The sequence below is a fragment of the Megalopta genalis genome, chromosome 14 (genome assembly GCF_051020955.1).
Source record: "Megalopta genalis isolate 19385.01 chromosome 14, iyMegGena1_principal, whole genome shotgun sequence".
Taxonomy (NCBI): Eukaryota; Metazoa; Arthropoda; class Insecta; order Hymenoptera; family Halictidae; genus Megalopta; species Megalopta genalis.
The window spans coordinates 9,799,308-10,357,640 of NC_135026.1; the positions used below are offsets into that span (position 1 = coordinate 9,799,308).

A 558,333-nucleotide genomic window follows, 5' to 3' on the forward strand; every position below is an offset into this window, starting at 1 on the left:
AATGTAAAGTGCGTCTGATTGGCGGCCGCGGAATTGCCGGACGAGCACTTGGGCCTGTCAGTATCAGGGGCGATGAGGAACCAGAAACCATCAATAACTAGCGGGACCGGTGCTCTCGCTTAACTCTAACGAAGGACGATTTCTAACGATCCCTCGGCAACGTCCAACTTCTGGACGTAATTAATTCCCCGGCTAACCCGGAATGCTATAATTAATTGCCGGTGGCCGATGAGGGGCAGAAGGGTGGCTGCAACAATATGTACCCCGGGTTCGATTAGAAGCGCGGACCTCCGTGCAGTTATGCAATTAATTAAATTCAGTTTGTTATGCGCGCGGACCGATTGTTAATTACCGCTGAACTTCGTCGAGAGGGAAAGAGGGGAAGGGAAAGAGAAAGAGAGAGATGGAGGGAGGGAGGGAGAGTAGAACGGCTGCTGCCCCCTCGAATTCGCGGCCACTCGCAGCTCTGTTGTCGCCGTTTCCACGGAAGACGGTTCCACGCGTTGCGACTAAGGGTACAGGTACCCATTACTGCGGAATTTTTTCCTGTTAATGCTAGCATTACCAAGGGGCTACAAAATTATTTGTTCGACGTTTTTTTTATAAACGTTACTGATTTTCAGTACATTTCGTTTTTTAGAATTTTGTATAACATTTTTCGAAATATGTAAATAATTAATAAATGTAAAACAGTTTTCCCCTTTTTTGTCTGTTCGTTGTAAAATTTTATGCAGTGTTTCCATATGTATCAAAAGACCCACGCGGTACGTAAGTAAACTTTTGCATTTTTAATATAAAATTTAAGCCCTCAACATTACGTACATTCGATTGGCGGACGAGCTTATTACTGCGACACAAAATTCAGTGTTTTTGTTGTTGTTGTTGTTAACGGCAAAGTAGACCGGCAGGTCTATGAGACGCTTTATTGTTTGCATTGTACAGACATGCGATGTGTAACAAAATGTAGATATTATAAAATACATTATAGAAATAACATTATGGAAATACGCTTACGTAAATATATAGATTAATTGTAGCAATATAAAAATATACTTTAACGGTAGATTTACGATACACAAAAAACAGCTGTTTTATATTAGTTTATGAAAGTAACAATGAGACATTTATTCTAATTTTTAATAAGTGTTATTGCAACAGTTGCCGTAAGTAACATAAAAATTGGATAAATTACTTGTAAATGTATTTTTACAATATGAATAATCGTAAATTAAAAAATTTGTGACCCGTCATTTTGACGGGTTCCGTAAATCTAGTGTTAAATTTGTTGAACATAACCTAATCCACGCTGATGAAACCTATTCGCCTTTAACCGAGTGTTGCATGCGATGGTTTTCAGGTTATCTATTCGTTGTTCAGTTTAGCTGTGGAAACGTGAGTTTCTTTTACAATGAAAGCAAAAGATGCAGAAACGATTACATGTAATTTTAAATAGTGAAAAAAAATTAATAACAACTAAGAATGTCGATGTATTCATTTGAACTTATTAAAATTATTACGTACTACAAAAATGTTGTTCTTAATTCCTATGTATTATTATTATAAAACAATACACGCACTTAATAACGGTATACAACTAAATTGTTTATTAATATATTATATGCAATGCATTAGGGCTCTCTATGGCCACCAGATAGCGCAATTATTAAATTGCATAAAGATCCACGGCCTAGATATATATAAATATCAAACGAAGGAATCAGAAATCAGATAAAAGCAAGGCGCAACTATGACAAAAGAACAATTTGTTGAGTGCTGTAGATCAAAAAAGAAACAAGAAAAAAGACTGAAGAAGAAAAGAAGGAAGGAGAATTAAAAAAGAAAAAGGAGATTGTAGAATTAAGAAATGAATTGGAACTTGAAGCTAGGAAATCTCAATTGAATAAAGCATTGGAAAACTGAAATTATATATATATACTGGAATTGAATAATAACGAAAATTAGGTATCTTTCGTGATAAGTAATGTTGTGTTGCTTGTAAATATAAAAAGTTTTCTGCGATAAATAATTAATATAAATATAGAAGCTTTAATAAATAATTTATTAAATAATTATTATTATATATAATATATATAATATTATATTATATTATATTATAATTATTTATTATATATAATATATATAATATTATATTAGTTATAATAATTTATTAATTAATTATAATTTATTTTTTCATCACACAGTAATTGGTACATGACTCTCCTCGCCCGCAGTAATTCGTACAAAATGTCATTTAATCGTTCATCGATATTTTTCATACCTCAGTTGACATTTTCATAGTCCCTTTAGAACTGCAATAAATAATAAAATAACGAAGACATCGAAAAACTACTGTTACATTACATGTCCTCAAAATTAGGAATCGCAATTGATACTATGTTTCAATCGTCTACAGACCTAACCCGGACCTAACCTAAAGCCACAAACAAAATATAAAACAGGGAAACCGTTGGAAAAATTCAAAATCGCTCGTGTTTAAAAACCTCGGCCGTGTCGTTCATAAAATTCGGAATCGCAATTTTCCTTAATTTTCAATCGTCCACAATTTCGTTAGAGAAGGAAACGTTCACCCCGGAACGTTTCTATTAAAACTAATAGACGAAGAACAGTTTGATAGGATTTTTTGTCCTGCAAGCATTCCCGGCGATCCTCGGAACGATACGATTTCCGGGATCGCAGCGAAACCTGTTGCAATTCGCTTAATAACGCTCGCAGGATCACGGTATTTGAAATAATTAAAAGTACAATATTGTGCCACGGTGGCTTGATGCAATAAAGGGAAATAGTGTCCCCTTTTCCCGGGCGTTCACAAAGGTTTTCGTATATTTAATTGAAACGGCTGCGGAGCCGCGCTGAACGCCTTGCGGAGAGAGAGAGAGGGAGAAAGGGACAGAGAGAGAGAGAGAGAGGGAGAGAGAGAGAGGGGGGAGGAGAGAGAGAAAAAAAAACACTCGGCGAGCATTAATTACGCTAATTACCGATAGAATTGAATCGTTCGCTTCGCTCGCGCGTCACGGTCAGGCCATTATCAATTCATAAATGCGGGAATAATCAGCTCTGTAATCTCTGTTACTCGATCGCGCGCCGTAGACAAAACAAATTGATATTATTCAACATTCATAGGCGATGTTATCATTTTTACTGTGCTTTCTGTTTACTTTCGCCGAGGCGCCACGAGCATCCTCTCCCCCCTCCCGCTCCTGTTTCCCTGTGGTTTCAACTTTTTCCGATAATCGATTTATCGCAATCGACAAACTGATTGAATGCTAATCGAATCAAAGAAACATTACTCGTTTTAATGAATCTTCCACGGGCCGAGCTTCGCCGAATTACCTTCGGAGGCGGCGCGAATTATAGAAACAAAGAAAATTAGAACGGAATGTTCGACGAATCAGTTTTCACTGTACTAGTTTTGTGGGATAGTCGAAGCAGCGAGAACAATCAAAACAATCATTTGCATAAAATGTTACTCGAACAACATTTCGAATAAATTTTTCGAATAAGATTTTATTTCGTACAAGATTTTGAATAAATTTTTCGAATAAGATTTTATTTCGTACAAGATTTTGAATAAATTTTTCGAATAAGATTTTATTTCGTACAAGATTTTGAATAAATTTTTCGAAACAAATTTTATTCGAGTAAGTACTTCGAAGAAAATTTTATTTCGTACAAGATTTTGAATAAATTTTTCGAAATACATTTTATTCGAATAAGTGTACTTCGAATGAAATTTTATTTCAATAATATATTCAATTAATCCTTCGAATAAAATTTTATTCCGAATAACGTATAAAATATGCGTGTCTAATTATTGTCGTCCAGCCATCAATTCCTAGTTCTCAGAGTTCCAGTATAGGAAGAACAGAATATCGTGGGAATCCACCACAGAATAATATGATACCAGCTCTATCTATTCGACATAGATTATCAATGTTTTAGTTATAACAATAATTTCTAATTCCTTTGTCACGCTACTCGATAGGTTAAGTGTTAAACATAGAGCCTTATACTTGGTACAAAACTTTCGTCAAATCTTAATTAGAAATCTTTTTAAGATATCGTTTTCATACTTAATTTAGAGTAGAAAGTAAATTAAGAGTATTCTTAACAGTATAATGCTAAGTAGAATGGCGTGGCTTCAGTTAAGGATTTCAGAAGTTATTTAACCTAAAAATCATTCCAATTTGCAGTATAATAATAGCACTAAGCGTGCCGATATCTAAAAGTGACTGGTATCTGTTGCCTTATCAAGAATTATAAGATTGAATTTATTTAAATTGGTTACAAAATTTTTATAATAGTCTATGATAGTTTTGTAACAGTCTGCCCGGATAAAGAAATATATTTAGCAATTTCCAATGTCAACAGCTTCATGTTTTTAATAATTATAAAATAAAAAATGTGAAACCGATCATTTGGCCAGCTACGGTAGGTTTAGCATTAAGATCTCGTTTATTAAAGAAAATCTTATTAACTACTAAATAATTGAAAAGTATAAATAAGGTAGTGCAATGTCCCTATAACTGGTATCTAAAACATCGTCGTGCCACAAACGTGAATAATTGACGTTAGTCAAAATTGGGAAATGGAAGGTTCCTGAGGTCATTTGAAGTAACTTTTTCCTTAGCGCAAATGCAATCCGCGACTTTCTTCACAAGTTATTAACGAAAAACACTGACCAATGAGAGGGCAGCTCTGCCGCCGCATCAATTAGCGGAACTGGTCTTCGTCCTAATCGTTGGCTCAATCGCCTCGCGCCAGCTGATCTCGCCTCCCATTGGTTATTGTGTATCGTACGTCTAATATAAAATTACCAAGATTTTTATATTTACACCATAGCATTTAAGGTGCAGACAATCTCGTTTTGTTTAAATTAATTCGTTGCCATTGCTTTTGGTAAAAAACTTGTTACCACGGTTTGTAGTTTGCAAAGAATTATACATTTATAGTGATTTCGTGACATTCAACTGAAGATAGAACCGTCGAAAGAATCGGCAACATAGCGTATCCCCTAAAATAATTAAGGATCCACACGCGGCACCATCGTACAAAATCCAATCGTTTCATCATGAATCCGCCAAATGGCGGGTGATCTCCCGATCCATTTCCCTGATTGGCCAGAAAACACCGTCAGACTAATTATGAGAGTCGCGAATCATTCGATTAGCGTGTTGAATCTTTGATGCGGCCTACCGTTCGGCTGCTCCTCTCTCGACGTCGATCCCCCGTACACCGGGACTGCTTCGAGCGGTGTTTGTATGTATGTTTAATATGATAGAAAAGTGGCGTTCCTGGTATCAGGGCGGCGGGAGCCGGAGTCGCAACGTTCCAATTATTCATAACCAATTACGGAGCCGAAGAAACAGCTATCGCTCCCTGCAGACGCTCCTAGACACGGCACAGGTAATTTACTAATGTAGAATCGCCCGTTCTCCCCCCTCGAACATCGCCTTTTATCCAAGGCCCCCGTCCTTATTCTGCCGGGGCTCCCCTCTTCGGTCTCTGTCACGCGGCGGGTACGCGCGCGCGATTCTTCTTTGGCGGCGCGCAGCCTCCGCGCGGATCCTCTTCTTCCGGGCACCGGCGCGCCGTTATCTATCCACTTGAAGCGAGCTATTACGCGATTGTATCTTAAATAAAATATCACCGGCGTCCCGTCGCCAACCACTCAAAATAATAATTGCCTTCTCGGTGTCAACCCTCGCCCTCGCGGCTCTTCGGCCCCGACCCTCCGCGCCGTCGCCGACCCTCGCCTACACCCGTCCGTCTTCTTTCTGTTCCGTCGCGAGAGCTCTGCAAGAAATTTACTCCATTATCTGCTTGTTTGTCCCGCGCGCGTGAACGGAGATCCTCTCCTCCCCAACGGATCCCTCTGATGTGCTTAGACTTTAAGAGGGTATTCTAGTCTGGAACGCGGTTGTTTTTTATTCGTTTTTTTTGGACATGTATTTTTTTCTTTTTAGAAGAAGACCGCGCAGAGCTTCTGGCATCGCCGTTTTCCATGTACACGTTTTTTTCGATTAAAAACAGCCACCCCGATGTCTCTCCTGTAACGTACGGAGAATCTTCCCAGGAATTTTTTGTATTCTTTTCTGAAGACATGCGCCAGGCTGGCGCCAGAAACGAACGTTTCTGGAATCGGACCACATAGGAATAGCCCCACTACCATTTTTCTACAAAAATCTGACTATATAAAGGACTCAAACGCGACCGGGATTTGGGCTAGTTTCGAGACATTCGACGACGCGTAAACATTAGTAAGATCGAGTTCGATTCTCCTTCGAGCAATCTACTAGGTAACAACCTTTAGCACTAAAGGGAAGGTTAGCGAATCGGAGCGCGTGTTTAAGGTTACTATTAATGCAGTTTATTGAATTGCTATCGATGAGCGCGGGCGCGCCTAGCGTGACGTCGTAGGACTAGCAACTTAGGACAGACTGAGCTTTTGGAGTTGCGCGTTTGTCTCTTTTATAGTGGAAGAGAAGAAAGGAATAGATGGACTTTCGTAGGAAGGGAGAAAGTTGGGAAAGTCCCGTGCGGGTCGAGGAGTCCAGATGTGAGGAGAATTGTTTTATTAGGGGTGCGTGTTTTTTAGGGAATTTTGAGGATTAGGAACGGTACTTGTTTTATTGTTAGCGACCGCGCTCAGGTAGAAGGATGCGACGCCACAAACCTAAAGTCAGAAGCGCCCGCCGATTTAGTGCGAAAAACTGAGAGCGCATTGAAGTCCGCGAACACTCACTTACAATTGTTAAAACTCAACGCGTAATAAATTAGGTTTTACCAGTTCTCTTTGGTTTCAAGTTTAATCATTTCCATCTGTCCTGTTTCGAGCCAGTAGTTGGTATAACCCACCAAGATATATCTTAACCGCTCGAGGTATATGTTTATTTCTTTTTTTAACAAAGTTACGAGGCACCCTAATATCAATTTCTCCAAACACCTTATCCTAACCTTAAAGGTAGCCACCCGTGTCGAAATAAACATCGGCTGGTCTACGCACCTCATCCAAAAATTCCAATTGCATGCAACCTCCGGCCACCCAAACTGCCTGGCCCTCGGCTCGTAACACTTCCAATGGTTATGTTCGCAAAAAGTATTGTATGCGGAATTTGGCTGGTACGTTATCGATGTTGATTTTCATGTGACTGCTTATTCTGTTCTATCGCATGGTGTAGCTGACGTTGAAATACATTCATACCTGTGTAACACCGGATATGCACACGACGTCTTGGAAACGTCTTAAAGACGTCTCGAAGACGTCCCGAACTAGACATCTTATTAACGTCTGAAATAAGACGTCTTAAAGACATTCGGAAACAGACGTTTTGAAGGTACCTCAAAGACGTCACGAGACAGGCGTCTTAAAAAAGCCTCAACCTTGACATAACCTTGATATGACCTTGATATGTCAAGGTTATGTGAAGGTTATTGATAATATTCTTCATATTTCTCCAACAAACATATCCCTTACGTCCTTTAACACGATTATTCTTTATTAAATTAGCTTTGCGAATCATTCGTTCAGCTGTGTTCGGACACGGAATTATTTAAATTAAAATATCATTTACGTACTTTGTTAATCTTCACTGTACACCTTGCTTAAAAATTTCATGTGTTACACACAAGGTGTCATGCACACTAGAAAATTAAAACGGCCATCACCGTTAAATTACTTACTATTTCGGGTCCGAAAAATTAGTAAATATTCTTCAGACGTTCTAAAGTAAGGGTAAACAGCGTTTTTCTTAAAAATATCACTGTTACGTAATTAAAAAAAATCCGGGAAGTTCTCGCTTCGTGATTTGTTCAATACTCTGAACGCGGCTCGAGTCCGTCCCGACCATCTGTCAAAGCCTCGTGCTGCAGGCTCTCGAACTTCGCGTCGTCACCTCTCATTGGTCAGTATTTTCCGTTAACAACTCGTAAACAAAGCCGCAGATTGCATTTTCGCAAAGGAAAAAGTTACTTCAAATGACCTCAGCTACCCCTCATTTTCGGCTGTTAAAATAATTGTCGAACACACTGTATAGAACTACTATATATATAAGCACATCCTGTATAAACACATCTCAGGGATCCGTAAGCAATATATATATATATACCGCTGAGATGTGTTTATACAGGATGTGCGTGTAAAATCATCATACGTCATGAACATAGGATTGGTTAGACAGGTTAGGTCCAGATTAGGACCAGGTTAGGTCCCGGTCAGGTCTATTTACAGTTTTCCGCGAATATCTCGGAAACTAGAGCAGATCGATCATTTCCGCCAAGGAGAAAATTGTTCAAAACTTCGATCTATAGAACATATTCCAGTTTCGTCAAAATCAGTTAGCAGAACCCTGTTGTAAACAATTACATATATCGAATACATCTTTGCGAATATCACGACAACTCTGTATTAATAGTAACATTAACTTTTTCTCTTCATTGTAAAAATTGGTTTTTACTCGTATATATATACAATAAATAAATAAATAAATAACTAAAGTCAGTCGACACGTACACGCAGAGCTGAAATTGATGTCTCCGATGCCATATATCAAAGTAAAGATCGTCGGGGCTCCTTTCTCCAATATTTATTTAAAGTCTCAACAAAATTACGACTCGATAGAGACGCGCGGTACGTGTCGAGCTTTTTTCAAAGGAGCCCCCCGGAACGGTTACAAAAGCCGTTGTGACGTTCCGGTGCTGCGGCGTGCTACGTGCGAGACAGATGAGTTCGGTCGCGGCATTAGAAAAACATTGCCGAAAACAGGGCGGCAGCCGTGGCGGACAAGAAAAACAGGATTCGGTGGCGGCGGGACGGGGGGCACGGCCGAAACTCTGTCGGTCGTCGCAGACTGATTGAAAATTGGGAATACAATCGCGTTCTTTGATAGGCGCGCCCGCGTGTTCGTCGCGGGCATGAATACAGGGGGCGCGGCGGTGTGTGTATCGTATTTTCGTTGGTGGACCGTGGCCGCGCTCTGCGAGAACTCTGTCGGAACGGCTAACGAGTTCGCACCCGTGTATCGATGACGACGGGAAAGAGGGCCGATTGCGGAGGAAAAAAACGCGGCTCGCCTCGCCTCGCCTCGCCTCGTCGCGCCACGCCGCGTCTCGCCACGCCGCGCCGCGCCTCGCGTTGCGTCGCGAGGGAAAAGGATCGGCCCCAGTCGAAGAAGCGAGAGCAGAGGCCGAGAGGAACGTGTTCGATCCTACGTGGAACGGCGCGGCCCCGGCCGCTGGGACGGCGGACCAGGCAAATCGATGGGAAAAGTTAGGACACGCGTGCGAACGCGTCGATATGACGTTATCCAATTAAAAAGCTGCCTTTGTGTAACTCGATCTGTCGCAGCCAGTACCAGCGGCACCGGCACCGGCACCGCCACCGACAGCCAGCACTCCGACGTTGCTCTCTTCCAATCTAAAACCAACCCCCTCGCTCCTGCCGGTGGGCTGAAAGGCTGCATCCAATTAGTACATACCTTCCGCTCTATTGTAGCCTCGCAGCGCGGGAATGGCCGCGACGACGACGACGACGACTTGAGGACGGTATCTTTACGCGGGCTTGTACCGACTTTCGTTCGCGGGGGGGGGGGGGGGAGGAAAGAGGAAGAAAGGACGGCGAAAGGAAGACGGGGGAAAAGGAAGGATCGAGGTTGGAAGTCTTAATGAATGGCACTCGTTAAAACGAGCAGATCGATGACGCAAGGACATCGGCTTAGGCAACCGTGTCGCGTTCGACGCTCGCGAATCGGACGACCAGTGGAGATGCGACAGCCGTGTCGCATTACGGTGAATTCTCTCGAATTGTCCCTAGGCTTGTAAACAAAAATGGACAATTCGGAAAGGCTCGATTAACCCTTTTAGGTACGGCTGAATTCTGCGCGAGGCTATTTCTCTGGACGGCAGAGTCTGATACTGTATATACAGGGTGTCCCAAGAATGTCTCGCAATCCGAAAGTGGCGGGTTCCTCAGGCCATTCGAAGCAACTTTTTCCTTTACAAAAATGTTCTCCGAGACACCGTTAACGAGTTATTAACGACAAACAGTGACCAATGAGAGGCGAGCTCGGCTGGCGCGAGGCGATCGAGACAATGAGCGGAACTGGGCTTCGCGCGCTGGTTGGCTGGGCCGCCTCGCGTCAGCCGTACTCGATTCTTATTGGTCACTGTTTTTCGTTAATAACTCGTTAACGGTGCCTCGGAGAACATTTTTGTAAAGGAAGAAGTTGCTTCAAATGATCCGAGGAACCCGCCATTTCCGGATTGCGAGACATTTTTGGGACATCCTGTAGACTGTTGTAAATCGATGTGAAGACAAAAGAAGTGTGAAACGATGCATATGAAGACGATTATTTGATTCAAACGATGACCGAGTGAGCTACTAGAGCAAGCCACTATAGTGGCGCGTCGTTCAGAGAGATGACATTCGCGGAAATCACTACAGTGGCGCATCGTGCCTAAAAGGTTAATCGTATCTCCTCTTTCCGAATGGTCCATTTTTGTTCATAAGCATCCATTTTTGTTTAAGACTGTTTTTATGGAGAGAAGACGTTCGCGAGAATTTTCGCGACACGGAAACGGAGGCTCGAAATTTTGCTAAATTGTTTTGTCATTTTACCGTTACTGTTCAAGAGGCTAGAGATACATGGTAGGGACACGGTAAAGTAGGGTAAAGAAGTTACCGACAAAAGTAGGCGAAGATATGAGTTTACGCAAGGTATCATTTCGTCCTTATAGGAGAATATTTTTCGTTGGAGAAGGGATCATTCGAAGGAAGAAGATTCAGCGCAATGCGCTCTGATCATGATTCGAAGAGATTATGCGGAGATCTAGTAATATAAGCGTTAGAAAGTAGGGCATAAATTGACGATACAAAAGACATGGAATCCAATCGGATGAGCTTGCTGGATAAAATCGAGGGCAGAGCGCGCTAGAAAATATTACTAGCTACAAACTGAACACGGTGAAAACAATGCAGCATATACCGACTTGATAACTCTAAAAGTCACGTGACTAACCAAGCCTCTTAAGTTCGATAAATTTTGCCCGCCAATTTGGCTGAAATTTCATATAGAGCTGCGTTTTCCAGAAAAATAATGTTTGCGAGATGGATTTTCAGTGGCACGCAAGTTAAAACTCAAAATATTGCAAAATTGTTTTATGTTTTTACTGTAATATGACGCTCAGCCTTACCGATGTCTGTGGTCAAATCTGTGTCAGATTTAAATCACGCAGCGAAAATTTTGGCCTCGTTGGAGAGAGAAGAAGCGGAATGCAAATGAACGATCCTAGTCTCGATAATCAAACAAAATTTTTGAGTCCTCCATAATTCTTCAAAAAACGAAAACACCAATAGATAGTGGGCCATTTTGTAAAAAAAGTCTCCTGCACAGTCATTATACGTGATAATAATGAAAACATTCTCAAAGGTCCTTGAAAATGAGCCAAGATTCAGCGAGATACGACCATCCACAACAGTCGCAACCCTTTAGAGTTACGGAAGGTACTTTATTCTGCTCCCCCCTGCTGTTAGACAAGCTTCAAATCCAACTAATTCTGACGCATTTTTCATAATTTAGGTCCGAGCTAGATTTTACTGAACTTTCGTGTCGCCAAACAATTCTCTCACAAATATTATTTTCATATAAACGAAGCTGTTTGTCAAATGTAATATACAAACGAGTCAATTCACGTTAAACGAGTATGTTGCACCATCTATACGTAATAGTAGCAATCATATTTATAATCAGGATGTTTTTATTAGTCGATAACGTTGAATAAATCAACACAGATAAGGCATCAGCAGAAACGAGGTATAGAAGCTAACCTAGCATTCAATGCATTTTTGTATCACATGAAAATGGAGCGCTAGTACTCCATTATCATTGCGCTCCTTCCTGCACTCGTCGTTACTGATATTTCAGAAATTTCAGTGCCTTTGTAACAATTGAGTATACTGTATACCTTATTTATATTACGGTATACTTCGTAGTCACAATGAAGTAAACTGTATACCTCATTTGTATTACGATACGCTATTTTGTAAGAATCGAGTATACTGTACACTTCATTTGTATTAACGATTCGCTTCTTAGTGAGAATCGAGTATACTGTATACCTCACTTGTATTACGATTCGCTTCTTAGTGAGAATCGAGTATACTGTATACCTCATTTGTATTACGATTCGCTTCTTAGTGAGAATCGAGTATACTGTATACCTCGTTTGTATTACGATTCGCTTCTTAGCGAGAATCGAGCATACTGTATACCTCATTTGTATTATGATACGCTTCTTAATTAGAATCGAGTATTCCATATGTCACATTTGTATTTGGATACACTTCTTAGCGAGAATCGAATATACTGTATACCACGGTTGTATTAAGATACGTTTCTTGGTGAGAATGCAGTATACTGTATATCTCATTTATAGTAAGGTACGATTCTTAGTGATAACGTTCCTTCTTTTTTATATTTACTTAATGTACATTGTGTCGACGAACGACTACTTTTTGACCATATTCGAAACATCTACGTACGATTTGCTTTCCTCATAAAAGGACGAAATACATTTTGCACAAAAAATTATCCATGAAACTTTGCGTATTTGTTGGGTCATAGATCGGTCATTATTTCCTAGTATAATCTTCATGTTAACCCACAGAAAACGGAAGGGCCGCGGGTCCAAGTCGGCACCAATCTTCCAGCAAAAATCGTAGAAAAATTCAAGCTTTTTAATATTGTACGATTTTATATCGATTCGATTTTTTAAACGTGAATATGTGAACGCATTTTTCAATTCTTGGTATTCATGAAAAATCCATAAAACGTGAAATTTCGCATTAATATTCGGACACGATATTATTAGGAGAATTATTGCTCCTTCTTATTGTTTATGATAGTCGTGTCTGGTCTTATTTTAATTAGAAAAAGCTCACGATTGCATTGGCAAAAATCCCATTAGGAAATAATGAAGTGTAATAATAATAATATAATATAATATAATATATAATATATAGTATATAATATATAATATATAATATATAATATATAATATATAATATATAATATATAATATATAATATATAATATATAATATATAATATATAATACATAATATATAATATAATAAAATATAATATAATATAATATATATAATAATAAATAATAATAAATAATATTGCGTTATTATCAATCCTTCATTTCCTGTTTTTTTCTACGTTCGGAAAAAGATAAAATCGAACTCTGTATCTTGATCTAAGGCACTTCAGTCCCAAGGTCATCTGTTCTGCCTGGTATCGTGCTCCCACGTCTAATGTGTCACGAGCCTAATTCTACCGACATTCTGCCGTTAATTTCGTCGGTAATTCGGACGACACACCGCCAATAATTCCTCCGTTCAAGGATAACTTTCACGCATACGTGTAAATATTAGTATTTAAGAACAAAGGACATTTAGTTACCGTATCAGAGCGTCTACGTTATTTCGCGACCCCAGAAGAACCTGGCCAGCCGACTGAGCCGTCACAAAGTGAAGCACTTTTTAAGCTCATTAAATGATTTAAAAAACATACCTTGGGGAAACGGTTCGTTTTCGAATTATAATACAAATATTAGTACATATCTATATTATATATATAATAATAATAAATTTATATAATAAATTATATATAAATATATATAACAAATAATATAGTAATAATAATAGTAATATATAGATATCTATATTATTATTATTATTATTATATGTATGTACATATCTTTACCATATTTCACGCGTAAAATGAATTTTTTTATGTCATCAACAGAATGCAACTATCGCTCTAAAAATATCTGTTTATTCTGTTGCGTTCGCCTGTAGTTATTACTGAAAGAAAAGGTATCTGTCACTGAAAGAATTGATGTAAGGATTGCTAGTGTTTAGCAATCATTTAAGCCACGTTCTTAACACGATAAGTTTCGTCGGTGTTTTTTATGATCTGCAGCTCTCTCAATCAAGTAAAAGTTTCTTAGTCAATTGCATTTCGGTCGCCGCAGCGTGTGTGTTCATGCGTAGTAAAAAATCTCAAAGCATGCCTATTCGAAATGAATTGAAATAATTGTGAAAGTTGCGGAATTTCGCTTTCCAAAGAGGCATGAAAAGAAATAAAAACAGAACAATACGTAATTGTACCAGCAATGTTATTTTCGAGCCTCATTTGCAGATCTGAGTGATAGAAGTGATGTTGCATCAAGTGATTCGGTAATTGCACCAAATGACAGTGATCTGATGATATATATATGATATATATATACACTTATATACCCAATAAATGAAACGATAAATACTTCATCAATAAATACTTGATTAATAAAAGGATAAGAACAAGAAGTACTAGTTGAACATCGTATAATTATATTTGAACGATATATATTACAATTGAACGATTATAACTATTTTTGATCTGTTCGTCGCAAACGCCACACTGATAATAAATGAATCGATAGGGAAGCATTGCAGAATCGTGAATAAAGAATACAACAACGAACTGCGCTATCTGGTACCGAAATCGAAGATTTTATCCATTTTCGTAGATATTGTTAACTCGTAAAAGTTCAATAATCATTAACTAGTGGCAGCTGAAATCTTTCACGGTTCGGTCAGTAATCATGCAAATAGAGATTGTAATTTTATAGAAAATATTCCAAGATTACAGGAGCAACTTCTAAGTAAACAAAGATACGCAACATTCGATAATCTCTCCAAAGAGGAAGATAAAACCAGAAATCAGTACTTTTGATTGTGTTAAGATAATAAACTGACGAATCCAAGAATATTTTAGATAAATTAAAAGTAAACAATCTCTCGTGAAGATAACGATTGGCATACTTGAAACTGTTGATATCAGATAACTTTACTCCCTCATAGAATGGTTATCTAGGATTACAATAGTTAGGAAAACAAATTAAAAAACCGAGAAGAGACACACAACAGCCGTGATTGTTATCTATCTTAATTCATTTGTATAAGTATGATTGTGAAGTTATGAATGTTATGTTGACATATGGTCGAAAGAAATGATTGATGAAGTGTACGGAAAATTCGAAAGAAATACACAATTTTACAAGTAGTTAAAAGCAAAGAATGTTATTAATTCTGAAATCTGTCGTCGAAGACGAACGTACATACATATTGAAAATATTTAAGTAATTCTGGATAAGTGTTACGTTGTTCACACAGAAATGCGGATCCATTAATCGTTCAGCTATTTACTGAAAGCAAACGGTAGATCGGAACTCGTTAATATGCGAATAATTTTATTATGTAGCTGCACAAAAATGTTCAAAAAATTACGTACCGACAAACGCATATTTTGTGTCTGGTGCATGTACCCGATGACTTGCCCATTGCTCTGCAGCGAGCAATGCAACATGGGTTTCCACACAATTGACAACTCAAAAATGGCTGCGCGACCGGTGCATCATCGAGATCTTCGACTTTATCGACAAGATCGTATTCTTCTAGACCTGAAATTAATTGTAAATGTTAGCGAAGGTCTAATTTCTACTGACATCGTCGTGCCAAATGTCGTTTTGAAACGAATAAGGTATTTCTACGATACTGATTTTTCAGCACTTAATTAATACGACTTGGCCGAATATTGGGTCGAGCAATAGATTCGTTCCGTATAGATATAATTTAATATTGACAAACGGTTAAAAAAGGTATGACATTAGTACAGATTTCTTTACATCGTATACGTATACAGGGTGTCCCAAAATTATGTTATTTCTGATAAATTGGGGATTCCTGGGGTAATTTGAAGTAATTCTTTCCTTTACAAAAATTTCCTCCGAAACATCGTTAAAGAGTTATTAACGAAAAACACTGACCAATGAGAGGCGAGTTCGGGTGGCGCGTAGCGGCTGTGTCAGAAATCCTTCATTTGCGCGAAGTACCACAATTTTAAGACACCCTGTACTGTGACGCATACGCTGCTAACACGAAGCAGAACGTACTTCCTGTTCAATCTAATATCTTCACGATTCAGTTATAATTGTAAAATAGTTAAAAATGTTTTCGCATATTAATTCCATCGAATTGACTAAAGAAATTCACACTATCGATGTTGAAACACCGAAGGCTCAGCTTGCAAACATCCCATCGTTAGTTAAATTCAAAGAAAGCATTTCCTCGTTAGGCAAAGGAAAAATCTATTCTAAGAAAGTAAGTGAAGCGACTTAGTTGTTGAATGTGTTTAAAACAAGTAAAGAAATAAACAGATAAACAAATTATTTCGTAGCGATTGAGGAAATCATTATCTGTCAAGTGATGTTTTTCATGCTTTGCAGGAAACTATTATAAATATTTTTCCGCATTAGTAGCAACATTTTTATTATAGAAATGACAAAAGCAATTATAAATATAGATTCACAAAAATCAGTTCACCTTCGATATCCTCGACGGAGGCAGACGTCACTGCAACCGCAGCCAAGCAAAGAGCTCCAAAGAGAATTAAAAGCTTCATGTTGTGGAAGTTCGGTACAATAACTTTTATCCACATCGTGGTCTTTATATACAGCAGAGATGCATCCTCATCCTACCACTACCCCAGGGTGATGTGTACATTGCAATCAGATGCACTGATACGGTCGCTGTCTGTTTCGAAGGGGCGAGAATATTTCAGAATTACTCACAGTGAATCAATATGTATATAGAAATAAGATAAAATCAGAATTGCAGTTTTCCGTCGCAATGCACCTGATTGCACGAATTACAAATTATCTGTATTATAAATAGACTGTGGATCTTATACGTTCATATTATTTCATAACAGAAACATTAGAAATGTTAATATATTATTATAATTAATGTGTAAAATGTTAATATATTATTATAAATAATATATAAAATATTAATATATTAATGCAATTAATATATTAATATAATTAATATTGTAGTTTTGGAATAGTTATGGACAAAGTGTTAAGATATAGAATGATAAGAATATACTCAGATTTCTGGGTATATTTTATCCTATAAAAATATATATGCATATTCCCTATCGCGAGTCTTCTGGACGAATATCTCAATTAAAGTATGAGCCAATTTACTATTTTAAAGAAAGAAATGTATTCATACACATACAAAATACAATATATGTAAATATGTATATCAACTCAGACATTTAGTGCCAACAACTTATGAAATTAGAGGAATCAATCGAAGTGCACAGGCCAGAATTAGAGCAAATCGTAAAGGAATCGTGTTCCACCATGATAATGCGAGGCCTCGCACATCTTTAGCAACGCGTACAAAATTATTGGTGCTTGGTTGGGAAGTGATGTCGCATCCTCCATGCAGCCCCGACCTTTTAAATGGTAAAAATTTCAATAAGAACGATAGCCTCAAATGGCACTTGATTGAGTTTTTTTACTGATGAGGCTCAGAAGCTTTATGAGTTATCATGAAGTTACTAGGAAGATGGCAAAAGATCATCGAACAGAATGGAAAATATTTGACTGATCAAAGTTCATATCTTGTACAGAAGAAATTGAGTTTTATTTCTCATTGAAATACCGAAATTACATTCCTGCCAACCCAATAATAATAATAATATAAGTAACAAATAATTAAAGATCGCTAAAACCGCAGTTATGTCCCGATTTTCGACACTTTCGACCGAAAACTGTAAGAAATCTGCAGCTTTTGAAATCTTTCAACGCTTGTAGCTTGATTCTAGGTTAACAGATTTCGATCAAATTTTACAGCATGCACACAAGTTACCTAGATCCAAGAATGGTATTTTTTAAACATTGAATATAGAAATTGCTCAGATGAAAAAGTTAAAAGACGAGATTATTTTACTATCTTTGTCATTCCAAGTGAGAGCAAAATTAAGAGAAAGCATGTCAATCATTGTCTAGTGGACTAGTTCCTCTATCATCCAAAAAAGATTCATATCGTTTAGTATACTTTGACAATATCTATTGCCTCCTAAAAGGTGTTCGGAACACTTTCGTGAACCTCGGTACATATATATAAGTTAAAATACGAAGATCTTCCAAATGTGAACTGACTTACAACGCAACAATCGATTCTCTGTGGATTTTTCTATGAGTTTTCTGTGAAAAACTATATAATTCGGTAACTCGGTAACTGATAAGATAGTTTCGTAACAGCTATGTCTTCAAGTGGTATCATTCACTTTATCAAAATCAGAATATCTGATTGCTAGGTACATATCTCCCTTTATGCCCTGTGGTGGTGGTAAACAGTGAATCGATCTCTGCCGTATATAAAGGCCACGATGTAGGTAAAGGATATTGTGCCAAACAGACGACATACAAACTTCTACAACATGAAGCTCTTAATTCTCTTTGGAGTTCTTTGCTTGGCTGCGGTTGCAGTGACGTCTGCCTCTGTTGAGAAGGTCGAAGGTAAATTGACTTCTATGAATCTATACTTATAATTACTTTTGTCATTGCTGTAATAAGAATGTTGCTACTAATGCGGAAAAATATTTATAATAGTTTCCTGCAAAGCATGAAAAACATCACTTGACAGATAATGATTTCCTCAATAGCTACGAAATAATTTGTTTATCCGTTTATTTCTTTACTTGTTTTAAACACATTCAACAACTAAGTCGCTTCACTTACTTGCTTATAATAGCTTTTTCCTTTGCCTATCGAGGAAATGCTTTCTTTGAATTTAGCTACCGATGGGATGTTTGCAAGCTGAACCTTCGGTGTTTCAACATCGATAGTGTGAAATTCTTTAGTCACTTCGATGGAATTAATATGCGAAAACATTTTTAACTATTTTACATTTATGACTGAATCGTGAAGATATTAGATTGAACAGGAAGTACGTTTTGCTTCGTGTTAGCAGCGTATGCGTCACAGTACAGGGTGTCTTAAAATTGTGGTACTTCGCGCAAATGAAGGGTTTCTGACACAGCCGCTACGCGCCACCCGAACTCGCCTCTCATTGGTCAGTGTTTTTCGTTAATAACTCTTTAACGATGCTTCGGAGAAAATTTTTGTAAAGGAAAGAATTACTTCAAATTAGCCCAGGAATCTCCAATTTATCAGAAATAACATAATATTGGGATACCCTGTATACATATACGATGCAAAGAAATCTGTACTAATGTCATACCTTTTGTAACCGTTTATCAATATTAAATTATATCTATACGGAACGAATCTATTGCTCGACCCATTATTTGGCCAATTCGTATTAATTAAGTGCTGAAAAATCAGTATCGTAGAAATACCTCATTCGTTTCAAACGACATTTGGCACGACGATGTCAGTAGAAATTAGACCTACGCTAACGCTTAAAAATATTTTCAGGTCAAGAAGAACACGATCTTGTTGATAAAGTCGAAGATGTCGATAATGTACCGGTCGTTCAGCCATATTTAACTTGTCAACTTTGTGGAAATACTTGTTGCCGTGCTCATTGCAAAGCAATGGGCAAAACGTCGGGTTCGTGCAATAAAAATGATGTGTGCATTTGCCAGTACGTAATTTTTTGAACATTTTTGTGCAGCTACATAATAAAATTATTCGCATATTAACGAGTTCCGATCTACCATTTGCTTTCAGTAAATAGCTGAACGATTAGTGGATCCGAATTCCTGTGTGAACAACGTAACACTTATCCAGAATTACTTAAATATTTTCAATATATATGTACGTTCGTCTTCGACGACAGATTTCAGAATTAATAACATTCTTTACATTTAACTACTTGTAAAATTGTGTATTTCTTTCGAATTATCCTATTATAGTATTGACTTCGTCAATCATTTCTTTCGACCATATGTCATCATAAAATTCATAACTTCACAATCATAGTTATACAAACGAATTAAGCTAGTTAACAATCACGGCTGTTGTGTGTCTCTCCACGGTTTTTAAATGGTAAAAATTTCAATAAGAACGATAGCCTCAAATGGCACTTGATTGAGTTTTTTACTGATGAGGCCCAAAAGTTTTATGAGTTATCATGATGTTACCAGAAAGATGGCAAAAGATCATCGAACAGAATGGAAAATATTTGACTGATCAAAGTTCATATCTTGTATAGAAGAAATTGAGTTTTATTTCTCATTGAAATACCGAAATTACATTCCTGCCAACCCAATAATAATAATATAGGTAGCAAATAATTAAAGAACGCTAAAATCGCAGTTATGTCCCGATTTTCGACACTTTCGACCGAAAACTGTAAGAAATCTGCAGTTTTTGAAATCTTTCAACGCTTGTAGCTTGATTCTAGGTTAACAGATTTCGATCAAATTTTGCAGCATGCACACAAGTTACCTAGATCCAAGAATGGTATTTTTTAAACATTGCATATAGAAATTGCTCAGATGAAGAAGTTAAAAGGCGAGACTTTTTTACTATCTTTGTCTTCCAAGTGAGAGCAAAATTAAGAGAAAGCATGTCAGTCATTGTCTAATGGACTAGTTCCTCTATTATCCAAAAAAAATTCATATCATTTGGTATACTTTGACAAAATTTGTTACGTAACAGCTATGTCTTCAAGAGGTATCATTCACTTTATCAAAATCAGAATATCTGATTGCTATGTACATATCTCCCTTTATGCCCTGTGGTGGTGGTAAAGAGTGAATCGGTCTCTGCCGTATATAAAGGCCACGATGTAGGTAAAGGATATTGTGCCAAACAGACGACATACAAACTTCTACAACATGAAGCTCTTAATTCTCTTTGGAGTTCTTTGCTTGGCTGCGGTTGCAGTGACGTCTGCCTCTGTTGAGAAGGTCGAAGGTAAATTGACTTCTATGAATCTATACTTATAATTACTTTTGTCATTGTTGTAATAAGAATGTTGCCACTAATGCGAAAAAATATTTATAATAGTTTCCTGCAAAACATGAAAAACAACACTTGACAGATAATGATTTCCTCAATCGCTACGAAATAATTTGTTTATCCGTTTATTTCTTTACTTGTTTTAAACACATTCAACAACTAAGTCGCTTCACTTACTTGCTTATAATAGCTTTTTCCTTTGCCTATCGAGGAAATGCTTTCTTTGAATTTAACTAACGATGGGATGTTTGCAAGCTGAACCTTCGGTGTTTCAACATCGATAGTGTGAAATTCTTTAGTCACTTCGATGGAATTAATATGCGAAAACATTTTTAACTATTTTACATTTATAACTGAATCGTGAAGATATTAGATTGAACAGGAAGTACGTTTTGCTTCGTGTTAGCAGCGTATGCGTCACAGTACAGGGTGTCTTAAAATTGTGGTACTTCGCGCAAATGAAGGGTTTCTGACACAGCCGCCTCGCGTCACCCGAACTCGCCTCTCATTGGTCAGTGTTTTTCGTTAATAACTCTCTAACGATGCTTCGGAGAAAATTTTTATAAAGGAAAGAATTACTTCAAATTACCCCAGGAATCCCCAATTTATCAGAAATAACATAATTTTGGGACACCCTGTATACGTATACGATGTAAAGAAATCTGTACTAATGTCATACCTTTTTTAACCGTTTGTCAATATTAAATTATATCTATACGGAACGAATCTATTGCTCTACCCAATATTTGGCCAATTCGTATTAATTAAGTGCTGAAAAATCAGTATCGTAGAAATACCTTATTCTTTTCAAACGACATTTGGCACGACGTTGTCAGTAGAAATTAGACCTACGCTAACGCTTAAAAATATTTTCAGGTCAAGAAGAACACGATCTTGTTGATAAAGTCGAAGATGTCGATAATGTACCGGTCGTTCAGCCATATTTAACTTGTCAACTTTGTGGAAATGCTTGTTGCAATGCACATTGCAAACGAGACGGCCGTACGTCGGGTTCATGCGATAGGAATGATGTGTGCCTTTGCGAGTACGTATTTTTTTGAACATTTTTGTGCAGCTACATAATAAAATTATTCGCATATTAACGAGTTCCGATCTATCGTTTGCTTTCAGTAATTAGCTGAACGATTAATGGATCCGCATTCCTGTGTGAACGACGTAACACTTATCCAGAATTACTTAAATATTTTCAATATATATGTACGTTCGTCTTCGACGATAAATTTCAGAATTAATAACATTCTTTACTTTTAACTACTTGTAAAATTGTGTATTTCTTTCGAATTATCCTATTATACTATTGACTTCGTCAATCATCTCTTTCGACCATATGTCATCATAAAATACATAACTTCACAATCATACTTATACAAACGAATTAAGGTAGTTAACAATCACGGCTGTTGTGTGTCTCTCCACGGTTTTTAAATGGTAAAACTTTCAATAAGAGAACGATAGCCTCAAATGGCACTTGATTGAGTTTTTTATTGATGAGGCCCAAAAAAGTTTTATGAGTTATCATGATGTTACCAGAAAGATGGCAAAAGATCATCGAACAGAATGGAAAATATTTGACTGATCAAAGTTCATATTTTGTATAGAAGAAATTGAGTTTTATTTCTCATTGAAATACCGAAATTACATTCAGGCCAACGCAATAATAATAATATAGGTAGCAAATAATTAAAGAACGCTAAAATCGCAGTTATGTCCCGATTTTCGCCACTTTCGACCGAAAACTGTAAGAAATCTGCAGCTTTTGAAATCTTTCAACGCTTGTAGCTTGATTTTAGGTTAACAGATTTCGATCAAATTTTGCAGCATGCACACAAGTTACCTAGATCCAAGAATGGTATTTTTTAAACATTGCATATAAGCTCAGATGAAAAAGTTAAAAGACGAGATTTTTTTACTATCTTTGTCATTCCAAGTGAGAGCAAAATTAAGAGAAAGCATGTCAATCATTGTCTAGTTCCTCTATCATCCAAAAAAGATTCATATCGTTTAGTATATTTTGACAATATCTATTGCCTCCTAAAAGGTGTTCGGAACACTTTCGTGAACCTCGGTACATATGTATAAGTTAAAATACGAAGATCTTTCAAATGTGAACTGGCTTACAACGCAACAATCGATTTTCTGTGGAATTTTCTATGAGTTTTCTGTGAAAAACTATATAATTCGGTAACTCTGTAACTGATAAGATAGTTTCGTAACAGCTGTGTCTTCAAGTGGTATCATTCACTTTATCAAAATCACGATATCTGATTGCTATGTACATATCTCCCTTTATGCCCTGTGGTGGTGGTAAACAGTGAATCGATCTCTGCCGTGTGTAAAGGCCACGATGTAGGTAAAGGATATTGTGCCAAACAGACGACATACAAACTTCTACAACATGAAGCTCTTAATTCTCTTTGGAGTTCTTTGCTTGGCTGCGGTTGCAGTGACGTCTGCCTCTGTTGAGAAGGTCGAAGGTAAATTGACTTCTATGAATCTATACTTATAATTACTTTTATCATTGCTGTAATAAGAATGTTGCCACTAATGCGGAAAAATATTCATAATAGTTTCCTGCAAAACATGAAAAACAACACTTAAACACATTCAACAACTAAGTCGCTTCACTTACTTGCTTGTAATAGCTTTTTTCTTTGCCTATCGAGGAAATGCTTTCTTTGAATTTAACTAACGATGGGATGTTTGCAAGCTGAACCTTCGGTGTTTCAACATCGATAGTGTGAAATTCTTTAGTCACTTCGATGGAATTAATATGCGAAAACATTTTTAACTATTTTACATTTATGACTGAATCGTGAAGATATTAGATTGAACAGGAAGTACGTTTTGCTTCGAGTTAGCGGCGTATGCGTCACAGTACAGGGTGTCTTAAAATTGTGGTACTTCGCGCAAATGAAGGGTTTCTGACACAGCCGCTACGCGCCACCCGAACTCGCCTCTCATTGGTCAGTGTTTTTCGTTAATAACTCTTTAACGATGCTTCGGAGAAAATTTTTGTAAAGGAAAGAATTACTTCAAATTAGCCCAGGAATCTCCAATTTATCAGAAATAACATAATATTGGGATACCCTGTATACATATACGATGCAAAGAAATCTGTACTAATGTCATACCTTTTGTAACCGTTTATCAATATTAAATTATATCTATACGGAACGAATCTATTGCTCGACCCAATATTTGGCCAATTCGTATTAATTAAGTGCTGAAAAATCAGTATCGTAGAAATACCTTATTCGTTTCAAACGACATTTGGCACGACGATGTCAGTAGAAATTAGACCTACGTTAACGCTTAAAAATATTTTCAGGTCAAGAAGAACACGATCTTGTTGATAAAGTCGAAGATGTCGATAATGTACCGGTCGTTCAGCCATATTCTAGTTGTCAACTTTGTGAAATTTGTTGCCTTGTTCATTGCAAAGCAAGGGGCAGAACGTCGGGTTCATGCAATACAGATGATGTGTGCATTTGCCAGTACGTAATTTTTTGAACATTTTTGTGCAGCTACATAATAAAATTATTCGCATATTAACGAGTTCCGATCTATCGTTTGCTTTCAGTAATTAGCTGAACGATTAATGGATCCGCATTCCTGTGTGAACAACGTAACACTTATCCAGAATTACTGAAATATTTTCAATATATATGTACGTTCGTCTTCGACGATAGATTTCAGAATTAATAACATTCTTTACTTTTAACTACTTGTAAAATTGTGTATTTCTTTCGAATTTCCCCTACACTTCGTCAATCATTTCTTTCGACCATATGTTAACATAAAATTCATAACTTCACAATCATACTTATACAAACGAATTAAGGTAGTTAACAATCACGGCTGTTGTGTGTCTCTCCACTGTTTTTAAGGGTCGATGCACATTTACATGCCAAGTTCAGGTCGTGCTTGCAGCGTGCTCGATTGAGAGTATTCACATTAGACGTGCGAGCATGGTGGCAGGCAAATGAAGAATAAATAATAACGCAATGTGTAATTTTTTTATTTTTCATTATATTTTAATGCGACTTTTTCCAATGCAATCGTGAACTTTTCCTGATTGAAATGAGACCAAACACGATAAAATTATATTGATTTTTATTAAAAATATAAATGTACTTTTCATATTAATATTAACTTAAAATTTTAGGAAACTAGTGAAACTTCATCCTATCGGAATGATTGTCTGGTTTATAAATTATCAACAAAATAACATGTGCCGTTTAATTATATAAAAATAAAAATGACCTTTTACATTTAAAAATATATGTTTATTATACTCGTGTAGTTGTATCATACTTGGTAGGTTAAATTAAATTAAATTAAATTATGAATTGAATTTCAATTTCACAACAGACCTGGTGTTTGTTGCACGATAATGTACCGGGTCGAACCTCGAAACTTATTTGTCGTACTATGTATACGCGAAATTGATATAACAAATAGAAATGAAGCTGACGCTATGTATAAACTTAACAAACTTCTAAAACTATTAAAGCTATCGCGAGATCTAAACCACCATAAGATTGAAATGAATTTGGAAAAACACTCAACCAAAGTTTCTCCAGTATGCAAGAAAATATTAAACTCCAAATACATAATTTGTAAACTTAATCGATATTTAAAAATTGTCGGTAAACTATAATCAATAATCTATATCTGCCACAATAGCCTTACCGATGAGTCCTCTAACGGGACCAGGACGAAACGCTTCCTTTTCTTTTCCTCCACACTCTTCCATACCGACACACAAGTGCATACTCTTCTCAGCCGCCACATAAGTATGTACAGTTGTAACTATGTACATATATTAGAAATATTTAATTCAAAATAATTCTAGGTATTAGATACCAAAAATTAGTGATTATAATATAAATTAATATATATTAAATATATATTATATTATTAATATAATATAATATAATATATTTAATATAAGAATAATTAATATATATTATAATATATATTATATATAAATTAATATATATTAAAATTAGTGATACCAGTTCGCAAATTCTGATACCAAATTGAATAGTATCAAAGATGTAGATATCAAAAGTATAGATACCTGTTTGATACCTCAGCAAGCGTCGATACCTGTTTAGATACCTTACAAAGATATCGATACTCATTTGAAACAATCTATGAGAATTTCAATAACCGTTTTATATCTTTCGAAATATTCACTATTCATTTGAAAATTCACTGAAATATTTATATTTTTCTGATATTAAAAATTATTCAAATAATAATAGCAATAATATTAAACTAATGTTCTCACTTTCATCTCTTTAAACTATACAACTAATGCAAATTACAATTTTTATCGAATTAGAACTGCTTAACTAAGTATACATGTAAGTTCTAATTAGGAATATGTTATTCAGATAATCGGAAGTTGAAAAAAAAGAATATTCAAATAATAGATAGTGCGATAATGTACATTCCAATAAAGGTTGTCTTACTACACAAAAATTTTGCTTTATATTTACCATAAAACCGTATTTCTGTATGATAAATATCTAAATCAATGAGGTAGTAGTATTCGATAACGTATGACTTATTTATTAATTTTAATTTGTTTATTATTAGGTATGATATTATATACAATTCATTGTTATGTTATCGTAGGTTAAACAAATATACTTTAATCTTTACTTATCTTTCAATAGGTAACCCACAGATTGCAAACTACACAAGCTCAAGCATTAGACGAATGGGTAAGTACGAAATAGAAATTTGGGCTCATGCTAACAAATAATGAATACTGTATGGAGGAACAAAATTTAGCAAGAATGATATTTTACAATTCACCGTCAGTTTATAAACAACTGAGAAAAGGCGGGTGTCATTTACCATCCACAAACACAGTGCGAAGATGGATTAGACTTTCATGTGACTGCTTATTCTGTTCTATCGCATGGTGTAGCTGACGTTGAAATACATTCATACCTGTGTAACACCGGATATGCACACGACGTCTTGGAAACGTCTTAAAGACGTCTCGAAGACGTCCCGAACTAGACATCTTTTTAACGTCTGAAATAAGACGTCTTAAAGACATTCCGAAACAGACGTTTTGAAGGTACCTCAAAGACGTCACGAGACAGGCGTCTTAAAAAAGCCTCAACCTTGACATAACCTTGATATGACCTTGATATGTCAAGGTTATGTGAAGGTTATTGATAATATTCTTCATATTTCTCCAACAAACATATCCCTTACGTCCTTTAACACGATTATTCTTTATTAAATTAGCTTTGCGAATCATTCGTTGAGCTGTGTTCGGACACGGAATTATTTAAATTAAAATATCATTTACGTACTTTGTTAATCTTCACTGCACACCTTGCATAAAAATTTCATGTGTTACACACAAGGTGTCATGCACACTAGAAAATTAAAACGGCCGTCACGGTTAAATTACTTACTATTTCGGGTCCGAAAAATTAGTAAATATTCTTCAAACGTTCTAAAGTAAAGGTAAACAGCGTTTTTCTTAAAAATATCACTGTTACGTAATAAAAAAAAATCCGGAAAGTTCTCGCTTCGCGATTTGTTCAATACTTCGAACGCGGCTCGAGTCCGTCCCGACCATCTGTCAAAGCCTCGTGCTGCGGGCTCTCGAACTTCGCGCCGTCACCTCTCATTGGTCAGTGTTTTCCGTTAATAACTCGTGAACAAAGCCGCAGATTGCATTTTCGCAAAGGAAAAAGTTACTTCAAGTGACCTCATTTTCGGCTGTTAAAATAATTGTGACATGTGTTTATACAGGATGTGCGTGTAAAATCATCATGCGTCATGAACATAGGATTGGTTAGACAGGTTAGGTCCAGATTAGGTCCAGGTTAGGTCCCGGTCGGCTGTCTCGTCCCCTGAGTCGAAAAGGCGGCGGCCTCTTTGGGCCGTCTGCTGCCCAACCTCGGGGGACCGGGAGATTTGGTGCGCCGCCTATACCTGGGCGTGGTGCGGTCTATGGCCTTATACGGTGCCCCAACAACGCTGTTGTTGCGCCGGCTGCAGAGGCGGATGGCCATCCGCCTCATAAGAGGTTACCGCACCACGTCTACCGTGGCGGCGCTTGCTCTGGCGGGAGAACTTCCCTTCGAGCTTCAGGCGGCGGTGCGCGCCTATGTTTATAGGCGCACTAGCATCGCCAGCCGTGCTCGAGGGGCCCCGCCGGAGCGAGAGACGGTCGAGGGCTTCGAGCTCCAGGCTCGGCGACTAGCGCTCGCCAGATGGCGTGCCGAGCTTTGCTCCCACGCCGGCGAGCGCGTCCCCGGGGCTCTCCTGCCGCACTTCACCACGTGGCGGGAGAGACGGCATGGCAGGCTCTCCTACCGAGCGACGCAGGTGTTCACCGAACATGGCTGCTTCGGTGTCTACCTGTGTCGCATCGGGCGGGAAGCGACGACGGTGTGCCACCATTGTGGCGCGGAGGAAGACTCGGCGCAGCACACGCTGGAGGAATGTCCCGCCTTTTCAGCGCTGCGCCGAGTCCTAAAACGAGAAGTCGGCCACGACCTCGCACTCTCCAGCCTAGTTGTGGCCATGCTGGAGGGCCCGGGGAAGTGGGCGGCAGCAATCTCTTTCTGCGAGGAGGTTATGTCGCGGAAGGCGGCTGCCGAGCGGGATCGGGAGCTTACAGATCCCGCCCGACGTGCCCGGGGACGGCGTGCGCGCCCACGCCGAGAAACCCCGGGCAGCTGAGAGTAGGCGGGCGGCGGGTGTACCAGAATACGCTGGTTTCATTGCCCAGCGTCCGCCAACAGAGGAGGACCTCCCCTGTTGGGTGTGGGGGATGACGAGTCGCCTGAAGGAGGCGAGGGCTAATTGTGATCCTCCTCCAATATACTCGTCGACCCCCGGCGGCCGCTGTGATCAGGGCGGGGGCCCTGGTCACCTATCGCGCGGCCCAGCCAACCAGCGCGCGAAGCCCAGTTCCGCTCATTGGCTCGATCGCCTCGCGTCAGCCGTACTCGATTCTTATTGGTCACTGTTTTTCGTTAATAACTCGTTAACGGTGCCTCGGAGAACATTTTTGTAAAGGAAGAAGTTGCTTCAAATGATCCGAGGAACCCGCCATTTCCGGATTGCGAGACATTTTTGGGACATCCTGTAGACTGTTGTAAATCGATGTGAAGACAAAAGAAGTGTGAAACGATGCATATGAAGACGATTATTTGATTCAAACGATGACCGAGTGAGCTACTAGAGCAAGCCACTATAGTGGCGCGTCGTTCAGAGAGATGACATTCGCGGAAATCACTATAGTGGCGCATCGTGCCTAAAAGGTTAATCGTATCTCCTCTTTCCGAATGGTCCATTTTTGTTCATAAGCATCCATTTTTGTTTAAGACTGTTTTTATGGAGAGAAGACGTTCGCGAGAATTTTCGCGACACGGAAACGGAGGCTCGAAATTTTGCTAAATTGTTTTGTCATTTTACCGTTACTGTTCAAGAGGCTAGAGATACATGGTAGGGACACGGTAAAGTAGGGTAAAGAAATTACCGACAAAAGTAGGCGAAGATATGAGTTTACGCAAGGTATCATTTCGTCCTTATAGGAGAATATTTTTCGTTGGAGAAGGGATCATTCGAAGGAAGAAGATTCAGTGCAATGCGCTCTGATCATGATTCGAAGAGATTATGCGGAGATCTAGTAATATAAGCGTTAGAAAGTAGGGCATAAATTGACGATACAAAAGACATGGAATCCAATCGGATGAGTTTGCTGGATAAAATCGAGGGCAGAGCGCGCTAGAAAATATTACTAGCTACAAACTGAACACGGTGAAAACAATGCAGCATATACCGACTTGATAACTCTAAAAGTCACGTGACTAACCAAGCCTCTTAAGTTCGATAAATTTTGCCCGCCAATTTGGCTGGAATTTCATATAGAGCTGCGTTTTCCAGAAAAATAATGTTTGCGAGATGGATTTTCAGTGGCACGCAAGTTAAAACTCAAAATATTGCAAAATTGTTTTATGTTTTTACTGTAATATGACGCTCAGCCTTACCGATGTCTGTGGTCAAATCTGTGTCAGATTTAAATCACGCAGCGAAAATTTTGGCCTCGTTGGAGAGAGAAGAAGCGGAATGCAAATGAACGATCCTAGTCTCGATAATCAAACAAAATTTTTGAGTCCTCCATAATTCTTCAAAAAACGGAAACACCAATAGATAGTGGGCCATTTTGTAAAAAAAGTCTCCTGCACAGTCATTATACGTGATAATAATGAAAACATTCTCAAAGGTCCTTGAAAATGAGCCAAGATTCAGCGAGATACGACCATCCACAACAGTCGCAACCCTTTAGAGTTACGGAAGGTACTTTATTCTGCTCCCCCCTGCTGTTAGACAAGCTTCAAATCCAACTAATTCTGACGCATTTTTCATAATTTAGGTCCGAGCTAGATTTTACTGAACTTTCGTGTCGCCAAACAATTCTCTCACAAATATTATTTTCATATAAACGAAGCTGTTTGTCAAATGTAATATACAAACGAGTCAATTCACGTTAAACGAGTATGTTGCACCATCTATACGTAATAGTAGCAATCATATTTATAATCAGGATGTTTTTATTAGTCGATAACGTTGAATAAATCAACACAGATAAGGCATCAGCAGAAACGAGGTATAGAAGCTAACCTAGCATTCAATGCATTTTTGTATCACATGAAAATGGAGCGCTAGTACTCCATTATCATTGCGCTTCTTTCTGCACTCGTCGTTACTGATATTTCAGAAATTTCAGTGCCTTTGTAACAATTGAGTATACTGTATACCTCATTTGTATTATGATACGCTTCTTAATTAGAATCGAGTATTCCATATGTCACATTTGTATTTGGATACACTTCTTAGCGAGAATCGAATATACTGTATACCACGTTTGTATTAAGATACGTTTCTTGGTGAGAATGCAGTATACTGTATATCTCATTTATAGTAAGGTACGATTCTTAGTGATAACGTTCCTTCTTTTTTATATTTACTTAATGTACATTGTGTCGTCGAACGACTACTTTTTGACCATATTCGAAACATCTACGTACGATTTGCTTTCCTCATAAAAGGACGAAATACATTTTGCACAAAAAATTATCCATGAAACTTTGCGTATTTGTTGCGTCATAGATCGGTCATTATTTCCTAGTATAATCTTCATGTTAACCAACAGAAAACGGAAGGGCCGCGGGTCCAAGTCGGCATCAATCTTCCAGCAAAAATCGTAGAAAAATTCAAGCTTTTTAATATTGTACGATTTTATATCGATTCGATTTTTTAAACGTGAATATGTGAACGCATTTTTCAATTCTTGGTATTCTTGAAAAATCCATGAAACGTGAAATTTCGCATTAATATTCGAACACGATATTATTAGAAGAATTATTGCTCCTTCTTATTGTTTATGATAGTCGTGTCTGGTCTTATTTTAATTAGAAAAAGCTCACGATAGCATTGGCAAAAATCCCATTAGGAAATAATGAAGTGTAATAATAATAATATAATATAATATATAGTATATAATATATAATATATAATATATAGTATATAATATATAATATATAATATATAATATATAATATATAATATATAATATATAATATATAATATATAATATATAATATATAATATATAATATATAATATATAATATATAATATATAATATATAATACATAATATATAATATAATATATATAATAATAAATAATATTGCGTTATTATCAATCCTTCATTTCCTGTTTTTTTCTACGTTCGGAAAAAGATAAAATCGAACTCCGAATCTTGATCTAAGGCACTTCAGTCCCAAGGTCATCTGTTCTGTCTGGTATCGTGCTCCCACGTCTAATGTGTCACGAGCCTAATTCTACCGACATTCTGCCGTTAATTTCGTCGGTAATTCGGACGACACACCGCCAATAATTCCTCCGTTCAAGGATAACTTTCACGCATACGTGTAAATATTAGTATTTAAGAACAAAGGACATTTAGTTACCGTATCAGAGCGTCTACGTTATTTCGCGACCCCAGAAGAACCTGGCCAGCCGACTGAGCCGTCACAAAGTGAAGCACTTTTTAAGCTCATTAAATGATTTAAAAAACATACCTTGGGGAAACGGTTCGTTTTCGAATTATAATACAAATATTAGTACATATCTATATTATATATATATATATATATAATAATAATAAATTTATATAATAAATTATATATAAATATATATAACAAATAATATAATAATAATAATAGTAATATATAGATATCTATATTATTATTATTATTATTATATGTATCTACATATCTTTACCATATTTCACGCGTAAAATGAATTTTTTTATGTCATCAACAGAATGCAACTATCGCTCTAAAACTATCTGTTTATTCTGTTGCGTTCGCCTGTAGTTATTACTGAAAGAAAAGGTATCTGTCACTGAAAGAATTGATGTAAGGATTGCTAGTGTTTAGCAATCATTTAAGCCACGTTCTTAACACGATAAGTTTCGTCGGTGTTTTTTATGATCTGCAGCTCTCTCAATCAAGTAAAAGTTTCTTAGTCAATTGCATTTCGGTCGCCGCAGCGTGTGTGTTCATGCGTAGTAAAAAATCTCAAAGCATGCCTATTCGAAATGAATTGAAATAATTGTGAAAGTTGCGGAATTTCGCTTTCCAAAGAGGCATGAAAAGAAATAAAAACAGAACAATACGTAATTGTACCAGCAATGTTATTTTCGAGCCTCATTTGCAGATCTGAGTGATAGAAGTGATGTTGCATCAAGTGATTCGGTAATTGCACCAAATGACAGTGATCTGATGATATATATATATGATATATATATACATTTATATACCCAATAAATGAATCGATAAATACTTCATAAATAAATACTTGATTAATAAAAGGATAAGAACAAGAAGTACTAGTTGAACATCGTATAATTATATTTGAACGATATATATTACAATTGAACGATTATAACTATTTTTGATCTGTTCGTCGCAAACGCCACACTGATAATAAATGAATCGATAGGGAAGCATTGCAGAATCGTGAATAAAGAATACAACAACGAACTGCGCTATCTGGTACCGAAATCGAAGATTTTATCCATTTTCGTAGATATTGTTAACTCGTAAAAGTTCAATAATCATTGATTAGTGGCAGCTGAAATTTTTCACGGTTCGGTCAGTAATCATGCAAATAGAGATTGTAATTTTATAGAAAATATTCCAAGATCACAGGAGCAACTTCCAAGTAAACAAAGATACGCAACATTCGATAATCTCTCCAAAGAGGAAGATAAAACCAGAAATCAGTACTTTTGATTGTGTTAAGAAAATAAACTGACGAATCCAAGAATATTTTAGATAAATTAAAAGTAAACAATCTCTCGTGAAAATAACGATTGGCATACTTGAAACTGTTGATATCAGATAACTTTACTCCCTCATAGAATGGTTATCTAGGATTACAATAGTTAGGAAAACAAATTAAAAAACCGAGAAGAGACACACAACAGCCGTGATTGTTAACTATCTTAATTCATTTGTATAAGTATGATTGTGAAGTTATGAATGTTATGTTGACATATGGTCGAAAGAAATGATTGACGAAGTGTACGGAAAATTCGAAAGAAATACACAATTTTACAAGTAGTTAAAAGCAAAGAATGTTATTAATTCTGAAATCTGTCGTCGAAGACGAACGTACATATATATTGAAAATATTTAAGTAATTCTGGATAAGTGTTACGTTGTTCACACAGGAATGCGGATCCATTAATCGTTCAGCTATTTACTGAAAGCAAACGGTAGATCGGAACTCGTTAATATGCGAATAATTTTATTATGTAGCTGCACAAAAATGTTCAAAAAATTACGTACCGACAAACGCATATTTTGTGTCTGGTGCATGTACCCGATGACTTGCCCATTGCTCTGCAGCGAGCAATGCAACATGGGTTTCCACACAATTGACAACTCAAAAATGGCTGCGCGACCGGTGCATCATCGAGATCTTTGACTTTATCGACAAGATCGTATTCTTCTAGACCTGAAATTAATTGTAAATGTTAGCGAAGGTCTAATTTCTACTGACATCGTCGTGCCAAATGTCGTTTTGAAACGAATAAGGTATTTCTACGATACTGATTTTTCAGCACTTAATTAATACGACTTGGCCGAATATTGGGTCGAGCAATAGATTCGTTCCGTATAGATGTAATTTAATATTGACAAACGGTTTAAAAATGTATGACATTAGTACAGATTTCTTTACATCGTATACGTATACAGGGTGTCCCAAAATTATGTTATTTCTGATAAATTGGGGATTCCTGGGGTATTTTGAAGTAATTCTTTCCTTTACAAAAATTTCCTCCGAAACATCGTTAAAGAGTTATTAACGAAAAACACTGACCAATGAGAGGCCAGTTCGGGTGGCGCGTAGCGGCTGTGTCAGAAACCCTTCATTTGCGCGAAGTACCACAATTTTAAGACACCCTGTACTGTGACGCATACGCTGCTAACACGAAGCAGAACGTACTTCCTGTTCAATCTAATATCTTCACGATTCAGTTATAATTGTAAAATAGTTAAAAATGTTTTCGCATATTAATTCCATCGAATTCACTAAAGAAATTCACACTATCGATGTTGAAACACCGAAGGCTCAGCTTGCAAACATCCCATCGTTAGTTAAATTCAAAGAAAGCATTTCCTCGTTAGGCAAAGGAAAAATCTATTCTAAGAAAGTAAGTGAAGCGACTTAGTTGTTGAATGTGTTTAAAACAAGTAAAGAAATAAACGGATAAACAAATTATTTCGTAGCTATTGAGGAAATCATTATCTGTCAAGTGATGTTTTTCATGCTTTGCAGGAAACTATTATAAATATTTTTCCGCATTAGTAGCAACATTCTTATTATAGAAATGACAAAAGCAATTATAAATATAGATTCACAAAAATCAGTTCACCTTCGATATCCTCGACAGAGGCAGACGTCACTGCAACCGCAGCCAAGCAAAGAGCTCCAAAGAGAATTAAAAGCTTCATGTTGTGGAAGTTCGGTACAATAACTTTTATCCACATCGTGGTCATTATATACAGCAGAGATGCATCCTCATCCTACCACTACCCCAGGGTGATGTGTACATTGCAATCAGATGCACTGATACGGTCGCTGTCCGTTTCGAAAGGGCGAGAATATTTCAGAATTACTCACAGTGAATCAATATGTATATAGAAATAAGATAAAATCAGAATTGCAGTTTTCCGTCGCAATGCACCTGATTGCACGAATTACAAATTATCTGTATTATAAATAGACTGTGGATCTTATACGTTCATATTATTTCATAACAGAAACATTAGAAATGTTAATATATTATTATAATTAATGTGTAAAATGTTAATATATTATTATAAATAATATATAAAATATTAATATATTAATGCAATTAATATATTAATATAATTAATATTGTAGTTTTGGAATAGTTATGGACAAAGTGTTAAGATATAGAATGATAAGAATATACTCAGATTTCTGGGTATATTTTATCCTATAAAAATATATATGCATATTCCCTATCGCGAGTCTTCTGGACGAATATCTCAATTAAAGTATGAGCCAATTTACTATTTTAAAGAAAGAAATGTATTCATACACATACAAAATACAATATATGTAAATATATATATCAACTCAGACATTTAGTGCCAACAACTTATGAAATTAGAGGAATCAATCGAAGTGCACAGGCCAGAATTAGAGCAAATCGTAAAGGAATCGTGTTCCACCATGATAATGCGAGGCCTCGCACATCTTTAGCAACGCGTACAAAATTATTGGTGCTTGGTTGGGAAGTGATGTCGCATCCTCCATGCAGCCCCGACCTTTTAAATGGTAAAAATTTCAATAAGAACGATAGCCTCAAATGGCACTTGATTGAGTTTTTTTACTGATGAGGCTCAGAAGCTTTATGAGTTATCATGAAGTTACTAGGAAGATGGCAAAAGATCATCGAACAGAATAGAAAATATTTGACTGATCAAAGTTCATATCTTGTACAGAAGAAATTGAGTTTTATTTCTCATTGAAATACCGAAATTACATTTCTGCCAACCCAATAATAATAATAATATAAGTAACAAATAATTAAAGATCGCTAAAACCGCAGTTATGTCCCGATTTTCGACACTTTCGACCGAAAACTGTAAGAAATCTGCAGCTTTTGAAATCTTTCAACGCTTGTAGCTTGGTTCTAGGTTAACAGATTTCGATCAAATTTTGCAGCATGCACACAAGTTACCTAGATCCAAGAATGGTATTTTTTAAACATTGCATATAGAAATTGCTCAGATGAAAAAGTTAAAAGACGAGATTTTTTTACTATCTTTGTCATTCCAAGTGAGAGCAAAATTAAGAGAAAGCATGTCAATCATTGTCTAGTGGACTAGTTCCTCTATCATCCAAAAAAGATTCATATCGTTTAGTATACTTTGACAATATCTATTGCCTCCTAAAAGGTGTTCGGAACACTTTCGTGAACCTCGGTACATATGTGTTAGGGCCGTACGAATGTATCGTACGGTGCGCAGATTGAAGGTTGCTCCTCCAAATGCTGCGCCTCCAACGTCAACTTAATGGCGGTGAAGTTGATTTGTAAAAAAGGTTTAAACTAGGTTGAAAACGCAAGGCAACACAGTTTATTTGAAGAAGGTCCAGGGGTTTACAGTTGTGCGTGAGAGTGATTGACCATCTCTCGTGAGAGTTACCGACAAGACTGACTGTCTCGACAAATTTTGGGTTGCAGGTTGACTTGCTCGGGGTGGAGTCAATTTTGTGCGGCCAATTTTTGGAGCCTGCTTGGCTTCACCCCCAACCTGCCCCCACTTCCGAAGACGTTGCTCTAGGGCCTTGAAAAAAGGGCAAGTCGACGGAAGGCAGTTGGAGACCAGCTTGGGTCTCCAGCAAAAGTACAGCAATAAAACTATTTCCCTTTTTTTTTACTTTACCGGTTCTAACCGGTAAAGCAAACGGTACAAAAATGTCGTTACAGCGGGTCGTCGTTGTAAATTCGAAATATTTGAACCTTGTCCCGTAGGGTTCGGTTTATTTTATTGGTCTGTCAGGCACCTTTTCTCGGGGTCGTAGTTTAGACCCCGTAGGCCCTCAAGTGACCTGACAGATTATTCGGTGTTGATCCGTCCAGGACGGAACAATATGTATAAGTTAAAATACGAAGATCTTTTAAATGTGAACTGGCTTACAACGCAACAATCGATTTTCTGCGGAATTTTCTATGAGTTTTCTGTGAAAAACTATATAATTCGGTAACTCGGTAACTGATAAGATAGTTTCGTAACAGCTGTGTCTTCAAGTGGTATCATTCACTTTATCAAAATCAGAATATCTGATTGCTATGTACATATCTCCCTTTATGCCCTGTGGTGGTGGTAAACAGTGAATCGGTCTCTGCCGTATATAAAGGCCACGATGTAGGTAAAGGATATTGTGCCAAACAGACGACATACAAACTTCTACAACATGAAGCTCTTAATTCTCTTTGGAGTTCTTTGCTTGGCTGCGGTTGCAGTGACGTCTGCCTCTGTTGAGAAGGTCGAAGGTAAATTGACTTCTATGAATCTATACTTATAATTACTTTTGTCATTGTTGTAATAAGAATGTTGCCACTAATGCGAAAAAATATTTATAATAGTTTCCTGCAAAACATGAAAAACAACACTTGAAAGATAATGATTTCCTCAATCGCTACGAAATAAATTGTTTATCCGTTTATTTCTTTACTTGTTTTAAACACGTTCAACAACTAAGTCGCTTCACTTACTTGCTTATAATAGCTTTTTCCTTTGCCTAACAAGGAAATGCTTTCTTTGAATTTAACTAACGATGGGATGTTTGCAAGCTGAACCTTCGGTGTTTCAGCATTGATAGTGTGAATTTCTTTAGTCAATTCGATGCAATTAATATGCGAAAACATTTTTAACTATTTTACATTTATAACTGAATCGTGAAGATATTAGATTGAACAGGAAGTACGTTCTGCTTCGTGTTAGCAGCGTATGCGTCACAGTACATGGTGTCTTAAAATTGTGGTACTTCGCGCAAATGAAGGGTTTCTGACACAGCCGCTACGCGCCACCCGAACTCGCCTCTCATTGGTCAGTGTTTTTCGTTAATAACTCTTTAACGATGCTTCGGAGAAAATTTTTGTAAAGGAAAGAATTACTTCAAATTAGCCCAGGAATCTCCAATTTATCAGAAATAACATAATATTGGGATACCCTGTATACATATACGATACAAAGAAATCTGTACTAATGTCATACCTTTTGTAACCGTTTATCAATATTAAATTATATCTATACGGAACGAATCTATTGCTCAACCCAATATTTGGCCAATTCGTATTAATTAAGTGCTGAAAAATCAGTATCGTAGAAATACCTTATTCTTTTCAAACGACATTTGGCACGACGATGTCAGTAGAAATTAGACCTACGCTAACGCTTAAAAATATTTTCAGGTCAAGAAGAACACGATCTTGTTGATAAAGTCGAAGATGTCGATAATGTACCGGTCGTTCAGCCATATTTAACTTGTCAACTTTGTGGAAATACTTGTTGCCGTGCTCATTGCAAAGCAATGGGCAAAACGTCGGGTTCGTGCAATAAAAAAGATGTGTGCATTTGCCAGTACGTAATTTTTTGAACATTTTTGTGCAGCTACATAATAAAATTATTCGCATATTAACGAGTTCCGATCTACCATTTGCTTTCAGTAAATAGCTGAACGATTAGTGGATCCGAATTCCTGTGTGAACAACGTAACACTTATCCAGAATTACTTAAATATTTTCAATATATATGTACGTTCGTCTTCGACGACAGATTTCAGAATTAATAACATTCTTTACATTTAACTACTTGTAAAATTGTGTATTTCTTTCGAATTATCCTATTATACTATTGACTTCGTCAATCATTTCTTTCGACCATATGTCATCATAAAATTCATAACTTCACAATCAGAGTTATACAAACGAATTAAGCTAGTTAACAATCACGGCTGTTGTGTGTCTCTCCACGGTTTTTAAATGGTAAAAATTTCAATAAGAACGATAGCCTCAAATGGCACTTGATTGAGTTTTTTACTGATGAGGCCCAAAAGTTTTATGAGTTATCATGATGTTACCAGAAAGATGGCAAAAGATCATCGAACAGAATGGAAAATATTTGACTGATCAAAGATCATATCTTGTATAGAAGAAATTGAATTTTATTTCTCATTGAAATACCGAAATTACATTCCTGCCAACCCAATAATAATAATATAGGTAGCAAATAATTAAAGAACGCTAAAATCGCAGTTATGTCCCGACTTTCGACACTTTCGACCGAAAACTGTAAGAAATCTGCAGTTTTTGAAATCTTTCAACGCTTGTAGCTTGATTCTAGGTTAACAGATTTCGATCAAATTTTGCAGCATGCACACAAGTTACCTAGATCCAAGAATGGTATTTTTTAAACATTGCATATAGAAATTGCTCAGATGAAGAAGTTAAAAGGCGAGACTTTTTTACTATCTTTGTCTTCCAAGTGAGAGCAAAATTAAGAGAAAGCATGTCAGTCATTGTCTAGTGGACTAGTTCCTCTATTATCCAAAAAAAATTCATATCATTTGGTATACTTTGACAAAATTTGTTACGTAACAGCTATGTCTTCAAGAGGTATCATTCACTTTATCAAAATCAGAATATCTGATTGCTATGTACATATCTCCCTTTATGCTCTGTGGTAGTGATAAACAGTGAATCGATCTCTGCCGTATATAAAGGCCACGATGTAGGTAAAGGAAATTGTGCCAAACAGACGACATACAAACTTCTACACAACATGAAGCTCTTAATTCTCTTTGGAGTTCTTTGCTTGGCTGCGGTTGCAGTGGCGTCTGCCTCTGTTGAGAAGGTCGAAGGTAAATTGACTTCTATGAATCTATACTTATAATTACTTTTGTCATTGTTGTAATAAGAATGTTGCCACTAATGCGAAAAAATATTTATAATAGTTTCCTGCAAAACATGAAAAACAACACTTGACAGATAATGATTTCCTCAATCGCTACGAAATAATTTGTTTATCCGTTTATTTCTTTACTTGTTTTAAACACATTCAACAACTAAGTCGCTTCACTTACTTGCTTATAATAGCTTTTTCCTTTGCCTATCGAGGAAATGCTTTCTTTGAATTTAACTAACGATGGGATGTTTGCAAGCTGAACCTTCGGTGTTTCAACATCGATAGTGTGAAATTCTTTAGTCACTTCGATGGAATTAATATGCGAAAACATTTTTAACTATTTTACATTTATAACTGAATCGTGAAAATATTAGATTGAACAGGAAGTACGTTCTGCTTCGTGTTAGCAGCGTATGCGTCACAGTACATGGTGTCTTAAAATTGTGGTACTTCGCGCAAATGAAGGGTTTCTGACACAGCCGCTACGTGCCACCCGAACTCGCCTCTCATTGGTCAGTGTTTTTCGTTAATAACTCTTTAACGATGCTTCGGAGAAAATTTTTGTAAAGGAAAGAATTACTTCAAATTAGCCCAGGAATCTCCAATTTATCAGAAATAACATAATATTGGGATACCCTGTATACATATACGATGCAAAGAAATCTGTACTAATGTCATACCTTTTGTAACCGTTTATCAATATTAAATTATATCTATACGGAACGAATCTATTGCTCTTAATTAATTCGTATTAATTAAGTGCTGAAAAATCAGTATCGTAGAAATACCTTATTCGTTTCAAACGACATTTGGCACGACGATGTCAGTAGAAATTAGACCTACGCTAACGCTTAAAAATATTTTCAGGTCAAGAAGAACACGATCTTGTTGATAAAGTCGAAGATGTCGATAATGTACCGGTCGTTCAGCCATATTTAACTTGTCAAGTTTGTGGAGATACTTGTTGCAATGCTCATTGCAAAGCAATATGGTCGGGTTCATGCAATAGCAATAATGTGTGCATTTGCCAGTACGTAATTTTTTGAACATTTTTGTGCAGCTACATAATAAAATTATTCGCATATTAACGAGTTCCGATCTACCGTTTGCTTTCAGTAAATAGCTGAACGATTAATGGATCCGCATTCCTGTGTGAACAACGTAACACTTATCCAGAATTACTTAAATATTTTCAATATATATGTACGTTCGTCTTCGACGACAGATTTCAGAATTAATAACATTCTTTACATTTAACTACTTGTAAAATTGTGTATTTCTTTCGAATTTCCCCTACACTTCGTCAATCATTTCTTTCGACCATATGTTAACATAAAATTCATAACTTCACAATCATACTTATACAAACGAATTAAGGTAGTTAACAATCACGGCTGTTGTATGTCTCTCCACGGTTTTTAAGGGTCGATGCACATTTACATGCCAAGTTCAGGTCGTGCTTGCAGCGTGCTCGATTGAGAGTATTCACATTAGACGTGCGAGCATGGTGGCAGGCAAATGAAGAATAAATAATAACGCAATGTGTAATTTTTTTATTTTTTATTATATTTTAATGCGACTTTTTCCAATACAATCGTGAGCTTTTTCTGATTGAAATGAGATCAAACACGATAAAATTATATTGATTTTTATTAAAAATATAAATGTACTTTTCATATTAATATTAACTTAAAATTTTAGGAAACCAGTGAAACTTCATCCTATCGGAATGATTGTCTGGTTTATAAATTATCAACAAAATAACATGTGCCGTTTAATTATATAAAAATGAAAATGACCTTTTTCATTTAAAAATATATGTTTATTATACTCGTGTAGTTGTATCATACTTGGTAGGTTAAATTAAATTAAATTAAATTATGAATTGAATTTCAATTTCACAACAGACCTGGTGTCTGTTGCACGATAATGTACCGGGTCGCACCTCGAAACTTATTTGTCGTACTATGTATATGCGAAATTGATATAACAAATAGAAATGAAGCTGACGCTATGTATAAACTTAACAAACTTCTAAAACTATTAAAGCTATCGCGAGATCTAAACCACCATAAGATTGAAATGAATTTGGAAAAACACTCAACCAAAGTTTCTCCAGTATGCAAGAAAATATTAAACTCCAAATACATAATTTGTAAACTTAATCGATATTTAAAAATTGTCGATAAAATAGAAAACATCAATAATCTATATCTGCCACAATAGCCTTACCGATGAGTCCTCTAACGGGACCAGGACGAAACGCTTCCTTTTCTTTTCCTTCACACTCTTCCATACCGACACACAAGTGCATACTCTTCTTAGCCGCCACATAAGTATGTACAGTGGTAACTATGTGCATATATTAGAAATATTTAATTCAAAATAATTCTAGGTATTAGATACCAAAAATTAGTGATTATAATATAAATTAATATATATTAAATATATTATATTATTAATATAATATAATATAATATATTTAATATAAGAATAATTAATATATATTATAATATATATTATATATAAATTAATATATATTAAAATTAGTGATACCAGTTCGCAAATTCTGATACCAAAGTGAATAGCATCAAAGATGTAGGTATCAAAAGTATAGATACCTGTTTGATACCTCAGCAAGCGTCGATACCTGTTTAGATACCTTACAAAGATATCGATACTCATTTGAAACAATCTATGAGAATTTCAATAACCGTTTTATATCTTTCGAAATATTCACTATTCATTTGAAAATTCACTGAAATATTTATATTTTTCTGATATTAAAAATTATTAAAATAATAATAGCAATAATATTAAACTAATGTTCTCACTTTCATCTTTAAACTATACAACGAATGCAAATTACAATTTTTATCGAATTAGAACTGCTTAACTAAGTATACATGTAAGTTCTAATTAGGAATATGTTATTCAGATAATCGGAAGTTTAAAAAAAAGAATATTTAGATAATAGATAGTGCGATAATGTACATTACAATAAAGGATGTCCTACTATACAAAAATTTTGCTTTATATTTACCATAAAACCGTATTTCTGTATGATAAATATCTAAATCAATGAGGTTGTAGTATTCGATAACGTATGACTTATTTATTAATTTTAATTTGTTTATTATTAGGATTATACAATTATAATTATATACATTTGTATAATAACAATTGTATATAATTATATACAATTCATTGTTATGTTATCGTAGGTTAAACAAATATACTTTAATCTTTACTTATCTTTCAATAGGTAACCCACAGATTGCAAACTACACAAGCTCAAGCATTAGACGAATGGGTAAGTACGAAATAGAAATTTGGGCTCATGCTAACAAATAATGAATACTGTATGGAGGAACAAAATTTGGCAAGAATGATATTTTATAATTCACCGTCAGTTTATAAACAACTGAGAAAAGGCGGGTGTCATTTACCATCCACAAACACAGTGCGAAGATGGATTAGACTTTCATGTGACTGCTTATTCTGTTCTATCGCATGTTGTAGCTGACGTTGAAATACATTCATACCTGTGTAACACCGGATATGCACACGACGTCTTGGAAACGTCTTAAAGACGTCTCGAAGACGTCCCGAACTAGACATCTTTTTAACGTCTGAAATAAGACGTCTTAAAGACATTCCGAAACAGACGTTTTGAAGGTACCTCAAAGACGTCACGAGACAGGCGTCTTAAAAAAGCCTCAACCTTGACATAACCTTGATATGACCTTGATATGTCAAGGTTATGTGAAGGTTATTGATAATATTCTTCATATTTCTCCAACAAACATATCCCTTGCGTCCTTTAACACGATTATTCTTTATTAAATTAGCTTTGCGAATCATTCGTTGAGCTGTGTTCGGACACGGAATTATTTAAATTAAAATATCATTTACGTACTTTGTTAATCTTCACTGCACACCTTGCTTAAAAATTTCATGTGTTACACACAAGGTGTCATGCACACTAGAAAATTAAAACGGCCGTCACGGTTAAATTACTTACTATTTCGGGTCCGAAAAATTAGTAAATATTCTTCAGACGTTCTAAAGTAAAGGTAAACAGCGTTTTTCTTAAAAATATCACTGTTACGTAATTTAAAAAAAATCCGGGAAGTTCTCGCTTCGTGATTTGTTCAATACTTCGAACGCGGCTCGAGTCCGTCCCGACCATCTGTCAAAGCCTCGTGCTGCGGGCTCTCGAACTTCGCGCCGTCACCTCTCATTGGTCAGTGTTTTCCGTTAATAACTCGTGAACAAAGCCGCAGATTGCATTTTCGCAAAGGAAAAAGTTACTTCAAATGACCTCAGCAACCCCTCATTTTCGGCTGTTAAAATAATTGTGACATGTGTTTATACAGGATGTGCGTGTAAAATCATCATGCGTCATGAACATAGGATTGGTTAGACAGGTTAGGTCCAGATTAGGTCCAGGTTAGGTCCCGGTCGGCTGTCTCGTCCCCTGAGTCGAAAAGGCGGCGGCCTCTTTGGGCCGTCTGCTGCCCAACCTCGGGGGACCGGGAGATTTGGTGCGCCGCCTATACCTGGGCGTGGTGCGGTCTATGGCCTTATACGGTGCCCCAACAACGCTGTTGTTGCGCCGGCTGCAGAGGCGGATGGCCATCCGCCTCATAAGAGGTTACCGCACCACGTCTACCGTGGCGGCGCTTGCTCTGGCGGGAGAACTTCCCTTCGAGCTTCAGGCGGCGGTGCGCGCCTATGTTTATAGGCGCACTAGCATCGCCAGCCGTGCTCGAGGGGCCCCGCCGGAGCGAGAGACGGTCAAGGGCTTCGAGCTTCAGGCCCGGCGACTAGCGCTCGCCAGATGGCGTGCCGAGCTTTGCTCCCACGCCGGCGAGCGCGTCCCCGGGGCTCTCCTGCCGCACTTCACCGCGTGGCGGGAGAGACGGCATGGCAGGCTCTCCTACCGAGCGACGCAGGTGTTCACCGGACATGGCTGCTTCGGTGTCTACCTGTGTCGCATCGGGCGGGAAGCGACGACGGTGTGCCACCATTGTGGCGCGGAGGAAGACTCGGCGCAGCACACGCTGGAGGAATGTCCCGCCTTTTCAGCGCTGCGCCGAGTCCTAAAACGAGAAGTCGGCCACGACCTCGCACTCTCCAGCCTAGTTGTGGCCATGCTGGAGGGCCCGGGGAAGTGGGCGGCAGCAATCTCTTTCTGCGAGGAGGTTATGTCGCGGAAGGCGGCTGCCGAGCGGGATCGGGAGCTTACAGATCCCGCCCGACGTGCCCGGGGACGGCGTGCGCGCCCACGCCGAGAAACCCCGGGCAGCTGAGAGTAGGCGGGCGGCGGGTGTACCAGAATACGCTGGTTTCATTGCCCAGCGTCCGCCAACAGAGGAGGACCTCCCCTGTTGGGTGTGGGGGATGACGAGTCGCCTGAAGGAGGCGAGGGCTAATTGTGATCCTCCTCCAATATACTCGTCGACCCCCGGCGGCCGCTGTGATCAGGGCGGGGGCCCTGGTCACCTATCGCGCGGCCCAGCCAACCAGCGCGCGAAGCCCAGTTCCGCTCATTGGCTCGATCGCCTCGCGTCAGCCGTACTCGATTCTTATTGGTCACTGTTTTTCGTTAATAACTCGTTAACGGAGCCTCGGAGAACATTTTTGTAAAGGAAGAAGTTGCTTCAAATGATCCGAGGAACCCGCCATTTCCGGATTGCGAGACATTTTTGGGACATCCTGTAGACTGTTGTAAATCGATGTGAAGACAAAAGAAGTGTGAAACGATGCATATGAAGACGATTATTTGATTCAAACGATGACCGAGTGAGCTACTAGAGCAAGCCACTATAGTGGCGCGTCGTTCAGAGAGATGACATTCGCGGAAATCACTATAGTGGCGCATCGTGCCTAAAAGGTTAATCGTATCTCCTCTTTCCGAATGGTCCATTTTTGTTCATAAGCATCCATTTTTGTTTAAGACTGTTTTTATGGAGAGAAGACGTTCGCGAGAATTTTCGCGACACGGAAACGGAGGCTCGAAATTTTGCTAAATTGTTTTGTCATTTTACCGTTACTGTTCAAGAGGCTAGAGATACATGGTAGGGACACGGTAAAGTAGGGTAAAGAAATTACCGACAAAAGTAGGCGAAGATATGAGTTTACGCAAGGTATCATTTCGTCCTTATAGGAGAATATTTTTCGTTGGAGAAGGGATCATTCGAAGGAAGAAGATTCAGCGCAATGCGCTCTGATCATGATTCGAAGAGATTATGCGGAGATCTAGTAATATAAGCGTTAGAAAGTAGGGCATAAATTGACGATACAAAAGACATGGAATCCAATCGGATGAGTTTGCTGGATAAAATCGAGGGCAGAGCGCGCTAGAAAATATTACTAGCTACAAACTGAACACGGTGAAAACAATGCAGCATATACCGACTTGATAACTCTAAAAGTCACGTGACTAACCAAGCCTCTTAAGTTCGATAAATTTTGCCCGCCAATTTGGCTGGAATTTCATATAGAGCTGCGTTTTCCAGAAAAATAATGTTTGCGAGATGGATTTTCAGTGGCACGCAAGTTAAAACTCAAAATATTGCAAAATTGTTTTATGTTTTTACTGTAATATGACGCTCAGCCTTACCGATGTCTGTGGTCAAATCTGTGTCAGATTTAAATCACGCAGCGAAAATTTTGGCCTCGTTGGAGAGAGAAGAAGCGGAATGCAAATGAACGATCCTAGTCTCGATAATCAAACAAAATTTTTGAGTCCTCCATAATTCTTCAAAAAACGAAAACACCAATAGATAGTGGGCCATTTTGTAAAAAAAGTCTCCTGCACAGTCATTATACGTGATAATAATGAAAACATTCTCAAAGGTCCTTGAAAATGAGCCAAGATTCAGCGAGATACGACCATCCACAACAGTCGCAACCCTTTAGAGTTACGGAAGGTACTTTATTCTGCTCCCCCCTGCTGTTAGACAAGCTTCAAATCCAACTAATTCTGACGCATTTTTCATAATTTAGGTCCGAGCTAGATTTTACTGAACTTTCGTGTCGCCAAACAATTCTCTCACAAATATTATTTTCATATAAACGAAGCTGTTTGTCAAATGTAATATACAAACGAGTCAATTCACGTTAAACGAGTATGTTGCACCATCTATACGTAATAGTAGCAATCATATTTATAATCAGGATGTTTTTATTAGTCGATAACGTTAATAAATCAACACAGATAAGGCATCAGCAGAAACGAGGTATAGAAGCTAACCTAGCATTCAATGCATTTTTGTATCACATGAAAATGGAGCGCTAGTACTCCATTATCATTGCGCTCCTTTCTGCACTCGTCGTTACTGATATTTCAGAAATTTCAGTGCCTTTGTAACAATTGAGTATACTGTATACCTTATTTATATTACGGTATACTTCGTAGTCACAATGAAGTATACTGTATACCTCATTTGTATTACGATACGCTATTTTGTAAGAATCGAGTATACTGTACACTTCATTTGTATTAACGATTCGCTTCTTAGTGAGAATCGAGTGTACTGTATACCTCATTTGTATTACGATTCGCTTCTTAGTGAGAATCGAGTATACTGTATACCTCATTTGTATTACGATTCGCTTCTTAGTGAGAATCGAGTATACTGTATACCTCGTTTGTATTACGATTCGCTTCTTAGTGAGAATCGAGCATACTGTATACCTCATTTGTATTAGGATACGCTTCTTAATTAGAATCGAGTATTCCATATGTCACATTTGTATTTGGATACACTTCTTAGCGAGAATCGAATATACTGTATACCACGTTTGTATTAAGATACGTTTCTTGGTGAGAATGCAGTATACTGTATATCTCATTTATAGTAAGGTACGATTCTTAGTGATAACGTTCCTTCTTTTTTATATTTACTTAATGTACATTGTGTCGTCGAACGACTGCTTTTTGACCATATTCGAAACATCTACGTACGATTTGCTTTCCTCATAAAAGGATGAAATACATTTTGCACAAAAAATTATCCATGAAACTTTGCGTATTTGTTGGGTCATAGATCGGTCATTAGTTCCTAGTATAATCTTCATGTTAACCCACAGAAAACGGAAGGGCAGCGGGTCCAAGTCGGCACCAATCTTCCAGCAAAAATCGTAGAAAAATTCAAGCTTTTTAATATTGTACGATTTTATATCGATTCGATTTTTTAAACGTGAATATGTGAACGCATTTTTCAATTCTTGGTATTCTTGAAAAATCCATGAAACGTGAAATATCGCATTAATATTCGGACACGATATTATTAGAAGAATTATTGCTCCTTCTTATTGTTTATGATACTCGTGTCTGGTCTTATTTTAATTAGAAAAAGCTCACGATTGCATTGGCAAAAATCCCATTAGGAAATAATGAAGTGTAATAATAATAATATAATATAATATAATATAATATAATATATAATATATAGTATATAATATATAATATATAATATATAATATATAATATATAATATATAATATATAATATATAATATATAATATATAATATATAATATATAATATATAATACATAATATATAATATAATAAAATATAATATAATATAATATATATAATAATAAATAATAATAAATAATATTGCGTTATTATCAATCCTTCATTTCCTGTTTTTTTCTACGTTCGGAAAAAGATAAAATCGAACTCTGTATCTTGATCTAAGGCACTTCAGTCCCAAGGTCATCTGTTCTGCCTGGTATCGTGCTCCCACGTCTAATGTGTCACGAGCCTAATTCTACCGACATTCTGCCGTTAATTTCGTCGGTAATTCGGACGACACACCGCCAATAATTCCTCCGTTCAAGGATAACTTTCACGCATACGTGTAAATATTAGTATTTAAGAACAAAGGACATTTAGTTACCGTATCAGAGCGTCTACGTTATTTCGCGACCCCAGAAGAACCTGGCCAGCCGACTGAGCCGTCACAAAGTGAAGCACTTTTTAAGCTCATTAAATGATTTAAAAAACATACCTTGGGGAAACGGTTCGTTTTCGAATTATAATACAAATATTAGTACATATCTATATTATATATATATATATATATATAATAATAATAAATTTATATAATAAATTATATATAAATATATATAACAAATAATATAATAATAATAATAGTAATATATAGATATCTATATTATTATTATTATTATTATATGTATGTACATATCTTTACCATATTTCACGCGTAAAATGAATTTTTTTATGTCATCAACAGGATGCAACTATCGCTCTAAAACTATCTGTTTATTCTGTTGCGTTCGCCTGTAGTTATTACTGAAAGAAAAGGTATCTGTCACTGAAAGAATTGATGTAAGGATTGCTAGTGTTTAGCAATCATTTAAGCCACGTTCTTAACACGATAAGTTTCGTCGGTGTTTTTTATGATCTGCAGCTCTCTCAATCAAGTAAAAGTTTCTTAGTCAATTGCATTTCGGTCGCCGCAGCGTGTGTGTTCATGCGTACTAAAAAATCTCAAAGCATGCCTATTCGAAATGAATTGAAATAATTGTGAAAGTTGCGGAATTTCGCTTTCCAAAGAGGCATGAAAAGAAATAAAAACAGAACAATACGTAATTGTACCAGCAATGTTATTTTCGAGCCTCATTTGCAGATCTGAGTGATAGAAGTGATGTTGCATCAAGTGATTCGGTAATTGCACCAAATGACAGTGATCTGATGATATATATATATGATATATATATACATTTATATACCCAATAAATGAATCGATAAATACTTCATAAATAAATACTTGATTAATAAAAGGATAAGAACAAGAAGTACTAGTTGAACATCGTATAATTATATTTGAACGATATATATTACAATTGAACGATTATAACTATTTTTGATCTGTTCGTCGCAAACGCCACACTGATAATAAATGAATCGATAGGGAAGCATTGCAGAATCGTGAATAAAGAATACAACAACGAACTGCGCTATCTGGTACCGAAATCGAAGATTTTATCCATTTTCGTAGATATTGTTAACTCGTAAAAGTTCAATAATCATTGATTAGTGGCAGCTGAAATTTTTCACGGTTCGGTCAGTAATCATGCAAATAGAGATTGTAATTTTATAGAAAATATTCCAAGATCACAGGAGCAACTTCCAAGTAAACAAAGATACGCAACATTCGATAATCTCTCCAAAGAGGAAGATAAAACCAGAAATCAGTACTTTTGATTGTGTTAAGAAAATAAACTGACGAATCCAAGAATATTTTAGATAAATTAAAAGTAAACAATCTCTCGTGAAAATAACGATTGGCATACTTGAAACTGTTGATATCAGATAACTTTACTCCCTCATAGAATGGTTATCTAGGATTACAATAGTTAGGAAAACAAATTAAAAAACCGAGAAGAGACACACAACAGCCGTGATTGTTAACTATCTTAATTCATTTGTATAACTATGATTGTGAAGTTATGAATGTTATGTTGACATATGGTCGAAAGAAATGATTGACGAAGTGTACGGAAAATTCGAAAGAAATACACAATTTTACAAGTAGTTAAAAGCAAAGAATGTTATTAATTCTGAAATCTGTCGTCGAAGACGAACGTACATATATATTGAAAATATTTAAGTAATTCTGGATAAGTGTTACGTTGTTCACACAGGAATGCGGATCCATTAATCGTTCAGCTATTTACTGAAAGCAAACGGTAGATCGGAACTCGTTAATATGCGAATAATTTTATTATGTAGCTGCACAAAAATGTTCAAAAAATTACGTACCGACAAACGCATATTTTGTGTCTGGTGCATGTACCCGATGACTTGCCCATTGCTCTGCAGCGAGCAATGCAACATGGGTTTCCACACAATTGACAACTCAAAAATGGCTGCGCGACCGGTGCATCATCGAGATCTTTGACTTTATCGACAAGATCGTATTCTTCTAGACCTGAAATTAATTGTAAATGTTAGCGAAGGTCTAATTTCTACTGACATCGTCGTGCCAAATGTCGTTTTGAAACGAATAAGGTATTTCTACGATACTGATTTTTCAGCACTTAATTAATACGACTTGGCCGAATATTGGGTCGAGCAATAGATTCGTTCCGTATAGATGTAATTTAATATTGACAAACGGTTTAAAAATGTATGACATTAGTACAGATTTCTTTACATCGTATACGTATACAGGGTGTCCCAAAATTATGTTATTTCTGATAAATTGGGGATTCCTGGGGTATTTTGAAGTAATTCTTTCCTTTACAAAAATTTCCTCCGAAACATCGTTAAAGAGTTATTAACGAAAAACACTGACCAATGAGAGGCGAGTTCGGGTGGCGCGTAGCGGCTGTGTCAGAAACCCTTCATTTGCGCGAAGTACCACAATTTTAAGACACCCTGTACTGTGACGCATACGCTGCTAACACGAAGCAGAACGTACTTCCTGTTCAATCTAATATCTTCACGATTCAGTTATAATTGTAAAATAGTTAAAAATGTTTTCGCATATTAATTCCATCGAATTCACTAAAGAAATTCACACTATCGATGTTGAAACACCGAAGGCTCAGCTTGCAAACATCCCATCGTTAGTTAAATTCAAAGAAAGCATTTCCTCGTTAGGCAAAGGAAAAATCTATTCTAAGAAAGTAAGTGAAGCGACTTAGTTGTTGAATGTGTTTAAAACAAGTAAAGAAATAAACGGATAAACAAATTATTTCGTAGCTATTGAGGAAATCATTATCTGTCAAGTGATGTTTTTCATGCTTTGCAGGAAACTATTATAAATATTTTTCCGCATTAGTAGCAACATTCTTATTATAGAAATGACAAAAGCAATTATAAATATAGATTCACAAAAATCAGTTCACCTTCGATATCCTCGACAGAGGCAGACGTCACTGCAACCGCAGCCAAGCAAAGAGCTCCAAAGAGAATTAAAAGCTTCATGTTGTGGAAGTTCGGTACAATAACTTTTATCCACATCGTGGTCATTATATACAGCAGAGATGCATCCTCATCCTACCACTACCCCAGGGAGATGTGTACATTGCAATCAGATGCACTGATACGGTCGCTGTCCGTTTCGAAAGGGCGAGAATATTTCAGAATTACTCACAGTGAATCAATATGTATATAGAAATAAGATAAAATCAGAATTGCAGTTTTCCGTCGCAATGCACCTGATTGCACGAATTACAAATTATCTGTATTATAAATAGACTGTGGATCTTATACGTTCATATTATTTCATAACAGAAACATTAGAAATGTTAATATATTATTATAATTAATGTGTAAAATGTTAATATATTATTATAAATAATATATAAAATATTAATGTATTAATGCAATTAATATATATAATATTAATATATTAATGCAATTAATATATAAAATATTAATATATTAATATATTAATATAATTAATATTGTAGTTTTGGAATAGTTATGGACAAAGTGTTAAGATATAGAATGATAAGAATATACTCAGATTTCTGGGTATATTTTATCCTATAAAAATATATATGCATATTCCCTATCGCGAGTCTTCTGGACGAATATCTCAATTAAAGTATGAGCCAATTTACTATTTTAAAGAAAGAAATGTATTCATACACATACAAAATACAATATATGTAAATATATATATCAACTCAGACATTTAGTGCCAACAACTTATGAAATTAGAGGAATCAATCGAAGTGCACAGGCCAGAATTAGAGCAAATCGTAAAGGAATCGTGTTCCACCATGATAATGCGAGGCCTCGCACATCTTTAGCAACGCGTACAAAATTATTGGTGCTTGGTTGGGAAGTGATGTCGCATCCTCCATGCAGCCCCGACCTTTTAAATGGTAAAAATTTCAATAAGAACGATAGCCTCAAATGGCACTTGATTGAGTTTTTTTACTGATGAGGCTCAGAAGCTTTATGAGTTATCATGAAGTTACTAGGAAGATGGCAAAAGATCATCGAACAGAATAGAAAATATTTGACTGATCAAAGTTCATATCTTGTACAGAAGAAATTGAGTTTTATTTCTCATTGAAATACCGAAATTACATTTCTGCCAACCCAATAATAATAATAATATAAGTAACAAATAATTAAAGATCGCTAAAACCGCAGTTATGTCCCGATTTTCGACACTTTCGACCGAAAACTGTAAGAAATCTGCAGCTTTTGAAATCTTTCAACGCTTGTAGCTTGGTTCTAGGTTAACAGATTTCGATCAAATTTTGCAGCATGCACACAAGTTACCTAGATCCAAGAATGGTATTTTTTAAACATTGCATATAGAAATTGCTCAGATGAAAAAGTTAAAAGACGAGATTTTTTTACTATCTTTGTCATTCCAAGTGAGAGCAAAATTAAGAGAAAGCATGTCAATCATTGTCTAGTGGACTAGTTCCTCTATCATCCAAAAAAGATTCATATCGTTTAGTATACTTTGACAATATCTATTGCCTCCTAAAAGGTGTTCGGAACACTTTCGTGAACCTCGGTACATATGTGTTAGGGCCGTACGAATGTATCGTACGGTGCGCAGATTGAAGGTTGCTCCTCCAAATGCTGCGCCTCCAACGTCAACTTAATGGCGGTGAAGTTGATTTGTAAAAAAGGTTTAAACTAGGTTGAAAACGCAAGGCAACACAGTTTATTTGAAGAAGGTCCAGGGGTTTACAGTTGTGCGTGAGAGTGATTGACCATCTCTCGTGAGAGTTACCGACAAGACTGACTGTCTCGACAAATTTTGGGTTGCAGGTTGACTTGCTCGGGGTGGAGTCAATTTTGTGCGGCCAATTTTTGGAGCCTGCTTGGCTTCACCCCCAACCTGCCCCCACTTCCGAAGACGTTGCTCTAGGGCCTTGAAAAAAGGGCAAGTCGACGGAAGGCAGTTGGAGACCAGCTTGGGTCTCCAGCAAAAGTACAGCAATAAAACTATTTCCCTTTTTTTTTACTTTACCGGTTCTAACCGGTAAAGCAAACGGTACAAAAATGTCGTTACAGCGGGTCGTCGTTGTAAATTCGAAATATTTGAACCTTGTCCCGTAGGGTTCGGTTTATTTTATTGGTCTGTCAGGCACCTTTTCTCGGGGTCGTAGTTTAGACCCCGTAGGCCCTCAAGTGACCTGACAGATTATTCGGTGTTGATCCGTCCAGGACGGAACAATATGTATAAGTTAAAATACGAAGATCTTTCAAATGTGAACTGGCTTACAACGCAACAATCGATTTTCTGCGGAATTTTCTATGAGTTTTCTGTGAAAAACTATATAATTCGGTAACTCGGTAACTGATAAGATAGTTTCGTAACAGCTGTGTCTTCAAGTGGTATCATTCACTTTATCAAAATCAGAATATCTGATTGCTATGTACATATCTCCCTTTATGCCCTGTGGTGGTGGTAAACAGTGAATCGGTCTCTGCCGTATATAAAGGCCACGATGTAGGTAAAGGATATTGTGCCAAACAGACGACATACAAACTTCTACAACATGAAGCTCTTAATTCTCTTTGGAGTTCTTTGCTTGGCTGCGGTTGCAGTGACGTCTGCCTCTGTTGAGAAGGTCGAAGGTAAATTGACTTCTATGAATCTATACTTATAATTACTTTTGTCATTGTTGTAATAAGAATGTTGCCACTAATGCGAAAAAATATTTATAATAGTTTCCTGCAAAACATGAAAAACAACACTTGAAAGATAATGATTTCCTCAATCGCTACGAAATAAATTGTTTATCCGTTTATTTCTTTACTTGTTTTAAACACGTTCAACAACTAAGTCGCTTCACTTACTTGCTTATAATAGCTTTTTCCTTTGCCTAACAAGGAAATGCTTTCTTTGAATTTAACTAACGATGGGATGTTTGCAAGCTGAACCTTCGGTGTTTCAGCATTGATAGTGTGAATTTCTTTAGTCAATTCGATGCAATTAATATGCGAAAACATTTTTAACTATTTTACATTTATAACTGAATCGTGAAGATATTAGATTGAACAGGAAGTACGTTCTGCTTCGTGTTAGCAGCGTATGCGTCACAGTACATGGTGTCTTAAAATTGTGGTACTTCGCGCAAATGAAGGGTTTCTGACACAGCCGCTACGCGCCACCCGAACTCGCCTCTCATTGGTCAGTGTTTTTCGTTAATAACTCTTTAACGATGCTTCGGAGAAAATTTTTGTAAAGGAAAGAATTACTTCAAATTAGCCCAGGAATCTCCAATTTATCAGAAATAACATAATATTGGGATACCCTGTATACATATACGATACAAAGAAATCTGTACTAATGTCATACCTTTTGTAACCGTTTATCAATATTAAATTATATCTATACGGAACGAATCTATTGCTCAACCCAATATTTGGCCAATTCGTATTAATTAAGTGCTGAAAAATCAGTATCGTAGAAATACCTTATTCTTTTCAAACGACATTTGGCACGACGATGTCAGTAGAAATTAGACCTACGCTAACGCTTAAAAATATTTTCAGGTCAAGAAGAACACGATCTTGTTGATAAAGTCGAAGATGTCGATAATGTACCGGTCGTTCAGCCATATTTAACTTGTCAACTTTGTGGAAATACTTGTTGCCGTGCTCATTGCAAAGCAATGGGCAAAACGTCGGGTTCGTGCAATAAAAAAGATGTGTGCATTTGCCAGTACGTAATTTTTTGAACATTTTTGTGCAGCTACATAATAAAATTATTCGCATATTAACGAGTTCCGATCTACCATTTGCTTTCAGTAAATAGCTGAACGATTAGTGGATCCGAATTCCTGTGTGAACAACGTAACACTTATCCAGAATTACTTAAATATTTTCAATATATATGTATGTTCGTCTTCGACGACAGATTTCAGAATTAATAACATTCTTTACATTTAACTACTTGTAAAATTGTGTATTTCTTTCGAATTATCCTATTATACTATTGACTTCGTCAATCATTTCTTTCGACCATATGTCATCATAAAATTCATAACTTCACAATCATAGTTATACAAACGAATTAAGCTAGTTAACAATCACGGCTGTTGTGTGTCTCTCCACGGTTTTTAAATGGTAAAAATTTCAATAAGAACGATAGCCTCAAATGGCACTTGATTGAGTTTTTTACTGATGAGGCCCAAAAGTTTTATGAGTTATCATGATGTTACCAGAAAGATGGCAAAAGATCATCGAACAGAATGGAAAATATTTGACTGATCAAAGTTCATATCTTGTATAGAAGAAATTGAGTTTTATTTCTCATTGAAATACCGAAATTACATTCCTGCCAACCCAATAATAATAATATAGGTAGCAAATAATTAAAGAACGCTAAAATCGCAGTTATGTCCCGATTTTCGACACTTTCGACCGAAAACTGTAAGAAATCTGCAGTTTTTGAAATCTTTCAACGCTTGTAGCTTGATTCTAGGTTAACAGATTTCGATCAAATTTTGCAGCATGCACACAAGTTACCTAGATCCAAGAATGGTATTTTTTAAACATTGCATATAGAAATTGCTCAGATGAAGAAGTTAAAAGGCGAGATTTTGTTACTATCTTTGTCATTCCAAGTGAGAGCAAAATTAAGAGAAAGCATGTCAGTCATTGTCTAGTGGACTAGTTCCTCTATTATCCAAAAAAAATTCATGTCATTTGGTATACTTTGACAAAATTTGTTACGTAACAGCTATGTCTTCAAGAGGTATCATTCACTTTATCAAAATCAGAATATCTGATTGCTATGTACATATCTCCCTTTATGCTCTGTGGTAGTGATAAACAGTGAATCGATCTCTGCCGTATATAAAGGCCACGATGTAGGTAATGGATATTGTGCCAAACAGACGACATACAAACTTCTACAACATGAAGCTCTTAATTCTCTTTGGAGTTCTTTGCTTGGCTGCGGTTGCAGTGGCGTCTGCCTCTGTTGAGGAGGTCGAACGTAAAGTCACTTCTATGAATCTTTACTTATAATTACTTTTGTCATTGCTATAATAAGAATGTTGCTACTAATGCGGAAAAATATTTATAATAGTTTCCTGCAAAGCATGAAAAACAACACTTGACAGATAATGATTTCCTCAATCGCTACGAAATAATTTGTTTATCCGTTTATTTCTTTACTTGTTTTAAACACGTTCAACAACTAAGTCGCTTCACTTACTTGCTTAGAATAGCTTTTTCCTTTGCCTAACAAGGAAATGCTTTCCTTGAATTTAACTAACGATGGGATGTTTGCAAGCTGAACCTTCGGTGTTTCAGCATTGATAGTGTGAATTTCTTTAGTCAATTCGATGCAATTAATATGCGAAAACATTTTTAACTATTTTACAATTATAACTGAATCGTGAAGATATTAGATTGAACAGGAAGTACGTTCTGCTTCGTGTTAGCAGCGTATGCGTCACAGTACAGGGTGTCTTAAAATTGTGGTACTTCGCGCAAATGAAGGGTTTCTGACACAGCCGCTACGCGCCACCCGAACTCGCCTCTCATTGGTCAGTGTTTTTCGTTAATAACTCTTTAACGATGCTTCGGAGAAAATTTTTGTAAAGGAAAGTATTACTTCAAATTAGCCCAGGAATCTCCAATTTATCAGAAATAACATAATATTGGGATACCCTGTATACATATACGATGCAAAGAAATCTGTACTAATGTTATACCTTTTGTAACCGTTTATCAATATTAAATTATATCTATATGGAACGAATCTATTGCTCTACCCAATATTTGGCCAATTCGTATTAATTAAGTGCTGAAAAATCAGTATCCTAGAAATACCTTATTCGTTTCAAAACGACATTTGGCACGACGATGTCAGTAGAAATTAGACCTACGCTAACGCTTAAAAATATTTTCAGGACAAGAAGAACAGTGCATAGCAATGGGCGGAACGTCGGGTTCATGCAATAACAATGCTGTGTGCACTTGCCAATACGTAATTTTTGGGGCATTTTTGTGCAGCTACATAATAAAATTATTCGCATATTAACGAGTTCCGATCTACCGTTTGCTTTCAGTAATTAGCTGAACGATTAATGGATCCGAATTCCTGTGTGAACAACGTAACACTTATCCAGAATCACTTAAATATTTTCAATATATATATACGTTCGTCTTCGACGACAGATTTCAGAATTAATAACATTCTTTACTTTTAACTACTTGTAAAATTGTGTATTTCTTTCGAATTTCCCCTACACTTCGTCAATCATTTCTTTCGACCATATGTTAACATAAAATTCATAACTTCACAATCATACTTATACAAACGAAATAAGGTAGTTAACAATCACGGCTGTTGTGTGTCTCTCCACGGTTTTTAAGGGTCGATGTACATTTACATGCCAAGTTCAGGTTGTGCATTAGATTGAAATGAATTTTGAAAAACACTCAACCAAAGTTTCTCCAGTATGCAGAAAATATTAAACTCCGAATACATAATTTGTAAACTTAATCGATATTTAAAAATTGTCGACAAAATAGAAAACATCAATAATCTATATCTGCCACAATAGTGTGGCGGTTTGCTTGGTATTAGGTTCTCTTAAACTGGATTCTCTGAGAACTGGGAACGATGGCGTTTCGGTAATAAAGGAAACAGTTAATTTAGCCTAACTTGTAACGTGTTTTTATTTAACTTTATGCATACGTCTTTAAACTGTGTGTATGACTATACTCTTGGGAGGTTGATATTAGACTGTTTTTAGAATCTGTTGGTTTGCGTAGCAACTGTTAGTTACTAGAATGTAGGTGGCGCTGAGTGCCGCTTATACGGGCGTACCCACAATAGCCTTACCGATGAGTCCTCTAACGGAACCAGGACGAAACGCTTCCTTTTCTTTTCCTCCACACTCTTCCATACCGACACACAAGTGCATACTCTTCTCAGTGATTATAATATAAATTAATATATATTAAATATATTATATTATAATATATTATAATATATAATATATTTAATAATAATAATTAATATATATTATAATATATATTATATATAAATTAATATATTTATATTAAAATTAGTGATACCAATCCGCAAATTCTGATACCAAATTGAACAGTATCAAAGATGTAGGTATCAAAAGTATCGATACCTGTTTAGATACCTTACAAAGATATCGATACTCATTTGAAACAATCTATGAGAATTTCAATAATCGTTTTATATCTTTCGAAATATTCACTATTCATTTGAAAATTCACTGAAATATTTATATTTTTCTGATATTAAAAATTATTCAAATAATAATAGCAATAATATTAAACTAATGTTCTCATTTTCATCTTGAAACTATACAACTAATGCAAATTACAATTTTTATCGAATTAGAACTGCTTAACTAAGTATACATGTAAGTTCTAATTAGGAATATGTTATTCAGATAATCGGAAGTTGAAAAAAAAGAATATTCAAATAATAGATAGTGCGATAATGTACATTCCAATAAAGGTTGTCTTACTATACAAAAATTTTGCTTTATATTTACCATAAAACCGTATTTCTGTATGATAAATATCTAAATCAATGAGGTAGTAGTATTCGATAACATATGACTTATTTATTAATTTTAATTTGTTTATTATTAGGATTATACAATTATAATTATATACATTTGTATAATAACAATTGTATATAATTATATACAATTCATTGTTATGTTATCGTAGGTTAAACAAATATACTTTAATCTTTACTTATCTTTCAATAGGTAACCCACAGATTGCAAACTACACAAGCTCAAGCATTAGACGAATGGGTAAGTACGAAATAGAAATTTGGACTCATGCTAACAAATAATGAATACTGTATGGAGGAACAAAATTTGGCAAGAATGATATTTTATAATTCACCGTCAGTTTATAAACAACTGAGAAAAGGCGGTGGATTAGAAATTATAATTTAAACGCTGGCTTTCCAAAGAATACTTTTCAAGATATTCAAACACGATTGTTTGAACTGCCACCAGAGCACAGACTGTACACATTATAGTGGAATGAAATGTCAGTAAACTGTTTAGAGGGATTTATTGACTTAGGAATTTTAGGTGGTCGCAATGTGACAAAAAAGCACAATATGTGTTTGTCTTCAGAGGCTTAAACAGCAGTTTAAATCCTGAAAATGAATGGAGGTAGCCGCTGACATACTTCCTACTGGGAAAAAAAGTTCTTGAAAGCGAAGAAATAGCAACAACTTTTACAAATATGTTTGCTGCTGCTGAAAGAAAGTGGAGCAAACATCAAAGTTTGATATGTAACTAATGCATCGCAAACCAAGCAAGAAAGAAAAATTAAAAATAGGCAAAAATTAAAAAATAGTCTTCGTTTATAGAAAACTAAATCGATTTCTCTGTGGTATATCCAAACTTGCACGAAGGTGGTTTGAGCATCTGAAGCACGAGAGAGAAAAGGAGGTTTCAAAGAAATGTTGCCTATGTCTAAGTGCCATAGCTACTCTGTTTATTATCGTCAAACTCTCCCAGCATTCTTGAATCTGATGTGGAAGACTGAGTAGGTATGTATGCACTATTGTCTTTTTTTCATACAATTCAACATGTTTTTGAAATAACTGTATTTTTAGTTCTGTCTTATCATCTATTACTTTTTATTTCTTTCAAGTTCCTTGATCTCTAGGATGCTCAATCAACAAGTTTCCTAAGTTTCACTGATTACCTTCAAATCTGTGTGATACAAAATTTTTCGAATGAATTCTTTGACTAAAATGTTATTCGAATAAATTCTTCAATTAAAATTTTATTCAAATATTTCGACTAAATTCTACGAATAAAATTTTATTCGTTGTTCAAATAAACTATGACAACTTTGTTTCACACCTAGTTAATAAATATTTACATTCCCTTCCATTAAAAGAAGATGATCCAAGTAGCTGAAACATGAGCCAGGGGATACCACGCGTCGAAAACAAAGAGAAAGAGAAGAGAGTCCCAAGATAACTTGAACGAGATCTAGCATTGTCTGTGTCCAAGTGACACAATTTAATGTCTTTATTAAAAATATTAGTCATGTTGTAAACACTCATTTTACACGCATTTTATACGCAACTTATATTAACTATAATTTTAAATTTGCAACTGCGAACTTAATGTGTATACATATTAAATTAAGTACATTTGTAATAAATTCTCTGCGTTTTATTTCTTCGTTCAAAAGTCGTCAAATGTTTGAGCAATAAAAATCATGGTGGTGCACGGTACTAATTGTCTTCTGCAAGGAATTAAATAAGCGAATCTATTACAGCACGGTATTCAATTGTTCCTGATATTACAATGAAAGCAAGAAATTATAGAAACAGAAGAAACATTTGAGCTATCAGAAGAGTATAGTGTTACAAGTAGACTGCGGATTTTTATGTGAAATAAAAAATGTTTGAGGTAATCGTAAAAAACATGACTCAGATAATAATGTTTTTCCTCTTGTAATAATTTTATTAAACTGTATATAACATAAAAATATTCTCAAACTCTTTTAATAACTTTGCAGCTTTGTTTTTGATCTAGTCAATTTTGTCAGACGCGTAAAATCCGCAGTCTAGTTATAAGGATTCGTAGAAGAATAAGACTTGTACTAATCCGAAATATTATGATTTGAATTTCGCGCGGTAATACCCGAGTACATATTCGCTACACTTGCGAAGTCTTTCAGTCAATTCAATTACTAAATATTTTAATCGCGAGCGAAATTGAAATAAAAAGTTTAATTATTATTTGCACATAACGCATTAATTTAAGTTGTTATTTATGAGAATAACTGTACATAAAGGACACAACAATAATATATTCTACTGTTTGAAATCTCCACGTGGTTTCTTTCAACCTCTTATTACCTATTATTATCTTTTGGTTCGTCATTTTAATCACTTACATTTATAATTCGTAATGAATGTAATTGTGTATTGTATAAAATATGTATTTTGTAATTGTACTTTTATTGTATTGCAAATTATGTTGTAATTTAATTGAACGGAGATCTGAATTACGAATTACTATGTAATTTAATTGAGTTACATTGTAATTATAATTTCTTGAGTAATACAATTGTAAATCTGCACAACTCTGATGGCTAATCTTTTTCACTTGGTAACACAAAGTTTCACGATCGTTTCCATGATACATTAAGCCTGTGTCACAGGAAAATAGTTGGCCAGAGTGGGACGCATCGTGTACGCACACGAGATCGAAAGTTTTTAAGATGTTCAGTCTATCCCACGTCTCATCCATGGTTTAACATTGTTTGGTTTCCTTTCGAAAATGGCCGCCGTGTTGGACGAAGTCGGCAAATCTGCCGAAAAATTAGTAGATGATGTAAAAGACGAAATCGTCGACGAAGGGAATGAAACTGGTGCAGTAGAAGCATCGAAGAAAAGCAAAAAGAAGAAAAAGAAGAAGAAAGCTGGTGCGTTATTCAATTCATTTAACGGGGATATGCTAGGTCGTTTAAGCGTAGGATTCAGCGCGTGTCGTGCCTTATTTTAGAAGTTTCGCCGACAAAAATAATACCATAGATGTCCAATATCTCGCATCTCTTAGTTACCAAATTATCACGACTCGATTACAATTCACGAATCGGAGACCAGTAAACGGAGCAAGTACGATTAAATTCGCTAAGACTGGCAAAGTGTTGGAACTCACTTTACACCTGCCTCACTTCCTGTTATCTTTCATTTTTCAAGGACTTTCCTTGGTAATCAACTCTTGTGATACGATTGTATTAACTATTCCACTTATTTCCACTTATTTGCACATTCCATGTTACATTTCTTTTTTAAATTCTATTTTCATGTTCCATCAATTATGTAATATTAGCCAAAAATAAATGCACAAAATGTGGACTTGTGAATTTGATACGAGCAAGTAAACAACCATGATTAGATAAGAAATTAAGATAATGATGTTCCAGAATGTATAACATTGTCAATACTTTATTTATCGAATACAAATTTTTAGGAGCTGGTGAAGCCAGTGCAGATGTCCCTGAAGGAGGAGAAGAGGATAATGTGAAGGAAAATGTTGCAGTTGTGGAAGGTATGTGTTATTTAAAAACACAATCTAAAAAATTATTTTTAGAAACAATTGTGAAATACATGATATTGTACAAAAGCTACTCCAGAAACTGTTCCGGAAGGTGCTACAGAAGTCGCAGAAAATGACGGTGAAGTGGAGGAGACGAAGAAGAAGAAGAAGAAGCGCAAGCCACGCGGCAAAGGAGGAGTGAAACAGCAAACAGATCCTCCGACTGTTCCAGTGGCAGAGCTATTCCCTGATGGGAATTTCCCAGAGGGACAAATAATGGAGCATCCTCCTGCGGCAGGAGTAGACGACAGAATGGCAAAGGAGCGCTTTAATAGCGAAGAAGCGCGTGCATTCGATAGAATGAATAATGATATCTACAATGAGGCCAGACAGGCGGCTGAAGCCCACAGGCAAACAAGAAAGCACATTATGAACTGGGTATTGCTATTACAGCCACTATAAATCATTAATCGCAAGCAGATATCATTCCAGCTGAAATTCTCTAAAATTATAATTCTATTTTCTGTAGATTAAACCTGGGATGACAATGATAGAGATCTGTAACGAACTCGAAGACACAGCTAGGAAACTGATCGGGGAGAATGGTCTAAAAGCTGGACTTGCTTTTCCGACCGGCTGCTCCAGAAACCACTGCGCAGCTCACTATACACCGAACAGCGGTGACCCGACCGTTTTGGAATACGACGATGTTACCAAGATTGATTTTGGAACACACATAAACGGCAGGATCATCGATTGCGCGTTCACCGTCACGTTCAATCCGAAATATGACAAATTGATCGAAGCGGTTCGCGACGCTACGAACACTGGAATTCAGGCAGCTGGTATAGATGTCCAACTTTGTGACGTCGGTGCTGCTATCCAGGAAGTTATGGAGTCGTATGAAATCGATTTGAATGGCAAAACTCATCAGGTTTGATCGCTAGATCTATGTTCCGTCCTATTCGTTACAAATTGAATTGCTGTTATTATTGTTAATACTAAATCCACAGATAAAATCGATCAGGAATCTCAACGGACACTCGATTGCCCCGTATTGCATCCATTCTGGTAAGACAGTGCCTATAGTTAGGGGTGGCGAGGCCACAAGAATGGAAGAGAACGAGTTTTATGCTATCGAAACGTTTGGATCTACTGGAAAAGGAATCGTGCACGACGACATGGACTGTTCCCATTACATGAAGAGTTTTGACGCTTGTTTTGTACCACTGAGATTACGGAGCAGCAAGTCTCTGTTGAACACTATCAACAAACATTTCAGTACGCATTTGGTTCACCAAGTCTTGCTCTAGATACCTGTTAACTGTCTGCGAGATAAAATGTTTAACAAGCTTCGTGTTTCAGGTACTCTGGCTTTCTGCAAACGGTGGCTGGACCGTGTTGGCTGCACCAAGTACCAAATGGCGCTTAAGGATTTATGCGACAAGGGTGCAGTCGACGCGTACCCGCCGTTGGTCGAAGCCAAAGGCGTCTACACCGCTCAGTTCGAGCACACCTTGGTCTTACGTCCGACGTGTAAAGAAGTTATTTCACGCGGAGACGACTATTAAAAAGCATTTGTTGTGTATTCTACCGCGTCGCGTACACGCACCCACGGTCTAGGAATGTACAACATTGGTCTCTGTGTAAAATCACTTAACGATAAATGTTTACGATTAATAACGCGAACTTTTTAATTACACCTAACGGTACTCTTTGTTATCGGTTCTATTTTGCAACGCAAACATTTCTCACAGTACACCCACGTTTCTTTTTTCATTGGAACAAGCGTCGTGGGCCGACGGGTTCCGTCGAACCCGCCCGATCCCCATGGAATAAGTGAAAATGAAAGGAATACTGTTGATGTTGAATAAAATATATTTGATACTTCAATTATACCGATGCGATGATAGTCCTAAACACGATTAACTCGCGTAGACCGCAGACAGAACTTCTGCGTCTAAGGCTTTTCGGATACGCGAGAATTTTCCATGCTGTGTGCGCAAATTCAATGACTATACCAAGCGATTCGGCAACGCTGTACCGTATTATACTGTGCAAAGACGGGGTTGGGTGGGGATGTCATCCCTCTTCGAATTTCAGCCAATGACGCGACACTCGCCCGATAACCAATCGGATTCATAATCTAGCGCCTAATAAGTTTTTCCGTCTTTGCACAGTACACATCTGCGAGTTATACTTCACTCGTTGGCTATCAAAATGAAAGTACAACGCACACACAGGGTGCAAAACGCTCGCCTAACGCGATCACGGTAAGATTCGAGTGTAAACAGGGGTGCACTCGTTCACGCTACAGATCCGTGAGGTTTTATGTTACGATAATAAACAGCTTTTTATTACGTTCTCAGAAGAATTTTAACAGAATCGAATACACTTTTGACGCACTGTAATCAATAGAGGAATCGCTAGACTCGGATCAACGATCACGTTCCTACAGTACTGATCGCTGTCAATCTCGAAACTGTGTCGCGTAACAATATATGTTTTATTCCTTTCCTGAACTATGAACACTGTAGTGTAATAAATGTTGCTACGTCGCGTATCAAACGCCTTTAACTTTTCTGCCACGGGCGGAAGGTTCTGGCCGTTCAAGATACATCTCACAGGTCAATCGGATTTAGGTACCGTCGTCTTCTAAGAAATGTGTTTACCTCTCTTCTAATCGTCTTTAGCAAATTTACAGTCGTCTTCAGTATTCTGATCGGTCAGAGCCTTTCGTCCAACACTATACAGCTATTCATACACATGGTCCCGGGGATTCTCCGATTCTACTACAATATTTCCTCCGTATCGTCGCGTTTCCGATTCGAAGCTAGGAGAAGAGCTTCCACCGTGTCGGGAAACGTCGCACGACGTTACGGAGGAAAATTTGTATTCCGTCTAGTCGACATACGTCTGTATTCTACGTTCAGGTCTATGTTCCGTACAAATTTAGGCACGACGATAAGCTAATCTTGGACACACTCGAGAGTCCGCGACGTTTCTCGTAACCGCTATATCCTTCTCTATACTATTCACGAATGTCTTGTTCCTTGAACCCTATAACTACCATATTGGTACAAAATGACCAATTGCAGATTTCTCGGTTTACGCGTGCCGTTGGCATCGGTGACGGTGCTATCATGGGGGGAGAGGGGATTCTTAAATAAATTTATTTGCGCGAAATCTCAACAATCCTATCCATCTCGAGGAAATTACAAACCAGTCACTTTCTGACTGCCTCGGTAGTGTCCAGTGTTAATCGGTACCAACGGTATCGCTCGTCTTTACACGAGAACGCACTGAAACAGTCCGGTACATAACAAAATATCGAGTCGACCCGGTCGATGATTCGGTCGGGCCGACTGTTTTTCCTGTGAAGGCGGTCTGGTAAGGCCTGCTCCTCGGAAATCTTCGTCCTCCATACAGTCGCTGGTCCGAGGACACGGTGTTCCGTCGATCTTATGGTCGAGGGATGCCTACTTGACCGAGATTTCTTGGATTCGACGCGTTACAAGCTTTTATTCCGTGCACCGTCGTTGGAACAAATACGTCAACCGTCCTGGAATTGTACAACATAGTTCAGCAAGACTAGCCACGGTCCTCGCGGCTTCAAATATTAAGTCTCTGAATAAAACCCGAACTTCAAATTGCGCTAACTTCGAGACTTCGGCGCAACTTCCGTTCTTTTTCGCCGGATCCGTTCCGGGATCGACGAAATTTGTCGGTCTTATTCGTAGAGGACGTTCAACAAGAAGCCTCGAGACGTTTCTCACTTTAATCAAGATCGTTTTATATAGATAGGCACCTTGTAGAGATTATGGTTGATCATATTTGTCCCAGCGGCAAGGCACGCAGGCATAACAATCATTTTGGTGTACAGGGTGGTTTGCTCTTAATGCTAGGCTAGACAATCTAATCGACGCCGTTCAGAGAAGACGAAAGAAGATCGTCTCGCGTTCTCCGAAAACTTTGGAAGAGTAAGGCAATTTCTCTACGATCCAGAGGAAAGGCGGCGCGAGTCACAGGGACACAAGATTACATTGGAGCACCGGGTGTGTATGGTGGCACCCTCTTGATAGTCGATTCTCCTCTATCGGTATCGTCTGCACCCTATCCTCGCCGCTAAAGGCGGCTTTTAACTCGGTAACCGAGCTTTCTAATTGTCCCCGACTTTACAGCAGAACCTCGTTTATACGAGCAAGCAAATGCTAAACGTCGGACGCTCGAATTTCATGATGGACTGTTAGGGGTTACTATCAGACCGGTCTGAATATTTAAGTTAAAATCGTTTGCTCGACGGATAAACAACAAGGTTCTACTTCTTAACACATTGGAATAACATAAGTTGGAGACAGACAGTACGCAGCAACTCTCTTGGGAGACGCATAAGGGTGGGTTGTACAGGTACAGAAAGAAAGACTGCTAAAGTACCACTACAAGGTGTGCCAAAAGTCACTCAAAATCGTGAAATGGGGTACCTGAGGCCATTTCGAAGTAACCTTTTCCTTAACAAAAATGTTCTCCGAGGCTTCGTTTACGAGTTATTAACGAAAAACAGTAACCAACGAGAGGCGAGATCAGCTGGCGCGTGGCGGCCGCGCTTGCTTCTCATTGGTCAGTGTTTTTTCGTTAATAACTCGTAAACGAAGCCTCGGAGAAGATTTTTGTAAAGGAAAGAGTTACTTCAAATGACCTCAGGAAGAGCATGACCCGGACGAACATAATTTTGGGACACCCTCATTTCCCGATTCTATACAACTTTTGGGACACCCTCTACATATAAGGACTTCGACAATACCGATTGAGACTAGTAACACGGTGCACTGTAGTACTTCGTACTTGTGACACAGTGGAAACAACAGAGTGGAGCGGACAACTGTCACGATTGTTAGCGATTTTCGGTATCTTGTTTCACCAAACAGACCATAATAACAAGCGGTAAACAGGTCCCGCAAAGTTACGGGGCTAAAAGCTAGGTCTCGACGCGCTCTCAGCAATCCAGAATAAGAGAAGAATCAGCCGGCAGCGAATGTTTGTAGACCAGCAAGCGGGTACCACCGTGAATCATTGTCGACCACACGATCTCTCTTCGCGGGCAACGCTCGCTTCCTTCAACGGCCGCGCGTTGTATAATCCTCTGTTATTATTTAATAGTTTCTTATCGAATTACGCGTATGCAATATGTACATGTCGGTCGAGTTACACGGAACGCGATGAAAACGTCCACGATGCGGTGCAGGACCCCGATCAATCGCAGACCGCGGTGCCGCTTATCGCGTTACACGATCGACCTCTTGTCTCTGCGTTGCGCTCCTCGTCCGCCCCGCAAAGATTCACTGAGAGTCCGTGCGCGGTCTCAGCTTCGCCCTCGCCGTCACCAGAAGGTTGCTCGGTGGCTCCGCCGTCGGCTGCGACTGTTCCAGCTGAAATCAACGGAGTTTATGTCACCCTCGTACCATTCTTCTTGCAATATTAATTCTTCGTTAAAAATGCAACTCATCGAATATTTAAGGGCACCCCGGCTCTTTTCTACTGTAACCACACAGGCTACTTTTTCAAAAGGAAAATATTAGGGGGGCTCGCAATTGTTTATCCCCTGCTTGTGACCGCGTGTTACGGCAGCTTGGAATAATTAGAGTGGGGTGGGTGGTTATTACCAGAGTTGGGGTAGGATGGATTTTTGAAATAGTAAAATAAATGTTTTATCTTCTCACGTGATACGGAATTTGGTAAATGGACTGTTGTTTGAAATAGTAGTTACGCGTGGAAATAGCGTTTCGAATATATATTTTAATAGTGGCTCGTAGAAATACTATTTTGAAATTACTATTTCATTAATATTTTATGAAGTAGGAAGTGTTTTTCTCAAGTGATACAGACTTTGACAAATAAACTATTTTTGAAAATAGTAGTTAAATATGGAAACAGCAATTCAAATATATATTTCAATAGTGGCTCATAGAAGTCCTACCCTGAAATAAGTATTTCATTGCAATGCGGGAGATAATAATTTATATAATAGATAATATTTTACGGAATAGTGTTTAGAATAATGGTATCCCAAGTAACAGTATTGCAAATATGAGTTTTTTTCCTTTTATACTTTTTGTTGCACCATATAGCCACTTTTATCGATAATATAAGATATTAATTTTGTTTGTAAGTGACCGAAAATCGTATCGATAATATAAAACATTTATTTTCTAGGTAAATAACTGGAAAAATCATAGAAGAGTAATTCATATAAGATACTGACTCACTTTGTTTATTTCGAACGAAACACACTTTTCGAGTATACTATCTTTTAATCAATTTCGTTGATATGTTTTAGTAATTTCGGTATATTTTAGAAATAGATTTTTAATTGTAAGATATTTTTAAAAATTTTGAAGCGATGCATCATTATCGTTGAGATACTGAAGTATGTAGTTGTATTTCGATCGAGTACTCACTATTACTTGTAGAACTAGATGTATATGTAACTTTGAAAAAATTAAAAAATTCTCGTTCATTATTAGTAACATAACGATCTGATACGTTTGAAACTGTAACGATATTTCTATTTCTCGTGCATAGCATAAGTTTGATTAATTTGCTTTTGACAAACGGTATTTTATTGTCTTCTTGACTTTGTGATAACCAACGAAGTTTCTATTTTGGACGACATACCGCTGCAATAATGCAACCTTCCATATCATCATTCAAATCGAAGCAAACCAAATTGTAAACCTGACTTCGAGTCGCTGATAACTAATTCAGTGGTTCATGCAACTTTAAACGTTGGATACAAAAAAAGGAAAAATTCATTATTTTATATTCAAAGCCGAGAGTAAATAGTGAATAGTATTTTCTCATAGTTTAAACATTCAATGAAATATTTCCAAATAGTTTCTCATTGCAGCAATCAGCTTTTAACAGTATTTTTAGATACAAACAAATTCGATGATATTAAAATCATTTTTACGTGATATAACGTGATAAACGTGATATAACAATTTTTAGTGACACCTTAGAGTCACCACTCGACTGCAAAGGGTTAGTATTTTGGATCTCAAGGTTCCAAAGGGTTGTCAGTTGAGGGAAAAAACAGATATCTTGAAATATCGAAGTCGAGAAGTTGACTTTTGTTCACACAGAGCACTGTGTAAAGGTTTAAGTGTACTTGAAAAAAGTATTAATGTATCAATAGATCTGCAAATGTGCCAAGGACTCTTCTGAAAGAACCTTCATCAAGGACTTCTTAAGGAGAAACCGTTTTCACCCTCGAAAGACCGAGTCATGCGTAGAACTCGACCTTCATCCCCTATTAGATCTGACGTAAACGACTGAGAACTTGACCTTCACCTAATAATCTAGGGACTCCGATACCGTATGATACGTTCCTGGCCTTTCTAAAGAAAAAGTTATTACTGGTACAGATCTTCTCGCAAATTTCTATCTTTATAGATCACTTGATGCGAAACGGAGAAAACGTTTCGATACATTGGTCTCACCTAACATGATCAAACCGTTTTAATAGTTGCACAACATATGCAGATAGGCAAAGACGTTTCTCCAAATCACTTTTTCAAAAAAATCGAGTTAATATATTCGCCACTTTACCACAATATACCGCAATCTATGTGCACAAAACGTACGAATTCTTTACTTTCATATTATTCATACGCTCAAATCTGGAAACCACGTTGGATTTCCAAACAGCCAACTTCATAGACAGGCGATAATACAACATATTGTTGTATTATCAGTGTAAGTAAAGTCGTCTTTATTTTTACACTAATAATTCGAGCACAATAAATGTCGATCTTAATTAGAATATAGTTTATTCAAACTAAAAGAAAATTACGTTACTCGTGGCTACTACCGATACGCCAAACTTACGTTATTAATTTAACAACAAGCATTTAGCATTCGGAAGACACATATTTTAGGATAAGAAGATACGCTAAGTACAGCCAGTCTGCCCCATGGAACACTGTTCCAGCACCAATGGGCTGGGCCCACGTCTTCCAAAGAGACAAGATAGTTTTATATTTATTTCTCTGACGTCATTTGGCGTTATTTGATGTCTCTGACGTCAAACCACTCCCTCAGGGAGCTTCGATACCCCGTGCTTGCAGAGAAGTTGTACTAGCCAGGACTGGAGCAAATTTAAAATAATTTGATATAATAGTGAACATTAAAATATCTGGATAAGTAAATACCATTTGGAAACACCATTTTATTTAATGCTGAAATGGGATACTATTTGCAGAGATTTCATTGAATGTTTAAACTATGAGAAAATACTATTCACTATTTACTCTCGGCTTTGAATATAAAATAATGTATTTTTCCTTTTTTTGTAACCAATGTTTAAAGTTGCACGAACCACTGAGTTAGTTATCAGCGACTCGAAGTCAGGTTTACAGTTTGGTTTGCTTCGATTCGAATGATGATATGGAAGATTGCATTATTGCAGCGGTATGTCGTCCAAAATAGAAATTTCGTTGGTTATCACAAAGTCAAGAAGACAATAAAATATCGTTTGTTAAAAGCAAATTAATGAAACTTATGCTATACACGAGAAATAGAAATATCGTTACAGTTTCAAACGTATCAGATCGTTATGTTACTAATAATGAACGAGAATTTTTTAATTTTTTCAAAGTTACATATACATCTAGTTCTACAAGGAATAGTGAGTACTCGATCGAAATACAACTACATACTTCAGTATCTCAACGATAATGATGCATCGCTTCAAAATTTTTAAAAATATCTTACAATTAAAAATCTATTTCTAAAATATACCGAAATTATTAAAACATATCAACGAAATTGATTAAAAGATAGTATACTCGAAAAGTGTGTTTCGTTCGAAATAAACAAAGTGAGTCAGTATCTTATATGAATTACTCTTCCATGATTTTTCCAGTTATTTACCTAGAAAATAAATGTTTTATATTATCGATACTATTTTCGGTCACTTACAAACAATGTTAATATCTTATATTATCGATAAAAGTGGCTATATGGTGCAATAAAAAGTATAAAAGGAAAAAAACTCATATTTGCAATACTGTTACTTGGGATACCATTATTCTAAACACTATTCCGTAAAATATTATCTATTATATAAATTATTGTCTCCCGCATTGCAATGAAATACATATTTCAGGATAGGACTTCTATGATCTATCTATTTTATTTTTATTTTTTTATATTTCTTTTTATCTATTTATTCATCTATTTATTTTTTATTTTATTTTAAAATTATATATTATTATATTATATTACTAATACATATATCGAATACGCGAATTCACTCTGTGCTATTGTTCGGTTTTAATAAACATTTCAATCATAAATATTAATTTCTGTGGCACAATTTCAAAAAAATTTCAGTTAATGCATTAATTAAACTTTAGCATACAGGATTTGCGTATCTATCGGAAGAAGACATCTTGAAAATTCTAATTCTAGACTCAAAAAAATGTTATGCAATTTGAATCACTACTGACACGAACAATCAGTACTTTAAGTGACAATATTTCGGAAGTGAAAACTTAATTTCCGGCGTTCATCGTTGCAGTCACAAAATTCAACACAGATTAACGTCGCGTTCCCCATGGCAAAACTCACCGCCATCTCGATGTGTTTTGCCCTCTGCTCGATGGCCCTTTGCAGGGCTGTTCTAGGATCGTCCTTGAAGTTCTCTTCCCGGTTTCTCTCGGCCTCTCTCCTCGAGGCGGCCTCTCTCTGCTTCTCGAGCGCCCGTTGCAGCTCGCTCTTCTGATTCAGTACGTTCCGGCCTCTGGAAAGAAAGTGAAAACCGATTTAGCGGTTTTGCTAATCGCTCGTCGCTTGTTATCGATCTGCGGTCGCAAAAATCGGCGCCGATCGGAAAAAACCAGGCGCGAACGAACGCGCGTCACCGTTGAACAGAGACCGCTATAAGTGTCCAGTCACCTATAGTGGGGTATTTGACGGATTTAGCCGGCCAAAATCATTTTTTTTAATTGACGTGCCTAAAATGTATCTACTAACTTATTTATGGTATTTTACCTCAGAAAAAAATCATTATAAACGAATCAAAATGCTTAGAAACCAATAATAGTGAAAAGAAACGAATAAAAATTAATTATAAATACGTAAAAATGATCATAAGTGAATAAAAATGATTATAGGCAAATAAAGATAATTATTAGCGTGTAAAAATGATTGTAAAGAAATACAAATAATTATAACCGAACAAAAATAATTACAAACAGATATTAATAAAACTTTATTAATAAAATATTTTTTGGCCGGCTAAATCTGGCAAATAAACCACTGTGCATCGGAGATAGAGCAGCGCACGTTTGCCGGCAGGAAACGATTTTCTCGGCGATAGGCGTGCGAAGCGCGTCGCACGAATTTCCCGTTAGGCTTTCTGCGAACCGATTTGCTTAAAAACGAGTTCGGGCGACGCAATGTTGCGTCTCGTCGTGTAGCCATACGGAACGCTCTCCTTTAGTTATTTTTTTTTGTCTTACGGACATACCGACGACTCTGTTGGATATAAGTTCAGATTTTAGATAATCGAGTCTCTACTGTATGCAGAGATGGACAAATTTTATTCAAAATATTATTATTAAATATTATTATTAATATTATTATTAAATATTATGCGACAAATGAGCCGTTTATTTTGAAAGTGGCATAAGTCACTTTGTTTTTAAGTCGATATATTTAAGGGTTTGCGTTTTAACACGTTTAAAAATATGGATGCTAACTTTCGAGAAGATTTACTTGTATTTGTTATCTTAGGATACTGATATTTTTCTCAGTATAAATAATTTCGTATAAACATTAAAAAATCACCACTTTTCATTACGGTAAAGTGACTTATGCCACTTTCAAAATAAACGGCTCATACGTTAATGAACATTTTCTGTTCCAAAACGTTGTAACTGACGTTAACCTTTTAGGTACGACTGAATTCTGTCTGTATATACAGGGTGTCCCAAAAATGTCTCGCAATCCGAAAGCGGCGGGTTTCTCAGGCCATTCGAAGCAACTTTTTCCTTTACAAAAATTTTCTCCGAGGCACCGTTAACGAGTTATTAACGAAAAACAGTGACCAATGAGAGGCAAGCTCAGCTGGCGCGAGGCGATCGAGCCAATGAGCGAACTGGGCTTCGCGCGCCGGTTGGCTGGGCCGCCTCGCGTCAGCCGTACTCGATTCTTATTGGTCACTGTTTTTCGCTAATAACTCGTTAACGGTGCCTCGGAGAAAATTTTTGTAAAGGAAGAAGTTGCTTCAAATGATCCGAGGAACCCGCCATTTCCGGATTGCGAGACATTTTTGGGACACCCTGTAGACTGTTGTAAATCGATGTGAAGACAAAAGAAGTGTGAAACGATGCATATGAAGACGATTATTTGGTTCAAACGATGAGCGAGTGAGCTACTAGAGCAAGCCACTATAGTGGCGAGTCGTCCAGAGAGATGACATCCGCGAAAGCTACTATAGTGGCGCGTCGTGCCTAAGAAGGTTAATACGTAATTCAGCATATCTCACTTCGAAATAGTTATCGTCGAAACTCTCTAAAATTTCCGCAGAACCGTCGACCCAGGTGGATTTGAATGGTAAACAAAAATAAATGTACCTACACTTTTTGGTTGAACAGCAACTCTCTGCGAAGGTCCTTGTGGTTGTTGGAGGTGAGGTAGGGGTTGTACGGTTTTCTGGGCAAGATCAAGCCATCAGGACCCATGTGCGGAGCAGGTGGTGGCGGAGGCGGTACACCCAACACCGGTGCCATGTTTCTCCCTGCGAACACATATGTAGTTCGCCATCAGCCGCGGAGCTTCAGCAATTCCCCGTGCACACGAAACTTTCAGTTTCTCATAAATAATTCTTCAGCCGAGTACGTTGTCTAGACGTGTTTCGCGTGCACTTTCCACACAATTTTCACCGTGTCAACCCCCGACGTTTCTGTTTCCCAGAAATAGTTGCAGAAAAGATTGTCTCGAGGGGAGACAATGCTCCCTATACAAGAAAACATCGATTATTTGAACCTATGATGCATGAATTCTTTATCATGCATATATGTTGTATGTTATTATAACGTAATAATGTAATATATTATTATAATATATTTTATTTATATTTATTAATATAAATTAATATATTATTATTATAATATAATACTTTAATATTAGAATATAATATTTTAATGTTATAATATAATTCTTTAATATTATAATATAACACTTTAATATTGCATGTTATACTTTAATGTTATAGTATAATGCTTTAATATTATAATATAACATTTTAATGTTGTAATATAATACATTAATATTATAATAGAATACCTTAATATTGTAATATAATACTTTAATATTATAACGTAATACTTTAATATTACAATATAATATTTTAATGTTATAATATAATTCTTTAATATTATAATATAACACTTTAATATTGCATGTTATACTTTAATGTTATAGTATAATACTTTAATATTATAATATAATATTTTAATGTTGTAATATAATACCTTAATATTGCAATATAATACTTTAATATTATAACATAATACTTTAATATTACAATATAATATTTTACTATCATAATGTGATATTTTAATATTATAGTAGAATATATTATGTTATTATAAAACACTCAATCAGTGCAAGTCTCTGAACACGAAGACTGACATAATTAATCTTTAACCTATTCGCCACGAATAAAGAGATATACTCGTAGTGCATTACTGAAGCCGTAATGTGCAGGAACGAGACGTGAAAGACCCCAAATCATCGCAAAAGTATACACTTAAACATCCACTTAGAGTGAGACACTTTTTTAGAGTAGGATGCGTATGCACAGCAGTCAGGAGATCGGCAATTGTTGGACAAAACTCAGAATTTCGTCAAATTTTTCTAGAACTTTGTAATTTAGGGTTCTCGAGGTCGCTGATAATGAATCTGAGACGAAAACTTTGAAATTCAAAAAGGCGGCTTCAATAGACGATTATTATTTAAAGATTATACTTGAAAAAAGGGACCGGTTTCCCATTTCGATATTAAAATTATTTTCAATGATAATAATTTTAAGTGATGATAATTTTTAGTGGTAGTTTTAGAGTTCCCATCCGGCTGCAAAGGATCAATACTTTGGACTTGATGGTTCCAAATGGAAATAATGGAAATAATCTTGAAATATCGAAGTCGAAAAATTGACTTTTGGCCAAACAATACCGACCTCCAAACCACTGTCGTACGGAGTGTAACATCGGATATCCGTATCCCCACTCCTTCCTTTAGATTTGCAGTTAGCAAAATGGACTGTCCAGCGTCCGCTTTGTGTCCCAATTAGTGCGGTCGGGAAAATAAGGAGTGGGGGCAGGGGACGCATGCGCGGAGTCCCGCAGAACAGCGTCCCCCACTTCTTGCGCAGCTTATTTTCCCGACCGCACTAGTCCCAATTACGGACGCGTAAGTGTGCACTATAGTATTGGAGGATTATATTTTCCTCTAGTTTCGAAGATATGTCGGGGAACGTGTCTATGACCACAAGGGTTGTTTCCGCCCGTTTCCGAAGAACACAATAGTATATTCAAGTTAATTTTCAAGTAAAACGATTCGAGCGAAGCAACCCTCCTGCGACCGAGCCATCGTCGATATTTTTTCGTTCGAGCAGAAAGGGTTGCTTCGCGGCATCGAAACAACGAAGACGAGCCCCGAGTGTGTCGCGGTTGCCGACCGGATCGCACTGTTTTCGCTGGTTCACGGTTCGCGTTCAGCTTCCGGAAACGCGGATTCAGCCACGCGGTTCTATTCACCCTCGAACGTGGCGATCCTCGCCCTGACGCTCTCGGCCTGCTCGCACATCGCAGCGGATCGCACTGAAGCATTTCCGGCCGGCCCGTATCAAACTTCTATATAGTTTTGCGAGGGGCTTCGCGTAGCCGCTAATCGGATATAGCCGAGTACGTGTGCGCCATCGAGTCGTTGCGAACCAGCGTGCATTCCTCTTTCTCAAGGTGATGGAAACCGTGTATACTCTCGTTTTGACCTCTGTCGATTACTTTGTTGGATTCCGGGTTCACGAATCGTGAATTAAGTGGCAAATAGTAAGTAAATATCATGTACTATTAACTAGCACATAGCAAATAGATATCGAGTACCTTTAAATACCAAATAGTAAATATTGGGTTGGCAACTAAGTAATCGCCGATTTCAGTTATAGATGTCTCTCAGTCTCATTTTTATGATATCCGTAAATGTTATATTATAAAATTATTATTATTATATTATATACTGGGCTTCGACCGCTTATTGGCTTGGCTGCCTCGAGCTTCGCCTGTCATTGGTCAGTGTTTTTCGTTAATAACTCGTTAACGATGCCTCTGAGAACATTTTTGCAAAGAAAATAGTTACTTCAAATGTCCTCAGAAACCCCTCGTATCCTGTGATTGCGTAACTTTTGGGACACCATGTAGGCCAAAGCGATTTTATTTGGGAACTATTGGGTTGGCAACTAAGTAATTGCCGATTTCAGTTACAGATGTTTCTCACTCCCATTTTTACGATATCCGTAAATGTTATATTATAAAATTATTATTATTATTATTATTATGTTATTTTTTATTATCCGCGAATGTTAGCAACTGGACAAATTGAATGCAGCGGTCAAGGAAAAGCGACCAGAATTGGTCAATCGTAAAGGTGTCATTTTCCAGCAGGACAATGCTAGGCCGCACACGTCTTTGTCCACTCGGCAAAAATTGATGGATATCGGTTGGGAATTGATGTTACACCCACCATATAGCCCTGATCTCGCGCCATCGGATTACCACTTATTTCGATCCCTGGACAACTCCCTTCGTGGTAAAACTTTTAACGATGATGACGCTGTAAAATCTCACTTAACTAGGTTTTTGGCCGGAAACGATCAGACTTTCTACGAGCGTGGAATTTTCAAGTTGTCAGAGAGATGGCAAAAGGTCGTCGAACAAAATGGAAAATACATTACAGATTAAACTTCGTTCCAAGTAAAAGAAAATTTTTTATTTCATCGAACAAATCGGCAATTACTTAGTTGCCAACCCAATAGATATCTTGTTTTAAATCATGCGTGTATTTTTGAAAGTAAAATACTTTATTCGATCGAGAGAATGTACTTTTAATAATAAAATCTAGTATTACTTTTCAATAATTCTTGTTGTTTTTATTGTCTAGTGTGATTCGAGGAACATAAATAAAGGGTGTTCCGAAATTATATTCGCTCGGGTAATCCTCTTTCTGAGGTCGTACGAAGTAAGTTTTTCCTTCACAAAAATTTTTCTCGAGGCATCGTTAATAAGTTATTAACGAAAAACGCTGACCAATGATAGGCGACCTCGGCTGGCGCGAGGCGGCCGAGCCAACGAGTGGTCGAAGCTCAGTTCCGCTTATTGGCTCAGCCGCCTTGCGCCAGCGGAGCTCGCCTCTCATTGGTTACCGTTTATCGTTAATAACTCTTAAACAAAGCTGCGGATTGCATTTTCGCTAGGGAAAAAGTTTCTTCAAATGATGTCAGGAGCCCCTTATTTCCCGGGAGTAACCATTTTAGGACACCCTGTATGCTGCCGATGCTCTTCTATAACCCATTTACCTCTTCAAAACTACTTCTATTGCTTCGGCCATGTTTTCTTTCGACCAGCTGTGCCTGTCAGCTTTTTCGTTGACATTTCGGTGGCATCTGAACGTAAAAAAAAAACGGACATTCTGTATATCCGTGTGAATAATTTAAAAAAAAAATAGTTTAGTATAACTGTCTAATGTCGTAAAAGAAGCATGGAAAAATTGGGTTGAAGACATAGAAATTGGGACAATTATCCTATTCGGCACCATGTGATGTGTCGAAAGAGTAATCGTCGTCTCGGCGTCGCACAATTAGCGCGCGAGTTCTTCATTTTTTCGCCGTGAAGTCACGCGGGTAGGTGACCCGAGGATCTCGCGTGACCTATCCACACGTAGAAGAACCGAGACGACCGAAAGAGGTCGCGAAAGTGAGTCACCGTTTGCGTTGCGTGCCAGCAACAAGAGCGATCAGGTTGTCCGGCTCGCGTAAGCTCCTGTTTCTTCCACTCTACTCAGCAATTTGTTGAAAATATTCCTCAGAAATCGTTCGCTTCGCCACTTCAATCCCTTGAAACATTGACGTACTTCACGCTTTCACGGATTGGCCCGTGGAAATTCTTGATCATTACAATTAGATCAATTATTTGGTCTCTCGCAATTAGCGCGAACGCTGCACGGTGGTCTGGTAAGCGGTGGTTTATGGAAAAACGCTAAATTTGTAGACAAAATAAGTAACGAACAAAAATATAAATAAATAAGTAACGAACAAAAATATTCGATCTTTCATTCCGATTAAATAGATTAATTATTTTTTTTTACGCAACGCTCAAATGCAAAGTGGTATACTTACGTATGAATGTAAAATTAATGTAAACTTTAATTTTTTTCTTTATTTTCAGAGGTAAAATACTATAAATAAGTTAATAGCTACATTTGAGCCACGTTACACGAGACAAATAATTTTGACCGACTAAATTCAACAAATAGCCCACTAAGGCGTCTTTCGCCCGGTGAACCTAATTCCGCGAATCCGCGAAAGATCCGGCCTGTCGCTTACGACTTGGCACAACCGTCTCACTTCGCCGCACTTACACCCGCAAAATTCGCTTTTCGCTCAAGCCGTTTCCCTTTTGATACTTTCTCTCTCTCTCGCAAGAAAGTCCCCGACCAGCGCGTCGGTCGCTTTATCGTAAAACGCACAGTTCATTTAACGCAAGATTAATCGCGCTCGTCGTCGCGGCCGCCGTGACGCGAGACTAGACCGTTCTGTGGATTAGACGAGAAACTTGGAACTAGAATGCCATCGTTTCCATAGATTAGTGCCTTTCGTGCTGCAAACAGGACACAAACGACTGTGCGTTATCCGATGGACACGTATGCAGTTCATGAAGCAGTTTAAATCGTTGAATGACTCGGTGTCTATAACAGGAATTTAGAGATTGAATCTTATCGGTTTGAAGATATAGAATATTATCGGTTTAATTATCGGTATTAAAGATTGTCGGATATATTGGGTTGGCAACTAGGTAATTGCCGATTTGTTCAATGAAATAAAAAATTTTTTTTACTTGGAATGAAGTTTAATCTGTAATGTATTTTCCATTTTGTTCGACGACCTTTTGCCATCTCTCTGACAACTTGAAAATTCCACGCTCGTAGAAAGTCTGATCCTTTTCGGCCAAAAACCGAGTTAAGTGAGATTTTACAGCGTCATCATCGTTAAAAGTTTTACCACGAAGGGAGTTGTCCAGGGATCGAAATAAGTGGTGATCCGATGGCGCGAGATCAGAGCTATATGGTGGGTGTAACATCAATTCCCAACCAATATCCATCAATTTTTGCCGAGTGGACAAAGACGTGTGCGGCCTAGCATTGTTCTGCTGGAAAATGACACCTTTACGATTGACCAATTCTGGTCGCTTTTCCTTGACCGCTGCATTCAATTTGTCCAGTTGCTAACATTCGCGGATAATAAAAAATAACATAATAATAATAATAATAATAATTTTATAATATAACATTTACGGATATCATAAAAATGGGAGTGAGAGACACATCTATAACTGAAATCGGCGATTACTTAGTTGCCAACCCAATAGTTCCCAAATAAAATCACTTTGGCCTACATGGTGTCCCAAAAGTTACGCAATTACAGGATAAGAGGGGTTTCTGAGGACATTTGAAGTAACTGTTTTCTTTGCAAAAATTTTCTCAGAGGCATCGTTAACGAGTTATTAACGAAAAACACTGACCAATGACAGGCGAGGCGCGAGGCAGCCAAGCCAATAAGCGGTCGAAGCCCGGTATATAATATAATAATAATAATTTTATAATATAACATTTACGGATATCATAAAAATGGGAGTGAGAGACATCTATAACTGAAATCGGCAATTACTTAGTTGCCAACCCAATAGTTGCAGCTACAATTTATACGATCCTTCTCGTAATACCATAAGCTTTCATATGAAACAAATCTGACGTCTAACTATATTCCCTTGTTTTTTGATAATCCTTCTTGAAGTTTAGATTGCAATCATCTTTATATTACTTACATGTCAATTTAAATTTGCCTAAACCGCAATTAAGTAACCAAAATATAGGTACCATTATATAGAACAATCTATATAAATAGTATTTTAGCGCTCCTAACGCTCCAATTTCATAACGTTTCATTTATTATTATTACAGAGATATCTGATAAAAGTAATATTCCGGTTGTCGAAGCTTCAAAGGGTTGGCAGTTCACAGGAAGAAACATTTTTTCCATACATTAAGGTTGAGAAATTGATTTTTTGCCAAAAATTACCTCGCTCCGGACCACTGTGTTGTTGTGCAAAATGACGGGCTGGTATCGCGACACACGACCCGCGGACGCTCCGAACGCTTTCGATTTCCATTAGCAGCACGTGTATAAGCCCTCCTGATCGCCTGGCATCAAGCCAATGAGCAATTAATCCGAGAAGCCTGAAATTGATCCGCGCGGCGAAAGTAATCGGGGCTGCTCGTCCGATATACAAATATCGACCTAATTTCGACAAAGGCTCATTTGGCGCGCGTCTGAGAGCGGTTCTCCTTGCCGCGAACGGGGACAGAAAAATCGCGATTGTTCGATCCTGGATCTTTAATGGAGGCCACAGAAATCAATCGTCAATTTTCCAAAAGATAAATTTCGAAAATTTCGAAAATGTGCATTTTCGTAGCACTTTTTACACCGATTCGAGTCACGTGCAATTATTTCGTCAACTAATTTCACTAAGGATAAACAAATTTCTTTTTACGAGAAGAGAATCGGATTAAAAAGTCCGTACCAAATTCTCTTCAACACCGTGTATAGCCTTCGCGCGACAAGAAGACACCTCTGTGCTTACATTCTCCCACTTACTAGCTGCGGTACTCGGGGCAGCTAGTAGGGGGCAGCTAGCAGAGGTGCCTTCTTGTCGCGTGAGGACTATACACAGACCGCAGTAAAAATTTCATCTCGAGAACTTGATTATTGTTTTAGTGATTTCATAATTATTATTCCATAATGTACATATATTTTTTTTATATAAATATAAAACAATGCATATAATAGTAGTAATAGTATATGTTCTAGTTAAAATTACTAAGTCATGTTAAAAATGTTTGTAAATCAACATTCTAAGCAATTATAAGCAAATACATAATGGAAAAATGAAAAAGATAGTTATCGAGAGTTAAATCCTCCTAGATATCACGCTGCTTCCGGATGAATGATAAACCCTCGTAAGATACAGTGGATAAAAAAAGTATTCGTTCACATAGAACTAGTGCAACGACTTTGTATAAACAAATGGTACACCAACGAGACCTGTATTAATTAATAGTCTCTCTTCATAATTTTTAATTACTTGAAATTTAATAGTTCTCCAATTTCTCTGTAGCTTTCGTCATGTGAAAAATCACATTATCTCGCACGGGCACAGACGATTGGCTTCTATTGGCCGCCATCTATTTTCGTATGAACGTTAAACATACTTTACCCTCGGAGCTGACTCGGTGTAACAGTCGGTAACGTATTTCTAGCCGTGACAATAGCATTGAGTAACAATAGTAACAATAGTAACAATAGTAACAATAGTAACAATAGTAACAATAGCATTCAGATTAGCGTCGTATAAAATCGAAAAAAAAGAAACAGGAAAATTTAATAGAGTTAACGGTGTCTAGTAATAGTAACAAAACGTAAATTTGTTTCAGTTACTTCAAATAAAAAGATATATCAAAAAAGCCGGTTACACCATTGTTTTTCTGTAATTTGGACGAGTTTAATGAATATAATTTTTGTATCACTTTTGCATTCTTGTTTTATTTTTATTTACGACTTCTTGTTGTATTTTTATTTACAACTTGTTCCTTGAGTTTTTTTTTAAACAAGATCAAGCTGAAAATACGTCGAACCATTATTAGAAATTTAACAAATTAGTTTCCGATACGGTTATGAAAACTACAGATCAAATTTTACTTGATCAATTCAATATCTTTGATTTAATAATGTTGTTGTTAGAATGTTCGATAATTGTTTTTATATGTGAAGTGATCGTATAGGCACAATAATCGACACATATACCCTAATTGGGTGACGATTTCAATACACTGGGTGAAAATGAACCCGGAATTAGTTTATACACAAACTAAGAATATTTTTACTTTAAAAATATTATTAAGAGTATAGGTCGGTGGGACACGAGTAAATCTCGAAAAATGAAATACGATAGGGTACATGCATCATTTGTCAACCTTTTGTGAAAAGCAGAGAAACAAGGGCGATCGATTCTGCGAAAACAGGCAGCGTTCATTTTCGTCGAGATTAATGTCCGTTTGGTCGATGTGTCCGGGAGAGAACGGAGCGGGAAAGGGGTAAGCGTGTTTAAAAGCGAGAGAAGGAGAGAAAGGAAAAATGAGAGAAGAGAGCAGAAAGAAGGAATAATATCGAGAAAGAGAGACAAGAACAAAATAGAGATAGATAGATAGATAGATAGATAGAAAGAGAGAGAGAGAGAGAGAGAGAGAGAGAGAGAGAAAGAGGAACTGGAGAGAAGAGAAAGAAAGAAATAATAAATAAAAGAGAAGAGAGAAAAAAATAGAAAAAAAGAGGAAGAGAAGAGTGAAAGAAAGAGAGAAAAGGGGAGAAGGAGGGGGCAAAAGAGAAAGAACGAAATAGTGCGAGATAAGAAGAGAAAAAGGTAGTGCAAAATAGAAAGAGAAAAGGAAAGAATGAAAGAATAGAATCGAGAAAGAGAGACAAAAAAATAAATAGAGATACAGAGGGAAAATGTGGAAAGGAGAGAAAGAAAGAAATAATGAACAAAAGAGAAAAGAGAGAAAAATGGAGAAGAAGAGAAAGAAAAGAGGGAAATAGTCAAACAGCGGGAATGAATGAGGAAGAGAAAAAGATACAGCAAACTGATGAAAAAGAGAGTAATGCAGAGGAAAACGAAAATGGAGAGAGAGAGAGAGAGAGAGAGAGAAACAGCTAAATAGTGGGAGAGAGAAGAAAAGAAAGAGAGACAGAAAGAAATAAAAAGCAGAATATAAAGAAAGGGAGGAAGAAAGAGTGAAAGAAAAAGTATAACAAAGAGAAAGTGAGAAAGAAAGAACAGAATAGGGATAAAGAAAGAAAAGAGAGTAAGAGAAAGAAGAATAGTAGAAAGGGGAGGAAGAGAGGAAGAAAGAATAAAGTTGTGAGAAAAGAAGAAAATTTGGAGGAAGAGACAGAGAAGTATACAGCAGAATAGACAGAAAGAAAGAGCGGAATATATACGAAAAGAAAAAGAAAGGATAGAATAGCCAGAAAGAGAAAGCAGAATAGAGAGGATGAGAGAAAGGGAGTGCAGAATATAGAGTAAGAGGAAAAAAGGAGTAGAATAAAGAGGAAGAGAGAAAGAATAGAATAGAATAGTGAGAATGAGAGAAAAAAGCAGAATAGAGAGAAAAGAATCGAATAGATGCAATGGGAGACAGCATAGAGAGAAACAGAGAAATAAAGAACAGAATTAGGAGGAGAGAGAGAGAGAGAGAGAGAGAGAGAGAGAAAGAGCAGAACTGAAAGAATGAGAGAAAAAAGAGAGAGAGAGAGAGAAAAGAGAGAGAGAGCAGAACGGAAAAATAAGAGAAAGAGAGAGAGAGCAGAACGGAAAAATAAGAGAAAGAGAGAGAGAGCAGAACGGAGAAATAAGAGAAAGAGAGAGAGAGCAGAACGGAGAAATAGGAGAAAGAGAGAGAGAGAGCAGAACGGAAAAAATAAGAGAAAGAGAGAGAGAGCAGAACGGAAAAAATAAGAGAAACAGAGAGAGCAGAACGGAAAAAATAAGAGAAAGAGAGAGAGAGCAGAATAGCGGGAGAAAGAGAAAAGGGGAGGAAGAAGGGAGGAAGTGCAAAATAGGAAGAGCGACGCGGAGAGAGAAACGCGGGCGAAGGGAGCGCAAATAAAAATATGCGGACCCGGTCAGGATGCAATTTTGAGGCAGATGTGCGGGTACGAGAGAGGGAGATCATTGCACTCCGTGGGCAAGGAGCAGCTGAAGTAGCGTGAGAAAATGCGGCGACCGCTCCGACAGATGATAATGACCGAAGGGCAGAGTCAGGGCCGTAACCATTTAGCGGATTTACCGCGAACCACCGTCTGAAAACTACTTTCCATCGTCTATGACGGTTCCCACTCCGCCGGCTTTCAACACATTTTCCCGGGAAATTCGTTGCGGTCAATTAACGTGCCCATGCTATCATCGATGATCAAATTTAACACACTGTTCGCAGTTTCTTTCCGCGAAGCTTCACCAGGCGTATTCTACAAGTACAAATCAGAATAAAAATGTTTTATCAACATCGGCTTTTCGACGCGCTATTAAAGTGTTGCGATAGAAATACAAATCGATAACGGACTGACGTTTTGTCATTACATCGCCGTTATCTTTCTCGTATCTTTCCATAAGGCTAACGTTTACAATGTTTCCAGTTATTATTTACATTGTGAAATGGAATCGTAACAAAATGTATCAATCAAGAAAGCTGTCCGTTGTCAACCTGAATTTTTGCCGTAACTTTTTAACAAAGCATTTCAAAATCTACATTCAAATAATGTTCTTTTTTAAAATTCTTACTTGGAAAGTATGCCGGTCAAATTTCATGGAATGAAACTGGGACACCATGTATATAACTACATAGTAGATGAGAGTTTGTGAAATACGAAGAAGCTTTTATATTTATACGATAAAAAATTTGACTTAGTAATTTGTCACATCAAATTCGCTTTTTGGTAAATGTAAAGATCAAATAACGAATTACAGCTCGAATTAAGTTGTCAGGTGATAGCGTAAAATAAGTAAAGCTAGTTTCGCCAGTGTTGTCAATATGTAATAACAGACGTAGCGAAGCAGTGCTGCCAACATCGTCGCATTATTAAGTTAGATTTTATGATTACAGTAACTAGCGAACTTTGATTTTTTTTGTTTTATTACACTCGAACATGCCTTCTGTTTTGGTTCATTTATGAAGAACTATATATTAAATAAATATATTAATCACATGATTACTGATAGTTACTGAGCTGGCTCCATCACTTTGGGACGCACCTTAAATCAAGCTACTGGAAAAGCGACGCAAATCTCAACACTCACGATTCAGGAGAACAATGTGAATGACTTTGGATAAAATTTGCACGAATACACTCGTGAACGTTTCAGATTGTTTGAGCACGTTTGATGCTGTTTCGAACTGTCTGAGCACGTTTGGCGCTGTTTCAAACTGTCTGAGCACATTTGGCGTTGTTTCAAATTGTCTGAGCACGTTTGATGCTGTTTCAAACTGTCTGAGCATGTTTGGTGCTGCGTCAGATTGTCCGAGGTACGTTTGATACTGTTTCAGACTGTCTAAGCACTGTTCGATCAGTTTGTTTGAGCACATTTGATGATGTTTCGAGTTGTTTGAGCACGTTTGACTCTGTTTCAGACTGTATGAGTACGTTTGATGATATTTCAGGTCGTTTGAACACGTTTGACTCTGTTTCAGACTATATGAGTACGTTCTTTTATGATATTTCAGGTCGTTTGAACACGTTTGATACTGACTGACGCTGTTTCAGACTGAATCAGTACGTTTGATGCTGTTTCAGGTTGTTTGAGCACATTTGATGCTGACTGATTCTATTTCAGACTGTATAAACAACACGTTTGATGCCGTTTCAAACTGTATGAGAACGTTTGATGCAGTTTCAGACTTTATGAGCACGTTTGATGCCGTTTCGGGTTGTTTGAGACGGTTTCGTGCTTCTCGCGGTCGCGTTGCATCATTGAACGGGCCAACGATGGGACGTGGTAAACCGCCACCGGAATTAAGTTGATTCAGATGGCCAGTAGCCGACAGTAGCGACATGTCGAAGGGTTATAATCGGCCGGCACGATTGATATCCCGGGTGCATCGCGGAGGGTGCAGACAATGTAGAACGTCCACCGACAAGCGGCGTCCATCCTTTTCAATCCATCGTGGGAGATTTGGTCAATGAAACGAAAGCGCACCGACCATGCTGATCCAGTACGATCTGATGCGCCGGCTTTCATTGCCATTTAGGGTTCTTTACCGGAGCACCATCGGGCACGATAATGAGAATAAAAAAGGCAAGACCGAGATAGGTGGAGGGGAGACGAAAAAGAGGCGGAGATACATCGATGAAACGTGACTCACCGTTTGTTAAACCGCCGCAGCTGTCCGCGTCGCTCGTCAAACCGTTAGAGATCACCTGAAACAAATACACGTACGCTTATATTAACGGAGATGTTCCGACAGTTGTCAATCAACGTCGATGAACGTTCCTATTCTATCGGTGTCTTCCTTCGAACCGGTTGCATGACAATTCGCGGGAAATTCGTCGCCTTTTTCGTCGATCCAGCGGCTTTTATAGCCTTCTTACATGTATAATATTGGCTTGGCAACGAAGTAATTGCCGATTTGTTCAATGAAATAAAAAATTTTCTTTAATATAACATTTACGGATATCATAAAAATGGGAGTGAGAGACATCTATAACTGAAATCGGCAATTACTTAGTTGCCAACCCAATAGAGAGGGCACGGTGGTCCAGGAACCCGCTTTGGATGGCCAAAAATCAATTTATCAAGAGGACTACGTTGAAAATGTTGTTACTGATTTTGTCTATGTTAGCCTAACAAAATTTGTTCGGCATCGTGTTCAATGAACACTGTATACGGTATTGAGCCGAAATGTGGCTACAACAATTTGCAGCTGCAATCGTGAGACAATGTTCTGTTACGTGATATTTGTTACATACTTTGAGCGCAATATAATTTTTAATTGATCGACTGAATCTTTCACTTGTACGTGTAACGATACGTAAATAAAATATATCTAAATATATATTATATTATTATAATATATACATAATATATAATATTATATTATTATATTTTATATAATAATATATATAATAATATATATAATAATATATTATTATATTTTATATAATAATATATATAAAATATATATTATTATATTTTATATAATAATATATATAAAATATATTATTATATTTTATATAATAATATATATAAAATATATCTAAATATGAGCCGTTTATTTTGAAAGTGGCATAAGTCACTTTGTTTTTAAGTCGACATATTTAAGGGTTTGCGTTTTGACACGTTTAAAAATATGGATGCTAACTTTCGAGAAGATTCACTTGTATTTGTTATCTCAGGATACTGATATTTTTCTCAGTATAAATAATTTCGTATAAACATTAAAAAATCACCACTTTTCATTACAGTAAAGTGACTTATGCCACCTTCAAAATAAACGGCTCATATATAAGTGCATTATTAGATTTTGTGCATTATTAACAAACTATCCGAAATCCGAATACAAATATGGTACGACTTGAAATCATTACTGTTTGTGAAGAACGACCGAAAGTTCAATCAGTCGGGAATTTAGGTTTCCAGTGGCATCGCGCGCGCGGAGCCTATCAAACTGTTACGCTGTAACATTTAATTGTGATGAAACTGCCGATTGGCGTCGCGTTCATTGTACTTTCGCCCGCTTTCACTCTCTCGCGGCTTGTGCCGCGGCCGCGTACGGCAGCGTTCCACACGTGTGTGTGTTTCTCTTCCCGTTTTTGTAGGTTTTGTTATCTGCCGTGCTTCCGGCGAGTGACGACGCCGCCTCGTTAGCGGTATCGTTAGCATTAATCAAGCGGCCGATATTTACGTAAAACGAATCTATTGCGATTCGACGGATTCGCGCGGGCGCGCGCGCGCGTCGGGAAATCGGAGGAACAAGATCGGAAAGTGTTCCTCCGAGAGCTTGCTCGCGGATCGATTTCTAATTCAAGGTTAATTAGCCGGGTTACAGTGCCGTGGCTCTTTAATATTTATGCGCGAGATCTCGAGCTGCTGTCTCTGATCATCCAGCAGGAAAGTTCGAGAGACGCGGGTACGTGTAAATGCCGAGTGCAGAAAACACCGATAAGAATTATGGGTCCAGTGGAACCCGTTCTATTATACCGACGTTCATGTCCAATGTAATTGACTCGCATAAAGGAGGTTCTAATGCTGAGAAGTAGTAAACAGACCGTGGATATTTATATTGCAAAATGAAAAAATAAGTCTGTCGCGACTAACAAAAGATACTAAGGGTGTGGCACGATTTTCCAGCCACTTTCGACAGTCCCACGAAAAAAATGTGTCGACTTAATCGGTATTTAGTCGGCATATTGAAATATAATCGTTGTTTTTACAATTAAAAATCAAGGTCACCTTGACTTGTTTTAAATGACACCTTGTATTTTGGACCTCGTAGGGTTATTGCTGATGAAAAAAAAACGAATTCGACGACCTGCTATACTGTGACCTTCAGATGACCAACAAATCCTGTACAATGTTAACATGCAGGGTGTCCCAAAATTATGTTAATTCCGGAAAATGAGGGGTTCCTGAGGATATTTGAAGTAACTTTTTCCTTAGCGAAAATGCAATCCGCGGCTTTGTTCACGAGTTATTAGTGAAACACGCTGACCAATAGGAGGCGAGCTCGGCTGGCGCAAGGCGGCCGAACCAACGAGCGTTTATTGGCCACTGTTTTTCGTTAATAATTCGTTAACGATTCTACAAAGAAAATTTTTGTAAAGGAAAAAGTTACTACTACCACAGGAACCACTCATTTCCGGAAGTAACATAATTTTAGGACACCCTGTATGTCCGGGTAATGTGTATAGAATGCCGAGGTCTGGAACGTGGCTGTTTCTGGTCAAAAGCTGAATGCATCAGCAAGACATTTTGACCTCATGACTGATTTAATTTACGTTTGCTTTATAATATGTATTTAAGTTGAAAAATGTGTCCACTCAAGTTCAAAAAACTGTGGAACCTGAGAATGCGACCAGTTTTTAACGAAATGTATATATATTTTATGATTTTTATGCCCGCATACGTTTTTGTTATCTAATTGTTATCTAATATATATAATATATGATATACATGATATATGATATATAATATATTATTATAATATACATTATAATATACATTACATGTATAATATACATATAATGTATAATATCAATATGCAATATGCAATATGCAATATGTAATGTGTAATATGGAATATGCAATATGTAATATATTTAATATGTAATATGTAATATGTAATATGGAATATGTAATATATTTAATATGTAATATATGTAATATTATATATATATGTAATATGTAATGTATAATATATATATAATTTATAATATATAATGTATAATGTATATAATATATGTATAATTTATAATATATAATGTATAATGTATAATATATATGTATAATTTATAATATATATATAATTTATATCTAATGTATAATATATAATATATAATTGTTACCTTATAGTTGTTATCCAATATATTATAGCAATAATAGTTACAGCAACAGATAAATCGGTAAAATTAGGATGAAGGATGTAAAGATTTAGTAGGACAGTATTAACCGACACTGAGAATGAAATTTAAAAATAGCGAGAACTTGAAAGCACAAGCTACAATTAGAATAAAATCGTTTATTGTTAGCCTAATGCGAGGTACAATTGACAGCGCAGCGCTAATACGGCCGCGCTACGGCGTTCTATTTATAAACAGTGACAGATCAATTTCTTCCTTTTATAATCACGACGCCGCGCCGCCCGGTGTGACAAAGGCTAATCATTACGGCTGCAGCATTGAAATTGTCAAGGTGATCATCGGCTCGAAGCCGCCAGCTAGAATAGTTTTCCCTTGGATGGGACCACTATCGACCGCTGATATCGAGGACGGAAGTTCCCGCGATAACTGGGCCACGTGGACGTATCTCGGTTCAAAGGAAAAAAAAAATGTCCGACGTTTATGAAGTTCTTCGATTTCAGCCTTTTGGGACTCCACCAGACTTCTAGAAACCAATGTTCGGATTACAGTCATCTGGGACTTCAATCTTTAAATTTCAGTATTTCGGACAAATATAGTCTTCGGATATCAGTTTTTTCGACATAAAGTCTTTTCAATTGAATATTTTGAATGTCAGTATTTGGACTTTGCTGTCTTTTGAACTTCAATCTTTGGATTCAATATTTGGACCGTAATCTTTTGGACTTCCATACTTGGAATTCAATATTTGGACTTTAATCTTTAAACTGCAATATTTTAGGCATTAAATCTTTTTAATTGAATATTTTGGATATTTGGATTGCACGTTTTTGGACATCGATCCTTAAGCTTGAATACTTTGGACACGAATAAAGTCTTTTTAAATGTATATTTTGAATGTCAGTTCCTTGGACTTCAATCTTTTTCAACTTTAATTAATAAACTTGGACTGCAGCCTTTTGAACTTCAATATTTGGAGTGCAGTGGTTTGAATTTCCATTTTTTGACTGTAATCTTCTCAACTTCAATATTTGGACTACAGAAGTTTGGTAACATAATCCGCAGACCAAACATTAAACTACTGCGATTCGGTTCCAATCTTCAATCTTCAATACATGAGACATAAAGCCTTTTTAATTGAATATTTTGGATGTCAGTCTTTTGAATTTCAATTTTTCGACTGCAGCCTTTCGGACTTCATACTTTACACCTCAGTATTTTGGATGTAAAGTCTTTTTAATTGAATATTTTGAACGTCATCCTTTTGGTTTTCAATGTTTGGTTTGCAATATTTTAGACTTCAATCTTCGGATTGTAGCCTTCAGACTTCAATCTTTTTTTCGGTCCATCAACTTATGTCCACCGTTTAATTATTTCATAGTTAATCCAATTTTAATATCATTTTTAATTGACCAGACCTTTATCATGAACTGCACAGTGTTCACTTTTTTGTTCACTTTTTTGTTCACTTCTTTGCAACCCTATACTTCAACGTTAAGTACGTAAAACATGCATTTGTTGATTTCAAAACGAAACAAACTAAATAGATAATTAAATATTATAGAATAAGTGTATGAAACAGAAATTAAAATGCATCGTCTTAAATTCATGTCCGCTACTGTACATACATATATCGACGATTGATTAATTGATTAAAATGACGTTGGATTAATGAGTCATTTATTCACGCATTACGCTTTGTCTATTGCAAGGACAATGATTTGGAACATGTTATTTGCTCATGCAATATCTCCTTGAAGTTTCTACGATGTTACATGCTAGAAATTATAGCAGTACAATTTCCAAGATCTTCAAACATTTATACAGGGTGTTCCGAAAATGTTGTAAGCTCTTCAAAGGAATAAGATTCCTGAAATGATTCGAAATATCTTTTGGCCAGTTTTCGAGACATTTATACAGGGTGTCCGAAAAGTATACTAAGCTCCTGAAAGGAATGCGATTCCTGAGATAATTTGTAGTAACTTTTGGCCAGTTTTCAAAACATTTATATAGGGTATCCGAAAAATGTTGTGAGCTTTTCAAAGGAATGTGATTCCAGAGATTATTCGAGCTAACTTTTGGCCAATTTTTGAAACATTTATACAAGGTGTCCGAAAAATATTTTAAGACCTTGAAAGGAATGAGATTTCTCAGATGATTCGAAGTAACTTTTGGCCAGTTTTTGAGACATTTATACAGAGTGTCCGAAAAGTATTCTAAGCTCTTGAAAGGAATGAGATTCCTCAAATGATTCGAAGTAACTTTTGACTAGCTTCCAAAACATTTATACAAGGTGTCCGAAAAATATTGTGAGCTCTCGAAAGGAATGCGATTCCTGAAATGATTCGATGTAACTTTTGGCCAGTTTTCAAAACATTTATATAGGGTATCCGAGAAATGTTGTGAGCTTTTCAAAGGAATGTGATTCCAGAGATTATTCGTGCTAACTTTTGGCCAATTTTTGAAACATTTATACAAGGTGTCCGAAATATATTTTGAGTTCTTGAAAGGAATGAGATTTCTCAGATGATTCGAAGTAACTTTCGGCCAGTTGACGCGGTCATGCACACCACAACGAGCCGGCCGTGCTGGTATCGCGTTGAAATCATCGATGACGACTCACGAGGGAAACAAGCAATGAGTTACAATGCGTCGAGGATCGAACTTTCGATTCTATCTTCGGGGCACAGAGCAAGACTTGCCTCAGACATTCATCCGTTTGCGAATTGCAAACTGCTAATACTTATCAGGCTTTAAAAGCGGTTCTTGGAAAGATTAACTTAGCCTTGGTGGAAGTGCCTCGAAGCGGGTAATGAGGGCGTAAAGAAAAATGAAACAACTTCGGAAATAGAGGATGGAGCTCTATCTTTATTACTGTTTCATAAAGATACGTCTTTTCGCCCGGTTTTTATTCCAGCGGAGACATTAACCTCGCGGATGGGCGCGTCGAGCCTTATGCGGCAACTAGAATGTTTGAACTTAGGGTAAATATTTATTTTAAGGGAGACAATTCCGATTTCGATGGTCTCGACTAATCTTGATGAACTTGTTTCTTTGCAAAAATGTCGGTTGGAATTAGTTTCCCAGATATTCACGAAAAGCTAACGCAGACCTAACCTAGGCTTATCCTACACTTATTATAGACTATGGATTCTTATGCGACATAAAAATAATCTGCCATCACTGCAAGATAGGCTAGACATTTTTTACGTTCTTGAATTGTTTTCTTGAGTTGAAAATAATTCAGGAGTATTTTGAAATTCTTGGAATATTTTCACTGTTCTGCATTATTCCACTCATAAAGTTCGAATGTTTCTAATAATCAAGAACAGTTTTTTTTACAATAATTTCATCCCCTTTGTTACAAATAAAAGAAATAAAAAAAAAATAATTTGTATTCTCTTATTTGGCTAATTTTTTTAATTAAAATGTGAATCATTTCAGAGCAATCAGATCCCCTATCCTATTATGATAAATATAATCTAATGACCCTGACTTAACCTGACCTAACCCAGACCTAGTGAACGTTACAAATATAGACTGTGTCTGGGTTAATCTGAGGAACGATCTCGCCGGGGTCAACAGTCGTACGCTGAAGTTAGTATTATCAGCAGCGAGAGGGTGAAAACGTCGCCGGGGAAGGTTAAGAATAATAGGAACGAAAGGGGGTAGAGAGAGAACAGGTAGTCTAGAATTACTTGGAGGGGCACACGGCAATTCTTCCGAAATTACGCGAGACTTCTCCCTTTTCCTCTCACGTTCCTTCTCGGCCTTGTTTCCTCTCGCTCTTTTCCCGGCGCGATTCATTCGCCCTTCACTGTTTTCCGCTCCTCTGTTCCGCTCAGCCGTTGATATAGCGAGCGACCGACGAGAAGAGCGCCACGATTCAAAGGTCACCGACTCGGGGAGAGGCTGCTCGAAAATCAACCGGAGGAAAGCCCCGTGTAAGCGACGAAAACTAGGGAGGTGAAGAGACAGAAAGAGAGAGAGAGAGAGAGAGAGAGAGAGAGAGGCAGGTAGACAGGAAAAATGAGAAAAAGGGAAAGAAAGAACGAGGGGAAAAGAGGAAGGAGAAGTAGTGAGAAATAGAGAAATAGGTAAATAGAGAAAGAGAAATAGTGGGAAAGGGAGACAAGAAATTAGCGAGAAATAGAGAAAGAGAGAAAAATAATTAGTGATAGAGTAGGAGAGAAGAAGAAAGGAAAAGAGGGAAAAAGAAAGATAAGTAGTGAGAAAAAGAGAAAGAGATAGATAGAGGAAGAGAAGTAGTGGAAAAGAAAACTAGTGAGAGATAAATAAACAGAAAAAGTGAGAAAGGGAAAGAAATAAGTAGTGAGGTAATAGAAGAGAAAGAGAAAGAGAGAGAGAGAAGTAGTAAGAAAAACAATAAGAGAGATAAAGAAGTACAGAAAAAGAGAGAGAAGTAGTAAGAGAAAGAGAAAGAAAAGTAGTGAGAAAAAATGGAGAAAGTAGAGAAAGAGAAGTATGTAATAGGGAAGAGTGAAATAGAAATAGAAAGAGAGAGAGAGAGAAATACAAAAAGAGAAGTAGTGAGAGTGTGAGAAATACAGAAAGAGAAGTAGTGAAGAAGAAAAAAGTACTAAGAAAAAGTAAAGTAGTGAGAAAAGGAGATACAGAAAGAGAAGTAATATGAGGAAGAGAGAAATAAAAGTATCGAGAAGAAGAGAAAAAGGAGTAACGGGGAAGAGAGAAATAGAGAAAGAGAAAAATAAGCAAATAGAGAAATAGGAAAGTATTGAGAATGAAAGAAAGAGCAGTAGTGAGAAATAATGGAAGAGAAATAAAGAGATAGAAGAGAAAGAGGAGTAGTGAGAAATAGAGAAATAGGAAAAGAGAAGTGCTGAAAAAGAGAAGTAATGAGAAAGAGAGAAAAAGTAGTGAGAGAGACAGTAAGAGTGAGGGAGAAGTAGAGAGAAAAAGAGAGAAGCAGTGAGGAAAACAGAAAAGGAACTAGTAAAAAAGAGAGAAACAGATATAGAGAAATAGTGATAAAGAGCCAAATAGATGTAATGAGAAAGAGAAAAATAGAGAAAGAGACGTAGTGAGAAAGAGAGAAATAGAGAAAGAGAGAAATAGAGAAAGAGATATGTAAATAGAGAAAGAGAAAAATAGAGAAAGAGACGTAGTGAGAAAGAGAGAAATAGAGAAAGAGAAGTGAGAAAGAGATATGTAAATAGAGAAAGAGAAGAACAAAACAGAAAGAGAGAAAAGTAATGAGGAAGAGAATTAGTGAGTAAGAAATACAGAGAGAGGAACGAATGGGAAGTAGTGTGAAAGAAGCAGACAGAAAGATGGTAAAAAGTAAGGAGGAAGGTAATAAGAAATAGAGAGAAAAATAGTAAGAAGTATAAAGTGAGAGAAAAAGGATGATAGGAAGAAATATAAATATGGAAGTGGAGAGAGGGGGGAGAGAGAGAGAGAGAGAGAGAAAGTGAGTGAGAGAGAGAGTCAGTGAAAAGTAGAGAAAGAGAGAGAGTCAGTGAAAAGTAGAGAAAGAGAGAGAGAGAGAGAGAGAGAGAGAGAGAGAGAGAGAGAGAGAGAGTAGGGACAGAGAGAGAATTACAGAAAAAGAAGTGGACAGAGAGAGTATAGAGAAAGAAGAGTAGAGGGTGAGAGGCAGACAATAGCTTGCAGGAAACAATAACCTCGCAGTGGAATCCGCGAGCTGCAACGAAAGATAATATATTCGAGCGCGAAGAGGCTGCACCGGAAGTCGACGCGAATGAACGACAATTATCCAGCGACAAACCCTACGCAACAAACGATTCGCTTCGAACTGTAATCTGTGTTGTTTTTCGGATCGTTTCTATATTTACATGTAAAATCACTCCTGACATTTTCCTTACGTTGTTACGTTGTCTATTCTGAATTTTTCTTATAACTTCTTAACAAAGCTCTATATGACCTATGTTTACATAACATTTTTGTCTTACTTTGTGCCATAGAATATACTGGCGAAGTTTGAACATTAAAACCTGGGACACCCTGTACATATACTGCCGCAGAGAGAAATGTAAGGACGAAAATCATTTTGGTCAGCTGAAATTGCGTTTTGGACCAGTCGGCGGCGCGTGTATCGCCGGTTCGCGGAAGGGTTGAAAACGGTGGAAAAAAAAGAAGCTTAAGCGAGAAGGGTACTCCTGGTTCCGTGGCGTAGCGTGTGCACGATGCGTCCCCCGGCCGTTTCCATCGATCACAATGCGAAACAACCGCCGACAGAGGGGACGCGGCTGGCTCCCCCTGTTCCCGCGGAGACGTTAATATTTTCCACTTCCTTCCGGACTTGCGACCCCCACGGCTAAAGCCGATCATCGTAACTCGTTTAACCATGCCCGTTACGTGGAACCTGCGCGTAAACAGTCGACGGGAACAGAAAAATAGGGGACACGCTCCGCGGGACTCCGGCGTTACGCACGCGTTCACGCGCCTGCGGACGAGCAATTAGCCCTCCTTCGGTGTGTCCTGGCCGTCGAAACCGGCGTCTCTTTTTCTTACAAGCAATATTTGAATGAGACTGTTCAACTTTTGCAACTGCTTCCGATGTAACCGCTATTTCTTTGGACTTTTAACCCTTTGCACACCGCTATCCCCTCTCGTGGGACATCGTAATTCTAGCACATCACTCGGATGTCCCCTCTCGTGGGACATTAAAGTTTATTAGCGATTACGGGGAATTGAGTTATTTCAGCGCAACTTTTTGAGACACGCATGTTTCCCTGAAGTTTTCTCTTGAAACGGCACAAGAAATCAAATCAAAATATAGGAAAATTACTAAGGTATATACAAGAAATGTCAGCGGGTTTTGACGAGAACGTGAGAGGCGTGCTCACGACGGTCCGAGCACTTCAAAGACGCCACTTGAAAAGAGCGATGAGGCAAGTTTGTAGAAGAAAGGTCGGTATGCGAACATAGCACGCACTGCATAGTGAGATTTATAATCATAAAATCTGGAGGAAAAGATTTTCGAAGCTGAACTAAGTCTGGTTTGAAGCGTCGAGCGGTATAGATAGATCTAACGAGTGAGAAAATCGGAAAAGTGATTCTTCTCTTAGTAAATAAATTGTTTGGTAAAAGTTTTTTTGGTAAATATCATCTTGTGAGTTAGTAATAACAATTAGGAATTTTCAACCTATGTATTTATTCATATTTTTTATTAGAACAATGGCAAAACGTTCAAACACGAATGAGTCTCATGACACAAGTAGTAGCGAAGATGAGCTCCAGATAGACGTTTATACAGATATGTTAGAAAGACTAACTGTAGAAGGTTTTCTTCTACAGTTTGTCTATCGTTTTGATAGCAGTGATGGCGATATCGTCCAAGCAACAAGGCGACGAGAGAAAGAGTTCGCATAGATAGCGATTACAACAACAAAACAAAATTCTAAAACAAACAATAACAAAATTATAAAAAACAAAATATTAATTTTTTTGCAAATTTCTCGATTTCAGCCAAATTCATATAAGTCTAATATCATTATAATATGTTAGTTAGTTCCAAAACCATACTAAATAATACGAGGGTCTGTAAATGCCCGTTTCTGCCGAAAAGTGGCGCTGAGTAGCTGGTAGCCAACGTCCAGAATGGTTCGGAGTGCTAAGGGTTAACATTTCTGTTCTAGGGAAACAGTTATAAGCCCACAGAAACTTTTATTCCGTATACGGTAAAGGTACCTATTACTGCGATGACAAGCTCCAGTTACACTTTGTTCCGCTATTTCCCGGGATTTCTTATGAAGAAACGATTCTTGGATGGTTTCTTGTTTGTAAAGATTTTGTAATGTGAAAGAAAATTAGTGAATTCTGTAAATGTAACTTAAGATAAGGAAAATATCGCGAATCGAATAGATAACATTTTATACAAATTGCCAAATATTGTACACGTTAATGCGGATTTAGATTCGATATTCAGGGTGTCTCGGTAACTCTGTCACCACTCGATATCTCCGTTATCGGTAACGATACGTGGAAATGCTTAAGAAACGAATCGTTTCGTTCAACGGAACACATATTATGGTGGAAATCGTTATTTGTAAAGGTCATATTTTTTGCGATTTCAAGGTCATCGATATTCTTTTTAAATAGGATTACATAGAATAGAAATCTACTATTTCTACACATATTAGGAATGATAGAAAGTAGAAATATATGAAGATGATATATTTTTAAGTTTTCTTGTAGATATTATTAAAAATGTAAACGTTATTTCGTGTCTATAATTACGCACCCCCTCCCCCCTCCCACCCACCACACAGACGACAGCTCTCCGACAGTAGCGGATAAATATTAGGTCTACCGGAAAGTTCTGTCCGTTTTTGAATTGAAATACAACACAATTTTCATACACTTAATAATGTTTAGTGTAGAATATACTCTCCATCGTTACTTATGACTTCTTGCCAGCGCGATGGCAACTTGTAAATGCCATTTTTTAAAAATGAATTATTTTTAGAGGCGAAGAACTCAACCAGTGCTTGGTTGACATCAGCTTCAGTTTTGAATTTTTTTCCTGCAAAAAGTTTTGCAAAGAGAGAAACAAGTGATAATCGGAGGGTGCTAGGTCCGGGGAGTATGGTGGATGCGACAGAATTTCGTCGAGTCGCCAAAGCAGCATGTGGTCTGGCATTATCATCGGTAGCCATGTTTTCACGATCGCGTCTCGCTTAATAATGACACGAGACATCTTTGTTTCAGTTTATTTAGGAGAGTACATGTGTGTGAATGCAATGATAAAGAGAGACAGTCGTATACGTCTCGAATCAACATGTGCATATGGATTGAAACTTGAAGCGACACTATCGGACAGAACTTTCCGACAGACCTAATATTTCAATATTATGAAAGAATTTGTGTCGGATAGCCGTAAAGTAAGCAATCGCACGAATATGTCACTACCGTTTTCTATCCGGGGTAACTTCGCGTTCGTTTCGATACCTATGTGTTAGGATAGAATTGACATGTTGTAAAAGCACACATTCTAAATTTTCCGGCATTCGAAAGTCGCCAAGTCTCGCCATTCTTGAAATCGGAGGTATTTAAATCCAAAGTTGGATATTCGTAAAATGTATAATCTTCTCGTCGAAAAGTGTACAGAAAATAATAAATCTCGTGAGAATTGTACATGCGTGTAAATGCAATGATAAAGAGAGCTAGTCATATATGTCTCGAATCAACATGTGCATATGGATTGAAACTTGAAGCGACACTATCGGACAGAACTTTCCTAATAGACCTAATAGATTGCTTTCGTCTAACGTGAAACGTGCACGGTGCAAGCACCAGCCCTTTGTCGAGGAATTCGCAGGGCAGCAGTTTTGGTCGGCCGATCGAGTGGCAGTTCGAAGGGAGATCTCTCGTTCACGGCTCGAGACAACGATCGGCTCGCCACTTAGCGGAAAACCTGTTACGTCCGCGCTTTTTTCCAACGCCTTGCGCGCTCGCTCATTGTCGGTGTGTTCTTTCGCAGCGCGGCGCGCTTGAAAGCGATCGCGACAAAAGACGGTGTGTCCTAGATCGACCGTAGCTTACGTAACTCGCCGCGGCGGACTCCGCGCAAGTTCTTCCTGGCGCCTATTTTCTCGGGTGCGCACACAGCCAGCCGCCCACCTTGTTTCCCAGCTGCGGCACCCGACGGAGCTGAGCCGACCCGACGACGACGACGACGGCGACGACGACGGTGCATCGCGCCGACAAAAAAACTAGGGTAAAAGCATCCCCCGGCCGACGACGCGGTGCACGTCGCTCGCGGTTCATTATGCACGGGGCTAACTTTCCGACGACAAGCGCGCTAATCTCTTTGTCGTCCAAGTGTATTCCTTTCGACTAGGACGCGCGGTGTCATATTTCGGCGACCTGGGAGCATTTCATTCCGTTATTGGGCTGTTCTCAGAACATGTCCAGGTTTTCTTTTCATTTGAAAACAGTAAGTTGCCTATTTTTGTTTCTAAGCTGAAGGACAATGCGAGAGAAATTACTGTATCTCGATACAGTAATCTCGATAATACTGTAATATTCTTAATATTGCATTCGGACAAGATGAATATGTCCGAACCGAACTCTCAGAAACTGATCGGTCGACTGATATAATGTTTCGTTAAAGCGAGAACGTTTGCATTTGTACTTTAATTGTTATGGTATTTATTCACTTTGGTAATTATGCCACTCTTTAAGGCGTGTTCCAAATATTTATTATTTAGAAATTGTTTGCACGGTACAGATGCTAATTTGCGAAATATGAGAGCGTTCTATATTTTGTTAGAGTTAACCATTAGAATTCGGTTCATGTAAGCGAAGAACATGCGGAGCGAGGTCGTACGAATGGTGTTCATACAAATCATATAAAAAATATAAGTTAATAATAAGTTATAAATTAATAATAAGTTCATATAAATCATATAAATCATATAAATCATACAATAGTGTTCACATAAATGGTATTTGTATAAATGAGGTTTATATAATTAGTGTTCATATGAATGATGTTCGCATGAACAACTAGTGTTCATATAAATGATGTCCATATGAATAACTAGTGTTCATATACATTTTATTCATGTAAATTGCGTTCATACGAATTATGTTCATATAACTAGTGTTCACATGAATCATGTTCATATAACTAGTATTCATATAAATTTTGTTCATATTGTGTTTATACGTTCCTACGAACGTAGTTTCACTGCATCCGAAGTGAAAGTAAAGATGTTGATCATTGCGAGGATGGTATTTAAAGTGAAAGATATAAAGAAGGAATAGTTGTAGGAATATAAGAAATAGAAATATTGCGTTTGTCAATGATTTTGAATTTAATGATATAAGCGGTGTTGACAGCGGTTACATTCCTATTCGGTGATCTCATCCAGTGCGTATGGTCTGGATAGCGGCTCTTTTCGGTCAAAATTCGAAATGCTTCCACATGCAACTTTTGTTCCACAAAAATATTGTTACTGTTACCCAGGGGTGTCAAACTCGCGGCCCGAGATGAACATTTTTGATGTCAAGTATCAGGACGTAAACAATAATTTAACTTTATATATGTTTATTACAATGTACTAGTCAAAATAAAAATATTTGTTTCTATGAACATTGATTTTTCTTTTTCTTGCGGCCCACCTGAAGTTAAGCATTGTTTATTTCGCCCAAGTTATAGCTTTTGAGTTTGACACCCCTGCTGTAACTAGTATAAAATAACAGTCAAATAACTGAAGAATATACATGCACGAACATAACTATCATGAAATGTTCATTTTGGTTAAAAAGTGGTCACTACGACAGATTTCGCAGTTTCCATTTGAAAATAATCCTCGAATATGTAAAAAAAAGCTCGTCCATGGTAATCGATTGCACAGGTTTATTGTACACAATAAGAGACATAAATGAAATCAGTCTCGTGATGAACATATTATTTTACCGGTGCATTGAACACGGAAGATCGACTTTCGGCCAGAAACAGCGACTTTCCAGATCACGGTGCAACGACACCAGAGTTCGCGGAGCCAGCGTGTGTATCCGGCAGGTGATCGACCTTGCGACAACGAAAGTAACGAAACGCGTTTCAAGGGGACGGAGAAGGTCGGCATAAACGTTGTCGCAACAAAAGAAATCGATGGCCGCAGATCGACGCGACAGTCGTCGCTGGAAAGTATCTCCGCGCACCAGCAGCCCTGGATCGTCCTAACGAGCAATAATTTCGTTCAGCTTCGACAGGCCACCGGATAAAACTTAATTCCCCGGGCGCTTTCACCGAAGCTTCAAACCGATACGAGAGATCGCATCGTTCGATGCGGTGCGTCCATTGTGTTCGTTGGCGCAGGGAAATCGGCGCGCACGATGGAAACTCGTCTACTACCCACCTTGCCGTTTTTTCGCCTACTCTCTCTCTCTCTCTCTCTCTCTCTCTCCCTCTCTCTCTTTCTTTCTCTGTCTCTTGCACTGTCTTCCTCTGCATCTTTGCACTTTTTCTCTTTATTTAGCACTCTACTTTTGGTCACTTTCTCACTCGCGCTCTGTTTCTTTCTCTCTGCTTTCAGCACTCTTTCTTTCTCTTTCTTTGCTTTTTGCACTCTCTCTCTCTCTCTTTCTCTGATTTTTGCGCTCTCCCTTTCTCTCTATCTCTTGCATTCTTTCTCTTGCTCTGTCTTTTGTACTCTTTGCTCCTGTTTTTCTGATCTCTCTCACTCGCTCTCTTTGTCTTGCACTCTCGCTTTCCACCTTTTGCACTCTCTCTCTGCTTCTCTCACTCTCTTTCTCTCTCTCTCTCTCTCTCTCTCTGTCCCTTGCACTGTCTTCCTCTGCGTCTCTTTTGCACTTTTTCTCTTTATTTAGCACTCTACTTTTGGTCACTTTCTCTTTCGCGCTCTGTTTCTTTCTCTCTGCTTCCAGCACTCTTACTTTCTCTCTCTCTCTCTCTCTCTTTCTCTGATTTTTGCGCTCTCCCTTTCTCTCTGTCTCTTGCATTCTTTCTCTCGCTCTGTCTTTTGCACTCTTTGCCCCCTTTTTTCTGATCTCTCTCACTCGCTCTCTTTGTCTTGCACTCTCTCTTTCCACCTTTTGCACTCTCTCCCTGCCCCCCATCTCTCTCTGTCTCTTGCACTGTCTTCCCCTGCGTCTTTTGCACTTTTTCTCTTTATTTAGCACTCTATTTTTGGTCACTTTCTCTCTCGCGCTCTGTTTCTTTCTCTCTGCTTTTAGCACTCTTTCTTTCTCTCTCTTTGCTTTTTGCACTCTCTCTCTCTCTCTCTCTCTCTTTCTCTGATTTTTGCGCTCTCCATTTCTCTCTGTCTCTTGCATTCTTTCTCTCGCTCTGTCTTTTGCACTCTTTGCCCCCTTTTTTCTGATCTCTCTCACTCACTCTCTTTGTCTTGCTCTCTCTCTCCCCCTCACATTCTCTCCCTCCTCTCTCTCTTTTTCTCTCCCTTGCATTATCTCCCTCCTCACTCTCTCTCTCCCTTGTATTCTCTCCCTCTTCTTTCTCTCTCTCTCGATCTCTCTTACTAGCTTTCTTCATCTCTCGCGCTCTCACTCTCCTTGTCTCTTACATTCTCTCTCTCCCTCCTTGTCTTTTGCCCTCTCGCTCTCCGTCCCTCACTGTCCTTTACTCTCTTTTTTCTTTCTCCAGTTTTCATCCTGTCTTCATCCTCCTCTTCCTTTCTCTTTATCTTTTCCTCTTGCATTCTTCGTCTTCTTCTCTGTGTCTTCTGCTTTCTCGATCTTATCTGTCATCTCCATTTCTCTCTCTCTCTCTCTCTCTCTCCCCTCCTTTTCACTCTATCACCTTCTCTGTCTATTGCTCTCCGTTCTTACCAGCTGTTTTAATTGGTACTATTTATTGCTTCACCGACTCGACAGGAATAACGGCTCTGTCGTCGAACGAGGAAACCGCAAAAACTGGTCGGAGAGTGTGCTGTGATTTGCGAACGATATTTCATTGTTTTATGGCTTGTTCGTTACGGGTTTTATGGTTCGCGAATCGACGAATTTATCTTTAACAAGTTTCGTACAAGTTTCGTAGTCGATGGTTTCTCGCTGTGACAATTTTAACACGTTTGCACAGCCGTGTAGGTGAAAATGTAGATTTGCGATCGTATATACAATGTGTAACAAGCTCGATTAATATAACTTCAGGGTTTTCTGGTAAATTTGAATTGTTCGCACTGATTTCGAAGTACAGAAGCTACGCGACTAATATGCACATTTCTATTATGTCAATGAAACTATCAGATTTATTATTTTATCAATTTTTAATTTTCAATTTTTGTATTACCTACGTGTCTTTTCTTTCTGTTTATTATCTTTTTTTATTTGTTGTGTGCACTAAATAAAACAATATTGCAATGCAAAAACTGCTCCAATATATGTTTCATTATAGTTATGTATATATATTGTATATATATATTTATTAAAATATCAATATTTTACGAAAATGTTAACGACACGTAAGGTCTCTCAACTTTTGTCGGTAAGTGTACATTATAAAAAAATATTCCTCATAGAAACGTCTCTATTATCCCAGTTATTTTGCAGAAATAAAATCCTTTTTTCATAAATTATTCATTAACATGTTTGAACTATTCAACACAGCGTTTCATTATCCGAACTGTCGCTATAAATTTCTCTCTTATGTAATTAATGCTATTTGAGGATACTTCTCATCTTATTCGATTATCGTGAGGTTACGTAAATTGTTTCATAGTCTGCTGGTAAGAATCGTATTTTTACCAACGCACTAAAGCATTCCAATTAGCACGTACATAGGAACATTTCGAATCCCGAGCGCGCTATAAATGCATAAAGAAGATCTCTTAATATATCGTGACCAAGCTGCATAGCACTTACTAGGTTCGGCCATAAATAACTTCCGCTTTCTTCGCTTTTCCGAGACGCCATGCGAACGTAATAATCATCCGTTATATATTCTCGTCCATTACGCAACTCGGTAATAATTATTATTCAATTAAAAAGCTTTCACCGTTGGAGTCCTTCGCCCGTTGTTTAACTATTGTTCGATTAGACTGCGATTAGACTTTGAATAAATAATGTAAAGTTTCAATAAATGAAGCGAACCTTGAACAAACAGCATAATCTTGCACAAATAGTTTAAACCGCGAACAAATAAATTAAACCTTGAAGATATACATAGATCGATGCTTGAAGATGTGGATTAAACCTTGTACGAGTAGCTTAATCCTTGAACGAACAGCTTAAGCCTTGAATAAATAATGTAACGCATCAAGAAATAGCATGAACCTTGAACAAATAGATTAAATTTCGAGAAAATAGATTGAACCTTTCAACAAGTAGGTTACACTTTGATCAAATAATGTAAATATTCAACAAATATGGTGAACTTTGAACAAGTGTGATGAACCTTGAAGGTTATACCTTCAGCAAACAGCATAAATCTTGCACAAGTAATATAAACCTCGAACAAATAGATCAACCCTTGAACAAATTGTGTGTACCTTGAAATAATAGGGTGAACCTTGAACAAATATGTTAATCCTTGGACAAATAGCATGAACCTTGAACAAATAGATTAAATTTCAAGAAAATAGATTGAACCTTTCAACAAGTAGGTTACACTTCGATCAAACAACGTACACTTTTAACAAATAGGTTACACTTTGATCAAATAATGTAAATCTTCAACGAATATGGTGAACTTTGAACAAGTGTGATGAACCTTGAAGGTTATACCTTCAGCAAACAGCATAAATCTTGCACAAGTAATATAAACCTCGAACAAATAGATTAACCCTTGAACAAATTGTGTGTAAATTGAAATAATAGGGTGAACCTTGAACAAATATGTTAATCCTTGGACAAATAGCATGAACCTTGAACAAATAGATTAAATTTCAAGAAAATAGATTGAACCTTTCAACAAGTAGGTTACACTTCGATCAAACAACGTACACTTTTAACAAATAAGTTACACTTTGATCAAATAATATAAATCTTTAACAAATATGGTGAACTTTGAACAAGTGTGATAAACCTTGAAGGTTATACCTTCAGCAAACAGCATAAATCTTGCAAAAAATAATATAAACCTCGAACAAAAATAGATCAACCCTTGAAATAATAGGGTGAACCTTGAACAAATATGTTAATCCTTGGACAAATAGGGTGAACCTTGAACAAATGTGTTCAACCTTGATCAAGTGAATGAAACCTTGAGTAAACAGCCATAAACCTTGTACAGATATAGTGTTAAGCCTTAAACAAACACCAACAAGTATTCACTATAATATATAAAAGACTATAACATCCATATCTTCACTGAATAGCAAAAAGGTCGCAGATCATCCAGGGAAGAATTTCGTACCTCAGCTTTCGATTCGTTTTGAAGTTACGACAATGAAATCGCAAGCCAGGAGATCAGAAAAGGAAGAGTAGAACAGAATCGTAACGGGAATTCGGCGATTAACAGGTTGTAACGGGCCGGACGCGGGCGAAGGGCCAGGAAATTTTTCAATAAAACAGTGTCGCGTTTGCTCTCGAGACAGCTTGGCCCGCACGCACCGCTGCGTTTCAAATTGCAAAACGGCTTGACGAACGCGCACAAACGTTCTGTTCTCTCTCTGTCTCTGTCTCCTCACTTGCATGCCCGATTGCTCCGGGACGCGACGTTTCAGCGCGCCTCGAATCGATCCGTTTCGACTCACCAACGGGTCCACGTTTTTCACCAACGCCTACGAGAAAACCGACGAAAAGCGGAAATAAACAACGTTAGCTTCTACTGGAGCCATTAACACGCGGACGACGCGCAGTGAGCTAGCTTCGTAAAATTGTTGGAATTGATTGTACAGGATGCAGATTTGGACGCTTCTCAAGCAAAAATGATTCGCATCGGTATTGTTTGTTTATGTTTACACGATCTATTAATGATTATTACGTTACAGCTCTTTCAGGTTACGAGTTTCATACGTATACATGGTTTTATATGTGTTTATGTGTTAACATATACATTGATATCTATGTAAAAGTGACAGATTTAGTCGAACAAATGGGAAAAATATTGGGTTGGCAATAATTGTAATAAAACATTGTCTCGCGAGCGTAGCTGCAAACCGCTGCAAAAATCATTGGGCTCGATATCAACGATAGTATCTGCTGAACGTGATACTGGTCGAATTTTAATATACCAACGTATACCAAAAGAGTTACAGACATCTACGATGTAGTCTGATTTAAAGGAATAGAATATCTTTCGTACGCGACAATGGAATAGTGAATCGCGGATTTAGTAGGAAGTTAAACACTATTTTTATCGATACGTTGTATTAAACGATTTACCGAATGATTTTTGTAATGACTATAGCAAAAGTCGAGATTGCGAAGAAAATATAGAACATAGAATCGCATTGAAAGATTAAGAGATCAGTTTCAGTCACTGATATATATTATAGATATCGGGAACAATTTTCGGTCACCAATGACTATTATAAACGACGGAAATAATTTTCGGTCATCAATAACTATTAGAAATGACGGAAATAATTTTCGGTCGCCAATAACTATTAGAAATGACGGAAATAGTTTTTGGTTACAAATAACCATTATAGATGACAATTGTTTTTCGTTAGAAATAACAATTATCGACGACAAGAATGTTAATTCGTTATAGATGACCACTATAGTTAATAAAAACAGTTTTCGCTTACGAATAACCATTACGGATATCCAAAATTATACATATATTAGTTGCAAATAACTATTATCGACGATCAGTGACCATTGCTTGTAACAAAAAATAATTTGTCATGCATAATGGTTATTTGTAACCAAAATCTATTTTCATTATTTATAACAGTTATTGTTGAACAAAAATTATTTCCGTCTTTTATACAGTTGCTGGTGATTGAAAATTATTTCCATCATTTATAATAGTTACTGGTGACTGAAAATTATTTCCGTCACCTTAGTATGATTATCGGCGACCACAACACATAAATGTTTATTGCATTATTTAAAGTTTCCTTGAAAATTTAATGACAACTACTCTCGATGCGAATAAAAATCAATTTTGAACATTCAACGTGATTGTTATTTTTGGTTCCTGCTATAAACTTTAAACGCACGAAACTTGTAGAGCGCCGGACAGATCATCCACCCTCGCAAGTTTTCAGCCCCCGTTCGAGACGCGTGGGAAGTCTTCCAAAGCCACAGGGGATGTAAAAAAAGTTACGGGAACTTGTGTCCACTAAAACCCCAGCAGTGGACGTCCAAAGTACACATGTGAGGTCTCCGGGAACTTTGCAAACACAACACGCAACTCCGTGGTAGTTTCACCCTATCGTTCTTCGCAGCCAAGGTATAGGCTAATCACCCGACCGAAACTACCCCTTTGCTACCGCACCCTTAACCACAATATCCCATAAATTAACGAGACTTCACTCGGACGATGTTAATGGATGATCTATAATCAAGGATTGCTAAAGCTTCCGAAAATAACTGCCTCAATATTAAACAATGATGAGAAGCTACGTTAAGCAACAAATAACAAATTACAAATTAAATTAATATTTCGTTTGCAAGTAATAATTACATTTACATTATTTAATTAAATAATTATTCAAATTCCACAAATAATTTAGTTAATATTTCTTAATTGCAAATTAAATGTTGTTTTCAATTTGGATTTTAGGGGAAGACAAATGATGAATAATTTTTGCATCTCTTTCGTTCGTTGTTTATTATACAATGTGGATATTTTGTACATTAGCATCGCAAATAAAATGTCATTCCTTATTCGAATTTAGGTGAAAAGCAAATAACAAATAATTTTTCTTTCTTTTCGTTTGTCGTGTTATAAATATTAATTTTTATTTATTATTGTTGAAGTGCTTGCGTTTTTTTTCGCGAACTTAATGATATAATAAATAATAAGCAATTAAATGATAATTAATAAGTAACAGAAGTTGTGCATTTTTTTACGTAGAATATGATTCAGAAATAGAACATATTGGTTTATCATTAAAAAGAACCAAGATGACCTTGAAATAACCTTGAAAATGCCTACGTATTAAAAAACTAGTATATAGTACCATTTTACTCTCCACACGAAATACTAAAGGGGACACCTTGTATAACTACAACCTTAGTTGTTCGATCTCTGTCTACAATGGCTAAGAAATGTAAAAAAATTAGCGAAGTAAACAAATCTAGTGAAATGCAACGATGCAACGCCTTTGATCACGGTTTCGCCCTCTTGTTCTCAAAGAATCTCTCGCTGGAGAATTTCCCGCCTGAGTACACCGCAAGTGGCTTCGCCACTCCGTCTCGCAACAACTGCTCTGAGAATCTACACTGTTTACGTTCTTTTCCACGTTGCAATTGCAAGAAGAATGCAGACAAATAGATTATTGGTACGCCCAGTGGCGACATGGTTGTTAGGAAATTAAGATAAATTTCAATCGTGTCCAAAATTATTTTAGCATTATTACAAGGTTCTAGGTCGTAGTATAATAAATAAGTCATTGAATTCGCCTCGGCATCAGCTATAATGTTATATTAATTATAATATAACTATATAATATAATTATACTATATAATATAATATATAATATAATATAATATAATATAATATAATATAATATAATATAATATATAATATAATATAATATAATATAATATAATATAATATAATATAATATAATATAATATAATATAATATAATATAATATAATATAATATAATATAATTATATTAATTAAATATGTATAGTAATGTGAAAAAGATCGAGAGAAATGATTTCAATTATTTATTATGTTTCTGAAATTTTATATATCAAAATTTCTAGAAAAATGAATGCTGATGAATTTTTGTTGGGAACATTTTGTTACCGGATCAACTGAAATTTGTGAACACATTTTTTCGGTCGGTTACTGAACGCTCTAATAATGCGAACGTCCTCTTACGAAAATCTGCATAGAATGCAAAGCTGCAGGAAGTTGTACTTAAATGTTACGTTTGCATATTAACGCTAGTTGCAAACTTTCATTCGAATGTAGTTCACTTTTGAACAATTTTTTGTTGGCTTTCTCATATTCGGATTGGTAAAAACTTAACATTTGCTGCTCATAAGTTAAAAAATTCCTATGGAATTCCTAAATAACTGAAACATAGTTGTTGACATGTATAAAAATGTGTAACGTTGTATTTAATATTGTATAGGGAGTAATAAAAATAATCGATTTCGGTTCCAACTTGAAGATTTTTTTTTAAATAACATTGCTTCGGCTAATAGAGTGATTTGAAGCAACTATCAAAAGTGAAATTATTAAAATTAAATATGATATTAGTAAAGGTACATAATGAAACGTATCCTAATTATGATAAATTATTATTTGAAATGTCCACCGATCTCAAATTGTTTACCTCTTTGTAATATTTTTTTATTTTTAAGAATTATGTTTATATGTCTCCCTATTATCAGTTTTAGTATTAAATAAACATATAGACAATTATCGCTATTTTCTGTAACCCACAAATTTATATGTAAAACTATTAAAAGAATTTAAAAATGTCAATGACATATTGTTAACTCATTAGAATGATTAAAGAAAGAAAAAATATTCTACTTAGCTTGAATGTTTTGCAATCGAAGCGAACAATTCTAATTTTTCATGAAAATCCGCGGTCTATTGATAAACCTTGAGGAATTATAAAATAACAAAAAAGATTGACTTACAATAAATCTTGCAGAGTTACGTGTAGAAGAATTGAAAGCGTGATCACTATGATAAACCTTGCAGAACGACGTGTGTCTTGACGCTGTAGTGCTCCAATAAATCTTGTGGAATTACAAGAAACTCGGATAAGTTGGGCCATAATAAATCTTGCAGAGTTATAGAACTATTGAACGAGTGATCACTAACGATAAATATACTGCTAATAATATAAATAATAAAAATATAAATACTGCTAAATAATATAAATATACTACTGATAAATAGACAGCTAATTTTATGCATTTTTCAAAAAAGAAAAAACGACTAGGTCAAAAGCAAAACTGTAAAAACATTAGAAGAGTTTGAAAGTATTTTTATGTTATAAACAACTTATTAAAATTATTACAAAAGGAGAGACAACTTTATCTGACCAACAACAATTTTTCCATACAATTAACCTAGAAATATCCTCAGTCTAGTGATAAATCTTTCTCGAAGAGAAATAGTTGGCCCTCGAGAAATTATTCTATTTATTCGAATAACTGTCCATTTTTTATTCAAATAAATTGTTCTATTTATTCGAGTATAAGCGTTCATTTTTTATTTTTCACTTAATTTTGTATTCTAATGAATTATTCTATTTATTGGAATAATACTTCATTTTTTATTCGAATAAATTATTCTATTTATTCGAATGGAGATTGTAAAATAATTCGAACAATAATAGCCTGTCAGCGCAGTAATAGGTACCTCTAGCCTAACAGCCGCCTATCTACCAAAGCGCCGAGAGGTCACGATCCTGTCAAAGTTCACCGTGCGAACCTGACAGCGACGCCAAATCAACTGCAATGAGTCGCGACTATTTGCTCCGGAGTTGCATAACATTTCGGTAGACTATGTCACGTTTACCGCCCGATTTTCAACAGTACGAGGTGCTCACGGGACAACGGAACAGCGCACAATGTTGCGAATTAATTAGGCGGACAAAATACAAAACTTAATCTTTTTAATTACTCCCAAAGTCAGTTTTACAACACACAAATTTTTTTTTTAATTAGTGTTTTAAATAGATATTATATGAAATTTCTTAAAATATTATTTAAAATTACATTTTTATACCTTAAAATAAATTGTTATAATGCAAAGTGGCGGCGAGGGTGTATTTGTTTGTTTCAATTAATTCCGTTAATTATTTTGATTACTTAGATTTACGATATATGAACAGCTGGAAGTAGACTATAAGCGCCAATAAACGGAAAAAAAATGTTGTTGCTAGCATTGAAGCAGAGTTTAATCTTTCTTTCAGCGATTGTTATTCCATGAAGGGAATTTTTCGACGGTTTGAACAATTTTAAGAAAGGCAATCGTCTTAATGGAGTATGTATATCGATATTACATGGAAACACATAAAGCACCATTTCATCTAGCGAAAAGAAGAATTTAGTTTATTTTTAATTTTACTTAACTTAACATAATTTTATCTTATCTTATTTTACTATTTCACGATCAATACGAATATATTTTCTTGGCAAAAAAAATGTTTCGTTGAGCAATTGTTAATAAAATCAACAAGCATATTCATTTGTTGCAATGAAACTGCAGAGACGCACGGCGGAGAATAAACGTGAAAAGAGAGTTTTGTCCAGCTGGTACCTGGGATCGCAACACTGTGCAGCGTACCGCGTGCACCGTGGGAGCACCGTATACCATCGTTTCCGTTTTCTGTTCACCAACACCGGTAGCCACAAAGTTGTCGCGCGAGATAAACAGCCGAAACAGTTGCTACGACGACAAGTCCGATTGACGAGATTAGTTTCGACCTAACTGCCTTCGGGTTTCCAGTGTTTAGGCTGTTACGACACCGTATTAGGACACATTTACGCCACGCTCGGTGTGTGTCGGAGATAACAAAAATATATATATATATGTACAGGTTGTCCCAAAAATGTCTCGCAATCCGAAAGTGGCGGGTTCCTCAGGTCATTCGAAGCAACTTTTTCCTTTACAAAAATTTTCTCCGAGGCACCGTTAGCGAATTATCAACGAAAAACAGTGACCAATGAGAGGCGAGCTCGGCTGGCGCGAGGCGACCGAGCCAATGAGCGGAACTGGGCTTCGCGCGCTGGTTGGCTGGGCCGCCTCGCGTCGGCCGTACTCGATTCTTATTGGCGCACTGTTTTTCGTTAATAAATCGTTAACGGTGCCTCTGAGAAAATTTTTGTAAAGGAAGAAGCTGCTTCAAATGATCCGATGAACCCGCCATTTCCGGATTGCGAGACATTTTTGGGACACCCTGTATGTATATAATCGACCGCGGCTCCAGAAAAACGTGTCCAAGAAAGAACGGTAATTACCACGGTTTCACGACTTCGAGATTCCCTATTCATCCGCGAACCTAGCTATTAACATACACATCCGCCAGCAAACGTGTAATTAGCAGGCCGAGGAGAACATGTTGCCGGCATCCGTATTAAATTGAAACCAATTTATCCCCGAAGGCGTACAAATTCGACGTGATTTTATATCGGCACCGTCCCTATCGCGTGCCGTGTGCACCGAAAGCGCATCGGGATTCGGTCGTGAGTAATCCGTAATCAGTGGATTGCCGGCGTTCACGCAACTCGGCGAGTTTCCGAGAACAAGTTTCCGCGAACTAAATATTATACATAGTGACTAACTTTTGTTCGAACGAATTCCGAGACCGATCTCCTCGATTTTCCTAATCGAAAACTTCGCCGCGACACTTCCGCGGTGTAGCACGCGTGCGATGTGCACAATTTCGCTGGCTTCGCAAACAATTATTCACTTGATAATTTTCGATCGCGTCGTTCCGTATCTCCAATATTTCCGGAGCCGTGGGAGCACTCGCGAGACTGGAAAAAGTGTGTGTACCTTTCGATCCGATGGGATGTCGGGCCGAGACAGTAATGATCGCGTTTATTAGTTTCACTGTTACGGCGCGCAGCGGCGTACGACTCGAGGCACTTGCCGCTCGTTCGAGCGCACCACGCGAACTGACAGGACGACAGCGCGCGGAGACACCGTGGACAGAGAGTAGACGGAGGACAGAGAGAGAGAGAGAGAGAGAGAGAGAGAGAGGGAGAGAGAGAGAGAGAGGACAGAGAGGATGGGAGAGGATAGAGGAGAGCCGCGGAGAGAGAGAAAGGAGTGCGAGTGCTCCGGTCGTGCGACCCATGTGCGTCGTAACTCTTGTAACGGGTACCGACCCGTTGCCTGCTTTCAAGTTCCCGTACGAGAGCGTACTCCTACGATAATGCAAGCCTCTTATCTCGCATTCCTCCAAGACCCCACGTGGAACCCAGATTGATTAATTTATCAATCACAGTCACTCCGGTACACGACCGTTTTCGAGCATCTCTACGAAATCATCCGGCTTGTTTACGTCGAAGTTATTCAAGCAGTGTTTTACTGCCACTGATTTTTGACCGTAGGTTTACTATTGGGTTGGCAGCTAAGTAATTGCCGATTTGTTTAATGAAATAAAAAATTTCTTTTACTTGGAACGAAGTTTAATCTGTAATGTATTTTCCATTTTGTTCGATGACCTTTTGCCATCTCTCCGACAACTTGAAAATTCCATGCTCGTAGAAAGTCTGATCCTTTTCGGCCAAAAACCGAGTTAAGTGAGATTTTACAGCGTCATCATCATTAAAAGTTTTACCACGAAGGGAGTTGTCCAGGGATCGAAATAAGTGGTGATCCGATGGCGCGAGATCAGGGCTATATGGTGGGTGTAACATCAATTCCCAACCAATATCCATCAATTTTTGCCGAGTGGACAAAGACGTGTGCGGCCTAGTATTGTCCTGCTGGAAAATGACACCTTTACGATTGACCAATTCTGGTCGCTTTTCCTTGACCGCTGCATTCAATTTGTCCAGTTGCTAACATTCACGGATAATAAAAAATAACATAATAATAATAATAATCTTATAAATTTTAACATTTATTTATATATTATATTATTATTATTATATTATATTATATTATATTATATTATTATTATATTATATTATATTATTATTATTATATTATATTATTATTATTATTATATTATATTATATTATATTATATTATTATTATTATATTATATTATATTATATTATATTATATTATATTATTATTTATATATTATATTATTTTAACATTTACGGATATCATAAAAATGCAAGTGAGAGACATCTATAACTGAAATCGGCAATTACTTAGTTGCCAACCCAATAGTTGCTTTTGTTGGATTTTGTAAGACTTTTGTGGGTCTTCTAAAAGTGCTTCTTGCGAGGTTCCTACATAGAAAAGCTGTTCATGAGGTTTTTCAAGGCGTTCCTGTGAAAGGTCCTGTGAACGTTTTATGGGATTTTTAAAAATGTTATCTCACAATATCTGTGGGATCTTTACGAATGATTTTTTGCGGGGCATGGAAGCGATTTTTTTTATAAAGATTCTACGTTGTAGTTATGCAGCGATTTTCCAAATTTTTTCGGTGACTTTCTGTGATCGATTTTGTGGGTCGTTTGTAAAAATTTTCAAACAGGTGATTTTTCCAAGGCTATTACGTCGATGATTTTGTGGCGATTTTTATACAGCTTTTGGTGGGCTTTCTGTGATAGATTTTGTGGGATTTTTGTAAGATTTTTCGGTGCAGTGTCTATGGGATTTTCAGAAATGTCGATTTTGTGAGATTTAAGATTCAGATTTGATTCGATGTTGAAGATTTCGCGGTGATTTTTCTAGATTTTTTGTGGGACGTTGTGTGGTTGATTTTGTGGATCATTTGTGAAACTTTTGAAAATGTCTTTCGCTAGGTTCCTCGATATGCATTCTGTGGAATTTTCACGGACGATTTTTTGTGGAACTTTTGAAATGTTCCATTGTGTGATTTATGCGTGCTTCTTGCGAGGTTTCCATCTAGAAGAGTTGTTTATGAGATTTTTAAAGGCATTTCTAAGCGCGGTTCTGTGGACCGTTTTGTAGGACTTTCTAAAATGCTTTGCCTAAGATATTTCAAGAGAATGTCTGCGGAATTTTCGCAGGTCATTGTTTTCTTAGTATTTGGATATTAATATGTATTTTTGATTTTATACTATTCTAATATATAGTTGGTGTGGAGACGAATTTAACGACCATTATATTATAACCAGAAACCTTGAAACAATGCTAAAATATTTTTGGCCACAGAAAGCGAATTCCCACATCACTCGGTCTCAATCGCAAAATAACTTTTTAAAATTTAAATATACAATTTACTGAAAATATGTAATTACATTATTATGGTGAAGTATACAAGACATAAATTTTTAATGATTAAATATTTGCATTTTGACGAAGTTTATAAAAAACTAGGATTAGATACCCTATTATAAAATTAATAATTAAATTAATAATTATACGTAAATCATTAAATTTGAATAATTTAATTAATTAAATTATTATCTAAATTAATAATAAAATGTAAATCATTAAAATTCAATAATTTGGTTGCTCAATATTTTTATTAGCGGAACTTATAAAGTAAGATAAACTTAAATTGATGTCTTTAGACATTATAAAAAATTAATTTTTTTACACAGCCGCCTGCGCGAATAGCGGATAGTAGAATTCCACAACGCAAGCCTGTTTCCCAGACTAATCTACCAGTGGGATTAGTCATTGTCAACCGATGATCCACGCCCCTGAAGAGTCACAACTATGGAATGGCGTACACCGCGACCTTTAACTCGACTAAAATCGACCGGTTCGAAGTCAAAATCCCGATCGGCTGGCCGGTTAAAAGTTGAAGCAACCGCTCGTCAAAAGTGGATCAAGGTACGCACGGGACTCACGAATGCTGAAGAACTCTGCGTGGCCTGTCCCACGCAACGGACCGGATTGTCGCGCGCGCTCGTTTCGCATTCTTTATTATTACAGGTCATTTCCAGCCGCGTGTCTCCAGCCGCTTAACCATCCCGCCGCTCAGTGGCCTGGGAATTCGCTTTCTGTGGCTCAAATTATTTTAACGATGTTTCAATGTCTATAGTATAGTAGGTCGTTGAATTCATCACATCGCCAGGCGGAATATTATCAAGTGAAAAATATGTGTTAACATTTAAAAGTCGATGTGACCTTTCAAGTCTTTCATAAAAAGACATTTTTTTATTGCAAGTCTTTGCATCGCAGTTCGCAGAAAAGTGAATCCTGACCAACTATTGTTGGAAACATTTTGTTGCCAGATCGTCGGAAATGTCTCAGAAATCGTGGCTTGTTTTGAAATTGAAATACGAGCGTTCAGAGCGCAGCGCAATGCTAGACCAAAACGTAAAATAACGTTCAATATCTACTTCTAAAAATCCACACGTAATGGACAGTTGTAAGAAATTGCAGGGGAAGCTTTCATATGGAAAAAGTCTCACATCAAACATTTTTAAGCATTCTTCTACATAGCATTATTATATTATATATATATATAATATAATAATATAATATAATAATAATAAGAATAATAATATATATATTATTATTATATATATATAATAATAATAATAATATAATATAATAATGCTATGTAGAAGAATGCTTAAAAATGTTTGATGTGAGACTTTTTCCATATGAAAGCTTCCCCTGCAATTTCTTACAACTGTCCATTATGTGTGGATTTTTAGAATATATATATTCTACTAAGAGCATTATTCTTCTATACTTTGATTTTGACAGTTCGTAACGAGCAATTAAAACAATTAGTTTGAATCTTGATATCATATCTTTGCCTTCATAATGATTCTATCTAGCCACAGAGTGTACTGCGACAGATGTAGATCATGAAATTTTTTATTTCATCGACGATTTGAATATTGATTAAATTCTGTTAATGAAATTTTGATGTCATCTTGTAAATACTAATTCAACTTTTTATTGTTACTTACCCACGAATATCGGTTGATAACAAATCTTGGAGTGAACATAATTATACAAAGTAGGAATTATTTACTTCTTAATTTAATAATTTCACGTCAAGATATTTCAAATAAAAATATTATGTATTAAATTAAAACATGAGCGTGAGTTTACAAATTTTGTTCGAACGTGGAAGTTGAAGAAATTGAATTTTTGTCACGAAGTATCGCACTTTAGATCACCGTCTGGTTCACCTGGATCCAACCGCCCTAAACACAAGCAATAATTAGCTATGCGCGACGACGACGGTTTGATACTTCGAATCGGCTATTTTTACACGGTTACGGTGTTAATTAATCATGGGAAAATGCAACCGACAAAGTGGATACACATGCTGCAGTTTAAACATTGCTCTCCTCTTCTTATCTTGCGGTTTCGTTCGAGTCTAACGAACAAGTAGATAACACGAAAAGATGACATAACATGAGAAGATCCGAGTTGAAGGAAAATTATAAATCATGGTTGACGAATCCCTGGCTTAGCGGCGTACACCGAAACGATAAAGTATCATGAAAATGTCCGAGAATCGGAGACGCGAGTAGATAACGCGAGAGCAGTTTGAGAACTGTACGGGGTGTTACAAAATTATATGTCGAAATTATTAAAAATTATATGATTATTATTTATTTAAAATTATATTATTATTTTATTATATTATTTTATTATTTATTTAAAATTATATTATTATTTTATTATATTATTTTATTATTTATTTAAAATTATATTATTATTTTATTATATTATTTTATTATTTATTTAAAATTATATGATTATTGACACAAGTAACTTGTCATGGAATTTATCTTGGCCTTGATAATGCCAAGTTAAAAATGAAAATTTCGGATGGTTGGAATTTAGAAAAAGATCTCTGTCACCCATGAATATGTTATAGAGCTCGACGTTTCGGACGACTTTTTTCTTCGTAAAAAATGTCGCTCTACTTTAGTTCTCGAGATATTTAGAAGAAATCATACACCTAATCCAGACCTAACTTATACTAACAACTTTCTCGGTATTTTAAAAGACGTTCTCAGAAATTACATATTTTAGGATGTTATAAGTAATAATTATAAGTTTGGGATCCCTGGGACACCCTGTATATACCAAACTTATACCAACCTATATTAACCTTTATTAATCTACATTAACCTTTACTAACCTATGTTAACCTATGCTAACCTATACTAACTTATACTAAGTTATACTAACCTATACTAACCTATACTAAGCTATACTAACCTAAATTGAACTATACCAACCTAGTCTAAATTTATAGCTTTCGAAAATGGTTTTTAAAATGCCTTAAACGTGATGAATAAACTGCGAAATTTTATGCACTCATGGGAAAAACGAGAAAGTGCCATTTAAACGTGGGGGAAGATTAAAAGAATTGAAGAATATCGGCACATTACTTTCAACTTATTAAAATTATTAGAGCAAAAAAGAAATTTTTCGGTGACTCCTGTTTCGTGCAACCGATGCAGAAAATTTCTATTTTGCATAAAGATTCGCGGCCTAGTCGTAAGTATAGGTTTTGGACTAGGTTAGATCTAGATCTAAGTCTGGGTTAGATGTACAGGTGTATAATATGTTCAAATTTTATCAAAATCGTAGAGTACGACCCTTTTGTAAATAATTACCATTTTTCTATTCACATAATTGACATTATTTGTTTACAGAAATGTATGTAAATGTAAATTTTGCAGAGTCGATCCTCGTGATAGATAGAATAGGATGAAAAATTATTCGACGCTTGATCTCAACTTGGTTTCAAGATCAAGGTGAATTTTGCGGAAAGTTATTTATATCTAAGTATCCATCAAACCGATAATTTCGTGACACTCTGTACACTACGAACCGTGTTGAACAATAATTGTAAATCACAGTGAACAAATCCACGGATTGCGAAGAACAGCCGAAAGAAGAAAACATGACGCCGCACGGTGGGCTGGAATGCCGTTTTTCTGGTCAAAATGATTTCAGCGTTTTTTCAAGGTTTAGTAAACAATATATATTATATATTAAGATTTAGCCAGAATATCTATTAAAATGACTAACATTATAGATTTTGAAACGTTTAAGGTTAACCAATCGATGTATATAAAAAAAATTCAACTTCGACCACAAAGAACAGCGCTTCAGCCCGCAAAAAGAAAATATGCTAGAACAAATAATAAATGACCCGTCGAGTCAATTGTGCATTGTGAATGACAATAAACAAATATAAAATTGAGTGAGAATCGTTGTAACAATAAAGCATCTAACAATTTATTTTAAGAGAAATATAGTTTATAAATATGGTTCATTAAATAAGTTTATTAAATAATATAAAAATTCAGAAAATTTTGTGGAAGAGTTTCTGCCGTGGCAAAAAACAGGACGCAGCTTTCGTTAGCGGTGACAATGAACGGCTGCGACGTTTCAGACTTTTTTCAGAATAATTTCGCTGACAAATTAACCCTTTACACTCTGCGCCATACCGGGCGTTATTTACCAGCTACTCAGCACCACTTTTTACGAATTTTTATATTATATATTTTTATATTTTTATATACTATATATAATTATATAATATATATTTATATTATAATTTACGAATCTTTATATTACATAGTATACCTTTGGAACCAAGTAACATATTACAATGATATATTCGAATTATATGAATTTGTACACATCGAGGAACATATTAGGTCTACCGGAAAGTTCTGTCCGATAGTCTCACTTCAAGTTTCAATCCATATGCACATGTTGATTTCAGACATATATGACTATCTCTCTTTATCATTGCATTTACACACATGTACTCTCCTAAATAAACTGAAACAAAGATGTCACGTGTCATTATTAAGCGAGACGCGATCGTGAAAACATGGCTACCGATGATAATGCCAGACCACATGCTGCTTTGGCGACTCGTCAGAAAATCGCAGAGCTAGGCTGGGAAATTCTGTCGCATCCACCATGCTCCCCAGACCTAGCACCCTCCGATTATCGCTTGTTTCTCTCTTTGCAAAACTTTTTGCAGGAAAAAAATTCAAAATTGAAGCTGATGTCAACCAAGCACTGGTTGAGTTCCTCGCCTCTGAAAATAAATCATTTTTAAAAAATGGCATTTACAAGTTGCCATCGCGCTGGCAAGAAGTCATAAGTAACGATGGAAAGTATATTCTACAATAAATATTATTAAATGTATGAAAATTGTGTTATATTTCAATTCAAAAGCGGACAGAACTTTCCGGTAAACCTAATATATTTCCAAAAAAAATCAACATTTTATTTCTTATAGTTTTGTACGGTATGATAAATTTTACGATGTCCCCCGAGCGGGGACAACGGTGTGCAAAGGGTTAAGAAGCGCGGCGAGGAATAAAAAAAGATCGCTTTCAGACGAAATCGACCTAAACGCGGCAACAGGTGAGTGAAACTAACGAAAAAGATGAGAACGACGAGGCTCGGCCGTACACGTGTGTACTGTTATCATGAAATACTTTGAGTCGAGTGCGGTCGCGTTTCCGTATTAATTAGCATAGAGCCGACTGTGGCGCCGACTTCCGGTGATTTGCATGGGCCGTAACGAATGATCGGCAGACCGGTCCCCCCGCGAGGAGAGTGAAAGTCCGCGCGTCGATCGCCGTCGATCCACGCAGGTGCTTTCGACGAGGATCGCTCTTTCCCTGCGCAGAGTGGAACATTAGATCCAAATAGCTGGTCAAAATCTTGCGTCAGAGTAACGATTTTTTTTTACATTTCTGATCGTTTGATTAAATGATATTATATAATATAATATAATATAATATAATATAATATAATATAATATAATATAATATAATATAATATAATATAATATAATATAATATAATATAATATAATATAATATAATATAATATAATATAATATAATATAATATAATATAATATAATATAATATAATATAATATAATATAATATAATATAATATAATATAATATAAGATATTATTATATTATATTTTGTCTCATTTATTAAATGAGACGAAAGCACCTAATATTGTATAGAATAGTTTTTAATTGTTCGTGGTTTCTTTTACTATATTCAATGATTTTGTACACTCTGCAATCGTTTTCTGTGGTTCTTATTACTTTGTAATGGCTTCACCATAGTTTGTCATGATAAGTTGTTTCTCATTGTTTCCAGTTTCTTGTTCACGTTTTCGAATCATTATATGGCCCTCATACCATGCAAATAATAATATTTGTCTTTTTAATGTTTAAAATTATTTTCACTGTGTTAAAATATCATAAATAAATATGACATATGGTTTTGAATCATTAAAAATAATATATTGAATATTTTATTAATAATTTTTGTTTGTTATTATTTTTATTTGTTTACACTAGTTTTTATTTGTTTCTTTTAATTTTTAATTTTATTTTTTATTTGCATTTGTTAATTAATTATTATGATTATTTTTTGTTAATTAATTGTTTTTATTTTTTTAATCATTATTTTTATTCGATTGTAACCACTTTTAATTGTTCATAATCACATGTTCTACGTAGTTAAAATACTATGAATAAGTTAGTGGGTACATTTCAGATACGTCAACGAAAACAATAATTTTGGCCAGCTGGATCCGGCAAATGCGGCGCTGTGCGGCGACGAAACGGATCGAGGTTTCGGTTGCGGCCACGATCTACCGTCCTGTCACGATTTTGATCTGCCGCGCGCCTCCCGTCGATATTTCCGAAACTAACCGCGGCTGGTAGAATCGACGATCCTCGAGAGGATAACGAGCGCCGGAACATTGCAATCATTTTCCGCTCGTAGCTTCCTCGCGAGGCTGCCCGATCGCGAGATACCGTACGTTCAGATATATTCCTCACTTGAAAGTGACTGTATTCCCATCGTGAGATAGTAATCGCCGCGAGTTTTGTAGTTGTGTGGATCGTATTTTGGCTATTGTTTGGTGTAACGTTGCTGTTCTGCGAATCTAAATTATTATATACAGTTTCTAGTCCCTTTTTACTGTTCCAAGAAATAGTAAAATTTGTAGAAAAATTATAGAAAGATTCTAGAAAAATAATATAAAAATGATACAAAAATCATATAAGAATTATACAAGAATTACAGAAAAATGAATAAGTATATAAGAATTATGTAAAAATTATAGAAGAATTATAAAAAAATTATATAAAAATTGTATAAAATATATGCACCAGCTATGCAAAAATTACACAAAAATTATATACAACTTATACAGAAGCATCATAGGATCGTAATAGTTATATAAAGCGTGTAGTTTATTTACACGAATGTTAATTATATCGTAGCACTATTAGGTTAGATTGTATCACTTCGAGATATTTGTTTATACTAATTTCTATTTGTTTATCATTATTTTTATTTGTTTATAATTATTTTCGTTGGTTTATACTAATTTATATTCGACTATAATTGTTTTTGTCAGTTTATACTAATTTATATTCGATTATAATTATTTTTCTCAGTTTATACTAATTTATATCTGTTTATAATTATCATTGTTTTTTGTGCTAATTTTTATTTATTTATACTAATTTTTATTCGTTTACAATTATTTATTTTACGAAGTTAAAGTACTGTAAATAAGTTAGTAGATACATTCCAAACACAATAATTTTGGCCAGCTACGTCCGGTAAATAGACCACTGTATGGCATCGAAACGGATCGACTTTTTGGTTGCGGTTACTAAGCTATAATAATTTATAAGTTTATGAGTCAGAATTGCTGATCACATTAATCAGATTACCTGATGACGCTGAACGACTGATTTCACTAATGAAGTAGAACAAATTAATGATATTATAATGATTAGTGATATTATATTATGATATTATATTATATTATATATATATTATAATTAGTGATATTGTAATTTCTTCTCCAATGGCTATTATACAAAACTCTGAGAATTGTTATTTTGCGAAACAAATTTGTTTCAGCAAAACGGCAGTGATTTGAAACATCTAGCGAAAAGGAAGTTGCCGTCGATATCAACACGACGCCTGAAGAACGACATATTCTTCCGTCACGAATTTGCTAATTGCAAGTCGCCATATGTCAACGATGCTTTTCGCATCGTCGTCGCAACACGGAGTTCCGCGCGACGCGACGTTCGAGCGAGGAAAAAAGAAAGAAACCCAAGGTGAGAGGATGCCGTCACTTGCCGAGCATCCGACTTTGCCCGCGCCTTCATCGAACCATTGCGATTAGGTCTTTTGCAACGAAAATTGCCACATTACTGATAAAGCAGTTTGCTTGTGGAAGACCGGGCGATCATTAAGGTCAACGAACACCGAACAACCCAGAAACAACAAAGATCGACGTTCTAACCAATTCTGTGATTTCGCTTCGAGATCGGCCGTTATGTTCGCGAGAAGCACACGAAATGACAAGTTTCAATCAATTTCGACAAATTACATTACAATAAAAATTGTGTACCTTAATTTCAACAAAATTAATTAATGTAAAAATTGACTACCTCAATTAGAACAATAAATGAATTGTCCACCTCAATTATAAGAAACTAAATTAATGTAAAAATTGTTTACCTCGATTGCAACAAATTAAAATAAGGTAAAAATTGTCTACCTCGATTTCAACGAACTATAGTGAAATAAAAATTGTTTATCTCGATTGCAACGAACATAAGTAAAATAAAAATTCTCTACCTCAATGGCGACAAAATAGATTAACGTAAAAATTGTCTATCTCGGTTGCAACAAATTAAAATAAAGTAAAAATTGTCTGCTTACTTAGTAACAAATGAAATGAAAACAAAAGTTTGTTTCCGAAAACAAAATTAGCCATCTGTCTTTTGCAAATGAAATTCACTTATTTGTAATAATAAATAATAATATTTATAAATAATAAATAATAATAATAATATTGATTAAATATTAATTAAATAATAATAAATAATAATATTAATTAATATTAATAATAAATAATAAATACTTAGTAATAAAATTCATGTGTCATTTAAACATTGAATTAAAAAAGGGTCAATTTTAAATTGTCTAAGCACTAATTTTCTGTGCACAAAGGTGAATTCGATTTACAGTGAGATCAATGCAACTTGCAGAAGCGTTAACTTTATTTGCTACAAAGTGGATAAGATCTGCAAAAGGACTAATTTTTATTTTTTTAATATAATATTTGTTTGTTTATACTAATTTCTATTTGTTTATACTATCTTATTCGTTTATACTAATTTTTATTTGTTTATAATTATTTTGGTCCGTAAAAACCTGTATAACCATCTTACACGTCGTAGATATCAACAAAATATAATAAACACGTCCAAAAAAAAAGATATTCTATCAGTCGTATGCGACCAAAGTGGCAAGCAAAAGCGTCGAAGTAGCTGTGAAATAGCCACGGATGCGCGCAGAAAGATTCAGCCAGATCCCGTTCGAAGGCTGTTAGAAAAAGCAAAAGTCTTAAATAAAAGAAAATCCGCGCAACGTTCGTTCATCCGACCGTGCCGCCTTAAATTTGCATCGCCGGCGGAATTAACTGGCGAGAACGTACAAAACCGTTGAACACAGGCTGGAATGAACGGTGGCCGAGGAAAAACGCGGGTACAGCTACTCGCGGCGATTTATGGGGACCATAACGTTACGCTGATGATTTCGGCCTGGCAATAACTCGGCGTGGCAGAACAGGTTCACGGTAATCGAGCATACACGCCGCAGAAGAAATGACCAGCAGGCTCGAGAGAGAGAGAGAGAAAGAAAAAAAGAGGCGGAGAGAGAAAGAGAGAGAAAGAAAAGAAGAGGCGGAGAGAGAAAGAGAGAGAAAGGAAAAAAGAGGCGGAGAGAGAAAGAGAGAAAAAGGGAAAAAAGAGGCGGAGAGAGAAAGAGAGAGAAAGAAAAGAAGAGGCGGAGAGAGAAAGAGAGAGAAAGGAAAAAAGAGGCGGAGAGAGAAAGAGAGAAAAAGGGAAAAAAGAGGCGGAGAGAGAAAGAGAGAGAAAGGGAAAAAAGAGGCGGAGAGAGAGAAAGAGAGAGAGGCAAGAAGAGAGAGAGAGAGAGAGAGAGAGAGAGAGAGATAGCACGCGCGAGAAAGAGAAAGGAAGAGTGAGCGAGATACATAGAGAGAGATGAAAAAGAAGAGAAAAGAACGAATAGGGAGAGAAAAGCTCAAAGAGCAAGAAAGAAAAAGAGAGATAGATAGCACGCGCGCAAGGGAGAGAGAGAGAGAAAAAGGCGCAGAGCTAGAGAGAAGGAATAAGAGAGAAAAAATAGAGCGCGAAAAGCGGAGAGATAGCGTGTGAAAGAGAGAGAGATAACGCGCGAGAAACATCACGCGAGAGACATCAAGAAGAAGAGAAAAGAGAGGAATAAAGAGAGAAGAACGAGAAAGATCAGAAGGAGAGAGATATAGAGACAGTGAGGAAAGAGCAAGAGGAGAAATAAAGTGAAAGAGAAGAGCGAGATAACAAGAGTAAAATGGGGGAGAAAGAGAAATTGAAGAAAAGGAAGAGAGAAAAAAAGGAGATAGAGAGAGAGAGAAAAGGAGGGAAATAGAGAGAGAAATAAAGAGAGAAAAGAAAACTCAGAGATAAAGAGAGATATAGAAAAAGAGAACCAAATTGGGAAGAGGAAATAAAGAAAAAGAAAAACGGGAAAGAGAGGAAGAAAGGGGAAATAGACAACCAGAGATGAATAAAGAGGAATAAAAAGAGAAAGAAAGAGAAGATAAAGAGCGTCGCAAAGAAAAAACGACGAGAGAGAAAGAGAGAGGAAGAGGGAAGGAATAAAGTGTAAAAGGCGGAGAGACGGAAAGAGAGCGAGAGAAAATAAATTACAGAGAGATAGGAGAGGGAGACAGACAGACAAAAAACAGACAGACAAACAGAAAAGGAAAACAGAGAGATAAAGCACGAAAAACAAGAGAGGGGATGAACAAAGAAAAAAGAATATAGGAAGGGAGAAAAAGAGGAAATAAAAAAAAGGAGAAATAAAGAGGGAGACAAGGGAGAACAGAAATAACGAGAGGCGTGAGGGTGTAAGAGTAAATGAGAGATGGAGGGAGAGGAGAAGGAAGATAAAAAGAGACTGCAGAAAGCAAAGAGAAAGATTCGAGAGTGCACCAAAGAGAGAGAATGCGCTCACTTTTTGCTGAGATTTGGTACAATGGTAGAGCGTGTAAAGCTGAATCCAATGATACCCGGTTTTAGGGGCGAACGACTTTTAGTTTTTGAGATAATTAATATTCAAGTTGCTAATAAAAGGCCAGAAAGACGCGCTGGATTGCAGTGCGGGGCACCGCCCGGCAAGTAGTGGGGAGTGCCACGATCAGGCAGCCCCGACGTGCGGGGCACCCCCCACCTCCAGCCGCGTGATGCCCCGTGCCGTAATCCAGCGCGTCTTTCTGGCCTTTTATTAGCAACTTTAACATTAATTATCTCGAAAACTATAAGTCGTTTGCCCCTAAAACCGGGTATCATTGGATTCAGCTTTACAAGCTCTATCACTGTACCAAATCTCGTCAAAAAGTGAGTGTCAACCCTGGGGACGTCTCCTTGTGAGAGGGAAAGAAGAGGAAGAGAGAAAGAAAGGAAGAGAGTGCAGGATACAAAGAGTGAGGCCGAGAAAGCACAAGACGGAGAGAGAGAGAGAAAGAGAGCAAAAGACGGAGAGGAAAGAAGAGAGGGCGTGCAAAATACAGAGAGAGAAATACAGTAGAAAGAGAGAGAAAAAAGGCGGAAAAAAGAGAGAGAAAACAGTCAGAAAGAGGGCAGAAATAGAGTGCAGATGGCGGGGTGCGAGAGAGATACCGAGAGCTAAAAGGAGCAAGAGAGAGATAGAGAGAACTAAAAGGAGCAAGAGAGAGATAGAGAGAACTAAAAGGAGCAAGAGAGAGATAGAGAGAACTAAAAGGAGCAAGAGAGAGATAGAGAGAACTAAAAGGAGCAAGAGAGAGATAGAGAGAAAAAGAAAGTGCAAAAGGGACAGAGAGAGTGAGCGACAGTGTGACCGAGGGTGAGAGGGGGAGGGTGAGAGAGAGAGAGAGAGAGAGAGAGAGAGTCCAAGAGGGAGAGTGACAGTGACACAGAGAGCGAGAGACAATGTTCGAGGCACGCTTTCGTGGCACTCGACGCGCCGCGTCGCGCCGTCCGGAGAAATTTGAACGCGGGTAATTAGAACCGAAATATATAGCCAAGCTCGCCGAGTGACAATGCCTTATGGAAACAATAATGGCTGTAATTAGCGGGTTGTTTCGCGGGGAACCGGTCCGGCCAGCTGCTCCTCAGCTATGTTCATTGTGGATCTAGTAATTCGCTCGCAGAGAAACCAAACTAAACGAAACCAAACCAAACGAAACGAAACCGTCCGTCGAGTTCCTCGAGCTCTCTTCGATGCCTACACCTTTCGCTTCCTGTTCGCTCCGAACCTCCATTTCCTGTTCCGCCATCTTCATTCCGTTCCCTGCCTCCGTTTCCGGCTTTTATTAGGTTGTCCAATAACCCCGCCGCAGACTTCTTGCCGCGAACTTCTCTCCTCTTTTTCGAATCATTAGCGCTGGAACCGGACTTTAGACTAACTTTTTTACGACCGCTAGGGCGGTTATTAACCGGCCAGATGGATCCAGATGTTCCACGGTATTCTATCGACGACGCGAATATGTATTTTCGCTTGCACTATGGCGTCCTGCGATCCGATCGATTCCAATCGATTTTAATATGCTGAACGTTTTCTAGTAAATTAAACATTTGCAAACCTCCTTTTTGTTATAATCTCTACTCAATGCGTGTTTATACGAAATTCTATTCAAACAGTACAATTATTTCCAACGTTATACAAATATAACATATACATGGTGTCCTAGAATTCTCGTTATATCCTGAAAAGGGCGATTTCGAGTAACCTTTTTCTTCGCAAAAATGTTAATCGCGGCACGATTAACGAGTTATTACCGAGAAACACGGACCAATCAGAGAACAAGTACGCCTGACGCTCCGCCCTCGCGGCCACTGCCACTGCTGTGAGACGGCAATAGCGAGCGCGACACGGTATTGGCCGCGTAGACGATGTGCCAGCGGTATACTCGCTCTCTGATTGGTTCGCGTTTTTTCTTAATAACTCGTTAACGAAGCCACGGAGAGCATTTTCGCTAAGGACAAAGTTCCTTCAAACCGCCTCAGGAATAATCCCTTTTCGTGTACAACGAGAGTTTCGGGATACATTTTATTTTCGAAGCGTTCGTTTGTTCTTCTCGAACAAACACGTTCCAGTCGTTGACAAAAGCGTCAATCGGTTAATCATCAAATGCTCTCTCCGCCTACCAAAAACTAAAAACAACTTCGCAAGAACGTCGACGTGTCCGCTAGTTTATTGAAGTTTGAAGAGAATGACAGAAAAATAGTAACCGCGGGGCCAACTTGCCGACTAAACGGATAATCAAAGAGTCGTCCCACAGTTCGATAATTATCCTATCGATAGCGAAACTCCACGGTTCCGAAGTTCGTCGAGCCTATATCCCGGTGAAAAGATAATCCCGACGTGGCGAGCAACCGACAGAGAATCGAATGGGGATCGTGAATAGAACCGATGCGGCATTGTTAGTCACCGAGCCCCCGGGCACGATTCATTGAGCGTCTGCGCGGGCAGCTCGACTCGCGCGGCTCGACTCGAGTAATTATTGGCAGATTAATTCCGACAACGAGCTGCCGGCTCGCCGGAGCGGGAGCCGCGCATTAAAGAACCGCTTCATAGTTTCATTGAATCATTGTTTCCATCACCGTATCAACGGGCTCCGCTCGTCTTCGCTTGCCAATCAAACGCTCGCGACCCGATGTAAACACTCTCGCCCCTCGCGTAAACTCCTCGTTTCTCTCGCGACAGCGGTCTCATTTATTCATGTATTTGTAGTTTATATATTTTTTATTATTTATTTGCAGATTTCGATGGCTTTGAAATGTGTTGTCAAGGACATCATCTTGAATAATTTCTCTCTGTGCATTCAAACTATCGTTACTGCATCAACTCAGACCTAACCCAGACTTAACTTAGACCTAATTCACACATTATTAGTTTAACAGACTCACACATCAATTGTTCCCCATCTTGAAAAACTTTGATAAATGACAACGGATTTATACGTGTTATGAAGAGAAAGCAGAGTGAAGCCTAACCTAGATTTAACGCAAATCCAATCTAGACCTAATCTAAACCTAACTCAAATCTTATTATTTTACAGACTCATTGATTCAGTAAAAAGCTTTTGTAAAAGGCGAACAATTTATTATTTCAAAGAGAAACTAGAGTAAGACATAAGCCAAACCTAACCCAGATCTAACTCAAACCTAACCAGTCCTAATCCATATTTAAATTAAATTGATAATGCTCGGAAATCTATAATTTTCGAGAACGGTTTTTAGGGCTCGGTTAGGTCTCATTCTAGTTTCCCTTCAATGTATAGGAAAGGTTATACTAGAGATCATCGTGGTGAAGAAAAATTGATGAGTTTTTAAAATAATAAGGTCTGAGTTAAGTCTAAGTTAGGCCTAAGTTAGGTGTAGAACAGGAAATTTCATGTATTACTATTTTATTTGTTTACATCTTCACTTGTCGGGCACATAACTTACATTATCTTAAAAACAGGCGTCTATCTGATCATAAAAATCAAATATTATTATAAATGTAAATTCGTCTAAATAACAATTAAAATGATTTTTTCTGCGACCATACGTAGGACACAATAGTGACAACCTCAATATTGAAAATTAACCACATACTAAAACACTCACAGTTGGTAACACTGTTTAGGATCAACGTCTATTTGTTTGTATCTATACTATTATAAATTAATTATAAATTTTGCAAACAATTACGTAACATTTCAGATAAAGAAAATCCGAAGTTGGCCATGTTCGAACATTTTTTGGAATCTTCCTCAAAGTTTAAATTGTTAAAAGTTTGAACTATTTGTGTATGCATTAAAAAATGTTTAAACTTAGATTGCATAATCTTGAAGTACGTCTGTTAATAAATACAAAACCATCATTAAAACCTGTTTTCTGAAATTCTATAATAACTATGTAATATGTTTAATTTTATTATTATTAAAATTATTATAATATTATTATTATTAAATGAATTTCAATTATCTTTTATATTTGAATTAAATGAATTTTGAGAGAATTTGGGAGCTTCGATGAAGTGTCACTTATAGCAGTTACTTATAGCAGTTAATACTTTAAAGATTTATATCACTTTCTAAATTAATAGTAAATCCTAGTCATTGATTAACAATAAAGTGATGTAAATCTTTAAAGTATTCAATAGATATGTTCCCATGCTAATTATTCAAAAAATTGTACAATGATATATTTTGACGTTGGAGGATCATACGATTTATAAAATATTTTGTCCTGTGAATCGTAAAATTGTAAATTGATTGCAAAAGTTTAAATAGTTCGGAACGAACTATATATGACTTACATCACTTTCAAAATCGCCGGCACATGCACTGAGCTAGAAAAATTGAATTTTGGCCACAGAGAGCGAGTTCTCAGACCGCTTCGCCAGACATACATATATGTATATTCCGAAAATCTAAGGTGCGCCAGCGCGTCCTCGCTTGCCTTAATTGGGAATTAAGTTACGTAGGGGGGCGTGGAGTCGAAGGTTCGGCGAAAAGCAGAGGCCGCAACTTTTCAATTAGCCGCAATTTCCGGATCGTCTGGATCGATCGTCGCCGACGTTCGTCGAGCAGCCACCTGTATCGACGCGACGTCTCATCTCGATTGCCGTCTGCGCGAAGTATCGAGTCGCTATCGAACCTTGCACGCTGTTCCCGTGTTCGATGCCGCGCCACCAACAAATCTTCCAACAGATTTGCATATTTAAAACGTCGGCAGATGATCGGCTGGCGCAGTCAGTCAACCCGTTTACAACTGCCGTAATAAAAATGACCGAAAGGTACGAAGATCAGTTATTACTTTACGAAACCTTTATCGACGGATTTGTGAAATTTTTCTGATTAAAACGATTCCAAACACGACACGATTTTAATTGTATTTCATTAATTCATTTAATAAATGACGAAGTTTTAAATATAAAACTTTCTTACCTTTGGTTATTTTTTTATAGATTTTTTACCAACATGTTTGTCAAATTTTTGGTATTAAAACAAGTCTAAACACGACAGACATTGGATTATTATTATTTATTTAATAGCTTATAATATGATCGTAGCGAGCACGACGCGTCAATGGTCGCTGGGCGGGGCGTCAGTTGTACTCGCTTTCCGATTGGCCCTTGTTTTTCGTTAATAATTCGTCAACGAAGCTACGGAGAAGATTTTCGCAAAGGAAAAAGTTTCTTCAAATCGCCTCGGGAATCATCTCGTCATCCCTTACCGGTTGTAACGAGAGTATTGGGACATCCTGTATATTATATCGATCATTAAATCAAGCACGTTAATTCAAAGTTGGACAACGAATCTGTAATAGCGAGTTATAATCGCCAATCATTAATCAGATTACTTTTCGCCCAACTTTGCACCAATTTTATTTTAATGTGGCGTTATTAATAAATAATAAAACTTCACCAGTGCTTCCTTAATATTGTCGCAAGCAAGCAAAACGGGACTTACCGCCCCAAAAAATTTGGCATTCGAGGAAGCAGTAATCTTGAAAATTAATTTTTACCGGCAGTTCCAGAGTGCCAAAGTTATAAAATCGAAATGACTTTTGTATTTGCCAATGGGCGATTGGGACAGCGACTGTTCCGACGAAGAAATCGCTTTGATTTTCCGCAAATTCCGCGGTTATCGAATACGAAACCGTAAATAAGATCGTAAAACCGTGATCGTTCTTGTCATCAGGACGCTTTACTGCGAAATGATAAACAGCTTGTACTTACAAAACCGGATACTACCGGCAACAATCTACGCGGAAAGACGATAAAACGACAATCTCGGAATCGAACATTTCTAATTCACTTCTTGCCTGCGTTTTCTTTCCGCGATAGAACTTTCGATCGAGCGTTCGCGCGTGGAGACAGAGAACTCTTAGATCATTCAAGAATCGTTTTCCAATGGTTCTGAATGAAGTGAAAAAGTCCGTTCGCAGTGATCAACGGCTTGCGCCCATTTACCCGTTCAGCGTCGACTAAAATGGAAAAATGTAACGGAAGACGTGCCATTAGATTATTTTGATGACTTTACATTACACAGGGTGTCTCAGCTAAAGAAGGTCACTGAAACATCTCCTTTGTTTTCAATGGCAGAAAAAAATATTTATACATAATTTTTATGTAAATAGCAGTTATTGAAATTTGATATACATTAGAAAAATGTTATATTCGCATATTCATTTAATATGTATTTCTTCATAAATAGAACATGGCAAAAGACTTCCTCTGTTATCAAATTTAAAAACAAAATGATAGAACCTAAGAGAAAGAAAGAGAGAGGGAGAGAGAGGGAAAAGAAATAAGAAAGCGAACGTGAGAGAAAAGAAGGAAAGAAATAAAGGATAGCAATGGATAGTTGAGATTCTCCCGATTAAAATGAGTCCAAACACGATGGAGATCGGACTACGTTCATCAAAAATTTTATTATTATACAGGGTGAGCCACGAAACTCGTATTCCTCAAGTAACTTGAAATTGTTCTTGGAATCTTGGAAACCTCTCTACCAAGAAGAAACTCATCTTTGAGACCACATGCTTCACAACTTTTTGTAAAAAGCATGATTTAATAGCTACTTAAGACGACACACCTTGTATAAGAAAAATCGTCGAACTTGGTCCGATTAACATCGTGTTTGGACTCATTTTAATCGGAAGAATCCCAGCTATCCACTGATGCTACAATTATAAATGTCAGATGACATTTACTGAACATGAAATTGTTTTTGTTGATTTTCTTTTCAACAGCATTTTTAATGATCAATGCACCATGAATTACTATTTCCTGTACTGTCAGAAAAACGTTATTTTATTCTCTACACAAAAAATTAGTTAATTTTTTGCGTTTAAATGGCTAGAAAACTATCATTTCCAAGAAGGGCAGAAATCAAAAATTTATTTTCGTAAGTAGCAACTAGTTAGCAACCAATTCTCTTTTTATAATAAAGGTAAAACTTCATTCTTTGCAATGAGACCAAAATGGGGCAGTAGATACCACTGGATTCGAATTTAAATACGCAATCAAAAAAAATATGTTCAATTAGGTAAATCTTAATATGGCTGGAAAAATTCGCTTATTTGTAACCCACATCCAACAGAAACAGAGAAAGAGGCTACTTAAATCGTCCGTCGGTCGCCGCCTCGTGAGAGAAAAGATCGGAGATTCGGTTTCGCTTTTTCCGATTCACAGGTGAGGCGAGAAAACAAAGCTGCGCCGGCACGCTCGCTTTCTAAACGGTTGAACGAACCGTGGCCCCCGTTGTCGGCTGCGTTGGTGCACCTTGAGAATTTCCTAGCAGGGTGTTCTCGATATCGATCGACCGGAACCACCTTGGCGAGAAACGGCTTACGAGACAAATTATTTGGCGATGCCGGAAGTGCATCGATTGCCGTCGCGGCTGCCTTCGCCGCCATTGCTGCTGCGCTCCTGCCTCTCGCCGCTTTTCAATCCGCCTTGATTTCCGGTCTGTCGCGCTTCGGTAGCTGCACCTACATAGATCGATCGATCAGATCCGATCCGAGGCGGACCGTTTTCGGAGCGAACGCTCGCCCGGCTATCTACCGGCGCATGATTAGATCGCGAACCACCGACTAGTTTGTTTCTCAATTCTCCTGTGAAAGAGACTGCTCGCTTTTATTCGACGCGTAATTTACTGCAGCGCCGCTACTCGGCTTTCGAATGCTCCTGCTGCGACCGAGAGCTATTTCGTTAATCAGGTAAATTATCATCGACTCTTGAAAGCTCCGGTCAATAATTTCCTGTGGAAGCGTTCTCCGAATTTCCCCAGGTTTTATTTACAGTAATTCCAATTTACAGTAGAACACAATTTGTTGACATTGCTGTCATTTTAGACCGATTTGTTTCTTATTCTATATTCAACAAATTGATTGTCATCCTATCTGCTTCTCTGTATATCGAATAACTTTTGTTTGAAACAGTTTTTGTTTGAAAAGTTAAAGTGAAAGTGTCGAATGACTCACCCTGTACATTTAAAACGCTCAGATATAGAAAAACATGTCGTAAGTTCTATGATCAGTGTCACTTCGCGATATTTGCACTCAAATATCTAGTAAACCTAAAGCAGATTTGTTTGTCATATTTAGTTTAATATCACACACACACACACACACACACACACACACACACACACACACACACACACACACACACACACACACACACACACACACAATTAAATTTATAATTAAATCAAAATCAAAATTAACCTACAGGCGTGGATTTATAGAAAAATATATTATTGCATCTTGTAGTCCCCTTAAAATTATATCATTTCTTTGGAGAACATTTTTTATATAGCGTGCAATTAACAGTTCAAAATTAACTGTTTGTAACTTATTTCATTGACGGAAGAAAGTTTTTCCATTGCAAGCGTAATTATAAATATTATACACAACGAGATCATTACGGTGTCGATGATGCAGTAAAAATAGTGTGATGCAAGAGAAAGAATAATTTTCATTTGTAGATTAAAATCGGGCACCCTGTATATACAGGGTGTCCCAGGTTTTAATGTTCAAACTTTGTCAGTATATTCTATGGCACAAAGTGAGAAAAAAATGTTATGTAAACATAGGTCATATAGAGGTCTTTATTAAGAAGTTATAACAAAAATTCAGAATAGGAATAGTAATCAACTAAAAAAAAAAATAAAAAATAAAAAATAATCTTCGATTGATGTCAATCATGTATTGTCAACAACGGTTATTAATACACACATTTCGAAATGTATTAATAAACACAGCTTACATATATTATATATATGTAATATATATATCAAAATTATATTATATATATATGTAATATATATATATCAAAATTATATTATATATATATGTAATATATATATCAAAATTATATTATATATATGTAATATATATATCAAAATTATATTATATATATCAAGCCAATGCTTCACTATTCTAATGCAATCACTATTCCTATTCTGAAATTTTGTTATAACTTCTTAATAAAGCTCTATATGACCTATGTTTACATAACATTTTTTTCTTACTTTGTGCCATAGAATACACTAACAAAGTTTGAACATTAAAACCTGGGACACCCTGTATAGGGATCGGTGATAGATGTGGTAGAAGCGGGAAATGTAGCCATCTGGTGGCGGACGTCGGAGACAGCCTCCACGAGTAACAGTTACGCGATAACTGAAATTAAAATTGACCGTCTTGAATCACTGTATAATTAGTTATCGAATAATTAGACTAACGTAATCGTTCAGGTTTTCAGATTTTATTCCACCGTCTGCTATTCTTGGTGTTCCAATCGTCGTTTTAGACCGACCCAGATGGAAATAAAGATCAAATCGGATAAAAGCGGAGCCGAGTACCGGGCAAAAATGGAACCGGGTGGATTATAGTCCGAAAATGAGTGGTACCGCGTCGAAAAATCAGGTCGAAGTATATGAACCGGGTCACGTCGTGCCGAAACTGTCCGAACATTGTAAAACTTCGCTAAATTCGGTGGAACCCTTTATACTCCGCCCGTGCACCGAAAATATGTGACTGTGCTCCGGTTCTTTGTGCATTTATAGTACGCGCGAGCTTACAAAGCGAACGGTAACGTTCGTGTTCGTAAAAGACGATAAATTATTCCAAAATGTTCACTATAGCGAATTATGATGTACTATAAAAGAATCGCAGTCCGTTTACATATGTATATGTATAGGTTAGGTATAAAGAATAGGTTAGGGCTGAGTTCGGTCTAAGTTAGATCTACCATAATTAATTAACAATTGAAAAGATGTCTTGTTATATTGTATACCAATGGGTTTTGTCCGTATAATGAATAAATTAATAAATAATTATTATTTACTGAAGTATGTAATTGTAAAATCACAACGTATTTTACATTTTAGTGAATATTCTGACGAATGATATAATCTAAAGTTTATTCTCTTGTCGTCGATGTACATATAACGAATTATATGTTATTCATTTCGCTGTCTTTGAAATTCTACATGTACAGTTACTCACAAAATTGAGCGTACATAAAAAACGGACATCTTCAAAAGTAAAAACACTATATATACTTTATTTGAATATTTCAGCACGTAATCCTTTAAAAGAAAATTTTTAAAAATTAACTATTTATCTATGTTTAACTAATAAAAATACTCTTATTTCATGCCTACAATATTGAGCGTACAGATATTATATTATAGGAAAATAATGAACTTAAACGTAATTTTTATATTTTGTTGTGTAACCTTTTTATCGATAATTGCTTTTAAACGCAATTTTTGTTATTGGAATATTCCTTCTTGGAATATTCTTCCATATAAGTTCTTCCTATTATTTGACCAATTTGTCTTAATGATTTGCTTTGTATATATTATTATTATTATTATTATTATTATTATTATTATTATTATTATTTTATATATATATATATATATATTAGAGACTGATATTTTTGTACGAAAAATATCAGTCTCTAATCGTTTGGAAGACATAGCGCTACCTTTTGCTAATAAACAGTGATAAATAACAATTGAGCGTAACATAACAACGCAATAACCTAGGGACAGCTGAACAAATTCGAAATCGACAAAAAATATATATTTTTCCAAAAATGTTACTTTTGAAAATTTCCGGTTTTGTTTATTTTCCAGCTAATCATCATTGTCAACTTAAGTGTATACTCAATTTTAATAGTAACTATATATTTTTCCATGTCTTCTGATTAATATCTATTAAAGTTTCTATGTATTTGACGGAGCAAAATTTTTGTCACGAATAATCAAAGTCATCATGGTTCTTTGAATTTTATTTTTGACTTCATAACATTATAGCTGTTACAGAGACGAATTCCAATGACCTTAATCCTTGTAAAAATGTTAAAATAATTGCGGACACTGGAAACTTTCCAGCCTACGTATGTATGTACACACTGTGCAACAGACGGGTCTGTTTGTCCTCTAAGACTCTAGAACTCGATGCTCGGGAGTCGTTTGTTTTGTTTACGTTAGAGCGCCGCCTGATCCAGTCTGTCGTCTACCTTTCATCGCACATGAATCATCAGTATTTAATGCGACTTCGACGATAGCGAGACGTGGTATGCAATTGTTATTCGAAAGTTGTGTAAAAAAAATAGTTAGTCTAGATAATAGTTAATCTTAACACGTTGAGCGCCACGTCAGCCATCGGTGGCTGACACTGGACTTTCCGTTCAGGCCGCGTCAGCCATCGGTGGCTGACACTGGACTTTCCGTTCAGGCCGCGTCAACCATCGATGGCTGACAGCGTGTAACATGAGAACTCTAAAATTTTACACTATTTTACGGAATTACAGAAATTATATTTAAAATTTACTTAATTTGGTATCATTTCAGGATTAATGGGATTCATTGTAACATGCAAACATAAAAATGGTTTTCCTTTACAAGTATTACAAAATGTTACAACACGCTTGGTCTTTCTCCTTGCCATCACTCTACCATCTTTTCTTACATTTTTGTCATAACACAATTTACAGTACTTTCGAACTTCAGAGACTTTTCCCGATTTTCTTTCGAGTTTGTGTTTTTTTCTGGATCTTCTTGCAATTCTGCTCGGTGGAATGTTTTCTTTGTCACAACTTGTAAGATGGACTGCTAATTGTTTCCGAAATTCGATAATTAATCCTTGTAAAAATGTTAAAATAATTGCGGACACTGGAAACTTTCCAGCCTACGTATGTATGTACACACTGTGCAACAGACGGGTCTGTTTGTCCTCTAAGACTCTAGAACTCGATGCTCGGGAGTCGTTTGTTTTGTTTACGTTAGAGCGCCGCCTGATCCAGTCTGTCGTCTACCTTTCATCGCACATGAATCATCAGTATTTAATGCGACTTCGACGATAGCGAGACGTGGTATGCAATTGTTATTCGAAAGTTGTGTAAAAAAAATAGTTAGTCTAGATAATAGTTAATCTTAATTAACATTCGAGCGTCTTGGTTTGGGTCAATTTGAACGGCGAGTATAAAGATTTCAATGAACGAATTTTGTCTAAGAATAGCTTGATAATTTCCTTTTAAAGAATTTCCATTAATCTGCATAATTTACTGGGTCATGCCTGAAATTATCATAATTTTTAAACAATCTTTTAAAAACATGTTGGTCTTCGATTTTGGCTGCCGGTGGACGAAGTGTTAAAAAGCACGTTGAACAAAATGAATAAATGAAATTAGAAACGATCCTAATCGTACTCATACATACATGTTATATTGTGGAAAAATAATTATTTTCAGTGCGACGCGATTTGTAATTATTTGCCGCGCAAATTCTGTCAATAATCGGGAAAATAATCGTGGCAACAAAAGAGAAAGAATGAAATTCGCCGCTGGGGCTCCCTCGGCGTGAACGTTTCAGAATAATTAACGAAGAAACGACACTTCCACTTGTCTCCGGTCTCTCGGATAATAAATTGCCCGTGTCAAAGAAATTTCACTTTGCATAAAGATCGTCGGTCCAATAATTAGCCGGCTAGAAAAATAACGCCCAGCAGCAGCAGCGGGCACTGATAACAGTGATTAAACATGGCCAGGCCATTATCTCGATGGAAAATGGTTTGTTTAATAGGAAAAGCGGCGGACTGGCCGTTCCCGGCTAGGAAAATAAATTCGTTCACGCGTCAGATATTCCGTCCTAGAAAGGACCGTCGAGCACTTTGCGCGGTAAACCGCGCCGAAACTGGGTCAAACCGGGTCAAACCCGATCGATGCAACGTATCAAACCGGATTAGGTAGGGCTAAAAGCAAACTATGCGAAACCGTTTAATTTAGACGACGTTATTTCCATGCCGGATCGATTGGAGCCGATCGAAATATCAAGAGCATGGAAACCGAGTGTTAGGGATTTGTATCGGACACGTGACTATCGACGATATTACTGATAGCAATATTCCAGCATTTTATTAAAAATTAAAACATTTACTCGAATCTCTATATCAATTTCACGCACAATATTTTGACATACATAAGTAACAATTTTAATAGATACTCATCATAATAGAAATAACTTCAAAATATTATCGATAAGTATCCGTAGTACTATCAATAATATCATTAAGACAACGTCGACATCGTTAAGACAAATAGAAAAAGACGAGGATAGACCGAAACGTGCTAATTGCAACGAGATCATTTTTAATTTATTCGTTTTAGTTGGATTTTATTGAAAATTGTATGTCGTGTGAATTCACGTGTGAAGTTTTGTTTCTTCTATGTAGTCATTTGCTTTCGTCTCTAGTTTTTGATAATAGAAGAATCAAATTTTATTTCGTTTTGGAATAAATATTCATATTTATTAGATTATGTATAAAATCAATATTATCGATAGCCGATAGTAATTCCTAAGGCGATTTCAAGAAACTTTTTCCTTAGCAAAAATGTTCTCCGCGGCTTAGTTAACGAGTTATAAACGAAAAACGCGGACCAATTAGAGCGTGAGCACGGCTGGCGCCCCGCCTCGGCGCGGTCCGCGCGCCAGCGAGCGCGACACGGTATTGGCCGCGAGAGCGTGGCGCCAGCCGTACTAACTCTCTGATTGGCCTGTGTTTTCCGCTAATAACTCGTTAACGAAGCCACGGACAACATTTTCGCAAAGGAAAAAATTCTTTCAAATCACCTCGGGCATCACCTCGCCACTTCTTTTCGGGTGTAACGGGAATTTCCGGATATCCTGAATATATTTGTATACTTTCGGAGACGAAGCAGATGCAAACGCATACACGGCGTGCATCGGTGCACGCTTGCGAAATCGTCGTTCCGGCGGGTGACATTTTTCATGCCGAGCTGATTCCGTATTAAACGCTTCTTGCGTCTTAAATGCACCGTGCACGGTCTTTCTCCTGCCGAAACGAAGTATTACAATGTGCACGAGACGCACTGCGAGAAAGTCAAACGACGTCGCAATGCATTCTGCCTCGGGATCGCTTCTTCCTCAAGCCAGACACTGTTCACACCGAACAATGCCGAACGATTCTCTCTCTCTCTCTCTCTCTCTATCTCTCTCTCTCTCTCTCTCTTCCCCACCCCCTCACTCTCTGTCTCTTCTTTCTCTTTCGTCACCGCGACTCTCTCTTTCTCCGATGCGATAGCGAAACAGCTGGTCGTGCTTCAGGAATTATTCGTTCGATCGAATTTGCTTCCTGCGATTACGACTGCGCTTGACGATGCTTCCTGATGGTCAGTGAATGTCGTTCGTCGCCACCGACTTCCAGGTACATAATGCACTGAACGTTACACAGTGATTCGATTTGTTTTGTTACGTACGGAGAGTAGTTTCGTTTGTTTTGGAACTTCTCCAAAATCTCTCTCCGGAAAATCTATTACGCTGCACTGTTTGTTTGTACAGGGTGTTCGTTTTATATCGAGCACACGTCGTGCCTGTGTTACGCCTGATATTGGAAGCAAATATGTACGTGAAAAATTGCATGATTTCATGGGACGAATGTAAAGGAAATTTTAAATCGAATTTTCGAAGTTCGCTGTCGATATTTTAATAGCATTCGAAGTCACCTAACAGTCATGATATTATACATGGATGAATTCGTTTCTTTTTTTTGCGAGCTACAATATTGCATCCACGAAAATGCATTGTTTAAGAAATCGACAATGACCTTGAAAAAATGTTGTTCTACCTTCATATCCGTCCTATAAAATCATACAATTCTTTACCTACACATTTTTTCTAACATCAGTCATAACAGAGATATTACGTGTGCTCAAAATCAAATGAACACCCTGCAGAGAAAGAATGACTGCGATCCAATTAGATGCAGCCGGAACAAAACATGATTGCGAGGTGATTTCATGTATCTTTTTCAATTTGTGAAAATATTAATTGCGACTTAATTGACGAGTTATCAGCGAAAAAGGTGGACCAATCAGACAGAGGAGATTTGGATAAAAATTGACCAACTTCGACTGACAATAACTCCGCGAAAAATCATCGTAGGATAATGATCTTCTTTTCAAATTAAAGCTTGAGGCCTCTATTTCAAGATAATGTTCCTCGATTTTAAGTTCGATGCACTCTCACCGCTTCATCCCTTTAAATGTGACACCATGTTTATCGTAATAGAAATTGCAAAATTCGACGAAATGCACGGACTTGGTCAATTTTTGTTCGGAGATACTACTCGCAGTCAAATGAAAATTGTTCCTTCCCCTTTGATCTAAAAAAAAAAAGAAGAACGTGGCTGCGATTTTGATTCACTAAGTTACAGCACCTTAAAGTAACCCTTGTCAATCTCACGCATAAATCATCTGGAAAGGAGTTTTTAACCCCTTACTTCCCGATTTTGAGCAACTTTTGGGATACCCTGTAGTGATAATTCCTGTCACAAACACCCTCCTAAAAACGGTCGAACCTAAAAATCGTCGAGCCGGTGGACGTTCTCACAAAACTCTCCGTCGATCTCCTCTCGATCCGGCAGAGTGTAGATCCAAGATTGTTTCGCGCGAAGGCAGAGATAATGCGACGCTCGTTGCTCCGTGATTTTGAAACGCGTCCGTTCGTAGAAAGCACGCGGCGCGGCGTCACGCGACGTGGACTGTCCTAGGATCGCGTCTCGGTCCCGGCGATGCTCGGAATAATAAATCATTCCCACAACCCCGGCGCCGTTCGCTTTTCCGCTGCTTTCGTACCCGAGATGCTGGCCGTTCGATTACGGGACGATAACCGCGTGAACTACCGTCGTGTGCCGGAAGGGGAGGGACCGCCGCCTTCGAAACTTTGGCCTAATCCCACTGTAATGACTCCATTATCTTTCATCGGGTCGGGGAAACTCGGATCGCCGTATCTCGAACCGAGTTCATCCACTGTCCACAGACTCGAGAACAATCAGCCCTTTGATCCGAGCCTATCTGTCCTCCTCGTTATTGCTTCCAGTTGTTGATAAACTGCGATCGCGATGCTGTGACATTAAAATAACTGCGGACTTGTGCGTCGATGAGAACCACCTTTCTATTTTATCTATTCTATTGGGTTGGCAACTAAGTAATTGCCGATTTGTTCGATGAAATACAAAATTTTTTTTGAACGAAGTTTAATCTGTAATGTATTTTCCATTTTGTTCGACGACCTTTTGCCATCTCTCTGACAACTTGAAAATTCCACGCTCGTAGAAAGTCTGATCCTTTTCGGCCAAAAACTGAGTTAAGTGAGATTTTACAGCGTCATCGTCATTAAAAGTTTTACCACGAAGGGAGTTGTCCAGGGGTCGAAATAAGTGGTGATCCGATGGCGCGAGATCAGGGCTATATGGTGGGTGTAACATCAATTCCCAACCAATATCCATCAATTTTTGCCGAGTGGACAAAGGCGTGTGCGGCCTAGCATTGTCCTGCTGGAAAATGACACCTTTACGATTGACCAATTCTGGTCGCTTTTCCTTGACCGCTGCATTCAATTTGTCCAGTTGCTAACATTCGCGGATAATAAAAAATAACATAATAATAATAATAATAATTTTATAATATAACATTTACGGATATCATAAAAATGGGAGTGAGAGACATCTATAACTGAAATCGGCAATTATTTAGTTGCCAATCCAATATATTTGCAAAACCAATAGTTGTTGTCATAATTTGTAAAATAGTATTGCAGATATTTGTATTATATTATTGTGTTTTTATTTTGGTCGCTTTTCCTTGACCGCTGCATTCAATTTGTCCAGTTGCTAACATTCACGGATAATAAAAAATAACATAATAATAATAATAATAATTTTATAATATAACATTTACGGATATCATAAAAATGGGAGTGAGAGACACCTATAACTGAAATCGGCAATTACTTAGTTGCCAACCCAATATTTGAATCTTATTTCATTCTACAGTGTGCCCCAAAATTATGTTACTTCCGGGAAATGAGGGGATCCTGAGGTCATTTGATGAAACTTCTTTCTTTGCGAAAATGTTGTCCATGGCTTCGTTAACGAATTATTAGCGAAAAACGCGGGCCAATCAGAGAGCGAGTACGGCTGGCGCGCTACGCGTGCCAGTGAGGGCGACACTGCATTGGCCGCGTGGACGTGGCGCCAGCCGCACTCGCTCTCTGATTGGCCCGCGTTTTTCGCTAATAACTCGTTAACGAAGCTATGGACAACATTTTCACAAAGGAAAAAGTTTCTTCGAATGACCTCGGGAACCCCTTGTTTCCCGGAAATAATATAATTTTAGGACACTCTGTGTACACGCTGCTTTTTCGATCATCTTTTGTCCACTGTTTTGTAGACCAAATTAAACGCTCCTCTGTGCATCGTATCCGAATAACAGCAAAATTCCGTGTACGGCAATGTACACACGCGACGGCGGTCGAGTCATAAATAACTTCCGATGCGGTTAGGTAGAATCTATTGTTCGTATCCACCCGCTAGGAAACACCGGGACAAACAAGTTTTTGCTTTCACCAAATAAATAAGAGGTCGATATAAATAAAATAAAATAAATAAATAAATAAAAATAAAATATACGTCTAATACAAAAACAGAAGTTATTTATGACTCGACCTAATAATCGGCAGTTTTCGGTCGAGCATGCGAAAAAACAAAAATTAGAACAGCAAGAACGATGCGATGTAACGTTGTTAATTACCCTAATTTCGTTCGCAGCGAGAAACGAAATCCAGAAGACAGATCCGAGGGTCACGTTCGCGTAGGGCGAGAACGTAACGAGCGTTTTCCTATCGCGAATTAGCGCGCGATCATTGGTGGCACACGAAATATGTTATCAGGCCGCGTAATCAGAAAGCAAGACGACTCGTTACGAAATCCGAAATCACGGCGATACCAGGCTGCGTCGAATTATACACCTCTCGCAATAAAACGTAACAACGATCGACGCGCGATCGCAGTCCGTCCGGCGTGTTACGAATGTATTCTGTTCGATAACGCTCGGTGCCGATGACCTCGCTCCGGATTCCGATTTACGAGCTGCTTCGCGATTCCGACGGAATTATCGGTGCTTCGAAATTTCCTCCTGCTCATTCATGCCAGGAAATTCTTCTTGCACGTTGCGTGACGCAACTCCGACATTTCTCTTACGATTTTGCTGTCTCGAATTTCATTTGTGCACGGTGAATAAAATTTGTCCGAAATCCTTTCAGGTGTTATCTCTCAGACTGGTTCCATTTGATGGAAAGATAATCCCTACAAAAGGGATTTTCATTATCCTCAATCGGATAATGGAAACGGCGGTCGACGAAGATTCGAAGTTTCGAGTTTTTGCGATCTCTTGGAGTTTTCAACGAATTTCTCTAAACGGGTACGTTTTATCAAAATTTTGTTCCAATAAAATTGAAAGATAATGTGGTTCTCTAAGAGTTTGTTCTATAACATTTTTTTCATACTCCTAACCGTTGTCGAGATAAGAACCATGCCAGCAGGTGGCTACCGCTCCCGCTTCTACCTGATTCGTTATCGACCCGTACAGGATTTTTATTATAATACTTTAAATCTAAGTATCTCGCAAAAATACCTATAATACTTCAAAAAAAATTGTAAGTATTCAAGTGTTTACTTTTAAATACTTTTTTTATTTTTGATTCCTCAATATTTTTCATACTTTTTATACGTTTTATACATGATCGATAAAAATGGCTAATATTCTTATATTCTGTACAATTTATTAAAATTATTAAAAAAGGAAAGACAATGTTGTCTGCCTTACGTTTCTTCCAATTAACGCGAATTTTTATTTCACATAATAATCCGCCGTGCAACTGTAAAAAGCATAAATAATCAATGTTAAAAATTGTCTTCATTCTCAAATAATAAATCCTTAACAACAAATGCAACAAACCTGTCAATTTTAAAGTACCGCTCACCAAAAATTACGTTTTCCGTTACACCCGGTACAGAACGATAATTTCTTGGAAAAAAGCTGGACCTAAATTACGAGAAAATATTTTTTTACATAAATTTGAGACTTCGCTTAAAATACAATTATTTTTAATTATTCGTGTTATATTAATACGAGACGGAGTAAGTCGAAAGGATCGATTTGATAATCGGAGATCTCGGTGTCGGAAAGTCAAAAGAGAATTGTCCGACAAGACTCTTTGTGGAAACGCGCGAGGAACGAAATTTTCTGGTGAAAAATCGCGAGAGGGAGATTCCAGTTTTTCGCAGCCAGACCAGGAAGTCGGCTAAAGTCGCGGAAGAAGCGTGACAACGTGCCGGTCGCGAGAATCATAAGGAAAACGTGGAACGCGGTCTGGAGTGGCCGAGATAAAAGAGACTGAAGACGGTAACCGTGAAAAATGCAGTTATTATTCAAGAGAACTGGCGCCGCGGAATATTGAAGAACACAAAGGGTGGAGAGAAGCTGGAGTGAGAGAGAGAGAAAGGTCTGCAAAGGGCAAGGGAGCCCGTTGAACGTGTACAGGGTGTCCAAGAATTCCCGTTGTACTCGGAAAGTGACGATCCCCGAGGTGATTCCTGAGGCGATTTCAAATCACTTTTTCCTTAGCGAAAATCTTCTTTGCGGCTTCGTTAACGAGTTATCAACGGAAAACGCAGGCCAATCAGAGAGCGAGTACTTCAGACGCCACGCCCTCGCGGTCATTGACACTGCCGTAAGACGGCTGACGCGATTCGGCGCGACGCTGTATCGGCCGTGAGGGGCGTGGCACCAGCCGTACTTGCTCTCTGATTGGCCCGCGTTTTTCGCTAATAACTCGTCAACGAAGCCGCGTAGAAAATTTTCGCTAAGGAAAAAGTTCCTTCAAATCGCCTCAGGAATCGCTACTTCCAAACTGTTTGAGGCCTTGTGGGACATACTGTATATTAATACTTTGCACTCTGATGCATCAGTAAAAATTGTTATATCACATTCCAAAATAATTTGTACATTATCAAATTTGTTTATATTTAAAAAAAAACGGTTGAAAGCGTAACTGTTGTAGAACATTGTGGTGCTCTCATTGAATCATTAGACTCGATGAGACTAAAGATGACTTAGTGAGTCATTAGATTCATTAGACTAAACAATATCTTTGGGACATCCTGTATACAAATTTACAATGAACATTTTCGCCGAGGAAAACGTGATTTCACCTAAGTAATAATCTTGTTACGGTTTACGGGAGTTTTGATATAACGGGAGTTTTCGGACACCCTGTATGTCTGGCCGGGTTAGGTGCCATGCCGTCTGTCTACCGTACGAGCCGAAACAATAGCGAGTGCACTTTTGCCCGACTGCCATGCCGGCTGAATGCGCGCCAAGACGAGCCATTGCCAACATTAATTTGACAATAATTACTTCCGACCAGTTTGAAACGCTGCGAGGGACCACCGCCGCCCGTTTCCCAGTTTGTCACGGATATCAAGGATACGCGAATTTTTACACGTTTTTCCGCTTTGCGAGAGCCCCAATTATCCGTAGACGAGACCGGTAAAAAGAGCTTTCCTGAGAATAATGCTTTCAAACCAGAAATAGTGAGGAATTTAATATTTAGGGTAGTGGAGCCAGTTACTGTGGTGGGACTGATTTCTGTCCCTTTTCTTTGTTTCCGGGCATAATTTAACTTATATTTATCGAAAGAAAACATGTTAAATTTTTTTGTTCACTATTTCACTGTTTCAATGTTTCACTATTTCACTACTTTACTGTTTCATTTTTTCGCTATTTCAATATTTTACTATTTCTCTGTTTTACTGTTTTATCAACTTACTATTTTACCAATTTACTATTTTATCAATTTAATATTTTATCAAATGATTATTTACCTATTTACTATTTTATCAATTTATTTGCTTTTTATCAATTTACTATTTTATCAATCTACTACTTTAGGAAATTACTATTTTATCAATTTATATATATTTTTTACCAATTTACTGTTCTATTAATTTATTATTTCACAAATTGGTAAAAATGAAATAAATTGAGAAAATAATAAGGTTAAACAGTAAATTGAGGAAATAGTAAATCGGTTAAATGATAGGTTGGTAAAATAGTACATGGTGTAATAGTATTGTTGTAAAATAGTAAAGTGGTAATACAGTAAATTAGTAAAGTAATAATATGCTAAATAATTTACTATATTAATTAATTTACTGTATTACCACTATATATATATAGTACATTGATAAAATAGTGAAATATTGGAATAATGAAGTAGTAAAATAATGAAATAGTGAAACAGTGAAATAGTGAAATAGTGAAATAGTGAAATAGTGAAATAATGAAACAGTGAAATAATTAAATAATTGAATAATAAAATTACGAAATTATAAAGTAGTGATACACTGATACCGTAAAATGGTAGAATCACAAAATAATAATACAATAAATAATTGTCACGTTATTATTTTCATTTCTCCCCGGGCCATTAAACCGAGGCTTTCCCATCTGTGTAAGTAATTACACTACCGACTGTTATCTACGAAGCAAAACGATAGTCCAGTTTCTAAAACGACGAAGCATCTGAGCTGCCGATTGAGGGAATTTTCACTTGTTTTCTGAACCGTGACCGATAAGATCATTTGCAAGTTCCGTGGAATAATTCGATCAACGTCCGACCGACCGGATGAAAAAGGGAAACTGCGCATTCGATTTTCCGGAATCGCAGGAGCATTGGCACCGGTCGCGGGCTACTGGACCCAACGTACAGCAATAACTATCGCGGTCTATACGCGACCGACGGGATAAACGCGCGGTGGTACAACTCGAAAGCGCGGGACTACCAGTTTCGCAGCATTAATTAACCGACAAACTGGTTGCGCCGTGTTCAGGACTAGATTCCGTAGGTGAGGTTATCGTAAGGTTCCTGGCGCGGCTACAACGAGTCATTCGCAATGATACAAAGCAAATCGACGCAAGAACAACCCCACGGTCCTCTCTCCGACGTTTTGCCTGCGAAACGAGTTTTAATTTGACTACATTGACGCCGAGAGTGTTGCTCCATTAGCGTTCATGCTCGTCGTTCGATGCTGAAACAAGTTTCGAGACCACGGGACCGAATAACAACACGTTGCGTGTCGTCTTCTATTATTCGTGGAGCCTTTAGAATTTCGGAACGTAATGGAGAATATTTATTTATCTGTTTGTTCAGTAGATTTGTATGGGAAATTACCCAATTTTCATTGTGTGCAATTTTAATGAGTCGCAAATGGTGTAACAATAATAATTTTTCAGTAATTTTCGTCCCATTTTGATCATTATAGCATCAACGGATAGCCGAGGTTTTTCCGATTAAAACGAGTCCGAACACGACGGAAAACGGATTACTTTTTATCAAAAACCTTATACCGGGTGAATCGCGTAATACGCACATCCGAAATAACTTGCGAACTCCGAAGCCTCATTTACATACGAAAACCTCTTCTCTCCTTTGAAACCATGTATTTCACAATTTTTAATAAGAAGCGTAATTTAAAAGTTCCAGCGGTTATGAAAATTATGCGACTTGCTCGATATAATGATAAGCCCTTCGATGAAACGTGGTCCAATTTCTATCGTGTTTGGACTCATTTTAATGGGCAGAATCTCAGCTATCCAGCGATGTTATAATTCTAAAGCTAAGATGACAATTGCCGGAAGTGAAATTGTAAAAAAATTCTCTGCTCACTCTAAACGATTCGATAAAATCAAAATTCGAAGTACATTTGTTTACGTTATTTTTGCACGATTCGTGGATAAGTACCCGTAACTTTATCACCCTGTTGAAATGATCTCCAAATGTTCTTAAATCGTTTGGAAAAACTGTGCTGAATTTTCAGGGATGATTTTACCGCTCTAAAGTCCATCGCTAACAAAGGAAACCGTCTATAAGATCAGATCAGAATTTTATATTATATTATATATTATATATTTATATAATAAATATATATAATATAATATATAATAATATATAATAATAATATATAATAATATATAATAATATATAATAATAATATATAATAATATATAATAATATATAATAATAATATATAATAAATATATATATTTATTTATATTTATAAGATCAGAATTTACGTTATTTCTGATCCGAACCCTATTTCCCAAGACCGGCGGTCTAAATTATGCGCAGAAATCGCGCGTAATCGATGCAAATAAATGAATGGATAAATGCAAGCAGATTGGTTCAAGAGTACCAAGTGCGAACGCAGACTCGACAAACAAGTCGGAAAAGGTTATTACGAAATTTGTTTGCCAGATCTCGCATTCCCCGTTGCGGATCGACGAAGCTTAGATCGCGTACGAATCTCCATGGTTTTTCCTCGTCTTTTTATACATGTTGCCACGTTGTTGCTCGTTTTCAAGTGCGTGCTCTCGACGAGCGCGTACCGCCGGCCGGCTGGGCACGCGTTTACGCCCGATTCGATTTGTTTCTGTTTGATCCGCCGCGAATCGAACCGCGAAAGCCGCGAGCACGGCCAACCGTCGAATCCGCCGACTTTCTATAATAGCATCGTAACGATATCGTGTGCCAACGCAAATAGCGACGTCGTAAAACTCTGTAACAGTGTACAGATTACGGTCCCGCGAGCGACCGGGAATTTCTTTCGGATAGAAAACGGAGATCGAGAGACGGCGATCCGCGTCTGGTGAAAATGATCGAAAATTCGAGGCGACGCACGTGGTGGTCCGAAAAGCGGTACTTCGTGGCCAAAATTCAATTTCTCGACTTTTTTATATTTGAACTTTGTTTTCCTGTTTTAGTCGCAACTTCTTGGAACTTCGAGATCCAAAATATTAACTTCGGGTCCATTTGGACCCAGAGTTACAAATATTCCATTTAAATTTTAATTTTGTTACAGTTACGAGTAATTATAAAATCATTGTTATTGAAACTAATATACAAATGAAAATTAATGCTAAAGATTTGAATGGATCTAGCCGTGGTGGCTGCCATAATTATTATTTTATTATATATATTATTATATATTTATTATACATATTATTATATATATATAAAATACCGAATTTGTATATTTATGTATATTTTTTTATATGTTGTAATCGGTGCTACAATAGTTATTTTGCTGATTTTTATATATATATATTTTTTTTTAATTATATAAGTAACATTTTGTATTAAATCGAAAGTCTTTTGTACTTTGACATTTATATTATATATATGTACTCTACTTTAATATACCGTAAAGGATTTTTTCCCTTCAATGTGTATAATATAATATAATAATAATATTATTATATTATATTATAATATAATATTGACTGATATAATAACTATAATAATAATAACTTAAAGTCTTAATAATAATTTTGACTTCTACACCATATATTACATATATAATATAATATAATAATATAATAATAATATTATTATATAAAAGTACAATTGACTTTGACTGTGATAATAACTATAATAATAATAACTTAAAGTCTTAATAATAATTTTGACTTCTACACCATATATTACATATATAATATAATATAATAATATAATAATAATATTATTATATAAAAGTACAATTGACTTTGACTGTGATAATAACTATAATAATAATAACTTAAAGTCTTAATAATAATTTTGACTTCTACACCATATATTACACATATAATATAATATAATAATATAATAATAATATTATTATATAAAAGTACAATTGACTTTGACTGTGTGATAATAACTATAATAATAATAACTTAAAGTCTTAATAATAATTTTGACTTCTACACCATATATTACATATATAATATAATATAATAATTATTAAGACTTTAAGTTATTATTATTATAGTTATTATCACAGTCAAAGTCACTTGTACTTTTATTTCGCGTTCTTTAATAATTCGGGGATACAGAAGTGAAGACATCTATACCTATATCGAATAACACCAGAAAACAGTTCCTAAACGGAGGAGGACGAAACGAAGATTTCGTGGCCGCGGAATCTGCGCGGAGCTTTTCCCCAGGGTATTGCCTAGTGAATTATTCGAGTCGGTGTCAGATAGCGTTATTAGCGGAGGCAACGGGTCGCCTGTCTCCAATTAACTATTCAACGATCCAGCGAAGGCCAGCTGGTGTCTCGGCAGTGCGCAATCGTCGAGCGACGGGGTCCGCGATCGCAGGATCGAAAAATCCCGGATCCATGAACACGATCTCTCTAAACCGGAGGATGAAGGATCTCGGCGGAAAAGCCCATGAATCACACAGGTGGCCCGGTGGTTGCCGAAGCGGGCGATAAATTTGGCCGCGATAGCCGAGAACTAGGAGAATTCCGGACGATCGAAATGGAAATGCCTGAACACGGCCGATACACGTGACAAAAGGAGAAAGTTCATTCAGCGGCGAGTGAATGAGGAACGACGACGCGAAATTGTCGGCCGCTCGTTTGTCCGTTTTCCTTGCGTTTCGCAATTATCGACGTCCACGCGTAACGGTCTCCGTTATGAAATCGTCAAGAATTTCGTGTTCGCGTTCCTCGGTCCGCGTGGGTGCGGCACGCGAGTCCTGCTACGCAATTACGATTCCGTCGCAAACGTTATCTAACCGGCCGTAAACGCCTGCCGACACTTTCTTCGACGGTGTTGACGCGGGACGCCGGGTCCGGGCTGGCCCGTCACCCGAGGACGCGCAGAATGGTCTGGGGACCCACTTTGTGTGGCCAAAATTATCTTAACACGTTCCCTGCCGCGTGGGGCGTATACGCCCCACGCTGAACTTTCCGTTCAAGCCATTTGGTATTATCATTGTAAAATGAAGAATTTTTTAAAAATTCATTATGCAGTCAATTATGGACATCTTAATACTATTGCTGATGCCCTCATTTAATCGTGGGGCGTATACGCCCCACGCGGCGTGATGGGCAATTTTTCTTTACTGTAACTTGTTTTAACTGCATTTCTCTTATTCCGATCAGTCATTTATTCGCGTGTCGTTGACACAATACTTACTGCTTCACTGAAGCTGGGATTGATTTATAGTTCTATAGTACTGTAAAAGTTGTAACATTCTGCGATAGTTGTGTGGATAAACCACACTTATGTTTGCCATGTTTTAACAAAGTTCATCGTAACATCCCTTTGTAATCGCATACAAACTTGAATTTAACTAAAATGTTATATTTTAAACTAATATAGGCATGATAAAAAAATTATATGTGGGGATGCAACTCGCTTGGAATAATAATGATCAGCCAGGTATTTGTTAAAGTAATTCCTAGAAAAATAAATTTATTGGTTTGCTGTGTTATGCATGTTAAACTATACAACCTTTCCTTGATAATTATGATTTTTGCACTATTTTAATTATTGTAAAGCATACGCCAGAAACAAAATAATACAAATGTAATGCGTGGGGCGCATACGCCCCACGCGGCTTGAACGGAGAGTCTTCAAAAAACGGTCTGGCAGGGAACGTGTTAAGGTCGTTTCGACTGCTTAGACAGGCGACAAAATACTGTTCGCATTTATTTGTTAAGATTATTCTGCACGCGAAGGTTGCAGGAGGTTGCACCTAAACTTGACCTTTTCTTCTTAGCAATTGTTTAAGCTTTTGTATAGAAAAAGGTTCGATGCTTACAACTCTCGACAGTTTTTCTAAAACTCTTCCCAAAGTTCGAATCGTTATAAATTTGAGGATATTTGTTATTTCTTCTTTCTTCGACGGTGTTGACGCGGGACGCCGGGTCCAGGCTGACCCGTCACCCGAGGACGCACAGAGTGGTCCGGGAACCCACTTTGTGTGGCTAAAATTATTTTAAGCTTGATTCTAGACGCGAAGGTTGCAGTTTTTCTTAACAATTGTTTAAGCTTTCGTATAGAAAAAGGTTCGATGCTTACAACTCTCGACAGTTTTTTTAAAACTCTTCTAAAACTCTTTAATGTTCGAAAACGTGCAATTAAACCAAATGTTTGAAACTTTAATCTCAAAATTTTAACTTTACAACGTTACATTTCGTTACAGAGTTATCTGATGAGAGCAACGACGAAGTATCGAAGTTTCGAAGAGACACCGAATTCATGAAAAGAAACATTTCTTCCGAGAATTAACGTTGAGAAATTCATTTTTGGCCAACCATCGTCTCGTCCCAGACCACTGTGAATTGACAGTCTGTTGAACACCGACGGTCGCGCAAGAATGTCGACGCAGAACACGGAATATTCAGCTTCGAACATGCTTCGTTCGGATAATGGATTGCTCGGATACCAGAGCACTGGAATAACGGGTGCTTGACTGCACTGCGATTGATATATCATGGCTTGCCAGTGGTACCGATCGCTATTCCAGCGGGTCAAATGTCCCAAAACAGACTGTATTTTATATCTGCGAAATGAGCACCTACTTTAACCCTTAAATGCATATTGTTGCCAATTGTCTACATTCCAGTTCCACTTAATTTTATTCAAAAACCTGAGTATGTGCGTTTCTGAACACACGTTGATAACAATAGACAACAGACCATGTGAGAAATAAAAGACTTGACATTACTTTTGGCGAGTAAGTTATATGTTTTTTGACATTTGAATGTGGTGTAACCTTCAATGTGTTACTTGGAGAGATATTTTCTTTTTACGAGTTTAAAAATTGCTTTGTGTCACAACAAAAATCGCAATTGCTTTGCTGCATTTCATTGATAAATAATGTGAAAATTCCTATACTAATAGATAATATAAATACATGACCATTTGTTCACGTTTACAATAATTTTAGTAATAAACGCATATTGTTGCCAAAAGTCTACATACAACTTTTTTTCAAAATGAATACTCAATATATTACTTAGATTTTTTTATTTATTTTTTACGTAACCTATGACTACATTCCTATAAAAAACGATTTTTTAAAATAATATCTCAGCCGTAGGTACGTTTACTTTTCTCTTCACTCATGTTTATTGAAACTTTCGGAACAAGGTTACAATAATCGACACCGTAAATTTCACGTTCCTGTATAATTTTATATAAATTCAAATTCAAATTTTATTATACATTTATTAAATACAATTTATTTATATTTAACTTATAACCCAATTTAGATCTGAGTTAGGTTTTACAGTTTCTCCGGGAAAATTTCGGAAACTAATGCTAGTTGACATTTTTCGCAAAGGAAAAAGTCCAATACGTCAGATTATGCAACATAATAATTATCCTTTTATTATTATTATTCCTTTTTTAGAATTTAGAACCGAGGGTTGGCAACTAAGTAATTGCCGATTTCAGTTATAGATGTCTCTCACTCCCATTTTTATGATATCCTTAAATGTTATATTATAAAATTATTATTATTATTATTATTATTATGTTATTTTTTATTATCCGTGAATGTTAGCAACTGGACAAATTGAATGCAGCGGTCAAGGAAAAGCGACCAAAATAAAAACACAATAATATAATACAAATATCTGCAATACTATTTTACAAATTATGACAACAACTATTGGTTTTGCAAATATATTGGATTGGCAACTAAATAATTGCCGATTTCAGTTATAGAAGTCTCTCACACCCATTTTTATGATATCCGTAAATGTTATATTATAAAATTATTATTATTATTATTATTATGTTATTTTTTATTATCCATGAATGTTAGCAACTGGACAAATTGAATGCAGCGGTCAAGGAAAAGCGACCAGAATCGGTCAATCGTAAAGGTGTCATTTTCCAGCAGGACAATGCTAGGCCGCACACGTCTTTGTCCACTCGGCAAAAATTCATGGATATTGGTTGGGAATTGATGTTACACCCACCATATAGCCCTGATCTCGCGCCATCGGATCACCACTTATTTCGATCCCTGGACAACTCCCTTCGTGGTAAAACTTTTAACGATGATGACGCTGTAAAATCTCACTTAACTCAGTTTTTGGCCGAAAAGAATCAGACTTTCTACGAGCGTGGAATTTTCAAGTTGTCAGAGAGATGGCAAAAGGTCGTCGAACAAAATGGAAAATACATTACAGATTAAACTTCGTTCCAAGTAAAAAAAAATTTTGTATTTCATCGAACAAATCGGCAATTACTTAGTTGCCAACCCAATACTAATTAGACTTGCATGTATCGACTTTTGGCCGGCTACGATCGCGATCGACGCCACCGTAACAAGATCTATCCGCGCGATCCTCGCGACCTAGAGGAACAGAAAAATCGTTATTTACGCAATAGGCAACAGAGCGAGCGTCGTCGATGCGATGATAGCGCATGCGGCCGTGAGATGCGACGACACGCCCTTGAAATTTCGCGTTTTCGCTTGGTTTGCGGCGCGAGCAACGCCTGTGACATGCGACGAGGTGCGTCAGAGCACAGCCGTGAGTACGCTCGCGCGTCAATTACCCCTTTCGTCGATCTAAACGCGTGTCAGCTCCGTTTAATTGAACGACGCCCACTCGGCCATCGGCGGACGCGCAATTTGCGTCCTGCCGCGCCGATTTTCTAGCCAATTTCGCGGACAAACAAACCTGTTTGTAGTATTTTACACGGTCGTTCGTTTTATTGAGGCTTTTTGAGCGCTAAATTGGCGGCGTTCGACGCTCGAACGGCGGATCTTGTCAACAAAAATGCAACTGAGTATGCTTATATATATATATATGTATAAATTAAATTACGAAAATACTTCCTTTTATCTCATTACGAATTTATATTTAAATTTTAGTAATATAATTCCGATATAAATCTGTATTATAGTTGATTTATAACGAAGCTAAAAAATAAAACAAATATTTAATTAATTCAAAGCTGTAGCTACATATTATTTTCATTTTATTAAAATTGTTAACAAAAGGAATTTCTATTAAACTCCGGTTCAATAAAATGGCTAAGAGAAGGAATTTCCATGGAACTGTGGTTTATTAAAACTGTTAAGAAAAGGAATTTCCAATGAACTCCAATTCATTAAAATTGTTAAGTACAGGAATTTCCAATGAACTCCAATTCATTAAAATTGTTAAGTACAGGAATTTCCAATGAACTCCAATTCATTAAAATTGTTAAGTACAGGAATTTCCATTGAACTGCTATTTCTTGCAAAGGACGTAGAACGGTGAAGCCGAAGCCTCGCGTTCGCCTGTTGCCAATCAGCGCAGTCCTCCAAAAGAGCAACTGAAAACACCGGACGAATTTGTCTAATGCTTGTTTCCGATAGAAAACGACGTCCACGTTCTGCGCCGAGAGATAGCAGCTCGTACAAATTATGAGAGGAATCAATTAAACTCGCGGGGCAGGAACGTGAGGAGCCGGCGATGAAGATTATATTCCTAAAAATAGTATTCCAACACAATCTGAAGTGTTCGCCGCGGCGGGAACAGGTTTAAGGTGATGCGAAGAGCAAGAAGAAAGTGAGCCCCGTAGGAATACTCGCTTGAAAAGTGTACGATTCGGGCCCCGAGACCGAAGACTCGCGACCACGACGAGAGGCCTGAAGATTATAAGACTTTCTTTTCTGTGCGGCGAATACGAGATTATCGCGGAATTTCGACAAAGGTCGCTCTCTGTGCTCGAGAAATCCGTATCAATGGTGATCAGCGGTGGTCCGAGAGACGATAATTCGTGGTCAAAATTCAATTTTTTTCAACTTTCATGTTCGAACAGAATTTTTTGTTTTCCGGACAATTCGTTGGAACTTCGAAATTCAGAATATTAACAACCATTTATAAAATGCAAATTCTTGATATACTTTTGTGTATGTAAGCATGTTATGTAGGAAGAATGTTAGGTTTTTAAGAATTTAAACTTTAACAAGGCTTATAAACGAGTGTTTGGAAATGTTTAATGTGGGACTTGTTTTATATGGAAGCTTAGATCGTTAAACAGAGACGCATAAATTTTAAGTGCATTTCCTTGCAACTTTTAATTATATACGGATTTTTCGAAGTAGACATTCAACGGTATTTTCTCCATACTATAACCTGAAATTATGAAACAACGCGAAAATAATTTAAGTCACGGAAAACGAATTGCCAGACAACTGCGCGCTGCACCGAACACATGTTGCAGACATATACTGGTCACTTCTGGTCAGTGATTGTCAACCCTACGTTCGAGTTGGTTCCGTTTCGGGTACGGTGGGCTTGAAACCCGTTTATCGTATCTGAAATTATTTTAGCGTTATTAAACAATTTAATTAGTTTAATTTAGCGTTATTAAACAAATGATCGCAATTATTTATAACAAAGATATTGTTTCTGAAATTTGGTATACTTGAATTTGTAGAAAATTGAATATTGATGAACTTTTGTTAGTAACTTTGTTACCAGATCATCGGAGATGTGTGAAAAATCGTTGAAAGTTTCAGTTCATTGGACTCATCACAAAACGCATTAATACTGCTATTAATCGCGAAACGTAACAAGAAACTGTTCCGAAAATCACGTGATTAAAAGATTTTGGTGACCGTTTACTTCAACTCCTCCTAGTAAACAGTTACCAAAATCTTTTAATCACATGATTTTCGGAACAGTTTCTTTTTACGAGAGAACATTCACACAAAACTGTTCTGTTTTTTTTTATTACGCTGTGAAACATCTATTGGGATTACTAGCAGCATGCACATTGCATTGCAATGATTTCTGCGTATATTATATATATACAGGGTGTCCCACAATTATTTTAACAGCCGAAAATGAGGGGTAGCTGAGGTCATTTGAAGTAACTTTTTCCTTTGCGAAAATGCAATCCGCGGCTTTGTTTACGAGTTATTAACGAAAAACACTGGCCAATGAGAGGTGACGGTGCGAGAGAGAGGGTCCGCGAGAGAGTCCGCAGCACGAGGCTTTGACAGAAGGTCGGAACGGACTCGAGCCGCGTTCGAAGTATTGAACAAGTCACGAAGCGAGAACTTTCCGGATTTTTTTAACTACATAACAGTGATATTTTTAAGAAAAACGCTGTTCACCTTTACTTTAGAACGTCTGAAGAATATTCACTAATTTTTCGGACTCGAAATAATATGTAGTTTAACCGTGACAGTCGTTTTAATTTTCTGGTGTGCATGAACCTTGTGTGTACCATATGAAATTTTTATGCAAGGTGTACAGTGAAGATTAACAAAGTTCGTAAATGATATTTTAATTTAAATAATTCCGTGTACGAACAGAATTCAACGAATGATTCGCAAAGCTGATTTAATAATAAATAATCGCGTTAAGGTACGTAAAGGATTTGTTTTTTAGAGAAATATGAAAAATATTATCGATAAGAAACTCACCCATTTAGTTGAGGATGCATTTGCTGACTCGTACGTACTGACCTCGTACAACGAACAGCTGATCCCAGGTCGATGACCGCAACATTCGAGGGATACTGTCGGTGGAACCTCTGGTATGGTTATTTGCGAAGTTCACTTACACTGCACTGTCACCAAACACTGATCAGTTATTTAATCACTGATAATCCGAATCACTTGTGGATATTTAAGAAAGATCACTGAGACTCGTTCGCGGATAATCGTTTATTCGACGCGTTCGTTCGGAAGTCGACGTTTCACTGCCGAAAAATTCAGGCCTTGACTGTGGGTCCTTGTTGTTCTTCGTTCGGCCGTCCGAGGAAATGACACTCGATACCATTTTCTTCGCACGGCCATTAATTACGTTCTAAGAGCGCAGGGTGACAGCGGGTCGGACACAGTTTACGTCTCGGCATATCTTGTTTATTTCATTTGGCGGTACCCTGCGCTTCGAAGAAAATAGTATCGGGTGTTATTTCCTCGGACGGCCGAAAGACGAACGACAAGGGCCCACGGTCGAGGCCTCGATTTTTTGGCAGTGAAACGTCGACTTCCGAACGAACGCGTCGAATAAACGATTATCCGCGAACGAGTCCCAGTGATCTTTCTTAAATATCCACAAGTGATTCGGATTATCAGTGATTAATTAAGTGATCAGTGTTTAGTGACAGTGCAGTGAAAGATCAGCTGTACGTTGTACAAGGTCAGTGCCCTTCGACATCATGAATTTCAGCCAGCAAATGCATCCTCAACTAAATGGGTGAGTTTCTTACTGATAATATTTTTCATATCTCTCTAATAAACAAATCCTTTACGTCCCTTATTTATTATTAAATCAGCTTTGCAAATCATTCGTTAATCTTCACTATACACCTTGCATAAAAATTTCATATGGTACACACAAGGTGTCATGCACACCAGAAAATTAAAACGACTGTCATGGTTAAACTACATATTATTTCGAGTCCGAAAAATTAGTGAATATTCTTCAGACGTTCTAAAGTAAAGGTGAACAGCGTTTTTCTTCAAAATATCACTGTCACGTAGTAAAAAAAAAATCCGGAAAGTTCTCGCTTCGTGATTTGTTCAATACTTCGAACGTGGCTCGAGTCCGTCCCGACCATCTGTCAAAGCCTCGTGCTGCGTACTCTCTCGCGTACTCTCTCTCTCGCACCGTCACCTCTCATTGGCCAGTGTTTTTCGTTAATAACTCGTAAACAAAGCCGCGGATTGCATTTTCGCAAAGGAAAAAGTTACTTCAAATGACCTCAGCTACCCCTCATTTTCGGCTGTTAAAATAATTGTGGGACACCCTGTATAGATGTTATATATATATATATATATATATATATATATATATATATATATATATATATATAACATCTATTTTTCATTGCAATGTGCATGCTGCTATAAAATCATATATATATATTATATTCTGTATATGCGTATACAGGTTAGTATACTGGCCTCTGCGTTGCAATTTGCAAGCGATATCTATCAGAACCAGTGATTAGTCAACTTTCAGCAGTGGCCATTAACGTTCAGTGCATCTGACTTTTCTATTTAACAACAAAAGAATGTTGCTTCGTGAATTTATTCACAAATAATCAGATCTAACTTAAACTTGTAACTAAACTGCGGATTTCATGCATTTATGAGAAAAATGGATCAGTGAAATGTCGAACAGTGAACATATCAGAAGAATTGAACAACATTGTTACATTATTTTCAACTTTTTAGAATTATTAGAAGAAGAAATAACGTTTAAGATTAAGAGGTTAGGTTGTTATAACGTTTAAGGTAAATGTAGGTTAAGTTTAAGTTAGGTTATACATATCAAAATTTAAATTAGATCTATGTTTGGTTTAGGTCACAGTTCTGAGTTAATATAAATTATAATAAATTAATTATTATAGAACTCTGTGTTAATAAAATCTCCTACGTTTCAAAAAATAACAAAATATAGCATACATCTTATCGCGAATTATAGCAAAATAAAAATTGTCTCCACTAACTAGAAGATGCAGCAGCATAACAGACATTTATTTCGCTTCTTAAATTAAAATTATTCGCTTCTCTTTAAATTCTTTAAATTTGTTCACTGTTTTAAATTTGATCTACTCATTTCTGTCACAAATGCATCAAATCCGCAGTCTTATAAGCAAGTTATTCAAAATGACGTTCATATGACAACATATTTGAAAGCCAACAAAATCGGCGTGGAATCACGAATGTAAACAATTACCGAGATCTCCATTTTTTTGTTACAAACAACGATCGCAATTAACCAGAAAATTGTTTTCGTTATCGATAAACAGTTTATTATTGTCGATGAAAATTTGATTCCGGTTATTTATAATAATCTTGATAAAACAATTTATAACTCGTAAAATCGTTGTCAGTAACGGAAACTTTGTACCGATCGCCATGTTGAAATTAATGCGGAACTTTTTCCACCTGCTCCTTGCTACGGATGCGGAACATTTTTATTTGGCCCGAACACTTCAGAACCGGCACAGAATAGATGATTTATTTTACTAATTTTTATTACAGTTTATGTAGAACAATTTTATATAACTCATTACTCTTTAGAATTAATAGAGTTAATTAATTTAGTTGACTTAAAATATTTTTATTTGGCTCATATGCTCTAAAATTAATAAATAATAATTTTATTTGACTCACGTTTCTTGCATATTGATGCAATTTTATTCGATTCACACCTCTTGCAATGCAGAACATTTTTATTTGATTGATACTATTTAAAATTAATGAATAACAATTTTATTTGACTCACGCTTCTTGCATATTGATGTAATTTTATTTGATTCACACTCCTTGCAATACAGAACATTTTTATTTGTTTGATACTATTTAAAATTAATAAGTAACAATTTTATTTGACTCACCCTTCTTGCATATTGATGCAATTTTATTTGATTCACACCTCTTGCAATGCACAACATTTTTATTTGATTGATACTCTTTAAAATTAATAAATAACAATTTTATTTGACTCACGCTTCTTGCATATTGATGCAATTTTATTCGATTCACACCTCTTGCAATGCAGAACATTTTTATTTGATTGATACTCTTTAAAATTAATAAATAACAATTTTATTTGACTCACGCTTCTTGCATATTGATGCAATTTTATTTGATTCACACCTCTTGCAATACAGAACACTTTTATTTGATTGATACTCTTTAAAATTAATGAATAACAATTTTATTTGACTCACGCTTCTTGCATATTGATGCAATTTTATTTGATTCACACCCCTTGCAATAAGAACATTTTTATTTGATTGATATTCTTTAAAATTGATGAATAACAATTTTATTCGAGTCATGTCCGTTGCAATTAATGCAGACCATCTTTATTTGATTCGCACTCTTTAAAATAATAATAAATATTATTCTTTATTTATTATATTATATTTATTCATATTATATTTTTTATTTATTTATAAAATTGAATAACAATTTTATTTGACTCACGCCCATAGCAATCCGTAAAGAACCATTGTATTTGAATCACGATACTTGCAATGAACATCGAATATTTCCCTCTAACTTGTACTCTTCGGAATTAAAATCGAGCTTTATTATTTATTTCACTCGAGTCCCGTGCAATTAATATCGAATATTTTCATTCGACTCTATACATAATACCTCGGTAATCTTATTGACATAATCTCTCTTGATATCTCTCTAAATATTCAAAGCGATTCGCCAGCAACGAAAAGGACGGCACCATAAATCCCGGAAATTCGGCGAGAGATCACAGCCGCGCATATCGATCGTCGCCGAGGCGCGATCCTCGGATAGAAAAATAATCATGTTTACTCACTCACCGACGGAACGGAGGAGGCACAGAGGTGTTCACAGAGCGAAAGATGGCCCCCGGGGCCGCGAGGGACGAAGACAACGGGCAGTTTCGGGGGAACAACGTGGAAGCTGAGGTTCCGGAGAGCACGGCCACGGCGAAAAATGTTGAAAGCACGAGCGTAAACATCGAACTGAAGCTGCCAGGCAAGCTGCACGGAGCAACACGCCAACCTAGGCCCGACCTTAATAGGCTGCTTTCACACCGAACGGCGAGTCGAGCCGAGCCGCGCGCACGGCCGAACTCGTTCGGGGTGCACGAATTTCGAGGGACCAGCCCGAAAACCGTCGAGATCGTAACGCTGCGCACCGGTCCGTCGATTCCTCGGCGATTTTACGAGACGTCTGCCGATGATTTCTGCAGCTTCCCTCGCGGCTCGTTAAACCGCAAGAACGAACGCTGTTGCCGACACCGGGCCGGATTGTTTTTATTTATCCCCCGTGCGCTACCAGCGACACAGTAAACTGGGGTAAAAGTGTCTATTACCGCGGTGACAAGCTTTCGTCGCGTCGCTTTCCCCACTGCGAATTCTTGGATTGCCCATTGTAAAGAACAATGCAATTTGAAATTTGAGGCAAAACGAGCGAACTCTGAGAACGTCACTCAAGATAAGAAAAATACTGAAAATCGAATAAACGAAATTTTGTACGAATCACTGCGACTGAGAAATAGTCATGTACCAATTATCGTGCACGTTACTGCGAATTTAGATTTTATGTACACTGCTCGAAGAGATTGTAAGTGTAGACTTTTCGATAGAAATTAGCCAAGTTGAACTGACGATAACTCCGCGAAAAATCATCATAAGATTTTTTTTTTAATTAAGACTTTTCTTTTAAATTAAAGCTTGAAACCTCTATTTTAAGATGTTTTTGGATTTTAAGTTTGATGCACCCTTATACTATTGTACATACAAAGCCATGTTTGTAATATTGAAAATCGTCAAGTTTAACGAAATACACGGACTTCGCAAAATTTTCTTCGGAGAAGTTTGTTCTTTTCCCTTTAATTTAAGAAGAAAGAAACGTGGCTGCGATGTTTTTTTCGCAAAGTTACAGCATTTCAAAGTAACCCTTGCATTTAATTTACTTTATAGGTTACGTTCAACAAATCGCATCACCGCAGTATCACGTACATTCAATAATCAGTAATAAGCTCATGGTGAATGTAATGCTGACGGCTTGATTTTTTTACAATAAAACAGGTATTCAAATAATAGAACAATCCTTTCTTCTAATCAGTTTAGAGCAATGAGTTGAATGTACAATTATACAGGGTGTCCCAAAAATGTCTCGCAATCCGAAAGTGGCGGGTTCTTCAGGTCATTTGAAGCAACTTTTTCTTTTACAAAAATTTTCTCCGAGGCACCGTTGACGAGTTATTAACGAAAAACAGTGATCAATGAGAGGCGAGCTCGGCTGGCGCGAGGCGACCGAGCCAATGAGCGGAACTGGGCTTCGCGCGCTGGTTGGCTGGGCCGCCTCGCGTTAGCTGTACTCGATTCTTATTGGTCACAGTTTTTCGTTGATAACTCGTTAACGGTGCCTCGGAGAAAATTTTTGTAAAGGAAGAAGCTGCTTCAAATGATCTGAGGAACCCGCCATGTCCGGATTGCAAGTATTGACAAGATATTGATATATCGTCAAGTTTCGATAAGAAATCAATATACTGTTAAGTATCGATAAGCATTCTCAGGTATCAATAAGATCTCGATATATCATTATTATTATTTATTATTGCTACTGTTATTGTTGTTATTATTATTTATTATTGCTATTATTATTATTGTTATTTATTATTATTTATTAATATTATTATTATTACAAGTTCCTGGTCAATGAATGATTTACAATTTTGTTCTCCTAATCTCGTTTTAAGATTTGTCCTTATTATATGATAACTTATACGATAACATAATGATCGTTTCATTCAGTTACATAATATTACCAGAAGTATTAGTAATATCAATAAAATTCTTTCGTAGACCTATAAAATGTTTTTAAACCTTGGTCATTGTGCCTAATTAAGCTTAATGAACAATACGGGCCTGGGCTAAGTAGGGTGAACGTTTCTAAGATTCCCATGTCCCTCTTAATTGTATCGTCACCCGTAATATCTCGCGTAGAAGGTAGTAGGATTTGTGAACGATCAGCTAAATTAGTGACTAAACGGGACTGCAAAGAAACACTGGGATAGATCCCCCAAATTTTGTGTCATCGGATTAAAAATGTGTACAAAGAACAAAGTTTAACAGATAATTTGATTATTTATATTTTTTTATGTCTGCCTTTCTGTCAACATATAAGATTTAGAGAGAGATATTACATTTTTTATGTATCAAAATTCACGAGTTTAAGTAGTATGTCTTGTCAAAATTATTAATGTGATTTACGTCGTGCAAAAACGTGTATTATACAGGATGTCCCATTTAAGTTGAAATTGCAACTAATCTCGTGGGGACACATGATGTAAAAAAGGAACAAACGAAATGACACGTGTCTTTTCTTATTTCGAGTAGGAACTCAAATGGCACTACTATTTCAAGGTCACCTTGCTTTTTCGACGATAAACCTACATTTTTTCTTTCGGAATCGTATTCTACGTAAAAAAATGCAATACTTTTGTCTGAAACATTTTGTTGTAAGTTAAAGTTCTTAGACGAAATATAATACTTTCCAGAAGAAAGGAACGTTGTCATTTTGATAGAAAAACAATGTTATCCTTGACACAAACGTGAAATATCAGCCGAGTATCTTCAAAAATATTGAACTTACAAAAAAATGTTTCAAACAAAAGTATTGCATTTTTTTTACATAGAATATGATTCCGAAAGAAAAAATATAGGTTTATGATAAAAGAAACAAGGTGACCTTGAGATAACCTTGAAAACGCCCACGCATTGAAACACTCGAAATACTAAAGTACGTGTGTCACTTTTTTTTTAAATCACGCGTCTACGAGATTTTTTACAATCTCAACTTAAATGGGACACCCTGTGTAGCGAGAGGACTTCAATTAGTACTAACAACGATTGAAAAAAAAACGCTGACCATAAATATTTTTACATTTTTTAAATAAATCCGAAAGTAGGATCAAATGTTAGAACATGTCCAGACTTCAATGCCCTCTTGTATTAGACCGCGCAATCAAACCTAACCTTACTCTCGTTCAGAACAATATCATGAGAAAAGAAAAACAAATCGGAAACATTATTAAAAGAAGCACAGTGTTATGAGTTATTAAAAGAAGCACAGAAAGGCTCCGAAAGGACACACAATGAGCGTCAAAAACATCTTACTTTATGTGATTAAAAACATTATTAAATTATTGATTTTCCTCACGCAAAAAAATACTTTTAAAAACAGAAATCTCTGAAAAATTGAAATATACTATTAGTGCAGTGAATATAAATTAGAGTATTTTATGACTGCTTCAGCAAAGAAAAGCACAGTAATTGGAACTATGCTACACTATGCTTTCAGTATTGTGAGCCGATATATCATCATTATTGTAGATAAGATATCGATATACGTGTCGATATGATAAGATATCGTTAAGTATCATAATTGTCGGTAAGATATATCGTCCTACATAAATATTGTCATTATCGATAAAATATCGACATTATAAATAAAATATCGTAAGTATTGTTAAGTATCGATAAGATATCGCTATACAGTTAAGTATCGATTGAATATCGATATACCCTTAAGAGACGATAAGATATCGATATACTGTTTAGTATCAATTGAATATCGATATGCCCTTAAGAGACGATAAGATATCGATATCCTGTTAAGTATCAATTGAATATCGATATGCCCTTAAGAGACGATAAGATATCGATATACTGTTAAGTATCGATATCTAAGTAATAAGTATCAATAGCGTATCGATATATTGTTAATTATCAATTAGGTATCGTCAGAGTATCGGTAATCGACGGTCGAATCTGGTCACAGGTGTAAAATCGCAGATTCGGTGGATGGCCATTGACCATCAGGACTATGTCGAAGGAGTCCGCCAACGCCAGTCGATTCACGAGACGATTAAAATTTCGCTCGTCGGTTGGTAATCGGCGGAACGACGATTAAATATTTATCAAGTGGTCTTTCGCGGCTGTAGTCGGCGGTAGTCGGTAGTTACCCGGTACCCGAAATAGCAGGTTCCTCGTCAATATTTTAACGTAGCAGGTCAATGGCCCCGCGCGCCTCTGATGCAAGCGTGTATTCGCAGCTAATTTCCCTGAAGATCTTTACGTACTTCCGCACATGCTCGCATTGTACACAGCTATTTGCAGTCCGCTCGGGATGGACGGAGCTCTCGCAGCCTGCCGTAAACATGGCGGCCCGTACTCGACAATCGTCCCAATTGTCTACGCAACGTCATTGGCTAATTTTATGCGCGCGGTTACACATCGTTTTACCGTCTCTCGGAAGACTTAATGGCCTCAGAAGATGAAATACTGTTCGCCAGCACGGTCCTCGGAGGCAACAGACTTTCTTAGACGAGAAACGATCTGCAGCACGACGACGTTGGAAAGCCTGCTGATAATTATAGTACGATTGTGATTAATTAGGGTACGATTTTTTTTCCGATCTCTGAACTTCTTAGACGAGAAACGTTGATGTATAGGAAAGCTTGTCGATGATCGTAATGTGATTGTGATTCGTTGAATTTTTCTTTTCCAACAGGGTAAGTGTGCCAATTACTGTGCCCATTGAATTGCCGTCCGAGGTTTAAAAATGATTAATAACTTCGTTGCGCACTTCTTAATACATTCGAATGATATGTTGATGTTGTTTATATAAGTACGAAAAATTGTTTAAAATTTCACTGCTTCACCGAGCGCTCTGGTATTGCGGGCACATATACATATTTCTTAAAATTCGCGTGATTTTCAAAGTTGCAGGTAGCACTTGAAATTTACGTGCCGATCTTCGAAATTGTTTAAACTTTCATACGAAATAAGTACAATGTTCAACACATCTAAACATTTTCTTAAAATCCGTCTTAAAGTTTAGATTGTTATGAACTCAGTAACCGACACACTGTAATGAAATTTTCGTCTTTTTGAGGGCACAGTTAACTCGTTCAAATTCTCACATAAAAATAATAGATTTCTATTTTTATTTCTAATATAGCAATAATAGATTTCTATTTTTTGTTATAATATTTGTAATATAGAAATAATAGATCTCTATTGTTATTTCCAATACAAAAATAATAGATTTCTATTTTTATTTCCAATAAAAAAATAATAGATTTCTATTTTTTGTTATAATATTTGTAATATAGAAATAATAGATCTCTATTGTTATTTCCAATACAAAAATAATAGATTTCTATTTTTATTTCTAATACAAAAATAATAGATTTCTATTTTTATTTCTAATATAGCAATAACAGATCTATATTGTTATTTCCAATACAAAATAATAAATTTCTATTTTTATTTTTAATATAGCAATAATAGATCTCTATTGTTATTTCCAATAAAAAAATAATAGATTTCTATTTTTATTTCTAATATAGCAATAATAGATCTCTATTGTTATTTCCAATACAAAAATAATAGATTTCTATTTTTATTTCTAATATAGCAATAACAGATTTCTATTTTTTATTATTTCTAATACAGAAATATACGAATATGATATTTTGTTAAGTCTTCGTTTAGATATTGCTAAAAATATAACGAAAGTTAAAATGTTTACACAAGAAACAACTAGCATAAAAGTTAATAGTTTCTCGAAAGGAATCGAAAAGATCCGCCCTCGGCGCAATGTTGCAAAGAAAATTGAAATCCCAGTAAATCGAAAAATGCAAAGAAGGGATAAATAGAGAGTCTAACAGAAGATTGAATGTTCCTAGAAGCGGACAGGACGATAATCGAGAACGTAATACTTGATCGCCAGTCAACGGGAGGAAATGAGGGAGAATCCTTCAGGCCGAGGGTGAAGGCTCGGTGTGAATGCAACTTAAATCGAATTCCGCACAAAGGAAGGCATTCGATGGAAAAGAACCTGCAACGGGCCCGAGGCCCGCATCTCTTCCAGGTCCGAACCTAATTCATCTTAGGGCCCTGCGGTCGACACAATCACGTCGGATTTCACGGCAAATAACGGGCTACCGAGAATCTCGGGAACGGAAGCGGCCGAGTACTATAGTTCACCGCTGCCATCGACGAACGTTTCACGACGGAGATTTTCCTTTTCGCTTTGGATGCTGTCAGCCTGCTGCGGCAGTATCGATAATATGGTGCGTTAATTAAATAAATAAATATTAATGTGTTACGGATGATGGGGTATATAGTGGCGCACGGTTAAATTTATGCGGATTGGAGAGCCACCGTGTGCAAACATAAACGTGTACGGGTCATCTTTTCCTTCCGAGAAGCGACTCGAGCGAGCATAGCTCGACAAAATAAGGGAACAAACGTAACGAGCAGAAGCGAGATAAACGTAGTATGTCGAGCAAAGAGAGAGAGTCCACATTCGACATTTAAAGGAAACGTGATCAGCAACAAATAAACGTGCAATAAAGAAAATTGTAGCATCAATGGACAGCTGAGATTTTTCTGATTAAAATGAGTCCAAACACAATGGAAATCGGACCACGTTTATCGAAGAGCTATATACTGGGCGAACAAAATAACTTGAACGCTTTGATTATTTTATCTATTATTGATATTTTGAAAGAATGTCAGAGCAAAATACTTTTTGGTGACTAATTATGGGTCATTGGATAGATCTTGACCACATTATAGTAAAAACATATATGTACTAATATTTAAAAAAAAACATATCGCGTAAGGTATGACCTTGAGAAAAATTTCTGTTTAGCATAACATTCGCTCATTTGAACTAAAAAATCAAATTATTTATTAATTCAATAATTATTTTATTAATTCAAAATCAAGTTATTTTGTTCACCCGGTATATAGTTCTTCGATAAACGTGGTCCGATTTCCATCGTGTTTGGACTCATTTTAATCGGAAGAATTCCAGCTATTCGCTAGTGCAGCAATTATAAATTTAAGACGGATGTTACTGAAAATTAAATATTTTCTTGCCTGTTTACAAGCATTCTCTATCCCTGTATTCTATGATTTTTATTAAGTTTTCGTTTAAGTATGACTAAAAATGTAAAAGTTAAATTTGTTACTTCAGACAAATATTACAATAAAAATGTCTATGTACAAGTAATAAACATATTACTGTCACCTTTACAAAATAATACGAAATAGTTACTTTTATTGTTCCGTAAACCCAGCGTTAATTGCCTACATGAAATAGTACATAAAACGCTGTTGACATCATCGAAGTGGACATAGATATCAAAACGAAACACCCTTTTGCTACAAGCGGAATTAAATACGGCGACGTCGCGTAAATAACGAAGAAGAGTGACAGCGTGCCCGAAGAGATACGGCTCGTCCTCTTCGATCGTAAGGTCAACCGAGAGAAACAGGCGAACACTTTCGATAAATGATTATCGCGAAAGGTCCTCGTAAAAGTGCATCGTAACGCGCCGCGATTTAATCCGACGCGATCGTTCAACGGCCCGCAGAAGTAAAAGCAGTCGTCCAGCATCAAGGACGACGTCGGCCGAGCGATTTTTAATCATACTTCGCCGCGGAGACCACGACAAAGTAAATCGTCGCGGACTTGCGTTCGAAGCCGTGAATGACTCTCTCTTTCACTGATTTATGGTACGCTGCCGCGAGAAATCTCTTTAATCCGGCAACGGTTGCAATTTTCCAGAAGCGCCTGGCGAGTGTGTGTGTACTTGAAATGAAACTCCCCTTTCCCCGTCCAAGGTTGCTGCCCCCGAAACCGCTCCGAATCGATGCAACTCGCCCCCATCTTGAGTACCATTTTTGGACGCATTTCATTTCCCGAAATTTGATTAGTCCATCGCGGGAAACGCGTTGCGAAACTTTCTACGAATCCTCGAAGTTCTGTCATCTTCTGGATTTCCGGCAGCGGAGATGAGGATACGACGATTTCGGTCCAAGAGATTTCGATTTGGAAGCAATACGGATTTCCTAATCGCTAGTGAACCGCGGATTTTATGCATTCGTGTAATAGGAACTGGTGGAAACATCGAAGAAATTTAAGAATACTTCTGTATTACCGTCAACACATTAAAATAATTAAAACAAGGAATATGTGTCAGTAGTTCCAACTTTTTGAAATTAATAAAAATTAATTTTTATTGAGCACAGAGGTCCGCAGTCTATTAATCACATTTAGGTAAAACACAAATTATTAGTTGTTTCGAATAGAAAATTAGTTTTCTAAATGTCTTAAAAATGTCTACGTAGTTCCAACTTCTTGAAATTAATAAAAATTAATTTTTATTGAACACAAAGGTCCGCAGTCTATTAATCACATTTAAGTAAAACACAAATTATTAGTTGTTTCGAATAGAAAATTAGTTTTATAAATGTCTTAAAAATGTCTACGTAGTACCAACTTCTTGAAATTAATAAGAATTAATTTTTATTGAGCACAAAGGTCCGCAGTCTATTAATCACATTTAGGTAAAACACAAATTATTAGTTGTTTCGAATAGAAAATTAGTTTTCTAATAAAGATCGAATTTCTCGAAACAGCAAGATATTACCATATGTATTAAAACGATTAAGACAAGGAATATGTCTTAAAAATGTCTACGTAGTTCCAACTTCTTGAAATTAATAAAAATCAATTTTTATTGAGCACAAAGGTCCGCAGTCTATTAATCACATTTAGATAAAACACAAATTATTAGTTGTTTCGAATAGAAAATTAGTTTTCTAATAAAGATCGAATTTCTCAAAACACCAAGATATTGCCGTATGTATTAAAACGATTAAGACAAGGAATATGTCTTAAAAATGTCTACGTAGTTCCAACTTCTTGAAATTAATAAAAATCAATTTTTATTGAACACAAAGGTCCGCAGTCTATTAATCACATTTAGATAAAACACAAATTATTAGTTGTTTCGAATAGAAAATTAGTTTTCTAATAAATATCAAATTTCTCGAAACACCAAGATATTGCCGTAGGTTACATAAAGGTCACAGTATATGTTCTAAATGAAAACACATCATCCCTTTAAATAGCATCGATAAGCTTCGCAGATGATCAAAATGATATTTCCCAAAGCTATAAACTTGTGTTCACAGATAACTAAAAACCAAAAGTCGCCTCCAAATTCAAAGATCGAACTCTAGAACAATAAGCAATAAATTATAAACCATTCGACGATCCTCTAGAATTGCGACAAAAATCGCGTATAACCTCAAAATGGTCCGGAACAGTGCCGCGGGAAATTCGAATCGACCGTGCGAACTCACCTCGTGATCATGGCGACCGGACGAAGGCACTTTGTCGGCTAGCTCGTTCAAGAAGTTCACGGCGGTGCGAAGGTCGTGTCGCTTGCCGGGTCCCTTGGCGGTGTCATCTCGAACGGGATCGAACGACGACGCACTTTCCCGGCCGAGCGGATCTCCTTTCACCTTTTTCCCTGTCTGCCGGTCCTTCTCGAGGATCTCCGGCTCGCTGGAGCACTTCTCGAAGCTCGAGGCACGTTGCAGAATCGTCGGCGAACTCGGCGTCGATTTCGAAAAGCCGAGCTCCTCCTTCAAACCGTTGTTTGCTGTGGCTCTGTCAAATATTCGTGGCGGGTCCTGGTCCCGGAACGTTCTGCGCTGTCCCTTCGCGATCTCGCACATTTTCCTCTGTTCTCGCCCTCAACGGCCGTCCAACGAACTCATGTTTCCCTCGCGGCGATTACGCTGGCTCTCGGCGACCTTCGAAACCACGCAGAACATCATCATTCGTTGGTGGGCGAAATTTTAAATATCAGTCTACGGGATATCGGGGAGCATCTACTGTTGTATTAGAACCTACGAAACTCGAAGGCAACTCCTCGGTTTATTGCAGACTACTTTATGCCGGTTCTCATTTCCATAAATTGCTATTCATTTCGGTTGCTACACCCGTGTCCTTGTTCTCGGAGATCCGCAGATATTTGCATGAAGATCCATACGCGAGTTACGTGGAATTTTCTTCAATAGGTGCTGCGAAACAATCTCGCTGCCGAGAGCACCGTTGGCACTTCGGAATTATTGAAAATCTTGACGAGAATGTTAAGAGGCTTCCGGTTGGTACACTCGCCGCGGAAAGTCAGTTCACAGCGACTTTTGAAATAACACAAGGTAAGCAACAACAAAAATACAAAATCAGCAATACAAACAATACAATAGAAAATAGATAGAGCATATAAAAAAATGGACTTGAAAATTCTACCCATATTTTTAGATGTTGCTCTTTATAAATTCGTTCATACGAATACTATTATGTAACAAACAGCCGTAAAAATATGTTTACACAAGTTTCGCTTCTTCCATGTTGTGTACTTCAATTTTCTCATTGTCCCGATTTAGGGTACATACACGCACTCTACTAGTTTACTCGTATTCTTTTTCATTCATATTGAATAAATATTTCAAAGTCGGCGGAAAACATCAGTGATAAAATCAATTGTGATCAAATCGATGATAACAGCCCCTGAAAAGCGTTCCATAATAGTTACTTTTGCCTTAGCACGAAGATAAATAACGAAAACGGTTTCGAAGGTTCTTTTATTACAAAACATATGTTACAAGATTAAATGGAATCGTATTTGTACAAAATAAATGCGTTATCGGTACCAGCAGAAGGTAAGATGAATCCGAACTCTACATGTAAAACATTGTTACGACATCACCAAGCTTTATTTTTTTGTAAATTTGTTAATATCGCTATCCGTTTGTTCCAAAGTTCGCATCCTTCAGCATCGATTTGTTATCATCTAAAATATTTCTATCCAGATGGTCGCAATAACCACACTCCTCCAGTGTTTATATTTACGTCGTTTGTTGAAACATAACTGAAATTACTGACTGGTCCAAAAAATCATTTTCCTCCAATCCGAATATTGAATCGCTCTTACGTACGAATATTACGTCGAACAAGTCGTATTACACGACGTCGACGTACTTTCCGCGACGAGTGTACTTGGGTAACGAGCTGGCACTCGTCGATTCAAATTCGGCCAATGACAACGCGCTATCGATAACGAGATTACAAACTTGGTCCTGCATGAGAAACGTGGTCATGGACGCGAGCTCGAAAGATAAACCGTCGGAGAGGACGTTCCGTGGAGTTTCGGGGCATCTGCGGCCATCGAGGCCGTGATCAGTTCGGTCGACAGGGCCGATATATACTAACCGGTTTGGAACAAGTGTGCCTCCTAAGGAGAGAACCAGGCCTCGTTTCACAACGCACGACACTTCCGCGAGGTAGAGAGACGCGAACGGTACTATCTCGCCAAGGGCCAAACGAAACGACTCATGCGTCATACGGAAGGACATCTGTTGCCCTTTTTCCTCGACCCCTAATGTACCCTACTTTTCTCTCTCTCTCTCTCTCTCTCTCTCTCTCTCCCTCTCTCTCTCGCCCTCTCTCTCCCTCTCTCTCTCTCCCTCTCTCTCTCGCCCTCTCTCTCCTTTCTTCCCATTTTTCAACCCCTTCTCCTGACCTCCATCATGCTTTTTACTATTTCCCCCTCGTGCCTCCGATGTTTGCCGCATTAATTTCGAGCATAAATTACCTCGGATCAAAGATTTATTTGAAACTGCCAGGGTTAGGTTGGTTTCGAATGGTACGTTACAACAGAAGTCCCTCGTATCGACCACTGTTAAAATGCTCGTGCATCGATCGATCGCGAACTACTCGACGACAGATATTCGTTCGTATGTCCGCGAGATGGCGGACATTTTTATTATTGCTCTCCGTGCTTCCTCGCATTTTCTCGAGCACTCGTGTTGATCTGAGAAAAATCTTGAGTTTTCTTTTAACCCTTTTAGTGCCGGAGGCCGATATATCGGCTCTTGCTGCACTGGCGAGAATATTAGAATTATATATAATATAATTATTATATATAATATATATTATATATAATTATCTCTAATATTCTACATAGAATATTAGAATATTAGAGAATTATAGCGCTTTATATAATAACAAAATTTTACACATTTACAATATATAAATATAAATATAAATATTTATGTTATTATAATGAAGTATTATGCAAAATTTTATCATAAATATATTTATGACAAATCGGAAGAGATAATCCGTCCGGCGCTTACCATGTACCTTCGAGTTATTTTTTCATGTTTGTTATGTAATATTATTTATCTTGTTACAAAATATATCAGAAATGCAAAGTGTATACTTTGTAATAAATGATCTATATAAAATTATGATGAAAAGATGACTTTTTGTATGCGCGAATACGTTTTGTAAGAGAGAGCACTGGACTTTTACTTTCTTTATGATCTTTTATACCTTTGTTATTTATATAATTTTCCATGAATATAGAAAATCTAGTGTCATTGTTTTGTTCTCTATTTCGTCCTTAATTTACTGCTTTTTGAATCATGTAAATATTGCTTCTTGTTTGGTTTTTATGAGCATTTTCCCAAACCCTAGTAAAACCGTGAAATTCGGCCGGTTATTCTCGCATAGGCACCTCTTTTTCGCATGGCACTGAAAGGGTTAAAAACCTTGATTTTTTATTTAATGGCATCGCATATACTTTACCACGTATCATTGTAGTTCGTGTCCTAGGCGAATTCTAAGAACTGCTATATGTATGTATAATGATCTTCGAATGTTCTTGAATTGAGAAATTTGAGTTCAGAGCTGTCTGATGTCTTTATGTCAAGCTGGCCAAAAGAGAGGAATAATGTTGACAGTAATAATTAATTTGTTTAAAGCAAAAAACTGTAAACCAGCTCCAAACATTAAATTTAACTTCAAATAATTATTTCAAATAATTATGAATTAGAGCAACATGTGATTCGAAATAATATTTTCAAATAATGTTATATTAAAAAAAATCACAAAAAAAGCGTAAAAGTAACTATAGAATATAGAATAAAATAACAAATTTATAGAATGAAATAACATGTTATTTGAAATAATACTTGAAATAATGTCTAAGGCTTCGTGCATGTATCAATCATTGGATCGACTGCTTTTATGAAAATCTGCCTACATTTATGCCGATTCTTTCACTCTTTAAGGACATTTAATTTTCCGTATCGAGCAGGCAAATGTAATTATCCGCCGATGGTATTTTTTATAGGCTGCAAACGCGTCATCTTCGCAGTCCGGTAATGACAGGAAACAATTCCAAAGTCGCGTCTTCCGGCATTTTTCATCGCTTCCAGATGAGATTTTATGGCTGGAGACAAGAGATTCAGCGGGACTTTATGGTTCCACGCTTAGACACGACTGGTCTTACTTGTACATTTTACGTAATCACGTTTCTTGTAAAAATGCAGATTGTAAAAACGCACGAAAAAAGCCACTTAACAGTTTCCTTTAATAAAAGATGAGCGTAAACCGTGGAAGCTATTAAATTGTGCGACTATAAAAAAGACTTTGTACTGTAACGCGCGTGCATTGCGAATGCAGAAGCGCGCAATCTTAGGAACCGGATTTCGGAATTTATTTCCTATGCGATTATATCAGATTCGATTACGTTAAAACTTTTAATTTGATCGCTCAGTTAATGGGTAAATAATTACTATATGATATAATACTATAATAATATAATAATAATTAATATAATAATTACTATATGATATAATACTATAATAATACAATAATAATTAATATAATAATTACTATATGATATGATACTATAATAATACAATAATAATCAATATAATAATTACTATATGATATAATACTATAATAATATAATAATAATTACTATAATAATTATTATATGATATAATACTATAATAATATAATAATTATTAATATAATAATTACTATATGATATAATACTATATGATAATAATTACTGATATGAATAATTACTAATGGGTAAATAATTATGAACCCATATCATGGTTAAATAATCACTTTGATCGACGATGATCGTAGATCGGTTCAAAAGGTCGTTAATTTCAACTAGTCATTAAATATTCTGCGCCAAACACGAACTTCATTTAAATGCTTAAAAACCGTATAAATTTATTCTATCTGTTAAGAAAAATTATTATGATATTAACACATTGCCTTTTTTGCTATCTAAAATAGTGTTCTCATAGCTATAATGAATAATAAATATTAAAAACGTATCGAAATAGTTTGTGAATTTTCTTTACAATAATATCGATTATATTAAAAATATTTTTCTTAATTTCATCGTATATTTTTCAATTTTTATTTAATGTTAGCATTATCTTATCAGTCTATTCTATCACAAATGAAATAGTGTTCGCGTTTATATAAATGTGTTAAATGAAAACAGAGATATTTTAGTTTTATTTTGTTAAAATTAAATTATCTGGCTCAATGGGTTAAAAGAAACTTTTTAAACGAAAGGAACATTGCCTCGACTGCTTGATGATTTTTAACCCCTTGCCGTATTTTGACGAGTCCGACTCGTCATGAAAATTTCTGATAATAATTAATTGAGTATAGATGTTATTCTGTCCATTGAAATTGGAATAAAATTCTGATCTCTTGTCATCAATATTTAAGCATCCGAGTAAATTTAGGCACACACACACGATAAGCATCGATTTTCTTTCCCTTCTAAGAAATTATTGCAATCGAAAAATTTCTAATTACAGTAACTGCGAAGAAGACGGTATGTCAAGGGGTTAAATACATCCTTTCTTTTAACTCTACCGATACGAACGAGTAACAAGTATGCGGACTTAGATTCGCGTTGCATAACGAGTTACTAGCGCCATCGAGCAGTCGGACCTCTAAATTACGTGACCGACGATATATCGAGTTTATCAAGGCTCGGACGAGTCGGATGATATTGAAATAACCGGTAGTGCTGGCTTTAACACTGCCGTGGACTCGTTCCCTTTCGTGACCCCCTCTATATCGGAAAGTAAAGCTCGTTAGAAGAAATATGATGCAAGCGAATTTTTGGAACTTGGTGACCACTACTGTCAGGGTGAGTTCTAAAAAATAATGTGCACCGATTAGTGCCCTCACCCATTTATCATCATGCCGTTCTTTGCCATTCATTTTGGAGTCTATTTCGTAACATTTTGAAGGACAAACGATTTTGCTCCGTATTACCCTGAAACAGCTGGTGAATCTCGTCTCGCGTAATCTTATCAGCTTGTTACGATCGTCGTCGAACGTTGCAGCAGCTCAAAGCAACTCCTTAAATTCATTGTTACGCATAAAAGCACGATTAATATTACGCATCAAAAGGTTATGTCACCTTCATTTTCATCTTTCATTGTACATAGTATATACAACAGAAAGTAGAAGCGTTCGAGATTATCTCGATTAATTGGCTCGTTCTTTGTATTTCTCTGCTCTCCAGCCAGTATGCGTCAAGCGTGTTGTACCAGGCTTGACAGCTGCACAGCAGCGCAGGTACGCCAGCACCTTGGACGCAGATGTAGTGGTAATAGGTGGAGGACCCGGTGGTTACGTGGCGTCGATCAAAGCTGCCCAATTAGGAATGAAAACAGTCTGCGTGGAGAAGGGTGAAACGCTTGGTGGAACTTGTCTGAATGTTGGATGTATTCCGTCGAAGTCTCTTTTAAACAATTCACATTACTATCATATGGCACACAGCGGGGACTTGAACAATCGTGGTATTGTTGGTAGGTTTCCTGTTGTTTCGTCATAATATTCTATTGTTATTACCAATAATAATTACTGTTTCTACTTCAGTGGAAAACGTGAAACTGAATCTCGAGAAGCTGATGGAACAGAAACGCAATGTAGTGAAAGCTTTAACTGGTGGAATTGCCGGTTTATTTAAAAAAAACAAAGTCGAATGGGTAAAAGGTCATGGGAAGATCACTGGTCAAAATCAGGTCACTGCCCTTAATCCGGATGGCTCTGTCGCAAGCACTATCAATACCAAGAACATTATCATTGCAACAGGCAGCGAAGTCACTCCATTCCCTGGTGTAGAAATCGATGAGAAACAAGTCGTCTCTTCCACTGGTGCTTTGTCGTTAGAACAGGTGCCCAAGAGGCTTATTGTAATCGGTGCTGGAGTCATCGGTCTAGAATTAGGATCTGTTTGGCAGAGGTATATTTTCTTAACTGCACGAAAAGTTACATCTTTAATCCTTTCATTCACCGCGTAGGTTGGGCTCGCACGTAACCGCAGTGGAATTCATGCCATCCATCGGTGGAGCGGGTATCGACGGTGAAGTCAGCAGTTCGTTACAGAAGATTCTCGCAAAACAAGGTTTAGCCTTCAAATTGGGTACCAAAGTAACCGCTGCCAAGCGCAGCGGCAGCGAAGTCGTAGTTTCCGTCGAAGATGCAAAGGACCCCAGCAAAAAGGAGGATATCCCGTGCGACGTACTTTTAGTTTGCGTTGGTAGGAGACCGTATACCAATAATTTAGGGCTCGAGGATATGGGAATTGAGAGGGACGAGAAGGGCAGGATCCCTGTAAATAGCAGATTCCAAACAGTTGTACCTTCGTGAGTACTTGAACTCCTATAAAATTAGTTCTTCTTACGGCACTGAAACTAATCGAAATGACCGTAGGATATTCGCCATCGGTGACTGCATTCACGGACCGATGTTGGCACACAAAGCCGAGGACGAAGGAGTCATCACTGTCGAAGGCATTGCCGGAGGTAATAATTGCAAAACTGCAATGATCATGATTTGCAAAATAATACTAATCGTATCGACTGTATTCAGGTGCCGTCCACATCGATTATAATTGTGTACCCAGTGTAATATACACGCATCCCGAGGTCGGTTGGGTAGGTAAATCGGAGGAGGACTTGAAAAAGGAGGGCATCGCATACAAAATCGGCAAATTCCCACACATGGCGAACTCCAGGGCGAAGACAAACCTGGACACGGATGGTTTCGTGAAAGTATTAGCCGATAGCACTACGGATAAAATATTAGGCGTTCACATGATTGGTTCGGTGGCCGGTGAACTTGTTAACGAAGCTGTACTCGCCATGGAATACGGAGCAAGCGCAGAGGACGTTGCAAGGACATGTCACGCACATCCGGTAAGCACAAGCGCAAAGTTCTATTATGAATGTCAATTGTTCTGAATATTTCTAACGTCCACTGATTTTCCAGACATGCGCCGAAGCTCTGAAGGAAGCGCATCTCGCTGCGTATTTCGGCAAGCCCATCAATTTCTAAGCGCCTTGTGTAAAAACAATTATTCGGAGAGCTGCTGCTCTATACTTCGACTCGTCGTAGCCTTTTATCTAGTCTACGCTCCAAACGTCACGTCGCGCTGCCACGTCTAGCGCGTTTATCCACATATGAACGAACAAGTTGTAAATAAAACTGTGAAAGGATGTACGAAAATACTGCTCCTTTTATATATTAGATTTACCTCCGTTTCTTGTCTTATTGTATTTATTATGAATAAATTCGTAAATCGTTACATAAGCGTCCGAGAACGATGCCTCGTATTTTACGAGCGCGTTGTCTATCGTGCTACCGAAATAATTCCTCACTCGGAAAGATAACTTTTTTTTTTCTATTGTTACGTCACCCGTATTCCCTTGACCGATTTTATTGGACACGTTGCACCAATTCTGGTACCGAGCAACCGGTGACCTTGGAGTTAAGGAAATGTAACCTCGACGTAAACTACTTAATAATTTTATTTGCTTCTCTAAATGAAAGAATTTGTCGTATCGAAATTATGATATTCAGAAAAAGAACGAAACGTTTTGGTGTATTTGTCTTAAATACATTTGATCAAATAAAAGCCCTATTTTCCGTTAATCCACAATTGATTATTTTGATTAAAATAGAAATTTATATTTAAATTAAATACATTAAGAGCGATAAAATTATAATTAAACCACGTATCTTTATGCAAAATAAAATTTATCAGCACATACGATATTCTATTCGACTTTGTCAGAAATCCATACGCCGTTTAATAATGAACGTGTCGGCATTAATTAATATTATTCATATTCAAGGTCTATGTGATACCTTTTTGAATGAACAAAGGAACGGGAGAATATTGCACGTTTCATGTAAAGAATAAATAATTTATGATTTACTCGAAAAACGCATGAAAAAGTATAATCGATTTCCACAGGTGCTTCGCTAAGAAAATCCATCGGAACACGACCCCATGAAACTTAAACTCTTATCGATAGCATTTCTACTAATGTCAATAAATAACAACTAGACTGCGGATCCTTATACGAAATAAAAATTGCCCACATCAATTGTACGAGTTAGAAATCGAACAAAAATTCTTTTCCAAAAGATCTCTTTCCAATAATTTGATTAATTCCAAAATAATACAATGACATTTTCAAATTCTTTCAATCGTCGAGATCAATCGAAGGACCGCCATAAATGCATAAAATCCATGAAAAGAAAATAACATAAATCCGGACGACAATATCTATTTGTCAGAAATACGATTTTAGGGGGCCCGGTCCCCGAACGGGTACGCTCCTGAGCCGCACGTGACCGGCGCAGAAGCGGCGGCGTTGCCGGCAGTCGTCCGCGGCTCGTCGTGGCCATCGGCAACGTTGCTCGCCGCGCAGCACAGACAGAGAGAAAGAGAGCGAGCCGCAAGGGTGGCACTTGTGCGGCAACACACACCCAATGTTTGTGTTTTCGAATTTTTCGTGATACGGAGAGAGAGAGAGTGGTTCGTGGCCGTTTGGCAAGGCATGTAGCGCCGTCGTCGGGCCGCTCGAGATGTGGACGACCACGAAAACAACGAAATACGGCGTCGGTGAGTGCTCGTAGGCTCGTTCGCACGTTTTTCGTTACTCTCGCGGATTAACGCGCGCGCTGGCACGCTGCTATCCGAGAGCCCGCTCCGATCTGTCAACCGGCGGCTCGCGGTGCGCGATCGCTCGTGGACCGATCATTATCGCAGACGGTGATCCAGCGCGACGGGCAGCCGTGATCCTTGTTGACAGACGGGGCGCCTAGACCACGGTGCGGTGGTACCGGCGCGAAACACCGCACCGAACACCGCCGGCCCGCAGTGCACCGGAAGCCCTTGTGTGTCAATGATTTTAACGAGCGTCTTCGGACGGCTCACCGCGGCGATGCTGCTCTCGCCAGTTTCCGTCGCCTCGCGACGTCTCCCGTTCGTCGTCAGCGGGCCGTCTGTGTGTACGTGCGTGTCCTCACGCGTACGTACACACACCGGCGTTTCGCGTGCGTGCTCCTCGCTCGCCTGCCTGTGTCCCGCGACTCTCCCATTCATGCATTGATCGTGCGTGCACAGCCACCGCGAGAGAGCCCCCGAAAAACTGCTGCCACGGTCGTATTCTCATTTCGAGAGATTCTTTATCGTTTTAAGACATCCTGCGAGACGATGGGTTGCACCGACTCGCGAGCCATCGACCAAACGATGCAAACGTAATTAACGCCAGCAGTTATTTTCTCATTTCGAGCACGAGAGCATAAAGTACGGAAACGTAGGAGTGCGACGATTGTCACGGTGCCGCGGCACCGTCTCGCACGATTCGAAACAAATACTGTCACGTGACCTTCCGCGAGCCCCGCCGAGCATCGACCCCCACAGAAATCTGCTATCCGTCGATACCGGCCGCGCCGCGCGCCGATTAATTTTTCGCACGCGTTTATCCAAGTCCGTCGTCCTCCTCCTCGTCGTCGTCGTCGTCGTCGTCGACCCACTCTCTGTCAGCTGATCCTTCCCCGGAGCGCGTCGTCCCGTCTCTTTCGACGCAGCGCATCCTTCATTCACATCCGTTTCAATCCCCGTTCCGTCTGGACCGTCTGGCACACACGCGCGCACGCGATAATATGCTTCCACGTCAATTTTCCCTTGGCCCGTTTGACGGTCTTTAAACGGAAACGGCTGACAGCCGTTCGTACGTCCGACTGGAGCTTTTCGCTACTTATTGGCTCCCTTATGCCGCGGCGGAAACACTCTCGCTTGATCGTCCACGGGCAACCGTGGACTGTCCGCGGGCCTGCAGGCCAGTGGATGTCGCCGAGGGGCACTGTTTCTGTAGAATCCTCGCGCGTTTCATGCGGGTTCGAATTGGGGTAAATGGGGAATAACGGGATGCAGACTCGGGTAAAAATGTTTCAATTAACAGGGGAGCGTTTCGCTAGATTTACGGAGCACTGAAAACGGCTGTTTTATATTGGCTTATAAAATTAACGATGGGACGTTTATTCTGAATTTTTAACGTGTGTTATTGGAATATCTGAGCCGTTTATTTTGAAAGTGGCGTAAGTCACTTTACCGTGATGAAAAGTGGTGATTTTTTAATGTTTATACAGAGATAACAAATACAATGTTTATACTACTTGAATTTTAATGTTTATACTGGGGTAACAAATACAATGTTTATACTACTTAAATTTTAATGTTTATACTGAGATAACAAATACAATGTTTATACTACTTAAATTTTAATGTTTATACTGGGGTAACAAATACAATGTTTATACTATTTAAATTTTAATGTTTATACTGGGGTAACAAATACAATGTTTATACTACTTAAATTTTAATGTTTATACTGGGGTAACAAATACAAGTGAATCTTCTCGAAAGTTAGCATCCATATTTTTAAATGTGTTAAAACAATATATCGACTTAAAAACAAAGTGACTTATGCCACTTTCGAAATAAACGGCTCATTTGTCGCAAGTGACGCATATATTGAATAAATCACTCGTAAACAACTCTGATAATATAGTTCGTGGAAAAATATTCGACACGTATTTTTTGTATCTGCGATGATCCATATTTAGGGGGTGAGAAAATTATTTTCGCCCTCAAAATCGAAGACGATATATATATATATCTTTTTACATATCTCGAAAACTAGAAGAAGACGTGGAATAATGAATTGTATTTTAAAATGTGTGTTTTCGAACGGCAAATTTAATCGCTTGAGTAATACGTATCTCGAAAAAGATATCCGTTTAAACAATATTTCACAAATAAACTTTTTCCTTTCAATTTTTCTTGTTAATCGTTCGTGTTTTTGAAATTTTTTTCGGTTACGCCGTTTAACAATATTATTTACATTAACGGTATTATCTCTTGACAGAGAGAACTGTTCGGATGTGTTCCGTAATCGATGACATAAATTTGTAACAACTTTTTGAGATATAAGAAGTACCGTGGTAGTTTTGAGAGAGTTGTTTTTAAAATAGCCAAAGAAGATTTCAAACGGATTTTAAATAAAAATTCATTGTCCTATACCCCCTGGTTCTCAAGATATTTAAAAAAATATGGTTTTATCCCGGATTTTGAGGGCAGAAGCTGTTTTTTTTTCATCCCCCGAATATGGATCATTGCAGATATAAAAAATACGTGTCAAATGTTACTAACGAAATTACGACTTTTTCATTGAAATGACTTGATAAGTTAGTAAAATGATTATTGTAATTGTACAATATACTGCAACGATAGTTTTAGGCTTCTTAGAGATCGTACAATTATATCTGTTTTTGCGTCTACCGCAGGGGTGTCAAACTCAAAAGATAACTTGGGCCAAATAAACAATGCTTAACTTTAGGTGGGCCGCAAAAAAAGAAATCAATGTTCATAGAAACAAATATTTTTATTTTGACTAGTGCATTGTAATAAACATATATAAAGTTAAATTATTGTTTACGTCCTGATACTTGACATCTCTTCTCTGATACTATCTTTCCTATTTCGGGAGAAATTTTATTGGCCGAGACTACTTTCAAAATTTCGAATTCACATTTCTATTTTAGTTTTACTTTGCGTCGGATATATTGACTGGGCCGCCAAAATGTTCATCTCGGGCCGCGAGTTTGACACCCTTGGTCCACGGGATTAGCATGATTAATCGTTCTATTAATTTTGTGATCCATATTTTGATGATGCACACAGGGACAACAATTGAATAATTGAGTAATTTGAAAATGTGACAGAAATATCGTTAAAGGAAATCGGTACGTTCTGTAAACATCATGTTGTTGCAATTTTAGGTATTGCAACTGATGTTTTCCACGTGAAATAGAAAACTGTAGTCGTCACAATCGTATGACACTGCTAGGACACGTGTTCAATCTTCAAGTTTTGTTGTCTATACTATTGTAAACGTGATATAGATCGTTCCGAATACAATAGAGACCCTCTTATCTGAAGATTTATTATTTTGCAATACCCTAATACCAAAACATTCTATTGTGTAAAAATTTCATTCAAGTTCTCTACTAACTGATAATGTATCTAAACGCGATAACTAAATAATAGAAGGTTGCGATACCAGATTATTGTAAAAATAAATGTTCGGATAAGGGAATCTCTAGTAGTTGGATTAATCACACATTGTGGCCTTTCCGCCAAGATAAGGAAAACAATGGTCCGAAATAAATCATGTTAGAGTCGGAATGGATGAAGCAGAAGATAGAGAAATTTAAAATGGTTATAATATCATTTGGAATTTATTAAAACATTTAAGGGATGAAATACATTTTTCTATAGCTCCCGTTTCTTATAACTAGGCTGCGTGGATTCTACGCATTTATAAAAAAATTGAATGATTGCAATTTGATACAACAGAATGTTTTAAAGAATTTAGAAATGTCAATGTATATTATCTTTATCCTATTAAAATAATTAAAGAAAGAATGAACCTGCTATTTATTTTCCATTTATTGCAATTGCTGCAGAAAATTTTTATTTTCTATAAAAATCTGCAGTCTACTTATAACTGTTGCAACAAATTTTTATTTGCTATAGATATGATTATTATAATTATTATAAATATTAAATATATTATTATAAATATGATCATTTGCATTCCGAAGAGGCGGAGAGTGCTAGACGATAACAGAAATGATTATTATAATTATTATAAATATTAAATATATTATTATAAATATGATCATTTGCTATAAATACGATGCAAAATAAAATAATTACGATACACGTAGTTTCAAATATTTCTATCAGTCAAGTTTAGGGACGTTGGGTTCTATCGTATCGTCTGAAGAAAAACAAATTATTCTTCCACGCTAGGATTAACTTCTTTACACGGATTACGACAGCAGCATTTCGATTCTATGCTCCCCCTGAAATTCGAAACACTGTAAACGCGACACCGCGATGCGAAGAGGCGGAGAGTTGCTAGACGATAACGGAAATGAAATTATCGATCGTATTTCACGTGTTCGTGTAAGTGTTTGCCGATTCTTATTATCGTCGTTCGCTCGCGAAGAATCGATTGCCACTCGAAACCCGAAATTACCAATTAAAAATCGTATTTACAGTCGCTCGGAAATGTTCCCGACGATCGTACCGAAGCGCAATTTTCTTTCACGGACGCGAACGGTCTGGAAATGTTTACCGATGATTAAACGTGGCCGGCAGCCAATCAAATTGAAAGTCCACAACGGGAAATATGCATTGTGCGCGCGATCAACCTTCGGCTCTGTTTTCGTCTCTCTTCCTCGTTCGAATTTCGCGCGTTTCTGTGCGATTAATTGACTACGCCCGGTACATTCCGCGATCCTGTGCGTTACATTTTTGCGATCTCTGCACATTTTTGCGGCCCGCTCGTTGGACAAACTTCGGCTCGTAGCACGGCGGTCTGGGAAATCCGTGGCGAAAATGTAATTCTTCAACTTTCATATTTGAACGAAACTTTATTTTCCATGCATTGTCGACTCGTTGGAATTTCGATGTAGCGCTATAAAATGTGAAATTATGGTTAAAACTAACTGTTTGAATTGCCCGTTGCAAAATATTAAAATGCAAGTTCTCGTTACAGTTTTATGCATGTAAGAAGAATGTTTGGTTTTTAACAATATAAATATAAATATATATATTATATTATATTATAATTATATATATTATATATTATATTATATTATAATTATATATATTATATATTATATTATATTATAATATAAATATAATAATAAAAATTGTTAACACGGGAACATAAACTTTAAGTGCAGTTTTTGTTGCTGCTCTTAATTTTATGCGAATTTTTAGAAATAAACGTTGAACGCTATCTTATGTTTTCAGCTCGCGTCGCTGCGCGCTGAACCTTCATATCCTATTTCAAAACACACCACGATTTTTGAGGCATTTCCGACGATCTAGCAACAAAATGTTTCCAACAAAAGTTGGTCAGGATTCACTTTTCTACAAATCACAATATAAAAGCTTGGAATGAAAAATTTCTTTTTATAAAAAATGCTGGTCATCTAGATTTTTTTAAATGTTAATACATATTTTTGACTTGATGATAGTGTAGTTGGTGTCGAGATGAATTCAACGACCTACTATAATATAACCTCAAACCTTGCAACAACGTTAAAATAATTTAAAACTGAAAAAACGAATCCTCGGACCCTTCTGCACCCCAACATATTGGCATCGCGGCGAAGTCATTTTTATTTCGATTTGAAGCTTCGAGATTAACGTTTTTATCGTTTTGCAAATATTTCGGAACGAAAAATATTTACAGTACTATATTAGTTTTAATATCATTGCATTATTAAATATTATTATATCCGTTAGAACCTAGATGTCTGTTTTATTAACTAATTCGGTAACATTATTTATAGGCTAGATACATAGAGAAATAATTGAAAAGTAGAATTGTTAAGATTTTGGTATAAAGTAGCAAAATTTTAATATAATAATATTAGAATGGTAACTAATGTAAATCAGTGTTGCAACATATTACATTTTTTTGATGCCTGCAGCACTTACTCCGAGTAAACTTAAGAACTTTAGGTAGTTTTAGTGATGATTAACCAATATCTTCGTTACTACATAAACTTATATTGTTTTACTTGTTTATATTTTAAAAAAAAACTGATACACGTCCTTTTCAAGGTCATCTTGATATCTTTTATCTTTTATCATAATTATGTAAATGCATTTCTTTACTTATTATAAATCTATATTTGTAATAAATAAATAAATAAATAAATAAGTTAAATAAATACATTTATATAATTGCCACATCCCAACAATATCTGAATAATAAACAATCAGCATTCTTCAATGCACACAGAATACATATACAATAATTAATGTACATTATATACGGTGTGTCGATTATTTTCTGTAATTCCCATCGAAAAGTAAATACAGTAAATTCTTCCTAATTGATGCCCAGATTGTGCACAAAAATAGACAATTTAAGAAGAGGAATAATCGTATTTGCTCTTTCCAAATTGTCCATTTTTCTGTACAATCTTAGCGTCAATTAGGGAGAATCTACTGTACCGTGTTTCACTGCCAGGACAAAGATAATGGTTTCTCAGTGGCAAGTACGTCAGCTTCTCGGGACACCTTACAAAACAGTTTGCGTAAAGTGCCCGAGGCGAACTGGAGACTCCGATGCGAGAAATGCGGTCGTCGAAGTGTCAACGTCGAATGTCAACCGCAATCTCTGATTCTGCCGATTAAACGCACTATTTATCGAACATAAATCGAAGAAAATCTTTGACTCATTCTAGATAGCTCGAGAAGTCTGAAGACTTTTTCAACATTGCTTTCCTATTCGAACTTGATAGCAAGAAATTACTCTTGCTGTGAAAAATATACAACGGGACAGCAATTTATCGAATTTTTTTTGGCACAGAGTATATACATATTTAGGGAAATAATTTATTCTTGCTCGTTTATCTTTATCTTATCGAAAATAAGTGACTGACAGATTATTTCATTGTTTAATTTTTTGCCTTAGCATTTTTCGAACAGAGTTTAAATATTTGCAACTTTTTAAAACATGGTTTTATGCAATGAAATAATCTCCAGTTACTCTCGTTATGATTTCCCAACGATTCATAAGGTTATATATTATTTTGTTAGATAATTCTAACAAAATTTCTAATTCTAACTAAATAAGAGTTTAAATATTTACAACTTTTTAAAACATGGTCTTATGCAATGAAATAATCTCCAGTTACTCTCGTTATGATTTCCCAACGATTCATAAGGTTATATATTATTTTGTTAGATAATTCTAACAAAATTTCTAATTCTAACTAAATAAGAGTTTAAATATTTACAACTTTTTAAAACATGGTCTTATGCAATGAAATAATCTCCAGTTACTCTCGCTATGATTCCCCAACGATTCATAAGTTTATATATTATTTTCTTAGATAATTCGGTAATTATACATAGATGGTAACATCTCATCGATTTCGCGGTTTTTTAAATATCTTCTCTGCATGTGGATTTCAAACGACTTTTTCCTGTGTGAAAAATGTCGATCTGCATTAGTTTCTGAGATATTTGCGAAAATCTGTACACCTAGCCTAAATCTAACCTAAACCTAACTTATGCTTATAACCAGGATAAAAATAATTCTGTCCTAACTTATACATTTTGTTCGACGAAATATCTGTTTCTGTAGAACTTTTACGGTATCTCATTGGAACTTTTTCAATAAATGTTCCCGCGTGGAACAGATACCTTAGAATATAGGTTAGTGGAACAGATATGTTAGAATATAGGATAGTGGAATTGATTATAATTTTAGATCGGCCAAAACTTCATACTTATCGAATAAGACATATTAAATTGTTTTATTCGTTTATTTTGTAATATAAACTTTACACAGCGTTGTACAATCAGCTCGAAGAATCAAAATATCAAAAAAATATTTTCCAATATAATAATATCATTGTTAAAATTCAATGTAGCTAAATAAAAATATTTTATATATTATTATATATTATTATATATTATTATTATATATTATTATATTATATTATTAATAATATATTATATATTATTTACGAAAATATCGTTTTTATTCAGAAACGAGCGTGCTCTGTTTTATTTGTTGTAAGCGATTTTTCAGACAATGAATGAGAGATCGTTAAAATGTTTAGTACCGTTATAAAGAATGAGTTGTGAAACATGTGGCAGACATAACCTATCGAATCTGACTTTGACAGAGAGATCGAACACAGTTCGCATATGCGTGATTTCGGAAGATTAAAATCCATCTGTAGCGTCGCGAATAAATCAAATTCGAAACGTACACATTTCCACGGTGCAGGTAATTCTTTCGCGATGTTACGGAATAGTGAATGAATCGACCGGTAGACGAGAGACGCTGAGGTCCGCAATCTACCGAGACAAATTTTGCCTTGCAAATCACCTTCAGTGCTATTACCTCCGATCGTTAATCACTCGAGAAAATGTCTCTCGTCTAGAGCTGCGGAGCGCAGCTAAATTCACCGATCTACCTACGGTAGCTCTAACGCAGTGTTTCCCAACCTTTTTTCCGACGATGTTCAACCTGCTCCTGTCCCGATCCTAACCTGTCCAAGCTTCAATATGTCGATGTCCCACAGTGGGCCGGATCGAAAATTTCCGTGACATCATCGTATAACTTCTGAAATATAAAAGATATCGATATGTGGTTTGATCTGTATTATTTAATTACTTTTTTATTTTTAATATTTTGAACTTTTAATAGTTCGAAACATTTCTGAAACTTTTTTTTATTTTATACGTTAGTTTATGCTTCTCCAGATAATTTAAATTGCAAGTTGACAAATCATTTAGTTTGGCAGATTAAGCACGTAGAAATGAGTGTGTCGAATAATATTATATGTAATATTATAATGTAATATTATATGTAATATTATATGTAATATTATATATGTATATATGTATTATATATGTATTATATATGCAATATATAATAATATTATATGATGTCGTCGTATTTTTCTTGGAACGTACAACATAATTGCCTCTAAAAATATTAAAAGTTGTCACACGTTGTGAAACACTGCTTTCAGAGCAGATTCTTTGGTAGTTCCCACGGTTTTTATCCGCTCCTAGTCACAGTTCCGACAAAAGCGATAAAAGCATCGTCCCACACCCGTTTCTCTTTGGGACAATAATCGATTTTCCATGAGATTCCGGGACAGTTTCACGAATTATAGGAGTCTGCCGTTTCGAATGGCTTCATTGCGCCACGGGGGCCGTTATTATTCGTCTCATCGTTAGTCCGATCTCCATGACAAAGGCTTCGTTAAGAAAAAGGGAAAGTTGTTGCACCAAGAGCGGCGACATTCAATGAAACTAGACCGATGATCTTAATCTCGCAATTATCTTGTAACACCGTGCACCAGTTTTAAAGTGAAAACTCGTGAAAACTTGAGCATTAACCGCTTAACGCGCGATAATCTTTAATTAGGTACACAGGGTACATATCCCGTATAAGTGTAAACGGCGGAATATCTCGGAAAGTGTTCAAGTTATGAACAAAAATGTTCTTACAAAAACTGTTTGATACGATGGGGCACGTTGCCTGGTGTTAATATTTCTTTTGTGCGTGAAGTGGTGGAGGAGATTTCAAGGTTATGTTAATTTTTTTAAAATAAGACCATATGTTTTTCTTGTGATTATTATTCAGCCATCTGCTATTTGACGACATTACATGTAATAGTTCATAAGTTACAACGATTTTTAATTTTCTTTTGTAACAGCATTTAAACTTAACACCTTCTATAGGTCATTTCAGTATTATAAATCAATGTTTAACCTCCGTTGTCGGATCGAGTTACGTCTAGAGACAGGCGTTTCGGTATACGATAATGTAAACTCGTAACGCGAGAGTGTTGAGAGAGTCCTAATCGTGTAGATAGCAAGAGAAGACTTTTATTTTCCTTTGCTCGTAACGACCCGACCGTTTTCAACCGGGTCTCTTTGAACATATATCATATATCTCAAACTGTATACGTACACATTGCGTGACACTGTGTAAGTTAGTTTAGATCCTTGCCTAATCCCTAGCTACTTTTTGATTTATAAAGATATAAATAAATGTATACATGCACAGATACATGTGAACCTTTACATGAATAACTATTGTCATATGGAGTTAAACATTATACGAATAAAATTTTATTCGACGAATTGATTCGAATTATTTCTCGACTAAAATTTTATTCAAAGAATTTATTCGAAATATTTTCTGAATAGAATTCTATTCGAACAAATTTATTAAAAATACTTTTCGAATAAAATTTTATATTCGACGAATTTATTAGAAATACTTCTCGAATAAAATTTCATTCGAAGAATTTATTCGAAATATTTTCCGAATAAAATTCTATTTGAAGAATTTATTAGAAATACTTTTCGAATAAAATTTCATTCGAAGAATGTATTCGAAATATTTTCCGAATAAAATTCTATTCGAAGAATTTATTAAAAATACTTTTCGAATAAAATTTTATATATATATATATATATATATATATATATATATATATATATATATATATATATATATATATATATATATATATTCGACGAATTTATTAGAAATACTTCTCGAATAAAATTTTATTCGAAGAATTTATTCGTAATGTTATTCGTGTGCCAGGCAAATTAGTGTGTAAGATCATTAAAAATCGGCGGCAAAGGAGCCAACCGAGTGTTTTCCTTTATCCGGGGAATCTCGTCGAGAGCACCTTGACGGTTTCGCTAATTGCGAGCCGGGAAAAGCCGGAATTGCTCGCTTCGATTCGTCCGACGGGCCTGCGTTGTCGGCGAGCCTTCTGCGCCGCGAAGTGAACGCGATTTCGAGGTCTTTTCAAACTAGATTGGACCGTTCGTTCGCCTCCGTAAACGGCGCTCCGTTGATAATGGAACTTGTTTCCGGTGACGATTTCTCAACCGCTGTCTCTTTTCGCTTCGTCGGGAAAATTGCGTACAATTACGTGACAGGCTGAAAGCGTGCCTCGAAAAAAAAAAATGAAAAGGAACGCGTCGCCGTTTATGCTTCTTTTCCGGCGACACCTCCTAATGGAGGCTCCAGAACATTAAAGGGAACCGTTCCGAACGACCGTCGCACCGCAACGACTCCCGGCCCTCGAGGGAAACGCTATTGCCAAGAATCATTCGAGCTTTGTTGCGGCTACGCGGCGTCATTAATGCTGTTATCGGCACGTAAAACGATTCTCGAAACTGCGTCCCGAATTATTCGTTTCTTTGTTCTTGAATCCTTTGTGCGAGAAACAACTACTACCTAATTTTATTTATTTTATTCATTTAGCATAAACCAGATGCCCTTTTAATTTTTTAATAATAATAATAATAATAATAATAATAATAACAATAATAACAACAACAACAATAACAATAATAACAACAATAATAGTAGTAATAATAACAATAATAATAGTAATAATAAACAGTAGTGATAATAATAGAATTACATTAGCAATAACAAATTGTCAGAAACTAAGTAAAGTTCTTTTCTTCTTTAATCAGTTTAACAGATACAAAATAATTGACATTATTAACATTTTTTAATCTCTCTTCTTTACTTTAAATTGCTACTACCTAATTTTATTTATTTTGTTCATTTAGCATAAACCAGATGTCCTTTTAATTTCCTACAAAAATTCGACACAATAATAATAATAATAATAATAATAATAACGATAATAACAGTAGTGATAATAATAGAATTACATTAGCAATAACGAAATTAATATTCGTTTCTTTGTTCTTGAATCCTTTGTACGAAAAACAATTTTCGCAGTTTTATTATACGTTGTAAGTAGATTTTGGGATTTGTATGCGAGAGATAAAATATTATCTGTACTAAATTGCCAGAAACTAAGTAAAGTTCTTTTCTTCTTTAATCAGTTTAACAGATTCAAAATAATTTACATTATTAACATTTTTTAATCTCTCTTCTATTTTAAATTGTTACTACCTAATTTTATTTATTTTATTCATTTGGCATAAACCAGATACCCTTTTAATTTCCTACAAAAATTCGACACAATAATAATAATAATAATAATAACGATAATAACAGTAGTGATAATAATAGAATTACATTAGCAATAACAAAATCAACAATAATGAAAAATAAGAAATGAAAATGAAAGCAACATCATACAGTTGATTATAAAAATGATCAAAATCATAAATATATAAAATCCGCAGTCTAGTCATAGGAGACAGAAATTAAATAAAAATGAACTTTTTCCTTTAGTAGTATTAAAAGTTAAAAGTAGTATAACAATATTCTTACGTTCTTCTTACGTGTACTATTTTGCATTTCCTTTATATTATGTATACATCTTTGTTCCAAGTATCGTTAATTGTATTGTTACGTAATTGTATAATTTTTTTGAGAAACAATTTTAAAGATACTTCGTATGTACATTTGTTGATCTAGCTGCACGCGATCGAGCAGCTTTCAACTTCAAATTAGCTGCCAAGTATGTACATATACATACTGTCTGTCGTCCAGAGGTAAATAGCCTCTCCGAATTTGCGTAGGAAAACAAGAATTAGCATGGAGTTATTCGCTGTCCTGTTACAAGGGCTGTAGAAACGCTCGGTTTGTTGATTTTTCCATCTAACGATCTTCTCGCACAAAAAAGACATTTATAACATTTACAAATGTAACTTCTTGTTTATAAAAAGTGAACGCGTTTTAAGGGTGAATAATTCCTCGTGCTCGCGTCGTCGCAATACGGCCACCCGTGTACTCCAGAGGAAAGCTGTCTCGCAGGAAACCGGATTTACTGGCAATTACTGGACTCCGACTGTTTATGCTAATCCCAGGTTATCCTTAATGCAGCTAATTCAGTGCTCCAGGAACGGAGCAAAGATCCCACTTCTTTCTTCGTTTCTATCTTCATTTTCTAATACCAGTCGAGCGGGTTAGAATCACAGTGACGTAAGTCACATTCTCCTCATTGTGAGAAACAATAAGTTTCATGGTTGACAAACATGAGGGTTCCTCTCTCACCGATCAAATTTATTTTTAAGATAATTTAGAATTAATTTAATTTATAATAACTTTATAATTTGTTTCACTTGTGCCTTTTTAACATTTCGGTATGTATAGATCACATTTACTTTATATATACTTATTTCTAATTATTCTTATTCGTTTGTAATAATTTTTATTTGTTTCAAACCATTTTTATTTCTTTATACTACTTCGTATCTGTTTATAATTGTTTGAATTTGTTTTTAATCATTTTCATTTGTTTTGTCATTATTTTTATTTGTTTGGAATTATTCTTTCTGACCTAAAATATCATAAATAAGTTAACAGATACATTTCAGACGTTACAAAACAATTTTGGCCAGCTAAATCCGGCTGATAGCCCACTGCGCGTCGTTTAATTTTGCTTTTCGCGTTGATTGATTACCACGATTTAATCCCCCGACCCGTTTAACAAATGTCATGACCCCGTAAGAGGAGACCCGAACCTTCCAGCAGAGTTGCCGGTGGCCTGCCCACGACGGCGGTTCCACGGCAATTGCGGCACAGAAAACACACGTGCGTGGGCGTACTGATGAAACCATTGCTCTTTCTCTCTGTGTCGACAGCTTGATCCGCGTTTCCGCGATTGCGGCGCGGAGAACGATCTGACCAGAGATGGCGAACGGCTGCTAGACAAACGATCGTAATCGGTGATCGAGAAAGAATATCGGGGAACAGGGTCGCGTAGATAACGCGGCAGAGATAGCGAAGATTGGAAGATTGTGGTTTAACAGCGATGCGGACGCGGGTCTGTGCACCGAAATAGGCTGATTGACACGCTATCTGCGGCTGCGTTCGTTATGACAATACCGTTCCCGTCGTGCGATACTACGGCGCTGATGCTGGGGAATTGGGACGTTGTGCTACCGAAGGAATGTTCTTGTTCTCGGAGTTTAGACCTACTACTTCGAGATGATATTCTATTGGGTTGGCAACTAAGTAATTGCCGATTTCAGTTATAGATGTCTCTCACTCCCATTTTTATGATATCCGTAAATGTTATATTATAAAATTATTATTATTATTATTATGTTATTTTTTATTATCCGCGAATGTTAGCAACTGGAGAAATTGAATGCAGCGGTCAAGGAAAAGCGACCAAAATAAAAACACAATAATATAATACAAATATCTGCAATACTATTTTACAAATTATGACAACAACTATTGGTTTTGCAAATATATTGGATTGGCAACTAAATAATTGCCGATTTCAGTTATAGATGTCTCTCACTCCCATTTTTATGATATCCGTAAATGTTATATTATAAAATTATTATTATTATTATTATGTTATTTTTTATTATCCGCGAATGTTAGCAACTGGACAAATTGAATGCAGCGGTCAAGGAAAAGCGACCAAAATAAAAACACAATAATATAATACAAATATCTGCAATACTATTTTACAAATTATGACAACAACTATTGGTTTTGCAAATATATTGGATTGGCAACTAAATAATTGCCGATTTCAGTTATAGATGTCTCTCACTCCCATTTTTATGATATCCGTAAATGTTATATTATAAAATTATTATTATTATTAGTATGTTATTTTTTATTATCCGTGAATGTTAGCAACTGGACAAATTGAATGCAGCGGTCAAGGAAAAGCGACCAGAATTGGTCGATCGTAAAGGTGTCATTTTCCAGCAAGACAATGCTAGGCCGCACACGTCTTTGTCCACTCGGCAAAAATTCATGGATATTGGTTGGGAATTGATGTTACACCCACCATATAGCCCTGATCTCGCGCCATCGGATCACCACTTATTTCGATCCCTGGACAACTCCCTTCGTGGTAAAACTTTTAACGATGATGACGCTGTAAAATCTCACTTAACTCAGTTTTCGGCCGAAAAGGATCAGACTTTCTACGAGCGTGGAATTTTCAAGTTGTCAGAGAGATGGCAATAGGTCATCGAACAAAATGGAAAATACATTACAGATTAAACTTCGTTCCAAGTAAAAAACAATTTTTTATTTCGTTGAACGAATCGGCAATTACTTAGTTGCCAACCCAATAGTTTGTTACGTTTTCTTATAAAATGTAAATTCAAAAATACGTCTGCAAAATCTTGTCTGAATTCTTGAAGTTAAGATGGTTAACAAAAGAAAAAAGTTGACAATTAAAAAAAATGGCATTGAGAAAGATCATCGATTCTTCCTGTTGATTTTTCATATAGATATATAATAAGCTCTCAAAATAGTACATTGGAACCCTTCAAATGTTTCAATTTCGCTACTGTTTTTTTTTTATTTTTTGTCATAAATGCACAAAATCTACAAAACATGCAGTCTATTTATAACGTTTACAGCATTATGCACCGAACGAAGTGCTACATATAGGAAGAAGAGTATAGAAAGAAGACTGAAGAAAGAGTTGTAGTTTCTTTGGAAAAAACTCTCAAAGGAAGTTAAAATGCAAGTTATTCTCTTATGCAAGTTTTGGATACTTTTATGATGTAAAATATTGATAATTATATGGATCTTATAGTAATTAAATTTAATAGCTTTGACTATACATAGAACAATCGCTCTGGTTTACAATTAGTTATCGAGACATTCGCAGTAAACTGTAGCTACTACTGTATTGAATCTCGAAAGGAGTTCAAAGAAATATGGAATTCCTAGTCCAGACCTAATCTAGATCCAACTGAGTCGCGAAAATTGTGCATTTACGGGTACAGGTTAGGTTTTTTATTTGGTTTAGCTTATGTCTTTACTATGTATAGTCAATAGACCTAATCTAGATCCAACTGAGTCGCGAAAATTGTGCATTTACGGGTACAAGTTAGGTTTGTTATTTGGTTTAGCTTATGTCTTTACTATGTATAGTCAATAAGAGAAATTGCGAAAACACTAAAGTGGCTCTATCATCTTCCGATGCAGCGTATATGAATATGTTTATATAAACTAAACTCTTCATTGTACACTTTGCATAAAAATTTCATATGGTACACACGAGGTGTCATGCACACCAGAAAATTAAAACGGCTGTCACGGTTAAACTACATATTATTTCGGGTCCGAAAAATTAGTAAATATTCTTCAGACGTTCTAAAGTAGAGGTGAACAGCGTTTTTCATAAAAATATCACTTTTACGTAACAAAAATAATCCGGAAAGTTCACGCTTCGTGACTTGTTCAATACTTCGAACGCGACTCGAGTCCGTCCCGTCAAAGCCTCGTGCTGCGGACTCTCCTCTATCTCGCACCGTCACCTCTCATTGGCCAGTGTTTTTCGTTGATAACTCGTAAACAAAGCCGCGGATTGCATTTTCGCAAAGGAAAAAGTTACTTCAAATGACCTCAGCTACCCCTCATTTTCGGCTGTTAAAATAATTGTGGAACACCCTGTATAAGTCACACCTTCAGGCTTAATAAATTATTATATTTAATATTATTATTATTATTATTAATTAATATTATTATTAATTATATTTACTACGATATTGTGCACGTGTCGCTGGCACACAGGTTCTAGCCACAACTGGCGATCGCCATCGTGCGAAGTTGCGGAGCTCGTCTTCGGTGTTGCCATCGACAATATTTAATTCTGATAATGGAGATGTGTACGGAGATTAAGAAAGTCAGTTTCTTATAGCTATAGTTTCTTATAGCTTTGCTTTATTTTCATTCACCCTGTATAAATTTACATAAATATTAAAATGTACGTTAAAATTCTATACGCGTGTGGACGAACATCGTCCAGAGTTTCAGTAAATTTCGATTTCACAATACCTTCACGAAAGCACCTATATACATGCGCTTGCAGAAAATCGCGGACGGACATGGAGTTTTCGGTATCGGCGAAGTGGAGTGAGATATTAGAAATATTCGGCGCGTTATATTACGGGTAGGATGCCCAGGACCCTTTAATATCGCCGGGGAATTTCAAGGCTCCGGGGAGCTGGCTTCCGATTTAAATCCTGTGGACTGTACACATTTCCGGGGCGGTCTACGGGGCCAGACTCTTTATGGCGAAATTCACGGCACGAGAATCCGAAATACTCGGTGAATATTTTAACGGCGACGAGACGTCGACCCGGACGTTTCCGGCGGTTCCTTTGAACGATGGACGTCCGTTTGGATAATAGATATGTATACAGTGTGTCCTATTTTAATCTCTACACGCGATTATCTCCGGAACAGTTCGTTATTCGGAAAAATGTTTCGTACGAAACGTTTTCTGTTTCGTGGGGTACGTAATCCAGCGTCGTTATTTTGTTTGGACCTGTAAATTTGAAGGACACACGAAGGACATCTTTATTTTTTTAAATCAAATCATGTAATTTATATAATTTTGTTCCATTCTTCATTTTTTTTAATTTTTAATTTTCAATTCTTAGCTTTAGTTCTTTATTTTTCATTTGTCCCACACATACAATGGCGCGAATACTTATAGACTCAATATAACTTCTACGTTTTTAGTGATATTTAAACAAAAACTTAACAAAATACCGTATTTGCATGTTCCTACATTAGAAATAATAGAAAATAGAAATATGCAAATATAACTTTTTTTTCGTTCTTGTTTAAATATCAGTGACAATGTAAAAGTTACTTTGAGATTATAAATATTCACAGCACCGTATAATCTCCTTTACACATTAGAAATAATAGAATGTAAACATTTGCAAATGTAATAGTTTCTTAAAAGTTTTCGTTCGAATATCAGTAATAATGTGAAACTTGCTTTGAATCTATAATTATGGGCACCACTGTAGAAGTTAACTATGGCTACTCCTCTAACTCGAACCTAACCTATACTTACAACATTGACAATTGTTTGGTTATCGTTTCTGAGCTAGATCTGGGTAAGCAGTGCAAATATGCGAAAAAATTACGAGAAATATCTCGTAACGTTTTTAAGAGAAAATTTCAAACCTAACCGAGACAGTTTTTGTATCATTTACGTCTGAATTTATTTTCTATAATTCTGTAACAGAATAGTCAAATGATGTTTCGATTTAGAAGGTATGAATAACATCCAATAGGTTATGTATGAAATCTTCATCGCATGTAGCTCGTTGTTATTGTGCAAGAGGTTAAATATTACCAATTTGTATACATATAATGATTCATACGGTTGATTCATACGTTTGATTCATACATCGTGGAATCCTAGAATATGTCCAATCTCACAGTAAAATTTCCTCACAATAAATTATGTGAGTAAAATACTCTAAAATTAAAGCTGACCAAGGACGAAGCAGGGACTCGGCCACAATTTTTACATCTACCGAATTAACTGGAATCTGTCCATTTACCGTTCCACGAAAGGACTTCGCAATGTCAAAGGGACATAAATGAACTAATCTTTGTGCATTTGTAAGCATGCCCATATTTATCAAAGCTGCAAGAAAACGTAAAATTCATCAAGGTCTAACATCTTATTTTCTTTTTGCTTCAATATCTTGAGACTAATCACGAAACGAATGTGATAAAAGAGCTAAAGAGCGCGAGACGAGTTTAAAGACTGAAACGACTCGGATAATTCGTTCGGATTCCGTTCGGTTTGATTGAGGATTCTCGTCTCGGATCGGTGTAAAGCGTCCGCTAATAATCGTTACGTAAAATTGGCGGCCGATTCTCCGTCGGGTAACCGAGGCAGTCGCGAGCACCCGTCAGACGTCTACTTTGTCTTCCAAAGAAGAGGAAGAAGAACGAGGAGAAGAGCGATGTGCCAGCGGAACAAGTTTGCGATTCGGGGAAGAGGGCAATTTCGCGAAGCTCTTATCGAATCCGGGCACGAGCGAACTCCGCTGCCAAAAGTTTGACGACCTAGTTTAGTGCCGCCCCTCGCGCCTATTTCTTCTTCTCGCGGATACTTGAAATTGTTTCTGGCTACAGAATCCAATGAAAAATATCCTTTGAAAAAAATACAGCGGGTACAAAAAGTGTCTCTACACTAACGAGTGGTCTGCGTTAATTAATAGATTCACCCGCCTGTAGAAATAATATGTGAAACTATTGGGTTGGCAACTAAGTAATTGCCGATTTGTTCAATGAAATAAAAAATTTGTTTTTACTTGGAATGAAGTTTAATCTGTAATGTATTTTCCATTTTGTTCGATGACCTCTGCTCCCAGTTACATAGTAATACATACATATTCTGAAGTCAAAGCAAGAACCAAACGGGTCTATCTAGTTCAAGATCGATCGTTTACAACAGCCACAAGTTTGGATCAGTCCACACGAAAATATTCATAACTTCTGTCAAAAGATGAACAAAACAGTACACAAAGATCGATAACAAAACTTTCTTCCAGTCGCACAATAATATTGGGTAAGATCATTGGATAGCTGAGATTCTTCTGATTAAAATGAACCCAAACACGATAGACATTGAACTACGTTTATTATAAGGGGTGGGTCGCAAATAACTTTTATACTATGCTTTTTATGAAAATTTTTCAAGTACATGGTTTCAGAAGTGAGTAAAGGTTCTTCTACGTAAAGAGATTTTCAAGTTTTCGTGATCATAACCAATTGCAAGTAATTTGAGGTGTGCGATTTACGTGATTCACCCTGTACAAGAATGAGCTATTCAATGAACGGAGTCAGATTTTCATCGTGTTTGGCATTATTTTAGTCGGAAGAACCTCAGCTGTTCAGCGGTGTTACAATTATAGGAGTAAGACAAGAATTTTCTATAAGCACAGATTTCTATTGTATTGGGTTGGCAACTAAGTAATTGCCGATTTGTTCAATGAAATAAAAAATCTTTTTTACTTGGAACGAAGTTTAATCTGTAATGTATTTTCCACTTTGTTCGACGACCTTTTGCCATCTCTCTGACAACTTGAAAATTCCACGCTCGTAGAAAGTCTGATCCTTTTCGGCCAAAAACCGAGTTAAGTGAGATTTTGCAGCGTCATCATCGTTAAAAGTTTTACCACGAAGGGAGTTGTCCAGAGATCGAAACAAGTGGTAATCCGATGGCGCGAGATCAGGGCTATATGGTGGGTGTAACATCAATTCCCAACCAATATCCATCAATTTTTGCCGAGTGGACAAAGACGTGTGCGGCCTAGCATTGTCCTGCTGGAAAATGACACCTTTACGATTGACCAATTCTGGTCGTTTTTCCTTGACCGCTGCATTCAATTTGTCCAGTTGCTAACATTCACGGATAATAAAAAATAACATAATAATAATAATAATAATTTTATAATATAACATTTACGGATATCATAAAAATGGGAATATAATAATATTTCTTATATTGCGTCTTGAAAGAATAATACAACAAACCTTGACATTTTAGAATCAATAAAGTATTCGTAGTTCGTAATTATAGTAATTTGTGTGTTGCATTTAATATTTTACATGAACATTCGTTAGAAGTCGTTATAACCTGCAAGCTGCTGGGAATAGATTATGTTAATTTTGTTGTTCTTGTCTTCATACTCCTTTGGTTCCAAAAGAAGCAATCAAACAGGCGAGAGACTATTAATCAATGCAGGTTATGTCAACGTGTCATTTGTTTATATAAAGTTATTGCAACAAATTCAAGTGTACGAATACTTTCTTAACTCGAAATATGACTTTGCATATTGTAACCTACAGTGGCTCATTCTCCCAAATAGCTGGACAAAACACAAGTTTTGAAGTCTGTCGCAGAATTCCCGTTACACCTAGGAAAGTGGTTCCCGAGGTCATTTGCAGTAACTTTTTCCTTAGCGAAAATGTTCTCCGAGGCATCGTTAACAAGTTATTAACGAAAAACATGGACCAATGGGAGAGCGTGTAGCGCTGGCGCCTCACGCTCGTGCCCAATGCCGCGTCAAGCTCGCTACCGCGCTGCTGCTTGTCCGCGTTACTCGCGCTCTGATTGGTCTGTGTTTTTCACTTATAACTCGTTAACGAAGCCTCTGGCAACGTTTTCGCTAAGGAAAAAGTTTCTTCGAATCACCTCGGGAACATATTTCAAGGGCTTACAACATTCTTGGGACACCTTGTAAATTTGCGATCAACTAAACTTTTCGAAGAAATCGGATAAATTTTTCTATTCTAATTATATAGTAGTAATCATAAAAAAATTAAAAAATATAGTAGAAACAAGCATAATGATAATAAGTGAGTAATAAATACATTAATATACGTAAAATAAATATAAAACCAAAATAACAGTGATAGTAGAAACAAGGATAGCTAAATATTGAAAAATTATTGATCTTTACAGAAATTTAGTTAAAAACATGAAAAACGTGAGACTACTGATTTTCAGAAAAATCGTACGAAATTATGTCGTTTGATCAACCGTTTGGGAAAATGGACTGTTCTGCGACGACATTTTCTCCTTGCTTCCAGAAACCAGATCGAAGTCCTCGTCGCGATCGTTAAATCATTAGCGCATTACCTGTCCAGTTTAATGGACTTTTAAAAGTCAAGGATTAGCGAAGACCTATTAATCAGTTCCTTAATCGGCTCGCTTCACTCGAGCAACAGAGCAATTATATCTCCTCTTTTAATCCTCGTTTAATCGTGGCACTTATTGCCGATTCCGGTTCTACATTATCTTTGAATTGGCAGAACATGTGCGCTATTTGCTGGTTTCTTTTATCGAGTTATTAGAGCAGTTACGAATACGTTTTGGAGCCTTTCGTCAGTTTAGATGTCAATTGAAACATCAAAGAGGAATTGAAATCGTTTGTAATTGAGATGTTACTCCAGACATTAACGCCATTTTTATCAGTCTCTTTTCCGTACCGATTTTAACCACATTGATTTAATACAATTTTGCCGCGTTTGTTGCAAGAAACAAGGACTAAATAAAAATATATTTCGATTCTCAAGTATTTTAGTAACTTACAAATAGTATTATACCAGTCGTAAATTCTTCTAACATTTTGTCTGTATTGTGTTTCGTTCCATCCATTTTTGTCATAAATGCATCAAATTAATAATCACTACAGGAAAAGTTGGAAACTCAATTGTGGAAAAGTGATTTAACTTGGAAAATAATGTTCAATTAATATGTTAAAAGATGTTCTTTGACGCAACTGGTAGAAACAGTATTAAATTAATATTGTTGAAGTTTCCCTTTGGTCCCTTTTCGTATCAAATTAATATTTTAAACGGTGCCTTTTGACCCCTTTAGTGGAAACAGCGTTAAAGAATAATTTCGATCCCCTTTTCGTCAATCGATACTTAATTAAACTTTTTTAATTATTCTAATTATTACTCTAATGATCCTAATTATGTATTATAAACTCTCTATTTATATATTTTCTTAATTTATTAAATATATTACTAAAAGTACAGGGATTTCCTAAACTCCCAAAACGGTCAATTAACTCAAAAAGTGAATATTTTTGATAAAAATGTTTCAAACAAAAGTGTGCAGATATTAACCATTTCACCTTAACTTGACTGATCAAGGTCGCACCAAAATTTACACGAATTTTTTAAATGTAACAAATTTCCGAGTTCAAGGTCATCCGAAGGTCATTCTGTAGAAGGTTGTTGAATTCGTCTTGACACAAGCTACAATGATACAAAATAAAGTATATATGGTGTCATTTGAAAAAATCAAGGGACCCTCGATTTTTTATTGAAAAAATAACAATTTCTACGAATTCAATGTTTTATCGCATAGCCAACAAGAAACCGATAAACTTTAATTACGAACATTTTTTTGTCAGATCAACAGAAATGCTCGACAAATGCGTGCAAAAGGTGGTGGGGGTGGTCAAACTTTTGATCATTACGGGCGACCTGTTTTTTTAAATTATAGACGGCGGTCTACCAACATCGTATTTGTTAAGTGATTATAAGAAAAGTAATAATTTAAAGCCAAAAATATTCGAATCGCCTCTTCAACTTACAACAAAACAACGTCGCATATTTTAAAAAAATAATATTATATATATTATATATAAAATAATATTATATACATATATTATAAAATAATATTAATATATAATAAATAAAATTTCGTAAAAAACCAGCAACGTGTCCATTTTGGGATTAGCGAAGGCCGGATAGGGACGTAAAACTGACGAAGACCGTGGCAGGATTAACATTGATCTAACAGGTCCTTATTGGCAACTGCAGACAGAGAGAGAAAGCGTGCTAATTAACTTCCGGCTACTGCGCAGCGTTAATTCCGCGTGACGCAGCGTCGTCGGCGTACCGCGATCGGAATAATAATTACGAAGCTGATTAAATTTCGAAAAAAAGAATGTACACATCGAGCTCGACGTTCGATTTCTATCGCTTGTACCGATAGATCGATTCATTGCAATAAATTTATTCACACCGACACTCGATAGGAATCGTAGCACGAGCATAATTGAGCCGTTTATTTCGAAAGTGGCATAAGTCACTTTGTTTTTAAGTCGATATATTTAAGGGTTTGCGTTTTAACACGTTTAAAAATATGGATGCTAACTTTCGAGAAGATTCACTTGTATTTGTTATCTCAGGATACTGATATTTTTCTCGGTATAAATAATTTCGTATAAACATTGAAAAAATCACCACTTTTCATTACGGTAAAGTGACTTATGCCACTTTGAAAATAAACGGCTCGATTATCGGATACGTGCTTCATTACTGCGACCGTATCACCGAAGTTGATAAGTGCCCCAGCTCAATGATCTAGTGTAAATTATCGTCAAGGACGCTTCAAATGGCACGTTCTCCTTCGACGCGCATTTCCTCTGTTATCACGTTTTGTTTAACTGCCCGAGTGTAATTATTAGCAGCGTGCAAACCCGCCCGAGCCCCTCGGGAAGCCGAAGTTCGGGACGGGTCGGAAAGAGTCGGGCGAGATCGGGCGGGATCCCGATACATTTCACTGCGCGAGATCCTGAGTGTTTCGGGTCCCGAAAGTTTCGGGACTGCGCTCGGCTCTCGGGTGGTCTCGGGTAGACTCGGGTTCTACGCGTGAATAGCATGCGCACTACGCATGCTTAGAGACCAAGATTGCCCGAGATCCGAGCGCAGTTTCGGAAACACTCGGGATCTCGAGATCTCGAGCAGAGAAATATGCATACATCTGGTAATTATCATCTTGTCAGTCAAGTAATTGGAAAATAAAGTACATTGTTACTAATAGATTGAGTAAAATTAAATATTATACACGGACATTGTATCAAATTAATCTTACTTTATTTAAACATAAAGATGCTGTATTAACACGTTCCGTGCCGAGCTTTTTTTACTCGAATCTTCACACTTTGATATTTTACTAAAACTTGATGTATTACGTGCAATTATTAATTCTCGTACACATAACAACGTAACAAAAACTTATCAACGCCCATTCTTGCGGTGGAAATTGATTCTTCGGTTCTAAATTTCTTGTAAACAATTTGTTCAGTTCACTAAGTAAACATGCAAGCGTGTACCATCGATGGTACACGTGGCACGGAACGTGTTAAATTCGCAGATTAATTACAATAGTTTCTTTTTAATTGAACTCTCTTTTATTTTAATTCTCTATTAGCAAATTACAATAGCTTAATAGTAAAGTTATTATCTTGTTCCTCTGAACGAAATGAATTTATTACCCGACTTGGTCTTCTAACTTCTAACCTCTAAAATTCTGAAGTTTCGACTATTGAAGTTTCAAGTAATCTTTGTCTTACTTTGGCGATTGTATCACCAACGGATAACTGAGATTTTTCTCATTAAAATGAGTCTAAACACGATGGAAATCGGACTACATTTATCGATAAACGTATTGTTATACCGGGTGAGTCGCATAATTTTCACACTTGAAGTAACTTTTAAATTATGCTTTCTTACGAAAAATTGTGAAATACGTGGTTTTAATGGTGAAAAGTGGTTCTTTTATATAGTGACGTTTTGATGGTTCCGGAATTAAAACTGGTTTCAAGTTATTTGAGCTGCGTCACCCGGTATAAGCTTTTCAACAAAATATAGCCTGATTTCCATTATATTTGGACTTATTTTAATCGGAAGAACCTCAGCTATCCGCTGGTGATGTCAGTTATCAAATAAGGGCAAGAATTACTAAATTATTAGAATTAAATGTATAGTTGTAAGTAGTTGTGGATAGCTCCGTGTAATTGTCTAACATATTACTCGACACACAGTAGTGGAAATTGTGAAATATTTAGTTTTTAGTTTTAGAGGTTACTGATTGTAAACACACAACTAGAACATTAGAAAAACGCGCTTTATTTAATTACAGCAGAGATTATTATTCCTTTCAATTCTTGATTATTATTAATTGCTATTTAATATACAACGGACTGTAGATATCCTCAAGAAAAATCAAGTGGAGATAAAGTCGAGAAGTTACAAATTAAATTAATGCTACATGTCAAGACATCACGATGGCTAGCTCGTCCCCGCTCTTATCTCCGTCTGATTTTTAAATGTTAACAGTTCATACCAACGTCAATCGATTTCAACAAAATTTTCAGTATGCATATAAGTCACCGAAATCAACAAATATCTGAAATCTTCGCTATAGACACAGATAAAAAATATAACTTTTTAATGTTTTTTATCTTTTTATCATCCCAACCAGGTACAATTTTTAAAACCAATTTTTCAGTCACCGTTTATTAAATTATCCCGTCTATTGTCCCCCCCAAAAAATACAAGACATTCGATCCAATTTTTAAAAAGTTTTCAGTTTCGTGAGCCTTCTATACAGTTCTATGATTTACATATACAGGGTGACCCATTTTGATCAATCCAGTCAAATATCTTCGAAACCGTCGATGGTATTAAAAATTGTTTCAAACGAAATTTGATCGGTTTCAGGGGGCACGTAATCTAATATTAATAAGATTTTTCTAGGTGAACGCGTCGAGAACATATGAAGGCCAAGTTTATTTTCTAAATGGAATCATATTTTTTTTTATTATACTAGTCGATTCAGTTCGTCATTCTCTTCATAAAAATACTAAGGCATCTATTGCGAAAAATCATAGGCTTGGAAGATATTTGAATTTTAGTAATGCATAGTGTTAGCACTCATCTTTCTAACATTGCTATTGAAAAATACGGCCTTCAGCCTGAATTCAAAAATTTACTCTTGTCTCTAGAAAATATTAGAATTAAAAGATCTTCCACACCATTGATTTTTCCGCCGTTCAAGTATCAAAAATTCCTCGAGACAAAAACGAACAGCTCGAGTACACATAAAATTTGACAGGCAAGGCGGAGTAACTGAAAATTCTCAATCGAACTACCCTACTCTTCGATCACTATCCTCCAGCCCCGTTCGCAGCGATTCGTTGGCCCGTGGAAATCGTATACCTGGCCGGGAAGTTATCGTCCCGGAAAATCTTGAAGAATGAAAGACAGATCTTATACCGGGTGTCCCAGGAATGTTGGAAGCGCTTGTAAGAAGTGATCCCGAGATGATTTGAAGAAACTTTTTCCTTAGCAAAACTGTTCTCCGCGGCTTTGTTAACGAATTATTAACGAAAAACATGCGCCAATCAGAGCTGGCGCGCCGCCCTTGGGATAAGAAGCGCGACGCCGCATTGGCCGCTAGCCGATTGGACTGCGCTTTTCATTAATAACTCGTTAACAGTGCCACGTGGAATGTTTTCGGCGAGGAAAAAGTTTCTTCAAATCAGCTCCGGAGTCGCCTGCTTCAGGGGCTTGCAACATTTTTGAGACATCCTGTACATATCTTCTAGTCTCCAACGCCCTTGGGATAAGAAGCGCGACGCCGCATTGGCCGCTAGCCGATTGGACTGCGCTTTTCATTAATAACTCGTTAACAGTGCCACACAGAATGTTTTCGGCGAGGAAAAAGTTTCTTCAAATCAGCTCCGGAGACGCCTGCTTCAAGGGCTTGCAACATTTTTTAGACATCCCGTATATGTCTTCGAGTCTCCGACGCGATCGTGATCGCGATCCCTCCCGAATTCGAATACTCCATATGACGTTAGGGTTGGCGAACCCTCTCCTGTGTATCGATTTCTTCCGACTTTCGCGCCGCTCAGGTTTTTTTTTCTTCTTTTGAGATGTACAAACAGGCTCGCGAGCCGACTTGAGAGAGTCACTTTCTGTGTGAATCCTTGAAAAAGTCGATTTTTTTTCTCCTCTACATTTTCTTGGAGAATATTGTTTCAAAAATTGCGTCTTTATATGTGTATTATAACAGTATATATGTGTACAGTAGCTCACGAAAGTATTCGAACACCTTTTAAAAAGCAATAACTTCTTTAAAACTGAACTAAATGACTCAATTTTATTTTTTTAGGTGATAGTGGGACTAATCCACGAGACAATAACTGAAATGCTTTTTCTGAATTTTGCTCTTATTTGAAATAACAAGAAAAATGAAAAAACTCTCGTTTTTTAACTTTTTTATCTGAGCCTGTAACAAAAATTTAAAAAATGCTTCTCGTAGATGTCGATAACTTATATGCATGCTGAAAATTGTATCGAAATTGGTTGACGCTGTTATAAGTTACAAATAATTAAAGATCGCTAAAATCGCAATTTTCTCCCGATTTTTGACACTTTTGATCAAAAGCTATAAGAAATCTGCAGTTTTTGAAATCTTTCAACGCCTGAAGCTTGACTCTGAATTAACCGAGTTACCGAGATCTTGGAAAGGCAGTTTCTAAATGTTTGTTATAAGCTCAGATAAAAAAGTTAAAGAACGAGATTTTTTTACCTTTTTTGTCATTCCAAGTAAGAGCAAAATTAAGAAAATGCATTTTAGTTATTGTGTTTCGTGGATTAATCTCTCTATCATTTAAAAAAAAATTCAAGTCATTTAGTACAGTTTAAAAAAAATTATTGCGTTTTAAAAGGTGTTCGAATACTTTTGTGAGCTACTGTATGTCTGAATTCTTAAAATTAAGAACGTTGCTTAGCATACTGCCCTAAAGACTGCCTAACAAATCTTTTAAAAAGGTGATATTTGAATACTTTATTCAAATATTCAAATATTATAATATTATAATATTATATAAATATATATATAATATATATAATATATAATATTATATATTTAAAAATATTATAATATTATAATATTCAAATATTCATTTCGTTTCGTGACTCGCATCAAGGCACGGAATTGTTATCACTAGACTGCAGAATTTATGCACTTCTGATAAAAATGCATGGCAGCAGTTTAGAACACAAGGAACGTTAAACGAAATGAGGAACGTCGATACATTAATTTCAACTTACAAAAATCATTACGAGACTGCGAAACTTTCTGCAAAAGAAAAATTATGGTCACAAATTGCAACAAACATGAGATGAATAAAAATTTCTTTGGTTCTTTAATAATTTCAGTGAGATACAAATGATACACAGATGTCCTACCAACGCATAAAATCCGCAGTCTAGTCATTAAAAATAAAGGAGGATTAAAAAATGTCTCCTATTTTGTCTTACTTCGATGACTATATCACCAACGGATAGCTGAAATTCTTCTGATTAAAATGAGTCCAAACACGACGGAAATTGGACTACATTTATCAAGAAGCGTACTATCATACCGGGCGAGTCGCATAATTTTCAGACTTGAAGTAACATTTAAATCATGCTTCTCACGAAAAATTGTGAAGTACATGGATTCAAAGGTGAGAAGTGGTGCATGCATTTAGTGAAGTTCTAAAATCAACCGGTTTCAAGTTTATTGAGGCGTGCAAATTACGCGACCCACCCGGTACAAACTGTTCGATAAGAAGTAGTCCGATTTCTATCGTGTTTGTACTCATTTTAATCGGATAAACCTCAGCTATCCATCGGTAATACAATTATCAAAGTAAGACAAGAATTACAAAATTAAATTTAGCCGCGCGTCACTGTATATCGAATTATGTGTAACATATCGATGTTATTGATATTTAACAATTACTGCGTCGGAATTTGAGCCGTTTATTTTGAAAGTGGCATAAGTCACTTTACCGTAATGAAAAGTGGTGATTTTTTCATGTTTATACAAAATTATTTATACTGAGAAAAATATCAGTATCCTGAGATAACAAATACAAGTAAATCTTCTCGAAAGTTAGCATCCATATTTTGAAACGTGTTGAAACGCAAACCCTTAAATATATCGACTTAAAAACAAAGTGACTTATGCCACTTTCAAAATAAACGGCTCATTTGACGATTAATGCATCGATGGTTAACGATGTCTGTATCGATATTCAACGATTACTGTATCGATATTCGACGATAACATATCGACAGACACGCGTCTATAAATATAATCGGCGGCCTCTCAATGATTTTTCTTCGTGCGACTAAATAAAACTGTAGGAGCGCGTGTTCCTCGACGAGAGGATCCTCGGCCGACGTGGTGGAAGTGGCTGAAAGAAGGGTGGCCCGGTGCTGGTAATGCGTTTCGACGGAAACACGAAGGGCGAGGGTGACGTTCGATCCGCAGCAGGCGGCGGGATGATTTCAGATGTCATTGTTTACGGTTTCTTCGGGGTCCTTCCCCGCTTTTGTACCCGCCACCCTAACCGGGACGGTGCAGCCCTCCTGTCGTTAAAGCCGTCCACGCTCGCGGAACATTTTCACGCGTCTGACTCGGCGTTGTGCAACGTGTGCACCAGCGACAATATATGTACTGCTATGAAAACAGACCGCCAACTACACGTCCATGATTCGTCCGTGAAATTTATTTATTTGAATTAATTTAAATTTATTAATTTTTTTCCTGGAAATTTGTTTATTTTTGACCCTTCTGAACATTTATCGACTGTCTCCGGGATCTTAAAAATCCTTGTACCGTGAACGTTTCTTTTGTCTTATTATTTTGAGCTACCTGTAATTTGTTAAAGTGCTTTTACCATAAATATAGTTTTATGCTCACATGTTTCTTTGGAAAGATGAGAGGAAAAAATTGTGACGTGATTCTCTCGCTTCCTCTTTTCCTATTTTCTGAATACACAGGACGAGTCACTTAATTAATCATAATTAATTTCACCTTAATTTTTCTTGTGAACTACATGTTGTATTTTATAACTGTAATTTTCAACATTTAATCATGCCATTCGAGAGTGTATTACGTACAAAATAAGGAATTGTTAAGGTACGAGAGTTCTGAAATTAATGTTTGTCGAGATATTTTTTAGCCGAGTTTTAATGCTAGAAATGTTCGAAATGTTGTGCATTGCAATCAATGCAAGCATGTAGGCGATCAAGCAATACGATCTTGTTATACATTTATACAACATGTAGTTTACAAGAAAAACTCAGAGTTAAATGACTGCATACATACAGGGTATAACTTTATTAACAAAAGTTGTTCGGTAATCATTGTTTTGCAGCTGAAGAATTTTTGAAAATTTCAATGTCACCTTTACTCTTTTTATTTACGATCATATATTTTTTTATACATCTATTGATGCAGCACGATATTTTCTATAAAAAAAAGAATGTTAATCCACGTACGTCTAAAAATTATTACTTTAGCAGATATTTCAACTTTAATTTTGTGAATTTTTAATGTGGATATTACTACTGAAGGTGAGAGAGAGAGAACGAATGATAATAAATAATGTTGTTGAATTTGTCTCAGAAAACGCGAACAGATTATAAATAACTAAGACCGTAGAAAACTGAACGTGATCTTGAAATTATATGTCATTATTATAGCCACGGAAAATCTATTAAAACCACGTAATCTGTTCCTTCAAATCAAACAACTTTTCTAAGAACATTTGTTTGATAACTTCGATGCCTCGCGAGATATCTCACTTAAACGTCGCACCCTGTACATCATTTACAATTATCAATTCCTGAAGTGTGCATCTTGATCGGTTTCTTCATTTATCTAAACGATATTTCACCAACGTTGTTAAAGATATATCGTTAAGTGCCGATCGGATATGGATACGATATTGATAATCAACAGTCGCATCTCTACGATAATATTCGCCTCAGAAATCAATTTACCGAGTCCGGATTCCCAGAAAAGATTGAACGAGGTCGCCTCTTAATGAAATCTGCATGCCCGTTTCCAGAATTGGACAGAGCAGACTTCGCCCTCTATATGTATACATATCTATACATATGTACATACAATGTGGCCAGCTGAATTTTCTGTTCCGTTTTAGTCCGATCCTTCGTCGTATTCCCGACGAATTGCATTTTTGCTTCAATTGTTCCATTTACGTGTGAATGAAAATAAAGCAAAGCTTATTCTTCGTCGCGCTCGATAGCTATAAGAAACTGACTTTCTTAATCTCCGTACACATCTCCATTATCAGAATTAAATATTGTCGATGGCAACACCGAAGACGAGCTCCGCAACTTCGCACTATGGTGACCGCCAGTTGTGGCTAGAACCTGTGTGCCAACGACACGTGCACAATATCGTAGTAAATATAATTAATAATAATGTTAATTAATAATAATAATAATAATATTAAATATAATAATTTATTAAGCCTGAAGGTGTGACTTATACAGGGTGTTCCACAATTATTTTAACAGCTGAAAATGAGGGGTAGCTGAGGTCATTTGAAGTAACTTTTTCCTTTGCGAAAATGCAATCTGCGACTTTGTTTACGAGTTATTAGCGAAAAATACTGGCCAATGAGAGGTGACGGTGCGAGATAGAGGAGAGTCCGCAGCACGAGGCTTTGACGGGACGGACTCGAGTCGCGTTCGAAGTATTGAACAAGTCACGAAGCGTGAACTTTCCGGATTTTTTTTGTTACGTAAAAGTGACATTTTTATGAAAAACGCTGTTCACCTCTACTTTAGAACGTCTGAAGAATATTTACTAATTTTTCGGACCCGAAATAATATGTAGTTTAACCGTGACAGCCGTTTTAATTTTCTGGTGTGCATGACACCTCGTGTGTACCATATGAAATTTTTATGCAAGCTGTACAGTGAAGATTAACGAATGATTTGCAAAGCTGATTTAATAAGAAATAATCGCGTTAAGGGACGTAAAGGATTTGTTTATTAGAGATACCTAACAATTATCATTTCAATCTAACCCATCTTACCTGTCTCAGTATCTATGTTGAAATCTAAACTTCATATCTTTATATAAAATAAAGATTGTCTTCATTAATTACATGTAGAAACTACATAGTCATTTAGTTATTTTCTTAACCTTCCTAATAAGCTGACAGTAATATAATATCCTCGAATTGTACAAATGTTCTTGCCACTTTTTATTTGATCCATTCATTTTTGTCACAAATGCATAAAATCCGCAGACTATACTTCGTTCAACGAGATCTGGCACAAAATACAAACAATTTTCGGGTCTTTCTACATGAGGCTGCTCTGCATGCAAGGTCTATCAGCCACTCAGCTGCAAACCACAGCACCGTGAATGTTTTGTTTACATTTTGTGCCAGTTCTCGTTGGACGTAGTATAATTACATAAGACAGAAAGAATATTTTTCGGAAAATAACGGCATACTACTTTTCTCATCTGTAAAGAAAAATGATTGAAGCAGATTTTAACACATTCGCGACAATTACTTTTTACATTATTTATTTGCGTTGCTTAAATAATGTACTAAACGCAACATATCTCTATTATAAAATATTAAAACAATTTAGAAAAATGAGATTATAGGTTATATTTCCTGACTATTGTTCTACAATTTATTGTGACTACACGACGGTCCTTTGGGTTTTACTCTTCTGTGACAACCCAATAGAACACTCGCACAAAACAGGATTCCAATAAAAATGAAGTGCGCTCGATATGCTATTGGAAAGAAATTTCAATATCGCGTGATTAATATATTTACATAGCGTACATTTCTTGATAAATCAAACAGAACGGAAGACATTCTGGAGCATAAAATTTGGAAACGAAATAAAACCATGTCCTGGATCGAAAGAACATAACCTAATAATGCTACGATATTGGCAGCACTGGAATTTTGTTATCTCTGTTATTATATTGGCGATACTGGCATAAAATTAGTTCTGATGTTCAGAATTGACACTCGTTGTCAGTTGAAACTTCATGGTTAAAAAATCTTTCTCAATATGGGAAGAGAAAAAATGCTTAATGAATCGGAAAACGGACAAATTACTGAAATGCTTAAAGCTATCACGTCAATCAGGAAAACTGCAAGGAAACTAGAGTGTTCCCGACATGTTATCGATAATTAGCATTAAATGCGAAAGATGGGTGAAAAATCAGAATTAAATGAGAATTATGGGTAAAAAATAAAAATTAAATGTGACGATTATAGGAAAATTTTGATCGTTTTCCTATAATCGTCATTTAATTTAAAAAAAAATATGATATATATCATATTTAATTTTGATCGTTTTCCTCTATAATCGTCATTTAATATATATATTATTATTATATTATATATTATATTATATTATATATATATATTATTATTATTATTATTATATATATATATATATATATATATATATATATATATATATATATATATATTAAATAAATATATTAGTTACGTGATATTGTATTTTTATTCTAAAAGCTACGAAACTTTTATAACTGCTATTTCACATATTTCTCGTTATAATAGTCTGAATAAATTGCGAATAATATACAACAATATTTTCAAGCACTTCTGATACTTCCACTGTTCTGCATTTCAACGACACATTTTCGCCACAAACGAGCGCATCAAATTCGCCGTCTAATTATATCATTAAAACGTAACGTGTAATTAAGTCGATTTATCTACTTTTACGTAAACGACGCCACGCAAACGTGTGACAGCGGTCGAGAAACGTGTCGAAGTATGGAAAACATTTTGAAACCGGTACGGACCATCGGAATTCGCAAAGTCGCGTGACGTCGCCCGTTCGCCTAACTCCGATCGATCCGGTGGAGGGGGGGGGGGCTGTAATTCGAGTTGAGAGGGTGGGCCGCGCCGTTAACGCGATCATGCAACATTGTAGAGCACCGGCAGTCGATAAGCCGGGCTCATTTTACCCGTATCAACGTCTGATCTCGTTTACGTATTCATTTATGCGGGCACGCACGCGTCTCGGCTCGACTTCCTCTATTTTTCCTGTCGTCAAGAAACTTCGTCTTCTTGTCTCTTGTTTCTATGGTAGTCCGTAACTCTGGCAACACAATATCTCTACCATAACTGACCAAATTTCATCCGTACCACTGGCAGAGAACATTTGGAAGCCGGCAGGTGTAGAAATGTCAATAGAAATTTGAAGCTAGATTTTTCCTAAAAATTTAAATTAACTGATTTTAGAGATCGACGACTAGCCGGACGAAATAATATTAATAATAATAATGATAAATTAATTAATTAATAATAAGTATGAACTATAAAACAACATGTTATTTGAAATAATTTTTCAAATAATTGTGAAATAAAGCAACGTGTTATTCGAAATAATTCTGCAAATAATTATAAAGTAACATAACAAGTTACTTCAAATAATTTTTCAAACAATTGTGAAATAAAGCAACGTGTTATTTGAAGTAATTCTGCAAATAATTATAAAGTAACACAACACGTTACTTCAAATAATTTTTCAAACAATTATGAAATAAAGCAACGTGTTATTTGAAATAATTCTGCAAATAATTATAAAGTAACATAACACGTTACTTCAAATAATTTTTCAAATGATTATAAAAGAAAATAACACATTATTTGAAATAATTCTCCAAATAATTATGAAATAAACTAACACGTTACTTGAACTAATTTTCCAAATAATTATAAAAGAAAATAACATGTTATTTGAACTAATTTTTTAAATAATTATGAAATAATCTATAAAAGAATATTATTTCAAAAGTGATCACTGACATGAAGATAATTATGAAATAAAATCACGCGTTCGTTGAAATAATATTCCGTATAATTACGAAAAGAAAATAATGTGTTATTTGAAATAATTCTTAACTCTAATAATAAATTGTAATAAAATAACATGTTGACATGTACGTACATATTGTTTCAAATAATGTCATTACAAATGAGCCAAGGTCTAGAGAACATTGTTTCTCTCCGTAATTGAACCTCGACAGACCCGAGGCTGCCAGTTACGGAGGGAATACAGTATTATCCTCTATTTACCGCGTCCGAGCTGTTCCACTGTTGTTCCGCTGTTGTTCCTCATGTTAACCGGCGTCAACCAATATTGATCACCGGCCGGGAGCTTAACGTTTATAGGGAGCTTGTTAGGGAGGGCCGGACCGCAGACGTTGTGCTCTTCCCAGTCGTCCTTCCTCCCTCCCACGCTTCGATCCAACTCACCCCCTGGACGAGAGTTCCTTCTTTTTATCTAGCCTCGTCAGGCCGGCCAGGAAACTGTGTCAGAATTCACGGTTCGGTCATCACGCTTCGCCGAATCCTCTGGCAGCGTGGCGCGATTGCTAATCAAGCTGATAGCGATGGAGAAATTGTGGTAGACAGAGAGGAAAAAAGAGTGCAGCGTCAGGCCGCTAGAAAAGTGCCGGATTGTCGATATTTCGCAAATTTTCTATTTTTCTTCGCGAATTTAAAGAAGATAAACTGCGTTGCATTTGTTCTTTTTTGGAGGGAATTTGATGAGGACACTTGAAGCAGGCCTGGGTAAAAATATTGGAAATAGTTAATGAATTAATAGTTAATTGTTAACTGTTAGTAGCTATTTGACGTCATAGAGATACAAGTATATCTGGCAAAGAAAATTATTAATTGAATTCATTATTAATTGTAATATTTTCTTAAAATGTACTGAAAATAATTATTTGAAATAAAGAGAATAGTAGTTCAAGGGGGTCAAATTCCCTATTCATAATTCTCTATGGTGACCAAGAGCGTAGTTATAGGTTATCTTCGGTTTAACGGTTTTCGGACGATTTAACTTATTTAAATGCATGCAAAAATATTGACAAAAACGTGACATGTCACGTTGGTTGTCACTGTTGGTGTGCATTTTTGAGAATTTTTTCAGATTTTTAAGTTGACGATCCTAGTTGTAAAAAATAAAATAAACAATATTAATTCTAAGAAATGCAACTATCATTAGTAAAGAAAAATAGTTTCGGCACGCCGGTCAAACTTTTGCGGTAACAATTAATAATATAATGAATATATAAACTAAATATGCAAAAATAAATATATAAGTAATAAACATCGTCGAAAGATAATTATTATCAGTAGACAAGGATAGGCAGTGACTACAGTGATGAGAAACATAACACAAACATGTAAGAGAAAACATTTTATTTTCAGTAATATGTCCGTCTTTTAATTGAAATATAACACAATTTTCATACATTGAATAATATTTATTGTAGAATATACTTTCCATCGTTACTTATGACTTCTTGCCAGCGCGATGGCAACTTGTAAATGCAATTTTTGAAAAATGATTTATTTTTAGAGGCGAAGAACTCGACTAGTGCTTGGTTGACATCAGCTTCAGTTTTGAATTTTTTTTCCTGTAAAAAGTTTTGCAAAGAGAGAAACAAGTGATAATCGGTGGGTGCTAAGTCTGGGGAGTATGGTGGATGCGACAGAATTTCCCAGCCTAGCTCTGCGATTTTCTGACGAGTCGCCAAAGCAGCATGTGATCTGGCATTATCATCGGTAGCCATGTTTTCACGATCGCGTCTCACTTAATAATGATACGAGACATCTTTGTTTCAGTTTATTTAGGAGAGTACATGTGTGTAAATGCAATGATAAAGAGAGATAGTCATATATGTCTCGAATCAACATGTGCATACGGATTGAAACTTGAAGTGACACTATCGGACAGAACTTTCCGGTAGATAAATAAATAATATTTTTACTGTGACTCTTGAGATCCGTCGACTCTACTAACCATCATTATACTAACGAAGGATACTCTAAGCCAGGGGTGTCAAACTCGTGGCCCGAGATGAACATTTTTGCGGCCCAGTCGATATATCCGACGCAAAGTAAAAATAAAATAGAAATGTGAATTCGAAATTTTGAAATGTGAATTCGGTCAATAAAATTTCTCCCGAAATAGGAAAGACAGTATCAGAGAAGAGATGTCAAGTATCAGGACGTAAACAATAATTTAACTTTATATATGTTTATTACAATGTATTAGTCAAAATAAGAATATTTGTTTCTATGAACATTGATTTTTCTTTTTGCGGCCGACCTAAAGTTAAGCATTGTTTATTTGGCCCAAGTTAGCTTTTGAGTTTGACACCCCTGCTCTAAACTTTAGATTCTGAAGCAGCAAAACATAATCATATCACTAGAGTTCGCGGTACCATCAAAGCACCAGATGCCACAAAAGTGAAGTTAAAGTCTCTAGACTTGTGTACATGAGAAAACAAGTATTAAAGAAAACGATTGGATGTCGAACTAGATTTACGGATACCGGTTTCCAAGCATTGAACCAGATATTGCACATCTAGTAGCAAGGAAACAGCATCGCTATGCCCGTAGCAAGCAGTAACAAGTAAATTTTACTCTCCATAAAGATGTAATTGTGTTGTAACAGAGTAACTTTTTCTAGAAATAGTATATATATATAATATAATAGTATATATATAAATATAAATAATAATATATATAATAGTATATATATAATAGTATAGTATATATATCGCGAATATCTTGGAATGGATGGAATTGGATGCAAAGCAACATATTCCATGGAGGAAAAAGTAGTTTTAAACGCCAAACCGTATGACATACTTAAATTCTACAGAAAGAATTTCGTCAGGATTAATTGTTTTGTGAACAATTAGCAAAAACATTTTCGACGGATTTCGAGCTGAATGCAAAGATTAAGGTTATGTATGCTGGGCATACCGTGGTAGTTGTTGTGCGTGGTCGTCGTACCGATTACTGACGACAGTAATATGGACAGAACGAAAGAACATCGGCCCCAATGTTGCTACTACTAATTATTAAAAACTATCGATAAAAGTCGTTATTTTTACTCGGTAAATTATTGACGGTAATTTCACCGTTCAATATTAACCTATAAATATAAACATACAATGTTTCCCTATTATTCCTTTGAACTTAGTACAAGTCCATCGCTAAAATTGTTCTTCGTTACGATATATTTTCCATTCATTATCTCACTATTAACTGAAGTAATTCGAGTAGCAAGCAGTTATAGGGACACTGACATCAGAAACGGAGTTCAAGTTCAACGCTGAAATTTTTTCCTTCGCGATTTCCCACTCGTTATTTCGCAATTAATTAAAATAATTAACGCGGCAGTTATAGCATTACTAGCAGCAATTTGGGACATCTAGCTTACCGACGATCGTTAACGAAGACCGGCTAAAATTCCCGAGGAGAACAAAGGCCCCGAGCGAAAGCCCCGGTAGGGGCATCCCTGAAAAATTCAATTCTCCGCATCGCGACTATGATCCTCTCTGCTATCCTCTTACTTATTCATTCGCCGGCGCCGCGGAGGGTTGCGCTAACTAGTGATGGATTACCAGAGGGGCTGGAAAAACGGAGACTACGGGGAAAGCGGGAACATACTCCGCGGGGAACGTATTAAAGACACGGGACACCGGAGTTTCCCAGATTGGCAGGATACGACGGTGCCTCGCCGGGGATACCGAGGATTTTTCGAGCAACGACGGGACACCATCGACAGAGAGCTTCGACGCGAACAAAGGCGGACGCAGAAAGCCCTCCCCACGAGTTTTCCCCCGCGAGTTTTCCCCGGGAATTAAATCGATAACTCCCTTTCCGGTGTGTAAAACATTCGCGATGGGGTAGCTTTCGTCCCTGTGTGCTGCCAAACTGAAAGAGAGAGAGAGAGAGAGAGAGAGAGGAGCCACCGAATCTCACCCTCGCCTCCGTCCCGTCTACGGGGTGCTCGATTATTCGGGGATACCCCCTCGAAAACTCGAGTACAGATTCGCGCTTCGCTGATCGATACACTCCCGGAAAAATTTGCCTGTTGCCGCTGTGCGAAAGCGAGAGTATAGGAGAGTACATTCAGTAGCGGTTATAAATTTTAGACAAAGAATTTTGATTTCAGTTATGCGCCTATTGCGTAACTGTTACTTATTTTAATTTATTTGATTTATTTAAATTTATTTATTTTATTCAGGAAGAGTTCTTCCGTTACAGGCATAATTATAAATATAGAAATATCCTTACCTTCCAAAATAAAGTAAACAAGACTATGTGATACACAAGTAAAGTAGAGAAAATTATGTAATACAAAAGAAAATAGACAAGAGTATATAATAGGAAGTAAAGTAGAGAAAATTATGTAATACAAAAGAAAATAGACAAGAGTATATAATAGGAAGTAAAGTAGAGAAAATTATGTAATACAAAAGAAAATAGACAAGAGTATATAATAGGAAGTAAAGTAGAGAAGAATATGCAGTACAAAGTAAAATAGATGAGGGAGTATATAATACAAAGTAAAGTATGCAAGAGTACGTAATACGAAGTAAAATAAGCAAGAGTATAATAATACAAAGTAAAGCAGATAAGAGTATACAATGCAAAGTAAAGGGTAAAGATAAGATGTTGCAGGGAAATAGAAAACAGGAAGCAAAATAATCAACTATAAATATATTTGAAATAGAGAGAGAGAGAGAGAGAAGTACAGATTTTTAATCATCTTTAATAACCAAACGAGTGTTTGAACCCAACTATAGAGGTAGAGGAAAAGTAAACAAAGTGTGTGCGTTAGAATATTAGAATTAAGCTATTGGCAGCACTAGACACTAGTGACTAAAGATTTGAGACTATGTTCAGTCGTGGCTATGAAAAAAGTACGCAGTAAGTCAGAGAAATGAAACGGTCGGTTATTTTTGTTATCAAAGAGTTTATTATCGACAAAATTATAAGTTTATTTAATTCAAAATACATCAGGAACAAACAAAGTGTGATTACGTTTATTAAACTATAAAGAATGATAAAAGTATATAATTGGATTTTCTTTTTTTACACCTAACAGTGTGATACAGCTTGTAATACAGCTTGTTTCGTTGAGGAATCCGCAAAAAGGCATGTTTCGCTTTCTTAACCTTTAAGCATAAGGCTGCGACATATTGTATGATGTATGATATTCTATTAAAAATTTTAATAAAATAATTAGTCATTTAAAAGTTCACATTAGAGATGATTGCTTTAACAAAATTTCGTATTTGTTGTTCTAAGCACGCACCGATGCTAATTGTGAAATATTTGTAGTATTTACTGTCGCCAATGTCGCACATTATTTAAACAAATCCTGAAAGGGAACAAGCCGTAAGATTACGTAATCCAAAAGAAGACATTTCCCGAAAGTGGGTTAGGTTGGCGACTACTATTAAATGTAGTATCATTTTCGACATTTTTGTTTTCACATTGTTATGGTATACATAACAAATATAGTGGTGCATGCCGCTCGTGAAGAATTAGGTTTGGATTTGAAAAACTCGTTTCTAGCGGATCGAATGTGTGTTCTACGACTAACGGAACCATAAACGGACTGCGATAGTGCTGGCAATTATGTGTACGTAATCGCGCGGAGCGTGGCACGTGCCGAATCACTTTGATCCCACGGTGGTGGAATTCTTCAATCGATAATCGTTCGCGCGCGCGTGAGGGAGAGAGAGAGAGGGAGAGAAAGAAAGAAAGAGGGGTGGGGGGAGAGGGGAGAACATTTGTATACGAAGTTGACGAAGAAGCTGTGAATTTTTTCAATTCTTCTCAAGGTTGCCGTCTGTTTAGGGTCGTTTAGAGCGCCGCGCCAATCCATAGCGGTGACAGTGGTCACGTGGGCGACACGTCAGCCGTACTCGCTATTCGATTGGTCCGTGTTTTTCGTTAATAACTCGTTAATGAAGCCGTGGAGAACATTCTCGCAAAGGAAAAAGTTACGTGAAATCTCCCCTGGAGTCACGTCGTCGTCCCTTTCGGGGTGAACCGAAAGTTCTGAATATATTGTATATTATATATATATACTATATATTATATTATTGTATATTATAAGTATATTGTACTTAAATCTTTCAAAATTACCGAAAATGACAGGAAGACACTGTTGTTTGGCTCCTGTTTTTCTGCAATTGATATAGTTAATTTTCATTTTGCAATAAAAATTATAAATCATTGTTATTACTTAAATTTGACGCAAAATAGTTGATTCACATCAGTTGTTCTTGGGCATTGATACTCTGTTTATCTATATTACCGATAGATGAATGGTACGTACTTGTAGACTGATAAAATTATTCTGCATCCATTCAAATACAATATTAAGTTCCTGTTAAATTGAATTCTAGATCTGATCGAATCTCTATTTCCTTCACCTTTTTGCTAATAGATTTCATTTGATTTGAATATTACGCATAGCAACCCTGTATTTGTTAAATAAACCGTGTGGTTTAAAGCATTAATAAGCGAATGAAATAAACAATGGTGACCTTGACGACATATTGACAACATATTCCCCACGTCATTGAAATCATAGGTGACCAGCTGCATGTTCATTAAAAAAGAAAAAAAATCGGAAATCCAAAAACTCGAAAAATGTTCACTTTTTGGGTCACTGTTTCGGAAAAAGACGTAAGAATCGAGGAAACGAGAGCACGAAGTCTAAGCAGGACGCGTTTCTAATCGTGTCGAAGCAAGTACCAGAGGGTAATGCACGTCTAAATACGGCTCACAGATTCACCGCGTTGAAAATAGCCGAGCACGGCTCTTTTTATCGATACAATAAAAACGATGTCGCGGTCCCGGCTCTCCGTTTTTATGCGTGCTCGTGTCGGCGCGACACGATACAAAAGCGTAAGTCTCATCTCTGCTCTGTTACTCGTAACATCCTTTTATTAGGTAGCGTACGTTGCACGGTGGACTGGAAACCCGTTTTTACTGACCAATATGATTTTAGCATTACTACAAGGTTTATGGTTATACGGTAGTATAAAAGGTCGTTGAACTTCTCCCGACACCAGTTACAATATTATCAAGTTAGAAATATATATTTACGTTTAACACTTAACTTACCGAACAATAAATACTACCAACCTGCGTTGTTTCATAAGAATGGCAAGATTAAATTTATTTAGATTCTTTGTTATTTGTATTACAATTTATGTATATATTTATTTATGTATAAATTAATATAATAATAATTATAATTTTAATTTTTTAATAATTTAATAATTTTAAATAAAATAATAAATAATTAATAATATATTAATAATATAATATATAAATAAATATATACAAATATATATAAATAATATATACAATAAATAATTTTTTAATAATTATAATTTTAAAACATAATTAATAATAATTATTTTTTGTATAAATTTAACGTGCGTTGTTTCATAAGAATGACAAGATTAAATTTTTATTTAGATTCTTTGTTATTTTTATTATAATTTATGTTTGAATCTGCTTTGTGCATCAACAATCTCATACTTGTGACCGTGTGTGCGTTTTCATGCATGCCAGAATTTGATTACGACTGGTTAACCTGCGGAAACGCGAGCTCGCACTCTTCGTGTTCGAAACGAATGTTGACTCGCGACTTATATTAAATCTAAATACAGCGTTGCGTCGCGGAGCACGGTTTAATGGCAGCGTTGCTCTGCACCGCGCGTTTTGTAATTATAGACTGCGGATGTTTGCACATTTTTAGGATTTTTCCTGTCCGGCCAAACTGTGAAACAAGCACGTCGAAAGTTGCAGTCGTTGCGTGTGATTTAAACTGGAGCATAGCTGGAATTTATTTGTTAATCAAGCTCTTGCTTGAAATCTTTATTTCATTCGTATGCTTCTCTTTGTTGACTTGTTTTTGGTTGTAAGTTGGTACAATTGAATAATCAAATGATGTGAGGGAAGTTGGAGTCCATTCGTGAACGAACGCTATTAGCATAGGTTAGGTTTGCTACATTTGTCTTAAAATGCTCTCCCGTTATATATTGGGTTGGCAACTAAGTAATTGCCGATTTCAGTTATACATGTCTCTCGCTCCCATTTTTATGATATCCGTAAATGTTATATTATAAAATTATTATTATTATTATGTTATTTTTTATTATCCGTGAATGTTAGCAACTGGACAAATTGAATGCAGCGGTCAAGGGAAAGCGACCAGAATTGGTCAATCCTAAAGGTGTCATTTTCCAGCAGGACAATGCTAGGCCGCACACGTCTTTGTCCACTCGGCAAAAATTGATGGATATTGGTTGGGAATTGATGTTACACCCACTATATAGCCCTGATCTCGCGCCATCGGATTACCACTTATTTCGATCCCTGGACAACTCCTTTCGTGGTAAAACTTTTAACGATGATGACGCTGTAAAATCTCACTTAACTCAGTTTTTGGCCGAAAAGGATCAGACTTTCTACGAGCGTGGAATTTTCAAGTTGCCAGAGTGATGGCAAAAGGTCGTCGAACAAAATGGAAAATACATTACAGATTAAACTTCGTTCCAAGTAAAAAACAATTTTTTATTTCATTGAACAAATCGGCAATTACTTAGTTGCCAACCCAATGCTTAAATCTAAAATATTTGTTTTAAAAAGTACACCCGTTATATATGATGTAGATTTCTTATCCCGATCTAACTCAACACGAAAACTATAAATTAGCAAACGCTACAAGCATAGGTTAGATCTAGGTTAGGTCTGGCTTAGATGTAGGTTAGGTCTGGGATAGATCTAGGTTAGGTTTAACGTTCTACGTTCCAATGCTGTGACTAAAATGATTCGCAGAAGCATTTATTCGGTGCCAAGAGTCTACTACTTTGCTTACCATCGGTCACTGTCATCGCTCCGATATATGTGTATAACGTCGCACGAAATTGTTTGATCGCGTGTTTGTCGAACGATGAACTTGACTTTCGGTATGAATGAAACACCAGCGGGTGTTTAAACAGTAAGAGACTTGCCCGTTTAACAGAAATGCAGACGATAGAATAGGAATCTCAAAAGCAATTTATATATTGGAAAAAGTTTTTAACAGCTTGAAACAGTGATACGAAGATTCTAGCAATGTTATTTAGTTACTGCGACAATCTATTTTCTAAATTCGCATAACTTTCAAAGATGCAGATAGTTGCAGTTGCATTTTGCGTGCCGTTTTTCATAATTCCTTAAACTTTCATATGAAATTTGTTTTTCGATATATGTATATTAAAAAATAAACTTTTGGCCACGAAAAGCTGGTTCCCAGACCACTGTTCACGGTTCTCGATCTGTAGCTTAGAACAATTAACGTAGACTGAAATTTCATTTCAACAATGTTCCACTTCTCGGTCTTGTCATAAATGCAGAAAATCCACAGTTTACGCAAATATCCATTGAAATACAATTTACATGAAAATCCCATACGCGTCTTCAGCTTTGTTGCTTACAGCATGCGTTGCCGATAGCAACCGTGTTAAATTCGAATCTCGCGTCACAGCGCTGCTGACCGCAACCGTCGAACAATGTGTATATCTGTATTTCAAGAAGACAATACCTTCGGCGGGCGAAGGTTTTCCATTTGGCGGCGAACAATTCCGAAAACCGGTGTCCGGTCCCGTAAAAGCCGCATTGGGATGCGTCCCGCGCGGTTCTATTTTCTCCGGCCTGTATATTAGAGTGCAACAAAAGACGTGACGATAATAAATAGCAGAACGATGCGATAGGTCGGTGCGGCGCGGCGCGGCGCGGAGCGGAACTCGTATCTCGCTTCGGAGGCGGCTCGAAATTGACGAATACCCCAGTCGCCAGTATCTCTGCGAGCATTGTTCCCCGGCGGAATGGTAGTGGGCGAATAAACGCGTAACACACATTCCGCATGGCCTGGTGGCTGTCGGAACGCGCTTCTGCGCGCGCCTGCACGCGCGGACCGCCGCGGATCGCCGCGCCGCGCCGCGGCGTGGAGCTCATTCGGATGCGTCTCGTGTCCGTTTCTCCGCCGAAGGACCGGAAGTTGGCTCGTCGTGCGTGCATCGTCACGCGTATCCGGTGCCCCGGAGTTCGTTTATCGAGGCCTGACACTTCCACGAAAGGACACGCTTTGATCCTCTTTCCACGCACCCCCAAGCTCCCTTCGTCCCTTCTGCTTCTTCTTCGGGCCTCGAGACAGCAGGCAACTACGCTTGCACGCGATTTTGAAACAGCGATTCAACTGCCATCTAGGCTAATGCAATTTTTTCGAACTAAAGTTACATTGAAACGATGAAATTTCACGAATACATCGCAGGGTACTTTAATAACGATATATGATATACTGGGTGTGCAGAAAGGCTGGATCGAATTTATGGTATGTGTTATTGAGGTCAAGTAGATGAAAATATAATTGAATGAAAAATATATGAAAACATAGGATAATATATTAACTATATATAATATGTAATAATATATTAATATAATAATATATTAATATATAATATATATAAAATATATGATATACTGGGTGTCCAGAAAGGCTGGATCGAATTTATAGTATGTATTATTGAGGTCAAGTAGATGAAAATATCATTGAATGAAAAATATATGAAAATATAGGATAATATATTAACTATATTTACTATATATAATAACTATATTATAAACTATATTAACTATATATAATATATAATAATATATTAATATATAATATATATAAAATATATGATATACTGGGTGTCCAGAAAGGCTGGATCGAATTTATAGCATGTGTTATTCAGGTCAAGTAGATGAAAATACAATTGAATGAAGAATATATGAAAATATAGACTTGCGTCCGGAAATGCTTTATTGAAAAGATATACGCGTTCAAAAAATATATAAGCGTTTAAAAATTAAATAAGCATGGTTTATAAAAATGTGATAGAAACAGAGGATCAACTTTAGGAATGCGTTCACGATGCAATTATTATTGTCTCCAATACAGATTGAGTATTCGAAAGAGTTCGAAAACTCAAGTTCAATTTTCGAAAATTTCTTACAACCAGTCTGCAGATTTTTATACAAATTAAAAAACAGTCTGCATCAGTGTTGTTAGGTCCAGTGCGATTTCAGTGCTTTTCGTTGTGGAGGGGGTAACGAAGTACCGCACCTACCGCAAACTGGCGGTAGCGCAGAGGGTGGCCACGCGAGGGGTCTGAGGGGAATGTGTGACTAGCTACCTAGCCTAAGCTAACTCTGAGCGTTACATGGATATGTGACACACGGATTTTACGCACTTATGGAAGAAATGGATGAGTGAAACATGGAACAGTGAAAAGATTACAAGGAGCTAAGAGTGTTGATGTATTCATTTGGCCTTACCGAAAGTAATGTCGTTTCTGCGCATATTTATCTGTTTGAATTTAATGTAAACAAACGACATAACTTTCCGGTCCCCGTAATATTTAAGTAAGAAAATATTGCACCTGGCTTATGTGCCCTACAAATGATGCAGACGTATTTGATTTTCTTGAAGATCCGCAGTCTAGTGGATATTGTTGTGGAGTACTATCTTGGCATCGCCTGTAATAATAGAATGAAGTAATTGACACGTTCGTAGGTTAATCAGTTGTTAGGTATTGTAGGTTAGGCACGTAGTCCCTCGCAAGCCCACCCTCTGCGCTAGTGGCAGTTTGCGGTACTTTCTTACGCCCTCTACTACGAAAAGCACTGAAATCACACTGGGCTTATACTTTGTTTAACGAGTACTTGCACAAAATATAAACAGCAACAATTTATATTGTAAGAATGTTGTTGGTCTTAATTGTCCTTTGGTATCAAAAAGCGACTTTGAAGCTTCGAAGACAACTCTAGAAATCTTTAGAAGGTGGCAAAGATCCTACACAAATATCTAAAACAAACTTCAAAATTTATCGTAAGGGTGTCATTCGTCTTAATTGTCCTTTAATTCCAAAATGGCGACGTTAAAATTTATAGAATCTCTACGAAAACCCTGGAAATTGATAGAACTCTTTTCAGAGGATTTTGGAAACTACTCGAAAGATTATTTGAAAATCAGCACTGCTCTTACCAACCATGAGAACATACTCTATATTCTATTTTTGCTCTGCATCCTCCGCGGCTTCGCCTTTACGAGCTGCCAAACTCCACAGAAAATAGACAGAGAACTCCGGTCAGACGTCCGCCAATAAACTCTGGTCTATAAACTGAAACTCTAACTTCCGTATTTTTCTTTTCCAGCCGTTTACAATTGGCGCGGTGACACGCGCTATGGCCTTCCATTAGAGATCGGCGAGACGGTGCAGATCCTGGAGGAGTGCGCAGGTGAGAGATCTGAAACTTTTTGTCTTAAAAACGCGTATTTCTTCCTAAAATTATATATGTAGGGTGTACCAAAAGATTCTTTACGTCATTTGGAGTAACTTTTTCCTTAGCGAAAATGTTCTAACATGGCTTCGTTAACGAGTTATTAATGAAAAACACTGACCAATGAGAAAGCGAGTACAGCGGACGTATGCTACGCGGTAGCAAGCTGGAGGGGGCCAGCCGTACTCGCTCGCTGATTGGTTAGTGTTTTTCGTTAATAACTCGTTAACGAAACCGCGGAGAATATTTTCGCTAAGAAAAAAGTTACTCCAAATGATGTAAAGAATCTTTTGTGTGTGTGTGTGGTACACCCTAGATATATATATATATATATATATATATATATATATATATATACAATTTTAGTTAGATTATTATAAATATAGAAATCCCCATCACAAAACAGATTCGTTAATGTATGGACAAGGGGTTAAAAATGTCGCAGATATTTTAGGCGAACATCTTAGGTGGCTCACGCTGTACGTATAGTCTCCACGCGGCAGGAAGGTATCTCTGTGTTTACATTCCCCCTCTTACTAGCCGTGGCCCACTGCCGCAGCTTGTAAGAGGGGGGCATATAAACACGGAGGATGCTTTCTTGTCGCATGGGGACTATACTTGTACTTTATAATACAAAATATCAGAAAATATAATATATATTATATAATTCATATATTATACAATATATATGTATATATATATATATATATATATATATATATATAATATTATACAATTCATATAAAAGGAAATCTCTTGAATAGAGAAAATGATGGAACTTGAATCAGTTTCCTTGTTCGCAGGATGGTACAGAGGCTTCTCGACGAAGAACCGCGCGGTGAAGGGCATCTTCCCGAGTTCGTACGTGCACTTGAAGCCCTGCAAGATCGAGAACGAAGGTCTGTTCGAGTCCGTGATCCCGTTGGAGGATCCAGTGGTCCGGGAAGTCACCCTGGTGCTGCGGGAATGGGACGGCATTTGGAAACGACTCTACGTGGTGAGTGCGTTCAACGTATCTAGCTTCTTTTTCTCCTTTTATCTTATTTACAAGTCAGTTAAAATCTGTCTAAACCGTAATTAAATAACCAAAATATAGGTACTATCAAACATCAAGATATAGAACAAACTAATATTTCAATGCTCCTAACCGCGTTGTTAAATCAAGTGCTTTAAACTTCAATATATCAAAATTTTAATTTTACAACGTTATATTATAATATAATATTATATATATTATTATATATATATCATATTATATTATATTTATTATTATATATATTATAATATAATATTGTAGTTATCGAAGTTTCAAAGGGTTATCAGCTGATAGGTAGAAACAATTCTTCCACGAATTAAAGTTGAGAAATTGATCTTTTTGCCAAAAATTACCGCGCTCCGGATCAATGCGCGCTCTCGTGTTTCAACGAACGTTTAACGAACGAGTTCGCGGCGCGATTGTACGCGGAACAAGCTGGGACCCGGTGTTTCTTGTTGCCAAGGGGATGATCAGCAACCGGAGACGAAAATCGCGGGGGGGGGGGGGGCAGGGCAGAGTGCTCCCTTTGACCGGGCAAATTGCGTTTCCCGGCCGCTTTGATGTCGCCGGAATCGATCTCCGGCGCTGATCGACCGTCTGACCGGTAAGTGGGCGCCGAGATCGAACGATGAAAACTTCGTCAATGCTGTAGCCCAGTGATCGATACCCCCGCAGACGGGGCGGCGGTTCTCAAATTTTAGGAACGCCTTCTCCAACTCCGACGGATTGGAAAACTTCATTTACCGTATAGGGTGTCAGTAAACAGGTGCCGTTTGAAGTAACAGGTAAATGGTTGACGAACGGTTGAAGAGAGTCAAATCTATTTTCGTTTTCTTTTTTCTACTTAGAATGCGTCAACGCATGACAGAAATATTTTTCCTAAATTTTTCAAGGTCATTTCAGGGTTACTCTGATTCGTTTAAATGAAATGCTCTACTGAATATTTAACTTGTTTTTAATAGCGAAAAAAAATGTTTTATTCTCACAATTTTTCTTATTATCAAGTGATATGTTTGTCCAAGTAATATTGTGTAACTTGTATTTTGTATGAGTGGATCGTTTGTTCAACCTAGTCGGCCAAAATATTTCTAGAATTTTGTTGCCTCCAATCGCATTTTTTCACTTATCATATACAAGGCAATAATCAAAATAAAGAGTTAACTTAGCATACCTGGCAAAAAATATTTCGTTAACTTAATATATGAAAACAATGTTCAAACTTGCTATATATATGTTTAGGGTGTCCCAAAAATATCTCGCAATCCGAAAGTGGCGGGTTCCTCGGGTCATTTGAAGCAACTTTTTCCTTTGCAAAAATTTTCTCCGAGGCACCGTTAACGAGTTATTAACGAAAAACAGTGACCAATGAGAAGCGGGATCGGCTGGCGCGAGGCGATCGAGCCAATGAGCGGAACTGGGCTTCGCGCGCTGGTCGGCTGGGCCGCCTCGCGTCAGCCGTACTCGATTCTTATTGGTCACTGTTTTTCGCTAATAACTCGTGAACGGTGCCTCGGAGAAAATTTTTGTAAAGGAAGAAGTTGCTTCAAATAATCCGAGGAACCCGCCATTTCCGGATTGCGAAACATTTTTGGGACACCCTGTATAATAAAATGAAATAATAATGGGCTATATATAAGATAAAAATATTGTATAAAAATCAGCTACAAGCGAAATTTCAAGCATTTTTTACAGCATTTCAAATGAAATGGACCACGAAATGCACCATGAAATATGGACACAAAAAATATAGGCTCAAGAAAAATATACAGATTGCATATTTATTTCAGATGCGAATGTTGAGTGACACCCTGTGCAGTGTACGCGCAATAAAATGAAACAAAGATTGGATTGGAATTTATACTCGAATTGGAATTTGTTGATTAGAAAGTTAGATTAGGAAGTTGCACTAATTAGTCCGCGTCGAACATTAAAGTAGGGGCTCGTTGATGAAAAGTCTTCGATCCTCTCGGATGGAAACTCACCTTTTCCAGGCGGCGCTCCCCATCGTCCCTAGCTCTAATACAATTTTGCACCGTATCCTGCGCATTTCAGAACTAATCTGACCGTTTTCCGATTGCTTGGGTCTGTCTAGGAAAGGGAGAACTACAAATTCAACACGCTGAGGAAGGTGATGCGAGAGTTGCTGGAATGGCGGCGACAGCTTCTGGCAGGCACCCTGACGACCGATCAGACGAGAGAACTGAAGCTGAGGATCATCAACAAGGTGGACTGGGGGAATCGGTAAGTTCGATATTCAAAACAACAACAATAGCGATCATCGTGTTATCTGTTCAATGCTTGAAACATTGCGCGTTATAGGTTGTTATATGTCTACAAAAGCGTCGTTGTAAGTTTCAAAGTCCATCAGGCGATCCTTTACCCTTTGCACTCGAAGCCGTTTCAACTGTAAATCAAAAATAATTTTTCTGACTTACAGCGTTTCCGTTTTGTATGACAAAGTGCATTTTATGCATATGAAATTGAGACTTGTGACTCGTGCAACAGGTCACATTTTTAACAGTCTTTTAAATCTAAACTTTGATAATATAAAAATTATCTTGGAACGTGATACAATAATTTTTTAGTGGTGCCTCAGAGTCATCACTCGAGTGCGAAGGACTAAAATGTCAGAGCATGCTCTTTGCAGTAACAGTTTTCTAAATATCAAAAATTTCAAGATGATACAAGTCCCATAAAAAAACCTACAAAACAAATGAAAATAGAGGCAACCTGAAATATATTAAATCTATAGGCTCATGTGAGATGAAAATAGTCGTCGTTAATAACCAGAACATTCAAAAATGGAAGAAGATTTGAAGAACATTTGCATGATTTCTTGAATTAGGTAAACCTGCTCAAAATTACAAGCATAAATTGTAATTTGATCTAAATTTGTCAATTTAGCAATCATCTTTTACATTTGAATACGAGGGTCACTGAACACAGAAAATAATCCTAATTTTCTATGGCCAACACAAGGTGCTGGGACAAATGTAACAATCAATTGAAGCCGATAGATATACATATGCAAGGCCTGGGACAAATATAACAATCAGTTGAAGCTAATAGATAGATAGATAGATAGAAAGGCCTGGGACACAAATGTAACAATCAGTTAAATCCAGTACACAGAAAGGCATGGAGCCAATAGAAAGATAGATTTCGTTGGACTAATTGGCACACGAAAATACTTGAGGGCGACGACTGAATGGAAACAATGCCGATCCCAGTCGATCTCGTCCGTTTGATTCGATGAGATTTATTGAACGATTACGAACTTCCTTCTATAACCGGTCGGTTGCGGTTCAACTCGCTGAGAAACGGCGCGAGGGGTTTCTGTCCGATCCGATGGGGCACGCGTATACACATAGAGAAACGAACGCGCGCAAACACAGAGTGAAACGTGTGTCTCATAGAAAGAGTATACTTTATTCTATAAATTGAACCGTTCTGTCTTTCTCTTGCTCCCGCTTACAGTCTAACGTTGCACTTGTTGGCAGTCTTCGCGTTGACTACAGCGCAATCTTTACAAGTGAGCATTCGTTTTCTTTGAACGTGTGTCGAAGGGGGGGGATTGGGGGTTTGTAGTCTAGGCTCTAGAGTACTCTGTAATCCTACAGAAAAGGCACATTGCGAACAATCCTTACATCTATTACAGCTATCTCTCTCTTTCGTCCGCCTTAAACTAAAAATCTATCGAAATATATCACTTGAAACTCGACTAATAGTAGTAGTAATGTATAACTATGAAAAAAAGAGCTATCAAGTACTGTGCGGGGCCGACAAGTTGCCGAGTGGGCGTTACAGGGCCATTTAAGCTCCTCCCCTACGGTCGTTAGCTCTTCCCGCGTGTATTCGATGACATATTTCCAAAAATTCACCTCGGTTGTAAGAGATAAAGGATAAGAAGGGTTAAATTTAGATCCCCTTCTCCCATCCCTGATATTTTTATACTAGTGGGCGGTACAGAAGCGAACTGAGCTACCTTTCTTAGCGCCTCCCACGCCACTGCATATCTTTAAAAAAATTTCCCGTGTAAAAGAAATCAGTCAGAAGGGTCAAAGTTAAATTTGAATGAAGGTTTCAGATACTATTGGCCCCTTCTGAACCTGTTACTGACATTTTCGTACTAGTAGGCGTGGTCTTCGCGCGATTAGCTCCTCCAACACAGCTCCAGGTGAAGGTTGTAGACTCCGCCGGTTCCTTCTGTACCAACGATCAACGTTCTCTGTGTTAGTGGTTGCTTGTTAGCTTTGACCAATAGCGACAATGGGCGTGGCAACCGGGTGTTAGACAATAGCGGAGATCTGTAACAACCAATCAGACAAAAGATCCTCCGTCTGGACATCTCGTCATCCGCGCACAGTAATCATATAGTTATTATTGTCGTAGTATTGTCATTGCATACTTAGCGGCAGCATTGTATATCATTCTCGCGAGCGATTCGAGAGACGTGAGCAAAACACGCGCCACCGGCATTATTATGCTTCGTTTCGCACACACAGTATTAGATCCGTAGCGTGGCGTTCGTATAATCTGAAAATTTAGTCTGTTGAAAGGCTGTTACCTCGCAACTCGTTACGCCGCAAAGTGGTGAAGATAGAACGGCAGAACAACGGCGCGACGCTACAGAGGCCATATATATACTATTCTCGGGTAAAACACGCTACGGACGTGGCAAACATAATCCGAACAAGATTATGACATAGTTCTGAATCTTTGATTTAAACGAATTGTCCTAATGGAAAAGATTAGAGTAGCATAGCTCGACTCTTTATACAATTTCGCGGGTAAGTAGAAACTGCGAACCATTCCTACCGAATCTCTCGACTGTCATTTTTATATTCACAAGATTTTTGCTAATCCTGATCTCCAATGTTATATGAAACTGTCATCGCGAAGCGTCTCTATATATATATAATATATATATATATATATGTCTCTCTCTCTCTATATATATATACTCTAACCTGTCTTCGTTCGAAGGATAATTGCACCAATTACACGCAAACGCTGATCGCTAACGAACGTTCTCGTTCGTTTCTCTCGTCTCTAGTAGGCACGCTTCAGAAGAAAAAAACAATCGTTGCGTGAAAACCTTCGCACGCATATCTTTTACGCGTCTGAACAATTAAATAAATCCATATCGAGATACAGCATGAAGAAAGGAAAAAAAAAACCTTGACAATTACACGCCTGCGAGACACCTTTACGCGTATCACTGTCGCAACCCTTGTTAACGACCCCTCCACATTTGTATCGTTACAAACTAATAACATTTCTTTCGAACCTCGGAAGCACTGATATGAAAGAGAAAATCGGGCGCACGCCGGTTTCTGTTCACGTAATCATTTCCGAGAGGACTCTTAGAAGCCACCCCTCATTTATGCATTGTTTTAGAAAGTTATTACGGGACTACGGATTTTATGCATTTGCGAGAAAAACGAATAGATCAAATGCAAATTGGTAGAACCATTTATAGAATTTAAAAACATAGTTGCGATATTTCATCATTTACGAAAACGATTAAGAAAAGGAATGATCGTACTTTTATCTGGCACAAAAATCCGCGGTCAAATAACTGCTCTTCATCTCTGAAATAATTGTGTCCCGTAAATTCTTAATTCAGATGTTTTCTCTCTTTTCATAAACATTCTTTCCGCAGACATACAAGCCTTCGGAAGCAAAAAAATGCAATTCACAAATGAAAGGGTCGGCTTGCCAGGATATTAGATCGCGCTTCACAGAGAAATCCGCGCGCGTCGATGAAAAGCAACACCCACGCAATTCGTACAAGCCGTGTGCGAGCGGAGTACAATTTTTGGCTCGCAGAGCAGAGACGGTCGAGTCGCAAAGAATTTCGCTGGGGATGATCGATGAGAATGGCGTCGGCTCCCCCCGGGCACAGTGAAAAGTAATGCGAATGGAATGTGAACGCAATATGTAGGAGGGACGCCATTCACACGGACTTATGGTCGCCGATGCCGTAGAAGTCGCCTTAGAAGTCGTCGGACGCGATTTACAACTATGAAGAGAATGAAGGCAAACGACGTCGGCCGAGCATAGGCCTAAGAATCTCTGTGTGCCATTAGTTCCCCGAGATGTCGGAAATTCGTCGCCCGGAAATATGGCGATTTAATGATTACGCGATTACATAAGAGGTTCGGAGCCGCGCAGACATCGGCCATGTTTCTCGGGAAGAGCTGGCAAAGAGTTGTCGTTTAGGGCTGTCGGCGGGTCGATTTTTCTGTGGCAAGCGTCCTGACGTCCGACGAGAGTTATTGTTTCCTCGGGTGACGAATGAATATCCGACCGTCTCGGCGTTTATCACAATAGAGAGAAGTAGGATGGGCGAAAGATGCGGCGGGAACTGGCGGCGGGATTAGATCTCGGTGTCCTTCGCGTATTTCTCGATTTCCGGGTAGATGGGCGACATCTCGAGGGTGCTAGGCGCCGACGGCACCGACGTCGGCGACGCCTCGCTCGTCGAGCCCAGATTCATCGAGCGGCACAGCTCGTCCAGCACCTCCTTGAACATCATCATGTTCATGTTCTGGCCCAACAGGTGCAGCAGCATGAAGTCGCCCACCTGCAATTTTATAATGACATTTAGCCTAAGTGTCAGCGCTAAGTTTCAAAGAGTATCGAAGACTCAACAGCGGAAGCTTTCCTAATCTCTTGTCACACTTTCGACGATTTTTACTCGTGATGAATGTAACAATGATGAACGTTATTTCGTTCTTTGAGGTCGGAATAAAATTCTGTTCTCTTGTCATCAATGTTTTTAAGCATTCAAATAAATAAATATAATATAATAATAATATTATATAATAATAAATGTAATATAATATATATAATAATATAATATAATATATAATAATAGATATATTCGAGAATTATCATTTCTTAGAAGAAAAATTTACATTTAATATTACAAATTTATTACATTATATTATTATATTATATATTATATTTATATTATAAATGTTATATTATATATATAAATATAACATTATATAATATTACAAATTTATTACATTATATTATATATAATATAATAATATAATGTAATAAAAATTTGTAATATTAAATGTAAATTTTTCTTCTAAGAAATGATAATTCTCGAACAGCCTATTCAACTTTCTCGAGAATTATCATCTCTTAGAAGAAAAATTTACATTTGTATATTATATATAATATAATAATATAATGTAATAAATTTGTAATATTAAATGTAATTTTTTCTTCTAAGAAATGATAATTCTCGAGAAAGTTGTACAGGCTGTTTCAAAATTATGCAGATTCGACGATACACTGCAAGATTATGCAATGATTCAAAATTACACAATGTTTGAAAATTTTACAGAATGTTATGATGATCACACCGAATATTTTCTTAGTTTTCGATATAATGAAAAATGCGAAAGCAAGACAGTTTTCCATCCGAACGAGCAAATATTATGACTGATAAATTAAAAAATATCGTTGCATTATTGTTAATGCGTTATAAATAAGCCATTTTCTCCACAAATCAGAGCATCCTATATTTTTAGGAGTCGCTTTAAAAATCAGGATGCTGCAGGTTTGTCCGAACGGCAGGACAAATCAGCGTGAACTTAGTTTCCCCGGCTGTCGTCACGGCAACCCACCTGTGTTTTCCTAATGAGCATGCTGACAGCGGCAGGCGTGACGAACTTGAAGCGTTTCTTCAGAATGGTCTCCCGAGTGCTGGGCAACAGCACCACCGCCATGCTGTAAAGGAGCGCGATCCCGGAGAGCGCCGCCAGAATAATGAACCAAAACCACAGGAAAATGTAGATCTTCTCGTTGAGAATGTTCAGGGCGAGGACACAAAGGGCGTCTAGCTTCTGGATGGTCCCGGAGGCACCGAATTTGTGGAAGGTGCATTTAGTCACGCGGGGGAACACCTCCACCATAGGGTCGCTGCGATCTTCTTGGTTCATGTTGCTGAATTCCAGCACGTTGGTGCCGTATGACAGAAAGGCGCCGCCCAGGAACGTGTCCACGAAGAATATATTGCCGACCTGAAATAGATTCGTGATTAGAACTGTACGAAAAAGTCGAGAGGAGGCCGTGAGACCTTCAGTAATACGGTGGTAGTTCCGATGACGTGAATATACGTCATTGATATTTCTTCCGTATCTCAAAATAATGTCATGATTAGACTGCGAATTTTATATATTTATGACAAACTCGTTCAGATTATTAATAGATTGTGGATCTTTATGCGAAATAAAAGTGTTCATCATCTTTTATATGTGAAACAGAAATTATATAAAATTATATTTGTTATATTATATATATATTTATATATTATTAGATTTGTTGTTTATTATTTGTTTGTCCATTTTTGCTAAAAATGCATAAAATCCGCAGTCTAACTATTAAGCAACGAAATAGTAAATATCTTTCTGGCTCCTGTATCTTGCAGTTAGAGCACATAATTTCTGTTCTGCAGAAAAATCCACGGCAGTTTAGCCATGGCGAACGTTTTACAGATTCAGGAAATTTTACATGTTTCTGAGTTTTCCTTCCATTTCATAATTGAAATGACCGACATCGATGTGTTAGCAAGTAAACCACCGAGGATCTTTCTTATGTCAAGAGACTCATTAGAGGTTTCAACCAAACGTGTCACTATCGTTAAGTAGTTTTACATATACACTGCGATACACGAAATCCTAAATAGAATTCAGGGACAGCTCTTGAAAACAATGTTAGAATTTAGAAAAATTAGAATCTAACAAAAACTTGTTTTTTGTATCAAAAAAAAATTATTAGAGCTTTTACATGAGGTAACGTTAGAAACTACAATTACATAAATGCAAATCTTAACCCATTCACGCAGAATAAAGTGTGCTTGAAGCATTGCAGCGCCATTGAATTATTAAACAATATTACGTTCTATTCTTCGCTTTGTCGATTAATGTCTCTCAGTCATCTTTTAAATCTGTCTTGTGGATTATACAGGGTGTCCCAGGTTTTAATGTTCAAACTTTGTCAGTGTATTCTATGGCACAAAGTAAGAAAAAAATGTTATGTAAACATAGGTCATATAGAGCTTTATTAAGAAGTTATAACAAAAATTCAGGATAGGAATAGTAATCAACTTGCTGTTACTGCGAGCATTGGTTTGAATAGATCAGCACATGCCGTGTGTTTATGTAAGCTGTGTTTATCAATACATTTCGAAATGTATTAATAACCGTTGTTGACAATACATGATTGCCATCGATCGAAGATTATTTTTTATTTTTTTTTTAGTTGATTACTATTCCTATTCTGAATTTTTGTTATAACTTCTTAATAAAGCTCTGTATGACCTATGTTTACATAACATTTTTTTCTTACTTTGTGCCATAGAATACACTGACAAAGTTTGAACATTAAAACCTGGGACACCCTGTATTTACCATATTAACCCTTCGCACTCAAAGCTATTTTAAATCCAAGATAGTTCTTCTGATCTATACTATTTCATTTTATATGAATTAGTGCAGTTTGCGCATATACAATCAAGTCTTGTAACTCGTATAACAGTTACCCTTTTAACGGTCTCTTAATCTCTCAGGTAATTTTACATTTTAAAACAAAAAAATATCTGTCCCACGATCTAGATTAAAATACTTGTGTAACATATTCATAAATTTCGCACACTTTAGAATAATTCTAGAACAACTTGCCGAAAGAAAAGAAAGTGTGATTGATAAAAACGCGTACAAAATTGATCCCAAAAATAGATCGACGCAGCTAAGTGGTTAAACATAAGCAAACATGATAATGTAAACATTATTTTATACCATAACAATTGTTAGTGGTGCTTCAGAGATATCATTCTCGAGTGCAAAGAGTTAATAGAACATTATTAAATTAATTTCGTCCATAAGTTATACAGTTACAGTTGCATAAGCAAACATGATAATGTAAACATTATTTTATACCATAACAATTTTTAATGGTGCTTCAGAGATCTCACTCTCGAGCGCAAAGAGTTAATAGAACATTATTAAATTAATTTCGTCCATAAGTTATACAGTTACAGTTGCATAAGCAAACATGATAATGTAAACATTATTTTATACCATAACAATTTTTAATGGTGCTTCAGAGATATCATTCTCGAGTGCAAAGAGTTAATAGAACATTATTAAATTAATTTCGTCCATAAGTTATACAGTTACAGTTACATAAGTTACAGTTGCATAAGCAAACATGATAATGTAAACATTATTTTATACCATAACAATTTTTAATGGTGCTTCAGAGATCTCACTCTCGAGCGCAAAGAGTTAACAGAACATTATTAAATTAATTTCGTCCATAAGTTATACGAAACGACTGCAGCGAATTGAGCAAACACACAAAATCCTGAATAGAATTCGGGGAGAAGCTTGAAACGAACATTGAGATTCTTTAAAAATCGACTGAAAAAGCGTTCATTCTTCATTGCAACCGCGCCTGGCTCGCGTGGATAGCACAAACAGCATAAAACGCAGAAAGTCCGCGCCTCCGGGCTGTCACGCCGTCGCGGTTTCCTCTGCTCGCAAAGCCTGTTAGCGGGAAATCATGTTTCGCCCGTTACACGCGGGGCGCCTCTGTTAATATTTTCCGTGGAAAGTTAGCGTGAAAAGCCGACCGGCGGCGGCCCCTCGCGCAGAGCCCGCGTGATAGATGCGGCGGGGCGGGCCTTTCAGGATTCCACGGAAGCCGTTGAAACGGGGACGGAGAGCTTTTATCCGCGGTGAAAAACGGCGGACGTACCACGTTAACGAAGTTGAGCGCCTCGCAGAAGAAGTAGCCCGCCGCGTAGGTGTTGTGGTGGTGCATCGTGTCGGCGATGTACTTGACCAGCCGCTGCGACTTCACCTTTCGCTCCATCTTGTTATCGACCATAGCTCCCCTCATGCCCTCGGATATCATCCGGACCTTGCCCTCTTCCCATTGCTTCCATATCCAGTGCGGAACGTAGAACATAATGCCCTGGAACAGGGAGACATCGTTGTACAATCGACGAACTACGTGCTCGTTCGTTCACCGTTTAACAGTCGCCGGTCGAAGCAACATTAGAAAAATGTTACAATGTCAGGTGATATAAGATAAACAGATTTAGGCCAAACCAGTAAAGTAAATATTTGCCTATATTATATAATATAATAATATAGGCAAATATTTACTTAATGATAATATTAATAGTTATTATATAATAATTAAGTAATATATCTTATATATATTTACCTATATTATATATATAATATATATATAATATATATAAGGTATAAGATATGATATAAGATAAACAGATTTAAGCCAAACCAGTAAAGTAAATATTTGCCTATATTATATAATATAATAATATAGGCAAATATATATTATATTATATAATATAAAAATAATAATAATATAAATCAGTAAAGTAAATATTTGCCTATATTATATAATATAATAATATAGGCAAATATTTACTTAATGATAATATTAATAGTTATTATATAATAATTAAGTAAATATTTACCTATATTATATATATAATATATATATATAATATATATAAGGTATAAGATATGATATAAGATAAACAGATTTAAGCCAAACCAGTAAAGTAAATATTTGCCTATATTATATAATATAATAATATAGGTTTGGCCTAAATCTGTTTATCTTATATCATATCTTATATCTTATATATATATATCATATATATAATATAATATAATATAGGCAAATATTTACTTTACTGGTTTGGCCTAAATCTGTTTATCTTATATCATATCTTATGTCTTATATATACCATATATATAATATAATATAAAATAGGCAAATATTTACTTTACTGGTTTGGCCTAAATCTGTTTATCTTTTTGCGGGTTTTTCGTAAAAGGTTATATTTTAACCTTAAGAAGAAATACACGTGAGGAGAAGATAAAAGTTTTTGTTACTTTTTTGACAAAAAAAGAAAAGGAAAATTTAAAGTGTAAATTTATAAAAAAATTTAAACTGTAGAATACGTGTACCGATTCCGATGATTAATTTGTAGTATACTATAGGGGACAAGATTTTGAACAATTTTTATCTCAACGATAGTTGCCGTTCGTTCTTGGTTAGGTTTGGGTTAGCTCTTTACCATGTTCAGCAACATATTTTAATATGAGGGGGGGGGGGGGGGGGGGGAGTTCATCGACAAATTCACCAGTTTTTTTGCAAATATCTTGAAAATTAAGGCCGAACGGCAATTATTGATCAGAACAAATTTGTTGAAAGTCTCGTTCTCTACAAGATATTACAAAATCGTTGGAATCAGTTTACTCGTTTTAACGATAAAATAAAGGGGTAGTTTTAAAACATCACAGAAAAAAATAGACTTAGGTATTAGTTATTTAAATTGTATATCCGATAATAACGAAGAAATATTATTATGATAAAAATACTTCTTGTTAGAAGTCAAAGTTGGGCCAGAAGTAATCTAATTAATGATTAACGATTATAATTCGTTAGTTATTATATATTAATTATTATAGCTATAATCCTACAAACTTGTTATAGTAACTAAATATAATAACTAGTTAATAAATAATAACAGTAAAATTAGTTGTAATATATAACAAGTTGGTTATCATTGGACCACGGATCTCTGTGGTTTTATGGCGTATGCAAATCATTAAAAAAAAATACAACAAGATTGTTGATTCTAGATAAATTAATAAAAAATCATCTCGACTACTAGACAGTAAACAAAAATAATTCGTCTTCACAGTGCACAGTGTCTGCTAAATAAAAATGTCTATAGAAGTAAATGGAACATTAGAATATTTCTTGGTTATAAAATGAAAATAATTAGACCAATATAGATAAATTACAGTGATGTGATTATTTATATTTTTTTAATGATATTGAAACAAAATATATATTAGAAATAATAGAAAATAGAAATATGCGAATATAAATATTTAGTTTTTTGTCAATAAAAATATAAAAGTTACATCGAGTTTATAACCATTCACAGCTCTGTAGGTGGTCTCTAGTTGACCTGTATATTGAACAAAAACAACAAAATATCATATTTGTATATTTTTATACTAGATATGATAAAAAATAGAAATTTCTATACATATTTATAGATTAGAAATAATAGAAAAATATATTTGTATATTTTTATATTAGATATAATAGCAAATAGAAATTTGTATATCTCTATATTAGAAATAATAGCAAATAGAAATTTGTATATCTCTATATTAGAAATAATAGAAAATAGAAATTTGTATATCTCTATATTGGAGATAATAGAAAATAGAAATTTGTATATCTCTATATTGGAGATAATAGAATATACAAATTTTCTATATTTCTATATTCTAAACAATAGAAAATATAAATATGCAAATATGATGTTTCGGTGTAAATGCAAAAGTTACTGTGAGTCTATAATTATGCAACCCCACTCTAGTACCAAATGCAGCCGTACAATAAAAACACTTCACGCGCTGTGCCCAGAAAATCAAAATGCCTTTTGGAAGCGTAACAATACTTGCAGTTAAAACCGAATAAATTTGAAAGTGCTCGAATAGAGCGACAGATGAAATAGATTAAAGAAATACATGGAACGGAGAGATTTCTACCTGGAAGAACAGCATGAACGGTACCCACTGATAGTAGGAGTGGTACTTCTTCTCTCCGACGTCGGGTCCGAGGCCGGGATGGGCCACGTGGGTACCGACGGGCTTCGCTTGGTTCTCGGGCAGCGAGAACGTGTACGTGATCCAGCAGTACGTGTTTATCACGTTCTCCGGCACCCCTACGTCGCTCAGACAGTTTATCGGATCGCCTGTAACCAACGGCCAGGAGTGAGACCGAGAGATTATACTACTCTGCGAGCCGTAGCCACCACCGTACACCGCGCGGTTGGAACGAATTCTCGAGTGTCATCCAGACGTTTTCACCTTAAACGAACGCGGACGAGTGGAATTTAGCGGATGAACAACTCCGGCTGAACGTACGGGGTCGTCGAATGTTATCGCGGAACTTTGCACTCGCCGGTTCTTCTCGGAGAGCGAGCGAGCGAGAGAGAGAGAGAGAGAGAGAGAGAGAGAGAGAGAGAGAGAGACAGAGAGAAAGAGACACAGAGAGAAAGAGAGAGAGAGAGACAGAGAGAAAGAGAGAGACAGAGAGAGAAAGAGCGAGAGAGAGAGAGACAGAGAGAGAGAGAGAGACAGAGAGAAAGAGAGAGGAAGAGAGACAGAGAGAAAAAGAGAGACACAGAGAGAAAGAGAGAGAGGGACACACACACACACAGAAAGAGGGAGAGAGAGAGAGAGAGAGAGAGAGAGAGAGAGAGAGAGAGAGAGAGACACACACAGAGAGAAAGAGAGAGGAAGAGAGACAGAGAGAAAAAGAGAGACACAGAGAGAAAGAGAGAGAGGGACACACACACACACAGAAAGAGGGAGAGAGAGAGAGAGAGAGAGAGAGAGAGAGAGAGAGAGAGAAGGAACAGTTAACTGATTCTAAGTCATCGCGACTCACAGCGGTACAATTTGACCTCGTTAGACAACGGCTTTATCGGATCGATTACGGGCACAATTACGCGACTAATTATGCAACCGATCGGATGAAGGATTACATACTCGCGAAGCTGCGGGACACGTGTCCCGATCTGCGATAAATATTTCACTCTACTGTTCCGAACTTTTTGACTGGAACGCAACGTTTAACGAAATAGAATTTGTGATATAAAAAAATATTATATTATAATATAAATGATATTTATAATATTTAGTTAGATAATGATCTCCGAAGATGTCCCTGGCAACAATCATAGAAAATTACAGTCATTAGTAGATTCTTTGCTAATTAATAATAATAATTATTATTAATAAATATAATAATAATAATAATTATTATTATTATATTTATTATTATCATATAATATTATTATTAAATAACTAATAATAATAATAATAACTAATAATTAATAATAATAACTTTGCTATTTCTTCTCCTTGTTAAAATTATCTCTTCTGTTTATAAAAATTTTATTAAGAGGAGAAATACATTTTAAAATAGCTTCACTTTTTACATAGAAACAATGTTTGCCAAAAGTATATTCCGCGACTCGAAGTTTGAGGCCCAAAATTTTGCGAAAAATGTTTTCATCATTTTCGTGTGTAACTTTCTGTAATTTTGAAATAATCTACGCTACGATTTCGTTAGAATTGTGACAACAGGCACTTCTTAGATAATAACAATGTTTACGAGGATAGTTTTTGATGACTTTCAGTTGAAAGAGAAAATTTTGTGAGAAATGGTTTACCATTGCGACGTCACTCTCTGCCGTTCAAATTGTAATTTGCGAAGGCATATCTTATAATTGGTAGAACGATTGGCTATTATACGAGATAATACACGAACGTAACTTGTTGTTTCTATGTTTTGTTCATAAAACACGATTAATATATTATAAAGCTATTGAATGCTTTTTTCATCTTTTTGTATTTAGGTCAGGTCTGGATTAAGTCATCAATTTCAGTGAAATGGGAGCACAGAATTTTTCCAAATTACAAGGAGTGACCTTAAAATAGTAAAAACATTCTTCGCACAATTTTAGGCCTTAAACTTCGTGTCGCGAAAAATCCTTCTGGCAAACATTGTTTTTATGAAAAATGAAAGTTTCGAAAGTGTCGCTGAATTGTTCTATTTTACATAAAAACCCACAGTCTAATCATCGTATGCAGCACTACTACTCTATCAGCAATAGACAAATACTACTATAGAAGTATTGCTAGATTTTTACAGGATTATAAAGTGGTTGTATCAAGAAATGTATAGTATACTTAAAATCTCTTTGCTACCTTCGCTATGACTTTCATATGATATTGAATAAGAAAAATTATTATAACCAGTATCCTCAACAAGAAAATTTAAACAGCTTCCTTAAATTCTTTTCTACCATCAATGCTAAGAGATATTTCAATGGAGCAAGTTATGTTATTCACCCTGTATAATATGAAACTTTGGAGTCTAAGATTTGAGATGCATTCTACATTTTTTCCCTGAAAAATATAATACAATTTTATAATATATATAATAATATAATTTATTTCAGTGAGAATCAATGATAATTTCAGGTAAAGTGCAGCTAGTCATGAACGTCTGTATAATAGAACAGTCACTAGAGTATAGTGGTATATGAAATCCTTACTATTCTGTATAATAAATAGCCATGCATATGGATCACCTGTTAGATTCACCTATCTACATGTGAAAGGTGTTTGACTAGCAACGAACGAGACATCAGAGGTACGGATAATTGGGGTTCTATCTGTACCTTGAGTACATTACATGTAGATTAGCGTGTACATATGTAGAAAATGTGTTCAGCGATAGTCTCGCCGTCGAACCAGTTGATTGACGTTGTTAAAGAAGTCCTACTTAATTACCTGATTAGATAGCAACCCAAGAAGAGTCTAGAGGGCTCAGCTCATATCTCCAATGGATAATGAGTTCCGAGAGGGATCTACTTATGGCTTATCTGACATAACTAATTGTTTTATATCAAGCAGTCTAGATAATTGTTGAAAAATGACCTCTGTGAAGTCGCTGTTAGGTTCAAATTATCCAGTCAATATAACTGAAATCTGAATAACTCAAGCTCACCCAACATAACAAAGCTCTAGCTGAACATGTACTTAAATAGCAATCTGAGAAGTTCTAAAATGATTTACTTGACTTAAAAATAGAAAGAGACTAGTAATTGCAAATGCACTATGACAAATCTGCTAATACAATTGGAAGTGAAATAATTCAATTCACACAACTTAACAAAACTCTACCCGAACAATTACTTAAACAGCAATCTGATAAGTTCTAAAATGATTATCCTGTTCTTTCAATAGAAAAAAGACACTTTTAAAAGTTCTGTGGTGGTGAGGATCAAAATAAGTCAATAAATATAATTACAAACCCAATAATTAAAGTCACGAAACACTAGTTGAACTAGTACTTAAATAGCACAACTACTTTAAAAGATAGAGAAGTCAATTACTATACCATGTTAGCAGCCCTCAGCTTTTTTTCTGCTAAACACAACTTTGGTCAATTGAAATGACATTTCTTAAGGACTTAAAGGTATATAAATCTCAAAATTTCTATTGTCGATATCAATTTTTTCATGAGAGAATTTTTACAGTTAGTGCTCCCTTCCTGAATTCCGTGCTGTCTCCCTGAATACTGTGCTCCACCCCTGAACACTGTGCCTCAAGAACTGTGCACAATAAAAATTTCATACTTAACTTTCATATTCTATAAAAGGAATTGATATAAATAATTAGTCATTTAAAAGCTCACATTAGAGATGACTGCTTTAACAAAATCTCATATTTACATTTCTCCTTTAAAAATATGACACAGATGATTCGAGGTTATGTAAGCCTATCCCGTGGCAAGCAGGATAGTAACTAACGTATCGAGTGGAAAATAGTTCATGTTACTTTGCACACAGTAAATAAACTACTAAAATTGAAATTATAAAAACAAAAATTCAACTAAACAATCACTGTTTTGTTTTACCGGAATCTTAGTACGTTTTAACCATACAATTAACATCGTGATATCTTATTTAGAACGATTTATTTTACTGAATATGAAATAAGAAATTGAAATAATTTTTTTCGTATTTTAACAAACATCCGCCTTTTTATATGTGTAATTTTGACAAATTAATAATTATATGAATTTAAATTTTAAAAATTGATATGTCTTATAGGATAATTATAAAGTTATTTCTGTTTGAAAATAATCAAAAGCCACGGTAATTGGCTACTCCACACTCCATCTATCCTAAGATCAAATAAGTATAATATATAATAAGATCAAATATATATAATATATAATATAATATAATATATATAATATAATATATATATAATATATAATATAATATAATATAATATAATATAATATAATATATATATATAAACTGCAAGCCCACAAAACTCTAGTTGAACAACTACTTAAACAGCAACCTAATAATTTCTAAAATAATCGCCCTGTTCTTCCAATAGAAAACAACCACCGTGAAATCTCTGCTAGAACAAGTCCTCTAAACTACATCTCGAGATTCAAAGAACTTGTTTCTCGAGTTTCTGCCACCTCCACCGCGAAACTTCGAACCGGCAACATCCAACGACTCTTTGCCATTTGCAAACTCATTCCGCAGCTGCGAAAGAGCTGGCAGTTAATAATTATCGCGATGTTTACTCAATCACATCCAGCGAAGACAGATGTAGGAAGTTAATGTTGGACCCCGGAGACGAATCCAGCACGTGTCCTCGAAACGGGACACCGGTGTGTTCGCTTATAATAGCAACCGTCCGCGCCTTGCGTTGCATTTTATGCAATCGCCGATGATCTTCGACCCAGATGCCGGCCTAAGAGGATCGTCTTCCCAGAGTTAATTCGTAGCAGCGTAGGGTAATTGCAAGCTGGACAAGAATAAACAATTATTATCTAGGCGAGCTGATTCGCTCGAGGACGAGCCGGGACGATCGGTATGCAGACCGTACTCGATGCCGGCATTGCGTAATCCGTCGTGCACGCCGTGGATAAAAATACTTGTGCACCCTATGCGTGGGCTGCATCGCGGATAATGAAGGCTTTATGGTCGCGCGGCAAGGTGCAACGAACTCGGGAAATTTTGTTTGCCAAACAAACTTCTGACAAGCCTGAAACTTCCGCAGACTACTTTCGCAATGGTTTTCCTCCTTGCTTTCGAGCTCCTTGAAATTAGAGAAGTTGGACGTCGTGATTGCAATTCTGATTAATACAGGGTGCTTCTTCGCTTAGAATCGGCCATCTTAATATCTCCTCCAATAGTTATATTACAACAAATTTTTTGCACAGAATTTGACTGGTATCAAGAGACGAATGCGATTCAAAAACTGGTTTTCTTCAACATCGTTCTTTTTTCAGAATTTTCAAGGTCGTCGACAGTGATTTACGCATACGTTAAGATACATTCAGAGACGTATATAATGGTCTTCACCTTGAAATGGCCTTCGACACCAAACACGAACTGTTAAACTTTTTGTTAAATTTGGTTTGAAATAACCGAAGTTTATATTTTAATGCCTGAATGTATTTTAACGGCAGATACACGAAGCGATCGATGACTTTGAAAATTCTAAAAAAAAGAAAATGATTTTGAAAGAAAATTAGTTTCTGCATCGTATTCATCTCTTGATACTAGTCAAATTCCATATGAGAACATTTTTTGTAACTTCACTATTGGGAGAGATATTGAAGTGACCTGTTTTAAGCGAAACACCCTGTACACAAGGGTGCGCATCTCCGTAGTTAGCTACTTCGGTATAAATTATCTTCGAAAGTTGACTGTTCTTAGGGCAAAACGATCAACCAATTTTGGTAGTACACTAATCAGAGGACGCTATACGCTGCAGTGTAAAATGTCCCATTGTCTGCGAGCGTGTCCCCTTGTCAACACCTTATACGCGATCCCGAAATCGATACGCGACGGCTTAATGTTCCATTCGCGGTACAATCGGAACACGAGGCGCGATGGATCGCCGGCAACAAACACGATTTTGATTTTAGCTTGTTGAAGAATTCCTCGGTATTGCTGATTGGTCAACAATACATAACAATAAATACGCGAAACTGCTGTGGCAAGAAGTATTCTAAGTTGACGGTGAGAAGATTCGAAAGTCGAAACAAGAACAATTTGTCTAGAAGTTCAAGAGACTATTCTAATATATAACCAATTTTTGTTTAACAGAAAGTTAAGATTCCACTCTTTAAAATGCGACCAAAGTTAATACCGCAACCCGGAGCATTTATAATTGAAAAATGAAACGGATAACCTGGTATTTGATAACTCAAAATTTCTTCAGATATAGTGATTAATACTTTTGTCTTATAAATTTAAAGACATGTCAGTATTGCATTTTCCTAATAATAATATTATCCTTAATACTATTTGGTATAAAATATTAGAATATTTGAATGAATGAATTAGAAATGTAACAAAGCGTTGTTGAGATCGATGCAGCTCATTATTTACTAAATACAGGTTAAATACGCGTCAGTGGATAGCTGAAATTCTCTTGATTAAAATGAAACACGATGAAAATCTATGTTTACTGATGATGGTATTATTACACATTTTATTTTCAGTAATTTTTGTCTCACTCCTATAATTGTAAGACCAATGGATAGCTGAGATTCTTCTGATTGAAATGAACCCAAACACGATAGACATTGAACTACGTTTATTATAAGGGGTGGGTCGCAAATAACTTTTATACTATGCTTTTTATGAAAATTTTTCAAGTACATGGTTTCAGAAGTGAGTAAAGGTTCTTCTACGTAAAGAGATTTTCAAGTTTTCGTGATCATAACCAATTGCAAGTAATTTGAGGTGTGCGATTTACGTGATTCACCCTGTACAAGAATGAGCTATTCAATGAACGGAGTCAGATTTTCATCGTGTTTGGAATTATTTTAGTCGGAAGAACCTCAGCTGTTCAGCGGTGTTACAATTATAGGAGTAAGACAAGAATTTTCTATAAGCACAGATTTCTATTGTACAATAGTTGCTTTTGTTGGATTTTGTGAGGCTTTTGTGGGTCTCCTAAAAGTGCTTCTTGCGAGGTTTCTACTTAGAAGAGTTGTTCATGAGATTTTTCAAGGCGTTCCTGTGAAAGGTCCTGTGAACGTCCTATGGGATTTTTAAAAATGTTATCTCACAATATCTGTGGGATCTTTACGAATGAAATCGGCAATTACTTAGTTGCCAACCCTATAAAATCCCAAGCGAGGATCACGAGTCTACACACATATATTCTTCTCTAAAATCTTGACCAATCTCGACATAACCATCTACCTAAAAATCCCAGAACATTAACAAATTACGACCTAAACGACGTAGATAAGTTGCAAGAAAAACGCTTTCCTACGTCCGTAGTCGAAAGACCCGAAACTACGACGTCTTCCTAAGTAGACCATCCCGCGGTTCGAGTCACCCTCGACCGAATGAAAGCGGCTTTATCGACGGCAGTTGGCGCAAATCCGTGGCAATAAACTTCGCGGTTCGTTCCTGGATGCGCCTGAAAGCCCTCCTAGTGGCCCAACAACCATCGATCGAAGTTCGCCGGAGTTGTTCCCGCCGGGTTCTACGAAAGTTCGATGTAACGGGTGTGCTTACCTATCAGGTTATTGGCGGTCACGATGATGCAACAGGCGAACAGAATCGCGGACGTGATTCTGTAATGGGCCCTGAACACCATGTTATCGATTATCGCCTTGTCCACGAGGTACCGTACCTTGACGAACCCGGCCACAGCCGAGACCAAGCCAAACACCGCCATAGTGTTCCTCGGTTACGCCGCCTCTGCAAACAAACCAAAAACGATCAGCTGTACGTCGACAATACACGTAATCGTAGTACGGCGTGTCGTCTATCCGAGGAGATAGGCGCAATTAGGGTAATTAGCTCGACGAACGACCGTCTCGATGAGGAAGCTCGAGAGCTTCCTCGAAAGCTTGTTCGATACTCCGGCGTCGTGAAATCTAGTGATGTGACTGTCGACGATGTTATCGATAAATGTCAATTGTATCGAAACATTATCGATATTCTGATGTATCCTTTTATTTATTTATTTATTCGTTTATCTATGTATTTAACGGACAAAGTGCTTTTATACTGGGCGAATGAGGAATTTTATGTTACGACGTAAAAATTAATTATAAGATGTATAACATTTTAATGATTAATTTTTATGATCAATATTATCGATAATATATCGATAGAATTCAAATGTATCCACGATATTTACGATAAGTATCGATAATATCGATATTTCGATATATCGATAATATCGAAACAATATCGATATTTCGATATATCGATAATATCGAAACAATATCGATATTTCGATATATCGATAATATCGAAACAATATCGATATTTCGATATATCGATAATATCGAAACAATATCGATATTTCGATATATCGATAATATCGAAACAATATCGATATTTCGATATATCGATAATATCGAAACATTATCCAATATAATAATAATATTTATTGATACATGTAAACTGGGAAATTCCCTCTGTTACGAAAAGTTTAAGAAGATTTGCAAACAATAGAAAGAAAGAAAACCGTGAACTGTAGTGTCAAAGAAATGGAAATCAAATTATCAATAATGATAATAGCAATGAATGTGAATTACATGGCAATAAAAGAGAAAAACGGGAAACTATAATTGATAATAATAAAATAATAATATATATCGATAAATATAAATAACAATATATCGATCACATCGTGAAGATATCGCTAAGACGTTAGGATCGAACGTAATCCCTATCAATTGTAATAAAATCACTTTAAATTTGTTCAGTTTTGCTCGATTTTATTATTAGAAAATTGTGTCACGTGAATTTACATTAGTATATGAAAAAAAATGCATAGGGAACGGTGTTCCTCATCGGACTGATTATTATTCGAAGCATCAACATATATATATTCAACAAGCCTGGCCCCTTTCGATTCGTCTTAACGATATCTTAATGATATTACGAGCTTCTCGCTTATCTTCAGATACCTGGATTCCTAACGCTTCGCTTTATTATGTCATATCATATCCATAACATTCGTTACATAATACATATCATTATATATCATATCCATAACTTTTCGTTCTTTCTTTGTTTACACTTTGATTTCTATTGTATGTTTGTATTGTATAGCGAAGGTTTCATCCGGTTAAAATGATAAACATTATTATCATTATTATTACAATAATAATAACAATAATAATATTTATTTGACCAACGGTAGCAAGTCCCTGTATTACAATAGTATAACATTAGATCGCAGAAGTAGCAAAGAGGTGTAACAAGCGGCAAGAAAAGTCCAGTACATATTAGGTCTACCGGAAAGTTCTGTCCGATAGTGTCACTTCAAGTTTCAATCCATATGCACATGTTGATTCGAGACATATATGACTATCTCTCTTTATCATTGCATTCACACACATGTACTCTCCTAAATAAACTGAAACAAAGATGTCTCATGTCATTATTAAGCGAGACGCGATCGTGAAAACATGGCTACCGATGATAATGCCAGATCACATGCTGCTTTGGCGACTCGTCAGAAAATCGCAGAGCTAGGCTGGGAAATTCTGTCGCATCCAGCATACTCCCCAGACCTAGCACCCTCCGATTATCGCTTGTTTCTCTCTTTGCAAAACTTTTTACAGGAAAAGAAATTCAAAACCGAAGCTGATGTCAACCAAGCACTAGTTGAGTTCATCGCCTCTAAAAATAAATCATTTTTTAAAAATGGCATTCACAAGTTGCCATCGCGCTGGCAAGAAGTCATAAGTAACGATGGAAAGTATATTCTACAATAAATATTATTAAATGTATGAAAATTGTGTTATATTTCAATTCAAAAACGGACAGAACTTTCCGGTAGACCTAATATATATGGCAACACTGGTTGGAAATTAAGAGAAATCGGTATTATCGATATATCGTGAAAATATAATATCAATAATTTCATCTATGTATAGTCGAGATGGTCGCATCTGTAGCGTAATCGCGACCGAAGGGGCTCCTCATCGACGTTCTACATCAGGGGTGTCAAACTCAAAAGCTAACTTGGGCCAAATAAACAATGCTTAACTTTAGGTGGGCCGCAAAAAAAAGAATCAATGTTCATAAAAACAAATATTTTCATTTTGACTAGTACATTGTAATAAACATATATAAAGTTAAATTATTGTTTACGTCCTGATACTTGACATCTCTTCTCTGATACTATCTTTCCTATTTCGGGAGAAATTTGATTGGCCGAGACTACTTTCAAAATTTCGAATTCACATTTCTATTTTATTTTTACTTTGCGTCGGATATATTGACTGGGCCGCAAAACTGTTCATCTCGGGCCGCGAGTTTGACACCCCTGTTCTACATTGTTCTGCATTCTTGCAATAGAGCATAACTTGCACGTGCAGAGTGGAGTCAACGTGCCCCGTTGGTATAGATGTATAGACTGTCTGCGGCTCGCGTGACTCCTAACGACCGTCGGCCACCTCTTGTATCTTGACTTTTACATCGGCCCGATTCGCGATATCGTCGTTGTAATTACCGGTAATGACGCGCTTGACAAATTTTCATCGCGATTGTCGGCGCGGCGCTAACCCGTTGCCGCGTTTGCACGAGAGGTGCAGTGCTTAGTTTGCCTTGGGACACTCCGGTCTTCGGGATCGCTCAGCGATACAATTGTCATGGTGTTGGAAAAACAATTCCACGTATGTGATTTCGTTCCGCGTACTCCAAGCGCCCCCCCCCCCCCGCCGTTTTCTGAGTTCCGACGATGAGTGATAGCGATGCGATATTTTATATCAATGCGTATGAATTGTATCGATATTTCGTATCGATACTTATTAATACATATATGCAACATGCACAGTAATTTGGACGTACGCAGTAATTGGGACCTATGCAGTAATTTGGGACCTATGCAGTAATTGGGACCTATGCAGTAATTTGGGACCTATACAGTAATTGGGACCTATACAGTAATTTGGGACCTATGCAGTAATTTGGGACCTATGCAGTAATTTGGGACCTATACAGTAATTGGGACCTATGCAGTAATTGGGTCATGCACAGAGATTGGGACATCTACCCTAGATCATTACTAGATCTTTCTAGTGATCTACGTAAGGTAGTTATTTCTAAAGTTAGCTTGTCGCACAAATAAATGAGTATAGCTTAAGAGTTACTATGGAAGACACAAGCGGAATCGGCTTGCTTCCATCCACCTGAAACCCGCGCTAAGCGCAAAGTCCAAACATCGTATGTCCGTGAACAAACGTGCTAATTAAATTCGTCAACCAAGTCGTCATCCCACATTCAATTCTCAAGAACAAGGCGCTAACGGAAAGTTCAACGACACGTTAAAAATTCTTTTACGTCGTCGAAGGAAAGGCGGCGTGCCTAAAAACAATAATTCTCAGTTCAACCCTGCTTGGTTTAAACAATTCCAACACCTATTCTCGTCCTTTACGCAAAAGTCTCATATTTTAATTCGATTCTTTTACAACTGATGCAAGATTCAACGAATTTTGAATGAAATGTGTTGTCTTCGTGAACGGTCGCATTTTCGTTCGCATCCAATAATTAATAATAAAAATTAATAATCAATATCCATATATATATATATATATATGTATATATATATATATATATATATATATTAATAAAATTATATATATATATATTAATTATATATATATATATATATATATATATATATATATATATATATATATTAATAAAATAATAATAATGATTAATATCATATAATTTATTATATCAAAATAATCCGTTTTCAGGCATATTACTTATTATATATATAATAAACTCATTATAATATTCAAATTATAATTACGATTTCAATCAAGCGAGCAAATTTCAAATGGAACAGATTTCAAACCGGTGGCCTAGATTAAGGTTAATTACGCTTGGTATACTGTGCCTGTAATGCGTTATGTCGTCGTACCAATTACTGACGACTGTAACGTGGACAAAGTTCCAACAAAAACATGACAATCAGCTTGAATGAATGATAACAACTTATTATTAAAACGTGAAATTGAAAACTGCTCAACTTTTATTTGAATGATTTTTATCGCAAGTACTTTAAAAATCGTAAAAATTATTACGAGGGACTCGTGCAACCGTTTTCTAAATATAAACAAATTTCACGATATTCAAATTATTTCGAAACTTTATACGATAATTTTTCGCGGTGTCTTAGAGTCGCCACTAGACTGCAAAGGGTTAACATTAATTTATAAATATAATTATGCAATGTTTTCCTATTATTGTCTAAAACGATGATCAAAAGTTTAACATTAAAATCTTTTTTTCATTTCGACTGTTTATATATCATTTCACTATTAGGTAAAATGATAAAAATAATAATAATAATAATAATAATAATAATAATAATAACAATAATGAAGTGACAGTTATAGGGACACCGACAGTAATTGGGACACGTAGATTTCTCGTCGAGCGGCGCGGAGGGCCGAGAGATGCGGTCGATCGATAAAACGCGATCAGATCGTCCGAGTTCCGCGCGTTTCCGGCCCTGTGTCCGGTTCGAGGAGGCTCTTCCGCGGAGCACCGGTAGCGGGAGCCGTTCACACGCGGCCGGAAACGACAGATGCACGGAGGAGGAGGATCGATACGGCGGGCCGGTCCGCGTCGTCGACTCTCTTCAGAGCCCGCCCGATTGTTCTCACGGCGAAACAAAAGCGCGCGGCCAAGAACGGCTGCTGCGCGCGCGGGAGCCTCGCTATTTTCGTCTCGCTCCGAAAACACTCGCTCTTTTTGTCGGACCGTTGAAACGCACGACAGAAATCCCATTCACCGACGCGGCGCGACGCCCTGCGACCGACCGTGCCGCAGACGCCTGTGTACAGCAGAGTCGTTTACCTTGCCGTGTGCTACCGACCAAGCGACTACACGAATCAAAGAGAATTTTCATGAATACGCCTTTGACGGGAGAGGCCTCGTTTTCTCATAACGCGGCTCTCTTCGCGGTGATTTACTGGTTTATTAAGTTTTCGTTCTCGCACTGACGATGCTACTTTGTTCCACGGTGGAACATGCATAAGTTGAGTAAATAGTTAAGACTAACAGGTGATACGTTTAAAACGCTTTACAGAAAGTAGTAAGCATTTAGGCAGTGTATAGCAGAATATGATCGCGGCATCTGGTTACAATTTATTATATTTTTTAAAATTATTCTTTAGAATTAATTATTTATGGATTAGTTGATTGCATTATTTTAAGATCATTATTAATAACAATATTATATTGTTATTAATAATATATATATATATATATATATATATATATATATTATATTGTTATTAATATATCAATTACATATAAAACTTTTAGTAGCATATTCATCAGTAGTACATAGGAATATCAATATTTTATAAAATTGGAATTATTGGTTGTTATAATACTATAATTGTCCATGGATTATGTTCATCTGAATTATTTTATTTAGTTGATTTACATCATCAAGAAAGTAATAAACGTTTAATATCAATTAACAAGGGTATGATCAATTATATATCTAAAATAACATTAATATGACTTTTATTTTGTTCATCACATACACCGCATGTTAAATTCAATTGAAGAAATTGTAATATTAATCAGATTAATTAATTGGTTATTATTATTGATTTATGTATTAATATCATTTTGTTTTCTTAATTTTTCTTATTATTTGTATTTATTTATATGTATATATTCAACACGGTGAAAGAAATTATTCTTTAAAAATTAAAGGTGGAAAATTTATTGATCATATTGTTTTATGATCACGTTGAATTCCAATAAATGTTGCACTTATGGTGATCGCATCATACCGCCCCGTCAACCATAAGTTTCTCGGGATTTTGTGATTGTCCGAAACTCACACTTCTTACCAATCAAATGTAGCGTCAACAAAACTAAATAACTGGAAAATGAATCGACCGATTTCTAAAATTTCAACGTTCTATATAATTGTTCTATTATCCGAACATATATATTCTTCTCATTAGCTCGGATAATCGAGTTTCTACTGCATTCTGTGGGATTACGCAATTCCCTAGGTGCAGCCTTAACATGTTAAGCGCCAAGCCTGTTCTGTCATCCTTTCCGTTTATCCTGCGTTATAAGATCCTGTGAAACCTGCGAATACCGTGTTTTAATAATACTCACTAAAATTTTTGTTGGTTACAAGTAATATTTAGGTATATTCTTTTATGGCCGCCAAATTACTTAATTTATTATTTATTACTTATTATAACTATACTTTTTACTATATTATATTATATAAATATATTTTCGTTACTATATTATATTATACTTATTTATTTTTTAAATTGTACATCCTCAGTCATCGGTGACTGATACGGTGCTCAACGTGTCAATATTCTATGCATTCTCTAATAACAATAATAATTCTAATAACATTCTATGCGCAGGTAATTACCATTTTGTTAAGTTTTATGCCTGTAAGTCTCTTAATGATAATTCACTCTTTTACTATATTTTGTACTTAGATCTTCTCGATGGTGGTTTTATTTTATGAAGTTTGTCCACAACAGCCCCTAGATACACCTGGCCCGTGCATAATATCGTATACATTAGAAATTTTCTTGAACAAGCTTGCCTTTGACACGAAATACCCTAATTTCATACTGCGGCGCTCCTGGCATTAATTTATTACTTTAATATATTTAGAACAGTCTCCTTGTACGCGGTGAATAATAGCAGTTTCTAAACATATCGTTTTCTTTTGCAAACAACCTCTGCTAGCTAAATACGTAAAAAAATTATATGCATCCATTTAAAGGAATCTAAGTTGACCTTCGTAACTCGGAAAGGTCGCGCATAGAAAGAAATAATTTACGTGCACCTTGTAGCCGACTTAAAACCGTGTAGATTTCTCCTGTTAAGCTTTTTTGTACTGTCAACCATTTACGAGATATTTGCTTGGACATTTATGTATGGACACCCTAAATACACGGATCGGTAACGGATCCAAGTAATGGCGGGAAAGGCAGCCACCTGCCGGCGAGCGCCGGCGGTAGTCGCCACAGGTCTTATTTCATAGAGTCAGTTTCGAATTTAGAGCAATCCCTAGGCACAGCTGGCCCCCTTGCATAATGTTGTATGCATTAGGAATCCTCTTGAGTACGCTTGCGTTTGCTTCGAAAGTCCCTGCATATTATAGGTCTCTTAATGTTGACTTTGTTACTTTAGTATATTTAGATTAAGCTGACGGTCGAACTATTTTATGCGATGAGGTTGGAGTGCCCCCTCGGCGCATCCTCACCCTTCTGCAATGTTATACATATATTACATGCATAAGCAGTTTTCTTGAACGTGCTTACGACATTCGATCTAAAAATATTTCTTTGAAAGTGGACGTACTACTTTATTATTTTGCTTAGTTCAGGAGTTCTTTAATTTTCTTTATTTATTATTTTTTATTTATTTTTTATTTACTATTTTTTATTACTTATTTTATTTATGTTTTTTTACTATTTTTATTATTTATTATTTATTTATTATCTTTTTTTGTTCTGTAATTTCTTTTATTAGTCATCCTGTAACTGATTTTCAGAAAATATGACTGCTGAGGTTACGACAGATCCCAAGTAAAAAATGCAAGAAATGTTAAACGTTGATCTGTTCATATTTTTATCGAATATCAAAGCTTGCCTTTGCATCTTTTTCTTCTTCGTGGACTGTAAACTGCAAATACTATAATTTATTAATTTTATACGAATATGTTAACAAATAAAAAGAAACTATAATTCTAGATAAACATTGCTTTGTTTTCTTGTTAAATTTTATTCTTACAATTAGTTAGTGTGTAAAATGATAAAAATGGAATATTAAAGTTTTACTACGAAATTAAATAGAAACACAGTGTTAGGGTCACACTCGTGATCCTAGCGTATCACATACAGTTTGAAACATTTTAAGCATACTGTTGAAGGTCGAAATTATCTGGCAAGCAGTCCGGGGAACATCGAACGAGATCTTGCGAGCCAAACTGGCCATGCTGGAGATCGTTAAAAGTTTATTAGTTAATTAATTGAGAGCAATGGTGGCGCGTGCCGATGCGGAGGGTCAACCTCGAAGTACGTAGGCTTGCCAACGTAACAGAATCCATTCTCATATATAACGATACTTGAAACGATCCACTACACTACTACTCTATCCTTGATACGAATCTTTCAACGAAGAATTTCTGTCAAAATTCTCTAAAAAATTAGAAGAATCTGCAAACATTCTGCTGATACTAGAAAGACGATTAGTAAATAATTAATACTAAAATAACCGAGCTTTGAAATTCCTGAAATTTAACATTGTTCTAAAAATGACAAGTGAAACTCTCTATTATCCTATCACAGTTTCTATTTTATTTTCAATTATTGTACAAAATTTATTAAACTTTCTTGAATTATCAGTATCAAATATTATAAACAGCTGAATCAGGATTATTAATAGTCCTGATTAAATAAATAAATTAACACAATCAATTTAATTAAATAAATAACTAACACAATCTATTTTGCACAAAAATGAAAGGTTGCTTAAAAATTTGTATTGTTTTTTTCAGTTTTATGTTACCAACAATTGTTAGTTTTCCATTTTATCGACAATTTTAATATTGATCAGTTACTAAATTATGTTAATGAAGTTTTTGCCATCTGGCAAATATTAATTCTATTTTCCATTCTACAAAAACAGTTTATATAAATAAACCATCAAAGAATAACATCATTCTCCCAATAATTTATAATAATTGCAAATCCGTAATATTTATAATAATTACTAATTTATAATAATAACTAACGATTTATAAACCGTTAATCATTAATCAAACTACCTTTCGCCAAACTGTGCTTTGCAAGTAAAACAACGTCTAACTAAACTTAAAAAATTGATTTCTGTCCACAAAAATCTGGTTTCTAGCCCACTGTTCACTAACAGTAATAACGATATTAAAATATACCGGGTCAAAATGGCCCACCAATCTCAACCCGTGAATTGAAAAGAAGCATTTTTTGCAGAGCAGAGCGCAGATCTTGTCAAAGAGTTTTCTCCTGGAAAAATATCAGCGAATGCTCGCGTTGTTTCTCCAGCGTATTCGTGCGCGCGGTTCGCGTGCGGCCCGCAGATTTTCGCGATCGTTCGCTGTTTCCAGTGACACGTGACAAGAGGATAGTAGCCGGCTGTAGCGTTTGCCGGCCGACTACAGTTAGATTTCGCAAGTTTTTTCGACGTTCCGGAGGACATAGTGTGCGCGAGCGAGCGAGCGTGCTCGCCAGGGTATCTCGCGTGTAATTTCAGACCCTCGTTTCTGCGATGCGGTCACGTCAACGCGACGGATGATTTAAAACGATCTATAGTTTAAACCGCGTCCGCCGGTTTCGCAATCCTCCTCGCCCTCCCTCTTCCGTTTTAGTCGCGAATTATTTCGTCTTCCCATTGTCCCCCGCTCTCGTCCTTTATTTACTCCATCGTTTTCGGATCGTATTACGCTACGCCGCTATTGTGCTCCCCGTACCGGTTATCATTTAATACCGGCGGCGGATTATCCAAAGATTTCTCGATATCTGTCTTCTCCGGTGCCACATTTAACTAATCTTCTTCGATAAGTGGGCTCATTTACTATTATCGTTTTTGTTTATTGTTATTTTCTTGTTATAAGCCTTGCTTTCGAGCTTAGATTGACTTCCGGCAACGTCTAATTATTTACAGAATTTTGTCCCGTGTCTGACATAACCTATTCTTCGTAACATCTATTATCCTAAAATCATCGTTTTTGGATCGAATTACGCTACGCCGCTATTGTGCTCACCGTACCGGTTATCATTTAATACCGGCGGCAGATTATCCAAAGTTCTCTCGATATCTGTCTTCTCCGATGCCGAATTTAACTAATCTTCTTCGATAAGTGGGCTCATTTACTATTATCGTTTTTGTTTATTATTATTGATTCTTGTTATAAGCCTTGCTTTCGAGCTTAGATTGACTTCCGGCAACGTCTAATTATTTACAGAATTTTGTCCCGTGTCTGACATAACCTATTCTTCGTAACATCTATTACCCTAAAATCATCGTTTTCGGATCGTATTACGCTACGCCGCTATTGTGCTCCCCGTACCGGTTATCATTTAATACCGGCGGCGGATTATCCAAAGTTCTCTCGATATCTGTCTTCTCCAATGTCGAATTTAACTAATCTTCTTCGATAAGTGGGCTCATTTACTATTATCGTTTTTGTTTATTGTTATTTTCTTGTTATAAGCCTTGCTTTCGAGCTTAGATTGACTTCCGGCAACGTCTAATTATTTACAGAATTTTGTCCCGTGTCTGACATAACCTATTCTTCGTAACATCTATTATCCTAAAATCATCGTTTTTGGATCATATTACGCTACGCCGCTATTGTGCTCCCCGTACCGGTTATCATTTAATACCGGCGGCAGATTATCCAAAGTTCTCTCGATATCTGTCTTCTCCGATGCCGAATTTAACTAATCTTCTTCGATAAGTGGGCTCATTTAGTATTATCGTTTTTGTTTATTATTATTTTCTTGTTATAAGCCTTGCTTTCGAGCTTAGATTGACTTCCGGCAACGTCTAATCACTTACAGAATTTTGTCCCGTGTCTGACATAACCTACTCTTCGTAACATCTATTGTCCTAAAATCATTATTAGCAATTCCACTGACTTTAACTGATCATTTGTAACGACGCGAAATAGTTAGCAGTTGGACTGATTTTAAATTATTATTTATGACGAGGTGAAATAAATAATTGTGAACTTCCAAGCAACAAGGTTACATAGAAACTGATTTCTTCATTACATAACCTCAACGACCCGAAGATAGCACGCCGATATTCTATTATATTGTCATGAAATATTCAATTATATTAATGAAAAAATTTATTATATTGTCATGTCCGCTTGCAAGGAACCGTAGCTGCATAGAAGCTGCTTTCTTTATCACATAACCTCAATAACTCGAGAATAGTACGTCGACATCCTTGAGTTCTTTTCACATTTTTAGAGCTCTAAATTTCACCAACTTGTTTTGATCGTCCAAGAAACATGATCGCAGCACCAGCCGTTTCCCTACAGAAGCCAAGAAGAAGCACTGTCAACTTTTAACCTAACACGCCGAGAGTCATTAAGCGAAATTCCAGTGGGAAACCATTCGACGGAAGAAATCTAAATCTCTCTCTTTAAGAACATTCAGGTTCAACGTCGAACGTATTTTAATCCACTGTCGCATGGAGTAATAGCGATTTTTATAGCAGCATTTCATAGGGGGCACAATTACTTAAGGGGACGCCGTTGCATTCACCTCGGCTGTTTCTGATTTTCCATGACAACGGTTCCACGACTCCTCTCGGCGCTTCTTCGAAACGAGGAGCGTACACAGGCGAAACCAGTTACCAGGCCGTTTCTCGTGAAACGAGAGACCAGAGAGCGGCGAAGAAAAGAGAGAAAGAGAGAGGGTGAAAAAGGGGAGAGAAAGAGGACACACACCGACGACACCGGGAAAGACCGCGCCGCTCTCTACCATGGAACTCGCCAGACGATTGCTCGGGCGGGTTATTGGGAGGATTCATTAAACTCCGACGAAGAATTTATTTGAAACGGCCGTTACTACTACTCTTAATTTGACGTCAGTTTCGAAGACGCTCCACCGTTTTATCCCGGCCACGTTAGTTGGCCGAGTTGAAGTTTCGCTGGAAAATCGTGGAATGGAGATAACCTTTTAACCTTTTAGGCTCGACTATAGTGGCCAACTATAGTGGCTTGCTCTAGTAGCTCACTCGCTCATCGTTTGAACCAAATAATCGTCTTCGTATGCATTGTTTCACACTTCTTCTGTCTTCGCATCGATTTACAACAGTCTACAGGGTGTCCCAAAAATGTCTCGCAATCCGGAAATGGCGGGTTCCTCGGATCATTTGAAGCAACTTCTTCCTTTACAAAAATTTTCTCCGAGGCACCGTTCACGAGTTATTAGCGAAAAACAGTGACCAATAAGAATCGAGTACGGCTGACGCGAGGCGGCCCAGCCAACCAGCGCGCGAAGCCCAGTTCCGCTCGTTGGCTCGATCGTCTCGCGTCAGCCGAGCTCGCCTCTCATTGGTCACGGTTTTTCGTTAATAACTCGTTAACGGTGCCTCGGAGAAAATTTTTGTAAAGGAAAAAGTTGCTTCGAATGGCCCGAGGAACCCGCCACTTTCGGATGCGAGACATTTTTGGGACACCCTGTATATACAGATAGAATATACAGTATCAGACTCTGCCGTACAGAGAAATAGCCTCGCGCAGAATTCAGCCGTACCTAAAAGGTTAAAAATAACGAAAGAGACGAGAATGTCGGAGACGCCGCGCGCCGCTAGCCCCATTTCCGGTTCCTTTGACCCATCGAATCCGCTCGTTCGCATTCGAAGTACGACCTCGCACTTCGCTCTAATTGAACCTTAAAGAGGCTCGCTCTAATTTAACCTCGATTAAAAGCTAAATTTGCTTTAGGGACACTTCCGTGGCAGCACTGTGCAGCCCTCGAGCGACTGCTTTGTATTACGGAATCAATCGGGGAAACATTCGTTGTTCGGATAACAAGACTGATTGCTTCGTTAAAGCGTTAGGCTAAGTTCTTGCTGTTGTATGGACCGCTTTAGGTTAAGCTGTTTCACAGTGAAACGTTGACTTGGACGTCGGAGATTCGGGCAATCTAGGTTAAGGACTCTCTGTCTGTGTTGATTTTTATACAAAATAATTTTCTACGATATACAAAATAATTTTGTTTACGTCGATTGCAAAAAACAAGAGCTGAATGGAGAATTCTTTCGGCGATTGTTTACGAAACAGTTGCGGGGATAAGCAGTCTACAACGACTGGGATGCCTTAAACAAGTAATGGAAACCTAACCTAGACGTAACCTAGAATCGGAAACCATAAACTTGCGAACGTTACGAGTAAACTGCTGATTTTTATTGAAAATTGACATTTTCTGTGTTTCACATTCTCGATTTTAATAATGTAGAATAATAATAATGCACAATAATGATAAATACACATAATAATAATATAGAATAATAATATAACTATATATAGAATAATAATATATAATATAATATAGAATAAAGATTTGAAATATTAGTTTTATTTTTTCTAATTTTCATTTCAATTCATTTCAATTCATTTCAATTTTCATTTTATTCATCTTTTATGTCTCTTTTATTTTTTTATCGTTCTTTTTATTTGTCGCGTGCATTAAATAAAACAATATTGCAACACGAACAACGTGTTATATTCCTCACTAAATATTATGTACTTATAATTCAATCAGATATATTTGTTAAAATATCAAATTTTACTCGAACATTCACGATATATAAAGTTTCTTGATTTTTGCCGGCAAGTGTGGGTTAGGTCCGGGCGAAGCGGCAAAACGGAGTAAAGCAAAAAACGCGTGTCGATTCAAATTGTACGTGAAAATTGAATAAACTATTGTCCAGGGGTCCCTCGTGCAACCGTTTTCTGAAGGGTCAATTAACGCAGTTTTTCACCATTCAAATTGGAAATTTCGACGGAAATGAATGGGGATATTTCGCTGCGAATTCTCTGCGGATCGAGAATCGGCCTCGATTGGAAGTTGAAAATTGAAAATGCGGCGCAGCACCTGGGGAAAAAGTGTTGGCAACCGCGGCGCGGAGAGGGCGCGTAAATCTCGAGGGTACTTAACTCTTTAGTTTGCCGTCGACATTATCCTTCATTAGCTCGGCCACGGGGCCGCGTAAATCACCGGCCGGCTGTAATTATCGATTCCTGTGCGCGCAGCCCTCGTCGCGGTCCGCTTATAAATTCCACGGGAATCGCGGAGACCCGTTGTTTCCATGGTAAAGTAACAGGGCGACGACGTGTCACGAGATGATACGGTCCAAAGTTTCCTGCTGCGAAAGTTCAACGGGAAACGCAGTCACACGCCTGTTGTTCGCGGAACATTTACGAGCGACGAAGTGCTCGGATACTGGTTCGTTAATGTAGTTCTCGAAACGAGCCGCGTTTCTCGAATGTGCATGCCTGATTTAGTTGACTGAATTTTGGGACGAGAGTACAAACCCTGGAGAAGCAAGGAATCGTTTAGCGAACGAGATGAAAGCACCAGAGGAGTGTTATTGCAATTATAAAAGTGTCCTACACTGTCTCCTATTGTCCTATGGTTGTTTCAAGTTCGAACTTTCAACTACTTACAATTCACAAGAGACTTGAAAATAGAAGGAAATTAGGGAAAGTGTCGTCTTAGCTTTAGAATTATAACGTCAGTGGATAGCTGAGATTTTTCTGATTCAAACGAGTCCAAACACGACGGAAATCGGATTACGTTCACCGATGAGTTTATTAGTATACCGAGTGTGTCACGTAACTCGCACATATCGAACAACTTAGAATTACTTGGTTTTGGAAACTTAGAAGGCTCTCTACATACAAGAACTTCTACTCACCTTTGAAACCACGTGCTTCACAATTTTTCATAAAACGCATAGGTTAAAAGTTATTTCAGCTGTGTAAATTATGCGATCCACCCGGTATAGTAAACGTTGTACAAAACCTATCGTGTTTGGACTCATTTTGATCAGGAGAATCTCAGCTAACCATTGATGCTGCAATGACAAAGGTAACGTGATAATTATTGCAAATGAAATTTTCCTTGTCGCATGTTTATTTATTTGTTGATAGTGTGCCATAAAATTGTACCGAGGTATGAATTTGGATGTTTTACGATGGCTAGCGAGGAAGCAGTTTCAATAGAGATTTCGAAGGAAGGCGTATAGAGGATCAGTGGACCGAATATAGGAACCAAACGAAGTAGTCGCGTTTCACGCGATCCAAAACCTGTTCTCAGCATACGTAACCCGACGCGAGTAATTCGCGCGGAGAAGATCGGTACGGGCTGCGGTCGGGCCTCGCCTCGGCCCGTTCAAAAACCACCGTCTCGCGGTCGCGCCGGATTCCGGTCTGCAACTTAAAATCGGGAACCCGATACCCGACGATTACCGGCGTCGACGGGAGCCGGCCGTGATCATCGGCGGTCACTGACAGATTTGCCTGCGTGTCGACCGATTCCTACGCGAATTCACAGAAAGCAATACAAGTTTTCTATATTGGAATTTATTAGATGTGGCAGTTTTTGAAATAGTTATCATACGAAAGTTTTCGTTTGGCTAGATCAAATAAAAGTTGAACGTAAAAGCTTTTCTAGAACAGAAAAATAATCAGAAAATAATTTCTTCTGTCTAAGGTGAAATAAAATAAAAGGAACATTACGAAATTCAAAGATTAATTGTCGCAAATATGGATAAAATAGAGACCAATACTTAGACGAACGAACATGCAAATTCGAAAGGAATAACTTTTTTAAAATTGCTTTGAAACTCATTTGTATTTTTTCTTTAGATTTTAGATATTAGTTTACCTAAATTAACAACAATAGCTAAAAAATTGTTCTCAAAAATTGCGATTGGTTGGGATGATACAAAAAATTAAAAAACGTTGTTTCTTCAATTTTTTCAACTAAGTAAGTCTGTAATGGAAATTTGAAAAATGAGTATCGAAGGATTTTTTCTGTTGTAAGAAATGTCTTTCTGTGTCAGTCTCTTTATAAATTCTATTTTACTTTTCTCGTAAACGAACTTTTCAATGAGAAAATGTTATTGTATATATTATATTATATATATATTATATATTATATATTATATATATAATATTATTATATATATTAATTGTTATTATTATCTTATTATTAGACGTAACCAAAACATAACCTATACTTACAGCCAGTCTTCTGTGCATTTTATGCGTTTATTGATTTAGTATACCGAAGAAGTTCGTTGAATCGTTTTCTGAGTTCTTATAATTTCAACAATTTTAAGAAAAAAACGTTTTCTCATAAGTATTCTCGTCGGGTGACGTTACGCGATGATGCAAAAATCATTTCGCAGAACCGTGCTGATCTTGCCGGACCGTTCTATCATCTTTTCTCCAGCTGTCCTGCAATTGTAAATCTGCATCTGTATAATGGATCTGTTTTTAATTGCGTCGATGACCTTTCATGCATTTGCAGTAGGAACGAACAGATCAATTTACTAGACTGCAGAAGCTTTTAAAAGAATTTAAAGATACTGCTGTACACTGTAAAGATACTGTTATAACTTCTATTATCCGAACTTCCAATATTTGAATTATTCATTATCCGAACGTGTGTACTTTGACTGGACCAATCTAAGTCGATTTATATGCAACAATACTTATTATATAAATTTTATATTATATATGTAATTACATAATTATATATATATATATATAATAAATTATATAATTATATAATTTTTATATTATATAAATTTATATAAACTTATTATATAAATCAGTACAGATGTAATCTAGCACTTCAATTAAATATTAATTTTATTATTTAATAGTTTCATTTTTATTCCACATTTATTTCTTAAATTAAGGACTTTAATAAGTCGAAAATGATACAGTAAGATCTCTATTATCCGAATCACCAAAGTAGAACCTCGATTCTTCGGATGTCCAGTACAACAGAATCTCGATTATCCGAACTAATCAGGGAAGCATTAATGTTTGGACAATTGGACAATTATGTGATGAAATTAGTGCATTAAAATTTTACTGATTTATAAAATAAATATTGTTGTATACAAATCGACTTATATCGATATATTTTTAGATAATAAAAAATTCAGAGGAATTTTTAGCGCTGCGATTAATTCATTGTTCTATTAACCAAACACTGTTGCTTTCGCAATCTCAGTTCTTCGGTTCAGATGGTCGAGGTTCTTCTGCTGTATTCGCACAGTCATACGACGAGACCGAAGTTTCCGCGTCGAATCAATTAAATGGTAGCTTCGATGTTCATTAGAAAGCGTAATCGAACGAAATCGGCGGATCGGCTGGCCTCGCCCGATCGGCTCGGAAACCAACGTCGACGAGAGAAAAAGACGCAAGGTACCTTCGTTCTTGACCCGAATGCGAGCTTCGGCCCACAGTTTCGCTTCGAACCGAAGTTCTCGACGCACAGGTGTGACTATCGATTTTCGATATTGCATCGGTATCTTAATGATACCCAACGATGTATCGGTAATATCGTTGAAATATTGTTATCATCTTTCTTGTTATTAAATTATCGAAGTGAAACCGAGAGACTGATCGAAAATAATAGTTCCATCAGGATGCGTACTTTACGTATTGTAAATTGTATAAATTCCATATTATAAACATGATCCCCCCTTAGACTCTTTCGAATTACGGCATAGCATAAATGACAGAAAACATGTATTGAAACACGGCGGTCTAGAATGCGTTTCTAGCCGGACAAAATGATCTTTATTTTATTCTGTACATTGAAATGTCCTTTCGTTATTTTTGTTGATACAAAAAATGTGTCAGGACAATTTTACTTAGTTCAAAGCTAAGAATATTATGATTCATGTCCTTTTTTTCTCAAGTATCGAAGGTCATCACTAGTTTCTGCACATTAACCGCTATTTTTTGTAACGCAGCACTGTGGCGCATATCAGGATGAATTCAAAACGACCTTTGATACTGTGACTGAGCTTCCAAAAATAGGGGTTAATGTGCAAAACGTAGTGATGACTCTCAGTACTTGAAAAAAATGACCTTGCGAGAGGAAAAACATGCATCGTAATACTCTTAGCTTTGAACTAAACAAAGTCGTCCTAACACATTTTTTTTGTATCAGTAAAAATAACGAAGATATTTCAATGTGCAGAATTAAATAGACACCCTGTATACTGAGAGTGGCTATTTATTTCTTACATTTGGTGTTATTCGTGATTATTATCCAACAACAAATTGTTTCGAATAAAAGTTAATCAGCATTCAGGGTTCTCCGAATTTGAATATAAACTAAATTTCAAAAAAAAAATTTGTTTTACAACAAATTCGATATTTTTGACTTCATAATATTGTACCTGAGATCAAGACGAATTCAACGATCTGCTATACTAAAGGGTGGCCATTTTTGAATTGTACTTTTAAATTTCGCGCCGTTTAAACTTTTTGTTACTAAATTGCCGTTCAGTCTTGAAACAACGCGAAATTAATTATGACCACTAGAATCGGGTTTCTGGCCCATTCTGCACTGTACCGATAGTCACGGTTTTATTGGGTTGGCAACTAAGTAATTGCCGATTTCAGTTATAGATTTCTGTCACTCCCATTTTTATGATATCCGTAAATGTTATATTATAAAATTATTATTATTATTATTATGTTATTTTTTATTATCCGTGAATGTTAGCAACTGGACAAATTGAATGCAGCGGTCAAGGAAAAGCGACCAAAATAAAAACACAATAATATAATACAAATATCTGCAATACTATTTTACAAATTATGACAACAACTATTGGTTTTGCAAATATATTGGATTGGCAACTAAATAATTGCCGATTTCAGTTATAGATGTCTCTCACTCCCATTTTTATGATATCCGTAAATGTTATATTATAAAATTATTATTATTATGTTATTTTTTATTATCCATGAATGTTAGCAACTGGACAAATTGAATGCAGCGGTCAAGGAAAAGCGACCAGAATTGGTCAATCGTAAAGGTGTCATTTTCCAGCAGGACAATGCTAGGCCGCACACGTCTTTGACCACTCGGCAAAAATTGATGGATATTGGTTGGGAATCGATGTTACACCCACCATATAGCCCTGATCTCGCGCCATCGGATTACCACTTATTTCGATCCCTGGACAACTCCCTTCGTGGTAAAACTTTTAACGATGATGACGCTGTAAAATCTCACTTAACTCAGTTTTTGGCCGAAAAGGATCAGACTTTCTACGAGCGTGGAATTTTCAAGTTGTCAGAGAGATGGCAAAAGGTCATCGAACAAAATGGAAAATACATTGCAGATTAAATTTCGTTCCAAGTAAAAAAAATTTTTTATTTCATTGAACAAATCGGCAATTACTTAGTTGCCAATCCAATAGTTCGACGTCCTCGATGAATCGTCGGAGACTCGTCCAGCGCCGAAGAGGGCGGTCTATAAAGGGATTCCCTAGTAGCCAGCCCTGGGAACCGGGATAAACCCGAGGAATTTTCGCTTTCCTGCCGTCTCGACGTGGTCGAACGATCGCGCGACCTCGGCATTTACGGATTACTAGCCACTAGCCGCCAGCCGAGTTCCCTCGTCTCGCTTTCCAGACGCACGCAGACTGGCCTCCTGGCATTCGATAACCTAACGAACGCTTTTTTCACCTTCTGCCGCATTGCAAACCGCGATTTCTCCCTCGCGGAACACGCTTCTCACGCGCGAAGATTATCCGTTCCTCGGATACCGTTGCACAAAGGATCCGCGATGCTCTAGCTTCGCGCTGAAATCCTTGCGATCCCGTTTCAGATTTCAGTAAATAATATATAGGGTAACGGAGCCGGTTACTGTGGGGCGACCGATTCGGATATGAGTAACTTTATATTCATCGAATAAGACTTGTTACACACTACACTTTGTATATTCTTTTATTTTGCTTATATTTCAATAATAAGATTTGTATTCTCTTGTTTTGAGTATTTTTCAATAAAACAAATTCTTTATTCTTCTGTTTCGTTTATCTTTGAATAAAAATTTTTTTCTTCTTATCTTGTTTTTCCTGAGTAAAAAAATTTGTAATTCTTTTATTTTGTTTATTTTCGACTAAAAAAGTTTGTTCTATTCTTTTATTGTGTTTATTTTTGAACAACGTTTTTTTATTCTTTTATTTTATTCACTTTCAAATACAACAATTTTGTATTCTTTTGTATTGTTTAGTATCGTGTAAAAAATTTGATTTTCCTTTTGTTTATCTGTGAGTGAAAAAAGATAATATGTCTTATTCGATAATTATAAAATTGATTGCGCTTGAAAACAGAGCAAAAGGCACAACAATTGGTCAGCCCACAGTTACCGGCGCCACTAATCTAGACGGCGCTGAGCAGAGCTTCTCGAGCGGAGCTCTGCGACAGTGAAAGAGTCACGTGACGCTTTATGAAGTTCAAGAGACTCAGAGAGGATTTCCGCAGTTTTTAAAATTATGCTTCGGTCGTAATCTCAGCTGTTACATAAATAAAATCGCGAATTTTTGGGTATGTTTTTTAATAAAAAAATAGTTTATGGAGATTAAAAGAGGGAACCGATGAATTTACGAAGGATTAAAAATAAACAACGGATATTGGATGTGAACCAATAAATGCTGCCGCGTGTGCTTTAGCAGAGATATGTTTTATTTCAACTTACGAGTTGTAGAAAATCTTTCTGACAAACATTGTTTTCACGTAAAATAAAGGAATTCGCAAAATCTCGACGAAATCGGGTGCGACTGATTTTCGGAAGTACAGTCTGCGAAACAGATGAAACTCGACTCGGTCACGTCTGGGAAATTAGTCCGATTAACGTCGTGTTTGGACTCGTTTTAATGGGAAAAATCTCAGCTACATCAATTACTGATGCAATTACAAAACTTATGTTCCACACAATTTCTGCAATGTTCCTATTGTTAAAATGTCTCAATGACGAATTTAGTTCCACTGGATTGCTGAGAAGAATCTTATTCTTAATCTTACTCTTCGTAAGAATATGAAGAAAATGAGTCCAAATAAGATATAAATCCGACATCGTGTGAATAAAAAATAATTTCGACTTTCCTAAAATAATTTTGATTTTTCTTTCATCAAATCAAAGAGAACTGGTCCGATTGCCGTCGTGTTTGGGCTCATTTTAATGGGAAAAATCTCAGCTATCGATTGATGATACAATTACAGATCCTCTGTTTTACAGATACAACGTAAACGGCAGATAATTTTGTATCAATTTCGAAGAATTTCGATGAAACCTCGTGCGATCGGTTTTCGGAAGTACGGCCCGCGAATGAAGAATCGGCCTGGGATCGCGTCGGATGCTCGGGCGAAGTTAAAAAGCCTGTGAAATAGTTGCACGTAGGAGGCTGAAACTCGACTCGAATCGGTTTCACGGCGACCAACGGTGTCGAGTGACCCGCGGCGAGGGTAGTCGCGGGGTTAAAGGCGGCCGAGCGTGGGCGTAATTTATGCGCGCTCGAGCCTCGAATCGATTCCGGCGATGCGGCGAGCCCGGCGTGTTCCCTTCGCGAACGAAAGTCGGGATCGAGGGAATACCTTGGGCGAGGAGGTGCGATCGGCTCGGTCAGCGGGCCAATAGATATTACGAAACGGATCCTAAAATGCCAGTCGGTCGCGGAGCGGAACGTATTTCCGCGCGAGCTCGAGGCTCGAGCGTTCTGCGTGTTCCGTGAATTATTCCCGCGCGTTCTCCCGCAAGAAAACTTTATTAAACGTTGATCGAGGCACACACCGGAGGGGCGGCGAGCCGGCTAGCGGCAGCGGCTCATGCATTTTCATGAGGCTCGCACAGGCTGCACGACCGTTGACCTTGATTAATTAGATTCCACGGGGCTCCGCGGCTATCTCCGCAGCGAAATTAGCTGACCTTATGCCTGCCATGATACCCGACACGCGATGATAATGGATATTCTCGCCCGCTTCCTGGCGTATCCTGACTTTCGATTTCCTGCGGCGCACTAACGCTCCGGCGAGAACGGTTCTTTACCTCCGGCAAGATGGACGGGTATAAATCAATTTCGAGTGGGAGGATCTTTTTTTTTGGTCACGGAAGAAGCCGCGAGAAAAATCATTGATAATTTATACTGGCTGTCCCGCAATTTTCTGTACATATTTCGGCAGTGTGGTCTACGAGGATGAATAAGACTGAAATGTTGTTATAGGGTGTCCCCGAGATAGGATGAGGAAAGTTCATGTAAATGTAGGTAAATGTAGGAAACTCTTTGTTTCGGAGATGATAGCAACTTATAGCAAGATAATCAATAGTATCGACAAATATTATCGACAATGTCGCAACGCTAAAAAATGTCGGTATGTGACAAAATTCAAAATACACCAGGGTCGGTAATGGATAGCTGAGATTTTTCCCATTAGAATGAGCCCAAACACGACGGCAATCGGGCTAGTTTTCTAGACATAATCAAAATCAAAAATATTTTCTAAAAGTCGAAATTATTTTCTGCTTACATTAAATCTGTAAAACTAATCCGACTTATATCGTGTTTGGACTCATTTTCATCGTAAGAATCTCCGCAATCCAATGGAATTAAACTCACCATTGAAACATTTCAACAACAGAAATATTGCAGAAAATGCAGAAAATCTAATCTGGACAACAAAAAGTACGGTAAAGACTCTTTTACTTGAAGATTTATTTTTGTAATGTCTTGGTACCAAAACATTCTATTCACTAAAAAATTTCATTTTACTAGGCGATAATATATCTAAATAATACAATGATTAGATAACAGAACGTTTGGATACCAGAATATTAGAAAAATAAATGTTCGGATAAAAGAGTCTTTACTGTACTTATCTCGGAAGCGAAGAGTTTCCGGATCTATGTTTATATGACCTCTTTTTATCTTTAGGAAGTGCAGAATGTGATACCGAAATTTGGTCACCTATTTCGGGAACACCCTGTATAACAAGTAACCAATACTGCGTCTTTGATTCTTTAATTATTTTTAGTGAAATCTTTTTATTCTTTCATTTTGTTTATTTTTTAATACGAAAAAATGGAAATGTCTTATTCGATAAATAAGACATATTTATCTTATCTTCCACTACTCTATATTAGAATTGTTAAAATCAAATGATTTCTGTACGTATTCCGACAAGCGAAATTCCAACAAAGTTTACGAAAAAGTTTGACTAGGATACATTCATTTGTGTCAGTTTTCTATCCACTCGTCTATGGAAGAAAATAAAGTAAAAGTGACTCTCTTCACTCTTATTCGTGAAGAGAAATAGTACTTAATATTTTCACTTGAAACAAACGTTTATTAAACAATGTAAACTGAAATTAAGTAATATAAAATTCTAGAGAAACTCTTGCTTATTCGCGGGGAAATGTCGGCGCTGTTTTGCACACAAAAGTTGTCAATATTTCGCGGAGAAAAATAATCGCTCTTCCGTAGAGGAAGATAGCGACTGTATCGTGAAGAGAAAACAGTTGCTTTATTGTGGAGAATATAAATGGCTCTTTCATAAAGAAAACTACTTGTCCTTTAGCAAAGAAGAGACGTAGCTTTCCGTCACAGGGAAAAGTGCAACGCTTGCAAAAATACATACACATATGCATAGCTCTGTCTCTCTTTTCGAGCAAAAGATATTTCATCGAACCTAAATCAATCATGGGTTTAGCAATGAAAACATTGAAATAGAGTAGCAAATGTTGCATTTAAAATTTCGTTGTTTATGGTTCTTTGTCATATTATTGTGACCATCGTTCAAAATAAGTGAAAGAGACTGTATTACGGACAAATTACGGTAATTGAGACCCTTATCCTATATACCGCGGTGACTTCTCAGCTTTTGGCTTCCAGAGGAAAGCCTCTCTCCTCGGGGAATTGCTGCATCGTTCTAGTCCCTCGTCCCATTCGAGGCAGGAAATTTAAGAAGCCGAGTGACAGACGGAGGGAAGGGAGAGAGGGAGATAAAGAGGTAGAAAAAGAGAAGGATAAAAAGAGAAAGCGAGGCGATGTGAGGTACAGAGACGACAGAAGTATCACCGGGAAACGGGGAGGCAAGCGAGCGAGTACGATCGAAAGCAATACACCGAGAGAAGTTTGTCCCCGGGACGGTGTGTTTACCGAATAATTTCACGGCTGAAAGAGTTTTTCCGTGTTCCCGCGAAGTTGGTCTCGCGCGCGCCGAGGGCCAGAGGAGCCCGTTTTGCCTCGACACTGGGAGAAACCAGCATCTGTCGCCTCTGGGAGCCGATAGTTCGCACGCCGACAGCCGATGAGGCCGAGAGTATTCTCGTGGAATACCGTCGTCCAGAAAAGCAACTCGACTTTTCCGGGTCCCGAGGGAGCGGTTGATCCGGCCGCGGCCGCGATGAAACGCGATCGATCGACGACGTCTTCCTGGACGATCTAAGACCAAGGTGTCCTCACAGTTGTGGTCACCGCGAACGTAACACGCCTAACTGTAAATCCTCGTTCCATACTCGACTCCGGCTCTCGGAGAAACGTCCACGCGCGTTGCCTACGCGTGTACACTCGCTTCGAACACCGTTAACTCGTTTCATTATTCCTGTACCACCGATAACGATTCGTCTCCTGACCGCCGGGTCAACGCACTATGACCGCGTAGGCAGAGCGGCAATGTCGGTACGGTGAGGCTCGCTTAAATTTGAAAAATCTGTTACCTTGAAATTTCCACAACACGTCCTCTAACTACTATTTCTCGTACTAGCATTGGCTGTATCAAAAAGATAGGCATGGTAAAGAGACGTCGTAAGCATACAAGATAATTATGCGATAATAACACTCGCAAATTTCATCATTTTCGTCTTTCTTTTTCGATTCTAGTACCAGCCGACTGCTGAGATTCTTACGATGAAAATGAGTCCAAACACGGTATAAGTAGCATTAGCTTTACGGATTTAATGTAAATCGAAAATCATTTTGACTTTTCGAAAATAATTTTGATTTTGATCAAGTCTAGAGAACTAGTCCGATTGACGTCGTGTTTAGACTCGTTTTAATGAGAAAAATCTCGGTTATCCATTAATGATGCAATTATAAAGATACGATTATAATGAACGGAAATGAGATTTTCTTAATCGCACGTTTATTGTTCGCGGTATCCTTTTGAACGTCAAGTCTCGGCCGTCTCACGTCCTCTAACTACCATTTCTCGTACTACCATTGGCTGTATCAAAAAGATAGGCATGATAAGGAGATGTCGTAAGCATACAAAATAATTACGCGATAATAACACTCTCAAATTTCATAATTTTCGTCTTTCTTTTTCGATTCTAGTACCAGCCGACTGCTGAGATTCTTACGATGAAAATGAGTCCAAACACGGTATAAGTAGCATTAGCTTTACAGATTTCATGTAAATCGAAAATAATTTTGACTTTTCGAAAATAATCTTGATTTTGATCAAGTCTAGAGAACTAGTCCGATTGACGTCGTGTTTAGACTCGTTTTAATGAGAAAAATCTCGGCTATCCATTAATGATGAAATTATAAAGATACGTCTCTGTTCAACGTTAATGTTCATCCGCTCGCTATGTTTGTTCATTTACTTTCTCGAGCTCTGCTCTGCGATCAATTCTTCGATTCGAAGGCGAACTCGTAACTTGTTACACAAGAATTTTACGGGCCCACTTTCAAATTTAAGAGTGCATTGCTGCACCGCGAAGTTCACGGAGGAAACGAGAAAATTTCGTCGCGGCTGAGCGCTCTCGACCGGTTTCGAAAATACGTGGGCTTTATATGCAGGATCGTCGTGGATGAGTTCATAGCAAGAGTAGGTTCCGAGAGAGTTATGGCTGCGTTGAAAAATATACCCTTGTCGCGCAGGCAACTCGAAGGAGACCGTGAATCGATCTCGCGTAACGCGCGGAGCAATGATATCGTCGAGTGAAGGGCACTCGCCTCTCGTCGACGAGTGAAAGGTGAAAATGCCGACGTGATCTCGCGGCGGAAAAAATCCCGACCCGTCGGGTTCTCGACCAGGAATCACAAAGACGTTGCGTGATCCACGGAATAATGCTCGGTTCCGCGAATGTCGCTCGAATCCGTCGGTCGAACTACCTTTCGGAGAGCTACACGTGTCCCACGAATTGATACTGTGCATGAACAATGAAAAGATCGATGCGATTCGATAGACAGATTGCAGAGGACTTCGCAAAATTTCAACCTGATTGTTGAAATTGTAAGTCCTTTTCCTTCAGTGAAACCTTTATCTTATCTTGTCTTATATATTTTCTGCAATGTTTTCATAGTTGAAATGTTTCAGTGGTGAATTTAGCTCCACTGGATTGCTGAGATTCTTACGATGAAAATGAGTCCAAACACGACATAAGTCGGATTAGTTTTACAGATTTAATGCGAGTAGAAAATAATTTCGACTTTTAGAAAATATTTTTGATTTTGATTATGTCTGGAAAACTAGTTCGATTGGCGTCGTGTTTGGGCTCATTCTAATGGGAAAAATCTCCGCTATCCATTGATGATGCAATTATAAAGGGATCCATTGATGATGCAATTATACATCTTGTGTTTTATGCATTTTATGGTTGATATGTTTAAATTCAGTGCAACCTTCTTTCCTTCACTGACAATCTTAACAAAATAGGAATAATTTAAAAAATGTCGTTGAACTTTTTAGTGAATCTTGTTTCATTTTTCGATAATTAAGTGGCATTTCCTTTTGTTCGTCGACTGATGCAAATCCGTATTCTTGTCATCACCACAAAAGCGAATGATTCACTTTGAGCAAAGGCTATCGTCATTATTAACGATTATTAACAAAGAAATCACATTCCTTCCGAACGGATCGCCGCTAAGTCCTCTCCTTGATTATTAGCATAATCATCGGTGGTCTATTCGAAGCAGCTTCGTCAACATAGCGAAGCAACCCGCGATTAAAAAACAATGCCATCGACCGAGACAAAGAGATCCGTTTTCAACACTGAAACGATCGCAATGCGTTGCATTTAATCAGAGATCTGGCGGGATTCCGGAAGTATGTAGGTGTTTCATGAATCACGGATAAACGCTCGAACGACAGCCGCTGCACAGTGGTCTCACAGCCCACTTTGTGTGGCCAAAACGATTTCAGTGTCATTTCAAGATTTGTAGTTATGATATAGTAGGTCGATGAATTCGTCTCGACACAAGCTAGAATATTATGGTGAATGGTATGTATCATTAAGGTGACCTACGTTTTATAGAAAAAGAAATTCTTTTTTCGAAATTTGTAGAAACATGAACACCGATCGAATTCCGTTCGAAAAATCGTTGAAAGTAAAACTATATAGATTACTCTGTTTTTAAAATTCGCATAACTATCAAGGTTGCAGGTGGCAGCACTTGAAATTTGCGTGCAACTTTTCAGAATTCAGTAAACTTTCATACGAAACAGATTTCATGTCTGTCAGATCTCGACATTTTTTGAGAAGCCTTCTCGAAATCTTAGATTGCAATAAATATTGCAGCATTATTTATACGCGAAGTAAATAATATTTAGGAACTAATCAAATAATGGAAAAACGTCTACTAATTTATAAAAGATTGATTGAAAAATTGAAGCAGCCAATTAAAAGCATTTAAACAACATTTAAAAAAAAAAACATTTTTCCAATATATTAAACTCGAAAAATTGACTTTTGTCCGCGACAGACGGGTTCCCGGACCAATGTCCGCTGCCGTGCGATTCGCGCGAGAAAGATGCGCGCCACGTCGATGTGCATCGCGTGAAACTGCACGCGCGCGACGCCGACAGAAAAAGGGACGCGTGTTGCATTTCATTCGGAACGCGTTTGCATCGTCGCAGCGTCCTCGCGCCGCGCCATAAACCACTGTTTCGCGACAAGAATCTGCGCGCGTGAGCTGCGTCCGCACACGCATCCGTGACTCGAAAAGAGGAGGCTCCGATTCGAAATCCCCCGCGTCTGCCGACCGTCAATATTTACCGCCAATATTTTTCTTCCCGCTATCTGCGATTGCTCGGTCAATATTGCTCCAGCGTAGTCGGGCTTTTCGAAATTTCGAGTGCTATCTATTAACGCGATACTGTCGTTCTACCTTTTTTTTATTGTGGACAATGCGGTTCGACATCCTGTAACCATCGACAATCGGCTAATTGGTTGTCGGTTGTTTCGTTAGTCACTTTTGTTTAATAACGTTTCTTCGCTGCGGTGTTTAAACAAATTAAATCGGAAGAAGCACCAAAATTAGCTTCGAATTATTTGCCTGGATTTAAAAATTAATTAATTCAACGTACTGTATATGACCATTCCTTAAAATCAAGAAATATTTATTTTCCAATTTCTATTTTTTTCTATTATATTTTTACTTTGCTTTTATGGACTTTTTGAGTCTGCCGGTTTGGCAGTCGAAGCGTCACATTCGAATTATTCGATCGGAAAGTTGCTTCCCTTTCTCACAAGAAAATGAAAGACGATTTTTCAATGTTTAAATTTCCACGACACGTCCCCTATCTTCTACTACCATTGTAACAAATAATTATGCGATATTAATACTTATCAAATTTCGTAATTTTTCGATTTTACTACCAGTCGATTGCTGAGATTCTTGCGATAAAAACGAGTCCTAACACGATATAAATCAAACTGTTTTTACAGATTTAATATAAATCAAAAATAATTTCGACTTTTCGGAAATAATTTTGATTTTAGTCAAGTCTGGAGAACTAGTCCGATCAACGTCGTGTTTGTACTCGTTTTAATGAGAAAAATCTCAGCTATCCACTAATAATACAATTACAAATCTCTCTCTCTCTCTCTTGCGTTTTATACATTTTCTGCAATGTATCTATAGCTGAAATATTTCATCGATGAATTGTAATTCTTACGATGAAAATGTCTAGAGTAAGTTTTTCTGGTAGCTTTGAAATCTTATGCTCGTAGAAATCTTGTGGTTTGATTGACAAAACAGTGAATCAAATGCTTCTTAACGATCTTACAATTTCTTCTTTTGAAAAAGCAACTTTCCGAACGACCCAACGCATTCTAGCAGATGTGAACTACAATTGCTGACTGGATAATCTTTCAAGCACCGATGCTTAGCTCCAAGTCGAATGCAAAGATCGTTGAACAAACGGCTGCAGAAAGGAAAAAGAGTGATCGGGAGACACGGTGGAGCGAAGGGTTTAAGTGGCTTGCCCGGTTAACGGGTTTAGCCGAGCTACCATTTAATTAGTATTGTGGAACGAGTGATTTCGGGGCGGTCGAAATTGTGAGTTCGGCCACGGTGGATCGAAGGTTCGGCCACAGTCCACGAATAGAGAGAGAGAGAGAGAGAGAGAGAGAGAGAGAGAGAGAGAGAGATTTCCATTCCGGACAAACCAGTTCCAGGACGGGACGGGCCGGGCCGGGTCGGCCCGGGACAGCCCGGCGTAAAACGTGCTGCTGTGCCTTTAACGCTCTCTAAGCGTGACGCGTTCCGAACGGGGTTAACAGCTCCTCTGCTCGTCGGCCAGAAGAGCCGCTTGTATCTCACGCGTTGTTTAACGTGTGTTTAATCGATCCTTCAAACTGTTCCTCGCCTCGCAGCAACGGCACGTAACACTGACACGATGGTGCAAAATGTACCTTGTTGTTGAACTATCTTCCAGGCCACTGCAGTACATTTTCGTTTTTTCTTTCTTCAAATGGTTGGTCGTTCTCGTTTCATTGCAAATACGTTTCAAGATCGAGCCTCGCGGCGAAGTCTTAATTATGGAACACCCTGTAGGAGATTCTCGGAGTCTTCAGATTTATTGGAGGACTTCAAAGTGCCGGTTATTTTAGTCGTAAAGAAAAGAGGAACACCTTAATTCATTCCATAAGGTCGCAAAAGTGGTTTACGTACTATGAAACATCCTGTAGGAAAATTCCTGTGCCTTTGGACGTGGTTTTGTTAGATGACTTCAAACGTGATGACTTTACTGGTTGTAGAGAAAAACGTAAGACTTTAATTTATTCTGTGGTATCGACATTTTAAAAACGGTTTGAATACTATGAAACACCCTGTAAGAGGATGTCTGTGTCTTTAAACGTGACTTCTACAGATGACTTCGAGGCATGCATTATTTTAATTGCGAAGAAAAGAGTAAGATTCATTTCGTATAAGATCGACATTTTAAAAGTAGATTACATATTATGGAACACCCTATAGTAATATTTCCTTAAATCGTTCTTACATTCCTTGGTTATGGAAGATCTGTAAAAATTCTTTGGAACTATACAGGACATAAAACGAATACTAATTCATTACTTATTATGAAACACCCTGTAGCTGTTTTTTGTAACTGTCTTACACTGCTTGATTATAAAAGACGTTCAAAAATCCTGTAACATGATTGTAGGTTATGAAACAAAAGCCTTAAAAAAGTTTCATAACTTTGAAACGACCAGTAGCAGCTTGTTCTAATCTTTGTCATATTCTTCGACTATTACATGACATCTAAATATTCGTTAAGATTATGTAAGCTATTACATACACATTTTTTAAATATCATATCGTATTTTGAAACGACCTGTAGCAACATCCTTTAATCTTCATTACATCAATCGCATAAGCGTCTAAGCATCCATTAGGATGATACAGGTGATAAAACAAACGCTTTTAGAAGTTCACATGAATTTTGGAACGTCCAGTACCAACAGGACATAAAACGAGTACTAATTCATATATTATGAAGCGTCCTGTAGCTGTTTTCTGTAACTGTGTCTTACGCTGCTTGATTATAAAAGACGTTAAAAAATCCTGTAACATGATTGTAGGTTATGAAACAAAAGCCTTAAAAATGTTTCATAACTTTGAAACGACCAGTAGCAGTTTGTTCTAATCTTTGTCATATCCTTTGACTATTACATGACATCTAAATATCCGTTAAGATTATGTAAGCTATTACATATGCATTTTTTAAATATCATATCGTATTTTGAAACGACCTGTAGCAACATCCTTTAATCTTCATTACATCAATCGCATAAGCGTCTAAGCATCCGTTAAGATGATACAGGTGATAAAACAAACGCTTTTAGAAGTTCACATGAATTTTGAAACGTCCAGTACCAACTTCTTGTAACTGTCTTCCCCAAAACATTCGATTCCAACGATTCTACGAACTCTTCGACCATTCAATCCGTAAAATTGGCTCCGATGAGGCATCCTAGACGTTTCCGAACGCCTCGTGGCAGTTCAAATAGTTCTCCCAGTCGCTCTTGCCATTCGATTACGAAGAAATCGATGAGTAACGACAAAGTGGAATTCAGAACTGTTACTCAGCGTCCATTGGATGCCGGGCCCGGGATCGAAGAAACAGAGGTTTCTCTCTTGTTCGAGTAACGTCTGCGAGACGACGGGATCCGGGACCTCTCTCCACGCGGGTCAATTTCATATTAAACGCGCTTGGACGTGGAATGAAACGGATGGAATTTCAGGGGCCGGTGCGAAACGCCGCGGTATGCGGCCCACGCAGCTCCGTTCGAGACGATTTTATGGAAACAACACTATCTTTGACAAACCTTGGATCTCCTAGGCACACAGTGGCTCATTCGCCAGTTCCTCGAGCCTACAGATAACACCCTCAGCAGTTTATGTGCACAGGGTGCTCGAAAATACCTGCGCAGGCCCGCGGAGACATGGGAAAGCCCGTAGAGAGTTACCCTAAATCGGAGAATTTTCAGGCCCAAATTTTTTCAGTCTCTAATGCCTAATTCAAGGCCCTGAAATTTAGTAGTCAGCTCTGTGAAGTATCGATGACGAAATAGAAATCGCAATTTGACATTACCAGACCCAACGATTGGGGCCCAGGGCCCAAATTCTATTGGGCTTCTGAGAATTTGTTTACAGTGACAGTTTGGAATTTTCCTTAAACTTTGACAGTGAGTTTTATGGAGCATGCATGACAAAGCAGAATTCGCAGTGTAACATTGCCTGGCCCAAATTTTATCGAGGTCCTGAGTATTTTCTAATACTGAATTCTGAAGTTTCAGAATTTTTCTGGAACTTTGTCAGCGATCTCTGTAAAACATCGATGACAACGAAACAAAATTCAAAAGACATTTTCGGGACCAGATATTGTGGGACTGATAGCAAAGATTGTATTGGACCTCTCTGTAACATTTTATTTTATTTGAGAAAGCTTGCAAATTTTCTTGAGCTTGCGTAGTGAGTTTTGTGAAGAATCGATGACGAAACGGAATTCGCAATCTGGTATCGTCAGGCCCAACAATTGGGACCCAGGGCCCGAATTTTCTAAAGCCTCTCAACAAAATTTCCCCGTAACATATTATGTACTTCTTCTCATTCAAACTTTTCTAAATGGAAAAATGTTGGTGTCCTTGGACCCTCCTTCGAGGTAAAAGCTAGGGGTCCTACCCGTTACCTGAACTGCTTTATGACCGCGTCGTTGCCGTACCTGAAGATTCAGACACAATGTTTTCACGAACTTCAGACCTTCCCGGTCTGGCATTGTACGGGTATCCGTTGTCCAAGATATACGATGAGCCTTATATTACGCTCGGCAAAATATATTTAATCGATATCGTGAATATGATTGGTATACAAATAATATTAGTGTTAATTAGAACGGGTCGGGACGGGAATTTTTTTCGGGATAGGGACCGGTTCCCGCAGATTCCTGAGAATGTTCGGGATTCCCGATAGAGTCGGGATTTTTTACAATTTAAAATAAAGTATGTTCTCTTTGCGTGATGTATTATTTTCATTTAGGAGTTTTTATAACCTTATCATTTCTCGCACATCTCTAGCGTTAATTCAAAACAAAAAGCTGTGTGATGGAAACGATTTTTATATATATCTCAAGAAAATAATAAATGCTGCTGACTTTTTATCAAATCTAAAATAATTAAATAATAAAATTAATAAATAATTATAATAAATAAATAATTATTAATAAATAAATAATTATTAATAATAATTAATTAAATAATAATTAATTAATAAAATTATTAGAAATTTAAGTAACATATTAGGGGCAGTATTAAGGGCAGTTGGTAATATTTTCGATGTTTGAAGATCACAAAACCCTTCTTAAATCAAGTTTCCAATTTTTGCATTATGTTTATAATGAGGATTATACTTTCGCTTTTACATTAACATTTTCTTTGTCGAGCTTTGTCATCACACTTGCCATCTATCGTTAATGGAAAAGATTTCCATTTCAAATATACTATATCAATATATAGTTTTAATAATTATAATGTTGATTATTTTCTGTAAAACCAATTTAAAACTTTATAAATTAAAAAATTTATTTTGCTGTGTGAATAATTCCTTATGATAAAAATAAGTCAGGAACATCGTTAATGTTTGTTAATATGAAACAGTTTTAGTATTTTACAACTTGGGAAATGACATGATTAATCTGTTTGATTGATTACTTTTTGCCAAGAGTTGTACTTTTTGAAGTTACATTTCCTGTGCTACGGAGGCTTGCTCTTTTGTAGAGGCACTTGACGAATCTGAATCAAATCGTAAAGTAAGGTTAAGAATTATTTATAACAATCCTGTATTTGTAAGTCGTAGTAAACCATCTGGTTTAAAGCATTAATAAATATATAAATGAATGTACAGCTACTACTGTAAAACGAATAGAATCACCAATTTGAGAACTAATTCCTCCAAAACCCATGACGAATGATAAGATGTCCAAAGAACGAGACACGGAAGACCTTGCACAGGTCAAACTAATGAAGTGATGGAACAATTCCGCCCAATCTCCGGTAAGCCTTCAGTTTCCTAGCAAGTCACTAGCGGAACCCGGACGAGTCACTTAAATCACTGCATCCTGTTTTCTGAAGGAAGAAACCCTAAAATGCATTTTCTACAATAAATTTCCTACAGACGAAAAACTTATATTATAGTTATCCCAACCACTTATGAGACTACTTATTCCTTTGCTAAATCATAGTCGGAAATATTGGTATATTTAAGGTTATATAGGTTATGTTTTATAATATATAGGTTATGTTTTCGTCCAACAAGTCTCGTAGAACAAATTTTCTGTTTAAAGAAAATAAATACTCACTGTTGATTTTACAAATAAAATGGTACTACGATTGTTCAGTGTTTCATTTTTGAAATAATTCGAATATGAAGAATTAATATTTATTTTCATTAAAATCCACGCCGTTTTCTTTATACAACGATCATCTTCGATGTAAAATATTTGAACTTCAAATGAAGTTACAAGATAATTAATTGTTTCACCTGGTAATTGATTTTGTGATTATAAATGTAATTCTGTTAAAATTAGTGAGTGTAATTTAACACTTCTTTTTACCGATCTTTTGTATGCGCTACATTTTCGTATTTTTACCAAATTAATTTTGCAGTCATTGTAAGAGAAGTTGAAAAAATTCTTAAGGAAGAGCGATTAAGCGAGAATAATTTTTTTAAAATTGTCACAAAATGTCTTGTAATCCCACTGGTAAAATTAGGATTAAATTACAATTTTAACAGGTGTCTTTTGACTCCTTTGGTAAAAATGGTATTGAAGTGAGTACATATGCATGGCATAAAAGCCAATCGGTCGCCTTGCGCCAGCTGATCTTGCCTCTAATTGGCCAGTTTTTCGTTAATAACACGTAAACAAAGTCGCGGATTGCATTTTCGCTAAAGAAAAACTTGCTTCAAATGGCCTCGGGAATCCCTCGTTTCTCGATCTTCAGTAACTTTTGGAACACCCTGTACATGTAGATCTCGGCAGGGTTCTCTGTTATCAGACTGTTATCTCCGAAACCTGGCACCGAAGGACCGTTGCACACACCGATCCTGCGGGCCGAACTGCTTTCCGGGGCCATCGATAACATTCGTCGGTTCGAACCGGCTCCGATTTTACCTTTCAAGATTATCCTCTGCTGGCCGACGAACCGCGGCGTCCCTTCCCGCTCGAAACAATCGCTTGACAAAGAGGCGGGCTTTCGCGAACAATGGAAACTTTCGGGGAAGCTTAGGACCGACTACGACGAGTCGGCCGGTGTTTATGCTTTTCATTCGTGGCAGCTTTCGCTAAGTCGCGCACAGATTTATGGCGCGGAGTTCCGCGAGCCTGTTTAAACCATCATCGCGGAACGTTTGACCGGCATAGTCGTGTTTTAGTGTCTCGGCGTCTCCCGCTAATCCGGGGAGCGAACAGCGCCGGGTGCTTCGGTGTTTGCGATCGGATTTGCGGCGATGTTTGGACTTGTTTGGCTCGGGTTTAATTGAACCGCCGTGTCGTTACGTTCAGACATAGGTAAATATGTATATATCAACTAAGAAATACAAATATTTGGAATTACGATATCTCTCGACTGTGCCACATATATGATTCATTCGAAATAGTAATTTCTTTCTGCTTTAGAAAGAAAGTTCAAGTACTTAATTCATGCTACAAATATGCAATAAGTGTTTAAAATGTATATTTTACAATATGTATCTGAAGTACTTCATTGAAGCACAACTAGAGTAAGTAACTTATAAAGTAAGATAGGAAGAAATAGATACAAAAATAAAGAAACAGATAATGGCGAAATGTAATTTAATTAATTGTAATTAATGTAATGGCGAAAGTATAATCCTCATTATAAACGTAATGCAAAAATTGGAAACTTGATTTAAGAAGGGTTTTGTGATCTTCAAACTTTGAAAATATTACCAACTGCCCCTAATATGTATAACTTAAGGATTATAAGAGAAAGATTTATTTTCTCTCATAAATATCAAACGTAAGAAATAGAATTTCAAATAATTATTTCCAGTACATCTTAAGAAAATGTCGCTTCAATTTTCTTTTCCACAATATAAATAACTATTTTCAATACATGTATTAATCTCTGTAACGTCAAACGTATCTTGAAATGTTATTTCATACAAACGAGAGCATTTCATTAACTATTTCCAATACTTTCTCAAATATTTCTACCTAAATCTGATTACATTACACAGTTGTAGCATAGTAAAATTCGTCTCGGCAACTGTAATATTATGAAGTAAAAAATATCGAAATTCGATTATTTATAAGAAAAATTTTGTTTCTATTTTTTTATATATTAATACTTGCAAAAAAAAAATAGATACTAATGAACCTTTGCCGGATCATCAGAAATGTATGAAAAATCGTTGAAATTTTCTCTAGTACTGCGGGCATCTGTTTCTTAAAATTTGCTTAACTTTAAAGGTAGCAGACACTAGCACTTGAAATTTACGTACTGCTTTTTTATAATTGTCCTAAGCTTTTAGATGAAATAAGTCCAATGTCTAACACTTCTAATGATTTTTATAAAACCCTTGCCAAAGTTTGGATTGTTTAAATATTGCGACACTCGTACATGGATTATAGAAAGTTTAGGAACTAATTAAATAATGAGAACATACTTATTAATATATATAAAACATTAATAGAAACCTGTTATGTCATGCCTCATAATGAGTTCTCGGATTAATCGTTTTCACTTTGAATTTCCGAATTTTGGTTTTAATATAATCCTCCTCGCGCATATAATTATTTAAAGTGACTATTATTTTGGATTTTGAATCTTTGAAGGATTCTGAATAAATGTATGGAAAAATATTTTTCAAAATATAAAACCTAAAAAAGATATCATTTTGGCCGCTATAAAGGAGTTTCGCGATCGTTGTTGAGACGTCTTTCTCAGAAAATTGTAGATCATGTAGTTTCAAAGCTTCGAACGGTGGACTGTAAAAATTGTAATCATTCTCCAAATCTCTTCTTGTTTTGGGAACCGTAAAATGTAAACCCGTATCTGACGCTGGTCTCGCATTTATCTTTATTGTGGTATTTAAATATCGTTGCACGGTCACGTTCTTTGGTTCACTATTTTTCCTACTCTCGTCGAGTTTCTATCTTATTTACAGTCTGACTCACGGTTTCCTTTCCTCCCGGCACCATACCTCGTACAATAGTACTTAACGTCGTTTCCGACTGAGAATTTTCTAGGAACGGAGACGATTTCAGTCTGAGTCAGAGGACTTTCAAAAATTATTTTAATTCAACAGCATTTTTATCTATTCCTGCCAGGTGGCTTACGAAACGCCTTTTAAGATTTTAATTCAACAGTATTTTTACCACAAAGCAGACAAAAGATCTCCTAAAATTTTCTTTCAACGTCATCTTCACCGGAGAGATCAAAGGACAGACTTTGAATTTTTAACTAGCAAATAACACTATTTTTACCAAACGGATCAAAAGACACCCTTTAAAATTTAACGCTGTTTTTGCCAGAGGGGTTAAAAGACGCTAAAATTTGTATTTGAAATTACTTTCAATCGCTCTCCTTCAATTGACTTCTTAACCTTTCCTATAATTATAAAATTTATTATTATTTATTATAAGATTGGTTTGGTAAAAATAGGCATATACAAAAGATCGATAATAGTGTTACTGACGGTGTTTTCTATCGAATGCCAGTTGCGAAAGGTTAACCGATCATTTTCTATTAAAAACCGATTTCATTTATGTTACATTAATAACATAATAATAAGACTGCAAATTTCATACATCTATATAAAAATAACCAGGAGAACCATCAAACTGTCATTGAAAAATTTTAAGAATCATTCTCTATTCTTTTCTATTTATTACAACTATCAACAAGAGAAATGCTATATATATATAAATATCTATTTAATAAACATTTTCATTTTGTACAAAGGTCCGCAGTCCAGCAATAATTCTCCAAAAACATTTAAAATGGATGATGCAATAAATGCTGCTAATACATCAATAAAGGGGTAACGAACACGTTAAATAGGCGTCAAGAAATTGACGACGAAAATAAACCAGTGACAAAACATCAATACACAACATTTCTGCTATGCCGATAATAAATAGAAATTGTCGTAATCGGTTAATCGAACTCCGATAAAATAATTGATCGTCCCAGATCTAACCATTGGATTCCCAGCATTTCAGCAGTTCGTGTATCGGCCATTTCTTGTGAACCCGATCTCTCGACGAATATGCAATTAATCGATCCGAAAGGGCAGTCCAAGCAATTGGGGTCGATTGAACACGGCCTTAATAAGACGCGCACACTCGTGGACCGTGACGGTTAATGATTCGTTAACGCGGCACGTGTTTCGCACGAAAGAGAATCATCGAAATCACAGTGGCCGTGTATAACCCTTGTGGTCTCTGCAACCTGTTCCGTTTTCGCAGTCGGCTAGAAATGAGTCGTTTATTTTGAAAGTGGCATAAGTCACTTTGTTTTTAAGTCGATAATATCGACTTAAATATATTCTATTTAAGGGTTTGCGTTCTAACACGTTTAAAAATATGGATGCTAACTTTCGAGAAGATTTACTTGCATTTGTTATCTCAGGATAAATATAATTTTATTATATTATTAAATTATTGTTATAATATAATTAATATAATAATTATATTATCATATTATTGTTATAATATAATTAATATAATAATAATATTATTAAATTATTGTTATAATATAATTAATGTAATAATTAATATATTATATCATTATTATAATATAATTAATATAATAATTATATTATTATATTATTATTATTAAATATAATAATTTTCTCAGCATAGATAATTTCGTATAAACATTAAAAAATCACCACTTTTCATTACGGTAAAGTGGACTTATGCCACTTTCAAAATAAACGGCTCAAACGTCGGTGTACGAGCACCGACATAAACATAAACAGTATTTCGACCCGAACGCCGAATATTCTACGTGTCAGAGCTGGCTTTTCTGTGTCACTATGCGCGAGATTATGTACATTGTAAACCATCCACATCCGAGTGTTCCGAGCTGTGTTACATCCTTACGATTCGGCTCGGAGATAAATCGATCATAGGAGACGGTTGTTCGCGACTAGAAATTCTAGGAAAATCGGGCACCGATGGTTCTTTCCTTTCTACTTCGATGCGCAGCGTTCGACTGAAAGAACCGCCCCATAAGAACAATAAACCGGAAAAATACTCGACTTTCTATTATTATAAAAGCGTTAATTTGACGGAATGATTCGATGTAAAAAGATTATCGCTTTCTTATTTATTCGCGTACAATAACGAAACAAACATGAATGTTATTTTAGTTTCTTCGAAATCAAAATTTCAATATTCTGTCATTAAAATCTATTATTTTTACTAAGGGAATTATTAATCCTATAACAACACCTTCTACTTTCCGGCGTAAGTAACATTATGGGGTTGCGTTGTAATATATTGTATAATGACCTAAATATATAATATATATTATTATATATTATAGGTTATGTAACATAGAACATCAATGTTTTAGTATTTATTTGCACGTTGACAGACGAATTAAAAGTTCTGTGGGGTCACCGGCATCCCCAGAAGGGTCGTTCTAGGGTTGAAAAAGATACACAAACGAGTCCCTTTTTACTACGGAAATTATTAAAAGCAAAAAAAAAAGGATCATAAAAATAAATCTAGTTCCTTTTTACAAGGGAAATTTTTAAACAAAGAATTACGCAAGGAGTCTAATTTACGATTAGATTGTATATCTATATATATCTACCGAAACAAATATTTCTGGGAACATTATGTGATTTTATTGGAGGTTAAGCTCCTTCTCGGAGCTTTTCTTCGGCACATTAAATTTCGTGTAATTTTTAACGAAAAGCTTTCGATATGGCACCTTGAAATTCACGATGTCCATTTTTGTGTCGAATAAAAATTATAGTTCAATGGCGGTAAAATCTCTCGCAACTTTGATCTTCAACAGATACCGACGAACAAGCAATCAGAAGACAATTAGAAGACCACAGAGCGCATCTTCGAAATTAACGGTCGGACTTTCGTATAAAATCAAAATTCTCATCGTTCGTCGAAATGCGTCTGAACAAATAGCAATTTCAATCTTCCATTAATAACTCCGACACGTTCCAAGCGATCTACGAGTCTCCTGGCAATTATTACAGTCGTAAAACCACAAAGTCGACGGCCGAATCGACGCGAAAAGATACGTGGCTGCGCGAAAATGTTTGCGCGCGCGCGCGCGATTCAAATGTTTCGGCCGGCGTCGTCGAGTTTTCGGGAGGCTCAAGATCCGTTTCCACAGAACACACACTGTAAATTCCATATCGGAAAACGCACCGATCGCGATCACTATCGCGTACGTACGCATTATGCATAGAGAGAGAGAGAGAAAGAGAGAGAGACGGTAACGATGAATATAAATGAATCGCGGCCGATTGCAGAACAATACCTTTCTCGAGATCAGCGCTGGCCGGCTAAAACCCGTTCCCGAAATCCACGGAGCGGAGGAGCGAGGCTAGGACTCGGCCGATAATGCTCGTTTTGTATTCCCACGGGCCAATCGCGCGCGCGAACCACGCGCTTATTGGTCGATCGAGCTTTTTCTTCGTCCTGCGAGCGCCTGGCTGTGTGCGTCGCCGCGGTTCCCCGAAAAATTCTCTTTCTCGCCTCTTCTCTCTTGTTCACACGGGATCCCCTCTCCTTTCTCCTGGCGAACTCTCACACGGCTCACCTTTTTCTTTCCCCCGACTGTCGATCTCTCTCACCGACGATCCGTAATCGATACACGGTTCCCAGTTCGACGCGGTCGCCAAAACCCGAATCGAGAGAGAGAAAACGATGATGATGGATTCTCGCGCGTCTCCGATTCTCGCACACCGTTTCCCGTCTTGTTTGTTCCGTCACGGGGTTCCCTCCTTCTTTTGTTCCCGTCTCGGTCAGAGCCGTACGCGGAAACGGAACGTTGTTGTTTCGAATCGTCGAGGGTCCGGGGATTCGTTTGAAGCCGAGCGACGTCGGGGCCCGGCGTTCGAACAACGACTGAACCGAGAGAGAACAGGGACTCGTTCGGGGCCCCACCACTCCGCGCCATCTTGTGTTTGAGGGAACACGAGCGTGGGGGCGACTCTATCAGGTGCGTAAGGCGAGGGAAATCACTGGATGCACAGAACCCCTTGTCTTATGCGCCTCGGCCGTTTGCTGCACCGAAACGCTGCGCCGTCGATTTCGTACGATTTTCGGGAAGCGGCCGCGCGGAACATGGAATTCATTTATTTGTTTATTTGTACAGTCGACTCGCCTACAGTCCGCGGCAAAAGAAATAGTATAGTAATTAATAATAGTATAATAATTAATGTGACTTTTATTTATTTAACATTATAACCAAGGTTTCTTCATTTATAATTTATTTCTTTAATGTAATATATATATTACAACTAATTGCTATTAAGCAGATACGACATTGAAGAAATAAATTAGAAATGGAGAAACCTTGGTTATAATGTTAAATAAATAAAAGTCACATTAATTATTATATTATTATTAATTATTATAATTAATTATATATATATAATAGTTTTTACATTAAATTATCTGTTCCAAACGCTATGGATTTAACATTATAGTCTTAATCTAGATTCCTCAAGTTATTGTATAATTTCGCTGAACAGTTTTGTTTCTTCTTTTAGTATCTTTCTTCTTTAGTACTCTTGTAAGTACTCTTTTTCTACTTTTACAATGTGTTCTTTGCGGTATTACCCCGCTGAAAATTTATTTTTCTCCAGCAATTCCGTTTTGGTGTACGGTGTTTATTTATTCCTTAATAATATACAAAAAATACAAATAATACAAACGATACAAAAAATTGATATAATTGCAGGCAATACCACAAAATTCAAAACAACTTCACATATATTGTTCACCTGAACCGTACTGTAGATAAATAAATAAACTAATTAAATTAAATTAATTAAATTAAATAGCTAGTAAGTAAATAGCTTTTGCTATTCACTTTTCCTGTCATAAACTTGATTTCCATTTTATCGCAGCACCTGATACCGCACCGAATCGTTGGTTACAATGTTAAATAAATAAATACCACGTTAATTTCAAACTGTGATATCTTTTTGTTGCTATCTGTTAACACGGTACTTTGGGAACACGGTTTCGATATAAACACTGTGTGAAAATTATAACAATCCTTCTACAACACGGTGTACTTATAACACGATTTTTTTTCTGGCACGGCTCATATCGATGGCAGAAATGCTGCCATCGCGTCATGGTTTTTGTTGATATAATTAGGACGTTCGCCTTGTACATACATACATACATATAGTAACGCGTAGGTCATCCTTGCCGAGCACTAATTCAGGAAACGGTTGCTCGTTCACTTTAGACGCCCATTCAGACTTGTATTGATATAAACATTAAGTAAAAGAACTTTTGATTTGTATAATTTTCGTATCATCGCGGTTGAACCGCTTTGTTTGTGGTATGATCCGTATTTTTTAGTTCTAGAAAAATTCTCAATGTTTATTATTGTTGTATGGAATCATAAAAAAAATACTTTAAAAGAATTTGTTGGATTTCCATTGTTTTCTCTTAATAGACGACGGAGCATTTGGAGAACACGATTTCGATGAAATTTTCAACGCACATATAAGTTACCAAGATCTGGAAAATGCATTTTTTAAAAATTCAGATTGCAGATTCAGATAAAAAGGTTGAAAAAATATTCCTTTTATTCCTTAATCATGCCAAATAATTGCAATCTTTGAAAAGAATTTTTCAGCCATTGTCTAGTAAACTAATCCCTCTAACATCCTAACAAAATTTCGATCGCTTGGTTCGATTATAAAAAAGTTATTCCGTTTAAAAGATGTTACGAACACTTTGTGCACCGACTGTATTATAAAGCACCGCTCGATTGTGGCTCTTTGAAACGGTAGCACAAACACTACAATAAAAAATAGACAGAGTGTACATTGTTCTTTATAAATTCACTCGCACAAATACTGTTATGTAACAATCAGCTCTAAGAAAAAATGTTTATGATCGAATTTCATTCAATCTTTTCTCTACCTGTCCACTTACTTTTGTTTCCTACCGTGTATAAATACGTTATGCATGAATAATATATATATATATATATATATTAATAATACAATAATTAATATATACATATGTATATATATTATAATATTATATTAATATAATATTTATATATTAAAATTATATTAATATAATATTTATATATTAATATTATATTAATATTAATATATATATTATATATATATTAATAATACAATTAATAATACAATATTCGATGAATATTGTGCATAATATGTTGAATTACAATGGTTGCACAGGTTCATCTACATTTTGCGAAGAGAAAAGAGCAACGTTATTACAACTCTTCAAACAAAGGCTGCAGACTTTATGTATTTATTATGACAAAATCAAGTGGCAAAGAGATTGAATAAAATTAAGAATTATTATTATTTTTTTTTAGTCAATTAAAATGAACGAAGACATAAATAACTTTTTATTTGTTTCTACTACTTGCGATCGACGCAGACCGTTTTTATTTAGCACAAAGATCCAGTTGTTAAATCACAAATTACGAATCTGTGCGATTTGAAGCCTCCGTCACATTTTCGTCCGTACGGAGGTACGGATACGAGCCCGGCGATAAGCCGATGCTGTTTGCAGTCCGTGTTTGTTTATTTTGTCCTTGATATCGCCTTATGCGTTTTGCTGAGGGTTTATATTACACATTGTTAGAGATAAAGATAGAAACATGAGGCGCTTGGAAATAACAAAGGGTGACCACTTCTAACGCTCGGATGACGGAGCTCGGTTCCGTTTGGGGCACAAATATTGTTAATTGACTTAACAATAAATAAATGACTTAATTGACTCAACAATAAATATCGTTAATTTACTGAATAATTTGTAGCAATTAACTGAAAACTTTGGAACTGATTTTTTGGATAAAACTCCGAAGAGTAACCTTGACATAACCCGAAAACATAGCGGAATATTACGAAAAAATTTTATCTAAGGTTATATTCCTTGAAGTTAGATCTAAATCGGACGTATTCGTAACTTCTCATTAGTTTGCATCGTTATATGTTTCGAGTACATATAATGGAAATCGAACGGTTGAATGCATTTTAAAGTGCGGCTCTAACTGCATTTTAATTACTGCGCTAATTCTCCGACAATTAGCATGTTCTCCCACTGTTCGCAGTAATTTGTTAGGCACGAATCGTCAATGGTTTCGCTCGAAACGTTTTCGTCGTCTGCTCTACGACTGGTTTTCTGAAACGATCGCCAACGTTGTGTAACCATTGTAAACGTGTCGATTTGAACAGAAAGTTCATTCGGCTTTTTGCCGCGGAACGGCTCTGGATGCAAGTATGTATGTATGTAGTTGCGATTAACCTCGTTGCCTCAACCTGGTATCACTGAATAGCTCGCATTCCGCCGCAGAACCCGAGGAAAACCGTTCTTAGTGGGTAATTGTCTTTCTGATTTTGCTATTCAACGCTGCCGATTGTTTAACAGTATTGAAACATTAACATTTAACTCGTGCTACAATCCACGCTGCGTAAACAGTAGAAGAAATATTTCCCGGTTAAGAGAACCACAATATTACGGTTATTATGAAGGATGTTTATTTTTGAGTGTTACTTTTAAATTTCGCGCCACTTAAATTTTTTGCATTAGATTGCTATATATATAGCAATCTAATGCAATATGTAATAAATAATATATTGCAAAAAATAATATATTAATATATTAATATATTAATATTAATTAATATATTAATATATTAATATTAATTAATATATTAATATATTAATATTAATTAATATATTAATATATTAATTTGTTTATAATGTTCTAACTTAGACAAAGTAATTATAAACAAATACGAATTATTAATAAAGTATTCGAAATATTATTTTTATCATTCAGTGGATGGTTATTTTAACAGTATTTTAGCAGAGTGTAATTTTATAAATCTTAAAACACAAATATTATTATTATTTTCATTGTATAGACAACTGTTAGATCATAAAAGAACCATGTAAAATTTTTGAAAATTATTAAAAAGTATTAAAAACTATTACAAAACTATTAAAAATCATTATAAACTATTACAAAACTATTAAAAATCATTCAAAATAGAGCTCGCTCTTCGAACTTTGCAAACGCGGAAGACACCAAAAAAGGCAGAAGTACTGTGACAAAATGCACATATTAAAATGACTAATTTTCTGCATGGAAGGGAAAGACGGAAAGAAAATCTCCGGCTTATCTTCCCCCAACAATTTGTACTTTCTAAGTAAAAACTAATTTCTATCTACGACGAGTTTGACAAAATCGACTTTTGGCCGACTAAATTCGACAAATACCCCACCGTGCGGCGTTAAGGGACACGATTCAAATCGCTAAGCGGTTAGACGTTCAAATGATTTTGCTCCAGAAAAGGATGACAATCGAGCACACCGCGTTCATCATTCCAGTTCAAATTTTTCAATCGTATCGTCTGTCTGTGCGGAGAGAAACCGCTGGCCGAGACACAGCAGCCAGCAGGACCGACATCGGCAGCATCATGGAACAGAGAGGAGCAGAGACGGTTCTTTCTCTTCGTTCGTGGTGCTCAAGGTTTTCAGCTCGGTGAATACGCGGTAACCATGCCGGGAACCTGTTCCCCCTGCGAGAGAAGGCTCACTTCGGCTCTTTAAAGCCTCTCCTCGTTCCCTCCACCACGATCTTCCGGACCGTAGCCTCCCTTCCCACGCGTCTTCGATTTTTGACTTCGTGTCGGGGGCCGAAGAACACGGCCGCAGAAAATTCGAGCGTTTCTCGAACTTGGCTAATGGCCTCTTCATCGCAGACTCCTCTTCCTGTCCGCTGACAGCACCACTCCAAGCATGATGGCTTCTCTTTTCAAACCTAGACGATCAAGCCAATGTGCGGAACTGAGCTTTGACCATTCGTTTCTTCAAATCAATCAATTTTCTACCTGGGTTTTCTTTACGTTGATAGGTGATGTATAATGATCGATTGTATCAGACTGTTTTAAACGAATAAGTTACAATCATTTTACCTTTGCATGGTAAACTTTGACCCTTTGACTTCGGTAGACTTTAAGACGCATCAACCGTACCATATAGTAAGAATTTATTCGCGACGTGCACCGATAACGGTGAAACTTTTTGTTGGAGTGGTTCCTGAGGTCATTTGAAGTAACTTTTTCCTTAGCGAAAATGCGATCTGCGGCTTCGTTTACGAGTTATTAACGAAGAACACTGGCCAATGAGAGGCGAGATCAGCTGGCGTGAAGCGGCCGAGCCAATCAGCGGATTTGGGCTACGGCCGCTCGTTGGCTCAGTTGCCTAGCGCCGGCTGAGCTCGTCTCTTATTCGTCAGTGTTTTTAATTAATAACTCGTAAACAAAGCCACGGATTGCATTTTTGTTAAGGAAAAAGTTACTTCAAATGACCTCAGGAACCCCCCCATTTCCCGAAAGTAACGTCCTGTATAACTCGTTTTGCAAATTACTGATTAGAAAGTTAGAATTACAAGGATTTTTTATTTCTTTGAAGAAGAAGAAAAAGTAGAGAGTAAGAAGACCGAACTAACTTTGGATTTGTAAAGTGTTTATTATGAATTCTATTATTTTATGAATTATAATTATTTTATGAATAATTCATAATTATTATTATTATGAATTATGTAATTCATCCAAGCATTACCTATGGTAAAATCTGTTAAGTTCGTAGAATTATCAAATTAGAAACCTGTCATTTTGACCGTGGCAGGTTTGTTTAATGTTAAATTCTTTCAAAATCTCTACTATCTCGAATTGGAACTGTAAAATCCGCAGTCTAGATATAACACGGATCGTTTCAAGTCGTTTGACCCACTAGAATCGCGATTGGAACCGCTGTGCAACGATTCGGACAGTTATCGGGTGGTTCGGGACGTTATCGTGCCTGTCGATCCACGTAGTCTTGTGCCACGGGTTAACGACCCAACCCTCGTCTCCGACGAATTCCTGAAATAACGTCGACGATGCATCGGCCGCTAGATCGCGGGTGCAGCGAGCTCCGAGGTTAACGGTTCCACCGGTAATGACCCTGCTGCATTTGTCTCTTCGTTTCATTCGAAAAGTTTCTCGTCGGCCGGCCGCCCCGCAGGCTTTGTTGTCGTGCACCAATGCGAAAAGTCTCCAAAGTCCGGGCCAACTTTCCAACAGGAAAGTTCTAATGCTCAGGACCCACGCCTCCGCCGGAACTTTCTCATCTAGAGGAGGCACGACGCCGCGATCCTTTCGCAATACTTTCATCTCTGTTTTGAGTTTTCGTGCAAATTCGTCGCGAGATCTTCGGAGAGCATGCCTGCTTTAGTTGATCGAGTTTTAGGGAGGAATACGAACTCTAGAGAAGTAAGAAATCGCTTGGTAAAAAAGAGGTAGAAGCAGCAGAGCAGTATCGTTGTAATTATGAAAGGGTGCTATTTTTTGTCTCTTGTTGCTCCGTGTTGTTTTCAGTATTCATTTTCAAGTAAATACAATTTAAAAGGGAGTTGCAAATAAAAGAAAGCAATGAAGCTTTTGAAGAGACGTAATTATCGCCTTATCCTTAGAATTGTTGCATCGATGGATAGCTGACATCCTCTTCACTGAAATAAGTCATAAATACAATAGAAATTTATGCTTATAGAAAATTCTTGTCTTACTCCTATAATTGTAACACCGCTGAACAGCTGAGGTTCTTCCGACTAAAATGAGTCCAAACACGATGAAAATCTGACTCCGTTCATTGAATAGCTCATTCTTGTACAGGGTGAATCACGTAAATCGCACACCTCAAATTACTTGCAATTGGTTATGATCACGAAAACTTGAAAATCTCTTTACGTAGAAGAACCTTTACTCACTTCTGAAACCATGTACTTGAAAAATTTTCATAAAAAGCATAGTATAAAAGTTATTTGCGACCCACCCCTTATAATAAACGTAGTCCAATGTCTATCGTGTTTGGCCTCATTTCAATCAGAAGAATCTCAGCTATCCATTGGTCTTACAATTATAGGAGTGAGACAAAAATTACTGAAAATAAAATGTGTAATAATACCATCATCAGTAAACATAGATTTTCATTGTGTTTCATTTTAATCAAGAGAATTTCAGCTATCCACTGACGCGTATTTAACCTGTATTTAGTAAATAATGAGCTGTATCGATCTCAACAACGCTTTGTTACATTTCTAATTCATTCATTCAAATATTCTAATATTTTATACCAAATAGTATTAAGGATAATATTATTATTAGGATAATGCAATACTGACATGTCTTTAAATTTATAAGACAAAAGTACTAATCACTATATCTGAAGAAATTTTGAGTTATCAAATACCAGGTTATCCGTTTCATTTTTCAATTATAAATGCTCCGGGTTGCGGTATTAACTTTGGTCGCATTTTAAAGAGTGGAATCTTAACTTTCTGTTAAACAAAAATTGGTTGCAACACTAGCTGGTATTGCGAAACTTACAGAAGTAAACATTGGTTCCGGCACGTGCGAGCGTGATCCGAACGGATCACGTTACGCTAGCGGAGACAGTTTCTTGAACATTCGAAATTGTTGTTGTTTTTATATTACTTATACTAATATATATATATTATTATACTATATTACTTATACTAATACACCTAATATTATACTGATGTCATGGTGTCCCGCACGGTTTTCGGTTCGGAAGCCAGCGTGTAAATTTCACCGCGCACTATTGCACACCCTTTTTGTTCGAAGGGCAACATACATAAATTGCCCTTAAATTGCAGCCCATTGATTTGATTATCAGGTGGCAGTGGATGGTTAACTTAGTTTGACGTTTAACCGCGTATCGAGCAAACATGCAACATTTATTACCTGCGTCGCCGTAATTATTATTATTTCTAATGAGCGTGCCCCGCGGCTCCACCTCGCGTGCACTGCCCTCTCTCGCTCGTCTTCCCCTCCCTCCCTTCCCATTTCTCCTGTTCCTTTCTCTTCTCTCTCTCTCTCTCTCTCTCTCTCTCTCTCTCTCTCTCTGTCTGTCTGTCTGTCTGTTTCTTTCCCTTTTTCTCTCTCCACCGTTTCTCCGCACTGTTCTGCTGATTTCGCTTCCTTGTTGGGGTAACGCGGTGGTACGGAATGAAACTCCCGGCTGCATAACCGAGCACGACCTCCGCTTCAGGGTTTCCCAATCCTTCCTCGATCCCTCGGAACCCCTCCGACTGGCACGGTTGCGTGACGTTCCGCAGGTTACCCACCTTTTTGCCACGAAACACGCGTTACTATAAATACACCGGCCAACAATTAACTAGTTCGCTACCATCCTCCGGATCGGTAACGATCCCGCAAGCTCTGCGGCTTTTAGGGCATTTTCGCACCCCCAAACATGTCTATCGCCTAATCGTTCGATGTTTCAGTCGTTTTGAATTTGTTTAATTTAATGTACATATACAACTTAACCCGGACACTGTAATACATTTTTTTCGTAATAATTAATTACGTTTTTTCATTTGTTCGTTTTGTTTTGTCTTGGCCTCCAAATATTGGGAACGTTTCGTTTACGTTATTTAAAATTTATATACAAATTTATAATAAATTAGAAAAGTATCTATTAAATTTATAAGAGAATTAAATTTATTTTAATTAAATAAATTTAATAAATTAATCGAGTAAATTTAATAAATAATTTAAAAATCTATGATAAATTTGTGATAATATATTTAATATATATTAAATTTATTATGAAACTGTAATTTAATTCTCTTATAAATTTAATTATAGACTTTATATTTCTATATAATTTTATACGAATTTACATTTAAATTTTATCATAAATTGAATAGATAATTTCAAAATGCAATAAATTTAATAATGGCTTAAAAATATTATAAACCTGTACATAAATCTCAAATAATGTAAATAGAATGTTTCGAATATTTTAAGGCCAAGGCGAAATAAAACAAACGAATAAAAAATATAAATAATTATTATGAATAAACTGTACATGGTGTCTAGGTTAAGTTGTACACTCGTCATCCCTGGATATAAATCACCCCTTGGAACATGATTTAATTGTCGTTCTAGATTAACTGTTCTACTCAATCTAAACTGTGCGAAATTATCTTATGTTTCTTATTCGCTTACTTCGTCTCGGCCGGCAGAGCACGAAAGAAATACAAAAATCCTCTCCAAGGAGGATAGTTCGTGTGACGAGCGTCCGTGTTAAGGGGGTGAAACTACACTCGGGACAGCGCCAAGAAAAACGCGAGATATAAACGAATTAAGAGGAAGGAATTACTCCCAGTGGACTAGTATAAAACGCAATCTACTTCATAAACTGGAAGAGTAAAAGTAATCCTCGCATCTGGTTAGACCAAATCCGACTCAAAGGGGATGCATCAGCTTTCAGCGTTTAGTCTCGTCGTGCGAGCTTTTGCGCAGATTAAAATGATCTACGTAAAAGGTGATTCGTAGAAACATCGAATGTACTATCTATATTCTGGATGTTCATTTTTAATAGTACAGTGAAAACAATTGCAATTAAGTTTTCATGGATATTTTTCTAAAAATCAGGACTAGGGGGAAAAATCTATTATTTTATATTTTATTTATATTCTATTTGATTATATGATTTATATTCTGTGTAATTATATTATTTATATTTTATTTTTATTCATTATTTATTTTCTCATTTATTTATTCATTACCTTAATTTTGTTACTTCTTTTGTAATTATTGTACATGAAAGCCTTTGTGGACTGAAATGTTGACATAGTAATCACCTCAACTGCCATGACCTTGACCTTGAAGTGTGTTCTCTTGGACACTATTTTGAGTAACTTTTCCCTATATATATAACCGGCGCTCCGCTTTGGTTTCCGAGATGAAAAAGAAGCTATAAAAAGCTGTTTCTGTAAACGCGTGACAGTGATCTGTAAGCATCTATATAACGGGCGAACTTTTTAAACGAAACAATAAACACAAAATCCAAAACTATTATTATTATTGTTATTGTTATTATTATAATCTTCTTGAGAAATTTCCCGCTGTTTCTCTCTTCAAAACAAGACAAATTATCATTGTTATTATTATTATTAACTTAAGACCACCGGACAGGCATACGATTCCGACTGTAATAACCCAGAACCAACTCAAACCTAACCTAGAAATTTCATGCATACAAAAATTCATGCATTTATATAAAAATTGGATAACTATTATTTAACCATTAATGTTTCTCCGTTACAATTGTGATTTTGTTATTTCTTTCCTTCTACGAAAATACAAAAAAGGTATTAAATTTTTAGGTTATGTCAACGCGTGATTGTTTGATCACAAATTGTATCCAGTTACAAAATTACTTGTGCCGATTTATGCACACCTATTTCCTGATAATGAAAATAAAAGAAAATAGGAGTTCGTGTGTCTTGCCTCAAATTATACGTTTCCAAAACACCGTAAGCTCAATGCTGCACACTTTTCGCTTTCTTTCTCTCGATTTTTTCTTAACCCTTTTAGTGCGAAAAGAGGTGTTTATGCGAAGATGACCGGCCGAATTTTACGATTTTACTAGGATTTGGAAAAAGGCTCATAAGAACCAAACGAAAAGCAATATTTACATAATTTAAAATAAAAGTGTATTAAGGACAAAATAGAGAATAAAACAGTGACGCTAATTTTTCTCTCGTAATGAAATTAGACTATTTATAACGTATTTATTATATTTATTATATTATATTTATATTTTATAAATATTTATTTATTATATTACATTTATATTTTATAAATATTTATTTATTATATTATATTTATATTTTATAAATATTTATTTATTATATTACATTTATATTTTATAAATATTTATTTATTATATTATATTTATATTTTATAAATATTTATTTATTATATTACATTTATATTTTATAAATATTTATTTATTATATTATATTTATATTTTATAAATATTTATTTATTATATTACATTTATATTTTATAAATATTTATTTATTATATTACATTTATATTTTATAAATATTTATTTATTATATTATCTTTATATTTATATTTATATTTTTATATATTATATTTATTATATTTATTATTATTATATTTACTTATGACGCTACAAGGTGCGGGCCGATATACTAAAAGGGTTAATATTCCAAGTAATGTCAAGGCATGCGGTTCTGGTAAGGACAAAGGCTCCCGAAGGTTGGGAAACCCTGTTGCCAGTGAGGTAGTCCCTTTCTTTTTGCGCTCGCCTCGGCGTAGCACGGTGCTGCGTGGCGTTGTTCTACTCGAACCCAGGGCTGTACGATCTCGAGGTAGCCGGCTCTGTGAAGGGAGAAATCGAGCCTAGGGTAGAGGGGAGTGTTCCATGGTAATGTACACGGCTGGCTACCGATACGCTGCCGTTGCTGCTGGCTCGCTCAAAGAAATTTAATGAATGGTGGTGATCGTCGAACTTAATCAGCGCACACCTGGTAGCGAGAAGCTATCGTGCCGTCAATGACGCTCGCTTCTGGCTCGGTGTCGAGTGGACCATCGCTTCTTCATCCCTTAAGGGAGAGAACGCGCCGCACACTACGACAACCCACACATAGAAGAAAAGCCATATACGTGTATTAGTTTTAGAGGTTTACATCCGCTAAAACTGACACTTTAATATCGAAGTGTGCAGTTCACAAGTGGAAAATTTAGATTCCAAAAGGAGTAAACGACTGGACTTCGGTTGTAGAAATATCCGTTTTGCAGTTATTGCGGAGATATTTGCAATATTCGGGCAGAGAGTGGTGTCAATGTCACGAGCAAGGCGACACAAGAAGCGCAGAAAATGCAGCATGTATGTAATCTCGCATAAGGTTCCGCTGTGAAGTTACGTGAAGGAATTCAATTCTCTGCGAACGATATATCATGAAATTAATTTGAATGAATTTAGAGGTATGTTCTACCTTTAGCGAATGTTTCTTTGCGAATCTTATCTTGACACTTTGCACTCGGATGTTCAATTTTAAAAGACACATCAAAGCTGCTGATTGATAATTATGGCAATTTCAGAATTAAAAATTTGTGTTTTGTATGATCTGTCTTGCAGATAATTCGTATAGCAAGTTTTATTTAAATGGAGTAACTATTTTCAATGCAAATAAAGTATAAAGTAAATATACTTCATATTTTAATAATTGTGAAGTAAATATACTTTATATTTTAATTATTATGAAATAAATATACTTTATATTTTAATAATGATTAAGTATATATATTTTCTATTTTAATAATTATGTAGTAAAAATACTTTATATTTTAATAACTGTGAAGTAAATATACTTTATAATTTATTAATTATTATTTATACTTATTAATTATTAATATATATACTAATATATATATATATAAATATATAATTATTATTAATTAATATATATATACTTATTTTACTTATTAATTATTATCATTATTATCATAATTATTATATAATTATTATCATTATATCATGATAGTTAAGATGAAAACGAAATATGTAATCTCATTTAAAAAAACATCGATAACCTTGAAATCTCAGAAAAAGTGATCTTTAAGATTATTAATTATTTCCACTGCAACATGTGTCGCTTCAAACCATACGATCTGTTGCTCTAGCACTTTTTAGTATCGTCAGCGATAACGGAGATATCGATTTGTTTTTCTAAAAATTTCAAAATGTTAAGAAGTGAAAAACAACAAATTAGAAATCAGGCGTTTTCACCGATTTCGTATTTCCAGTGTCAAACAATCGTCTCAATTCAATGCTACCCTTTCGTTCGGTCAAAAATGCTCAAAATCGATAAAAATTCACCGACGCATTTCGCTGCCGACGACGATCTTGTGCATATATCTCGCAGCACGAAGTATCCTTCATGAAAATGGCGGCCGAGTAAAGGCGAAGCCTCGACGGAAAAACCGTCCCAAAAGGACAACTTGTTCCCCTGTGCGCGAAAAAGCTAAGAAGCCCCCGCAGGAAATTCATCGATGCATCATCGTGACAGTGCTGAAAGGTGGACGTAGAAGTGGCCGGCGCGGCGTGGATTCGCGGGATTGTGTAAAACGGCCTTAATAGGAGTGTTTCCTGATCCCGGAACGAGTAACGAGACTCGTACGTACGGCGAAGGGTTCGTGGGAAGACGAACGTCGAGTCTGGTTCGCCGGAGGGTATACACCGGCACGTTTAGCCGCGTCCGTGTACGTACAGCACCGACCACCATCGCACGGAAGGCCTCGTGTCTCGACCCGTCGCTGCACTCCCGGAGCGATGCAGTTGCAGTCCAGCCACTGCCAGCGGTCTACCACTCTCATACGCGACTTTGGAATAGTGTTTTAACTGCTATCTAGGCTGATATAATTTTTATATTTTTTTTTTATATTCAATTTGAACGATGAAATTTCTATTTAGAGCTATGGATGTATCGTATGAAAAATACGATTTATGAAAAAAAAATTTTATCGCCAGTAGTATTCTATTATAATAATTTCATTGTATATAATAATAATAATGCTAATAATAATGCTAATAATTTCATAATATATATATATATATAATGAAATTATTAGCATTATTTTAGCATTTTATTATATATATATATTGCTCTAGCATTTTTAATGCTAAAATAATGCTAATAATAATATATAATATATAATATAATAATATAATAATAATATAATATAATAATAATAATATAATATAATAATAATAATATAATATAATAATAATAATATAATATAATAATAATAATATATATATATATATATATAATGAAATTATTAGTATTATTTTAGCATTACAAATGCTAGAGCAATATATATATATATATATAACAGAAATAATATAATACTGAAATACAATGTAATTGAAACAGTTTTTCAAAATGCAGCTCCGAATTTTGAAGAAATGGGATACATTTTTATGCTTTTCAATTGAATGGATTTATAATTAAGTAAAAAATTTTGATTTTTACTTGCAAATGAGATATTACTTTACTTTGTAGCTTGTTATTTACGAGAGCAAATGGTTTTCACATGATTCTTTTCACCTATTCTTATTACCTATTATTATTTTTTACTTTGTAATTTTAATTCAATTACATCGTAATTCGAAATTTTAGGTTACATTGCAATATAACTGAACGAAGATCTGAATTGCAGATTGCAATGTAATTCAATTACGTTATAATTCTCTTGTGTAATTCAATTGTAATTCTGCATAACTTTGCATCGCCAGTTGGTGGTGTCGTAATATATAGGGTGCTTATTTTATTCTGTACATTGAAATTCGTTATTTTCGCTGATGTAAAAAAATGTGTCAGGACAACTTTGTTTAGATTACAGCTAAAAATATTATGATTCATATTTTTTTTCTCTCAAAGTCATTTTTTATAGCTTTATAGCTCGTTATGTGGGAATTGAAACTATTCAATTTTCCATTCAAGGTCATTTAAAGGTCGTATTATCCAGTGGTCGTTGACACAGTACTGCTCTATTAAAGAAATAGAGGGTAATATGCAAAAAATAGCGATGACCTTCAATAGTTGAAAAAAATGACTGAGAAAAAGAAAACAAAATTGCTCAGACATTCGAATATGTGCTGTGATACGACGTTGAAATGACCCTGAACCTCGACGACGAAGGTCAAACTTAAATTTTGTTTGTAAGGATAATACAGGCTTTGCGAGAAATATTGATCGATGCATATTCGAAGAAAAATTCGAAGTTCGATCTTCGTCGTGGCACTTCAAGGTTATTTGAAGGCCATATCACAGCACACATTTGAACATATCTTTTATTAAAAAAAAAATCAATGACCTTGGACATTGAAAGAAAATATCATTAAAAAAAAACAATTCCTGTGGGATACTGACCACGTGATACCATTCAAATTACACATAAAAAATTCTTACTTTCTCAGAATTAAAGAAAATTACAGGGCGGTCACAGTAAAGTGAGACACTCTGTATATCTGTGATTTACAGCCATATTAAATTTCAGTTCGAAAACATTACGTTGGCCTAGATGGCAGTTGAAATACTGTTCCAAAATCGCGTGTAAGAGTGGTAGACCCCGCTGCGCTCTCGGCTCAGCTCGGCTCGGATCGGTTTTGGTCGGCTCGGCTCGACTTCGCCGCAAGCCATCGGCCGTCAGGCATCAGAGGACGCGCGCACACCGCCGCCAACGCTGGTAATAGATGTCAGGGCCAAATCGCCGAGCCCCCACGATCTCAATTAGATCAAATGACGAGCGATTAAGCGCGATTAGCCGCGAACCTTTCAGTTTTCCCCCGTTGACGGACTGTGACGCTGGTGTTTCGTCGGCTGCGGATAAATGCGCCGCCGCTGACGCGCTATAGTCGCCGATAGTTGTCGCGATCAGACGGATTCAGCGGCGTGGAACGCGGCTGCGCAGTCGCCGGCCGCTATTGTTGCATTTACGGGGCTCACTGGCCCATGGTCCTCCTCCGTTTCAGCCGCCTACATTTTTCCCGAGTTTCCTAGAGTTATTTTCGTCAGCTAGATTCTTGATTAGTTCGAAGAAAGTTGCAGTTTTTACGTCATACTTTTGTTGCTAACAAGTCCTGGTAATGTTTATAAAACTATTTACAATTTCATTCTATAGGTTGGTTTACCACTTATGACCGTTTCGATTTATACGACTACAGTTGCAGGCTTTTAGTGCACATAATTCAGGATGTACGAAATGCTGTTGATTATTTTATGTCACATTGTGTTCCACGATAATGAACAAACGGCCGTGTCAAATTTTATTTTGCTACATCACATATTCTTATGACCGACTTTCAATATCGTGGAAGAATCTTAACACGTCCGCCATCTTGAAGAAAGTGTCCACCTCCAGACTTTGAGTGTACTTAATTCAGTAAATTGGAAATTTTATTAACTTTTTCATGTCACATTGTGTTCCACGATAATGAACAAACGGCCGTGTCAAATTTTATTTTGCTACATCACATATTCTTATGATCGACTTTCAATATCGTGGAAGAATCTTAACACGTCCGCCATCTTGAAGAAAGTGTCCACCTCCAGACTTTGAGTGTACTTAATTCAGTAAATTGGAAATTTTATTAACTTTTTCATGTCACATTGTGTTCCACGATAATGAACAAACGGCCGTGTCAAATTTTATTTTGCTACATCACATATTCTTATGATCGACTTTCAATATCGTGGAAGAATCTTAACACGTCCGCCATCTTGAAGAAAGTGTCCACCTCCAGACTTTGAGTGTACTTAATTCAGTAAATTGGAAATTTTATTAACTTTTTCATGTCACATTGTGTTCCACGATAATGAACAAACGGCCGTGTCAAATTTTATTTTGCTACATCACATATTCTTATGATCGACTTTCAATATCGTGGAAGAATCTTAACACGTCCGCCATCTTGAAGAAAGTGTCCACCTCCAGACTTTGAGTGTACTTAATTCAGTAAATTGGAAATTTTATTAACTTTTTCATGTCACATTGTGTTCCACGATAATGAACAAACGGCCGTGTCAAATTTTATTTTGCTACATCACATATTCTTATGACCGACTTTCAATATCGTGGAAGAATCTTAACACGTCCGCCATCTTGAAGAAAGTGTCCACCTCCAGACTTTGAGTGTTCTTAATTCAGTAAATTGGAAATTTTATTAACTTTTTCATGTCACATTGTGTTCCACGATAATGAACAAACGGCCGTGTCAAATTTTATTTTGCTACATCACATATTCTTATGGCCGACTTTCAATATCGTGGAAGAATCTTAACACGTCCGCCATCTTGAAGAAAGTGTCCACCTCCAGACTTTGAGTGTACTTAATTCAGTAAATTGGAAATTTTATTAACTTTATCATGTCACATTGTGTTCCACGATAATGAACAAACGGCCGTGTCAAATTTTATTTTATCACATTAAATATTCTTGTGACCTACTTTCAATATCGCGAAAGAATCTTAACACCAGATTTTGAGTACACTCAGAAATTCGAAATGCTATTAACTTTTTAATATTACATAATATACTACAAATTCTGAACAAATTTTTGTTGCCACATCAAATATTCTTGTGACCGACTTTTCGTGAAAGCATCTTAAGGCGTCCGCCATCTTGGAGAAAGCGTTCAGCTGCAGAGATTATGTAATTGTAGCTTGTACCAGTACACAACGTTACTAAAACAATGTTTCTAAAACCGTCTAATTTAAGAAATAAATTATATGTGCAGGAGAAAAAAGTTAAACTAATTCCTACTAAATTTCTGTTCCTTTTTATTATAATTTACAACTACAACAGGCTCACAGGTTGCCTTTCAATATACATATATTGAAAATTGAATAATTCTTTATTTAATTGCACCTACCTCTGTGTACCAATCGCGGTAAGCAAGCATTTAAATTACAGTGCAGAGAGACAGGAATCAGATGTAAAAATAGTCGAATTTCTTAGTCTGCTTGCATCGATGATTTATGGTTCGTTGCATGGCGTTAGGAAACGATTTCGACCTTTGCCACCCGCGCCGGCGTTTGCAGATTGATATCCCGTCGGTACTAGTTACTTGTCCTAATCATACGTTTCACTAGGAAAGTAGAGTAATCTGGATATGAATGGCACGGCGGCCGCCACGTTAATATGCAATGCATCTTTTGTTAATCTGCGCGTGCTTCATTGACTGTCATGGACTGATTGCAACGAAGGCTGAACACGACTAATGTTCACTCGCCAGCACGTCCTGGACCCTATGAATTCTAATTCGAGTGATCGGCGATACTCTAACTCACCGTTCTGTGCGAATTCTATTCGTCCGCGGATCTTTGCAACGATTCCCACTTTCATATGTTAATTTTATAGAATTAACATTAGAAGAATGTTTCTTTTGTCAATTAAGAGATTACTCATTAAGTAAAACGAAAAGAAAAATGCTGTTAGATCTTGTTAAGTCATATGTCCGATTTTGAAAAATTTGTTGCAGATCGATTAACGTGGTAGCAACTTATCTTATTTTTAATGAACTCAGGAGGATAATTATTCTGAAATGAAAACACAGAGAGAATTACAATGTGTAGAAGATGGGCCGATAGTTCTGGAGCAAAGTTAAGATCAGTGCCAATCGAAGATTGCAACATCGTGTAATCGAATCAAAGAGGTACCTTCACTATTTCCAATTAATTACAGCAATCATTTCTCAGTAAAATTAGGAATCTCGAAAACGCCCGGAATAACAGAGTGTAGAGGAAGTTCTGCTGTTCATATCACAAAGTAGAAACCAAAACTAATCGTGGAATGCAATTTCGTAAAATCTAATTGAAGAAACACCAGCTTTTACTTTCACTATCCATCAATTTCTGCCGACTGGACAAAGACGTGTGCGGCCTAGCATTGTCCTGCTGGAAAATGACACCTTTACGATCGACCAATTCTGGTCGCTTTTCCTTGACCGCTGCATTCAATTTGTCCAGTTGCTAACATTCACGGATAATAAAAAATAACATAATAATAATAATAATAATAATAATTGTATAATATAACATTTACGGATATCATAAAAATGGGAGTGAGAGACATCTATAACTGAAATCGGCAATTACTTAGTTGCCAACCCAATAGTTCCCAAATAAAATCGCTTTGGCCTACATGGTGTCCCAAAAGTTACGCAATCACGGGATATGAGGGGTTTCTGAGGACATTTGAAGTAACTATTTTCTTTGCAAAAATGTTCTCAGAGGCATCGTTAACGAGTTATTAACGAAAAACACTGACCAATGACAGGCGAGGCGCGAGACAGCCAAGCCAATAAGCGGTCGAAGCCCAGTATATAATATAATAATAATAATTTTATAATATAACATTTACGGATATCATAAAAACGGGAGTGAGAGACATCTATAACCGAAATCGGCAATTACTTAGTTGCCAACCCAATAGTTCCCAAATAAAATCGCTTTGGCCTACATGGTGTCCCAAAAGTTACGCAATCACGGGATATGGGGTTTCTGAGGACATTTGAAGTAACTATTTTCTTTGCAAAAATGTTCTCAGAGGCATCGTTAACGAGTTATTAACGAAAAACACTGACCAATGACAGGCGAGGCGCGAGGCAGCCAAGCCAATAAGCGGTCGAAGCCCAGTATATAATATAATAATAATAATTTTATAATATAACATTTACGGATATCATAAAAACGGGAGTGAGAGACATCTATAACTGAAATCGGCAATTACTTAGTTGCCAACCCAATAGAAAACTATTAATTGATTAGAAACCTCTAAGACACCTGGAATAACAAACTACCTAACCTTGACATAACCTCTTCTGATCGCAGAACAAAGTAGACAGTAAAAGCCAATCAGATAATGCAACCTTATGTAATCTAACAAACGAAGAACCAACTCTAACTTCCACTTAACTTCGGGAAAAAGAACTGCCGATCGTGGAACTAGAGATTAAAAGCGGCACGTGCGAGTGGCCGTAATCTACTCAAAGAAGCTCCAACGTTAGGTTAAATCGTTTTCGATCGAACCGGAAAACGCCGTAGACGGCGGTGAACGAAGTACGGTGAACGAGGTCCCGATAATCGACAGCGGGTACGAGAGCAGAGAAACAGGAGTCCAGAACTCGCAGACAGCAGCGCCGCCGACGTAATTACACCGTTCAAAGCTACCGAATGGGTTAGCAGGGCTCCGCGGAGCTGCGGGCAGCTCGCAGCTGAAAACCCGGCGGCCACAAAAACCGGGATCCGCTGTTACATCAAGCAGCCAAGGGATTTTTCTTTTCCCGCGCTCGTAAATTTCCCGAATTGCTCGAGGCGGCCACTACGGGAGATTAGCTCGGGCCGGGGGCGGGCCTGCAGCACGTTTAATCATTCCACGTGTCTCATTAGGACCCTGATTCCAATCAGAATGATTCACGCTGGAAGTTCCCGTCGCGGAACTTTTGCTTCCGTTCGTCTCGGCCGCGACGCTTTACCTAGGCGGTTGGGCAAATTTTATTCGAGCAAGAAAAAATTGATCAACGTCCTCCGGATTGTGATTTCGAAGTAACGAATTATATTCGGAGAAAAATTGTTCGTTATTTTCTGGTAACTTCGTTTATTCGCTGCTTTAATACGAAGATCGTACGAAGGACAATTTATTCGAATAAATCATTCGAAATGTTATTTCAATAGAACGACTTGATAGGTCTCAATGAACCTTAAACTAACCTTCAATTTTGTGGTTATAATGAGCGTACAAGAACAAATAATAGTCAACGATCGTCGGCGATATTGCAAATTTATTTATCCTCCACGATTTTTAACATTATGTTGTGTTATATTTTTTAGGAACAACCTATAGTTTAGGAGATAATTATATTGTATACATATTCATTATATTTATTATATTTATTATTATTATTATTATATTTAATATATTTATTATTATTATTATTATTATTATTATTATAATATTTAATATATTTATTATTATTATTATTATTATTATTATAATATTTAATATATTTATTATATTATTATATGTATACATATACATATACTGTATACATATGTGCCGTCTCACAATACGGCGGCAGGTACTATTGTCTGTTTATTTTCCGGGTTTCCCGTTAATCTGCAACGAGCACCGTCGAGAGCAGCGATCGCGATAGGTCCGCAGACAGACTCAGTAGTCGCGGCTGCATAATTCTCAGCGAACGTAAGCCCTCGGAAAGTTCTCAAAGAACGATTTACTCGGCAGTGTCAGGTTCACCGATAGTCAGAGTAATCGGCTTATTAAAGAAATCCACTCGGGTCCGATCCTCCGCCGCTGGCAGTGCGGCCCCATTGTTAGCCGACTAACTTTCGGATCGGCCAAATTGCTTGTCAATATTCCCTCCATTGAATATCCGCGGGCTCGGCGCAACAGTCGCGAAGAAAAACTTCTCGGTAGGAAGGGAACGGGTCTGAATAGAGCTTGTCGGGTAATTCCGAGCAAATTGAAAGTTCCGTCTGCCGATCGTCTCGTTGCCCGCGAGAGTGGGAGGGGTGGGGGGGAGCAGCGTCGCAAGCTTTTTTTGCTGTGTGGATGAGAGTCAATCAAAATGTGACTATTAACGTTTCATTTTAACACGTATTTTAACTAGTCGAAGTCAGTTGATTTTTGACAAATGAATTTTTAAAATTGGTCAAAAATTAGTGTCATCCATATTTAAGCGACGCGGCGCTCAACGTGTTAAAAGAGAGACTTTCAGTGAATAATAAGATATATTTTATTGAGAAAATAATTATAATATGCATTTGAGCTTTAAACATAAAAAGTCGAAAGTGTAATTCTAATTATTATAGAGGTAAATATAATTGTCGAATATTACCAAACGAGGTCATAGGTTTGGGACGATATAGAGAGAATTGTGTAGAGTGGCAAATAGAGGAAAAGAAAAAAAGGGAGAGAGGAAAAGAGAAAGAATGTAACACACACACTCAGAGAGAGAGAGAGAGAGAGAGAGAGAGAGAGAGAGAGAGAATAGAGAATGACAAAATAAAAAGTGAGAGGATTGGAGAGCGCAAGAGAAAGAAGAGAGGGAAGGGGGAAGACAGTAAGCAAAAGAGAGAAAATGTGAAGAAGGCAGACAGAGGAGGAAAAGGGAGAGAGTATAGGGAAAAAGAAGATGGGAGAAAGAAAAGAATTGAAAGAATGAAATAGAGAAAGACGAACAGAAAAGAGGGAGCGAGAAATACATATACATACATAGAGAATTATATGCAGAGACAAATACATAAGTAGAAGAGAAAAAACAAGGAGGAGAGTAAAGACAAAAAAGATAGAGAATGATAGGAAGAAAAAAAGTAGAGAAAAAGACAAAAACTAAGTAAAAGCGTGGAAAAATGAGGAAGACAAATATTAAAGAGAGAGAGAGAGAGAGAGAGAGAGCATGCTAGATAAAGAGAACAGAGAGAGAAGAAAATAGGAGAAAGAAAAAGAGAGCAAGAACGAGACAGGAAAAGACAAAGATAAAAAAGCGAGAGAAATATATCTACAGACAGAATTAGTTAGAGAGTGAAAGAGGAAGAAAGCGCAAGAGCACACACAAGAGAGAAGGACAAAATAAAAAGGGAGAGATTTTTAGAGAGCAATAAAGAGAAAAAATAAATCCGCATAATTTATTTACTGTAATGAAAATTCTATTCAAACAAATGAATTGGCCACAATCAGAGTGAAAGAAAGAGAGAGAGAGAGAGAGAGAGAGAGAGAGAGAAAAGCGTTCGATATGGAAGCGAGCTCGTTAAATGGCGGCGAATTCGTCATCGGCGAGGGACGTGGCCGCGAGGAAAACGGCGAAAGAGAAACAGGAGGAAGAGGACTCGTCGGAGCTCGGCTCCCCACTTCTCGCCGGGTCCCTGTGAAATGGGCCTGGACCCGGACCCGGTCGCAGACGTAGGGAATTCATCCGATATCTTTGGAATGGGACATAGGTCCCAACCGGAGAGCGAGGGCGCACGCGCGCGGACATTGCCTGTACCTGTCTCCACGCATCGAACTCTGCCTGCTCACCTGCATTCCATCAACCGGGGCCCGAGGGGGGACCTTCTCGGGCTCCCAGGACCGTACCCTATCGTCTCGGGAACCTCTCGTCTTCCTCGCTTTCGGACGGCCCGGGTTTTTCCATCGGAAACTTAGATTCATCGACACGATCTTGCGTTTCTTGCGGAAGCGATTAAGTTTAATTTATCGGTGAATCGGCATAATTGAAAAATACTGGGTGAATATTTACCTGTCGCGGTTAAGAGAACGTCCTAATTAGTCTTCTACAGTGTAGATATTCTTATTTCAAAATAGCATTTCGATGAAGTCACGTTTCTCTTTTGATTCGCTATAAGTTGATTGCTGATTTTTTGTTGAACATGGAAATTGTGCTAGTAAAAAATCTTAAATCCGACGAATTAAAAATAGTTGTAAATATAAAAAGTAGTAACAGTAAATATGAAAAGAAACTACCGATATATGTTCTAACATGTTTAAAAAAATTATATATTATATAAAATAAAAGATAGAAAATATGACAGAAAATGTGATTCTGGGAACAAGAATCGCGATTCAAATTGCAAACTGGATAACTCCAAGAAAGACTAAACACGTACCAAGGGACGCTTTCATCGTTCTCTATGCATCTTCTGCTAAAGTGTATCTTCCACATGAGATATTTAGTAAATATTATATATTCAATATTTACACGTCGGCGTGAGATTAAGGATCAAATGTAACTTCAAAGTACAGCTTGAGTGCTATAGAACCTAATGCTGTATTTATCGTTATTTATTTCGAGAATAAGAATTTCAAAAAATGGATGAAGCGTCAATAAAATGTTGAAACTTCGAAACCGAACGATTCTCAAGCACTGTAGCTTAGAAAATAAAGTTTATACGCGCGCGCGCGTTTGTGTGAGCATCTCTCACCTACTATAAGTTTTAGGAAAGGTTAGGTTTCATTTATATTTTCAATGTCATATGATACCAAGCCATTCGCGGCTTCTATTTAAGAAAATCATTGGTGTTTCGCGTTGTACCACCCGTTTTATATATTCTACCATACTCTCTCCTACTACAAGTTTTAGGAAAGGTTAGGTTTCATTTACATTTTCAATGTTATATGTGTGATACCAAGCCATTCACGGCTTCTATTTAAGAAAATCATTGGTGTTCCGTTTTACCACCAGTTTTATTTTACCATACTCTCTCCTACTACAAGTTTTAGGAAAGGTTAGGTTTCATTTACATTTTCAATGTTATATGTGTGATACCAAGCCATTCGCGGCTTCTATTTAAGAAAATCATTGGTGTTCCGTTTTGTCACCCGTTTTATTCTACCATACTCTCTCCCACTACAAGTTTTAGGGAAGGTTAGGTTTCATTTACATTTTCAATGTCATATGTGTGTGTGTGATACCAAGCCATTCGCGGCTTCTATTTAAGAAAATCATTGGTGTTCCGTTTTGCCACCAGTTTTATTCTACCATACTCTCTCCTACTACAAGTTTTAGGAAAGGTTAGGTTTCATTTACATTTTCAATGTCATATGTGTGTGTCATACCAAGCCATTCGCGGCTTCTACTTAAGAAAATCATTGGTGTTCCGTTTTGCCACCAGTTTTATTCTACCATACTCTCTCCTACTACAAGTTTTAGGAAAGGTTAGGTTTCATTTACATTTTCAATGTCATACGCGCGATACCAAGCCATTCGCGGCTTCTATTTAAGAAAATCATTGGTGTTCCGTTTTACCACCAGTTTTATTGTACCATATTCTCTCCTACTACAAGTTTTAGGAAAGGTTAGGTTTCCTAACTGTACTAAACTGTACATTTTATGCATGTATGGTAGACATGAATAGGTCAAACAGAAAACTGTTTGAAAAAAGCGAGAGAAATATATCTACAGACAGAATTAGTTAGAGAGTGAAGAGAAGAAAGCACAAGAGAAAAAGAGGAAGAGCAAGAGAGAAGGACAAAATAAAAAGGGAGAGAATTTTAGAGAGCAATAAAGAGAAAAGATAAATCCGCATAATTTATTTACTGTAATGAAAATTCTATTCAAACAAATGAATTGACCATAATCAGAGTGAAAGAAAGAGAGAGGGAGAGAGAGAGAGAGAAAGAAGTTTTTTAAACAGAAAGAAGTTTTTTTGTAAAAATTGAAGAATGTTGTTACGTTAGAGGAAAGATAAATCCGCATAATTTATTTACTGTAATGAAAATTCTATTCAAACAAATGAATTGACCATAATCAGAGTGAAAGAAAGAGAGAGAGAGAGAGAGAGAGAGAGAGAGGGAGAGAGAGAGAGAGAGAAAGAAGTTTTTTTATAAAAATTGAAGGATATCGTTACATCATTTTCCACTTATTACAGTTATTAAAAGGGGGGGGGGAGACATTTTCATCTAATTCATGTTTCTCACAATTGACTTTTAGACAATCTTTATTTCGCCTCGCATATTTTATATATTTAACTAACTGTAAAGAAATTCACATAATGAAAGATAAAGAATTTGTCGCTCTGACGAAAGAAATAGAATGCGATTTTGGAAAGGTTTTGGAAACAAAGAAAAAGTCAGCCGCAGGAATAAAATCGCAGGTATAAAATGGTTCGTAGAAGCGAGGGCGTAGGACGATGCACCGAATCACGGCGATCGGTGACGTGGCGATGCAGGGAAGAAGAAGAAGAGGACCCTGAGAGAGGGGCCGGAGGGAAAAGGTCGCTCCAGTACCACTTAATTCTGCCGATCCAGCCGAAATCCGCTCGAAATTCACGATCCTCGACGCGCGGCCGGCCACTTCACTCGAGAAACGTTAATTACCGCTCGACAGCCATCGATTCCCACGCGAACTGCAACTCGCAGCTCTTTCGACTGTTCGCTGGCTCTCGTCTCGCGGAACGAGACCTGATCCACGACTTCCGGCCCGTCGGAGTCGAATCTTGCGGATCGTTCGATTGTTTCCTATTAATTTCAGTCGTAATTCACAGATAACATCTCTGATCGAAACGGAAAAACGCTGCGTATCACGACTTTGACAAATTTCATTGGGATTTACGTATTTATCGAAAAAATATCCTGAAGACAAATTCGATTTGTTCGACAATATAATGTACTTCGAAGATCTGCCAGAACTGGACCTTATTTGAATAATGTTTCAAATAGATTGTTTGAATAAAATTTTATACGAGTGATAATTCGAATAATAGTTTACTCGGAAAATATTTTGGATAAATTCTACGAATAAAATTTCACTCGAGAATAAATATCTCGAGTAAATTCTTCGAATGAAATTTGATTCAAACAACATGTCCAGTAAATTCTACGAATCAAATTTTATTCGAGTAATATCTCGAATAATTTTATTCGAGAATTTTATTCGAAATATTACTCGAATAACATTTTATTCATTTCGACGCGCAACGCTCGTGTTTTGTAATAATATTGCGTTATAAACAATCTGTTATATGCTTTGCTATTATTATAATTCGACAGGAATTAAGGAACATTATATATATAATCCTTATAATATCCTTATAATATATAATAATAATATATATATAATAATATATAATATATCCTTATAATATATATATAATGTTCCTTAATTCCTGTCGAATTATAATATAATAATATATATATATATATATATATATATAAATTTAATGTTCCTTTATAAGGATATTATATATATTTATTATTTTTTATTTATTATTACGACGCTACTTGAAAATGTAATGTTTATTAACTTTTGTCCGTGAGCGCACATCAACGTCATAATTGACTTAGGCAATCTTTATTCCGCAGTGCGGTCATTAATATCCGTTAAATGCGCGCGCCTTTTAACGGTCGAGTAATGTGTATTCGCGCAAAAGATGCACAAAGACTCGCGGACCACCGATTTGCATAAACGATACACGCCGCGAGAGTCTGCGGAGAGCCGAAAGAATCGCGGGAGATGGTGGGAAAGTGGTGTAACTGGATTACCGTAATCGTTTAAACGCAGAGAAACTCCGATAAGTGTATTACTTATCCGGCTGCAGCCGCGACTTCGTCCGGAGGCTGGCCGGGAGTTTCACTCAATTTTCCGTAGACGGCGCTCGCACACTCCGCCGGAGACGTATTCCCCAAGTTGCCAGAGGTTCTTGAACTTTTCGATCACGGCGTGCAGACTCGCCGCGCTCAGCTCGCCGACTCGTCGTCGTCTCGCATCTCGTTCGGTTATTAATGCGATTGTCTCTCAAGATCTTCGGTTCTACTGGCTTTTGTTCGGCGAAGCCGCACTCTCTCGATGCTGCCGAAACGATCGATTTGTTACAATTAAATGCGGCGACGTCGGAGCACTCGCCAGCGCAGTCGGTAGAACAAAATATGGCGATATTATAATAGTAATAATACTATTGTAATACTATTATGCCACTTTCAAAATAAACGGCTCATGTTTCAAGATCAAGGAGGAGAAACCTCCAAATAATTACCATATAATATTATTATTATAATTATATTATAAGTATTATAATACTATTATAATATTAATTATATACCATTTTATAATAGTATATGATTAATATTATAATAGTATTATAATAGTATTATAATAGTTATAATATAATTATAATAGTATTATAATAGTATTATAATACTTATAATAGTATTATAATAGTATTATAATAGTATTATAATACTTATAATATAATTATAATAATAATATTATATGGTAATTATTTGGAGGTTTGTCCTCCTTGATCTTGAAATATGAGCCGTTTATTTTGAAAGTGGCATAAGTCACTTTACCGTAATGAAAAGTGGTGATTTTTTCATGTTTATACGAAATTATTTATACTGAGAAAAATATTAGTATCCTGAGATAACAAATACAAGTAAATCTTCTCGAAAGTTAGCATCTATATTTTTAAACGTGTTGAAACGCAAACCCTTAAAATATATCGACTTAAAAACAAAGTGACATATATGCCACTGTCAAAATAAACGGCTCATATGTTGCTGAGGTTATCGTTATAAACAACGATACGCGTAAGAGTGCATAGTTGAAAAAATAAGACATAAATTTTGTCCGTTAAAATATATTTAAGAAGTACAAAAATATATTTAAGAAGTCGATTCTCTACCGGGTGGCCCAGAAAAATGTGTACACAAATTGAATAATTGTAACTTAAGTTTTTATTCACATATAATTAATATTTAAATTGCAAATGAATCTACGTAAAATGTATAAGTTTTGAGGAGTCAAAGTTTTGATTCGACCATGAAAATTACAGATCAAAATTTTATTTAAGATAGTCAACATATTTAATTTAATCTGGTTGTTTCTTTTTTAATATAAGTAAAATTATTTTAGAAGCACAGTAACCAGAGGGAAACACAGTAATTGACACACTTACCCTACATATTACTACACCGAAGCTTACGTGTAGTTGCACGCCCCCTGGCAACGCAATATGTCCGCACGGCATCGCTGTTTATTTACTGTTTCTATCAACACGTCATTGGGACTTGTCAGCAATCTACGTATATAACGGGCGAACTTTTTATAAAACAAATACTGAACACCTAACCCAGTTCTAAGTCGGATGCAATTCAGTCTCGAAAGCTATACAGAGTGTTCGACGATCAGTGCCGTTTGACATAACTCCTGCATAGAGTATGTGATGGGATAAAGATGTACAGAGACTTTTTTCATCGTTTTCTATATAGTATGTCGCTGTAGCATAAAAAGATTTGTATTTTCTCAAGGTTATTTTAAGGTTCCTTCATCCTTTCTAAATGAAGTGCTATTACTAAAACAAGTACTCAAGATAATCCAAGCATTGCAAAAATCAACAACTTTTTACCTTGACTTTTTTAAATGACACCCTGTTTTTCTGACGTCAAGGGTGTTTTGTTTCCAACGTCGAGATGAATTTAACTTAAATCGAGATATAGAAATAAATTTAACTTTAAATCGAGATGAATTTATTAATTTTAATTTAATAAATATTATACGATGTTCTTGAGATGATCTTACATTCGAAAATACAGGCAATTTTCATGAAGAATTACTTTTACAAAATAAATCAGGTTGCATCAGATGTTCAAGGTGACCTTGACAATTTTACGTAAAAAGCATATTTTGAATATGCGGACATGCAGTCTACCAAGTGCTGATATAATTTTGACTGAAGTATTTTTTAATTGCGCTACCGGAAGTGCCTAAGAAGTGGTGACTAAACTTAACGGGTACACCCTGTAGATTGTTTGCCCAGATCTAATAAAAACTCAGAAATTATAGATTTGCGAACATGATAAGCATACTTACTGGATTTATTATTATTATATTATTTTTTACATACTGGATTTGGTTTAGGTCAAATCTAGGTCAAATCTATTGTTTATCCAACTCTAATCTAGATACGAGCACTTACGAACATAGTTGATGAAAAAACGAATTCAACAACCTACCACACAATGACTCATTTGTACGTTTCACTAACGCGTACAAAAATGATTTTCTCAATTACTGCGAATTTCTAAGCTAAAATTCATTCAATGGTCATCGTGCGGCAGGTCGTTGAATTCGTTTTTAGGTCAGCCATAACGTCGTAAAATCAAAAATACAATGTGTGTTATCTAAAAAAGTCAAGGTGACCTGAGTTTTTTGATCGAATAAGAAAGTTTTTTGAAATTTTTATCATTGCACTTCGCTCTCCTCGAAGTAGTCATTAACTTTTATTCCAAACATTTGTTTGGTGTGTGTGTGTGTGTGTGTGTGTGTGTGTGTGTGTCCGATTAATGTAAATGCCACAAAAATCGGTGTCGCCGTTAAAATGAGCACTCCGTATTTATTTAAATTATCAATAAATTCGTGTTACAATTACATACTAAGAGACGTACAAATTTTAATACTACGATCCCGCACCACGAATTCTGTCGCACACGCAGGTAAAACGCAAGAAACCACGGCCGCGTGGCTGCATTCCTGCCAGGTGAAGGGGCCACAAGGGGGCCCGGGCGAGCAGCCCCGGCCCTGTAGGGCCCCAATGCGTCCGAGAACACGTCGGCCCTATGGCATGCGGTCGACCGGGGTCATGGGAAGTTAACTTCACTCTTAAGTATACAGAGGTCCGGCCACTTCGGAAGCGAATTTCGAAAATTGATGCGGCCTGTCTGCCCGATTACATCGCGCTGCCCCCTTCCTGAGGAACGAACGACTGGCGATCACGAATCATTCCTAGCTACTTCTGCGATCTACCTGTCCTTCGCGTCACTTCGATCGTGCACACATCTCACAGAAATCGAATAAATCGTTGAAGCTTATGGCACGATAATGGCCGTCCGATAATCTCTAATCTTGCTTCTCGAAACATAACATTTTTTTAAAACACTGTATCATATTTTTTTTGTTAAATCTCGCCCTGTGCACTTTCACCCGAGGAGTTGAACACCTTGGAAATGAATTCACGATTTTCATGCAGGTCGACTGCAGGCTTGATAACTCTTCTTAGTTGTTTCGGAAAGGTCGCTATAAAGATTTGATCATTTATTTATTAGTAGATTGCAGATTTTATTGCAATGCATTCAACAATTTTATTGCGATTCATCCTTCGCAGTCCAATTCCAAATTTTCTTTCAATTCTAAGTTTGCTACGATATTATATACAATTTAATCATATAACTATATCTAACTTTGCAGTATATTTAAAACAATTGAGAAATACTACAATTACTTTTACATGCTGCGGATTTTATGCATTCATGGGGAAAAATGTATAAAAGAAATGGACGCAGGAGAAGATTTTATGAAAACAATTATAAAAGCGAGAATACATTTTTATTTAAGCTTTGTAATATAATATCGACGTAAACAATTTTTATTTTGAATAAAGATCCACATGTAATTGTACCACGATTTATTATACTTACGTACTCTATAACCTACAGACTATCACATAAACCAGCAAAGTATTGGGTTGGCAACTAAGTAATTGCCGATTTCTTAACCGTAGCATGCGTAAGGGAGGGTCAAAAAATGTCCACAGAATTTCAAGCATGTATATTTATTCCAACAATGTTCTTTTATAAATTGTTTGTATTTCATTCTTTCCTAAACGTATTATCTAACAGTATCGTATAAATAAATATAACAGAAAAAATAATTTCTTATTTCTTATATTTTTGTATATGATCAGAGTCGTATACATATATTATTTCATATGACCCTCCCTTAAGCAGATCTTAAACTTTCTAATACCTCGAGAGCGTCCTGGGGTTAACTCAAAAGAATAAGATTAATTATTGGGTTAGCAACTAAGTAATCGCCGATTTATTCAATGAAATAAAAAGTTTTTTTTTTACTTGGAACGTCATATATTTCTAGCATATTCGTATGTGACTTTGCAATCTATTAGGTCTACCGGAAAGTTCTGCCCGTTTGAGAAATGAAAGGAAATAATAGATTTTTCATAAATTTAGTAATATTTATATTGTACAATATCATTTCCGTCGTTACTTATGGCCTCTTGCCAGCGTGACGGCAATTTGTGAGCAACATTTTTCAAAAATATATGTCTCAAATGAATATGTGCATATCTATTGAAATTTGCAATGACATTATCAGACAGAACTTTCCGGTAGACCTAATATTGGGTTGGCAACTAAGTAATTGCCGATTTGTTCAATGAAATAAACATTTTTTTTACTTGGAACGAAGTTTAATCTGTAATGTATTTTCCATTTTGTTCGATGACCTTTTGCCATCTCTCTGACAGCTTGAAAATTCCACGCTCGTAGAAAGTCTGACCCTTTTCGGCCAAAAACCGAGTTAAGTGAGATTTTACAGCGTCATCATCGTTAAAAGTTTTACCACGAAGGGAGTTGTCCAGGGATCGAAATAAGTGGTGATCCGATGGCGCGAGATCAGGGCTATATGGTGGGTGTAACAACAATTCCCAACCAATATCCATCAATTTTTGCCGAGTGGACAAAGACGTGTGCGGCCTAGCATTGTCCTGCTAGAAAATGACACCTTTACGATTGACCAATTCTGGTCGCTTTTCCTTGACCGCTGCATTCAATTTGTCCAGTTGCTAACATTCACAGATAATAAAAAATAACATAATAATAATAATAATTTTATAATATAACATTTACGGATATCATAAAAATGGGAGTGAGAGACATCCATAACTGAAATCGGCAATTACTTAGTTGCCAACCCAATAAGTACAAACTACTTATTAGTACAAAAGTCTTGTCTAGTAAACCTAACCACAAAGAGTTAAGATTACCGAAACTCTAATTGCTTTTTCGCAATTGATGCAGACTATTTTCATTTTACATAAGTCCACTGAAAGAGCCATTTCTATTAAAAGATCACTACTAATTGACCGTATCGTCGGTGATTACCGACGCGACGTGTTCCGATGATTATTCCAAAGACACAATTCAGCTGAAAGAAACCGGACACTCGGTCGAATCCCGTCTGCCGACTCTTCGGTTTAAGTTTCAACCACGAATGGTGAGCCAGTGTTTGGGAACGGTGAAATTAAGCGTTCCGTTTGCGGTGGAACGTTGCACAATGCAACGAGCTCCGGCACCTCATTTCGAACGCGCCGTGTTCTTTCCGCGAAAGGAGAAACACGTCCTCGCGGAACGATGATTCAATGCAAACATATCTGTGTTTGCACAGTTTGAGTTCTGTTATACAATAGATGTCGCTGAAGGGCGCTTCGTCGACGAACCAAAGCGACCGTTGAAATATTAGGCTGCAAATAAGTCTGTAATCCTCTTAAAACGAATCTCCTTCAAATGATTTTGTAGTTATATAATTAAAATAGTGATGACATCAGGAATGTATACATTAATTCTACAAATTCCAAACGTTCTCTTTTTTTTTCTTTTAATGCAATTTCAACCTCCAATGGAGATTATTCTACGACGTAATTTATGGTAATGATTTTGTACGTAATAAAAGATCACAATAGATTCTTTATTTACCCCATTGTTTAAGTCTTTGTTATATAATCTGCGGTGATCCATAGAGTAATTGATTTTTTCCTAAAAATTAGAAAATATGACTCAATGGTTTGCCTATGTGATAAAATGTAATTATATTTTGATGACCGAATATATTTGTCTCAAATATGCACACATTCGCTGCAAGACTAACATCTCAGAAAAATCCAAGTCATTTAGACCAATTTATAGTGGTGTACATAATTATACACTCAAATTAACATCTACATTGTTACTAACCTGTAAACGAAAACTTAACAAGATACTATATTTATATATTTCTATTTTTTATTATTTCTAATGTATTTCTATTTTCTGTTATTTCTAATATAGAAATATACAAATATGATGTTTTGTTAACTTTTTGGTTAAATGTCACTGAAAATGTAACAGTTATTTTGAGTTTGTAACAGTTAACACCATTGTACTTGATCTCAATACAATCCATACATTACGAGTGTCCAGATAAATAAAAAAAATATTACGAGTGTTCCAATTTCATGGGATCAGTATAATTTAACCTAAATTATCAATTAATAAGAGCTGTAATAAATTTTATAAAAAAATGTCTGTATTTTCGAAAATTTAAGAGGTGCCAGAAAGTGTCACAATAATTTTTCTATTTCGTAATGATTGACCATGGACAGACAAAGGAGAGATAATAACCAATTTGTGGTTATGGTTGTACTTTTACTTATCTCTAATAATGTGTTGTAATTAAACAAATTGATAATAAAAGAAATATATAATACATTTTATTATATATATAATATGTATAATAAAAAATATCAATAAGAAATACAATGTATAAGTAGTATTAATTAGAAACTAATAGACTCTCGTAAAATCATTTTTTCAAAGTGCTAAACTTTTAGGTCAGAAGCAATTATTCTAGTCCAAGGTTTCAAAGGTTAAGAAAGGGTGTAATAAAAGATATTAATTGACACCCGTTCCCGACCTGGCATTCACTATATACGTCACTGTAATTTTTTGCGCAGAACGTTTTTAGTTCATAAAAAATGTTCGTCCATGAAAGGTTGGATTCTCTCTTCCAGTGGAATGGAAAGAAGTTGGTCGATAAATCGCAGTCGCAAATGCAGAACCTCCGGTTCATGGTCTAATATTGTCGTTAGACTTAGTGAAATCTCACTCGGAAATCCCTTTCATGAAACTCGGCGAAGTGAAATGTTTGAGAAAGTTCGACAAGACTTTGATCTATTAGATTGTCCGTAAAGTAGTTCCATTTTTCAAAGGAAAATGATAGATGGTTTTTCAGAACTCCCTTCATAGGAAGGCGTTGAATATAAAATTCATATATTATATATTATATATATATCAATATAAAAATAATTATAGCAGAAATAAATAGTATAATATAATATAATATAATATAATATAATATAATATAATATAATATAATATAATATAATATAATATAATATAATATAATATAATATAATATAATATAATATAATATAATATAATATAATATAATATAATATAATATAATATAATATATAATATAATATAATATTATATTATAGTAGAAATAAATTCAAATTCTTATAAAGCAACGCATGTCAGACATCTTTAATAGTCAGCAGGTTTAGTGTTAATACTAAGAGGAAATATTCTAGTAACTTACAAACGAGAGAGAGAGAGAGAGAGAGAGAGAGAGAGAGAGAGAGATTTTAATGAATTTTGCGCGGAGAAAGAAATTACTTTCTGAACCACCTAATACTTCGAAGAATAATGGAACCATAATAAAACGCAATTTTATCGACCAGATCATGCACATTGGTATTGAAAGCAAAAAACCAGTCATTGTTAAATAAAATATTGACTTGATGAATTCATAGCATTTTCTTTCAAAGTGAAAGAGAGATGAAGACATAGATAATGAACGAAAAAATGATTTATTTTTGTCTTTCAATTGCTTAATTCTTTATTTAATTTTTATTTTTTATTTTTAACACTTTTAATTTCTTTTTGTACTTTTTAAAATTTTTATTACCTTTTTTATTTGTCGTATGCTCTAAATAAAACAATATTACAATATATAATATTACAATATTACAATATTACAATAATATAATGTGTACATTTAATATACATATAATATATACATACATTTAATATACATTCTATTCAAATGTTAACGGTGTGTGAAGTTTCTTAACCTCTGTCGGTGTGTGTATATTTACTTCTGAAGCATACGAGGAAGACCCAGACCTAGCGCAGACCTAACCTACATCTAATCCATACCTAACTCACTCTTATTTTTCGTTCGAAGCTCATAGATTTTTATTTTTTTAAACACCTACAACTCTTCTTACGGAATAAACAGCTGAAAATAGTGTTATAATCTCCATAGCCAAGTTTATTCATTCAAAAAACCCGAATTTCTTAAAAAATGGCGAATGATATTTATAATTATTATATTATTATATATATATATTATTATATATTATTATTCCTATAATCCTCCTATTATTATATATTATTATATATATATATATGTATATTATAATTATTATATTTATAATAAAGAAAAAATCTCGTTGGGAAAAATATATCGAAGCAAACGTATTATATTTTTATTAAATAAACATCTATCAAAGAAAAATATAAAGCTTTTACTATTCTCATAAAAATCCGATATTTCATATGCAACAACCTAATATTTCACCAGTGTCTTCTATTTTGGTGTGGGACGTTATCCCATCGTAGGATCAGCAGAAGGCGGGAGATTCAAAATTCCTCAACTGATCGGGTCGTTTTCTTTTTTCGACTGTTTCAGGAAACTGGGCCTGGACCTGGTGCCTCGTCAGGGCGCCCATATGGTGGACCCGGATACCATGTCCGTGGTGGAGCTCTATCATGTGGTAATTATAAAGTCGCATCGCATCCCGTAAGTCCGGGAAAATATGCTGGAGGAACGGTGTTGCCCGATAGCACTTTAGAGAGCCCGACACTGCCGCCGACTCCGCAATCGAGGGAAAAAAATGGGGGACCGGTGTGGAGAGGCTCCAATATGCCCGTATGAAAGAGTCGATGACTGAAAAAGAGAGCGAAAGAGAAAAAGAGCGAATGTGGGAGAGAGAGAGAGAGAGAGAAAGAAAGAGAGAGGGAAAGAAAGAGAGGACGAGAGTGAGAGAGAGAGAGGGAGAGAGAGAGAGAGAGAGAGAGAGAGAGAGAGAAAGAAAGAGAGGACGGGAGTGAGAGAGAGAGAGAGAGAAAGAGAGAGAGAAAGAAAGAGAGAGAGAGAGAGAGGGAAAGAAAGAGAGGACGAGAGAGTGAGAGAGGGAGCTACGCTGAGCGAACAGTTCACTGGACGCCGAGGCTCATTGAAATTCTGGTCGGAGAGCTGACCATTTCGAGTGGCCTGCAAGAATCGAAATGAAGCCGGTCTTCGACTCGGATTCGACGCACGTGCGCGCCGACATGAAATTTTTAACGTCTCATTGTGCATTCAGAGCCTCGATATTTGTGACTTGATTTTTCGGGATTTAAATTCGCTGGAGCCACAGCGACCGAATGCGAGCCGGTCGTCGATCCTCTATTCCGAAATCTCGAGAACCCCCATTAAACCTTTGCGAACGGGGATTTTTCATCGCGATTTTCATGAAATCTTCTCCCGAGCTAAAGCAAGGATAATTACGAAGTGTGAGGGAGACACGAGAATACCTACCTCACACACAATATTGAAAACTAACCTCAAAATAAAACTCGGTCAGTTGGCCATATCGTGGGGTGAGGAATTGCTGGGTCTTCCATTTGTTTTCCGGCATAATTAACTTTATATTTATTGAATAAGACATGTTATATATTTTGATTCTATTATTTTGTTTATTTTCTTAATTCTTTTATTTTTGTATGATTTTATCGTGTTTATTTTTGATAAATGTAAGATTAATTATACCCGTATCTTATTAATATCAGATTGCGTCCCCCTCCCTAAAATCATTACAATTTCGTTTGAAACGTTTTTTATCATCATCGACGGTTTCGAAGATATTCGACTGGGTCGATTTAAATGGGTCACCCCCTACATCAGGGGTTTCAAACTCAAAAGCTAACTTGGGCCACATAAACAATGCTTAACTTTAGGTGGGCCGCAAAAAACAAATCAATGTTCATAGAAACAAATATTTTTATTTTGACTAGTACATTGTAATAAACATATATAAAGTTAAATTATTGTTTACGTCCTGATACTTGACATCAAAAATGTTCATCTCGGGCCGCGAATTTGACATCCCTGATCCAAATGAATTCAAGGTTATGTTACCTGTTCAAGGTTATATTCACCTGCACCAGCTTCAGTTACTGCCTAATCCAAGAATCGCTACGACAAATGAATCGATGATCCAAATCAGTGGTGTCGAACTCAAAAGCTAACTTGGTCCATAATAATAAATAAACAATGCTTAACTTTAGATGGGCCGCAAAAAACAAATCAATGTTCATAGAAACAAATATTTTTATTTTGACTAGTACATTGCAATAAACACATATACATATACATATATATAAACATAATTCTAAATATTATAAATATTATAAATATTATAACATACATATATGTATAAACATATAAATTATTGTTTACGTCCTGATACTTGACATCAAAAATGTTCATCTCGGGCCGCGAGTTTCACATCCCTGATCCAAATGAATTCAAGGTTATGTTACCTGTTCAAGGTTATATTCACCTGCACCAGCTTCAGTTACTGCCTAATCCAAGAATCGCTACGACAAATGAATCGATGATCCAAATCAGTGGTGTCGAACTCAAAAGCTAACTTGGTCCATAATAATAAATAAACAATGCTTAACTTTAGATGGGCCGCAAAAAACAAATCAATGTTCATAGAAACAAATATTTTTATTTTGACTAGTACATTGCAATAAACACATATACATATACATATACATATATATAAACATAATTCTAAATATTATAAATATTATAAATATTATAACATATACATATATGTATAAACATATAAATTATTGTTTACGTCCTGATACTTGACATCAAAAATGTTCATCTCGGGCCGCGAGTTTCACATCCCTGATCCAAATGAATTCAAGGTTATGTTACCTGTTCAAGGTTATATTCACCTGCACCAGCTTCAGTTACTGCCTAATCCAATAATCGCTACGACAAATGAATCGATGATCCAAATCAGTGGTGTCGAACTCAAAAGCTAACTTGGTCCACAATAATAAATAAACAATGCTTAACTTTAGATGGGCCGCAAAAAACAAATCAATATTCATAGAAACAAATATTTTTATTTTGACTAGTACATTGCAATAAACACATATACATATACATATATATAAACATAATTCTAAATATTATAAATATTATAAATATTATAACATATAAATGTATAAACATAAATTATTGTTTACGTCCTGATACTTGACATCAAAAATGTTCATCTCGGGCCGCGAGTTTCACATCCCTGAATTCGAAAATGAATTCAAGGTTATGTTACCTAATCGTCCTCATCTTTCAGCACGTACAGAGCGCGGAGAATTCGCAAGGGGCATCGGCTAGGGGCACTCTACGACGCAAGGAGCACAAAAAGGTCCTGACCCATCATCTGTACTTCTGCATGAGGGACTTCGGGCACTCGGTCGGCGAGGATACCGAGATCTACTTCTCCCTGTACGACGCCAAACGGAATCAATATTTGAGCGAGCGGTTCCTCGTGCGGATCTCCAAGGAGGGTTTCTCCAGCTTCGTCGACAAGATCCATACCAACTGCACGATATTCACGGACCTGGGGAACGCGGACCTGGGCCGGGATCTGTACATGGTGGCGCACGTGATGCGTTGCGGAAGGATGCTATACTCCGATTCCGGGAAGAACAAAGCGGGCACCGCGACCTACAGGAGGCCGCACGGGGTCGCCGTGCTGTCTCTGGCCGAGGCCACGCAGGATCACACCGAGGAACTTGAGATGACGTTCAAGGTAACGTTGCTTCGAGGCTGGAGTGCCATTTTGGTTCACCTGGCGATCCAGCAAAATTGTTTTCCTCGAGCAGGACGGTGATCCGGGAACTCTCGCTTTCTATGGCCAATTATACAATTTTATTCGAGTAATATTGTAAGTAAAATTTTTCGAACAAAATATTATTCGAATATTTTAATTCGAATATTTCGAATAAAATTTTATCTGAAATTTATTAGATAAAAATATAATAAATATAAATATAAAATATATATATATATATAAATATAAAAATTTAATAAATAATGAAATCATTTTTTATTTGTGGAACTTATTCGGAAATATTGCTCAAATAAAATTGTGTTCGAACAATGTTGAACTCTGGCTTTATTTTAAGCTTTAAGGTTATGATATTGTAGATCGTTGAATTCGTCTTGGTACCAGTCAGCATATTATGAAGTCAAAAATACCTGTTAACTTTTCAACAATTGAGGCAACCTCCATTTTTTGTGGAAAAAAATTTTTATTTGAAGTCATTTTTATATTATATTATTATTATTATTATTATTATTGTTATTGTTATTATTATTATTATTATTATGAGTATTGGTATATTTTCAGAAATGTCTCAAAATGTCTCAAAACGGTGCTAAGTGGTCTGGAAGTGACCTTTTGTACCTGAAATTAGAATAATCTTCTATATATTAATATTATTAAATATATTAAATATATTAAATTCACACAGTGTTAAAACTCTTGCAAGAACTAACACTTGAAAATTATATATTTTGTTCACAATTATGTAACCGTGTTCATATAAACAATGTCCGAAGTCGAACATTTTTAAACATTTCTTTTTTAAACCTCCTTCAAAGTTTAAATTATTAAAGGTTTTCACTATTTGTGTAAGCATTAAAAAAATGCTTAAGACTTATATAAAACCATCATTAAAACTTGTTCTCTGATATTCCGTAATATCCCGGATTTGGGATCTTTGAACGTGTGCTAATTTCTGCCAGAAAATATTTATCGATATATTATACTTGAAAAATGTAATTTTGTCCACAAAATTCGGCGTCCCAGACCACTTGTGCGTCGTTTTCGGGATATAAGGGAGATATTTCTGGTGAAAATGTCGGACACTCGGACAAATTATTATATTCCTATAATAGTTAGTATTATATAAAAATATAATATAAATATATATTATATTATATAATCCTCGAAGCCTACGAGCTTCGCGACATTTTATGCATTATGGTTGCCTCCTTCGCTCGTATCGCGTTGCTCACTTTGGAATTTGATGATGCATCGATCGCGGTGGGAATTGCAACCCTGCGCAACTTTCCGTCGCGGAAGCTTCTTATCTTGCAGAAGTTATTACTGCTACGGAAACTTCGGAGGTTAACCTAAATATCATAGATCGACCGTGGTAGTTCAAACAGCGAAGTTTCGGTCCGAGATCGAGAACCCTTTGAAATCGACCGTCGTTTAAATAACGGTGCAACTTCGACACGCGATCCAAGTTTCTCGTTAGAAATATTTTTCCGCGACGGTTTCAGCATTCGTGTCACTGTCCATTGCAAAAATTTTTTACGATTCCTAAAACATCTCTAACACAACGGTAGAACGAACGAAATCAACGGTAAGTAAAGGAAGCTTTGCGTTTAGGAGAACATGCGGTGATGTGACCTTGATTTTGACATTTGTTGCGAAGGTCGTTCTGCTTAGTATTTTCCAAAAGGTTTTTGCCTCGACTTATTCTTTTTTTTTTTTATTAAAATGTAATTAAGTAAAGGAAACAGTTGACATAATGAGTCAATAAGGAATATACAGGGTGCTTCAAAAGTTACTCAAACTCGGGAAATTCCTGAAATCACTTTTTCCTCAGCGCAAATGCAATCCGCGGCTTTGTTTACGAGTTATTGCTCTCTCGTCCTTATTGTCCTTCGTCCTCTCGTTGGCCGTCTTGCACCAACCAACAATAATAATTATAGACGTAAAGTGACTTTTACATCTTTAAAGATATTTAAACAAAAACGTATTATATTCCTATGTTCTATTATTCCTCATTAGGAATAATACTTTTATAGGAAATAATATTTCTATAAATTTCTAAGTAATAATATTTCTATAGAAGTTAATATAGAAAATAGTACATCTATAGGAATTAATATAGAAAATAATATTTCTATTAGGAAAATAGTTCTCAGTTTTTTTTTCTTGGTTTTTAAACACTATTTAAACAAAAACTTATTATATTCCTATTTTCTATTATTCCTTATTAGGAATAATACTTCCATAGGAAATAATATTTCTATAAATTTCTAAATAATAATATTTCTATAGAAGTTAATATAGAAAATAATACATCTATAGGAATTAATATAGAAAATAATATTTCTATTAGGAAAATAATTCTATCAGTTTTTTTCTTGGTATTTAAACACTATTTAAACAAAAACTTATTATATTCCTATTTTCTATTATTCCTTATTAGGAATAGTACTTCTATAGGAAATAATATTTCTATACATTTCTAAATAATAATATTTCCATAGAAAAAAAGTTAAAAAAATATAGAAAACAATACTTCTTTGGGAATTAATATAGAAAATAATATTTCTATTAGGAAAATAGTTCTATCAGTCTTTTTTCTTGATTTTTAAACACTATTTAAACAAAAACTTATTATATTCCTATTTTCTATTATCCCTTATTAGGAATAATACTTCCATAGGAAATAATATTTCTATAAATTTCTAAATAATAATATTTCTATAGAAGTTAATATAGAAAATAATACATCTATAGGAATTAATATAGAAAATAATATTTCTATTAGGAAAATAATTCTATCAGTTTTTTTCTTGGTATTTAAACACTATTTAAACAAAAACTTATTATATTCCTATTTTCTATTATTCCTTATTAGGAATAGTACTTCGATAGGAAATAATATTTCTATACATTTCTAAATAATAGTATTTCCATAGAAAAAAAGTTAAAAAAATATAGAAAACAATACTTCTTTGGGAATTAATATAGAAAATAATATTTCTATTAGGAAAATAGTTCTATCAGTCTTTTTTCTTGATTTTTAAACACTATTTAAACAAAAACTTATTATATTCCTATTTTCTATTATCCCTTATTAGGAATAATACTTCCATAGGAAATAATATTTCTATAAATTTCTAAATAATAATATTTCTATAGAAGTTAATATAGAAAATAATACATCTATAGGAATTAATATAGAAAATAATATTTCTATTAGGAAAATAATTCTATCAGTTTTTTTCTTGGTATTTAAACACTATTTAAACAAAAACTTATTATATTCCTATTTTCTATTATCCCTTATTAGGAATAATACTTCCATAGGAAATAATATTTCTATAAATTTCTAAATAATAATATTTCTATAGAAGTTAATATAGAAAATAATACATCTATAGGAATTAATATAGAAAATAATATTTCTATTAGGAAAATAATTCTATCAGTTTTTTTCTTGGTATTTAAACACTATTTAAACAAAAACTTATTATATTCCTATTTTCTATTATTCCTTATTAGGAATAGTACTTCTATAAGAAATAATATTTCTATAAATTTCTAAATAATAATATCTCTATAGAAGTTAATATAGAAAACAATACTTCTATAGGAATTAATATAGAAAATAATATTTCTATTAGGAAAATAGTTCTATCAGTCTTTTTTCTTGATTTTTAAACACTATTTAAACAAAAACTTATCTCTCATATTCCTATTTTCTATTATTCCTTATTAGGAATAGTACTTCTATAAGAAATAATATTTCTATAAATTTCTAAATAATAATATTTCCATAGAAGTTAATATAGAAAACAATACTTCTATAGGAATTAATATAGAAAATAATATTTCTATTAGGAAAATAGTTCTATCAGTCTTTTTTCTTGGCTTTCGTTTATACATCTGTAAAAATGTAAAAGTTACTTCGAGTTTATAATTATTCACAGCACCATAGATGGTAAAAATGTAAAAGTAATTTTGAGTTTATAATTATTCACAGCACTGTAGATGGCAGCGCTTCTAGCCGAGTCATCCTGTATATTTAAAAAGAGCTCAACAAACCATCGTATCCGTATATTTCTATATTAGAAATAATCGAAAATAGAAATAATAACACAAATATAATATTTTGTTAAGTTCTCATTTGAATATCAGTAACAATGTAAAAGTTACTTTCACAGTCCATAAATTATGAACACCGCCGTACGTCAAGGTCAAGGTAACCGGAGCTTCCTTTGCTGAACGTACACGATTCGCTGAAACTGAAATCGAAAAACGCCGTCGTACTGGCCGTGTAAAAGTTCCCCGACCGGATAATAAACAATTAGAGAAGATGAGAATCAGCGTGATCGCAAAGCTTTTCGCACGATTACCATTGGAAGGCGGTCGAATTAAAATGAGCATTCTCCGTCCCGAGAAAGGCTTCTTGTAATTAACACTCGACGGATAAGATCTGCGTGTGTGGCAGCGTATGAACAAATAGCATGGTGTGCGCGACGTTCTTCCAGGTGTGCCAGGGCGAGGAGAAGGACTTCCACCAACTGCACGAGCAAATAATCCGCAACAACAAGTGTTCGCCGCTTCCGGGCCAGCCGAATTACGGGATCGTGGTCTCGCTGCGGGTTCTACACGGCGAGCTGTCCCAGGTGAGGGTGGAGAATCCTCTGCTCTTCAAGAATATCTGTCTGACGAAGAAGCTCGGTTTCTCGGACGTGATCATGCCCGGCGACGTGCGGAACGATTTGTACCTGAAACTGGAGCGCGGCGAGTTCGAGAGAGGCGGAAAGTCCACGGGGAAGAACATCGAGGTTGGTCATTGAACGTTTCTCAATTACATTTCGCGAGGATAGAGGATGGCGTGTCGCGTTATTTTGTTCGTTGCTAGACAAAAAGAGAGAGAAACGTATCATACGACTATGAAAAGATTAATTCGATTACATTGTAATTCGATTACATTGCAAATCAATTACATTGTAATCCAATTATACTGTAATTTAATTATACAGTGATTTAATTACACTGTGATTTAATTATACTGTGATTTAATTATACTGCAATTCAATTACATTGCAAATCAATTATATTGTAATTCAATTACATTGCAAATCAATTATATTGTAATTCAATTACATTGCAAATCAATTACATTGTAATCCAATTATACTGTAATTTAATTATACTGTAATTCAATTACAATGTAATTTAACTATACTGTAATTTAATTATACTGTAATTCAATTACACTGTGATTTAATTATACTGTAATTCAATTACATTGCAAATCTATTATATTGTAATCCAATTACACTGTAATTTAATTATACTGTAATTCAATTACACTGTGATTTAATTATGCTGTAATTCAACTACACTGTGATTTAATTATACTGTAATTCAATTACATCGCAAATCAATTACATTGTAATCCAATTACTCTGTAATTTAATTATACTGTGATTTAATTATACTGTAATTCAATTACGCTGTGATTTAATTGTACTGTAATTCAATTACACTGTGATTTAACTGTACTGTAATTTAACTATACTGTAATTCAATTAAACTCTAATTTAATTATACTGTAATTCAATTACACTGTGATTTAATTATACTCTAATTCAATTACACTGTAATTTAACTATACTGTAATTCAATTACACTGTAATTTAATTATACTGTAATTCAAGTACATTGTAATTCGAAATTCCGATCACCACTGAACTAAATTGCAAAGTAAATAAATTACATTGTAATTTGTAATGCAGATCGTCATTGAATTCAATTACAAAGTAATTTAATCACATTGAATTCAATTGTATTGTAATTAAATTCCATTGTAATTTGCACAATTCAGATCGTCACTGAATTAAATTACAAAGTAATTCAACGAACATCTTGTGACACCGTGTATAAGGTGTATAATTTTATGACACCGTGTACAAGATGTATAATATTCTAAGCGAATATTTTCTCGGGAATGTTTAGGTGACCATTTTGGTATTGGACGCGGACGGCCAACCCTTGGAGGACTGTTTGTTTGGGGCAGCTGGAATGGAGGGCAGCTCGGAATACCAAAGCTTAGTCATATACCATCACAATAGTCCGGCCTGGGCGGAGACCGTTCGACTGGCCATACCAATCGACAGATTTTACGGGAGCCACGTTCGCTTCGAATTCCGCCATTGTTCGAGTGAGTCTCGATAGGATTGATCGTCCCTAAGAAATCGCTTCCTAGACATAATCCGATTATCTCGAATCCTTTATTATTTTCATTTCATGGTTAATATAGAAATCTAACTTTATCTTGTTTTCGATACGAATACATTATATTTAAATAATTTTTTATTTCAATATCTCGCCGATATAAAATAACAAATAATAAGACGTAAGAATTAATTGGAACTGAAATCAATAAGAATTAACAAGAATTTTCGAATGAATTGTCCGAAATTAATTGAGAATTACTGAAACGAATTAATTATGCTTAACTAAATTTAATTATACACAGATAAACTTCAATTATATTCGATATGGTATTTTTATATCTATGTATTTTATTATATTTATGTATTTTTATACATAATCCGATTATCTCAAATCCTTTATTATTTTCATTTCATGGATAATATAGAAAACTAACTTTATCTTGTTTTCAATATAAATACATTATATTTAAATAATTTTTTATTTCAATATCTCGCCGATATAAAATAACAAATAATAAGACGTAAGAATTAATTGGAACTGAAATCAATAAGAATTAACAAGAATTTTCGAATGAATTGTTCGAAATTAATTGAGAATTACTGAATCGAATTAATTATGCTTAACTAAATTTAATTATACACAGATATCTTAACTGCATTTGTTTTCAACATACAAACTTACATTGTTGGCGTAATTGACACGATAGAATTAGACAGTATTTGAGATAATATTTGAATATTCGATCAAACAACGAATAAAGTAAAAGATTATTTTATTTTAAATCCAAACAACGAAATAACATTTGAAACATTATTTGGCCGCCCAAATAAACTAACGTATAATTATTTCAAATAGCATCTAGTCAAACAAAATAATATGGTATCTTAATTACCATAATTATTTTGTTTCAAATAATTTAGGGGACTGGCGCAAATATGTGAACTCTGTGGCCGCTAATTAATACGCGTTTCAGCTCGCGAGAAGACCGACAAGAAGCTCTTTTCCTTCGCCTTCGTCCGACTGATGGAGCCCGGCGGCGCCACTCTTCAGGATGGTCCTCACGAGCTGTACATCTACAAGTGCGAGGACCGGACCAAGTTGGACTCGTTAAGCTACCTTTCCTTGCCGAGCTGCGGCCGCGAGCCGAACGCAACAGGTGATCCATTACGTCCTCGTGGAAACCCTAAAGGCTGCAGCCGGTCAAAACTGTCCTTCAGGCTGTTTGAAATGAAAATATCATGTATAAACTCACTGAAAAAAAGAGTTGGGATACCCGAAGATGCTCAGCTAACATATGTGAATACACGAACAAATTCCTATGATCTTGAAAAGTCTATCGATATGACCTTGTGCGAACTTTTTCAAATCTATTTCTGCAATTCCTTTTACTCTTAGTAGTAATGAAAATAATTTAGATGTATGATTTAAAAGGGTAACTCGTTTACATCGATCCAGTCAAATATCTTTGAAACCGTTCATCCTACTGAAAAATGTTTCAAATAAATGTTGAATCGTTTTCAGGGACGCATAATCTGTTATTGGTAAGATTTTTCTAGGCCGATGCGTAAAGAAGATACGGAGGTCAAGTTTACTTTTTTAAATGAAATCACATATTTTTTGTTACGCCAATCGATACAGCTCTTTATTTTGTACATAAAAGTACTAAGCTACATATGGCGAAAGATTATTGGTTCAGAAGATATTCTAAGTTCCGGTGCGATAGCGAGCGCAACTCGACATTGGCCGCGAGGGCGGCGTGCCAGCCTTACTCGCTCCCTAATTGGTTCACGTTTTTCGTTCATTACTTATTAACGAAGCCGTGGAGAACATTTTGGCAAAGGAAAAAGTTTCTTCAAATCTCCTCAAGAATCATTCTTTTCTGGATGTAATGGGAGTTCCGGAACACTTCAGTACAGACGTTTTGAATTTTTACCATTACAAATTTCAACTTAAACATCGGAAAGAATTCTCGAAAATGTATATTTACAGTCGCCATATGTCACATTTGTTTCAAACAGTAAAAATTCAGAAACAACTGTTAAACTGAGGACACCTTAGAACTACCCAATAGGTATTATAGAGCTAAAATTTTCCAGAAAACGTTTTCTTTTCATGATCTATCGAATGGCATATTAGAGCCATTCGAATAGAGCCATATAGAACCATAGAATATTATTAGATACCATAACCATATTAGAGCCATAGAACCCTTTGCACTCGAATGGCGACTCTGAGCCATCACAAAAAAATGTTATACACCATTTTAAAATAATTTTCTTATCCCGGTTTTCTTATATAATTATTAAATTATTATAAATATTATTCAATATTATTATATATATATTATTATATTATTATATATTATTATATATAATATTATTATATATATTCAATATTATTCAATATATATTTTATTAAATTATTATTAAATTATCTTAAAAGTATAAATATTGTGCAAATAAAATGCAATAAATTATATCAAATCGAAACACTGCAGGCCAGAAGAAAGTCTTGGATTTAGAGTTGAAATACAGTGATGTGCATAATTATAGACTCAAAGTGACTTTTACATTGTTAAGTTGTGTATAACATTTTATTTGGATATAGTATACAATAATATTCTATTATTTCTAATACAGTAATATACAAATATGATATTTTGTTTATTTCTATAAATATACAGGATAACTCAGCTAAAAGAGACCACCTACAGTGCTGTGAATAATTATAAACTCACAAAGTAACTTTTACATTTTTACAGATATTTAAACAAAAACCAAGAGAAAACTATATATTTATACATTTCTATATTAGAAATAATAGAAAACAGAAATATACGGATATGATATATCGTTAAGTTTATGTATAAATATCACTAAAAGTGATATTTCAATCTATATGAGGATATGATATATCGTTAAGTTTGTGTGTGTGTGTGTGTGTGTGTATAAATATCACTAAAAGTGATATCTCAGTCTATATGAGTATATGATATATCGTTAAGTTTTTGTATAAATATCACTAAAAGTGATATCTCAGTCTATATGAAGATATGATATGTCGTTAAGTTTTTGTATAAATATCACTAAAAGTGATATCTCAGTCTATATGAGGATATGATACATCGTTAAGAGTTTTTGTATAAATATCACTAAAAGTTATATTTCAGTCTATATGAGGATATGATATATCGTTAAGTTTTTGTGTATAAATATCACTAAAAGTGATATCTCAGTCTATATGAGGATATGCTATATCGTTAAGTCTTTGTATAAATATCACTAAAAGTGATATCTCAATCTACAATTATTGATACCACTGTAGCTTCAAGTACAAAAAATTAAATCAGCTGAAGGACAGTCCTGAGTTCATCATGCGGCTACATGATGAGCAACAAACCCTTGATCAACAAACAGAGAACTCCGATCTTCAACAGTCTTCGTCATCTCCGTAGGTTTCACAGCGTTCTCCAGATCGCCGAAGGAAGCGGTTCTGGTGCACACTTTGCTGTGCAGCACGAAGCTGACGCAGAACGTCGACTTGCTGAGCCTGCTGCAATGGAAGGCTCACCCGGAGCGGATCTCGGACGCGCTGGGTCGAGTGTTGCGCCTGGACGGCGAGGAACTTGTGAAGTTCCTGCAGGACATCCTGGACGCCCTGTTCTCCATGTTCCACACGGAGGACGGCAACTCGACGGCGCATTCGGGGCTGGTGTTCCAAGTCCTGGTGTCGATCTTCAGCCTGCTGGAGGACTCCAAGTTCGAGCACTTCAAGCCGGTGATGGACGCGTACATCTCCGGCCACTTCGCCGCCGCGCTGGTCTACAAAGGGCTGCTGAGCAGCGTGCAGCACTGCGCGGACTGGGCGAGCGCCGCGGACAAGCAGGAGCCGATCATCAAGTGCTTCCGCTCGCTCGAGTACATCTTTAAGTTCATCATCCAGAGCCGGCTGCTGTTCGCCAGGGCGACCGCCGGCCAGTACGAGGACAGCTTCAAGAGGGACATCTACCGGGTGTTCGCCTCGTTCAACAAGATGCTGGGCGTGCCGTACGAGCTGGTGCTGAACTCGCAGATCGCGCTTCATTACTCCATCTCGGCGGTGTTCGAGCAGCTGATCGCGGTGCTGCCGGTGCTGGAGGTGGCGAAGCTGACGTGCACGATGATGGACTCGGTGCCGAGGGAGCCGCCGCTGCAGCTGATCCAGGCGAAGCTGATGGCGATCAAGAATCTTACGACGTCGTCGTTGTTCCGCGAGGACGACGAGAGCAGGAACCTGCTGCTGGCCACCATGTGCAGGCATCTGAGGATCCACCTGGTACGGCGGGAGGAGCTGCGAGCCTGCACCGAGATCCTAGGAGAGATCCTTAGTTTTCTGCACAAAAGGGGCAGAGACACCAACAAGGTCAACAATTGCATCCACCACGACGTGGAGACTTTGTGTCTGTCCATTCTAGATGTACTGATACAGACCATCCTGATCGTGATCAACACCAGCGGCACTGTCTTGGGATGTTTGGTAGCTTGTCTGATCGGGCTGCTGCAGCTGCTGGACGAGTATCATTACGCCAGGCTCTGGGAAGAACTGACGCATACCGGGGAGAGAAAACCGCTGAAAGACTTTCTGCTTAGGGTGTTTTTGGTCCTTCGCGACTTGGTCCGCCAGGAGGTCTTCCCGCCGGACTGGCTGGTGATCAGGATGCAGGCGAACAACGTGATCCTGAAGTCGCTGCAAGAGCTCGCCCAGCCTCTGGCCTTCCGGTTCCTTCACGGCAGTTTCGACTCCCAGCTTTGGTCCACGTACTTTAATCTCGCTGTCGCGTATCTGACTCAGCCGTCGCTCCAGTTGGAACAGTTCTCGGAGGTGAAGAGAGAGAAGATCGTCGAGAAGTACGGGGACATGAGGGTGCTGATGGGCTTCCAAATCCTGTCGATGTGGTCCCATCTCGGTGACCGGAAGCTGGAGTTTATTCCGGGCATGGTGGGTCCTTTTCTCGAGGTCACTCTGGTGCCGGAGAGCGAGCTCAGGAAGGCGACCTTGCATATCTTTTTTGATATGATGGAGTGCGAGCAGAGAGCGCGGGGCAGCTTCAAGTCCGTCGAGTCGGAGCTAATTGACAAGCTGGATATCTTGATCAGTGAAAATAAGGGCGACGACGAGTACAGGCAGCTGTTCAACACTATGTGAGTTTGAAGGTTGAGCTTTGTTATTGGACTGGAACAGGCATGGGGAAGAGTGGTTCCTGTTCTTGGGATATTATGGTGCCTATCTTGCTTAGTGCATCGTTGGGCGACCTCGATAATTATTTACTTTTGCGATTTCTTACCGATTTCAATGATCTTGAAATATGTTGCAAGTATATATACGTTGTATTCATACCGTCACTAGGCATTCCGAGCAATTTGCACTGTTGTCACTACTGCGATATGTATAGATTAGTTTCGGTGCCGGACGATGCGTCATTATGGCGGTCTATCAGAAATTGATAACAAATCTTACAATTATTTAATTCCCAGCAGTATCCATTAGTATTGAGTACATCTGAGTTTTCTATTGAGCATAAAATATAATGTTGTTTCATGAATTTATTCTTGAAAAACTTAGACATAATTCAGACCTAGCTCGGACCTAACTTAGATTTAACCCAGTCTCGACAATTAAGGCATTTTAAAACCATTCTCAAAAAGTATAAATTTTCGAGCGTTATAAATATGGTTAAATCTAAATGTAAAAACGGAGTGAAATTGAAATCGGCTAAATCTAACTTATACTTAAAATGCCTTAGATGTTATAAAGCATTTCAAAATTCGTTCTCGAAAATTGTAAGTAGTGCCTAAATCTGTGTTTAGTCTGGCTTTAGTCTGAGCATGGATGGAGTTAGGTCTGGATTAGTCTTGCGTGTTAACGAATCACCTCATTTAACAGAGATGGCCGTGGTAATTAAATTTCTTACTGCTTTAAAAAGTAAATAAATTTAGGTGACTCTTTGCTACCATTTATATTTACAGGGTGTCTCAGGGCTTTAATGTTCACATTTAATCAGTATATCCTATGGCATTGAACAAGAAAAGAATGTTGTATAAACATCGGTCATTTAAAACTTCATTAAGCAATTATAACAAAAATACAAAATACAAGTAGGCTATCCAATTTGCTGTTACTATGAGCATTGGCTCGAATAGATCAATGTATTTACTTGTATTTATTACTTAAAAAAACTTAGACGATCTCAGGTAGAAATTACGGCTTACATAAACACACTCAATGTAAATATTACTGATCTATTTGACCCGATGTTCGCAGAAACAGCAAGTCGATTACTATTCCACTTATATGCTGACCTATGTTTACGTAACATTTTCTTCTTATTTAGTGCCATTAGATTATACTCAGGAATTTTAAGCATTAAAACCTGTGGCACCTTGTAGAATAAGCATCAACAGAATGCAATTCTTTCGTTAATATATCACGACGGAAATAATAATAATTATATCGAATAATAATAATTATATATATAAATTAATTATATTATTATATTAATGAATAATATTATGAATAATATATATATATAATAATATAATTAATTAATATATATTATGAATAATAATAATTATATATAATATTATATAATAATAATAATATCGTCGAACGACGGGAACACGTCCAAGGAAAAGTTTCTTAAAATAATATTCTTGACTACACGCTTCAAGGTCGTCGGAATTGGTAAGCAATCGCTAAAGTAAATAATTTCCGCAGCATCTGCTTATGCCTGATCTAGATGAACATTGTCTAATTTTCATTGTCAAGTACTTGAACTATCTTAACACTGTGGACACGTTTAAACTGCTTCTGAATTTCATGCTGCTTTAGGGAACATCTTAGCGCCGTGTAAGTTCACCACTCAGGACTTTTGCTTACAAAACCTTCAACTTCTCTTATTACAGAGACTAAATGTTACATTTCTCTGTAGATTACTGGACAGAGTGCAGTCCGAAGATCCAGCTTGGAAGGAGAGCGGGACAGCCTTCATCACATCAATTACAAGACTGCTAGAGAGACTTCTGGATTACAGGAGCGTGATCCAGGGCGACGAGAACCGAGACAAACGAATGTCGTGCACTGTTAATTTATTGGTGAGATGTCGCAAGATTTTGTGATAGTTCCTTGCAGATTTTATAAACGTACCCATTGGGCAAGAAGCTACACTTTCGACCATAAGCTTCCGGACACTTAGAAATATAGTTTATTTTATGGATTATTTAGGTTGTTCTACAAACTTAATGTTATTCTTGGACAAGATGTGATAAGCTCAAATGGAAGTCATAAGACCTTTCTGCTGGCATTCTCACAGACTAATGTTTATCAATATTAAGCACCTAATAGACGTTCAAATGTATACAGATATCTAATACTCATCAGAAGTGAACATAATAAATAGATTGCATCGTCTGAAGGCTGTCTGAAACTTGATCGCTTCATATAAGTAATATACTTAGTATATTATATAGTATAATATATAGTATATTATACTATATATATATAGTATATTATATAGTATAATATACTTAGTATATTAGCATACTTAATATATATCTTTTCGCTGATGTACACTTAAGCACATACAGCAATATTGTTTGCTAATAAATATTGCTCACAATGTCCTTGAATAATATTAAGTTTCTAGGACAACATAACTAATCCATAAACTACATTTGCAAGATATTAGAACGATATTCGCAATTATGTAAGTGCCCGGGTACTTATGTATGGGGGTGTTTATGTGTTCAAAGATTCTCGACGCACTTATGAACAAATATGTGCATGCCGGCGCTGCACGTGGCACAATTTGATCGCGATAATTGCATTAGGTGAATCATTAGACGTGTAAACAAGAATGTATTTAGTAACCATGGTGCGACGCGAAGCGTCTATTAACAGTGTTATCTCGGCTTCCGATCGAACGAACGCCTGCGAACTCTTTCACTAATGGGAATCTCGCTGCTTCTGCTCCAGAATTTCTACAAGAACGAGTTCAACCGGAAGGAGATGTATCTACGATACATTTACAAGCTCCACGATCTCCACCTGGCAGCCGAGAACTACACCGAGGCGGGATTCACGATGAAGCTTTATGCCGATCAACTCGGTTGGAGTTCGACGATCCTCCCTCCCGATCATACGCATCCGCAGCAACCGGAGTGGCAGAGGAAAGAGCTGCTATATCACAAGATCATCCACTATTTGGACAAGGGAAAGTGCTGGGAGAAGGGCATCCCTCTGTGCAAGGAGCTGGCGGTGCTTTACGAGACCAGGCTCTACGATTATGCGAAGCTGAGCCACGTGCTGAAGCTCCAAGCCAAGTTCCTTGATAACATACTGACACAGCTAAGACCGGAGCCGGAGTATTTTCGCGTCGGATTTTACGGTCTCAGCTTCCCACTCTTCGTTAGGGTAAGCTTGTGTGTATCGTTGAAGTAATTATTAGGGCTCTTACTGTCGTACAGGTCTCCAGGTACTTAGAGTACTCTTTTTAATCTGAATTTCGATTTTAGAATTGTCTACTCGAATACTCGAGCATCAGGACTTGAATATGACTACTTGAGTATCCAGATTTTAATTGGAGTATTCTGAACTTGAATCTCAGTGATGAATATTCGCGTTCGAATTTTCTCTTCTGATTAGTCAAATATGAAACTTCTCTTCTACAGAGTATAGAATCTGAGAGTGTTGTATCTGGAGATATTGAAACGCTTTATTGACAAAAATTGTCCAGTTTGAAGGTATTAATCTATGTATGTCGAAAAATTATTCGACAGTTCTTAACAAGCTGTTTTAGACTGAAGTGGAGGTATGAAATATTTTACTTAATTGTCATAACCGTTTGACTTTGAGTGAATATATTAAGGTCACATCAAAGTTAACGTGAATTTTTTAAACGGAACACGCCAAACGAAAACACTAGTTGTTTATATATTTTCGATGAAAATTGTCTAAGTTACGTCTAGGATCGATCGATTATCTCAGAAAGGAAGCATTTTTAAAAATAATGTTTGAGACAAAAATGTTAAGGTTTAAAAAGTTCAATCGAATGGTCATATCCATTGGACCTGAAGTGTACGGATGAAATTAACGTCAAGGTTAGCGTGACATTTAGACATCTGATTTTTTATTTTGCGTTATTAGAACTAACAGTGAATCTTTTCAGAAACATTTTAGATAAAAATTGCTTGACAAAGGACGATCCTCAACCCGGAAATTCAAAAAATTCTGGAATTTTGGGGATATGTAGAACATATATATGTATATATTATGCAATTTTTTCCTGCGTTTTACTTCATGGGGTGAAAATTTGCCACCAAATATTCTGCCATTTTTTTAGTTTATTACTATAATTCGCAAACTATACAAGATTGCTCAACCCGGAAATTCCAAAAATTCTGGAATTTTGGGGATATTTATTGACAAATTTATTACAATTTATATATTTGAGGGTGAAAATTTGCCACCAAATATTCTGCCATTTTTTCTATTTTATTACTATAATTCGCAAACTATACAAGATTGAACAGAAGTTTTCAGACAAAAGTTTCTCCTTTCGTCAAAATCTATTGTGTGATATACTATTTGTTATTTGTTTAAACAATTGGAAAAAGTTATAAACAAATAATCGACATCTTTTTTTACCTTTTCATTAGATTTGGACAAAAGAAGTTACTTTCATTTGAAGACATTTTTTCTAGATTGTACAGTTTGCGAATTATAGCAATAAAATAAAAAGTAGCCGAATATTTTGGGGTTGCTTTCCACCTCTTAAATCTATCTGATATATCCTCAAAATTTTAGAATTTTTTAAATTTCCAGATTAGGATCCCGGATCCGGATCCCTTATGAGTTTTGAAGCATGTAGCTAACCTTGATATGACCTTAACCAATACCGGCGATTTTGAACGAGTATCCGAGACCATAAATTAAGATATTTGGATGACTACTGAATTCGAGTACTCGAATAAATTAGGATATTTCTATGTCCATTCAATGAGTACCTGTGTACTTGAATAAATTAGTCTATTCGGATGCCTACTCAATGAGAATTAGAGTATAGTAGAACTTTATTTATGTGAACTCCATTTATTCGAACGAATGTTTGAACAATGCTCGATTTAGTGAACTTCTGTTGAACTCTTATTATCTGAATTAGCGTCGAGCGTTACTCCAATTATGTAAACATCTAGGTATTGCAAACGTAAACAAAAGTAAACTCGGCACGTTTTCTTTTGTTTGTTTGGTCAAATCAGATACAGAATGTGGACTCCTATTATAATAAATAACTCATGAAATATTTGTTGGACGAAAAAATGTTTTAGATAGAGGGAGATTCCAGGGAGGCATACAGTATATATTGTTATCAATTTTATGTTATTTTGCTCTCTTATCAAGAAAAATGAGGTCACCTTCAATTTCTTAAAAAATGCAATAGTTAATATTTCTTCCCGAATTCGGATAAAGCGTTGAATTCTACATCAAAAAAGTATCACACAAAATGAGGAGTTTAAAATACATAATTACTGAGAGAGTTACCGAGTTCAAAATAAATAAAATAAAAAACCAGTAAAATAGAAAACAAAAAAAAAATAAATAAACAAAAACGAAATAATGAAGTTCTACCGTACTAGAATCAATTAAGATACTCCGACATCCATTTAAGTACACTAATAAATTAAGTTACTTGAATGCACACTAAATGAAAATCCGAGTCCACGAATAAATTACGAAATTTTCTTGCTACTCGATAAGTATTTGGGCACTCGAATTCCCCATTCGACGAGTATTTGAGTACTTAAGCCCCCCAGGTACCGCTAAAAAATACAAAATACCAGAATGTTCATAGAAGCTATAGACTAACAAGGTTCGCTCGTCGCATTACCGATCCCCCGAAGCTCTTAACGCGATCTCGGCAGTCGCATCGCGTGAAAGGCTCATTAAAAAGTCGGCGTAACACCCGTGTCTCGTGTCCTCGTTAGAGGCACCCTCGCGTCGTTAACGCGTCGAGCAGAGGTCGTTCGAGCGTGAGCGTAATTATCTTTGGCTGGCGTGTTGTAGAATAAGCTTTTCATCTACCGCGGCCTGGAGTACGAGCGGATAGGCGCATTCACGCAGCGGTTGCAGACCGAGTTCCCGAGCGCGCAGATACTAATGAAGAACTCTCCGCCGGACGAGAGCATCTTAGCCTCGGAGGGACAATGTAAGCTCCGCGGACGATTCCTCCGATCTCTCTCGACAGCCTCCGACAGACCGCGAGAAGTAGTCGTCTCACACGTTTCAATCCTGGCTTTCAGACATACAAATCTGCAACGTGAAGCCGATCCCGGAGGAGAGCAGTCTGGCCTGCCGCGGGGCGGAAGTCCCGGAGCGGATCGTCGCGTTCTACCTCGTCAACGACGTGCGCAAGTTCCTGTTCGACCGGCCGTTGCACAGGGGCCCGGTCGACCGCGAGAACGAGTTCAAGTCGCTCTGGATCGAGAGGACCACGCTGACCACCGAGGCGAAGCTGCCGGGCATCCTCAGGTGGTTCGAGGTGATCGAGAAGAGGTCCGAGCTGCTGGCGCCGGTGCAGTACGCCTGCGAGACCATGCAGAGCGTGGAGAGAGAACTGAGGAGACTGGTCGCGCAATACACTGCCGAGCCTCATCGGAACATCAACCCTTTCAGCATGAGGCTGCAGGGCATCATCGACGCGAACGTCATGGGCGGCATCATCAAGTACGAGGAGGCCTTCCTGACGCCCGAGTTCGCCAGACAGAACCCGGACATGGTGCCTCACGTGAACCGACTGAAATCCTTGATTTTGGATCAAATGAGCGTCCTCGAAGCGGGCCTGATTCTGCACGGGCAGATCGCGCCTGCCGGTGTGCAACCGTTGCACAAGAGGCTGAACGAGAGGTTCACGCACCTGAAGCAGTGCCTCGGTCCGCTGGCTAGGCAGAGGACCATCCATCAGGACAGCATCGTCAAGTAATTCTTATTCTCGAAGAGATTATGATTTCAGACGTTGAAGATTAAACACGGTAGAACCTCGGTTATTCGTACTGATGTACAAGGACGAAAGTGTTTGGAATAACAGAACAGTCAAATATACCGCCTACGTTAAATCTTTGTTGATTCGTAGAAGAATAGTGTTGTATTTTGAATCGGCTAAAATTGATCTATGTATATAATAGAGGGCATAGGATGATAGAGAAAAGATAATCGAGATTTTATTGTAGTCAGATTTAATGTAAGATAATAAAGTACTTTTGAGAGTTTCCGAACGACAAAGAAGCAGGTCTTATTTGAAGCTCTTTCTTGTCCAGTTCGCCATTGCCTCCGCTACCCGTGAACGAGAAGCAGCGGCCAGCCACCTTGGAGACCGTCGGGTCTAGATCCTCCCACGCGGACAGCGACGGTCTGCTCGAAGACGAAGGGTTCTACACGAAAGTAGACGGTGGACCACCGCCGATACCTCAACGCGAAGTGCGGCCTCGTTCCGTGGGCTACGGCACCACTCCGCCCAGACCGACGCATCAGAGAACCCTGAGCAAACCTTTGAGCCCCAAGTTACCGTTGAGGCATTCGTTGCCGACGCCAACGGACGGCGTCGATCAGACTGGCCTGAGGACTTCTTGGAGCGAGCCTGGACCAGAACCTGCACCACCGTTGCCACCAAGAGGTTGCAGTAAGTTCATTGATTGACATAGAACGTGCCGGCAGGCTTGGGCGTTGAATAGCTCTCTCTGCTTCAGCTCCTGACAAACGGGACTCGAACACCAACGCCGCTGTTCCGCCTGCTCCGCCTAAACGTTTGGCCTACAAACGTAACACCGAATGGAGCACCGACGACGACTCGGAATCGCAAGCTGAGCCGAACGATCTTCGCGACAGCGGTATCTCGACGGCCAGTCTGCTGGACTTTCAGTCCCACTTGCCCAACTTGAACAACCTCGGCTACGAGGATTTCGAACCTCGAACCAGGTGCAATGATATCATGAACATATCGCCGCCGTCGGTGATCAACGCTCTGAACGTTTCCACGGGCAATTTTTCTAGCGGCACGTTCCAGGGATCGCAGTCCCTGCCCGGCCGGGAGGTAATTACGTGAACGATCAGCTCTATTGGCACCGATCTTCTTTTAGTTATCGTTGCGCTAATAGTCGTTGGCTCTTAACTGGTGTATCGAAGCGACGCGTGGACTGCGGATTTGTATGTGAAACATTGAATAGAAACGGTGGTAATTTTTAGGTGAGTCCACCTCCGATACCACCCAAGGCACACCAGGACACACCGTCGGCGCCGTCTACCTTGGAACGAGTGTCCAGCCGCTCACAGTCGCACGGCCATTCCGAGAATTACTCGGTGCCAAAGTTGCAGACGTTATCCGTGGCGTCCGACACGGAGAGCACAGTGTAGCAACGATGAATCTCCTAGTCCTTTAGCGCGGTTAATTCGTGATGTGTGCGTGCCACAGTCGAGCAGATCCGATCGTAGAATCGTAGATAGTTCACGTCTGATCAGGAACAGCTTCGAGGATTCTCACGCGACTGCTGCCTCATTCTATTTGGATTTGCAGAGCCAGGTCTCTGACATTTGCACATCATTCATATACGTTTATTCTACACGTAAGAGAATCCTATAATAATCGAAATGAAGATAAAAAAAAAAGAAAAAATCTCTTGAAAGCATGTAATTCGACATGGATCACACTCATCTGAGTATAAATGTACCTTGGTAGAGAATCGGTATTGAGTATTGAGACACGCCGACGACGACCCTGAGGGCCACGTTTCCACAAGATAAACTGTTTTTTAAAACGATTCGATAGCAATTCTGAGACAACTGTTCCTGCGGAGCCGATCTACCAAATTTCTTAACGTAGCAGATCGGAACATGCAAGGGATCTGTGTTTTTTTACAAATGGTTAAGACTACCCAGAGCTATTTATAGTGTTTAACGGAGAGAAGCTAATTTCGAGGTTCTCAAATTATTTCATTGTACATTACTCATAGTTCACCGACTTTACACGAATCTCAATATTCTGCTGGCTTGCCATCGGCTTCAAAGCGATCTTCTATTTTGCCTGTCTTAGACCAGCGACGTTCGGACGGAAACGTGGTTTGATATTCGCGGATGGTTCCAGTCAATTAAACCGGAAACACCCGTTAAGTAGTCTCGACGTTCACGCGAATAGTACACTGATTTTACGTTAAAGACGACGATCTTCCGAACCTTAACCTAACTATATATATTTTGTAATTTATTTATATTTTCGATGAGAATAAAGGTAATTTTTATCAACGAGACCGACCTGGTGACCGAGAAATGATCTCCGCAGCATCTCCCACCACTCACACGTCGAACAACCGGGAACAGTATGGAATCGCGACCGAATGGAAGGATATATATAAATTATGTATTTTGTCACATTCTTTTCGTATAAATATATACAAAACTATGAAAATTGCGCCGCACGATTGTACGCTTCTTCCATGGCATGTATAAAAACATCGTAAAAAAATCGTTTTCTTCGTATAAAAAAAAAAGAAGGAAAGAATGGAGATAATAGAATCTAAAATGTAAAATGGAAGTGGAATGTATACATTGCACAATACTGAGTCAAGAGACTAAGGTACTAGAAAGAGAGAGGAAGGGATGGGAGGGAGGGAGAGAGGAGAGAGAGAGAGAGAGAGAGAGAGAGAGAGAGAGAGTAAATGAGCGAAATTAATTACAACGAGTAATGAAAATGAACTAGAGATCATCAGTAATCTTCCGAGTTTTCGCGGAAGAGTCGGTGCTCCGAAATTCGGAGCTTAAGATCACACGAAACGAAATATCGACAAGCGTATGTATATAGATACGAACAGGCACTCACACATACATCCTAATCGATATGGCTAATTTCGTAAGTACAGTCATGGCCGCTCTTAAAATATATCTTGGAGAGTGTTAACGGCTCCAAGAATTATTTATATATATATTTATATATATATATATATATATATATCCTAATTTCAATTTTACGCTAATAGTACGTTATATTACTTTGTACGGTGTTTGTAGCACGGAGCCCCGTCACACGGACGTTTCCGCATTAGTATCCTTCCTGAAACACCACAGATCTCATGAAATCGCCGACTTACAGCGAATCAACATTAAATGGAATTGTTCAACAACATTTCAACAACGATAACACGATATTTCATAGCGATTCTGCAAACGCTTACCTCTTCGCTAATCATTTTCGTTATCCAGAGCAAGCGTGAATTACAGAGAAGTAAAATTAGGGGCATTGCGTTTCTAATGGTCGCTTCAAAGAAGTTTCAAAAGTTCACGCACTTCCTGTAACGCCGCCCCACTTGGAAACATAATTAGATAGATATTCATCTAATGTCTCGTAGTGTCTCACAAATGACGTGACGTTACGGAGGAAACACTTGATCGTTAACCTTTTCGCTACGGTGGCTTTGCCCGTGAATATGCTAACGCAGACGTTGGATGACCTATAGTCACCGTTCGCAGCGAAAAGGTTAAGAGGGCAACTCCTACTAAATTGTTACCCCCTTTAAGATACTTTTGTCAGCGGACTTACTCGGTCTCAGTGATTGTTTGCTCATATTGCTGTTGCTGCTGCTGTCTGAGCGCAGCGAGTTCGTTGCTGTGCTGTAGATCATGGGTCAGCGAGCTGGACAATATTCTACCGCTCATGGGTAGAATATATTCTGGCGCATCTTCCAACATTGACGGAGCGATCTTTCCCCGTTTCAAGCTGCCGTATCTCTCCGACCCACTGAGATTGTCGTGCTGAGACCCGTGCAGGCTCTGACCGCGCTTCAGGCTGCCGTATCTCTCGGAGCCGCTCAAGTTCTCGTGGTTCGAGTTTTGCGAGTGATGGCTCATGCTGGACGCGAGGATACGGGAAGCTATAGGCAGCATGTACGGTGTCGGCGAAACAGTATGGTCCTCCTCAGCCGTGTAGGGGAACAGATACTTCTCGCCAAGGTGGTGGAGCTTCTCCTCGCCTTCTGAGTAATTCTCGTCCGGTTGGCTCTTCTGGGGCGAGTTTATTTCAGGGTAAGGCAGTGGGTTCGGGCTGGAGGTCTTGTTCGACGCCATTTCGTTGTCGGAGATGGTGCCTCCCGACCATTGACTGCCGCGTACATCGATCACTATAATTGTTAGTGCAATGGTAACAGGTCGTCCACGAGTCTAGCGTCGATAGAGACACTCACCGTTCGACGACAAGTATGCCTCCGGCAACTGGGAACTCCATCTAGGCGCGTAAATGGGTTTAATGTTCGGGAAGAGCTCCGTGTTTGAGCAAAGTATGTTCAAGTGTTCCGCGGGGTTCGCGTGGATGTTGGGCAGGTAACTGTGCGCAACCGGCTGCTGCGTCGAGACCCCCATCGTCCTGTGAGACCTCGAGGTTACATCCTCTTCGTCGGAGCTGTGGGAACTCGCGAGGTCCAAGCTCCTCCCTCCGCCACCTTCCGCTTGCGATCCATCCGAATCTGACTCTGAATCTCGACGTTGATTTCGCGTTTCCGGCGGATCTAAAATTCATTCTGATTAATAAACCAGGCTCGTTTTGATTTATAGTTTAAGGGAACGGTGCGGTACCTTGTCTGGCATGCAGTGCCGACCGATGACTCCTGGACGACATGTACGGGTCCCTATCGCTATTATAATTACTTGTGGACGTGGACGTGTGTCTTAAATGAGTGTCGCTACGGTAAGGGCTGGACCCAGTCTTATTTGTACTTCGTGAAGTTGTACTACTCGTTGAAACTCCCACGTGAACCCTCCTGCACACCGACTCGGCTCCACTGTACGTTGACGAATACGCCATTGCAGACCGCTGAAATATAATCAGGAGTTCGAATATCTGCTACCGATTACCAACTTAGAATACGATTCTTGTCTACGCACCGAGTGACCGTTCACATTCTGGCTGCTACTTCCATTTCCCATGCTTCCCTCGAGCAAAGGTGTTTTCTTCCCGATGCACCTCAAAAAGCTCAAGTATAAGTTCCGTCGCACTCTGCCGTTAATGAAACAGTAGCCGATCAAACTAAAAGCAGCGTGAACCACGACAGCTATACTAAGCAGGTAAGACAGAGACGGAGAATTTTCGGACGCGTTTAGCACTGTCAGGGTCCACGTGGATCCGAGCAAAGGCAGCGAGGCTACTGATAGCCATAATAACGTCCTCAAGTTCCCGAAGCCCATGATGTGTTCCTTCAGGGTGAAAGCCGCCCTTATGGACATGACGAGGATACAGAAGTTGACAAATACTGCCAGGCAGACTGGACCGATCAGGGACCAAATTACGGTCTCGTAAATTGATAGCCAGCAGCTGCGGGAAAATAGACAGTTTTAATATTGAAAAGATATTACACTGTACTATACTATGTTATACTTTCTTATACTGTATTATACTGTATTATGTACTATTATACTGCATTATACTGTACTATACTGTATTATACTGTACTATACACACACTATATAATGTACTATAATATAATAATTATTATTATATTATTTTTTATATATAATATAATATAATATAATTATTATATAATTATATTATTATATTATTATATATAATAATATACTATACTATATAATGTACTATAGTGCAGTGTGTTGTACTACAGTGTTCGATAATGTTCGAATACAGTTTTATTAGAATAAATTCTTCGAATCAAATTATACTCGAAAAATATTACGCATAAATTCTTCGAATATAATTATACTCGAAAAATATTACGCATAAATTCTTCGAATAAAATTTTATTCGAGTAATATTTCAAATAAATTCTTCGAATAAAATTTTATGCAAGAAATATTTCGAATAAAACTTTATTCGAAATTTATTTAATAAACCAAAATTGTTATAAAAGGACTCCTTGCTTGTTCTTTACATTATTTCAGCAAATATTTGGAGAATATGTTCAAAATATTTCTTGAATAGAATTTCATGCGAAGAATTTATTCGAGATGCCCACCTCTGCTGTACTATATTGTAAATAGTATCAAACAATGTACGTACAAGTAGAAGTTTCCATACTGATCAGCTCTAACACCAATCGTCAGTCCTACGATGATGGCTGGCGCGCCATACCCCATGGTGTAATAAAACCTCATCTGCCCATGGTTAACATCCCTCATCTCAGTGAGCATACGATACAAATGAATGGAGTCTACTAGAGTCCAAGAGAACGTGCTCAACCAGGCATAGTGTAGACCAATCGCAGTGAGTTTGCACGGGAACTCGTTAGAGACTAGAGGACTCCTGGCCTTGAGCGCTATCAGGTACAGTACCTCGGCGAAGAACACGCACATCACTAGATTCTTGTGGATGTTGTTCGAATTAGTGCCGCCGCCTCTTATCAGAGATAGAATAAGCAAGGCAGACAGTAGCAAAGGCAACGCGAGCATGAATGCACTGTAACTGGTCACGTCCTCCAACAGGGATGGCTCAGGAACGTATTCCAGGTCGAGGACGTCGGTTAGTATCGCGAAAGTGGATAATTGCAGGCAGGAGCAGTTCACGATCGTGCCAAAGGAGAGGGAGTCGTCCTCCACTTCCGTTGTACAGCCCAGTCGGCTCCATTCACCGGCCCTGTAGATTTCCGAAGCAATTAAAATTAAGAAATTCGGTCGTTATCGTGATCTTCTATTAGAAAGTATGAGTGTTTTACCCTCTCGCTGTGCTCCAGTGCACGCACTGTGGATTAGTTCTAGTCTTAAAATCGTCCTTCTCGCTGAGCCACAGACTGATCTGCACCGGTGTCTGCAGAGGTATACCGGTCACGGATTCATAGCCGTCGTCGGTGGGAACTAACACGGATACTGTTATAACCGGCGAGCCAACAGCTACTTCGACACCCCATCTTACAGCCACTGAGTCGTCGAATCTGTAGAAAAATTCATACGAAAGTATTGCGATTAGTTTTTCTTTCCATTCGATTCTTACAGACTATTTAAATAGATCACCTTTGGGGCAAAAGGGCGCCTAATTGTTTATATTGCACATAACTGAGCACAGCCTTCCGATTAACCAAACTGTTCTTCACATTCAATTCTCCCTGCGCCAAAGGCTTGATCCCCAGAACGCTGAGTGGTACTCGTATCTTCGAATACGGATCGAATCTGTTCGGGTCCGCCATGTAATTATTGTACTTTGGAAATGAGATAGAAGGACCAAAATGTGCGGGTGACGACAAAAACGCGGACGTGTCTGGCAAGATAACTTTCTGATCGGCTTCCGATGGCCTAGCAGTGGATGCCGATGGATCTTCTTTGTACTCGGCTGTCTCATAGCCGAACAAGCTCTCCGAGGTCACCACATCCAGACCCAGCACTGGGAAGCAGAACGATTATGTTAAAAAGATATTAATAATACGATCTAAAGGATAATCATTCCAAAATGACCTCACCAACGTTGGAGTCAACGACCTCAAACGGATTAGTAAAAGTATCATGCTGCGAAGCAGTCAGGGTCTTCAGGTACTTTGCCATGGTTTCCAAAACGTTGTCAGCCGTGTCCCCATTAAGTTCCTCAATTCTGTCCCACTTTTCCACATACTTTGCCATCAAGACGCCGCTGGTGATTCCCACCAGGTGGACAACGTAATCTTTATCCTGGCTGTGAGTCAAATTCAGTCCCACCAGACTCTCTTCATACCTCAGCAACATAACCAGCAGAGACTCAGCGATCAGCAAATCTGCCCCATACATATTTTTGGTCACATTCACTGCGCGATGAACGTCTTTGGCGACCTTGACGGCCACGTAGGTGTTCAACGTGAGATCCTTGGTCTCCAGAGCGGTCAACTGATGTCTCTGCTCGATGAAGGCTTCAGAGGTGCAATTGAAAAGATCCGGTTCCTGCCAGCCTCCTAACGCATCATCGCAGGATCTGGATGTCTTTCCTTCGGCACTGCCAGGGCAGTCTTCTATCGCAGTCATGCCGAACTTGGTTCTGGGCCACCATAGACCCTCAGCATAGGACCTAGGACATCCGTCGTACACCACCTCGCAGCCTCTTAGGGTGACCTCGGCATAAGGATTAGGACAAGCAGTGCAGGATCTCCCAATGACCCCAATTCGACATCTGCATTGGCCTGTTTCTGTATCGCAGCGAGGACCGAAGCTGCCTGTAGCATAACAATCGCAGGGGGTGCATTCCTTCTTGCCAGAGGGTTGATAGTGATTTTCCTTGCAGTAACATTCGCCAGTAGTTTTGTTGCAGGCTGGGTCGTAGCCTTTCGACTCGTCGCAGCGGCAGGGTCCGCAGACAGGCGAGCCCCACCAAGTTGCAGGACAGGGTTGATCAGCCTTGATCTCACAGTACTCTCCTGAATACTCCGAGGAGCTGCACTCGCATCTGTACCCCCTACGAGTAGAGAAAGAATGACAACAATAATTACAACAAACAAGTTATTAAACTCATACAAGTATTAAGATATCAGACTCATGCCAACCTGCGAGCATGGTGGTCCTCGATGCAGGTGCCAGTATTGTTGCAGGGTTTCAAGTCGCAGACTCGCTTGCAGTCCCGGCCCACTCTTCCAACAGCGCAGACGCACTCGCTGGCTTTCCATTTTGCCTCGCAAATTGAAGCTTCGGGGCAATCAAGGTTACACTCCTCTTCGGAACCGCAGCCAGTGGCAACGTTCTCCTGCACCGTCGGCCTCAGCAGAACGCTCTGATTAGTGCCGATGCGGATGTCCTGAAGGCAACCGTCGTAGAACGGCAGCTCGGTGATCATAGACTGCTCGGGCCCCCCGACCAAGATCCTGCCTACATAGAGTCCCTGCAATTTAGCAGGTAACGCCGAGGACATGGGCCTGTTGCGATAGTCGATGTCCAAGGACACCTGACCACTTTGCCAAACGATCTCTATCCTGTGCCACTCGCCGTCCGCCACGTTGTTCCACGTTTGAATGATGTCTGTACCATCCAGCAGGGCTACCAGCTTCTCTTCCCGGATCTCCAATAAAACTGAACTGTTTTGACCGATTTGCACGTTCATCAGAAAAGCCTGCTTGGCTCTGGTCCTCAAACTGAGAGCTGTTAGCCAGGGCAGTTGGATGGGTCTTAGCAGAGGGTTAAAGCTCAGCATACCAACTCCATGAAATCTCCAAGGTTTGCCCACCTCGTCGGCACAGGTGGGACCCGCGAAATTCTCCTCGCAGTCACAGACGAAGCCCGACCAGATCTCCCGGCACTTGCCGTTGTTCTTACAAGGTGCAGAAGAACAGAACGAAGCTTTCTCGGGGCAGCCTGAATTGGTGCCATTGTCAGCCACGAACGAGTTCAAATCAATGAACGTGTGATCGATAAACAGTTCGCTGATGCAGCCGACGAAGTCCTTGTTCGTGATAGGGAAACTGGATGGAATGGCGGGCAAACCGCCAAGTTGGAGAGGTCCTGTGAGATCTAGGAATCTGTGACAAGTCTCTGTAACAATGATGCAGCGCTCCTCGAGCACCCGCTCGTTTCTGCCGGCGCAGGACCACTTGGAGCCGAGACGATCGCCGTATTCTAGTGCCAGAGCGACGTCGCAGTTATCCAAGGACAGCGTCACGGTTTTATTGATGTAGGAAACTTCTACTTCGTGCCACTGGCCGTCGGATATCCCGCCAGGTATGCTGGCTCCCGCTCTCGTGATGTTGTCTCCCAGTGAGAAACTGAACTGGATTTGAGAGTCCACGATTTCCAGCGCGATGAAGTCATGCTTGTCGTTGTAGCGACCATTGTAAAGGAGGAGTCCGTTTGGAGCCTCGGTGGCGAACCTGTTGGCGATTTTAGAATTAGTACTGAAAAACAATGTTCAAATCTATTAACGCCTATAGCACTAGCAACGAACCTGAGACGGATGTGGAGTCTGTGTCTCTGCCTGAGAGAAGCAAAAGTGAGGAAAGTGGAAGGTCCGAAGCTGCGAGCTTTGAGCTCACAAAGCGGTGTCACGCTCTCCAAGGTTGTAACCGGGCATCCTTCGCAAGTAAAGCCTCCTGTGACCTTAGCGATGCACTGGGAGCCACCTTTACATACCCCAGGCGAGCAGGAGTCCCCGTCTAGCGAGATCTCGCAGTTGGCGCCCACATATTCAGGGCCACAGGAACAAGCGTAACCGCCCTCCTTTCGGTAGCATGTCCCGCCGTTCATGCAGGGGTTAGAGTAGCAAAGATTAACTTCCGTGTCGCATAGATAGGACTCTTTACTTCCGGTGAAGCCCATAGCACACCGGCACGCAAACGTTGTCACGGGATAAATCGGTCTGAAGAGCACGGTGTCGCTACTGGCGAACCCAGAAGCGTTGCCGAACTTCAAGACAGTTAAACACTCCTCGAAGTTCAAGCAGGGCTCCCTGACGCAAAGATTGTCGTCAAACGGCAGCACGGTGACGGTGGCCAGCCTCGCCAGGATGCCTCTGTTCAAGTACACGCGTTCCTGAAGGAACTGTGGACTATAAAATTCGTCTGTGACGCCTGGCTCCACCCGGCGAGCGGAGAAGCTTACATTCAGGATCTTCCGGTCTACGTTCGCGTCCTCTTGGATACTAAACAGGAATATATTCTCTCTAGGGCAAGGAATAATCGCTGCTAAACCATCCAAATAGTAGCCCAACAGGGGGCTGAGGAAAGCCTCCGCTGTCATGTCGTCCAATCTTACGGTGATCGAGTTCAGAAGCATTTTGTCGGTGATCAGTCTCACTGAGAGCATCATTGTGGCTTTGATCTCGTTGATGCCGTCCGTGACGGACACCTCCATGGTCGCTACTCGAGGAACGTTCGTGTTAAGCTGCGGAGACAATCTGATTTCGCCTGTGGTGCGATTCAAGTCGATTAGGTTCGCATTGTTGCCGGCTAAGATCGTGTAGGTCAGCTTGTCCGTGATGTCCGCGTCCACCGCGGGAATCTTGCCAATAGGGGTGGTAGGAAAGAAGTCCTTGAAGTTGTTGAATATGATCTGAAAGTCCTTCAATACCGGCGCATTGTCGTTCACGTCGGTCACCATGATTTGGACCAGGGCGTCCGACCTCAACGGCGGCGAAGCTGCTCGCACCACAAGCTCAAACTTCTTGTTAGAAGATTCGTAGTCCAGTTCTTCAAGGGTGATAAGTTCCGCGCGATCAGCGCCCGGCCTGACGTTCAGGGCAAATCTGTTCGAGTCCTCTCCGCCAATTATAGAGTACTGAACAACGGCGTTCGGACCTTCGTCAGGGTCGTGGGCGTAGATCTCGCCGACGGTCGAACCAATGGGAGAGTTCTCAGCGATGTACAGGACTATCTTATCGTTCTCAAACGCAGGCGGAGAATCGTTCACGTCCTCGATTTTGATGATCACTGGCACCACCGAAGAAAGAGACGGGGAACCTCTATCCATGGCTACTGCTTTTAAGGTGTACCTCGCGACGGATTCTCTGTCCAATGGTTTCGCTGTGCGAACTATACCGGTGGTCGAGTCCACGGCAAAAGCTCCGTCGCCGTCGTCTTCCAGAGCGTATCGAACCTGAAGAAAGAATGGCATCATTATCTGACAATCCTGAACCCCTTTCAGGTGAATCAGCTTGTACATTAGAGTCATTAATCTTAAAAAGGACCGAACAATCAACAGCGCCGTGGCCAGCATCAATTTTAATAAGCCACAGCGTCAGAAAATTCACAAAGCAACAAAACATTCTTCATGAATTATGAAGCACCAACGTCATCGCCCTCTTCATCGCCCTCCCTGCACTTAAGAGCCACTCGAGACGTAGCATATTACAGAGGTCACTCGAGAACAATGAAACCAAGCGGAACAAAGACACCCTTAGAGACACTCACCCTCCCATTGAGATCCGTATCCGCATCGGTGGCGGAAACCCTGAGGACGCTGGTGCCCACCAGAACGTCTTCCGGGATGGATCCTTGATACTGAGGGGCTTCGAAGGCGGGGTCGTTGTCGTTCACGTCCGTGACTGATATCTCCACGTCGGTGGTGTCGGAGAGGGGCGGCACACCCCCGTCCCTAGCAGTTACAGTCAGCAAATAAGCTGGAAGTAACTCGCGATCGAGCGGTTTCGTGGTGGTGATGGCACCCGTTTGAGGATTGATAGTGAACTCCGAAGCACCCTGGATGCCGCTATCAGTGTCCAAGCTGTAAGTGACCTGAGCGTTCTTTCCCACGTCGGAATCGGTGGCGCTGACGACCAAAACGGTCGTGCCAATGGGCGCGTCCTCGAACACGGAGACAGAATAGGGCGCGTTCTCGAAAACAGGCGAGAAATTATTGGCGTCCGAGACGTTCACGTAAACCAGGGCCGTGTCCGTTCTTCCTCCGCTATCGGAGGCTGTGACGGTCAGCACGAATCTCTTCTCCTGCTTGTAATCCAGCGGCTGGGCCACCGTGATCAATCCTCGACCGTTCTGAGATGCTATCGAGAAACGACCTCTAGTGTTGCCTGCAGTGATTTCGTAGTGGATCCTGGCGTCCTCGTCCGGATCTGTCGCTGTAACGGACGTGACCGGAGTTCCCGGCGGATCGTCCTCTGACACGACAGCTTCGTAGTTCTTCGGGTCGAAGTAAGGGTCGTTGTCATTGACGTCGGTCACCGAGATGATCACGCTGGCGCTCGCTGTCTTTGGCACTTCGCCCGAGTCCGCCGCTATCACAGTGAACTGGTATCTGCAAGTTCGACGAAATGAATCGGTTGCAATCGCAAATTACATTGTCTTTCAACACTTGTCGTTCATAATGCTATATTAATAAAGGCTACCTAGAACATTGTTCCCGGTCGAGCTGCTTCGTCGTATAGATCCAGCCGCTCTCGCTGTTCACGGTGATAGGGAAGTTCTCCGTCGAAGCACCAGAAAAGTCTCTAGCCCCTATGGTGTACTTTATCTGTGCATTGGCGCCCTCGTCGGCGTCGTACGCCTGTATCCTCAGCATCGAGTACCCGACAGGCACATTCTCCGACACGGACTCTTGAAAATGACTGGTATAAAATCTAGGCGCATTATCGTTAACATCCTTCACATGGACCAACAGCTGCGTTGTATTAGACCTGGCAGGAGAGCCACCATCTTGCGCTCTAATGACGATCTTATAGCTCCTGGTCGACTCGTAGTCGAGAGATTTAACCAGAGCCACGTCGCCGCTCATAGAGTCGATGGAAAAAGTGTTTTGCGTGTTCCCGCCGATGATCGCGTATCTGACAGCGGCATTACTGCCGGCATCGGCATCCGTGGCTCTTATGCGAGCTATCACAGGATTGGCAGTGTAATCAAGATCCTCCGGTATCCACACGGAGTACGTTCTTTCGGTGAATTGAGGGTAATTGTCGTTGTCGTCTAAAACGCGGACCACCAAGGTCGCGTTTGCTGTTTTCCTAGCAGAGGGCGGCGTGGCCTGGTCAGAAACGCTGAGAAGGACCGTGTAGACCTCGGTCTTCTCTCTATCTAGGGGCGTGCGAGTGGTCACTACCCCCGACCTAGAGTCTATTCTAAATGTCAGAGCGTCGTCTTCGTTTGGAACACCGTTCCCACTGGTGGTGGACAGAATAGAGTACTCCACCTCCGCGTTTCTGCCGGCATCCTGATCCGTTGCCTTCACGGTGACCACCGTGGACCCTACAGGCACGCTTTCCCTGACTGTCGCGTCGTACTCCCGCCATTCGAAGCTGGGAGCGTGGTCGTTGGCGTCCAGCACGTTAACTTGCAGGGTGGTGGTTCCAGTTCTTGGTGGAAACGAGTCGTCCATGGCCAGCACCCGGAAATAATGAACGTCCACGCTCTCCCTGTCCAGTCTAGCCCTTGTCGTGACCCTGCGAAAGGACGACGAGTAAGCTATTGGTAAACTTGTCAATCGTCGGATACAAACGAAACTGTTTCCAGTTCTTACCTGCCAGTAACAGGGTCGAGGAACAGCAGCGACTGCGACCTGGCGTCCAACAGGGAGCTCATCGAGTATCTAACGGTTCCTCCTTCAGGGTCCCTAGCTCTTACAGAGGTGACATAAACGCCAGGCTCCTTCTCCTCCTCCACCGCCCCTGTGTACAACGGTTGCTCGAAGTAGGGCGACTGATTCTTCAGCTCGCGCCTCACCCGCCGACCCAAATCCGTGTCGTCCAGCTGTCTATGGTGGAACACGATCTTCAAACGATGCTCGGCATCGGTCAGCCTCGACTCCATGCCGCAACGAAGGTTCATCGACACCGAGATCTTCCACAGAGGGTCCACCAGGCACTGCTCCGAAGCCGAGACCAGGTCACCTGCCGCACCCTCGATCAGGAATCTGGGGTCCGCCACGCCACCCCATCGGGTCTCGCACTCCTTCAAGGCCGTCTGAGGCAGGAAATCCCGTAAAGCTGCCACCAGCTGCGACGTACGTAGGCAGACTTCGGTGAACCTGTTCGCCGGGAACGAGAATCTTATCGGCTGTTCTTTGGATCACCGGAACGAATGTTGGGGCAGGCGACTGTCGCTTGTTGATGATTCATGGCAATGGCAACCGCGACTTTCGATAGCCGTTTCATGCTAATTATCCGGCAATATCGGAATGGGAGATCGATCGTCATGGGAGGGCAGTTCGTTGTGGCGGTCGTTGCAAGAAAATTATGTTTGCTGCGGGCTGAGATAGACAAGTTGACCCAGCTGCATTGGGATGATTAGATTTTTAGCCTCGGGCGATGGTTATCCGAGGTGAATCCATTCCACTTCGACATGTTAAGGACACTATCTACCTGCTCGGCTCGCAATGATTTCAATTTATCACGGATAAATCATTTAATCAAACTATAAATCCTTTGAGCAAAATATTATTTCGAAAATAACAACGATCTTCTTGCTCGGCGATTTTCCTGCGACCTGTCCTCTGGTCAGTTACCGAACTATATACAGTGTGGATCAAGAGAAACAGAATACTTTTTTTCGGTTGGCATGAAGGATGAAGGAAAGTTCCAAAAATGAAATGATATCGTCATTTTGAACGGTTTCGATAAATTGTCTGGTTAACGTCTTTTTTGAAGGTCATTTCGAGGTCATCGATGTTCTCTTAAACGACGCAATGGACTCTTAACGTCATCGTGTGATGGCTAGTGCCGAGAAGAGCTTGGCTACCATGAGCGCTATGACCTTAAAATGACCTTAGAATTTCCCCCGTAACTACCCTCTCGGAAAAGTTAAGGAGTTGAAATTTTGCACACAAGGGTTTTTCTTGGTCACCTATCGATCAGTGTAATGTGCGTTAAAAACCGCTAACGGCAAGTTTGACCATTTTTATAATGCAACATGCAACGATCTACTAAGGTAATGAAGCCGATTACTGTGGGCTGACCAATTGCTGTGCTTTTGATTTGTTCTCTAATTAACTTTATATTTTCAATTTTTTTATTCTTCCAATTTGTTTTTTTTTAACTTTTTAAAATTCGATTAATTTGTTTATTATCGAATTTCAGTATTCTTTTATTTCGTTTATCTTCGAATTTTTGTATCCTTTCGTTTCGTTCATCTCTGAATAAAACAATGTAATACGTGATATTCGATAAATATAAAGTTCACTGGCCCGAAACAAAGGCACAGCAATTGGTCACCCCACATTAACCGACACCACTATCCCACGAGCTTATTAATATTTCAGATTTCTTAGTTCCAAGGAGTAGAAACGAAAACGAATTTCGTTCGAATGTGAAAAGCTGACAAATCGAATTTTGGCCAGAAACTATAGTCTCCCAGACCACGTTGCACCACCAGTAAAACGTCCTCGACTCACCTGTCAGCGCTGGGCATGGCATAGGATGCCAGCGTCTCCGCCATCCACCCTCTGGTCGCGGCTAGATCTCGGTTTTCACCGCCGCAGCCGGTGATCAGTATCCTTAGCGGTAAACTGTAATAGTCGATCGTCGGCCTGCCCAATCTAGAGCTCGTCGAATCCACGTAGAACGTGAAGACCCTCGGGTACTGGAGTCCGTCGCAGCTCAAAGGTCGCGCCAAGGTGACGCGACCGTTGTGCGGATGTACCTTGAGGAGCTTCCTGGCGAACCAGGCGGTTCGTTCGTTCGAGACCTCGTATTTCCGGCGACCGCCCAATTGGGGCACGCCGGCCTCGAACACCACGGTGCCAGCCGGAGTGCTGGAAGACAGCACTGCCAAGTAGGCGTCGCTCAGGGTCCACAAGGACGCGAGGATCGGCAGGACCCATTTCCACCTAGCCATTGCTGCCGCCCTCTTACTGCGCCTGCTCGTGACCTTCCCTCGAAAACGAGCGTCCCATCTCCGCGGAGTCGTTGCTGGTGCCGCGGGCCTCCTCAACTCGCCGCCATCTTGTGTCTCACCTGCAACAGTTACCACACGACGTTGTAGTGTACAATTCGGGTTTGTGCTCATTCAGTTACGTGACTTAATTACACTGTATTTCAATTATATTTTAACTCACACACACACACACACACACACACACACACACACACACACACACACACACACACACACACACACACACACACAATTACGATGTATTTCGATTACATTGTATTTCAATTACATTTTATTTCAATTACATTGTACCTCAATTACATTGTACCTCAATTATATTGTACCTTAATTACATCGTACCTCAATTATATTGTACCTCAATTACATTGTATTTCAATTACATTGTACCTCACACAATTACATTATATCCCAGCTTGACATAACCTTGACATAACCTTCACATGACCTTGACATAACCTTGACATAACCTTCACATGACCTTCACATGACCTTGACATATCCTTGACATAACCTTGACAATACCTTGAACTGTGTTCGGACACGGAATTATTTAAATTAAAATATCATTTACGTACTTTGTTGATCTTCACTGTACACATTGCTAAAAATTTCATATGTTGACCTTGACATATCCTTCACATAACCTTGACATAACATTGACATAACCTTGACAATACCTTGAACTGCGTTCGGACACGGAATTATTTAAATTAAAATACCATTTACGTACTTTGTTGATCTTCACTGTACACATTGCTAAAAATTTCATATGTTGACCTTGACATAACCTTCACATAACCTTCACATAACCTTGACATATCCTTCATATAACCTTGACATAACATTGACATAGCCTTGACAATACCTTGAACTGTGTTCGGACACGGAATTATTTAAATTAAAATATCATTTACGTTCAAAAGTTCTTAATTTAGTTATTTAACTGAGCCTACAAAGGAAATTTAAAAAATTCGTTTTGTAGATCTTGACAAGTTATATGCATGTTAAAAATTTCACCGAAATCGGTTGACCTTCGTACGAGCTACAAACAATTAAAAAAATCGCAAAAATCGCAGCACGCGTCAAACTGGTTCCTGCGTCATCTACTTTAGCAACTAACAAAACAATCAAATGACGAAAAACAAAACAGCACAAAACACTGTTAGACTAAACACGAGCCTAACTATACGTTGGATAATGAAGGATTGATGCATTTTTTCTGGAGACGTGGAACATCGAAAAAAATGGGATTTTCCAGTTTGCCACGTGGAAGAATCGAGCGGACGACGCTTTAATCAAATGCATAACTCTTCAAATGAATAATTCGCCCTTGCACCGGCCACGAAGAGAACCCGTTTCCTGTTGTTGGACTCGCCGAGCAGCGAGAGAGCGTTCGTTAACGTCGTCGCTCCATATCGTCGTCGAGTGAGTCGCCCGAGAATGCCGGCAGACGGTTTTCTTGCGCAGAAAATCTTTCACGCGAGTGTGAGAATGCGATACCCGGCGTGAAACGTGGGAACAAAACGATTTCCGTTCGTTTCACCCTCTTTGTTCTTTCATTCGTTCCGTTCTAGCGCGGTGAATTCGTTGACCCTGCACTCTCGTCGTCTCTGGTCGCAACAGTTTGCTTAATCGCAAATGTCCGATTACATTGGCAAACGGATTCAATGATTTTTTATTCGGGACGTCTCGGCGATGGTTGACGAATCGAATCTTCAATGACGCCACGATCGTATCTTGTTGCATCGACGCGCTTGGTAATTAGGGGTAAGTGTTGGTATTACTGCGGTTTCTCAATGATGGCGAACTTTGATATATAATATATAATATGTAATAATAAAAAAATAATATTATATATTATAATATTATAATAATTATTATAATATAATTATATTATATATTATATATTTTTATATATTTATTATTATATATTTATAGAGAGAGATATCTCTCCCTCTCTGAGACTCTCTCTCTCTCTCTCTCTCTCTCTCTATATATATATATATATATAATAGTAAATATATAAAAAAATATATAATATATAATATAATTATATTATAATAATAATTATAATATTATAATATATTATAATAATTACATATAAATATATAATAATGAAATATATATATATATATTACGCAAATCTATACATATAGATCTATAAATTTGCGTGCTGACACCGGAATCCATGCAAAACAACGATGCATCACTGTACAATTTGTCGTTGCCGGAGCCAACGTAATCAGCACCGAGTTCTCAGCCAAAACACACGCGGAATCACACCTGGCCTATTAATGAAATTTCTTGAAAACCAGATTGAATCCGTCCATTTAATTCTCTGATATATGAAATCGTAACCGGCGGAACAAGATTTGTTCGCGAATTGCTCCGGTATGCGGGATTGGTTGGTCCAATGTCGCAAAACCGTCGGTCGAATCGGAAAAGCGAGCTCGTGTAACGAACCGGTCGCGCGGAACGCAGACATAATTCCGCGATGCCCGCTGTAGGATCCCGTGATTGCACGTCGCGATCTCTGGATCGCTCCTCGTAAAAAACAGTTTATACGCTCGGCCGTCTTCTGGCTTGTGCGCTCAAAACGCGTAATCGTTGCAAAAGGCGGGCCCGGCAGGTCGTTTCGAACACGGTTATTCGAAAGAAAAATTGCTCCCGCGTTGTCTCGCGCTCTACCTTTTTTTTTTATCACTCAATGATAATCCTTCCATCTTCACCCTCTCTTTCTCTCCCTCTATTTCTTACGCTCTATAATGTTATTCTATTTCTCTTTCTCTCTCTCTCTCTGTTGCTTTCATTTTTTTCCTTTATCTCACCCTCCCCCTCTCTCTCTCTCTTGCTTTCATTTTTTCCCTTTATCTCTCCCTCCCTCTCCCCCTCTCTACCTCCATCTACTTTTTATAATTTTTCTTTTATTTCTCTCTCTCTCTCTCTCTCTCTCGCTTTCATTTTTTCCCTTTATCTCTCCCTCCCTCTCCCCCTCTCTACCTCCATCTACTTTTTATAATTTTTCTTTTATTTCTCTCTCTCTCTCTCTCTCTCTCTCTCTCTCTCTTGCTTTCATTCTTTTCCTTTATCTCTCCCTCCCTCTCCCTCTCTCTACCTCCCTCTACTTTTTATAATTTTTCTTTTATTCCTCTCTCTCTCTCTCTCTCTCTCTCTCGTACGCGCGCTTTCCCTTCGGCTTAGTTTTTTATCACCCCCACCCTCTCTCTCTCCACCCTTTTAATTCTTACGCTCTATAATTCTGCTACTATTTTTTTGCACTCTCCTTGCCGTCTCTCTCTCTCGCTTTCCTCTTTGCTTTTCTTTCTCTCTCTCTCTCTCTCTCGCTTTCCTCTTTGCTTTTCTTTCTCTCTCTCTCTCTCTCTCTCTCTCTCTCTCTCTCTCTCTCGTACGCGCGCTTTCCCTTCGGCTTAGTTTTTTATCACCCCCACCCTCTCTCTCTCCACCCTTTTAATTCTTACGCTCTATAATTCTGCTACTATTTTTTTGCACTCTCCTTGCCGTCTCTCTCTCTCGCTTTCCTCTTTGCTTTTCTTTCTCTCTCTCTCTCTCTCTCGCTTTCCTCTTTGCTTTTCTTTCTCTCTCTCTCTCTCTCTCTCTCTTCCGTTCTCTTTACATACAAGTCTCTTTCCATTTCTCTCTATATCTATACAGGGTGTCCCACCTAAGTTGACCATCTTGAATATTTCGTTTATCTTTTGTGATAGAAAAATATGACAGGGGAAAAACATTATTTTATTCGAAGAGCTCAATGCTGAAATAGGATAGAAATTTTTCTCTAGATCGTAGTTTTCGAGATTTCAAGGTCATCGGAGTTTCTTTATATAGAATTACGTCTTTTCAGCATCGTAATGCGATAGCTATTCGAAGGAACACATCTTGTTGTGTGAATAATTCTTTTTTAAGGGTCATATTTTTCGAGACATAAGATATAAATACGAACTGTTTCTTGAGTACCATTAATTTTGTTAACAATTCGTTCCTATCTATCAAACAATGTACTGTCGCCGCTGTTCTGTACTGATCTCACTGTCCTCTTTTGTCCGTTTTAGTATATTATTATTTATTATTGTTATTATTATTACTTTTGTCCGTCTTAGTATATTATTGTTATTTATTATTGTTATTATTACTATTGTTGCTATTATTACTTTTATCACTACTATCAATTATTGTTTCTGATTTGTCTTTTCTATTGCTATTTAATTAATATTTATTATCATTATAATTTTTACTTTGTTATTTCTTATATATTATATATCTTTCTATTGTTTGTAAATCTTCTTAAACTTTTTATATATACATATCTCTCTCTCTCTTTCTCTTTCTCTCTCAGTCGAACAGTTACATTTTCGCGCTGCATCTGCTCCGGGATCGTTAAACCGGACAACGATCGGCATTCCTTTGCTCCGCGCAGCAGCGATTTCTTTCTAACGAGCTTTTTTCGAAACTGAGTATGCAAATCACAACGCCGTTACGGATTCGCACGCCGCTTATGGAAAGGCTGATCTCTGGGATCGATCAGTTATCTGCGAACTTCATTTCCGCCATTCTCGCTTTTATTTTAATAATCTCTGCCATAAATTGGAAACAGTTGTTTGACGTCAGCCTCGTGGAAGGATGCGATGATGGATCGTTTTCTTCGAACGTTCCAGGGAAGCATTTATTATCTTGTTCTTTCTTTCTTTATTTCTTTATTTATTTATTTATTTATTTCACGGGTAAGAGAACCCGTTGTACGAACTTTAACGAATGCGGCAATATTTATTATATTTAATAATCGGTTTGGTAGATCTGATTTATGTTAGATATTTCCTTACATATTATGTTGAATATTTTGTTTGATATTATGTCACATATTTTGTTAGATATTGTGTTAGATATTATATTAGAATCGAAAAGTTCAAATTACCATCCGATTATGGTAATATCTGTAACATTGAGCAACGTTGCATATTGACCACTTTTATAAAATAGGTGAAATTGATCCGAAAATTTTAATGTCCTGAAATAAGGTAAAATTATGTCCATTCATAATGCTTATACTCGTTTGAGGTGAGAGTATGGCACAGACTACAATGGCATTAAATCCAATCTCACTTGTTTTAGAAACATAAAATATTCTCTTTTCACGTTTCGAGTGCTCATGCTAAATTAAGTTTCTAATCGAATATTTTTGGACAGATAGCAATCGATTTTTCTAGTACAGGTATTTTATCTGCAGATTCTCAAAAAATTTTGGTTTTGCACATGTCAAAGTCCTAATTACATTGTCACCGAAAAAGACCTTTCGATTCTTTTATATCAGACTATATACATTAGTGCAATATTGTAAATTTGTTGGTATACGTTGGTATATAAAAGTTTGTTCAGTATCTCGTTTAGTAAACAGTACAGGTGATATTAATTAAGCATAAAATTAGCTGCAACGGTTTGCAGCTTCATGCGTGGGACAATGTTTGAATACAATTATTTTTCCTCGTAGTTCTGTTCGAACTACCTACGAACATAATGCTATATCGCTGTAAAAATATTCTTGAAGACCAAATAAATCTAAATGCGATCGAACTAAACCGGAACATAATAATTTAAACGTCTCGACGCATTTAAACGATACACTTGCTGCATTATAAAACCTAATTTTCGATACTATAAGCAATGCCAATTAGATTCATTATATGTTTATGAAAGGGAGAAGATTGTAAGAGAAAGTTACACCGAGATCACGAACATCATTTTGAAGAACATAAAACAGAATCATTTAGTAGCAATTCATTGCGTATGTACCGTAACTCAATATTTAAAGAAACTATTTTGCATAGGTATTGGCAAAAAAAGTTTCATGTATTTTCAGTTATTTTCATCTTATTTTTATAATTGCAACACCAATGGATAGCTGAGATTCTTTCGATTAAAATGAGCCCAAACACGATGGAAATCGCCGGACTACATTTATCGAAGAGATTATTATTATACAGGGTGGGTCACGAAACTCAAACAACGTGGAATTAGTTGATCTTGAAAACTTGAAGAAACCAATGTATTTAACAATTTTTCATAAAAAAAACATCATTCAGAAGCTATCTCAAATGTGTTTAGTTACGCGATTTACCCTATATATATTGCTTATTAATTGATCCGAGAAGAGCTTAAATTAATCCGAATTACGTCGCGTTAGGATTCATTTTAATCGGAAGAATCTCAGCAATCCATTGATGATACAATTATAAAAATCAGGCAACTATTATTGAAAATGAAATGATCTTTATTTACACATATTTTTTTGCTAGATACGATGTCCCTTTAAATGCCATACCTTGACTATCGCGGCTCGACGTACCACACATCTCGCTTCCGCTCGTTATATCGGTTCTCTTACTTTATCGCGCCGTGCTCGAGTTAGTTCTTGGAAGAAAAATCTGTCCTGTACGTTTATTTATGTATATGCTGGCACCGAATCCAAGTAAATTTCACTGCAGTTACTTATAACGTGGTATGCGAGAAGAATTGTAGAATTTCGCAACTGTGCTAAGGATTGGGTTGGCAACTAAGTAATTGCCGATTTCAGTTATAGATGTCTCTCACTCCCATTTTTATGATATCCGTAAATGTTATATTATAAAATTATTATTATTATTATTACGTTATTTTTTATTATCCGTGAATGTTAGCAACTGGACAAATTGAATGCAGCGGTCAAGGAAAAGCGACCAGAATCGGTCGATCGTAAAGGTGTCATTTTCCAGCAGGACAATGCTAGGCCGCACACGTCTTTGTCCACTCGGCAAAAATTGATGGATATCGGTTGGGAATTGATGTTACACCCACCATATAGCCCTGATCTCGCGCCATCGGATCACCACTTATTTCGATCCCTGGACAACTCCCTTCGTGGTAAAACTTTTAACGATGACGACGCTGTAAAATCTCACTTAACTCAGTTTTCGGCCGAAAAGGATCAGACTTTCTACGAGCGTGGAATTTTCAAGTTGTCAGAGAGATGGCAAAAGGTCATCGAACAAAATGGAAAATACATTACAGATTAAACTTCGTTCCAAGTAAAAAAAATGTTTATTTCATTGAACAAATCGGCAATTACTTAGTTGCCAACCCAATATTAGGTCTACCGGAAAGTTCTGTCTGATAATGTCATTGCAAATTTCAATAGATATGCACATATTCATTTGAGACATATATTTTTGAAAAATGTTGCTCACAAATTGCCGTCACGCTGGCAAGAGGCCATAAGTAACGACGGAAATGATATTGTACAATATAAATATTACTAAATTTATGAAAAATCTATTATTTCCTTTCATTTCTTAAACGGACAGAATTTTCCGGTAGATCTAATAGATTGCAAAGTCACATACGAATATGCTAGAAATATATGACGTTACAATTTACAGGTTAACATTTTGGACGAGATGAACAATGTACTTTCGTGGATAGTCCGTGGTGGGTTTCGGTTCCCTGTGTTCCATATTCAATCTCGGATGATCAAAGACAGCATACCGTGGGGAAAAGCGTGTCGGTCATGGTAGCGAAAGAAAAAACCGCAAGAATGTGTAGTGTTCCAGACAATAAAAGATGCCAAAAGGAAGCGTGTAACAGTTACGTTAAATTACGTTCGCTTCCGTGTACAGTTAACGTCGCACGTGTAGGCTTATCTCCTGTTTCCTTATTATTATTATTACTTGTGACCACATGTTTATTTCCTTTGCAACAACAGTGTGATTTGACGTTTGCTACTGACAGTTGTGGTACGTAAATAAGCAACACACCTTATGCACTACGTGCATATATACCGGGTGGTCGATCATAAACGTCCAAGTAAATTGTATCTCGTAAATGATTGATGCTATAAAGTGCGCATAAGTTATAATTTTTTATTTCACGAGTTATGAAGGTCAACTTAATTTTTTTAAATGGACACAGCATCTTTCGTGCATACTTAGTTAGTAGAGGACGTTTGCAGTCAAAATGATATCTTGTTAAAAACTACTATTATGCATCGTTAAGATAATCAGCGTCTGGAATATTGTTTATTCGGTTACAAGCTCTTTAACATTCAGTTATCAAAAAAAAAAAAAATAAAGAAGTTTCATAAGTATACAGATTTCTCACTTTATTAAAGGCACTTGGTAAGATCAGATCTGATTAAAAAATATTTCATACAAAAACTTATGCTTTCCTTAAATCGAGTAAATTTTCGTATTTAATATTTTCCCTGGAAATGCGTTGTTTTTGAGATATTTAGATTTAAAATTTTCGAATGAACATACAAACTTTTAGTCTAAGTATCTCAAAAACAAAGGTCCATTTTGACAAATCCTGTTAGAGTTTTTCGATACCAGATACAACGTAACTTTAGTAACTTTAACCCGTTCCCGTTTCAAAAGCGATTTCAACGATCGTATGTTACCCTTGTTAGCCTCGGTGCACTCGATGCATTGAAAATATTCACGTCAAACCGCTCGGCCCATAAGTTTCATTGACTTCGGATAAATCTTGTATTCCGATCGTCGAAGGTCGGCGCAAACATTCTTGCCTCGAACGTCCTTCTGCTATCTCGGTGCCAACTTCTCGGAGCTAATAGTTGGGTTAATCTTCGTTCCGTTCCCTCCCATTTCCTACAGCATCTCTCTCCGCGTTCTGTCCGCGCACTTCCTCCTTCATACATTCGCCTCGCTTGCAACAAGCAACGCCGTCTTTCGCTAAGGCCGCAACCATTGCGTGCTGATTTATTTGGCACTGTTCTGGGAAACGTGCTGGGAATTTGCCTAGATACCGATCTCCTTTTAATCCTTAACCCTTAAATGCATGATTTTTTGTTTTGAATTTTAAAAAATCGTTTTTTATAGGAATGTAGTCATAGGTTACGTAAAAAATAAATTAAAAAATCTAGGTAATAATATTGAGTATTTATTTCGAAAAAAAGTTGTATGTAGACTTTTGGCAACAATATGCGTTTATTACTAAAATTATTGTAGACGTGAACAAATGGTCATGTATTTATATTATCTATTAGTATAGGAATTTTCACATTATTTATAAATGAAATGCAGCAAAGCAATTGCGATATTTGTTGTGACACAAAGCAATTTTTGAACTCGGAAAAGGAAAATATCTCTCCAAGTAACACATTGAAGGTTATCACCCACCATATTCAAATGTCAAAAAACATATAACTTACTCGCCAAAAGTAATGTCAAGTATTTTATTTCACACATGGTCCATTGTCTATTGTTATGAACGTGTGTTCGGAAACGCACATACTCAGGTTTTTGAATAAAATTAAGTGGAACTGGAATGTAGACAATTGGCAACAATATGCATTTAAGGGTTAAAGAAGCCACCAAGTTGTGTTTCTCGAAATCGCGTTTACCTGCGAGACCAAAATTCACTATCGCAGTGAGCAATTATTCAAGAACTGTTCCAGACTGTTCCCAATTGGCTCCAATCTTTTCTGAATTATGTATTCGAAACTGATCAGAATTGTTTTGCTATTGCTCAAACGTGTTCAAATTTCTTTAAACGTTATGTCAAGGTTATTTGAAACAAACAAAAAATAAAAGCTTTTTGAAACAAATTATTTGTTTCAATTTGTTTCAAAAAGTTTTTCGAACTCTTCGACACTTCTTAAAACTGTTTAAAACTGCTCAAAATCGTTCCAAACTGTTCACACAACTCTTCGAAACTGCTTCAAATTACTCTAAATCGATCCAAACCGTTTCAAACGTGATCAAAATTGTTCCAAACTGTTCAAAGGTCTTAAAAATAGCTTCAAATTATTCTAAATTGCACCGATAAGTTCCAAATTATTCCAAATTGATTCAAACTAGTCAAACTTGATCAAAACTAGTCCAATCTGATGAAATTGTTCTAAACTGAACAAAACTGTTTCAAACTGTTTTCAACATTGTCCCAATATGTTCCAAATTTTTGAAGATTGTTCTAAATTGATTCTAACTGGTCCAAATCGATCAAATCTATTCCAGTCTGATAAAAACTGTTCCAGACTGTTCCCAATTGGCTCCAATCTTTTCTGAATTATCTATTCGAAACTGATCAGAATTGTTTTGCTATTGCTCAAACGTGTTCAAATTTCTTTAAACGTTACGTCAATGTTATTTGTTTCAAATAATCATTGATTCAAATTATTTGTTTCAATTTGTTTCAAAAAACTTTTCGAACTCTTCGACACTTCTTAAAACTGTTTAAAACTGTTCAAAATCGTTCCAAACTGTTCACACAACTCTTCGAAACTGCTTCAAATTACTCTAAATCGATCCAAACCGTTTCAAACGTGATCAAAATTGGTCCAAACTGTTCAAAGGTCTTAAAAATAGCTTCAAATTATTCTAAATTGCACCGATAAGTTCCAAATTATTCCAAATTGATTCAAACTAGTCAAACTTGATCAAAACTGGTCCAATCTGATGAAATTGTTCTAAACTGTACAAAATTGCTTCAAACTGTTCAACATTGTCCCAATATGTTCCAAATTTTTCAAGACTGTTCTAAATTGATTCTAACTGGTCCAAATCGATCAAATCTATTCCAGTCGGATAAAAACTGTTCCAAACTGTACGAAACTATTCCAAAACATTCTAAATTCTCCCAACATGTTCCAAATTGTTCTAAACAATTCGAAATAGACTCTAATTGATAAATATTGTACCAAAATGATAAAAATTGACCCAACCTTTTCGAAACTCTTCAAAGCTACTTCGGTATGTTTCAAATTAATCCAAACTGTTCAAAATCGTTTCATATTGCTGCTTCAGACTATTCTATATTGTCCCAATATGTTCCAAATGTTCCAAAACTGTACCAAATTGATTCTAACTGATCAAAACCGATCAAATCTATTCCAGTCTGACAAAAATTGTTCAAAACTGTTCAAAACATTCTAAATTCTCCCAAAACATGTTCCAAATTGTTCTAAACAAGTTGAAATTTCGATCGAATCGATAAAAATTGTACCAAATCGATAAAAATTGACCCAACCTGTTCGAAACTCTGCAAATCTTCTTCGATATATTCCAAATTGATCCAAACCGTTCCATACCGCTCAAAACTGCTTCACACTATTCTAAATCGATTCAAACTGATCAAATCTGTTTATAACTGTTCCAAAGGTTTTGAAACCGTTCCCGAACTGTCTCGGGGCTGCTTCAAGCTACTTCGAACTTCGTTGATTTGTCGGGAACTATCAAATCGAGGAGCAGGCAAAAGATCTCGCGATCGAACGACTTCGCCCCTCTGCTGCGAAATTTTAGGAAACATCGTCCTCTGATCCTCGTCGGGCTTCAAGAGTCTCGAACAGCCCTCAAGTCATCCGAGATCGTCGGCTCAAGGAACCAATCCATCTCGATGCACATCATACTACAAACCGATTCGAAGCTTTCCACTAGCAAGTAAACGAGGACGGCTCGTGGAACCTCGTACGGCTGGCATGCAACCGACGGTATCTTAACGCGATTATTTGTATTCGTTCAAGATTGTTGACTCGGCAACCAATCCATCTCGATTTCCACGATACCACAAAGGGATTCGATCGGCAAGCAAATAAACGATCCGAAGGCCCTTCTGGTGGCCGTGCTACCAAGGTTCCCGAAGGGACTTCAGAAGTCTCGGTTTCTCGAGTCTCCTCGAGACGGCGCGCGGTGTGTGCTTTGAAAGGAACGCTGCCGGAGGAGTCAGGGGACTCGTACTCGGGCTGGAGGAGCAGGTCGTTAACGGCGACGAGTGGAAACGCGTTTAAGAATACGGAGAGGACGGCGAGCGTGAGTGCGCTCGCGCGTCCGCAATGAGTATCTTCCCGTCCCGCTTGTTTTATTGCGCGAGGGAATCGCTGCTCGACTCGACTCGGCTCGGCAAGCCTCGGTCCCAAAGATCGCGGGGCTAGTTGACCGTAGCCGGAGCACGGGATAGGCCTCTCTTCCTTCGCCGGCACCGGCGTTGCACCCCGGCCACCCCGCGTCGGGCCCCGCGAAGGCTAGCCGATCCGGTTTGACCAATCCAAACGAATGGCGCATCGGCACGAACCAATCGAACCGGCCGAGGTAGACAACGGACCCAGGGGCTGGCTGCTCTCTTGCCTCCCGCAGAACAAAATAACGCGAGGCCTACGGAAAAAGAACGGAAAAAGAAGCGGCCGAGGTGATGGCCATGGACGCTGGTGTTTAAAGCCGCACGGGCACCGCGGATGCCGTCCAAGAGGACGCGTGTATGATCTCTGCTGAGAGTGCCAAGCCTCGGCGGACACCGATCGAGTCGTCGTTCTCCGGTGCACGGTCGCTCCTGTTTCTCTAAAAAATAATAATTTCTCGAAAAATCCGATGATGAAAAATACTACGTAAATTTTGATCAACTTTTTTTGAAAAACTGACCGCTCTGTCACAGTGATCCCTCGAAAAGCTACGAAAAACTGGAGAAAATGCAATTCTGAAGAATGTAACGGCAAAAAACTGCTGCAGTACTTACTATGTAGCAACATTGTAGTACAAGTCAGCTATAGTTATATTATTATTATTATAGTACAAGTGTCGAGCTATAGTTTTCAATGAATTTGCTAATTGTTAGCATTAATTTCAATTCTGAAAGTTTATTGATTTTTAGTATATTAATAAAAAGATCAAAACAATGCTTATTACGAGGTGTCAGATTTTTCAGACCGAATGTTACATCTTTCATGACATATTCAAATTCAGCAAGCCCAAAAACATAAGAATAACGATTTTCGTAAATATTGTATGAAAACGGACTCTTGTACCACAGTGGTCGAATTTACCAAAAGAAACTGGACAAAATGCAGTTTTAAAAAATATGATAACAGAAACATGTTGTAGTATATCTTTTTTCTTTTCTCTTTTTTGATATCAAAGACAATCCGATTCCCATAGAAATCGTACGATATTACGAATCTTGGCCAACTTTTTGAGAAAAAGGACTATTGTCGATTTTCAAAGTATATACCCTGTCAGTGTAAAAAGTATTCGTACACCGAATTTCAGATTCTTGACAAATCGTCGATATTTGAAATGTAATTTCGTAAAAGAAAGTCATATTATCTTAAATCTGGAGTTATCTTAAAGCATGAAGTTTCCACCAGCGCAATTTTTCGATCGGTTCTTCGTACGATGCTTTCACAGCTCGCAACAAATGGGAAAATGAACACTTAGATCTACTCGAAAATGTTACAAATTCGAACATTTCCAAACCGTTGACAATTTATTTTCATGAGTAAATTTACGACTGTTTTGTAGATTGAAGTATCCCCTTTTGCAATAACCTCTCAAAACCATGTGGTTTTTTTTAACCAAACAATTTGTTCCTTAAGCATTTTAGCGTAGCAGCAAAAAGATGTACACTTTTACAAATACACATTTCAGAGCATCAAATGCCGTTCGAAATGTTCAAATATCGTGCATGACTTTTAAGATGTACAGGGTGTCCCAAGATTATGTTACTTCCAAGAAATGGATTCTTGAGATCATTTGAGGTAACTTTTTCCTTAGCGAAAATGCAACCCGCGGCTTTGTTTACAAATTATTAACGAAAAACAGTGACCAATGAGCGGCGAGCTCGGACGATGCGAGGCGGCTGGGCCAACGAGAGCGGCCGAAGACCAGTTCCGCTCATTGGTTCGTCCGCCTCGCGCCAGCAGAACTCGCCTCTCATTGGTAATTGTTTTTCGTTAATAACTCGCAAACAAAGTCGCGGATTGCATTTTCGCCAAGGAAAAAATTACTTCAAATCGCCTCAGGAATCCCTCGCTTGCCGAAAGTAACATAATTTTGGAACACCCAGTATATTTCGTTACCAACTACATACGCAGTCGTGAAAGTCTCTCGTGGGCGCGTGATTTCTCCTAAAAAAAATCATTGACCCGTTAATTAGTAAGAGACTCGTTACCCTGTCTCACTTCTCGCGAAATCGACTAGAAACCCGAAGCGTCTGGCCCGCCAAGCGGGCACAGACGAGAACAAACGCGTTATTCGATCATTAAATCGGACGCCGCACGAGACAGGCCGGACTCTGAAACAGAAAGTGTGCGGGCTAATGAACAATGCTTTCGCGGAGGGACAGGCCCGAGTAAAAAGTTAAGTGAGCGGAGCGTTGTCGGATGGAAGGAAGGCTGGCCATCCAAGAACGCTTTCTTCTTCCGATCCACGGCACAGTGGTCTAAAATGAGATCCTGGCCGGACAAAATGATTTTTGTCGTTACTTTCCCCTCTACGTGAAGATGCATATGTATATTCAAAGTGCCAAAGGCACTTTTTCTATTTCGTGTTACTCGTACCTATTCATGGTCAGACAAAACTGACACACATGAATTGTGTCCTACCGAAAATCGGGACGAAATTTCCGAAAAATTTGAGACCACGTAAAGATAATTGTGAAGTATAGGGATTATGGTTAATTTCATCGATCTTTAATGTAGCTAATTTTATTGTCTCTTCACCGCTCTCTTCACCGCTTTCAGCATTAAATTGAACAATATTCTAACTGTACCATAACTATATTTTTTATTGCCATAAACTTAAATGTATACAATAGAACAAACAAACATACAATTGTAATATTTTAATGTTAAAAAAAATGTATAAAACATTATATATATTCTTATACAGAGGGAAATACATATAACTTCAGAAATCATTTCGTCCAGCTGGAATCGCGTTTTAGACCACTGTGTCACGCCGCGATCCACGAGGGAAGCCACTGAAAGGATCCGCGAGCGTGATCCGTGGAAAATGAAATTGCAGACTGGCGTGCAGAGCGCGAGGAAAAACGTGCGTCTCCACCGAACAGCCTAGCTCGACAGACAAGTTTGGACCGGGTCAGATGCGATTCGAGACCCCGGATAGACAATCCGATTCTTCTTTTCGTGTCGCGCGATGCATATTGCCGACTGAAATCGACCGATGTATTGGGCTGGCAACTAAGTAATTGCCGATTTGTTCAATGAAATAAAAAATTTCTTTTTACTTGGAATGAAGTTTAATCTGTAATGTATTTTCCATTTTGTTCGATGACCTTTTGCCATCTCTCTGACAGCTTGAAAATTCCACGCTCGTAGAAAGTCTGATCCTTTTCGGCCAAAAACTGAGTTAAGTGAGATTTTACAGCGTCATCATCGTTAAAAGTTTTACCACGAAGGGAGTTGTCCAGGGATCGAAATAAGTGGTAATCCGATGGCGCGAGATCAGGGCTATATGGCGGGTGTAACATCAATTCCCAACCAATATCCATCAATTTTTGCCGAGCGGACAAAGACGTGTGCGGCCTAGCATTGTCCTGCTGGAAAATGACACCTTTACGATCGACCAATTCTGGTCGCTTTTCCTTGACCGCTGCATTCAATTTGTCCAGTTGCTAACATTCACGGATAATAAAAAATAACATAATAATAATAATTTTATAACATAACATTTACGGATATCATAAAAATGGGAGTGAGAGACATCTATAACTGAAATCGGCAATTATTTAGTTGCCAATCCAATATATTTGCAAAACCAATAGTTGTTGTCATAATTTGTAAAATAGTATTGCAGATATTTATATTATATTGTTGTGTTTTTATTTTGGTCGCTTTTCCTTGACCGCTGCATTCAATTTGTCCAGTTGCTAACATTCGCGGATAATAAAAAATAACATAATAATAATAATAATAATTTTATAACATAACATTTACGGACATCATAAAAATGGGAGTGAGAGACATCTATAACTGAAATCGGCAATTATTTAGTTGCCAATCCAATATATTTGCAAAACCAATAGTTGTTGTCATAATTTGTAAAATAGTATTGCAGATATTTATATTATATTGTTGTGTTTTTATTTTGGTCGCTTTTCCTTGACCGCTGCATTCAATTTGTCCAGTTGCTAACATTCGCGGATAATAAAAAATAACATAATAATAATAATAATAATTTTATAACATAACATTTACGGATATCATAAAAATGGGAGTGAGAGACATCTATAACTGAAATCGGCAATTATTTAGTTGCCAATCCAATATATTTGCAAAACCAATAGTTGTCATAATTTGTAAAATAGTATTGCAGATATTTATATTATATTGTTGTGTTTTTATTTTGGTCGCTTTTCCTTGACCGCTGCATTCAATTTGTCCAGTTGCTAACATTCACGGATAATAAAAAATAACATAATAATAATAATAATAATTTTATAACATAACATTTACGGATATCATAAAAATAGGAGTGAGAGACATCTATAACTGAAATCGGCAATTACTTAGTTGCCAACCCAATATATATAATTGAATCTATGTTCCGTCGAAGCGCGCGTTTCTCGAAACGTTGCGCATTACTCGAAACCGTGTTACTTTATTCCTTACGCAATCTATTCCGCAACGCTATTGCAGCATCGAGATCGATCTCGCGGATGTTCGTCTACCCAGGAAACTGCCGGCGATATTGCTAGGGATATTGAGTTTATTGCAGCCAATTGTTATTCCATACCGGATGTTTCACGAAAGTTATTACAAAGCAATATCTCCGTTATCGTTAACGATACTAAAAATGATAGAGAAGCAGATTGCATGGTTCGAAGGGACACATGTTGCGGTGGTAATAGTTTGTTTCCTGAAAGTCAAAAGGTCACATGTTTCGAGATTTCAAGGTCATAGATGTTTCTTTAAATGGAATTACATATTTCTATCAATATATCATGATAGCTGAGATCAAAACAAATCCAATGACCTGGAATAACATCACCTTCGCGTGACCTTGAGTGCGAATAAATCTTAAAATATTTATAAATGGACACGAATGTTGAAATAACTATAACAGAGAGTTCAACAATGAATAGTTTATTCGGAATAAATGTTCAAAATTATTTCCGTCGACTTCGGCACATCTTTTAATGCGGTGAAGGTGCGTCACACATCTGCTTCGTGACCGGTACAATTTAATATTGGCTACGCGGACCGGCGGCCAATCACAAGTCACGGCCGATTTCGGCGCGACAATTCAAATCACGGCGAGTGATGCGTTGCTCGGCGACTTAAGGTCACGCGAAGGTCATATTTCTATAGGTCATTGAATTCGTCTTGTTCTTAGCAATTATGATATAACAATAGAAATACGTAATCCTATTTCGAAGAAACATCGATGACCTTGAAATCTCGAAAAACGTAACCTTTAAAAGGAAATTATTTTTTACTGCAACACGTGTCCCTTCGAATCATACAATTTGTTCCAAACAATGCAACGTTAAAATAATTATGGTCACAGAAATCAAATTTCCAGACCATGGTTGCACGGGTTTATACTTCGCTTAGGGGATTTTCTGCGATGCTCGCAAGCGTCCTCGGACGGTCTCGCACATTCTTCCTTCGGTATTCCGTGGCCGGTGCACAGTGCACGCACCAGGCTTTGTATTCCATGCTCGTTTCCCGCTCACACGTCGCCGACGCGACGCTCGGATTCCCGTGAACCGTCCAGTGGAAAATGTGCGATATCGATAAACATCTTCGCGCCGGTAGATCCTTTGCTTTCGGAACAGGCATGTACCGTGATTACGCGAAATTAATTGGCCGTGTTACACGTCACGGCCGGGGATGCGCGTTAGCTTAGGTCAGCGATGGAAACATTCATCCTTCGTTTTCTGGATGAAGACTTTCGTCTCGGTGGATTCCCGCGGTAAAAGTTTCATTTTGCTCGGGCAATAATTGCAGAGGGCTATGAACGCGCGGTAAGTGAAAGGGGAGAGTTTTCTCCTACGCAGTATATAGTATATAGTATATTTCTGTATTTCTGCATCTTTTCGTAATTTTTTGACTTACATCATTTGTCAGCTGAGCGTCTCAAATATGGTATTTTATAAAAGTTTTTTTTAATTTTATTTTTTTTTATTTATAAAAGTTACTTTCAGTCTATAATTATGCACACTACTGCACAACTAATTAAGAGGTTTAGTTATATGACGAAGTATACATGATTATGACATAACCTATAACAGTTTTTTTCCCATTGAGAGGTTGTTAGGTTAGGAATCTTTTTTCTGAACCGTAGACATTGATGATATTTTGCCAGACTTGTTTGTGATCATTCAACCTGCTTTTAGGAATTGTTGTAAATTGTTCGCTGCAACAGTATCGTAATTATTATCGTCTAGTTATTTGTTAATTGAGGAAGAGTAATTTTGGAATTTATTTCTAATGATCTAAGCAATATATTATTATGAAACTTCTGAAATTTTTTTCTAGACAATTATCGCCACAAATTTGGTAATCATTTAAGCTAACCACGCTTCTTTAACAATACAATTTCTTAACAAGTCGCAACGGTGTACTTTGGCATTTTTTATTTAATAACCGGCGCACTATACTTTCATCAAATTTCGCAGATTTATTAATAAACATCTACAGGGTGTCATAAAGTTATATTATTTCCGGGAAATGAGGAGTTCCTGGGCTTATTTGAAGTAACTTTTTCCTTAGCGCAAATGCAGTTCGCGGCTTTGTTTACAAATTATTAACTTATCAATGAGTAACACACTCACTCATCGTTTGAATCAAATAATCGTCTTCATATGCATTGTTTCACACTTCTTCTGTCTTCACATCGATTTACAACAGTCTACAGGGTGTCCCAAAAATGTCTCGCAATCCGGAAATGGCGGGTTCCTCTGATCATTTGAAGCAACTTCTTCCTTCACAAAAATGTTCTCCGAGGCACCGTTAACGAGTTATTAACGAAAAAGCAGTGACCAATAAGAATCGAGTACGGCTGACGCGAGGCGGCCCAGCCAACCAGCGCGCGAAGCCCAATTCCGCTCATTGACTCGATCGCCTCGCGCCAGCCGAGCTCGCCTCTCATTGGTCGCTGTTTTTCGTTAATAACTCGTTAACGGTGCCTCGGAGAACATTTTTGTAAAGGAAAAAGTTGCTTCAAATGGCCCGAGGAACCCGCCACTTTCGGATTGCGAAACATTTTTGGGACACCCTGTATATACAGTATCAGACTCTGTACAGTACACATCAGACTCTGCCGTCCAGAGAAATAGCCTCGCGCAGAATTCAGCCGTACCTAAAAGGTTAACGAACATCTAGACTAGACTTAAAAATTTGTAGAAACAGCTTCCTTAAGTTTCAGTAATTTATTCACCGAGGCATTATCGTATTCGCGAACAGCCGGCCAACAACCCTTCGCAAAAAGTTAATAGCGATGATTAGACGAACAGAATTCTTCGCAGAAGTATTTTGGCTGTCTGGATCGAGTATCGCGCTACCAGTATCTATTTCCTCGACCGCAGGAGCGGGAGATTCCATGGCTTTCAGCGAAAGACCTATTAATTACACGACATGGGACGTTGGCCGTTCTTTCCTCCCAAAAAAAGGCTCTGGAACTCGGACCTACCAATTACTTTCGGGAGCCTGGACCTCTTCCCAGTAATGACTCACGCGTTTCGTGAGTGTTCTCCATTTTGGTCCGCATAGTGTGGTATTTGCCGGAGTTGGCCGGCGAAAAATTGATTTTATCAAACTTGTCGCAGGTAAAAATGAGTTGTTACATGGAGAAGGCAAGTAGCTGGGAAATTTACCGTTTTTAATGGTTTTTAATATTTCATAGTTTTTCGATATCGTCAAGTTGTTTTTGATTGTTTTCAATTTATTTTATACATTTCTTTAATAAATAGAATTTATTTTAATAATAGAAATTATTATTATTAGAATATATATATTAATTATTAGAATTTATTTTAATAATAGAAAAATGTTTAAAATTATTCTCACTGTGTTAAGATACCATCAATAAATAAGTCGGCACATTTTGAATTCATTAAAGAGTAAAGATAATATTTTCAATGTTTTATTAATAATATTTATTTATTCATTAATAATTCTTATTTTTATAATTACTTTTATTTGTTTATATTTATTTCTATTTGTTTGTATTTATTTGTATTTGTTTATATTAATTTTGATTTGTTTATCATCATTCTTTTTAAGGTAAAATACTCTATAAATAAGTTAGCAGGCACATTTCACACATGTTAAGTGAAAAAAAAATAATTTCGACCGGTTATATCAGGCAACTACACCACTGTGAGTCGGCTGAAAATGTTCTTCCTTTTAAGACGAAGAGATAACCGGTCGAAAAGCTAAGCCGGGTACGACATGCTAGTCGTGATCCGTCGATCAATCGAGCTACCTGTTATCTCGGAACCAGTCGACCTCGAGGCAACGCGCGGCCAGGACCACTCGTGGACTTTCGTCCGTTTTAATAAAGACATAAAAGCGTTCCAACCGCGTTTCCAGAGATCATTGATCCAATTCGGTGTTTCCTGCCGGGTCGCCGCGTCTCTTTACCCGGATTACACGGCTGCCACGTTTTTGCGAACCAGCGGCCACCTGTTCCGCCACCCTGAGAATTCACTGCGCCCATGGTTCAACGATTTTTTCGTACATTTTCAAAGTCCGATGCGCAGGAAAAAAGCAGAGCCGCAACGTCCAATTAGCTCGCCGAATTCGTTCCTAGTCAAGGGGTTCTCACCCTTCCACCCTTATCTGCTTTCCCAAATTTGGTCCGCTACACATTATAAAAAATATATAGATTTATCATAAAAAAAGCAAGATGACCTTGAAGTAGCCTTGGACATGTGTACATGTATTAGAAAACTAGTAGCACCATTTAATTCCCCACTCGAAATACTGAAGGACATGTGCCAGTTCGTTTGCTTTAAATCACGTGTCTACGAGATTTTTTACAATCTCTATCATGCCAATCATTTTGCATATATCATATTTTATATATTTTACGAATTTTGTATATATCATATTTTATGAATTTTCTGTATAGGCCATACTAAATAAACTATATCACGTCAAATTATCATTATACTCGGTGTATTGTATAATATTGTATTATTATTATTATTGTATTATATGTATATATTGTATATATATTATTATATATATATATATATATATATATATATATATATATATTATATTATATTATATTATATTATATTATATATACATATATATATATAACGTACCCCCTTGATATTTCTTAAAATTTTCTCAAAATTTCTTGCACTATGAAGTGAACTTTGTGAATTCGTCACAAATCGCTGCAGAACTCGCAGATGGTACACGACCAGTAGTCAAACCGGTTGGTAGAAGGGTAGAATTTCGATGAATCATTCCTAACCTCAAAACAAACCCAAGTCCCATTTTCCGAGGGTGAAAAATCAAATAAACCACGTTACAATGATGAATAGAAATTCTACGTTATCGTAGAAAGATCGATGCAATGCAATTACAACATTCCCAGAAAGCTCCGCGATCTATCAAAGGCTATCAGGAACGATCGAAAGTCAATCATAGAGGTTTATGAATGCCGACTTCTTCGCGGAGCATCGCGGATTAAAGACGGGCACTCAAAGGATTTCGCTGCGTCAGTGTTTGCTTAGAGTCGCCGGAGATTATCCCTGCGTTCAGGAATTGTTGTGGAGGATTTGAGAAGATGATCCTGGTTTAATGACAAAAGTGGCCTATGTATATGCCGTTGCTTGGTCGAAGAAGACGTAATGTTATCGATTAGTTGCGAATAAAGGGATGTATCTGACAGCATAGGGGAGTCACAATCTCAGCATAAAACTATTATAAAAATCTTGCGCACAAATTGTAATGAATAAACCAATTGTGGACTATTTATGCAGAGTGAAGTGTCTGCAGCTTTGTTTCTAATCCTTATTGGTTAATCCGAATTGGTCACTCACATTCTTCCATGCGTATCAACTCTAGTCGCATACAGATTTAAAAATTATTTATTATTATAAAAATTATTTATTATTATTAAAAATTATATATTATTTATTATATTATTTACACAAAGGTCCTCCTCTCCGATTCTGACGATATTTGAACGTGTTGTACTGCTTAACATTTAGAACAACATTATCCTTTGTCGAAAGTGTCGCTCCATATTAGTTTCCTTGACATAACCTAACCTGTACTGGGTTAAAATAAAATAAACCCAGACCTAATGTGTACTTATAACGGTCGAGATATTTTTAAAACTGCTACATAATATCATAAGCGTAGGTTGAGTCTAGGTTAAAATAAAATAAATTCAAACCTAACCTGTACTTATAACGGTCGAGGTATTTAAAAACCCGCTACACAATATCATAAGCGTAGGTTGAGTATAGGTTAAAATAAAATAAATTCAAACCTAACCTGTACTTATAACGGTCAAGGTATTTTAAAAACTGCTACACAATGTCATAAGCGTAGGTTGAGTCTGGGTTAAGATAAAATAAATTATAATAATTAATACAAAATTGTATGTTAACAAAATTTCATACTCTTCCATGAAATGGCAAAATTTTAACATTAACGATACTTTTTCGTAAATATCTCGAGATCTATGATCGAGCGACAGTAACGTGTATAGTCCTCACGCGAGAAGAAGACACCTTTCTGTTTATATTCTCCCTCTTTCCCCCTCTTTCCAAGACGATTGTGAGAAACAAAAGCCAAATACAAAAAATTATTTCTTTCAATCATTTAAAAGAAACTGAATATATTTGACTATATTATTAAATTCTTCTTATGTTTTCATAATATTATATTGTAGCTGGACATTTTTGTCATAAATGCATCAAATCTGCAGTCTAAGTAACATGTATAGGCACGATGATTATGCATCCCTTATTTAACCCTAGAAAGATAACCATATGACAACGTACGTAAAAGATAACCATACGCTTCAGAGGCGCATGCTTTTCTAAGGCGTCAATTTTATACTAACAATGGATATTTATTTAAGTTAATCTAGTCATTTTAAAGGATTGGCATTATTGTAAAAATAAAATGCATTTATATTATATTTTTTTATATTTTAAGTAATTTTAAACTTAAATCACTAGACCTCTATGAAAAATTAACAAAAATCAACAGTCTTCGCAGGCGCCTCTGCGACGTAGGTTATCTTTCTCGGGTTAAGAGTCATCGTCACGTTATTCCCATCCAAACCAAACGAGATACAATCCCCGGTGACCAAGCCCTCCTCCAAGCCAATCAGACTAAATAATGTCCGGTATATCAGAAACATTATTATCGCCGCGAATGTAAATGATCATACCAACCGAATAAGTTTCTCAATCCGACGACGCGGCTTTTCGCAGTTAATAGTCGCCGGATCGACGCTCGAACGACTGCGAGCGTGCGTAATAATTACACGACGCGGAATATTTTCGGTTCGCGATGGGTTGCCATTACCATAATCGCGTTTCGGATCAGTCGGCCACGAGCCGGCTTCCAGGAATCCCTATTTCGGCGAACACGCTCGAGCCTCGATGAGCGGGTTTTATTGCGATTACGCACGGTTTCTCGTCCCTGGTCATGAAGGTCGCTCGAAATTAGGGTGGAATTACTTTCTGGGAAGAGGTGGGGGAAAGAAGAAGCGACCGGCCGAGACATAGCCTCGAGGCGTTCCTCGCAATCACCCATAGAAGACGAGCTCTTCGTTCGTCTCTCGGTTGACGAACGAACACCCAGACGTTGTTCAAGGCTGCACCACTCGACCACCTAGCCGCAATATCTCGGCTGTGAACTGTAGCGATACTCGCTTAAATTTCAAAAATTCTGTCATGCTTAAATTGTTCTGCCGAGCTTGACCTTATCTTGATAGACAAGAACGGAGAATGAAATTTCGAATTAGGGGGAATGAAACAAATATATATTTCAAACAGATGCCGCGAGCGTGTATAAAATAATCGTGAAACTCTGAAATTTTGTTTTACATTTTCGAATGCGGTACCAGTGAAAAGCTGAGGTTCTTCCGATGAAAATGAGTCCAAACACGATGGGCATCGGGCCATGTTTATCGAACAGGATATACTGGGTGACCAAAATAACTTGATCACTTTGAATATCCTATTTGTTTTTGATGATCCACGCAAATGTCAAAGAGAAACATTGTTCGGTTGGAATGGGGCGAATATTATCATAAACAAGAAATTTTTCCAGGTCATACTTTACGCAATTTTAATTCATCGTGCGTAGTAGTTCTTTCTTTTAATGGTAGTGTATACATTAATCATATGATGATGATTTATCCAGTGACATTTTTTTTTAATATTAAAAGAAAATAATATACTCAAGGTGATAAAGTTATTTTGTTCACCCTGTAGATTATGAACGGTTTAAACGAAACCGATTTACGTCGTGTTTGGGCTCATTTTAATCGGAAAAATCTCAGCTATTCATTGGCATTGCGATTAGAAAGTTAAGGTGATAATTACTTGTCCCTTGTTAGGCTGCTCTATTCGCAAATATCAATGTCCTTACCAATACCTCCAATTTATGAAATGAACAGAACATCTATTTTGAAAAAAAAATTACATAAAAATGCAGAAGTAGATTAAGATTGCCACATACATGTACGTATATTTATAGTCAGATAGTCGATCCTTCCAATGGTATCAAGCATAAGTCGGATGGTTATTTATTTTTTTATTAAATCGCGCTTGAAGCAAGAAGCGTCCTTCTCATGCCGCATTTTACTTATTTTAAAAAATATGTTTCAAGAAATTAATGACCAAAGTTGAGAATCATCATAGACATCGATGACTGTATTAGTCGGAAAAATGTACCGTTGTCCGAGAGTTAATTGAGACACCGATCTCGACCAGATATTAACAGCGGTCGGTTGGTGAACCTGCAATAATAATCGCACCGATATCCGCGTAATTATTGCGTTCGTGGTGTGCCGCCACACTGCGGAATAATAGTGTCAGTAATAACTGCAATTGCGGGTCGCTTTACCGGTGCCTAGTGATTCGTGTACGTCTCTGGACAATTTTCAGAAAATTGGACAGAATTCCAGGTCACATAAGCGCTACTGCGACGGTCTTTGCATGAGGATTCGTCTATTCTAAAGAGAAGTTAATCTGTTTGACGAATTATCGGTCCGATCCTTTTTCTTGTATTATCATAATTCTAAGTTGCAATTGATGTTGTTTACCGAACGTTTCTTTGCATGTGAAGATCGACCTATTTCAAGTAAAGTCAGGTAATCTGTCCAATGAGTAAAACATTCACGAGTATTATATACCGAGTGTCTCAGCTAAAGGAGGCCACTTCAGTATTTGTGTTATTTTTAAAAGTATGTGAAGTTTTATTAATAAAAGTTCTTCTGTTCAGAGAGATGTATAATATGGCCATTATAATTTTTTCGTAGCTGGAGAATGTTAGGAGATTTCAAGGTCATCTTCACTTTTTTAATTGTAATCATATATTTTTTATAATTCTCGAAGAGTATTCGTTCTCTGATTGGCCCGCGCGTTTTCTCGTTTATATCTCGTTAACGAAACCGCAGTGGACATTTTCGCAAAGGAAAAAGTATCTTCAAAGTGTGTAATATTAGTTTTGGGACAGCCATTTCTTGCATCTTGCGTTGAATGCAACTACAATCAATTTGTTTGTACAATATTATAGTTTAGAACTTTCTTGGATAAATAATATTGCCCCAATAACGATTTCTAACAACTTATCGATTTCATTAACACGCACTCAAGAAATGTTTATATTAAATAATACAAATTACAGCAGATAATAGTGAATAATAATAAATAATGATAAATAATAGTAAATCGTAATAAATTCTAATAAGCAATAATAAACAATAATGAATAACAATTCACTGCTGCTAATCGATTTAGTGATTGTATAGATTTTTTTTGTAACTATGTCATATCATAACCACATAATCTGATTTATTATTTCCTATTTTCTTATTTCTGTACCGTAGAACAACAGGTTCATCCCGTTAAACAAATAATAGTATATTATTATTATTATTATGAAATTAATCGTAATGAATAATAATAATTAATAATAACGAATAATATTAATTATGTTTCCCGAACCATGCCCACTTGCAAGCATGTTTGCGCGATTCTCCCCAGCGGCCCTAGCAATCGAAACTAACATAATCGAGAACCGTTGCTCGAACGTCTCCTACAGAACGGTTATCTGCTCAAGCGAGAAATATTACAAGAGCGAACAACACTATCGCGAGGAGGTTCCGACGAAAGGCGACTGAATGAGTCGCGTGTTTTTGCCATAAGCGGCGAATCTTCGAAGATGATTCATCGTCGAAGATGTCCACACGTTTTCGCGACCCGCCATTCACGCTTTCGTCTCGCACTTTCGGTTTCCTTCCGTCGAACCTATCCGAGGGGGACTTTCCATCCGGACGATGACTCGGCGTGATCGAGATGAATTTTAGCGTGGTTTCTCTGGCTAAGAATTTAAATAAGACGAATTCATCTGGATAAACACAGGGGCCCGTCTTTTTTATGTGGTCAAGATAGAATTTTTGAAGTTTTGCATTTCGAAAAAAATTTCGTATACATCCATTGGTTATCCTACCGAAGACGAAACAGGTTTGAATTAATGTTTTATATAATACATATTATTAGGCGTTTTTGTATTATTTAAATGGTTTAAATGGGACCAGGCTTAGAAACATAAAATACACAGAAAACATAAAAGTGTCCGACACAAGATTTGTTTCGTATGAAATCTTATATAATTGTAAAGAGCATCGTGCCAATTTCGAGTGCAACTGTCTGCAACTTTGAAAGCTATGCGAATTTTAAGAAACCGATGCCAGCAACACTAGAGCGTTCTGTGATCGAGCTAGTGCGCGGCGATGACAGACGAAACGTCTCCAACAAAAATCCATCGGTATTTCACATTTCTGCGATATTTCTGCAATATAAAAAATTGCGAGAGAAATTTCTATTATATCGGAAACAGAGGTCACCCCGATTTTTGAAATGTGTATGTATCGCATACACATGTTCGACTTTACGATACTTCAGCTGTGGTCGAGATATGAACTCAACGATCTACCGTATTTGTAACCTTACACCATGAAATCACGGTAAAATCATTTTGTCCAGAAAAAACGGGATACCGGCCCGCTGTGCGTCGGGTTACAATGAACACCGTTACGACTGCCGGAGAAACTATGTTCGCGCAACGGTGACCGGTGTTATCGGAAAATGGAGAGGCGCAGACTGTCTATCCGGGGACACGGCATAGTATAGTGCGCGTCATTGATTTCTTGGCGTGACTGTCGGTCATCGCTACCTAGGAGAGCGATGACACGGGGCGATCTTAGACAAGAAGCGCATCGATCGATGTCACAGCGACGAACGGGGTGGGAAATCCAGCGCAACTATTTTTATCGGTGCCACCGTCGGGGGTGCTTTTGTTCGATTATGCTTTCGAATGCTAATTCCGGTGCAATCCTGTTTTTCCAAGTCGACCTTTCAGTCCAGCAGCCAGAGAACTGACCGAAGAAGAATGCAAAGTGGTCTTTAAATTACTTAACAGAAACGTGAAAAGATATTCTATATATTGCAAATACTTGTATGTTGAGTCAATATGACTTATCTACCTTGATTATGTTAGTTAATGATATCTTGCGTAAACTGGAAATGATAACATTTTTTTAAAATGTTCCAGATCAGATGATTGTATACTTTTTATATTCGTGGAAATTAGTGAACAGTGCTGTACGGTTAAATTTACATGAAATTCGTATGATTAAATAAATACGAGCTAGTCACACTCTTCCCGAGCGAAAAGAAAAAGGATAGATGTATAGTCATTACGCAACAAGAAGGCATCTTTGTGTTTACAGTCCCCTTCTCGCTAGCCGCCCCACTATCGCAGCGGTTGCTATCGATCTTCGCCACCGTTTTCAGCCAATAGCGACCGATAGCTGCGGCAGTGGGGCAGCTAGTGAGAGGGGGAATGTAACGCAAAGGTGCCTTCTTGGCGCGTGAGGACTATATGTGAATAGAATGCTGCGACTGGACAAAGTTAACATGAAAGAAGGAACATTTTACTTTTAGCAATTTTCATCTCTCCCTTATAATTATAACACCAATGGATATCTGAGATTCTTCCAATTGAAATGAGTTCAAACACGATGGACATCGGACCACGTTTATCGAACAGGATATACTGGGTGACTAAAATAACTTGATCACTTTGAATATTCTATTTGTTTTTGATGATTCACAAAAATGTCACTGTGTGGTAACTGATATGCACGATGAAAATTTCATAGAAATCAATCAACGTAATTATGATGACACAAATGTGATATCTGCTTGTCAAATTTTATAATTAAAATAAACTTTATCCATATATTTCAGTCGTATGCAACTTTAACCTTCCATTATTAACTAAAATTTTAGTTAATAGTATCGACACCTCTTACATCTTTTGATATTTCTACTGTTTTAACTTTAACGTCTGTACAAAATTTCCAAGAGGATTGTAAAAAATAGAATTAAATAAAAATAAATTTTAAATAGTGTAATAACATTATTCAATTCTTCTTATGTGTCCTCCCAATTTTATATTTCTGCTACTCATTTTTATCATAAGTGCATAGAATCTGCATACTACTTATAAAAAAACACACGTCATTCACTTTTAGTCAATCACATATATTTTCTTAGATCTACTTCTAAAATACAGATTCGGAAAATATCAAATGTGTTGATGCTTGATTTTAAATGTTAATATTTCCACAAAGATATGTAATGAAAAATGTTCTGGAAAATTTAGATTGAAGAAAACGCTGTACGTAGTTCCTTTGGAACATAAAACATGTGTCAAGAAATTATAAGAGCTTAGAAAGTGCCGTAATAATTCTAATATTTAACGAGAAATACGAATTTATGAATGCATTTATTAAGATACCGAATTTGATCTTGTTGCATTCAAATTTTTTAAATTGCTTTTTGGCCAACTAAATCGACCGGTTAGACTACCGTGCGACGGAAGAACCATTAGACTCTAGATCGCACAGTGGTCTAACCGGTCAATTTAGTTGACCAAAAATCAATTTCAAGAATGTCATCGAAGGCGAAAAATTGTTATTGCCTGGGGTACTTTGCATGTATCAAGACCGTACGCAGTATTTTCTTCAATGCACTCGTTCGGATCCTTTTTGCATCGATACATCAAGGATTTAATTACGATAACTCAGCCTCTCGAATGCCCATAGATAATCCGCACCGAGTAGACACGAAGGTGAAAATCATCGACAATAAATTCCTCTATTCGATCGAAGGAGTCTAAAAATTGTTCACGACCACGACGAACACGGTGCCCTATAAAAATAAATGGTCGGTGAATTTTACAATCGACCCGAGATCTCTTCTTCGAGAATCTCGATATCGAATAGTAGCGAGATATGAGCCGTTTATTTTGAAAGTGGCATAAATCACTTTGTTTTTAAGTCGATATATTTAAGGGTTTGCGTTTTAACACGTTTAAAAATATGGATGCTAACTTTCGAGAAGATTTACTTGTATTTGTTATCCCAGGATACTGATGTTTTTCTCAGTATAAATAATTTCGTATAAACATTAAAAAATCACCACTTTTCATTACGGTAAAGTGACTTAAGCCACTTTCAAAATAAATAGTTTAGAAAAATGACTGACATATATTAATTTGGTCCGACGTATTTTACTGAAGTGATGTTTTGAAAGGACAGTGATTTACTAAAATTGTCGAATAAATTACATATATAATAATAATTTATACCATGAACATATTTAATATAAAGGTTTGATTTAAGTATTTTTTATTTTAATATTCATAAAATACAAAAATAATTAGTACATTTTGAAACATAAGTATAAGTAATTTATATGAAAATACATCGGTTCAATTTAATTTTCGTCATCGATAGGAGTGATTAAGTCCTCGGAAATCGTGTTTTGTTTCAAATTTTTTAAATAACTGTGGTATATTGGGGGTATATAATTAAGCAAGTCCATCGTGTCTTTGTATTTTGCTGAAGAAACAGGACGAGATCCAGCGTATAACGGATCCATTTCTATTTGTGAATAACGCCTGGGTCTTCCTCTTTTTGGTGACAAATCCAAAGTTAGAAATTCATCTTTTTCATCTAAAGTTAGTTTATAAAACATTTTATAGCCATCCGCTGGCGGGTCTGGAGGTAGCCGCCGCATCACTATAATATAATTTACAAAACTGCACTATTCTTTCGCACTTATAAAAATAAGTCCAGTGATCACAACTTTTTTAAAAATACTGGAAATAATTCAAAACAATACTTCACACACACTTATCACACGTTTCTATTTCTTTTACACTAAGCCCCGCAATTAATTTCCTGAGTACAGCGACTTACGCCACTTTCAAAACAAACATGTTTGTTATACCGTTAATTAGCAAAACTTCTCTCGAACAAATCTCAATAGTTCTCAACTTATTGATTGCAAATTTTTTTAAAATGAAAAGATACCGTTCAATTGTAATTAATGTTACCATTAACTCGATTTTTTTGAAAAAGTGACTTATGCCACTTTCAAAATAAACGCCTCATATGTTCGATCCTTGGGTTTCCGTTATCCGGGGCCCTTTCACCGTCGAAAAGTCGGAAAAGGGACCCGCTGTAACCTCCGCCGAGCCGAATGGAAGATGCCAGAAGCAGATAAAGGTCCTACTACGGTGCGGCGGAACGGTCAATTTTCTGAAACCTGTTCCCACAGCGCTGCGCGAGCTGGGACGGGTTTGCTTACTTAGGCGCATACATTTCACGCTCGTACGCGCGCACGCGGCCGTCTTTTAAAGCCTGCAAATTAACGTTCCCGTTCTTACGACTGCGCCAGCGGAATCCGCAAAATTTCGTGAGTATCTTAATTAAAAACCTGCCAGGAAATCCCGGGTCCTCGCGATAACGCGTCCTCACCTCTTAATCCCCGGAGTCGATGTACCCTCCCGTTGATTTCCGAACGGGCCTTTCGGATTTTCGTTTCGTTAATTAACTTGTCCGCTCGGCGAGACGGCGCCACTGTGGTCTAGCCGGTCGATTTAGTTGGCCAATAATCAATTTTAATCATTCTACCTCGGTTACTTAAAAACAACGCCGCAATTGTTTGTTTAATGCATTCCGAAATTTTCGGTCCTTGTCAAATTTTTGGAATTATCACGTAACTTACCGGGGTCTTGTAAAAAGCAACGGACCTTTTTATTGCTTGAAGAAGAAATTTAATCTTTCACCATCTACGATAATTAGTAGATGGTGGATCTTTATGTAAAATAGAAATTGTCTAAGCCAATTGTAGGAAACAAGAAATAAAGTAAAAATGTATTTTTTCTTTTAATAATTTTAATAAATTGACGAGAAGATAGCAATGTACTTTTCTAACGTGTCGATACTTTCCGTCGTACTTTTATAATTCTAGCGCCAATGAACAGCTGAGATTCTTCCGATTAAAATGAGTCCAAACACGACAGAAATCGGACTATATTTATCGAAGAACTTATTCATATACAGGGTGAGTCACGCAACTTGCGCATCTCCAGTAACTTGAAATCAATTGATCTTGAAAACTTTGAAACCTTTCTACATATAAAATAGTCTCTACTCAACTGTGAAACAGTCTATTTAACAATTTTTCACAGCAGCATAAGTTAAATATTACTGTAGGTGTGCAAGTTACGCGACTCACTCTGTATAATAAAAATCGATAAACTTAGTCCGATTTACGTCGTGTTTGAGTTCATTGTAATCAGAAGGATCTCAGCTATCCATTAATGCTACAGTTATAAAGATAAGGCGACAATTACTGAACATGAATTTGTATCCCTTTATACTATACGAACTCGAGCCGATCCTCCGAGTTTCGCTGCTTGTCGTATTAGCTCAGTACAGAGATAATATTATTCTTGAAATTTCGCGACAACGGCTTACAGAGTACGAAAATCACAAAATATTAAAAATGACTCTGTGTGGTTTGTAGTTCACTTCCGGTTGCGGATATCGACCTCAGTTGTTGACGAAGCTCGTATTTACATATGCTAACTCCAAGAATTCCACTGCAGCGCAAAACTGATTCCACGAAAACAATCTCGATCTATCAAAATAATGATGATAGCCCGAACGGTAAAAGTTGTTTAGAAAGTTATTTCTGTATTTCATATGGAAATTGAAGATTGATATTCGCACAACGTATAGTCACAGTAGAACCTCGACTATTCGAACCGCCTATATCCGATTTTCATTTTTATTATCCGAGCACGCTGTATATGTGAATATATTAATTTGAAGAGATTCAGATAAAACTTTATTTATCGTACAAATCGGGGTAAAAATTTAATATACGTTGGTTTAATAGAATCAGTTTTCTTATTCGTACACCCGTGCTTCTCTGACTTAGTTCGGATAATCGAGGTTCTGCTGTATTGTGTATATATATATATGGATTGTATAATGTACATTCATATATTGGATATTATAATATATAATTTATATTGTACATTCATTGTATAATTTATGTTGCATATTCATCGTATAATTTATACTGTATATTTATTGTATATTAATTCCATAATTTATATTGTGTATTTATTATGTGATGTTTATTATATATTAATTTTACAATGTACATTCATACATCGGGTGTCCCATCTAACTTTGTCACCTTCAATTATTCTCATACTTGTAATGTTACAAAAGAATTGTTCGAGAAAAAGTTACGGTATTCTCGATGTGTAAGCAGGCTACAACTAATAGCAGTAATACAACAAATAATAATCCAACGTTCTTTTTAAATTATTCAATGGAACTTCAATGGTTTCTTTACACGTTACTTTAGACGTACAGATAAATTTACATCGCGAAAAAACATTGTACGTGTCCACTACAATCCACAAACAATGGCCTAGAAATAAATCGTTTTTTATTCGCAAAGACAAATAACATTTTATCACGCGAATGAATTATTCGTGAATTCAAAAATATCCGCAAAAAGAAATTATCCGCTATTAAAATTATCCAATTGTTTATTCATTCGAATAATTATCTAGATACAGAGTTGTTCCAACGATGCCGAACACTGGAGCAGACCGACGCGAGGGCACGATGCTCTCGGAGAGATGAGGGTGCGCGTTCGAGAAAAGTCATCCTTCTCTACCTCGCCTCAATGTTCGCCCTCGCAATCAGGGGTGAGTGACTCACGTTCCGCAGCTTCGACGCCGACAGTCGTCGGGACGCTTACCCTCCAAATATTGATTCGCCGGCCGAGGGAAACTACCGGGTGCGCGGTGAACACCCCTCGACGCCTCGTCTCCTATCTAAATTTTTCTAGCGCCACTCTTCGGGGCTTCTTATTCGCATCGGGCGGGTCTTCCGCATCGTGTTACACTCCTTCCTGATCGTAAACTTCCTGATCTTCGATGTATCGAGGAACCGTACCGAAAGACGATGCCACAAAAATAATAACCATAGCAACACATCCCTTTATTGTACAGTCAACGATTTGACCCTTTATATTTAACCCTCTGCAGGCTTGGGGGCCACGAGGAATGTTTTAAACCCATGAGAACGATCGTCAGATTCGTTGGAAGATTACGTGGTGTCTTGGAGATCGATAGCATACAAGATGGCGCCCATTTTGTACATAGCAATGCGTAAACAATTCTTTCGAGTAATGCTAGCTTTCGAGAATTCTTTGCTAAATTAATCCTCTGTCGCATGAATTTTTATGGCAAGTTAAGAAACACACGTTTAGCTGTCAATGCGCTTAAATAATAATATGCGAAGAAAAGTAACAATATTATTTAACGATATTTATAACTGTTCTCACATGTACCCAATTACGTGTTTCATTGACTTTAGTCTATCGGGGCTATATTAATTTAGATTATGTATCAAATTGGATCTGCACAAACCCCCGCAATATAAAAGGAAATTATAAAATTTCCTTCGTTTTCAACCGTAGTTTCAACCCTTAAACACTATCGTTGGCGACGCTACTATAATATCTCCAATATAAAAAATTTATATTGGATCTGCACAAATCCCCGCAATATAAAAGGAAATAAATTGGAGATATTATAGTAGCGTCGCCAACGATAGTGTTTAAGGGTTGAAACTACGATTGAAAATGAAGGAAATTTTATTTTATTTTATCGTTGGCGACGCTAGTCTAGTATAACAGACTTATTATATATTATAATAATATAAAAGATATTATGTATATAATATATTAATAATATATTAATATATTAATTATATTATGATATTATAGACTTATTATATATTATAAAATTTGGCATCGTTGTCAAGGGTTGTAACCACGGAAATACTTAATTGTAACGTTTTTTCCCAGAAGGATTACTTTGACAGAATTACGTCGGTTGTAAACGAAACGCGAAAATCCATAATTCACCAGCGGGAATCGTGAATGCGGCGTGAATGCGGACAGGGATTTAATCAGCGGCTCGATCAAATCTACCATTTCTTTTTCAGCGAAGCTGTACAGAGCGCAATGAATTCTTCTAACGTCGACGAACCGATGAAGCACGTTCATAAATTATCTCGCTGCGGAAACGCGAGAACGCCAAAAAATATTGTTCGCCGAATGAAATATTACCGGGTCGCGCAAAATGTCAGGAATGTCCTGGCAGATAAACCGAAGAGGAAAATGCATACACGCAGCTTCTCGCAGTCGCCTGTCGTCGTCCGGTGTGATTAGGGACTTCCTTTGACCCGGTCATTTGCGTGTGGAAATTCTCGAAATTGTCTAGCGGAAACGTATATTTCGTCTACTCCATGATCAATGTTAAATGAGAAATTGAAAGTCGGAGGCTGTTTTAATATCAGTGAAAAGGGTTCTCGACACAGTCGCGTGGTTAATGCTGTCATTGTAAGTGTGTTTGGAATTATTTCATGACTCTAAAACTCGCCGTCAATTCTTGCAGAAAAATTGAAAGTCATTGTCAACAAAATATGCGCCTATAACAAATATTATATAGATATTAATAGATATAATAATAATATAATAATATAATAGATAATATATTATATCTATTATATTATATATTATTATTTTTATTATTAACCCTCGAACTACACACACAATAGATATAATATAATAGATATAATAATAATATAATAGATAATATATTATATCTATTATATTATATATTATTATTATATCTATTATATTATTATATTATTATTATATCTATTACATTATATATCTATTGTGTGTGTAGTTTGAGGGTTAAAAGAACATTTCCAATAGACGCGTTAAAAACGCCGCGGATCATCTGTAAATTCATCTGTAGAAAGACAGATGTAAAAGGAGGAACGCCGCCGTCTGTCCACGGTATAAAAATTCTGAGATTCCGGTGGTTGCTTTCAACTGCCGCGAGGAAGCTTCGAATGTCTTATCGCGACCCGGTGTTCTCGCAGAGGTCACCACGTCGCATCGGCACAGCGCGTTCGCTGCGTTCCCACAACGGGGTAGCGAATCGCTCGCGATCTGCCGAAGGATGGCAGGCTACGGGAGAGAAAAAAAGGGTAAGAAAAAGCAGTGGTTTCCCGGTGGGTCGGAAGACACGGGGATAGAGGCAAAAACCCGTAGTAAAATAATTGTAGCGAGTACTGGTTTGCACGGCACACAGTAATTAAACAACGCGTTGTTTCCCGTGAGAAAACGCCGGGTGCCGCGCGCCGTAAAAGAAAAAAACAATCGTGGCGACGAGAATGTGCCATTATTCGAAAGGGTCACTCACCGTCCCGCCAAGGTCGCCGCCTCCGAGATTTGTCACATCTCGCGTCACGCCCAGCCTCTCGTTTCTAATCCGTGGAATCCCTTTCGGCGCCGAAACGGGGCACTAGTTCCTCACGAATTCGTTGTTTCGTAAGACGCTTCTTCGTTGTCGCACAGCCCACATACGAACACCGCACAAAACCGTGAACGACGTGCACACGCACAGTTCAGCTGCTCTCGGCAGCGTCCCGACTACTACGAACCAGTCCATGCACGCACGAACCAGTCTACGTGCCAGCGTAGTAGAGGGCGACTACCTGCGACCGTGTGTATCCCGACATTGACTTCTCCAGCGACGATTGAACGACCACCGATCTTACGCTTCGGAAAACGATCCACGGCTCACGCATCGATCCCCCACCATCACCTCGATCCGGGGATCTTGATGAATTTCGAAATGGTCTACTTATGCTGTTTACGGATCGGCTGCGTAATTTGTTTATCCTTGATCCACGATATCTGCGAACAACGGTCGGGCGCATTGTAGGAACGCTAAATAAACGCAGAAATAATACTCTAATGAAATCAGTAATCAATATTCTTTTAAACGCTTTCGTTCTCTGGATCTCTCGGGCTTGGTTACTTGAATAAATAAATAAATATTGCGAAACTGCCGTCTCATCCGGTAATTCATGGCGTCTCGTCCAAAGTGAGGAGAGTGCATCGGATCCCGGTGTGGAAAATTTAGAATATGTTCAAGTCAATCTGCCTAAAAAGATGGGTAACGAAAAATTAGAAATTTATAAGTTTTTTTTAATCGTCTCAACAGAATTGAAACGAATCGGAAGTACTTGCACGCAATTTCAAATAAATATATATAAATTATATAATATATATTATTATAATTATATATTATAATATATATAATTATTATTATAATTATATAATAATATGTATATAAATTATTCTGAAAATGCCTCGGTCGAAAACTGGAGAAAAATCGAGTCTAACAAAAAAAACTGACGAGATCTATGGAAAGACGATTATATGTTATGGAAAATAGTTGAGAGGATAGCACATATAGGAATTAGCATTGAATCAAGCTTAAAACCATATCTCAGTTAGCCACGATTAACTCTGAGATACCTTTTAAACCGAATTGTTGTTTAAATAAAATTAATGCAAGATGTGATTATAATTTATATTTTCATCACAAGGAATATATTTTATACGCAGTCTCCGATTGTAGATGCAACTCACTGTAGCTATGGAATTATTTCGAAATCGAGCACGAATTCTACGCACCGTGTACGAAAGCCCTTCGTAATAATTACCGTTAAACACGCTGCACTGCCGACAATTCCAATATTGATTGCTACACATGATTGTCTTCTTTCACACGTTATCGTGTGACGATCATTACAGGAACACTTTCGGTTGTATGCGAACACTGAACACTTTCCGCGATACTAACGACGATGGTCTCCCATTTGCGATAAGGTATTACTGATAAATAAGAAGTACGTCTTTAAGAACAGCGTTCATTAAAAACAATATTCAGTCAGAGCATACGGTTAAAAACCGGAGTAAATTGGGGAACACAGGTACCCAGCTTGCTACCATCGGCAGCGTCGGCGACTGTTGCAAACTCTCTCCTGCACGTGCAAGAACTACACACACATCTACGGTATTCCGTCTGTATGTGAGAATCCAATAGCGGCTGACTTTTTGGCGATTTGTGTTCTTTGCCGTATCGTGTGCAAACGGCGTGGTATCCGCTTGATTCGATCGAAAGCTTTTCGGATATTCTTATTGTAAGATTCAGTATGAAAAGTGTTTCCGACGGGAAAACTTTGAATTAGGAAGGTAAGAGATTGAGTCGGCGCTACTTTCGGTATCAGCGCCATCTGCAATACAACTTTTGAATTTTGCCGCAGGTGGCACCACCAAGTTGGCAGACAATTTTATTCAAACTTCGTCCAGCACATTTTAATACGATTTTAGTAAGGTTAAACTGTCGCGGTGATTCTAATCGATTCTTTTTCTTGTGAATTATGTATGACACGTTCGACGAAACAAAGGTAAGAATTTTCTTTGTAATTTGATCGCTACTTTGAAACTGTTTGCAATATTCCATTATTTGTTATTCCATTGTTTACCGAATCTGACGTTGGACGAAACAGTATACACGTTAACACGCATTTTTCAAGCATTTGTGAATGTTTAAAAATATTATATAAAAAGTGACGTCCAACATGGATATTGATAAAAAAGAAACCGAGGTCGTGGTTCCCGATAAATTGGATGTGAGCGATGTTTGGAAGGCATTCAGGTGTCCGAAACATGTTAATCGCGAGTGTCCTGAGACCGATAAAATACCCGCAAAACTATTCGATTTTATGAAAAAATCGGAAGTTGATGTGGATCATACTTTGACGAAATTGGACGAACTTATATCCGATCCTGCCACGAAAGACAGTGCGCCACGAATTTGTAGGCTTTTGTATGAGTACCTCCATCAAGTAGAAAACAATGGCTATGTATCCTTTGAAGGATAAAACATCTTTATTCAACAAGTACAGTCGATGTGTAAAGTATTCGTACAATGTAACGAATCTGAAATAAAACTTGGTATATCTATATCGATATTAAATTTAACGGGGAAAGAATGCTTAACAAATATTCTTAGATATTTCTAGAATAAATTTACTGTAAATCAAATTTTATTTCCGCCAACATTTACAAAATTATCAATAAAAACAGACAAATGTGCAGAACTAGACGCATAAAAAATATTTGTACAATTCGTTAAAGAATGATAAAACTGTTACAATAATTTTAATATTATTAATTTTTTAATAATTTGTGAGATTGCTTTATTGAAATGTATGAAAACTTTAGATGCATTCTGCTTCTGCAAAGTCTGTTTTATTTAATACTTTTATAACTCTTGACACGAATCAAATTTTGTTTACGCTAAATCTATTCTATAAATATCACACACACAAAGAATACTTATTAATCGTTTTTTCCTTATAAAATTTATTACCAATATGGATTTATGAAGGTTTAGTTTAAATTGATCATTCTATGAACACTTTCCACACAGAATTGTACAACGTATTCCAACTAACTTAATTATCACAAATATTTTGTTTATTGTCTCTAATAGCGACAAATGTTGGTAAAAATAGGATTACATTAAAGTAACAACTACCGTACTATAAAAAAATTTTTTCGAGATTACGATTTCAAGATTTAGAGATCATTGATATTTTAGCGAAACTTTCGAAAACTGATAATAACCGTTTTGGCTGAAATTTTGCAAAAAATATTTTTATCACTTTAGTGTCACTCCCTTAAATATAATCTAAAATAAAAATGTTTGATGAGTTAACCCAGACCTGACCCAATTATAAAAGAATGAAAAAACACTGAAGAGCTTAATTGATAAACTTAATCGTTAGCTTTATAATATCAAGTGAGGCTCGTGATTTATGAACAAACTTAAAAATAATGTTCGTATTTTATCTTGTATATTGGTCAATTGTTTTGACAATTGACCATTATATTATAAAATTATATAATATAAGTGTATAATATATAATATAAATAATTATATATTATATTATAATAATTATATAATATAAATTATATAATAATATATATTAATTATATATATTATCAATTGCCAATTATAAGATGTGCCTTCAGACAGGATACTATCGGTAACGCAGAGAGTGACATTACGGTGGTAAGCCATTTTTTACAAAATTTTTTATTTTAACTAAAAGTAACCAAAAATTCTTTTCGCAAACATTGCTTATATTTAAACAGTACCTGTTTTTAAAATTGCAGCGAAATCGAAACATAGAACCTAAAATGGTAAGAAATGGTAAGACAGAATGGTAATTTTTCGCAAAATTTTAGCTTTAAACTTCGAATTGTGGAAAATCATTCTGGCAAACATTGTTTTTAAGTAAAAAAAAAAGTTTCGCAAATATTTTTTCTAAATGTAATATTTAGAAATTTCTGATCTCAAGTACGAAAGATATAAAGTTAGATGGGATATCCTGGACATGTTGGAGTTAACTAACTAACGTAATTTTACTAATCAATCATAAAGGTTTCCTTAAAGCTATATTTAGAAGGTAACAAATTTATCAAAAATAATGAGGATAATAGAATTTTTAGTTGAAAATGTTAACATAGACAAAGAGTATGAGTTTCATCTTGATCAAATACTAGAGCTTTGCCATTTACCACCTTTATTAGAAAAATCTTCTGAAATTCTAACAAACAATGATATACTGGAACAATATTTCACATTGTTAGGAAAGCTTCTTGTTGTTTTGCCAACCAAGAAACATATATTGAAGGTTCACGAAGCCATCCATTCTTTGTTATTAAACAGAGACAGTTCAAATATAGCAGCAGTGAAGATTAGAGATTGCCGTGCAGTTATAGAAAAATCACAGCTTCCAGTTGAAGTAGTTAAGTCATTAGAAAATTGTCTTCCGGAGTTGTATCAAAAGATTTTGGAATTGGTTTTCTTGCTTTGTTCCATTTCGTACAAATGCTGTGAGTAATAAAAATGCAATGTATAATTAGAAAAATAAAAATTCCCTAAAATATATATTGTAGCTCACAAAATGTTAGAAGTTGGAGTACTTAATATAATACTGGTCAGAATGGATCTTCCTTATGCTACTCAATTACGGTGCACAAGGCCACCTGACTCATTACTAATAGGTAGTGAATACCCTGAGGATACAACCCTTTTAATAATGAACACTTTATGGTGTCTAATGAAGTCCATTCTTCCTCCTATTGATGTGCCCATCAAATTGAAGACAACTTCGTGTGCACACTGCGCATTATGGTATGCAATGTACAACTTAATGATGAATCAGTAATTTATACTTAATCCAAATTATACAGGGGTTTGTCCTACGCATTCGAGAGACAAATATTCTACAGCCAATTTCGAAGCGTCAGCAAAAAGATCAGAAATGAAATTGCAGCTATTATTCTTTCAATTTTAATTAGCTTTCCTAATTGGAATTTTGTTAGTAGTGGTATAGCAGACAAAGTGATCAGGTTTTTGGTAGGTGTTGAGACTGGCTCTGTAAGAGTATTTTCAGAGACAGTAACATTTGGCAGAACTAATGAGGACTTGTTCTTCCAAAAAGTCTTATTGCTAATTGTTATGCACCTATCTCAAATTGATGCATGTATCCCAGTAATTATTTTATTGGTTTTTACTATTATTGGATTATGGAGAATATTCTTATTTTTGGTACTTGTTTCGAACAGATAATGGTGCACAGAAAATTGATGCAAACAATACTTCAACTGGTTAATCCAGATACTGAAGACTCAAAAATCACTTGGACTGCATCTCAATTTTGGAACCTATGGACTTATGCTATTAATTCTCTGTCTGTGCTGGCACCAAAGATGCCAAAAGATTTTGTAACATACAATGGTACTATTAGGTACTAAAAATTGAATAAGCGACACTTAAAAATATTAACTGTTCATTTAAAACAGTTTTATACTCGTGTAGATTGTTAATGCTGTTAGACTGGACTTTGACCACAAGGTTTGACATGGATATTGTAATGCATTGCACAAAAGTGATTTGTTCAATCACTTTAAGTAACAGTACTTTGTTATTGGAGAACCTCAAAGAGCATGGGATTACAGTTTCATTGATCAGTTAGGTTAAAATTGGGTTAAAACTCATAAATTGGTACTTCCATTTATTATTATTGAAATATAATAATTTTATATAAACATATTATAGAATTGATTAATCATATTTTAACATCTTGTAAACTTGCAACGAAAGAACAAAGAATTCTGACACTGGTGTTAATCTCAGTCGAAAGACTTTTACAGAAACAAATCTATTATCAAGAAATGTTTGGAGATCAAAGTATTGCATTTGTTATGGAACTACTTTTTCGATGTCTTTATCAGAAAGATGAAGAAATTCAAGTAGATCAACGGTGAGTTTGTTTCTACATAGTTCACTTGTTACAGTTGTACAATGTTCTTATGAATTAGTATGGTGTAAAGAGATCTGGTAGCCTTTTACTAGCATTAGGTTCATACATTTGGGAGTGTATAGTATGGTGTCCCCCAAACTTGGAAAAGTTTATTGAATATGGCGCAGTATACGTTATACTGGACATTATTGAAGTAGTTCCATACCCATCTCAGCGCATGTTTCTCACTGTACTAGCCGATATGTGTGACAATTATTTTTGCGGATCTTATTTATGCACTTGGAGAGGCATTAATAAGAAAACGACACTAATGTCTCTGTTGGCAAAAATATGGAGAGATGAAGAAATCAGGCTTGAATTTAAAAGATGCTGTGATGGCTCAGTGAGAGGCAAATTGCAAATATAATTTTCTGTTAATAAAATTGGGTGTATCTTGTAATTAGAAAATAATTTATTGTATATCAGATGAAGAATTCCCTTCAATGGGCAAGAAACAGTGGTTGGACACTTTTCAGACTAAACTTTTTGGACACGTGAGCCCAGCAATAATTGACATGATCGGTTCAGTCAGAGCAAAGATATATAGTATTAGAAAAATCATTGAGAGAGACAATGAGAGATATAAAATGGCAAAACAGCATTATAAAATATTATATTTTGATCTCCCAGTGGAAGATCGAGTGAGTGTATGGAATGTTTGTTGTGGCATCCGTGTAGTATAATTAAAACCATTTTTCAGATCACAGTATCTGGCATAGATTTGTACTTCAAGTTGAAGTTAGGTCAAACATGGGTAGAGCTCAACAAGTATTTTGAACAGATAGGCATTACACCACTTGGTATGGATGGCCAGGCAATATTCCTGATGACGCAAAGATACTATTTATGGGGAATTTTACTAAAAGAAAAGCAAAAGAATATAATACAGGATATAAAAAGAGAAGAGGACATAGACGAAAAAGATGAATATGCTAGGATTCGAGATTCTAAGCTTATTTTGTCATTGAACGCACTTGATGAATTAGATTACATATACAGAACAACAGATAGAGAATACATGATAAAGAAAAAGATTGAACAAATACAACAAGTTTATTCGACCCTGAATTTTCCACGCAAAGGAAACGAACAGAATCATAGGACGTTCATGGCTACAGTCAACTTCACAGTAAATATACCTAAAACAAGGGTGAAACTTTTAAAAACTAGTCACACCTGATTTGGCTAAAGATTTTCAAATAGCTTCATTTTACATAAAAACAATGTTTGCCAAAAGAGTGACACCAAAATGGTAAAAAAGTTCTTTGCAAAAATTTGGGAATTAAACGGAAAATCTTTCTAGCAAATATTGTTTTTATATAAAATGACGCTACTTGCAAAATTTCAGCAAAATTTGGTGTGACCGATTTTCGAAAGATTCGCTAATATGAGTAAAAAATGATTAAAAATATTGATGTTATTTACAAATTATTATACATTTTCTACAGACAATATTCGATCAAAATGTGGTATTTAGTAATCTAACAGCAGATTCAGATTTCGGTCAAATAAAAGTTCTGCCCGTTTCGCCATGCGAGTCGCATATCTTGGAGGAAACAATATTTTCCGGAATGTCGTGCTCATCTTTGACAAGCTATGATTTCTCTAAATTAGAACAATTTGAAGAAGAAGCGTAGTTCACATAATTACAAATTCATACTTTATCGTTTCTCGAATATACAGGAACCTTTATTACCAACGAAAATAAAAAGCGTAATTACTTATAAATCTTGTCTCATTGACGTGCCTTTTACATTGTATTAGTAATTTATTATCGACACTAACAATACTTATCGACAACTGTAGATCAAAATCCATCAAAGTAAAAAGTGGAAGTGATCTTCAATGGTTTTCGAAGGATTTGATTTAAATATATTAACCTAATATTAAACCAATAAATATTAGTTGCATGATATTAATTTTGCGGATTACGAAATATTTAATTAATCGTACACCCCTGAAGGATATATTTTCTACTACGTTACAAATGGGATTTTCTTTTTATAATGAACATCATGTGCTCATTATACTTCTTATTATTCTAAAAAAGTTTTATTCTTCCAGTATACATATGTATATTACATTTAATTTACAGACTGCGTATATTACAGTCGCTATAATACGGCCTGAAAAACATCTCACAACAAAAATCGTGCGGTATACATTTTTTTTTACTACCCCCCTAGTTTCCAGATGATTTCCTTAAAATAAATGAGAAATTTTAAACAAAACATTACATTGTGCTCTGGCTTGTTAAGAGGCCAGGCTAGTAACGTGACTTTGCGGATTCAGCAGGTCGGTATCTGCTGTACAGATTTCATTATAGAAATGGTATTATCTAGAGATATGTAACTTCTTGATAAATACGAGATGGAGCCACCTGTGTTTTCTATCAGGAACGAAAAAGAAATTCAATTTAAATAGAAATATTCTCTGGATCGAGAAATTCAGTGACATTTTGTTATAATTTTTTAACCATTGAAGATATTACAATGATATTTTTACTAAAAATATTTAAAAGATAATCATTTTTGATAAAAAAATTGTTTATTACGCTGCTCATAGATTTGGAACGAAAAGAAACAGAAACTTCGCATCGATTATTTAGAATAAGGGGAGAATGGGTTAATGGCGGTCACTTAAACAAGAATTAAAATACAATCGAAATACGAGGTAACATATTTATTTGAAGTAACTTTTTATACACTTTAGGGAATTAACTGTAAGTAAAAAATAAAACTAATAATATCCATAATGAGCTACGCGGTGAAATTAACGTTATAAGAAATAATAGATTTGACCCTTATTGCCCGCATCAGTGGACAATGGTAGACACGTTGTCGGTAATCCGTAGTCAGCGTGCCATACACAGTCATCGGGCTCATATTTCTCGGGAGAATCCCATCCGGTACGTTCTGCACATTTCAACGTACCACATGAGATCCATTTATACCACATTCCATTGTCTCGCCCAAATTGATTGCAGATGATGCATGTATTATATTATACATATATATAGGCTTTACATTTATCATATATTAAATTCTTTTATTTATTTTCCATTAATAAAATTTTATACGTTCGATACAATAGATATAGTTTTATCGTTTTATCCGGCTTAGTTTTTAACAAAACACGTCTTATTCGATGAACATAAAGTTACCAACGTTACACGTTGTCGAGGACAACTCGGTGTGATAGTGCCCACACAATTCGGTATTCGGTTTCCCCGGATAAGAATCTGCCCGCGTCTGGTCTGTTTCCATATATCTATAATATATTTCCTTCCTACTACAATTTTTATGACTACAGCTTATATTTAACACTTAGCCGACCGATCGGGTAGATCTACCATTTTGACCTGAGGATAACGTAAGTTGTACTGAGTACAACGTAATTATAATAACATGCACTAATTTTTCAAGTCTATTATTGCCCATTATTACGGTTCTTTATGTTCGGGATTTCCGAAGGTGCCTCCACCAGCCATAAAATTATTTTATTAGAACACTTAGCCGATCGATCGGGTAGATCTACCACTTTGACCCGAGGAACGCTTCTTTCTCTATAGAGCTTCTTATTTCTATAGAGTACAACATATAATAAAATACACACCAGCACACCAACACCACACCCATTAGGAATCGAAATGCTACCTACACCCCACTCTCACGACTTTTTCGAATATATAAGACTTCGCTCAACTTGCAAATATTAGTGTAGAAGCTAAGCTCCTTGCTGCGACTCTCAACAAGTGGTGTGAAACGAAGTATAGAAAAAATATCCCTAAAAATGTCCAGAAACATGAGTGACAATTCAAGCGATGAGTTGTTTATGGACACACTATCAGACTGTTCCGAAGACATTGATCTACTGATAAGTGATTGAGAAGTTGACGACAATAATAGCACCATCGTTCCCATATATCAGATTAATCGACGAATCCTTTCGAGTGAATCGGAATATTTTTGTATTTTTACGAAAAGTTCTTTGTTCAGCACGAAAACTCTACCCAGGATCGGATTCTGCAGACATTTCTGAAGAAGAAACGGCCCGATAGAAGTGTCGGAACGATGTACATTTTGAGTAGGCCGAGAAAATGTTCATCGGCAACATGTACACGATGTTTTGGCGCCATGTGCTTCACTGCTCGCTTCTCTCTATCCGACAGAGCCGAAGCTATGCGTAATCAACACCGATGGAGGGATCCAATGGGATACCCACTTTGAGGTGTGGGGCGTGCTACTTCGAATTTTTTTTAGTACTTCAATGTGCTGTTTTCTTTTACATATTTCTGTGGATAATAATCTCCAAACTGTGAAGCAAAAATTAAAAAGTACGAAAAACATGGTTTTAGGAATATAGAAGCAAGATTATTAATTTTTAAATGGAGAAATAATAAAAGAAAGGCAATGAACAAAAATATTCATTTTATTTTGAATTTGTTCGAATTACAAGTATATCATGTATACAGTTACCATTTAAATTATAGCGATAATACGATCATGAATAAAGAATCATTATCAAAACGTTAAACATAAAAATGACTCCTCGCACGTTAACTGTACATTTATCTTTCCACATGATTAGAACAAATCAATGCCAACCTATTTCTTCACGCATATTTCTTCGGGCATAATTATCTTTTATATTTATCGAATAAGACGTTTGTAAATATCTATATTCAAAAAAGAACAAAATAAGTTAATAAAAATATTTAATATATCTCTTACTCGATAATTTCAGAGTTACTTGAGTCCCAAACAAATCAGACACAGCAATTGGTCACTTCACAATATCCTGCTCCGCTACTCTATTTAAATCTACAACAAATCTTTCGCAATTGCAACACTATCATTTTTTTCATAAGAATAAACATAACATGAAACTTGAAACGCGTTTTTCTCGAAACTGCATTTTCAATATCGTTGGACAAAATTGTGTAAATTCTCCGTAATTGACGCTCAGATTGTACACAAATGGACAATTTGGGAAGAGGAGATACGATTATTCGAGCCTTGCGGTTCGTTTTTATAGTTGTTAACAATCGGTAACTATAAAAACGAGCCTCAAGGCTCGAATAATCGTATCTCGTCTTCCTAGATTGTCCAGCTTCGTGTGCAATCTAAGCGCGAATTAGGGAGAAGTTACTGTAATACCCACACTTACTCTAGCGTGAGAAGCGTCCAAAAAAAAAAAAAACGGTAGGACGAAATGTTTCGTTCTTGTACGGACGATTGTCCGGGCGAGGAATAGTAAAGAATCATTAGTCGACTCACCGTTTCGCGACCATGCGCGATTTATCGGAAACAAGGACGGGCCAACTTGTAAATGCGAACTCAATGTAAACCACCTCCCTTCGTCGCAGAAAGTAACAGCGTTCAGAAGACGTAGGAATTAAGATTGTCATATCAAATGTTATGTTCTAATTACATAATTATAGTTAAATATTCGAGAATTATCGGTTTTCACGGCAGATGAATGAAGGAGCAGTGATCACGTCAGGGTGGCGTCTGATTTTCTATTTTCAATATCGCATTTTTTATAACATATATACACATGATCAGCAACCTGAGAACCATAAGACTGCCGACTTTCATCGAAATCGGACAAAGTTATGAATTCAGGCCGACATTTACGAAATGATACCACTATGGGTCAAGCCTCAGTGGATTGCACTGACAGCAGTAATTGCGGTCACCATCGGGCGGATGATTAAGACTACGTCGTCGTCGATAAGTCGTGGTCGGAGGATTGCCGGGCAGTGGTCAGATCCTAGAAAGGTTACTATAATTCGTTCATTCGGCTAGGACAGCACATTACGTCCGTAATCCTTGCCGATGAGTGACGTGCTTTCCAGAAGCCGAGTGGACCGGTGGTACCTTGTCAAATTTATAGAGTTCAAGCTCAGTGATAGAGAAGCAGGAGCAACACAGGAAGAGGAAAATACGCGAGAAAATGCAGTGCCCTCGTCAAGGATTCCTCTTTGCAGTCGGTCTTCTTTCATACCTGTACAGAGGTAATTGCAACTTTATCCGTGGCCCACGAAGCGTTCAGCCAGCAACGTTGCGAGCAAGTACAGTAAATTCACGTTTTCATAGTTAACGGTTGTCAACAACCATAATGATCGTGTATCTTCTTCCCAAATTGTCCATTTTCGTGCACAATCTGTGCGCGAATTAGAGAGAATTTACTGTCATTACCGAGAGCGGGAGCCATATACCGTGAAGTCTCCCTAATTGACGCTTAGATTGTGCACAAAAATGGAGAATTTGGGAAGAGGAAATATGATTGTTTAAACTTTGCACCTCGTTTTTGTAACTGTTAACAATTGAAAACTATAAAAACGAGCCGCAAGGCTCGAACAATCGTACCACTCGTTCCCAAATTGTCCATTTTTGTTTCCAAGCTGAGGCTCAAATAGGGAGAACTTACTGTAACTCGAAATACCACTTCGTTGATTAAGGCAAGTGTAGGTATTACTGCGGTATCTCAACGAAGGCGAGCTTTGACAGAGAAAATAAGATCTTCCATGCCAATAAATTGACAATTTGAATATTTACTTTTCTCAGAATATTTGATCTCCGAAAGCACAAATTTGATTAAAAAGCATAATGCAAAGAAAGCATACGTGCGCATATATTACTGCGGTTTTGTATCTATTACTGCGAACCAAATACTGCGGACGTTCCGATTACATACCACGTGTCAAGGTTAACATAATCCATTTTCTTTTAAATGTACACGCACAGCTACAATTCTTAGGATCATAATATTCTCATTGCAGCACTTCACAAATTAGGTACTCTACGGATCGAGCGTGTTCACATTGGCCCATCGAGAAATGTACTGTATAGGTAAAGGTACGCAGTTCAGTAAAGCACGTGTTAGGAAATAATATTTGAGGATAGATGATAGTGATAGGGTATGTCGATTTTTTATCGAAGTAATGATTAACCCTTTGCACTCGGATGTCGCCGATACGGCGACGCAATGCGTTCGTGTCAAAGTGTGGCATCGCTTTTTAATTATTATTTTCCCTCGTACTGTATCGCGTAGAGTGCATAATGAAATACACAAAATCGTTTCGTTTGTCAGTTCCTGTACAATTTTTCTTTCAATTCGACTCTCTGTACGACGAAATCTCAATGTTTACAAAATCTGTTCCGAGTGCAGAGGGCTAATTTATCTAAAAATAAAAAACGCTAAAATAAATAGTTCATTATAAATTACTAAAATATAGATGCCTTTCGAATCAGCGTTCTCAACCGCCATTACGAGTATTTCATAATACTCGACGTTTTCATAGGCTTCCGAACGTCAAAAGTCGATAAATGAATTAAATCTACGATTGCTGTTACTTCTATGTCATAAATTACCGATATTAAGCATATACAAAATTATGAGACTCATTTTTAGAAGATTGCGCACCATAAAATGTTACATTTGATTACTTTTATAAAATACCGCGGTATTTGCGGCGTCCGCAGTAATACCTACATTTACCCTAAGTTTGTTAGATGACCGAGACGACGATCTCCATTGAGATTCTATCATAGTAATCCTGATTCCCGGATCTATGGATCTGCTATTCCGTATCTCATTCTTCCGTGTTCCGACTTCTTAATCCCCTGAAAAGCAGCCGTTTATTTTTAAGTTTCGCTTGATTACTCCGTTACTAATCTCACTGCGTGATTTATGCGCACGTTCGTCCTATTTTTTAACGCTGTAAGTATTGCAGAGACGACGTGACACAGATTTTATTTCGAACGAGGAAGATCGTGACTTTTTTTGCACGGTCGAATAAGAATGCTCGAATGATATTTCCAAGTTTTCGGTAACATATGAGCCGTTTACTTTGAAAGTGGCATAAGTCACTTTACCGTAATGAAAAGTGGTGATTTTTTAATGTTTATACGAAATTATTTATACTGAGAAAAATATATCAGTATCCCGAGATAACGAATACAAGTTAAATCTTCTCGAAAGTTAGCATCCATATTTTGAAACGTGTTAAAACGCAAACCCTTAAACATATCGACATAAAAACAAAGTGACTTATGCCACTTTCAAAATAAACGGCTCGTATGTGCGCGACGTTGCGCATCCGTGTTCGTCTAAACAACAGTGCGAAAAGATTGAATTTATTTAATTAGAAAAAATTAAATGCATTTCTGTGGATTCTAGATGATCTCGATGAGACCACACGTTCTTCCCCCAACCTTTCCCAGCGGGCCGCTTCTTACCGCAGCTTCCTCATACGATGATACGATTTCCTGTAAATATTGCATATGTATGTGCATGTGTGAATGCCCGATTCACTCGAATTGTGAATTAAACAAAATTTGTCAATTTAAAATGGTGCGACTCCCTTGAAATTTCACGAACCGACTTGAATATTTTCTCTGATCTTAGAACGAGTAATTCAGTAGATGATCTGTAAACAAATAAACATAGGAAAGTATGCAATGCCTTGATTCTTCATCTCGAAGCTCGATGATCTGCGGGGTCGAATCATAAGTCCAGAGGCGACATTATAATACAGGGTTGCTAAGTCAGCCGCTACTAAAGATTCGTTCAGCAATGAGCTTGCCGTGAAATGAAGTCAGTTTATTAAATTCTAAGTAAATTCTCCCTAATCGGCGCTCGGATTGTACGCAGAAATGGACAATACGGGAAGAGGAGATATGATTAGTCGAGCCTTGCGGCTCGATTTTATAATTACCGATTATCTTAATAGTTATGGAACTGTTTCGGTTCTCCATACCAGTTTCAGCCAAAACCGATTTCAATCCCTGGTTAAAGCAGAAGCGAAGGATTAGGAATGAGAATCCGAGAATTATCTCTAGCTCAGGAATTGCTGCTCGCATCAGGACAAAAGAAATAGTGTAGTAATGTTTATTAATGATCCCTTACTGGTTTATTAATGCTTAAAATTAAACTTAAAATTACCACTTAAACCTATCACTTACATCTACTTCTTACAACTAACGCTTAGATACTCCTGTTCACTCTTTCTCTCGTTCTATCTCTGCTTTTTATTTCCCTTTCCTTGCCTCTTTATGCCCCCGCTTCGTCTCCTTAACTCTCTTCATCTACCAATATATATTCCTTTAATATATTCCTTTACCTTCCACTCCTTAACATTTACCCTCCTCCTTCTCCTTTTCCTATATCTTTTCATTCACTCTACGTTCACTCTACGTTCCGCCGCTTTCTCTTTTGTCTTTACATCTCCTCCCTCGTTCACACTTCCTCATTCATTCTCCACCCTCCTAGTCCGTTTGTTCTTTGATTCTTTCGTTATTTTACTCTCACTGTTCTCCTTTTCTCCTACACTCATCATTTTTACTACCTTCATCCCCCCACCCGCTCTTCCCTCTTCAGCACCCCAGCATCCCTTCCGCTATTTCTTTTCTCTTCTAAATATATTATAAATTTCTCTCCCGCTAGAATTCTCTTAACCGTTTCATCAATGCTTCCTTCCCCTTATTTCCCCTTATTCCTCTGTTCTTACCCCGCAAAAAGAAATATTAGCGTTCAACGATATTGCACCACATTGTCGTATCAGCGTTCACTCTGTCTTCAAGATAATATCTCGAGAATTACGGGCTGCGATCGAACCATAGAAGCAACAATAACCTTCTGTGTTCCACAGGCACCTCTATTTAACAATAACGGCCCTTTCCAGGGTTTCGAATTCATTCCAGCCTTATTCACTCCAGAAGTGACACTGTCGCTGCGATAATGAAACAGCATTTTCTATTTTATCCAGATCCACAGACAACATTACATTATAATTCCTAGTTTCGTTAATGGCTACGATAATTTCGAAATTATCTGTTACCATTACATGAAACTCCTTCTCGTACAGTATAACGCGAAAATAACGCGAATCATTTCCAGGCATCAATGAGGACACTTAAGGACCTATCCCGGACGCGGGACGTCCGGCCAAATGCATCATCATCGGTATCGTTGCGTGGATAACATGTTACGATGATTTATCTCTTCGCGTTGATTTATCATTCGTTTCTTATGTATGTTCGGTTGTAAATATTTATATTTTGAGAGTATTATTAGCTACATGGATCTGAACAGCGGCCAGCCACAGTATGATGATATTGTTCGAATAATATTTAAGCTTACTGCTATCGTTAATAACTGTTTAAACACACTGTTCATTTCAATCTATAGGTTTGGATCGAATTAAGTAAACGTGTGTGCAAACAATTATCGTCTCGGTCGAACCTCATCTATTTATTTTTCTCATACTTGTACGGACGTAAATTCTCTCTACTTGACGCACAGATTCTACATAAAAATGGAGAAATAATAAAGGAGAAATAATGAACAAAAATATTCATTTTATTTCGAATTTGTTCGAATTACAAGTATATCATGTACACAGTTATCATTTAATACGATCATGAATAAATAATCATTTTCAAAACGTTAAACATAAAAATGGACAATTTGAGAAAAGAAGATACCATCATTCAAACCATTATACAAGATACCATTATTGGCTCGTTTTTATAGTCGCCAATCGTAAACAATTATAAGAATAATCGTATCTACTCTTCCCGAATTGTCCATTTTTGCGCACAATCCGAGCGTCAATTAGAGAGAATTTAATTGCGACCGTATTCGTCACCCGTGGTCCACGAAGCGTTCGGCGAGGATCGATTCGGATTTCATTTCAGACGAGAAAGATTGAGATTTTGTATGATTGAATCAGAACATTCGAATGTGATAGTTCCAAGTTTTTTTTTTTGGTAACGTGTGTGCCACGCTGCACATATCTGCGTTTGTCTAATGAACGATGTGGCAAATTGAATGTCATTTCTATTGCATTCCCATATCTCGATGAGACCACACGTTCTTCCTCAACTTTCGCCGACTTATCTCCAACATTCAACTTTTTATCTGATGGCTAGGTTTATGAGGCATAATTATAACAAGCCCAGAGATACGGGACGACACCAGTTTTTATGTTCGCGGTTCGAAAGTCAGACACTGCGAAGGATACGTTCAACAATGAACTTCCTCATCTGCCGTGAAATAAAAACAGTTCTTTTTTACCAAAAGTAGCAGACTACTTTTCATTTTGCACCTGTTTCTGATAAACGGGAATCACTTCCAGGGATTTATAACGACACTTAAGGACCTATCCCGGATGCGGGACGTCCAGTAAATTGCAACTGTTGCGTCCAGAGACAAGGGCCATAAAAAGGTCCCACCATCGGGGAAACCCTCTCAGGCCCCAACAAGGGTCAAGGCAGACACCCCCCTCCAAGGGGCGATTCGTGCCTTGACCAATAATAAACAATCTACCTCCATCCACGGGTGCTCTTCCACGACTTTCCAGCGTTGGAAGAGCATTCTTCCACCAGCGCTCGCAGAGAGTACAACACAAAAAATAAAGTTCTCTAAGACCACTAGAGACCCTTCCACGTCATTAATTTGCCGTAGGAAGCGCGAATCGAGCGTACAATAGTTCGGTCGCGCATGTACGTTAGGCGACTAACCGAACGTACGGACAAAACAGCAACATCAACCGTATCGTTGAGCAACATCATACGATGTTATATCTCTTGTATCTATTGATTGCAAATATTTATTTTTTGGCCGCGTTATAAGCTACGCGAATCTACATACTGATTATCCACGGTATAATACGACATTGTTACGGTAACATTTGAACTTACAGTTCAGGTTGATAACTGTGCGAACGTAATATTCATCTTCGATCTATAGGTTTGCATTGAACTAAGCAAACGCGTCTATAAACAATCATCGTCTCAATCGGGTCGTATTTATTTATTACATTTACTAGATGCACCGTGCCAATTGATTACGTTTTGTTGTTGACCAAATATGTTTCTTTCTATTCTTCCCAGACACGGCAGCTATGAAACCGAATATATCATCGACAACTGACCAGATTATCATAAAAGAAGGCGATCCTCTGCGGCTACAATGCTCCGGCAACTCAGGCATTTTCTTCACGTATCCCACTGATCTACCATGCGATGTAAGTAAAGAAGCAATAACGTAATATAATATCGCAGGGTAACATTTTAGTAACGTATGCTTATCAAACAGTCTTATACAATCATTTATTACACATCATACTACGAAATAAACAAAATCCAAGACGAATATGGCACCTACTGGTACGACTTTCATCGACCGAATACAGCCTTCGGGGACACCGGTTGGTACGGTTGCTCGTATCATCCTATCCTGACCACCAGACACAATTATTCCGACCCTGAAATCAGCTTGGTTTACGTCTATGTTGAATGTAAGTGTACTTCAGATGTCTGTTAAACTGTAAAAGTTCATGCATAAATTGCACCGAATATCACAGTCGAGCTACGGAGACTTTCCAAAGTACTAATTGTAATTACTGCAGTTCGGTGGATTTTTTCAGTGATCAGGGTGCTGCGATTTAAGATTATATATATAATAATATATATAATAATATATATATATATATATATTATATATATATAATATTATTTATATATATAATTATTAAATAATTATAAAATATTAAAATATAATTTAATTATTATATATATATTATTATTTTGTATATATATATATATATATATATAATACATATAAAAATATAATATAAGAGTATATATTATGTTTCAGCTGAAACTACTCAATTTGTGGAACATGCATCTTCACACGTTTTATTAACAACTGTACGCGAAAACATTGTCATACCGTGTAGACCAACGTCGCCAACAGCGGAGGTCAAGCTTGCAAAGTACCGCGGAGTACGTATTTGATTGCTAAAAAGAATTTGTAGTATGAACTTCATGAAGCAGCGTAACGTTGAAGCTACGAAACTTTTCCATCAAATTACGCGGTCATTGCTCAGTTAGGAGTCAGAAAAAATGGTGTTTTTTACGGGAATTCTTTTCTCAAAATTTTTAAAACCTTTCTCAGCCGATGTTCCTTTATTTCAAAGACCGGGCTTTTTATTACTAATTGTATTCTTTTCTTTTTTACTTAAAAATATGCAGACATGTGTAAATTATGGCAGTTCTACTTAAAAAAAAAAAGAAACATACTTCGCGATGGGCAGTTTTCACTCGGTCCACGGTTATCTGAAATCATATACAAAAAATATTTCTTCAGTTTGCGAAATATTTGTTGTAGATTTTGAGTAGGAACAGGATATTGTGAAGTGACCAATTGCTGTGTCTTTGATTTGTTTGGGGCTCAAGTAACTCTGTAATTATCGAGCAAGAGATATATTAAATATTTTTATTAACTTCTTTTGTTCATTTTTGAATACAGATATTTACAAATGTCTTATTCGATAAATTTGAAAGGTAATTATGCCCGAAAACAAAGTAAAGGCACTGCAGGTGGTCACCCCATAGTAACCGCCACCACTATTCTACGTGGAATATTTGACAAGTTTGCAAGAACGATATCAAATATGCGCGAAGAAATAGGTTGGCATTGATTTGTTTCTAATCATGTGGAAAGATAAAGTGTACAGTTAATGTGCGAGAAGTCATTTGATAAAATACATTGTGCAGTATGGTAACGATTACGTGATCCCACGGTATACTTTCGATCCAAAACTGGGAATTATTCTGCACAATTTCGAGGACGATAAATTCGGGGAGTACATATGCTACATGGTTCCTGCTCAAATGGTCTCTTATGTGATACATTTCCAGGGTGAGTATACTTATTGAACGACGATCATTTCCACGCACTATTTTTACGAAACCTTTCTCGGAATATTTTCACGCGGCAAACGCACTTTTACTCTTATTTAACAATCGTTTTGTCATTTCGATCTTAGTATTGGGTTGGCAACTAAGTAATTGCCGATTTCAGTTATAGATGTCTCTCACTCCCATTTTTATGATGTCCGTAAATGTTATATTATAAAATTATTATTATTATTATTATGTTATTTTTTATTATCCGTGAATGTTAGCAACTGGACAAATTGAATGCAGCGGTCAAGGAAAAGCGACCAGAATTGGTCGATCGTAAAGGTGTCATTTTCCAGCAGGACAATGCTAGGCCGCACACGTCTTTGTCCACTCGGCAAAAATTGATGGATATTGGTTGGGAATTGATGTTACACCCACCATATAGCTCTGATCTCGCGCCATCGGATCACCACTTATTTCGATCCCTGGACAACTCCGTTCGTGGTAAAACTTTTAACGATGATGACGCTGTAAAATCTCACTTAACTCAGTTTTCGGCCGAAAAGGATCAGACTTTCTACGAGCGTGGAATTTTCAAGTTGTCAGAGAGATGGCAAAAGGTCGTCGAACAAAATGGAAAATACATTACAGATTAAACTTCGTTCCAAGTAAAAAAGAAATTTTTATTTCATTGAACAAATCGGCAATTACTTGGTTGCCAACCCAATAAAATTAACAGAGAAAGAAAATAGCATTATTCATCTAACAAGGAAATTGAAATAGCAGGAATTGATATATTAACGGAGGCTACTGAATAAATGAAGTACAGTAACTTCTTCCAGAAATGTTCGGAGGTCGGAACTGAAACCGGCAGATCTGAGGGTACTAAGTCGCGATCTTCGGCCCTCGCGGCTCATTTTTATAAAAGCTCGGGGCAGTCAGAGAAATAAGACAGCGGCCAATATGGTGTCCTATATTTATATGAATACGGTAGTTTCTCTCTAATTCGCGCTCAGATTGCGCACATAAATGGACAATTTATGGAAGGAGGCGATACGAGCCATGCATCTCGTTTTTACAGTTGTTGAGAATCGGTAACTATAAAAACAAGCTTCAAGGCTTGAATAATCGTGTCTCCTATTTCCAAATTGTCCACTCTTGTGCGCAATCTGAGCGCGAATTAGGGAGAAATTACTATCCCTTGTTCTAAACAAACAATTTTGTATTGTTTTCCGGGAATTCGCATCGCGTGCCGCATCGCACGCTTGACCGAATATAGAGAAATTCACAGCAACCCGAAATTTGGCATTTCCGGGAGAAATTACTGTACGCTTTTCTAACGACAAATCTGGGAAACGTTCGTTTTCCGCGAAGGTTCACAGGCTGTTAACAACCTACGACTTTGTTCATTTAGAGGAGAATAGAATGCCCGAGCCAAGAATTGTGAATAATACTTTGGTGCACGTAATAATGGACGAAACTTTATACTTGAGATGTACCATAACTATTCGGAGGGACCAAGAACACTACGATGGATCTTGGATTCCGAAGCAACTGGTATCCACCTTCGCATACAAGTTTCATTGCGCCATCCACACCCGACCGAGTTGAATTCGACAGAGTAATTTGATATTTTCAGAGCGACACCGCGGTCACTACCTGGGAGCATAGACGGACTATTCGAGATGGTATCACTGAGATTATGGCCTTTTTGGAGATCACAGGTGTGACCTACATGGACGAAGGTATTTACGTGTGCAGAGTGAAGGACGGGATATATGAGAGATATTCCCAAACGTATGTCCAGATCCATGGTATGTAGGATCATAAACGTTTCCACGTGAAACATTACCACGATAATAACCGCTTCGCTCCCTCTGACGTGCTATGTCACGATGCTGATACTGTTCATAAAACGTCACAGACGGGGTATCGCGCGACATAATGCCGCTTGTGCGATGCCACGGACTTATTAAGATGGACAATTTGGGGAGAGGGGATACGATTCTTCGAGCCTCGCGGCTCGTTTTTATATGTAGAAATTCGAGGCTGTCGGCGAGAAAAGGCAGCGGCCAGAATGCCGGTTTACATTAATATGAACGCATAGCAATGTTGGAATAAAAAGGATGACTTAACTTCTTTATTTCTAATTTTTTGCCACGATTCGGAGGCCACGTGACACGATTCGAAAGCAATTTGGAGACCACATGTCACCATTCGGAGGCCACGTGACACGATTCGACGCTTGACCGAATCCGTCGACCCTTAGCATCGACGTGGCAATAAATTACATAGACGTAGAACTAGCAGGGGGAAATTCACAGCAATCCGAGATTTGGCAGTTCTGGGTGGAATTATTGTATTTCGTCTGTGACCTCTTATGAACAGTATCGGTGCCGCAAAATCTAGATAACATTATCTGGTGTTTGAACTTGTGTATACAGTAGCGGACATGTACAGGGTGTCCAAGAAGGTTGAGACCAAACTTAGACTAAACGTTACTGAGGTCAAATAGATGAAAAAGATATAACTATATATATAAATATTGAAAAGATATAACTTGGTGTATAACCTGCTATTACTTGGAATGGCAAAGAGAAAACAAAAAGCTCATGCTTTTCATCTCCTTTTATCTGAGCAGGAAACGAAAATTTAATAAGTGCACTTCGTAGATCCCGATAAGTTATATGGGTGCTGAAAATTTCATCGAAATTGATTAACGCAAAGTCAAATGACAAGCATCAAAAGATCGTAAAAACTGCAGATTTCTCGCACTTAATGGTCGAAGGTATCCAAATTTGGGATAAAACTGCGATATTTGCGATCTTTAATTGCTCGCAGCTCCTGTCACAGCTCCTCATCCCTACTGCGATCTACAAAATGCATTTTGTAAATTTTCGTCAGTTAAAAAGTTGCAAGCATCAATTTATTGTCTTTTTCTGTTATTCCAAATAATAGCAAAATTTAAAAAAAGTATTAAAACCATTGTCCAGTAGACAATGTAAAATGAATCAATTTGTTTAGTCCAGCTTTACAAAAGTTATATCGTTTTTCAAGTGGTCTTAAATACATGTCCGCCACTGTTCAGGTTGTTCCAAAATTGTTGTACAAACGAGAAATGAGAGTTACGCTGATTGGGTCGGCCTAATCTCGCCTCTCATTGGTCACAGTTTTTCGTTAATAACTCGCAAACAAAGCCGCGGATTGCATTTTCGCTAAGAAAAATGTTACTCCAAACGACCTCGGGAACCTCTCATTTCTCGCTTGTACAAAAATGTTTGGACACCCTCTATACATATACAATATAAAGACACGAGAGGATGGCGCGTTTTCATTTTATACAATTCAATTGGAATTATTGTTAAACGTTTATAGACGGGTATTGTATGTATCGTGCATAAGACAAGCATCGTTCTCCACAATTTCTGCTTTACGAGTGTTTAGAGACGATCGATCCATTCATCAAGCTAACAACTCGGGATCCAAACAGATACTATAAACGTCATATCGGTGATGAAGTGGAGTGGGTTGTTGCCATAGATGCTTATCCTTCGCCTGAACTAAAATGGTATGTCGGAACTGCTTAAAAATCATCTCATTATATTTCTAGAGAACCGCGTGGAAGTGAGAACAACGATTTACGTTACAACTCGCAATAGTTGAGCCGTTTATTTTGAAAGTGGCATAAGTCACTTTGTTTTTAAGTCGATATATTTAAGGGTTTGCGTTTTAACAAGTTGAAAAATATGGATGCTAACATTCGAGAAGATTTACTTGTATTTGTTATCTCAGGATACTGATGTTTTTCTCAGTATAAATAATTTCGTATAAACATTAAAAAATCACCACTTTTCATTACGGTAAAGTGACTTAAGCCACTTTCAAAATAAATAGTTTAGAAAAATGACTGACATATATTAATTTTGTCCGACGTATTTTACTGAAGTGATGTTTTGAAAGGACAGTGATTTACTAAAATTGTTGAATAAATTACATATATAATAATAATTTATACCATGAACGTATTTAATATAAAGGTTTGATTCAAGTATTTTTTATTTTAATATTCATAAAATACAAAAATAATTAGTACATTTTGAAACATAAGTATAAGTAATTTATATGAAAATACATCGGTTCAATTTCATTTTCGTCATCGATAGGAGTGATTAAGTCCTCGGAAATCGTGTTTTGTTTCAAATTTTTTAAATAACTGTGGTATATTGGGGGTATATAATTAAGCAAGTCCATCGTGTCTTTGTATTTTGCTGAAGAAACAGGACGAGATCCAGCGTATAACGGATCCATTTCTATTTGTGAATAACGCCTAGGTCTTCCTTTTTTTGGTGACAAATCCAAAGTTAGAAATTCATCTTTTTCATCTAAAGTTAGTTTATAAAACATTTTATAGCCATCTGCTGGCGGGTCTGGAGGTAGCCGCCGTATCACTATAATATAATTTACAAAACTGCACTATTCTTTCGCACTTATAAAAATAAGTCCAGTGATCACAACTTTTTTAAAGATACTGAAAATAATTCAAAACAATACTTCACACACACTTATCACACGTTTCTATTTCTTTTACACTAAGCCCCGCAATTAATTTCCTGAGTACAGCGATTTACGCCACTTTCAAAATAAACATGTTTGTTATACCGTTAATTAGCAAAACTTCTCTCGAACAAATCTCAATAGTTCTCAACTTATTGATTGCAAATTTTTTTAAACTGAAAAGATACCGTTCAATTGTAATTAGTGTTACCATTCACTCGATTTTTTTGAAAAAGTGACTTATGCCACTTTCAAAATAAACGGCTCGGTTGTCCCTTCGATTACATCATTTCTCTGCAATCCCCGCTTTTTCCCCAATGGAAACTGAAGATGATCACTTTGCACAAAGATTTTCCAGTCCATTAATGATTTTTCAATGTCTCGATATCCGACGTTTCATTTTGTAGGACGAATACACATGGCGACGAAATTACAACGAGTTCGTCGACACCTGAGGAATCTAAATTTTCCATTGATGTTACGTATGGCAAACAGATGCTGAGAATCAGACGGTTGGATCTGAATGACATAGGGATATATTCTATCCAGGCTAAGAATCAATATAAAAACGAATCACTGAACTTTACGTTGGACGTATTAGGTACGTTATTTTCGTTGTTTAGAAACGAAACGTTACAAATATTAATCGGATAGAGTGTGTCGATTCTATGATTGTGTCCTCGAAGATGAATTTTCTGATTCCGAAATCTGATCTAATCGAAGATGAATTTTCTAGCTGAACCAAAAGTGTACATGAGCAAATCGAGCTCATACTACTTCCCTAATCAGGTGATAAAGGTGGAATGCTATGTGCGAGCGTTCCCGAAGCCGAATATCACCTGGAGTTATCGCAAGTGTCTTAATTATCCTTCTTGCGACGATGGTACCCTGAAGTACCTAACGGTACGCAATGTTTTAACACCAAATCTACCGCGAACGAATCGTGACTGATCCTACTTACACTTTACAATCTTTTCATTTTAATGTACGGTTAAATAAAGTCATTTTCCACGAACGTAAATTCATGATTTCAACAAGTTTCAACTAAAAAAATGAAACATCTATATCTATATCAATTAACTAATATTAATTGAAATCCATGTAAACTCGTATCATCGATTGCGACCAATTAAATATTAGGGGGACCGGAAAGTAATGTCGTTTCTGCGCATATTTATCTGTTTGAATTTAATGTAAACAAACGACATAACTTTCCGGTCCCCCTAATAAATCATATGACATTCGCACAGAACTCCAAGGAAAACGGAACCGTGACCGATCTGCTCTCCACAGTATGGACGACGATTGAAATGTCTGGCGAGCTTACTTGCAGGGCGTGCAACATTGTTGGCTGCGGAAATGTGACCGAGAACGTGTCTGTTTCCGGTAAGAACGGGACCAGTTTCACTCTTCACGATCACCGAGCCAGAATGCTTTTGAATTATAACTAGACTGCGGTTTTGATTCAACAATATTATAAAAGTATTAAGGGACAAAAAACGGTTTTTGCTGAAATACTTAAGTTTACCATAATTTGTCTCGTTGAATGCTCATTACCTGTGCTGTACCAAAGTTCGCGTAATTCTTGGCTCGTGAACATTTCAAGTCTGTGATTATAGTGGATGCGTTTTCGTATGAACTAGTGTTCTGACGAATTCCATATACTACGTCACATGCAAGATGGTTTCCGCGGTTAGACATTATTTTTTCGCAGCATTCGATATGGAGGATTTTTACATCGACGTCGACGAGTTGAAATCAGACAGGGTGTCTCAAAATTATGGTATTACCGGGAAATGGGGGCTTCCTGAGGCGATTTGAAGTAACTTTTTCCTTAGCGGAAATGCAATCCGCGGCTTCGTTTACGAGTTATTAACGAAAAACAATGACCAATAAGAGGCGAGCCATTGAGCGGATCTAGGCTTCGCGCGCTCGTTGGCTAGCCCGCCTTGCTCCAGCCGAGCTCGCTTCTCATTAGTCAGTGTCTTTCGTTAATAATTCGTTAACGATGCCTCGGAGAAAATTTTTGTAAAGGAAACAGTTGCTTCGAATGAACTCGGGAACCTCTAATTTCCCGGAAATACCATAATTTTAATATTAATAATAATTATAATGATAACAATAATAATAATAATAATAATAATTAATAATAATTTTAATACCATAATTTTTTTCATCCAAGAATGTCATAAAAGTATTAAGGGACGAAATAAGTTTTTGCTTAAATACTTCACTTTGTTATAATATGTCTCGTAGAGTGCTCATTAAGTATGCTATTGGATAGTTCGCGTAATTTCTACCTGATGGACATTTTCCTACGACCACGTGTTGCTTAGATGTCAGAATATGTTTCAAAATATTTTAGATGAAGTCGGGGAATTCGGTATCATTCGTACGATGGACCCAGTGGCAGAGGGTGACGAATGGGAGTTGATCTGCGCCGCTTCGATTCGCAATTATTTTGACAACTTTGTTTGGAGCAGCGAAAATGGTCCAATTATACAATCTGGTAATTCCATTTTCGATATGCACGCGCTAAGGACGCAATTCATTTTTAAAACCAATAAAGTTCAATGAGAAATTGAAGGCATCGGAAATAATATGTTTAAACTTCTAGATAGAGTCTCAATCGACCGAGGGACCACGCAATTCGCGTATAGATCAATTTTGAAGATACACAACGTGAAAATGGAGGACTCACAGCTGTATATCTGTAGAGTGAAGTCCACGGGTTATTTGACTCGGTCTACTGGATATCGCTTGGAAGTGAAGGGTAATTGGAAATAGAAATTTCTGAAAACATTAAATGATGTATTAAATAAATGTTGATTAGTATTCTTTTCGTTTTAGTTGCATGGGCACCTATTATTATCGATACCAATTTGAAGAAAGGCGAGATAATCATTGATGTTGGTACACGAGGTAGCCAGAGACTAGATATTCACTGTTTCGCAGATGGTATGCCTAAACCGAGTATCAGTTGGTTTAAGGTAATTGTTTAGTAGTTAATATTTCTAAATCAGGGCAATGTTTCACTTTCTATATTTTATTTACTATTTCCTTAATTTACAATTTTATCATTTTTTCATTTCACCATTTTACCGTTTTCCCATTTTACCAATTTACCATTTTACCATTTTACCATTTTTCAATTTTACTGTTTTACCATTTTATCGTTTTACTATTTTATCAATTTACTATTTTACTATTTTATTTATTATTTACCTATTATTATTACTATAGTACTATTACTATAGTATAGTATACTATCTATTACTATTTTTTATTTATTATTTATTATTTTTTTTATTATTTACCAATTTACCGTTTTACCATTTTACCATTTCACCATTATACCATTTTTAATTTTACCGTTTTACCATTTTACCGTTTTACTATTTTATCAATTTACTATTTTACTATTTTATTTATTATTTACCTATTATTATTACTATAGTCCTATAGTACTATTACTATAGTATAGTATACTACCTATTACTATTTTTTATTTTTTTGTATTATTTACCAATTTACTGTTTTACCATTTTACCAATTTACCGTTTTACCATTTCACCATTATACCATTTTTAATTTTACCGTTTTACCATTTTACCGTTTCATCGTTTTACTATTTTATCAGTTTACTATTTTACTATTCTACGGCTTTACCATTTTACCATTTTACCATTTCATCATTTTACCATTTTACCATTTTACCTTTTCACCATTTTACCACTTTACTATTTTACTATATTCAGACATTCATTTTCTCATGCAAGTTATTGAATATCAACATACCTTTGGCAGGACGGTAGACGGTTACTAATTAACAATGAAAAATACAAGTTTTCCAATAGCTCCCAAAAGCTAGAATTGGAATATCCTTTGGAAATCGACAGCGGCGAGTACGTATGTCGAGCGGAGAATCGAATTGGAAAAGCAGAAGTTTCCCAACGAATAACGATAAAAGGTAATTTTCGTTGAATTGCACACTGCAGGGGCGTAGAAATAAGAGGTTTCACCGTACGCTTGTTTTAATTAACAGGACTCGGAGTTGTAAGTAACAGACCCGAAGGTCTGATCATTTTAGTTGTCACGTTGGCAGTGGTCGTTCTGATCCTGGTGATCTACGTCGCCCTTAAGGTTCGCCGCGATAAGGTAACTCCACTTTTTTGGTGTTACGCGACGTCATTCGATTGGATAACAATTTCGCCAATTTGCGCGGTGTTGCAGATAAACAGAAGGAAATTAGTGGAAGCTGCCCTTTCGCACTTCGAGGAGGGCGCTGTCGGAAGTTTGAATCCGGATTTGACAGTGGACGATCAGGCAGATCTGCTTCCTTATGATAGGCAATGGGAATTTCCCAGAGAGAAGTTGAAATTAGGTAAACTTCCATTGAAAATCTTTTCTCGACGTTCTCCGCTGGAAAGAAATTCCGTTTGTTTCTAAGTATACCGACGTATAATTTTCAAACTAAATCAGAATTAGTCCAATAAAGTTGGCGTGTTAAACCTGCTCCGTTTAAATATTGTTTGAACATGCTCAAAGAGTTCGAATATTATACAAAAATATAACGACGTACTCGGGAAAGGATGCATAATCGTCGTAAGTAAGAATTGACTGTATAACTTTTACGGTTGGCTCACAAAAAATTTCGTACACTCGAATGTTTTTGCCGCTTTTCCGTGTTGAGGAAAATAGCTTCCGAATTTGTGTTTGAGGTTCTATTGAGAATCGTCTGGTGACTTCTGAAAAACGAATAAAAATGTTATCTAGACAGTGTAGATTTTGCTAATAATTTCCAGTAATAATTATGTGCTAACGATTTGCAGGAAAATGTCTGGGAAGCGGCGCGTTCGGCGTTGTCTTGAAAGCAGAAGCTGTGGGCATTTGCAAAGGCGAGTCGGTTAGTACTGTAGCGGTGAAAATGGTCCGCCGTGGTTCCAATTATTTGCATATCTCTGCACTTGCCAGCGAACTCAAGATCATGGTACATCTCGGCAAACACCTGAACGTTGTCAACCTTCTTGGTGCTTGTACAAAAAATATCTTGAAACGTACGTGTTTACTACCCATTATTTTATTATATTTTTTATTTTATGTTATTATATATATATAATATATATTATATATAGTATATAATATATATATATTATTTATTTATATTATTATTAATTATTTTATATTTTATCATTAATTATTATATTTTATTTATTTTTATTATTAATTATTTTATATATACTATTTATTTATTATTATTAATATATATATATATATATATATATATATATATATATATATGCTGCGTACAAGCTATACATATACAAACTGCGTGGTCCACCCTGTATATATATATATTAATATAATTACAATTAATATATATATATATAATATATATAATAATATATATGTAATATATATTTAATATATTAATATATATTAATTGCCATTTGACGACACATTTTCTTTATTCTTTATTTACTATAACTACCTTAATTTTGCTTTCACAAAGTTTGTCGCTTGACGCTGTTCGTAGAACTCTACATTTCTTGCGAATTCAGGATTCCGTTTGTTTAACATTGTTCACTGAATTTTTTCTCTACAACAATCGAAGTCAATTATAATATTGTTATTTTGTACGCTTATCGTTTAAGTAAATTGCATGTTTATTTAAGTGATCTCTGTTGCTTCTCTAGATGAATTGTTAGTAATCGTAGAATTCTGCCGATTTGGAAACCTGCACAATTACTTGTTGAGACATAGAAGCAGCTTTATCAATCAGATCGACCCAACGACTGGCAAATTAGATCTCAGTATCAGCTCATTAACGAGAACTGCCAGACCCTGCAGCACTAACAGGTTCGTTCCCACAAATTTTTCCTTCAAGCTTCCATCCACTTGTTAACGCTAGATTTACGGAGCTTAAAAAAAACAGCCGTTTCATATTACTTTACAAGAATAACAATAAGACATTTGTTCTGACTTTTAACAAGCGTTATTGTAACATTAACATATAAATTGAATAAGTAACTCATAAATGTATCTTTACGATATGAATAATCGTAAATTAAAAAATTAACGATCCGTCATTTTGACGTCAATTTCCGTAAATATAGTGTTAACAACGCTATGGCCAGGAATCTATCTTACGTAGTTGCAAATGAACATCCGGTGTTCAGACGAATAACACATTGTTCAATCATAAAATGTTATGCAGGATAGTTTATGTCACTTCCTTCCTCCAAACAACGAATTATTGTACAGTTTAGCCGTTTTAAAATTATCATTCGGAATCACATTAAATGCACCTAACTAAAATTAATAGTGGCGATGCGGTATCGTTGCATGCATCAAGATGCAATTATTTGTTTTCGGTGATTAAAACACAGTGAAACTACTAGCTTATGCTACTGGTTGCGGTGCTGACACTTTCCTGTTCTCCTCTGTTTGCGTGACAGGGTAAAATCAACGGAATTGCCATCTTCTGTTAATATCAACCATAATTCGGACTCTCATTGGGTGCAGTGTCGCGCCACAGCTACAGATTCCCAGGCAGTCGATGTGTTGGCAAATGGCCCCGTAGTTAATAACGGTCCCACTCAACCTGGTTGGTCCAATTGCCGTGGAGACTACAAGGACTCCAATTTAAAACCGATTTGCACGGAGGATCTGTTGTCTTGGGCGTTCCAAGTAGCCCGTGGAATGGAATATCTCAGCCAGAGAAGGGTGAGTTTCTGCGACTTCTTCCGGCAGATAATTCTATCAGGGCAGAATTATACAGAAAGTTTCTCTTTCCAATCGAAACATTTGTTATCGTCGAAAGAAAACGAAAATGTCACATTTTTTATACTATTCACGTTTTCTTGAGCTTGGCAATTTTATATACGTACTTAGCACAAATTATCGTAAAGCCCGCAGACTATTTATACGATAATTGAACAGAGAAGTATGATTTAAAAAAAAAGAATTCAATTGGATTGAACATAAGTTTCTGAACAAATGTCTCATCTCATGTACCGTTTCTTATAAATGAATATGCAGATACTGCACGGTGACCTGGCCGCTAGAAATATCCTGCTGGCCGACGACAATGTGGTGAAGATATGCGACTTCGGTCTGGCCAAGAGCATGTACAAAGAAGAGATTTACAGAAAGAGAAGTGACTGTCCATTGCCCATTAAGTGGCTGGCCATCGAAACGATGAGAGATCGAATTTTCTCCACTCAATCGGACGTTTGGTCGTTCGGCATAGTGCTGTGGGAGTTCTTCACGCTGGCTGAGACTCCGTATCCTGGAGTGGAAACGGAGATACTGTACCAGAAGCTGATCGAGGGTTACAGAATGGAGCAGCCTGAATATGCCATCCCCGAAGTGTATGTTCGTTCAAGATTTTTTATTTCGAAACGAATCGGAACAGTTCTTTTTCAGTAATATTCGAAAACAAGTTAAAGGAAAACAGGTGAAAAGATTCCTGAGATTCTAAACATGTTGACGTTGCCCTCATTTTATTCGGCCCTTAAACCGGGACACGCACTCAAGGCACTATATTATAAATATATATATTATAATTAATATATATATTTATTATTATTTATATTTTTTTTTATTATTATATATTATAATTGAGGCACTATATCCACTCAGCTCAAGGCACGATATTTGGGAATTCGATTCAGTGCCACTGAATTATGGACACGTGCCACACGAAGGGCTAAATTCGAAGTGGGCTCTAGATTAACATACAGGGTATCCTAAAATTATGGTACTTCCAGGAAATGAGGGCTTCCTGAGATCGTTCGAAGTAACTTTTTCCTTAGCGAAAACGCAATCCGCTGCTTTGTTTTCGAGTTATTAACGAAAAACAGTGACCAATGAGAGACGAGATCAGCTGGCGCGAGGCGGCCGAGCCAATCAACGGAACTAGACTGCGTCCAGGTACTCCGTCGAGTGCCTTCACAACTTCGAGCTACCAGATATCATCTGTGGTTCGCCCGTCGACGGGAACTACAGTCTCGAGAGGCTTTCCGATCCCCTGACCCTACCATAAATTAACAACCTAATGCAACGGGCAATAATTGGCAACCGGCAATCTGCCTCCGATTTTCCTTAAACTAACTTTCCCTTAATCCATTAACTGCTAACATTTTTTTTTTGAATTTTTGACGGGAAAAAAAGTTGTGTAACAATATATGTAATTATATTCAAATTATGTCTTGTTATTCAAATATTTTACATTTTTTGAAAAGTCCCAAATGGATATTGTGGCAGATTGCATGAATAAAAGGGAAAAAGAAAAGATTTGTTTATTGTATAAAAAACAAGAGACTGAGTAAGTAACGCATAGTTACTATAACCTATATATTACATATTTATGTATGGTATTTAATTGTAATATAATATAAAAACCAAACCAAAAATATCATGCTTCAAATATAATAATACCGTTGCGTTCAATTTACAGATAATTTCCAAATTTGTTTATTTTTCAAAAAGAAACGAAACACAAAATACGCACCGTCCGCTATGAACAATATCGACTGATATGTATAAAATGACATTAAATTGTCAAACGCGTTTGACTTATATATTCTTCGTGCCAAATGGTGTACGTAAAACTCCAAAATCCTGAAATGTGGATCGTGGCAGTTAATGGGTTAAGTTTATTTTAATGGGTTAATTAAGACCCGTGGATCTTATGCCAAAAGCTAATCCACAAATCCTCCCAATAGCAACTGTATCCGCATAGTTAATCGTACGTCGACCGTACGTCGACCGTTCGAATGGTGTAATTTGTGATAACTCGTGCTTTGCAATTTATCATTTCTAGGTACGACATAATGTGCCAGTGTTGGAAGGCCAAGCCTGCTCTACGCCCGAGTTTCACGGAGCTGGTCGACAGTGTAGGAAATTTGTTGGAGGACAATGTGAGGGCGGTGAGTTCGCGGAATAAGCTTCACATCAATTTATACAGAGCGACATGTTCGGATCAATGAGATTATCTTGGACTGAATAGCATACTTGAACACGTTTTCACATAATCCACCTTTTTACCGAATAATTGGAGAGCCTGAATATGTGTGTGTGTGTTCAGTCATGATAATTTCGAACGAAATTTGTGTTTAATTAACACTAAACCTATCGTCGCTTCGCATACACCTATTCCTACCGTGACCGGTGAAATAACCGACACTTAGCACAGCTTATATTTTTTAATAATATAGAGTGTCCCAAAGTTTTTGTACAAACGGGAAATTAGGAGGTCCTGAGATCATTTGAAGTAACTTTTTCCTCGGCGAAAATGCAATCCGTCGCTTCGTTTGCGAGTTATTAACGAAAAACGCTGACCAATGAGAGATCGCGTACGGCTGACACCCCGCCCTCGTGACCGCATTGGCCCAAAGGGCGGAGCGCTGGCCACGCTCGCTCTCCGGTTGGTCACTGTTTTTCGTTGATAACTCGTAAACGAAGCCGCGGATTGCATTTTCGCTAAGGAAAAAGTTACTTCAAATGACCTCGGGAATCTCTTATTTCCCGCATGAACAATAATTTTGGGACACCCTGTAGAATGGAGATAATAGCTAATTTGAGAGTATAAAAATATAGTTTCTTTTATTCAGAAGTATATAATGTACATTTTATTCGTTTTCACCGCATGTTTTACAAATGGGCTTCTCGATTGTACATTTCTCACACGAATACTGGCCGAAAAATTCCTGGAAAGCACTTTTCGGCTAAAATCATGCCACGACTGCGTTAGCTTTCGTTTGTAACGACTTTATAGTAGTTTCAGAATTGAGTCACGGAGAGAATACCACTGCAAAAAGATATAAATCGTTCAACCGGTCACGGTAGATAAGACAGACTACAAATCTTTCTCAGAAAACGTACAATAAAAGGAGAAGTGAACATTGAAACATGTATTATGCGTATATTTTAGGAAAATTCGCAAGGTTTGAAGGCGACGCGATTGCGTTGTATAAAGAAAATTCTAATTGAAATTTTGAAGACGGTCATTTGACCGGTCGTGGTGGGAATAGTGTTAATTAACTCCGCGTGACTCAATTGAAAGCGTAATTGGCAATTTCAGCACTACATCGAATTAAATGCCCCATACCTCGACATGAACAGGGCTCTGCAGAAGGGTGGAAGGAACGATTACCTGACGATGACCTCTGCTCCCGACTACGTGATGCTTTCTTCGCCGACCCACGATTGCGCGAATTCCCCCGGATCTGGAATCACGACGAACTCTGGCCACTTGTACACGAGTCCCACGAATGCTGAGGAAACGTCGCTTATGCTGAATAAGGACGAGGAAGCTCCTTATCCGGGACCCGTCAATGTTCACGAGCGGGGTGCAGATCTTGCTGAAAACAGGGGAACGGTGACGAATCAGGTGGTGCATCCGGATCCGAGTTCCGATAACTGCAATCCTCCGAGAAAGTTGAAGCTGATAGATCCGAGTAAAAAGATCGACGAGGTCGCGGAGAAGCGAGAGCTTGGCTCGAATCCGACGGTCGAGGCGGGCTTCGCTCGGACGATCGTGAGCACTCGTGAGAATTACGTGAATATGCGTCAGCAGAAGAGCGGCATGGAGAAAGACTTGTCCGAAGGATGCAGCAATCCCAATAGCATGATCGTACGTAATTGAGAGGCGAATCGAAACGTGATCTCGAATGTTTTGAAACTTCTCCTTGCAGGAAGCAATCCAGTTGAAAGTATTTTTTGATAGTGCGAGTATATCGTTTACGGTCATTTGTGCGTTCGAATTTGTGTGATCCCTGGAGAAATGTACCTATTATGTGTATTATACAGAACAGTACATCTAGAAATATACTGGATACAGACTATAGTGTGTACAATAATTGGTACAATGTGCAATGGAGATGGTTGATTAACGCATTGGCTGCGGATTTGTGTTCCGCGGCGGATTTAAGCATGTACATAGCTGGCGAATTTAGTCGTTCAGTAGATGAGCCGTTTATTTTGAAAGTGGCATAAGTCACTTTGTTTTTAAGTCGATATATTTAAGGGTTTGCGTTTTAAAAATATGGATGCTAACTTTCGAGAAGATTTACTTGTATTTGTTATCTCAGGATACTGATAGTTTTCTCAGTGTAAATAATTTTGTATGAACATTAAAAAAATCACCATTTTTCATTACGGTAAAGTGACTTATTAAATTACAATGTGTGTTAATGTGTGTTAACCTTTTAGGTACGGCTGAATTCTGCGCGAGGCTATTTCTCTGGACGGCAGAGTCTGATATGTACTCTACAGAGTCTGATGCTGTATATACAGGGTGTGTCCCAAAAATGTCTCGCAATCCGAAAGTGACGGGTTCATCAGGCCATTTGAAGCAACTTTTTCCTTTACAAAAATATTCTCCGAGGCACCGTTAACGAGTTATTAACGAAAAACAGTGACCAATGAGAGGCGAGCTCGGCTGGCGCGAGGCGATCGAGCCAATGAGCGGAACTGGGATTCGTGCGCCGGTTGGCTGGGCCGTCTCGCGTCAGCCGTACTCGATTCTCATTGGTCAATGTTTTTTTGTTAATAACTCGTGAACGATGCCTCGGAGAAAAATTTTGTAAAGGAAAAAGTTACTTCAAATGATCTCAGAAACCCCCCATTTCCGGATTGCGAGACATTTTTGGGACATTCCAAGAACGGTCCAGGTGGAACAGTCCGTTAAATCTGAGCACAGGCGTGGGAATAACGCGTATAGGCGTAGGAATAGCACAGAGTCAATGTAAGCAAGTCCCTGACATGGACTATTCGGGAGAATTTGCAGTACTTAAATACATAGGTTTGTTATAGTGTAAATTCTCTCCAATTGTCTTTCAGCTTGTAAACAAAAATGGACAATTTGGGAAGAGGAGATACGATTTTTCGAGCTTTGCGGCTCGTTTTTATAGTCGTTGATAATCGGCAACCATAAAAATGAGCCGCAAGGCTCGAATAATCGTATCTCCTCTTCTCAAATTCTTCATTTTTGTTTAGAAGCTGAGGGATAATTGGAGAGGATTTACTATATGTATATACTTATTTAAGGTTGTCGCTAAAAGAATGTAAATGCAAACTTGATGCAAACCTTCTGCGTCACAAAAAGCAACGCTGTTCAGAAGATATTGTAACTCAGATTCTAATTATATAATTATAAAAATAATTATATATAATTATAATTTATATTTAATTATATTTATTATATTTATTTATTATATTTATTATATATATTTTATTATATTCAATTATATATAATTATATATAATTATTAAATAATTATAAAAAATATTCGAGAATTATTGATATTCACAACAAATAAATAAGGAACTGTGATTATGTCAGGGTGGCATCTGATTGTCCATTTTAAATGTTGCAAATTTTATAACATATCCAAGATCAGCAACCTGATTTGCGAATTCAGACCAACCTTTTAGGAAAGATACCACTATGCGCCAAGCTTCGATCGATTGCACTGACAAAAGTAGTTGCCGTCTGCTTCGGACAAAGTGCGAAATAAAAACGAACGATGATTAAGGCGACGTCCTCGTGGTCTGAGTCGTGGTCAGAGGATTTCCGGGGAGCGATCAGATCTTAGAAATGTTAGCATAATCCGTTCATTTAACTAGGACAACACGTTACAGTCGTAATCCGATGAGTGATGAGTGACACACTTTTAAAAGCCGTGTGTACCCTTGTGATATCGTTCCGAGGAGCCATAAACATATAAAGAATACGAATTTAGAGTGATTGTTAAAAAAGAAAAGAATCATGCTGTGCCGCCACCGACTGTTCCTCTTTGGTGCCGTTCTTCTCTCATACCTGTGCAGAGGTAATTGCGTCCTCATCTATCAGCCAGCGGCATAACTCGAAAGATCACTTCCTTGACCATGTTTGTTAGGTGACCGAGACGGTCTCCAGTCAGATTCTGTCATAGTAGACTGTCATAGTAGAATCTATGCTGTTCGTTTGCTATTCCGCTTCATTCACACGTGCTTCGACTTCTCTTGATTCCCCGAAAAGCATTACTAATACAGTAATTTCTCCCTAATTCGCGCTCGGATTGCGCACGAAAATAGACAATTTAGGAAGAGGAGATAACTATATAACGATATATGATACTGATATAATGATAACAATCGACAACTATAAAAACGAGCTGGAAGGCTCGAATAATCGCATCTCCTCCTCCCAAATTGTCCATTTTTGTGCGCAATCTGAGCGCGAATTAGGGAGAAATTATCGTATTACAGAGCGATTTATGCGGTGAAACTATCGCAAAGAAGATCGAAATTCTGTACGGTTGAATCAGAATTTTTGAACGATAGTGTCAAATTTCGAGTGGCATGTGGGCGATGTTGCATGTCTGTGTTCGTCTAAACAACAATATGGCAAATTGAATATTATTTCTATTGCATTTCCGTGCAATATAGCTTATCTCGACGAGACCACAACACATTATTCCCCAACTTTTGTCGATCCGCCTCTTCTTACCGCAGCTTCCTCTTATGATTATACGGTTTCCTGTAAATATTGCACATGTATTTGTCTCTCTCTCTCTCTCTCTCTCTCTCTCTCTCTCTCGCGTGAATTAGACAAGTTCGTCTAATAATTCAAGCGCGGACAAGCATACAGTCGCACGGGAAGGAATTTGAACTACAGGTTGTTCAAAAAATCTCTCGCAATCTGATTATTATTATTATTGTTTATGAGTTATTAACGAAAAACAGTGACCAATGAGTGGTCCTAACCGCTCATTGGCTCGGCCGTGTCGCGCCAGCCGAGCTCTCGTCTCTCATTAGCCACGGATTGCGTTTTCGCTGAAGAAAAAGTTTCTTCAAATGACCTCAGGAGCCCCTCATTTCCCATAATTTTTGGACATCCTGTATATATCGATTGTAATTATTTGATTTTTGGGTGTGCTATTAGCTACACTGATCTGAATACTGATTGCTCACGGTATAACGACATTGTTAGGATAATGTTTAAATTTACTGACTGCGTTGATAACCGTGTAAACGTAATATTCACTTCAATCTATATTATATTATTATATTATTATTATATATTATTATATTATATATTATATATTATATATTATATATTATATATTATATATTATTATATTATTATTATATATTATTATATTATATATTATATATTATATATTATTATATTATTATTATATATTATTATATTATATATTATATATTATTATATTATATATTATATATTATTATATTATATATTATATATTATATATTATTATATTATATATTATATATTATATATTATTATATTATATATTATATATTATATTATTATATTTTATTATATTAATATATTATATATTATATTATTATTCTAATCAAACGTGTGCATAAACAATCATCGTCTTAGTCGAATCTTATTTATTTATTCAATTTACTAGATGGATTGTGACAATTGATTACGTTTTATTATTATTATTGATCGAATAAAATTCTTTCTCTTCTTTTCAGACTCAACAGCGATCACTAAGATTCGTATTATTTACGAAGGCAGTAGTTTAACGATTGAATGCTTCGCCGACACGGACATTTTCTTCATTTATCCCACTAACCGAATACGTGATGTAAGTAGCGGTACCATAAGATAATGTTACGAATACAAAGTGTTGAAAGTGAAAGTAACATGTGCTCTAACAACAGTCCAATACAGTATTTTCGTATACGTCGACCATCGAAATAAGCAAAAGCCAATATGAAAATGGTACCTACTGGCATAGGTTTTATCGACCGAAGACAGTGTTCGGGGACACCGGTTGGTATGGTTGCTCAACGAAACCCTTTCTGGGCACCAGAGATGATTATCTCGATCCTGAAATCGACTGGACTTACACCTACGTCGAGTGTAAGCGTACTTCAGATTTCTATTAACACTAGATTTACGGAATCCGTCGAAATGACGGATCACTAATTTTTTTTAATTTGCAATTATTCATCTCGCAAAGATACATTTACGTGTTATTTATTCAATTTATATGTTACTTACGGTAAATGTTACGATGGCACTTGTTAAATATCATAATATAAATGTCTTATTGTTACTTTTATAAACTAATATAAAACAGCTGTTTTCTTTTTGTGCTCCGTAAATCTAATGTTAAATTGCAAAGGTTTGTGCCAAAAATTGTCCGAAAACTCAGTGCGGTGTCGAACAAGGGAGACTCCTATGATAACTGCAGCTCAGTGGCCAAAATCTGCAGACGTCCTTTGTAACATCAGGACGCTACAGGAGTTTAGGATTTAAATGATTATGTTTCAGCTAAAACAATTCGATTTGTGGAACTAGCGGAGTCACATAATTTAGAGACAACTGTAGGCGAAAACATTGTCGTGCCGTGTAGACCAACGTCGCCAACAGCGAAAGTCAAGCTTAAAGAGCCCCCCGAAGTAGGTGTTTGCTTAAAACATTTTCTATCATGAACTTCGTGAAGCAACGTAACATTCAAGCTACAAAACGTTTCCACCGAATCAACTAAAAAAGATAGTATACACCTGGCAGATATTACGAAATTGCGTAAGATTTCTTATAAATCTGAATAGGGTAGTTGGAGCCGGTAATTGTCAAGTGACCAATTACTATGAGTTTGATTTGTTTTCAGGCATAATTAGCTCTATATTTATCAAATAAGATATATTCAATAATTTTTCTTTTATTCTATGCATTTTTGAATAAATAAATGTAATATATCTTATTCGATAAATATAATATAATATAATATATATATATATATATATATATATATATATATATATATATATATATAATTTTGCGTTTGCGATACTGAGAGCGTCTATAGGCGCTTCTCGCAGTTTGGTTTCCTGACACAGAGGACGCCTATGGGCGCCCTGAAAATTTTATCGATATTTATTCCTGCTAGATGAGAAAAAAGTTCTACGTTAATATCAAATTTCTAATATTTATAGTAATTCGGTTCAGAGAAATAAATAGATATTGTTATAATGTAGTGAAATTCAGTTTTCTGTGATTAGTATATTATATTATTATATATTATATTATATATATATATATATTATATTATATTATTTTATATATTATATTATATTATTATATAAATTCGCCGTTCTTAGCGTACATCGTATGGTACGGCCGGGATTAATTAAGAGATTAATTACGCCCGAAAACAAAACACAAAGGCATTGCAAGGCACCGCTATCCTACGTGGAATATTCGAAATGTTTGCAAGAACGATATTTTACATGTGTCAAGAAAAAGATTGGCATTGATCGGATCTAGTCATGGACAAAAATGAATAGTTGTTTGTTCTGATATAGTTGCGTAGGCTTCTCGATTGATGATACGTACAATTAATGTGGAAGAAGTCATTTAATAAAACACACATTGTGCAGTTTAGTCGTTTTGCATTCATCCGACCCACTTTCGATCCACAATTTGGATTTACACTGCACAAAGTCGACATGTTCCGAAGCGGGTTGTACATATGCACCATCGAACCTGATCAAGAGGTCTCTTATAATGTAGCTGTAACGAGTGAGTACATTCCTTGAGCGATGCTCATATCACAGTCTATCTTTGGAAAGTCTATCCTTCGCCAAATTTCCACGTGGAAGATGCACTTTTTACTATTTCACGATCGTTTTGTTGTTTTCATCTTAGTAAAATTACGCGTGAGAGACAGTTACATCGTTAATTTAAGAAATAAATTGAAATATTGGGTTGGCAACTAAGTAATTGCCGATTTGTTCAATGAAATAAAATATTGTTAATATATCAATTCCTGCTATTTCAATTTCCTTGTTAGATGAATAATGCTATTTTCTTTCTCTCTTAATTTTATTGGGTTGGCAACCAAGTAATTGCCGATTTGTTCAATGAAATAAAATATTCTTTTTTCCTTGGAATGAAGTTTAATCTGTAATGTATTTTCAATTTTGTTCGATGGCCTTTTGCCATCTCTCTGACAACTTGAAAATTCCACGCTCGTAGAAAGTCTGATCCTTTTCGGCCAAAAACTGAGTTAAGTGAGATTTTACAGCGTCATCATCGTTAAAAGTTTTACCACGAAGGGAGTTGTCCAGGGATCGAAATAAGTGGTGATCCGATGGCGCGAGATCAGGGCTATATGGTGGGTGTAACATCAATTCCCAACCAATATCCATCAATTTTTGCCGAGCGGACAAAGACGTGTGCGGCCTAGCATTGTCCTGCTGGAAAATGACACCTTTACGATTGACCAATTCTGGTCGCTTTTCCTTGACCGCTGCATTCAATTTGTCCAGTTGCTAACATTCACGGATAATAAAAAATAACATAATAATAATAATAATAATAATTTTATAATATAACATTTACGGATATCATAAAAATGGGAGTGAGAGACATCTATAACCGAAATCGGCAATTACTTAGTTGCCAACCCAATAGATGAAACTGATTTATTAATGAAAATCATCGATAAAAGAAGTGGATTTTTCTCACGATAAATGAAAATGCTTGTATTTCACGAAGGTCCATAGGCTTTTAACAACCTATGATTTGTTTTCATTCAGGGGAGATTAAAATTCCCGAACCAAGAATTGTTAATAATAGTGGTTTGCAGCTCTTAAACAAGGGCGAAACACTATATCTGGAGTGCGCGGTGGTTATTCCGTGGAATGAAGACTACCATATCTTTTGGATTCCAATGCAACAAGTATCGATTTTGACATACAAGCTTCAATTCGTGTCATCCACACCCGTCCCAATTCAATTAGACACAGCAATTTGATATTTCAGAGCGGCAGAATCACTATCTCGATCAATAAAGTTGCCAATGTGTATGAAGACATTGAGAAAATAGCTTCATTGAGGGTCACAAACATGACCTACAACGACGAAGGTATTTACGAATGCAGAGTAAAGGGGGAGATACATGAGAAGAATTCGCGGACGTATGTCCAGGTGCATGGTATGTACGATCATTATGTTTCATGTGAAAAATGGTCGTAAAAATAACAACGTAAATATACACGATATCCCAAAATTATTGTACAAGCGGGAAATGAAGAGTTCCCGAGGTCATTTGAAGAAACTTTTTCCTTAGCGAAAATGTTCTGCGAGGCTTTGTTTATGAGTTATTAACGAAAAAGCAGTGACGAATGGGAGGCGAGATCAGCTGACGCGAGGCAGCCGAGCCAATGAACGGAACCGGGCTTCAACCGCTCGTTGGCTCGGCCGCCTAGCGCTAGTCGAGCCCGCCTCTCATTGGTCAACGTTTTTCGTTAGTAACTCGTTAACGATGCTTCGGAGAATATTATTGCAAAGGGAAAAGTTACTTCGAATGACCTCAGGAACCCCTCATTTCCCGCTTGTACAATAATTTTGGGACAGAGTGTCCCACATCACTCGTACACCTCTATTAAAATGGTGGAGACTGATTTTCAATGAAAACTAAAAAAATTTTGACGACTAATTCGAGTACGCTCTATCGAATAGTAAAGACAGCTCTATCAAATATTGAAGTTGTTCAAAAATACCAATAAGTGCGGAGGTTGAATGATGTATTGTTGGATAATATTATTCTCGTTTCAGGTACACGAGTGCCTATTATTACCGATACGAACTTGAAGAAAGACGAAATAAACATCGACGTCACCACCGGAGGTAGCGAGACAGTAGAGTTTCACTGTTTTGCGGATGGTATGCCGAAGCCAAGCGTCACTTGGTTTAAGGTAATCGATTAAGGAGTTCGTGTTCAATTTCTAAATCGGGGCAATATTTTACTGTTCAGGTTTTATTCACTATTGTACTGTTTCACCATATTCGGAAATTTATTTCGATGCGATTTATCGAGTATCGTCGTTATTTTGGCAGGACGGTACACAGTTGGTAGTCGGTAACGAAAAATACAAGTTTTCCGATAACTCTCAAAAACTTGAACTGAATCATCCATCGGAAGTGCACAGCGGCGAGTACACGTGTCGAGCGGCGAATCGATTTGGGAAAGTAGAAGCTTCTCAACGAATAACGATAAAAGGTGATTCGTTAACCTTTTAGGTACGGCTAAATTCTGCGCGAGGCTATTTCTCTGGACGGCAGAGTCCGATGTGTACTGTACAGAGTTTGATACTGTATATACAGGATGTCCCACAAATGTCTCGCAATCCGAAAGTGGCGGGTTCCTCAGGCCATTTGAAGCAACTTTTTCCTTTACAAAAATATTCTCCGAGGCACCGTTAACGAGTTATTAACGAAAAACAGTGACCAATAAGAGGCGAGCTTAGCTGGCGCGAGGCGATCGAGCCAATGAGCGGAACTGGGCTTCGCGCGCTGGTTGGCTGGGCCGCCTCGCGTCAGCCGTACTCGATTCTTATTGGTCACTGTTTTTCGTTAATAACTCGTTAACGGTGCCTCGGAGAACATTTTTGTAAAGGAAGAAGTTGCTTCAAATGAACCGAGGAACCCGCCATTTCCGGATTGCGAGACATTTTTGGGACACCCTGTAGACTGTTGTAAATCGATGTGAAGACAAAAGAAGTGTGAAACAATGCATATGAAGACGATTATTTGATTCAAACGATGACCGAGTGAGCTACTAAAGTAAGCTAACTATAGTGGTGCGTCGTTCAGAGAGATGACATCCGCGGAAGCCACTATAGTGGCGCGTCGTGCCTAAAAGGTTAAATTGAGCAATGTAGATACGCGCAGGAGTGAGAAATTACACTCGAACCTTTTTTTTAATTAACAGGGCTCAGAATATTCACGGTTCAGAACATTTTACTTGTCGTGTTAGCGGTGGTCGTTTTGATCCTGGTGATCTACTTCGCCGTCAAGATTCGCCGTGATAAGGTAACTGCGGTTTGTGGTGTGCCATTTGATCGCAGAACAATTTCACCAATTTTAATCGTGTTGCAGATAATGAGAAAGGAATTAACGAAGGCTGGTCTGATGCACTTCGAGGAGGGAGCTGTCGGGAGTTTGAATCCGGACTTGACAGTAGACGATCAGGCAGATCTTCTCCCTTATGATAAGAAATGGGAATTTCCCAAAGAAAAGCTGAAATTAGGTACGCTTCGATTAGAAAACTTTTCTCGATAGTTTTTGCGTTGGGTAAACGTTCCTTCTATTGCTGAGTATACAATTGAAATTCGTCCTTTGACGGTATACTTTCCAAAGTAAATCAGAACTGGTCCGATGAAGTTAGTATGTTTAAATATTTTTTGAACTTGTGCAAATGGTTGGAGTGTTGTACACAAATGTACCATCAGACATTACCATCAAACATTAAAAAATCACCACTTTTCATTACGGTAAAGTGACTTATGCCACTTTCAAAATAAACGGCTCATATGCAGCGATCGGACGGTTCTCGGCGATCACCATTGTCTTGTGTTTCTCGTCGCAGGAAATAAGTCACTAAAATTAACTTCCTAAAAGGTTCAGGAATGTTCGAGATCATCCGCTGCCCGATGAAAGGCGAATGAAAATGTTGATTAGACCGAGTAGGTTTTGCTAATAATTCTCGTTAATAACAATGTAGTCTCGACTTACAGGAAAACAAATAGGAAGCGGCGCGTTCGGTGTAGTCGTAAAAGCGAAAGCTGTGGGCATTTGCGAAGGCGAGGCAACTACTACTGTAGCGGTGAAAATGGTCCGCGGTGCTCCTAATATTTTCTATACCTGTGCACTTGCCAGCGAACTCAAGATCATGGTACATCTCGGCAAACATCTGAACGTAGTCAACCTTCTTGGTGCTTACACAAAAAATATCTTGAAACGTATGTACGTTTACCAGCCATTAATTAATTTACAGTATGCTTGGACCAAGTTTTAATTACCACTTAAAGATACATTTCCTTATTCTTTATTTATTGTAAATTATTTAGCTTTCATAAAAAAATTCGTTGTTCGAAGCTGTTTGTAAAGATGTCAATTATTTGCAAATTCAGGATTTCGTTTGTTCAATTTTCTTCAATTTTCATAAAAATATTTCGTTCTTTACAACAATCAAAGTCATTCATTATATTGTTAGCTTGTAGGCTTATCGCGTAAGTAAATTTCAACTGTATTTAAGTGATTCCTGTTGCATCTCCAGATGAATTGTTAGTGATCGTGGAATTCTGTCGATTTGGAAATTTGCACAATTACTTGTTGAAGCACAGAAGCAACTTTGTCAATCAGATCGATCCAACAACTGGCATATTAGATCTCAGCATCGGCCTCGACCTACTGAAGCAAACTGGCGATGTCTGCACCACTAACAGGTTCGTTGCTATAATTTTTTCCTCGTGCTTCCTTTTACTTGTTAACAACACTATGGTGAGAAATACATCTTACGTAGTTGTAAATGAACACTCGGTGTTTAGCAAATAACACTGTCATTGTCGACTCATAAAATGTAATGTAGATTAACTTAGATTGTCCTTTTCTTCATCTAAAGAACAAATTGTTGCACAATTTAACAGATTTAAAATTATGACTAGATATTCGCAATCACATTAAATGCACTTAACTAAATTCATGCATCGAAATGCAACTATTTGGCTCCGGTAATTAACACGATGAAACTACTAGTGCATGCGAAGGGTTCAAGTGTTGACGTTTTCCTATTCTCTTCTGTTTGCTCGCTACAGGGTAAAATCTGTGAAATCGTCACTTTCTGTCAGTAACAACCGCAATTCGGACTCTGATTCGGTGCACTGCCAGGCCGCAATTAAAAATTCCCTAGGAGTCGGTATGTCTGCAGATCATCCAGTAATTAATAGCGATTCCACCCAATCTGGATGGTCTGACTGTCGGGGAGACTACAAGGACTCTTATTTAAAACCAATTTACACGGAGGATCTGTTGTCCTGGGCGTTCCAAGTAGCTCGTGGAATGGAATATCTCAGCCAGAGAAGGGTGAGTTTCTGCGACTTCTTCCGGCAGATAATTCTATCAGGGCAAAATTAAACAGAAAGTTTCTCTTTCCAATCGAAACATTTGTTATCGTCGAAAGAAAACGAAAATGTCACATTTTTTACACTATTCACGTTTTCTTGAGCTTGGCAATTTTATATACGTACTTAGCACAAATTATCGTAAAGCCCGCAGACTATTTATACGATAATTGAACAGAGAAGTATGATTAAAAAAAAGAAAGAATTCAATTGGATTGAACATAAGTTTCTGAACAAATGTCTCATCTCATGTACCGTTTCTTATAAATGAATATGCAGATACTGCACGGTGACCTGGCCGCTAGAAATATCCTGCTGGCCGATGACAATGTAGTGAAGATATGCGACTTCGGCCTGGCCAAGAGCATGTACAAAGAAGAAATTTACGAAAAGAAAAGTGACTGTCCATTGCCCATTAAATGGTTGTCCATCGAAACTATGAGAGATCGAATTTTCTCCACTCAATCGGACATTTGGTCGTTCGGCATTGTGCTATGGGAGTTCTTCACATTGGCAGAGACTCCGTATCCTGGAATGGAAACGGAGATAGTGTACCGAAAGCTGATCGAGGGTTACAGAATGGAGCAGCCAGAATATGCCACGCCCGAAGTGTAGGTTCACTCACAATTTTTTATTTGGGAAAGATTTGGAACTGTGCCTTGTCAGTTATATTCGAAAGCAAGTTAAAGGCAACAGTTTAAAGATGCCTGACTTTCTAAACATATGACAACTAATGTGCTTCATCGAGTAGCTGCACAACTTTGAGCTGCCAGACGTCATCTAGGGTTCGTCCGTCGACAGAAACTGTTGCTTGCAGAGGCTTCGCGAACTCCTCACCGTGCCTAATCTGCCGCGGGTTTCCCTTAAACTAACTTTCTCGTAAGCTTACATACTAGACCCGCGGGCGTTATGTTGAATGCAAATTTTCAAATCTTCCCAATGACAAGGTCAACTGTATCAGCGTTGTTAATCGTACGACGACCGTACGTGTACTGTAATTTGTAATCGATAACTCATGCTTTGCAATTTATCATCTCTAGGTACGACATAATGTGTCAGTGTTGGAAGGCCGAGCCTTCTCTACGGCCGAGTTTCACGGATCTAGTCAACAGTGTAGGAAAATTGTTGGAGGACAATGTAAGAACGGTAAGTTCGTTGAGTGATCTTCTTATCACTACATACAGATCGAAATACTCAGATCAATGGAATCATCTTGGAACGAATGGTTTACTTGAACACGTTTTCGTATAATCCACTGGGTACCTGGAGACCGTGATCGTATAGAAAGAATATGTTCGATCGCGATAATTTCGAAAGATAATAACTCTCTGTTAATATCTCCGTTGTTCAGAATTGACGGTTACAAGGCTGACCTTAGATTCTTTGACGCTATTACCAGAATTTGTAACTATGTTAATTCAGTAAGCGGCGACATTGATTTATTTTCTGGCTCCGCCAATAAATGTGGGCAATCAAATCTCAAAATCACCAATGTAACCTAATCAAAGTTAACACTTTATTGTAAACGGGTACTCAAATCAGACGTTCGTATTTTAGTTTGGTAAGTTGGATTGTTATTTTCTTAACTATTTATGTTGTTCAATAGGACTCTACGACCCGTCCAATGAGTAAATAAATAAATAAATTAGAACTGTACGTGACTGAATTGAAAGAAAAATTGGTAATTTTAGCACTACATCGAATTAAACGTGCCATACCTCGACGTGAACAGAGCTCTGTTGGATGACGGGAAGCAAGATTACCTGGCGATGTTCTCTGCTCCGGACCACGCCGTTCTTTCTACATCGACTCACGATTGCGCGAATTCCCCCGCATCTGGAACCACGGCGAGCTCTGACTTCTTGAGCATGAGTCTCAAGGATGCTGTGGACGCATCGCCTATACTGAAGGAGGAGGAGGAAGAACCCTATTTGGAACCTATCAATGTCCACGAGCTGAGGGCAAAGCTTGCCAGGAACAGAGGAGTGGTGATGAATCGATAATGCATCTAGATCGAAGTTCCAGATAACTTGGAATTGACAGATTTGAATTAAAAAAGTTACGAGGTTGGGGTGAGGACGGGTTTCAACCGGAATCCGATTTTCGAGGTGGGCTTCGCTCCGACAGTCTTAAGCACTCGGGACGATTACGTGAATATGCGTAGATCAAGAAGGTTCGGAAACTATTGCTTCTGAGAAGCAATACACTTAAAAGTGTCTATCGATTGTGAGAGTACTGTCTAGTTGGAATCACATTTCTGCGTTTGAATTTGCGTGGCGCTTGGAGAAAAATGTACTTGTTATATTTTACTGTATACATTATACAGGTAGATCTCTTACAACACGGTTTCGCCCTGACATAATAGGATAAATTGTGGAAATCCTCGTATATCACTGCAAACTGTAGCACTGTTTCGCTCTAACGCGATAAAAAATTGTTAAAACTTTTTTACGACACTGTACTTCTACGGCTCTGGATAGCATGATATTTGTTTGACATATTTAAAAACTAAATTATCTTAAAATGAACTATAGTGCCTTTACATGAAAATATAATTATTATAATCAAGGATATATAAATATATACCCTTCCGCTGAAAGAAATCGAAAATTCAGAAAGGAGCTGCGAAATTGTGTATTTTGATATTATGAAATCAACAATGACCTTGTAAGAACCAGCAAACAAATCAAAATTGCAGGTTTTTTGAAGAGGATGGAAGGTGCAAAAAGTCTGGATGAAGAAGGAGATTCAGAAAGTGAAGGTGACATTGTTCAACCGAAAAAAGCGTTCTCGTTTCATTCTACAGAGTAGTGACGAGGAAGAAATTTATTAAATTAAGGTTACATATTGAATGAAAGTAATGTATATTTTTTTTCGTTTTGTATTGTACATATATTTATGTTTTTAATAAAAGTTAAGTTGTTTATATGGAATTTTAAAGAAATGTTTGTTTTTAATCAGTTTTCGGTACGTAGCCCCCCTTTTTGTACTGACTGTGGGTCTCATAAATACAATACGGCATTTTCTTTCTGTACTTATTATTATTTCCATATTTTATCCTATATTATATTTATATTATATTTATATTATATTTATCATATAATATATGTTTACGTTTCGGTCAGAAGGAAGAAAATTGTAACATGAACTGAATGCATTTCAATGTACTCTTTCGTCACTATACCGCAGATGTTTACGTATCTTTCAATTTTTATAATCGTGCCTTTAATAATCGTGCATTTTACAAATGCCAACACTCCACCGAGATAGAGACACTGATCAAGAACGTATAAAATATTATAAATCGTATAAAAAACGTATAAAATATTATAAGCATTATAAATATTACAACATATTATAAATATTATATATCGAGAAAATATGTATTATAAATTGGAATTAAGACAGCCATATTAAATGTTGCATTCAAATTATATAATTTTAGTAAAATATTCGAGAACTATTGATATCCACAACAGATAAATAAAAAACAGTGCTTATGTCAGAGTGGCGTCAGATTTCCAATCTTGAATTTTACACTTTTTATAACATATATGTACATGATCAGCAACCTGAAAACCACACGAGTGCCGACTGTCATGAAAATCGGACGAAGTTATTAATTCAGACCATATTTTAACCCTTAGCGCTCCGCGCGTTTCTCGAATACCGCCTACCAGCAACTCCGGCACATTTTTGGAGCGGAGCGCCTGAGATAAAGGAAGTCTTATTTTCAGCGGAAAAGATTACACGTCCTTGTGAATGCATTTGATCTTATTTATTTTATAAATATACATTTCCCTATTGTAAATAAAAGATAAATTTTAAATTTTCTAATTCGCCATGGTGCGATATCTTTGGTAACAATCTCCCATGTGCATTCTGAGTTTACTTGAACCAGTGTCACAGTATTCACTTTGCCAAATAGAGTTACCAGATATTTCTTACAAGTTCAGAACATTTTCTGCGTAATCGTTGGTTTCCTTTATAATTTCATTTACCAATTCGTCCGTGAAAAATAATTTAAAATATTGTATCGGCTGTTCAATGTTTGTAGGAACCTGTGGTCCAACGACCTGTGGCAATACACTAAAAGGTATTCTGTCTGGAACATGTAATTCTTCCGTAACATCACGCCATTCATCCAAGTCTTGCAACGAATCTTCGCTTTCACTTTCAATAATTCTCATTCTTCGTCTCTTTGGTAGTATAATTTCGCTGCTACTACTCGAAGTGTCAGAATCATAACCAACGTTGTCTTCCACAATGTCTTTTAACTCTTCAAAATCGAATACGTCTTCGGTATCGCTCGGCTCTAAATTCTCATCGTAATATTTATTTTTCTCCATGTTGCTGACCATAGAAAAGCTCAAAAAATGGTTTAATCGTAACGGTACAGACTTAGCACGTTTTAACTACAGATAACAATTGCTAACGCCGACGATAACGTGTGCTAAAAACATTTCGCTCCGCAGCGGAGCTTTCGGAGTTACGGAACAAATGACAAATGTCTCCGTAGCGGAGCCTTCGGAGCGCTAAGGGTTAAGGAAAGACACCACCAACCGCCGAACCTCAGTGGATTACAGAGATAACGGTAGTTGCGGTTAGCTTCGCACTTAGTATGAGATAAAAATGAGCTATGATTAAGATGACATCGCCGTCGATAAGTCGTGGTCTAGGGGAGATCTTGAAAAGTATCATTCGTTCAGCTAAGACGGCACAGTGTAGCCGCAATCCTTGTCGACGAGTGACCTGCTCCTAGAAGCCAGTTCAAGCTCAGTCATAGATAGAATCCAAGAAGCATCAAGAAAAGAACCAGGGGAGAATGCTAGGCCCTCGTCGACGATTCATCTTTACCGTCGTTCTTCTTTCATACCTGTGCAGAGGTAACTGCAACTTTTTCCGTGGTCCACGAAGCGTTCGGCCAGCAAGTACAGTAAATTCTCCCCAATTCGCGGTCAGATTGTGCACGAAAATGGACAATTCGCGAAGAGGAGATACGATTATTCGAGCCTTGCGGCTCGTTTTTGTAATTGTTGACAATCGGTAACTATAAAAATCCCCTCTTCCTAAATTGTCCATTTTTGTGCGTAATCCGAGCGCGAATTAGCTACTCCGTTACTAATGTTTCTGCGCGATTTATGCGCCCTTCGGTCCTACTTTTAACGTTGAAAGTATCACAAAGGTGACGTGACTCGGATTTTCGATCGGTAGTTCGAAGTTTTGGGTGACACTCGTGCGATGTTGCATACCTGTGTTCGTCTAAACAACTATGTGGAAAATTAAATATTATTTCCATTGCAATTTCTGTGCATCGCGTAACTTATCTCGATGAGATCACACGTTCTTCCGCTAGCTTTGCCGGTCGGCCGCTTTTTACCGCAGCTTCCTCGTGTGATGATCGGGTTTCCTGTTAATATTGCACATGTGAGGGCATGTGTCTCGCATTTGCATGAATTGAACAATGTTGTCGAATAATAATCTATGCACGGACAAGCATACGATGGTTCTGAAAGACATTTGAATTACATTGAAGTTTAACCCTCCCTCCCCTGAAATTTAACGGAACAACTTGAATATTTTTCCGACGTTAGAAGCAATAATTTGCTAGATGACGAGTTAAAAGTTTTGAACATTTTTCATAAGATTTTATTATCGATTACATTGTAACCCCTTGAACTGCAACAGAGGGTCAGATTTCTCGTGAAAATTTCATAGATAATCTACCAGATAAGAGCGTTCTTCATTTTTCTAAATCGAAAGAAAATTCCAAACTCCTGTTAACAAAGTCAACGAATGAAATGTAGCAAAGCGATACAAGAAGCGAAAATTGTCTTCCTCGATTGGTTGAGAATAATTAACCCTCGCGGCGTGAGGGTGATCGGGCGTTCACGCAAAGTACCAGGATTGGGTCCAAACGGATCCACGAATTTATGTATGCAAACATTTTGAACTAAAGTTTCGTTGTTATTGTCATTATCACTACTATTACCATTATTATTGCTATTCTCTTACAGTATATAATATTCACTTCGATCTCTAGGTTTGGATTGAAGTAAGTAAACGTATCTATAAACATCGTCTCAATCGAATCATATTTATTAGATTATTTATTTATATTTATTATTATTTTATTATTATTTTATATTATTATATATATATATATATATTATATATTATATTATATACATATATATATATATATATATATATATATTTTATTATTATTATTTATTTATATTTATTATATTTATTTATTAGATGCATTGTGGCAATTAATTACGTTTTGTTATTGATCAAATACGTATCTTTATGTTCTTCCCCCAGGTTCAACAGCTCTAAAACCGAATATATCATTGACAACTGACCAGATTTTCATAAAAGAAGGCGAGCCTCTGCTGCTGAATTGCTCCGGCAACTCGGACATCTTCTTCACGTATCCCACCAACCTATCGTATCATGTGAGTGATGAAGTAATAACATAATATAATTTTACAGAGTATCATTTTAAGTTAAAGTTTGCAAAGTAAAGGTGAAATGATTGCAACATATTCTTTGAAAACAGTCTAGTACACTCGAATATTATACATCACCTGTCGAAATAAACAAAATCCAAGATGAATGTGGGAGCTACTGGTACGATTTTCGTCGACCGAATACAGTCTTTGGGGACACTGGTTGGTACGGTTGCTCGTATCACCCTATCCTGACCACCAGACATAATTATTCCGACCCTGAAATCAGCTTGGTTTATGTCTACGTTGAGTGTAAGTGTGCTTCAGATTTCTATTAAATTGTAAATGTTCATGCAAAAATTGTCCGATATCTCAGTGTCGAACAAGGGAGAGCCCTCAAAGTACTAATTATGGCGAGTGCACAGTGTAGTGGACTAAATCTGCGGTGATCTTTGCAAATGATTATTAATTATGTTTAATAGTAATTATGTTTCAGCTAAAACAGTTCGGTTTGTGGAACAAGCAACTATCCATAAATTAGTGACAACGATATGCAAAAACATTGTTATACCATGTAGACCAACGTCGCCGACAGCGAAAGTCATGCTTACCAAATTCGATGGAGTAGGTATAATTGGCGAAGTTGCAAAAAATTTATTGTGGATTTGAATGGGGTTGTGGAGCTGGTTATTGTATGGTGACCAATTACTGTGCTTTTGCTTTGTTTTCGGGCGTAAGTAACTCGACATTTATTTTGATTACTTTTGAATGCAAATATTTAAAATGTCTTTCCCGATCAATAGAACGTTAATTAAACTCGAAAACAACCCATAGGCACGGTACTTTGGTCACACCATAGAAACCGGCTCTGCTATCCTACGTAGATTATTTGACAGACTTGCAAGAAAATTGATGAGAAATTTGACAAATCTGTCAAGAAAAAGATTGGCATTGCTTTGTTTTGATCACGTACAAAGTTAAGTGGTTCAGGCATAATTGCGTAGGCTTCACGATAATACGTAGACTTAATGTGCGAGAAAGTCATTTAATAAAATACATTCTGCAGGACGGTGACATAGTACAATACACTTTCGATCCAAAAATCGGATTTACACTTAAGAAAGTCTGTCAGGATGAGTTTTACGTATGCACCATAGGTCCTGATCAAAAGGTCTCGTACGATGTAATCGTGACCAGTGAGTACATTCGTTGCATGATATTTCTCTCACAGTGTACCTTTACGAAACCTTCTTCACAAGATTTCCATATGTGGAAGACGTACTTTTATTTTTTATTTAATAATCGTTTCGCCATCTTGACCTTAGTAAAATTATGAGCGAAAGAAAAGTTACTTTCTTGATCTAAGAAATCAAATGAAATAGAAATACTTGATCTATTAATGAAGAACACTGAATAACAAAGGTACATTTTTCTCACTATAGAATTAGCGGACAATATACTGCTCCAACCAACAATTGTCAATAATACTTTGCGGCACGAAATACAGGGCAACACTCTGTTCCTAGAGTGTGCCATATATCTAGCGCAGTACAAAGACTACAACCATCCAGTTTGGCGTCCGAAGCATCTAGTATTTACCATCGCATATAAGAGTTTCATTCGCGCCATCCACGCCGGTCCGAGTTGAATTCGAAACAACAATTTGATATTTCAGAGCGGCAGGGTGACTACCTGGAACGAAACACGGAATATGAATGATGACACGATTGGAAAGATGGCCTTATTGAGGGTCACAAATGTAACCTATGAGGACGAAGGTATTTACGAGTGCAGAGCAGAGGAGTGGGTGTATGAGAAGCATTCGCAGACGTATGTCCAGGTCCATGGTATGTACGATCATAATGTTCTCTGTGAAATATGACCATAATAATGATAACATAAATCTAAATAACTTGTATATGAGCCGTTTATTTTGAAAGTGGCATAAGTCACTTTACCGTAATGAAAAGTGGTGATTTTTTAATGTTTATACGAAATTATTTATACTGAGAAAAATATCCTGAGATATCAATAATAATAATAAATATAATATAATATAATATAATATAATATAATAAAATATAATATAATATAATATAATATAATATAATATAATATAATATAATATAATATAATATAATATAATATAATATAATATAATATAATATAATATAATATAATATAATATAATATAATATAATATAATATAATATAATATAATATAATATAATATAATATAATATAATATAATATAATATAATATAATATAATATAATATATAATATAATATAATATAATAATAATAATAAATATCCTGAGATAACAAATACAAGTAAATCTTCTCGAAAGTAAGCATCCATATTTTTAAACGTATTAAAACGCAAACCGTTAAATATATCGACTTAAAAACAAAGTGACTTATGCCACTTTCAAAATAAACGGCTCATATATTGGGTTATCAGGAAAGTAATTTCGGTATTTCAATGTGAAATAACACTCAACTTTGTCTATACAAGAAATCAACTTTAATCAGTCAAATATTTTCCATTCTGTTCGATGACCTTTTGTAATCTTTCTGGTGACTTCATGTTTCCGCACTCATAAGACTTCTGGTCCTAACTAGTAAAAAGTTCAATCAAGTGCGATTTGAGGCTATCGTTATTATTGAAATTTTTATCGTTTATAAAGTTTTGTGAACTTCGAAATAAATGACCATCCGATGGTGCAAGATCGGAGCTATATGGAAGATGTGACATCACTTCCCAACCAAACTCCAATAATTCTGTACGTGTTGCTAATGATGTATGAGGTCTCGCATTGTCGTGGTGGAACACGATTCCTTTGCGATTTACCAATTCTGGCCTTTTCATTTTGATTGCTTCCTCCAATTTCATAAGTTGCTGGCAGTAAACATCCGAGTTGATCGTTTGGTTGCTTGGAAGCAGCTCAAAATACACAACACCTTTCTAGTCCCACCAAATTGACAGCACGATCTTTTTCTGTTGTGATTCAGATTTCGATATGGTTTGTGTTGGTTCATCACGCTTAGACCATGACCTTTCTCGATTAATGTTATTGTAAACGATCCATTTCTCATCACCGGTGATAATTCGTTTGAAAAAAGGGTCGATCGCATTACGTTTAAAATACGTATCGCAAATACCGATTCGTTGTGTTAAGTGAATTTCTTTCAATTCATGCGGAATCCAAACATCGAGGTTCTTAACAAGTCCAAGACATCTTATATGACATTCAGTTGTTGCGTGCGATACATTTAACCTTTTTGCAATCTCTCGTACAGTTATACGACGATTCGATTCAATTGTGGCTTTGATTTTGTCATCATCAACTTCAGAACGTCGACCAGTACTTTGGTCATCTTCAAGTGAAAAATCTTCAGAACGAAATTTGTTGAACCAATTCTGACATGTGTGTTCTGTTAAGTAATCGACGCCATAAACTTCACATATCTCTTTGTGAGCCTCGGCCACTTTCTTACCTTTATGAAAATAAAAAAGTAAAATGTGTCGAAAATGTTCATTTTTGCACATTTTTGCACATGTTAAAATTGACAAGAAACTATCAGTCGTAAACAAAACTACGCGGAATTTATTTCTACAGTAACCTAAACGTGTCAACTACCAAAACTGACGACAACAGAATTTAACCTTAACAAAAGAATGACAATGCAAACATAACACGCTATCTATTGATGCAAAGCGAGATTACTTTCTTTCCAACCCAGTACATAAAGATAACGCGTTTTAGATGCGCTTTGTATAAAACCAGCATCATCCAGCACAGTTTCTGCTTATCGAATGTTTAGAACGGCCCCCTCCATTCATGAAGATAACATCTTGGGATCCCAACAGATATTATACACGTCATGAGGGTGATCCACTGCAGTGGGTTGTCGACGTAGACGCGTATCCTCCGCCTGATGTGCAATGGTATCTCGGAACTGTTTAAATAACATCACATTCTACGGGATGAACCGCGCAACGTGATCAGCTCAATTTATTCTGTTCACCTAAAAACAGAGGTTCAAGCAGAGCTTTGAGATGGTGGCATCAAACTTTTTGTTAGTATTTTTTTCCGGTATTGTTAAAGTCACCTTTAGTTTTTTATAGGCCGATCTACAATTTTATTGCGCCCATCGATTAGGGGATGCTGAACCGAATTCGGCAAGCATCATAACATATAGCTTTTTTCGGAACGTATACGAAGAAACTATAGGTTTACCTTTAAAAAATCATGATATCTCCGCGAAAAAAAGATTATCAAAAAATTTCGTACGATCATCTTAAAGCTCTCCTTAAACCATGTCATTTTATCTCGAAAAGTTTTCAATCGAACCACTAGCAACAGAATAAATAAACTCGAACACGTATACATATATTATATTTCTAAACTATAGTAATGTCTCCCTTACTGACGCTCACAGATTCTGCACAGAAATGGACAATTTGGGAAGAGGAGACACGATTATTCGAACCTTGCAACTCGTTTTTATAGTTGTTGACAATCGATAATCATACAAAATGAGCAACAAGGCTCGAACAATCGTATCTTGTCTTCCAAAATTGTCCATTTTTGTGGACAATCTGAGCGTCAATTAGAGAGACATTACTGTACTCTGCGTCATTTCTATGGACATTTAATAGCATCACAGATTTAAATAACCAATTTTCGATTGTGGTCTCTTCAAACGGATAAAGGAAACTGAAGATTTTGAGAACTTGATTGCATCATTTTCCAGCAGTCCCTGCTTTTTCCCAATGGAAGCTGAAGATGATCACATTGCACAAGGATTTGCAGTCCAGTTATCATTTCTTCGACGTCTCGACATCCAAAGTTTTATTTTGCAGGTTGAATACGTATGGCAACGAAATGACGAGTTTGTTGATACCTCAGAAATCCAAATATCCATTTGTCGTTACATTGTATAAGTCGATATTGGAAATCGATAGTTTGGATTTAAATGACATGGGAACATATTCCATCCAAGCCAGCAATAGCTATAAAAAGGAAACATTGAACTTTGTGTTGGACGTAATAGGTACGTTATTTTCGTCGTTCAGAAACAAAATGTGATGAATGTTAATCTGTGATTGTCCGGTCTAATCGAAGATGAATCTTCTAGCTAGACCAAAATTGTACATGAGCAAACCGAATACGTATTACTTCCCTAATCAGGTGACAAAGCTAGAATGCCATGTTGAAGCGTTCCCGAAGCCGAATATTACCTGGAGTTACCGCAAGTGTCCCAATTATCCTTCTTGCGACGATGGCACCCTCGAGTACTTAACGGTACGCAATGTTTTTAACACCAAACTCCGATAACGTATCGTCACTGATTGTATTGGTTTCGCAAGAAAGTAATTTCGGTTTGCATTAATAGATAGCCTTATGTTTGCATTGTCATTCTTTTGTTATAATTTTAAAAATTATAATTATATATAATATAAATATAAAATTATAATTATATATAATATAAATATAAAATTATAATTATATATAATTAATTTTAAAAGTTACAATTTTTTGTCTTCAGCTTTGGTAGTTGACACGTTTCGGTTGCTATAGAAACAAATTCCGTGCAGTTTTGTTTACATCTGATAGTTTCTTGTCAATTTTAACATGTGCAAAAATGTGCAAAAATGAACATTTTCGACACATTTTACTTTTTTATTCTCATAAAGGTAAGAAAGTGGCCGAGGCTCACAAAGAGATATGTGAAGTTTATGGCGTCGATTACTTAACAGAACACACATGTCAGAATTGGTTCAACAAATTTCGTTCTGAAGATTTTTCACTTGAAGATGACCAAAGTACTGGTCGACGTTCTGAAGTTGATGATGACAAAATCAAAGCCACAATTGAATCGAATCGTCGTATAACTGTACGAGAGATTGCAAAAAGGTTAAATGTATCGTACGCAACAACTGAATATCATATAAGATGTCTTGGACTTGTTAAGAACCTCGATGTTTGGATTCCGTATGAATTGAAAGAAATTCACTTAACGCAACGAATCGGTATTTGCGATACGCATTTTAAACGTAATGCGATCGACCCTTTTTTCAAACGAATTATCACCGGTGATGAGAAATGGATCGTTTACAATAACATTAATCGAGAAAGGTCATGGTCTAAGCGTGATGAACCAACACAAACCATATCGAAATCTGAATCACAACAGAAAAAGATCGTGCTGTCAATTTGGTGGGACTAGAAAAGTGTTGTGTATTTTGAGCTGCTTCCAAGCAACCAAACGATCAACTCGGATGTTTACTGCCAGCAACTTATGAAATTGGAGGAAGCAATCAAAGTGAAAAGGGCAGAATTGGTAAATCGCAAAGGAATCGTGTTCCACCGCGACGATGCGAGGCCTCACACATCTTTAGCAACACGTAGAAAATTATTAGAGTTTAATTGGGAAGTGATGTCGCATTCTCCATATAGCCCTGATCTTGCACCATCGGATGATCATTTATTTAGAAGTTTACGAAACTTTTTAAATGGTAAAAATTTCAATAATAACGATAGCCTCAAATCACACTTGATTGAGTTTTTTACTAATAAGGACCAGAAGTTTTATGAGTGCGGAAACATGAAATCACCAGAAAGATGGCAAAAGGTCATCGAACAGAATGGAAAATATTTGACTGATTAAAGTTCATTTTCTGTATAAAAAAAGTTGAGTTTTATTTCACATTGAAATATCGAAATTACTTTCCTGCCAACCCAATATACATATACGCTTTACACCATGTATGTTTGAATGAAGATATTGATTCCCTCATTTTCCATGAACGTGAACTCATGGACTCGATGGTTTAACGTTGATTGAAGTCCATGTAAACTCGTACCACCGATTGCCACCGATTAATTAAATCATGGGACATTCGTACAGAATTCCAAAGAAGAGGGTACCGTGATTCAGCTGGTCTCTACAATATGGACGGTGATTGAAATGTCTGGTGAGCTTACTTGCGAGGCGTGCAACAGTGCTGGCTGCGATACTGTCACCAATAACGTGTCTGTTTCCGGTATGAACAGGACGAGATTCATAGTTTACGATCAGCAAACCAGAACGCATTTGCATCATAACTAGACTGCGAATTTAATCCAAAAATGCTATGAAAGTATTAAGAGATGAGATAAGTTTTTACTTGATTAATTAATTATGTTATAATATGTCCCTTTAGAATGCTCATTAACTATGCTATCGGAAAGTTCGCGTAATTCTTCCACCTCGTGGACATTCTCCTATTGACCACGTTTTTTTTTGGATGCTATAGTGTGTTTAAAAATATTTTAGATGAAGTCGGTGAATTCGGCATCATTCTTACCAAGGACCCAGTGATAGAAGGTGACGAATGGGGGCTGATCTGCGCTGCTTCGATGCGGAATTATTCGGACAACTTTGATTGGCACAGCGAAGATGGTCCAATTGTGCAATCTGGTAATTGTACTTTCGATATACACGCTAAGAAATGCGTGCTAAAGAGTTTCCTTTTCTACAAGAAATTTTAAAGACCGATAACGTTCAACGAGAAATTAAACGAACCGAAAATAATATATTTAAACAATTAGACAGATACTCTATCGATCGGGGAAAAACGCAGTTCACGTACAAAACAATTTTGAAGATACACAACGTAAAAATAGAGGACTCGCAGGAATATATCTGTAGGGTGAAGTTCGCGGGTAATTTGACTCGATCCACCGGATATCGTTTGGAAGTGCAGGGTAATTGGAAATTCAAATTCCTACAAAGATTGAACAGTGTACTGTTATATGTATAATATTAGTTTCGTTTTAGCTGCACAAGCGCCTATTATTACCGATACCAATTTGAAGAACGGCGAGACAATCATCGACCTTAACACACGAGGTCGCAAGGCGGTAGATTTTTACTGTTTCGCGGATGGTAAGCCTAAACCGAGCATTAGTTGGTTTAAGGTAAGCGCTTAAAAATTATTATATTATAATTTATTATAATTTAATATATATTATTTTTAATATAAATTTAATATAAATTTTTTTTAATATAAATTTAATTAATATAAATTTTTAATTTATTATAATTATTATATTATATTATAAAGATCTCGATATTACGGTTCATATTTTATTTACTATTTTACTGGTTTACTATTTTATTACTTTATTATTTTACTAATTCCCGATTTTTCTTTTTTCACTATTTCACGAATTGATCATTATACTATGCTCGGGCATTTATTTTGAAGCAAGTTATTGAAAATCGACATATAAATTTAATATAAATTTAATATAAATTTTTTAAATATAAATTTAATTAATATAAATTTTTTAAATATAAATTTAATTAATATAAATTTTTAATTTATTATAATTATTATAATTATATAAATTATTATATTATATTATAAAGATCACGATATTATGGTTTATATTTTATTTACTATTTTACTAGTTTACTATTTTATTACTTTATTATTTTACTATTTCCCGATTTCACTATCTCACGAATTGATCATTATACTATACTCGGGCATTTGTTTTGAAGCAAGTTATTGAAAATCGACATACTTTTGTCAGGACGGTAGACGGTTGTTAATTAGCAACGAAAAACACATGTTTTCCAACAACTCCCAAAAAGTTGAAATAGAATATCCATTGGAGATCGACAGCGGCAAGTATATGTGTCGAGCGGAGAATCGAATTGGAAAAGTCGAAGTTTTTCAACAAATAATGATAAAAGGTAATTTATTATATCGGGCACTGAAGAGGCGCGGATTTATGAAATGTTTATTTTACGCTTGCTTTAATTAACAGGGTTCAGAATTCCTGTCGGTGTGATCATTTTGCTTGTCATGTTAGCAGTGACCGTTCTGATCCTGGTGATCTACGTCGCTCTGAAAGTCCATAGTGATAGGGTAACTATACTTTTGTATTATTACGCAGCGCCATTTGACTAGATAAGAATTTCACCAATTTCTATGATGTTCCAGATGAAGAAAAGGAAATTACTGGAAGCTGCCTTTTTGCACTTCGAGGAGGGAGCCGTCGAGAGTTTGAATCCGGACTTGACGGTAGACGATCAGGCATATCTGCTCCCGTACGACAACAAATGGGAATTTCCAAAGGAAAGATTGAGATTAGGTAAGATTCGATTCAAGATCGTTTCTTGAGACTTTCCGCTGGAAAAAAGTCACTTCTATTGCTGAGAATACCAATGTTCGTTTTCATACTTACAACTTACAAAGAAAATGTTGAATTAGTTCGATAAAGTTGGTGTCTTAAATTGCTTTTTACTTCGAAGTTGTTAGGTTCAAACAGTTCCATAGTTATACAAAAATCTTTTATTGTAATGAGAAAGTATACATAATCATCGTAATTAATAATTACCACCGTATCATTCGCCGTCGACTCAGAAAAGATTTTGTACTCATGAAAATTCGATCTTTTTTCTGTGATTAGAAAAATACCTTCCGGATTTGTGATCGAGGTTTGATCTATAAGAATTATCTGCGGGCTATTGAAAAACAAATGAAAATGTTCGATGAACGAAGTAGATTTTGCTAATAATTTTCGGCATTGACTATGTGACAACAATTTACAGGAAAACACTTGGGAAGTGGCGCGTTCGGCGTAGTCTTGAAAGCAGAAGGTTTGGGCATTTGCGAAGGCGAGGCAATTACTACTGTAGCTGTGAAAATGGTCCGCCGTGCTCCCAATCTCGTGTACATCTGTGCACTTGCCAGCGAACTCAAGATCATGGTACACCTTGGCAAACACCTGAACGTTGTCAACCTTCTTGGCGCCTGCACAAAAAATATCTTGAAACGTGCGTCCTCTATCCGTTAATTAATTTAGGGATTAGATAGGACCGAAAGTATCATTTTTCATGTAAATTAGCATCAAATTTCAAAGCATATACATATATTCATGTGAAAATTATTAATTACCATTTAAGAACACAGTTTTTTTTATTCGCTAGTTCCTATAGCCATTTTATTTCGCTTTCACAAAATTTGTTGCTCGACGCTCTAAGTTGCTTGCAAGTTCAAGAAATTACTTTGTTCAGCTCTGTTCACTGTATTTTCTTTGCAATAATCAATATCGTTTATAAGTGATTTCTGTTGATTCTCCAGACGAATTGTTGGTCATCGTTGAATTCTGCCGATTTGGTAATTTGCACAGTTACTTATTGAGGCATAGAAGCGGCTTTATCAATCAGATCGATCCAGTGTCTGGCAAATTAGATCTCAGCATCGGCTTGCTGACGAAAATTGGCGGTGTATGCGTCACTAACAGGTTCGTTGATGTAATTTTTCCTTCCTATAACTCTGTGATTATTGAATTATAGAATGTTATGTAGAAGTTAGCTGGTGTCCCTTCCTTCCTCTAAAGAACGAATTGTTGCGCTGTTTACCTGATTTAAAATTGTGATTAGATATCACATTAAATACAATTAGTCTGGGGACTAATTCTGAAATTTCATTGCAAAATATACTATTGTAACTGAAATAATTTGACCAGTAACTGCAAAAACCTTAACAGAACCACTTATTTCTTTAAACAATAATAACATGAACATAAACAATAATAACATAGATAATAATATAAAAAATAGTAAATTATACCCTTTGAATTGAAAATTTAACAACTTTGTTTTGTGTGGTAAATCTCGAAGCAGGGGGTTCAATACAGTGATGTGAATAAATATAAACTCAAAGTAACTTTTACATTTCTTGTGATATTTAAACGAAAACTTAACAAGACGCCATGTTTGTACATTTCTATATTACAATTAATAGATAATAGAAATATACAATTATAACTTGTTTTTCGTTTTTGTTTAAATATCACTAAAAATGTAGAAGTTACTCTTTTAGTTTATAATTATTCACAGCACTGTAGGTGGCCTCCTTTAACTGAAACATCTTATGTATTTAAAATGAAGTTAACGAAACGTTATATTTGTATATTTCTATATCAGAAATAATAGAAAATAGAAATATGCAAATACGATGTTTTCTTAAGTTTTCGTTTAGATATCAGTAACAATGTAAAAGTTACTTTGAGTCTGTAATTATCCACTCCACACAGGCCAACGTTACACTTTCTGTTAATATATCGTTTTTCGTTAATATATCGTAAACGAAGCCGCGGATTGCATTTTCGCTAAGGAAAAAGTTACTTCAAATAATCTCAGAAACCCTTCATTTCTCGCTTGTACAACAATTTTGGGACACCCTGTATATGTGTTCATAATCCAGATTGGTTTTATCACAAGCCATATAAGCGTTCTACGTCCAAATTAAATGGTTATGTGGATATCCATATATGCGGTAACAACCCACTGTCAACGATTCTGCCGAACACATATTCATACTGCTCAAATGGATAAGTAAATTAATAAGGACGTAACAGTATCGTTTCATGCATCGAAATGCAACTATTTGCTTCCGGTAATTAAAACGATGAAACTACTGGTGCATGCAACGGGTTGCGGTGCTCGCGCTTTTCTGTTCTTCTCTGTCTGCGCGATAGGGTAAAATCTGCGGAATTGTCATCTTGTTTCAGTAACAACCGCAATTCTGAATCTGATTCGGTGCAGTGTCACGCGCAAGCTACAGATTCCCAGGGAGTCGATATGTCAGCAGGTGATTCCGTTCTTAATAGCGCTTCAACTCAACCTGGTTGGTCCAACTGTCGGGGAGACTACAAGGACTCTAACTTAAAACCAATTTGCACGCAGGATCTGTTGTCCTGGGCGTTCCAAGTAGCCCGTGGAATGGAATATATCAGCCAGAGAAAAGTGAGTTCCTGCGTTTTCTTCTCGCACGTAATTCTATCAAAGCAGGATTATAGAGAAAACTTCTCTTTCCAACCGAAACATTTCTTATAGACAAATGAAAAAGTAAAATATCAATCATTTTCGAGACTCTATTCACGTTTTCATGTGCTTGGTAATTTTATATAAATATAAAATAATTGAACAGAAAACTATGATTTTTAAACAGTTTCATTTGCATCGAACATAAGTTCCTGAACAAATGTGTGATCGCATACACCGTTTCGTAAAAATGAATTTGCAGATACTGCACGGTGACCTGGCCGCTAGAAATGTCCTGCTGGCCGATAACAATGTGGTAAAGATATGCGACTTTGGTCTGGCCAAGAACATGTACAAAGAAGAAATTTACAAAAAGAAAAGTGACTGTCCATTGCCCATTAAGTGGTTGGCCATCGAAACTATGAGAGATCAAATTTTCTCCACTCAATCGGACATTTGGTCGTTCGGCATAGTGTTATGGGAGTTCTTCACATTGGCAGAGACTCCGTATCCTGGAATGGAAACGGAGATAGTGTACCAAAAGCTGATCGAGGGTTACAGAATGGAGCAGCCAGAATATGCCACGCCCGAAGTGTAGGTTCACTCACGATTTTTTATTTGGGAAAGATTCGGAACTGTGCCTTGTCAGTTATATTCGAAAGCAAGTTAAAGGCAACAGTTTAAAGATGCCTGACTTTCTAAACATATGACAACTAATGTGCTTCATCGAGTAGCTGCACAACTTTGAGCTGCCAGACGTCATCTAGGGTTCGTCCGTCGACAGAAACTGTTGCTTGCAGAGGCTTCGCGAACTCCTCACCGTGCCTAATCTGCCGCGGGTTTCCCTTAAACTAACTTTCTCGTAAGCTTACATACTAGACCCGCGGGCGTTATGTCGAATGCAAATTTTCAAATCTTCCCAATGACAAGGTCAACTGTATCAGCGTTGTTAATCGTACGACGACCGTACGTGTACTGTAATTTGTAATCGATAACTCATGCTTTGCAATTTATCATCTCTAGATACGACATAATGTGTCAGTGTTGGAAGGCCGAGCCTTCTCTACGGCCGAGTTTCACGGATCTAGTCAACAGTGTAGGAAAATTGTTGGAGGACAATGTAAGAACGGTAAGTTCGTTGAGTGATCTTCTTATCACTACATACAGATCGAAATACTCAGATCAATGGAATCATCTTGGAACGAATGGTTTACTTGAACACGTTTTCGTATAATCCACTGGGTACCTGGAGACCGTGATCGTATAGAAAGAATATGTTCGATCGCGATAATTTCGAAAGATAATAACTCTCTGTTAATATCTCCGTTGTTCAGAATTGACGGTTACAAGGCTGACCTTAGATTCTTTGACGCTATTACCAGAATTTGTAACTATGTTAATTCAGTAAGCGGCGACATTGATTTATTTTCTGGCCCCGCCAATAAATGTGGGCAATCAAATCTCAAAATCACCAATGTAACCTAATCAAAGTTAACACTTTATTGTAAACGGGTACTCAAATCAGACGTTCGTATTTTAGTTTGGTAAGTTGGATTGTTATTTTCTTAACTATTTATATTGTCCAATAGGGCTCTACGACCCGTCCAATGAGTAAATAAATAAATAAATTAGAACTGTACGTGACTGAATTGAAAGAAAAATTGGTAATTTCAGCACTACATCGAATTAAACGCCCCATACCTCGACGTGAACAGGGCTCTGCTAGTGGGCGGGAAGCAAGATTACCTGGCGATGTTCTCTGCTCCGGACCACGCCGTTCTTTCTACATCGACTCACGATTGCGCGAATTCCACCGCATCTGGAACCGCTGCGGACTCTGGCTACGTGAGCGTGAGTCTCAAGGATGCTGTGGACACATCGCCTATGCTGAAGAAGGAGGAGGAAGAACCCTATTTGGAACCTATTAATGTCCACACGAGGAGGGCAGAGCTTGCCAGAAACAGAGGAGTGGTGAAGTATCAGTTGGTGCATTGAGATCGGGGTTATGCTAACTGCAACCCGCTGGACAAGTTGGACCTAACAGATCTGAATAAAAAGAGCGATGAGATCGCGGAGAAACGGAACTTAACTCGAATCCGACGGCTGAAATGGGCTTCGCTTCGAGGATCGTGAATATACGTGAGCAGGAGTGCGGTATGAAGATTAATTTGCCTAAAGGATGCGGCAATCCGAGTAACGTGGTCGTAGAATCGAAACGGAATCTCAAGCGTTCGGAAACAGCTGCGTCTTCAAAGCGAACTATTTGATTGCATCTTTGAATTTACTTGACGCTTAGAGAAATATACCTATTACATTATACTGAACCGTACACCTAGAAATAATAATTGATACATTGTACAATAAGATGATTTTCTTGGGAGGAAGAAAAGAAATTTACGAAGTTGTGTGTAGTATCGAATACATTGTACAGTAATTTCTCTCTAATTCGCGTACAGATTATACACAAAAAAATGGATAATTTTATAAGAGAAGGTACGATATTATTCTAGCTGTAGAGAATGACTTCTTTCTAGTATATTATGTATTCTAATATTTAAAGATAATACCCTTCAAATGAAATACATATATCTAAATATTTTCATAAAATTAGTTGGCAAAACAAACTTCTTTTATTCGAAATCAGTTTTTGAAATTACAAAATCGCATGTTTCTTATCGCAATCATATTTTCTTCTATATTCTTATAGAGCGTGATAAGACGAATTCGAAATGGCGCAGAAATTAGATTATAATAGGGAAAAATAAATTACAAAAATTAAAAAATTCTCAAATTCGATGCGGCGTGTCTTCCCATTGTCCGATCAATTTCAGATTTTGCGTAAGTAATTTTCTCGCCTAATAGCATAATTCCTGGGGGCGTCTCGAAAACATTTCGATAATCGAAAAGTAAGGTTTTCCTATTCAATAATGACTACTCAGTGGTGAATGTGACAGTAGCTAGTGACCTAACAAATGGCAACCCGATGGTGAAAATGATTTCGGCCAGTCCACAAACCTTCGCAATGGTAACCCGAAGCACCGAGGTCTTTTATTATTTTTTTTTTTTTTTTCAGAAGGAGGGGAATGCGTTATTTACTACGGCAGGGCGACATGCGCTCCCAGCCAGTGTGGGACTCTCCGGTAACACGGCATACCCACAAAACCCCTCCTCTTCAAGCCGCCAGATTGGCAGAATTTTCCGAATTCGAGGATCACTACACAACGTTCGTCCATTGGTTGAACTGCTGGCTGCATGAGTCACCTCCGTTGCACTACGTTGACGAGCACATTTCTATCTATTTTCGCCCAATCCTCAAGAGTCAATCCGTAATGCACTTGTATACACTCCTGGCATTGCCACGCTGATCGTGCACTGGCGATGCATGCGTTGCACCGATGACAGTGTGTTGCCTTGTGTCGAATATACAGTGAACCAATTGAATGCCAACCTCCTACTTTATAACGGCCCTGGTCTTGGGCTTCTTGGTCGAGCTTTCGAAAACAATCCTGGCAGAGGCGATGTTCGTTTGACACAAAAATTAATTTCCTGGTGGACGGGAGATAACAAAGCAGTTTCACTAACTTCTCGTATGTTTGCGGATCATCAGTCGGTATGGCTCCATGCATCGGCCCACAGAACTGCCCACGTACTTCTTCCTGGTACTTTCCACGTGGAATTGGCATTTTACTGGCTGAGATATTTCTATCGTCGTGAAAATTACACTAAATGTCGATAACTGTGTACACGATTTTTGGTCGGTGGCGCGCTTTTATGTGGAAAATATACATGGGGGTGGATTGAACCTGGACCAATCAGGCAGCTTGTCTTTGGGCAGTGTCCCTTTTTGGCGAGGAAATCACTACCCACTGCAAAGTTCGTAGGGGGAGGGAACGGCCCACTACATTCGAGCCGCCGATGGGGTTTCTTTGGTGGAAAGACCTGTTAGAGTGGCTCGCGGATAGCTGCCGAAATAATTACTTTCGACTGAGTTCACCTTCTGGTGATAAAGCAATTGATTTAAGGAGCCAATAGTCATTTTATGTCTAATTTTGTATGATTTACAGTCGTGATTTACAGTTACAGCTTTTACAGTCGTTCAAATAGAATGAACTTTAACAATGTCAAAATTTATTTTGGAATGCGATATAACAATATTTAGTGGTGACTCGGAGTCGCCATTCGATTGCAAAGGGTTAATAGTGCCATAGGCGCGCCGAATCGCCAGATAAATTCTTATACGTGATTTATTTAGTCTGCAATTACGCGGCGTGCAGATGTGCCGCTTCTTGCTCAGTCAGGAATTAAATAAAATGGTGTCCCTTAGGAATTTTTTCCTCGAAATTTTTAATATCTTTTTTAGCCTATGTTCCTTTATTTGAAAGATCATGCCCCGTATTACTAGTTATATTTGCTTTTTATTAAAAAATGTGCAGAAGTGTGTAAGTTATGGCAGTTTTTCTGAGGGCTTTCCAAAAAACACACTACTCGGACCATGGTTATCTCAAATCATGTACGAAAAATATTTCCTTAGTTGATAGTCTAAACTTGTCCTGGAACAAAGGATTTTTCGGAATTTTGATTTTTGTCGAAATGGCAGGCGTTCGAAGTGAATGTTTTCAGTTTTGATGAACAATAGCTAGGTTTTTAGGTTATAAAAAAGATACTCAACAGAAAATATTCTTTGATCAAGGACAAGTTCTTCCAATGCAAGAAAGGTTGTGAAAATTTCAGCTGAGTCGATGCTTAAACCGCCGCCCTATTTGGCGAGGGTAAAAGGACGATACCTTACCCGCATTTTACTGACACTAATTTATGAGTTTTTCACAGGCCGCGCTGACCTGGCGGCCGCGCAGATCTGCATCAGTACACGGCTGGCCACGTTTTCATCAACGAGGTCTGCTGTGCACGTGCAGATAGAAGAAAGAGAAACTCATTTTCAGGCTCGGAAACATCAGGAAAGATTTCTCTCGCCTAATCCCTGACATCTGCTAACGGATATTTCGAACAATAATTACGATTGCCATTCGGGTGTCGCTGTACAGTTATTAAGGGAATGAAAGAATATTTAGTGAAAAGATCTTGATCTACGATGTCTATCGATATTTTGTCGAATGCGTTTTCCCGTATACATATCTGTGATCGTCATTGGCTGACGCGTTTTCTGTTGGGTTAATTTTGATTTCGATGTGATATACATGCGCAAGTATTCAACATATCGTCGGACAAATTAAATTCGTCAATGATTTTTGGCACAGCAGATTTATTTTTTCGTCGTTTGTATAACATTTCCTGTTCCGATGCAAAATTACTCGGCAATTGTAATTGATTAATTTTCTCTGCCTCTACGATCGTATTTCTGACAACCTTTCATGGTCTCTCGTCAGTAGCTGCAGCCAGTATTTATTTTATTGCAAACTGTAATAATTTGTGGACGTCCTGCTTCTGGTACATGATTATGTTCTATGTTATGAGAACGAGTATTTTTTCAGTTTAATCGTGTAGATATTGTTCAATGAGGTCATTACTTTATTAGAAGTTTATTAAATCTACTAAAATACAAATTTTAGTACCAACTATTAATTTCTTTTTTTATAATATAAAATCTTCGAGTCCTGTGAAACGTTTTTTTTGTGTGTTAAAAACCAACGTAAATATGAACATTAAACATTACATGCATAGTTCTCCTAGTCAACGATTATCCAAATTCATAAGGAGAGGAAAATTCCCTGTCCTTTAAAGCGAACGGAGAATTATCTCAAAGCAAACAGCTCTGGAAAGCCGTCGCCTACGAGGTTTTTCAAGCTACCTGACCCAAGATTTTCTTCAGGCCTCTTTGTCCCTTTCGCGACCGGTTCTTGCGACCCCTGCTGCGCAGGCCGTTACACACGCCCTCGGAAAGACTAAAATTTCCACGTCCGAAAAATCCTTCCGTCCCACGGCAGGGGTTCGCTACACCGTTATGTCAAGGTTATATCAAGGTTACACATTTGCTCGAAAAATTTCTTTAGAGAGAGGGAGAGAGAGAGAGAGAGAGAGAGAGAGAGAGAGAGAGGTGGAGAGAGAGAGAGAGAGAGTATGAATTTAATTATTTATTCTCTCTTAATAAAATTAACACTGAACGAAATTTGAATTTGTACAAAAAATCAGGAATGTAAATAAAGATATTAAATAACATAAAAGTGACCGAAAATGGATACTTTCAAAATGGAATTTTGCAGAAATCAAATACTCGCCCAATACACTTATTCCCAACTAGATAAATGAACAAAATAGATGTACTTGTAAATAACAATTTGATATTTCAATCATTTCAAGGTGGGCATCTTTGACGCCGTGTAGCAGTGTGAAAATGATAAATAAAAATGAAAATAAAAGTTATCCCAATCACCTAAATGGAGATTTATAAAGGAAAAAAAATTCTTTTATAAATACATATAAATAAAAATTTTAGGTAATATTATGAACTATACTCTGCTACTAATATTTTAGAGCATCATTGGTTAAAATTAAAATTTTTCACCTCGTATCGACTACGCGGCTAGCTGAACAGCTAGTCTCAGAAATCGACACATCGCCGTTCTTCGAGCAGATTAGGCGATACACCTAAAGAAGCCGTTACGACAGGCAAGAAAATCGTCCGGGTCCGAACTAGTTAATTATTTTTAAATTAACGTTCTCCGGCAATTTTGACGCCAATAAATGGACAAAACGAGCAGCAGACCCATCGAAGCGACGAGCAGAAATATATTTATAAATCAAGTTACTGACGACCGAGGACAATACGAAAAAGTAATAAAAAAAAGGACAATACGACAAACAGAAATCACAATCACGACGAAGCGACATCATTCTTGTACTATTAATGGTGTAGCGAACCCCTGCCGTGAGACGGAAGGAATTTTCGGACGTGGAAATTTTAGGCTTTCCGAGGGCGTATCTAACGGCCCGCAGCAGGGGTCGCAAGAACCGGTCGCAAAAGGGACAAAGAGGCCTGACGAAAATCTTGGGTCAGGTAGCTTGAAAAACCTCGTAGGCGACGGCTTTCCTGAGCTGTTTTCATCGAGATAATTCTCCGTTCGCTTTAAAGGACAGGGAATTTTCCTCTCCTTATGAATTTAGATAATCGTTGACTAGGAGAACTATACATGTAATGTTTAATGTTCATATTTACGTTGGTTTTTAACACACAAAAAAACGTTTCACAGGACTCGAAGATTTTATATTATAAAAAAAGAAATTAATAGTTGGTACTAAAATTTGTATTTTAGTAGATTTAATAAACTTCTAATAAAGTAACGACCTCCTTGAACAATATCTATACGATTAAACTGAAAAAATACTCGTTCTCATAACATAGAATATAATCATGTACCAGAAGCAGGACGTCCACAAATTATTACAGTTTGCAATAAAATAAATACTGGCTGCAGCTACTGACGAGAGACCATGAAAGGTTGTCAGAAATACGATCGTAGAGGCAGAGAAAATTAATCAATTACAATTGACGAGTAATTCTGCATCGGAACAGGAAATATTATACAAACGACGAAAAAATAAATCTGCTGTACCAAAAATCATTGACGAACTTAATTTGTCCGACGATATGTTGAATGCTTGCGCATGTATGTCACATCGAAATCAAAATTAACCCAACAGAAAACGCGTCAGCCAATGACGATCACAGATACGTATACGGGGAAACGCATCCGACAAAATATCGATAGACATCGTAGGTCGTCTGTCAATTTCACTTACGGCTTTGTGAAACTACGTTCCAACTCTTCAAGATCTTTTCACTAAATATTCTTTCATTCCCTTAATAACTGTACAGCGACACCCGAATGGCGATCGTAATTATTATTCGAAATATCCGTTAGCAGATGTCAGGGATTAGGCGAGAGAAATCTTTCCTGATGTTTCCGAGCCTGAAAATGAGTTTCTCTTTCTTCTATCTGCACGTGCACAGCAGACCTCGTTGATGAAAACGTGGCCAGCCGTGTACTGATGCAGATCTGCGCGGCCGCCAGGTCAGCGCGGCCTGTGAAAAACTCATAAATTAGTGTCAGTAAAATGTGGGTAAGGTATCGTCCTTTTACCCTCGCCAAATAGGGCGGCGGTTTAAGCATCGACTCAGCTGAAATTTTCACAACCTTTCTTGCATAGGAAGAACTTGTCCTTGATCAAAGAATATTTTCTGTTGAGTATCTTTTTTATAACCTAAAAACCTAGCTATTGTTCAACAAAACTGAAAACATTCACTTCGAACGCCTACTACTTCGACAAAAATCAAAATTTCGAAAAATCCTTTGATCCATGACAAGTTTAGACTATCAACTAAAGAAATATTTTTCGTACATGATTTCAGATAACCATGGACCGAGTAGTGTATTTTTGTAAAGCCCTCAGAAAAACTGCCATAACTTACACACTTCTGCACATTTTTTAATAAAAAGCAAATATAACTAGTAATATGGGGCCTGATCTTTCAAATAAAGGAACATAGGCTAAAAAAGATATTAAAAATTTCGAGGAAAAAATTCCTAAGGGACACCATTTTATTTCATTCCTGACTGAGCAAGAAGCGGCACATCTGCACGCCGCGTAATTGCAGACTAAATAAATCACTTATAAATAGCGTTATTTAAGTGTTCACGCAAGAATTTATCTGCCGATTCGCCGCGCCTATGGCGCTATTAACCGTTTGCAATCGAATGGCGACTCCGAGTCACCACTAAATATTGTTATATCGCATTCCAAAATAAATTTTGACATTGTTAAAGTTCATTCTATTTGAACAACTGTTAAAAGTGTAACTGTTTTATGAGTCATCAGATTCTATTTCGTACGCGTAAAATGCACTAAATCATACAAAATTAGACATAAAATGACTGTTGGCTCCTTCAATCAATTGCTTGATCACCAGAAGCTGAACTCAGTCGAAAGTAATTATTTCGGCAGCTATCCGCGAGCCACTCTAATGGGTCTTTCTACCGAAGAAACCCTGTCGGCGGCTCGAATGTAGTGGGCCGTACCCTACCCCCACGAACGTTGCAGTGGGTAGTGGTTTCCTCGCCAAGAAGGGACACTGCCCAAAGACGAGCTGCCTGATTGGTCAAGGTTCAGTCCACCCCCGTGTAGATTTTTCATATAAAAGCGCGCCACCGACCAAAATCCGTGTATACGGTTGTCGACAGTTAGTGTAATTTTCACGCCGATAGAAATATCTCAGTCAGTGAAATGCCAATTCCACGTGGAAGCTACCAAGAAGAAAAAGAAGGGGAGTTCTACGGGCCGATGGACGGAGTCGTACCGGCTGATCATCCGCATACATACGAGAAGTTAGTGAGACTGCTTTGTTTCGTCCCGTACTCCAGAACTCTGATATTTGAATCAACCGAACATCGTCTATGCGGAAATTGTTTTCAAAAGCTCGACCAAGAAGCCCGGCGCCATTATCAACAAGGAGGTTGGCACTCGATTGGTACACGGGTTATTCGATACATGGCGACACATTGTCACACATGTAACACTCACATAGCCTTTGCACGATCAGCGTGGCGATGCCAGGACTGTATAGAGGAGCATTTCGAAATGACTCATATGGAATGGGCGAAAATAGAGAGAAATGTGCTCGTCGACGTAGTGCGACGATGGTGACACATGCGGCAGATTTCGTTTTATGGTGTCCCTGTATTAATACAGCATGTATCAATTCGAGCACAGTTTTCAGTGAAAAGAAAAGATATGATACCATTGTTGGGATTTTTGTGTGAGATATTAGTACGCTTGATTAAGTACTTTAAAATTCCACACACTGCTTATAATGTTTACTTTGTAACAGTATCGCTCTGATGTCAGAACATAAGCAATAAACGCAGGGCCTTGGAGCCTTCGTTTGCTGTACAACGTTGTTTTTTGTGTACGTTTGCTATACACGTAACATCGACTTAAAATGAGAATAAGTGCGGCGATTAGTGCTACTGGTTCCGACCTTCGAAGTGCATATGTACATATCTTTTGACTATTAAGATAGAATTAATTTTACAGTGAGATTAAAGCTAAATTAATTATTTTTTTCTACTTAGACTAAAATTGCGATATTAAATAGAATTAGGTGAATCGACTGTAAATACAATGCAAAAGCGTGCAAGTAAAATAAACGAATCTAATAATTGTGCAACAAATAAAAGTTGTAAAAGAACATCGTATACCAAAAATATTTCGGTCGTCATATTTTGGATTAAAGACTCAACTCGAAAACGAATTGCCATTGACGGAGATTTAATTAAAGAGAAAGCGAAATAATATTTCAATTAGCTAAAAGATTAAGAACTGGACTACGTACATAGTAGCAAAAGATAAATCAACTCTGATATCTTCAAGTGACGAAAGCAATTACGAATCACTTCGATTCACTGCGATTCACTGCGACGAGTACTATTGAATTATGTAAATTTTGAAAATTTTCGATGTTTAAAATGAGAAATAAAAATTTTGTAAAATGTTGCCATGCGTAAATTTAATTATTTATTTTGTTTAGGAAGCACTTTCTCGCTATTTCGCAAAGCTCTAACATATTTTCTAAGTGGGACACCCTCGCGTATACATATAACTGTTACATTCTATTTATTTTAATTAATAAATCGAAAGAGATTGATCGCAGTTTCGAATTTACCTAGATACACCGTATACGGTTCGGAAAATGGAGGTTAAATATTACGAATAACAATGAATTACATATAAGATCTGGATTTTATATAAATAATAATTATATTCCCACTGTAATTCCATTATTTATTTATTATTATATTATATATATAATATATTATTATTAATATGTAAAATATAATTTATAAAATATAATATGTATAATCCTGGAACAGAGAGAGCAGAAGTTTTCCATTTCTTGAGATCCCGGTTCGATTCGCCTCTCAATTACCTATGATCTCCTTACAGGAACTGTTGCATCATTCGAGAAAGTCTTTCATTATGCTGTTCTCCTGAATGCTATCGTCGAAGCAAAGCCCATCGCAGCCGTTGGATTCGAGTCGAGCTCCGTGTCTCCGCGACCTCGTCGCTCTTTTTATTCAGATCTATTAGCTCCAAATTGTTCGGTGGGTTGCGATTAGCATAACCCCAATCTGGATGCACCACGTGATCCCTCACCGTTCCTCTATTTCTGTCAAGCTTTGCCCACTTCTCGTTAACATTGATAGGTTCCAAATAGGGATCCTCCTCCTTCTTTAGCATAGGCGATGCCTCAACAGCGTCCTTGGGACTCGTGCACAGGTAGCGAGACTTCACCGTGGTCCCAGACGCGGAGCAATTCGTGCAAACGCGAGTTTGCGAAGAAGGAACGACGTGGTCGGGAGCAGAGACCATCATCAGGTAATCTTCCTTTCCACCCTCCAGCAGAGCCCTGTTCATGTCGAGATATGGGGCGTTTAATTCGATGTAGTGCTGAAATTACCAATTTCGATTTCAATCGAGTCGCCTAGAGATAATTCAGAGTTAAACGCGACAATGTTTCGAAATTATCATAACTGAACGTACAGGACGTTTCAAAATTATTGTGCAAGCGAGAAATGAGAGGTTCCTGAAGTCATTTCGAGTAACTCTTTCCTTAGCGAAAATGTTCCGCGAGGCTTCGTTTACGAGTTATCGGCGGAAAACAGTGACCAATGCGAAGCGAGATCGGCTGGTGCCAAGCGCCAGCCGAGCTCCCCTCTCATTGGTCACTGTTTTTCGTTAATAACTCGTAAACGAATGCACGCAGAACATTTTCGCTAAGGAAAAAGTTACTTCAAATGACCTCGGGAACCCGTCATTTCACGCTTGTACAATAATTTTGGGATACCCTGTATACTTTCTGTGCGATCATGTTGATAATGAAATGTGGATTATTCGATACCGTGTTCGAATATGCAATACATTTCGAGATAATTTAATTCATCTGGATATGAGCCGTTTATTTTGAAAGTGGCATAAGTCACTTTACCGTAATGAAAAGTGGTGATTTTTTTAATGTTTATATTTATACTGAGAAAAATATCAGTATCCTGAGGTAACAAATACAAGTAAATCTTCTCGAAAGTTAGCATCCATATTTTTAAACGTGTTAAAACGCAAACCCTTAAATAGAATATATTTAAGTCGATATTATCGACTTAAAAACAAAGTAACTTATGCCACTTTCAAAATAAACGGCTCATATGTCGATCTGTATAAAGTGATACAAAGATTACTCGGGGAACTCACCGCTTTCACGTTGTCCTCCAAAAGATGTCCTACACTCTCGACTAGCTCCGTGAAACTTGGACGTAGAGAAGGCTTCTCCTTCCAACACTGGCACATTATGTCGTATCTAGAAACGAAAAATTACAAAGCATGAGTTATCGTTTACAAATTAAATTGTACACTGGCGAGCAATAAGATAGCACACTTTTATTTATTTAACATTGTAACCAAGGTTTCGTTTCTATACGAATTTGCAAAAAATACCGCTATAAATATACACAAGTGAAATAGAATTGAATTTCGTTAGTCTAAACAATTGTATTTGGAAAAAAGAATTTCTATGGAAATACAGTGGGATAAAATGATAGCACACTTAACTAAATTACGTACAGCAATAAATCAACGAATGATATTTAGTGCTTAATATTTTAGGGCTCCTACTTGATATTTATTAACAGTTATTACTATCTTCGGCAACTATTTATAGAGATTTTTAATAGTTTTTTGCTTTAATTGCCCTCACTCGTCTGGTATTCTTTTTCTTCATTCGGCGATGTTTCGAAATATGCCTACCATTTGCAAAACAGTAATTTAAAATTAATTTTTAAATGATTATAAAAACGAGTTGCAGAGCTCGAATAATCGTATCTCCTCTTACCAAACTGTCCATTTTTCAAACAGATTGCAACACCAATTTTCAACAATATGATTTTGCTAGCCAATCCAGAACGCGATTTTTTTCCTGAGAAAAATACTCCTTTATTACTTTCGCATTACTAACCATGCAAAATTTCTGGGAAAAAATAAGTGGCTTTTTTGCACGCAAATTTCAAAACCTCGACAAGCCTACTTGTTTTCGAATATAATTGAAAAAACACTGTTCAAACTCGTTTTCAGGTGAAAAATCTTGAGCAAACCTACACTTCGGGCGTGGCATAGTCTGGCTGCTCCATTCTGTAACCCTCGATCAGCTTCTGGTACACTATATTCGTCTCCATTCCAGGATACGGAGTCTCAGCCAACGTGAAGAACTCCCACAGTACTATGCCGAACGACCAAATGTCCGATTGCGTGGAGAAAATTCGATCCTTCATCGTTTCGATGGCCAACCACTTAATGGGCAATGGACAGTCACTTTTCTTTTTGTAAATTTCTTCTTTGTACATGCTCTTGGCCAGGCCGAAGTCGCATATCTTCACTACATTGTCATCGGCTAGCAGGATATTTCTAGCGGCCAGGTCACCGTGTAATACCTGTATATTCATTTTTAAAAAATGGTATATATGCGATCCGACATTTGTCCAGTAGCTTATCTCCAATGTAAATGAAATATTGCAAAAGTCACAGTTCACTATTTAATTGTTATATAAATAGACTGCAGATATTACGCTAATTCGTAGTAAGTATAGAACACATAGAATTATCAAGCACAAAACAAAGTGAATACTACCAAAAATGATTGATATTTTCATTTTCATTTAATTATATAGTTCGCTTTGAAATAGAAATTTTCTGTATAATACAGTTCTGATAGAATTATTTGAGACGAGAACTCTCAGAAACTCACCCTTCTCTGGCTGAGATATTCCATTCCACGAGCTACTTGGAACGCCCAGGACAACAGATCCTGCGTGCAAATTGGTTTTAAATTAGAGTCCTTGTAGTCACCCCGACAGTTGGACCAACCAGGTTGAGATGAAGCACTATTAAGAACGGAATCACGTGCTGACATACCGACTCCCTGGGAATCTGTAGCTGGCGCGTGACACTGCACCGAATCAGATTCAGAACTGCGGTTACTGAAACAAGATGACAATTCCGCAGATTTTACCCTATCGCGCAGACAGAGAAGAACAGAAAAGCGTGAGCACCGCAACCCCTTGCATGCACCAGTAGTTTCATCGTGTTAATCACCGGAAGCAAATAGTTGCATTTCGATGCATGAAACGATACTGTCACGTCCCTATTAATTTACTTATTCCTTTAAGCAGTATGAACGCATATATGCGTTCGGCAGAATCGTTAACAATGGGTTGTTGACGCATATATGGATATTCACATAACCATTTAATTTGGACTTTGAACACATATCTGGCTTATCATAAAACCACTCAATCTGGATTATGAACGCATATATGGGTTCTTACACAACCATTCTGGACTACGAAATGTATTTATTTATTTCTATCACCATGTTAACGTCAAGAATGAAAATAACATCTATTAGAGAATATGCATTAACATGTAAGACAAAGCATGAGGAAGAAATGATAACAACGAACCTGTTAGTGCTGCAGACACCGCCAGTTCTCGTTAATAGTTCGAGGCCGATGCTAAGATCTAATTTTCCAGTTGCTGGATCGATTTGATTGATAAAGCCGCTTCTGTGCCTCAATAAGTAATTGTGCAAATTACCAAATCGGCAGAATTCAACGATGACTAACAATTCGTCTGGAGAATCAACAGAAATCACTTATAAATGATATTGATTATTGTAAAGAAAATACAGTGAACAGAGCTGAACAAAGTAATTTGTTGAACTTGCAAGAAACTTAGAGCGTCGAGCAACATATTTTGTGAAAGCGAAATAAAATGGCTATAGGAACTAGCGAATAAAAAAAACTGTGTTCTTAAACGGTAATTAATAATTTTCACATGAATATATGTATATGCTTTGAAATTTGGTGCTAATTTATATGAAAAATGATACTTTCGGTCCTATCTAATCCCTAAATTAATTAACGGATAGAGGACGTACGTTTCAAGATATTTTTTGTGCAGGCACCAAGAAGGTTGACAACGTTCAGGTGTTTGCCAACATGTACCAAGATCTTGAGTTCGCTGGCTAGTGCACATATATACATGAGATTGGGAGCACGGCGGACCATTTTTACCGCTACAGCAGTAACCGCCTCGCCTTCGCAAATGCAAAGAGCGTCCGCTTTCACGACTACGCCGAACGCGCCGCTTCCCAAGCGTTTTCCTGTGAGTCGTTCAGTCAAATAGTTATCGCTGACAATTATTAGCGAAATCTACTTCGACAGCGAATATTTCTCCAAGTACAACGGTACATTTTTGCATAACATTCGAGCAATTACTAATCGAGCGAATTCCAATTTACTTTGAAAATTACAGGTTCGAAGACGGATTTTAGTATACTCAGCAATAGAAGAAATTATTTTGCAGCGGAAAAAAATGTCAAGAGAAGATTTTCAATTGAAGCTTACCCAATTTCAATTTTTCCTTGGGAAATTCCCATTTGTTGTCATAAGGGAGAAGATCTGCTTGATCGTCTACTGTCAAGTCCGGATTCAAATTCTCGACATTTCCCTTCTCGAAGTGCATAAAAGCAGCTTCCACTAATTTCCTTCTCTTCATCTGCAGCACCATGGAAATCGGTGAAATTGTTATGATGTCAAACGCACCGCGCAATACTAACCCGAGAAAGATAACCTACGTCGCAGAGGCGCCTGCGAAGACTGTTGATTTTTGTTAATTTTTCATAGAGGTCTAGTGATTTAAGTTTAAAATTACTTAAAATATAAAAAAATATAATATAAATGCATTTTATTTTTACGATAATGCCAAACCTTTAAAATGACTAGATTAACTTAAATAAATATCCATTGTTAGTATAAAATTGACGCCTTAGAAAAGCATGCGCCTCTGAAGCGTATGGTTATCTTTTACGTACGTTGTCATATGGTTATCTTTCTAGGGCTAATAACTGAACTTACTCCATCACGGCGAACCTTGAGGACGAAGTAGATCGCCAGGATCAAAACGGTCACTGCTAACATGACGATTAAAACGATCAGACCTACAGGTCTGTTATTTACTATTCTGAACCCTGATAATTTAAAAAAAAAAGGTTATAGTAGAATTTCGTTCTCTCACGGCATCTACCATGCGCAATTTAACAAATTACCTTTTATCGTTAGTCGTTGAGAAACTTCTACTTTTCCAATTCGATTCTCCGCTCGACACGTGTACTCGCCGCTGTCGACTTCCGATGGATATTCCAGTTCAAGATTTTGGGAGTTGTTGGTAATTAGCTTCTCATTGCTAATTACCAACTGTGTACTGTCCTGCCAAAATTATGTCGATTTTCATTAACTTGCATCGATATAAATGTCTGAATATAATAAAATGGTAAAATGGTACAATTTTATAACGGTAAAATGGTAAAATGGTGAAATGACAAAATGGCAAAATGTCGAAATGGTAAAATGGCAAAATGATAAAGTGGCAAAATGGTAAAATGGTAAAATGGCGAAATGGCAAAATGGTAAAATGGTGAAATGACAAAATGGTAAAATGGCAAAATGATAAAATGGTAAAATGGCAAAATGGCAAAATGGCAAAATGATAAAATGGCAAAATGGTTAAATGGTAAAACTGTAAAATGGTAAAATGATAAAATGATAAAATGGTGAAATAGTAAATAAAATATAAACAGTAAAAGATGGCCCTGATTAAGAAATATAATATTAACTTTAATCGATTACCTTAAACCAACTGATGCTTGGTTTAGGCATACCATCCGCGAAACAGTGAAAATCTACTCTTTTGCGACCTGGTGTGGTAATATCAATGGTTATCTCGTTTTTATTCAAATTGGTATCGATAATAATAGGTGCTCGTACAGCTAAAACGAAATTCATATTATTCAAAAATACATCATTATCAACTTTTTTAAAAATTTGCATTTTCAATTACCGTTCACTTCTAAATGATATCGAGCAGACCGAGTAAAATTATCCGTGGACTTCCCTGTACAGATATAATCCTGCGAGTCCTCTATTGTCACGTTCTGTATCTTCAAAATTGATCTGTACGTGAGTTGCGTCCTCTTTCGATCGATAGAAATTCTGTCTAAAAATTTAAGTACATTATTTTCAGTTCTTTCAATCTCTTATTGAACATTATTGCTTTTTGCGATTAACGCGATTTTTGCGTCAACATTGGAAATAGAATTACCAGATTGTACAATTGAACCAGTTTCTTTGCTCCAGTCGAAGATGTCCGAATAATTATGAATCGAAGCAGCGCAGATCAGCTCCCAGTCGTCACCCTCTGCTACTGGCTCCTTTGTGAGAATGATACCGAAATCCCCGCCTTCATCTAAAATATTTATAAAATATTCATTTAAAATATTTTAAGTACGAATTGCCTAAACTTTTCGATAGCATATCTAATGATTTTCGATAGCATATTATTATATTACATTATATTATATTATATTATATTATATTATATTATATTATATTATATTATATTATATTATATTATATTATATTATATTATATTATATTATATTATATTATATTATATTATATTATATTATATTATATTATATTATATTATAATATAGTGCATATTATAACATAAGCAAAAACTTATTTCGTCTCTTAATACTTTGATGACATTCTTGGATGAAATCTATGGTCTAGCTCTGATGCGAAAGCATTCTGGTTTGCTAATCGTAAACTGTGAGTCTGGTCCCGTTCTTACCTGAAACAGTCATCGTTCTGATGACGGTATCGCAGTAAACAATGTTGCACGCCGTGCAAGTAAGCGCGCCAGACTTTTCAATCCTCATCCATAGTGTAGAGATCAGCTGAATCTCGGTTCCGTATTCCCTGGCGTTCTGTACGAATATCCCTTGATTTAGTTAATCGGTCCTAATTAGTGAAACGGGTTTACACGGACTTTCAATCAACACTAAACCATCGAGTCGGTAGATCGATCGATGTCACATGTTTCACTTATGAAAGTTGTTGGAATTATGAAGACTCGTTTATGGGAAATGTTTGAATCAATATTTTCATCCAAGCAGACATTATAATGGAAATGGTGTAAGGTCTATATAAAATCAGTTACGACTTATGCTCGGTAGTTTTGGTGTTAAAACATTGCATACCGTTAAGTACTCGAGGGTACCATCGTCGCAAGCCGGATAATTGGGACACTTGCGGTAACTCCAGGTTATATTCGGCTTCGGGAACGCTTCCACATAGCATTCTACATTTGCCACCTGATTTTCGAAGTAGTGCGAGCTTGGTATGTCCATGTACACTTTTGGGTTGGCTACAAGACTCATCGTCGATCAGACCGGACAATCATTGCATCGATACAGTCACTCGGATTAATATTTTTACATTTCCCTTATGAATAATGAAAATAGCGTACCTAATACGTCCAACATAAAGTACAGTGTTTCCTTTTTATACTGATTGCTGGCCTGGATCGAATATGTTCCCATGTCATTTAAATTCAATCCGTTGATTCTCAATCTCGGCTTGCAACATGTATTGACAATTGAAAATTTCGGTTCCTCAGATGTCGACGAATTCGTCGTTATTTCTAATGTCGCTGTAATTTCGTCGCTATTTGTATTGAACCTACAAAATCAAACTTTGTGGATCGAGAATATGAGAAAACGTAAGTGGACTGCAAATCTTTGTGTAAAGCGATCATCTCCAGCATCGACTGGAGAAAAAAAAACAGGAACTGCACGGAAAGACTGTAATCGAGTTCTTAACGTTTTTAGTTTCGTGTCTATCCGTTTCCATGACGAGCGCATCGAATTCGCAGCCTAACTATGCGAGAGTTGGACGTACAAATGTGTAGTGTCCTCTTACATGTCCATTTATTGTGTTATGCGATTGGCTGTTCTCGGTCCTACAATGTACTCTAAAAATGTAATGAGATGTTATTAAGCAGTTTCGACGTACCATTTTATTTCAGGCGCGGGATATGCATCTACGACGACAACCCACTCCACTTCATCACCCTCATTGCGTTCATAGTGTCTGTTAGAATCCCAAGTCGTTAACTTGATGAATGGATCGAGCGACTCTAAACATTCGACAAGCAGAAATTGTGAATAATGATTATGCTCGAAATATACAATATCGCGTTTATAAATCTTTATCAATAATTCCAATGGGTGAGTTTCTTATTGATAATATTCTTCATATTTCTCTAACAAACATATCCCTTATGTCCTTTAACGCGATTATTATTTATTAAATTAGCTTTGCGCATCGTTCGTTGAATTCTGTTCGGACACGGAATTATTTAAATTCAAATATCATTTATGTACTTCGACTGGGTTGCTTATTGTTAATCTTCACTGTACATATCGCATACAAATTTCATACGGTACACGTGAGAAAATTAAAACGGTTGTCACGGTTAAACTACATATTATTTCGGGACCGAAAATTTAGTAAACATTCTTCAGACATTCTGAAATAAGGATGAATAGCGTTTTTCTTGAAATTATCACTGTCACGTGGTAAAAAAAATATCAAAAGTTCATGCTCTGTGACTTGTTCATTGATTCGGACGCCGCACACAGTCCCTCCTTCAACTGTCAAACTCAGCGGTAAACGCACGTGCCGCTCGGCCGATCGATAACCATATGGTTCGCGCCAATTCGTCTCATTGGCCAGTGTTTTTCGTTAATAACTCGCAAACGAAGCCGCGGATTGCATTTTCGCAAAGGAAAAAGTTACTTCAAATGACCTTAGCTACCCCTCATTTTCGGCTGTTAAAATAATTGTGGGACACCCATAATATTTTATATATAATATTATATAATATATATCTTATTATCTTATCTGACAAAAGTTAAGAAACAACGTAATCGTTTGATACATTTCGGTATATTCTCTACCTTCTAAGATACATAGGTTGAAACTAAAAATAGCATAATGAGATAGTATCTCATACATCAATGCTCAATGAGTTTTTTCTCAAACATACCTGTACAAGAGAGCCACAATTAAATCGAATCGAAAAAATAAGACAAAAGCTGCGCGACATAAGTCAAAAACCATACATCGCTTAAGTTATATAATCATTTTTAATGAAAAACAGCGCGATGTGTCAATGTTCCCATAATAGTCTTAATAAGATGTTGGATAACCCTTGGATTTGAGGACTGCATTGCATCTGCCTGGCATAGATACAATTAATCGAACACAAAACTCGGTCGGTATTTCTGATCATCTTTTTTCATGATTGTTTCCATTAATTCTCCTTTATCGTTAAAAGAATAACATCCTAACTGACGTCCAATGTAATCCCACAAATGTTCAATTAGGTTCAAGTCCGGGGATCGACTTGGCTACTTGATCGCATTAATATTTTCATCTGCAAGAAACGTCTTAACCAACGGTTCGTCTAACCAACTTAGCTGTTTTTATAACAAAGTATTAACACATATTAATATCGAAAATCCATTAGCTTGAGAGATATTTCAATTTTAATATTAGCATATAAAAAATCACGACTCCATATTATGGGTTCAACGTGACAACGGTTACATGATCATTTACAAATGTAGTCAACAATCGTTGTAAGAACATACGTAAACACATATGTATTCTAAGTTTTCCTCTCACGAGGGAAAAGAGGGGAAACGCTCGCCGTTCGTTGGCTTGGCACAGCAACGGCAGGGGCAGGGGTGAGGAGCGCTCGCTTTCCATTGGTGCTGCGGTGCGCGGGCAGAGAGGGAAGCGCTCGCCCGTTGGTTGGCGTTACGTTTAGCGGTCATGAGGGGGGGAAGGAGCGCTCGCCATTCGTTGGTGCTTCGATGAATGGAATGGGGGAACCGCTCGTCGCTGATTGGTTCTGCCGGTAGTCGTCCTTATTGGTGTTCGCGGTTTTCTTCTCGAAGTCGCCTTATCGCTGTCTTTGCTGACACTTATTAAAATGTAATATTACGCAAGTATTTGCAACATGATTTGGTGAAGGCAGCGATTAGGCGATAAGGATGACTTCCGGTAACGCCGACGTCTCTTCAAGATGCAAAGCCTGAGAGCCGGCGGCTCCCACCACTCCTTGCCCCGTAGCACCAATCAGCGACAAGCATTTTCCACTATTCCCTTCATCGCAGCATCAACGAATGGCGAGCGCTTCCCCCACCTCCTTCGCCACAGCGCCAACGAATGGAGAGCGCTTCGCCCCTCCCTTCGTCGCTTCGTGCAGCGTCGGCGATCGGCGAGCGCTCCCCCCTCTTCTGCGCAGTACCAATGAATGGCAAGCGCTTCCCCCTCCTTACCACTGCCCAGCAGCGCCAACGGATGGCGAACGCTTCCTCCCAACTCCTTCAACGCAGCGCCAAGGAACGGCGAGCGCTATTCAATTTCCTGTTTCAGCAACTTTTGGCAACTTTTGTTTAACCTTCAAAGGAATCAGCCATTCGTAAGAAGCAAGTAACGAATAAGGCAAACGAAACTCTACTCTTTGCCGCAGTGCAATCAAATCCGCAGAATAAAAATCCTCGAATAGCACTGCAACCTGCAACACTGTCTCGCTCTAACACGATGAGAAAATTGCAAAAACCTTTGTACGACACTGCACTTCGACAGCACTGGATAACATCATCTTTGTCATCTTTGTTTAACATATTTAAAAACTAGATAATCTTAAAATAATGACGGGGAGGTGTAATGAACTATAGTGCCTTTACATGAAGATATAATTATTGTAATTAAGGGTATATAAATATATACTCTTCCGCTGAAAGAAGCCGAAAATTCGAAAAGGAGCTGCAAAATTGTCCATCTCCATACCATGCAATTTACAATGACCTTGTAAGAACCAGCAAACAAACCAAAATTATAGATTTTTTAAAGAGAATAGAAGATGCAGAAAATCCGAATGAAGAAGAAGGTTCAGAAAGTGAAGGTAGATATCGCGTTCAACCGAAAAAACGTTCTCGTTTACTATAGTGATTGTACTGAGTAGTGACCAGGAAGAAATTTATTAAATTACGATTACGTTAAATGAAAATGTGTGTTTTTTTTTTCATTTTTTTTTTTCATTTCGTGTTATGCATACATTTATATTTTTAATAAAAGTTAAGTTGCTTGTATGGAATTTGAAAAAGATGTTTATTTTTAATAAGCTTTTGGTGCGTAACCCCTCTTTTTGCTCTGACACCGAATCTCATATAACACGGTTTCACACAACACGGCATTTCCTAGGAACTTATCTACCGTGCTGTAGGAGGCTTACCTGTACAGGCTGTCCCAAAAATGTCTCGCAATCTGAAAATGGAGATGCATTTTTGCCAAGGAAAAAGTTACTTCAAATGTCCCCAGGAATCCGTCATTTCCTAACTGCGCGAGACATTTTTGGGACACCTTGTATACTTATTATGCTCCCCACTCATAACCTTGATATAACCCATACTCCATCGATTTGAAATCTACCGGCGGCTTCACACGAAACGTTATCATCGTACTTACCATGCACCTGGACATACATCTCCGATTTCTCTTCAGTATCGTAGTCTGTCACTCTGCATTCGTAGATATCTTCGTCCTCGTAGGTCACGTTTTCAAACGTCAATAAGGCCGCCTTCTCACGCTCGTAATTTTCATTAATCTGATTCTCGGTCCAGGTAATGATGCGATGGCTCTGAAATATCAAACTATTGTGTCGAATTCAATACAGATGATATATTAGGTGTACCGGAAAGTTCTGTCCGATAGTGTCACTTCAAGTTTCAATCCATATGCACATGTTGATTCGAGACATATATGACTAGCTCTCTTTATCATTGCATTTACACGCATGTACAATTCTCACGAGATTTATTATTTTCTGTACACTTTTCGACGAGAAGATTATACATTTTACGAATATCCAACTTTGGATTTAAATGCCTCCGATTTCAAGAATGGCGAGACTTGGCGACTTTCGAATGCCGGAAAACTTAGAATGTGTGCTTTTACAACATGTCAATTCTATCCTAACACATAGGTATCGAAACGAACGCGAAGTTACCCCGGATAGAAAACGGTAGTGACATATTCGTGCGATTGCTTACTTTACGGCTATCCGACACAAATTCTTTCATAATATTGAAATATTAGGTCTACCGGAAAGTTCTGTCCGATAGTGTCACTTCAAGTTTCAATCCATATGCACATGTTGATTCGAGACATATATGACTACCTCTCTTTATCATTGCATTTACACACATGTACTCTCCTAAATAAACTGAAACAAAGATGTCTCATGTCATTATTAAGCGAGACGCGATCGTGAAAACATGGCTACCGATGATAATGCCAGACCACATGCTGTTTTGGCGACACGTCAGAAAATCGCAGAGCTAGGCTGGGAAATTCTGTCGCATCCACCATACTCCCCAGACCTAGCACCCTCCGATTATCACTTGTTTCTCGCTTTGCAAAACTTTTTACAGGAAAAAAATTCAAAACTGAAGCTGATGTCAACCAAGCACTAGTCGAGTTCTTCGCCTCTGAAAATAAATCATTTTTTAAAAATGGCATTTACAAGTTGCCATCGCGCTGGCAAGAATTCATAAGTAAAGATGGAAAGTATATTCTACAATAAATATTATTAAGTGTATGAAAATTGTGTTATATTTCAATTGAAAAACGGACAGAACTTTCCGGTAGACCTAATACAATAACGCCAACGAAACTTGCATGCGGAGATTGATACCTGTTGCGGTAGAATCCAAAATATATCGTAGTGCTCGAGACCAATCGGAACGTTTATGGTACACTTTAGATACAGTGATTCGCCCTTTATCACGTGAGGCATTGTGTTATTGATAATTGGTTTGGGCAGTGTATACGTGCCTAAATGAACAAAATCGTAGGTTGCTAAAAGCCTGTAGAAAGCCTTCGTGAAAAAGAAACGTTTTTTAAATCTATCGTGAGAAAAGTGTAGGTCTCTTGTTCAATGATTTTCATCAATAAATCGATTCCTTCTGTCTCAGTTTCTTTGTTAGATTAATAAAGCTATTTTCTTTCTTCCATAACTTTACTAGGATGAAAATAACGAAAACGATTGTAGAATAGTAATAGTGTGCGTCTTCCACATGGAAATCTTGTGAAGAAGGTTTCGTAAAGGTGCACTGTGAGATGAACAACGTACAACAGGTGTACTCACCCCGCAGATATACGACATAAGAAACCTCTTGATCAGGATCGATATAGCACATGTACTCCCCGACTTTAACGTCGTCGAAATTGGGCAGCGTGAATCCAAATTTTGGATCGAAAGTAGTTGGGTAGATTGGAATGTTACCAAACTGCACAATTTATTATAAATAAATGACTCCTCCCACATTGACTGTACATACATATTATCAAATCGTGAAGCCTACGCAATTGTGCGAGAACAAAGAACTATGAAGAACAAAGAACAAAGAACAAACCAGTGCCAATCTTTTTCTTGACACATAAAATATCGTTCTTGTAAATCTTTCGAATTTTCCACGTAAGCTCGTGGAAATGGAGTGACGAATTGCTTGCCTTTGATTTGTTTTCTGGCATAATTTACTGGATATTTATCAAATAAGACATATTACATTTTTTTTATTCAAAAATACACAAAATCAAAGAATAAAAATATTTAATATATCTTATTTGACACATACAGGGTGTGCCAAAATTATTGTACAAGCGAGAAAGCTGTTCCTGAGGTCATTTGAAATAACTTTCTCCTGAGCGAAAATTCAATTCGCGGCTTCGTTTCCGAGTTATTAACAAAAAACAGTGACTAATCAGAGGCGAGCACAGCTATCGCGAGGCGGCCCAGCCAACGAGCGGCCGAAGCCTAATTCCGTTCATTGGCTCGGTCCCCTCGCGCCAGCTAATCTCGCCTCTTTTCGGTAATAATTCGCCGTTTTTCGGTAATAACTCGTAAACGAAGCCGCGGATTACATTTTTGCTAAAGAAGAAGTTATTCCAAATGATCTGAGGAACTCCTATTCCCAGATTGCGAAACTTTTTTGGAATACCTTGTATGTATCGAATAAGACATATTAAGTATTCTTATTCGTTTATTTTGTGTATTTGTATAATAATTTTGAGACGCCCTGTATAGAGCTAATTATGCCGGAATACAAACCAAAGCCACAGTAATTGGTCACCTGACATTATACTGCTGCTCAATTATTCAGGTTTATAAGAAGTCGTAGGAAATTTCGTAATGTCTGCCAATCGTGTATACTGTTTTTGTACTTAATCTGATGGAAGTATTGGGTTGGCAACTAAGTAATTGCCGATTTGTTCAATGAAATAAAAAATTTCTTTTACTTGGAATGAAGTTTAATCTGTAATGTATTTTCCAATTTGTTCGATGACCTTTTGCCAGCTCTCTGACAACCTGAAAATCCCACGCTCGTAGAAAGTCTGATCCTTTTCGGCCAAAAACTGAGTTAAGTGAGACTTTACAGCGTCATCATCGTTAAAAGTTTTACCACGAAGGGAGTTGTCCAGGGATCGAAATAAGTGGTAATCCGATGACGCGAGATCAGGGCTATATGGTGGGTGTAACATCGATTCCCAACCAATATCCATCAATTTTTGCCGAGTGGACAAAGACGTGTGCGGCCTAGCATTGTCCTGCTGGAAAATGACACCTTTACGATCGACCAATTCTGGTCGCTTTTCCTTGACCGCTGCATTCAATTTGTCCAGTTGCTAACATTCACGGGTAATAAAAAATAACATAATAATAATAATAATAATAATAATTTTATAATATAACATTTACGTATATCATAAAAATGGGAGTGAGAGACGTCTATAACTGAAATCGGCAATTACTTAGTTGCCAACCGAATATTAAAAAGAAAATCAGGACTACAATAAGGAGGTGAAGCAATACGCACCCTAAAACCTTATCAGGGTTTGTATGAAACCGTTAAAATTTTCAATTGGTACTGATGTTGTTTTTCGACTTTGAACTTTTCTATTCCAAAAAAGAAAGAAACAGTTATAAATCCAGTGAAATATTGATTCGATATATTTGTGCATATACAGATAATTTTTACTTTTTCTACTTTGAAAATGTTATAAACTTCTTTGAAACTTTAGTGTTTAGTATTACATAGGTTTGAGGTTGAAACCTTGGATCGTTCGATTGACCTTTACGATTGACCAATTCTGGTCGCTTTTCCTTGACCGCTGCATTCAATTTGTCCAGTTGCTAACATTCACGGATAATAAAAAAATAACATAATAATAATAATAATAATAATAATAATTTTATAATATAACATTTACGTATATCATAAAAATGGGAGTGAGAGACATCTATAACTGAAATCGGCAATTACTTAGTTGCCAACCCAATATTTTGTAGCTTCACTATTACGTTGCTTCACGAAGTTCGTGCAAGAGAATTTTTTAAATTCTACCTTGTAAATACCTAGTCGGTGGTACTTTACAAGGTTGACTATCGCTGTCGGCGACGTCGGTCTACACGGTAGATCAACGTTTTCTCCTTGAGTCGCTATTAAAATATGCAATCTTGCTTGTTCCACGAACCGAACTGTTTCAGCTGAAACACAATAGTTTAACTCTTAAATTGGAGCGTCCTGATGTAACAAAGATCACTGCAGATTTAGCCTACTGAACTACAGTAATCATCGTTAGTACTTTGAGCAGTCTCCCTGGTTAGACTCTGAGATTAGGGACAATTTGTAAAATTTAATATAAATTTGAAAAACACTTACACTCGACATAGACATAAACTAAGCTGCTTCTTGCGTCGGAATAAGTACCTCTGGTGACCGCAGTGATGGAATAATATGAGCAACCATACCAACCAGTGTCCCCAAAGACTGTTTTCGGTCGACGAAAATGATACCAATGCGTACCATTTTCAACCTGGGTTTTCTTTACGTCGATAGGTGATGTATAGTGTTCGATTGTATCAGACTGTTTTAAATGAATAAGTTACAATCATTTTACCTTTGCATTGTAAACCTTGACCCTTTGACTTCGATAGACTTTAAGACGCATCAACCGTACCATATAGCAAGAATTTATTCGCGACGTATACCGAGAACGGTGAAACATTTTGTTAGAGTGGTTCCTGAGGTCATTTGAAGTAACTTTTTCCTTAACGAAAATGCGATCTGCCGCTTCGTTTACGAGTTATTAACGAAAAACACTGGCCAATGAGAGGCGAGATCAGCTGGCGTGAAGCGGCCGAGCCAATCAGCGGATCTGGGCTACGGCCGTTCGTTGGCTCAGCCGCTTCGCGCCAGCTAATCTCGCCTCTCATTGGTCACTGTTTTTCGTTAATAACTCGTAAACGAAGCCACGGATTGCGTTTTCGTTAAGGAAAAAGTTACTTCACATGACCTCAGGAATAGCTTTCTCGCTTCTACAATAATTTTGGGACACCCTTTATTCAAATAATCAAAACATTGAATTTCACTACATTAAAGCAATATTATTTATTTCTCTGTATTCTGCATTAAATTGTTAGTGTACATACTAAAAATTTAACATTTATATTAAGCTTTCAGATCGGGAAAATCTTCTTGCGCGCCTGTAGGCGCCTGTCGCGTAAATGGACCGAACTAGGTTAAGCTCCTATAGACGCTCGCATTACCGCAAGTGCAAGTTTTCTAAGCGCCTGTGGGCGCTAACAGTAGTCAAAGAGTTAACTTAAAATTTTTACTATGTAAAACAATATTATTTTTTTGTTACATTACATACAAGATGTGTCCGGTTGGTGGGATACGTGAAGAAAAAATCCGAATCGCCATAGCAATGCAACTGTAAAGGCTCGCCTTCTTTTATAATAATCTGGTCAGTTGTTGATGATATATTTAATTTCAGAGTTGTTGAGTCTGGAAAGAAGAGACGGAGACTTATTCGGTCAATAAGAAAACGTAATCAACTGTCACAATGCATCTGATCAATGAAATAAATAGATAAGATTCGACCGAGGCAATGATTGCGCATGGACATGTTTACTTAGTTGGTAAATCGCAATTAAAAGTTGTTTTTGAAATTGAAAGTTGTTCTCGAGGAAAAGTCAAAGAAGAGTAGAAGTAAATAAATAAATTCGATAGAAGAAGCAAACGTTGAATTCTTTCCTTCTTCGATATACTACACACCTATAAAAATTGTATTAAATTCTTAGACTGCAACTTCACACACACATATCTTTTCGTTTTCTTAAAAAATATACTTAGATCTAGACTATCTATGAGTCCCCTTTAAATATGCAATATTTATAGGAAACCGTGTTATCAATCGAGGAAGCTGCGGTAAGAAACTCTCGGCCGACAAAAATTGAGCAAAATCGTGTGGTCTCATCGAGATAAGCTACAATGCACACCGATGCAATGGAAATAATATTCAATTTTTTTTTTTTTGAGTTGGTTGGCTCCGGATCACAGCAACTATAGCAATTTCTCCTAGAGATGTTCGGAGGACGGAATTGAAACCGGCAGATTTGAGAATACTAAGTCGCGATTTTTCGAGCCTCGAGTAGTAATGATAGAATGAAAACCTTGACATAACTTCTTTGCCACGACTCGAGGGCAATTCGGAGGCCGCATGCCACGATTCGAAGGCAATTCGGAGATAAAGCCGCAATTACCTCTGCACAGGTATGAGAGAAGAACGACAGCAAAGAGGAACCTCCGCTGGCGACGCAGCATTTTTCCGTACTCCTCTTAACGATGCTTCTTTCTTTTTATCTATCACTGGTCTTGAACTCTTTATCTAGAATCACGTTACTCATTGGCAAGAATTACGGGCGTAATCTGTTCTCCAAGCCGAACGAACGAATTATAGTAATCTTCCTAGAATCTGACCACTCCTTAGCAATCCTCTGATCACGACGACGACGTCATTTTAACCATTGTTCATTTTTATTTCGCGCTCCCCGCGAATCTCACCGCAAGTACTTTTATCAGTGCACTCCACTGAGGCTTGACGCATAGTGGTATCCTTCATTAACCAGTTAGCTGTGTTCGACGAGTATACAGGGTGTCCCAAAAATGTCTCGAATGCGGAAATGGGAGGTTCCTGAGGTCATTCGAAGCAACTTTTTCCTTTGCGAAAATTTTCTCCGAGGCTTCGTTTACGAGTTATTAACGAAAAACACCGGCCAATAAGAGGCGAGCTCGGCTGGCGCGCGGCGGCCTAGCCAACGAGTGCACGGAGCCCAGTTCCGCTGATTGACTCGGCCGTCTCGCGCCAAATGATCTCGCCTCTGATTGGTCACTGTTTTTCGTTAATAACTCGTAAACGAAGCCGCGGATTGCATTTTCGCTAAGGAAAAATTTGCTTCGAATGGCCTCAGGAATCCCCTATTTTCGGATGGCGGCTCTTACGGCTTTCAGGTTACTGATCTCGCATATGTTATAGAAAATGCAAGATTCAAAATGGAAAATCAGACGCCACTCTGACATAAGCACTATATTTCATTTATTTGTTCTTGTTCAGATTTGAATCGCGCGCCGGATTTGCGGCTCCGCCGCAGCGATGGCGACGTCGCGATTCGCGTAATTAGCATGCTAATACGCGGCGTAATTTCAATTAGATCGATTGAATTATATTTAGTTATGGAGATAACTTTAATACTTTTCACTATTTGAACTTTCAATTAAAACTTTTATCTAATTAAAGAAGGTATAAAATATGTTCTCTCTTTACGAGATGCTTTAATGCGTTAACTGACACGATTCAACTCGATAAAAACAATAACGATTAGAAATACTTGACTATAATTATATAATTACGATATAACATTCAACATGACAATATTAGTTCCAACGTTTTCTGAACACTGCTCTTTCCTGTGTCGAAATATGTTCGCATTAAATTCGCATTTATAATCTTGTGTCGACAATCTTGAACCTACATTCTTAATCAATGTAATTTAAAATACAGAAACTGAAAGATACATAAACATCTACAATATATAGTGACGGAAGAGTGAATTGAAATGCAACCAGTTCACATTATACAATTCCCTTCTTTCTGATCGAAACGTAAACGGGGATAAAAAATATAGAAAGATAACTACGAAATATTACAAATTCACAATCTAAACAAATCCATCTAAGATTCTGGTTGTTATTTCATTAACGAGAGAACTGAATCCGATAATCCGATTGCCTGCATTCCAATGAAGACAATCTTTTCTCATTTATTTATAGCAATTTTAATCTTTCTTTTTTACAGATTATTTTGCATTTCCTCGAATGTACAAAATGTTGTCGATGTTACATGTTGTTGAGAGAAATTACATATTTTGATGTCATTTCAAACGGATACAGTAATTTCTCCTTAATTCGGACTCAGATTGCGCACAAAAATAGACAATTTGAGAAGAGGAGATACGTGGCAATAGGCGCAAACAAAGTATAGAAGTAAACTTAGCATCCAATGTTTCTGTACAATAGAGATTCGGAACTAGATTCCCATTTGAAAGACATAAGTACACTCTATGGGAAATTACCATTTGTTACGAATGACGGGCGAGATTAGCTGGGTCATCCACATACAAGTTTGGTTTAAAACTCTCGTTAGCTTGCCTCTGAAATTGCACAGGGCCGGCTTCCATTAATTGTTGCCTGCTAATCTGAAAAACCATAGAAATTGGTGAAATTGTTATGACATCAAATAACACCGCGTAATATCATAAACCGAAGATACCCTTTCACGGCGAAACATGTTGGCGAAGTAGATCACCAGGATCAGAACGACCACTGCTAACACGGCAATTGAAATGATCAGACCTACAGTTCTGATACTCCCAATTCCGAAACCTGTTGATTAAAAGGGGCATAAAGTGAAATTCCTTGTTCCCGTGCACCTACGGCGTTCAATTTGAAAATAAATAACCCTTTATCGTTAATCGCTGAGAAACTTCCACTTTTCCAATTCGATTCTCCGCTCGACATACGTACACGCCGCTGTCGACTTCCAATGGATATTCTAGTTCGAGCTTTTGAGAGTTCTTCGAAAACTTGTACACTGCATTACTAACTGCCAGCTGTGCACCGTCCTGCCAAAGGTATGTCAATTTTCAATCATTGCACCAAAATAAATCTCCGAACATAGAAAAACGGTGAAACAATAGAACAGTAAATAAGATACAGAGTGTCCAACAATTATTGTACAAGCGGGAAATAAGAGATTTCTGAGGTAACTTCGAGTAACTTTTTCCTTAGCGAAAATGTTCTACGAGGCTTCGTTTACGAGTTATTAATGAAAAAGACTGGCCAATGAGAGGTGGACTCGGCTGACGCCCCGCCCTCGCGATCACTGTCGCTGCGTCAGACGGCCGGCGCGTCGCGGCATTGGCCGCGAGGGCGGAGCGCCGGCGACGCACGCTTTCCAATTGGTCCATGGTTTTCGTTAATAACTCGTAAACGAAGCCTCGCAGAACATTTTCGCTAAGGAAAAAGTTGCTTCAAATCACCTCAGGAACCTTACATTTCAAGTTTGTACAATAACCTCGGGTCTCCCTGTATAAGCAGGAATATAGTGACCAGATTAGAAACTCAGTAGGAAATTCTAATCGCTTACCTTAAACCAAGTAATGCTCGGTTTAGGCATACCCTCCGCGAAACAGTGAAAACCTACTGCCTTGTGACCTGGCGTGGTAACATCGATGATTATCTCGTTTTTATTCAAATTGGTATCGACGATGAGAGGCGCTCGTGCGGCTAAAATCGAAAGCAATGTTATCCAACAATACAACATTCAACCATCTTAGGAATTTGCACTTCGAATTACCCTTCACTTCCAAACGATATCCAGTAGACCGAGTCAAATTACCAGTGGACGTCCCTGTACAAATATATTCCTGCGAGTCCTCGATTTTCACGTTCTGTATCTTCAAAATTGATCTGTACGCCAATTGTGTCCTTCCTCGATCGATAGAAATTCTGTCTGCAGGTTCAGGCGTATTATTTTCGGTTCGTTCAATATCTCGTTGAACTTTATTGATTTTGAAAATTAATTGTATTAGGTTGGCCAATAAATTCGCGCGGATTTTTATGACGCGTAAATAAGGAGAGATTGTTTGTACGCGACGAAATTTCTTTATTCAATTACACATTCTCCATGTTTTTTTCATAACAGTCTCTTTTAGGCAACTTCATAATTCCCCTTTTATGAAATATCCATGAACACCTTTGTAATCCCACCAAATTGATAGCACAACTTTTTTCGGTCGAAGGTCTGGTTTTGCTATCGTTCGTTGTGGTTTATCGCTGTAATTCCACGATCATTTACAGCTTGAAACGCGGATAAAGCGATTCGCCTTGGTCAACAGGTGCGAAACCCAAACGTCTAGTCGGCTGACGAAGCCATGGAAGTGACGTTCTAAACTTGACTTTGATATTTTTAGGATCTGGGGAATGTCCTGCGTTGTGTAACGTGGGTTACATTCAATTAAACTCTTCGGTTGATCATTATTCACTCCTCCTATGGTTGGCCAGCGCGTGATCTTCAAGAGAAAAATCTCGTACACGTTCTTTAATCGTGTCCGATCCGTACATGTCACGCAGTTTCTTGCACGTTTGGCTTGCGTTTCTCCCTTTCTTATAATAAAAAAAAACATAATGTATCGTAAACGCCCTCTGAAGTCCTCGATACAATATTTAATAGTAAAAATCAAAATCGATCTTAACAATTTGAAGTTGAAAATACAGGTTTGCGCGTTCACTATTACTATTACTATTCACTATTAATTGCGAACTAGACTTCGAGAGAAGATGAACATCGTCAAAAATCGCACGAACTTACTGGCCAACCAAATTGAAGAATAAATCTTCTAACGCTCTCGTAGTGCGAATGTCGGAAATCGAATTACCAGATTGTACAATCGGACCGCTTTCGATGCTCCAATTAAAGTTGTCCAGATAATTTCGAATCGAAGCAGCGCAGATCAACACACATTCGTCGCCCTCTGCCACGGTGTTATTCGTGAGTACGACTCCGAAATCCCCGTTATCTGAAATATTTTGAGGCATATTGTGGCATCAAAAGAGAACGTGGTCGCAGGAAGGTGTCCGTCAGGTAATTATTACGCGAACTTTCGAACGGCATAGTTGGTGCGCAGTCAACGAGACATATTACTGTACAGGGTGTTCCAGAATTATGCTACTTCCGGGAAGCGAGGGGCTCCTGAGGTCATCTGAAGTAAGCTTTTCCTTTGCAAAAATTTTCTCCGGGGCATCGTTGACGAGTTATCAACGAAAAACAGTGACCAATGAGAGACGAGTTCGGCTGGCGCGAAGCGGTAGGACCAATCAGCGGACGAAGACAAGTTCTGCCGCTCGGCCGCGACGCGCCAGCTGTTTCTCGCCTCTCATTGGTTGCTGTTCTTCGTTGATAACTCGTAAACGAAGCCGCGGTTTGCATTTTCGCCGAGGAGAAAGTTACTTCAAATACTCTCATTTTTCGAAAGTACCATAATTATGGGATACCCCCTGTATAACAAAGTAAACTATTTAAGTAAATACTTATTTCAACGCTTACTACTTTTATAACGTTGTTGCGTGAAGCCTGTGCTTTAATTATATTGTAAAAGCATTCTTAGTCACGTTCTTACCGAAAAAAGTCAAGGTTACTCTTTATTATCCCATTTATTGTCATTGCAGGAAATTGTAAATACCACTATTCGATAGAGCGTACTCGAATTAGTTAACAAATGTTTTTTTAGCTTTCATTAAAAATCAATCTCCACCATGTTAACCCTTAAATGCATGATTTTTTGTTTCGAATGTTAAAAAATCGTTTTTTATAGGAATGTAGTCACATAGGTTACGTAAATAATAAATAAAAAAATCTAGGTAATAATACTGAGTATTCATTTTGAAAAAAAGTTGTATGTATACTTTTGGCAACAATATGCGTTTATTACTAAAATTATTGTAGCCATTAACAAATGTGGTCATGTATTTATATTATCTATTAGTATAGGAATTTTCACGTTATTTATAAATGAAATGCAGCAAAGCAATTTGCGATTTTTGTCGTGACACAAAGCAATTAGATAAATCACTGCTTTATAGGAAACTCGAAAAAAGAAAATATCTCTCCAAGTAACACATTGAAGATTATCACCCACCACATTCAAATGTCAAAAAACATATAACTTACTCGCCAAAAGTAATGTCAAGTCCTTTATTTCACGCATGGTCTATTGTCTATTGTTACCGACGTGTGTTCGGAAACGCACATAGTCAGGTTTTTGAATAAAATTAAGTGGAACTGGAATGTAGACAATTGGCAACAATATGCATTTAAGGGTTAATAGGAGTGGGCGGGTATTTTGGGACATTTTGTACAGTTGTACAGTTGTACAGTTTGGGCCCTGTTTGAAGCCCTAGATATTATTATCTAGATTTACGTTATTATTATTATTACTATTGTTATTATTATTATTATTATTATTGTTATTATTATTATTATTATTATTATTTTTTTTTTTATTGTTGTTGTTGTTGTTGTTGTTGTTATTATGGTCACGTTTCACACGAAACGTAATGATCGTACATACCATGGACTTGGACATACGTCCGCGTATTCCTCTCGTATATCCCCTCCTTCACACTGCACTCGTAAATGCCTTCGTCGTTGTAGGTCACGTTTGTGACCTTCAGTAAGGCCATATTCCCAAGGATTTTATTTTCAGTAGACCGACTATCGCTCCAGGTAGTCGTTCTGTCGCTCTGAAATATCAAATTGTTGTGTCGAATTCAACACGGACGGGTGTCGATTGGCGCGAATGGAACTTGTGTGTGAAGATAGATACTTGTCGCTGTAGAATCCACAATATATTATAGTGTTTCAAGCCACTCGGAACAACGCTACACTTCAGGTACAGAGATTCGCCCTTCCTTACGTGCAGCAATGTAGCATTGATCACTGGTTTGGGCAGAGTATACTCCTCTAAATGAAAAGATCGTTGGTTGTTAAAGGTCTGTTGAGCTTCGTGAGAAACATACGTTTACTTTTATCGCGAGGAAAATGTTGCCTTTTTTTTATCAATGATTTTTATTAATATTTCTTTCTCAAATTAATGATGTACTAATTGTATTTCTCCCGTAATTTTACTAAGATGAAAACAAGAAAACGATTGTAAAATGGTTAAAACGCGTCTTCGGCATGGGAATCTTGTGAAGAATGTTTCCTATAGATAGACTGTGATACGATCATCGTTCAATTAATGTACTCACCCGTTACAATTACATTATAAGAGACCTGTTGATCGGGAGCAATGGTGCACACATACAGCCCACTTTGAAACTTGTCGACTTTGTACAGTGTGAATCCAATTTTTGGATCGAAAGTACATGGCGGGACTATCTCATTGCTACCATTCTGCACAAGGTTATTTTATTAAATGACTTCTCGCATATTAACTGTACATAACATCAATCGTGAAACCTATCTTTATACAGAATCTATTATATTTATATTTATATTTATCAAAATTTATATTTATCGAATAGGACATATTACATTTCTCGATTAAAAAATGTACAAAATAAAAGAATGAACATATTAAATATGTCCTACTCGATATATACAGGGTATCCCAAAATTATAGTGCAAGCGAGAAATGAGGGATTCCTGAGGTCATTTGAAGAAACTTTTTCCTTGGCGAAAATGTTCTGCGAGGCTTTGTTTACGAGTTATTAACGAAAAACGTTGACCAATGAGAGGCGGGCTCGACTAGCGCTAGGCGGCCGAGCCAACGAGCGGTTGAAGCCGCTCCGTTCCAAGCCGGTTCCGTTCATTGGCTCGGCTGCCTCGCGTCAGCTAATCTCGCCTCCCATTCGTCACTGCTTTTTCGTTAATATCTCGTAAACAAAGCCTCGCAGAACATTTTCGCTAAGGAAAAAGTTTCTTCAAATGACCTCGGGAACGCATCATTTCCCGTTTGTACAATAATTTTGGGATATCGTTGGAGAGAATTCGAATTAAATACAGGGTGTCCCAAAAATGTCTCGCAATCCGAAAGTGGCGGGTTCCTCGGGACATTCGAAGCAACTTTTTCCTTAGCGAAAATGTTCTGCGAGGCTTTGTTTACGAGTTATTAACGAAAAAGACTGGCCAACGAGAGGCGAACTCTGATGACGCCCCGCACTCGCTCTCCAATTGGTCCATGTTCTTTTGTTAATAACTCGTAAACGAAGCCGCGGGTTGCATTTTCGCTAAGGAAAAAGTTACTTCGAATGACCTCAGGAACCCACCATTTCAAGCTACAAACATTTTGTAGCTTCATTATTTTGTTGAACAAACAAATACCTACTCGGTAGTACTTTGAAAGCTTGACTATTGCTGTCGGCGATGTTGGTCTACACGGTAGGTCGATGTTTTCTCCAATAGTTGTCGTTAAAATATGCGACTTTGCTTGTTCCACGAACCGAACTGTCTTAGCTGAAACATGATAGTTTAACTCCTAAATCTCACCGTTCTGATGTTACAAAGATCGCTGCAGATTCAGTTCAACGGACTGCACTCGTCATAGTTAGTACTTCAAGATTTGGAGAAATTTTTGTACAAACCTTTGCAATTTAATAGAAATCTCAAATACACTTACACTGAACATAGATATAAGTCCAGATGATCTCAGGGTTGAAATAATTATCTCTGGTGTTCAGAAAGGGTTTTCTCGAGCAACCATACCAGCCAGTGTCCCCAAAGACTGTACGCGCTCGATAAAACTCCTGGTGGTTGGTGCCATTTTCGTCTTGGGTTTTGCTTATTTCGATGGGCGATGTGTAAGAAAACACTGAATCAGACTGTCATTGAAGCGTATGTTACAATCACTTTCAATACTTTGTATTGATAACGTTATCTTATGGTTTCATTACGTACATGCGTTCTGTTAGTGGGATAAATGAAGAAAATGTCCGCTTGGACAAAGCATTCAAGCGTAAAATTACTGCCTTCTTTAATAATACGAACGTCAATTGTCGCTGTTGAGTCTGAAAAGAAGTGAAAGAAAGCTTATTCGGTATAATAACTAAACGTATTCAATTGCCACAATTCATCCAGTAAATTATTGGGTTGGCAACTAAGTAATTGCCGATTTCAGTTATAGATGTCTCTCACTCCCATTTTTATGATATCCGTGAATGTTATATTATAAAATTATTATTATTATTATTATTATTATTATTATTATTATTATTATTATTATTATTATTATTATTATTATTATTATTATTATTATTATTATTATTATTATTATTATTATTATTATTATTATTATTATTATTATTATTATTATTATTATTATTATTATTATGTTATTTTTTATTATCCGTGAATGTTAGCAACTGGACAAATTGAATGCAGCGGTCAAGGAAAAGCGACCAGAATTGGTCAATCGTAAAGGCGTCATTTTCCAGCAGGACAATGCTAGGCCGCACACGTCTTTGTCCACTCGGCAAAAATTCATGGATATCGGTTGGGAATTGATGTTACACCCACCATATAGCCCTGATCTCGCGCCATCGGATTACCACTTATTTCGATCCCTGGACAACTCCCTTCGTGGTAAAACTTTTAACGATGACGACGCTGTAAAATCTCACTTAACTCGGTTTTCGGCCGAAAAGGATCAGACTTTCTACGAGCGTGGAATTTTCAAGTTGTCGGAGAGATGGCAAAAGGTCGTCGAACAAAATGGAAAATACATTGCAGATTAAACTTCGTTCCAAGTAAAAAAAATTTTTTATTTCATTGAACAAATCGGCAATTACTTAGCTGCCAACCCAATAAAGAAACAAATAAATAAGATATGGCTGAGACGATGATTGTTTATGCTCATTACAGATCGAATCTTTAGCAGCGACTGATTTTGAAACAATGTAAATAAAAACTGAAGACGCTTCGAACAATGATTTTTTTTTGCTCTCGTACAAGGAATTCACTATGGTCGTTAAATATTGATAATCCAATAGCGTTCTTATTTCACGAATGAAGATACGGGGAAAGTCTAGAGAAACCTCGTGGTTTCATTCCGAATCAGTTGTACTTTCTCTCGCCCTTAATCATTCCGATATTAATGGAACAAGACAATTTCTGTTTCTTGTATCGTTTTACTATATTTAATTCGTTGACTTTCCTAACGGGAGAACGGAGTTTTCTTTCGATTTTCAAAAATGAAGAACATTCTTATTTGGTAGATTATAATTTACCAAAGATAATCATAGATAATTATCTATGAAATCTTCATCACAGATCTGACTGTCTGTTGTAGTGCAGGTGATTACAGTGCAACCAATAATGCTTGCATTGTATGAAAATTTTCCAAAATCATTTTACGGATCATCTAATAGATAATTTTAAACATAGAGCAAGTGCCTTCCCGAGCCAATGTATGCATTCCTGCGCATAAATTATTAGAGAAAATTGTCTAATTCATGCGAGTCTGGGACACATGCCCATACATACGCAATATTTACAGGAAACCGTATTATCATACGAGGAAGCTGCGGTAAGATGAGGCCAACCAACATAAGTTGAGGAAGAATGTATGGTCTTATGAGACAAACTAGAGAAATGCAATGGAAATAATATTCAATTTGCACATTGTTGTTTAGACGAATACAGACATGCAACATCGCCTGCATGTTACTCAAAATTTGGAACTAACATTCGAGTATTCTGATCAAAATCTCAAATTATAAAATCTCGAAAGCTCAGAATCTCAGAATCTCAGAATTTCGAAATCTCAAATTTTAAAATCTCGGAATCTCAGAATCTTAAAATTCCAGAATCTCAGAATCTTAGAATCTCAGAATCTTAGAATCTCGAAATCTTAAAATCTCAGAATTTCAAAATCTCAAATTTTTAAATCTCGAAATCCCAAAGTCTCAGAATCTTAAAATTCCAGAATCTCACAATCTCAGAATCTTAGAATCTCGAAATCTCAAAATCCCAGAATATCAAACTCTCAAAATCCGAAACTTTCGAAATCTCGAAATCTCAAAATCTCAGAATCTTAAAATTCTAGAATCTCAGAATCTTAGAATCTCGAAATCTCAAGATCCCAAAATATCAAACTCTCAAATTCTGAAACTTTCGAAATCTTACAATCTCAAAATCTCAAAATCTCGATCTATCTCATATGAAATAAAATCTGAGTCACGTCAACTCTCAAAATCCGAAACTTTCGAAATCTCAAAATCTCAGAATCTCAAAATCTCAAAATCTCGAAATCTCAGAATCTTAGAATCTCGAAATCACAAGATCCCAAAATATCAAACTCTCAAAATCCGAAACTTTCGAAATCTCAAAATCTCAGAATCTCAAAATCTCAAAATCTCGAAATCACAAAATCTCAAAATCTCGATCTATCTCATATGAAATAAAATCTGAGTCACGTCAACTCTCAAAATCCGAAACTTTCGAAATCTCAAAATCTCAGAATCTCAAAATCTCAAAATCTCGAAATCTCAGAATCTTAGAATCTCGAAATCACAAGATCCCAAAATATCAAACTCTCAAAATCCGAAACTTTCGAAATCTCAAAATCTCAGAATCTCAAAATCTCAAAATCTCGAAATCTCAAAATCTCAAAATCTCGATCTATCTCATATGAAATAAAATCTGAGTCACGTCAACTCTCAAAATCCGAAACTTTCGAAATCTCAAAATCTCAGAATCTCAAAATCTCAAAATCTCAGAATCTTAGAATCTCGAAATCACAAGATCCCAAAATATCAAACTCTCAAAATCCGAAACTTTCGAAATCACGAAATCTCAGAATCTCAAAATCTCAAAATCTCAGAATCTTAGAATCTCGAAATCACAAGATCTCAAAATATCAAACTCTCAAAATCCGAAACTTTCGAAATCTCAAAATCTCAAAATCTCAAAATCTCGATCTACCTCATATGAAATCAAATCCGAGTCACGTCATTTCCGCGATACTTTCAGCGTCGAAACTAGGAGAAGCGTGCACATAACCGGCTGCTTTCCAGAGATTCAAGAAACTGGAACACAAGCGGGTGAAGCGGAATACCAGATCCATAGATCCGGGAACCAGGTTCACTGTAAGGGAATCTCAATGAAGATTGTCTCGGTCGTCTAACACAGATAATCTACAATACAAAGTAGCTTTCGAGTTGTATGGCTCCAGATCACTATATGCTGGCGTGGTTGCTCGCCGAACGCTTCGTGGGCCACGGACGGATGAGTGACAGATAAAGCCGCGATTACCTCTGCACAGGTATGAGAGGAGAGTGACAGCAAAGAGGAATCGTCGTCGGCGGCACAGCATGCTTCTTTTTTTCTATGTATCACGGAACTTGTACTCTAGAAAATACTCTATGTGTTTTTATTAAATTATATTTTATATTATTATTATTATATTTATTATTCAATTTTATTAAATATTGTGCTATTATTAAACTCTATGTGTTTAAAAAGGCACCACGCGCGCGCGGAACGACATGACAATAGTACATTCGGCTTCTACATGCACGTCACTTATCGGCAAGGATTACTGTCGTAGTGTGCTGTATTAGCTAAACGGACGAATTAGAGTAACCCTTCTGGGGGACCTCTTACCACTCCCCTCCACAATTCTCTGACCACGACTTATCGAAGACGACGTCACCTTCGTCGTTATTTCGCGCCCCGCTCGAAACTGACCGCAACTGCTTTTGCCAGTGCAATTCATTGAGGTTTGTCGCATGATGCTATCTTGCTTTCAAAGTTAGTGTGAATTTTGTAATTTCGTCCAATTTTCATGAAATTCGGATATTTGCGAATTAGGCAATATAGTTGAAGCAGCCGTTGCAGTAGGCGAGGAAGTCACACGAGTTAAATTTAATTCAATTCAATTCAATTCAATTCAATTCAATTCAATTCAATTCAATTCGATTCGATTCGATTCGATTCGATTCGATTCGATTCCATTCAATTCAATTCAATTCAATTCAATTCAATTCAATTCAATTCAATTCAATTCAATTCAATTCAATTCAATTCAATTCAATTCAATTCAATTCAATTCAATTCAATTCAATTCAATTCAATTCAATTCAATTCAATTCAATTTAATTTAATTTAATTTAATTTAATTTAATTTAATTTAATTTAATTTAATTTAATTTAATTTAATTTAATTTAACCTACTAAGTATGATACGGCTACGCGAGTATAATAAATATATATTTATTATATATATATATATATTTTGTTCTATATATTTAAAACAGGTCATTTTCATTTTCATACAATTAAACAGCGCATGTTATTTCGTTGCAAATTTATAAACCAGACAATCATTTCGATAGGATGACGTTTCACTGGTTTCCTAAAATATTTAACTTAATATTAATATGAAAAAAGTATGTTTATATTTTTAATAAAAATCAATGAAATGTTATCGCGTTTGGTCTCATTTTAATGAGAAAAATCTCACGATCGCATTGGAAAAAGTCTCATTGAAAAATAATGGAAAAATAAGAAAGTTATACATCGCGTTATTATTTATTCTTCATTTGTGTCTGGCACCATGCTCGCGCGTCCACTGTGAATACATACTCTCGGATCGAGCACGCTGCTAAACACGACGCTGCAAGCATTGCACGTAAATGTGCATCAACCTTAGAGCGTCGATTTTCATAAAAATCGGATAAAGTTATGAATTCAGATCTACTTATCGCGTTCGACTTATCTGAGGCGGGTTATCGTCGTCGATATATCTTGATCAGAGGATTGCCGGGGTGTGATTAGATCCTAGAATGTTTCTAGAAGCCGAGTAGTTTATTCGCGTGTTGTCGTTCCGTGATGCGTTGTCAGGCATGTAAAGTGTTCAAGCTCAGTGATACATAGAGAAGAAGAAACATCCACACGCAAGAATCACGGGAAAATGCTGTGCCGCCGTCGATGGTTCCTCTTTGCTGTTGGTCTTTTCTCATACCTGGACAGAGGTAAATTACGGCTGTATCTGTCAGCCATGGCCCACGAAGCGTTCGACGAGTATCGACTTGGATTTTATTGCATACGAGCATCGATAATACTCGAACGTTAATCCCAAGTTTCGGGTAACATGTGTGCGATGTTGCATATCTGTGTTCGTCTAATCGACGATGCGGCAAATTGTATATGGTGGTCGCTATTGCATTTCTGTGCACTGCAGCTTATCTCGATGAGACCGTACGTTTTTCTCCAACTTTGGCCGGTCGATAGCTTCTTACCGCACCTATACTTAGGATCGTCCCTAAAATAAACATAGATGAGTATATAACGTGTTGATTTTTTATGTCAATGCTAGGTCTATGAGGCCTAATCATAACAAGCCAGGAGATACGGTGCTAAAGATAAATAAATAAGTAAATAAATATATATATATATATATAATATATATAAATATAATAAATATATATATATATATAATATATATAAATATAATATATATATATATATAAATATAATATATATATATATATATATATATATATATATATATATATATATATATATAAATATATATATTTATAATCATAACAAGCCAGGAGATACGGTGCTAAAGATAAATAAATAAATATATATATATATATATATATATATAAAACATATAATATATATATTTATTTATTTATTTATCTTTAGCACCGTATCTCCTGGCTTGTTATGTCATAGACCTAGCATTGAGATAAAAAATCAACACGTTGTTTACTCACGTTGTATACTCACGTTGTATACACGTTGTATACACGTTGTATATATATTTTAATTCATTTAATTTTGCAATTGTTTCGTACGACGTATGCGACCGAGCGTTGTCGTGGAGAAGTATTGCGCCATGCCGATTAACAAGTGATGGGCGTGTAATTTTCAATTTTCCATTTCAGAAAGGTGTCGCAATATTGTTGTATGGTCAACTTTCATTCTGCTAGCAAGTTCCCTTGTAGATACAGTTGAATTCGTTTCCACCAATGCTTTCGGGGCATCATTTTTCACAGACGTTTCGAAGTCTTCCACACGGTTCATTTTGTAGGGAACAATTACCGGACCGAAAATCAAACCAACGCTGCACTTTTCGATCGCTAACAGTGTTCTACCTAAACGCTTGATTTATATTGCGTGCAGCTTTTGCAGCATTATTACCAAGTATATACTCATGTAGTAAAAAAATTACACACACACACACACGAATATCGATTGAATTCATAGCCTTACGAAATTCGAAACAAATAACAAAGTGGAACACTTTCGAGAAAATCTTCTTTGTTGAAATGTGACTCTGCCAATGGACAGTACGACTATAAACAAGGTTCAGCTAAAAACAAAAGCATAATGAAAACGGGGAGACAAGTACACGTTATTCACCGACTCAGTCGAACTTTAGCATCGGCGTAGCGAGAAAATTGACAAATTACAGGGCTGTAACAATATACGAAGGTACAAATTCCAGCATACCGAAATTCGGCAAATCCCGGAGAAACTACTGCACTTCTATGGAGCAGTATTATGATACTACATTATTATTATGATACTAAGCAGTATTATTCTAGTATAAATACTGCTATATAATACTAGTATATGATACTAGTAGTATCATATTATGATACTACTATAAAATAATATTTTAGTGGTATTAGGTCTACCGGAAAGTTCTGTCCGATAGTGCCACTTCAAGTTTCAATCCACATGCACGTGTTGATTTGAGGCATATATGACTATCTCTCTTTATCATTGCATTTACACACATGTACTCTCCTAAATAAACTGAAACAAAGATGTCTCGTGTCATTATTAAGCGAGACGCGATCGTGAAAACATGGCTACCGATGATAATGCCAGACCACATGCTGCTTTGGCGACTCGTCAGAAAATCGCAGAGCTAGGCTGGGAAATTCTGTCGCATCCACCATACTCCCCGGACCTAGCACCCTCCGATTATCACTTGTTTCTCTCTTTGCAAAACTTTTTACAGGAAAAAAAATTCAAAACCGAAGCTGATGTCAACCGAGCACTAGTCGAGTTCTTCGCCTCTAAAAATAAATCACTTTTTAAAAATGGCATTTACAAGTTGCCATCGCGCTGGCAAGAATTCATAAGTAACGATGGAAAGTATATTCTACAATAAATATTATTAAATGTATGAAAATTGTGTTATATTTCAATTGAAAAACGGACAGAACTTTCCGGTAGACCTAATACAATAACGCCAACGAAACTTGTATGCGGAGATAGATACCTGTTGCGGTAGAATCCAAAATATATCGTAGTGCTCGAGACCAATCGGAACGTTTATGGTACACTTTAGATACAGTGATTCGCCCTTTATCACATAAGGCATTGTATTATTGATAATTGGTTTGGGCAGTGTATACGTGCCTAAATGAACAAAATCGTAGGTTGCTAAAAGCCTGTAGAAAGCCTTCGTGAAAAAGAAACGTTTTTTAAATCTATCGTGAGAAAAATGTAGGTTTCTTATTCAATGATTTTCATCAATAAATCGATTCCTTCTGTCTCAGTTTCTTCGTTAGATTAATAAAGCTATTTTCTTCCACAAAACTTTCCGGTAGACCTAATACAATTCCGATTCCGCGACACTCGTGGAAAAATTACTGTACAGTAATGTCTCCCTTACTGACGCTCAGGTTCTGTACAGAAATGGACAATTTGGGAAGAGGAGACACGATTATTCGAACCTTGCAACTCGTTTTCATGGTTGTTGACAATCGATAACCATAAAGAAAACGAGCAACAAGGCTCGAACAATCGTATCTTCTCTTCCAAAATTGTCCATTTTTGTGGACAATCTGAGCGTCAATTAGAGAGACATTACTGTATATCTAACTATCATTCGCCTCTTATGTTTATCGGTTGTAAATATTTGTTTGGCAGCGTTTTAAGCTACACGGATCTAAATACTGATTAGCCACAGTATAATGACATTGATACGATACTATTTGAACGTACATCTTGCGTTGATAACTGTGCGAACGTAATATTCACTTGGATCTACAAGGTATCCCAAAATTAGGATACTTCCGGGAAACGAGAGATTCCCAAGGTCATTTCCCTTTAGACAAATTTTCTCCGAGGCATCGTTCACGAGTTATTAACGAAGAACAGTGACCAATGAGAGGCGAAATCAGCTGGCACGAAGCGGCCCAGCCAACGAGCGGTCGAAGTCCAGTTCCGTTGACTGGGCCGCTTCGCGCTCGCCTCTCATTGGTCAGTGTTTTCCGTTAATAACTCGTAAACAAAGCCGCAGATTGCAATTTCGTTGAGGAAAAAGTTACTTCAAATGACCTCAGGAACCCCTCATTTCCCGAAAGTACCATAATTTTGGGATACCCTGTATAGATTCGGATTGATCTAAGCAAACGTGTGTATAATCATCGTCTCACTCGAGAGAATTGTATTTATTCATTTATTTCATTTACTAGATGCGTTGCGCGTTTGTTATCGAACGAATAAGCTTCTTTCCTTTCTTTTCAGACTCAACAGCTCTAAAACCGACTATATCATTGACAACTGACCAGATTTTCATAAAAGAAGGCGAGCCTCTGCTGCTGAATTGCTCCGGCAACTCGGACATCTTCTTCACGTATCCCACCAACCTATCATATTATGTAAGCAATAAAGTAATAACATAATATAATCTTTTACAGAGTATCATTTTAAGTTAAAGTTTGCAAAGTAAAGGTGAAATGATTGTAACGTATTCTCTTTGAAAACAGTCTGATTCGATCGATTATTATACATCGCCTGTCGAAATAAAGAAAATCCAAGATAAATATGGCACCCACTGGTACGACTTTCGTCGACCGAACACAGTCTTTGGTGACACTGGTTGGTATGCTTGCTCGTATCATCCCATTCTGACCACCGGACATAATTATTCCGACCCTGGAGTCAGCTCGGTCTATGTCTATGTTAAGTGTAAGTGTACTTTAGATTTCGAAGTTTATACTTCGGATCTTCAAGCTTATGCAAAAATTGCCCCAAATCTCACAGTGTCGAACTATGGACGCCGCAATTTAGTAGTTGAATCATTATGTTTCAGCTGAAACAGTTCAGTTCGTGGAACGAACATATTCGCATGCTTTACTAACAACTGTGCGCAACAACATTGTCATACCGTGTAGAACAACGTCGCCGGCAGCGGAGGTCAAGCTTACAAAGTTCAGCGCAGTACGTAATCGATTGTACAACAAATTTTGTTAATATGAATTTCCCGAGGTAACGTAACATCGACGTTACGTGACGTACATGTGAACGTAAAAATTGAAGTTACAAAATACGCCAGGCTGGCGCCAAAGAAAATCTGGGTGTACAAAGGGCCCAAACGCGACCAGAAAGCGGGCTACTTTTCGAGTCGATCGTCGACGAAGAAACGCTAACGAGATCGAGTTTAATTCTCTTTCGAGCAATATAATCGATTAGGTAATAGAGATACCAGATAAAAAGCCGCAGCCGATTCAGTGCGATAAACTGAGTTCAGTGCGATAGAGTCCGCGAAACACTTATTCACATACATTTGTAGTAAAGCCGAAACTTGTAATATACTAGCTTTTACTAGTTTACTTTGGTTACAAAACTCAATTATTTCCACTTCCTAGTTCGGAGCAGTAGTTGGTACAAATCCACAATGATATACCTTCATCGCTCGAGGTATATCTTTATTTCTCTTTCTTACAAAGTTACGAGGCAGCCAATTCAATATAATAATAATAATAATAATATAATAACAATATAATATATATATATATTATATTGTTATTATATTATTATTATATATATATATATATATATATATATATATATATAGAGAGAGAGAGAGAGAGAGAGAGAAAGAGATCAGTTTAGGATTTGGAGAAATTGTTATTTTATTTATATTATATATATATTATTATTATCATTATATTATATTATATATATAATATAAATATAATAACAATTAATATAATATAATGATAATAATAATATATATATAATATAAATAAAATAACAATTTCTCCAAATCCTATCCTGATCTCTTTCTCTCTCTCTCTCTCTCTCTCTCTCTCTCTCTCTCTATCTAATATAATATAATAATAATAATAATATATATATATAATATAAATATAATAACAATTTCTCCAAATCCTATCCTGATCTCTAGGTAGGCACCCGTGCCGAAACAAGCATTGCCTTATAAAAATCCTTTAAATGGCTCATCAAAATCCTTATAAAAATCCCAATCGCATCCAACCTCCGGCCACGCAAAGTTGCCTGGCCCCTCGGCTCATAACATATGTATATAAAAAAAGATCGGCACTGATTTGTTCAAATCACATGTACAAAGTTAACTGGTTCTAGTATATTTGCGCAGGCTTCACGCTTGATAATATGTACAGTTAATGTTCGATAAGTCATTTAATAAAATACATTGCGCAGGGTGGCAACCTGACAGAGCTACAATACGCTTTCGATCCAAAAATTGGATTTACACTGGACAAAGTCAACAATACTCAAAACGAGTGGTACATATGCACGATAGGTCCTAATCAAGACGTCTCTTATTTTGTAATTGTGTCGAGTAAGTACATTCGTTGAACGATGTTCATCTTATAGACTGCCTTTGCGAAACCTCTTTCACAAGATTTCCATATATTGAGTTGTGGCAACTAAGTAATTGCCGATCTGTTCAATGAAATAAAAAATTTTTTGTTCACTTGGAACGAAGTTTAATCTGCAATGTATTTTCCATTTTGTTCGATGACCTTTTGCCATCTTTCTGACAACTTGAAAATTCCACGCTCGTAGAAAGTCTGATCCTTTTCGACCGAAAACCGAGTTAAGTGAGATTTTACAGCGTCATCATCGTTAAAAGTTTTACCACGAAGGGAGTTGTCCAGGGATCGAAATAAGTGGTGATCCGATGGCGCGAGATCAGGGCTACATGGTGGGTGTAACATCAATTCCCAACCAATATCCATCAATTTTTGCCGAGTGGACAAAGACGTGTGCGGCCTAGCATTGTCCTGCTGGAAAATGACACCTTTACGATCGACCAATTCTGGTCGCTTTTCCTTGACCGCTGCATTCGATTTGTCCAGTTGCTAACATTCACGGATAATAAAAAATAACATAATAATAATAATAATAATTTTATAATATAACATTCACGGATATCATAAAAATGGGAGTGAGAGACATCTATAACTGAAATCGGCAATTACTTAGTTGCCAACCCAATAGAAGACGTAGTTTTTCTTTTATTTAACAATCGTGCTGTCATTTTAACATTAGCAAAATTATGAGAGAGTACATTTTTCTCTCGATAGGATCAACGGACAATGTACTGCCCCAACCGAGAATTGCGAATAATACTTTGTTGCACGTAAAAAAGGGCGAAACTCTGTACCTGAAGTGTACCATTACTATTCCGAGAGACCAAAACTACTACAGTGCATCTTGGATTCCATGGAAACAAGTATCTACCATCGCGTATAAGTTTCATTTACGCCAGCCACGCCCGTCCGAGTTAAATTCGACGTGGCAATTTTTGTTATTTCAGAGCTTCAAAGTGACTACCTGGAACGCTAGCCAGAATATTGGAGGTGATGGCATGGTTGAGAAAATGGCCTTATTGAGGGTCACAAACGTGACCTACACGGAGGAAGGTATTTATCAGTGCAGGGTGAAGGACAAGAATTATGAGAAAAATTCGCGGACGTATGTCCAGGTCCATGGTATGTACGATCGTGACGTTCCGCGTGAAATATGACGATAGTAACAATAATGTAAATCTAAATAACAATATTTGGTGCTTCAATTTACGCGCAGAAATACACGCAAAAATACACGCAAATACACAAAATATTGTGTTGGCAGGAAACTAATTTCGGTATTTCAATGTGAAATAAAACTCAATTTTTTCTGTACCAGAAACGAACTTTAATCGGTCAAATATTTTCCATTCTGTTCGATGACCTTTTGCCATCTTTCTGAAAACATCATGATTCCGGGCTCATAAAATGTCTGGTCCTTACCGGTAAAAAACTCAATCAAGTACGATTCGAGGCTATCGTTATTATTGAAATTTTTACCATTTAAAAAGTTTCGTAAACTTCGAAATAAATGATAATCCGATGGTGTGCAAGGTAGGGGCTATATAATATAACCAATATAATAATAATATATAATAATAATATATAACCTAATATATCAAATAAATAATAATAAATATATAATAATAATAATATTAAATAAATATATATATTAAATAAATAATAAATAATGCGAGCCTCAGCCACTTTCTTGCCTTTATGAAAATAAAAACGTAAAATGTGTCGAAAATGTTCATTTTCGCACATTTTTGCACATGTTAAAATTGACAGGAAACTATCGGTTGTAAATAGAACTAAAAGGAATTTGTTTCTATAGTAACCACCAAAGCTGAAGACAACAAATTATAACATTAAGAAAAAGAATGACAATGCAAACATAACGCTATCCATTGGTGCAAACCGAAATTACTTTCTTGCCAATCCTTGTATACGATAAAGACAACGATAGCGCGTTCTAGACGCGCTCTTTATAAAAGACCAGCATCATCCTCTACAGCTTCTGCTTATTGAATGTTTAGAGTCGATCGATCCATTCATCAAGCTAACAACTACGAATCCGAATAGATACTACAAACGCAATATTGGTGATTCAATGGAGTTGGTTGTCGACGTAGACGCGTATCCTCCGCCTGACGTGCAATGGTACGTCGAAGCTTTTTAAATAACATCGAATTATACAAGATGGACCTGTTGATTATTTGCTTGCAAATAATTAAAGGCAGAGTTTTAGGTAAAAGTATATTTATTGAACACACACGGAAACACAAGATCTAATATACAGGCTTGCTCGTAACTTAGAGACAACGAGTGTACTCGTCAGCTACTCACAGACGGCTAACTAAAAAACCGCGGAAGACACGCAAACTGTGTGGGTCGGAAAATCCTTAGTGGTCATAAATGACCAATCCGTTCTCACACCGCGTGTAACGGACTTTCGAGTCAAAATTTGCTCGACTCGAGTCGACGCGCGTTTAGCGCACACGTGCCCCGCAGACGGGCCGCAAGGGCCGACTTACCTGAAAAACGGACAAGGCCGTAAAACATACAAAGTACCCATTTTCAACAGCACCGAAAAATGCCAGACATTTGCAGGACCACGCGACGTGATCAGTTAAATTTATTCTGTTGCTATTAGTTCGATTGAAAACTTATTGATCTAAAATAACACGGTTCAAGGAGAGCTATAAGATGATTGTACCAAATTTTTTGTTATTCCTTTTTTTTCCCGGAGTTGTAGATCGACCTACAATATTTTAGCACCCATCTTTTAGAGGATGCTAAGACGAATTTGGCAAAAACATCGTAACGTATAACTTTTTCAGAATTTAAACCAAAAAAGCTGTGGATTTAGCTATAAATAACCTTGATATCTCCGGGGAAAGAAAGGATCAAGGAAAATTTGGTAGAATCTTCTTAAAGCTCTCCTTAAACCATGTTATTTTAGATAATATAATATAATATAATATAATATAATATAATATAATATAAAATATAATATAATATAATATAATATAATATAATATAATATAATATAATATAATATAAAATATAATATAATATAATATAATATAATATAATATAATATAATATAAAATATAATATAATATAATATAATATAATATAATATAATATAATATAATATAATATAATATAATATAATATAATATAATATAATATAATATAATATAATATAATATAATATAATATAATATAATATAATATAATATAATATAATATAATATAATATAATATAATATAATATAATATAAAATATAATATAATATAATATAATATAATATAATATAATATAATATAATATAATATAATAATAATCGAACTACTAGCAACAGAATAAATTATGCTGATCACGTTGCGTGAACCACCTTGCGTTTCTAGACTACTCTGTGGGTGTGAAAACAGTCACTCGTCTCCCTATAGGCATTTAATAACGTCGCACATTTAAATGACCAACTCGCGACAGTTGTCTCCTCAAACGAGGAATCTGAACATTCTAGGTATCTCGATAATATTATTTCTCTGCAGTCGCTGTGTTTTCTTTCCAAATGGAAACTGAAGATGATCACTTTGCATTGCAGTCCGCTTATCATTTCTCTACGTCTCGATAGCCAAAGTTTCATTTCGCAGGTTCGATACACATGGCGACGAAATTCCAGCGACTTTGTGGCTATACGGGAGACTCAAATTATCAGTTGACAATGCACATTGTAAACCGACATTGAGAATCAACAGCTTGAATTTAAACGACATGGGAATATATTCTATCCAGGCTAGCAATCGGTATAAAAAGGAAACTTTGAACTTTACGTTGGAGATAATAGGTACGCTATTTTCATTGTTCATAAACGATATCATATAAAATTATATATATTATTATTATTATTATTATCTTATATATATAATTATATTATAATAATATTATTATTATTATTATCTTATATATAATTATATTATAATAATATTATTATATATATAATATATATCACATAAAAATATTGTTCGGAGTGACTGTATCGATGTAATGGCTGTTCGGTCTGATCCACGATGAGTCTTTTAGCCAAGCCAAAAGTGCACATGAGCGAACCGAGCAGGTACCACTTCCATAATCAGGTGGCGAAGGTAGAATGCCATGTGGAAGCGTTTCCAAAGCCGAATGTTACCTGGAGTTACAGCAAGTGTCCAAATGACCTTCCTTGCGACGATGCCACTCCTAAGTACTTAACGGTACGTAATGTTTTCACTCCGAACCAACTGCGAATGAATCGCAACAAGATGGCAAAGATAGATGGCAAGATGTTAAACAATAGATGCATAAAATTAGTAATAAAAATTAATAAAATAATTGATTTGTATAACACTTTCCGACTGAATGTTATAAAGCGGTTCGAACACTTATGTTGCACGAAAATTCGATGCTCCTTAATATCTTTTTAATTATATAGATAATGTTTGACACTAAATCGAAAGTTTGTTGTACCCTTTACTTTAATATCTCGTAAAATACTTTTTCCCCTCGTTGTATATATTTATTGAAATATATGGCGTAAAGTCGAAGTTACACTAGTCTTCGAATATTTTCGTTACACACTGCGTACGTACGATTATACCTTTATCATTGTAACGTGAACCTAAGAGAAGATTCACGCATTTCCCATAAATGAGTCTTTATAATTTCAACAATTTTTTAACTGAGAAATGTGACATCCGTCATTTTCTCCGACACGATGGTTTAACTTTGATCAAAGCCCTTTGTAAACTCGTAATATCGATTGTGACCGATTGATTAAATCAAGTGACATTCTCCTACAGAACGCCAAAGAAAACGGAACCGTGACTCAGCTGGTCTCCACGGTATGGACGGTCATCGAAAAGTTTAGCAAGCTTACTTGCAGTGCGTGCAACATTGTTGGCTGTGGAACTGTCACCAAACGGCTGTCTGCTTCCGGTGAGACAGGGATCAGGTTCACTGTTTACGATCAGCAAACGGGAATGCTTTTGCATTCATAACTAGACTGCGGATTTAATTCAACAATGTTAAAAAAAAGTATTAAGAGACGAAATAAGTTTTTGCTCGATTATTTAACTGTGTCGTTATTCGACTCGTTGTATGCTCATGCAATGCTTGCTTAATGGACGTCTTCTTACGACCACGTTTTCATTAAATGCTACATATAATGTGATTCAAAATATTTTAGAAGAAGTCGGGGATTTCGGTATCATTCTCACGAAGGAGCCAGTGGCAGAGGGTGACGACTGGGAGCTGATCTGCGCTGCTTCGATTCATAATTATTCGGACACCTTCGACTGGAGCAGAGAAACTGGTCCAATTGTACAATCTGGTAATTCTATTTTCAATATTCACGTGTTAGAATCGCGTTAGAAAATTTACTTTTCTACGATTCATTTTAAAAACCAATCAAGTTCAATGAGATATTGAACGAGCCGAAAATAATATGCCTAAAACTGCAGACAGAATTTCTATCCATCGAGAAAGGACGGTATTCACGTATAGATCAATTTTGAAGATACGCAATGTAAAAATAGAGGACTCGCAGGAATATATTTGTACAGGGAAGTCCATGGGTAATTTGACTCAGTCTACTGGATATCGTTTGGAAGTGAACGGTAATTGGAAATGCAAATTCCTAAAAAGATTGAATAGTGTATTGTTGAATAATTTTAGTTTCGTTTTAGCTGCGCGAGCGCCTATTATTACCGATACCAATTTAAAGAAAGGCGAGAAAATCATCGATCTTAACACACCAGGTTACAAGGGAATAAATGTTCACTGTTTCGTGGATGGTATGCCTAAACCGAGTATTATTTGGTTTAAGGTAAGTGATTAGGTGTTGATATTATATTTCTACATCAGGTTTATATCTTATTTACCACTTTACTATTTTGTTATTTTATTATTTTACCACTTTACTATTTTTTGTTATTTTATTATTTTACCATTTTACTATATTGTTATTTTAGTATTTCACTATTTCAATATTTCACTATTTCTGTATTCCACTATTTCACTATATCAATATTTCACTATTTCTGTATTCCACTATTTCACTATATCAATATTTCACTATTTCTGTATTCCACTATTTCACTATATCAATATTTCACTATTTCTGTATTCCACTATTTCACTATATCAATATTTCACTATTTCACTATTTCACTACTTCACTACTTCACTACTTCACTACTTCACTACTTCACTACTTCACTACTTCACTACTTCACTACTTCACTACTTCACTACTTCACTACTTCACTACTTCACTACTTCACTACTTCACTACTTCACTACTTCACTACTTCACTACTTCACTACTTTACAATTTCACTACTCCACTATTCCACTCTTTTCTCTATTCTATTTTCTTAATTTTCGCATTTCTCTATTTCACTATATCACTACTTCACTATTTAACTATTTCAATATTTTACTATTGTACTACTTCACCACTTCATTGTTTCACTATTTTACTATTTCACTATGTCACTATTTTATCATTTTACTAAAAAAAAAAAAATTCGGACATTTATTTTGTTGCAAGCTTTTGAAAATCGACTTACTTTTGATAGGATGGTACACAGTTGTTAATTAACAACGACAAGCACAAGATTTCCAATAACTCCCAAAAAGTTGAAATGGCATATCCATTGGAAGTCGACAGCGGCGTGTACATGTGTCGAGCGGAGAATCGGTTTGGAAAAGTAGAAGCTTCTCAACGAATAAGGGTAAAAGGTAATTTGTTAAATCGAGCAGTGTAGACACGCAGGAGTAAGAAATTCCACTTACGTTTGTTTCAATTAACAGGATTCGGTATTCAAGCTAGCAGACTTGTAACTGTAATCATTTTACCTGTCATGTTAGCGGTGTTAGTTTTGATCCTGGTGATTTTCGTCGGCCTCAAGTATCGCCGTTATAGGGTAACTTCAGTTTCTGGTGTTAAGTCGTGCCATTTGATTGCCCAACAATTTCATCAGCTTCTATGATGTTGCAGACGAAAAATAGGAAATTAATGCGAGATGCTTTTCGGCGCTTCGAGAAGGGAGCTGTCGAGTGTTTGAATCCGGAGTTGACACTAGACGATCAGGCAGATCTCCTACCTTATGATAAGAAATGGGAATTTCCCATCGAGAATTTGAAATTAGGTAAGCGTCGATTAAAACTCTTCACACGACATTTTCCATTGATTAACACGTTCCGTGCCGAGCTTTTCTTACTCGAATCTTCACACTTTGATATTTTACTAAAACTTGATGTATTACGTGCAATTATTAATTCTCGTACACATGACAACGTAACAAAAACTTATCAACGCCCATTCTTGCGGTGGAAATTGATTCTTCGGTTCTAAATTTCTTGTAAACAATTTGTTCAGTTCACTAAGTAAACATGCAAGCGTGTACCATCGATGGTACACGTGGCACGGAACGTGTTAAAAGTTCCTTCTGTAGTTAAATATACCGAAATTCGTCCTCGAACGTATAATTTTCAAAATAGAATCACAATCAGTCCGATGAAGTTGGACTGTTGCATCTGCTTTGTTTACATATTGTTTGATCACGTTCAAATAGTATAAATATTATAAAAAAATATACCGTCGTACCGTGCAAGATCTGCGTAACTTTCGCAAGTAGGAATTAGCCATTGTAAAGCGATATTCGTCGAAGTTTCAAAGCGGACGCTTCAAAAATGGCCAACGAGAGCCACAGCGAGAACGGAGACAGTTCTCAGTATATGCTCTCTCGATGACAAACGCGTAACGCGTAAAGACCAAACATATTTAAAAAATTGGCAACTGGTGTTGATCCTGATTCATCTAACCCATTAATTCTCTACACTATGTATTGGGTTGGCAACTAAGTAATTGTGCCGATTTCAGTTTTAGATGTCTCTCACTCCCATTTTTATGATATCCGTGAATGTTATATTATAAAATTATTATTATTATTATGTGTTATTTTTTATTATCCGTGAACGTTAGCAACTGGACAAATTGAATGCAGCGGTCAAGGAAAAGCGACCAGAATTGGTCAATCGTAAAGGTGTCATTTTCCAGCAGGACAATGCTAGGCCGCACACGTCTTTGTCCACTCGGCAAAAATTGATGGATATTGGTTGGGAATCGATGTTACACCCACCATATAGCCCTGATCTCGCGCCATCGGATCACCACTTATTTCGATCCCTGGACAACTCCCTTCGTGGTAAAACTTTTAACGATGACGACGCTGTAAAATCTCACTTAACTCAGTTTTCGGCCGGAAAGGATCAGACTTTCTACGAGCGTGGAATTTTCAAGTTGTCAGAGAGATGGCAAAAGGTCATCGAACCAAATGGAAAATACATTGCAGATTAAACTTCATTCCAAGTGAAAAAAAAATTTTTTATTTCATTGAACAAATCGGCAATTACTTAGTTGCCAACCCAACAGCTTTCGCAGTCGACTCAGAAATCATTTCGGATTTGTGTTCGAGGTTTTTGGTTCATATAAGAACCATCTGTTGTCTGTTAACCCTAGAAAGATAACCATATGACAACGTACGTAAAAGATAACCATACGCTTCAGAGGCGCATGCTTTTCTAAGGCGTCAATTTTATACTAACAATGGATATTTATTTAAGTTAATCTAGTCATTTTAAAGGTTTGGCATTATTGTAAAAATAAAATGCATTTATATTATATTTTTTTATATTTTAAGTAATTTTAAACTTAAATCACTAGACCTCTATGAAAAATTAACAAAAATCAACAGTCTTCGCAGGCGCCTCTGCGACGTAGGTTATCTTTCTCGGGTTAAAAAGCTAATTGAAATGTTAGTTGAACGGAGTAAGTTTGGCTAATAATTTTCTGTAATAACTGTGCGGTAACGACTTACAGGGAAAAAATTGGGAAGCGGTGCGTTCGGCGTAGTCTTGAAAGCGGAAGCTCTAGGCATTTGCGAAAGCGGGGAGAAAACTACTGTTGCTGTGAAAATGGACCGTCGTGGTCCCGATAACCTGTATATGTCTGAACTTGGCAATGAAATCAAGATCATGATACATGTTGGCAAACACCTGAACGTTGTCAACCTTCTTGGTGTTTGCACGAAAGACAAGTTGGAACGTACGTTTTCTTCCTGTTAATTCATTTAGGGTCACGCTCTACTAAGTCCAAAAGTACCATTTGTAATATAAATTAGCACCGGATTTCGAAACGTACACATATTATCATGTGAAAATTATTAATTAAAGACACGTATTTTTTATTCTCTAGTTCCTACAACCATTTTATTTCGCTTTCGCAAGATTTGTTGCATAACGCTGGTTGTACAGCACCAAATTTCTTGCGAGTTCACTGAATTTTCTTTACAATAATCAAAATCATTTGTAATATTGTTAGCCTGTAGACTTATCGTTTAAAGAGTAAATTTCAATTTTATATAAATGATTTTTGTTGCTTCTTCAGATCGATTGTTAGCGATCGTAGAATTCTGCCAATTTGGAAATCTGCGCGATTACTTATTCAAGCATAGAAGCGATTTTATCAATCAGATCGACCCAACGACTGGCAAATTTGATCTCAACATCGGTCAAGATCGGTTGATCTTAACGAGACCAGCCAGGCTCTGCAGCACTAACAGGTTCGTTGCTATAATAATTCCTTCGTGCTACCTTTTACTTGTTAACAACACTACGACTACGAATCTATAATATCTCATGTAGTTGTAAACGAACATAATTTGGTGTTCAGCGAATAACACTTTCGTTGTTGAATTATAAAATGTTAGTCCAGAATGGTTGTGTAAGAACCCATATATGCGTTCATAATCCAGATTGAATGGTTTTATGATAAGCCAGATATGTGTTCAAAGTCCAAATTAAATGGTTATGTGAATATCCATATATGCGTTAACAATCCATTGTTAACGATTCTGCCGAACGCATATATGTGTTCATACTGCTCAAAGGAATAAGTAAATTAATAGGGACGTAACAGTATCGTTTCATGCATCGAAATGCAACTATTTGCTTCCGGTGATTAACACGATGAAACTGCTGGTGCATGCAAGGGGTTTCCGTGCTCGCGCTTTTCTGTTCTTCTCTGTCTGCGCGATAGGGTAAAATCTGCGGAATTGCCATCTTGTTTCAGTAACCGCAGTTCTGAATCTGATTCGGTGCAGTGTCACGCGCGTGATTCCGTTCTTGATAGTGCTTCATCTCAACCTGGTTGGTCCAACTATCGGGGAGACTACAAGGACTCTAATGTAAAACCAATCTGCACGCAGGATCTGTTGTCCTGGGCGTTCCAAGTAGCTCGTGGAATGGAATATCTCAGCCAGAGAAGGGTGAGTTTCTGCGAGTTCTCGTCTCAAATAATTCTATCAGAACTGTATTATACAGAAAATTTCTATTTCAAAGCGAACTATATAATTAAATGAAAATGAAAATATCAATCATTTTTGGTAGTATTCACTTTGTTTTGTGCTTGACAATTCTATATGTTCTATACTTACTACGAATTAGCGTAATATCTGCAGTCTATTTATATAACAATTGAATAGTGAACTGTGACTTTTGCAATATTTCATTTGCATCGGAGATAAGCTACTGGACAAATGTCGGATCGCATATATACCATTTTTTAAAAATGAATGTACAGGTATTACACGGTGACCTGGCCGCTAGAAATATCCTGCTAGCCGATGACAATGTAGTGAAGATATGCGACTTCGGCCTGGCCAAGAGCATGTACAAAGAAGAAATTTACAAAAAGAAAAGCAACGGTCCATTACCCATTAAGTGGCTGGCCATCGAAGCAATGAGAGATCGAATTTTCTCCACGCAATCGGACATTTGGTCGTTCGGCATAGTACTGTGGGAGTTTTTTACGCTGGCTATGACTCCGTATCCTGGAATTGAGTCGGAGATAGTGTACCAGAAGCTGATCGAGGGTTACAGAATGGAGCAGCCAGACTATGCCACGCCCGAAGTGTAGGTTCACTCGAGATTTTTTACTTGGAATTATATTCGAAAACTAATTAAACGGAACAGTTTAAAGATTTCTGACTTTCTAAACATATGTCAACGAATGTGTCTCATCGAGTACCTGAATGAACTTCTTTTAAGGGTTTATGCTCGGTCAGAAATCTTCAAAAAATCAATTGTTAGGTTTTGATTGCTTACGAGAGAGTATTTTCTGATAGTTCCATTGTGATCGGATTGATCTTGACGGAGATATTGTCATTTAATTATATAAATAATTAAACTTCAACACTTTGACAGCCGTTGTCACGTACACATGACTTCGCGAAAATTTCAATTATGAAAATCGATTCAGCGCAGCTTTCTAAAAAATGTCTCATAATTATGTTATTAACAGACTATATCCTATTTGTATTATCAACGAAGTATATCATAATTACGCTATTAAAAAAGTGTATCATAATTACGCCATTAGCACTTTGGCTGCCGCGTCACCTATATGTTGGTGACAGAATTATTTCAAATTTAGTTTTTGATCATTCCTTTTTAGAGGCTGTTCCACTACAACTTCATATTATCCAGATTCACAAGTGGTAACAATATTGAAAAAGTAGTTATGTTATATAAAACTTTGCTTTGGAATTTTAATTAAATTGAATGAAATAATTTAATTGTATGAAATATTTGAGATACTTGCCGGGGCCGTCAAAGTGTTGAGAACTCTTAAAATTTACGGTTCATAAAAAAGAAAATAAAACTAGTAATATATGGCCTGATATTTTAAATAAAGAATCATTGATTGAAAAAGGTCTTAAAAATATTTTCAGAGAAGAAAATTCCCCCAGAAATATCATCTTTTTAAACTCCTAATTAAACATGACCCCTCGCAAACTTCACCCCGAATGCAAATTTCCAAATCTTCCAAATGGCGTGGTCAACTGCATCAGCATGGTTAATCATCGTACGTCGAGGACTGCAATACGTACGAACAGTGCAATTTGTAATCGATAACTGATGCTTTGCAATTTATCATTTCCAGGTACGACATAATGCATTGGTGTTGGAAGGACAAGCCTTATCTGCGTCCAAGTTTCACGGAGCTAGTCGACAGAGTAGGAAATTTGTTGGAGAAGAATGTAAGAGCGGTAAGTTCGTTGAGTGATCTTCGTGTCGCTACGTTCAGATCGAAATACAGTAAAAATTTCCCCGTAATTGATGCTCAGATCATACACAAAAATGGATAAACAAGCCTCAAGGCTCCATTAATCGCATCTGCTCTTCCCAAATTGTCCATTTTGTGTAAAATCTGTGCGCCAATTTGAGAGAATTTACTGTATTTTATATAATATATAATATATAATATTATATAAATTAATACAGTAAATTCTCTCAAATTGGCAAATTCTCAAAATATAATATATTATTAATAATATTTATATTAATAATAAATATAATATTTAATATATTTTATTTTATATTAATCGCATCTGCTCTTCCCAAATTGTCCATTTTGTGTAAAATCTGTGCGCCAATTTGAGAGAATTTACTGTATTTTATATATAATATATAATATATAATATTATATAAATTAATACAGTAAATTCTCTCAAATTGGCAAATTCTCAAAATATAATATATTATTAATAATATTTATATTAATAATAAATATAATATTTAATATATTTTATTTTATATTAATCGCATCTGCTCTTCCCAAATTGTCCATTTTGTGTAAAATCTGTGCGCCAATTTGAGAGAATTTACTGTATTATATTATATATTATAGTATTATATAATATAATATATAATATTATATAATATTATATAAATTAATACAGTAAATTCTCTCAAATTGGCAAATTCTCAAAATATAATAGATTATTAATAATATATATATTAATATAATATTATTAATAATAAATATTATATAATATTTAATATACTGTATTAATTAATGCCACTCCCTATTAATGGAGTTTTTGGCATTCTCCACACATTTCCATGGATAATCGAAGACCGTGATCATGTGGAAAGAATATGTTCAGCCACGATGATCTCGAAAGCAATTAACCCTTCGCGACTGAATTGAAAGCAAAAAATTGGTAATTCCAGCACTACATCGAATTAAACGTCCCATACCTGGACATGAACAAGACTCTGCTGGAGGACGGGAAGGAAGATTACCTGATGTTGGTCTCTGCGCCCGATCACGTTGCGCTTTCTTCGCCGACTCGCGATCCCGCGAATCCCGACGCATTTGAAACCACGAGAGAATCCGGCTACTTCAGCATGACTCGCGAGGACACCGAGGAGACATCGCTTATGCTGGACAAGGAGGAGGAAGATCCCTATCTGAAACCTATCAGTGTCCAGGAGCGGAAGGCGCAGTTTGTCGCGAGCAAAGGATCGACGAGTAATCAGGCGGTGGGAAGATCAGGATTATGCCAACTGCAAACCATCGACGAATAAATCCGAATAAAACGAATGACGTGGTCGCGGAGGAGAGGGTGCTGAATACGTGTACGATGGCAGGGATGGGCTTCGCTCCGGCGATCTTAAGCACTCCGGGGAATTACCTGAATATGCGTCAGCAGAAGAAGGGCATGAAGGAATATTTGCCCGTAGGATGCAACAATTCCAGCAATGTGATTGTGGATAATCGAGAGGCGATTCGAAGCGGGATCTCAAGTGTTTGGAAACTGCTGTTTACCTCGAAGCAATCCACTTGAATATGCTTTCGAAATTGCGTGACGCGTGTAGAGAAATGTACCTATATACATTATACCGAATAGTACACCTGGGAATACAGTGTGTGTCCCAAGGTGTTCCTGATGTCATTTCAAGGAACTTCTTCCTTGGCGAGAATGCAATACGTGGCTTCGTTTACGAGTTATTAACGATAAACAGTGAGCAATGAGAAGCGAGATCAGCTGGCGCGAGTTGGTCCAAAAGCCAGTTCCGTTCATTGGCTCGGCCGCTTCGCGAGACGTGATCTCGTCTCTCATTGGTCACTGTTTTTCGTTAATATCTCGTGAATGAAGTCGCGGATTGCATTTCCGCTAAGGAAAAAGTTACTTCAAACGGCCTCAAAAACCTCTCATTTCTCGCTTGTACAATAATTTTGGGACACCCTGTGTATTACGAATGTATCGTGTGTACAATAATTGATACAATGTGCAATGAGATGATTTTCCTGGAAGGGAGAAAAGAAACTCACGAAGTTATAGTATTGAAAACACAGTACCTGAGTACCCAGTGAGCACATCTTAAAGACGTCCATTTTACGTCTATTTTAAGAATAACTTGGAGACATCGTTTTAACATCTGAAACAAAAAACGTCTTTAACGCTTGAGATATGTCTTGAAGGCGTTTTCTTTTATGTTCGCAATGGTTTTTTAAATGAATCAGTCAAGTGCTTTTGAATAAAAATTTAATACGGGCGATGGAATCGGAAGACAAAAATGACGATGTGAGTTTCATTTTTACACTTTTTATACAAATTGGTGGTCGCCAAAGGCGCACCGATCAGCGATCTATTTTCTACAAAGATAGCTTTTCCAGAAGTTCGCCCGTTTCAATAGCGGCCGTCTGGAAAAGTATTGCTAAAGTCGCTAAAGTAGAGCGACATTTTTATAACATAAGATTCGGACCAACTTTCAATTCGCCAAAACTGTAAATTGCGCTGACAAAAGTAGTCGCAGCCAGCGACTGGCGGTGCGAAATAACGACCAACGATGATTAAGACGACGTCGTCTACGATAAGTCGTGGTCAAAGGATCGCCGGGGAGTAGTCGGATTTTAGAAAAGTTAGTATAATACGTTCGTTCGGCTAGGACAGCAGGACAGCGGCCGTAATCCTTGCCGATAATTGACGTGCTTCTGAAAGTCGAGTGTACACGTGTGATGACGTTCTGTGGTACAAACATATATAAAGAGTTCAAGCTTAGGTGATACCTAAAAAAAAGAAAGAAGCATCAGGAAGGGTTGGATAGGGTTATTGAAGAATAACCACGAAAAAATGCTATACCGCTACCGACAGTTCCTCTTTGCTGTCGCTCTTCTCTCAGATCTGTGCAGAGGTAATTGCGGCTTTATCTGTCACTATCAACCCCATCCGTGACCCTCGAAGCGTTTCGCGCGAGCATGTAGTCAAATAACTCGGCACAAGCCGCACAACTCGAAGGATCACTTCGTTGACTATTGGGTTGGCAACTAAAAAGAAACTTATACGCGATGGTAGATACTTGTTTCCATGGAATCCAAGATGCACTGTAGTAGTTTTGGTCTCTCGGAATAGTAATGGTACACTTCAGGTACAGAATTTCGCCCTTTTTTACGTGCAGCAAAGTATTATTCGCAATTCTCGGTTGGGGCAGTACATTGTCCGTTGATCCTATCGAGAGAAAAATGTACTCTCTCATAATTTTGCTAATGTTAAAATGACAGAACGATTGTTAAATAAAAGAGAAAGTACGTCTTCTATTGGGTTGGCAACTAAGTAATTGCCGATTTCAGTTATAGATGTCTCTCACTCCCATTTTTATGATATCCGTGAATGTTATATTATAAAATTATTATTATTATTATTATGTTATTTTTTATTATCCGTGAACGTTAGCAACTGGACAAATTGAATGCAGCGGTCAAGGAAAAGCGACCAGAATTGGTCGATCGTAAAGGTGTCATTTTCCAGCAGGACAATGCTAGGCCGCACACGTCTTTGTCCACTCGGCAAAAATTCATGGATATTGGTTGGGAATCGATGTTACACCCACCATATAGCTCTGATCTCGCGCCATCGGATCACCACTTATTTCGATCCCTGGACAACTCCCTTCGTGGTAAAACTTTTAACGATGATGACGCTGTAAAATCTCACTTAACTCAGTTTTCGGCCGAAAAGGATCAGACTTTCTACGAGCGTGGAATTTTCAAGTTGTCAGAGAGATGGCAAAAGGTCATCGAACCAAATGGAAAATACATTGCAGAATAAACTTCGTTCCAAGAGAAAAAAAAATTTTTATTTCATTGAACAAATCGGCAATTACTTAGCTGCCAACCCAATATGTTTGATAGGTGACCGAGATGATCTCCATTCAGATTCCGTCATAGTAGACCTTGCTGCCAGATATTTGGATCTGCTATTTCGCTTCATTCGTTCGTGTTTCGTCTTCTTGATTCCCCGAAAAGCATCCGGTTATTTCGGTGCTCTGGTGGATTACTTCTACTTTTAACGCGCTGAAAATATTGTAGAGATGACATTACCCGAATTTTATTTCATACGAGGAAGATCGAGGTTTTGTAAGGTCGAATCAGAATACTCGAATGATAGTTCGAAGTTTCTGGTGACATGTTGGCGATATTGCATATTCGTGTTCGTCTAAACAATAATATGGAAAATTAAATGTTACTTCACAATTGCATTTCTGTGTGCATTGTAGCTTATCTCGGCGAAACCACACGTTCTTCCCTAACCTTCTCCAGCCAGCCGCGTTCTTCCGCAGCTTTCTCGCGTGATGTTACTGTTTCCTCTAAAAAACAGCGTAAATGTAGGTATTACTGCAGACGTCCTAAATACTGCGGTATTATTATACATAAAAGCAATAAAATCTAACATTTTATAGTGTGTAATCTTCTACAAATGAAACTCGTAATTTTTTATAAGTTTAATATTGATAATTTCTGACAAACAAGTAACAGCCATCGCGGTTTTAATTCACTTGTTGACTTTTGATATTTGGAAGCTTACGAAGACGTTGAATCTTATGATATGCTCGTAATGGCTGCTGTGTACGCTGATATGAAAGCCATTTATATTTTATAGACTTTTTCCCAGATTCAACTGCTATAAAACCAAATATATCACCCACAATTGACCACATTATTTTCAAAGAAGGCGAGCCTCTGAAGCTACATTGCTCCGGCAACTCGAGCATTTTCTTCACGTATCCCACTAACCGAACATATTATGTAAGTAACGGAACAATAAGATAATATTGTTTTATGGAGGAAAAACTTTCAGTTACGAAACAATCAAACTTGATTGTAACATATGATTTAATAATACAATCATCGACAGTACAATAATACAGTCCTTTCTTACACATCGCCCATCGAAATAAGCAAAACGCAAGACGAGAATGGCACCAACTACCACAAGTTTTATCGACCGAATACAGTATTTGGAGATACTGGTTGGTATGGTTGCTCGTACCAACCTATTCTAACCATCAGACGTAATTATTCCGACCCTGCAATCAGCTGGATTTATGTCTACGTTGAGTGTAAGTTGGGGCAATTTGTGCATAAACCTGTACAGTTTAAATGAAATCTGACTCGGATTTGGGAGACTTCTCAAAGTACTAATTATGACATTAGGTCTACCGGAAAGTTCTGTACGATAGTGTCACTTCAAGTTTCAATCCAGATTTGAGATATATATGACTATCTCTCTTTATCATTGCATTTACACGCATGTACAATTCTCACGAGATTTATTATTTTCTGTACACTTTTCGACGAGAAGATTATACATTTTACGAATATCCAACTTTGGATTTAAATACCTCCGATTTCAAGAATGGCGAGACTTGGCGACTTTCGAATGCCGGAAAACTTAGAATGTGTGCTTTTACAACATGTCAATTCTATCCTAACACATAGGTATCGAAACGAACGCGAAGTTGCCCCGGATAGAAAACGGTAGTGACATATTCGTGCGATTGCTTACTTTACGGCTATCCGACACAAATTCTTTCATAATATTGAAATATTAGGTCTACCGGAAAGTTCTGTCCGATAGTGTCACTTCAAGTTTCAATCCATATGCACATGTTGATTCGAGACGTATACGACTGTCTCTCTTTATCATTGCATTTACACACATGTACTCTCCTAAATAAACTGAAACAAAGATGTCTCGTGTCGTTATTAAGCGAGACGCGATCGTGAAAACATGGCAACCGATGATAATGCCAGGCCACATGCTGCTTTGGCGACTCGTCAGAAAATCGCAGAGCTAGGCTGGGAAATTCTGTCGCATCCACCATACTCCCCGGACCTAGCACCCTCCGATTATCACTTGTTTCTCTCTTTGCAAAACTTTTTACAGGAAAAAAATTCAAAACTGAAGCTGATGTCAACCAAGCACTAGTCGAGTTCTTCGCCTCTGAAAATAAATCATTTTTTAAAAATGGCATTTACAAGTTGCCATCACGCTGGCAAGAAGTCATAAGTAACGATGGAAAGTATATTCTACAATAAATATTATTAAATGTATGAAAATTGTGTTATACTTCAATTCAAAAACGGTACAGATCTTTCCGGCAGACCTAATATATCGTTAAAGATTGAAGATTAACCTGAAGATTCCTTATAATATGTAACATGTTATTGTTTACAAATATGGGATCGTTGAAAGTTCTTATTATAATGTAATGCGAAACTGAGAAAGACAATTCCAAAAGGAGCACTAAAAGAGAACGCGCAGAAGTGATAGTTCGACAGATGACGAAGAAGGAATTATTCTAAATGATGGAAAAGTGATTACGAAGAAAATTATGACACAGAATGTTTGCTTTGTGCGTGCGTTTAACACGCTGGCAAGAAGTCATAAGTAACGATGGAAAGTATATTCTACAATAAATATTATTAAATGTATGAAAATTGTGTTATACTTCAATTCAAAAACGGTACAGAACTTTCCGGTAGACCTAATAATTGCAATTCGGCGAACCAATCCCGCAATTATTTTTGTAACATCGGGACGTGGCAATTTAGGCGTTCAACAATTGTGTTTCAGCTAAAACAGCTCGGTTTGTGGAACAAGCAAATTTATATAAGTTAATAAGAACTTATGGTGAAACCATTGTCATACCGTGTAGACCAACGTCGCCGGAAGCAGAAGTCCGGATTACACAGATTGTTAACGGAAAGGTATTTGATTGCTTAACAAATTTTCTAATATAAACTTCGTGAAGCAACGTAACGTTGGAGCCACAAAACGTTTCTACTAAATTAACTAGAAAGATCGTATATAATTGACAGAAATTACGAAATTGTGTAAGATTTCTTGAAACCTTTAATAGGGCAGTGGAGCCGGTATATCGTCAAGTAAACAATTGCTGTGACTTTGGTTTGTTTCCCGGCGCAATTAACACTATATTTATCGAATAAAACATATTAAATATTTCTGCTCCTTTATTTTGTGTACCCATGAATCAAAAAAATGTAATACGACTCATTTGACAATTTACAGGGTGTCCCAAAAATGTCTCGCAATGCGTAGGTCATTTGAAGTAACGTTTTCCTTAGCGAAAATGCAATCCTCGGCATTGTTTACGAGACATTAACGAAAAATAGTGACCAATAAGAGGCGAGCTCGACTGAGACGAGGCGGTCCAGTCAACGAGCGCACGGAGCCCAGTTACGCTGATTGGCTCGGCCGTCTCGCGCCAGCAGTTCTCATCTCTCATTGGTCACAGTTTTTCGTTGATAATTGGTAAACAAAGCCGCGCATCCCATTATCGTCAAGGAAATAGTTGCTTCGAATGATCCCGTAAACCCCTCGTCTCCGGATTGTGAAACATGTTTGGGACATTTTTCGTATAAAATTAATTATGCCAGAAAACAAATCAATGGCACAACAATTCGTCACTCCCTAGTATGCTGGCTTCACTATACTACGTGGAATATTCGGAAAACTTTGCAAGAACGATATTTGGTGTGCGTCAAGAAAATAATATCGGCATCGATTCGTTCTAATCATCTGCGAAGACAAATGGTTCTCTTATAATTGCGTAGGCTTCACGATTGATGATACGTACAGTTAATGTGGCATAAGGTTATATTTCGTGAATAATTAATAAAATACATTGCGCAGAATCGGAACGATTTTTTTACTTCCACTTTCGATCCAAAATATGGATTTACAGTGCTCGTATACGTCGACCTTCCAACACCGGCGACATACAAATGTATCATCGCCCCTGATCAAGCGGTCTCTTATATCGTACATATGCGCTGTGAGTATACTTGTTGCACAACATTTGTCTCACAGTCTATCATTTCCATGTGGAAGACATCCTTCTCCTATTTTACAATCGTTTCGATATTTTGATCTTAATAAGATTACGAGCGAAAGAATGCTACTTCGTTAATCTAAATAAAGAAAGAAATCGGATTATTGGCGAAAGTCGCTAAATAAATGAATACATTTTTCTTACAATAGACTTAATAGTAAACGTTCTTTTTCTCACGAAGATCCATAGACTTTTAACAACCTACGATCTTTTTTCATGTAGCGTGGGTTACACTGCCCGAACCAATTATCAATAACACATTGGCGCATGTAATAAAGGGAGAATCTTTATACGTGAAGTGCACCATAAATAGTATGAGGAACATTGAGGACTATGATATATTTTGGATTGTAGCGCGAGAAGTATCTGTCTGTCACATATAAATTACATTCGTGTTTATCTATACCCGCGCGAGTTGAATTCGACACAATAATATGGATATTTCAGGCTGACAGATTCATTGTTTGGACCGATGAAACGATTAATGCAACTTTCTTCTATGAGAGAGCGGCTTTACTGGAAATCAAAAACGTCCTCTACGAGGACGAAGGTATCTACGAATGCAGAGTGACAAATAACAATATTGAAGACAAATCGCAGATGTATCTCCAGGTGCATGGTGAGTACGATGATAACGTTCCGAGTTGAGACGTGACCATTGTATCCAGAAGATTCGACCAGATTTCAAATTGGTGGGGTGGGGATAGGTTACATGGCAGGCAGGGATCCAGACTGGAGAGCATAACGAGTGTACATTATATTTCTGAACTACGAACTCGTCATGGGAGTGCAAACCGGGCAAATTAACCTTTTAGGCACGACGCGCCACTATAGTGGCTTCCGTGGATATCATCTTTTAGAACGACACGCCACTATAGTGGCTTTCGCGGATGTCATCTCTCTGGACGACGCGCCACTATAGTGGCTTGCTCTAGTAGCTCACTCGCTCATCGTTTGAATCAAATAATCGTCTTCATATGCATCGTTTCACACTTCTTTTGTCTTCACATCGATTTACAACAGTCTACAGGGTGTCCCAAAAATGTCTCGCAATCCGGAAATGGCGGATTCCTCGGATCATTTGAAGCAACTTCTTCCTTTACAAAAATGTTCTCCGAGGCGCCGTTAACGAGTTATTAACGAAAAACAGTGACCAATAAGAATCGAGTACGGCTGACGCGAGGCGGCCCAGCCAACCAGCGCGCGAAGCCCAGTTCCGCTCATTGGCTCGATCGCCTCGCGCCAGCCGAGCTCGCCTCTCATTGGTCACTGTTTTTCGTTAATAACTCGTTAACGGTGCCTCGGAGAAAACTTTTGTAAAGGAAAAAGTTGCTTCCAATGGCCTCAGGAAACCGCCACTTTCGGATTGCTTGAAACTTATTTCTCTTGGCACACTAATAATAACGTATATCATAATAGCAGTATCGGGTGTTTCAAACAGTATATGTCTAAATATTTAAGGATACTGCGTTTTCATTTTATGAAATTCAATTGTATGTCTTGTGCATAAAGCAAGCATCAGTCTCCACAATTTCTGCTTATCGAATGTTTAGAGTCGATCGATCCATTCATCAAGTTAACAACTCCGGATTCGAACAGACACTATCAACGTCGTATGGGCGATGCGGTGGAGTTGGTTGTTAACGTAGACGCGTATCCTTCGACTGAACTAAAATGGTATGTCAAAGCCATTTAAATAACATATTATATTTCTAGAGTACTCTGTAGTACCGGCAGTAACTAATTAGATTATATATTGGGTTGGCAACTAAGTAATTTCCGATCTGTTCAATGAAATAAAAAATTTGTTGTTCACTTGGAACGAAGTTTAATCTGCAATGTACTTTCCATTTTGTTCGATGACCTTTTGCCATCTCTCTGACAACTTGAAAATTCCACGCTCGTAGAAAGTCTAATCCTTTTCGGCCAAAAACTGAGTTAAGTGAGATTTTACAGCGTCATCGTCGTTAAAAGTTTTACCACGAAAGGAGTTGTCCTGGGATCGAAATAAGTGGTAATCCGATGGCGCGAGATCAGGGCTATATGGCGGGTGTAACATCAATTCCCAACCAATATCCATGAATTTTTGCCGAGTGGACAAAGACTTGTGCGGCCTAGCATTGTCCTGCTGGAAAATGACACCTTTACGATCGACCAATTCTGGTCGCTTTTCCTTGACCGCTGCATTCAATTTGTCCAGTTGCTAACATTCACGGATAATAAAAAATAACATAATAATAATAATAATAATTTTATAATATAACATTTACGGATATCATAGAAATGGGAGTGAGAGACATCTATAACTGAAATCGGCAATTACTTAGTTGCCAACCGAATAATATATGGAAATTTAATGACACTGCACATTTAAATGTTCAACTCTCGATAGTTCTTTCGTATATACAAGCTGCGAATTTGATGCGTTTGTAATAAAAATGAATAGACGAAACTGACAACGTTAAGAATTCGATTACATTGTTTCTCAACAGTCCCTGTTCTTTTTTTTTCAAATGGAAGGTGAAGATGATCACTTTGCACAAAGATTTGTAGTCCACTTCTGATTTCTCTATGTCACGATTTCCAAAGTTTCATTTCGTAGGGTCGATGCACGTGGCAACGAAATTCCAAGGATTTTGTGGCTACATGGGAGACTCAAGTTATCAGCTAACAATGCATGTTGTAAGCCAACATTGAAAATCAACAGTTTGGATTTCAACGACATGGGAATATATTCTATCCAGGCTAGCAATCGGTATAAAAAGGAAGCTTTGAACTTTACGTTGGAAATAGTAGGTACGCTATTTTCATTGTTCATAAACGAAATATAAAAATATTGATCGGAGTGACTGTATCGATGTAATGGCTGTTCGGTCTAATCGACGATGAGTTTTTTAGCTGAACCGAAAGTGTACATGAACATATCGAGCTCGAACTACTTCAAAAATCAGGTGGCAAAGGCAGAATGCTACGTGGAAGCGTTTCCGAAGCCGAATATTACCTGGAGTTACCGCAAGTGCCCTAATTACCCTTCTTGCGACGATGGTACTCTCGAGCATGTAACGGTATGCAATGTTTTAACATCAAAATTTTATTTAGACTTTACAGCACCTGCTTGGATGAAAATATTGACTCTAACATTCTCCATGAACGTGTATTCATAATTTCAACAACTTTTAAGTGAAACATGAGACATCGATCATTCTCACCGGCTCGGTGGTTTAGTGTTGATTTATTAAATCAAGAGATATTCATACAGAACTCCAGGGAAAACGGAAACGTGACTCATCTGCTCTCTACACTATCGGCGACCCTTGATATGTACGGCGAAGTAATCTGCAGGGCGTGCAACATTGTTGGCTGCGGAAATGTCACCGAAAACGTGTACGTTTCCGGTAAGAACAGGACCCGCATCACTCTCCACGATAAACGAACCAGAGTAGTTTTGTACCATATAAATAGACTGCGAATTTGAGTCAACAGTGTCATAAAAGTATTAAGGGACGAAATTGGTTTTCGCTCAAATACTTGAGTTCGTTATAGCATGTCTCGTTGAATGCTCATTAACTATGCTATCGGAAAGTTCACATAATTCTTACCTGGTGAACATGTTTCTACAACCACGTGTTTGATAGATAGTACAATGTGTTCCAAAATGTTTTAGACGAAGTCGGCGAGTTCGGTGTCATACTCGTGAAACACCTCGTGATAGAAGGCGACGACTGGGAGCTGATCTGCGCTGCTTCGGTTCGCAATTATTCGGACAACTTTGATTGGAGCAGCGAAAGTGGTCCAATTGTACAATCTGGTAGTTTCAATATTCACGCTAAGTTCGCGTTAAATAATTTACTTGTCTGCAATTAATTTCAAAAATCAATGAAGTTCAATGAGAAATTAAACGAATCGAATATAATTTGTTTAAACATTCAGATAGAATCTCTATCGGTCGAGGGAGGACTCGATTGACGTATAGATCCATTTTGAAGATACACAACGTGAAAATCGAGGACTCGCAGGAATATATTTGTACAGGGAAGACCACTGGCAATTTGACTCGGTCTACTGGATATCGTTTGGAAGTGAAGGGTAATTCGAAATGCAAATTCCTAAGATGGTTGAATGTTGTATTGTTGAATAATATTATTCTTCTTTCAGCTGCACGAGCGCCTATAATTACAGATACCAATTTGAAGAAAGAGGAGATAATCATTGATCTTGGGAGCCGAGGTAGCAAGAAAGTACTTTTTCACTGTTTTGCGGATGGTATACCTAACCCAAACATCAGTTGGTTTAAGGTAATCGATTAGAAGTCGATATTGTATTTCTTAATCACAGTAATATTTTACTGTTTATATCTTTTTTACTATTTTACCGTATTCGGATATTTATATCTTGGCACAAGTCATTGAAAATCGACATACTTTTCTCAGGATGGTGCACAGGTGGTAGTTAGTAATGAAAAGTACAAGTTATCCAATAACTCTCAGAAACTTGAACTAGAATATCCATTGGAAGTCGACGGCGGTGAGTACGTGTGCCGATCAGAAAATCGAATTGGGAAAATAGAAGTTTCTCAACGAATGACGATAAAGGGTAATTTGTTAAATTGAGCAGTGCAGACGCACACCGGAGAACGAAATTCCACTTTAACTTCTTTTTAATTAACAGGGTTCAGGATTGTAAGTAACAGACCTGTAGCTCTAATCATTTTGGTTGTCATGTTAGCAATTGTCGTTCTGATCCTGGTGATCTACTTTGCTCTCAAGGTTCGCCGTGATAGGGTAACTTCACTTTTGTAGTATTACGCGGCGCCATTTGATTCCACAACAATTACACCATTTTTTATGATGTTCCAGATAATGAGAAGGGAATTAATGGAGGCTGGTCTTATGCATTTTGAGAAAGGAGCTGTCGAAAGTTTGAATCCGGACTTGACTGTAGACGAACAGGCAGATCTCCTCCCTTATGACAACAAATGGGAATTTCCCAGGGAAAGATTGAAATTAGGTAAGCTTTGATCGAAAATCTTTTCTTGACATTTTCTGCTGGAAAATAGGTCCTTATATTACTCAGTATGCTAAGATTCGTCTTCAGACCTATAATTTTTAAAGCAAATTTGAATTCGATCGATGAAATTGGTGTGTTAAATCTACTCTATTTAAATATTATTTGAACGTGTTCAAATTGTTCGAATGTTATACGACAATATACCATTATATTCGGGAAAGTAGACACAATTGTCGTAAGTAAGAATTAACCATGTAATTTTTACAGTTGACTACCAAACAATTTGTATAGTTGAAAATTAGAACTTTTTTCCGTGATCAAGAAAATAGATTTCAGATTTGCGTTGGACGGTGTAGGTTTCGGTAATAATTTTCGGTAATAACGATGTAGTATCAATTTACAGGAAAACACTTGGGAAGCGGCGCGTTCGGCGTAGTCTTGAAAGCAGAAGGTTTGGGCATTTGCGAAGGCGAGGCAATTACTACTGTAGCTGTGAAAATGGTCCGCCGTGCTCCCAATCTCGTGTATATCTGTGCACTTGCTAGCGAACTCAAGATCATGGTACATCTTGGCAAACACCTGAACATTGTCAACCTTCTTGGTGCTTGCACAAGAAATATCTTGAAACGTACGTCTGCTAACGATTTGTTAATTTAGGACTAAAGGTTAATTTAACCGTTTTTAAGGCATCTATATTCATGTGAGACTTGTAAATGACCTTTTATGGACACATTTTTCTTATTCTTTATTTACTATCAATATTTCATTTCTTCTTCACCAAGTTTGTGAATTGAAGCTCTTTCTGAAGATGTAAATAACTTGCAAATTCAAAATTGCTTTTGTTCAAGTTTGTTCATTGGATTTTCTTTACAACAATCTAAATCATTTATGATATTGTTAGCTTGTAGGCTTATCGTCTAAGTAAATATCGTATTTAATTAAATGATTTCTGTTGGTTTTCCAGGTGAATTGTTAGTGATCGTAGAATTCTGCCGATTTGGAAATTTGCACGATTACTTATTGAGCCACAGAAGCGGCTTTATCAATCAAATCGATCCAGCAACTGGCAAATTAGATCTCAGCATCGGTCTTGATCTACTGAAGAGAATTAGCGGTGTTTGCACTACTAACAGGTTCGTTGCTACATTTTCGCCCTCATGTTTCTTGTTACCTGTTAACAACACTACGACGAGGAATCTATCTCGTATGGTCGCAAAAGGACATTGCACGTGTCCTATGCTTTCTCTATAGAACGAATTGTTGCACAATTTAACCTATTTTAAATTATGATTAGATATTCGAGATCACATTAAATGCAATTATGCATTATAGTGCATCTAGTCTGCTTCCGATAATTAATACAATGAAATGTATTAATGCAATGAATATTGATAATACAATGAAATATTGATGCATGTTGGAGTTTGCGGTGCTGACGCTTTTCCATTCTCATCTGTCTGCACGATAGGATTAAATCTGCGGGGTTGTCATCTTCTGCCAATATCAACCGTAATTCGGAATCTAATTCGGTGCAGTGTCACGCTGCAGCTACCGATTTCCAGGATATCGGTATGTCGGCAGATGATCCCGTACAATATTGCGGTTCCACTGAACATAGTTGTCGGGGAGACTACGGGGACTCTAATTTAAAACCAATCTGCACGCAGGATCTGTTGTCCTGGGCGTTCCAAGTAGCCCGTGGAATGGAATATCTCAGCCAGAGAAGGGTGAGTTTCTGCGAGTTCTCGTCTCAAATAATTCTATCAGAACTGTATTATACAGAAAATTTCTATTTCGAAGCGAACTATATAATTAGATGAAAATGAAAATATCAATCATTTTTGGTAGTATTCACTTTGTTTTGTGCTTGACAATTCTATATGTTCTATACTTACTACGAATTAGCGTAATATCTGCAGTCTATTTATATAACAATTCAATAGTGAACTGTGACTTTTGCAATATTTCATTTGCATTGGAGATAAGTTACTGGACTAATGTCGGATCGCATATGTACCATTTTTAAAAAATGAATGTACAGGTATTACACGGTGACCTGGCCGCTAGAAATATCCTGCTGGCCGATGACAATGTAGTGAAGATATGCGACTTCGGCCTGGCCAAGAGCATGTACAAAGAAGAAATTTACAAAAAGAGAAGCGACTGTCCATTACCCATTAAGTGGTTGGCCGTCGAAACAATGAGGGATCGAATTTTCTCCACGCAATCGGACATTTGGTCGTTTGGCATAGTACTGTGGGAGTTCTTTACGCTGGCTATGACTCCGTATCCTGGAATAGAGGCGGAGATAGTGTACCAGAAGCTGATCGAGGGTTACAGAATGGAGCAGCCTGAATATGCCATCCCCGAAGTGTAGGTTCACTCAAAATTTTTCATTTGGAAACGAATCGGGACAGTGCATTTTCAATTATATTCGATAACAAGTGAAAGAAAACAGATTAAAGATTCCTGACTTTCTAAGCATATATCAACGTATGCTCTCCAGCGTGTACCTGCTAAATTACGAGCTACATAGACATCGGACATAGACGTCCACATACATAGACGTCACTTTCCTTTTGACGGAAACTGCAGCCTTGAGAGGCTGGCTTTGCGAACCCCTGGTCCTGCCATAAATTATCTAAATGTGTAGTGACTTCGGCCTATCTGCCTTGTAATTGATAACTCATGCTTTGCAATTTATGATTTCCAGATATGAAATAATGTGTCAATGTTGGAATGCCGAGCCTTCTCTACGCCCGAGTTTCACGGAACTAGTCGATAGCGTAGGAAATTTGTTGGAGGACAATGTGAAAACGGTAAGTTCCTTGTGCGATCTTTCCATCACTTTGTACAGATCATACATCTTCGTATCACATTATACAGAATTGTATATCGGAACATGTTCTCGCATAACTCATATGTTAATCGATAATTGGAGGCCATTGTTATGTGGAATAAATATCGTTGGTCATGATAATTTTCGAAGATATTTGCGTTTTATTCAAATTATCTCCGGGTGACTCAATTGAAAACGAAATTGGTAATTTCAGCACTACATCGAATTAAACGCCCCATACCTCGACATGAACAGGACTCTGCTGGATAGCGGAAAGAACGATTATCTGACGATGGTCTCTGCTCCGAATCACGCTGTGCTTCCTTCACCGACTCATGATTGCGCTGTGGAGACATCGCCTATGCTGAACAAGGAGGAAGAAGATCCCTATCTGAAACCTATCAATGTCCGCGAGCAGAGGGCAGAACTTACCAGAAATAGAAGAATGGTGAAGGATCACTTGGTGGATCCAGATTAATGTTCCGGTAACTGTAACCCGCCGGCCAACTTGTAACTGGAAAGGTCTTTTGAAAAGATGGAGGTCAACTCGAATCTGACGGCCGAGATGGGCTTCGCTCCGACAATCGTAAACACTTGATAGAACGCTAGTGCTGAAATTACCAATTTCGCTTTCAATTGATTCACCTAAACATAGAGTTAAGCGCAAATATCTTTCGACATTATCATAACTAAAGATATTCATTCTACATGGTTTCCAATTATCCAATACACGCGTTGGAGTTCAATAAATCCCCACCATTTGGAAGCCTTATCCTCTACTTGTATTTTTTATTAAGTTAATTATATTACTTATATATTATACTATTATGTCAAACTAATTATAGTAAAAAGAAACAAGATACATATAAGTATTAATATATTATAACTCAGTCAGCCAAATCTGTTTCGACCGAATACGGTAATTTCTCCCAGAAATGTTCGGAGGTCGGAACTGAAACCGGCAGATCCGAGAGTACTGAGCCGCGATTCTTCGAGTCGCGCGGTTCGTTTTTATAGAATCTCGGGACAGTCGGCAAAAAAGGCAGCGGCCAACATGTCGGTGTACATTAATGTGAATACGTAGTAATGCTAGAATAAAAACGATGACTTATCCTTTTTATCTTTAATTTCTTGCCACGATTCGAAAACATTTCGGAGGCCACATGACACGATTCGACGGTCACGTACTTAGTACCTACCATGTACTTTGTATTAGGTCTGCCGGAAAGTTCTGTCCGTTTTTGAATTGAAATATAACACAATTTTCATACATTTAATAATATTTATTGTACAATATACTTTCCATCGTTACTTATGACTTCTTGCCAGCGCGATGGCAACTTGTAAATGCCATTTTTAAAAAATGCCTCGAACCAGGGCTCCTCACTATCGTAACTAACTCCACTACCATTTCCGCTATCACCCCGAAACTACCCTCGGCTTCTGCTCCCCGTCTTTCTCCAGAGACGACCAACTATTACATTGCGCTTCACGCGCGCTAATTCTTGATCTGCGATTGCCGGGTCATTTTGACCCAGTGTATTTAAAGCGTTTCCTAATTTCCTGGCAATTATTAGGTCTATCGGAAAGTACTGTCCGTTTTTTAATTGAAATATAACACAATTTTCATACATTTAATAATATTTATTGTACAATATACTTTCCATCGTTACTTATGACTTCTTGCCAGCGTGATGGCAACTTGTAAATGCCATTTTTTTTAAATGATTTATTTTTAGAGGCGAAGAACTCAACTAATGCTCGGTTAATATCAGCTTCAGTTTTGAATTGTTTTTCCTGTAAAAAGTTTTGCAAAGAGAGAAACAAGTGATAATCGGAGGGTGCTAGGTCTGGGGAGTATGGTGTATTTGACAGAATTTCCCGGCATAACTCTGCGATTTTCTGACGAGTCGCCAAAGCAAGACGCTTTCAACTGGATTGCTTGCAGGAATCAGCAGTTTCTAAGCACTTGAAATCTCGGATCGATTTGTTTCTCAATTATCTACGATCACGTTACTAAGATCGTTGTATCCTTCAGGCAAATCTTTCTTCGTGCCACTTCATTGCTGACGCATGCTCATGTAATTCTCGCGAGTGCTTACTAATCGTCGAAGCGAAACCTATCTCGGCAATCGGATTCGAGTCGAGCTCCGACTTCCACAGGACACGTCACTCTCTTATGTCAAATCAACCAGCTCAAAGTTGTCCGGAGGGTTGTCGTCACCGGAATCGTGATCTGGATGCACCACGTGATCCTTCATCGCTTTTCTGTTTCTGGCTAACTCTGCCCTCCGCTCGTGGACATTGATAGGTTTCACATAGCGATCTTCCTCCTCCTTGTTCAGCATAGGCGACGTCTCCACAGCGCAATCATGAGTCGGTGAAGAAAGCACAGCGTGATTCGGAGCAGAGACCATCGTCAGATAATCGTTCTTTCCGCCATCCAGCAGAGTCCTGTTCATGTCGAGGTATGGGGCGTTTAATTCGATGTAGTGCTGAAATTACCAATTTCGTTTTCAATTGAGTCACCCAGAGATAATTTGAATAAAACGCAAATATCTTCGAAAATTGTCATGACCAACGATATTTATTCCACATAACAATGGCCTCCAATTATCGATTAACATATGAATTATGCGAGAACATGTTCCGGTATACAATTCTGTATAATGTGATACGAAGATGTATGATCTGTACAAAGTGATGGAAAGATCGCACAAGGAACTTACCGCTTTCACATTGTCCTCCAACAAATTTCCTACGCTATCGACTAGTTCCGTGAAACTCGGGCGTAGAGAAGGCTCGGCATTCCAACATTGACACATTATTTCATATCTGGAAATCATAAATTGCAAAGCATGAATTATCAATTACAAGTTACACTGTACGTACGGTCGACGTTGATACAGTTAACCGTGCCGTTCGGAATATTTGAAAATTTACATTCAGCATAAGGCTTGCGGGTCTCATGATGTTAGCGACAGATTGTTTTTAACCGAAGGCAGATAGACCGAAATCGCTACACATTTAGATAATTTATGGCAGGGCCAGGGGTTCGCAAAGCCAGCCTCTCAAGGCTGCAGTTTCCGTCAAAAGGAAGGTGACGTCTATGTATGTGGACGTCTATGCCCGATGTCTATGTAGCTCGTAATTTAGCAGGTACACGCTGGAGAGCATACGTTGATATATGCTTAGAAAGTCAGGAATCTTTAATCTGTTTTCTTTCACTTGTTATCGAATATAATTGAAAATGCACTGTCCCGATTCGTTTCCAAATGAAAAATTTTGAGTGAACCTACACTTCGGGGATGGCATATTCAGGCTGCTCCATTCTGTAACCCTCGATCAGCTTCTGGTACACTATCTCCGCCTCTATTCCAGGATACGGAGTCATAGCCAGCGTAAAGAACTCCCACAATACTATGCCAAACGACCAAATGTCCGATTGCGTGGAGAAAATTCGATCCCTCATTGTTTCGATGGCCAACCACTTAATGGGCAATGGACAGTCGCTTCTCTTTTTGTAAATTTCTTCTTTGTACATGCTCTTGGCCAGACCGAAGTCGCATATCTTCACCACATTGTCATCGGCCAGCAGGATATTTCTAGCGGCCAGGTCACCGTGTAATACCTATACATTCATTTTTAAAAAATGGTATATATGCAATCCGACATTTGTCCAGTAACTTATCTCCAATGCAAATGAAATATTGCAAAAGTCACAGTTCACTATTTAATTGTTATATAAATAGACTGCAGATATTAATTATATAGTTCGCTTTGAAATAGAATAATTTGAGACAAGAACTCGCAGAAACTCACCCTTCTCTGGCTGAGATATTCCATTCCACGGGCTACTTGGAACGCCCAGGACAACAGATCCTGCGTGCAGATTGGTTTTAAATTAGAGTCCCCGTAATCTCCCCGACAACTATGTTCAGTGGAACCGCAATATTGTACGGGATCATCTGCCGACATACCGATGTCCTGGAAATCGGTAGCTGCAGCGTGACACTGCACCGAATCAGATTCCGAATTACAGTTGATATTGGCAGAAGATGACAACTCCGCAGATTTAATCCTATCGTGCAGACAGATAAGAATAGAAAAGCGTCCGCACCGCAAACTCCAACATGCATCAATAGTTTCATTTTATTAATTATCGGAAGCAGACTAGATGCACTATAATGCATAATTGCATTTAATGTGATCTCGAATATCTAATCATAATTTAAAATAGGTTAAATTGTGCAACAATTCGTTCTATAGAGAAAGCATAGGACACGTGCAATGTCCTTTTGCGACCATACGAGATAGATTCCTCGTCGTAGTGTTGTTAACAGGTAACAAGAAACATGAGGGCGAAAATGTAGCAACGAACCTGTTAGTAGTGCAAACACCGCTAGTTCTCTTCAGTAGATCAAGGCCGATGCTGAGATCTAATTTGCCAGTTGCTGGATCGATTTGATTGATAAAGCCGCTTCTGTGGCTCAATAAGTAATCGTGCAAATTTCCAAATCGGCAGAATTCTACGATCACTAACAATTCACCTGGATAATCAACAGAAATCATTTAATTAAATACGATATTTACTTAGACGATAAGCCTACAAGCTAACAATATCATAAATGATTTAGATTGTTGTAAAGAAAATCCAATGAACAAACTTGAACAAAAGCAATTTTGAATTTGCAAGTTATTTACATCTTCAGAAAGTGCTTCAATTCACAAACTTTGTAAAGAAGAAATGAAATACTGATAGTAAATAAAGAATAAGAAAAATGTGTCCATAAATGGTCATTTACAAGCCTCATATGAATATAGATGCCTTTAAATACGGTTAAATTAACCTTTGGTGCTAACTTAACAAAGGGTTAGAAGACGTACGTTTCAAGATATTTCTTGTGCAAGCACCAAGAAGGTTGACAGTGTTCAGGTGTTTGCCAAGATGTACCATGATCTTGAGTTCGTTAGCAAGTGCACAGATATACACGAGATTGGGAGCACGGCGGACCATTTTCACCGCTACAGTAGTAATTGCCTCGCCTTCGCAAATGCCCAAAGCTTCCGCTTTCAAGACTACGCCGAACGCGCCGCTTCCCAAGTGTTTCCCTGTAAATTGATACTACATCGTTATTACCGAAAATTATTACCGAAACCTACACCGTCCAACACAAATCTGAAATCTATTTTCTTGATCACGGAAAAAAGTTCTAATTTTCAACTATACAAATTGTTTGGTAGTGAACTGTAAAAATTACATGGTTAATTCTTACTTATGACAATTGTGTATACTTTCCCGAATATAATGGTATATTTTCGTATAACATTTGAACAATTTGAACATGTTCAAATAATATTTAAATAGAGTAGATTTAACACACCAATTTCATCGATCGAATTCAAATTTGCTTTAAAAATTATAGGTCTGAAAACGAATCTTAGCATACTGAGCAATATACGGACCTATTTTCCAACAGAAAATGTCAAGAAAAGATTTTCGATCAAAGCTTACCTAATTTCAATCTTTCCCTGGGAAATTCCCATTTGTTGTCATAAGGGAGGAGATCTGCCTGTTCGTCTACAGTCAAGTCCGGATTCAAACTCTCGACAGCTCCTTTCTCAAAATGCATAAGACCAGCCTCCATTAATTCCCTTCTCATTATCTGGAACATCATAAAAAATGGTGTAATTGTTGTAGAATCAAATGGCGCCGCGTAATACTACAAAAGTGAAGTTACCCTATCACGGCGAACCTTGAGGGCAAAGTAGATCACCAGGGTCAGAACGACAATTGCTAACATGACAACCAAAATGATTAGTGCAACAGGTCTGTTACTTACAATCCTGAACCCTATTAATTAAAAAGAAGTTAAAGTGGAATTTCGCTCTCCTGTGTGTGTCTGCACTGCTCAATTTAACAAATTACCCTTTATCGTTATTCGTTGAGCAACTTCTATTTTTCCAATTCGATTTTCTGCTCGGCACACGTACTCACCGCCGTCGACTTCCAATGGATATTCTAGTTCAAGTTTCTGAGAGTTATTGGATAACTTGTACTTTTCATTAATAACTACCACCTGTGCACCATCCTGAGAAAAGTATGTCGATTTTCAATGACTTGTGCCAAGATATAAATATCCGAATACGGTAAAATAGTAAAAAAGATATAAACAGTAAAATATTACTGTGATTAAGAAATACAATATTGACTTCTAATCGATTACCTTAAACCAACTGATGCTTGGGATAGGCATACCATCCGCAAAACAGTGAAAAAGCACTCTCTTGCTACCTTGGCTCCCAAGATCAATGATTATCTCCTCTTTCTTCAAATTGGTATCTGCAATTATAGGCGCTCGTGCAGCTGAAAGAAGAATAATATTATTCAACAATACAACATTCAACCACCTTAGGAATTAGCATTTCGAATTACCCTTCACTTCCAAACGATATCCAGTAGACCGAGTCAAATTGCCAGTGGACTTCCCTGTACAAATATATTCCTGCGAGTCCTCGATTTTCACGTTGTGTATCTTCAAAATTGATCTGTACATATGTTGAGTCCTCTCTCGATCGATAGAGATTTTATCTAAAAGTTTCAACGTATTATTCTCGGATCGTTCATTGAACTTTATTGGTGTTTAAAATTAATTGTAGAAAAATAAATTTTCTAACGCGTTCTTAGCGTAAATATTGGAAATCAAATGACCAGATTGTACGATTGGACCACTTTCGCTACTCCAATTGATGATGTCCGAATAATTTTGATTCGAAACAGCGCAGATCAGCTCCCAGTCGTCACCCTCTGCCACTGGTTCCTTCGTGAGAATGATACCGAATTCCCCATGTTCGCCTAAAATATTTTGAAGCATGTTGTAGCATCTAAAGAAAACGTGTATTAGGCTGCGGTTACAGGGGATACGTATTCGTACGAAATAGCATTCTGACGTCAGAACAATCGATCGTATAAATTCTTATGTGCGAGTGGTTACGCTAACTGCGTTTCCTGAGTCCAGGAGACTCTCGAATTCATCAGAACGTTTGAACCATCGCGTGATGAACAATCGGCGGCTTCTGTTTCGTGAAATGTGCCTAGATATTAATGCATAAGTAAACTGCAGTGTAGTAGTAATATAATTTCATCGTCAGAACGAATTTGTCTTTCAAACGAGTTTGATCTCTCATATCGACGCGTACGTAAAAATAAATGTAATCGTGGAAATACCTTAACCCATATTTAACTGAAATAAAATTGGAGAAGATTGGTCGAGAAATGGACACCAATAGTAATTATATTTACAATAATGTAGATATTTAAAGCAATTAAGTTAGTTATTGATAATTATTGATATATGATATCATATATATGTATAATATATATATATATATATATATATATATATATATATATATATATATATATATATATATAAATATATATATATATATGATATATATGATATATTAATATATGATATCATATATATATTATATATATGATATATATGATATATTAATATATTGATCGAAAATCATGAAAATGAAAACATTTTTCACCCTAATGTGATCGCGAGTTTTTCTTCCGAAGGAACACATAACCGAAAATTCGGTTCTCTTAAAATCCCACCTTTAATCCCATTAAGGAATAATAAAATCCTTCTTAAGTTCTTCCAATAATGCGTGAAATTCTCCACATAACGGCCACAATAGAAATAGTTTATTCACTTGCTTGATTTGATCACTTAATAAATCACTTAAAAATAAAATTTTTAAAACCAGATTCTCTAAACGATAAAACTCGTCGACGTCGATGTAAAAATCCTCCATATCGAATATGCTGCGAAAAACTAATGTCTAACCGCGGAAAGCATCATGCATGTGACGTAGTATATGGAATTCGTCAGAACGCTAGTTCGTACGAAAACGCATCCACTATAATCACAGCCTTGAAATGTTCAAAAGCCAAGAATTACGCGAACTTTGGTACAGCACAGGTAATGAGCATTCAACGAGACAAATTATGGTAAACTTAAGTATTTCAGCAAAAACCTTTTTTTGTCCCTTAATACTTTTATAATATTGTCGAATCAAATCCGCAGTCTAGTTATAATTCAAAAGCATTCTGGCTCGCTGATCGTGAAGGGTGTGAACTGGTCCCGTTCTTACCGGAAACAAACACGTTTTCGGTAGCATTTTCGCAGCCAACAATGTTGCACGCCATGCAGGTAAGCTCGCCAGACATTTCAGTGGCCATCCATACCGTAGAGACCAGTCGAGTCACGGTTCCTTTTTCCTCGTAGTTCTGTACGAATATCTCTCGATTTAATTAATCGGTCGCAGTCAATGCAACGACTTCGGTCTTCAATCAACGCTAAACCACCGAGCCGGTGAGAACGATCGATGCCACATTTTTCGCTCGAAACATGTTAAAATTATGAATATACGTTCATGGAAAATGTTTGAATCGATATCGTCATTCAAGCAGACGTTATAATGAAAATGATGTACTGTCTAAATATTGGGTTGGCAAGAAAGTAATTTCGGTTTGCATGAATAGATAGTCTTATGTTTGCATTGTCATTCTTTTGTTATAATTTTAAAAATTATAATTATATATTATATAAATATACATTAATATAATATAATATAATATAAATATATATTAATTATATTAATATTATACTATATATATTAATATATATTAATATAATATAATATAATATAATATAATATATATATATATATATATATATATATATATATATATATTATATTATATTATATTATATTATATTAATGTATATATATATATATATATATATAGTGATGTCACATCCTCCATATAGCTCCGATCTTGCACCATCGAATTGTCATTTATTTCGAAGTTCACAAAACTTTATAAATGATAAAAATTTCAATAATAACGATAGCCTCAAATCGCGCTTGATTGAACTTTTTACTACTAAGGACCAGAAGTTTTATGAGCGCGGAAACATGAAGTCACCAGAAAGATGGCAAAAGGTCATCGAACAGAATGGAAAATATTTGACTGATTAAAGTTCATTTTCTGTGTAAAAAAAGTTGAGTTTTATTTCACATTGAAATATCGAAATTACTTTCCTGCCAATCCAATATACATATACGCTTTACACCATTTTAATATTACTGTATATTTGAACGAAGGTTTATGAGGGAGAAGAACTTTTATGAGCGCGGAATCATGAAGTTACCAGAAAGATAGCAAAAGGTCAATCGAACAGAATGGAAAATATTTGACTGATTAAAGTTCATTTTCTGTATAAAAAAAGTTGAGTTTTATTTCACATTGAAATACCGAAATTTCTTTTCTGCCAACCCTCTTACGATTCGTTCTAGCTAGGTTTGGCGTTAAAAACATTGCGTACCGTTAAGTACTCGAGGGTGCCATCGTCGCAAGAAGGATAACTGGGACACTTGCGGTAACTCCAGGTAATATTCGGTTTAGGGAATGCTCCCACGTAGCATTCTGTCTTTAGCACCTGATTACGAAAGTAGTACGAGCCTGGTTTGCTCATATACACTTTCGGCCCAACTAAAAGACTTATCTTCGATTAGGACGGACAATCGTGGAATCAACAGAGCAACCGCGGTTAATATTTATCACATTTCGTTTGGGAACAACGAATACAGCGCGTACCTGTTACGTCCAACGTAAAGTTCAACGTTTCCCTTTTATACCGATTGCTGGCCTGGATGGAATATGTTCCCGCGTCGCTTATATCCAACCTGTAGATTTTCAATGTTGGATTGCAACATGCATTGTTCGTCGAATATTTAGATTCCTCGGGTGGCGGAAAACTTCTTATGACTTCGTCGCCGTGCAACCTGCGAAACGAAAATTTGGACATCGGGGCAATGAGAATGCACGGGTGGGCTGCGAATGCTTTGTCCAAAGTGAACGTCTTCCGCATCGATTGGAAATAGAACGGGAAATGCGCAGTTCTTAGAGTTTTCATCTCGCGTACTCGTTTCCATTACGAACATATGAACATTCACGGTCTATCTGTGAGAAACTGCTATCGAGGATTTGGACATTTAAACGCGTGGTGTCTTCAGATGTCCATGTACGTAACGCAAATGCCTGTTTTCACGCCCGTAGAGTACTCTAGAATAGTCTAGAATACTCTAGAAATATAATGCGATTGTTATTTAAACATTTTCGACGTACCATTCTAGTTCGGCCGAAGGATACGTATCTACATCGACAATCCACTCCACTTCTTCACCCTCATGGCATTCGTAGTGCCTGTTAGGATCCCGAGTTGTCAGGTTGATGAATGGATCGAGCGACTCTAAACATTGACGGGTTCCTCAGGTCATTTGAAGCAACTTCTTCCTTTGCAAAAATGTTCTCCGAGGCACCGTTAACGAGTTATTAACGAAAAACGGTGACCAATGAAAGATCGCATATGGCCGACGCCCCTCCCTCGTGACCACTGCCGCTGCGTCAGGCGGCCGGCGCGACGCGGCATTGGCCGAAAGCGCGAAGCACTGGCCGCGCTAGCTCTCCGATTGGTCACTGTTTTTCGTTAATAACTCGTAAACGAAGCCGCGGATTGTATTTTCGCTGAGAAAAAAGTTTCTTCAAATGACCTCAGGAATCCCTTGTGTTTCCCGAAAATACCATAATGTTATTATTAATACCTAAATCTAGTTGAACCATCTGGCTACTATAAGCTATTATTGACCACGTTTCGCGTGTAACGCTATCACCGCACTTACCATGCACCTGGATGACCATCTCTGATTTCGTCTCATTATAAGGACAGCTGAGTTTGCACTCGTAGATACCTGCGTCCCCGTTGATTACGTACTCGATCACCAAAAAGGCCGTTCTCTCAAAGATGTTACTTGTAATAGCCCGACGATCATTCCATGTATTGATTCTGTTGCTCTGAAATATCAAACTGCTGTATCAAATTCAACTCGGACGAGCGTCGAATGGAACTCGTATGTGAAGATCGATACTTGTCGCGGTGCATTCCAATAGATACCACAGTCAGAATTGTGAATGATTGCGGTACACTTCAGGTACGGAGATTCACCCTTTATCACGTGCAGCAAAGTATCGTTGAGAATTCTTAGTTCGGGCAGAATAATTTCTGCTGAACGAGAACAAAAATCGTAGATTGTTAAAAGCCTATGGAGCATCGTGAAAAATGAACGTTTTACAGATCTATCGTGTGGAAAATGTACTTCTTTTGTTCAATAATTTTCATTCAATTAATCGTTTCCTTCGATTTTCAATTTCTTTCTTACATTAATGATGTAACCTTCTTTTTCTCGTAATTTTACCAAAACCAAAATAACAAAAAACGATGGTAAAATAATAATAATAACTTTTCTTTTTATTTTTATAGCTGGGGAAAATCAACAAGATCCTCGAAAACGGTCAAACTCTCAAGGTATGTGGGGATCTTACCCACTAAAAACCCCCACTTACTACGGCATTGCCCCATCCCGGAATTATTATTAACATTACTTCAGGGTAAAATAATAGTAATAATAATAAAGTAGTAATAATAATAAAAATAAATAATAATAATAATAATAATAATAATCTTGTGAGGAAGGTTTTGTAAAGATAGACTGTAAGATGAATATTGTTCAACAAGTGTACTTACTCCGCAAACGTATAATATAAGAGACCGTTTGATTAGTAAACATATTGCATATGTACGTCCCTTCGATATACCTGTCGATTGACGGCAGCATAAATCCAAATTTCGGATCGTAAATATGTCGTGAGACTTTATCGAACCTAGACTGCACAATGTATTTTATTAAATAACATCTCGCACATTAATTGTACTTATTAGCATTCGTGAAGCCCGCACAATTATACCAGAGCAAAGAATCATTTATCCTTGCCAATGAGTCTGCAGTGCCTTTGGTTTGATTTCAGGCACAATTAATTTATAGAATAAAACATATGAAATATTTCTATTAAAATGTAAAGAAAATAAAGTAACGAAAGTATTTAATACGTCTTGTTCCATAAATATAAAGTCAATTGAGCCGTTTATTTTGAAAGTGGCTTAAGTCACTTTACCGTAATGAAAAGTGGTGATTTTGTTAATGTCTATACGAAATTATTTATACTGAGAAAAATATCAGTATCCTGAGATAACAAATACAAGTAAATCTTCTCGAAAGTGTTAGCATACATATTTTTAAACGTGTTCAAACGCAAACCCTTAAATATATCGACTTAAAAACAAAGTGACTTATGCCACTTTCAAAATAAACGGCTCAATTATGCCCGAAAACAAATAAAAGTCAGAGCAATCGGTCACTTTACGGCAGAGCTCGGACATGAGGATCGCGAGAGCTTGAGTCCCGTCGCGCGCGCGCGCGCGCACACACACATATAAAGCAGCAGCACGCGCCTAAGACGCTCCGTGTCGAAAGAGGCAACCACAAGGGGTGAGACGCGCGACAGGGAGGCAGGAGGCGTGCTCGCGATCCTCGTGTTGCGAGCTGGTTAATTCCGAGCTCTGCTCTACGGTATAACCGGCTGCAATACCCTATTCAACTTCATAACAAATCTTCCGCAATTTCGTAATTTCAGCCAATTGAATGCTATCTTTTAGTTCATTTAGTAGAAAAGTTTCGTAACTCCAATGTTATGTTGCTTCACGAATTCGATGGCAACGACATATTTTGATCGATCAAATACCTCTTCTCTAACGAATTTTGCAATCCAGACTTTCGTTCGTGGCGACGTTGGTCGACACGGTACGACAATATCTCCGCCGATATATGTTTCCAAAACATGTGACTCTGCTTGTTCCACGAATCGATCTATTATAGCTGAAACATAATAATTTATCTCTTAAATTGCAGCGTCCTCGCATTTGCAAAGGTCTCTGTAGATTTAGCCCATTAAACATTATTAACAACGTTATTATAATTCCTACTTTGAGAAGTCTCCCTGGTTCGACACTGAGATTATGCATAAACTTTCGCAGCTTAATATTGGGTTGGCAACTAAGTAATTGCCGATTTGTTCAATGAAATAAAAAATTTTTTTTACTTGGAACGAAGTTTAATCTGTAATGTATTTTCCATTTTGTTCGATGACCTTTCGCCATCTTTCCGACAACTTGAAAATTCCACGCTCGCAGAAAGTCTGATCCTTTTCGGCCGAAAACTGAGTTAAGTGAGATTTTACAGCGTCATCATCGTTGAAAGTTTTACCACGAAGGGAGTTGTCCAGGGATCGAAATAAGTGGTGATCCGATGGCGCGAGATCAGGGCTATATGGTGGGTGTAACATCAATTCCCAACCGATATCCATCAATTTTTGCCGAGTGGACAAAGACGTGTGCGGCCTAGCATTGTCCTGCTGGAAAATGACACCTTTACGATTGACCAATCCTGGTCGCTTTTCCTTGACCGCTGCATTCAATTTGTCCAGTTGCTAACATTCACGGATAATAAAAAATAACATAATAATAATAATAATTTTATAATATAACATTTACGGATATCATAAAAATGGGAGTGAGAGACATCTATAACTGAAATCGGTAATTACTTAGTTGCCAACCCAATAGAAATCTAAAATGCACTTACACTGAACATAGACATAAACGAAGTTGCTTTCTGAGTCGGTGTTGTTACGCCATAGATAGTCATCCATGGTGATCATAGCGAGGGGATGATACGAGCAACCATACCAACCAGTGTCCCCAAAGACTGTATTCGGCCGACGAAAGTCGTACCAGTAGGTGCCATTTTCATCTCTGGTTTTGTTCGTTTGGATGAACGATGTATAAGAAAAGACTGTATTAGGCTGTTATTAAAGTATACGTTATAATCACTTCTCTTTACCTTGTATTGATAATATTGTACAGGGTGTCTCAAAATTATGGTACAAGCGAGAAATGAGGAGTTCCCGAGGTCGTTTGAAGTAACTTTTTCCTTAGCGAAAATACAATCCGCGGCTTCGTTCACGAGCTATTAACGAAAAACGTACGGCGCCACGCCTCCCCACTCGTCCACGCTCCGTCCTCACTCTCTAATTGGTCCGCGTTTTTTGCTGGCAACTCGTAAACGAAGCCTCGTAGAACATTTTCGCTAAGGAAAAAATTACTCCAAATGACCTCGTGAACCCCCCGTTTCCGGATCGCGAGACATTTTTGAGACACCCTGTATTAAGATTTCATTACTTACGGCACGTGTTCGGTTAACGGGATAAATGAAGAAAATGTCCGAATTGCCATAGCATACCAGCCGCAAGGACTCGCCTTCTTGTATAATCATCTGGTTAGTTGTCGTTGATATAGTTGGTTTCAGAGCTGTTGAGACTGGAATGAAGAGAAAGATACTTCTTCGGTTATATAGAGGCTATTCCATAATTATCTCAACACCCGGAAAGAGGTGGTTCCTGAGGTCATTCGAAGTAACTTTTTCCTTAGCGAAAATGCAATCCGTGGCTTTGTTCGCGAGTTATTAACGAAAAGCGCTGGCCAATTGGAGGCGAGCTCGGCTGGCGCAAGGCGGTCGAAGCTCAGTTCCGCTGATTGGCTCGGCCGCCTAGCGCTGGACGAACTCGCCACTCATTGGTCAGTGTTTTTCAATAATTACTCGTAAACAAAGTCGCGGATTGCATTTTTGCTAAGGAAAAAGTTACTTCAAATAACCCCAGGAATCATCCCTTTCCGGGTATTAACATAATTATGGAACACCCTGTATAGACAAATTGACATAGACGATTGCTCTACAATGCATCCAGTAAATGAAATACATAAATATATTACAACATTTCATTCATTGACTTAGTTAACAAAAGATTGGAATTTTGTCGTAGCACGACCGACTGCGATTTTTTTCAAAAATTTGATTCAGACAAAGCTGGAATTACCTCTGCACAGGCTCGAGAGAAGAACGATATCGAAGAGGAATCGTTGGTGGTGGCCCAGCATTTTTCCGCGGTTCTCTTCTCGATACTTCCTTTTCTTTCTATCTGTCACTGAGCTGGTACTCTCTGTATGTTCGACAAGGCACGGAATGACGTCACATGGGTACACACGACTTTCTAGAAGCACGTCACTCATCGGCAAGGATTACAGCCGTAGTGTGCTATCCTAGCCCAACAAACGAATTATAGTAATCTTTCTAGGATGCGACCACACTTCCCGGCAATCCTCTGACCACGACTTATCGACGACGACGGTTCGTCGTTACTTCGCACTCCGCCCGAAGCTGACCGCAACTACTTTTCTCACTGCGATCCACTAAGGCTTTTACGCACGCATGTGGTATCTTTTCGTAAAAGTTGGTCTCAATTCATAAGGTAGTAATAAGTGTCCCCAAAGACTGTAGTCGGCCGACGAAAGTCGCACCAGTAGGTGCCATATTCATTTTGGGTTTTGCGTATTTCGACAGATGATGCATAGAAATCGACTGTATCAGACTGTTTTTAAGGCATATGTTGCAATCGTTTTACCTTTACTTTGCAAACTTTTACTTAAAATGTTCCTGCGTGAAATAATATTATTTTGAAAAATAAAAATAATGCTAAAAATAATGTGCGAGTTGCTAGAGCAATGTAGCCGCATATATATATATTCGTCTCAGTCGAATCATAATTATTTATTACATTTGTTAGATTCATTGTGGCAATTGGTTATGTTTTGTTATTGACCAAATATGTTTCTTTCTGTTCTGAATATATATATTATATAAAAAAATTACATTAATATTATTAATATAATATATAATAATAATATATAATATTATATTATTATATTATATTATATATGATAATATATAATATTATATATAATAAATAAAATAATTAATATTTAATTTAATATAATAATTAATATATAACAAATAAAATAAAGTAATTGTGGAACACCCTATACAGGGTGTTTTAACAGCCGAAAATGAGGGGTAGCCGAGGTCATTTGAAGTAACTTTTTCCTTAGCGAAAATGCAATCTGCAACTTCGTTTACGAATTATTAACGAAGAACGCTGACCAATGAGAAATATTCAGATTTAATGTTTTCAAGGGTACATCCTGTATATTCACTTTGTACAAGGCGTTTCATTAATTTTTATTTACGTTGTATTAACATCTATACAGAATTTATTAACATTTCTCCTAGAGTTTTTAATTGTCTTCAATTATACAATATACGTGTTGGAAACAACATTGTAAACGTTTTATCATTGCTTGCTAATAGCAATAAAATTATCTTTATACATAACAATCTTTTTTTAGAAACGATATCAATGAACTGGTAATGTTTTTTTTTTATTAAGTTCACCAACCAACTTTATTTACAGCTTTCGACGATATATTTTAATTTGCGTAATTTTTAGTATGTACATGTACGAATATCAGCATACACATACACGGGAACATGTTAACAATGGTGTCGCAATTGTTTATGCCTTTCTTAGTATTTTCGTACCAAGAAATAATACCTTCCGTATTAAAACGATATGTTTATTGTATTGAATTTATTGTATTGAACAAATATATTTAAATAATTGGACGGCATATATCATGTGTATGAAAATTGTAATGAAAAAATGTGGGAACTAAAAATTTCAAAATTTCAAAATTTTTAACTTAATATGTATAAGAAATGAAAAATAGATTTTTGAACAAGTCAACGAATCATATAATTGATTAATAAAAGTATACCAAATAAAAAATTTTATAGTTTAGAGTCCGTATCTCTATTACTTAGGGTTTGTACGGATCCCAAGTCTGTACCGACGTCAAGTAGGGAAGAAATCGCTCCAACGCTTTCGTTCGACACACACTTTTTTCTGTTGCAGTAGTTCACTAACTGACCGATCCATTTATGTAGAGTCCGTTATCTTAGCAGGGTAAGGTTCAGGTTTGCTTTATTTAAAATGTCATAAGCCTCCAGCTCCTTTTACACTGTTATGCTTTCAATTTATAATCTCTTTTAGAATCTCGCCACTTTAGTTTTCACCCTATATATAACTGCAGTCTTACAATTTTTCATCACAACATAACATATCATACTCTTTGTCTTAAACTATCTTACAAAATAAAAAATAAAAATACAAAAAAATTTAATAATTTATATATATATACTTAAAGTATTAATATATGGATATATACTTAATATATACTACATATATACTTAAACTTAATAATATATACATATATATTTATAATATATATTTAACTTAATAATACATACATATATATATATATATATATATATATATATATACATGATACATTACAATATATACATATACATGATACATAAATGTGATACAAACCGCAAACTGTCTTGTAATATTACCTTCTTGTATAATTATAAAATCATTTTATATATTGTGGTCTATATTCTTTTACTTTCA

The 558,333-nt window shown here is 37.0% G+C and overlaps 17 protein-coding genes and 10 long non-coding RNA genes across 41 annotated transcripts; 18 read left to right on the forward strand and 9 right to left on the reverse strand.

The window, feature by feature from the left end:
• Positions 1-15,116: 15,116 nt before the first annotated feature.
• LOC117225768 (uncharacterized) lies at positions 15,117-16,529 on the reverse strand. The gene is made up of 3 exons (XR_013034832.1): positions 16,447-16,529; positions 15,356-15,524; positions 15,117-15,269 (listed from the first exon to the last, which is right to left on the reverse strand). It is a non-coding gene; the product is annotated as an uncharacterized LOC117225768 (long non-coding RNA).
• A 1,780-nt stretch (positions 16,530-18,309) lies between these two features.
• On the forward strand, positions 18,310-19,754 carry LOC117225807 (uncharacterized). Its single transcript, XM_076526252.1, has 3 exons — positions 18,310-18,437; positions 19,359-19,527; positions 19,614-19,754. Exons 1-3 carry the CDS (start codon positions 18,359-18,361, stop codon positions 19,618-19,620), a joined length of 255 nt encoding a protein of 84 aa, XP_076382367.1. The 5' UTR covers positions 18,310-18,358; the 3' UTR covers positions 19,621-19,754.
• A 921-nt stretch (positions 19,755-20,675) lies between these two features.
• Positions 20,676-22,133, forward strand: LOC143260524 (uncharacterized). The gene is made up of 3 exons (XR_013034781.1): positions 20,676-20,804; positions 21,726-21,894; positions 21,981-22,133. It is a non-coding gene; the product is annotated as an uncharacterized LOC143260524 (long non-coding RNA).
• Positions 22,134-23,214: 1,081 nt separating this feature from the next.
• On the forward strand, positions 23,215-24,594 carry LOC143260530 (uncharacterized). The gene is made up of 3 exons (XR_013034791.1): positions 23,215-23,344; positions 24,199-24,364; positions 24,451-24,594. It is a non-coding gene; the product is annotated as an uncharacterized LOC143260530 (long non-coding RNA).
• A 12,807-nt stretch (positions 24,595-37,401) lies between these two features.
• On the forward strand, positions 37,402-38,844 carry LOC143260528 (uncharacterized). Its single transcript, XR_013034789.1, has 3 exons — positions 37,402-37,527; positions 38,449-38,617; positions 38,704-38,844. It is a non-coding gene; the product is annotated as an uncharacterized LOC143260528 (long non-coding RNA).
• A 924-nt stretch (positions 38,845-39,768) lies between these two features.
• Positions 39,769-41,209, forward strand: LOC143260529 (uncharacterized). The gene is made up of 3 exons (XR_013034790.1): positions 39,769-39,896; positions 40,808-40,970; positions 41,057-41,209. It is a non-coding gene; the product is annotated as an uncharacterized LOC143260529 (long non-coding RNA).
• A 9,297-nt stretch (positions 41,210-50,506) lies between these two features.
• On the reverse strand, positions 50,507-51,917 carry LOC143260503 (uncharacterized). The gene is made up of 3 exons (XR_013034747.1): positions 51,837-51,917; positions 50,746-50,914; positions 50,507-50,659 (listed from the first exon to the last, which is right to left on the reverse strand). It is a non-coding gene; the product is annotated as an uncharacterized LOC143260503 (long non-coding RNA).
• Positions 51,918-54,419: 2,502 nt separating this feature from the next.
• LOC143260538 (uncharacterized) lies at positions 54,420-55,863 on the forward strand. Its single transcript, XR_013034815.1, has 3 exons — positions 54,420-54,546; positions 55,468-55,636; positions 55,723-55,863. It is a non-coding gene; the product is annotated as an uncharacterized LOC143260538 (long non-coding RNA).
• Positions 55,864-59,071: 3,208 nt separating this feature from the next.
• Positions 59,072-61,192, forward strand: LOC117225691 (uncharacterized). Of its 2 annotated transcripts, none has more exons than XR_013034816.1 (3): positions 59,072-59,333; positions 59,691-60,493; positions 60,850-61,192. It is a non-coding gene; the product is annotated as an uncharacterized LOC117225691 (long non-coding RNA). The 2 variants fall into 2 exon arrangements; XR_013034817.1 differs by lacking the exon at positions 59,072-59,333 and adding an exon at positions 59,346-59,511.
• A 999-nt stretch (positions 61,193-62,191) lies between these two features.
• Positions 62,192-64,901, forward strand: und (methionyl aminopeptidase und). 3 transcript variants are annotated; one of them, XM_033479402.2, is made up of 6 exons: positions 62,192-62,391; positions 62,943-63,020; positions 63,106-63,446; positions 63,538-63,942; positions 64,022-64,289; positions 64,374-64,901. In XM_033479402.2, the coding sequence occupies exons 1-6, from the start codon at positions 62,247-62,249 to the stop codon at positions 64,577-64,579; spliced, it is 1,443 nt and encodes a 480-aa protein (XP_033335293.1). In that variant the 5' UTR covers positions 62,192-62,246; the 3' UTR covers positions 64,580-64,901. The 3 variants fall into 3 exon arrangements, with proteins under 3 accessions (XP_033335293.1, XP_033335294.1, XP_033335292.1); XM_033479403.2 differs by having other exon boundaries at positions 63,121-63,446; XM_033479401.2 differs by having other exon boundaries at positions 62,194-62,391; positions 63,097-63,446.
• LOC117225758 (uncharacterized) lies at positions 64,869-174,295 on the reverse strand. Its single transcript, XM_033479508.2, has 6 exons — positions 174,168-174,295; positions 172,250-172,705; positions 87,318-87,372; positions 74,649-74,808; positions 72,636-72,807; positions 64,869-68,434 (listed from the first exon to the last, which is right to left on the reverse strand). Exons 2-6 carry the CDS (start codon positions 172,625-172,627, stop codon positions 68,345-68,347), a joined length of 855 nt encoding a protein of 284 aa, XP_033335399.2. The 5' UTR covers positions 172,628-172,705; positions 174,168-174,295; the 3' UTR covers positions 64,869-68,344.
• On the forward strand, positions 138,671-154,564 carry LOC117225761 (uncharacterized). Its single transcript, XR_004491602.2, has 3 exons — positions 138,671-138,727; positions 144,975-145,132; positions 153,750-154,564. It is a non-coding gene; the product is annotated as an uncharacterized LOC117225761 (long non-coding RNA).
• Positions 174,296-177,771: 3,476 nt separating the features above from the next.
• Positions 177,772-180,305, forward strand: LOC117225797 (dihydrolipoyl dehydrogenase, mitochondrial). Its single transcript, XM_033479575.2, has 7 exons — positions 177,772-177,936; positions 178,318-178,603; positions 178,674-179,040; positions 179,099-179,443; positions 179,511-179,602; positions 179,670-179,995; positions 180,069-180,305. Exons 1-7 carry the CDS (start codon positions 177,892-177,894, stop codon positions 180,132-180,134), a joined length of 1,527 nt encoding a protein of 508 aa, XP_033335466.1. The 5' UTR covers positions 177,772-177,891; the 3' UTR covers positions 180,135-180,305.
• A 1,174-nt stretch (positions 180,306-181,479) lies between these two features.
• spg (dedicator of cytokinesis spg) lies at positions 181,480-351,236 on the forward strand. 6 transcript variants are annotated; one of them, XM_076526262.1, is made up of 18 exons: positions 181,480-181,710; positions 228,757-228,840; positions 229,671-229,879; positions 232,011-232,159; positions 327,468-327,552; positions 330,199-330,657; positions 335,208-335,507; positions 336,685-336,889; positions 337,880-338,062; positions 340,361-342,086; positions 343,774-343,791; positions 343,874-344,036; positions 344,917-345,354; positions 348,004-348,145; positions 348,240-348,915; positions 349,254-349,615; positions 349,668-350,026; positions 350,179-351,236. In XM_076526262.1, exons 1-18 carry the CDS (start codon positions 181,674-181,676, stop codon positions 350,344-350,346), a joined length of 5,763 nt encoding a protein of 1,920 aa, XP_076382377.1. In that variant the 5' UTR covers positions 181,480-181,673; the 3' UTR covers positions 350,347-351,236. The 6 variants fall into 6 exon arrangements, with proteins under 6 accessions (XP_076382377.1, XP_033335469.1, XP_076382378.1 ...); XM_033479578.2 differs by having other exon boundaries at positions 349,683-350,026; XM_076526263.1 differs by having other exon boundaries at positions 229,686-229,879.
• Positions 221,507-223,687, reverse strand: LOC143260527 (uncharacterized). The gene is made up of 2 exons (XR_013034788.1): positions 221,801-223,687; positions 221,507-221,703 (listed from the first exon to the last, which is right to left on the reverse strand). It is a non-coding gene; the product is annotated as an uncharacterized LOC143260527 (long non-coding RNA).
• On the reverse strand, positions 233,327-292,094 carry Inx3 (innexin 3). The gene is made up of 6 exons (XM_033479577.2): positions 291,497-292,094; positions 251,154-251,339; positions 243,556-243,761; positions 240,701-240,919; positions 237,568-237,963; positions 233,327-236,507 (listed from the first exon to the last, which is right to left on the reverse strand). Exons 2-6 carry the CDS (start codon positions 251,314-251,316, stop codon positions 236,301-236,303), a joined length of 1,191 nt encoding a protein of 396 aa, XP_033335468.2. The 5' UTR covers positions 251,317-251,339; positions 291,497-292,094; the 3' UTR covers positions 233,327-236,300.
• Positions 351,237-351,324: 88 nt separating the features above from the next.
• Positions 351,325-402,539, reverse strand: stan (protocadherin-like wing polarity protein stan). Of its 2 annotated transcripts, none has more exons than XR_013034787.1 (17): positions 402,185-402,539; positions 400,873-401,369; positions 364,696-365,257; positions 362,827-363,333; positions 361,703-362,749; positions 360,771-361,611; positions 358,811-360,456; positions 357,423-358,736; positions 356,376-357,334; positions 355,933-356,299; positions 355,638-355,853; positions 354,986-355,558; positions 353,860-354,286; positions 353,551-353,788; positions 353,163-353,483; positions 352,158-353,099; positions 351,325-352,036 (listed from the first exon to the last, which is right to left on the reverse strand). XR_013034787.1 is itself a non-coding variant. In XM_076526261.1 (17 exons), exons 3-17 carry the CDS (start codon positions 365,136-365,138, stop codon positions 352,006-352,008), a joined length of 9,507 nt encoding a protein of 3,168 aa, XP_076382376.1. In that variant the 5' UTR covers positions 365,139-365,257; positions 400,873-401,369; positions 402,185-402,538; the 3' UTR covers positions 351,325-352,005. The 2 variants fall into 2 exon arrangements, 1 of the variants encoding a protein (XP_076382376.1); XM_076526261.1 differs by having other exon boundaries at positions 352,523-353,099; positions 402,185-402,538.
• Positions 402,540-402,809: 270 nt separating this feature from the next.
• On the forward strand, positions 402,810-436,327 carry LOC117225838 (vascular endothelial growth factor receptor 1). Of its 4 annotated transcripts, none has more exons than XM_076526369.1 (23): positions 402,810-402,931; positions 418,807-418,940; positions 419,012-419,213; positions 419,573-419,700; positions 420,475-420,619; positions 422,018-422,160; positions 422,243-422,417; positions 424,048-424,171; positions 425,565-425,758; positions 425,894-426,060; positions 426,408-426,543; positions 427,523-427,666; positions 427,775-427,930; positions 428,008-428,147; positions 428,965-429,127; positions 429,203-429,315; positions 429,391-429,541; positions 429,990-430,214; positions 430,854-431,016; positions 431,616-431,883; positions 432,199-432,530; positions 433,985-434,090; positions 435,245-436,327. In XM_076526369.1, exons 2-23 carry the CDS (start codon positions 418,818-418,820, stop codon positions 435,806-435,808), a joined length of 4,062 nt encoding a protein of 1,353 aa, XP_076382484.1. In that variant the 5' UTR covers positions 402,810-402,931; positions 418,807-418,817; the 3' UTR covers positions 435,809-436,327. The 4 variants fall into 4 exon arrangements, with proteins under 4 accessions (XP_076382484.1, XP_076382485.1, XP_076382486.1 ...); XM_076526370.1 differs by lacking the exon at positions 402,810-402,931 and adding an exon at positions 411,005-411,133; XM_076526371.1 differs by lacking the exon at positions 402,810-402,931 and adding an exon at positions 412,550-412,922 and having other exon boundaries at positions 435,286-435,579.
• Positions 404,754-406,752, forward strand: LOC117225643 (uncharacterized). Its single transcript, XM_033479324.2, has 5 exons — positions 404,754-405,431; positions 405,495-405,732; positions 405,792-405,957; positions 406,167-406,348; positions 406,420-406,752. Exons 1-5 carry the CDS (start codon positions 405,023-405,025, stop codon positions 406,574-406,576), a joined length of 1,152 nt encoding a protein of 383 aa, XP_033335215.2. The 5' UTR covers positions 404,754-405,022; the 3' UTR covers positions 406,577-406,752.
• Positions 406,629-408,631, forward strand: LOC117225835 (cilia- and flagella-associated protein 69; the record flags this gene model as incomplete). Its single annotated transcript, XM_033479618.2, has 5 exons — positions 406,629-406,864; positions 406,946-407,241; positions 407,330-407,544; positions 407,604-408,032; positions 408,352-408,631. Coding segments are annotated over 5 exons (1,365 nt in total), but the record flags the coding sequence as incomplete, so codon positions are not given.
• A 1,180-nt stretch (positions 436,328-437,507) lies between the features above and the next one.
• Positions 437,508-450,037, forward strand: LOC117225646 (vascular endothelial growth factor receptor 1). 2 transcript variants are annotated; one of them, XM_076526373.1, is made up of 17 exons: positions 437,508-437,992; positions 439,662-439,774; positions 439,851-440,052; positions 440,467-440,594; positions 441,576-441,717; positions 442,737-442,879; positions 442,963-443,134; positions 443,758-443,897; positions 444,040-444,202; positions 444,914-445,014; positions 445,081-445,231; positions 445,719-445,943; positions 446,261-446,429; positions 446,799-447,066; positions 447,384-447,715; positions 448,145-448,250; positions 448,711-448,938. In XM_076526373.1, the coding sequence occupies exons 1-17, from the start codon at positions 437,932-437,934 to the stop codon at positions 448,738-448,740; spliced, it is 2,646 nt and encodes an 881-aa protein (XP_076382488.1). In that variant the 5' UTR covers positions 437,508-437,931; the 3' UTR covers positions 448,741-448,938. The 2 variants fall into 2 exon arrangements, with proteins under 2 accessions (XP_076382488.1, XP_076382487.1); XM_076526372.1 differs by having other exon boundaries at positions 437,637-437,992; positions 448,796-450,037.
• A 1,739-nt stretch (positions 450,038-451,776) lies between these two features.
• On the forward strand, positions 451,777-472,347 carry LOC117225839 (vascular endothelial growth factor receptor 1). Of its 2 annotated transcripts, XR_013034752.1 has the most exons (24): positions 451,777-451,990; positions 453,432-453,565; positions 453,670-453,871; positions 454,056-454,183; positions 454,626-454,755; positions 455,002-455,150; positions 455,235-455,406; positions 457,386-457,509; positions 458,428-458,618; positions 458,703-458,869; positions 460,476-460,611; positions 460,884-461,027; positions 461,159-461,314; positions 461,388-461,527; positions 462,149-462,311; positions 462,386-462,486; positions 462,562-462,712; positions 463,173-463,397; positions 463,705-463,867; positions 465,140-465,374; positions 465,655-465,986; positions 466,416-466,521; positions 467,067-467,546; positions 468,466-472,347. XR_013034752.1 is itself a non-coding variant. In XM_076526213.1 (23 exons), exons 1-23 carry the CDS (start codon positions 451,930-451,932, stop codon positions 467,385-467,387), a joined length of 3,831 nt encoding a protein of 1,276 aa, XP_076382328.1. In that variant the 5' UTR covers positions 451,777-451,929; the 3' UTR covers positions 467,388-468,184. The 2 variants fall into 2 exon arrangements, 1 of the variants encoding a protein (XP_076382328.1); XM_076526213.1 differs by lacking the exon at positions 468,466-472,347 and having other exon boundaries at positions 467,067-468,184.
• A 3,825-nt stretch (positions 472,348-476,172) lies between these two features.
• LOC117225705 (vascular endothelial growth factor receptor 1) lies at positions 476,173-494,365 on the reverse strand. Its single transcript, XM_076526204.1, has 23 exons — positions 494,037-494,365; positions 493,145-493,278; positions 492,151-492,355; positions 491,833-491,975; positions 489,576-489,717; positions 489,123-489,262; positions 487,895-488,066; positions 484,367-484,490; positions 483,822-484,033; positions 483,553-483,719; positions 483,144-483,279; positions 482,610-482,753; positions 482,349-482,504; positions 482,138-482,277; positions 481,558-481,717; positions 481,367-481,479; positions 480,857-481,007; positions 480,388-480,612; positions 479,912-480,080; positions 479,197-479,428; positions 478,551-478,882; positions 477,651-477,756; positions 476,173-476,852 (listed from the first exon to the last, which is right to left on the reverse strand). The coding sequence occupies exons 1-23, from the start codon at positions 494,095-494,097 to the stop codon at positions 476,400-476,402; spliced, it is 4,017 nt and encodes a 1,338-aa protein (XP_076382319.1). The 5' UTR covers positions 494,098-494,365; the 3' UTR covers positions 476,173-476,399.
• A 786-nt stretch (positions 494,366-495,151) lies between these two features.
• Positions 495,152-505,923, reverse strand: LOC117225699 (peroxidasin). The gene is made up of 13 exons (XM_033479414.2): positions 505,643-505,923; positions 502,289-502,398; positions 502,011-502,212; positions 501,720-501,847; positions 500,641-500,785; positions 500,217-500,353; positions 499,962-500,133; positions 498,270-498,410; positions 497,189-497,344; positions 496,979-497,118; positions 496,292-496,454; positions 496,103-496,215; positions 495,152-496,028 (listed from the first exon to the last, which is right to left on the reverse strand). The coding sequence occupies exons 1-13, from the start codon at positions 505,701-505,703 to the stop codon at positions 495,912-495,914; spliced, it is 1,785 nt and encodes a 594-aa protein (XP_033335305.2). The 5' UTR covers positions 505,704-505,923; the 3' UTR covers positions 495,152-495,911.
• A 1,121-nt stretch (positions 505,924-507,044) lies between these two features.
• Positions 507,045-526,614, forward strand: LOC117225840 (vascular endothelial growth factor receptor 1-like). Its single transcript, XM_076526227.1, has 23 exons — positions 507,045-507,363; positions 510,890-511,023; positions 511,132-511,333; positions 511,458-511,585; positions 512,831-512,972; positions 513,721-513,869; positions 513,954-514,128; positions 515,025-515,148; positions 516,652-516,845; positions 517,082-517,248; positions 517,834-517,969; positions 518,220-518,363; positions 518,494-518,649; positions 518,719-518,858; positions 519,613-519,775; positions 519,848-519,960; positions 520,035-520,185; positions 521,919-522,143; positions 522,486-522,660; positions 523,170-523,365; positions 523,680-524,011; positions 525,042-525,147; positions 526,115-526,614. The coding sequence occupies exons 1-23, from the start codon at positions 507,303-507,305 to the stop codon at positions 526,469-526,471; spliced, it is 3,870 nt and encodes a 1,289-aa protein (XP_076382342.1). The 5' UTR covers positions 507,045-507,302; the 3' UTR covers positions 526,472-526,614.
• A 9,085-nt stretch (positions 526,615-535,699) lies between these two features.
• LOC143260505 (vascular endothelial growth factor receptor 1-like) lies at positions 535,700-541,701 on the forward strand. Its single transcript, XM_076526206.1, has 15 exons — positions 535,700-535,879; positions 535,982-536,148; positions 536,343-536,478; positions 536,748-536,891; positions 537,014-537,169; positions 537,239-537,378; positions 537,514-537,676; positions 537,752-537,864; positions 537,940-538,090; positions 538,494-538,718; positions 539,055-539,223; positions 539,559-539,817; positions 540,132-540,463; positions 540,804-540,909; positions 541,144-541,701. Exons 1-15 carry the CDS (start codon positions 535,807-535,809, stop codon positions 541,405-541,407), a joined length of 2,598 nt encoding a protein of 865 aa, XP_076382321.1. The 5' UTR covers positions 535,700-535,806; the 3' UTR covers positions 541,408-541,701.
• A 336-nt stretch (positions 541,702-542,037) lies between these two features.
• Positions 542,038-556,399, reverse strand: LOC143260504 (vascular endothelial growth factor receptor 1-like). The gene is made up of 23 exons (XM_076526203.1): positions 555,841-556,399; positions 555,150-555,283; positions 554,550-554,769; positions 553,651-553,784; positions 552,596-552,737; positions 551,940-552,073; positions 551,694-551,865; positions 551,140-551,263; positions 550,609-550,796; positions 550,337-550,503; positions 549,099-549,234; positions 547,642-547,785; positions 547,366-547,521; positions 547,157-547,296; positions 546,859-547,021; positions 546,671-546,783; positions 546,445-546,595; positions 545,817-546,041; positions 545,311-545,479; positions 544,752-545,010; positions 544,229-544,560; positions 543,659-543,764; positions 542,038-543,424 (listed from the first exon to the last, which is right to left on the reverse strand). Exons 1-23 carry the CDS (start codon positions 556,031-556,033, stop codon positions 543,107-543,109), a joined length of 4,020 nt encoding a protein of 1,339 aa, XP_076382318.1. The 5' UTR covers positions 556,034-556,399; the 3' UTR covers positions 542,038-543,106.
• Between the last annotated feature and the right edge of the window lie 1,934 nt (positions 556,400-558,333).

Bases quoted from the DNA above. Each gene is read 5' to 3' on its own strand.
- LOC117225807 (XM_076526252.1), top strand. From the start codon at position 18,359: ATGAAGCTCTTAATTCTCTTTGGAGTTCTTTGCTTGGCTGCGGTTGCA. The intron at 18,438-19,358 runs GTAAATTGACTT...AAATATTTTCAG, and splicing joins CTCTGTTGAGAAGGTCGAAG to GTCAAGAAGAACACGATCTT.
- und (XM_033479401.2), top strand. From the start codon at position 62,247: ATGGCCGCCGTGTTGGACGAAGTCGGCAAATCTGCCGAAAAATTAGTA. The intron at 63,021-63,096 runs GTATGTGTTATT...ATTGTACAAAAG, and splicing joins AAATGTTGCAGTTGTGGAAG to CTACTCCAGAAACTGTTCCG. The intron at 63,943-64,021 runs GTTTGATCGCTA...CTAAATCCACAG, and splicing joins TGAATGGCAAAACTCATCAG to ATAAAATCGATCAGGAATCT.
- LOC117225758 (XM_033479508.2), bottom strand. From the start codon at position 172,627: ATGTGCGAGATCGCGAAGGGACAGCGCAGAACGTTCCGGGACCAGGAC. The intron at 87,373-172,249 runs GTGAGTTCGCAC...TATTTGTTTCAG, and splicing joins CCGGTCGCCATGATCACGAG to GTGATCTCTAACGGTTTGAC. The intron at 68,435-72,635 runs GTGAGTTTTGCC...CGTTGATTTCAG, and splicing joins CAAAACACATCGAGATGGCG to CTGGAACAGTCGCAGCCGAC.
- LOC117225797 (XM_033479575.2), top strand. From the start codon at position 177,892: ATGATGCAAGCGAATTTTTGGAACTTGGTGACCACTACTGTCAGG. The intron at 178,604-178,673 runs GTAGGTTTCCTG...TTTCTACTTCAG, and splicing joins GAACAATCGTGGTATTGTTG to TGGAAAACGTGAAACTGAAT. The intron at 179,996-180,068 runs GTAAGCACAAGC...CTGATTTTCCAG, and splicing joins GGACATGTCACGCACATCCG to ACATGCGCCGAAGCTCTGAA.
- spg (XM_076526262.1), top strand. From the start codon at position 181,674: ATGTGGACGACCACGAAAACAACGAAATACGGCGTCG. The intron at 181,711-228,756 runs GTGAGTGCTCGT...TTTCTTTTCCAG, and splicing joins AACAACGAAATACGGCGTCG to CCGTTTACAATTGGCGCGGT. The intron at 348,146-348,239 runs GTAAGCTCCGCG...CCTGGCTTTCAG, and splicing joins CTTAGCCTCGGAGGGACAAT to ACATACAAATCTGCAACGTG.
- Inx3 (XM_033479577.2), bottom strand. From the start codon at position 251,316: ATGGCGGTGTTTGGCTTGGTCTCGGCTGTGGCCGGGTTCGTCAAGGTA. The intron at 237,964-240,700 runs GTACGTCCGCCG...AATCTATTTCAG, and splicing joins CGCTCAACTTCGTTAACGTG to GTCGGCAATATATTCTTCGT. The intron at 236,508-237,567 runs GTGGGTTGCCGT...ATAAAATTGCAG, and splicing joins TGCTCATTAGGAAAACACAG to GTGGGCGACTTCATGCTGCT.
- stan (XM_076526261.1), bottom strand. From the start codon at position 365,138: ATGGCTAGGTGGAAATGGGTCCTGCCGATCCTCGCGTCCTTGTGGACC. The intron at 362,750-362,826 runs GTAAGAACTGGA...GTCCTTTCGCAG, and splicing joins CTCGACCCTGTTACTGGCAG to GGTCACGACAAGGGCTAGAC. The intron at 360,457-360,770 runs GTGAGTGTCTCT...TTCTTTCTTCAG, and splicing joins ATACGGATCTCAATGGGAGG to GTTCGATACGCTCTGGAAGA.
- LOC117225643 (XM_033479324.2), top strand. From the start codon at position 405,023: ATGAGGATAATAGAATTTTTAGTTGAAAATGTTAACATAGACAAAGAG. The intron at 405,432-405,494 runs GTGAGTAATAAA...TATATATTGTAG, and splicing joins TTCCATTTCGTACAAATGCT to CTCACAAAATGTTAGAAGTT. The intron at 405,733-405,791 runs GTATGCAATGTA...CAAATTATACAG, and splicing joins TGTGCACACTGCGCATTATG to GGGTTTGTCCTACGCATTCG.
- LOC117225838 (XM_076526368.1), top strand. From the start codon at position 412,862: ATGCAGTGCCCTCGTCAAGGATTCCTCTTTGCAGTCGGTCTTCTTTCA. The intron at 422,161-422,242 runs GTATCCACCTTC...TGATATTTTCAG, and splicing joins CTTGGATTCCGAAGCAACTG to AGCGACACCGCGGTCACTAC. The intron at 422,418-424,047 runs GTATGTAGGATC...ACGAGTGTTTAG, and splicing joins AACGTATGTCCAGATCCATG to AGACGATCGATCCATTCATC.
- LOC117225646 (XM_076526372.1), top strand. From the start codon at position 437,932: ATGCTGTGCCGCCACCGACTGTTCCTCTTTGGTGCCGTTCTTCTCTCA. The intron at 437,993-439,661 runs GTAATTGCGTCC...TCTTCTTTTCAG, and splicing joins TCTCTCATACCTGTGCAGAG to ACTCAACAGCGATCACTAAG. The intron at 446,430-446,798 runs GTTCGTTGCTAT...TGCTCGCTACAG, and splicing joins GATGTCTGCACCACTAACAG to GGTAAAATCTGTGAAATCGT.
- LOC117225839 (XM_076526213.1), top strand. From the start codon at position 451,930: ATGCTAGGCCCTCGTCGACGATTCATCTTTACCGTCGTTCTTCTTTCA. The intron at 460,612-460,883 runs GTATGAACAGGA...AAAATATTTTAG, and splicing joins CAATAACGTGTCTGTTTCCG to ATGAAGTCGGTGAATTCGGC. The intron at 462,487-462,561 runs GTAACTATACTT...ATGATGTTCCAG, and splicing joins TGAAAGTCCATAGTGATAGG to ATGAAGAAAAGGAAATTACT.
- LOC117225705 (XM_076526204.1), bottom strand. From the start codon at position 494,097: ATGCTGCGTCGCCAGCGGAGGTTCCTCTTTGCTGTCGTTCTTCTCTCA. The intron at 493,279-494,036 runs GTAATTGCGGCT...TCTTCTTTCCAG, and splicing joins TCTCTCATACCTGTGCAGAG to ACTCAACAACTCTGAAATTA. The intron at 481,718-482,137 runs GTAATCGATTAA...TAATTTTGGCAG, and splicing joins CAAGCATCAGTTGGTTTAAG to GACAGTACACAGTTGGTAAT.
- LOC117225699 (XM_033479414.2), bottom strand. From the start codon at position 505,703: ATGCTGTGCCGCCGACGACGATTCCTCTTTGCTGTCACTCTCCTCTCA. The intron at 500,786-501,719 runs GTAGGTATTTGT...AACCTTGTGCAG, and splicing joins AGCTTTCAAAGTACTACCGA to AATGGTAGCAATGAGATAGT. The intron at 500,354-500,640 runs GTGAGTACATTA...CTTTTCATTTAG, and splicing joins TTATAATGTAATTGTAACGG to AGGAGTATACTCTGCCCAAA.
- LOC117225840 (XM_076526227.1), top strand. From the start codon at position 507,303: ATGCTGTGCCGCCGTCGATGGTTCCTCTTTGCTGTTGGTCTTTTCTCA. The intron at 518,650-518,718 runs GTAATTGGAAAT...GTTTCGTTTTAG, and splicing joins ATATCGTTTGGAAGTGAACG to CTGCGCGAGCGCCTATTATT. The intron at 522,661-523,169 runs GTTCGTTGCTAT...ATCTTGTTTCAG, and splicing joins AGGCTCTGCAGCACTAACAG to TAACCGCAGTTCTGAATCTG.
- LOC143260505 (XM_076526206.1), top strand. From the start codon at position 535,807: ATGGGAATATATTCTATCCAGGCTAGCAATCGGTATAAAAAGGAAGCT. The intron at 536,149-536,342 runs GTATGCAATGTT...ATATTCATACAG, and splicing joins GTACTCTCGAGCATGTAACG to AACTCCAGGGAAAACGGAAA. The intron at 537,865-537,939 runs GTAACTTCACTT...ATGATGTTCCAG, and splicing joins TCAAGGTTCGCCGTGATAGG to ATAATGAGAAGGGAATTAAT.
- LOC143260504 (XM_076526203.1), bottom strand. From the start codon at position 556,033: ATGAGTGACGTGCTTCTAGAAAGTCGTGTGTACCCATGTGACGTCATT. The intron at 554,770-555,149 runs GTAAGTAATGAA...CTTTAATAACAG, and splicing joins CCGTTAACCGAACACGTGCC to CCTAATACAGTCTTTTCTTA. The intron at 546,042-546,444 runs GTAAGCTTTGAT...ATCAATTTACAG, and splicing joins CAGGGAAAGATTGAAATTAG to GGAAACACTTGGGAAGCGGC.